Genomic DNA, 516,611 nt, shown 5'->3' on the forward strand with positions numbered 1-516,611 from the left:
CTAAACCAGCTTAATGCTTGTCCATGAACACCAGTGTAGTTTTGTAGTCGATCTAAGAGTATTTTGTGATCTATAGTGTCGAACGCAGCGCTAAGATCAAGTGAAACTAGTATTGAGATATAGCCTTGGTCAGAAGCTAGAAGTAAATCATTTGTGATTTTAACGAGCGCAGTTTCAGTGCTATGGTGCGGTCTGAATCCTGACTGAAATTTTTCATGGATATCATTTTCTTGCAAGAAAGAGCACAATTGAGCGGACACAACTTTTTCTAGTATTTTAGACATAAATGGAAGATTTGAAATGGGTCTATAATTTGCTAGGTTATTATGATCTAATTGTGGTTTCTTAATGAGAGGTTTTATAACTGCCAGTTTAAATGTTCTTGGAACATGACCTAAAGTTAAAGACGAGTTAATAATATTGAGAAGAGGCTCTTCCACTACAGGTAACACTTCTTTCAGTAGTTTAGTGGGTATAGGATCTAATAAACATGTTGTTGGTTTAGATGCAATGATAAGTTTATTTAGCTCTTCCTGTCCTATTGTTGTAAAGCGCTGTAGTTGTTCTTGAGGGGCGTTAATTGAGGCTGAATCATAAGACACCATTAATGATTGTACATTTACAATTGTGTTTCTGATGCTTTCTATTTTCTCAGTGAAGAAATTCATAAAATCATTACTACTACACTGTAACGGAATATTTTGCTCAGGTGATGTCTGTTTATTTGTTAGTCTAGCCACGGTGTTAAATAAAAACCTTGGATTATTTTGGTTATTTTCTATTAGGTTGCGGAGATGCTCAGCCCTGGCTGCTTTTAGGGCCTTTTTATAATGTGACATACTGTCTTTCCACGCGATTCTAAAGACCTCTAAATTAGTTTGTTTCCAAAATTAGTTTGTTTCCAATCATTGTCATTGTTTTGATTGTTCATCAGCTGGAAAACAAAAACATTCTGAAAGTGATTGTGCTGTGAACTCTGCTATTCTTTTATATTTAGAATGATTTCTAGAATGAACTTTATAGTTATCATTATAGTTCTCGTCCTTGGTGTGAAAAGGCCTTTAGGCTTTTGAAAAAATAAATAAAGCAAAGAATAGGAAATATTTAAGATACTGCATTCTGTATTTATTTTATTTATTTGGCTTTTGGTATTCTCAAATCATGACCATTAGGATTCATATAAACTTGTGGAGATCATGCAGCTTAATGCTGCCGTCACTAAAGCAAAAGCAGAAAAACCAAATACATTCTGAAATTCATGTATATTTTTTTATTTAGTTTTTTACTCAACTGGTTATGCTGTTTATGTAATTTGTAAAGAACATTTTAAATTAAATAAGCATTTTTAGTTGTTGTCTTAGATTATTAGACCTGACTGTATATACTTAGAAACATGCAGATGCTTAGAAGAACATATTTTAAACTTATTGTTAGATTGTTTGAATAAACACACGTCCCTTGTTTAAAGTGACAATTTTGTTAAAAGTGTTGCATATTTATCAATGTGTACCATTTACATGATATCCTCTTCCAATTTGAGCTCAAAGAACAGGTCCGTTGGTCTTTATGAATAAACCATTGCATTTATAAAACACTTGACTTGACCTGTACTTTAGACCTCTGAGTACCACTATTTCATAGCACCTGCATGAATTCTACAGCAGAAATGTATTTTTCCCTGAAGACATATTGCCAGATGGTTGTACTTTTAATACATGCATTGTTTATAGCAGCAATTTGTTGTTTTGTTATTTAAAACAATTAAACTTGGCAATTCACTAGCACAGTGTCACAACTATAAGAGTATAGTGACACTGAGAATCTCAGATCGGTCAGCATCATGTCTAGTAACGCTTCCGTGTGGATGTTTAGAGTGAGAGTGAGAAAAAAACAAGAGTATCTGAGGGCGGCGGAGACACAGTCGGATGAAATAATCATAGCCGTACGACACTGTGAGTGTGAAGTGGGAGGAAAGAGCCTGTCACCTCCTGCTGCTAGGCCTTTAATATTCACACAACCCCACCCGTCACATCCTCCCTTTAGGTGGGGAAGAGAGAGAACCACAGCAGTGCAGCAGAGAAAGAGCGTTGCTTCTTTAGAAAAGAACTCCCCCAAAACGGATGAAATATTTTATATGTTTAAAATTTAAATAGCCTTAAAAAACTGGAATTGAATGGTTACATGATTCTTTACATTCTCTCTCTCTCTCTCTCTCTCTCTCTCTCTCGCTCTCTCTCTCTCGCTCTATATAGCCTATATTACACATATCTGTGGAATAACTGATTCTGATTGGTCAATCACGCCATCCAGCGGTATGTCATTCCCTGATAACAATCAGTTAAAACTGATAACACAGACTCATCCGGGTAACTGAAGTCAGCGCTACTCGCTTGCTAGGAACGTTTTTTCTTCTTGGAAGTTTTGCGTATGGTGACCTAATAAAATATTAAAACCCAAATCAATATTTTGTGAAGAGGTAATTTAATAATGTCATCCGGTGTCGCAGACTCGCTCTCTCTTGTTTCATACAAACGCAGTTGCTTTTACTTTTACAATAAACTTTTACAATAAACGATTGTTTTGTAATGGATTATAAGATTACAAACAGGTAAGAATTTAAAACAGTTTAATCTCAAATCAATATATCTCTTATCCCCATCATTATTTATGTGGTGAAATACCGTGTAGGCAATGTAGTATGACTGTACCTTATCCCTTAAATGTCCATCTTGTTTGAACTTGCCGCTTGCTAGCAACTGCTTTCTTCACGGAAGCTTTGCATTTAAAGAGTTAATAAAATATTTCTCTGTTTTTTCTTCATATAATACTCAGATCAATATTTCGTGTCTAATTATTTACTTATGTGGCAAGTAGCCGTGTAATAAGTGGGATAATGTACATCCAGCCGGTTGTTATCGCAGAATAAACACCTTTAGAGTCCCCTTAGAAAATGGTCCAATTCTCACAATTAGCCTAACTATAACTATTAAATACAACTTTTGCCTCAATAAACTCCTAATTATTATTAATAGTTAGCAAGGTAGTTGTTACGTTTTTGTATTGGATTATGAGATGTAGAATATGGTCATGCAAAATAAGGCATTAATATGTGCTTTATAAGTACTAATAAACAGCCAATGTCCTAGTAATATGCTAATAATCAAATAGTTAATTGTGAGAATTGTACCCTAAACTAAAGTGTTTCCAGTTATTATTATTACCAATTATTAACTGTTGTTATTATTAACTATTATTACTCTCAACACATTTCATATAATACCCCCCTTATAGTTATTAAAGTCTGAAATAAAAAAAATAAAATGTAATTGGCCATTTGTTAAAGTTTTGATATCCGACTGTTCCCATAAGCACACAATAATGATCTTTTCTCTAATTATAACTGCATAAAATGTGTGTGGGTTGGGAGGGGGGGGGTCTCCTTTGTTGCTTCTCCTTTGTTCTGTGCTACTATTACTAAAATCCCAAGATAAAATAAAGCACATTAACTGGAATATAAATGAGCTTTAAACTCAAAAGCTGCTACATTAGTATAACACCACCCACAATTCAATGTTTTATTCTCTGCATAACTTACTCTAGAAATATGAGCTTTGTATTCTGTGGCAATGTATGGAGACACCACTAGACACTGAAATAACATGAGTAATTTAGGAAGTATTCAGTTTGCCCTTGATAAATGATGATATGCTCTTCCTGATGGGGTCCGCCCTCCCACAATTTAGTAAATAAATTCCATTGTAATGTTTAAGCATTCCAGCCCTTTCTTTTAAGTCAAATCTAAACTTCTCCATTAGGAGCAAAGTCTGTGAACCTTTGAAGATAATTAGCAAAAACGGTGGAATGTCTGCGATGCTCGGCAGGTGCGTTTGATCAGTTCCATCAGGCGAAATGAGTGCTGACAGGGGTGGAGTGATTGGGGGGGGGGGGGTGGAGAGGTTACAGGAAGAAGGGGAGAGGTACACACTTTTCATTTAACACCAGCAAGAAAAAAAAAGAGCTTTTGACGATGTTTGGATTAAATGACATGACTTTGTTTTCTATCCTGTTTGGGTGTTTGTATATAAAAGTTTAGATAAATAAAAGTCATGTCATTTATATAGGCTACATAATAATAATAATAATAGTACAGCTTTTTATATACAAACACAAGTTTGTTATATTTTCAAAACTTTGGAGACGGTAAGATTTTTTCAAGTTTATTCCTGATTGCAAAGTTATCAAAATGTTCAGCAGCCATTACTCCAGTCTTTAGTGTCACATGATCCTTCAGAAAACATCTGTGCTCAAGAAACATTTCTTATTATTATCAATGTTGAAAACATTTTTGCTGCTTATAAATGTATTTTACTGTCCCTTTTTGAACAATTTAATGTATTAATTTCTTTTAAAAATACAGAAGTGTATATAAATGGCATGACATGACAGTAAAAATGTGGCTTCGGACAAATATTGAAGTTTTAGATTTACCCCCAAAAAAGTCTTCTTTTGAACATTTCCTCATATAAACATTGTAAAGTGATTTTTGTTATACTCAGAATACTGAATGAGGCAAGTCCATATGAAAGTCATTAAAATATTCTCTTTAATTGTGATGGTCATTACCACTGCGCTGTTTACCCTCTGTAAGTATGCACTTGATCTATATGTTGTCCTGATTTAAAACACAACAAAAGTTTGATATTTTACAACCATTAGAGGATCAGTGAGGCGTGATTTCGCCCAATAGCTTGGCAATTGATGGAATAGTTGCGCTTTATTTTTCAGCAGTGACACAGATACACAATGGAGCCCAATTAAATGAGTCACAATATAGAGCTCATCTGAAGATGCCAAGAGCATAGTTAATATATAAATGCTAATATTTGAAAGTCAAATTAATGTTGAAAGGGCCCGTAATAACTGTTAATTAACTCTTGTTTTCTTTCTCACACACCCCTCGACAAAGTTTAACCGACTGAAAGATTCACAAGGCTTCTCTTTAACATTTCGGACCACAAAGCTAAATTTCAAAGCATCAGGCTCTGCCTTTGAAGTGGGGTATTCTCTGTAGATTAGATATTATTTTAAGATCCCTTTGTTTAAAAATTCATTTTTATTATCCCTGCATGAAATGCAGGGGCAATTCCCTACATAGCCGACCATCAGTGCAATTAACATCTTCGATCGAGACTGCATTCCTGATAATTAATACAGACTTTGGGGCTCCCTTGTGATCGCTCGCAGGGGTTTGATTCTTCTGCAGAATGAGATTCATCCTAATGAAAATGGAATGTGAAACTTTAATGAACATGACTGCCATGTCATAATAATAAAGACTTTGAAACAACACCGGTCTTTCCACGCTGGCTGTCTGAACCCGTGTAGCTACATCGTGCCAATTAAGAGTGATGATAAAAATTAGCACTTGTGGGTGTTCGGCAAACACGCGGCCCGAGCGAGGCTGTAAACAACTGTTTTGCAGGAGATTGTCATTACCGCCGTCTGCGTGCTGAGCAGAGTGATGACGGTGGGTGTCTGTTTTTTTTCTCGTCAGATATGTTTGATCCATCAAGCTCTTCTTGTTTTAATTAATGTTGTATTAATATGTATACTAAATGCATCTTCGCACTTGAGGATTGGAATGATTAGAGAAACACGTTTGCTCTTTTGAGATCAGAATGGCAGAATTAACATTTTGTGTGCACTTGATGGATGTGAAGTCTTCACAACTTTGATATTTTGTTTGCACTTCAACGTACCGTGTTCCTGAAGTCCTTGGCAGAATGCATGTCGGAACGCGTGGACACGATAGTGCTTGTTTTATTGATCTTGCTGCAATGTCTTCTTTTTAGCACAACACAACAGTCCCACACTTTTGGACCTTGTCAGCTTTTGTGCTTTTGGCTTGGATCTAAAAACAAGGGAAGTGTTTTAGAGGCAGCCATTTAAAGCTCTGTCTCTGTGTGTAAATGCAGGGTAAGCCCACCCATGGGAGTCCTCTAAGTGTTTTAAGAACATCCTTGAACATGGAGCTGCGTTTGATGAAGAAACAGAAGATCCGGAGCATGAACAAATCAACCGTTCCCAGGGGAGAACATCTCAGCTGTCTACAAAACACTGGTCCTGAGACAGTTGGAGCTTAACAGCGCTGGAGTCTTTTACAGCTGCCAGAAAACTCCTCAAACTGTTTCATGATCAGTCAGATGTGCATGGTGATTCCACTGTCCCAGGCTAGGGGTAAAGTCAGATCTTTCAACAAGGGAGAGCCACGGACACAACTAATATTCATCTGCACATCACTCAGATAAAAAGGTCCACTAGGCCCCAGAGGTTTTTTCTGAATTTTAGTTTAAAGCATCGCTCTGCAGAGAAGATGATTCTGTCTACATAAGGACTTAATGATCCAACAAGGATGATCGATTGCAGCTAAAAAAAAAATATAAAAAAAAACATACAACCATATAGATGTCTCATCAGCTATAATATTGGTTTACATTCGCCATAGATAATATCCTGTTCTGTTCCACATGAGCAAAACAATGTGACGTCAAGTCCAACGACTAAGTGTGATTTTATACAGCAGTTAAATATGAAGTTCCGCCAATGAAAATGATTTCAAATGAATTCAAATCAGAATCAACCCAAATTGGTTTCACTGTGGAGAGACATATTGTTGTTTCGTTCCTGGATGAATCAGGCTGCGTCCGAAATCACATACTTCCCTGCTATATAGTAGGGGAAAAACAGTTTGTGACGAAAGAAATATGTTCAAATTTACAGTACTAATAAAAGAGTAGGCACTACTACTACTTGCAGCGAGATTCTGAAGTGTGCATACGATGGACATACACAACGTGGCGAATGTGTACATCCAGATTACATTCATATACACACTCATACTATAAAGAACATACTTTTTAGCTCTCACATAGGAAGTACTTATTCAAAATAAGTACCTAATCAAGAGAGTATGCGTGTTTTAGAACAAATAACAGGAGCCAATTTCTGCCCCCTATTAGCATTAATCATGTAACCTGCAGAAAGAATGACTGAAAAAATCCCAAAGATATTAGAATCATAATGTCTTTTTTGATTTTATACTGTAAGATGTGACTAATGACAAGTTACAACAGTTTTATAGTAGTAACAATAATGCATTTTGGTTTAGTTATTCTGGTATTTTATGCACGTCATAATTCTACACATGATCAGATGCCATCATAAAATTTGCATAACGAAATAATATTAAACAATTCGTTCATTCATTATTTATTTTCTTAATAGCTTACATGAAAGTCAATTTATGGTAAAGAGCATGGAGACCTGTATGTAGACTATACTATAGTCTTAGTATAGTTTGTGCATGGAAAATATGCCACAAGTCAGAATGAGAAAAAACACACGAAAAAGAAGAAACGTACGGGTCAATTTTAGGGGTTTTGAATGGTCTTAATTGCAATAAGATGGCAAAACAGTTCACATATATGGGAATATATATAATAAATATAAATAAATAAATATATACAGTACAGTTTACGTAATTTAAGTGTCATTTTATTCAAGTAATAGTTATCCATAAAAAAAAAACATTTGTTGCCTGTAAACGAGTTACCAGAAGTCTTTTGATAAAAGCTGCTTTTAGAAATAATTAGATCATGCTGAGATGTGTTCTATGCACTAGACCAGATGTTGCTGTTTTATCGGAACAGAATTATAATGTGAACATGTCATTTTCCTGTGGTTCCACATAAATGCTGATCTGGAAATATAACCTGGGAAGAAAAATATATTTCTTTCACTCCATGGAAACTACCTCTTTAATACAAAAATCCTGCAGTAGCTATAGCTCATTCAATCAGAATGCTGAATTAATAAAAGATGGCAAAAAGTTCTATCAGAGTTAATTCCACTCCGCTCAATTATACAAAGGCCCACGTATTGGAAAGTTTGAGCTGAGGACGATTCTAATAAATCTGCGCTTTAACACAAGGCATTTAATATCAGCGCTTCTTAATGGGGTCTTGGTGTTGAATTATCTATGGGGCCTCTGTGATTCTAGAAGGACCATCAAACCCCTGAACTTGAGAGCTCTGTCTTGTAATTGAATAATACATTACATGTGGCAATTATTTTCGTTAAAGCTAGACGGAGAAATCAATAACCAGGGGATCAGATCAGTGGCTGCTGAGCTCTTGTCTTTCCCCCCTTGTGGCCAATTACATCATCACAGCCCTAAACACCTGCGCTGTGTCCGTGTGACGGCCGGATCCAGAGGAATGTCAAATGTACTACTCAAACACTGTAGGATAGAGAAGCGAACAGGTGCATAAGACTGGTACTTTTTGAATGTAGATGCATTTTCTGTTTTGTTTTGTTGTTAGCACAGATTGCACGTCAGGTAACATAACCGATAGAGACGTCAGACAAATGCAGGGTGAACTGGGGAGTTGTGTATATTTTTGGAGATAATAGATGCTAGTTGCAAGGACCAACCTGGAGTGATAAATTATGCAAGTGTGTTTAGCTCCAGGTAGTATTCCCCACTACATCCAGCTATTTGATTAAGTGGGATTAAGAAGGTCTTGTATAATGAACTACCGCCTTTATGTACACTGGTCTGGCATATATAAACAACACATCAGTCAAGTATCACTCAGTACAATGGAACGATTCTGTCCAGCCAGACAAACAAATGCAATTTATGGTTGTCTAGAATATTCACAGCCTTTAAAAAGGTGGATGTCAGGTCTCATTAAATAGGCGCAGCTTGTGGCTGAAGAGAACACTGGCTACATCAAAGGCTCTGTTACATGAATACTAATAACGGTTCTGGTTGTACTCAGACTCAGCACCGCTTTCTGCCTGTTCATATTTTGCTGTGATGTTTAGTAATGTGTCGCATTAGCATTAAGTTGACCACTAGGTGTTTGATTTTACTGCACTAATTTGACCATGTTTGTTGGTTTTACTCCTAACAGAAATCATTTCCATAAAGGATGAAACAAGTCCAGATTGATGGCAATAACATCAACTGGAAAAAAGTTCAGATTTTTTACTTTAGAATTAGACTATAGAATACAGAGCCCCGCACATGACATGTGAAAGAAAAACTAGATGTTGTTGCCACGAATTAAGAATTAATTCCCACAGCGTGTTAATTTGTGGCCACGTTATATTGTTCTCTGAGTTAGTTACATTGTGGCCTTGTTTCATAATTTGTTCCCTGGTTTTAGTTAAATCATGGCCACTTTGTACTATTTCATTCCCTCATTTAAATTGAGTTCAATCGTGGTCACGCATGAAATCAGAAAGTGTAGAAACATTCATATAATTGCCATTGGTTGTAAACGTACAAAGTTTCTAGCAAATCACATAGTTCGCCCGAAAATGTATTTATTCACACTTATATTGTTTCAGACCTATGTGCAGTGAACACAAAAAGTTTCTCATGCTCTTTTCCATAAAATTACTATGAAAGGAGTGAACCGACTGAAGTTTTTGAACTTCAAAGGCACCATAAACGTGATCCATATACAACTTGTGCTCTATATTTCAAGTCTTCTGAAGCCATATGATAGATTTGTGTGAGGAACACACTTAAATTCACATTATTATTCACTGATAAGCTTCCCCTTCACTTAGCTGTTCACCACTGTGACCAGATCAGAGAGTCATTGAGCTTGAGAAACAGATAAACTAATTCTCTGAAAAGATCCAACTTGATTCGTTCACAAATCAGATATTGAGAATTGCCTCATGAACTTACGAAGAAAAGCTAGGGTGGATATCGAGACAAAGCGATTGGTTTAACTTTAAAAGACAGTAGGCCTATTTGAATGGATGACTTTTATAAAACCTCAAAGCTTCAGCCCACTTTTCTTGTAATTGTATGAAAAAGAGCATGGAAATATGCTCAATTGTCTCACTTTGTGTTCCATGAGAGAAAAAGGTCATTACTGCAGACCTGCCAACCTGTACGCATTTTGCGTAGCGGATACGCATTTTGACTTCAAAGTACGCTGATACGATTTGTCACTCTGAACTACGCAAAAACCTGATGACGCCTCTGTGCACGCGCTGTCCTCAAATCAAGCTACAGCAAAAGAAGAAGAGTTTCGACCAATCATAGCGCTGGGTTCATTCCCCAAATAGCAAGCGAGGATGATTGACAGATGCGTAAGGCCTATCATTAAAAAGAGACTGAAAATCGACACCAATAAAGATTCCCGCTCGATCCCCCTTCCACTCCCGCGGCTGCCGTATGACTGATTTCATAAGCGAGGACAGTACAGTACAGTACTTCTCCTGAAGGTAAACGGCCTGGGGTCGATGTGGGAAGTTGATTGTTGATATAACTTAATCTTATGGATTCGATGATCACACATATCGCATGGATTATCTTAAAATACGCCGTTAAGTTATTCATGGTCACTTAGAAAAGAGGAAGACATCATTCAGTCATGCAAATAATAAAATGCTCAAGTAATGTTGAACTATAAATCTTGAAATCGCTATGGCTTAACTTTGTGATTATGAAAGTGCTGTGATTTATGGATTAGCTGCTAGCCTAATGATAAGCGCGAGTCTGGAGAAACAGGCGTTTATTTATTCATTCATTTTCATTGTTGAGAAACGTAGCCTATGTGTTACGTTATTGTGTTAATTATAACTAAAGTACCTAATTATGTTACATTTTTAATTTGTATGAAAACTAGCGCGTTAGTTACTTATGGATTAAAAAGTAGGCTACCGTTGTATCAGTGCTGCGCGAGCTCTCTCACAAACACGGACGCGCGCACACAGAGAGAGAAGATCATTGTAAAATGAAAATTGACTGGCTAAGTTTAAATTTTGTTCTTGCTTGTTTTTTTTTTGTCAAAAAGCATTTTGTATTATCCATCCCTGCTTTTAAAATTCGTTAAATGACGGACGTTTTACTGTTAACACAGCCCTCATTATATGTCGGATTCGGAACTTATAGCCTACTTTATATTATTTTTAGAATAAGTGATTCGTTATGCTATTATTGGACGGTTATGCTATTATTGGACTCCTGTCTATTCATTGTCAACTGTTTTCTAAAAATATGTTTGTATTGGCTAACATTTATTCAGCTAATGCGTGTCCTGTTTAAAATGTGCAATGTTCAAATGCAAAGACAGACAGCACGACACAAATAGAAGCCCTTTTCCCTGTGGAATTTAGTATCATATTTGGATATTGTAAAATAAATTAATTAGCCTATCTTAATTGTACACAATGTTTCTATATTTTTATCTGTTCTAGGGGTTTCTTAATTTTAGACTAGTTGACCAGCATACATTATATGCAATGCAATGCAATTGTATAATGCCTGTGTGTCGTCGTCCAAACCGCCCATACAATACCCCCCCCCCAGGCCTACTGGGTTTTCCATGATTTTTCAGCTAGTATTTAGAGCGCAGGTCTCAGTGGCCGGCCTGGTACAAAGAGCTACAGAGGAACACAAGAACAGAGACTCCATCCACGCTGCAGGACAGAGAAATCTGCCCTGGACCAGAGTGTCAAACAGATGAGAGAAAAGGGCCTCATGAAATAAAGATCATTTTCTCAATCTCACCGTAGCATTGCGCTGAAGTACAGAGAAGACAGAAAGAGAGAAAGTAAGTGGCACTGGGGTGAGTTTTACAGAAGGTTAAAACATCCACAGGCTACTCCAATGAAGACAAGCACTAAAGGAGCTCACATCAAAAGAAACCTGTTTTTTCTCCTATTCTGTGTGGTGCCTTTCCATATTTTATGAACAAAGGCTTTACAGGCATGCTGTTCTCTCAGATGATGTATGAGCACAAGTCTCTGTACAACTCTTCCTGAAATAAAAAAGGTATTTAAAAAAAAAATTAACCCTGTGTTTCTAGAATCCCAATTGTTTAAGCTGCGATGAGGAACTGTACTAACAAGTGGACATCTCTAGCCAGCCTGAAGGGCAAAAGACGAAAGAGTGGAGTCTGATCTGGTATCTCTACATAAAAGACCCCAAATGACCTATAGTTGCGGGGCCTTTAAAGACACAGATGACAATCAAAAGGACAAATGTGACTGGCTGTGGCACGGGAGCGATACAGGCCCTGCAGTTCTGTGAAGTCTTTGACCTGAAAGTTCAAAGCCCGCAATGGACCTTTGGACCTCCCTCTGAGACCCCCAGACAAAGGCTTTGTTCATACGAAAGCAAAAAACAGCAGCATTGTTCCCTTTGAGCCAAGCAGCACCTGTAGAAAGTGGAGAAACCATGCTGACAGCCAGAAGAACAGGAGCACAAAGCGGCATTTCATCTGGTGGGATGTGAAATTACATTTCAGAGCTTCCTGACAGATGCATATTTTCTTCTTTTCTGTAAATGGCTCTGAGAGAGCCCAGCGGTTGAGCGGTTGTTGCTCTCAAAGAGTGAGTGATGTGTTGTTTTTGTAAATGATGAGATGTATTTTCTGCAGTCTCTCTCTGCTCTTCATATACATTCAGGATAATATATTCCCTTGAGTGTTAGTTTGACGGCATGAGATTAGAAAACATAAAAACATCAATTATCTTGAAAATCAAGATATTTGTCCACAGAAAAGTTAGTCATTGGTCTAGTTTGACATCTCTGGGATCTGTCAAAGGAATGTCGATTCATCAAAATACATGTCAGAATAAAACCCATTAATAGTAGATCATCAAGTCCTAAGGAATGTTCTTGTTCCTATTCATGAACAAATTATATAATGTTAAAATTAAAACTATTTCAACTATTAAAATGATTAACTAAAATTTTTTTTTTATTAAAAATACAATAAAAAATTTACAACGTCATATTTTAAACAGGTGTACCTAATAAAGTGGCCGGTAAATATGTGTGTGTGTGTGTGTATATATATATATATATATATATACTCACCTAAAGGATTATTAGGAACACCTGTTCAATTTCTCATTAATGCAATTTTCTAATCAACCAATCACATGGCAGTTGCTTCAATGCATTTAGGGGTGTGGTCCTGGTCAAGACAATCTCCTGAACTCCAAACTGAATGTCAGAATGGGAAAGAAAGGTGATTTAAGCAATTTTGAGCGTGGCATGGTTGTTGGTGCCAGACGGGCCGGTCTGAGTATTTCATAATCTGCTCAGTTACTGGGATTTTCACGCACAACCATTTCTAGGGTTTACAAAGAATGGTGTGAAAAGGGAAAAACATCCAGTATGCGGCAGTCCTGTGGGCGAAAATGCCTTGTTGATGCTAGAGGTCAGAGGAGAATGGGCCGACTGATTCAAGCTGATAGAAGAGCAACTTTGACTGAAATAACCACTCGTTACAACCGAGGTATGCAGCAAAGCATTTGTGAAGCCACAACACGCACAACCTTGAGGCGGATGGGCTACAACAGCAGAAGACCCCACCGGGTACCACTCATTTCCACTACAAATAGGAAAAAGAGGCTACAATTTGCACAAGCTCACCAAAATTGGACAGTTGAAGACTGAATTTGGCGTAAACAGAATGAGAACATGGATCCATCATGCCTTGTTACCACTGTGCAGGCTGGTGGTGGTGGTGTAATGGTGTGGGGGATGTTTTCTTGGCACACTTTAGGCCCCTTAGTGCCAATTGGGCATCGTTTAAATGCCATGGCCTACCTGAGCATTGTTTCTGACCATGTCCATCCCTTTATGACCACCATGTACCCATCCTCTGATGGCTACTTCCAGCAGGATAATGCACCATGTCACAAAGCTTGAATCATTTCAAATTGGTTTCTTGAACATGACAATGAGTTTACTGTACTAAAATGGCCCCCACAGTAACCAGATCTCAACCCAATAGAGCATCTTTGGGATGTGGTGGAACGGGAGCTTCGTGCCCTGGATGTGCATCCCACAAATCTCCATCAACTGCAAGATGCTATCCTATCAATATGGGCCAACATTTCTAAAGAATGCTTTCAGCACCTTGTTGAATTAATGCCATGTAGAATTAAGGCAGTTCTGAAGGCGAAAGGCGGTCAAACACAGTATTAGTATGGTGTTCAATAATCCTTTAGGTGAGTGTGTATATATATAAACACACATGTATTTTGCCTACAGAACAACCACTGGCTCTGCACCCCTATACCTAAACTCACTAATTCAGATATGTGCCCTCCAGAAGCTTGTGTTCTTCAAGTGAACGGCACCTTGTGGTGCCATCCCAAAGAGGCACAAAATCACTTTCACAGGCCTTTACCTTGACTGTTCCAAGCTGGTGAAATGATCTGCCTATCTCAACCCAAGCCATTTTCAAGAAACAGCTGAAGACGCATCTTTTTCGTCAACACTTGACCCGTTAATACGAACACTTACTTACTATTATATGTTTCTATTTATTAAAAAAATAAATTGCTACGTGTACTGTGCTGGACTAACTGGGCCTAGTCACAGCACTTATATTGTTGCCCCATTGTAGGTTTGATTGCTTCGATTTGTTCTCCTTGTTTAAGTCGCTTAAGATAAAAGCGTCTGCAAAATGATTCAATGCAAATATAAATAAATAAAAGTAGTTAAAATGATACATATAAATTAAAATGATACATACGCATGTCAATAGGTGATAAAAAATTGTGAAAAAGTTTATAAAATGCTATAAATATTTATAAACTAAAGTATAACATTTATATAATTGTATATTATAATATATATAATTAATTATATATAATTATAAAGAATTATTAAATAGCCTAATTTATTATAATTGTATAATATTAAAGCTACACTGTGTAACTTTTTAAGTTGATTTTTAGCAAAAAAACACTTTGTTCTATCAAAAGTATATGTGCTCATTCATGTGTAATTACTTCCACCAACTAATAAAATATTCTCGTAAGCGTAAAATCTGCCATTTAGAATACATATGAGCGAGTCGCTCGAATGGCGGCAGCCATGTTGGGCCTCCATCTTGAAAATACATTCGCCAAAGAGGGACATACCTGGAAACTCAAGCTTCTTTTCGCGTTTTACACTAAGTGACACCGTGACGAATGCGAGGGGGAGATTACTCGCGACTGCCGGCAGATTTGAAAGATTGGTGAAGATGGAGGATCACGCCTATTTTCGAGGACATGTAGCAGAGTCGCCAAGGAATCGAAAGAGTGAATTAAAACGTCAACGCGACAGGGCAAATCAGCAAGACCAAAGTCAATATTGGAGTAACTTTTCCCAGATGGAAAGAACTCATGAGGAGCAAAGATTTTAAAACGAACGCCGAAGTTGCCTGCTTTCTTCTCGACAGGTAATTCAGCCTATTTGTGTATATTCAAAGTTTTATAGTTGCTTGTCTAACCATAGCATGGTTGTGCATAACGCCAGAACGACCTCTAGTATAACTTGCGTTACTTTTCCTCGTGTCAATGGTGAAAAAAGTATTGTTTACCTTGTAACATAAATCTGTGCTGCGACGGATCACAGGTGATGAACAGTTTTAAAGGTGCAATTTTTGCGACGTCGAACTGAAAGCCATGTTAATCTTGGAATAATACGGCCAACGTAGGAGTTAAAACGCCCTCGGAATTAAAAGCAACAGAAACTAATATTCACTGGGTCATATACAATTTCACCGCTAGATGGGGGAAAATATCAGTAGCTTTAATAATTATATATTAAACTATGCTTTGTGTAATATTTAGGAAGATCTGTTGACGGAAATGCAATATCATATACATAATTATGTTTTCAGTGGTGTATAAAAACCTTACATAATGAACCGTTATGTTTTTATTACCTTAAAAAGAGCCATTTCTATGTACACAGTGGGTCCCCTTACATTCTCAGACGACATCTTTTCGGCCTCCGTAACTTCTGTTGGTTTCAATTCGCAACCTCACCACTAGATGTCGCTAAAAATCACACACTGCACCTTTAAACTTAATGTATTAAAAATATTAAACTAATATTATATGTAAAACCGAGTAATAGTTGAACTTCATGTGCTTATGACAGTTCTCTGTTGTTTGTATTCATGCACTAGTGTCCTGGCAAAACCAGTCTGTTTAAACTCCACACCTGCTGATCACATAGGCCAATATTGTTCAAACCGGTGCCCACGGCCACCTTTTCCTTAAACGTTGATTGGAGCTACAGTTCTTAGAACAAATAAAGCTTTGTGAGAGTGTATACAAGCGTACCTGTGTCTTTAGTGACTGGAGAGGAGTTGAGGTGGCTCTGGACGGCAGCCCCTGGTGCTAGTTATGCGTGTCAGAGAGCGGCTCTCAGTGCTCTTCACGCAGTCCTGCCCCTGTCTCTCCAGAGACAGTGGGGGTTTGATGTTAAAAGTGTGGCTGGAAGACAATACTGAGTACATGTGATCTTTTCGACTCTTTGGTCTATCGTAGGCTGAGGGAAGGTGAGTCAGGCACGCCTCGCCACTAATGATCTTCCACAAAAGCTGCTGTAAAATGTTGGTAGGCTACTGAAACTTTTCCTTGAGCCCAAGAAGCATGATTTTCTCTGATCCATTTCAGCCTTATCTTTGAGAGCTTGTCCACTTGTATGATTAGTGAGCTATGTCAACATTAGCCTTTGTGCCTTCAAATCTCAACTCGGCCTTAATATATAATGATTATATCTGATTACAAGACGCTTTCTCCCACAGGCCACTGGTCAAAGCAGCACAATCAACTCATTATCAATGCAGACATCAATAATGCATGGATCTAATGAGACTGAGACAGGATTATTACAAATTTAAGAACATAAGAAGACTTTCTTATGCTGCAGGTCCTCACTGTTCGCTGCAATTACGTCAGTCACAGAGTGATGGAAACATATTGAACATGTGCGCACATAAGCCATGATACTCTACTGAGTATGTAGCACTTTTATCATGTAATAAGAACTTTTTTTTTTCTGCATGAAGAAATTATCAACACAAAATATATGGAAATAAAATCAGTTCACACAATTTACAGAATTATAAAAAATAAAGAAAATAAGTCTTGAAGGACAAATGGATAAATCAACTGATAAATGAACAGTGGATGTTTGTAGAAATACCATCATTATATTCTATTTCTAATGCATGTTATATAGTTTCAATGACTTATTGCACTGTAAAACCCTTACTCCTTTTTCCCCCTCCATAATTATATCCAACATATATTTAAAATATGACTTTATCAAACTAGAAAAAGCACCTGTTTAATAGAAAGACCAAATAGCAGTTCTAATCAAATGGCTGGCTAAACAAGAACAGTTACTGTAGATCCATTTGTCTTCATGATGTTTCATAATTGTTTTTGATTGTACATACTATATTATCCTAACAATTGACAATTGAATCCTATATTTAGTAAGTGTAATATGTAAAAAATAAAATACATTGGAAAAAAAAAAAGTATCTTTATTTGAGAGATCAAATGATCAAGGAAAAGCTTCCAGCAGAGTGGAGAACAAATGTAGTATTACTAAAAGACTATTTTCTAGCATAAAAATGGATCTTCACTGCCATCTAGAGGACATATTTTGCATCACCGTTAGGATAGTAGATAGTAGATATTAGCAACTGTTGGTATGGTTCTTTTATCACATAAAGATAGTATTCTTTAGGCAAAATCAAATAAAACTTCATAGCAATTAACCATGTACATCACAGCATTCAATTTCTTACCACATGGGTTTGCTGGGACTGAAATTTAAATATGAAGCCAATTATGAACAACTCAGTCAGAAATATTATGATATAATTCAGTTTCTTTTAAAAAGCGGTAAAAATCGACTAAAACAGCTCTTTTAATCCCTTGAAATTCACCCCCTTAAGAGCCCAAACCAGGAAAATGACATGCTTGAACTCAAATGGTCTTTCCTAAACCCTTTGTAGTATGTGCATAGTTGAGGTATCTTTTGAAAGAGTACATTGGAGCTTTATTCTTCAGTTTCAGAATAAAAATAAGTAAAAAAAATAAAAATAAAGTTAGACAAGCTGAACTATATTGGAATGGAAACGTTTTTGAAAATCTTTTTATCATTAAAAAATTATTATAATAATAAAGATGCCTGCGACTATCGAGGACCAAAATGAAATAATTAAATGAATAATGAATTCAATAAAACAACAATTAAATGTTCCAGTTTATTCTGAAAAAAATAATAATTAAGTGTATCCGTTTATTTTGTAAAATTCCATGAAAACACAACATTTATTGTTTCAAATATTTCACAATATCCATTTTCATACACTCCTGTTTAAATAAATCTCCTTTTTTCTTAATAAAATGTTCTTTTTCAAAAAGCTGTTTTTCATAATAATATCCTGAATTTAATAATGATGCCCATTTGATGAATCATGTATTTCCAAAGCATGATTTTCCCAAAGATGTTCCATAATAATAGAGGACATTTCACAAATGCCAATCAACAGACTGTGGGCGGTGCTTGGCGCTAACTCGCTAATCCATTCAGATGATTTACTAGGTCTGGTGAAACGAATATCAAGTGTAGCATCAGTTCTGGCAGGTCACATTATAGTCAAGCTCGCATCATCTGACTCTCAGCTGATACATGTCTACCTATAGGAATACAACGCCTATCACTGTATACATAGCTATAAGCTCCTTCAGTATTATCAGCAGCTATCGCGTTTCTCAGGAGCTAATTACCCTCCTTCATCCCCAGCTCCTTCTCTCGTCTGTTAGGATTTGGCATTCTGATTACCCATGAATCAGACTAAAATTCTCTAATTATGTTGTACATTAAAATTAATTAATGATATCTGCAATACATTCATGTTGGTTCTGTTCTGTTTACCTTAAGAGGGGTTATTGCTGATCTCCCTGCTTTTATCCATGCTAGGCTGCATGAATGCGCAGAACAGAACCATACCGCCAGTCCTAACATATTTAATAAGGTTAGAAAAAATTAATAGGTAAAAATATCCCCAAAAAAAGTTTTCTATTGCGCGGAACTGAGGAACGACATAGTTTGATGCATTTTATTCCCGCCCATGTAGAGATCGAATATTAGCCTAAAGCTATTATTAGCCTATCCATTTTTGTTTTGAAGACAAAAACGAGAAAACAAATTATTTATAAAATTATTTATAGGCCTTATATTATTTATAATATTATTATGCTAATTACTCCCAATTGGCCAGTTGAAATTATAGGCTAATTAAATAAATGTTTAAAAATGCTGAATTAAGAAAAATATAAAAACAAAATGCCTCCATAATGAAACACCTGCAGCAACTTGCTCCGATAGTAATATCTGACCTAACATGAAAATCCTTTCGATTGAAATCTATTTACAGCAAATCCTGCCTTAATGTGCGTGGTTTATTGTTCACTTGTTCATGCAACAGCTATAGTAAATTGATCTTTAGAAAGTTTCGAATATGAATAGGTCTAGATATGTTTAGAGTAGAAACCATCTGCTTCTATTAGCTAACTTTTGTTGGTTGCAAAATGGTAGATCCTGATTTAGCCGCACGGTGGCAATGTTTCGCAAAACTTGTACAAAGAAATGTGATGAAAAATGTAGCGAAATTAAATCATCTGCAGAATGATTCGACTTTATCACGACGTGTTTTCGGTCTCTCTGCTCTTTCAGGGAAATGCTAAACAAAACAGAAATCTCGTTGATTTAAAACATACCAGTGTAACATAATTATTACAGCGTACAAAACATTTTCTAGTTAGCAGTTTAATTGTGTTACATCCGACTGCACTACATGGCAGGTCAAAGATTACAAAATTACATTTGTTTATTGATTTTCTTTCAGTGTGAGTTTTCGGGCACTATAGATATATCGCAGGTGTGATGTGAAATAGAACCACCGTATGCAGACTTTTGGCATATCTGAAATATTTTAAGGTAACAGTAAAGTTAGGCTAGGCTACTTAATTTTACTAAATGGTGTAACATTCTGTTTAAATAATAGCATTCGCCATTTTGTAACCTCTCAGTCTTATTTTATTGGGACTTCTGTATTATGTTGCATTTAGTTCATAACAGTGTACATGTTGGAGAGACAATGTCACTACAGGTATTCACATCTGAATCCACATTTACATCCCTCCCATCAATGCATTACACTAAAGGTATTGTGTGTCTTTTCCTCCATTGTCAACCTAACAGCTGTTTAGGTTGCGTTGTTGTACCCTAACGATGACAACCTGACGGAAGTAACAGTGCTTATGTTCAGGAAGAAATGGGTAAAAAAAAACATCTGTCATCTAATGGATCCATTTTTTTGTGAAACTTTTCAAAGTCATTGACATTTGCTCTCCTCTTAAATGCTGTGTGAATCATGTTCAGATAAGCATAATGCTTTAAAAGATTATCATTATTGATCTGACAATGCAGACTTCTCTTTGTGCCTGCTTCCATATGGTCAGTCCACTTGGTCCTACATGTGTCTCTAATGCAAGTGCACACTATTGATCTTGGGATGGATGTATGGCGTAAATGGCGACCCGGGAAGACGCTTATCAAATATATAGTGGAAACACTGGTGAGCTAATGGCTTGTGAGTCTTCAGGCTCATATCAAATAAAGTGCACTGGTGCCCACAGAGTGACTGCAGTTTCTGTACATAAGTGTGAGAAAGCTATGGATTAGTATTATTTACAGTCATTTGAAAAAGTATGTGAACCCTTTGGATTTACTTGGGTGGGGGTAAAAATAGGGGTTCTGCATAATGTCATAGAATTTTATCTGGTCTCCAACCAAGTTAACAAGCAACAGACACAATCTGCTTAAATGCACACATAACAATAAATGTTAATCAATGATTTGTTTCAATGTCTTTATTGGACACACCATTTAAATATTGACAGTGTAGAATGGAAAAAGCATGTTAATCACTAGGATATTGACAAACATTGTGTCACGGATTGTGTTGGTAGAACACACACGAACACGAAAATGAGGATTGTAAGGCAGTCTTCAATAAATCCACAGGTTGAAAGTAGTGTAACACACATACATTTTCACACATACAATTGTGAAAGTTTTACATTGACTATTGATAATTCTGTCATTTCTCCTTCCCTTCAGGTTAAGAGTTTGGGTGTCATCCTCAACAGCACCTTATTTTTTGAGGCACATGTAAATAACATTACACGGTCATGTTGTGTTCATGTAATACATATATACAGTTCTAGTTCTGCTATTCAGGATGCCTGTTTTAGCCTTAGCACAGCGCTGTAATTTCGGCGTCATGAGGGATGAACTTATTCAGCTCATTGAAAAACCGTCTCATCCCAAAGTCCAGGAGGAGTTGTTACTCAAAGATGCAACACTGTCATTTGAGGATGCATTAACACTCGCCTTACAAGTGGAGGCGGCAACTCAATGTGCTGCTAAAATATCAGAAAACAAGTATCATGCTGCCGTTATTGAACAGCCAGTGCAACAGCTATCAAGCTCAGACAACCTGGCTGACCCTGCTGCTATACAGGTCGCGTGCCCCCAGCAAACACACCAGCAGAGACGCTGTGGGAATTGTGGCTCCACCCGTCATGCCACAAGGGCTCAGGACTGCCCTGCTAGGGGCCAAACATGCAGTCGCTGTCAGAAACCTAACCACTTTGCTAAATGGTGCCGGTCTGCTCCGGCTGACTACTCTGAACAGTCACATGACCCGGTGGTGCCAGTGCACACCATAGGCCCCCAACCAGGGACCTTCTCCAGGTGCCCCATATACCTGGATGGCCACTGTGTCCCTCTTCTCCTCGACACTGGGGCCAAGGTGTCACTGCTGAATGTTGACACCTGTAACCTACTCTTCCCAAACAGACAGCTGCAGCCCCCATCCATTGCTCTCTGTGGCTACAGCCGCAGCAAAATCGACGTTGTTGGCTTACTTTACCTCCTAGTTCGCTACACCTCTACAACTGTGGACCGCTTCCCATTCCACATTACACGCCACGGTGAGAACATCATGGGCCTTGACCTCTTTCTCAGCCTTGGTTTTACCCTACTGGACAACAACGTAACACGAATATTACAAGTGGGTTCCCCTTGGCAACAAAGCCGGTCTGAACTGTTCAATGGCCTTGGGTGTCTCACCTCATTCACACACAAACCACTCCTGGACCACAGCGTGCCTCCCGTGGTCCAGCCCCTTCGGCGTGTTCCCCTGGCTCTGCGGGACAGCGTTACACAGGAGCTCCAACGCCTCCAGGCTGATGGCATCATAGAACCCTGATGCCTCTCCGTGGGTGTCCAACCTCGTCATTGCCAGGAAGAAGTCAGGTGGACTGAGAGTCTGCGTCGACCTTCGCCAGGTCAACAAGGCAGTGGTGCCTGACAAGTACCCTCTTCCGATGACAGAAGAACTCACAACCCACTTCTACGGCTCCCGGGTCTTTTCTAAGTTGGACTTACGTCAGGGCTACTTACAAATCCCTCTGCACCCGGAGAGTCGGAACCTGACGGCTTTTATCACCCATACTGGCCTGTACCGCTATACGAGGATGCCTTTTGGGCTCAGTTCAGCGCCAAGCTGTTTCCAGAAGATCATGTCCACAATCCTCGCCAGCTGCCCCGGTACCGTGGCCTATTTGGACGACATTGTGGTACACGGGCCAGATGTTGACACACACAACGCCCGCCTGTGTTGTGTTCATGTAATACATATACACAGTTCTAGTTCTGCTATTCAGGATGCCTGTTTTACGTTGCACATTCTGACACTGTGAGGCCACCATAGGTGTACGCTGTTTTTTGGGTTCCGGAAAATAAACGAGTGGGTTGATGCATTGAAAGTTGAAACTAGTCGTTATTTTTGACCAACATAACAGGTCAGCTTATTATCATCTGAGAAATATTAATCGTCTTCGACCATCTCTTTTCGCAAATAGTACTGCTGTCCTCGTACATGTATTTGTTACATCTCGTATTGACTTGCAATTTTCTTCTCAGTGGTGTTTCACAGAAACTTCTTCACAAACTTTAAATGGTCCAGAATTCAGCAGCCCGGATCATTACACAAACACCGTTCATTGAGCACATTACTCTAGCTTCAAGGCAACTCCATTAGCTTCCAGTTAGATATCGCGTTAAATTTAAAATTGTACTTTTCACTTATAAGGCTCTTCATAGCACCTTCATATTTGTGTGAACTACTTCATGTGTATTCACCTACTCGATCTCTTAGGTCTTCTTCTACTACGACTCTAGTTTTACCATCTGTATGTCTGACCACCATGGGATGTAGAGCTTTTAGTTGTACTGCTCCGAGTCTTTGAAATACCTTACCTCAAGACATACGAAATAGTTCTAGTCTTTCAATTTTTAAATCACGTCTTAAAACTAATTTTTTTAGATTAGCTTATTCTGATTGACATAGCCCATGTGTATTTTATTTACATTTTTGTTCATGTTTATATTAATTGTTAATGTATTTTACTGTTTGTAAGGGGTCTTTGAGTGTCTTGAAAGGTGCCCATAAATAAAATGAATTATTATTATTATTATACATAAACAAGACCCGACAACAATGAACAGAAACAAGGGAATTTAAAATATTGTGCAAACAAGAATGATTAGACACACACGAATGAATGACAAAATCAAATCTGTGACCATGACAACAAACAAGACAAGGAGAAACGGTGAAAATGAAAGTCCAAACTAAAGTGACCGTGACATTAAGCCCCCTCCCGAAAAGGCGCCAGTAGATGAATAGAGGAGGAGGCTCAGGTGTAGGACGTGAATCCGGGAGAGAAATCGAAATAAAAGTCCAGGGTGGTGCAGATGGTGTTATTCAGCCGAAGAGCCGATGTAGTGCAGGCCGAAGACCTTGGCAGCCACGACGGAGCCACATCGACGACCCCCTGAGATGGAAGCGGGGATCCGGAGGGCAGAGGTGGAGGTGGAGGTGGAGGTGGAGCTGGAGCGACCGAGGGCGGAGGCAGAGCCTGAGGGAGGGTGGAGCTAGCCAGAGCTGTAGGGGTGGAGGGCCAGAGAGCAGCGGACGGCCCGCAGGTACGTGGTGAAGGTGGTGTGATGTCCGACCCAGGTGGAGCTGACGGTCCGAGGGAGCCCGGCGAGGCCGAATGCCCAATGGCCCTTGCTGGAGACAAGGGAGGAAGGACCGCAGGAGCCATGGCGACGGGCCGAGGTGGAGTGGAGCAGGCAGTGGCAGTAGGCGGAGCCACGGGCTTCCCACATCCAGGCAGAGATGGCTCCTAGCAGGCCCGAGGTGTTGCCACGCCACTTAGAGGAGGCAGAGTTGTTGCTGAGGGGCTGATGGAAGGCAGCGATGACTGGGTGGCAGGAGTGGCAAATGAAGAAAACAAATTTCTGATCTGAGAAAACAAATTAAGTCACTAGTAGTGGTTTGGAGAGCTCGATGGTGTTTTAAGCCCCCAATGGCTCCTTAGAGGCAGCTAACCCTACCCTCAACCTTAAACCTACCCATCCCCTCGCTGCCTGGAAGGCGCCGTTAGGGGCTTAAAACACCAAACACCGTTTGGAGAGGTGGTGGGAGAGGGAGATGGAGAAGGGTCAGCGGGTCAGATGAAGAGGATTCAAGTTCAATGGTATTAAAGGTGTTACAGTCTCGGACCTGTCAGCTCCTCCTCCTTTGCGGTTTGCCTGTTCATTACGTCTCCCCTAATAGGTGAGCGGAGCACAGGTGTGGCGTGTTGCGGGTGATTGCTCCAGGACCGCGTGTGGTTGTTTCCAGTATCCTGGGTGTTAAAAGCTCTCCAGACCTGGTTGAAGAGGCCGCCGTTTCTCCTTCTCTCCTGCACCGTTTTGCTGATTTTGTTTCCATTTGCATGACATTTCATATACCCTGATTGCATACGTTTTCGTTTCTTGAGTTTAACAATTACACTGACTTTATTTACTTTACGTTGCTCATTCTTTATCTTTAATAAATATATTATTTGAAATCAAATAATCCGCGTGGTCTCCCCTCTCTGTTGCATAGCCAGGCACAGGCTGTATGTAACAAAGGAGACCGGGGATCCAACTCTGCAAACACAAAACAGTGCATTAAGTTCTGCCGGGACTCACTCAGTGGCGGGAGGGTGGGCGGGGCTCGCTTCCATCCCCTCCTACTCCAAGAGGGGTCCCACGGCGATGGATGGTAAGGCCGGCTCACACATCTGATCAGACCTGGCCAGCTCAGGCTCCGGGGTGATGTCTTCGCTCCTCTAGGCGCGGGCTCAAACATTGCGGCGGAGACAGGCTCTTGGTCTGCGGTGGGCTCATGCTGTCGCTTCTCGCAGTGGGATGGTCTCTGGCTGGGCACTGGGTGAGGAGTGGGGCTGGTTTCATCATCCGTAGGTCCGTCGGTTAGCGCACAGGATCCACAGGATACCAGCACCAACTCCACATAATCAGCGAAGCTCCCCCGAGGGCCCTCCCCGGACAACTGCTCTCTTGTGGCGGTGTTCAGGCTGGCTTGTAGGAACAAGAATAAGCAGTTGTCCAGATAGTTGGTGAGATGGGATAGGAACAGGAAATCCTCTACATGTTCTTCGAGGGAACGAGTTCCCTGCTCAAGGCTGATTTAAAAAAAGCAGGATTGTCCCTGGTGGAAAAGAAAAGTAAATCCCAAAAAAAAAAAAAACAGGGGAAAACGCACACACAAAAAAACATGAGAAACACTGTGTAGCGTGGCGTAATCACATCGGGTCTTCTGTCACAAAATGTTGTTGGTAGAACACACATGAACACGGAGATGAAGATGAAGATTATAAGGCAGTCTTTAATAAATCCACAGATTGAAAGTAGCATAACACACATCCATACATAAACAAGACTCGACAACAATGAACAGAAACAAGGGAACTTAAATACACATGCAAAGTGCAAACAAGTATGATTAGACACACACACATGAACTGAGTGGCAAAATCAAATCTGTGACCATGACAACAAACAAGACAAGAAGAAACAGTGCAAATGAAAACAAAGTCCAAACTGAGGTGACTGTGACACCTTGACAAACCAGGCCAATCAATGCGACAAAATTGAAGGTAGTTCGTCAGAACTGCATAAAAATAATCAAGAAATTTCAGAAAATTTCAGAAAAATTAATTTCTGCACATTTAAAGTTCTTTAAACAGGCACTTGAATGTTCCACAGCACAACTTGAAATTTGAGCCCATTAAAACTGCAGCTAGTTCAACAGCACAATGGCTTCTTCAACAGATGAAAACACACTTTGAGTCCTGACCTCAAACATCACGATGCCCAGTGCTGATTTAGAGACGGCATTACACACACACACAGATTTAACAATTACTAATTCTCCTGAGCATTTTCTCTCAGTTTTTGAGAGAATTTATCACTCTGGCCTGAGTAGTTTTACAGCAAGAACAGATCATTAATTTAGGAATTTTGATAAGAGATTCAGATTTTGATTAGACACTTTCCTCCCTCACAAATAAATTATGATCTTGGTCTACATTTTCCTCATTCATCTCCATGTAACCTCAATTTCACGGATTATTGATAATTGAATGCAAACTGTTTTTGAAGAGGAGGAAAGTGGGCGTCAGTTCACCGATTTCATGACAGTGTCAACCATGCAGAACTTTAGGGGAAAGCAATGAAACCAGAAACATTGTGCAGACTGACTCATGTAACCAAGGATTTTATGTCTTATTAATAAATTCAGCTGCCTTCGGTTTGTGCTCAGGATCTGTGTAAAACCTACTCGTTTAATTTCTTTTTCCCACATTTAAATTAGCAAAGAGCAACAAAAAAAGCATTCAACATTTGGTCCAACTCATCTTTATCAATAATAATAATAAAAAACAACAACAATAATAAATTGAGTAATTAATGAAAAAAAGTATTTGTAGTAATTTGTGTGAAGTAAATAGTGTTTTTTCTTCATGCAACAAACATTTATCGTCACAGCACAGGTGTGAAGATGTCAGGTCAGCATAGTCGACACAGAAACAGATTATTAATTTTGAAACAGGCTATTAATTTGTATTGTTCGATCGAGGTAGAATAGTTCCTCCTATGAGAATGCAGAGTGCAATCTTTTACCTGGTTTGGGGCCAAAATGCCCATTTCATCTTCCATAAACAGAGTCCACAAGAGAGTGATGTGGAAAGAATTGATTTTTTTTTTTTCCTCTCTTTGGGCTTTTCTTGTTCCACTCAGGGTGAGAGGCTTGGTAAATATCATGTTTTCTATATTCTGCCATTGATCTCATTAGCGGATGTGCGTCACTTTGCCTTCAATCAAAGCAATTGCTTTTTACAGTAAAGCGCATCCAGTAGTGACAACAAACAGAACCACCACACACAGCTCTCCCTAATGAAAATTATTTAATTGAGATCACAAATCAATGAATTTCAAACCTAATAAAAAAAAAATCCTATTAATTATAATGAAAAGATAGAAACTTCATGCTATTATTTATTATATGTTGATGTTTACCGTGTTATTTGAGGAGGTCAAGTAATATGTCAAATTGTTTTGACATATACTATTAAATAGTAATTGACCAGTTGATAGTGTTGGATTCTTTTCCGTTTCATTCTAGAAATGCAGTCCTTCAATTTTAAACTGCTTAGCATTTTAGCCAGCATGTTTAAGCAGTATTTGTCATAGGTGAAGTGACTGGCTGACTGCCACACAGACGCTAAAGCACTAGCTGCTTTATTTAGCTCCATGTGTTGATGTATTTCATTTAGATCAGTCCATTTTTTTTAAGTTGGATGTACAGCGCCGGAGACTTGTAATCCATTTACTTAATGACGTCTCACTGTGGCGAAATCATCGCACTTCCTTACTCAATTATGCAGCTCAATTAGCAAATAACTGCAGAGCTCTTTTTCTTTTACTTAAACGTACCAAAAATAACTATCCATCTGTTTTTTATTGCTGTTTAAAAAAAGCATTACTTAAAGCAATACATCTAATTTAATGCTAGGAGCTTTTGGTAAACAATTCCTAAGTTTTGCAATTGTTGCGTTTTCTCTTCTGTTTGCATTGGGAAATATGTCAGATGTAATTGCAATGAAATTTGTACGGTGATAGGAGTAATGTAATGTAAAAGTTTGCAGATAAAGATTAATTGACTGGCTGGCTCTCAAAGAGACCCTGCCTCACCGAGGCACGAGAACTTACAATCTCTCCTTATTAGCAGAGAGGAATGGGCTGGGCAGCAGAGGCACTGCAATATGAAATGACTCACTACTACTATGATGGCATAGAGGTTAATTAACAAAGCATCTAACTGGATGGGATCCATTTGAACTGTGTGAGGACACAAGAAAGCACTTGCCGTCACGATTGTTGAGAAGGCTGTGATGGGAAACTTGGAAGAGTGGTTTTGGTGATTAGAATGAGCCCCATTTATGAGATTATATGAATGAAAATGAATCATTCACATTGTGCTCTTTTATTCTCATTTAGAAGCACATAAAATGTTATTGCTTAAATTATGAAATAGATTAAAGGTTTCAATCGCTCAAATAGATGCAGGAAAAGACGCTATATACATTATTTAAACGTCACTCCTGCTTACAAGATGAGAGAGACATGTTTCATAGGACCTCAATGGTGTCAGTAAATATAAGGAGGATCAATTCATTCTGCAAAACGGGTCTCTGCACTCCCTCTAAATGACACCAAAAAAGGCCATTTTACTTCTGTTTTGGTTGCACTTTATTTTACAGTACGTGCACTTACCTAAGAGAGTACTGAGTAATACGGTTAGGTTCAGGGTTAGTGCCTTGTTATTAAGCAGTTATTGCAATTTCTATAATAAGTACATAGGTAACAAGACTGTAAAATAAAGTGCTACCTCTATTTTAGGTAATTGATTTGACTGTAGACAAGTTCCCATGGGTGGTCACTGCTGGGAGACCAGCATGACAATTAAACACACTCACAAAAAAAAAAAAACAGAATCATGACGAACGGTTCCCAGAAGGGTTTATACAGAATGGCTGCTGTCACTGTAATTTGCACAGAGGACCCAATAAAAACAAATCAAGCACGTCTCTGGGGCTACAAAACACAACGCAGTGATGCAAAGTCTTTGTTTTTGCTCGAACAAGCCGTACTACTATTATTCAGATATAGAAATAAGATTTCTATTTTTTGTCTACTGTTAGATATTAGGTTTTCATTCATTAAAATTAATTGACTATGCTAGATTAACGTTGGTTTACAAATTGGATTTCTTAAATAGACACTTTCAGTAAGACCTCAATTGGATTATGACCTTTTAAATTGGCATTCAAAACAACTGGACAAATCAATGCTGAACCTTGATGTGGTTGTCATTTAATTCTGATTATTGTTTCAGAAATGCAAAATCGAACGTGACATGAGGGGGGCATGTGTAACACTATGCAGACCAATTACTAAAACAACCAGTCAGTCAATAAATCAAGTACCCCAAACCTTATGTATCTAAAATACATTTTAATCTTGCTCAAATTCACAATTGTTACAATTTGTAATTCAGTGGTAGTACCTCCCTCCTTTAATTCAAACATACTGTACAACAGCGGCATGTAAAGTGTGTTACATCAAGGCACAAGACACATCCATAATCAGGGAAGCCTTTTTATGAGGCGCTGCTTTAATATGATCCCCAAAATACCGTAATGTGCTGAGACACATTAAAGGAACAAGGGCCAAACCAGACTGTACATACTGAATGTGCTCTCTGCTGAGAGGAAAGAATGAAGCAATGCTCTTCCTCGGATCCAAATGAGTAGAAAAATGATGGTTACTGATCATCACCGCTTTCTCGTTTCTTTTTCTTTTTTTAACCTTATGTTGCTTTGATGAAGAGCCAAAAAAATAAGCCGTTATAATGTCTGGCTGAATGGAAACGATCAGTGCTATCAACTGGAGTCCATTCAGATGAAAGTGAGGAGTTTCCATTCCCAGGGTTCATAATGAGGACATGATGGTTTCTCTTTTATTGACAGCGATCAAAGAAGAACTGTGGACGTGTAGATTGGTGACCTGTTGAAAGATTTATGTAGGATGTTATCATCATTGTATATGACACCTGCAACATAAATTCATACTATAACTATAACATCAGCACAGTAATATGAAAAATTAAGACTATTTTAAGTAGAATAAGGTGCAAAAAGAGGAGTACACTTTACATTTAAAAAATAATTTTACTTCATAAAATTGGTTTGTTTTAAACTTTTCAAACAGCTACAACCTTTTGTTTATTTAGGTTTAAACTTAGATTATGAATCCCAGATTTTCAAGGTGGACTGTATCTATTATTGGTGGTGCTGCTTCAGTATGATCACATAATCATAAAATATTGTCACACGAACATTAAATATAATCATAATCTGTGACATCAACATCATTCTGACATGCCTATAATGGCATGGCGGTACACATAAAATGAAGGAGATGTTCACTATTCACGTACCATTTCACAAAGACCCATTTAGTTGACTACTCCTGACTGAGCCTCCTTCGTCTGCCGAACGCCTGGGAGCCCACATTAGTGGGGACAAATTTGCTGCTTCCGATTCCCCCCGAGCGGCTCAGGAAATCTGCCAGGCGATGGGTTACACATGTGGCAGTGTTACAGGCTCTCTTCTGTGTCGTAATGCTGGAGAGGTAAAAAAAAGAATGGGAATTGAACTATTCATTTAGAAGAAATAAATCAACATATTAAAAGACTTTATAAATTGATTAGAAATGTACATCATTTATGCAGTAAATATATTTAACAAAAAACATAAAAATGTCAGCAGTAATATATCTTACCTAAAATGTGTACTTAAGCCTGATTATATGGAATTAATCACATAAGAATGCTCGTTCATTTCTGAACTTTAAACAAACAACAGGCAAAGAAGATCTCCTTCTAAAAATATCTTTATTAGATCAAGAACAAAGTCAAATCACACAAGACAGGAATTTTGCTGTGGGTTAAAAAAAGCTTGTCGTTACGCCCTGTCTACCAATGAGAGCGCCCCGATTTTATGAATCAGTTATATAACCCAAATAGATCCAGTGACTATATGAAATTAGTGGAACAGAGTCTGTCTGAGATTTGTTACTCTGCCAAAGAAAGTAGAAAAAAATGTTCTTTCAAGTCAATCAGGCAAGCAAACTTCCACATGCACTTGCATATCAGGGCCAAGCACGGGTTTACAGCCGCTGCCGATTAGACACGGTTGAGCGCCTCTCCGTATCCAGCCAACACATCACTCTCTTCCAGGCTGCGCTTCTTGCCCGGTGTACCCGCTCCAACATTGGTGCGTGGATACGTCTGCAGTTTGTGCAGCTCCTGGGACAGTTTCCCCAGCACGCAAGTGCTGAGGCTGGAGCAGCGCTTGGACACGGCTCTACCCAGGCTGTGAGGAAAAAGACCACATGCAGAGAAACTCATAGACACTTAGACATGCAGGATACATTCACATACAGGATAGACATGATGACAGGATGCATGTTGACATGCTTCCTCGCACGGCTGTCATTAAAATAAATCATGCTTCAGTAATTCATTTCTGCCGCACTTTTCATGTCTTCATTGAGCATATCATGCAGGCATTTCCTCACATGTTTTCAGATCATGCTTCCATCCATGCCGTTTGATATCCTCGTTTTCATGCATTAAGAGCAAACAGGCATTTACACATGGTCAATCTCTCGTAAATCTGACAGGTGAATAAAGTTTCATGCAGAGAATAAACTGGCAGAGAACTCTAAAGCCTTCCCCACTTCTTAACAGAAATTCATCACATACCTGTCATTTACAACAAGTACAAGTACACTTGACATTAAGGAGGTATTGCTCTCATGTTGGAGGCATTTCGGGCTTACTTTCTTGAATATGAGAGAAACAAATCAGTGCACACTCGCTAAATTATTCAACAGATTGCGTTTGGAATGATTCGAGAAATAGACACAATGGGATTTGTACCTGTTTTCCTCAGTAGCTTGTTGTTCCATGTCCTCTGCGGTCATCTGCATGAATTCTTTGACAATTGCGTGAAGCAATCTTCTCGCTTCGTAGTCAGTAAGCGTAGTTCGATCTGGTGATGATTCCAGTGCAGGCCTGCAACGCAATGTCTTCGTGATGATCATGTCTTACAGGACTATACAAATGGTTTGTGTGAGGTCTCCTCTTTTTTTTTTTTATGATAAAAGCACTTTTTGCTTGGTACATCAATTCCTAAACATAATCAAAACAATCTGCTAAGAGTATGGCACTTAAAAGCTGTCCAGTTGCCAAGTTAAGATTTATCGCCCGATCAATACTGTCGTAAGCAGAGTGGGTTTGGCCGGGATTCATCTGATGTAATCAAAAGACTGATAGTCCATGATGCCGCAACCTCTAATGAAAACATATGCTCCCTTGCCTTCGTCCGAATGACTTTACCAAAGCACCCATTTCACTTGTAAATATAGTTAGCCAATTTGAGGAATTATCAAAGGAAAAACACTGCCCTTTAAGCGTTTATCAACATGTCAATATGTTTCTAATAGAACCTTACCTGGCAGGAGCCGCATTAGAGCTGTACATCTGACAAATAATCAGTGCATAGGCAACAAGGAAAGCGGAGATCTTCAACATAACCATGGTCCCCTGCAGTGAAACATTTCATCATTAAATAGTTTAAGAACAGACCGAAAATGATGAGGGGAAAAAATGTCATGGTCAAGCCATCACTGGTGAAAAAGATGAAAACAAGCACCCTCTTTAAAGTATCATTGGCAAATTTAACTGAGCTAAAAAAAACTAAAATAATATTATTTGGAAAGTTATCCACACATTCTCCTGTTTGCTGCAGAAGAATCAGAGCTTGTGTGGTTGGTGCAGACGTCTCCTACTGTCAGGCGCTATGCTATAACTGCAGCATTAAAGATATTAGCCTCGTGATTTCCCTTCCAGCAGGACCCTGTGCATTAGTGTAATGAACTGCTGTCTCTGCACCCACAGCCAGGTCTAAGTAGCCGTCCAATTCTCCTTGAAAAAAAAAATCCATCGAGCATGCCTCTCTGTGCAACTACAGAGCCAAAGAGTAATGCATATACCATTAAGCTCTCCCTAACATTTTATTTTATTATTTACACACATCTATGGTACAGTATATTGAGATTTATAAAAAGCATGGCACATTTATTATGTGTCAAGCCATAAATAGTTGTTACTTACCTTGAGATGTTCAGCTTCGTGCAACAGATAGAGTATAGAAAAGAGTCGTCCCAAAATAGAGGGAATATTTCAACTTGATGAAATTTTGAGTCTGTTGCATTAAGCTACAATACACCTGCCTATATACCCACCATGTGGGTCTCACTATTGACAGTGTGGGTGTTTAATGATTCTCCGACAGCCAACCAGAGCTCACTGCTCCCTCATCCAACCAATCAGAGTGTCCTCGGGCTTCTGGAAAATGATAAAGAGTGTGTCACACTAATGACGTCATTCTTCAATCACAAACTGCTCCATTCACAAAAATTCACCAGTGATCAGCAAAATTCAATATCGTTTTTTTTTTTTTAAAGTAAGGGAACTATTTAAAGAAAGTCTATGATCTGTTTTTCTGTTGTGATCATTTTTAGTACCAACCTAATCTATCGTATCTCTTCAACTCTCGTATCTATCTGTCTGTCTGTCTATCTATCTATCTATCTATCTGTCTGTCTGTCTATCACACCATTGTGTGCATATGTGATATGGCTCTATCACACATAAGTTGGTATGAGGCTTCTGTCATAATGCTGCTTTATTTTTCAATTATAATTTTCTAAAATTTTACTTTTGATAATTGTTTAGAAAACCTTGTGTAAAGCACATACACAAAACTATTTTAAGAGAGGAAAAAAACAAAAACAAATGGATTATGTGTGACATTTTCGTAAATCCGTTTCAAATGACGTGCCAGACTAATGTTGATGGCAGAAAACAAACTCGAATACCCTTTAACTGTGTATCCTGTAATAATGCGTGTGATCAATTGCAACATTGCTCTTGTCCTTATTTGGGTTTCCGTGATGATGTGACCCTTTGTCAGAATCAAAGAGGTTACGTCCATAACAAGCCTTCTATCTCAGTCCCAATTACAGAAGTCTTTGTCTTGAGGCATCATCTGACTCCTCTTCTTTATTGGTTAAGGCCTAATAAACCATTTCCACTAAGAGACAGTGTTTGCGTCACATAGGAACCCCATTAGTCTGGATGAGCCTTTTAGTGTTATCGAACCCAAAGCTGCGCCAATGACGGAATCAGTAAATCTGGGCAATGTGACAGGACCACGGACCCATGCTATGGACGCAAACTACACTTGCACGCGTGATGAACTCCAGCCTAATGAAGGGTCATTTCCGCTAGTGGAACACTTTGCTGAGACGTACCACGTCCATAGTTCAGTGAGTAAGCAAACAAAGTCGAGAGTTTTCCTTTCCTGCATGAAACTTTGGAGTCAATACTGTAACCTTTTCAAATTTGGTCATGCTTTCATCACTCACTCCAGCCAGCCTTCTGTAAGTTATTTCAGAAGACAGATAATCATTTAGTTTTGAAGCAGACAATGTCCTTTTAGATTATGTTTGCTCATGGGCTGCATCTGCCTATGCACCTACGTATGTGAGACATCCTTCAGAGTTCATTTGAGGAACGGCATCGGTTTCGTACGGTAGCTGTTATCATGGTGCAGGAGACGTCCGACACAGCATGTTTGATCTGCGTGGCTGTTTAAACACCTGCAGACGGAACGGAGCAGGGATTAAGTGTGATTTGTAATGACTCTGAGAGGAAAACTAAACACAATCCATAACCCTCTCTGAGACAATGAGTAGCACTAAATGGTCAGTGAGGAGCCAGCACAGTTCATCCTTAGACATTAAGGAAATGAGATTTAATCACTGAGTGTTGCTTATCAATCAACCCTCCTTAGCGAGTTCATCATAATCTCATCTGTGTGCTTTATTAATCACACACCATCCTTTTATTTAGGCTACATTAACAACCAATGGCGTCATCTGACTGGGATTGGCACGGTACCAAGTCACCATGGACTAACAAAAATAATGACTGAGACACCTCTGATGGGTATTAGCTGCGCCCATTCAAAACTGCTTACTGTATGTGCAACACTACAAAAAAAAAATGCAGCTATTTGTGAAATCTGAAACTAATTATGTTTTTAGCCTTGTCTTTTGCTAAAATCACAGCAAAGGATTTCTTTTCATAATATGCCGTTGCTCCTCTGAGGCCTCAAATTCCTTTTATTGATTCATTTATGTTGACTGACTTTTCCCTCAGCTATACCAAATCCATAATTAGAAGTGTTTCTTATGGGAGGATATATTGAATGTTCTAGATGTCCTCATTATATATCACAAACACTGCAGTCTTTGAACAGAATCCCCCGAGACCTGCTGGATGTATCTATCAATACCGATGGAAGGGCTCAAACTTCATAGATAATAAGGCCCAAAGACACCATGTAATAGAGCATCAACAATGTGGAAAATCACATTTCTACTGAGAAAACCAGGAGGATTTATGATCAAATTAGTAGCCTATGATTGCTATAGTTAACATGCTGATACTTCATTCACTTATCCTTTAAAATTATAAAACATGCAGAGGTTGGTATGATTCCTGTGTTGTGGAAAGACATATGCTTTGCTTTCTTTTCAGACCTATTATTTTCTCAAGACAGCATTTCCCACTATACACAGTTTATAAATACAAGCTCATGCAATTTTTATAGGCTGCAATTAAGATAAAAGGGTTATGCCATTCTGCAGGCACTATTGGCTTTTTTATGAGGCACTGTTTATTGATAACATATACATAAGACTATTTATTAATTTATTTGTTCATTTTATTTTTTGTTCATTTATTTGGTGATTGTTGTGCACAATTTGAAATGGAAATGTTTTGTACTGTCTTGAATTCAACTGTTGGTTCTAAAAAAAAAGCAATTAATATGAAAGCAATTTCCTAATTATATATGAGTAATAGACATTACAATAGTTATGACAAACTGAGTTTTAAATATTAAAGATTCTGCAGTGCATAGCCCCTGATAATATTATTTAACCCTTTACATGCTTTTTGAATGTGTGCAGTGGTGCAGAAGCATAATGCTTTTGTTTAAATAATAGTAACATCACCATACGGGTAATAAAAACGATCACAATTCATATGTATTCTGATTAATTAAACTGGGTGCTTTTGTATACTCCTATGGTAACTTGATAAACGTGCTGCGAACTTGCAGGTCTTACTTAAAATAGCAGGAAAAAATGCTGACATGAGTGGAGGGTAAGTTAACGTTAGTTTCAAACCATAAGGTCAAAGTTTGTACAAATCCTACAGTGCAAACGTGTCTGACCCGAAAACTGTTTTTACTTGGTTAGCAAAGCACACTTGTCATGAAAAAAAAAGCAAAAAGTATTCTGGGCCAGGCTGACCTTTTGAATTTATTTTAAAACGATCGTAAATGTTTAACTCTATGTCGAATTCTTCGGAACTTCAGCCAAACTCATATGGTAAGTGACTCAAAGAAGGCTTAATGATATTTCGTTCGTGAACGAATTAGTGTTTTTGAATAATAATTCACTTTACCTTCTAACTGACTCATATTTTGCGCTCACTTCAAATCTCTGACTCTGCCTTTTGAAATAAATATTAAGTGACTGGTTTCCTGTCTTCAGAGTTTATAACGAAACAACTTGACCGTTGACTTTGTAAAAGCATTAGCAGACTGACTGACTGTAGCACCGTACGAGCAAATAGCATTCGAGTGCGAGCTGTGAAGGAGCATCTCATTGGTAGGAAGGAACTACTAAACGGACACGCCCCCTCCATTGAATGGAACCCGTTTGCCACGGGTAGTTTTAGTAGTCCGCAAAGTAGGAAAAAGATAGCCATGTGTTGTATCTCTTAATGCTAAACACATTTTCTTCATTTTTAAGTAGACTTGTAGGCGAAAACTTTCCGTCGTCTGCTGTTTAATGAATCGATTCAGGAAATGGTTAACTTATTACATACAAACATACTCTCGCCTGTCAGTCACAACCTACGGGCGCTACGATGTAACCACAAAAAGGGACACTGAATGAATAAATGAACGAGTCTTTTTTTAATGAACAGATTCAAAAGATTCGATGAATTAGTCACTAGTTCAAAGAAGAGAAGAGGTTTCCACTGCAAAGTCCTTTTTTGGCTTACATGGGTGGGCGTGGCCATTTATATGTTGCAAGTTTCTCCAATACAAAGAAAACCCCGCTTGGAAACGTACTTGTGAACATCTGCCCTAATGAAAAGAAATGTGCCTGAATTCTCGCCAATCAATAGTTCTGACCACCGTTTAATCAAACACAATGCAAGTTAATCCAAAGCGCTCTTTCCGCCAGCCAATCTTAGCCTTTAAGAGGCGGGGGATATAAAGCAACATGTGCAAGATGATCTCCTAAAATACACTGTCTGACAGAGAACGGAGCTCCAGAAACTTTTCAGAAAGCACAGATTATCCCAAAGTGTTTAAGTAGGCTATCTAAAATGGTATCGATTAAACGGTTGACATCTCTGCTCTCTGTGTCTTGGGAGCAAACGCTCATTTGTTTGGGCAGTTTGTCCATTACAATCTTCATTTTGCTGGTGATTTGCCAGCTCGTAAAGCAGCGGAGACCCCGAGGGTTTCCCCCTGGACCGACACCTTTACCCCTGATAGGGAATATTCTGTCCCTGGCCACCGAGCCTCACGTCTACATGAAGAGGCAGAGTGAAATCCACGGACAGGTACGGATGACACTTACTCTCAGTCCTCAATTTTTTCTTATTTACTTGCACATGATCAAGTAACATACTGTAGACTTGTCAAATTGGCTGCTTTTAACTTTGAACGTCTTTGCTAATATTTTTTTTTGTTGTCACTTGTATGGATTTTCTTTTTAAAAAGTTATTTTAAGCCACTAAATAATAATAATAATGCATAATATTGTAATGCATCTTACTGTCTTGTAATCAATATAAGTGTCTACAATGGAAGCGTCCCTTGCGGCGCGTCGCCATGCGCCTTGAGTTTCTTTTTTTTTGACGCGCGCTGCAGAGCTACTCCTCTAGCCGCACAAAAAAAAAAAAAAAAAAAAAAAAAAAAAATTATAGCCTATATATTTATGTTATTAATACTAAATTTATTAATTTCTTCTTATTATTATGTATTATTATTTAATAATAAATAATTATGGTCCCACTTTATATTTTATATTTATAATAAATGTTTTGTGCAATGTTGGCTACTTATTGTGGCAAAATACTTTTTCTGTAATTGCAGAGATTAATTACAGATGCAGTTGCATGCAGGCATTTTTATTATTTTCATTATAATTATTATATTATTATTTCGACAGTTATCATTTTACTGTTGCTGATGTCCCTCGTTGAGCTCACAGATGATTGGTCCGTGTTAGTGAATTGGAGCGTTCTAGTCTTGACGCGCCGCGTCGCGAGAAGTGTATTTGAAAGGAACAAAAGAGTGTTGCATTTAGTGTTGCATTTTTGGCAGAGCGCTAAAGCACTCAGTTTTGTATAATGGCCAAGACATGCTGAGTCAGCATCCCTAATTCGTTTTCTTCACCGTATCCACGAGGGTGAAAGTAGTCCTCTAATTATACTCCGTTCATTAGTAGAAATATGTTTGGCATTGGAGTGGATTAATGAATATTGCCCTTTATTATCCAGATTTTCAGTCTAGACCTGGGAGGAATCTCAACTGTTATTCTAAATGGCTATGATGCCATTAAAGAATGCCTGTATCATCAAAGTGAGGTTTTTGCAGACCGCCCATCCCTCCCTTTATTTCAAAAGATGACAAAAATGGGAGGTAAGTGGTTTCTTATAGAATCATTTATTTTAGAATGTTTTCCTAGAATAGATCACTGCTGAAAAATCGAGATAGTTAAAGACTAATAAAAAGTGAAAATTATGACGAAAGATGACATTATGTATTCCCCCTTATGTCCTTCTAAACTTGTAAGCAGTTCTTTTTTTTTTTTTCAATGGAAGAAACAAAAGGAGATTAAAAAAAATCATCATAAACTATAAACTTTTACAGTATGCACTGTACTCCAAGTCTTCTGAAGCCACAGAATTGCTTTGTGTGATAAACAGACCGAAATAAGTCATTAATCACTGACACTTTATATGATAACAAGCTGCAGTAGAGTTCATACATTTGGGACTTCAGAATAAAGCATATTTTATGGACTAGTTTAATTGTTTGTTTTTTTCTTCCTTTGTCCATAACAGTCATGGTCACTATGAAATGTCTGGGAAAGAAAAAAATCTCCAATTGATTTAAACAGAAAATATAAGGGAAGTTAATGAAACGATTTTTCATTTTTAGTGAAGTACTCTTTCAAATATTTGGGTGATTCAGAGAAAAGGCTCTGGCACGGTTATGTATGTCAGAGTTGGGGCAATAACTAGAGAAGAGCGGACAGTCACACATGAGGTTATCACATAATCAGTATTGCAATTCTTGTAAACTGTGTTTAACCCACAAGACTGCTGTTTGACTAATAATCTCTGGTTAAACATACAGAAAGTTTATCAGATGAACTTTCTTTGTTTCCATTTTTAAGCCAACCGCATTGTTTATTCTCCGTCTAGGACTTCTGAACTGCAAATATGGTCGAGGCTGGATTGAACACCACAAACTGGCTGTGAACTGCTTCCGCTACTTTGGCAGCGGTCAGCGAATGTTTGAGAGGATTTCTGAGGAGTGTGTGTATTTTCTAGATGCCATTGACAAGCACCAGGGGAAGCCCTTTAACACCAAGCATCTCGTCACCAATGCCGTCTCCAACATCACCAACCTCATTATCTTCGGCCAGCGTTTCACCTACGACGATGGTGATTTTCAGCACATGATTGAGATCTTCAGTGAGAATGTGGAGCTGGCTGCCAGTGGCTGGGCTTTCTTGTACAACGCCTTCCCCTGGATGGAGTACGTGCCATTCGGGAAGCATCAAAAGCTGTTTCGCAACGCCAACAAGGTGTACAACTTCCTTCTGCAAATCATCAATCGCTTCTCACAGGGCAGGATTCCGCAGTCGCCGCAACATTACATTGATGCCTACTTGGACGAAATGGAACAGAGCACCACCGATAAAGCGACATCTTTTTCTCAAGATAATCTCATTTTCTCTGTTGGAGAGCTCATCATCGCAGGCACAGAGACCACCACAAATTGCCTGCGCTGGGCTATGCTCTACATGGCTCTATATCCCAGGATACAAGGTTGGTGCCCGGTGCCCACGAAGCAGTTCTCGTTTACAACATTTTAATGTCGTTGCACTAATGGCGTTATGTTTTTTTCTGTGCAGAAAAGGTCCAAATGGAGATCGATTGCGTCCTGAACGGCAGACCACCTGCTCTTGAAGACAAGCAGAGGATGCCATATGTGGAGGCAGTGCTGCATGAAGTCTTGCGCCTTTGCAATGTCGTCCCACTGGGCATCTTCCGCGCTACGTCTCAAGATGCAGTGGTGCGTGGCTACACTATCCCCAAGGGCACCATGGTCATCACTAACTTGTACTCGGTGCACTTTGATGAGAAGTACTGGAGCGACCCATCCATCTTCTGCCCAGAGCGCTTCCTCGACTGTAATGGCAAATTTGTCCGGCATGAAGCATTTCTCCCCTTCTCAATAGGTAAACTGCAAATATTTAGGAAATCAGTAAATCGAAAAGCTTGTCACGTTATTCTTCATTCTTACGTATCCATTTTGATGGTCTTTAGGTAAGCGGCACTGTCTGGGAGAGCAGTTGGCCAGGCTGGAGATGTTCTTATTCTTCACCACATTGCTCCAGAGGTTCAACCTTCAGTTCCCCAAAGGCTTTATTCCAAATCTCTCTCCGAAACTGGGCATGACCCTTCAGCCTCGGCCATACGCCATATGTGCCATCAGGAGACAGCAGTAAAACTTCCCCCGTGAGCTCTAGAACACATGCTCTCACCTCGGGGGATGCTTCCAAGAAACGCAAATGTTAGAGAAGTTCCCCATCTTAAATTCCATCAGGTTTTTCAATGGGGAATATTGACCTCTGATATTGACTTGTTAAATTCTCTGAACGTGTCCTTTAAAGTTTCAAAGAACCCAGCCTGAGAGTGATAAGAGTACTGTTACAGAACACATGGCGTGGAGAGCAAAGAATGAGCACATGCGTGTTACCAAATGAGTACGTATATGATGTTATCAAGATATAGTGTAGCTTATATCTTTGATAGCTCCGAAAAAGTGTACTGTGTAACCAACCGAACATTGTGCTTGTTAATATGAGAAGAGCTATTGTGTCAATGATTGACAGGGTTTACCTCTATAATGGTTTAGAGGTCTGTCTTTTTCAGCATTCCTTGAACCATTTCTGGAGTTGGGTAAGTGAGAGGAGAACAGCTGCCTTTCCCAGAAAGTGACTCCTGACTCCTGTTGGTTTAATGCCAAATAACAGTTCTGCAATAATAACGGCCCTGTCCCTAGTTTATCTCAGTGGAAAGAGATTATCAAGAAACTTGAGCTGCAATATAAGAGGAAAAATGGTGCTATTGTGAAAAGCTGACTCCAATATACATTTTATAGTACAAGATCATTTTTGATTTTACCTCACATTTTAACTAGTTTTTGTGATGAAATGAAACAAAACCTTACAAACTTGTATAAATAAACACAAAATTAACCTTTGTTACGTGAGTTGTGTTTTAATGCTGATCCTAAGCTCTTTTTTTTTTTCTGCCTGCGGCCTCTCTTTCAACTGTTCTGGAATTTTCCGAAGCCAAGTTATACACCATATAAACCAAGCTGAAATGACTCATGTAGTTCTGTGAAGTGTTTATAAATCTAGCACACTTCAAAAATGAATGGTTTTCAATGGCAGCACCTAACTATCTTCACTTTGACAGTAGTGTTTGTTAATTGTGAACCTACAGTCTGCAATACATGTAGCTTTTTTTTGTATATATATATATATATTTTTTTTTTTTTCCTTCTCATGCAGTGCCTTTCAAATCCCCATGTTGTCACAGTAAAAACATTTACAGGCCAAATAATCATCCCAGTCTGTGTTATTACTTACACAAACTGCACAGGACCGGAAATTCAATTAAAAACTGAGAGTGACGGGTAGGGGCAGCGCTGCTATGGGTAAGCTGTCACAGTGATTCTGTCATCTGAAGAGATAAGGCTGGCCTTTCATACGACCTACACTTGGGGACTCATCATCTGCTGACTGTCATCTTACAGGCAGTTCCTCCCATGAGAACGCTTGGGCTTTCATCTGAGCACTAAAGAAATAAGCAGCAACCTGCAGCTAGACGATGCTCAGTAGCACACACAGATAATGTCAAAACATGTTGCGTCATTGAGATAATAGCGAAGGGCAAAGACACTTTGCTTGTGTCTGGACTCCTCTTAATAGGTGAAAGGTCATGTTCAATGCTTGGTCATTCACTGTGGTGGTGTGATTAAAACACTTTATTTGTACCTGGATAATGTGGTTTGCAAACGTTTTATGATTGTACTATTAATGAGACCAGGGGTTTTCAAACATTTTGATAACAAGGGCCCCCAAATATTTTGATCATCTTGAAGCCCCCTTCCTGAAATATTAAGGTTGTTTTATATTTTCCATGTATACAAAAAACACAGAGGAAAACATCATGTGACGTCATAAAAACAAGTAAATACTTTCCGGATCTTTTTTATTTATTAACAGCACTACTTTTTTTTTGGTAGTTTTGTGGAAAAACCCCCCCATAAAAATTACATTTACAGAGACATACATATAATATTCAAAAGTTTAGGGTCCGTTTTTTGTGTGTGTGTGTGTGTGAAAGAAATGAATCCTTCAGGAAGGATGCATTAAATTGATCAAAAGTGACAGTAAAGATATTTATAATGCCACAAAATATTTCAATTTCAAATAAATGCTGATCTTTATTGAACTTTCTATTCATCAAAGAATCCTGGAAAAAAAAAATTATATATATATATATATATATATAAATATAAATGGTAAGTGGTGAGAAATATTTCTTGAGCACCAAATCAGCATATTAAAATGATTTTTGAAGGATCATGTGACACTGGAGACTAGAGTAATCGTTGCTGAAAAACATTATATATTGTAATGTTTCACATTATTACGGGTTTTACTGTATATTTGATCAAATTAATGCAGCCTTGGTGAGCACAAGTCTTAAAAATGACACTTAAAAATTAGTGCTGTCAATAAATTTCATTAATATCTTCACTGCACATATTAACTTTGGTAGCCCTAAAATACATTTTGCAGGCCTTTAAGCACTCCCCTCTCGTGGTCCCTGGACCCCAGTTTGAAAACCCCTGACTTAAAGCAATCAAGTACACATCCGCTCCCATGCATAAACAGAACAAAAATAAAACAATATGACACAGACAGACAGAAATCAATTGAGAGTAGAACTATTGTTCAGGGATGGTGCTTTTATGACAGCTATAAATAATAACAAAAAAAGTCAATTCTCCCCCACAACCCTGAAAAGGCTGAATGGTTAAATCGGACATTGCTATCTAAATGCTACATAAAAAAGTAAATGCCATCATAAAGGTACTGATGACAGGAACGTCGGAGGTTACTGTGTTGCGACGAATGCCCCACAGTGAGATACCACAGTCCGCTTTGACGGTCGAGCAAGTGGTCAACACGAGGGGATGGTGGTGCTGTGACGCTCTGATCTGCCGGAGGGGTTGTTGGGTGGTACAAACTGAGCCACTTTTAAGTCCCAGATCGAAGAAATTATGAACACACAGTCGAGAGAGAGAGAGAGAGAGAGAGAGAGAGAGAGAGAGAGAGAGAGAGAGAGAGAGAGAGAGAGAGAGAGAGAGAGAGAGAGAGAGAGAGAGAGAGAGAGAGAGAGAGAGAGAGAGAGAGAGAGAGAGAGAGAGAGAGAGAGAGAGAGAGAGAGAGAACCACAAGCTGCTTTGGGTGCGCACAAGCCCCCAACACAGAACACACCCTGAGCACAGGCCAAAAAAAGTGACTAATGAACAACCCCACAAATGGAGACAGAGACATTTAGGCATCCGGCATCGCTGATACAAGCTCGGCGAGCTTTAGAAATAAGGGGCGTTCGGCAAAAAGTGGTTATGGGCAGGAACAAAAGACAGTGCACCCAAAATAAACAACTAACAAACTGAAAAACACAACACCCAAACACATCCACATCTGTAAATAGCATTAGATTTTTTAAAAACTCCTGAAACAAGATGATAATTACATGGTCTCAATGTACAATATATGTCAGCTGTATGTAGAAAACAGACGCATTGTTGATTAATTAAAAAATATATAATATAATATAATATATATATTTATATATGCAAGTATTCTTTCTGTGCAGAGGTTAAACACTTGTTTGGTAGTAAAATGTGCACATTTATATCTTTTTTTTTTACTCTTAAATATACTAGCTTGATTTACACTGCCTACTTGAGAACTTTCCTCTACAGAGACAAAATGAGTTTTGTCGAGATGAGGCAGACCGAGAGAGAAAGAGACCCGGAGCCGGTTAGTCTCCACCTCCCCGTCCTCCCCTCATTATTCTAGTGGAATGCCTAGAGTTCTTGCTTCAGACAAAAAAATATAGAACTTTTAGTATTAAACCTGCCTAATGGTGAAGAATAAGAAAATACGAAAGAAAGAAAAAAGTACAGCTTTCAAGGTGAAACCCTGGATTACTTGAAAATGGACAAACTGGCCAGATTATGCATTTGGCAATAATTAGAGTAAGTACAAGCATGTGTCCGTATGTTCAAATAATGCCAAATGTGAAGTAACCCCAAAGCATTGTTTAGTCTACGACTTGCGTGCTTAGTCAAACATTTTGTTTTCAGAAACAATCCTTATTCTTATCATTGGGTCTTTGGAAATAATAAACATGGATAAATCGGTCTGGAGCAGGTGATAAGGACGGGGGTTAATATCCAGGACACTACACTTTGAGGGAGCATCTCTTTTTGTTAATGACTTTCAAGTTATTCATACAAAAAATAGAAATCTTTTCTGTCCCGCCTCTGAAAAGAATGCTCGACATGCAAGTTGAAATTGCAGAATTAAATTTTCGCAAAAAACAAGGATCGATCCTTCACATGAATCCTGAGTAACCGTGAAAAAATATATATATTTAAACGTAAAAAAGGAGAAACGTCCCTTCATTTGAACAGCATTCCTGTCCCATTTGCTATGCTTTTAAACACAGACGGACTTTACAGATAAGATTCAACGATTGGCAACTCAGCGTTCCTGAAGAGGACAAGGTGGGGAATAACACACAACAAATGAAATGAAAGAATGAAAACTACCTTACAAACAACAAAGGCAAACCAAAAAAAAATGCAGGAAAGTGATCAACATGAATAAAAAGCATCCAAAACGATGCAGAAGTCAGGTCATTTTTCAGTCAAAAATGTCAGCATTTCCACTTGTCCTAGTGACTCTGTTCAGTAATACAGTGTTTTATGTCGCCAGCATGAATTGGGGACTGCACATACAGTGCAGGATACATAGCCCATTTTCTGGACCACAAGAAAAATAAAAACAAACTATATATATATATATATATATATATATATATATATATATATATATATATATATATATATATATATATATATATATATATATATTTAAAGTTCAGACAGGCACATTTTGAGTTATGCTTCCTGACACTGAGCCTGAAAAGGCATCAGTTGTAGTCTTTATGTTTTTGAACTGTTCGCTTTGGTAACGGGTGTCAATTATGTCATTGTCTCTTGTTTTTTTCCAGAGTCTTTTTTCGTGTCCTATTTGACTTAAGTACCTACGGGAGAGATAAGAGCTCTACGTTGAAGGCAGCATCACAGCCAGGTAACCATGGATGGCACGATTCTCCCCTGCCTGTTTTCTTCTGTCTTGTTTTAATCTCATAACACGATTCTGCGTCTTCAAAGCTCTGTTCGTTCTCCGCTGATTCTCCATGGGGTGAAAGTGCATAGGAGTGGGGTTCCCACCAAAGGGTCCTCTCACAGTAGTAAGGCCTTTTTTTCAACACAATGTGAACTGCATTAGCTTCAGAGTGTCGGCACAGTGACGAATTTCAGCATGGGGAGATCCGCTAGGGTCTTCCTCTGGGTGTCAATGTGTGTGTTTGTGTAGGTGAAGGAGAGGGAGGGGTCACCCCCTCCGTTTAAGCCCCTCAATGAGCTTCATTTCTTGACCTTCTCCTCTTGCTACTGCCTTTCCTCCTCCTCTGTCTCCTCTTGGATGACCTGAATGTCATCGGAGGAAGAGGTGGATGGAGGAAGGCTGGGGCTCTCGGATTGCTGCTGCTGTGTCTCCAGCTCTTTGGCCTTCTCCTCTTCTTCGATGGTCTTCTTCCACACCTTGTGGTTCTCTGTTAAGTGCTGCATGATGTTGCAGAACAACCGACGTCGACCCTTCCTCCTCTCTGTAAGGAAAACACAATTAGTGTGTGCAACATCTAAGCTGAAGTTTTTTGGGGGAAAAGCATTCTCTCTTTATTACAGATTCTACAAGAGCTATGTAAACTTATGAGCAGTGTTGGTGAAAAAGTTACTTTTAAAAGTAATGCCTTACAATATTGCGTTAGTTGCTAAAAGTAACTAATTGCTTTACTTAGTTACTTTTTATGGAAATTATTGCATTATGTTACATTTGCATTACTTGTTCTCATCTGGGCTGGAAAGAAAAAGTAACAAAAGTTCTATTTTTTGTGAAAAGGCACTTTCACACCAAAAGTGAAATGAATAAGCCTCGGGCTGAAGCAAACGCATGTTCTCTCCTGTCCAGTAGAGGACGTGGCTCAAAAAAACCTTTCAGTTGTGCTGCCATTCTGGATTGCAGAAGAATATGATGCACAATAAAGTTCAATGCTCTTACTTCAGCAAAATAAATAAATTAAATGCAAATGTGATGTTTAAAGTAAAGTCATTTTTGCTTATTGGGGTTGAATTGGATCATCAAATGTCAGCAGCAAAGACTAATAAATTAAGATTAAATACAGTATGTTAAGTATTTTGTATTATGTAGTATGTAAAATATTTCATTACTGCAGGTTTGCATAATATTCTGAGTTTGTATTTCACAATTCTTATTCATTTTAAGGAATACTCAATCTGTTTTTGTGCAAGTGAGATGAGTAAATGCATGCTCACATTTAGTCTAGAACTACAATAACCGTCATGTTTACACAGCACACACAACACCTCTGCACTTACTCCTGAATCCCTATTTAAATTTGACTTAAATTTAAGAAATTGCTGCATGCAAAACATAAGTGCTCCCGAATTTTGAATTGTACCATAGGGCCTTTCGAATAAAATGCATTAAGGTTTGGCTCAACCCACTTTCCAGGGTTCCTTGGAGAGAGATAGAGGATAGCTTAGCAGGAAAACCAGACATTCTGTTCTCTGGGTTGAACAGCAAAAAATGTATGCAAGCCTTTGGTCCAAAAGGCCAACACAATAGTTAACATTAAACCGAAGGAACAATGCATTCATAACTCTTATATTTGGCACACCCATACACCTATCTGGTATAATAATAATATTATTCATTCGGGAAGTGCACCATTTTTCTCCAGAGGCTGGATGCAGTTGGACATTTATATGCTGAAATATATTTCTGGTCCTGAATGCATGTTAACCATTCAAGAACTGTGTGAGCGGAATGGAACACAACCCTCTTCCCTCTTTTTGTATCTGCACCTCAGGTCGGCTATGAAGGCCTACGGGATGCCTTGGGGAAAACTGCTCACCACACATCCGATCATTGCTTGGTTTGAAATGTCCCCTTCCAGACACTTGATCTCTTGGTTGTACGGGAAAGTCTAAGAAAAACGCTTGTCCATATTGCGTACATGGGAAAGAGACCTTGAAATAGAGGAGGTAATCATGGATTGGGGAAGAGTATGTGGCAATATTTTCACCTCATCTAGGATTCCTATTTACCAACTGATTCATTGCAACTTCTGTCACAAAAAATATTGGACGCCACTTAAAATACATCGTTTTGACTTCTACTTTATTTTACTTTATAAATTTTGGACTGAGCCTTATCAAAAACGATCGACTTTTCTATACTGCTGAACCCCGACTGAAAGACAATTCTATTTTGGCCAATACTGGCTCCCACCACACACCCTGGATATTAACAAGTGGTTGACACAACTCCAGGACATTATAATGTTAGAAATATCCACGGCTCCGGTGAATTTTGCACAAAATTCCTCAACATCCTCTACATTAAAGATCTGGACTATAGCTGCTGAGAAGATTTCCAAGTATATTGCAAATAACAATGACCAGGACTCAAGAGTAAATACCCTACCACCTTATCCGTTTTTTTTGTATTCCTGTAATTTATTTTTCATAATTCCTGTGACTTTGTTTTTTTCTGTGATATTATCTACCTAGTATGTATCCCATTGTAAAGAGACCACATGGTTAAGCAGGATGGGAGAGGGAGGTTGAGTTGGGATATTGAATTTGTCACATTCATGTTCACATTCTGGCTTGTTTATTGTTAATAATAAAGTAACTCGCATATTATGTTGTAAATCTGTAAGTAATGCATTACTTTACTAGTTACTTGAAAAGTAATCTGATTACGTAACTTGTGTAACTGGTAATGCATTACCCCCAACACTGCTTATGAGCACAAGTGTATAGCCATACTTGGTTCAAGATCCTCATCCAGCTCTTCATCTTCCGTTTCAATGTCTTCTGTGTCCTCTTCATCGTCGGAGCCTTCCTCATCAATCCAGTATCCTGGCAGCAGGCCTGCAGCATCATAGGAGTTACAAAGAGGCCCAACGATGTGCGTGATAAAAGACTCCTGCAGCTTTGCTAACTGTGGTGCCGAGCGGTCCATGAAAGGACTGATGGGTAATCCTAGATTGGCTTCCTCGTCACCCTATAAAGACAGAAAGATAGAAATGCAAAAACGCACAAATGTTGAACTTGTGTTGCTGCAGTTGAAGTTGTGTAATAAAGTGAATAGGACATACCTGCTCATAAAACTCATTGACGATACCCTCTGTCCATTTGAGGTGAAGGCTGCGGTCTTTGGCTGGCCCATTGATATCTGCCAGCTTAATGCACACTTGGCACACTAACAACCTGTCATTTTCATTAGTCCAGTCGACGCCTGGACTATTCACATCATTAACCTGAAAAAAGAAAAATATCAATCAGAGGATTAACCATAAGAAAGCACCATTTTCTGCAGTAGACAGGTAATGACGATTTTTGAAAAAAGTCTAAAGCTCACCAAAGCTGTATTTATTTAATCAAAAATACAGTAAAAAAAGTAATATTGTTAAATATTATTACAATTTAAAATTATTATTTAAAATGATTTGAATATATTTTATTTTACTTTATTCCTGTGATGACAGAGCTGAATTGTCAGCAGCCATTGTTCCAGTTTTCATTGTCACATGATCCTTCTGAAATCTCTTTTATGTTGATTTAGTGCCAAAGAAACATTTTTTCTTATAATCAATTTTGAAAAGTTTTTGCTTAATATTTTTGTGTAAACCATGCTACACTACCGTTCAAAAGCTTGGATTGAAAAAAAGAACCTTTTATTCACCAAGGATGCATTAAATTGATCAAAAGTGACAGTAAAGACATTTAAAATGTTACAAAATGTTTTTTTTTAAAAATGCTGTTCTTTGGAACTTTCTATTCAAAGTATCCAGAAAGAAAAGCATCATGGTTTCCACAAAATATTAAGAAGCAAAAACTGTTTTCCACATTGATAATAATAACAACTGCTATTAATTAATTGAGCTCCCATAATAATTGATAATAAAAAATGTTTATGTTGATTTTTTTCTGTTTTTGACCAGAGTTTAATTTACACTACTGACTAGAGGATGCAAGATGTATGGCAGCCAATGTATTATTCGCAAAAATAAAATTATCATTAATACCAAAAGTGGAATAACAGAAATTGTTTCACTCTGTTACTCTATCCATCTGTTTTTTGAACACAAGGATGTTTTCTGTTCTAATACATATGTGCCGTTTTACATTAAAATACTTACCGTAGTTTGCAAGTGAAACAAGTATGCTTGTTTCATTCGACTAGCTGAGGCCTTTCCAATGACAGATGACTATCTGATCTGTATGATGATTTTACCAAAACGTAAATTGTATTTATTGGTATTGGGCCACAACAAGCTGTTGTGCTCGTTACTGATTATTGATATTGGTTATTGATACCATATCAGTGCACTCCTTCTACCTACCTTAGAATTAAACTCTGCTAGGAAGTCAAAGTGCTTCTTCAGGTCTGTAGCGAGGATGGCCTCGATCACTAGGAACCGAAAGCGCTTAAACTCAACATGGTCCAAGCTGCACAGGAAGTTGAACTCAGGCTGGGAAAGAAACAGGCTCCAGGCAGAGGCTGCATGGTGGTTCTCCAAAACCGAACGGTCATTATACAACACCGCCTGTGTGAGAGAGTGTGTGTGTGTTTGTGTGTGTGTGTGGTGAGATGGAAACAGGGAAAGAAAGAGAGAAGAAGAGAGTAACAGTGTGCATGAGTCGAGAAGTTCCATGCGCATAAAATCATATGCTTCTGATAAAAGATGGGCTGGCTTCACTTCTTGACACAACAGTGTGAAAACTCGATAAACAAAAATGTGTTCATAAGCTATTCAGAACGAATTTAACTATACAAAATCCATAGTTCTTCTAAACTGCAAAAAAAAAAAAAAAAAAAAAGATTGTTCTTTTACTAACCTGAGGAGCGTTAGTGGCTACGAGAAAGGCATTTGTGCGACCAGGGTGATCATAGTCATGCATAGCAGCTGCTACATATAGTGCCATGAGTTCCAGCGCAGGGACATTCCAGGCCAGACAGCCGTAACTGTCATCCGAAAACGAGGAGCTTTTGGACGTGGCATATGCCACCCTACCTGGGGAAATTCCACTGTCCGAATCTAATAAAAACAAAAAAATGACCATGTAAAACCAGTGATGAAACACTATTACACATCCATTCCAGGTGACAGTCCATTCCTAAATCAATACAGTATCTTACACCACCTAGTTGACATGCAGCTTGCTTTGTTTTAAAAATGTGAATTAGCCGATAAGTGGTGAAAATTATCACGTGATTAGCCAATAATAATACTGAAAACTCAATTTCTTTAATGCTGTAAGTGAATTTAGACATCACAACATTATAATAAGCAGATTTCAAAATGAAATCAAAATTTCCTTTGCTGCATAAGATCACATTTAACAGTTTAAATTATTAGTGTTTTTAAAGATTATCTTTAAGTGAGTTTTAGATGACAGAAAAAGTAATCTATGGAAAAACCAGGGGAAATGGGCATGTGCAATATTGGCCAAACATATCCAATATAGACCGATACTGGAAGAAGAAAAAAAACTATATAACTAAATAACTATATTAATATAATACTATATATAAACTATATGAAATATGTTCAGCAAATGAAAAAACTTGCAAAAAAAGAAACAGGTCAGTTTATTATTTGTTTATATTCAAGCATGTGTGCTGTGTTGCTAATTCAAAATTGGAGTGCATAGGCCTTAAACATCACTAATGAAATAAGAGAATCAAACACGCCAAAAGGCTGCAATTAAGCTGACTGTTTTTACAGCAAACCAAATACTCTGAAATCATACTCCACCATCTCTTTCCCAAAGATTTTGGAATATTTTGTAACTGTACTTGAGCCAGCTAGTGAAGTCACTGGTCTCAGTGTGATTCAACACCTCTGCTTGCCAGAGATGGCTCCTGCGTGGAACAGCAGCAGAGTGAGTCAGAGTGAACTCCATTTGAGAAATTACAAGGGCCATCAGCAGACTTAAAATAAGCCCCGGACATGCTGAGCCAGCAGCCACCTCAGATCTCAATCGCAACAGACGATTTCTAATCGGACAGCATTTGCGCCGCTGGCTGGAATAACGAAGACCGAGCAACGGCCTCTAATTTATTTCTAATGGATCAGGAGCTATGCTAAATATAATTAGAGACCTAACTGAGGAAACAGATGCTCTAACCTGAATCTATCCATCATGTACCCTATATTAAAGTTTCATCCAGTACCTTATCCAAGGGCACAATGATGGTAGATCATGAATCGGTCATTGTAGGATTTGAACCTACAACCTTTCAGATACCAGTCCACTATACCACCCCGCCTCAGTAACGCTCACATACCTCAAAGTTTCTTGATGGCAAAACTGTAATGGAGTATGAGAGCACAGTTGTACCTGTATCACTTCCTGTGACATGCTCATTATGGATCTGCTGAAATCCTGGGATTGGCTGGGTGGTAAGATACCACACTGCATGAAGGACGTCGGTGGCATGGACCCGGTTGTGATCTGAGTGGAGAGCAGATAAAATAACACATTAACGCTTCGCTGGAATAATTTCCAACCGTTCTGATTTTCACATGACACAAATCTGCACTGTGGTCCAATTTGAGAAATACTGGAACAATTCTAACCCAGTTTTCAAGTTTAACTTTAACAAGATTTTTTTTTTCTCACAGGGGATATCACGATAGCCGTTCTCCAGAGCGCAAAAGTACGTCATGAATTCCCGCACAGGGATTTTGAAGATTTCGAACAGACCCGTGTCCTGGAACAAAGTGTACGCCACCTGAGAGAATGTAACAAACAGAACTTCATTAAGACAAGACAAGCAGTGAGCCATTGAGTCCCTGCAGATTCATGTTTATTGGCACGCAGTGCTGAGAGAGACCACTAGCATTACATCCAGCTAAATCTATGAAATGCCATTCACATCAGATCAGACAATAAAAGTGTGTAATTGGTTGGATTTAACGAAACGGGAATGGTTTTAATTATCTAAAAGAGAACCATGTTTTCCACCAAAGTGATGAAAAAACTCTCAATTTGACTAACGCTGATTTCCAGAACTCAGGCATTTCATTAGCTTCATCATGTCAATAGGATTTTTTAATGCTGGGCTTAATATTTGGAATTACAAAGCACTAACATAGCTGAGAATCCTGCCAGTCTTCCCTCCCGTAATGTCCATCAGCTCAAAGATCTGGAAGTTCCAGGTGTTGATCTTTTCCATGAGTGCTTCATGCTCCACCAACATAGAGTCCAACCTGAACTCCTCATTTCCCTGCCAGAGATCAATCACAGTCAGCAGACAGAAGGTAGAAGGTTTTGCAGTAATCTCAGCTTAGTCTTACAGAAAAAGTCATGCCTGGCCACTTTTCCAGAGATAACAACGAAAATATTTGACTAAGTCAGCTAAATTGATGTTGTCCTCACACGCTCTTACTGTAGACCCCTTTGAGCAGAACAATAAACCGAGGGTTTGAGGAGAGATCCACTCAAGAGCCACAGCTATAAATCCATCAACCACATAACAACGTTAAAGTATGGGAATGCAAATAAGCACTCTTCTTCTAAACTCAGCTCGGCTTGTTCAACAGCTGGCCACTTTAACAACTGCCAGATTGGCCAATAAAAGGAGCGGGAGAGCGGTGGAATCGAGACGAGGGCATTTGAGGTTACGTGAAAGAAAAGCTCTTCTCTTGTGGGGCTTTCTAAGGCGAAACAGCACTTAATAAATTAAAATGACTTGTCCACAAGCAACACTGGATCTTGATTTCAGTTCCTGAGGCAATGTTTTAGACATTAATATAATGAAACCATGTGGGGCTAAAGTGCAGTTCACCGTGTGTGCGCTTTACCTCAGAGTCCAATGAGGTCTGCTCTGTACTGGAGGTCTGTTCCTCTTCCTCGGTCTGGCTATTTAGCTTTTCCTCCACTGTGTCTGGAGTCCTTTCCTCCTGAGACTCAGCCTCCACGCTCTCCTCTCGGATCAGGTTTTCCCCACCATACTCTGCTACTTCAGCTAAACAAGCAAGCAAAAGCATCATTTTGAGCGTTAAACCAAAGGATGGACTCAGGAATGACTATATTCCTATATATTCCTGAAATAGCTTAATAACTTTACCTGAGCGTGTTCTTTGCATCTCATTGGCTGTTGGATGATGGCCCTCACCCATTTCCACATTGGCCACACCTTTCAGCATCTGTCGGCCACAACTAAAAAAATACAATTAATTATTTATCTTATAAGGTGCAGCTTCATTGGTCTACTCGTCAGAGAGAATAGGGAAAGGGTTCTAGAAGTTACAGTACCTGGTGCACAAGGGGGCCGAGACATGACCTCGATACGGTTGCTGGAAATCAGGTGAGCTCAGCGTGTAGCCCAGCGGTTTGTGCAGGTTGACACTAGGCTTGGTGAGGAAATCAGCAGTGTCTGGGAACTCCACCGGAGAGCGTGTGACAAGAGACGAGCCGGAAGCAGCAGAGAGACTGTGACTCGGGGAACTGACAGGGCTCAGGCTGGGAGAAGCACCTAAATATGTATATATGAGGGGAAAAAAATCTACTAAGTTATCCAAAAAAAAATAATAATAATAATAATAAAAAGTAATATATACAGAAATAATCAGATGCACTGCTATGATAAACATATTTGTCCATTTCAGAATTTTTGTGGGCTTTAAGTCAAGGTGGTGTAATTGTACAGAGACTGCTAAAGGTCTGTAAAGGTCTCATTAACATACTGAAACATACTGAAATTCTTGAAAAAGAAATGTTGGCAATAATCTATTATCATTGCTTGTCTGTCCAATTAAATAAATGATGTGTAATCAACATACTGTACAGGTAGCCATTTTGTCGACCTGCAACAAAACAAGTAGAAAGGACCCTCATGCATGTGTGTTTGGGTCATTATGTGTCATTATACATTTATAAACCTTAAAAAATAGGATTGTTACATACTATTAAAACTCTTTAGATTGACTTATATGTAGAATACATAAATGTAGACTATACATTATAATATAGACTTAAAAAAAAGGAAAAAAACAAGATTAGATTTCGGAGACCTTGGCTCAGGTGTTGCATAGTAAACATCTACTAAGACATCCTTGTTTGTCATTTGCCAACAAGAGGATATAGCTGTTGCAATAAAGCCATCTAAATCAGCCTGACTAATCTCATATATTTTTTTGTACAAAAAACTATATGAAGGGAAGGTTATTTCACTCTTGGTTGGTGCTGACCTGGTCTTCTGGGTACAGTGTGGCCGTAAGAGAGGGTGACGGAGGATGATCTCTGTTTAGGTATAGTCAGCAAGTTGCTGTTGGGCCCATTAGAAACACAACTCTGGCTGTAAGGGAAAAAAAAAAGTATAGAAGTCAAGTCACCTATGTTTAGGCCCAGTGCTAAGTATGGGAGAAAATCTGTCCAATTAATTTTAACATTGCAAAATGTGTTAACTAAAACAAAGCTGAGATTACTACACTTTGAAAGCACAATTAAGTGATTTAATAAATTGAAATATTTAATAATTATGCAAGGGACAAGTGATGTCAATTTACTTTAGATGAAGTTTCTTTTAGGGATTCTAAAACCAGCTGCTGACAAATTTCTTTTTAACACTGCCACCTTGAGGACAAGCAGTAAAATTACAGAAAGCACATTGTCCAAATAAAATCTTAAAACTATTGCCTTACCTAAAACATTTCATGATATTCTAATCACATTTGGTGACGACTACTTGTGTTCCTGTCCTTGTCCACCCTAGAGGAGTACAGAGAGTACACTAAGGTCTGTAAAGAGTGTAGTCGTGAGGCCTGACCTGCTGAGCTCAGAGAGAGATCTCTTTCCATTGGTTCGTTCCCAGCGTGAGGAGGCAGACTCCATTGGGGGCAGAGAAGAAGAGGCTGAACTGCGCCTCAGCTGAGGGGTAGGGAGACTGTTCCTGCTGCTCAAAACCTGAAAGTACACAGTCATTTAGTAAGTACTCAATAAGCAGACGTGACTTACAGTACACCTGTTACAGAGAAAATCCCTTTGGAGCTACCTAGGAAACAACTGTGCTCAAGGGCAAAACAGTGATGGCTCATGGATTACTACTTGCAGGGATCGAACCAGCAACCATCCTAATGTCCCATGGTATTGCGCACTTAGCCCTAAGTTGAGGCAATATTTCAAAACACTCTCCTAAATTATTACTGTGAAACATTACTACAATTCAAAATAAGAGTTTTCTATTTTAATTTATTTTGAAATGTAACTCATTCCTGTGATGGAAAAGCTTATTTTTCAGACATTACACCAGTCTTCACTCAGTCACATTATCCTTCAGAAAAATGTTTGTAGAACCAGTGAATTTTTTTATCTTCAGGATTCTTTGAAGAAAAGACCAATAAAAGAGCAGCATTTATTTGAAATTGAAATCATTTGAAATAGAATGTTTTTTTTTTTCGTGACCTTTCTGAATAAAAAGTATTAATTTTATTTTTTTTTAAATTCATACTGACCCAAAACAGAATGGTAGTGTATATTTGTACCATATGAGTTTTCAGCTGACATAACATTTTTTAATTTAATGGTATCAGTCCATACTGGATATATAATGGCTGATATTCTAAATTTAATTGTGCATTCTAATTTCACATATTTTCTCAGACTAAAAGGACTATTTTAAATGCATTACACTAATAAGTGCAAATCTCATAATGAACATCCATTTATCATATAGTACATTTTATAATGTGATGCCTAAAAGCCTTTAAAACAACTGATTTTACTTTTTAGTATTTCAAATGTAATTTATTTGGACAAAATAGTAAAAAAATTATAATATTTGTATAGTCTTTTTGTCAGTTATCGGCCATAACATGTATATAATTATCAGCTTACTAGTATTGGCCATAATACCAGTGCATAGAAAAATACATTCAATTATAAAATCATTATAATTAGGGGCCAAGTACCAAAGATGCACAGGCACCTATTATTATAGTTAGTGTTCTTATTTATTAATTATAATCATTACATACGTTTATATCTATATATGTAACTACTGGCCCTTGAGTAGCTTCAATATAGAAGCTGCATTCTGCTAATGTCTACTTTTCCAAAAGTTTAGCTTGACCTGAACTACTTCAAATTATGAGTAACTTGTAGTTTCAGAGTCTCTTCCCCAACACTGCTGCTCACCTACCTTCAGTGTCTTTCTCTCTAATCTCTCTGAGGGGTCTTCTATCTCAGCACAGGGGTAGAAGCCGGGGAAGGGTGTGAAGGGGTTGACCCGTGGTCGGCAGGACCCAGAGAAAGTTCCCATGAGGCTGCTGACGTTGCGCAGTGAGGAGAGGACGTGGGGTGAGAGAGAATGGTCCATCAGCAGGTCTGAGACCAGGTTCCTGGCCTCGTTTATCACAGATAGATCCACGCCATTCCCACTCACTGCACCCTAAGCACACACAGAGCACATATTACAACATCCATAGAATGCAAAAATTAAGCAGCAATTTACCTCACACTTATCTGTTTATGGGACTTATACTGCCTCCTTGTGGTAATTTAGAAGTAGTGAGATTTCAAACATTGACATTTGGCAACGTTTTTTCGGTCACACTTTAGATTACAATTCTCACTATTTACTATTAACTATGACTTTTCCCTCAATAAACTCCAATTAATGCTTATTAATAGTTAGTAAGGTATTTGTTAAGTTTAGGTATTGGGTAGGATTAAGAGGAGAATAATGTGTGCTTTAGAAGTACTAATACACAGCCAATATCCTACAAATATGCATGCAAATAAGAAACTAGTTAATAGTGAGAAATGGACCCTAAACCAAAGTGTTAACGTTTTTTTCCATACATTGCATTCAGGCTGCACATTTGATCAATTCATGCATTCCCTGGGAATCAAATCCATTGCTAGCACCATGCTTTACTGTTTAAACAACAGGAAGGCCATCCCACTGCTCCAGACTTGTGCGAGTAGTAACTGTAGCAAAGAATGACTCATTCCCGGAGCCATCCATTTGATAAATCTAGCCAAGTAGCAGAGACAGTTTTTGATGATATCCACTCAGCGGAAAAAAGGAACCGTTCATAATGATATTGCAGGAAGAACTCTGGGTGTATCTATAAACTCAGCTAGTTTTAATCCATCTTCGGCCTTGTGCGTACATGCTGAGCTCATTTTATTGATTGTATTTAATTCAAACCTACATCATTTTTTTGAAGGGGGTGGTTCTGATGAAAGTAATAAAGTAGAGTGGAAGCACTGCTGCGACCTGCGCGTGTGTGCGTGCTCACACATGTGTGTGGTAAAAGTGCACAGCGAGCACTTCCTCCAGGCTTTGACGTCATTTGGCAAGCTTTATGTGAGCCAGGATGAGGGTTATCCACTCGCAGGTCAGCCGCAGTAATGAGCAGCGGGCAGATGGAGGGGCTACAGGCCTCAGCATGCTAACAGGCTAAAAACGGTCCTCAGATGGACGATATAAGGGTCTTTCAGACAGAAAGTCTGTATGTGACTGACTACACAGATTACACTCTTATTCCTGACTTTACATCAGTGCTATTGTAGTATCATTGATGAGATACTATATTAGTTTGAATTCATATTTTGAATTAGATTTTCTGTTTTCACTGTAATTTCAATTAGTTTTAGTAATTTTGTTGTGTGTTTGTCATTTTTACATTTTAAGTTTTAGGTTTTTTAAGTGTGTCTATATAGTTTTTATTTTAGTATTCTTTTTTTCGGTTCATCAAGTTAATCTGAATGAAAATCAACTAGCTGAAATAAAGTATTGTTTTTTATATTTTATAAGTAATTTTATGGTTTTAGTTTCAGTTATAATAATTATCCTGCTGTATAAAAAAGCATAAAATAAATCTTGCCCACAAATAATAATATATTTAATAATGTAATATACAAATAAAATAATTAGGGCTGTCAAACGATTAATCACGATTAATCGCATCCAAAATAAAAGTTTGTGTTTACATAATATATGTGTGTATGGAGTATAATTATTTTCTATATATAAATACACACACATGCATATATATTTAAGAAAATGTGTTATTTATATATAAAATATTTATATATAATATAAATTATATATAATATAAATATATATACACAGTATATACATGCAAATATTTCTTAAATATATACATGCATGTGTGTGTATTTATATATAGTATTTATATATAGAAAATTATACACCGTGCACACACATGTATTATGTAAAAACAAACTTTTATTTTGGATGTGATTAATCGCGATTAATCGTTTGACAGCCCTAAAAATAATATAATACTATGTGTGTGTGTGTGTGTGTGTGTGTGTGTGTGTGTGTGTGTGTGTGTGTGTGTGTGTGTGTGTGTGTGTGTGTGTGTGTGTGTGTGTGTGCTGAAATACACAGTTTAGTTAAAAGCTAAACATGAGCAGTACTGACCTGATATTGCGGCTTGTACCATTGTTTCAGGTCCCAGTCCCACAGGATCATCTAAAAGGACAAAAAACAAAGGCTCTTTAAAGCACATTTCTTTCACAACTGCCACCCTGCACAAAACCTATGGAAAGTTAAGACAAAGAAGCAGTTAAATGAGTTATTTTTATGTTGCTGACGTTCTTATAAGCATTTAAAAAATAAACACTTTTCTAAGTATTGGTTTGTACAACAGTTTGATGTGGGAGTGAAAATTGTCAACACCTGAGCAACGTTTTTTTGTGAGCAGAAAGCTGCTAAACGAAAACCTTTCTGGCGCTTGCAAAGAAAAAAAAGAAAAGAAAACCACTTTAACCACAATGAGACGTCAACAATAGCGCTCACAGATCTTATCTAGCCAAACTACGTCATTTGACTGCATTTCCACGTTATCTGTCTCACAGGCTCAGAGGAAAGTCACCCAACAGAAGCCAAGTCCCACAACACTATCACTGAGATAGGTCACAGACTCTGCCTGTTTTCTGCTATCATGAAGTAGCAAAGCCACTTTTACAGTTACACTGTTTAAAAAAAAAAAACCTCAAACTCATTCTTTGAAAATTGAACTAATCCATTACACACCAAATATAGAGGCCCAAACTTCAAAGCAAACTTGCACAACAAGTCACAATCTTTTTAGAAGCAACAATACAAGGCAAAACAAAACACACACTTCACACACTAAATAGACATTTGATAAAATGTGATTTCATGCATTGCATTCAGCTAAATATGACTTTTTTCATTTAGCAAATGTATGAAATATGAGACATTTTAGGCTAGGTTACAAAAAAATAGAGTTAATTTATTTTTCCAATATCAATATTTTGGTTACAATTGACATTCTATGAATGTATAAGAATATTATACATATTTTAGGTAGGGCCTACTATCACTAATATGTTTTAAATACGTTTTTGAAAATCACCGTATAGCATTTTTTGCAGTGCTGCAGAGTGACAAATTAAATTTTCAAAAGGACATATTCCATGCAGTTGTATGGCCTCGTTTTAATTGAAAGACTTCATGTATAATACTTTTACAAGAATTAGAAAAATGTTGTTTAAGATTAAGGGATTTATAACCCATTTATTTTTTACATTTTCTGCACCAAGGAGTCTGGTTTACTTCCGTTTACAACAATAAAGAGAGATAAAGCCCTTTCTTTCGGGGATATGGAAAACTTTTCAGGGTACGTCGGCAAAAAAATATTTTAACAACCAAGCAAGCACAAATGAACAAGAGTTCAGTCTCATTATCAAAACAGCGGCATGTCACACAGTCTTAAAATAATCAGTCAAGCAGAGTTCGAGAGAGTTCTCGGCCAACAACGGCTCATGTGTGAGCGGTCGCCATGTTAAACTCGGAAAGTCACTGTAACTGAATGGCAGAGCAGCGTTTGACCACATGGGGGAGTACTGGTGACATGTGAGAGAAGAGGCTCAGAGAAGCAGAAGTGCTTGCACCTGCGCTGGCCGTGTCATGTGTCACTTCCAGCAGCTCTGATCTTTAAAACCAGCACTCAAAGCTGTCCAAAAGACATGACCACAGACTTTTACTTATCCGACACGCACGAGGCTCAGAGGGCAACAGATGGAATTGATGGAAACACTCACCTGTGAGACTGCAAACTGAGTCAATACATTAAAAAATAAAAACACAACAACAAATGAATACACATCAAGACACAGATGAAGACTCATTTGAGTTTAAATGACTCAATTCCATCCCTGGATCTGGATTTGCTTATGATGTCAACACAGTGCATGGCCTTTTGCTCTCAACTCAGATGTTTCACTGATCATACAGAGATGATCACTGTTAGCTGTCAGCATCGGCTTAACACCATCAGACATTTAGTATGGCAAATAAGCACTGCCATGGCAACCTGACAGAGGCCAGCAAACAATAGCACAAACGTCATGGCAACCATGATGGCGGGAGATAGATGGAGGAGAGATGTGTCAGAAAAAGCTAAGGAGTCAACACTCTCACATACAGAGTTTTGAGGGTCAAAAATGGCCACTGGTCAGATATGTTTCCATCAAATCAACCATGTGGCATAGAGCTTGTTATCTACACAAACATAGGCTCAAACCCTCTGAACGCCCCACAATGTCACAGAGTTACTTACTTATCAAATCTCTCTACTTTTGTTCTTTACGGTCTGTTGAGCTAGTAAACTTCACAGACGTAACAGAGATTACCAGAACAATAAAGGTGGGGTTGGTTTCATAACCCTGTTTCCTTGAATTTCTTACAGAATTTGGATCCCGGTGCGCCTGGTATTAACTATTAAGATCTGTTTTCGTGAAGTGAACAGCACTAAACTCAGATGTAAATGAGGTTCAAAACATTTTGTGAGGCAATCACTCAAACCACATTCGTACATTTGTGATTACAAATACATGCATTTTCAACTAATTCATCCTGATATATTACTGTTCAAGAGTTTGAGGTCATTAAGATATCTTGAAAAAGGAATGAATTACTTTTATTCTGCAAGGATGCATTAAATTGATCAAAAGTGATAGTAAAGACTTTTACATTGTTACAAAAAAAAAATAAAAAAATGCTTTTTATAACCTACTTTTCTACTTTCTTTTTAAAGACATCAGTATTATGTTTTCCACAAAAATATTAAGCAGCATAACCATTTTCAATATTCATTCTAAATAATAATAATAATAATAAATGTTTCTTGAGCACCAAATCAGCATATCAGGATGATTTCTGAATGATCATGTGACACTGAAGACTGGAGTAATGATGCTAAAATTCAGCTTTGCCATCACAGGAATAAATTACATAAAATATATTCAAATTAATAAAGAAAACAGTTGCTTTAAATTGTAATAATATTTTCACAATTTTCTTTCAACGGTATTTGTGATCAAATAAATGCAGCCGTGGTGAACATAAGAGACTTCTTCAAAAACATTCCAAAATCTTACAGAACCAAAACCTTTGAATAGTGTTATGTGACTGCCTACATACCTGTCAATCAAAGACAGCAAAACAAGTTTTTTTGGGTTTTTCACCAGGTGCATGCAGCTTTAAAAGAAAAGAACATTTTGAAAAGTGCACACGCACACACACACACACACACACACACACACACAACTTCACGAGGCTAAAGACGGATGTTGACGTGACGCATATCAAATGAAGCACAGCTAAGATTCACTTAATACAGATACTCCTGTATTACACTTAAAACATGGTTTTTTTTTTTAGCTTAAAATGCATGTACATTTGAGAAGAACACCATGCAAATTTTTCTTCTACACTCTGACGTAGTCATTGATGTATGTAGTCATGAAATCCCCTTGAAATCTGATCACAAGTGGTTACATGAGGCACACTTGAAATGCAACTGGTGTAAACACGTGTAAAAAGTAAAAGAATATTGTCTTACCTTCACTACATGTTAGTGTACAATCTCAACCACCATTTAAAAGAAAAACGTTTTCCAAAATATTTTGAAAGGTAAAAAGTATTTTTTTTTTTTACACAAATATAATTTATGAATATTGTTGAGTCATATTAGGGTTACACCATTTAACAACTTGACCTAGCCTTAAAAAAGATCTAAAGTCAAATTATATTAAGCGTTTTTCAAAGAAGTCTCTTAGGCTCACAAAGTTTTCATTTATTAGATAAAATACAGTAAAACTAGTAATATTGTTAAATATTATTACAATATAAATTAACATTTTATTTTAATATATTTTACAATGCAAATGTGATGGTAAAGCTGAATTTTCAACATTATTACACCATTCTTCAGTGTCACATGATCCTTTAGATCTAGAACAGCCCATTTAAAATAGAATTGATTTGTAAAAATGTAAATGGTCTTTGCTGTCACGTTTGATCAATTTAATGCAGCCTTGCAGAATAAAACTATTTCATTTCTTTAAAAAAAAAAAAAATGCTGCCCCCAAACCTTTGAACGGTAGTGTATTTTCTTTTCTTTTAATGAAAGTTTTGTTATTCTTTAGAATCTTACAATGGTTACACCCAATATAGTTTAACAAGCAAAATTGAATTTTTAATGAAAGCATGTTCATCTTATCAGAGGTCTATTTAAGTCACTGTCAGCATGAATTGCATTTAACACATTTATAACTGAACCGATTTAGACACAAAAAAAAACAAAAAAAATCATCACCACATCACTGACAGCATGGACGTGTACAAATAGACTCAATTAATCAGACCCTTCAGGCGTGCTGCTTTTTTTTTTAACAGATAACCTGCAGGTGCATTGTGGGAAATATGTGTCATATAGTATTTGCATTACAACACTGAAGTAGTTCACTCGAAATAGACTCTAGTCTGCAGACATTCACCTACATAAGGTCAAAGTGATCATACTTTTTGCGTAAACCCAAAGCTAACACAAATGATGTGGGATCTGTGCCGACAATGAGAATAAATAAAAAAAGACAAAAATGAAGAAAAAAGAAAAAGGATTTGCACTACTACATTGTCATTGTGAGAGTATCAAAGTGATGAGGTGCGAGACAGAGAGTATCAGAGCATTGTATGTTTGTGTTTGAGAGAATCTCAGTTGAGTGGTTAAATAACGGCACACACCATCAGAAAGCAAGAGGCCAACCAGGGCTGCCCAAACACAAACAGCATCATAAAAGCAACAGAGCCAGTCAAGAGCTTCATCAACACACAACAGACCAGCCAGTGAAGCAGAACAACAAACCGACCACTGATGAACACGTATCACCTTACATGCAGAGACACGGGTATAGAGACAGAGCGGGAAAACACCAGTCAGTACGTCATGATTTTAGGAAAATGAGAAACCTGTTTTAATTGATTAAAATACAGCAAACAGTTGGGTGAAGTTTTTTCATAGGCAAATATGATCTGCGATCAAGGACAATGAAGCAATGGCCTGATATACAACACAAGAAATGACAAGCATGTAGTTACTGTAAGCTGGTTTTGAAAGCTCTTTTCGGTAACACATTACAATAAGCTTCTAATAATGCAATAGAACAATTATAGACTATATTTCTACAGTATTTATTCATCTTAAAAGGTAATGTTTACACACAAATAAATACATTATTAATAAATTAAGTTGTATCGAGGTGTATTAGTTGATGTATTATGACCAAACATGAATTAACAAGAAACAATAGTATATAATAATAATAATAATAATGTTAATACTTTGATTCAGCAAGGATGCATTAAATTGATCAAAAGTGACAGTAAAGTCAGTAAAGACAGTACACATATTTCAAATAAATGTTGTGCTTTTGAACATTCTATTAATCAAAAAACCCTAAAAATAAATGTAGCGTCATTTTCACAAAACCATTAAGCATTAAGGATCATGTGACACTGGAGACTGGAGCAATGATGCTGAAAATTCAGCTTTGCCACCACAGGAATAAATTCCATTTGAAATATATTAAAATAGAAATTAGTTATTTTAAAATGTAATAATATTTCGCAATATAACTGTTTTTACTGTATTTTTTTATTAATTAAATACAGCCTATCATAATACATGATCTTGATCTTAAAATCCCAGGGGCTACTAAGTAAACAATTAAGGGTTCACAAAACCCTTCGAAAAGGAGCAATAAAAATACCAAGACTAATATTTAAAACTTATGCCAGCAAAAACACCATGTACACAATGATGAGATCCTTATGTATTCAATGATGAGATAAATGTGGTGCTTTAGGAGAGCCCGATCATGGATGGTAGCAAGAGTGTGTGTAGCAGAGATGAATGTGTCCCAGTGGGTGTCAGGGAGCTGACGTCAGTGCAGGCTAACGCCCCTCACGGCTCAGCTCATCAGCAGCAGCTGTGAGTGTGGGAAAGTCTTGGCTACTCTGCAGTCAACTCCAGCCAGTCTCACAAAGACAAGGTCAATGGCCCTTTCTCAAGTCTCATCTGACCCCTAGAGACGATCACATTTCACACTGAACATTACGACTTTTCGGCTGCATTGATCTGAATTGCACATTCATGTTCTCTGGCAAAACGGTGCAATGTTTCTGCATGAAATTTTCTGCACATATTGTAGAATCGATTTTAATCATTTTTTCATTTAGGAAACACCACAAAAGCAAGAGCACTTCTCCATAAAAAAATGTAGTAAAAAAGTATTTCAAAATATGTTAATCAATGAAATGTATGGCAACCTGAAACATTTTTTGTGCCAAATAATTATCTGACAGATATTTATCCCAGTATCTCCCAAATCAATGCTTTGGTCCTTGAACTTGGGTACAACCCATCCTTAATGGCTCACAGTCCTGGTCATTACAGAGTTATGCGTCTTCTGGAAAGCAGTCAGTGACTTCATGCTGAGCAGTGATTATGTCTGGCTCTCAGTCGCTGGTGTCAGGACTCTGACGGACAGGAGAGAGACTGGGAAGAGGGTTATGTTGTCAGGAGGAGCTGGCAGGCCTGTGGAACATTCCCTTTGCGGAGGGGAATGAAGAGATACCCGCCGTCCTGTGCTTTTCACATAGGAGCATCACTTCTCTCCAAACTGCTGAGAGTAGTTACAGATACAGACCAAACCGGTTACAAGCTTCCAACGTTCCACTTGGCCGAAAAGATATGATGGTGATTGCTTGATTACAGTCTTCCAGGAAATGATGCAAGTTATTATAAGACGCTCTAATACAAAGATGCTGTAAATGGGTTGATGCATCAGTTGCAGTTTTATAAATTATTAAAAGTGGTTATGGTGTGATAATGGAGTGTCGTTCCAAATGGAGGGTTTGAAAGCATTTCCCAACAATGTCGTCATGGGATGATTATTTTGATGGCTTTTCTCTCCACAGTAAAGACAATGGTCTTCACATTGGTTCATTGTCATATTTTGCAAAAATCTAAACCTCACAAGAACTAATCTGATTAAGGTCTGGAACGCAGTTAAGCTCTAAGACAAGTTCCAGTTCATTGTGTGTGTTGTCTTAGTCTCAGTCTAAGATCGCTAGCATCTGGTTTAGCCATCGCCATTTGTTTTGGAATTACCGTGGGGGGGGCCTTGGAGGTGGGGTTATTCGGTGGTCAGCCAGGGTATCTGATTCGCTAGACTAGGAGGAAGGGAATCCTGTCCTGTCTAGGGATGTGCAAAACTACATATTTTCAAAAAGGAATATCTTGCCTTTTGACATAGCATCTTAAAAACACAATACTAAAAGGCGAGATGCTCAAAATATTCCCCGAAAATTGAAAAATAAAATTGTTGAATTATTATTTTTTTGTATTTGAAAGCCTTTTATGCTTACCAAAGCTGAATGTATTTGATCAAAAATGCAGTAAAAACAGTAATACTACAATTTAAAATATCTGTTTTCAATATATTTTAAAATGTAATTTATTCCTGTGATGGTAAAGCTGAATTTTCAGCATCATTACTCCACAGTCTTCAGTGTCACATGATCCTTCAGAAATCATTCTAATATGCTGATTTGGTGCTCAAGAAACATTTATTATTATCAATGTTGAAAACAGTTGTGCTGCTTAATATTATGTATCACTTACTTTCATTTGTCAGTTTTCTTCAGGCTAATTTGACCAGTTTAGTCAGTTTTATTTGCTGTAACATATCTAATTAGAAGCATTAGGTCAAGTTTGCTAGGAGTCCCAATACTGATGACACCACGACACTCTGTGACAGTTTAATAGAAAATAACAGCATTTATTTGAAACATAAATAGGTTGCAACAATGTAAAAGTCTTTACTGTCACTTTTGATCAAATTAATGTGTCCTTGCTGAGTATTACATACATACACACACACGCATTTTTGTATGATATCAGCAGAGCTGGGACGAGATCATACAAGCAAAGCTCCTACGTAACAGCCAAATGCTAATCGCAGGGCAGCAGCCACAGAAGTTGCTGTCATTCCCCCCTAGCCAACCAACCAGATTCTAGTCACACCAGAGCGGGTGCTGTGAACAGGTGGGGTTGCTTTGCGGGGTCATCAGGGCAGCCCTAGGGCTTGGCTGCCCTCTCTTTCGCCCTGCCTCTGCACACAGCTGGCTGGCACAGCGAAGAGCAAAGAGCTCCAGAGTGACTGCTCTTTTTGTCAGGGCTGAAATGAAAATCCTGCTGTCTGAAGCTTGATTCAAAAAGCAGCGAATACAGTATCTGGGTGTGTGACGAGGGAAAGAAAGCAATAATTCGTGACTGTTTATGCGTCGAGCTGATCAAATATTCAAACAAATGAAGCATGCAGGGCCATGCAAACGGGCCGTCCCGGCTGCTGTGCTTCTCTGAATTAGCCTACACCTCATCTCTCTGGGGTCACCTGCCTCCAACACAAACAGATGCTGATGACGCAAGTCTGCTCAGCCCCAGCCGGTTTGGTTCACCGTGCTCTTCGGTGTCACAGCAACTCCATCCCAAGAAAACTACCATAAAAACAAAGGAGGGGACTCCAGGGCTGAACCTTGGAGGAGGGAATAAGTGTTTCCCAAAGGTTGGCCTTGACTTGTGTAATCAAGCTCATGTAAGTGTGGCACCAGGACAATGAAACCCAAGCTGGTTGGTCAGAAAATCTGTGTCGAAAGTTGCATGTCATCGGGAAGACCGGGCTCTGAACCTGCTGATGGTGTGATCTTGCAGTTTCCTCTCTTTCAAGTCACACTCCCTCCATCAAATCTGGCTCCTAGATTGGATATTTCAGAGCTCTTCCAAAGTCCAGCACACAGAGTCATCAATATTGGGACTTCTTGTTTTCAATTTGACCTGTGCTTCTAATAAGACATGTTACAGCAAATAAAACTGACTAAACTGATCAAATTGTAATAATTAGCCTGAAGAAAACTGACAAATTAAAGTAAATTGTGAAATAAAGTTTACACCAAAGCATAAATTCTTTTTGAACGACTGTCAGAAGTGTATAAATGAACATTATTACATTTAAAAGAGTGAAAGCAGTGTTTCTAGCTTCAATTGCACCATGAAGACTAAAAACAAAGAAAAAAGTCAAATATGGCAGCTAAAATCTTGAGATCTGAAAAACTACGAACACACGTGAGATTAATCTCTGCTAAAGTCTCTGTCTCTTCACTCATTCTTCAGGTTTTGGCTCTTGGCCGTATGCCAGACCGAGAGGAGCTTGCATAATAACAAACACGTTTTTGCAGGAACAACAAAAATGCCACAAGCTGAAGAAGGTCAACAATGTTACGTCAATTATGAACTTTTTCCCACAATGGTATGCTTCAGGACTTAATGGCCCATTGCTATGGCTTTGTTCAACTTTATACTCATCAAAAAAAAGAAAAAAGAAAAAAAGAAGTAGACATTATACAAGTAAAAAAGAAACCAGAACCACATATCGACGTGTTTAGAAAGAATGAGGACATGAGCTCAAAACAAACCGCACAGACAAGTTATGATCTATGTTTATAATTAGCAGAAGAAACTGACACAAATGCAGAATTATCTCTGTATGTTTTACATCATTATCATGATATGTACACTGTTCAGTTCAAATGTTTGGGGTTGGTTATACATTTTAATGTTTTTGAAAGAAGTCTCTTTCACTAAGCTCACTAAGGCTGCATTTATTTGATCCAAAAAACAGTAAATCTGTAGTAATGTCCAAATGTAATTTATTCCTGAGATGGCAAAGCTGAATTCTCAGCATCCTTACTCCAGTCTTCAGTGTCACTTGATCCTTCAGAAAACATTCTAAAATGCTGATTTGGTGCTCAAGAAACATTTCTTTAAACATTTATGTGGAAAATGTGATATATATATTTTCAGGATTATTTGATGAAGAGAAAATTAAAAATAACAGCATTGATTAGCTAACACAAACACTGTAAAAAAAAAAAAAACATCCCCAAGTCAAAAATTTCTAGTGACTGGTCACATCTAAATTTTTCAGTTAGTCTGACGTATTATTTCTCATTGAGCCAATGTTAACAGACTACTGCAACAAGAATTGCACTTGGGCCAATTTAAAAATTTAGATGTGACCAGTCACTAGAAAATGTTGACTTGGAGAGGTTAGAATTTTTTTTACAGTGAACTATAACACAAATGAATATTTATATTTACTGTCACTTTGATCAAATTAATGCATCCTTGCTGAAGTATTAATTTCTTTATTGAAAAAAAGAGAGAACTTACTGACCCCATACTTTTGAAGGGTAGTGTACACAGTTTGTGCTTAAAATGTATTGAAAGATACATACATAAAGGATACAAATGCATTCAGAATCCATATAAAACACACTTTGGCTAGACATATTGATTAGTTTATCATTTTCAGCCAGTTATAACAGGCTCAAATACAATCACAAGTGAAAAAATTAGATTGGTGATGTTTAAATCAACAGGATTCGACAACCTCATTCCAAACGTTATAAAAACCACAAAAATGTTTGAACGGCAAAAACGTAGGCCTACATGACAACCCAATTCCATCAACTGGTCAATAAGTCACTGGGCCATCAGGCCATCCTTACTGATCCCTGAATAAACAAATAACCATCACAAAAAGTTGAAGCAGTTTGTTAAAGTCAGTTTTGAAAGCTTATCCAATCTAGTCTTGTTCCAGAGCGAGCACATAGAGTTCTAGCAGGAGTGTGTGACATATTGACTGACTCTCTCAAACTCCAGCTAATAGGACAGTGTGAAAACTCTAAAGCATGAAAGGTGATCGCAGCCTCTTTCGACCAATTCAAACTCCTCCCCTGGATTTCTATTTATTATTGTCTTCTGAAGCCTTTCATTTCAAAGCAGAGGTTTAAATATAAGCTGCCAGGATCAAGAGGTATACAATATTTCCAAGCCAAATGAAAAAAACATTAGCATTTTGGGGTTTATCATAAAATCTCTTATTTTCAGTTTATTGCACCCAATATATTTAGCAGCTTAGGGCTAGCATATTGCGTCCGTATGGCAACATTAATGCAAGCCATCAGTGTACTTTTGAGATTAGATTCTGAGAGGGTAGTTTGATCCAAAGTTAAAGCGCAGCACTCAATAAATCACACACCCATTAATAGTTTCAGGCAGGTGGCATTTCATGTGGGTTCAGCTTCATCTGTGCCCAGCATCCTCGAATGCCCTCAGCTGTTCAACCCAGCACAAATAGGTCTAAATGACTGTCGACTGGCTATGTGCCCTCCCATCATGAACACCCTCAACACTCCCTCTCAATGATAAGCCTCTTGAGCTCAGCCTTCATTTGTCAGTCAACCAGTTTACCGTTTATCTACTTCTAGCAGACGGTATCAAAAAATAAACTGAAGTTTTGAAATATTCGGTAAGAATTACATGTTCAGTGCCCTTGTTACATGTACTTACTATTGTAATAACAGTAAATTATGAATTATTTAAATGCAACTAACCCTAAACCCAACCCTAATCCCAGAAAGTAAAGTACATGTTGTTAATTAATATAACTCAGTACTTAAATATATAATTACACTAAAAAGGACACATTAAAATAAAAGTGTAACCAAATATTCTTTCACAAATTATTTCTGCCATTTTTGACTAAACTTTGTTAGTCTGATGTTGTCTGGACGTTAATCGACACTACTGCTGAATTATCTCTGTATTTTGGACTTAAATAAATCAATGAATAAAGATACACAAAGTATTGAAATGTTTATGAGGTCTCGACTAAACTTTGTTATTCTGATGTCACCTAGATGTCAATGAACGCTTCGGCAAATTTTCATGTGAACCTGAAATAAACAAATAAATAAATGAAATGAAATAAATAAATAATTTAAAAAAAAGAAATCAAACAAATAAGTAAGTAAATAACCATAATGGGCAAAATAAACACTTTTTTTTTTTTAGGCCAAACAATAAGGATTAAAAATGGTATCAAAAAACAAATTGTTTTGTGGTAATGCACCAAGTTTTGAAACATTCTTCAAAAAAACTTTCTTGACTTTGCCTGGATGTTGATCTACACTACAGCTGAATTGTCTTGACTTCAATACTATGATGAAAGCTATTTATTACTTTATTAGTCTGATGTCTCCTAGTTGTTGAAAGGTTTCAGCGTATTTTCATGTGAAGCCAATGTGCAATACTGGGAACAATAAAACGGTGTTCAGAAATGTTACAAAGCATAATCTAAGATTGACTCTAAAGTAGCCTTTGACTTCCCTGTTGTCACCAACAAGAGCTAGTCATATATTTTATGCAAGTGACTTTGAAAGGAGAGGGCAATAAATAGTGTTTCCTGACAGACAGACGTTTATGCAGCAATTGCCTTGTAAATGAAGGTTGAACGAACACAGGCCACTGTTCCTTATAGCTTGATGGAACAGAAGACACACACACAACGGTGTGTCTACGACAGCCTCGCGCAGAATTGATCCCTCAGAGTTTCTCCAGAACTCCAGTGTTAACATTACACCCCATAACGTCTCCAAAACATCAACATACTGGATACAACACGTCAGGCCCTGGAATTTTTCGCTACGTGGAGCACGGCTCATGCCAGACTGATTTGTGTCAAGTAAAGCCAAACACACAAACAACGCTGGCAGAGAGGCGTCCTCTCATGCGGAGGGGAAAGAGAGTCGGAGCACAACAGGAAGACTCTACCTGATATGGCCATGGCTGCCAGATAGGCCCAGGCTGGAGGCCTTGTAAGGGAACATCTGGCTTTATCTTGGAATCAGTGCGGACAGACCTCTCACATAAACACAGGCGCTCTGGAGCGCTGCAGATCTCTAGTCACTAACAAGCCTGTGAACGGCGCCGAGCTGCCATCTATTAGAGAACCCAGAGAAATCACCTGTTGACAAGTGAATCATTTACAAAAAAGTGGACGCTCAGGGCCACAGGCTTCTTAACTGCGTATCACAGCGATCGTATAACCACGAGTTCTTCCTGCTTAACTCTTTCTTACATATCCATCATATCTAACGAATGAACTGGAAATCAGGGGTCTCAAACTCATGACCTGGTGGTTCACTAACCAGGTGGTGCATTCCACTAACAGCCAGTTGAACAGTTACAACAAATTCAGTGTTAACAAAATGACAACCAAGGTTTTTACTTGTTTTTGTTTTATGTGAAAATACAAACAAACAAACAAACCAGTAAATAATGACGCATTATAAATTATAATATATATATATATAATTATAAATATTATATAATTGTTGTAATAATTGGAATTAATAAATTATAAATATATTTTATAAATAAATACATAAAGTATATTACAGTAGGCAGAACAAACAAATAAATAAATAAATAAATAAATAAATAAATAAATAAAACTTTCTAGATCAAACTAGCAGTTTAATTAGGAGATCAGAAACATTGATCTGGCTTTGATGTAACTGTGAGAAGAAATATCTAAAAATTAGGGCTGTCAAACGATTAATCGCATCCAAAATAAAAGTTTGTTTTTACATAATTTGTGTGTACGGTGTATAATTATTTTCTATATATAAATACACACACATGCATGTATATATTTAAGAAATATTTGCATGTATATACTGTGTATATATATTTATATTATATATCATTTATATTATATATAAATATTTTATATATAAATAACACATTTTCTTAAATATATATATGCATGTGTGTGTATTTATATATAGAAAATAATTATACTCCGTACACAGACATAAATTATGTAAACACATACTTTTATTTTGGATGCGATTAATCGCGATTAATCGTTTGACAGCCCTACTAAAAAATACATGGCAGTCAATTAATACAAGTATAAGTACAAGTATTATTTCATTTGGGAAGCAAAATAAAGTAGTTGGACGAGCTGCGCAGTGCATCAAATATAGAAACAGGCCTTCCAGTGTAGATGGCACTGTTGATTATGTTGGGAGAGATCTAGTTGTCATGTCATGACAGACGGGTGTTGTCAAACTTTTTTGATGTATGGGAGCAAGCAGGTAAGTTTGTTGTCCTAGGGTACAGTTTATATTTGTGTTTAAGGCATGTACTAAGCCATGTAGAAATATATTGCCAACTGTAATTCAGGCTACTGTTTAACCAACCTTTAGGAGAACTGAGGTAATCTGAGGTTTCTTTGAAAACAGCATGTATCCCAGTTAGACTTGCATATGTGAATTAATATAATTTTTTACCAAAATATAAATTGAAATTATTTTCTATAGGAAACAACAGCATCCATAAAAATTACTTTAAGATATTAAACCCAAGTCACTGTTACAGCTATGTAAAGGCAAGATACTACAGGTAAAAACATTGCTTTTTCCACCACTGGTTAATTTTGAGATTTTAAACTATTTGGCTTTTCATAACATGTTGTTTCAGACTAGTGGAAAGGAAACATCTACAATACACTTTTAACTCTTTCCCAGCCAGAAGGAAATTTCAGTCATTTATGAGACAACGCATCCCTACCATTGAAGGAAATTTTCAGCTCGGATGAAATGTCGACCCAGGACGATCTACAGGACTGTGCAAGCATTAGGGCTGTTGATGGACTCGATCTACTCCATCTAGTTTTGATCATCATTCTGAATCCCATCTGGATGTAGTCTTTGACAAAAACAAGATTTTCGCAGCTTTTTGTTCAAAATCTAGGTTTTTTATACCAAAATTCACAATGTTGATAATAAAAAAATAATGCATTAAGCTAGAATAAAACGGGGTTTTGTTTAAAAGCAGAGACTCTGTTCTTTCTGAATCTTTTGATATATTGCATGTTCAAATATTCATACAATAAAATAGTTTGGGGGCCATAAAAATTTTGTGAAAATGATCAAAAATGCTGGTGGTGGCTGGCAATTTATTTATTTTTTATTTTTTTTATTTTTTTAAACGCTGGTGGGGAAAGAGTTAAGTGTTTATTTTATTGCATTCATTCTATTTGTGTCTGTAGATTTAAATTACAATATATTTCAATAATGGCCATTTTTTCCAAATAAGTATTGTTCTCATGCACTGAGCCAGAAAACTTCAGTAGCACTTACATAAACGAAACTTTACAGTTAGGTATCATTTTGTACAACATTTTATTCTTAAAAACATACTAAAAGTTTTTTTTTTTGTTTTTTTTTTCTGGCTATTGACAGTATTTTCTTATTTAATGACAAGAATATGAACCAGGCTTTATCCAAATGTTCAGATTTCTGTTCTGAAAATGTATGCAAATTAGTGCATATTTAAGGGATAAAGCTAGCGATGTCAGATTAATGTGATAGGCAATACTAGATCATATCAGATATATGGTGATGATTAAGTTATATTTAGCAATATAAACAACAAGAAATGATAGTAAATAGAGATTGGAAACAAAGCTATACAGATCTAAAACCGCAAGCCACACAGCAGTGAGGCAGACAGGCAAGACAGGTGGTGTTAAGCATTGAACACACGGGGGCTTGTTATAAAAAAAAAGCAGCGGGCAGCAAGGAAAAGAGCAGAGAGGGGATCAGGGCAGGAAAGGTCAGCCATCTAGTGTGCCGCCGTAGTATGTGATGCCTGCCGTTGTTTCACTGTGGGATCTCACATGTGCAAACAGGACTTCACGCTCATATGTTCTTACACACAATCTGACCAAGAAAGTACAACGAGACAAGTATATAAGCCAAACTAACATGCTACCCTTCCTCAAACTCACTGGCACAGCAGTGTTATGAGCTCACACCTGACAAGCTGTTTACTCTGTCTGCTGTCAATCGACACAAACCAAAGTATTCTGGCCAAAGGATAATAAAATATCTGACACTGATTTTTTTTCAGGGCATGCTTTGCGAAATGCCTAAAAAATGCCTTCTTGTCGCCAATGTGAGTGTAATGATTTGTTTTATGAGAAACATAAAATGGTCCTTTGTGATAGGAGTGTATTCTGGATCAAGAGTCCAAATCATGACAGGAGAGTGTACGTATGTGTAGGAACACTGTATGTCAGTGCGTATGTGAGAAACAAGGCCTGGAAAAATCTGAATTACTGCCATCATACTAAAGAAGACCTCTTCCACCCTCTGATGTCCAGTTTGATCAGCTTTACTCAAAGGCCAAAAGACACAGAGCTCTTTGAAAGATGGCAAAAGGTTTGTCTTATAATGGTATTATTTGTTACAAAAAAAGTAGTAAAAAGTAAATCAAAGTCAGAATGGTATAACGACATGCAAAAGCCATTTCTGTTATCATGACAAAATTTCACTAAAGTTTGGGTGCAGAAATGAATACATTTAGTCAGCTAGGGTGTAATAAATTGATCACAAATGACCACTGATAAAGATATTTTAAATAAATGCTGTTCTATTGAACTTTCTTTTCATCAAAGAATCTTGAAAAAATGATCATGGTTTCCACAACAACAACAAAAAAAAGACTGAGCTCTGTTTTGAAAACTGTTTTCAAGACTAATGATGATGATGATGATGATGATGATGATGAAGAAGAAGAAATGTATCTTGAGCACCGAATCAAAATATTAGCATGATTTCTGAAGGATCACGTGACACTAAAGACTGGAGTAATAATGATGCTGAAAATTCAGCCTTGCCATCACAGAAATAAATTATCTTTATATTATTATATTATATACTGTTTTTACTATATTTTTTGATCAAACAAATACAGCCTATGTGAGCATAAGACACTTTTCAAATCATTAAAATAAATAAACAGTAGTGTATATAAGACAATGTATTTGAATATTTTCACCACTTATTATTAAAACCTGTAAAAATAGTATAAAATATTGGATTACTAACTTGATTTTTCCTATCATTATCTCAGACATTCTTATTTGTCATTGACCCACAATGCACAGCCAGATCATCACAGTTGTAAGGCCACAATGTTGTCACCAAGAAACTATTTTACAAAATACAAATACAGACTAGTGTTATTTCCCCGCCTTCTAGAGCTGCACGATTCTGGATAAATTTAGAATCACATTATAGAGATCACGATTCTCCCACGAATCTGAACAAACAACTAGGTTCTGAGTAAAATGTTAATTGCTGCAGTCAATTTAAAAAATATTTAATTTTAATTAATTGTTTTTAGAAATCTTTTGAATGAATGATTCAATGACAAATGCATTTTATAACATTCATTTGTTGAAGTTATTTCAAATGGTGATTTACTCTATTTTGATCGCTACCATATATTAGTGTTTATATCCGAAGTAAAAACTTTTATTCCAGTACTTCTGTGATCATTTTAATTATTGGAACACAGAAATAGTGATACTGTGGTTGAAATTACTGTTTGTGAAGCTATACCTATACATGAAAATTGATCTCTCTGGGTCAGCGGCAGCGTGACCAGCGTCAACACAGATTTGAATGTTCACTGTGATTGTACTTCTCAAAGGTTTACTAGAAATCCGCTGTCATTTAGGAATAAGATCACGTGGGTGTTTGAATCGAGATTGTGATCTTTTAACGATTAATCTTGCAGCTCTATTGCCTTCAGCTTGGGTTGCTCCCTCAATCCTCAGTGATTCAGAACCTCAAACAATTTAACACTCACTTAAAAAAAAAAGCACTGCCAGGTTCCTCCTGGATCTTAATTGGCTCATGTATAGAAAAAACAACAACATACAATTATATAATAAATATCAATACATTTCTATTTATGCATGTTTTGAGCAGTTATGATTACCAAACAGCAAAGTTAACATAAAGATCCAAATTTCTTAAGAAAGTAGTAGACAAAATCCCAAACAAAATCTAGAGATGTGTGTCTCATGTCATCTAGTGTGAGCATTATTTTTCACGTCACTGTGGTGACTCAGTGTTCAAATACCAGATATAAACCCCATGAACCCAAACGAGAGCACTCTCACGTCACGCGCAAACCACCATCATCAGAGCTCGGTAGAACACAGTGTCTGAGAAATTTCAGAGAAATCACAAAGCCGAAAGGCCTGATGCTAGTTTGTTCAGTAATTTAAAAAAAAAAAATTTTAAAAGCAACGAAAACAATTAAAGGAGGAACAACAAAAGGGAGAAAACCTTCAAAATGTTAAATGTTTTAAAAGAAAAATGCAACAACAAAAAAGATTGAGGGAAACAATTGCATCAGGTATCTTCATGGATTAGTTTCCCAAAGCTGTAATGGCCGTTAAACAAGTTGAATGAGTTGATAAAGGGAAAAATACTTTGGTTGGCCAAAGTCACATCTTTGGAATGTGGTTGCCAGAGGACATTTCTTAAGAGAAATCTCCTCAGGATTACTAATTGACTAGGTTGACTCTCCAGGCAAGAATAGCAGTGTTTCAGCTTCTAAATGTTTCCAGAAACGAATCAAAAGCAAATATTTGACAGAGAAAAAAAAAAAACATGGATTAGTGATTACTTTATAAAAAATCAGGATACAATTTATACATTTGACCTATTAACTGTTATAACTAGGTATAATAAACTAGGTATATCAAGGTATAATAACTAATTTCAATTGAGGAAACCGATTGCCTTAATTCGTTTAAGTTGTGAAACGAATAGTTAAGAGTACTGTAAACTTATTTCAGGGGAGTTCACTAAAAGAATATTTCCTAAAATACAATTAAACTCCGCTCAATTATTTTATGTTGCTGAAACTTAACTGTATTGATTAAAACTAATTTAAAAACATTAACTCTACTCTCATATAGATAGTTAGCTAGCTAACTAGCTACTTAGCAGGCTATAGCACTCATAGGCCTGGTTTCACAAACTGGGCTTAGATTAAGCCAGGATTAGGCCTTAGTTCAATTAGGACATTTAAGTAGCTTTTATAAACATGCCTTATAAAAAAACATTACTGGTGCATCTTGAGACAAAACAATGGCACTGACATATTTGCAAGTTCCCTCATTAGTGGCCGTTTCTATGGGCCGCGATACGGAAGCAGTCCGCCATATTGGATTGGTCAAAGCACCGGTCCGTGAACACTCGAGACGAGAGCAAGTTGACTGTACGTCTGCAACCATTAAATTTAAAAACATTAACTCTAGTCTACTCTCTTATTGATTCCTGCTAGTTAGCCAGCTAGTATGACAAAAAAAATGTGCTAATACGACACTAGACTATCACTGTGTGTCTATCAGTAAGTGCAGTTACAACTTTGACTTAAATTTGACAGTTCGATTTTACAGTGTATTTCTAATTGTTATGATTTAAAAGAAAAAAATTTTTTTTTACTGCTATATACTGTATTGCAAGGGCTGTTTTTGCTCACATAAAACACGGAATGTTTTTATATGCCAAAAACCCAATGGAATTGAGTTTTCCCTAAGCAAACATTTGTTGATCCCGTCACATTATTAAAAGACAGTAAATAATATTTTTTATTTACCCATAGAAAAACAAATTAACCATTATCATGCCTCAGTGTAGCTACTTCGACATGTGGTGTCAATTTGCACTAACCAAACAGCATCTCGAAAAGAGCAAGGCATGTGAGGAATGCAAAAAGAATACTTTCCACTTGATCCCAGTGGGCTTTAAAACTGTTATCATGATACAGACACTCCAATCACTTTTTAGGAAAAGAAAAGCTGCGCACAAGCAACTAATGAGGCAGTGAGAACATCCCCAAAAATAATAAATGGGACTGGAGCAGCTCCCGCTGAAACAGTGACTAAATCGTGTTAAACCTCAGTCCTTGTCCTAAAGTCTGAGCGAGCATCAATCAAAAATCTGCCACATTCAGGTCTCTAATATTCCGAAACAACCACTGAAAGATCTTTTGATCCTTCAATCCTACTCTAGATCAGGTTACATTTACATTTACATTTACATTTATTCATTTAGCTGACGCTTTTATCCAAAGCGACTTACAATTGCTATATATGTCAGAGGTCGCACGCCTCTGGAGCAACTAGGGGTTAAGTGTCTTGCTCAGGGACACATTGGTGTCTCACAGTGGATTCGAACCCGGGTCTCTCACACCAAAGGCATGTGTCTTATCCATTGCGCCACACCACCCCAGGTTAGCATGCAATCTCATCACAATCACCACTTTAAGCATAAACATGTGAGATCTTCAAAGGGGTTCAATGTAAAACCTTACACCTTCTTGACTTAAAGGAGAAATCTCTTAAATTACGCATACTACATTATATTATTATTATTTTCTACTGATAAAGTATGTTTTTGAGCTGTTTAATTAAAAAAATTAAAATGTTATAAGATTAAAAATAAATTAAAACAAAATTAATTCGTTATAACTAAATCCATAAGATGATCCCATGATGAGGTTCAGAACAGTCTATCCAGTTGTGGATTTTCATTCCCTTGAAGTCATTTTTAAAATGCCTTTATGAAATTCAAACATCATATGAAACGGGCATATGTTCACATAAGAGTGTCTTAATTACACTGTCTTAATGATTCATAAAGGTTCCTCAGCCTACGTGCGGCAAGGGTGTAACTGAGTAACATCAAGCTAGCACCCGTGGCGCCCCTGAGCAGGTTTTACCTCAGCGGCCTGTCATCGAGGATACAGGTGCCCATCAGAGCACTGAGCTCCTTTTGTCCTGTGTGCCATGATGCTGAGAGCGAACATGATACGGGCTGCAGCAGGGATCGTGATAGGGCTTCTGGTCATACATCCCTTCCTATGTATACGCAGGGCCGTGTATGCTGTCATCGGGTTTCTGGGGGGTTAGGGATCAGATCTTTCTGTCAGGCACCGGGCCGTGCCAGAGAGCTTTAGCTCTGCCTCCGCGGCCGATGAAGCGAGCGTCTGTCGGTGTGCAGCTGAAAGGCTTTGCCGTGCTCCTGTATCATCCCTGTTGCACGCCACTGTGGGAGCCCTGCAGCTGCTGCAGTCATTCTCCGGGCACGAGCGAAGATGAGCATCACGCTCCATTTCCCAAGAGGCCATTCCCTTTTAAAAGCACTTCAAAGAATGGGATAAAAAGTTTAAAAAGACGCCTCAAGAAAATGGCCTGCAAAAAAAACTATATCATCCTAGTGAATGTACTCGGACCCTTTTCTGTGTTTATTTTTTGAAATATAATAAAACAAGTCTCTTAAGCTCACCAAGGCAGCATTTATCTGATCATTAATACAGAAATACTGTTAAATATTATTACATTTTAAAATAACAGTTTTCTATTTGAATGTATTTTAAAAGCCATTACCCCAGTCTTCAGTGTCACATGATCTTTCAGTAATCATTCTAATATGCTGATATGGTGCAATTCTATCTGCAATTTTTGCATTAGAAATAATCTGTTGCATAATGCAACTTGCATTATAAATGTCTTTACTTTAGTCAATGTAATGCATCCTTGCTGAATAAACTGATTAATTTCTTTAAAAATAAATCTCACTGACACCTTTTGAACAGTAGTGCATTTCTAATAATGTAAATATATTGGTATGCAATTTGAATATGCATTTTTTGCTCTCTCTTCAAGCACTGTTATATTTCTCTCTGACGTCTTTTGAGGAAAAAGTACAATCAACAATCAAAGCTCACTTGCCTGTTTCTTAGAGGCCTCTATTCATTAACCTGGTGGGGAACTGTATGTGCGTCATACGTGGCAGTTTGGGTGGGCCACGATTCTGATTTAATCTAGCGTAGTGCCACCACCACCACCAGAGTGTGTGTCTGCGCGAGAGCTCACTAAAGTAACGAGTCTTCTGTGCTAATGGCCACGTGATTCCCACAGACGCCTATCACACTCTTCATTAAGCCACATGCTTGAGTGGCCTTCTTATCTCTCATGACAGCTCACGTCATTCATAACACACACATGAGCAAGTACACAAAGCCCAAAAGATACACACACACCTCAGGGTTTAACAGACAGTACTTTTATGCCTCATTACTTACATTTGCGATGATGTTTTTCTACAGCCGACTATAACTTAGAGGACATTTTTTGTCAATGTGTAACTCTGTAGATTGACCTAAAAGAAACGTATTAAATGTCAAGTAGTTAAAGTCATTTTAATCAGTGACATTAAAATGATGTATTAAATATTTTATTTAGATATTTAATTGAATAAACTTTTGATAAAATTACATTTTAAGAGTAAACTTGCATCAATAATTTTAAATATAATCGCAGTCCTAGTTTAATACGTTTCATTTTTATAGAAAAAACTTTTTTACTCTAAGATTTTAACCATACAAAGTCGGACAGGATCAAAGCACAACTGCAAAAATGATAATAAAAAAGCTAGCAAAAAGTCTTGGTAAAACACTGGAAACATCTGCCTTTAACCATTTCATCTGTTTAAAAGTAGGACTTCCTGACCAGCATAAACAAAGTCAAGAGAATTCAGGACGAGGCTCATGCGAGAGGGGGCGAGACGCCACCGCCGAAGTCAGGGCTTTTCTTTTGACACTAATGATTGACTTTTCCCCTCCTGTGAAATGCGACTGACGTCATCATCATAGCTAAAGCTCAAAACAGGGGAATGGGGGGAGGGGGCTCGCTGGAAGGGCTACATTTTATTAGCATTACATTTGCACAGTGAAAAACTTTTAATAGAAAAGGAAACATTTGGAATATTTAGGTCAGTTCTTCCAGGAGTTCAGCTTTCTGCAGGGTAGTGAGTAACAGCGTTTCATAGTTTTGCCCTCTTTCAGTGGGGTTCGCTCTCAGCAGCTAAACACACAGACCTTCCTCTGTAGCCACCACTGACGTCAGCAGTCACCTAGCAACAGTCTTTTGATGTAAAAGCAGCAGTGCTGACACTGTTTTCAAATAAGACAGAAACAGAAAGAGAGAGAGAGAGAGAGAGAGAGAGAGAGAGAGAGAGAGAGAGAGAGAGAGAGAAAGAGAGACAGATGGCCAAAGAAAGAAGGAAAAAGGAGAGCAGCAACGCTTTTAAGATACTTGTGTTTCAATGGCATAATGCATTACCACAGTAATTTAATGCTTCCATGAACGCACACATATATGCAACTTTATTTTTTAATAATAAAGCTTTCCAAAAACTCTCAAATCAGGCCAATTTGATTTAGCTAATACATTTTCCTCGTCTACACAGAATAATGTACACGCTGGGGAAATTTAAATAAAACACATAAAATTTTTTTTTTAAGTATTCTTGAAAATAATAGTACTTTTTTTTTTTAAATAAAACTTTAAAATAAATCTTGCTAAAAAAAAAATCATCACAGAATTCATTGCAGTATTTTTAAATAAATTTGTGAAATTTAAATTGTGAAGTGTAACTCCAATAATAAATAAATCAAATCTTGCATGCCTCTCATTCTCGTGTCATGGAAATCCAACACCAAATGCAATCGCGATCTTTAAGCAAATTTGACACAGGCTTCCCGAGCTCAGTAATTCACCCATGAACTCTACATACGACCCACAATTCCCTCCTCTCCGTCAGACCTGACCATATGTTCGACCCCCGCAACCGGTCAAATGAACAAACAGCTTTTTCAAATGCAGGACACGCATACAAGGATCAACAACCTCCTTGTGGACTTAAGAGCTACTAGACCACCTTAAATGTTTGAGTGTCTGGGAACCTTATGGTGCAATAAACCTTTCCCGATAAGCCATGCAGAAAATCCCTGGGCCTACTTAAAACCAATGAGATGTGCCGATTGTGTGGCTAATATAAAGAGGGGAGGTGTGCCAGACGTCCCCTGTTTTGACCCATGGGTCTCCTGGTCCACTTTCAACCCCGTCCACTAAGGGAAGGTGTGAACCTGTCACTTCAACACATCCAGGAAAAGCCACTTATCTCTCAACTGTTTCCATTAATGTCCCCAAAACATGTAGACAAAAAGCAATGCATGGATACGGCGAGAGAGCGTGCACGCACACGCACACACACACACACATTTGTGGAGAGAGAGAGAGAGAGAGAGAGAGAGAGAGAGAGAGAGAGAGAGAGAGAGAGAGAGAGAGAGAGAGAGAGAGAGAGGCCAGATAAGAAGCTGGGGAAATGAGGAACAGCCAGAGTACAATTTGACAAGAGTTTGGCTTGGACAGCATGTCCTCAAATATTCCCCCTGTGCTAAATTAATAATATTTATCAATATTAATCATGTCAATCACATGTAATGTATTAAAGAAACCACTGCTGCACTTGTGAGAGAAAAAACAGCAACTGAAGCTGAATGAGACATCAAGACAAATAAAAAACCAAGGAAGTAAGAAGAGAAAAAAAAAGGTAGTATTAAATAAAAGTTATAGATATATTTTTTAAAAAGTACCGGTGTGTTAGTAACCTAACAGCGGCACTTCAGCGCTTTAAGCAACCGCTGCTCAGCTCGGCTCAGCCAGCATGAAAAACTAAAGAGCTGCAAGCTAATTGCTGGCGATCATGACGCAAACGGTTTCCAAGGTAACAGAGTTTTGGAGTAGCCGCTCCAGCATTTCCTCATCTGTTTGCACTCACACCAGCAGGCTGACAATGCACTCGCTGCATCCTGTTTCAGTCTGCAGACAGAAGCGGTGCTGATCTCTGTTAACCCCTTCCTCCTCAACACGCTACACATTATTACTCGCGCTACAGGTGCTGTCAGGATCTTGTGAGGTGGAAATCTGGGAGAAAAAAAAGAGGGGTTTTCAGGCAGTAACAGAGAGGAAAAGCTGGTTTTATGTTACGCTGCTTCTACGCGTCTACCTTAAAATGCAACAGACAACTTACGAACTGAGAGACATGCAAAGAATGCAACGGAAAGCATCAACCTTTGAAATATTCCAGCTTGGCACGGTTCCTGGCACAACAGAACACATTTATCTACTGCTCCCCTCAATAAAGAGCACATTTCACATTAAAACCAGCCAAACACATTATTAGATAATCAAACACGATTACATCGTGAATGCACTGTAAATCTAGCTGAGACTAACCAAATTTGTAAGTTTAACATTAATAGGCGAATCATTATTATAACAAAAAAAAAACATCATGGGGGGTTTCTTATAAAAACTGTAATTATTGTTAATTTAATAAAATTATTATTATTATTATATTTTTGTTGATGTGCAGTGTAAAGATCTTTCCTCACTGTCGGCTAGCCACTGCTCCTCATTTTAAATTTGCAATTTGGGTTGGGGAGAGGATTTGTTAACCAGTGTTAACAGATACAACACACATAACCACCAATAATGCAAAAGGATGCCAGTTACTCCTCTGAAAAAAAGCAGCCTGAATATATAACTTAATCCCAAAATGTGAGAATAGTTTTAAATTTCCACAAGATTCTCCCTCTTTTTCCAACACACACACACACACACACACACACACACACACACACACACACACACACACACACACACACACACACACACACACACACACACACACACACACACACACACACACACACACACACACACACACTCCACCTCATTCAGAGAATGAGAGTAAAAACACACTTGCCTTCCAATAGTAGAAATAGATCAGAGCGCTTAATCTCACTCATAATAGGGCCAAGCCTCCCCATTCTCTTTTCACTTGTTTTAAAAGGCATTCTCAGAGATTCACACCCTATGCTGTTTCACGTCATCCTTTTCATTTATGAATATGAATTGCATTTTTGAAACGTACTGCTCTTTGTTTTTCAAGCTGTAATTTTCATCTAAAGAAAAAATATTAATATTGAAACTATCACACCTCTACGAGAAAACACACACACACACACAGAGGTTTATCATGAGCTCTCGTATGGACGGAGTGTTCTCTACTCCGATCATGCCGTTGAGGAGGCAGTCAGTAAATTGTACATGGCAATAAGTAAAACTTGGCCTTTTTTCTGTAGACATACTCTCATCAGTCACCACTTAGTGACGTCAATGTTATATCATTCCACATGGCATTAGTGCAGGAGAACGTGACAGCTGAGAGGAGCTCCACTCCACTGTTCCACCGTCTCACACACACACACACACACAGGCACATGCACCTTTTCTCTCTCTCTCTCTCTCTCTCGGTCTTATATTTAAAGGTTGCTTAAAGGCATTACTTGCTACTATATGACTACAAATACAACTGTGTATATGGCTGGTAATGCATTTTAACTAATACGGGATTGTACAAATTAAATCATTTGTAAATTGCACTTAGATGTTAAAAGTGTATTTACAAAAAAGAGAAACAAACTTAAAAGAAAAAAGAAATAAATGAGAATGAAACTAATAAAACTAATTTTACAATAATTCGCAAAAAAAATACTGCTGACTGTACTTACAATAACTCCACGCTTACTGTGTGACAGCCTTTGTCTTGTACTATTTTTAGTCCTCTGTATTATTACAGTAAATCACAGCAACAGCTGATGTTTCAAAAGTCTCAATGAGACAAAGACTGTGGCACAACATCATTGTTGCACACATCATGGCAGAAGGCCATGTAATACCACACAGGGTTTATTCCTTAAATATATACACACACACTTCATGTTGATGAGTGACTGCAAATGCTTCTGCTTAATCCAAAATAAAATGTAGAGACTGAATCACAGCCCGAAGTACCCCAGCTCTGTATTTATTCAAAGATAAACACACTAGCATCACGTTCGGCAGAGGAGAACATTTCAATATATTAAACTTAACAACTAATGGGGGAAGCGTCAAATTTACCAAAGAAAGGTAGAATAAGATTTGTGCATAAAAAAGCCCTTATACCGAATGAAAATATTCACTTATGCGATTGCTCTTATTTTTGAGTAGCTTACATAAACCAATGTTCGGGTGATGATGTTTTACTGTGAATCTCTGCACGCACTTTCACCTCACTAACACCTCAGTTGCAGCAAAATGCGAATCCCTCTCATCAAATCCAATGAATTATGAATTGTCAGTCTAGCTGTTCTTTCATAAATACATAATATGGAGCGCTTTCCAAATGTGCCGAATGCATTGCAGGGGATTCCCGGCCCAGGACATCACCCGCATTCAGGCATCTCATTCGCAAAAGTGATCTATTCATTTTCAACTGAGGGAAATTATTGTGAGCACACATGGCCTCTCTCTGGCATTTGCATTCACACACACACACACACACACAATCACTGGCCATTCACATGTTGTCAATTCATACAGCAAGTAACAGAATCAGAATCAGAAAGAGCTTTATTGCCAAGTGTGCTTGCACACACAATGATTTTTTCTTGGTACTGAAGCTTCCAGTGCACAAATAAAAATACAACATATATATGAAAAGTGGTTTGATTGTCACAAGGATCATTGCAAATTGAGCACTGTTATTTCTTTGCTGTATGAACTGACAACATGTGAATGGCCAGTGAGAGTGTGTGTGTGTGTGTGTGTGTGTGTGTGTGTGTGTGTGTGTGTGTGTGTGTGAGAATGCAAATCAAACCACTTTTAATATATGACCTTTGTTTTATTATGGAATATCTTACTTTATTGCAAAAAAATAAAATAAAAAAATAGTTGCTGAAGAAAGATTTATTATCAGTGTTGAAAACTGTTGTGATATTTTGTGGAATCCATGCATGCAAAACGAGTCTAAAACGAGTATTTTTATCAAGCTCGCATATTTAAGTTCAGTAATTTCACTTCAATGACAATTAATAGGTAATTTGGCACTTAGAGGCTTTTGCGTCTGAACTCTTCATATATATATATATATATTATACACTGTTAGACTTTTCTGTAATTTCTACAGGTATTTACTTTAAATCACCCAGTATTATACTGCTATTTCTCTTTACAGTAAATAACTGTGATTCCCATTGCATCATGGGAATTTTCTGTGACGTCAAACACCACATACAGCGATATTTTTTTGTATTTGCTTATACTACTGTATTTGACGTAACGGCCTCTCTGACTGGCACCATTCCATCGTGCTTTTTATTTGCCTTACACCGCGTGTCTACAACGCTATACCAGCCAGACCAGCGACCGGACCATTAATGCAAAATGCAAACCTGTTTGTCCCTTGTCAGAAATAGCGCGAGCGCTTGGACTCGGAGTACGTCAGTAAAAATGATGTTATTTAAGCCAGCGCAAATACCTTTGTTTACATCCTGTTTTTCGGTTGAAGTCCAAAGTAGTCGATTGCAGAGTTCACACGCATTGGTTTAATACCTATGATCACGCGCGTGAACTCAGCAATCGACTACTTTGGACTTCAACCGAAAAACAGGATGTAAACAAAGGTATTTGCGCTGGCTTAAATAACATCATTTTTATACATATCTTTCACATCTACTGCAGTCAGACTCACTCGTGTTCACTCAGAAGGAATCACTCACATTTTCTGTGCACTTGTAATGACACATCAAGGATGTTAAGAGGCTAAAAGCAGGTTTAGTACTTGCCCCATTGAAGTCAACAGGGTGCAAATTTTAAAAATAGAATAACTCGGTGTAGGCAACAGCGATTTTTGTCGTTGTTCTCTGTATTGACAGCACTCCAAATGTACAAAAAAATGAGATCAATGTTAAAATTGACCGGAGTTCTCCTTTAAGCCTTAGCTGTAGGCTACTTGAAATCATATTTTTGATATATTTTGACATAAGTTTGCTGAAATGTTTAGCAATATAATAAGTGCTTTGGAGCCACTGGTGCAGGTAGCATACACTATCTTATAAAATCTCAATAAAATTGGCTAACTTCATATCAAATAAGTGTCCTTTGCATCATGTATAACATTATATTTATTACACAGCAAATGAACCAATCAGCAAAAAAAATAAATAAATAAATTAACCAATCAGAAGATTGACCATGTTCAGTCTCACTCTCACCAGATTAAATGTATCCAGGTAAGCATTGCAGTAAAACTCTCACTAAATCATTCACACCAAATATAGCATTATAAACATATTATTTTATAGGCAGATATTTTATTAGGCAGAAGACTCTCTACCATTGCAGTTGCACCTGACCAGGAAGGCCCTAATTCAGCGCACAGGTGGGTTAACTACTGTAGGAAGAAGAACGATCATCACAGTGATTTCCTGCATGTGTCTTACTCAGCATTTTTGGACAGAATTTAGGATATGTAAGTATTAAAATTTAATCTGGCATAATTTAATTTAGTTCAGATGAAATGTTTGAATATGCTATTGACAAAAAGCTGTTTAAAAATATATATTTTAAGTTATAGTAAAAATAATAATGAAAATGTAAAAAAAGGAGGTTAAAAATAATTTGACACTAATATGGAATTTTCTCTCTCTCTTATATAGTGTTGGAACCGGGATCTCCTCTGAAGGACTGAGTACATTTGTGTTTGTGGACACGCATACAGACCAGGGAACATTCTGATGTTGTCAATCAAGTTCTGAACAGGAACCAATCTTTGAAAAAGTTCATTTAGCATTCAGAAGTTCGCAAAGGTGGACAAAAACATTGTGTTGGCTTTTTAAAGATTATTTTGATGATGACTTTTACTACTATGCTGTGGAAAAGATGGACAGTCAGACATTGATAATAATAAGAAATGTTTCTTGAGCATCAAAGAGACTTCTTTCAAAAACATTAACACTTAAATACTTCTTTTGGCCACCAGTGTACATGAATCCAATACATTTTTGGAAATAAGTGAAATTATTTTGAAGGTGGGGTTGTGTGTCATGTATTGTGTAAAGAACTGTGTTTTGTCCTGTGTTGGACATTTCCTTTTTGACTGCTTAAAATTGTATTTATATTCTGCAGTTTTATTAATGTAATGGTTGATATTTCATTATAATAATAGTATAAGCCAAACAACCAATGACTCTACATTAATTTAGTCAAATGCTAACGTTTTGTTTAGGATTTTATGTATGTTTTTTAACAATGTGTGCAGTGAAGGACATCACATAATGTGTTCATTTAACACGTTTACACATCTTTGTACTAACCTTTCTGACATATTTACTCTGTTAAAATCATTAACACAATGAATGAGTTAAAATTAACACAAAAAACATTGTCCCTAAACTCACCCATTAATGTGTAAAAATTTCACACATCATTTCCAGCATTGGCAGACTGTTTATTTTGTGATGTATATGAAATGTTTTAAATAAAAAAAATGGTATTTTGTAATACTTTTGTCTAATTGATTTGTATACTTATGTAGGATAAAAATAAAATTAATTCTATATCAAAATTATGAAATCTAATTTATATTTAAGTACAAATAAAAATGGATTACAGTAGTGTACTGATTAGCTTGGTTTTTACAGTAATGCACTGTATTACACAATTGGTAATGGTACTGTAAATCTTAATTACAGTAACTTAAAAAACCCTTGAAATGTCTAACAGTGTACATTTTTAATAGCCTGACTACGTCAGACTTCGTACTTCCGCTCAATTTCAGTTCGCTTCTGTACTCAGTCTGAGATAGCGACCTATCTCCCCGTTTTCCTCCGGCCTCAAAACAGCCGGCCAATCAACGAACAGAGGGCGGGCTGAGAGCCGTGACGTAGACGCTGATTGTACCGTGGATGCGTAGATTTACTTCACATAATCTGCAAAAGTCGTTCACAGCCATGTTCACTCCGGTATTTCGCTCTATGGTTTTGTTTTCGCATCATACATGTGTTTACAGTGGAAGTTAGATGCGGCTGAGCCTGCGCATAACACGCGTCATAACCAAACGTTATGTAATTGGCTTACGGGTAACCAATGATTTTAAACTTCAGACAAGCGGGCTACCTGGCGGACTACCAGGCTTCATTTTTAAGGATTCTTTGATGAATAGAGAGTTAACAGCATTTATTTGAAATAGAAATATTTTGTAACATTATAAATGTCTTTCCTGTCACTTTAATCAATTTAATGCATCCTTGTTTGATAAAAGTATGATTTTTTTATGAACTTTTAAATGGAAGTGTATCATGGATTCCCTAAAAATATTAAGCAGCACAACAGTTTTCAACACTGATAATATTTTTGCAATAAAGTAAGATATTCCATAATAAAACAATGGTTAGTATTCATACTTTCTGATACAATTTGAATATAAAACATTCACAGTGAAATTCCCTTTAATTTCCAATTCCAATAGAAACAACAGCATGACCAAGAACAGCAGTTTCTCACCAGAGTGCACAATAATGGAAACACTGTCACAATCAGCAGTAAGCTGTTAAACAAACTGTATTTCACATTGGTCAGATTTTTGTGGAGTATGAAAGATACAGGCCCTTTTGACAGCATTTTAACCTTTTGTGAATTCAGCATTACTTATGTGTGTCTAAACCTTCTGGGGCCTCATTTATTGTTGTGTTGAAAAAGATTAGCCGAAACCCTGCCTAAACACAATATATTAAAACTCACAGATGCTGGCAAAACTGAAAATAGCTATGAGCCAAGTAGTGATTGTGCTCATTCTCTCCCCTTTCTTGAGGTCACGAACATCACGAAATACACCAAACTCTCTATAAACCCATATGGCAAAACCCCCCAGGGACAAAAAACAACTGCCAACTTCACAGCTTCCATATCAACACGAGCCACTAATAGCAAATGACCAAACTGCATTCCAGTCTCAAGCTTTCTGAATCATTCTGATAGTAACAAAAACAAAATTACAGAAACGTGACTTCTACAAAATAAACACACAAAAAAAATATCCTCATCCTTAGTTGTTTATTTAAGATGAAATACTAATATGAATATGAAATGAACTTATTACCAATGTTTTATAAAGATACAGACAATAATATGCCAACAACTGCCATAAATTTTGACTTTGCATATAACAATGGTGATCTGATGTATTCTGATTTAATACCCTCTATCTGTAGTATCCGTTTTCAACGACTTTAAAAAGATAAGCACTATTCATCAATTTACATACAACTTTGCAAAGGCGTTCATATAACAATTAGCCTACATTTCATATCTGAATAATTTTACACAGTCTGAGCCATGGTCTAGCAGTTTAGATAGGTACTGTCAACTACTAAATGAGATATACAATAATAATAATAAATAAATAAAAATTGCACTTACACAATGGTTCAAACAAATTCAACTAAAAGCACCCTTGCTCAGCTGGTTAAGACAGGAACTATAGCAAGAACATTCACATTAGGCAGCCCATTTACTACACTTTGTCGTTGACGGTTTCTTCCACATAAGGAACAATGTACAGCACTACAAATTTTCAAGGACTAAAGGCCCATTCACACAAAGAACAATAACTAAAAAGATAACTATAACAATATTATCATTCCTCTGTACTGTTATCATTTTAGTTGTGGTGTGGACTCTGTTAATCTTTATATTTAAACAGATTTTTAGAACTATATCTTTATCAATTAAGTTATCGTTCTTGGTGTAAACGGGAAGTAAGAAAAGACCGACTGACCACACCAGTTATGCCTCTCATGATGGTGTTTAGGGTGATGCTGATCTACGTACGCATACCAATCAAGTCCCGTTTCAATGGTTGTTATGCTCCATTTTCATGAACTGTATTTCAACATGCACATAACTGACGACTACATGCACATAACATGCCTTTCATCATATAACTAAAGCCAGGTTCACACAGTATGATTTTGGCCATAATTTGGCCATCTGAGACTACATTTGTGATTCCTAAAAGATTCTTCAGATCTTAGGGGCTGTTTACACGATACCGTTTTCAACTAAAAACGTAACGTAAAACTTTTTATGCGTTTTGGCTGTTCCTTTACATGACAATGGCGTTTTGGGTGCCTTAAAACGCAAACTTTTAAAAACGGGTTTCAAAGTGCAGGTTTTTGAAAACGATCTCCGTGTAAACAGCAAAAACGCGAATCTCTGAAGACGATGCACATGCGTATTATGTGTTCAGTCTATAGTGTTTCATTGCCATCTACTGGCCTGGCCACAGAATACATGGCTTTTTGTCGTTTTCGCGGATCCGTGTGAATGGGGATCGTTTTGACAATGGTGACAATGCAAAGTCTAAGACGGTTGGATTGTTTTCCCCCCGGTGAGGGCGTGGCCTAAATGTGCTCTCTCTCTATTGGAGTGCCAACCCTGATGACGCAATTAGTTAGATGACAACAGAGCCCGTCTACGGAGAGCCTGGCCACTCCCTATTAAGTCCTATTGTACCGAATTTTGGTTGTAGTTCCATTCCATCAGAGTTCCACTGGGGGCGATCGCTCATGAGTGCAAAATGAATGGGAGTCTATGGAGCTAGATGGCTAAATTTGTCTCTTTCACCCGATTGCCGTTGAGAAATCTCAAGATTTGATTGTGGGTTTTGCAAGTTCAACATGGGTTATAGGTCGAAAGTTGAATGAACGAGTACTTATGTTAGGGCTGGGCGATATATCGCATGACATTGTTTTGCGCATCTCATCAGTAAAGCCGGTTCCTTGATTAGTAGTAAATCGCCATCACCTGCTTACAAATGGAGCGGCATTTACTACACAGAGCCGTAGTTCACTGACAAGCTGAGCCATATCGCATTAATTATCGCGGATGTATCGCCTGCGATAATTAATGCAATATGGCTCAGCTTGTCAGCCCTAACTTATGTCCTTTCAATTTCTTACAGGTTGAGTTGTTGTTGCCCATAACACGCTAGCATTCTGCTAATGAACGCTGATTGGTCAGTGAAGGACTGATTACGACCAGAGATACCGCTTGATGGCATCGTGGCATCCGAAGCGGGACCAGAAACAAACAAAACAAAAACTCTTCTAGCACGTGTATTTACCTGTGTCAGCTGTGTTGTCAATGCCTCGAGAGAAAAGAAAGTGCAGAGCGTGAAAGCACCAAAGTGACTGAAGGATTGCCGTAAAGCAGTATCTCTGGTCGTACGATGTGTATGAAGTCATTGGCATTTTAAAAGACTTTTTAAAGCAAATAAGTGACTCTAAAAAAAATCTAACAGCCAGCAATGTGTAATTTCTTTGCATCTCCTTTCGAATACAACACTCAAATTACTAGACAAAAAATTATATCCTGAGAAAAGTGGATTTTGAGGGGTATAGTGCCATAGACCTCCATTCATTCTGCACTCGTCCTATGAGCGCCCTCATATGGAACCAGAGTGGAACTGCAACCAGTTCAGAAGCCGGAAGTTTACTGAGAGTGGAAGTTCTCCCCTTATTAGACATTCTCTGATGACAACAACAAACCACCACTTGCTCCACACACAATTGTCTTTGTTTTCTTTTCAAGAGAAGCTATAATCAAAATTAACACTAGAGATTGTTTTTGTTTTCTAGCTCCATTTCTATCCCACATGTAAATGCAGCTCACATTACTTAACATGTCACAGTTTGATGATATAAAACTCCTGACGAGACTTCTTGCGTGCGTCCGTTTATAACGCGTCTTGACCTGGTACATACCGTCTTGACATACAGTCTGACATTAACTGACAACTGACATCCCACAATGTGAGAAAAAGGCAGTTTATTTTATCGATATCTTCAATGCATCCACTGTTTACTCTTGATAAACAAATTTGAATAATCACATTAAATCAATAATACAGCTTAAAACTCATTTTGAGATGTTACAATGAAGAAAAACATGCGTATTGCACTTTTTGCAACTTATTGGTTTTCATATTTAAGTATTGACTTGCATTTATAGATAGATTCTTAGGTGATAACTGATAAAATACAAGAAGTTTCTTGACTAAAAGTCTAAAAATGCACCAACAGAATAAAAGCACATTTAAAAAAAAAAAATGAATAATTTTTTTTTTTTTAAAGCCTAGGTTAGAAAAGTGCCTATCATAAGTTAATACATTGTCGATGATGGGCGGAAACCTCATATCTCCATAATTTGTTCTCTATTTTTATTTTTTTCATTAATCATTACTACTGGTCACCCTTTATGTCTTTCTGTGGGTTTTGCAAATATTTAACAAATGAAAGGTATTAAAAAGAGCTTGTGACTAAACCTCGTAACTACATCCATTCCGCCTCTATATGAAGTGCCACCATATATTTTGGTCTCTCCTTGTTTGCAATGCAAGAGTAAATAAAGAACCGGTTGTTTGAAAAAGTACAGCATTTTCTTATATATATATATATATATATATATATATGAACATAAATAATGGCACTGACATTTTTTAAGATATGTCAGTGCAAGTTGCTTTCAGTTAAAACAGCTCAAACATGCATTTTAGTCTGGGACTAGGCTTAAGCCTTGTCTGTGAAACCAGGGGATAGTGTTTTTTCCATTTCCTGAAAAGTAGCGTTTTTGGATATAAAAGGTTTCCATCCGACAGCAACGACAAGCTTCTCAAAGATTCATTACATTCTAATTAACCAGCACTTCTAGAGTTCTTTTGGCCTTAAAAAAAAAAAACAAAAAAAAAAAAGACCCTGACAAAAACAAATCCTTTCTAATCAGTGACTCCTATAAAACAAACACATCTTCACCTGATCTGCAAACAACTGATATGCTTCCTAGTTTAGTTTAGAAACCGTCACATTTTTCACAGATGACGATTTCAGCTTGTCAAAATGCACACACACACAAACACACACAAAAAAAATGTAACCTAACTGTATTACTTTCAGCTAAACTTCAATTATAAAGTTACCTTTGTCAGAAAGTGCAACACAAAAAGTAATGAGGTATAGTTCACTCCTCGGCCCCCAACATCTCCACAATATAATCATTGCTCCATGTGCTATGTTAAAAGTGACTGGGCTTTGTTATGATTATCAACTGATTTAAAGATCCAAGCCACATAAACATTTCAAACAGCCTGGCTACCGCATATAGTGGTCTATCTTAAAAGAGCCATAATCCTGCCATGGGTTCTAAACACAGCTCAGGCTGTGACGAACATTGGGCTGAAAATGCAATGAGTCACAGGTGGCTTGAAGAGAGAACTGGAGCCGTTTCTCACTCTGTGCAAGTGAAAAAGTCATGAGGCCATACGTGAGACACAGCACTGACCAGAACAACCGAGAAAAAAATATTCACACATCACGACATTGTCGTGGGAGAAAAAATACAAAGAAAGGTCCATTAGTTTACACTTTTTTCGCATAGCAATGGATTTAACAGAACATGAAGTAGGATAACCCTGTTTACTTCAAATTGCCCGTGACGTTTTTTCACAACTGATAATGACCTTACACTCTCACACTTTTGAGGTATGTACAATATAATTTTTTTAAACATATAAATAAAAATATCTATATCATTTACTAGACCTACTAAAAGTTGTGACATATAAATTGAACATTTATTACTATTAATAACAATGTTAAATTATATAATGATAATTAATAAAATAAACTAGTATAGCAATACTAATAAAATGCATTTCTTAAAATCAAGCTGAAGCAGTATTTTGAAAAAAAAAGAATAAAAAGCTGTTCACGAGGTCCATCTAAATGGGATCGTGTGCAAGTGAACAGAGGGAAAAGAGCAGAACTATCAAAAACAGTCAGAGATTCAGACTGAGACACCGGCGTCTCAATGTCACATCATGACTCAAACTGAAAAAAAGACAGAAAAGTTGCACAAAAACACCTATTTAAAATTCACTGTAAAACAACTACACTTCAATCAAAAAAAATAGCACACACATAGATGTCTGTGTTCAATGTGCAGCTTCGAAATGCACTTCTCCAGCTCCCTTTTGATTGGCTTAAGGCTTGAAATTAAGCACAGAATGATGCCATTTTTTAGTGTAAAAAAAAAAAAAGCATTAATAGTGTAAATATAATGGCCTGATGACTCAATATTATTTGTTGTTCTGTGCATTCTGAAAAGGTCCCATCAATTTTCAATACATTTGTCATTAGTAATGATGGCACATTGAACATGAATATTGAATAAGCACAAACAACACAAGTTAGAATTAAATACTTTTGCAATTCAAACTAGGACAAAATGGAGTGGAAACACAGGTAAACTTAGCAAAATCCATTCGTTTTCATTCTACTTTGATATTTTATTTCCAGGTGTCCTTACAGATCCCCACGAGAGAGAACTGATGCTGCTCAGTAAGAACAGGTGCTTACAGGTCAAAATAAAGTCTGAAACTGGTCATACTGAAACCTCAATTCGTGAGCCTGACTGGAACAGTGCACTCATTCAAAGCACACTCACAATCACTTGAAGCACAAAGTGAATGGCTTTATGTGCAAGCAAGTAGAGAAAGGACTTAACTCTTTATAATTAGTGTGGAAAACATGCAAAGCTCATTCCAAATTTACTTGCATTATGTTTTTATAATTCACTGAAATACTGCCTGCAGAAACAAGTCAGGATGACTACATGAAAACCCAGCACAATGTTAGAGTATATTTACTTAGCCACACAGGTCTGATGACCTTGAATTTAGTGTTTAAACATGACCCTTTACCCTTGGCCAGGGCTGACTTTTTGGGCAATGTGAGCTTGATGTTTCAAAACTCAAACAGCTGCAAGCACCATATCCTACTTAATGAACTAACAAAGTTTCCATATTTGTAGAACTTGCAGATAACAAATTGCATGCGTCTAAAAAAAAAAAAAACTGTCTGCTCATTTTCCATTATGTCACACACACACATAACATAAGCCAAATACTTTTGTTAAAACTTTTAACTTTGCACTAGAATGCAAAAGAAGAGTCAATCAATGGCAAACTTTTAAAACTCTATACTCTATTTACAGCACAGACACTGGGACAAGCGATACCCCACTTTTCACGTGTTTGAATCAATAATTAATAGTGCATGTTTTTTTTTTCACTTCAGTAGGAACACAACATTCTGACCAGCATTATAAGAGTGCTGTAATAATGTAAATGTAAACGCTTTACTGCAGCACTGAGAAGAGACCATAAGGAAATATGACTCAAACAGACATTTTCACTAAATGCGTTTTTGTAACTTGTTAAAAAGGGATTCAAATATTTTAACAGAGTTAATATTTTAAATAAAACAGCCTGTTTTGGACTACTGGATCAACAAGACTTCACTTAACTAGGCCTAAAAACAATTTTGATCCATTTGAAACATCCCAAAATGTACATCATGGTCACTCTAAAATACCAAACAATTTTAAATGTTAAAGCAAAGAGAGAAAAACAAATCTCAATCCATCACAGTGAAACAATCAAGCCTAAATAAATTTGGGAGCTATAGGCAACAGGTGACTGACACAACATTAAGACCTGGCCAAACAACAGTGTATAGCCTCCAAAATACTAATACCATCACATCCATGATTTAAACTGTATGGACGTGTATATATCAGGGTTGAGATTGTGTAGGACAAGAGTTTGATTAGCCTGTTCTGGGGAAGTGTGATGGGGTTTCAGGAGTGAGTTTTTGTATGACTATAATTGTATGGGACCATTTGAAATGTCAGAAGTTTGATGAAGTGTATCAGGAGCATGATGATGAGTTTTAAAGGTGTGATGTGTGTTATAGTAAGGTACACATCAACTGATCAGTGTGTGCTGCTGCTGATGAACAGCCCCTACCTGTTCTCTCGATATACATGGCAGGGAAGGTCTGCGGGGCATCTTACAACTGCCATAATAACTGCTGGACGTCTCTCCCAAAGAAACACAGCTGGACCTTCTCCTGGGTCTGATGACGGGAACTTTCTCCTCCGTGTTAGGAATCCTGCCGGCCGTCTCCCTCGGTGGGTAATAGTGATCAAAACAAAGCGCCAGCAGAGAGCCGGAGACCCCCGCTATACACGCCAGCACCGGCCTGAGGGACGGAGACAGGCAGCCGAGGCTGGTGAAGGACAGCAGCCACACCAGGCTGGCGAAGACCAGGATCAGGACGCTGTGCTTAAGTTTGAGAGTGGGGATGAGAGTGAGCAGACCCACGCAGCCCAGCACAAACAGCAACCTGCCCATCATCTGCATCTGCTGGTGCTCCTCTCCCCACTGCAACAAGCGCAAGACCATCAAATCCCCCAAGTAGCATGATGCTGGTAAGGACAAAAGCCAACATCTGCTGCTCTCCCTCTTCGTCCGCCTCAGGTAGAGGGTCAGAAAGAAATACGCGCAGCCGATGCTGAATAAAGGACTGATGGACTGTGAGAAATCAAAGAGATAAGTCCGCAGATCCGAGACGCCGTGTTCACTCTGAAAGCTCTTCGAAATGAAACAGGAGAGCGCCAGAACCGCCAGCGCTCCCACGTAGAGAGCCGAGCCGCGGAATAGTTTGGACTTGAGGATATCCTCGTTGCAAAACCTGCAGACGTTGAATAAAAAGCCCCTCGGATGGTCTTGTTTTAACGGAGTGACGCAGCTCTTCACATAGCCGTTCCTGAAGCTCTCCGCGCTGTTTGCATTGCCAACAACACCATCGTGCTGTCTGATTTTACTGTGCAAAACCTCTCCGTCCTCCCGCACAGCCATGTTGTCCTCCTTCCGTGCTCTTTAAACTTTCATTCCTTCGAAATAAATCCTCCGTGTGTCAACGTTTCACTACATGACGGCAAACGCGCTCCATGGTCACTCAAACGTGCTCAGGCATTTTGGCCAGGAGGAAAAGAGGCTGAAATGTTGTTGTTTTTTAGCAGACTCGAGCTCTATGTCGCCGTCTAGGTGCGACAATTTGTAACAATGACTAGAGCGCGAGACACAGACGCGCGCGCTCTCTGCAGCGCAGCCAAACCGCGCGCACCTTCAATTTATGTCTGTATTTTTTCATTTTTTTACTCAGATTTACTACCGTTATTGCAATATTTAAACAATACTATAGACGGCTAATTTATAAACATATAGCCTATTATATAGAAAGTTGCCTATCTGAAGACCTAAAACACGGGAGCTTGTGTTGTGAGTGTGTCCTATATTAGCCTACTTTTGAGTCGTGTCACGGTATATATAGGCTAGGCTACACATTCATTTTCTTTATTGTTTGTTTATACTTATACGATTCTAGCATATAATTAAGCTAAGCCAGTATTTAGTAATGTAAATAGTATTGAGTATTCTGCCATTCGCGTTTTCCGCCGTTCATGAACCAACAGGCCCTTATGGTTTCAATGCATAAGCACCACAAGAGGTCACTAACATAGACATTATGTTACAGCTGAGTTGTCTTGTTTCTTACCAATGGGGGTTCCAGAACCTCAGCCAACCCAGGAACCCCATATTAAAATGCTGTTTTACACAGCAAACCACATCATTATTATTTTATGATCATTTTGGTTGAGTCTCTCTAATTAGCTACCTTTGCATTCTTTGCAATGTGCTCTATAAGAGCAACAAAATCAACCAAAGATGATATCACCAAATATCAACCAAAGATATTAACCACATAACAAATAATGGCGAGACCTTATAATAAGGTTTCATTTTTAAACATTAGTTTACTGCACGAGAATGAACAATATTAGGCCAACTTCTACATTATTTGATAATCTTAATGTTAATTTCAACATTTACTAATACATTTTTAAAATAAAAAGTTGTATTTGTTAACATTATAGTTAATACATGAACTAACATGATTGATTGATTGTATGATGTATTGAAGGATTGTATTTTTATTAAATTACATTAACAAATATTAATAAATGCTAAAATGTATTATATTGTAACGTTTTGGCCAAAACCTTTTTATATTTTTAGAGAAATTCCTTCTTGCTAATGGATCAGTCCACAGAGCCCCGTATACATTCATGAATGTGTTAGAACATATACATTACCTTATCCCTTTCGGGGTGTTATTTTTAGTTCGGTCAAACAACTGTAGCAACATTCATTGTTAATACTGAAGCTTTTTACTTTTGCAAGACAGAACTGACCTTAAGATTATACGATTAAAATCTAGAAATGGGGGGAGGGCGACATAAATGGCCTCATGATCCTTTTGTATTTGTTCAGTCAACCTCTTTTTCTATTTCCTAAAGAAAAAAAAAAAAAAAGTTCCTACAATACCAATGCTTCAGGTAAAAAGGAGTTGTATTGTGAAGAGTCTTTCCCTTAAAGCGTGAACACAAGGAATGGTTTGTTTAATGTTCTTAAAATGACTCACGTTTGTAAAAAGATCCAGATATGAGTTTATGAAAAAGTAATATATTTATTCCATATTGACGAGCAAGAACAATTCATGCATTTTGGCTGGAAAATTGGTTTGAAATTGTGGTTCTCGCATTATGGTTCAATTATGATCTCAAAAGATGGAGACTAATGCTGGTTCCATAATGCATTACAATTGACCTCATTTACTTCACTTCTGCGCTGCAATCCCCACAGCTATCTTAAGAGCTTTTCCATGATTCCAACTGCGTAAGTGGTCAATAAAACCACCAGTGATTCTCATGTGAAGATCTAATGTATCTTCCCAGTTTTTATGGTAAAAAGCAGTTCAGCATGAGGCTATGACATGATATTCATAACAAATGTATGCACTCTTAAAAAAAAAGTCTGTAAAGACTCAAATGTTGATATGAAGGAATTTTCCATATTGATTATTCAAGTAGGCCTATTTTGAATTGCGCATTGTATTGTGTTTTAGGGTTAAACAAAATGTCTGTAAACTGGCAGAAAGTAAAGTAATAAAAAATATAATAATGTTACATTGTAAATGTAAATATATATGGCCTAACATTTAATATTCCAATATTATTCTAATTGTTAAAACAATGAGAGAATATTTAAATATTTGTCAGGCCTGTCTTTTGGCCAAGAGACTGAATAAATAGAGACAGAAGAGACAGAATATTTTATAAATGTAGCCTATGTTTATTAGCCATTACCGTTTCATACCAGTATTGTTTTAGTATCATTGAGACGCTTTTACAGTTTTTATGACTATTTTGAATTACTTTTTGTTTTTATATATTCCATTTTAATTTTAAATAAAGTTTGTATAAAAAAATGTGTGTGTTTTTGTCTACAGTTTTTTTTAGGGTATTTTTTTCTGTTTTAGTTTTAGCTATTTTAGTACATCAAGATAAATCAAATTGAAATGTTGCCTTGGCATAAGTAAAATAAAACAAGTTTATTTTTTGATAGATTATTTTATTTCAGTTTACTTTTATTTTTATTTTTTTCTAATTTAAAAAAAATATAATAACCCTCAGATCATCGAATACAAAAAGCTTATACTATCGAACATTTTCGCAACAAATATTAGGTTTTGTTTTTTCCTTACACATCTTGACAAACACAACGTAGGCAAATTAAGAATACCATTCCAGTATAAACCAGTAGATCATAACCTCAAACAGACACACACCACAGCCACGAACGTAATCGCTGACTTTCGCGTTTGCGTAACCGTGTAGTGTGATCCTTCTAGCTCGCTGTAGTATTGATGTGGCCAAGTCAGTCAGGTTCCACGTCACTCGGAAGGATCGGAATCTCTCCAGACACGGATGCGCATACAGAAGAGACAGACCTGAGACCTATTTGAAAGGTAATAAATGAACAGCTCAACAAGAAAGCACATTAATAAAAATCTAATTTGTTGTTATTTTAAGCCACAGACAATAATCACCGGTTGTCTGTGTTCGTTTTTATCACAGACTGTTAGCGTGCTAGCTGCTACTGCAGCACTGATGTCGATTGATCACGCAATCAGTAATATAACTGTACAACATTAACTGTGTTATTAGACAGAAGTGCTAATATTAATACGTTTCGTGTTTATAATACATGCACAACATGGTACAAATCGGCCTTTTGCCACGTCTGGCTCAGGGTTTTCAAACTAACGTTAGCTGCTAATTCAGTGAATCCCAGTGCTGTCGTAGACCGTGAGACTTCTGACAGGATCCTGTTTAAAAATTCTTGTTAACAGGATAGATAGACTCCAAAATCACGGTCGACATTAGTTGAAGGTATAGTTGGACTCTGCTTTATGAAACTTAGTTGCACGTATACCGTCCTAGTATCATGGTGTTCTTTGAAGTGCAAGATACGTGAGAAGAGGTAGACGTTTTACATATAAAACGTAGAGAAATATGATTAAAACTATGTACACTTACATAAGGTGACTCCAGTTATAACAGTCTTACAGAAAATGGGTTTTATTCTACATGATGCTGGTAGTCCTTCATGGGAACCACATTACATGTCCTGCTGTGACATGCAATTGAGTTACTTCTATTAAAAATGCTTATCTGTATAGCTCTTTTGTTTGAGCCATTGCTCAGGCCACTTAATGTACATGAATAAGTATAAAAGTACCAAACAATATACATTATTTCAACAGTTGTTACATTACACACATCATTATAGACTACATTTCAAAGGCGTTTTTTTGTTTATGGTATTAAATGACTATTCACTTGAACTTTTACTAATGTATTTTATAACCTTTGTTTTAGGAAACCTCATAGGCATTCTGTCTGAGTGGAGTCTCGTGAAGGGAAGAAGAGCTGACATCATGACAGCCGCGGAGAATGTGTGTTACACCCTCATCAATGTCACCAATGACTCTGAACCACCATCGGAAGTCAGCTTAAAAGCTGATTTAGGTAATATATGTGTGTAGTAATTTGATATTAACCCCTTTTTTCATTAACATTCATGCACACTATCGCTTTAAAAGTTTGGGGTTGATTGAGATTTTTATACAGTAAGAACAATAATATTACAAAATATTATTACAAGTTAAAAACAATAATATTCCATTTTATATATTTTAAAATGTAATTTACTCCTTTGATGGCAAAGCTAATTTTTTCAGCAGCCATTTCTTTAGTTTTTAGTGTCATTCTTTAGTTTTTGTTAGTTCAATCCTTCCGAAATTGTTCTAATATGCTTTGAATGATTAATAGAAAGTTCAAAAGAACAGCATTTATTTTAAACCTAAATCATTTAGAACAATGTGAAAGTATTGAATGTCATTCTTGATCAATGTAATGAAAATGCATCCTTGCTGAATAAAAGTTTTGACCCCAACATTTTGAAAGGTGGTAAATGGGGGATAAAACGCACCATAACAGTTTTCCTCTTTTATTTTTGTCAAAACAGAAAAGGGAGAAATCAAAGCCAAGACAGAGGCTTTGAAGAAGGTCATCATCATGATCCTGAATGGAGAGAAACTGCCAGGCCTGTTAATGACCATCATCCGGTTTGTGCTGCCTCTGCAGGACCACACAATTAAGAAACTACTCCTAGTTTTTTGGGAGATTGTTCCCAAAACTACTCCTGATGGCAAACTTCTTCAGGAGATGATCTTGGTCTGTGATGCCTACAGGAAGGTAGGCATGAAATATGGAGTTATAATGTGTATTGCTTATTGTGAGGGTATATTGTGTCTATTTCTTTGTTGAAATATGCCATCTGTGTTATGCATCTGTAGGATCTCCAGCATCCCAATGAGTTCATCCGTGGCTCTACACTGCGCTTCCTGTGCAAGCTGAAGGAATCTGAGCTGCTGGAGCCCCTTATGCCAGCGATTCGCGCCTGTCTGGAACACCGTCACAGCTACGTACGACGCAATGCAGTCCTGGCCATCTACACTATCTACAGGTGTGTTGATGGATCTTTGTGTGCACAAGTGAGAGACAAACATCAGAGACCATTTTCATGATTTATTTTTATTTTTTAATTTTTTTTAGGAATTTTGAGCATTTGATCCCAGATGCTCCTGAGCTGATTCATGATTTTCTTGTAAATGAGAAAGATGCAAGCTGCAAGAGAAATGCTTTTATGATGCTGATTCATGCAGATCAGGTACACAGTCTGATTAATAACAATAATTATTATTTTATATTATTTTTGTTACAAGAATGAATCTCATGAAGCTTCATGAGCTGTTCTTTTAATACATTTTTGCAGGATAGAGCTCTGGACTACCTAAGCACATGTATTGATCAGGTGCATACTTTCGGAGACATTCTACAGCTCGTCATTGTGGAACTAATTTATAAGGTGAGGTGTCTATTCATATCTTAAAGGGGGGGTGAAATGCTCATTTTCACTCAATCTCCTGTTAATCTTGAGTACCTATAGAGTAATATTGCATCCTTCATATCTCCAAAAAGTCTTTTGTTTTATTATATTTTTAATTGAAAGATAGGGTGTACCGAGTCTTTCCGGAAAAAAACGAGCGGCTGGGGGCGGGCCGTGTGGGCGAAGCTTAGCTGTGCTTACCCGCCGAGCTAACAACACACAGAGACATTTGTTCAACAGTTTTACTCACCGTTCCAACGCACGACCGCGTTATCATTGTGACTGCTCGATCCTTAAGCATTAGACGATCTGCAAATCCGTTGATATGGGCTTTGTTTATAAAACAATCATCGTCGAAATGCAGGGAACAACAGTCTTACACAACTCCGTTTATGCTCAGGAAAACAAACTCCATCCACGGGTTCCTTAACGCTGGGTTCTTTGGGAATCTGTGCAGGGTTGTCTTGCCCTGGCAACCAAAAACACACTTCTTTGGTGACATTGACTTCCCAAAAGCCGGGCAGGGCGCTTTGATGGTGAACTGCTTTCGCTCTCTTTCTCTGGTCTGCGAGTGCGCGCGCGCCCGCGATCTTACCGGAGAAGTGCCCTTAGGACCCATATAAGGAAATTCCGCTCTATCTTACGTAAGACAGAGCCATACTCGAAAAAAACTTTCCGAAACTTGTGACAAACCGGAAGGAGTATTTTTGGAACAAAAATACTCCTTCAAACGTACAACTTAGTTTTTGAAACTTTGTCCATGTTTAGCATGGGAATCCAACTCTTTACCAGTGTAAAAAACTCAGTATGCATGAAATAGCATTTCACCCCCCCTTTAAAGTAATTCTTGTTTAACCCACAGAGACCCAGCGTAGCAGAATTGCTTTGTACATATAAAGCAATTAAATATTGAACTTTCTTTAAATATGGGTAAAAACATCAAAAAACAGTTGCTGACACTCTAATATTGATCACTACAACAGTTACACAAAATGTTCATTTTAACAGTATTAAAACACATTGATCTATTTACAAAATAAGTATTTGATATGTAATATTTTCTAATATTTGTAAATGTCTAGTGATGGGTAAAGGCTTACATGCCTTGACATTTTGAACGTAAATAATTTTGAGACCATTTTTGTAGGCGTAGCAAAAATGAAATGCTGGGCATTAGGGGTCAAATGTTTTTCTATTGTTCTCACACAATTAAGCCTCTTCGGTGAATTAATTATTCCAATTTTATCAGGTGTTTTTTGAGTTGTTTCGTCATTATTGTCTCAGTGATATAACTATAAATATGTTTCAATTAAGTGCTATTAAAATTACTGTATTAAATTTAATATAAGCTTTGCTTGGAATTTAAAATGGTGAACTTTTCATGACTGAATTGTGTTGAGAATTCAAAACTTTCAATTACCATATAGTGGTAAAATTTTGCAGCCTTAAATTCTCAGCACTGCTTTTTTTATGTAACTATTGGCTTCTTAAACGCATGAATAAGGGTGAAAGAATACATCATGAATATCAATGCGTTTTTTACTAACCCTCATGTCGTCCTAAAGCTGTATTTTTTAAAAAGAATATGAATGGTTTTTATGTGTAACAACAGTTCATGGTGACAATGGGCTGTTAAGCTCTAAAGCAGGGGTGGGCAAACTTTTTGGCTCAAGGGCCACACTGGGTTTTAAAATTTGACAGAGGGCCGGCCCAGTAGCAGATTATGAAGCACTATCTCTGAAAGTGCGTATCTATACCACTAATTTTATTTCTCTGCCATTTATATGCCAAAAATGTTTTTTTGCGTGCATATGATATGCACTGTAAACCCCTTGGTTAGGATTAGGGGTGCGGAGTGCGTGCCTATTACACGCCATAAAGTGCGTATCATATGCACGCGAAAACTGCGTATCATAAGCACTACAAATACAATTCGTGGTATTCGCACTTTCATGAGATCGGGCTGAGCAAACAGACATTTATGTTGTGGCAACGTCTGCGCGAAATTCAACAACTGAGAGACGATATTCTGACAATACATTTTTTTATGCTAGATATCCCCCATTTAGCATGTTATGTCTTGATGTTAATTTTTAATTAGTCAGATGTTAGATAATTATAGCCTATACTTTTTAAATATTGTTTATCCTTATTATTATTTAATGGGCCTAAAAGTAAATTTGTTATGTTAATTCAACTTTATTAAAACTGCATGGCAATTTGCACTTCCAAAAGTCATACATTTGTGGAAAAAAACGAAATAAACGAATATACAAATTTGTTTTAAGAATAATAAAATAAAACATAAAAAGCAAAGGCAGATCAGAACATTTAATGAAAAAAAGGAAAGGAAAAGGAAAAACTAAGGTGTGCACGCGGTTAACAAACATTTTTTTCTCTGTGAGTTTCCAAAAAAGGAAAAAACATTAACGTGCAACAAGTCTATGCGCTTAAGTCGCTGTCTGTTTGGTTTCCATGGTGACGCGTGCTTGTTACGTGACGCACGCACCGCAGCCACAACAGCGCTGAATGAATGATCTGCTTTTATGTAACGTTAATTTTTCCTTTTTTACATTTGTTAGCTATGGCATGCAATATCTGATATTCCGATTGTCAAATATATGCAGCGCAATATATATATATATAACGCAAAGTATTGCAAGAAAAAGGCTAAATTAATGCGATCTTAAGACAATTTTTAAATACTCAGCGGGCCGGATTAAACAGCCTAACGGGCCGTATGTGGCCCGCGGGCCGTAGTTTGCCCACCCCTGCTCTAAAGGGACAAAATCACAATGAAGGTGGTCCATACAATTTTTGTGCTATAATCCACATTTACTGATAAACTACTCTTTTACAGAACTGCTGTCATCAACAGCACAGTTATTCCTCATGCTTAATTAATTAAATGCTGAGCTCTTCAGCATTATGCTGTTTATGCACACTGCATATTATCAGGTGGTCTAGATCAGTGTTTCCCAACCTCTTTTTTTTTTTGGCCACGGCACAGTTTTGATAAGTAAAAAATCCCACGGCTCTCCACTAAGCACTAAAAATAACAAAATTGCACAACATGCATTGCTTCAAGTTGCATTTTAAAACTCGATATTATATTAATAGTAGTAATTACATTAAATGTGATTACTACTTTTAATATAACCACTAGTATGCCAGGATACATGGGTTGGGAATCACTGGTCTAGATTATAGAAAAGGGTCTTCTCACTGTGTCTATTTTATATCTCTACATTTGTTTAGGTCTGCCATGCCAACCCCTCAGAGAGAGCTCGTTTCATCCGTTGTATATACAACCTGCTGCAGTCATCCAGTCCTGCTGTAAAATATGAAGCAGCTGGAACTCTGGTTACTCTGTCCAGCGCTCCCACCGCCATCAAGGTACCAGTGTAACACCAGGGTTGTTCCCATATATACGTTTTCTGCATGGTGGAAAATAGTGGAATGACATTGGTTGAATGTTCTTTGTTTCAGGCTGCTGCTCAGTGCTACATTGATCTGATCATTAAAGAGAGTGACAACAACGTGAAACTCATTGTTCTGGACCGGCTGATTGAGCTGAAGGAACACCCCACACATGAGCGTGTGCTGCAGGTACACATGAGTTCATCACCTCTTTTGGAGCCATTCGTTCCACAAATGAGACCAGTAACAGGACGTTTGCTGCTTTGTTCTGCTCGTAGGACCTTGTGATGGATATTCTGAGGGTTTTGACAACTCCCGATCTTGAGGTCCGCAAGAAGACCCTACAGCTGGCCTTGGACTTGGTGTCATCCCGCAATGTAGAGGAGGTGTGTGACAACATGCCATTTAAAGGGATAGATCATCAGGATTGTCATTTATTCATGTCGTTTCAATCCTGTATGACTTATTTTCTTAAGTGGAACACAAAATGAGAAATGTTGAAGAATGTATTGGCCACTCTTTTCCATGTAATGAAAGTGAACAGGGACTGTAAATGTCCAAAAAGAACCGTAAAAGCACTATAAAAGTAGTCTGTATGACTTAACCCTTTAGAACCTGAAGCTAAAATAGGTGTTTTTCACATAACTTGATTTTTTGACTGTAAAATTCTAAAACAATGTGCTATCTTCATGTGCAAGGTGTCATCTTTTTCAGAAAAAGATAAGCTTTCAACAAATTACAGTTATTGACCATTATTGTGTGTGGTGAGTTTGTAAATAGAATTTAAATAGACAAAAATAAAAAAACGAGAATGAATTTACTGATTTTTATTTAGAAAAAAACAGAAAAAAATCATGAACGAAAGAAACTAACACTTTAAAGTTGAAAAATGAACTATAATACATATATACAAGTCTTTTTTGTGACATTGGGTTGCACAGTTTTCATTTAGGACGCTTTTTGTCATACACGCACACATATACAAATGCACGCATTCATAGGCACGCGCACATACACATGCACGCACTACATGCTTAGATACGTGAAAGAGTAATGGCCATCCGCCTCCCAAATTTCATTAAAAATCATCCCAATCCCCCTTTCTGCTGTCTAACACTTCTTTCGCCATGTATTTGTTCGTTTCTTTTATTATTTTATGCAATCCAAAACACTCTAACCTGCCGCGCGTCGTATCTCTCTGTTCAAATCCTTCCACCCCGCGCTGCTGTCATTTGCAGACAGAAAGCATGGCATTACCGTAATAAGCCGTATATTGGCGAAAAGCGCTTGATGTCTACTTTCAGGAACTATTTGAATTATTTTGATAGTGCAAACAGTTGAAGAGTTACAGTGACATGAATACAGCTTGGTTGGCTGTGTCGTCGACGACACATCCGGTTTTAAAGGGTTAAGGGGTGGTCACACCACTTTTCATTCCATTGACACTAGCAGGAGACCGGAAACACAAGCTCATGCAAAGAAGTTTCGCATTTTGTTGCGTTCTCAAGTTCAAGTTTAGTGGACAAGTTTGGTTTGCATCACATGTAGATTTGACCAATAGAACGATACGCCATGACGTGACCTCTTAGCTAAATTAAAAATACACAAACTGTAAAGCTGCAGGTTTGTGACATCATATCTCGTTTATTGCATTGTCCAAAGCAATTTCGCATACTCAAAATCTAGTGTAAAAGCTCCATAATTTGCCATTCTATTACTTTATTAGTGCTTTTTTTCTGAGTTTGTCACTTGACATCCTGGATCCCATTCCCCATTTACTCTCTTTATATGGAGAAATAAGATCAAGAAGATACAATGAACAAAATTAAAGTATTTTATACGATGACAAATAATTACTATTAACTAATTGCACTGTCCTATTCAAGCAAAATGCCTGAATTGTTCTTTTTCTGCAGCTGGTTATAGTGCTAAAGAAAGAAGTCATCAAAACCAACAATGTGACAGAGCATGAAGACACAGACAAGTACAGGCAGCTGCTTGTTCGCACTCTCCACTCGTGTAGCGTGCGCTTCCCTGACATGGCAGCCAATGTCATCCCTGTGGTACGTCTACTGACTGAACACTCAGAATGCTTTTTTTTACAGTTAAACTATTTCAAAATATTCTTTACTTGCAAAGAAATTGAAGTTACACACTTCACTAGATCGGTGGACTATTTAGCTTTTACTGTTAAAACATCTATCCCTTTTCTCATCTTTACTCTTAAATTCACTTCTTGTGTTTTGTGTGGCCACAGCTGATGGAATTCCTGAGTGACACTAATGAGGCGGCCGCAGCCGATGTGCTGGAGTTTGTGCGTGAGGCGATTCAGAGGTTTGACAACCTTAGACCTCTCATCATTGAGAAGATGCTGGAGGTTTTCCACGCCATCAAGACGGTCAAGTAAGAGATGCTTTTTAACTGCTTTCTTAGAAGTTCGATAAATCCAATTGCATAAATCATCTGTATATGAAAACTTAATTGGTGTATTATTCTAGACCGCTTGATAGTACTTTGTCCTGTTTAGTGTTGTAAAATGGATTCTGATACATTACAGTGATTTTTAAAAAGGACTTTTGTGTTGCAGGATTTACAGAGGAGCTCTGTGGATTTTGGGTGAATATTGCAGTACTAAAGAGGACATCCAGAGTGTCATGACAGAAGTCCGTAGATCTTTGGGAGAGGTCTGTAGTACATCGATTTGAATCGCTTTGTCACATCCAGAGCTTGTCATTAAAAGCCGCTTTCCAACCAAGTAGTTACAGGAACTTAGTTATAGGAACTGTCCACTTCTAAACAGTTCTATGAACTACTCTTCCCCCAAACTCGGTTTTGCTGTTTGCGTTCGCACTGGCCAAGTGGCCATAGGAACTGGCAGGAGGGGTAAGGGAGTGAGGCAAGCACGGCGACTTTTATTTTGACGGAGCGACGCACCTTTATTTTGACGCCGCTGAGAACGCCAGAGCAAACAATGCTCGCATTCTCTGTTCATTAGTTAGCGATCTGTCTAACAGTACTGTTTAACATGTTATTAGATAGAATTGTTATAGAAAGTACACAATATATGAAAAAAAAAGTTATTTGCCTATGCCGTGTGGTTGATGTCCAGTGTTGCTAGCTGAGCAGAAATAACGTTACATAATCATGTTTGACTTGGTCCCCTCAAAGTTGCGTTGGATTTTCTCTTCAGCATAAAGGTTTAGAGGCCCATCTATCACTGTTTTCCATGTTTGTATCTAGTTTCTTGAGTAAATATATAGGCTATAATCTGTGTGTTTACATATAGCTGTTTTAAAAATGGCAGGTGCTGGTGTTTTGCGTGCATTCGGTCATCAGCGTACACTAACGTCACGGGTAGTTCCTATAGTGCTGGTTTAGACCCTACTCTGAAGTAGGAGCTAAATTAGTTCCTCCAAATGGAGTTCCTAGAACTAAAGTCGTTCCTAGTCGGCGTGTTCGCACCGCAGGAACATACGGGTACTTTAGCCAATAGTTCTAGGAACTGTGAAAAGGTTCCTCCGGTCGGAAAGCGGCTAAAGTGTCATGAAACCCCCCTGTTTTAGCCTGGTCGTTCACACCTAAGTGTTTGAAAAAGTCTCAAGAAATGGGTGTGGAAAGCTGTGGAAAAATGGGAGAGCTGAGAGTGGGAAAAAGGGGAAACAGCAACTTATATAACAGACTTACAACACACTCATTATACAGACACATCAATATTAAAATATGATCACGGACAAACCCCCCCACAAAAACAGAGTTGGGGGCACCTTGATGCATTTTAAAAATATAACCCTATATGACAACTCAAACTCATCAGAAGAACACGGAATAACATTTAAAAGGTCTAATCATATTTTCATTATATTTACGAGCACTACAGTCTCTGAACAAACTACACGTGTCAGTTCAACACAGAAAGAATAAAGGCATACTGGCATAGTTACTTTATTGTCCATTGTTCTGTGAATTTTCGGTCTGCGTCATTGTCTTCTGTGTATCAGAATAATTAATCGTGTCATCACGTTTATCATCAAACGTATGGCTGTATCAGTGTCCATATTTGCACATATATTTAAATTGAAGAAGACGTGATTAAATATGTGCGCATACACAGTGCTGGTTCATGTTTAGAGCACTGGAGTAAATATGTCCATAATTTGAAACGCGCTTACTCTAGTCCGGATATGATCTATGATCCGCGTTGTGAGCGCTATTAAACTCTGGATAGAAACTATTATCTTGAGTGTGATTGCTCTAAAAGTATCTTTTAAAATCCTTATTCAGTCATTACAAGTGACTGGAATAGTTAAAGTTAAACAAAAAAAATGAATTGGTCAGAAACTGTGAGACCCTGAATATAACAATTCTTCTACTACTATATTAATATAGTTATAATAGTTATTTATTAAAATATGCAGTTTTACAGAAAACAATAGTGTGAATGATACAGTGCACAATATACATCTAAAACTGAGATACGGCTGACTATTTAAAGATTAGCAAAATTGCAATTAACATCCTCTATAAATGTCTCTACACCTTATAGTGCTTTCAAACATTAAATTGTTTTATATTATGTCTTCTTTCTTATTCAGATACCAATCGTGGAGAATGAATTGAAGAAGGAGTCTGGAGAGGTGAAACCTGAGGAGGAGATGACTGCAACTCCAGCTCCTAAGCTGGTGACAGAAATGGGCACCTACGTCACTCAGAGCGCCCTGAGTAGCAGCAGGCCATCCAAGAAGGAAGAGGACAGGTGATTCTCTCCCCTTACTGATACGTTATGGAGATAGTCCTCCGTATTACATCTCTAAAATGTCCCTTTATTCTGTAGGCCTCCTCTAAGGGGTTTCCTGATGGATGGAGACTTTTACGTTGCTGCCTCATTGGCCACCACCCTCACCAAAGTGGCCCTGCGCTATGTTGCCCTTGCCGAGGACAAAAAAAGACAAAATGTAAATTAATTTTAAAACTCCTCATTCCATGAACAGTGACTAAACTGTCAATTTAATTATTCATGTGTCTAATTGTGGTAGAATAAATGTTATTTTGCTGTTTTTAGTCCTTTGTGGCAGAGGCCATGCTGTTCATGGCCACTGTGCTCCATCTGGGCAAGTCGTCGCTACCCAAGAAGCCCATCACCGATGATGACGTGGAACGGATCTCGCTGTGCCTTAAAGTCCTGTCCGAATGCTCGCCCCTCATGAACGACATCTTTAACAAAGAGTGCCGCAGATCCCTGTCCCATATGCTCACTGTCAGACTGGAGGAAGAGAAACTGTCTCAGAAGGTATATGGTATAATTTTGGATAATGTCTTATAGATTAAAAGATCATCATTTGTGACCATGATGTTGAATTATGTTGTTGTTCTTGTTTTATCAGAAAGAGTCTGAGAAGCGTAACGTGACTGTTCAGGCGGATGATCCGATCTCCTTCATGCAGCTGACCGCTAAGAGCGAGATGGCGTCCAAAGAAGATCAATTCCAACTCAGTCTGCTGGCCGCGATGGGCAATACTCAGAGGAAAGAAGCCGCAGACCCTCTGGCTTCTAAACTTAATAAGGTATTTGGAGGATTTTATTTGTATCTTTTTGAATCTGTACAAGTCGTATTTTTATTATAGTGACAAAATTGAAAAGGTTGTTTATGTTTGTAGTTTGTCATCTTTTACCACCAGAGGGCATGTTGGTTCATCTGATGGGAATTTTAACACTAAAATGTCACATCAGGCAGGAGCCTTAAGAATGTTCCGTCCATTTACAGCATCTCACAATATAGTAGTTCCATACTTCAGCAAAGCACTTGAATTGCCGGTTTTGATCTTTTTCATTACAATGTATAAATAGCTTTTATATTTTTTGTGCATTTGTTTATCAGTTAGATTACCATGACTAGTGGTTCTCAACCTTTTTGACTCCAAGACCTCAGCAATATTTGAAGTCCCCCTCCCCGTATAGGCTAATAGCTTTGCTCTAGTACATCAGCTGTAAGTTTTGTTTTTGATGCTTATTTTAAATGTACAGAAACTAGGAGTGTCCATAGATTTTTTTTTAAGAAGTAACTAAAATAATTCTAATTAAAATAAATACCTTTTCTAATTCCAGAAGTTTTAAAAGCTGAATGTTCTTCAATGATCCAACTCTATGTAACATGAATTTACATGACTTTTCCAGGTCCAGACATGGCAATTTTAAACTTAGGCTACCATATATCCAGGGCGGTAGGGAAAAAATGCTGTTGAGCTAGTGAGTTAAAATATGAACTTGTTGTTTTGTCTCGTTTTAAATCATTTTAGGTTATCTTGAGGCCCCCTATTGGACCCTGGCCCTGTGGTTGAAAACCATGTCCTTGACTGAACCATCTTGTGTTTTCTTCCAGGTCACCCAATTGACTGGTTTCTCAGATCCAGTGTACGCAGAAGCTTATGTTCATGTCAATCAGTATGACATCGTCCTGGATGTCCTGGTTGTTAACCAGACTAGCGACACCCTACAGAACTGTACCTTGGAGCTGGCAACACTTGGTACAAGTTGTTCCTTTCATCCATAAAAATAATTGGTTAGTGTGTTTTTGGTGTATGTTTTACTGAATATATTCCTCAAACTCCAGGTGATCTTAAATTGGTTGAGAAACCATCTCCTCTCACATTGGCTCCTCACGACTTTGCCAACATCAAAGCTAATGTGAAAGTGGCCTCCACAGAGAATGGCATCATATTTGGAAACATAGGTTTGTGGACTATATGTAGATATCCTTATTTATACTTGTATTATTTTGTTGTTGAGTTAGGACCTGGAATCACTTCAATAATCCAAAACACATATTTTGCAGTATATGATGTATCAGGAGCAGCCAGTGACAGAAATTGCGTAGTTCTCAGCGACATTCACATTGACATCATGGACTACATTCAGCCGGCCTCCTGCACAGATGCTGAGTTCAGACAGATGTGGGCTGAATTTGAGTGGGAAAATAAGGCAAGTCCGGGGGACTGATGAATTCTTTGTGGATAACTGCTACGTTAATCTCCTTTCTGCTTGCTGGAATTTGTTCTGTTTTGTTTCCACACAGGTTACCGTCAACACCAACATCACAGATCTGACCGAGTATCTCCAACACATTCTTGGGTCCACCAACATGAAGTGCTTGACCCCAGAGAAGGTACAATACTCACTTGATGAGAACAGTAAACGCACTGCTGGGCAGATTACTTACAATTTGTAGTCGGTTACTGATTCCAAATTACATGACAGTTTTAGTTAGTAACACAATCCATTACATTACACATTTAAGGTCATATAATCTGACTACTTTTTGATTACTTTGAGATTACTTTTCACCTAACTTGTTTATCACATTAATTTGAATAGAATCATATTTTACCATGTAAGTTACTAAAAGAATTTCCATGCTTTATCTACAACATGAAGTGCATTAAAAAATTACATTACGTCAGGGTTTCCCAGACTGGGGTTTGTGATGGAGCTGAATTAAACTGAGTTTAATGAAAAGTATGAAATGAAGTGAATCTGTAAATTTTAATTTGTTTGAAATACTAAAGTCTTCCAAAGACCACGGTGAAATGACTCACTGAGTGATAATTCAAATAATAAATGTGTTCGTCAAGAGCTGATTAGATATGCAATGTTGAGAAACCTCTTCTTAAAAGTCAAATGATTTCTGTAAATCCAGTGATCTGCTGCGCGAGTCTCAGTTTTCAGTGATCGGCTCATGACTCGTGGCTGGTCTGTGTGTGCAATTCCACAAACCTGGAAGACCTTCTGAACGTATATATACAGCAGTAGGCTTTTTTAGAAAGGAAAATGTAAAACAAAAAGTAATTGAGACAATCAATGAATTATGAATAATTTACTGCCATTGTGAGAATAACATGTAATCAATAAATAAAGTAATGTAGTCCTATTACGAGTATTTTAAAATGTAATATAATCTAATTACAAGTGCATTTGGAATCTTATTACAAAATTCCGATTACATGTAATCAGTTGCTACCCAGCACTGAGTAAACCACTCTATGATTTAATAACACATTTACATTCATATCTCATGTTTTCCTTTTGTAACTCAGGCCCTGTCTGGTATCTGTGGCTTCATGGCAGCAAATCTGTATGCTCGCTCTATATTTGGAGAGGATGCCCTTGCAAACGTAAGCATCGAAAAGCCAATCCACATGGGACCTGATGCCCCAGTCAATGGACATATTCGCATCCGAGCCAAAAGCCAGGTGATGTTTTTTACTCTTTTCACCGTTTTAATTAAAAGGCACTGGGATCTTTATAGTAAATACTAAATGCTGGATTAGCATTTTTGTGCCTACAGGCGTGGATAATGTTTTATAATTTCAGTAATGGATTTAGTAACTTCTTTTAGTATCCTGATGTGCCTTTGTATGTTTTTTGAATCTCCCAATGTGATGTTTTACTGCATGATTGATAACTCCTCTTTGTTTGTTTTTTCAATAGGGTATGGCTTTGAGTCTGGGTGACAAGATCAACCTCTCTCAGAAGAAGTCTCACTCGTAAATTTCAACGACTGAGGCCATCGAGTCAAAGGGCGAGATTCGACTAAAAAGCGTTACGGTTATCCTACGTCTTGTCTTTTTTTCCCGCTATCGCTTGTTTGTGTCCCTCCAGACTGCCGTACACATGCAGTGCTTTGTGGCCAAGCTCTAAGCTCTTCAATCCCATAAAATATGTCTGAAGGGGATTATTTTGACATTTTCTACCAACACGATTCTTAACTGCTCTAAAAGGGATTGACCCTGTTCATCTGTAATCATGTTTCAATAAACATTGCACACCATATACCACAAAAGCGTATTTATTCTCTTGTTAAACGAATAGTGTTACAATGACCCTTTTATGTAAGTATAAGAACAGTACTGCCCTCAAACTACAGTTGACAAAACAAAGGATGTGTTCTCTTGAAGAATCTTCTGGAATCTTGAGAATTTGTTATGGTCTCCTGCCTCTTAGATGACTTGGACTCATAAGACTTGTGGTCAGTCATAACTTTCTTGTCTACGTAATGCATTATAATATTAAGGACGAAGGCGTCAAGGTCATCATGGCTTTGCCCTGAGTAGATAAGGAGCCACATTAATTTTTTTAAATGTTTTTTGAAAGAAGGGTCTAATACTCATCATTTGCATTTATTTGATTAAAAATTCAGTAAAAACAACAATATTGTGAAATATTATTACATTTTAAAATTTTCTATTTGTATGTATTTTAAAATGTGATTTATTTCTGTGATGGCAAAGCTGAATTTTCAGCATCATCACTCCAGTCTTCAGTTACATGATCCTTCAGAAATCAATGTAAGTTCTGATTTGGTGCTCAAGAAATATTTCTTATTATCAACGTAGTACAGAGCCTCTAATGGAACATGGTTATGGAAAAAATGTGAGATGGGAGGAAAAAATATTACAATGCTTTTGCATTTGGTCTCAAAGGTTTTGCATTCCCTTGAGAAACTTTTCGAGGGAACGCAAAAGCATTGACAAATAATTTTTATTCCCATCTCATTTTTTTTCATGAGAAAGCATTTGTATGAAACAGAAATCTATTGTAACAACATAAGTGCCTTTTTTGATCAATTTAATGCATCCTTGCAGAATGAAAGTATTATCTGAGCCCAGACTTTTGAACTGAAGTGTATGTAGTCACAGCATTCACCTGGTCACCAGTCATTGTCTCATAAAGTGCAGTGGAAGCAGTTTTTGATGTAAATGATACATTAGATCTAAGTAGCTTCCAGGTTCATGCAGAGTGGGAGAGATGGGTGTGAAAAGGGCTGATGTGAGTATATGCAAGTCATGCATTTAATTCCATTATTCTTTATAAGAAGGAACAATGCACATAAAACTCCATTAATATAATTTTTATGAGTTTCCCAGATTTATATATTGTTATACATGTAATAAAATCATATAGCCAATGAAAATGAGGTAATAAAGTTCTGAGCAAGCGCTATAAATGAAGAGGTTCGGCTTGTACTGCACATCCGCACAATTTTTTTCACAACATGTAAAGCAGACGGCTTCAGATTTTGTGCAACTGTTATTCCATTTCTTCTGAGCACAAGTCATAATTAAAGCACTCAAGACTCTCCATATAGCAGTGACACAAAGCTGGAGCTTGTTAGGTTTCTTTGACATCTTTACATGTCAGCTCTTTTCCTGAAAATGCCATTTCAGAATGAGACTTTGATCAATATTGTAACTTGTCAGCTCCTCTTGCTCACGTGAGACAAACATTTGAACATGTTCAATACATCAATACAAAGATGTCTAATCATTTGATTGTAAAACAAGAGAAAACCTCTACACTGTATAAAACCTTGCTTATAAGAGTTTCATTCAGGCTATATAATCCAAGTTTTCCATTATATTTGATATTCAGTTAAAACACTGTTTGAATAAATAGTCATATTTGCTTGTGGTATCATGAGGCCAAGAGGAGAGTTTTACAATCTGGGCACAGTTCAACTGGTTTTTATATCTCCTTGTAAACACTGCATTGAAATAGATCAGTATTCTGGCAAATCCTAAATATAAGTATAATTGTAGTAATGTTTTAGTATCATCGCCTTCTCATCAAGCACCCTTTGATGCAAATGCTGCACTGATTGGCCAGCCACATTTGTCATTATAATGACTAAGTGGTGAAAAACAAAATGACAACGCTATAGGCTACGGTTTCTGTTTTGAAATGACAAACACAGTAGGTGACATTTAATCATACATGCACAGTAAGAATGAAAATGTTCCATGATGTGAGTCATAATGTGAGACTTTTGACTTTTGCATTAATTGTTCCTTTGATTCAGTTGTATTATGTATTAGTTTTCCTCTTGCATTCTGGATTAATTGTTGTATGACAGCAATATTACTGTAACTACTGTATTTTGATCAAATAAATGCAGCCTTAAGAGACTTACTGTACTGACTCCAAACATTTGAATGGTAGTGATATGGATTAAGTCATTTTAAATGAGAAGGGTGAGGCGGCAAAAGCTCTTGAGGTGACATCACCCAGAGATTTTATACTCCCAATAAAAGCAGAATAAATGATGATCTCTGGTACACTTTTTAAAGGGTGTTCAGAACTAGATAAGATTAACATTTCTTGCTGGAAAAATAATAATTATTCTCAGATGTTTTATGTAATGTGTACACTGGTTATCTTTTTTTCCCTGGACTGTGGGAGGTGGAAAGAACTCCTGTAGTTTCTTTGCTCTCGGCGACTGCAGTGGGGCCATGTGAATCTTGGAGTTATGGATTACGAGTTAATTGAAATTCCTGAAATTCCTCTGGGGCGAGAGGAGTCAAAGGGAATTGATTAATTCTGCTACTCAAATAATAACTTTCCGACAGTTTGTGTCTGAGGTACTGCTAAAGAGAGTGTGCAAACCAATGCGTGTGAAAAAAAAAAAAAAAAAAAGTATGCAAACCACGGTATCATTACATGGATTTTTGTTTATTATTGTTATTTTAATATGTTCCTTGAGCTTCTTATTATTTAGAAGTTGAAGAGGTAGTTTTAAGATATGAAACTTGCAGGATGTTTAAATAGTGCAAAGACCTCTTAATGTGCCAAAAGATCAAGGATAATTAGACTTCTGATGTCATGACCCCTTTAACAATGGCATTCATGGAGTTCAGTAGTGTAGTGTTCACAGGATTTACATTTCGCAGCTGATGCTTCCTCATGTTGTAAAAATTCTTCCTCTGTTGATGCACATTGGGTTTTTTAAGATAGACTGATCCTGAGTAAGTAGTGTCTACTGCAGCTGTGGAAATAAACAGCTCCATTATAGACCCTGCACATACAAGTGGGTGGAGAAGGGACTTAATTGTTATATTTATCACACACACAGGTGCTGTGTTACTGGTTGTCCTCTTCAGATTTCCATAGAGGGATAAAATCATTTGAATAATTTTCGCACGAGTTTCCCACAATGTAAATTTGAACTTGACAGCTCATTTAGGAGAGCAAAGTGATGAGGAAACACATATCACATACAGTAAAAGAGAGTAAACATTTAGTGTGATAATTCATTTTCAACATTACAAGGATAATAGACATATAGCATGTGAAGTGACACAAGCAGCGGTTTTTAGCCTTTTTGATTCCAAGTCCAAAAAAATATTTGAATATCTCCCACGACCCACGGAGCCTTGGATATTTTTAAGCCTACAGCTTTGTAATTAAACTATGAGTGTTAATATATTAAAATGATCAAATAAAATTATTTTCATAATAATAATAATCTAATAATTAATTTAGTTTAATTCCATAATTCTAGTATTTTCAAGAACTGAATTTTCTGTGATAACCGGATTTTTAAGTGTTTCAAATTATTATTATTTTTACTCACAAATAGCAATTTATATTTGTAAAATCATATTTTGATAAAAATGTAAATATTTTATAAATATTTTATTTTATAAATATTCATTATAGAACTTTCCATTATTTTTTATACATTTCCATGACTTTTCCATGTCTAAAAATTAGGGCTGTCAAACGATTAATCGTGATTAATCGCATCCAAAATAAAAGTTTGTGTTTACATAATATATGTGTGTGTATGGAGTATAATTATTTTCTATATATAAATACACACACATGCATATATATTTAAGAAAAATGTGTTATTTATATATAAAATATTTATATATAATATAAATTATATATAATATAAATATATATATATATATACAGTATATACATGCAAATATTTCTTAAATATATACATGCATGTGTGTGTATTTATATATAGAAAATAATTATACACCATACACACACATATATTATGTAAAAACAAACTTTTATTTTGGATGCGATTAATCGCGATTAATCGTTTGACAGCCCTGTATATATATATATATATATATATATATATATATATATATATATATATATATATATATATATATATATATATATATATATACAGTATATACATGCAAATATTTCTTAAATATATACATGCATGTGTGTGTATTTATATATAGAAAATAATTATACACCATACACACACATATATTATGTAAAAACAAACTTTTATTTTGGATGCGATTAATCGCGATTAATCGTTTGACAGCCCTACTAAAAATATAAATATATATTAGATAAAATAAAAAATATTTGAGCCCTGGCTGAGAACCACTGATTTAGAGGATTCAAATGTACATTTATTCTTTAACAGATGTTTGCAAAGCAATGCAAAACTTAAACCAGCCTAAGATGGTTTGTTGGACTTGAAGGCATAGTTCACCCAAAAATTATGTCATCATTTACACACCATAAAGACAAGTTGTTCCAAACCAGCTTGAATTTCTTTTTTTTTCTGCTGAACACACAAAAAAATATGTTTTGAAAAACATGGATGACCAAGCAGTTAATGGGCCCCATTGACTTCCGTAGAAAGGGAAAAAATAAAATGGAAGTCAATGGGGTCCATCAACTGTTTGACTACCAACATTCTTCAAAATATCTTCTTTTGTATTCAACTGAAGAAAGAAACTCATACAGGTTTGGAACAACATGAGGGTGCGTAAATTATGACATAATCTTCATTCTTAGGTGAACTATCCCTTTAACTGGTCTCCCAGCCTTGGCAGTGAATTACCATAAGATAGCCCATGATAGACAATATTCATAATATGGGTTTTTCAATGGCAATTTAAACTTTTACAACACAATTTTAGATATTTAGTAATTGAGATAGATCAATAATACATTCACATGACGAGTTACAAACCAACACACACAGGCGGGAATAGCAGTGTGCGCCCCCTAGCGTCTCTGCGTGTACTGGCTGAACTGATTAGCCCTATCTTCCCCTCATCTTGCAGCACAGGCAGTCAGTGCCTGGTAGCGATTTAGACGAGGGCGTATGGACTTGAGGCTGCAGTGAATGCATTTCCCACAGACAGTGCTCGTACTTTTCTCATCTCGTACGGATTACCACTGAGTTCACACAGCGCCTGAACGCCGTATCGCATTTTCCCGTTGCAATTCTCCATCTGAAGGCCTGTCACAGAGTAAAGTGGCTCGGTGTGCGTGTGTTTAGACAGCGGAGCGAGAGCAGCAGCGTGTCCCCGATGGCTGGCTGGAAGGACGGCTCAGTGCAGGAGAAATATCGCCTGGTGGTCGTCGGAGGTGGTGGCGTCGGAAAATCAGCTTTAACTATCCAGTTTATCCAGGTAAGCGGAGAGATGGCGGAATGTTATGAGGGTTTCGGCCCTTTAAATAATGTGAGTGTGTGTGTAGCACATATGGGTGGATCTTGCTCACAGAAATGGGGACCCCATAAGCGGAAAGGGGGGTTTAGGAATCCAAGCGAGGCCTGCGTCAATTTAACTCTTCGCTTATATTCAAGAAAATTACTGCCTAAACGTAAACATAAACATAGCAGGGGGAATGCAAGAGTTAATGCTTGTAGTTGGGGTTAAAACTCTGTAGCGATGCTGTATGTAGTTCATAGACATGAGAAACACTTTCGTAAACTGTTGCATTTTATGCTGTTTTACTAAATTATTGAATATAGGACGTTTGTTTGACCTTTCAAAGGCAATATAGGGACTGTAATTATATTTAAAAACTGCATAACAAAGTTATGCAACAGTATGTTGAAAGAAACAATATTGAAAGAAGTTTTTCCCCCTTCTTTTTGATAAGTCCCTTAGAAATGTACCATGTTTCTGCCAGAATACCTTGGTTACTGTAGTTTCTTCTGTCAAATCTGTAGTAATGAAAATTGTATTTCTAGTGTAAGCAGATTTCAGAATCATGTCATTTTAATTGTTGGTAACAGGGTATTTTACAATACCAAATTATTGTAGTAAAAAAATGCAGGAACAGGTTTGGTAGTCATTGTTCAGACATGGGACAAAACATGTACGCAAAACATTTACACATTAAAATTAATCAGATGGTAACTAGAATGTTTGTAACACAAATGTACTATTTGTTTTGATTATATCTTTTCAGACCATTAATCAGTACTCAATGTACTCATATAAATAATTAAACTTAAGAAAACAGGCGTGTGTGTGTGTGTGTGTCTTCTATCAAGACATGCAGTTTTTGGATAGAAGTATTTATTTAATTTACTTAATTATGTGTATGTTTATTTGACAAATTATGGCATATTAAAGGATTAGGTTACCCAAAAATGAAAATGATCCCATAATTTACTCACCCCCATGCCATCATAGGTGTATATGACTTTCTTCTTTCAGCCAATCACAATCGGAGTTACATTATAAAATATCCTGCCTCTTCCAAGCTTTATAATGGGAGTAAGTAGCATCTGAGATTTTGAAGCCCCCAAAAAAGCACATCCATCCATCATAAAAGTCCTTCTGAAGCGAAGCTATGCGTTTATAAAAAAAAAAATCCATATTTATAACTTTATAAACTATAATCACTGGCTTCCAGTGTGGTTATCACTGGCAGACCTCTGACCCAACGCATGACGTATTGACGAAAGCGAAATAAGCGCAGAGGATAGAGAAAAAAAAGAAGAAGAAGAAAAAAAAAAACACCTGTCACAAATTAGAAGTCTAAAATAAGAATTTTTAAAGAGAAATGTCAGAGGATTTCGATATAAGAGAAGAGGAGCTTGTGACCGGCCGGTCAGTCTCACGTCTTTCCGATTCAGAGCCGGTCCATTTTGTTGGACACTCCGGTCCTTAGTGCCACATTTGAGCTTAATAATCAACATTTGTTGGCATCATGATCTCTGGCTATCAAATGTGCTGAATAAAACACCTGTGGCTGGATAGTAATGAAAAGCAGACTACAATTATACATTAACCCAACAAACACACAGACTTCAGAATGCAGAAAGGAAATCAGCTGTTTTTAAGTGTGGGATATAAGAAAATTGTGTTGAATTTCAGAGGTGCTAAATGTGTGAAAACTAGAGTAGTCCCAAGAAAACCAAGGAAGACCCTTCCTGTTGGAGTATTTCTAGAAGACTTTTCTAGTGAGAAAGCACAGCCCAGCTGTTTTCTGACTCCAGGCTTTCCCATTCAGATGTGTGTTACTCAGGGAGTCATGTTGGGTTAATGATCATGGCATGGAGAAGCCGGAAGAGGAAGTCCCTCCACTCCTGCTCGGTCTCCTGTATGTGTATGGGAATGGGAAACTATGCGCTGCCTCCTGTCTCACACCGCTTTGCGGCAGTATGTTAGGTGCATGCATGACATTCTTCGTTAGTTATGCTGTCGGGAAACAATTGATTGCAGTCAAAATTTGGTTGCAGAACTGCAGTGATGCATTAACATTGCTTGACTGCTATACATTTGTAAGTCGTATAGGCTACAGGGTGCCACAATGATGACTTCACTACAAAAACAGACTGGTTGATCTCAAGCTAGCGTTATGGGCCATGATCAGTGGCAGTCAGGCATGTGACTCAGACCAAAATGGATTAGTTTACGTCATTGTGATGCAATCCAAGCTGTGTAGTATATGGCCTTTCATACAGATATTATTTAGTAGCAGATTAAATTTTTCTTGTTGTATTGTAATTTTATAATTGTTAATAATATAATCTACAGGTCAAGATGATTTTAGTAATTTTTCATTTTTAAACTTTTTTTTTTTTTACCTTGTGTTGTAGATATTAATTCATAAATTGTTTAATTAATTATATTTGGTTATATAAGGTCTCGTTTGTTAACATTAGTTAATGTATTAGCTAGCTAACATGAACTAACAATGAGCAATATGTGTTTTACAGCATTTATTCATCTTTTTTAATGTTAGTTAATAAAAATACTATTGTACTAGTCAAGCTGAATTTTGTCATTATTTTTTTATTTTCTTAACTTTAACAAATGTTGGGTAAATGTAGTTTGTAATCTTTGTGATTTACAGCTACAAGAACATCATTGTCATCAACCTCCTAGATGGTTTTAGTGCTCAGCTGAGCTTCTTGTGAGTAACGGCTGTTTCTCATTAGCAAAAGTGTGAAAGTGAAATTGTTGCAGGCCTCACTGACCTTTTTATCGCTTCAGATGGTCTCAGAGTACACTAAGCATAGCATGTCGCTGTTGAAGGCACGATCACATGTTAGCTAATATTAGCTCTTATCACTGGCTCTCTCATTCCTTACAACAAGGCCTATACTACAGAGAAAGCGGGAACAACAACGTCCAGCTCAGAGGCTCATGGTAATATTGTGAAGTACTATTACAATTTAAAATAATGGTTTTCTATTTGAATATACTTTTTAAAAAATCATTTATTTTTGTAACGCAAAGCTGAATTTTCATCAGCCATTTCTCCAGTCTTCAGTGTCATATGATCCTTCAGAAATCATTCTAAGACATATTTAAATTCAAAAGTGACAGTAAAGACTTTTTCACAAAAATATTAAGCAGAACAATTGTTTTCATCATTGATAATAATAAGAAATTGGAATGTAATGTTACACAAAAATGACATACCTCGGTTTTGAAGATATGGGTCGGTATGTTTTCAGTATACAGCAAGCAACCTTTTTTTTATTATTAAACAGTGGTTTACTGAACAAACTATGTCTGTTTAAAAAAAAAAAGTCTGGTGCTGTTGTAAACTTGTAAATGGGGGAAAAGATTTGAAGTGCTTATATTGAAGTGCTTAGAAGGTTGGTTAGAATGTAGTGCTTAGAAGGTGGTGGGTTAGAATTATTGCGCTTTCATTCTAATCCGCTCCATCTATTTGACGTGCATGCACGCGCCGCCACTCGTTCATTGAAGTCTGCAAAGTTGGCTCGCTTATTGTCAGGATAAAACTTTATGTGAAATGGAAATACTTGTGTGAAGTTGTAACAGTTACAGTTAAGTATAGAACCGCAAGTTGTGCACTGAGGAAAATGCATCTCAAACGCATTGAACAACACGCGTATCTGAGAGTAGGGGCAAGCTATGTAGGTTTATGATTTAGTTTGAAGAGCTTACTATAAAGCACTTCTCATGTTTAAGACAACATGGATCATGCACTTATTTAGCAGCAGCTCACTATGTGTCCTTTGTTATTTCTCAGATGTGTTCTCAACATCAAAGTAAATCGATATAAACAATATAGTCCCATTCTGGGGGGGAACTCTTGAGTTTTAAATTATGTTCCGCACACAGAGAAGTTCTACAAATTCAGTGGTTAAATCAACGCTGAATTTGTTAGGCACTGACCTTTACAGAACATTTTCGGTATAAATATGTATACTGTTACACCCCTAAAAAGAAATGTTTCTTGAGCAAAAAAATATTTCTAAAGGATTGTGTGACACTGAGTAATGGCTGCTAAAAATTAAGCTTGGCCATCACAGACATAAATTACATTAAATTAAAAAAACTAAAATAACTGTAATTGTAATATTTTACAATATTACTGGTGATTTTGATCAAATAAATGCAGCCTTGATGACTTATTTCCTTAAATGTCCCCCTGTCGTGAAAATAAAGTTTTTAATGTTGTTTCTATGTCTATGGGATGTTTTTAATATGCTTTAAGCCAAACCATGTGCAAATTCATAAGTCAACACCATTGCTGTCACAGGAGGAAGACGAAGGAATACAGGATCCAATACGAAGAGATTTAATAATACAATAAACTGAGGAACTGACAGAAAGTGTTACAGAGCATGTGTGAAACAAAGGTTAAAACACAAAACACGCAAACATTGACCGACAACTGAATACTGAACACAGAGGAACTAAATGCACAGAGGTAACGAACTAAATGATGTGCAGCTGTGGTGGAAGATTAGTGTCCATGGGAACAGATTAGTGGCGGGAAACAAAGACAGAAAACATGACTGATGAAAACAAACTGAAAGTACATGAAAGTGAAACGAAAGATGAATGAGCCCAGATAACCGTGACAGAACGCCACCTCCCAGTAGGAGTGACCCCGCTCCGTAGTAGCAGAGGTGATGGAGGGGGCTTTGGAGGTGGCCGAGGTGATGATACAGGGAAGAATGGAGATGATGGAGTGATGGTGAAATACGGACGACGAGACCCCGGCGGTGATGATGAAGGGCGTCCGACGGCACAGACCCAGAGCCGAGAGACGACAGCCCACAGTGGAGACAAGGGAGGGAGTAGCCAAGGTGGCGTGGAGGCTGACATCAACTGGGAGATGACCGACGGAGGCAGACCCGAGGGATCCCAAGGCGCAGACAGAGAGCCAATGGAGACAAGCGACATCGCTGGCAAAGAAGGCCCAGGCAATCCCGTGGCAACGATCGTCTGAGGAGGAGCTAGACTGCCCAAGGACCAAGGCGATGCCGGTGTAATGGAGGACCGAGGCATACCCGAAGGGAAAGAGGAGCCTGCTGCAGTCGTAGGGGTGGAGGAACGGAGTGCAGCGGAATATCCGCAAGTCCGTGGCAGAGGAGTGATGACTGACCAAGGGGGAGCCGGTGGGACGAGGGAACCCGGCAGAGGGTGTCTGGTGGAGCCGAAAGTGGGAGGAGCCAAGGTTGAGCTGAGAGGTCGATGGGCCGAGACAGAGCGTGACTATCTGAGGCCAGAGGCAGAGCCACTGGTTCTATCTGCTCAGGTGGTTGAAGGACCTTCGGCTCAACGTGACTGCTTGGCATTACAGGAGATTGCGAAGGGCTGCAAACCTCCAACAGAGGCGGGGTTGGAGGACTGGCTGAGCAGGGCGGTGACGGAGGCAGAGGAAGATTTGACAGGGTGGAAGGTAACAATACTTTGTTCATGTAGGTGTCTGTGCTGTTTAGAAACAGCCATGAAGTTTCTAAAGAAAAAGATAAAGAGTCCATTGTGCTGTCTAAAAACAGCGATGAAAAAACAGAAATGGGGTAGGATAGGGTGGGAGATGATACCTCCGCGCTGAAGTCCGTCAGCCAGTCCTCAGTCTCAATTTCCACCAATATACCCTTGCCCACTTATGTAGTGGGCTCACACCCCTGGTCAGACTCACTGGGGTCTCCTCTTCCAGGGCGAGGGTTCCGCGCTGACCTCTTGTCTTCGGGCACTGGCTGATGCGTCGTGGCGGGTGGTAGCTCTCCGTCTGCGGGGGGCACACATGATTCCTCCGTGGTCAATGGTGGTGGAATGGGCTCTGGATCCGGCTGTGTTCTGGACCGGGGGTAGACACTTTCCAGACACCGGATGATAGCGTCCCTCCAGTTCAATCCAGACATGTCTGGGAGGTCTATGGGGTGACGGTAATTAGCCTTTATCCAGAACAATGACTTCAGTCTCGTCGTCAAAGGTCTGGTGATGGCAAGAAGGCAGAATTGTCCAGTGAAGGTAAAATAGTTCAGGCTCTCATGAGCAATAACAGAAAATTGCGCTGCATAATCCATATGGTCGGTCGATCTGTCACAGGATGAAGACAGAGAAACATGTGACTGATGAAGAAAAACTGAAAGTCCATGAAAGTGAAACTAAAGATGAATGAGTCCAGATAACCGTGACAATTGCTGAGTATTTTCTCTTTAAAACTGCATTGATCTAAATAAATTTTCAAAAACTCGGTTTGAAATCGCTAGTGTTTCTGACGTCACAAACTACCTTGTATCTAATCACGTCAACGTGCTGGCGAACTTTATAGCATACCATCGCTATGCCCTGAAGCAAGGGAGTCTCATGAGAAACCAGGTTATCCCGGTATTTTTTTCTGTTGATATGAACAATCTGGTAGATTTAGCAATATAGCGGGTGTATGATGTATATTACGATGTTATGATGAACTATATGAACTAATCATAGAAATTACCGTTACGTGTCCGACATTGTAAAGAGCAATACCATTGTGCAGCATTTACCTCAGTAAGTTGGCCGAGTGGATCTCTAAGCTGGAGCTGGTGTGAGTGAGTGGAGGCAGGGCTAATTTGCATATTCAGGATCCGCATATACTAAATGAAGCAAGTGTGTAGTTACATTCAAGCCATTTTAAGGCGTAAGGAAAAAAAAATTCACAGGAAAAAAACATTAAAATATGTCATTTTAATGATCAAAGATGAGTTTGAAGGGATACAATTATTGACTACAGGGGGACTTTAAAAATATTTAAAAAATCTTATGCTGTGGCTTAAAAGAATAGCCTCATAAAGATATTTTATTTACTCACCCTCATGTTGTTGCACGCCAGTATAGACTTTCTTTCTTACAAAAGCCCGCAAAAGATGATAGAACAGCACCATGAAAGCGTCAAAGAAGTGGTTTGACTCATACACAATATTTTATATCTTCTGAAGCAACTTAAGAAATTTAAGTTATCTATCTATAAATTACAGAAACGTCTGTCTGTCTGTCTGTCTGTCTGTGTGTGTGTGTGTGTGTGTGTGTGTCTGTTCCTCGCATATCTCTCGAACCGTTAGTCCGATTGATTTCAAACTCGACAGGTGTCTCGCCACGGGCACGAGTAAGTGCAGTGCCAAGTTTGACATTGTTTGGATGAGAAATGCAAAATATATCGTTAAATATGTCATTTTTAAAAGGTTGTGGTTTAAAAATAAACATCTATCTATAAATTACAGAAACGTCTGTCTGTCTGTCTGTCTGTCTGTCTGTGTGTGTGTGTGTGTGTGTGTGTGTGTGTCTGTTCCTCGCATATCTCTCGAACCGTTAGTCCGATTGATTTCAAACTCGACAGGTGTCTCACCACGGGCACGAGTAAGTGCAGTGCCAAGTTTGACATTGTTTGGATGAGAAATGCAAAATATATTGTTAAATATGTCATTTTTAAAAGGTTGTGGTTTAAAAATAAACATTCTGACATTAGAGAGTTGTATCGGTCAAAGAAGCCCCAAGAAGGTTGTGGTTTAAAAATAAACATTCTGACATAAACACTCAGTCAGCTACACTGTTTACTTCTGAATATTATAGTTTGGTTCCCGAACGTGATAAATCCATCTATCTATAAATTACAGAAACGTCCGTCTGTCTGTCTGTGTGTTATTCGCATATCTCTCGAATGTGAGATAACCACTAAATGTGTGAAAACCACTATTTTCTGTTTCAAACTTTCACATAGCATCTTTAGGTTATAACAACATTGAAAATCAAAATCTGGATTTGAATTTTTTAAGATTTATTATAAAAACTGATTATTTTTTCCCAAAAATGCAATAAATTCATGACTTTTTTTTTTTTTTTTCAAAATGCAATTAATCCATTGAATCAATATAAAGTTATTTTTGATCATATTGCCATCGCAAGAAATATCTCCTGAACTTTTTTGACGGCGATCAGCTCACAAAAACTGATTTTGCACGGGCACTTTGCACTGCTCCCTGAATCGAGGTGCTTATTCATTTGTAGATGTAAACTGAATCTGTAAGTCAGCTGTTTACTTCTGAATATTATATTTCATTCTGCTGCGCTTAACGCTATCGCTACTGTGTAATAGTAGCCTATGCTATTCACCAACTAAACATATCCTATTCAATGCGTTCACAGTCTCTTTCACGGGCATCATTTGTAGTTGCCTATTCACAAACTGTTTGCTCAAGCATAGCGTTTTCTCGGAGTTCACTGTGTGCTTTTTACCATGCACAAATAAAAATGTCACTGAACTTTTGCTGTGTAATTGTAACAATGAGCACACACCAAACCAACAATTACTAAAAACACACACAAAAACTGATTTTGCACGGGCATTTTTTTGCACTAGTTCATTAAATTTCATTAAAGTTAGTCATTCTCTGAAAATCTTAAAACCGTCATAGCCCTCCTTTTTGTGTTCACGAGAGAAGCAGTGATCTAGGAATGTGGTTATTTATTTCCAACAATGTGAATGTCTCAGTAGAGCATTTATATCACAGTATTTTGCAAAATTATACCGGTTTCATGGTATATGACGTTATTATTATTTTTTTCAAGCATGACTGGGTGTTAACCACATTTTCTACTGATTGAGAGAGGAAATACTGCAGTAGATTGACTTAAAATACCCTATTTTACAGTCATGAGTGAATATTGTAGAAAAATTCCACACTAGTATTAATACAGGTTTGCAAGGCTGTTTACAAATAGGTGCCAGCAGGAGGCGCTTTAGGAGCGGCAGAAATAACGGCAACAGTAACGGCTGTACACAAAGCAGCGCAGCGCTCAGAAATACTGTTTATCAGGAAAGATAAAGAAAGATTAAATGAAAATAACATAGAAACTTTTCTAAAGATAGTTAGTTCCCTTCAAAGATGCATTCATTCATTCGCGGTTTGACTTTGAAACGTGCAGTGCTCATGTTTATTCAACGATGTCAAAGTCTTTTGGAAAATCTATTTGTGGCGGGCAGTGTTGATATTGTGAACCAATGTACGGGAAACACTGTAATATAATTTGACCGCTATCAATTATAGATTAACCTATCCATCTTCACCGTCATATTTAGTAACACATAGGCTACATCTGTGCTCATATCATATCATATTCATATCATAACAAAATTAAACACTGGTATTCGGTATGAACCGGTATACAGCCCAGCACTACATTTCACTGTGGATTCTTTGGTAAATCAGTCGCAATTTCGGCACAGGCTTTGCAAACAGACTTTTATGATATGGACTTGACGGTAATATGACAACATGTAAGTAACTGTGTTAATTCTAATGCCTGATCTTCACATACATCTGTTTTTGATTGACGAATGCGCATGCGTCGCGTCTGAACGCGTTGTTGTCTTTGGAGTTCCATCGATTTGATTTATAATTCTTGATTTTTCTCTTTAAACTCACTTACAATGAACATTTTCTACTTTTCCTCACCTCATAGTTACAACGCGGACTGTTGAGCAGACGCGTCTCAAGCCTATTAGTGATCCAACATCGGATACTCTTATAGGTTACTCCTGTGGATCACGGCTGAACGCGTCTTCTCCACACTCACTTACAAACAAACATTTTTTCGCCTATCGTGCGTCTACTCTACACCCGTACCACTAAAAAGACGGATTATATCCAAGACTTCAGTCATAAATTAGTATTAATATTGATAGCATCACTGGTAGCGTCGCTGCTAACTTACTGTCCATCTGTTAAAATGGTGAATATATCAGATGTAAGTATTCTACCTTTTGGTGCAGGTGAGGACACATTCGAGCTGCACGCACTGCAGTCTGAGCTGGAAGCTGTTGAGAAACAGATCCACGACCTTTTAGTGAGACAAGCCGAGCTGAGAGACCGGCGTTTAGCTCTTGAAACATCACGCGCCGATGCACACAAATCAGTGATTAACGTTACTAACCCGCTGACTCCGACCTCCGACTCGGTCCCGAGCGCCGAGGTCGCGATCAGCCATGGTCTCGTTCACTCCGGCTCCAACACGCCACCACGAAGTCTTTATGATTCCGCAGCGGAAGACGCGAGTCAGGTCTAGACCAAGACTCTCTCCGACCCTCCCGGTTTTCGAGATATCCACCCAAAATCGTTTCTCCCCTCTTCGCGAAACAGAACACGATGCTGTCATCATCGACGATTCCATCGTTCGGCACGTACACGCTACGTCAGGTAAAAGTAAGGTGCACAGTCACTGCTTTCCTGGTGCTCGTGTTTCTGAAATCGCTGCTCGCGTTCCCGAGATTCTGAACGGTGACGAGCGCGTCGGAACTGTGGTCCCGCACGCGGGAGTGAACGACATCAGGCTGCGCCAGACGGAGGTTCTGAAGAAAGACTTCAGGACTCTGATCGATACGGTACGCAGCACATCGCCTGAAACAACGATCATTGTGTCAGGACCGCTTCCCACGTACCGACTAGGACATGAAAAGTTTAGTAGATTATTCGCGCTAAATGAATGGTTAATGTCATGGTGCAATGAGCAGAAACTGCTCTTTGTAAATAATTGGAATCTGTTTTGGGAGCGTCCTAGGCTTTTCCGTGCTGATGGCTTACACCCAAGCAGATTCGGAGCGGATCTTCTGTCGGATAACATCTCCAAAATGTTAAATACCTTTTGACTAGTAACCAAAAGTCCAAATCACAGTCTCTGCTGCACCAATTTAACTGATATAAATACTAGTGTAGAACATTGCATAGAAACTGTGTCTATTCCTCATTTAGTGAGATCAAATAATAAATCTACTGCAGGATCTAGGAAAAATCTAATTGTTATTAAAACAGAAAATGTTGCTATTAGTAAACAAAAACTATTTCTAAAGCTAGGTCTTCTAAACATTAGATCACTCACACCTAAGGCAGTTATTGTAAATGAAATAGTCAGATAATAGCTTCGATGTACTTTGCCTTACTGAAACCTGGCTTAAACCAAATGATTATTTCGGTCTAAATGAGTCTACTCCATCAGGATACTCCTATAAGCGTGAGCCCCGTCTGATTGGTCGTGGCGGCGGTGCTGCAACAATCTATAGAGATATTCTCAATGTTACTCAGAAAACGGGTTATAAGTTTATTTCGTTTGAAGTACTTGTACTAAATGTTACGCTCTTAGATGTTAGAAAAACATCCCTATTATTTCTAGCCTTGGCTACCGTATATAGACCGCCTGGGCCTTACGCTGATTTCCTAAAAGAGTTTGCAGATTTTCTCTCAGACCTATTAGTCAATGTCGATAAAGCATTAATTGTTGGAGATTTTAACATACACGTAGATAATCCAAATGATGCGTTAGGGGCTGCGTTTACAGATTTATTAAACTCCTTTGGGGTCAAGCAAAACGTTACCGGACCAACTCATCGTTTTAATCATACACTCGATTTAATTATATCACATGGAACCGATCCAACCGATATAGACATCATTCCACAAAGTGATGATGTCACTGACCATTACATGGTAACTTGCATATTACGTACTCCTGTAATATGTCATGCTGCGCCACGTTATCGATCAGGCAGAATAATCCTTCCATCCACCATAGATAATTTTTCAAATAGCTTATTTGATCTGTCTCAGCTGCTCAGTGAACCCAAACAAATAGATGAACTAGAGGAATTAACTAGCACTATGAGCACCATTCTCTCTGGAAAATTGGATATTGTTGCACCCATTAGATTAAAAAAGGTCAGAGAGAAAAGTAAAGCACCCTGGTACAACAATACTACGCATGTTCTAAAGAGAGAAACCCGTAATTTAGAGCGTAAATGGAAACAAACTAATTTAGAGGTCTTTAGAATCGCATGGAAAGACAGTATGTCACATTATAAAAAGGCCCTAAAATCGGCCAGGGCTGAGCACCTCCGCAAATTAATAGAAAACAACCAAAACAATCCTAGGTTTTTATTTAACACCGTGGCTAGACTAACAAATAAACAGATGTCACCTGAACAAAATATTCCGTTACAGTTTAGTAGCAATGATTTCATGAAATTCTTCACTGAGAAAATAGAAAACATCAGAACCACAATTGTAAACGTTCAGTCCTCAATCGCGCCTTATAATCCAGCCTCAACTATCACCCCGCAAGAACAATTACAGTGCTTTACAACTATAGAACAAAAAGAGTTAAATAAACTTATCACTTCATCTAAAACAACAACATGTTTATTAGATCCTGTACCCACTAAACTACTGAAAGAAGTGTTACCTGTAGTGGAAGAGCCTCTCCTCAATATTATTAACTCATCTTTATCTTTAGGTCATGTTCCAAGAACATTTAAATTGGCAGTTATAAAACCACTCATTAAGAAACCACAATTAGATCATAATAACCTAGCAAATTATAGACCCATTTCAAATCTTCCTTTTATGTCTAAAATAGTAGAAAAAGTTGTATCCGCCCAACTGGGCTCTTTCGTGCAAGAAAATGACATATATGAAAAGTTTCAGTCTGGATTCAGACCGCATCATAGCACTGAAACTGCGCTCGTTAAAATCACAAATGATTTACTATTAGCTTCTGACCAAGGCTGTATCTCAATACTAGTTTTACTTGATCTTAGTGCTGCGTTTGATATTATAGATCACACAATACTCTTAGATCGACTACAAAATTATACTGGTGTTCAAGGACAAGCATTAAACTGGTTCAGATCATACTTATCTGACCGCTACCATTTTGTCTATTTAAATGGAGAAAAATCGATCATAACTCCAGTAAACTATGGAGTGCCGCAGGGATCTGTGTTAGGCCCTCTGTTATTCTCAATATATATGCTGCCACTTGGAAATATTAAAAGGAAACATGGAATTAGTTTCCATTGTTATGCTGATGACACTCAAATCTATATTTCATCACGGCCAGATGAAAACGCTAAATTATCCAAATTGACAGAGTGTGTTAAAGATATAAAAGATTGGATGACGCGCAATTTTCTTTTATTAAATCCAGACAAGACAGAGGTACTAATCATCGGTTCAAAAAACCGCCCACAAAACCTCTCACACTACAACTTTAACATAGTAGGATGTCCTGTTACTTTATCCTCTACAGTAAAAGACCTGGGTGTTATACTAGACTGCAACCTGTCTTTTGAAAATCATATTTCATATGTTACAAGAACCGCCGTTTTCCACCTTAGAAACATTGCTAAGCTACGTAACATGCTATCAGTTTCTGATGCAGAAAAGTTAGTTCATGCATTCATGACATCGAGACTAGATTACTGTAATGCTTTATTAGCCGGTTGTCCTGCATCCTTAATAAACAAGCTACAGTTAGTCCAAAATGCCGCCGCTAGAGTTCTTACTAGATCAAGAAAATATGATTATATAACACCAATTTTATCATCACTACATTGGTTACCTATAAAGTTCCGTATTAATTACAAGGTATTGCTACTGACTTATAAAGCCCTAAACGGCTTAGCTCCAATCTATTTAACAGACCTTCTATTGCCCTATAATCCATCACGCTCTTTAAGATCACTAAATTCGAGGCTTTTGGTCATACCTAGGATATCTAGGTCCACCAAAGGAGGGAGAGCATTTTCACATTTAGCTCCAAAACTCTGGAATAGTCTTCCAGATACTGTTCGTTGCTCAGACTCGCTCTCCCAGTTTAAAACTAGATTAAAGACGCATCTCTTCAGCCAGGCATTCATATAATACTTTTAATCTTACAGTTAAATCCGACCTCTAGTTCATAGACGCCAGAGGAGAACTGGCCCCCGACTGAGCCTGGGTTCTCCCAAGGTTTTTTTTTTTCTCCATCAGGTCACCTGATGGAGTTTTTTCGGTTCCTTGCCACTGTTGCCTTTGGTTTGCTCAGTTGGGGGATATTTAATTTAATTAATCAATCAACAATACTATTGATCAGCATTACCAAATGTGGACGTTTTCCACTAGAAACAAACATTGATGTATTATTTTAATTTAATACTGTGAAGCTGCTTTGATACAATCGGTATTGTGAAAAGCGCTATATAAATAAACTTGACTTGACTGATCTGTGACCAATGATTTCTGATATGTAATGATTCATGTACAGTCAGATGTTCTTTGTCTATGTGCCAGTAAATCAAACCAGTGACTAAACGGTCAACTTCACATTGTTTCTCTTAGTAGGATGAAAATAATCTGTCATTAAAATGTGATTAAATTATAAATAGAACGTTCAAAGAACGCTCCCTTTACATTCGCTGGAGCTGTCAATTACACAGCGCGAGTTTGAGTTCTGAACTCTCGCCAAAACTCTTGTTATAATCAATGAATCTCTTATTTACATCGTGTTTGCACCATGGACTGTTGCGCATTGCACTGTTAGTTATGATGAAAGCATTCGTTAGAGTTTAGAAATAGAGTTTCAATGATGAGATCACTGCATTCATGCGCTCAACATGTCTGATTGGCTACAATGCTCATCACTGCAACCTTTCATGCCACAATCTAAATATAATGCTATAATCTACACTTTTCACGATTAGTTAATCTTGAGAGCTGTAACTGTAAAAACGTGCCAAAAGTTTCCGAAAGAGTTCTACATGTAATACTTATTTCATATGCAAAGATGTTAGCTACTCACAGCAGTGGGCGTTTACTCTGAAGTCTCTCAGCAGACATGCCCCTTTAAACAGCATTCAAATCAGAGGGCTAAAATCAGGGTAGGAAAAGCCTTTTATTTCTAAATTATGAAAAAATTTTATGTAAAAATCATGCTTACATTATAAGTGCACCCCAGGAAACATTATAAAACAATGCAGTTCATGACCCCTTAAAGTCAGATCTTTTTTCTTATTAAATCAGATGGTATAATTTACAAAACAGGTTTGAGTTATTTGTTCACAATCGGTTTGACAGCAGTAAATGTGAAGGACTGTGTGTGGGAGGCTGTGTTTTTGAATGAAGCAGCTAAAAAAGTGAGAGTATAGATGTTGTTTTCTTCCTGCAGACTCACCTGGTGATTTCTCACACTGCTGCACTGATAAAAACATACACACGCTGACTGCACTGATAAACATGCTACTATTTTCTCTAAGCTTATGTGGCTTAAAAGCAGCTCTGATTGTTCCTGTGGATCATCCTTACCTATCCAAATAGGAAGACATCTCGGCTTTCCCACAACTGTTATTCAAGGATGGATTAAATTGATCAAAAGTGACAAAGACATTTATAACTGTATAATGTTGCAAAAGATTTCTAGGCCTATCTCAAATAAATGCTGTTCTTTTCAACTTTCTATTCATCAAAGAATCCTCAAAAAATGATGCAGCACTGTTTTCAACAATGATAATAATAAGAAATCTTAAACACCAAATCAGCATATTAGAATGATTTCTGAAGGATCATGTGACATTAAAGACTGGTTTAATGATGCTGAAAATTCAGCTTTGCCATCACAGGAATACATTTTATTTTAAACGGATACTTCACCGTTTTTTCATATTAAACTGTTATTCCCTTAACTAAGACGAGTTGATACATATCTCTCTCGTCTCAGTGCGTGCACTCAATTGCTCTGGCGCGCGGCGACACTTTGATAGCACTTAGCTTAGCCCAGTTCATTCATTAGGGTCCAAACAGAGATGAAGTTAGAAGCGACCAAACACCTCCACGTTTTCCCTATTTAAATACAGTTAAAATACAACTATAATATATGTCGGAATAGCACTTGGGAGCACTTCGACTCAGCGCAGTAAAAAGTCACTCCTGAAAAATCCTCTCCCCCTCTCCCTCTCACTTCTGTCATTAGAACCAACATGACTTTTTACTGCGCCGAGTTGAAGTGCTCCCAAGTGCTATTCCGCCATACATTATAGTTATCCTTTTTACCCGCTTAGAAAAGTGCCACGTTTTATTTTGGGTCACCATACTTGGTCGTGTAACTTTAAATAGGGAAAACGTGGAGGTGTTTGGTCGCTTCTAACTTCATCTCTGTTTGGCCCCTAATGAATGAACTGGGCTAAGCTAAGTGCTATCAAAGTGTTGCCGCGCGCCAGAGCGATTGAGTGCACGTACTGAGGCGAGAGAGGTATGTATCAACTCGTCTTAGTTAAGGGAATAACATAGTTTAATATGAAAAAACGGTGAAGTATCCCTTTAAATTACTTCTATGCACCTGTTGACCGGTTTTTAGTTTTATTTTGGCTGATCTTTATTCTGGACTTGCACACGAACTGCATCGCAATCATTTCCCAAAATGTAATTTGTGTAGAAATACTACGAAGTCTGTAAACAGAAGTCAGAACATTAACACAGGCTAGCGACGGGACACGCTGAAGACAGACGCAAAAAGGAGAGAAAATACTGTACCAGGCACAGCAAGCTCACTGTTCGCGATTCTTGATATATAGGAAGAAAAATATAAATATTTAATTAGGGGTGGGGGGTTATATAAATGTATCTCTGAAGGGAACTGACTGTCTTCTGAAAAGTTTTGATGGCATTTCCTTTTCCTTACCTCAGTATAATGTAGTGTTTATAAGTGCAGCGCTGCTTTGTACAGCAGTACCCAAATAAACGCTGCTATTCAATAAGCGCCCCCTTCTGTCAGAGAGTGAATTTGCATTCTAATTTATTATTTTTTAATCCTTCTGCTGTTTTTGTTTTGTGCAGGTGTTTTATGTAGTATAATTTAACAAATCTGAAGTCAGACCATTCTGTTTTTGCTTTAAATCTTGATATTATACAATATAAAATTATACAATCTTGTTCAAATAAAAAGCAACTGCTCATGCTACGTTTGTGCAGCATCTTTGTTTGCATCATGATTAAAATGCCGTGGTTGCCTCTGATATCAAATGGTTACAGATATCTTTGGTCTAAGGCCAGTTTGGCCTGTTATAAAGCAAATAAACAACAAATAAAAAAAATAAAAAAATCATCAACGATTTATAGTGATGCACTGATCATGTTTTTTCATGCTGATTTCAATACCAATAAATCATGCATTTTATTTAATTTATTCCCACAGTGATAAACAGAATTGACTCTGACCAAACACGTATGAGCGGAGTCATAGTTAATGTCCTCATCTCTGATGTGATACTCTCTAGAGTAGCTGTTAGCTCAAGCCAACCAGTGCACTAGCTAAATATTGTTAGTTGTATGCGTACTTTCTCATTTAGCACATAACAGTTTGGAAAATGTGATTGTTAGTTTGTAATGGGCCTGTTTTTGTTTGTCATGTGAACACGTTAACACATTATGGAAATTGGAATTCTTTCTCTTTTCCCCAAATAATTTCTTATTTAGTGTAACACTAATGGTGTGACACTAATTTTGTGGGTTGTTGTTGGCCTGACAATTGTTCACATTTGGGTGATTACAGAAACATTGTAGAAAGATACCCCCTAATGGCCTTGATTTGGATATTCTAGATTAAAGGGATAGTTCACCTAAAAATTTTAATTCACTTATAATTTTCTCACCCTCATGTCGTTCCAAACCTCTATGACTTACTTTCTTCTGTGGAACTTAAAAAATATATATAGGTAACCAAACAGTTTCGGTTCCCATTGACTTCCATTGAATGGATAAAAAAAAGTCAATGGTAAACTGTTTAGTTACCAACATTTTTCAAAATATGTTCATTTATTTTCCACAGAAGAAAGAATGTCATTGGAATGACATGAGGGTGAGCAAATGATAAGAGAATTTTCTGAATCTCTTTAAGCACACAAAGCATGCTGCACTTTCTTTATTATTTATTCCTGGTTTTTGTTTATTGCTAACAGTCTATGATAATTTTGTTCTGTTCCATGTTGTAAGCTAAAACAAGGCTATAAGTGGTGCTCTAGCGAAGTCACTTCTTTTTAAAACGCATATAATCATTGTTTTATCCGTATTGTTGTTAACTTCCTCCTGCTTATATCATGTGTTTTTTTAATGCACAATTTTACTATTCCCTATAGTTATTTGAAAAATAACATTTAAAATATCTTTTTTCTATTTTAATATATTTTAAAATGTAATTTATTCCTGTAATGCAAAGATGAATCTTTAGTGTCTTCAGTGTCCTATGATCCTTCAGAAATCATTCTAATATGCTGATTTGGTGCCCAAGAAACAATTCTCATTATTATCCAAATTAGAAAGTTTTGAAAATAGTGCTGAAAACTAGGGATGCGCACGAGTACTGGAGTTCTCGGAAGTGACAGAGACGATCGATCATGAAAACAATGATCGCAGTGACTTTTTTCTGATTGGTTATTGCAGCATTTTGGCCTGTACCTGAGGTCTGATTGGTTAGCGTTAGGACAGCATTTTGTCCAGCGAAATAAAGTGTAACAATGGATTCGAAAGTGCGCAGTGAAGCCTGGAATCACTTTGATCATGAAAATACAGTTAAGTGCAAGATGTGCAGCACCAATCTGCCACTTTATAATGAGAACACTATATGTTCTTTGTGCTTTAGGCTAGTTGCCCATTTTTCAGCGTGTTGTTACGGGAAGAGCGCATCCACAACGGGAGTTACACAATCTGACTGTAACTTAGTTCCTTTTGTGCAGATGCAAGTTTTAATGTTACGTTTATGTTGTGTATCAAGGATATCTGATAGCCTATGTGTTCTATAGACTGGGCTTCAGTTTACTGATGTTCATTCACTCTTGAGCTTCACCTCATGCAACTATTCCTTTTAGATGTCTCTTTTTCGAGAACATTAATGCATTATTGTTAATCTAGTTATTTTTCTAGTCATATTTTCATATTTTAATAGATTTCATATTTTTATTTTCAACATTAATTTCATTATGGCCATGATGGACACGCCCCATCCCCCGCACACACACCGCCCTCCGAGTACTCGTTTTTTGACAGATTCGGTACTCTAAATGAAAAATTGACAAAAATGGCCATCCCTAGTGAAAACCATGATACACTTGACATTCCAGACTTCTTTGATGAATATAAAGTTTAAAATAACAGCATTTATTTGCAATATAGTTTTTTGGAACAATGTCTTAACTGTCACTTTTGATCAATTAAATGCCTAATCTGTCTATTTGTCTGTCTGTCTTTAATTATATTTTTAATTATATTTGACAAAATAACAAACCCACAAATCGGTGTTTGAGAACTGGAGCACAGCACTCGCATGTAAAGCATTATTTAATTCAATAATTGAATTGAATTAAATGGATTTCAGTGGAACAATTAAGTCCTAAAAATATATGACTTCTTTAAGGAATAGTACCTTGATCAGACCAGAGACAGGATCGTCTACATGAGGCCTTTGCTTTATTTAAAATCGAGAAAGAGGCCCAGACGCCTCACCATGATCCTCCCATCGGTTTCCTTACAGAAATCCATTGATTCAAACTACCACATTAGGCAGATGCTGTAAGCATAAACTTCTTAAAGGGGTTACGCTTCGTCCCAGCTGTAGCTTATCCACTGCTGTGCTGACTTATCCGGTTCTTTAATAAAGCACAGCGACAGGCCAATTCATCGCAGTGTCTCAGGAGGCTACACCTCATCATAAGAAATGGAGCACATAGCGTACCTCATTTACTTGCCCGTCTATTGTAGGTTATACACGCCCGGCTCATCTAATAATACACCTCTTGGATGTTTTTCAGCCCTCATTTAAATGAAGTGTCTCTTTTCTGATTTGCCTTGCTTCTGGAAACACAGCTCTGCACTGGTTAGGGTAGCTGTTTGCAGTAGTGGTAAGTTTTGGTTACATGTGCTTTGAGTATGTGTGTGTTTGAAGGAGAGGAGTGTGACTCTTCATGAGAGGGGGAGGGTATGTAGGCTATGTTTGTCTGATGTTTGTTGAGTGGCGCCCACACACATCTCTCACTCGCATACTGCCTCTTTCGTTAACTTCTGTGGCTTTTATGTGGCTCGCGTTCTTCTGAGGTATCCTGTTTACTTGTGCTAACTGCTGGATGAACATCTACTGACTGAATCATAACTCACACCTTGTCTGCTTTACGCTGTGCTCTGAAAATTATACCACACCTACTCTAGAAGAAAAAACAACAGTTCCATTGCGTAACAAACATATAATCTGTGGTATGTTTGAATGAGTAGATTTTGAAGTTAAACAATGCTTTTCTTGGAATCGTGCAAATTAGTATGTATGTTTGTTTTTTCCCAAAGAGACTGTCAAATGTTCGTATTTTTATTACGCTAGGCTAGTCGTTTATTAGGTTTAAATGAGGGCAATATAAGGAGATCTGTCATGTCAATCTGTCTGCCACAAAATCGGCTGAGCATATTCATAAGTTTGACATCTGATTTAGTTTCTGCTTATTGATATATCTGACATTTCAATTAAAACCAAAACACTTCCAGAATTATTTTTTTGTGAATTTGTTTCTGTTCCACAACAAACTGTTGCGTCACGAAACACAAGATCCAGTTGCGAATGAAAAGTGATGTTTATTTATGTAAACAGCAAAAGATCAAGACAAGACAGGCTGATGTAGATAATACAGGTCGTGATAGGTAAGGAGCGTGGGGACTGCAGTGGGCTGAAATCCAAATCCTCACGGATAAAACATCAAACGAGGACGAGCCGAAAATAAACCCGGGCTAAAAGTCCGAAGCTCAGGAACTGGAGGCAGAATATCCGGAGAAACTGGAACTGGATAGAGAGGCACTGAACAACGATTTGACAATGAACATGACAAACACAAGACTACATATAGGACACATAAACGAGCCGCACCTGCGGCTGATCTGATTGCTTGTCAGCACAGCTGATGCTTATAGGCAATCAGACCAGGACAGTGTACACAGACATGAACAGGAAAACCTGCGAACCTTGACACAAACATGATATTTTTACTAGTCAGTTGATTCGAAAATTTATTACATTTAATAATAATCAATAAATTATTGTATATCAATATCAGATATTTGCTGAAAATACTCTATTGATATTATTATTGATAAATAACTGACATTACAAAAAGTAACTTAAGGAATCAATATTGCGTTTGTTTTATTAATGTATCATTGAACATAAGTCGACAGCAATTCATTTTGCAGTGAAGTTTGTCAATATGTCCGTGGTAGACATACGTGTTGACAGGACGTGTTCTTGCTTCCAGTCTACACTATTTTTTTTTAAATGTTTTTCTATGTACAGGTGATTCAGACTGACATCTTTGGTCAACCATCATGTATCACAGTTTTTTTTCAGCATCAGGATCTATAGACACTGCATCAAATTTGAAGTTTGAAACATGTTTTGAGACACCTGTTTTCTGTTGCATTATGTTACCGGATGTCCAGTGTTTTCTAATGCTAGAACACGTCCTAGATAAATGTATATACTTTGCATTTAAGTTGTATTTGAAGCTTTAATTGCTCTGATGGTTTTATTTATTATTGGGGGATATATGAAGAGTTCAAGAGTTCATGAAGTGTCATCTGAAATTTTCTTCTAGATTGCTTCTAAAATGATAATTTTTATCAAGCTTGTATATTTAAGTTTAGTAATTTCACTTAAATGACAATTCATAGGTAATTTTCTTTGCCATTTAAGTGAAATTACTGAACTTAAATATACAAGCTTGATAAAAATGATCCTTTTAGAAGAAAATTTCAGATGGCACTTAGAGGCTTTTGCATCTGAACTCTTCATGTATACACTTCCGTTCAAATTTTTTGGTTCAGTAAGATTTGTAAAAAAAACAAAAAAACAATGACCAATACTTCTACAGCATTTATTAATCTTAGTTAATGTTAATTTAAACTTTTACTAATACATTATTTAAATCAAATGTAATTGTTAACATTAGTAATGCACTGTGAATTACATGAACAAACAATGAACGACTGTATTTTTATTAACTAATATTAACAAAGATTAAAAAATACTGTAACAAATGTATTGTTCAGTGTTAGTACATGTTAGTTAAAACATTAACTAATGTTAACAAATGATACCTTATTGTAAAGTGTTACCTAAACGGTAATAAAAAATGATATATTGCAAATCAGCATATTGGAATGATTTCAGAAGGATTATGTTACACTGAAAACCGGAGTAAGTTACTTTTTTTTTAAATATATTAAAATAGAAAACGGTTATCTTAAATTGAAATAATATGGCATCATTTGTTTCACCTGTATATTTAATCTAATAAATACTAGGGGTGGGAATCACCAGAGGCACCACGATACGATATTATCCCGATACTTAGGTCACGATACGATATTATTGCGATTTTAAACATATTGCGATATTCTGCAATATATTGCGATTTATTACCTTTTTCCAACTTCGAATTATGTCCGCAAAGGAAAACTGTCAACATCTTTGTTCATGTCACATCAATTTTAATAATCTCCGTTAATAATCTGCGTTAATAATCTGTTACACAGAACTTTATTATATTAGGCTAAATATTAATCAAAAATGATTCACACCTTCACAAAATCCAAACATTCAGTGTAAGAGTAAAACAATGACATAACATTGTTTATAGTAAGTTAAGTTTATTTGATTCATATCTTATTTAGAGTTTTGAACTCGACAACCCAACTGCATTTACCGCAAACAGTCTAAACTAAAAGATTGTTTTGGTTGAATCGGTTCAAAGGAGTAGTTCGCGAAACGGACGTGTCATTAGCGGACTTGTACAACGCGTGTGATTATCCCGGCAGTCAGGACATCGCACAAGATTTGTCAACACAGAAAACATTTCATCATTGGATTTTGTTTTGTTTATTGAAAGTGTTTTTCATGTCAGCTGAATGTGCGGAACGCTTTTCAGAGAAGATAAGGCAACGTAAAAGTTTTTCTTCTTTTTTTTTGCACAACACCCAGCAGTAATTCAGGGGAAAAATACCCGAATGCTGCACGTGAAACTTCGGTCTTCCGATCTTTTACCATCGAGTCAATTCTCAATTGATTTTGATTAATATGCGCGAGGGAGCGAGAGAGAGCAAGACAGTTTGAAGACGGCGAGGGTGCGCGCGCGCGCGACCGGGGCTCTCTCTGCTCGTTCTTTCAGTAATATGCGCATTATCGCAAGCGCAGCAGTCATGTACAACACTCACCGATCAAATAAGACTTTGGCGAGACAAAAAATTGCTTGTGAGAGAGACGCGTGAGTGACAGAGAGACGGAGGGAGAGCAGGGAAAGGAAATGCAGCTGAATGAATATGCTGCGTGTTTTCTCATGTGTAATTTAAATAATAAAAGATCGATACTTGGCGCCCGTGTATCGATATAGTATTGCCACAGAAAATATCGCGATACTATGCAGTATCGATTTTTTCCCCCACCCCTAATAAATACAGCCTTGGTGAGCACAAGAGACTTCTTTCAAAAACATTTTGAAAATCTTACCAACCCCAAAATATTGAAACAGAACTGTTCTCTATTTTATTTTTGCAAGCTGGTTGAAAAGTTATTTGCTTTCTGAAGCTGGGTGGGTAACATGCAAGTCTTTATTGTGGCAGTAAGTTTGGAACAGTCGCACACAGGGGCGATGTTGTGAAAGTGCTGACTTGATATCACACCCCCAGACAATTGCAGTTGCTCAACCCCCCCCACTCTCTTTCAGTCTTTCTTTCATTGTGCTGTGGAGCAACGTTTAAGCCTTTTGGCATTGCCTGCCCTGATGATTTTCCACACAGGCACGTGCCACGGGGTCAGTGGCTTTATAGTGGGCTTTGATGAAGTTACAGTTCAGCTGCTCTTTAAGTCACTGAGCTCATGGCGCCTTCCCCCGGAAGTCTGGCCAGTGAATCAGCCCCCCTTCCCTGCATTCCTCATGAGCCCTCAGTGTTCATACATACCTCACCTCACCCTGTCCCCTGGTCTAGCCCAGCATGCACCACCATCATTTAAAGTTGGCATGAAATTAAAATTCACCTTTTTTAAATGCATGTTATTGGTCAGACAAAAAAATGCATCCATCATTTTCCATATATAAATAGGTAACACTTTATTATAGGGTACGTAGTTACACGTTACTACATGTATTTACTATAATAATAACATTAAATTATGTATAATTATGCATGTAGTTAATTAATAATACTTAGTACTTATCTGAGTAAGTACAATGTAACTACGTCACCTTAAAAAAAGTGTAACCAAATATATATTAGTAATTTTAAATATCAGAAAGAACTCTATATTCTGCTGAAATGAGACATCTCTCTTGTGACATATGGCAGACTCCAGTCATTTTGTCCGCAAACCCTACCCCTTTTTATAATTGACTGCAAGCTCGCATGTTAGCTGTAAGCGGTTTACTTTTAGTTCAGACACACTGATAGTAATCCAGTGCCATGGATTCCTGAAATTCATTCACATTGTCAGAGTTGACAGGAACTGAGGATTTCAGAAATCCAGGCTCAGTGATTCTAATAATCCCATTTCCTGTGACCAGCCAAAGGCCTTTGTAGTGCAATAAATGAGGACCTTTCATAATATATTTTGTATAATCATTTAATATAATAGGTATTTGTGTAAAATAATCTTAATTAAAGCACACATCATCAATGTCAATGTCATCCGTATACAAATGATCACTGTACAGCAGGAGATCTTCCCAGTCTGCTCAATCAGTTTAGACAGCGCAGCTGTTGCAGGGCTGTCGCATAGAAAGCAGGGGGCCAGAGAGCTCCTCAACAGGTGACGGACGTGTGTCTCACAGCCTGCTTCACGACCCAGAGAGCATGTGGCCCACTAGAACCAGTTGGCCTCGGAGGACACGTCAAGTGGGTCTGATAAACGTTTGGCATAACCAACCAAAGCATTTGATATTTTTGTTTTGCAGGACTTGACCCCAGATTGCACTCGTATATCTCTGGTTGTGGTAACCTCTAATCTTCAGCAACAAAAACATTCCTTCGGGAATTAGGATCTAATTCCTCTGTCAGAATAGAGTGATGTTTTTAGCAAAGAGGAGCGTTTTGATTTAGGCTGATCCGTATCAGCTTCCCTGGGTTTAAAATGGTTATGAATTGTACTGCTCTCTACTCTCTTTCTCAAACTTGAGGGCCCATGAGGACAGTTGGTGCGTAGTACCATTAGCTCTTATTTATTAGCAGCAGTTTGGTGCTTTAATGGCATTTCTGTTCTCTGTGCACTGGGAGACCGCTGGCCTAAAACGGTAATGGCGCTGTATTTCTGTCAGGCTGCCAAGCAAAGATCTCATTCTGTTAGTCTTTCTGGAACAACACACAAGCCTCTCTTTAACTTCTAAAATATTGTAATATTACGTAGCCAGAAAGCTGTGTGAAGGTTTTTTGATTAGAAAAGTCCTCTTTTGTCCTTAGAATGTCGCGGTAGCAGAGGAATTCTGACCGTGTGGGTGGTTGGTGTCGAGCAACCATAAAAGAAGGCTGTTTGATTAGACAGGGGTCGAGAGGGTTACTGCTCTCAGCCCTCTTGTGCTGCTGATAGTCGTTTTTGACACGGCCGGCTCGTTCCACATTCCAAGCATTTAATGACTGCAGTATGCTAACACATGACTTCATCCAACTCTGTGTCATGTTCTTCCTGGAATCTGAAGCGGTTCGGTAATTAGTGCTGCTGGCCAAGGCGAGTGTCACTATTAGTGTTGCTCATACTTAAGAGGTGAGAATTTGAACAAACTCTTGACCCAAAGGATTAGATTTTGCCATGTAAGTTATCTCACACTGTTTGTGCTACAAGCGTAAATGAACGTGAATTGTGATTTCAGTTGTGTCCAAAAATAGTTTACCCCAATCTTCTTGCACATTTATGTATGGTTGAGTGAATTCAATAAAATGCATTCACCAAGTTATTGGTTTTGGTTAAAACAATGCAATGTTTAAGAAGTTTTACAGTGCAGTAGGGCTACCAATCATTGCTGTCCTGTGCACATTCACAAGCCCACGTTCATGTGAGATACAGAAATGTGGCACCATTCATAACAGAAAAGAAAGTATATACTACTTTTCTATGACCGATACTGCAGTCTTGAATATCTGCCGAAACCGATGCCGATGCTTTATCAGTTTAAATATCTATAAAATATCAGACACTATCTTTTGCCAAGACGTGGGAATTAATTCGGCATGACTCTAGCAGTGCATTGATACTCGCCAGCATTAAGTGGTGCATTAAGAGATTGAATGAGGGCACTCGATAATGTCCACTATGGTTTTGGACACCACTACAAATGGCTGTTCGCTCAAATAGTGCACTATATAAGGGTATAGGAGGCAATTTCAGACATAGCAAACAATGAGACACCTTAGCAAACACATAGCAACACATTAAAGGCCCTGTTTACACCTGGTATTAAGATATGTTTTGGTGGATCAAATCACAAGTGGACGACGCTAAATACAGGTGTAAACCGGGTCTAAAATGTTTTGAGCTTGTCCACTTTCGACCACTTTCAGAGGTAGATGAAAACTCATTCAGCCACAAAAGACCGCCTACTGACTTAATGCATAAACCTTATGGAAAGCGTGCTAGCCAGACGGGATTTAAACTTTGTTGGCTGGAGGCCCATGTTTGGTTTGAAGACGAAAAACATACCAAGCACAATGTTCTCACAATGTTATTTCCTGATTTCTAACAAGCACTCACAGCATTCTGCATGGTCTTGCAGCTATCAGAGCAGAAAAGAAAGCTGAAGCTATCCGCATGTTTTTCCCTTGTGTCCAGGCGCATACCCATACAATTACCTGCCCATAGACCCTCCCCTCGAAGAAATCATGACAGAAGTGGTTCTCTTTAAATATATACTCATAAATGCGCTAATAAGGCTTCTGGAGTCGGTTTTGTGAGAGAATTTTACTTCCGCATCTCGAAAACCGCCAAACTGGAAGTGATGTAACGGGAGGGTGGGCAGCCAATTTTAACAATAGGAAAGTAATGGATCGCAATGACAGTTCGGAAGCTGAGGAAATTGTAAATGTTTACGTGTATGATGGACCTCAGCCATATAATTATGAGCTAAGAGAGCAGGGACAGGCTAGGATTTGACAAAATAACGGTCAGAGGAGACATATTGAGTTGTGGTGTGAGGAGAACCAGTGGAGAACAGGGCAGGTGTCTTGGTGACCAGTGTTAGCTTATAGATATACACGTTAACATTGAGTGTGTTTACATGCACGCTCATAATGCAGTTATAATGGGATTTCGGCAATATTGCGATTTAAACCTCATGTAAGCGCAATACTTCGATCAAATTAATGTGATTAAGCTCATAATCGTAGTAACCATATTCTCATTAAACTATGTGGTGTACACTGATTTTAATCACGATAAACAGGCATGTAAACTCCTTAATCGCATTACCGCTCTGACCAAAGTGCACATGTGCTCGGTTCTACACGGTGCCATGTGTTGTTCACACAATTTATTTTTTATTTTTTTTATATTGTGATTTTTGCCTTTTTGTTGTGACAGGACAGTATAGAGTGGACAGGAAGCGAGGTGGGAGAAAGATGGGGGACGGGATTGGGAAAGGCCCGCGAGCCGGGACTCGAACTCGGGCCGCCCAAGCGCAACGGCGCTACATGTCGGAACATGAATGAACTCCATGACATTATTCTGAAGTTTTCTCTTCTCCAAATCGCGTAACTTTGTCAACAGCACTCGCTGTGCAGTCTCTGCTCCATATCTTCATCCAGACGGCACGAAGAACACGACAGCAGCAGGCAAACCCAGCATTGCGATACCAAATAATATCCAGTACGTCCATAAAAATTTATTTTGAATTTGATGTGAGTAGATTAAAACAATGGCCTGTAACATGCATACTGTACTGCCTATCTGATAACCATAGTATAAGTATAACCATACTTATTAGCAAATAATCAGAATAATGAAAATTGCACGTAAACTGGAGTTCTGCTCGTGTCATGTAAACATCTTACTGCGACTAAGCCCTTACTCTGATTATTAGAAATAATCGCATTATTGGTGCACATGTAAATGTAGTCATTTTGTTGGCGAGTCAAGCACCGCTCACATTAAAAAAATCGACTTTCTCAGTATGGTTTACTTGAAACTGAAGACCAACATATGGGATCCTCTGTGGCTTTTCTGCTATTCTAAAGACATCACATGGAAATGAATAGATGTATTACATCATGCATAGGATATTTTTACTGCATTAGTGGAGTCACCATGTTACTTGTGATGAATGAGGTCAAATAGTTAATTTTAACCATGGTCCATGACTGATTGTTTTCCCTGACCAGCCAAGCAACAGCAATTGAAGTGTACTCCCCTTTAGCTTGTTGTGCCACTAAAAAGAGAATACCATAGTCCCAGCATTCAGTGACTGACGCCAACCGAAACAAAAAGTCTGTTTTTCTCTTTGCAACAACAAAATCACAGGCCACAGTGACAGCCTAGCAACATGCTCACAGGGAGGCTGAGAGTGTTTGTGCTTGATGAGTGATGCTGTGCTTCTGCTCATTTTGGTGTGATTTAAAACAAAGCCATCTACCCAGGTGACAAGGAAGTGTGTTACACAACTGGAAACCAGTTCCTCAAATTGCGGTAATATATAGGCCATGACGTAGAGCGGTCAGCCTTTGATTAAAAGCGTGTTGCGTGAAAAGAGCTCTTTGAGTATGTTGAGAGGGGCGGTTGTTGGTCGTGTGTCTTTTAGGACCCCCCGGAGAGTTCAAACTGAGCGTTTAGACCACGCTGTTCTTTCGCAGCATGATTGAAGCCCTGAAACTATTGGTCAGCTCTCTTAGTCTCGCTGTTCTTTTAAACTCTGCAGGGATGCTCCTCATGTTGGCAAGGCCATCAACAGACTCCATTGAACTACTTCAGGTTTATGAAGCTCATCTTCAAAAACACAGGTTCACAGGTGTCCACACTACACATGGTATGCTATGATGGTTTGGACTTGCCAAATGTCTGTTAATGTGGTTTTGTGTGACTTTAATGTGAGTTGTTACTTTATAACAAGGCATCTGTAGATTCCCTCACCCACAGTTCGAGGTTTTTATGCCTGACTTGCTCTGAGGAGTTTCCAGGGGTTTCAGATGATTTGCTCAGACCACTGCTGGGAATGATCAATGACCCTGCTAGAATCCTTGATTACATACAGAAATAAAGAGTCATGTGTCTTCTTATTCATTCTGTTGGTTCAGCTTTCAGCCTTAAGCTGCAGTTCGTGTGATTAAAAAAATGCATGGAAATGCATTTGCTCATCTGAAACACATGATGTCAACAGGAAGTTTACTGTGTCCCTCAGTTTTCGGATGAGTGTCAGTACAATTGATTTGTTACAGAAGATGCGAGCAGTGAGAATTAAATTCCTGAATTAAAATTAAATTGCAAGGTAGCTGACAGGATGCAGATTTGCAATTCAAAATGTTGTAAGTAGTAGGTCATCTGTGTGCTTTCATCTCCCTATACTAGGAAAATAGGCATGTTCGAATGCAGGGCACGTGTTGATTGAATTATTTTTTTTATTTCAATTTTGTGAATTCCTCTTTGCGTTATCTCAATTTAAATTTAAATTAAACTAACTGTGGGGTGTGGCCAATTCAAGTTACAACTCTGAATTTAAAGGGAGCCCGATAAGATTCTCTGCGCAACTCTGATCGTTTAACCTACACTTTATGATACACTACATCATTATTGAGAACATTTGCCAGAAACATTACGATCCCCTGTGTTCTTTCAACAATTACTCCCTATACACTCCTTGTTCTTGTTCATATTGTTGTCATTGAATGAACTTCTTGGCTGATGCATGAGCTCATGGGAAAAGTAGGCGTTTCCCCAGGAAATGGAGGCTCTTTTGTGTGCTAGTCAGTCTGTACTGAACAAGAGGGGAATGCAGGCCCTGAACTCATGGTGTGGACACCAGCACCACGCAGTCCATCTGCTTCATCTTAACCTTACCATCACAGTTATTTGCCCGTGATTACTGACAGCTGCCAAAGGCCAAGCTCGTCCGCTAGCTTGTGAGGAGGTCAGCCATGTGAAGACCTATGAATGTCGAGAGGTCGTCATGGTAAAGGTTGAATAAGGAGATTGTTGGTTACAGGTTGCTCTGCATGATTGATATTGATACATGCTTAACTGGTTTACAGGAGAGCGCTACAAACATGGCCTAAGGGTCAATGGCTTCAGGTAATCATTCAAAAACTTAGCGTAACTGCAATTTGTCACTTGTCCCTGAGCTCCCGGTCTTTACCATCCTATTTTTCATCATACTTCTTTACAAGAAAAGGGTACACTTGTAGCAGATGGTCTCAGACTATAAGCTGGCACTGTCTGTAGCGGTCCGCTACTGTGATGAATTCATTCCTGGATGAATCTGTCTTTTCTTCTCTCATTGTGTCCTGGAGCCTATAAAAATGAAAACCAGTTGGCATTGGCATTTTTTATTCAATTTTAACCTTCCCAGAAGTAGCTTCTTCTCATGGGAGCATGTATCCCAAATGTAATGAGCTGTATTGAATGGTAAACTAGATGGAAATCCTGCATTGATGTATAATTCAGCAGAAAAGTCGATACAGTGGAGGAATACAACCATGTTCTCTCCTTTTACTATGCTTTTGCTTTCACATTTATTAGTTTTTATATATTTGTTATATCTATTTGTTATATTTGTTGGTGATTCACCATTATATGAACATTATTATCGTCTTATCATTATCCAGAATTTCAATGCTGGTGTCTTTCTATAAGTTTGTCTTGAGTGATTGTAAACAGCTGAGACAAAAAAAATGCTAAAATGTATGTCAACATTTGAGTCAATTTAACTTGTGCACCATATTCCAAGTCTTCAGATGCCATACATTATATTTATGTAATATTTTCTACTTCAAGTATATATAGGGGCACTTTGGATGGATGAATTTAAAGGCAGGGTAGGTGATTTGTTCCAGAAACATTTTTTGATATGCTGGTTGAAAGTCTCTTCACATCTTGATAGCAATCAATAAGTTAAGTGGTCTAAATATATATAATAACAACAATAATAATAATAATAATAATTCATAAAATTATATAAAGTGCTTTTCTCGGCAGTCAAAGCGCTTTACATAGAAGGGGGAATCTCCTCAACCACCACCAATGTGCAGCATACACCTGGATGATGCGACGGCAGCCATATTGCGCCAGAATTCCCACCACACACCAGCTTATTGGTGGAGAGGAGACATAGTGATAAAGCCAATTAGTGTATATATATATTAGGGCTGCACGAATAATCGTATTTTAATCGCAATAACGATATCTGCGTCTCGATTAATTTAAAATAATCGTCATGATATTTGCCTACTCATTATTTATCCTGAAAACGCCTTTTTTTTTGGTTTGACATTTGCGTCAAGTCAACACTAGCGTTGATGTTTGTAGTTGCCAGATGTAAATAGCTTAAATCCCCCAAAAAGAGCTTTTCTTTTACATGTTCTGCCGTGTTTTACTTAATCTGTGCAATCTGGCAACCCTGCAAATGCTCACTCTACACTGAGGGAAAAGCACTGATGATCTGAAAACAAACATGCACTGGAGTTTAGCGATCTCCATAGCGTTGTTCTGCTTACATGAAATTGTCATACAGCCAGTCTGTTTCTTCACAAGCCACTTGTACTATTTGTGTGACTAAATCTGCCAATCAAACCTTCAGTGATTTGTTTGAAAAAAAAATCAAAACATGGATCTCCACCTTATTGTTTGGTATTATGTTTGCAGAATTAAATAAACAATAATTTGGAATTATTGGAAATAATGAGGAGTTTCACTGTTCTATCTTTTGAAGTTTAAGGTTTTACCAGTTTTCATGATGTGAATCAGTCATCACAATCTAAACCATGCATCATCTAAACCATTCATTTTGTATTGACTTGCCACCTACAGGCCAAGTGTAGGTTGGTAAAGAACGCGCAAAATGGGCATTAGGCCTATTACATTACCACTTTTGATACTTATGAAATTTATATATAAGTCTCGTCTCTTTCTCTGTAATTCCTCAAATGAGAATAATCGTGATTAGTTGTAGTGATTATAATTTTGAGCAAAATAATCGTGATTATCAGTTTAATCATTACCCATTTATATATATATATATATATATATATATATATATATATATATATATATATATATATATATATATATATATATATATATATATATATATATATATATGGGGATGATTAGGAGGCCATGATGGACAGAGTCCACTGGGCAAATTTGGCCAGCATGCCGGGGTTACAGCCCTACTCGTTCGAAAGACAGCCTGGGATTTATTTGTGACCACAGAGAGTCAGGACCCCGGTTTAACGTCTCAACCGAAGGATGGTGCTCTTTGACAGTGTAGTGTCCCCATCACTATACTGGGGCGTTAGGATGCACACAGACCACAGAGTGAGCACCCCCTGCTGGTCTCACTAACACCTCTTCCAGCAGCAACCAGTCTTGGGCTACAGGGTGATATGGCTGCTGATATATCGTCTGTGGAAGACGTAGGACCAAAAAAATGTTCATCCAATCATTGAATTCGGTCCAAATGCAATGGCACGATGTTCTAGCTGCCTGTCAGCGAATGTATTTCCATACCTCCGCGCACCCTGCTCACGCAGGAATCACACGTCATCGGCGCATTTCATTCTATGAGTTATACAGATGTCAGTCACTGAGCACCACAACCGAAACAGCAGCCACCTTTAACAATTCCTCCTGAACCAAAACAATGAGCTTATGCTGCATTCGTGCCATAACTACTGTAATTTGGAAGAAATGGAAACCTTTGACGTTATATTCAGAGCGGTTCTTGACTCGAATTTATTCGTTTCTATAGTAATACTATCAACGCCAAAATGAATCTGCAGCAGTCAGGTGGTACAGGTCAGTGCTCTTTCAGTTGTAGTTTGTTCATTATTATTGTAATGTTATGTGCTCTGAGACATGTAGTAGTTTAATGCCGTCTCTCGTGACGCTTTTGTTTGCTCTCTGCTGTACGCGTTCATGTGTTTTGTAGGAGGTGTGGCTTTAGAGACCCTCTGAAGGGAGGGTGGGATCTTATGCTTGTTCAAAGCTAGCTTGCTATTGCTAGCCTCTCCGAAAATCGCCTACTCTACCTTTAAAAAGAAAGTGGGTGCTTCTGTTTAAGGCCTGGCATGATGCCCTCGAGGTGGACGTGATTTGGCTGCACAACGAAAGTCTGGCTTTAATTAAAGCAGCAGTACTCGGAGCAGGGTCTCTTTGAATCTAACTCTGAGCCATACACTTCTCATCTAAATGCACATTCCCTTACTCTTACTCATATATACATACACACGCACAGTAAGAAACAGAGGTAAGAGTCTGATGGATTTGCTTCATTCATGCACAGAGAACCTCTTTAGTCATGTCAGTGTGTGCATATATATATGGTGAGATGATCATGGTCACATGATTCTTCAGAAATCATTTTAATATGCTGATTTGGTTATCAAGAAAACCAATGTTGAAAACATTTTTTTTTTATGAAATCTGTTTTACATTGTTTTCGTGATTCTTTGATAAGTAGAAAGTTTAAAAGAACAGCATTTATTTGAGATTGAAATGTTTTGGAATAAACAACGCAAGTCTTTACTATCACTTTTGATGAATTTAATGCTTGCTGTATAAAAGTATTAATTTCCTAAAAATAATCCTACTGACCCCAAACAGTAGTGTGTATATGCTTACATGATCACCTAAAGTGTCATCCAAGGTGAGGTGAATGCTTAGGTGAATTTGTATGGATTCCTGCCAGTTTACACTGAATGTATGGTATCTGATTCATATCTCAAATATGTGTTAGCTTAATCAATGTATTGAGGCATCTTTGGTTAGGAAGTGAATAATAAAGAAGTGTAGTTTGTTGCACTTTTTTATGTTTGTATTTTTATTGTCTCAGACAGTTGCAGATACTTATCTCTTTGTATCACTCTAAGACTACAAACACCCCAGTCTCACTGCTGTTCGTCGCATTGACTGTGGTTCACCTCGTTTGACTTGGACCAATCTTTTTTTCCCAAGGCAAACAAGCACTTACTGTTTTAAAGGCATGAATTCACTGGGTGGATAGAGGATGCATGAATGGATGGAGGGATAGGTGGGTGTTGAAAATCAGAAAGAAAGAGAAGTGACTGAAGTGGAAAGGAGTGTCCTTGTGTGCATGGGGAGGGTGGGCGGAACGGGAATATCTCTTTTGTGAAATCATCACCACCCAGAGGACTGTACTTTGCTGGCTGCTAGCCCTGTAGGTGGAGTTTCCTTCCTTTAGGCCAAATGTTGGAGGTGCCCTGTTGGTTTCGACTCGCTGGGGTGGGCCTTTTCCTCTCCTCTCCCAGAATGCTTTACGTCAGGTGGCTCGGATCACCCTTTATGGCAGCCGAGAGTTATATGACACAGTTGGAAACTTTGGATAGCACTTTTTAATTGGTATACCTTGGCACAGAGAGCATTTATAGAGCATTCAGGGAGTTTGGGGGCCCCCTAAAAAAGGCTGAACTACATGACTGAAGTGTTTATAGCAGGGATCGTCTGCACTGGTACAGTCACAGAGCGGCACTCTTTCACACATGACAGCAACAGCTCGGCTGAATCATGTGGGCTAGATAGTAGCTTTGTTGAAAAGAAGAGCTGTGATTTGCATTTAGGATGGTTGTTTCTAAGAACAAACACTCTCTGTGGCAGAGTTTGTGTGAGGGCCAAAGCAGATGGACCCCCCACTGTTTGAGTTAGCTATTAGTTCTGGTCATTCATACATCTGATGAAGGTCAACTGGGACGTGCTGTCGCACAGAGCAAAGGTACGACAGGTGGGCATCGGGTCGGCGATGTGTACTGGTGGGCATTACTGAACAGCTACCCGCAGCTACTGTGTGACTTTGAACAAAGCTTGCATTTCAACCACAGACCCTCTACGCCTGATCAAAGCAGACTATATGTGGGTTCACTTAGCTCTTCTTTGACTTGTCCCTAGAAGTTGACTAAATCTGACAAAGTCAGATTTTCTAGGATTTTTTTAAGTTTATGGTATGTCATTTAAATAGCTTTACTACTACTATTCAAAAGTTTTAAAGAAATTAATCATTTTATTCGGCAAAGGTCCATTAAATTGATCTAAAGTATAGAAAAGAATCCTGGGGAAATATGTATCTCAGCACATCATTGATAATTCTTAAGCTCCAAATTAGCATATTAGAATGTTTTCTGAAGAATCATGCAACACTGATGACTGGCTGCTGAAAATTCAGCTTTTCCATCACTGGAATAAAGTACATTAAAACATTTATTAAAATAGAAACGCTATTTAAATTGAAATCATATTTAACAATATTATTGTAATTTATTACAAAATTTATTACAAAATGCTTCAGTGAGCATTTAGTGAGGCATCAACAAATTGAACAGAAATCAAACTTTAAAACTGTGGTCTAGGTAAGTGTGTGTGTGTGTGTGTGCTTGTTTTTCTATCCCGGTGGGACTTCAACCTGAATGCACACTGACTCATGAGGACTCGTGTCACCATGGGGACCTAAATTGAGGAAACAAGCTTATAAATCATACAGAATGAGTTTTTTGAAAATGTAAAAATGCAGAAAGTTTTCTGTGGTGGGTAGATTTAGGGGTATAGGGTTAGTGTAAGGGGATAGAATAAACGGTTTGTACTGTATAAAAAACATTACTTCTATGGAGAGTCCCCACAAAGATAGCGAACCAGACGCGAGTGTGAGTGTGAGTGTGAGTGTGAGTGTGAGTGTGAGTGTGAGTGTGAGTGTGAGTGTGAGTGTGAGTGTGAGTGTGAGTGTGAGTGTGAGTGTGTGTGTGTGTGTGTGTGAGTGTACGATATTTGCGCGGCAGAAGGGCAGTGCCATGCTGTAAGTTGAAGTTCTGAAAGATGTTGCTCTACAGAAAACTGGAATGTGTGAGCTCCCATGTTGCATCATGACTAAAGGTTTCATCTGATCACGTGCAGACTTATGTTTTTCAGCTCACTTTCTATCTTACTCTTCAATCGAAGGTGTCACTTTCACTCTCAATTGTTTGCAGCATTGTCACGAAATCAGGTGCCTTGTTCTTGTATTCACATGTGCATATTTTAATGTGCGCGACTGAAATGTTAGGTGCAGTGCTTAAAATGTTGTGAGTTTGTTGGAATTAGCAGCAGGTATTCTCTCTGTCTGTCCATCTGTCTTGCTCTCTCTCACCTCATTCTGCCTGTATCCCCACTGCGACGAGTGAGCGATGAAGTCGACTGCATATGCAGCACTGCTGATGAATTATTGAACAGTGGAAAGTGGACGTGATGGAGTCTTGCACGCAGTGCATACAGAGGAGCCACTGTGTGAAAGGATGACTGATGTCAAGAAAAGAGAGCGAGTGGTTACAGGCTTCTTTATGTCAATGCTCATGCTGCATCTGCTCACTGTCAATAACATTTGCAAATGTACTTTGGATGCACTTTTGTTGTAGAAGTACATTTGCAAATAATCCTATTCTTTTTACAGCTTTTTTGGAATAGATCACTGGAAAATGTCTGTATACCTGACAGTTATCACTGAAATAGATGTTTTGTGATATCACATGTCTCTGTGACAGCCAAAGAATCTGACCACAGCCTGGATAAGCCAATCAGAAAACTTGGCAGTTTAGGGCGGGAATCCCTGTTTTCAGAGTAGTTGCAGATAAGTGAGTATTTAGGAAAAGTTTATGGAAAAGGCATTATTTTTTACAATTCTACAATATTTCCGAATTGTACTGCAGCTTCAAAGCAAATACATTTACCTAAAAAGCTAAATCACATGAGACAAGACTTGTTTTCAAAGAATGTATCTTGAAAATTGAGTGTAAATTGTAATGTGTAAATTGGCAGCTTTTTCCCCTGCAAATTCCTAAATTTGTTGAAAAATTCAGCCAGCTGAACACAAGACTTAGGCTAAGCCCTATTTGGACACAACTAGTTTTCTAAAAAAAAGTTTGAGTTACAATTCTTTTCATTCGACTTCTGTGATTTCATGTACCAATTTGGATGGAACTAACATCTCTGTGTTTTCTAGACGTGGGTGTTACAGAAGGTCATCTGCTGTGCGTGCTTCACGTATATGTTTAAGAGTGGTTGATGTCATTTTCATTTTATTATAAATAAAAAACATTTAAGTAAACTTCACGGGTTTATAGCAGTGGCTGTTATAATAAACTTACATAAGTTAGCAGAGAAATCTAGACAACACTGATATTAAAATTGGCAGTCTTCGCAGTTTCCGCAATTTCTTTTTTGGTCGGATACCATCTATATTGAAACTAAATGAAATGTCAAAGATTGGTGCGCAAACGGTAGCTCAGGTACAGGTAAAAAAAATAAAAAAAAAACACTTGAGGAGAAGCGTTAAGGATAATACAACATCAGCAATCACAGACATTCACATTCGGACGGGATTAGATTTCTCAGAGGACCGTTGAGTTTGCTGAAAAACAGAAGGTAATTTGCCTTGGAATTTTTACTGAGGTTGTGTGAGAAAAAACAGACATGACAGATTCGGACGTTTGGGGTTTTGGGGTCAGTAAATTTTTTTTTTTTTTTTTTTAAATGAATTATTTTATTCAGCTAGGATGTATACCACCAGTCAAAGTAAACTGATTAAAAGTGAAAGTAAAGAAATTTATATTGTTACATTAGGCTTTTATGTAAAATAAATGCTGTTCTTTTAAACTTTCTATTCATCAAAGTATCTTTAAAAAAAGAGGAAAAAGTTCAGTAGAACAACTGTTTTCAACATTGCTAATAATAATAATAAAAAATCTTGGCTTCTGAAAATTCAGCTTTGCCATCACAGAAATAAATGACATTTTAAAATATATTAAAATAGAAAACTAAATTGAAATTGCAATAATAATATTCCACAATAGTACTGTTTTTACTGTATTTTTGATCAAATAAATGCAGCCTTGGTGAGTATGAGACTTTCTTACTGACCCCACACTTTTGTTTTGGGGTGAATATACCATCAATAAGGAGGAACCTACTCATTCTTTACTACTATTTTCTAAATAATATTAATTATTTAGAATAATAGTAAAGTAGCATACAGGACGTTTTTTGAAAAAGTCTTAATTTCTTGTGCAATTTATATCTTTTGCAGTATAGATTTATATTTTCTTTTAGAAGTTAAAACCATCCTCTGTGAATGGTTGACGCGGAAAGGAGAACAAAGCTCTACTCTCATTTTTGGAGTGCTTCTCGTTTCGCTGCTAAAAACAGATTACTCGACTAGCGGTTACAGGAACATCAGTAGTCAAACTTAAAATAGGAAACTACTGCTTTGGCATTGTTGTGTGTGAGCATGAGCATGTGTTCAGTTGACACAAAGACAAGCCTGAACATAACGTTCAGCTGTCGTCACTTAAACAGCCTCCTGGGAGGGGAGGCACAGAAAATATGGGGAAAATGTGAAAAATGCCTCCTTACAACTCCCCCTTTCATTACAAACTGATACCGCGTTCAGATTAGCATGGAAACAGCCCGTGGAAACAAAAAAAGTTTGTGGTTAATTAACCGTAATTATCAACCCCAAACGGAGGGCCACACAAATAATGTTGACATGAAGTCTGTGTTTGCACTGTACACACAAGGGCGGATGTCTTTTTTTTTTTTTTTCAGAAGAGACAGAACAGTTTGTCTGTTGGGTTGTGTTATGAGTATAAGCCCTCATTTACATAGCTTTCAAAACAAGTACTCTTTTATGCATGTAGATCCCTGAATCAAAGCTGAAGTCAATGATGTTTGTGTATGAAAGTTCCTCAAAAGGGAAACTGGTTTCAGACAAACTTCCAAGGCACAATAACATCAGGTCTAATGATCTAAAATGAATTCAAGTGAGCTTTAGATATATACAAGCACTTTTTTGATGTCTACAAAGCTTATTTCTTTGTAGAAATTGAGCTGTTAAAAAAGACATTTCTAAATAAAATTCTTTCAACTGCTTTTTATTAATTTCATTATCCGCCAAACCGCATGCATAGGATTGTGGGATATTATATGCTGTGAAGGGACATCTATACTTTCAAAATCCCACTAGATTAAAGTATCTTGGGAGACAGGATGCGACACAAACATTGAATTTGCTCCTCATACTGAATCTGATGTGATATTGACCTTTCTTGTGTTTATATTCTCTCTCCTTTTGTGTTTAGTCATACTTTGTCACTGACTATGACCCCACGATTGAAGACTCCTACACAAAGCAGTGCGTGATTGACGATAGGCCTGCAAGGCTGGACAGTAAGTATGCCACAGATGAATGAGAGAGACTGATTGTCAAACAAATCACACAGGATGTAGGGAAACAACATATTGCTAACCGGCAGCAAAGATAAAGCACCTTCTGATGTGATTATACATAATAGATGATATAGATGATAACAGATATATTACAGATAAACTGGTGCATTTTGTTATTGTTCTGTGCATTATGCATACTTGTACACTTAAAATTAAGTTATATTTGTCTGGTCTTGTTTGAACCAGGACTGGACGATATTAAAAATATTTTCATAAAAAATATCACAATATCCGATTGCATCGTCAAATAAAACATAGGGTGAGGAGTGGGGACTTGGTTTTATCCATTGGTTGTTGATTGTATTTTTAGATGTGAGTGTTACACTTAAAAAAGGAGGCAGATGAATGTGAGCATTTAGGGATGGGGTTTAAAGGGTTAGTTAACCCAAAAATAAAAATTCTGTCATTAATTTCTCACCCTCATGTTGTTCCAAACCTTTAAGACTTTCGTTCATCTTCGGAACACAAATGATGATCTTTTTGGTGAAATCTGAAAGCTTTCTGTTCTCTCCATAGACAGCTACACAACTACCACTTTGATGCTATAAAAAGTTCATAAAGAGATTGTAAAAATAATCCATGTGAATTGAGTGGTTTAGTCCAAAATTTTTTGAAGAGACACAATTGCTTTATATGATGATCAGATATAATTTAGGCCTTTATTCCATATAAACATTTATCAACTCACTCATCAGTTGTGGTAAACTGAAGCTCAAGCATGTTCTTTTGGCATTTGAGAACCAATGAGGTTCATTCTTGTGTGTTATGCAGACCGTTTGAGCTTCCACAAGAATCAATGAGGTTCATTCTCATGTTGCGCAGCACGTTTGAGCTTCTGCAAGAGCCAATCTGAGGTTCATTCTGGTGTGTTACGCAGCACGTTTGAGCTTCCGCAAAAACCAATGAGGTTCATTCTCGTGTTTGAGCTTCTGCAAGAACCAATGAGGTTCATTCTCGTGTTACGCAGCACGTTTGAGCTTCCTCAAGAACCAGTGAGGTTCATTCTCATGTTACGCAGCACGTTTGAGCTTACGCAAGAACCAGAGGTTCATTCTTGTGTGTTACGCAGCATGTTGGAGCTTTCTCAAGAACCAGTGACGTTCATTATTGTGTTACGCAGCACATTTGAGCTTCTGCAAGAACCAATGAGGTTCATTCTCGTGTGTTAAGAGGCATGTTTAAGCTTCTGCATGAACCAGTTAGGTTAATTCCAGTGTGTTACGCAGCACGTTTGAGATTCCACAAGAACCAATGAGGATCATTCTCGTGTCACACAGCACATTTGAGCTTCCGCAAGAGATTTGTTCTCGTGCGTCAAGCAGGTTCAGTTGAGCTTCTGTTTATGTTCGCTGATCAATGTTTATATGTAAATAAATTCAATCTGTTCATCATATAAAGCGATCAAGTCTCTTAATGTGATCCGATCATGAAAACAAATGAGGCCTTTTATTACTGTCATCACTCAAGGCTGTTGTAAGTTAAAAGAAGGGGGCTGACTTTTGTTACATTCATACATAAATTATTCAATCTGCTGTTTGAGAATCACACCTGTTAGTAAATACACTTGTCAATCCTAAACACTGCGTGAACACAAATGAAGATCTTTTTGGTGAAATCTGAGAGCTTTCTGTTCTATCCATAGACAGCTACACAACTACCACTTTGACGCTATAAAAAGTTCATTGAGAGATCGTAAAACTAATCCATATGAATTGAGTGGTTTAGTCCAAAACATTTTGAAGAGAGACAATTGCTTTATATGATGATCAGATATAATTTAGGCCTTTATTCCATATAAACATTTATCAACTCACTCATCAGTTGTGGTAAACTGAAGCTCAAGCATGTTCATTTGACATTTGAGAACCAATGAGGTTCATTCTCGTGTTACGCAGCACGTTTAAGCTTCTGCAAGAACCAGCGTGGTTCATTCTTGTGTTATGCAGGACGTTTGAGATTCCACAAGAACCAATGAGGTTTATTTTTGTGTGTTTTACGAGGCACATTTGAGCGTCTGCAAGAACCAGTGAGGTTCATTCTCGTGTTACGCAGCATGTTTGAGCTTCTGCAAGAGCCAATGAGGTTCATTCTTGTTACGCAGCACGTTTGAGCTTCTGCAAGAGCCAATGAGGTTCATTCTTGTTACGCAGCACTTTTGAGCTTCTTCAAGAACCAATGAGGTTCATTCTTGTTACGCAGCACGTTTGAGCTTCCGCAAGAACCAATGAGGTTCATTCTTGTTACGCAGCACTTTTGAGCTTCTTCAAGAACCAATGAGGTTTATTCTCGTGTTACGCAGCACTTTTGAGCTTCTTCAAGAACCAATGAGGTTCATTCTTGTGTTATGCAGCACATTTGAGCTTCCGCAAAAACCAATGAGGTTCATTCTCGTGTGTTACGCAGCACGTTTGAGCTTCTGCAAGAACCAATGAGGTTCGTTCTTGTGTTACGCAGCACATTTGAGCTTCCGCAAGAGATTTGTTCTCGTGCGTCAAGCAGGTTCAGTTGAGCTTCTGTTTATGTTCGCTGATCAATGTTTATATGTGAATAAATTCAATCTGTTCATCATATAAAGCGATCAAGTCTCTTAATGTGATCCGATTATGAAAACAAACAAAGCCTTTTATTACTGGCATCACTCAAGGCTGTTGTAAGACTTTTGTTACATTCATACATACATTATTCAGTCTGCTGTTTGAGAGTCACACCTGTTAGTAAATACACTTGTCAATCCTAAACACTGGGTGAACATTGCCATATATACATGACACAGAACCATGTTAAGCCATAGATAAAGAAATATTAATATAATAGATCATTTACATTATGAAAACACTTGTAATCAAACATATATTGGTGATGTGGCTAAAGTGAGTCTGTGGGTGACTAACATGGATGTTCTGTTTGTTAGTCCTGGATACAGCAGGACAGGAAGAGTTTGGAGCCATGAGAGAACAATACATGAGGACAGGGGAGGGCTTCCTTCTCGTCTTCTCTGTCACTGACCGGGGAAGGTGAGCAATGTTCCACTCATGTTTTCTCTCAACTTTCTCTCTTTCTTCCCCTTTCCCCTACATTGTCTGTCTCAGTTTCACTTTCATTCTGTTTTTGTCTTTCCATTTTTATTAATGCCCCCCCCCCCCCGCCCCCCACTCATTAACATTTTCTGTTACTGTAAAATTAGAGGCTTGCTAATTTATGCCCCAGGTTTTGTTGAGTGAAACCCAGCACATGCAAATAAACAGATCTCACACACATTGCAGTGTGTATGCTCGAGGAATTTGGTGTGTGATCAGCCATTTTGGGAGTGTTTGTGCCCTCTTAGGGTCCTTCCCACTTTGTGTTTATGCTGTAAACAGTCTTTCCTTCCTTCGTTTACATTACCCTGCTCAGAGCCGATGGCACCGGCTTCTCTGAACACACAATCTCGCAGTCTCTCCAGAGCCCATGACAAGCACTTCCTCCTCCTGCATGACATTTAAACTGCTCGAACTGTTAGAATCAACAGAGACCTCATATCAATGTCCTTCCTCCCCAGCACACACACACTGTTCTCCATATGATGGCTTCTAGCCGTCTTACAGCGTTACTGGAAAGTTTATTGGAAAGGCATGAGAACCAAGTGACCTTGTGTCATCCTGTGTACTGTAATGCAGTTCTGTGGCCCAAAACAGAGAGAGATAGCTGCTTTTCAGCTGGAAGGGTGGGATTGCATTACTTTTAGGTTTTGTAAGGAGGAAGAGCTCCGCTTTGTGGGTGTATGTGTCTGTACTTTCATTTCATTATTTCTGAAAATGCCCTTACTAGGGATGCATGATATGGTACCATTGGGGTTATCGGTCAATATGAAGGCTGATTTTTTTTTTTTATTAGTTCCCCTCAGGTTGACACCAGGTGTCTCAGCAAAATAACCACTGTTCCACCAATTTAAGAATGAGAAAGAGTCCCAAGACTTTTTGTCTCTACTTTGAACAATATATTTATTGATATATATATATATGATCGATCATCGTTTAAATTAACGATCAATTAATTTAGCCTTAATACTACAATATGCGTCTACTGTACTGACATATAGCCAACAGCATGACAGGATGTGAAAATACTGTTCCTCAAGCCATGTTCCTCAACAAATGAATGAGAAGGGTTTTAGTCTAAATAAATGGCTAGTAGGGTTGTAAAATGTGTCAATGTGATTGATCATTTAATTAAATTACTTATTTAATAATCAAATATAACGACTAATAAAACGTGTCCCCAACGCCGCCTCAGATGTGTGCTATTCAGAATGTGAAACTCCCATGTGGAGGGAAGCGCTTTGTACCAACATATTTGGGGACGGACACGTTTACTTAGTGGAGTAGGATTTTTCTTCATCTCTGGTAAGATAGCAATCATGATGATAAGTGTCTTCATTAATTATTAGGGGTGCAATGGATCGCAGTTGTAAGGACCAGGCCCCACGGTTCGGCACGCATGTGATTAGCAGATTAACTGCTAAGTAGAGTGAAAGTTTATCATTTGGATATGTTTTGTCTTGCCAATTTACACATTCAAATGATTTTAAACATGGAAGAAGAGGCGAAAATCTGGACTTGCGCGCTGTTATCTGTGCGCACACACTCACACACACACACCCGAAGCGTGCAGAGGGAGAGAGAAGCGTTTCAGACAGCGATCGAACACCGAATTGATTCCTCTTACGCTTTTACTTGCGCTTGCGGAGACATACAAAATGATGTCTCGGCAAGTATTCTCTCGGTTGTCGTAAGTGAACAGTTGAGAAAGAAACCGGATGTGTGTCAGTATTCGGTCTGCGCATTTAGTCTTAAAGTGACAGCAGCCTAATATTCCTGCTGTTGTCTGTGTCATTAATGTTAATAAAATAAAATAAAAACATCATCATCATCATCTACCTCCATAGAGAGAAAAGAAGATAGTGAGGAGAGCAGTCAGGAGGAAAGTGATGACGACAGCTTGTAGGATAAGTGTGCCGTGTAAAGTGTGAGAACCAAACAGCATCTCCAGGTGCTTCCTTGAGAACCAAACCAAAAACTTTGTGCACCCCGATTATATATACATATTTGCATATTTCTTTGTGTGTGTGTGAAAATGCACTGCAAGTTTCAAGCTGTTTGTTTGGGCCTTTTTTAATGGCCATGCATCACCTTGTTTCCCTCAGCTTTGAAGAGATCTACAAGTTTCAACGACAGATCTTGAGAGTGAAGGACAGGGATGAATTTCCCATGATTCTAGTGGGTAACAAAGCTGATCTGGAGCAACAGAGACAAGTGAGTGGCATGAATAACCTCAAGTACTGTCATTTCAGAAAGCATCACTGAATCACTATTGATATGAATGTTTTTAAACTCTTTGTCTGCACTGAAATCATAGCATGACTACTGTATCAATTGTAGAGCTTCTGTCTATATTGTTTGTTTTAAAATGACACATTTACATACTGTACACATACATGGAATACCCAGAGCACAATGTCACTGTTAAGAGATAATTAAATGTGGATGAAATTCAGTCTTGAAAATCAATGAAGAGCACTGAAAGGCTGAAAAATATCACAGAGAGCATGTCTCTTAAGGAGAGAGATATGGGGTTACTGAGTGCATTCTGCCATTGAAAGACACTCAGATGGTGTTACACTGCCACCTCGTGTCAGAACGGAGAACGTTCTAATTAACTGCATCAATTGCCTTTATTTTATGAATGGCAACTTATATAAGAGGTACTGTTTTATTCAGTATCTTATGAGAGGTACTGTTTAAATCAGTATAAGAGATACTGTTTTAATCAAAATCAAGCCAAAAGCAAAAATTGTGTTTAAAATGTTTTTATTTTAATTGAAGAGTGTTCATTTTTCAGGTTACTCAGGAGGAGGGCCAGCAGCTTGCCCGACAACTCAAAGTCACATACATGGAGGCCTCAGCTAAGATCCGTATGAATGTAGACCAGGCTTTCCACGAATTGGTCCGAGTCATAAGGTGAGTCTCTCATGCAATAACTGTGGAACCACCAGATGGTAGCAGCACTCAAACAGCAGACTGTTGTCGGAATGGAATACTAGCATACTGCATAATGTTTTTGGGAAAAAGTATGTAAATCGGTACATGTTTCAAACAGTATTATGCTACAGTGTTGTCACATCACCTCATTATGTTCTATATTTAATACAGCAAGCGCTGTTTTGTTATCACCTCAGAAATACATGTAGTTGTTTTATTCATTTTTGACCCAATTTTATATGTAAAAAATGTCTTTCATTTTGACAGTCCGTTCAGATAGTTAATAAAGAGATCACTGCTGGTTCTTTAATTTATGTGTCATAGTAGAAATGGAAGACCAAATCAAGCATATTGCATTGAGGGATAAAATGTCATGCGCATACTGAGCATTATACTTGCTTACATTTGATTTTATTTCAGCTTTAAAGGGTTAGTTCACCCAAAAATGAAAATTCTGTCAGTAATTACTCACCCTCATGTTGTTCCAACCATGTAAGTCTTTCGTTCATCTTCGGAACACAAATTAAGATATTTTTGATGAAATCTGACAGAATTTTGACTCCTCCATAGGCTTCCAGTGTGACCGAAACTCACCGGCCCAGAATAGTTATTAAAACATCGTTAAAATAGTCCAAGTAACTACAGTGGCACTACATTAAGTTTATCATGCGACGAGAATACTTTTTGTGCGCAAAAACAAACAAAAATAACGACTTTATTCCACTTTTCATTTCCTTCTCTCTGGGCCTCGTAGTGTTTTTGCGCTGCGCGTCTGTGTTGCACGTCATCACGCAACACACACATGACCGGCGTCGGCCAATAGTGAGCCTACGTGGTGACGTGTAACACAGACGCGCTGCGCAAAAACACTACGCGAACCAACTAGACATCCAGAGAGAAGGAAATGAATAGTGGAATAAAGTCGTTATTTTTGTTTGTTTTTGCGCACAAAAAGTATTCTCGTCGCTTGATATACTTAAGATTGAGCCACTGGAGTCACTTGGACTATATTAACGATCTCTTTAATAACTTTTCTGGGCCAGCAAGTTTCGGTCACACTGGAAGCCTATGGAGGAGTGAAACATGGCTCAGATTTCATCAAAAATATCTTAATTTGTGTTCCGAAGATGAACGAAGGTCTTACGCGGTTGGAACAACATGAGGGTGAGTAATTACTGACAGAATTTTAATTTTTGGGTGAACTAACCCTTTAATTAAATGACCAAAAATGAGTTTTAGTTTAACAATAACTAAATAAATTGAAATAAATTCCATTAGGAGCCAAGTGTTTCGGATGACGTCTAAAGGCATATCTTGAGTTAAGCTTAAAGGGGTCATATAATGCCATTTTTGTACAAGCTAATATGATTCTTTAGGGTCTAAATTAAAAGTTTGTAATATACTTTAATTAAAAATTCTCATTAGTATTGTAAGAAAACACTAATTTTACCTGGTCAAAAACAGCTCTGTTTTCAGCATGCCGTTTAAGTGCATGTGTCTTTAAATGATAATGAGCTTTGCTCACCCCGCCCCTCTGTTCTGTGCGTACACCGTTTTTAATAATAACACAATAACCATAACGCGTTGTTCATTATAAACGTGGGATTATGAATTATATTGAGAACGTCGTACATAGAAAACATGCCGTAATGTACCTGAGTGTAAACCTTAGCCGCATTCATCGTGAAGCGTGCAGCAAGCGATTTTCAAAGATTAATATAAAGGTTAATAAAACGTTACACTCACTTCTTCTTCTGGAGGTTCAGCAGGAACACGAATAGTTGGTACCGATCCTTTTTTCAGGAGCAGCTTCTTAGCAAAACCAGCTTTGCGGGTCTGTGTTGAAACGCTGCTGTCAATCAACAATCGTGGGAGGGGCGTCCGACCGTGTGACGTCACAAAATCGAACGGCTTGATTTGAGAGAGGGGAAAACATATAAGAAGATTAAAAAAAAAAAACACTGGATGGATTTTTATCATTACATGATGGTTGTGTACAGGCACTGCCAACACACATTTCAGTACAATCAACTTGTAAAAGTGCATGTACCATTATATGACCCCTTTAAAGATTTGTACACTGAGTAAGACATGATTGTTACATCCTCTCACAGGAAGTTCCAGGAGCAAGAGTGCCCACCCTCGCCGGAGCCCACGCGCAAAGAGAAGGATAAGAGCGGCTGCCATTGTGTGATTGTCTAATTGGCCTCTCACTGCCGCCACTCACCCAGCTGCTGTCACCGGTCCCTGCCCCACACCCTGCCTTCTGACATCACGTCCTGTGCGGATGAACTCGCTGCCTTTCTACATGTGCATGTCTTCAAAACAGCAGTGTCTCTCATAGCCTTATCAGGGGCATTTGTGCCTCTAGGACTTCACTACTAGAAGAACCAAACTGACAAAATCTTGATCGAACTCACCATTCTACCTTCAACTAGAGTACTGACATCAGTGTGACCTAGAATATGGTAATCGTGCCCCCAACACTAAACATCGCTTCGTACAAATTTGCTATAAAACACACACAATTCCTTTTTTTGTATTTTGAAGGATTTTTTTTCTCTTGCCTTGTGACATTTGTACTTTTGCTGAGATGAAAAGACTAAACGAAACACCATTGGGATTGCAGAGGACATTTAGTCACCGATCTAGAGTGAGATGATGTTCTGAAGCTTGTGTGTGTGTGTGTGTGTGTGTGTGTGTGTGTGTGTGTGTGTGTGTGTGTGTGTGTGTGTGTGTGTCGTGCCATATCTGTTTTTACTTCCATATGCTAAGCAGCGATTGTACATAATTGAAGATTCGTGTGAGTTGAGGCCACCTTTATAACGACAAAAATCAGTTGCAGAGTACCGTGTGTGAGGTTGAACAGCTTGTTTTGACATGAATTAACACATTAATGTACTCGCAGATATGTACATAGCCTTTAACATGCCAATTTTGTCAGCAGTGAAGTCAGATTCCCAACTTCTTGTTTGATCAAGATGCCTTTTTTCCCGTCTTTTTTGTTTGCATTGTAAGACTTCTTGGCATGTATGGATTTGATTCTTTTAAAGGGATAGCTCACCTAAAAATGAAAATTCATTTACTCACCCCCATGTGTTCCAAAGCTAATATGGTAGGCCTATGGTTTAATGTTAGAAAGCAAGGAAATTAAGACAGCCATAAATATTAGAAGTGTAATTTTACTGTTGTTCTTTAAAATGCAATTATTATTATATTATAAAATATTAATAATGTTAAATACAATAGTAATATATTTCTTTATTAATTACATTTTTATAATGAAAAAATAATACATTTAAATGTCATGTTGAATGGGGGATGACACTATTTCTCTTCTTTTTTGTCCTTAGCTGAGTGATTACACAATGTTGTTTTAGGCCAGAAACAGATTTGGAACGACATGGGAATTTTCATCTTTGGTTGAACTATCTATATTGTAGCCAGATTGTTGAAGCCTTCTTGACTCTCAGCTCTGATTTCTACAGACTATCTTCAGACTCAGGTTGCTCCATTTACAGTGTTTTCACAATGTGCTGACGATGTCTGCTCGCTCAGAGCACAATAGGTTGTCTGTTCTCTACTAGGTACCCCACCAAGATCGATGACACTGAGAAGTAGTCTCTGAAATAGTGTCTTTCTCTGGCCTTGCATTTCAATTCACTTTTACACTGTTTTTTTTTTTTTTTTCAGTTTGGAAACGTATTTAAGTGACTGAAACAGTGTGAAGACTCTGTTTCAAGGGGACAGTTGAACTGCTGACATCACAGGCACCTTTTAAGCATCTTTTCATGAATATGATCAGAGAAAATCCTCTTTTTTTAAAAAATATCATACATCAGACATCCACATTCCCTCAAGACTGTTTTTTATTTAATATGGTTTGACATCTCTGTGACGTTCACACTCAAATCTAGTATTTCTCATCTGACAGGTGATAATTTTTTTTCCTGCCTTCATACTCCAAAGGTTCATATCACTATTGCATCATGTCACGTTTTATTTTCGTCTTCCTTTTTTTCCAGAGTGCATTTCTGTATGAGGGATACAAACTGTTTTAGTTTTTGTGTTTTATCATCATGTAATATAAGAAAAAAAGATGGAAGTGATCTTCTGAATGGACATGATTAAATGTTTTTACTATATACTTTTATACATTATTTTCTTATCAGACTAGTTAATGAGTATTTTTATATGTTTGTAAGTGAAAACGCTCTCGCGGCACAAATGTGTATATGTAAAGAGGAGTATTTAATTATATCTCGTTTTTGTTTTTAACTGAAAAAAGGCCAATGTATGTTGAACTGTGGTCCTTTCCTGCTTTCGGTGGAGTGAAGCCGATAACTCGCGCAAATAGTCGTCCACCTCATAGCCTAAAACGCTTCACCAGTGATCACTGGGTCAACCCTTTTGTGATGACTCGGGTTCATATCCTTCCCAAAACCTTGTCCATTACCAGATACCAGTTATCATCAAAACAGATCAAAACGAAAGCTAGTAGGAACCGAAGTGCATGACTCTTCCTCTTCCCAGAGTCTGTGTACATCTAATCCATACTGTGTTTTATTTGTCACATCTTTTCCTCCCCCTGTATAGCCTCTGGTGCTATAATAAAATATATGATTTATCTGTGAGATATTATTTTTGCTTTTCCTTACCGAGGAACGACGGTACGTGTTGCACAAAATTATAGCTTTCGTTCTTTAAATCGACATTGAATAACAAGCGCCACCATGTGACAAGTAGATTGTTATTTTGCTGTCCTTAAGCATGTCCCCTGTGATTTACAAAACTTCTGTGCTTTTCTTGGGCGGTGTTCCGGTAATGAGCTGTATGATAACTTATGTCACAAGCTTGTTCCGATTGTTATTGAATCTGCTGTCTATTCTTCTGTGAGATCTAAGTGTTAGGTAACATTGTGATGGACGAGGGTATCTTATCATCTTTATGAATTAAGAGGATCGGCTTAAGAAAAGCTGTTGTTCTGCTCATGTCATGACAGTTATACAACTAAAGTAATGGAATTGAATCAATGCAGTGACAGCTTTATATGAGTTGTTTACTATCGATTGTAAATGAGAACGTACAGTCACTATAAACGTTCACTTAGACAGGCCTTGAATGGCAAGGGCTGAGGTTCCCAAAAGCGTAGATTGTAGAGGCGATTGGTGCCAATAGTTCTATGTTCTATGATCTACTTAGGCTGCAATGATTTTAGGAAACACAGCCCAGGATGGTTTTGATACCAGTGAAGCTTATGATGATGCCACCCTACACTCTTTTCTATATATTCCAAGGGTTCTTGACTCAGTTTTATGGTAACCCTTTATGCCCAAAAGGTTCTATATAAGGATTTATTTCTTTGTAATAAAGTCTGTTTACAAGCTGTTTAATTCATAAAATGTAATCAAAATAATAACTGAATTAAAACTACATCCATAAACTGATCCATGATGAGAACCTCTAAAATGGTTTATATATGAAGCGCCTGTTCTTTAAGGTTCTATATAGAACCTTTTCTTCTAAGAGTGTATTACTGAACAGCGTTACATTAACATTACAGTAAGTACAGGATTTACAGAACTGAAGTCATGCAGTTCTGAACTATGATGTCGTCCATTGGTTTGGTCGGTTTCAGTCGAATTAATTTTCTCATACTCCTTTTAACAAGTGACAAAGAGGCTTGGAGAACAAACACATTCTGAGCATTAACACCCTGACAAAATGGAAAACACAGACTGTCTGATTTACTCAATCATATTTGTGATCTACACAACAAAATTCTTGATTTCTATGCTTTTGATTAATGTAATTCTCTAAAGTGAGCAATCTACTGGATTCTATTATGTAGGATGAATGCGAAGAAGTCAAGTACGCAAAAATATTTTTTGCTTTTGACATTTCTGAAACTGCTGTTTCCAGCATGTATTGATGGGGACAGTAAAAATGTTAAAATTACAAATTATTTCATGTGAAATGGGGGAGACTTGATGTTTAATGTTTAATCATTCATTTACACTGGTTACCACTGAAGCTTTTTCCAAGGAATATTTGTGTAAGGAATAATGACGACGGGCCGTTTAATTATTAGAAAATAATGCACACCAAGGTGGTAAGAGAGCAGGAGAAAGAAGAGTATGCTTTCCGTACATAATAAAACGTAATTTTGTGTCAAAAAAACATGGAAATAATTTGTCGTTTTTATCCTATTGTTTACTATATTTATTTGCTTGGTCAGTGTCATTGTGGGTTTTGGTTCTTTTGCTGTTGTATGCTGTATGGACCTTTGAAATAACTGAAATCATTTGGCGAAGTGATATGGAACTGTAATGCGGTCAAGATCTGCCTGGAACTATACTTTAGCTGTGCGTTTCCCTGAAAATAATTACAAACCTTAGAATGTTTGTCCAATCAGATTCAATCATTCAACAGCCCTGCAGTATAATGTCTTATAATTCAGTGATGAGACAAAATCCTATCAAATTGATTGAATAAATTAATCCTGTCAGGGAACTATATAAAATCATTTTTGAGACTGTTTATTGGGTCTATTAAACTATTTAATTCTAAGATTTGAAGTTATTTGAACAAATTATGTTTGTGTTCTTGATTGATTCACATGTAACAAATGTACATGATGAAATCATGACTTTTTTTTCCAGACTTTAAATGCTCTTAATGCATAAAAATGTTTAACCTCATATGACAAACGTGAAAGTCTTCAAAAAGGGATTTGCATAAATGTATTCTCTGGGTTGTATTTTTGTTGTGGCATTTGCAGTGCGTGGGTGAGTGCGGTGTATACTTGTTAGCATCACCATGGGTGACAACACACATTGACATGGACAAGTGGGCTTTAATAATCACAAACACCTCTTGGCAATGAAGGCTTATTATAGGGAATATGAAAATGAGCATCGGTGTGCCAATCAGGTATAAGCAATTTGTCTGGTCTGGAATGGAATGGCAGCTTAAAACACTTTCCTGTCACCCTGATTAAGTATTCGACAAAAGTGTTGATGTTCTTACGGGCTCAGAATGTGCCTTAGACTGTCTAGACCCTATTAGAACTGTTGTTTGGGAGACCGCTTTGTGTTCTTTGAGCACAACTGAGTCATGAACGGGTGGATTGACAGCTTATTGTCACTGGACTTGCAAATATATGTTTGAAGCTCGGCTTACCTTAGTGCATGTATGGCAAACCAGAGATTTGAGTTTCACCCTGGTGATAGCGACCTTATTTAGACATCAAATCTGTGATATCTGGCTGAGTATAAAGAGTCACTGGAAAATTGTGACCTATGAACCATCAGGTCTAACTTACCCTTTCCTATAAATCTTCCAGTTTTTTTATTCTGTGACTATCCTTTCACACCATCTATAGAATCGATTTCTCAGCTGCGCAGCATACAGTATATCTGACACAACTCCCAAGTTGCTCTTTGTAGAAATTAAGTTTTATTCACGGCCGGGACATCACTGGCCACAACAACCAAGTGAGTCTCTCTGAATAGAAAGATACATGTACATTTAAATCATACAGTTGATTAAAAATCAATGTCACTCAAGTCTTCTTCACTGCGATTCGTTCTGGTGATTGGTTTGTAATGATCTTAGCTAATCGTATGACTGTTAGTTCTACTGTGTTAAGCACTTTTTGGTTAAGTATATATGGCCTTTGACCTGAGCATCCTTAGTCTGCATTTCTCTGTACATTTAATGTTGAAAATACCCATTACATAAAATATTTCTATCACAGATGACTTAATTTTTATTCAAACTTTTTAAGGATAATTTCAGTTGCTACCAATTTTTGGTCTTTATTTTTAAATAAATGTAAGATTAAAGTTTGAAAATCCTGCATTAACTTACATTGACAGAATGTTAAGGGCTTTTGTAAATAAAAATTCTAAATTCAATCTGTTCATCATATAAAGGGATCTTGTCTCTTCAGAATATTTTGGACTAAACTGCTCAATTCATATGGATTAGTTTTGCAATCTCTTTTTGAAATTTTTTTTAAGTGTCAAAGTAGAAGTTGCGTAGCTGTCTATGGAGAGTACAGAAAGCTCTCAGATTTCATCAAAAAGATCTTCATTTGTGTTCTGAAGATGAACTGAAGTCTTGCGGGTTTGGAACGACACGAGGGTGAGTAATTAATGACAGAATTTTCATTTTGGGGTAAATCACTTTAAGTGAATTTTGGACTCAATATTCTTTGTGTGTTTCTGTTAAAAAATTGTATTTACAGACATTAATTCATTTTGATTTGTGATGTAAAAAAAATATTGTTTACATTCTGAAGTGATGAGGTAAAGATCACCCCCCCTCATATTTGCTGCAGAAGAGTTTACTTTTTACTATTTTATTTGTCATTCATTTTTCAGTTATTGTCAAAATGCACAATTTTACATCAAACATTTAACTTTCGTATTTTAGGTAACACACAATAAGGTTTCATTTGTTAACATTGGCTAGTTAGAATGAGCTACGAATGAACAATACAGTTTAATAATCTAATATTTTCTTCTCATATTTTATAATCTTATGTTAATTTCAACATTTCTACTATATTTGTAAATCAAAAGTTGTATCTGTTAACATTAATACACTGTGAACTAACACAAACATTAACATTTTTGTTAACATTAACAAAGATTAATTAATGCTGTAAAATCACATTGCTCATTATGTTATTTAATGCATACCCTTTAATGCATAGTAAGAAAAGAATACTATGGAAGTCAATGGGTACCATCCACTGTCTGGTTACCAACATTCTTTAAAATATATTTTGTGTTCAACAGAAGAAAGAACCTCATACAGGTTTGGAACAACACGAGGTAAATGATGACAAATTTTTCATTTTGGTAGAACTATCCCTTTAACTAATGTTAACAAATGATACCTTTGAAAGTGTTACCATAACTATTTTACATATAGCTTACCTTTTAAAAATAGGCCTAAATTATTAAAATGATAAATTGTTTTGTAGTATTATACATTTTATAAAAAATATTAGATGACAGCTGGGATTTCTGAGGCCTTTGTGCCAGAAGCTGTGCTTCATTTTATGTTATGTTTCTGCTTGAACAATTAAATGTATTTTCCCAAATATTATAGGCCTATTGTCTGATGCATCATCATAATGCATGCCACATGTTACACATGTAAGTATTGCCTAGAAGCAATACTTTACCTTCTACAATAGAGAGACAAGTCAATTGGCTGCTTCTAATTAATTTATTTATTTATTTTTATTGAAAAGACGCGAGGTTCCTAATAGCCTACTCTGCCAACAACAACAAAAAAATCGGATATCTGCGATATTTCGTTCAAGAAAGAAAATCTAAACGTGTGCGCTCATTTTAACAACTGACATTTCCCCTCTCACAGCCAGTGGTTCAGTCCACCTATTTTAAACCCCTCAACCAAACAGCTCCCCACTAGAAGCATCTAAAGACGTTCACTGTAGCGAAGACGAGGATTTAACACAAGACACCAACAATATTATACGGCTCGGTGTCGCTGCGTAATCGAGCAGTTGTTGACCGCAGATGGCCATGGACGGACTGAGCAACAATAAGAGCATGTCATACAGTCGATGGAGTTATGACAGGTAAGCACGCCTTCAGCATGTAAACAGACTGTAAAAATCTGTGTTTATGTGCGTGTTAAATAATTCGTATGATCAAAGTAAACGCGACGAGAAACGCGAGCAGCCAAACCAACGTACCCGGTCGTTCTTAACGGTGAGAGAAGACGCTGATTTTAACGACATAAGTTGTGTACAAAGTTCGTGATTTGTCTGAGGAAAAACAACAAATGGCTTCTTTTAGTGAAAAAGAGTTATCGTTTGCTAACCTGATGCTGTATTTTGGTTTTCCTGTTCACAAAGGCGCTTGTAACAGCGAGTAGAATTTTTCTGATTTGACAGCTGAATGGAGAATTGACCACATGTCTTCAGTCAATCACCACATGACTGAAACCTAACGGTCGTTTTTGTTTTAAAAACGGTTACCACGTATCAACATTGCTTTGGTGAGCCAAATGTCTCGGTTCTATTTCAACACGTGCTTTTTCCAGCGCATCTCTCGTGTATTTATTAGTCTAGCTTCAGCATCCTCTCAGCTCCACTGTCAGCATCCCAATTCTCTACAGGCGTCATGAAATCTGCCTCAGTGCCTCTCCTTATGAACCAGAGGAAGATACTTGAGATCATCATGTCTGCAGTAGGTGACACATTTGAAAACCCAGGATGTGATTGGTATGCTATGACTGCTCTCTCACTGCTCCCCAGAGGAACTACAGAAAGATCCTCTATGCACACAATAGTAAATCATAAATAAATAAAAACTATAGGATAATAAAATTCTGGCCATTACAATAAGCCATTCATAATTTTGATCATTACCATATAGATGACAAAAAGTCTCATCTGATTTTTAATTTGTTTTTTTACCAATTTAATCAACAATGGTGACATTGTAATATTTGCCAACTGAATTGTAATTGGTCTTGTATTTCTTTGCAGACATAAATTGTTATAATTAAGTTGTTATTATGAGTACGTCTTTGGTTAAAGGACAATGCCACTATGGCAGATGTAGTAAGTCTGGGATTGTATTTATGTATACACACCCGCATACCAAAAACCCACTCTTCATCAGTATCGAGGGGTACACATGTTCTGAAAGTACACGATTTCGGACGCAGTATCTGACCCTCCATCTCTCTCCTCCAAGACCCTTTTGGCATAGTTCAGAGTCTGCGGATGCATGTGGGTGATAGGGCACAGAGGTAGGCTAAATGGAGGAAGTGTTCCTATGGCAAAGACAGCGCTTCAGAGAACAGCTGGTGCTTCTCCTCCAAACAAAGGGAATACTATCCATCACTGAGCACCGTCTCTGATGAATGGATAAAAGAGACAATACCTGCCAGAACATCAGGCTGGACACATCCCAGATCATAGTTCTGTATGATGCGCAGCGACAAAGCAGCACAATGTTTTGTTCAGCTGACAGTAATCCTTTCAACTGTGCAGTAAAACATTCCTCTCACCCCTTTTAATTTAGCCTACCTGCCATTAAATCAGCTCCAGAATGATGCCTTGAGCTGGTTTGGGATTTAATGGAAGTATGGCGCTGATTACAGTGCACAGATCATGCAGGCATTACAGTTGTCAGCCCTCCTCGTCAGGTCTGGAACTGCTCTCAGGCAGTCTAATCAACAACCCTGTGTCCCCATTAACACAGCTGTAACACCCAGGTGTTTGGTGCAGATTGTTTTCAGCACACAGGCAAACTTCAATAGATGTAGTTAAGCACTTTTATATTTCTGTTAAAGAGAGGGGAGTCTGCTCCAATTATCCAAATAAATGTCAAGTGATCTCATTAGGAAGCTGATAATATGTCTCACAATGGCTGTTAGGCAGACCTGGTGATCATTTATTCATGCTTTTTTCCCTTTCCACAGTAGTCATAGGGAGTATGCAATCAATGCGTGTAATTGACCCTTTGCTAAGCTCAGCCTGCTTTGTTACTGCTGCTAACTCCAACCAGCTTTACAGAACATCCTATAGGAAAGAACTTGAGAACACTGGCTGCATCCGAACACTTCCCAACTATAGACCTTATGTAGCCCTACCCCTTTTCAGTGCTGCACTTGTTGTGTTGTCTTCCAGTTTGTATTTCCACAGCACAAAGGTACGATCTTACGGATTTATGAATGAACCGCTCGTTTTAAAACCTTTCGTTAACTCTACAATAATTCAATCCACATCACCTCATCTAATTACTCTTCAACAGCAATGCCATAGAAATACACAGAGCTACTGCAAAGACAAAATTCTAAAGATGGCTGTGCGCTTGTTTCTCTGGCGCTTAAGGTCTATATATCAGGCGAAAAAACGAAACACTTTACTATCCCATGATGCAACGGTTGTGAACCACATTTAAACTGTAAGTCACATGACAATGACGACATGACCAATATGTCCGGATTACATACACTACATAAATTTATATTTTATAAAACATTTTTTTTTTAATGGTCGCAAAGTAAACATTTATTCAAAAGAAGTACCTGCTCAAAGAGTATGCCATTTCAAATGCTGCCTCTGTGATTTTCAAGGCCTGACTGTGGACAAGAGGAGCTGGGGATGGAGGAGGGTAATTAGTTCCTGAGCAACACGATAAAGCTGATGATAATACTGAATGGACCTTATGCTGTGACAGGTGTTGTATTCCTATAGGTAGATGTGGATCAGCTGAGAGTCTAATTGCTAACATTTCAAGTTTTGAATCTAATATTTATATTTTATTTTATTTCAGTTAAAGGGTTAGTTCACCCAAAAACAAACAAAAATAACGACTTTATTCCACTATTCATTTCCTTCTCTCTGGGCCTCGTAGTGTTTTTGCGGTGCGCGTCTGTGTTGCACGTCAACACGCATCACACACATGACCAGCTTCGACCAATTGTGAGCCTACGTGGTGACGTGTAACACAGACGCGCTACGCAAAAACACTACGTGAACCAACTAGAGGCCCAGAGAGAAGGAAATGAAAAGTCGTTATTTTTGTTTGTTTTTGCGCACAAAAAGTATTCTCGTCGCTTGATATACTTAAGATTAAGCCACTGTAGTCACTTGGACTATATTAACGATCTCTTTAATAACTTTTCTGGGCCAGCAAGTTTCGGTCACCTAGCAGCCTATGGAGAAGTGATCCAGCTCTCAGATTTAATCAAAAATTTCTTAATTTATGTTCCGAAGATGAACGAAGGTCTTACGGGGTTGGAACAACATGAGGGTGAGTAATTACTGACAGAATTTTCATTTTTGGGTGAACTAACCCTTTAACAAAAATTTTCAAAATAATTTTTGTTTTAGTCAACTATAACAATGTGGAGTAAGGAAAATAAAATACTGCTTATATCCTCTCAGGGTGCCTTGTGTCACTATTATAAGTGACCTAATAGTTTAAAACTATACAAACATGCAGTTCTTCCATGGACTGAGAAAATGTCGGATGGTAACAGTTAAGGCAGCGCTTAGCGAAGGTGCAGTTGTCTGATTCTTTTTTCACACTTTACTATAGTAAAAAATATTAGGACTGTGATGGTGCAGAATCGGTGGGAGGCACACACATTTCATATCATTCACTGCAGCACACTGACTGAATTCCAATAGGGGTTGAATCGCTCAGTGAATTACACAGAACATCTACTGTGTTATTCTGACAGATAAGTGGAACCATTGCATGACTTATGTAAAGCCACGCTCTCTATAAGGCAGATGCTTGATTTGTGGGATTAATTTCGTATCTCTGCTCAGAGCCAGTAGGATGGTTGAGATTGCTTGGGGGAAGAATTTCTCAATTTTTTCACCAGATTTTCTCAATTTTTTCACCTCAGAAAAGGTCTGTGTTACAGAGAGAGAGAGAGAGAGAGAGAGAGAGAGAGCTATCGTTAGCATTTTCATTCATCTCAGTGGCAGCTTGTGCTTGAACCCCCAGAAGTACTATCCTTTTTCTGACCCCCTGGTGGTTTAGTCTTTAGTGAGAGGTTTAGTAGCCCAAGGCCCACTTAAAAAATGAGTTGCACTGATAGCACTACAATCATATTGATTCTGATTTGTTATTGGTACCTGCTGAGGAAATCTTTGCAATCAAAAAATTTTTAAATAAATGCTGTTTGACACGTCTGCTAACAACATGATAGAAAATGTTCCTTGTGGTTGGACATTGTGTCAGAATCCCAGAACAAATACCTTTTTTTTAATGACTAGGCTAAGTTTTTGATCTTCGTCATTCGACAAATTTTACGAGGTGGCTAATCCGTACGAATTCATACGATTTCACTCGTACGGATTTGTACGATTTTTGCTAAATCGTACATATTTTACGAGTTGCCCAATTCGTATGAATTCGTACGAATGACCTACCTCTGACCCCGCCCCTAAACGTAACCGTCACTGGGGTTCAGACAAATCGAATCCGTCACATTTTACTCACTCGTACGAATTCGTATGAATTGGTCGTGAGATAGCGTAGGGTTAATTACAGGATATCCATGCCGGTCAACCTAAAGGCTAGGTAAATAATGTGTTCTCACTTCCTATCGACTTTTTGGAGCTTAGAGACCTTAGTCTGGCACAGGGGAGCAGATTTATAAGGCTTTATAAGGCTTTTTGTTGATTCTGCTCACAATGCAACTCTGATCTATACTGTGAGGAGAGCACATTGCCGTGTGTGTATGTGTGAGTGCAAATCTGTTGTTTTGTTTTAAACAGTAATAAGTGTTGTCTGTCAGGTCTGGCCCTTGGAGATGTGACCCCTGACATATCCTCAGTCTATATATGAAACATTTGAGACCGGTTTCTGTGGTAACATTGACCAGTGACTGAATCTAAACCTCCCATTTACTGCAACTCAACAATACATGCTCTAGTTCTGTTTCTTGGCTAATGGTCTTATGATGATAACAACAGTCATGCCTGTTTTTTTATTTTTTTATTAGGTCACCATTCAAATTATTGAAATTTCAACAATTGCTTGTTTTTATTAATAGACTGGCAGCTTTATGCCTTTATGATTTAGTGCACATTTTATTGAAATGCAAATTTATATGTACATTGTGTTTTTGAAATATTATATAAAAACTAGAAAGAAAGTGTTATTTTGCACCAGGTTCAATCATTTAACATCTGTAGCTTTTTTTTTTTTTTAAATTAATTATTTTATTATACAATTTTTCAAAATGTGACATTTAAGGTTTTTACATTATTATTAGCAAGAGATTATATATATATCAATATTATTTACACAATCAAATAACTATATTAATAAATATATTATTTAACTTAAAAGTGTTATAAGTGTTTCTTGTGGAAAACACACAAAGGAAACATACGCTGTTCTTTTGATTTCCTCTGTAAACTGTGAGCATAAGCCCTTTCTCCCTAATGGGCTGAAAAGGGGCACAGAACAGAGACTACTGCACTGCTCTAATTACTGTCTCAATAGTCAGAGATGTGGAGTTCGCAAGGGAAGTGCATTCGCAGGCTGGAATATTTTAAAACAGAATTGTTTAAAGCAGCAGAGAGAGAGAGATAGAAGATCTCACCCTAACGTCCCTGTAACACATCAAATATGAGTAACGTTACTCCAGCACCTAGTCTAATTCTGTCTGCTTCAAAATCGGTTCTAATTGTCTGATTGTGTCTGAAATGCAACTTTATTATAAATACTCTGGTTTTGATTTAATTACAACCAGTTACTCATCCACACATTAACTGTAAGACAGGGGAAAAAATAGAGAATTATTATGATAGATGATAATTAAGCCAAACCAGGCTGAAGGCATGTTGAGTAGTGTTAATTGTTTATTTATTTTTTATTCTTTCAGTTCACCTCAGAACCTTTCTGCCCATTAAATCTGAGGGCCCTGATTAATGTTCTCTGCTGGAAGGTAGTCAGTTGTGTGGGAGTAAACAGCTTTTTAAAATAAAAAGGCATTAGGTTGAATATGGAAGTAAAATAATGCCAAATGTTTTTGAAATAAATAAGCCTGTTGAATTGCACTACTTGGAAAAAAATATGCATTGCATTAACCATGCTTGCATTTTAATGCATTGTATTTTTAGGGCTTGCATTTTTATGGGCTGAAATTCAGCATGGTTGAATATTTAAGCTGTGACTATTTCAATTCAAAACATTTCAAACACATTTTCATTATTATAAATTCAATAATCCATATTCACCTTTCATATTTCACTTCCAAAATATTCAAACTGTTTAAAAATACAACCTATAATATTCAACAGGCAATTTTCGGTCCATTTTATTTCGCTTTGCAAATTCGCTTCCACAAATTCAGTGGTTCAAATTTGACAGTAAATTCAACGTTGACAATCCAGGAACTGCAGGAAAAGCAGTAGATTACCGAGCATAATTTCCATCTGCTGTTAGTCGAGCTCACCAGCAGGTGGTGCAAAAGTGCGTGTTGTTGACGAAGACCAGCAACAGTTATAGCAAGCCATTCATTCATAAAAACTCATTTACAGCAATGTAAGTGTATTTATGACTATTATGACGGCTGTTTTATGTTAAATTCAGTGTCTTCACGGTTACTTTTCCTGTGTAGCTTACATGCATCTTTCTCTACTGTGAACGAGATTATAATGTTATTCCCCCGATGCGGATGTACAGATCAATGTTACATTTGAGGTTGACATATATTTCTCTTGGTTGTTTAGTAGGGCTGGGACGATACACCTATCTCCCGATTCGATACTGTCACGACTCACGACGATACTTGGGTGCCGATACGATATGTATTGCGATTCGATATTGCAATTTTTATTTATTTAATTTTTAACACTAGACCATGGGGAAAAGTTAAATCATTCACTTATACAGACTGTACATGATGTATAGGATTAATCATATTTACAAAAACAATTCATCACATCTTTCTGACTTACTTCAGAATCATCATACAGTACTACATTCTCTTGAATAAATGATTCAATAACAAATACATTTTTTAACAGTCACTTGTTTTAACATCCAAGTGTGACGTCAGAAGCCACACTCGTGTCCAAATACATCACATTAGCTTGATTTTTTTTTTTCCGGAAACTCCTCCCTGCAGCCGAATCGTAAGTTTTTATTGGTCATGTCAATCACAGTCCTGATTGTCTACACCATTTCTTTTTCATTTACTTCTTTTATTTCTCTTTTTATAACAGACTGGACTGAAACCCACTCAAAACCTACCCTTACGCCTAAAAAAAATCCCTGTTTAATTTGGAATCTACATATTTAAACCCCACCTAAAACCTACCCTTATGTCTGAATCCTACTCAAAACCTACTCTTACGCCTAAAAACCCTTTCAGTCTGAAACCTACATACAACAAATCGGGTTTGCGGCTTCTGACATCACTCTTGGATGTGAGCGGGGTTGGATGTCCACTGCAGGATGCTGTGAGCCCTACTTGGGATCAGTTGGTCACTTCTAAAAAATTGTTTTCATTGTTTTAGTTTATTTTTGGCATTCACTAGCTGTAGATATGAATGCAGTGTTGCTAAAAGATTGTGTTGAGTAATTTAAATCAAATGTAACATGCATGCCAATGTTATTCAGAACAAGGTGAAAGTGCTTTCTTGTATTTTTTTCTAGCACATCATTTAATTTGAGGATTTATTTTCCTCTAGACTCCATTAGACATTCATTCAGGTAAACCTTGAGTAAAACAAGAAGTACATTTCAAAAGCTTTTATTGGCTGAAAAAAGGTAGAGATTTTTCTAGCAATTTAAGTTAGCTTAAATGCTGAGTCATTTTGCTGCAGGAAAAAAAGCCAGGTAAACAAATGAGCAAATGGAAGACATTGGAAGCATTATTGCATCTTTTAGTCTTGTTATAGGAGAGTGAGAGCCATATATTTAGTTTAGTGAAATTGCTAACATAAGCCTTGTGGGTGTTTACTTTTAAAGATCCCTTCTCATTCATCAATCTTCCTATACAAGGAAGGCGGTTATTGACATTATTATTTAAGAGCTCAGTCTCTTTAATCTGTCACTTCTAGGTTGCCAGTAGCCATTTCACAATTCATTTAAATGCATCCAGGGCTGTCCCAAGCCCTGGAGGTAGTGGAGGCGGCATCTTATTATTTTTCCACAGCCTTTCATGAAAAGTTAAATTACATAAACTTTTATTTCAACCAAGAAACTTTTCAACCATTTTCAAGAAAACCAATATATAAAGCAGACATATTAAGACTTGTAAAGAGGTCTACTTTAGTGGTTATCTCGGGTGCTAGAACATGTGTAGCCGGTTCAATTAAGACATTTAATGAGCACTCTGTTTCACTCTGTCAGATTCAGCAGTTTGCTCAAAAGTTAGTCACCTCACCCAACTGTGCTTCTCATCGACTGTTCTTGCAATAGAATAATTATAAAAAAGTGTCTGCTGAAAGGAAGTAACTTAATGGGTATTTAAGGTAACAAAAATTAACAAAAGTTTAGTGGTGTGTACTGTGAGGTTATGTTTGTTTCACCCTAATACAAGTATATAAGACTATATTTAACTCAATAAGATAACTAAAACTATATTTCTATGTTAAAGAAATCTGCTACATCTTTAATGTTTCTGTGAACTTGTATTTCATTTGCAAAGTTCATTTTTATTGAGTCACAATGCTCAAGGCCATTAATCACACAATTAAAAGTTTCTCCTTTTTCTTTTGAACGACATTTAAATACTAAAATGATATGCCGTTCAATGAGATTCTCAGTTGATTCTCACAGAAATGCTGGTAAATCCTTCATGTTTTGGAGCTTAGTTTTCTTAGATTTACAGTAGTAATTCTAGTAATGAAGACATATTGCATGTCATACATACATATAGGCAAGGCAAGGCAAGTTTATTTATATAGCACATTTCATACACAATGGCAATTCAAAGTGCTTTACATAAAAGAAATTAAAATAATAAAAAGAAATAAGACTAATTAAAACAGTTAAGAAAAAAAAAAAAAAAAAAAAAATACAGTACAGTACAAACAGTCGGACGAACATTGGCACAGTGCTCATTCAGTAAATGCATAGCTAAACAGATGTGTTTTGAGTCTAGATTTGAATGTGACTACTGTAGGAGCACGTCTGATCTCCTCTGGAAGCTGGTTCCAGCTGCGGCTGGCATAATAGCTAAAAGCAGATTCACCATGCTTTGAGTGAAACATTCAAACATATATAGAAGTTTAAGGGTGCATTTGCATTGATTTTGTGTCTTGTATTGTACTGCATGATGTTAGAAGACTCATCGGCAGTGAAATTCTTAAATCTTATTCACATTTAATATAAATTTTGTTTAACAGAGTATACACACACACACACACACACACACACACACACACACACACACACACACACACACACACACACACATATATATTAAATACAAACAGCAGATGAATGCCAATAATCTGGTCAACAAGAAAACTGTGCGCTTCACAAAGCTAGAATCTGTTATTCAGAAAGAGTGCTTGCATTATAGAGATTCATGACCTGGTGTGAGGAGAACAAACCCTGGACCCCTGGGCAATGGAAAAATGTTATGTAGTCTGATGAGTCATCATCTGTCACACGTCATTTTGTACGTTCGGACAGTTGTAGCAGAATATTTGTAGAAAGACAAAGGATGCCTTCAACACACAATTTTAGCAGCTGTTAAACATGGCGGGGGACTGGCAGAGATGTTATAGTGGTAAATATTAAATGTTTGAAAATTATGTGCAGAGGGATAATAAAAAATAAATTTCTTGTAGCTGTATTTGTTGAAAAATGGTGCAATATAGCCCCACATATATATCAAGACATATGGGACATAGGTAGGACAGCATGTGAAGACGGATACATGAGCAATATGTTTTTTTTCTGAAGACACAGTACTTGGTTATGTTTGATTATGAAGCATATGGAGTCTTTCTGCTCATGCAGATGGACCAATTAGGGGGTTTTGTTCTATATGAAATATTGAGGGAAAACAATGGCATTTTAAATATGTTTGATCTAGTCTGATGAATAAGCAATACAATTCGATAGGGTTTTGAGTGAAAATGTTTTCTCAGTAGCTCTGTTCCAAATTCTATGGGGGACACATTTTATAGCATCATAAACGTGCTTCCATAGGCTGATCCAAAAGCCATTTTAATTATATAATAATAATAGTAACAATAATACAGTCGTGGTGAGAATTATTAGCACCCTTGGTAAATGTGAAAAAAGAAGCCTGTGGAAATAAATCTGAATTGCTAATGCTTCTGACCTTTTATTCAAAAAATGCAAAAAAATCTAACCTTTCATTGAAGTAAAAGAATTGAAAACGGGGGGAAAATCTCATAATGAAAAAAATGTTTTTCTCTAATACACATTGGCCACAATTATTGGCACCCTTTAATTCAATACTTTTTGCAACCTCCATTTGCCAAGATAACAGCTCAGAGTTTTCTTCTGTAATTTCTGATGAGTTTGGAGAACACCTGACAAGAGATCAGTGCCACATACTAACACACGATAAAGATCCAAGACAGTCTTTATTAGTATCCACAGCAAACACAACCATAAAATTGACAAGATCCGACCACACTGAACTGAAACAACGGAACTTAAATACACAGGTAAATGAGGATAATTAGAGACACACACCTGAACTGAATAACAAATCACACTGGTGTCCATGACGACAGAATAGACAGTGCAAAAAGAACACAAAGTCCAAAAAAAGACAATCAGATTCCATTACGCCATACAGAATCTCTTCAGATCCTTCAAATTCCCAGGTCCATGTTGATACACTCTCCTACTCAGTTTTCTTTAGGGTTCAGGGAACTGGAATGGCCATGGCAGAACCTTAATTGTGTGCTCAGTGACTCATTTTTGTGTTGATTTTGATGTTTGTTTTGGATAATTGTCCTGATGGAAGATCCAACCACAGCCCATTATAAGATTTCTAGCAGAGACCGTCAGGTTTTGATTTTATCTGTTGGTATTTGATAGAATCCATGATGACATGTATCTGAACAAGAGGTTCAGCAGAAAAATAGGCCCACAACATTAAAGATCCAGCAGTATATTTAATCATACACATGGGGTACTTTTTTATCCCTGTGTGCACCAAACCGTTCTCATGGGTTTTCTGCCAAAAAGCTCTTTTTTAGTTTATTCTGACCACAGAACCCGGTCCTGTTTGAAGTTCCAGTAGTGTCTGACAACTGAATATGCTGGAGTGTGTTTTTAGACAAGAGCAGAGGATTTTTCTTGAAACCCTTCAGACAACATGTAGTGATGTAGGTGCTGTTTGATATATATATATATATATATATATATATATATATATATATATATATATATATATATATATATATATATATATATATATATAATTTTTTTTTTTTTTTTTTTTTTTTTTTTTTTTTTTTTGGATTTCTGTATTTGGCTACTCAAACTATCCTCATTGCCATGCATTGACAATATAGACACACGTCCTCTTCCAGGCAGATTCATTTCCTGTTCATTGGAATTTCTTAATTATTGCAATGATGGTGCAAATGTGATTTTTCAATGCTTTAGCTATTTTCTTACAGCCACTTTCTATTTTGTGAAGCTCAACAATATTTTGTTGCACATCAGAACTATCTTCTTTGGTTTTAGCCTACCTATTGTCATGGATGAGTAAAGGAATTTGCTACCTGATCTCCCTGCACTGTGTTATTTCACAAGCTCATGCTTTCATTTGGTGTGCTCTTTATAAGCAAACATCCACTTTTGCATGCATACGCAATACCCAGTTAAATTTAAATGCTTTTTTAAAATCAATACATAAAAAGGTTTAAGTTTAAGAAAATTAGTTATTTAATAACTGACCACACTCTACACCCGAACTTAATTGTGTGTGTCTTGAAAGCTTTGTGATATTATTTCTTCTCTAACGGAAGTCAGGTAATATTTACCTGATTTCTGTTCCCCTTTGCCACTCTCACTGTAAACGAATACTGATCCGAGCAGCTTTGTAACGGATTTGAGGAGCTCACCTAGCTGCACAGTGTGAGTCAGACTAACACTCTCAGAAAAAAAGGTACAAAAGCTGTCACTGGGACAGTTCCCTTCAAAAGGGTTCTAATATGTACCATTTAGGTACTAATATGTACATGTTTGGTACCAATATGTACCTTTGAGGGACTTAAATGCACTCTTTAGGTACAAAGGTGTACCTTTTGAAAAGGTACCACCACAGTGACAGCTTTTGTACCTTTTTTTCTGAGAGCGTACCGTTACTGAAGCCTATGTACAGTAGTAGATGACTTTTGCGTATAAAGAGTGCGCCAAATGAAAGCATAAACTCATGCTATAGATACGCAGAACCAGGAGATTGGGTTGGAATTTGGCCTTTGTGTTTCCTCATTTTTATATTCCCGTGAAACAGGAAGTCATAGCTAGACAATTTCATGTTCCTAGTCACCCTAGTTTGTGTGCTACAAATTGTAAATATGAAGAGGAATATACTTCAGATATATTTTACTCATAAGAATTTTGTACCAAGTAGTACCAATAATTGTGGCCAATGTGTATTAGAGAAACATTTATTTCATAATGTGATGATAATGACCTAGACTGTAATAATAATTTCATGATTTTTTTATTATTATTATTTAATGGAGAAGGCAAGTCCATGATGTAATGTGGCAAGCCAAAGTGTAAAAAAAATAAAATAAAAATTTCCAAAATCACAGACAAGAAAAATGGTGCTAATATATTTCAGTAAATACTGAGAAGTAGCAGATTTAGCTTTTTTTTTTGTATTTAAAACTGATAATTTTAAATACATTACATTTTGTTGGCTTAGCAATCTGCTAACAGCAAACTCCATTATTATGCTCAAATATAAAACATTTGTTTTACTTATTTTAATGAGTATTTCAAAATGTAATGCTTTTACACAGATACTTTTCCTCTGCTCTTTTGCAGCAACCACATAAAATAACACAAGCTGCTCTGTTTACTTGGTGACATTGATGTCTGATTTTTGTCTTAAACAGTATGAATGAAATAAGATTTTTTTTCAGATATATAGACGAAAAGAGGCAGTTAAAAAAAAAACCTGTAACTAATAAGTGCAGCACTGCACTGTATCTCATTTAACATGTCAAGAGATTTTTTGGTTTATAATACTAAGAGAAAGATGTTGGTTAGCATTCATATTAATCTAAACGGTGTGTGTTCTGCTGGCACATGAGTCACTTATTGTCACCCTTGTGAGACTTCATGGCTATACCTTTACAAAATCACACCACAATGTAATTTTTTCACATTTAAACCAAATTATACAAAAGCCTGTTGAGAATAATGTAGAAGCTGTTTTCATTGGTTATGACTGCTATAAATCAATGTGACAAGTCACACTGTAGACTGCATTAGAGTACAGCATGATAGTTGACCTTAGGACAGCTCTGATTCAGTAACCTAGCACCGACTGCTGCTTATTACTTTCAAGGTAACACATGCTGCTGTGACAGTGATGCACAGCTGCGGATAGCAAATGTTCTTGAAAGAAAAGAAAAAGATTATCGGAAAATTGGATTATACATCACAGCATCCATTTATCCCATGGTGACAGCATTTATATTACATTTGTGAAGTGATTTGTGTTTAATATATATTTTTTAATTTGCAGTAGGGAGAGCAGGGATAATTGTAACACTTAATAACAATGTTCATGTAAAAAAAAAAAAAAAAAAAAAAAAATATATATATATATATATATATATATATATATATATATATATATATATATATATATATGTTTTAATAAAATGCCTGCAGTTGGCATGAGAGATGACTGCTAATTTGGCAAATTCTTTTAAAACAACTTTTTAAAGTTTTTTTTGCTAAACATTTTTTAAATGTAACATTGATGATACTAATACAGTATAAATGGCTTTTGTCTTATAGTTGCATTAAAGCTATTTTTCTTTGTGAAAACTGTTTACTGTAATATGTACAAATACATGGTGTCCCTTTGACAGACAGTCTTAAAGGGGTGGTTCAGAATTTTGGACTAGTTAAAAATTTTTGAAAACTGTCTCCACTGATAAATAACACACAGGCTAACTTGTAAATGAGGTCCGATGTCCAAAATTCTGAACCACCCCTTTAACAGTGAAGAATGGGTATTTGATAGATCTTCATGAAGTTAGCTTCTCACTAACACTGGCTGTGTTTGAAATGGCATAATATCATACTACTCTTACTTTTTCTGCAGTATCCAGTATGTATATTGTGCGTAGTATGCTAATTTTCTGTATGCATGGAATACCCAGATGACCTACTATATTTGCCAGCATCTGCTAAATACAACTCAAGAACACAGAAATCAGTATGGAAGCTGTGTTCGGAATGGCATACTACCATACAACTCCTAATATATATTGGAGTATGCAATGTGTATACTGTGAATAGTATGTGCACTTTCTATATGCATGGAATTTCTGGATTACCTACTACATTTTTCTGAAATCTGATGTATGAATCTGAGGACACTGCATGGGATACTGTTTCCCACAAAGAAACACGCTCCACGTTTCATCTTCGTGAAGCTTGTGGTGTGAGTAAACTGGAGGCGGGGAATAATCTGTAACATCTTATATAGTGATTTATACAGTACAGATTTCAAAGCAGCTTTAAAGTTTACAGTGATAAACAATAAAATAATGATTCAGTGATGCAAACAGTTCAACGCTTCAACAGAGCTCTAAAAAGATAATGGTCTCATTGTTCAGCTGAAGTCTGTTTAGTGTCTATTCAAATCCGTTCAATAAAGTTCATCAATTCTGAAATGAGCTCAATTCAGAAATAAACCATCGTTGTTTAGTAGTATGATCAATTGAACCATTTGTAAATTAACCAGAGCCTTAGAGACCACTTAGACAATTACATTCGACATACAGTACACAAATCTTTCTCATTTTTGCATTCTCATTCCAAGTTAACCAGAGGCAAAAGTGTCCCAAAATAAACTACAAATAGTAATGGTTTATGATCTATGTATCCATAGTAGTTCATGGCCATGTTTTAAGGAGCCCAGATATTGGTTTGAAACAGAACGTTTTAATGGTTTACAGGTCTTGTAATGTATTTTTAATTACAGTATATGTATTCTACACAGTAAAAAGTGGTATGTGTTATACTGTAAGGAGCTACTTTGTTACCTGTCCTGAACCCTTAAAATGAACTAACGATAATGTAGTCAATTTGATTCAAACATGATAACTTGAGTCAAACTAGTTAATTTACATTACCACATTAAGCCCATTTTATGTCAACATTTTTCATTGTACATTTTTTTTTGTTAAGCAAAAAAAAATCTAATCAACTGATTTTAATTGAAAAACATTATTTAATTTCACCAGATCAACTTGACTTTACACCAACAAACATCATTTTTATGGATTAGATTAAGACTGCTGGTGAGGACAGGTATACAGCAGGTATAATGAATCACTTGCAAAGTGCTAAACTTTTTGCCAGACACTGTGACAATTTTGGGACTCTTTGACAGCAGATTACAATCAATTGTTTAGTACATTCCTAAGCAAAAAAAAATCTGCTTGATCAGATTGAGTCTATGAATTCCTAAAAAATAAATAAAAAAAACCCTCAGCGGTCCACCCATGGAAACAGCTTGCATCATAAATTAAGGTCCCATTTCTGGCACAAGAGCCATTGCCCTAAACATCGTAACTTTTTTTTTGTTTTTGCATCCGGAAATGATTTGTTGCTTGACGAATCGATGCCCGGTTTCACAGACAGGGCTTAGATTAAACCAGGATTAGGCCTTAGTTCATTCAGGGCATTTAAGTAGCTTTTTTAAACGTGCCTTAGGAAAGAAAAAAAACATTACTAGTGTGCATCTTGAGACAAAACAATAACAGTGGTATTTTAAGATATGTCAGTGCAAGTTACTTTCAGTTAAAACTGCTCAAACATACTTTTTAGTCTGGGACTAGGGTTAAGCCATGTCTGTGAAACCGGGGGCAAGCGTATTATTCACTACTTCAAAAGGTTGATTTTAGCCTCTCAATCAGGTGCCAGCTGGCAGTCAGAAGCAATCGACTGCCAGAAGTCTCAAGGGTTGTAAAGGACGGAAAGTCGATGATTGCGTTCTGGCTCATTTTATTTTATTTTATTTGATTTTATTATTTCACCCACTTTAGCATCATTTAATTCCTATTTTAATTCCTATTTCTTTTCTTCTGAATGCAAATAAGTAGAGATGAATGTACTTTCAACTATTCTTTATTTATATTTCCTTTAATATTTTCTGTATTTTACTCTATTTAATTTGTTATAATATTAAATGCAAGCTCGCCTCAATAATATCCAAAATGAAGTCAAACATTTTAGCACTGTGTAAAGTCATCTGTGCTGATAGGTCTCTCTGATGATATTTCCACAGGCCTTGAACATGCAGTCATCTAATAAGTGCAATAACACAATGACAAATGTGTGATTCATCTTAACCATATATTTTAGCCGTAGCAGCAGTCAGTGAAGGGTGGGTGGTGAGCCTGCTGTTACAGTGTTACTCTGCTTTCTCTGATGTGAAAATCTTATGAGACTGGAAAATATACATTGGTTACTCTAGAGAAGGTCTGTTTGGAAATCTTGTAGTAGCTTTAAATGCTCGTAATGTTGAAATTATTATTTTATTTTTTTTTCATATTTCACCAACTATTTTCACTTGACTTTGTTCTAGATCATGTTATTCAGAGGTGCTTTTAAACAAAAACATGACTTCTGTGTCAAACATGGCCTTATAAATAACAGATTAAGATTTTTCCAGACATTACATGCTCTTAATTTGTTTAAAAATGTCCTGTGATTAACTTTTTCCTAATTTTCTCATTTATGCACCGCATGCAACATCATAATTTTGTACACTGCGACATGCTCTTTGAAGTGAGGGCGTTGCTTAAAGCGCTCTGTCACGATAATCTCCAATGGAGCTATTCATGTTCTGCGTCATCTGACATTCACCACAATGTAGTCTAAATGGCACTTAAACAAATATAGCAGCTCAGGTAATTTATGACCATAGACCATCAGCGTCTTTAAGATTCTGCCTATCAAGTGTACTTCCTGAAGTGACATTATGTATTTTATTATTATTTCGGGTTGTTTGTTGTTGTTTTTTAAAAGATTTTTTTTTTTTTCGATTTTTGTTGTTTTGTTTTAGGTTTTTTTCTGGTTTTTGTTTTTGTTTTGTTCAGACTGAAATAAGAGCTTCCCGTACTGACATCTCACATTTTATTTTAAATGTGAAAACATTTTGTAAGATGCTTCTCTTTACCGCCGACTGTCTCTGCAAAAGCATGAAAATGCATTTATATAGAATAGATGAATTTCACAGACCAATTTACCTGGGGCCGGTTGCACCAGCTGTGCGTAAATTACAACTTAGCCTATTTTGACGTAAATGGACACTAAGGTTCGACTTACGCACTTCTAAATATTTTTGCGTTGCACCATTAAACTTAGTTGAAGCGCAACTACGTATAAACTAAATATTTGCGTCAGCCTCCAACCAGGAGTAACGGTTGGACTAAAATAGCAGACAGACTGAACTGCATCAATAAGCTCTTCTTTTACCTGACAGACTTCAATTCTTTAGACATATGATGATGCTGACATTTACACTCGCTTACATTTTAAGAGAAAGAACATTATATGAAAAGATCACTTTGTTAGCGGCTCTTTAACTCAAACCCGTCCTAAACAGCGTGCCGCTGTGTGCAACGGTCCATGTTGTGCATGTCAAATATCAGTCATAATCAATAAACTTAAATTAATTTATTAATTTCATTTCAAATACAGTTTCTGAATGTTATTTACATATAAAAACACTTTTGTTATTCATGATCAAGTAGGCTATCGTATTTAATGGAAACTTATTTTTACCATTAGTAACGCGAGGCAAAAGAAGTTAGAATGAAGGATAAACCGAAATTCACGGCATTTCGTATTTGAAGGCTGCTATTGGATCATCGAGGCTAAACGTCATATTATGTGATTATGCATTGCTTTACGAAGAGCTTACGACCTACTAGCAACGTTCTGCCTTACGAACAAATGGTGCAACGGAACAAAGTACAGAGTTAGTTACAAACTAGCTAGTAGTTACTAAGCCTCTAGTGTGGACTTTACGTTCCAATTTAAGAAAGAACTTACGAACGGCTGGTGCAACCCTACCTGAACTCTAAAAATACTCAAAGAAAACATGCTCCCCTCCATTTGTTTGCCAAGGTACAAAGCGGTTCTGACATTTGGGATTTTACTAAGCACATTGCACCAGCACGTAGCTTGACATTACATGAAGGGTCGGTCTAATTAAACGCTAAAGCTCTCGTTTCAAAGGTCAATTTTCGTGGCCGATCTGCCTCCCTTGGCACTGATTAGATGTCTTTGTATGCAAAACCTCCGCAGTAACACCCCCTTCACTGCTCTTCATGTCTTGACAGGATTCCTGAAATGAGTGGTGTAGGTGGCAGTGCCATTTCATCACTGCTCTGATGATGAATCAGAGATGTTTGAGAACTGAGGAGCGGTTGCTAATTGTAATAGTTAAAAGGAGAACTGCATTCTTGAGTCTCACCAGCTCTGGCCCACATGAGGAACCCATGTGGCTTGTTGCTATGGTGAACAATCATGGTGGAGATAGGAGTTGACAGGAGGAAGCACGGCTGTGGGCAGTAAGACTGCCTTAGTAATTAGAATCCACTCTCAGCACAGGTGTATAAAGGGATGGATAGTGACAGCTTTATATGTGAGCTTGACGTTGCAATACTTTGTAGATATATCATTTTTGATAGGATGCATACATGTAAAGAGCAGACAATGTAAAGGAAATATGCAAAGTCAAGAACGCTGTTGTAAAGAGCTTTAATTATGTCAAGAACCAAGAAAGTCTTCATAACTGCATCATTAAAATTTCACTTATTGAGTTCAGCTGTGTCAGTTATGGAAATATATATACAGTATATTCACCATCGAGAATGAACAAGGCAGTTATTTTTCTGAGGGAAACATCTATGGTTTTGATTAGGTTGATCCGGTTTTGCCACTGTCTAACCCCTTGAAAAAAGTTATCCTTTCCCTTTATCCTTTTATGGCAAACTAATTGGACTGATCAAAATGCTTCTGCTTGGTTTAAAACCCCCAGAGTTAAAGCATATCATGTCATTCAGACGTCACACGTTCGTGATTTTAAATGCTGAATTTCAAAACCTGGAAGTTGCTGTAAAACTGATATTGAATTGGAAACATACGATCTTTATCACTGTTGATTCAATGAAATGCTTCACTTGCGGAAAACAGGGTCATGTGAGACAATCGTGTCCTTTGAATATGAAGGCTGAAAAAGGAGAAGGAGTATAATTCCGTAACAGAACAGGTGAATACTTCTCTGGATAATAATAATGCAGAAAATGTTGATAAAGTACAGTAAGATGAAACCATTGCTTTACCCAACAGTGGAGAGGGTTTTTAGAACTTTTTTTTAGAATTCTTGGAGAGAGGAGAGATTCAATTTCCCATCTTTAAGTCAGCAGTTTACTGCACATACTGTAGCAGGGGTGCCCTAGTAGAAAAAAATGAAAGCTCTTGAACGTGAAATCTTTGGACAAAACAGTCATAGTACTACAAGTTTAATTTATTTCCACTGACCCTTCTTAAATATATTTCTTCTATCCAGCTTAGTGGAAGACCAAGGCAAAACAAAGTTTGATATGGATTCTCCTACTGCTTTTTTCTTTGGACTTCGTCAACTGAAACTTCCAGATAGAAGAGAATCAACAACACAAACGGAAATTAATGCTTTTGCTATTTCTTTTAATGAAGATTTATACATTTCTGAGCCATTTAATGGAGTAGAAGCTGATGTACTTCTGAGTGACTTAGCACAATTATCTAAGGACAAGATGGATCTTGAGAGTCCTTTGACAATGGCTGAACTTTCGAGAGCTGTCCAGGAGTTGAATTCTGGAAAGTCATCTGTTTTGGATGGTCTTCCAGCTGAGTTTAATAAGGCTTTTTGGAAGTGAATTGCTTTGTTGGAAAGTATTTAAAGAGAAACCCCTCCTCTAAGCTGTCGGAAAGCGGGGTTTTAATCCCCCAAAAAGGAGACCTTGGCTGTTTGAAGAACTGGCGTCCCTTCTCCTTGCTTGCTGTGTGTTGATCTCAACATCTTCTCAAAAGCCTTAACCAACAGATTGAAGGGCTGTATAGAAACTGTAATTTATAACAATCAGTCTTTACTATATCCCCTTCCCGAACTATATTTAACAACCTTTTTTGGTTAGAGATATTATTACAGTGTCAAAAAAAAAAAAAAAAGGTCTTCTCTCTTTGGACCAAGAAAAGCCTTTGATAGAGTGGACTATCATTATTGATTTAAGACTCTTGAGGCTTTTGGATTTGGTCATAAGTTTGTGTCCTTTATTAAGCTCATGTATAGTGATATTTATAACATATTAAGAGTAAATGGCACATTTACAAGGCCCTTTTCAGTGACAAGAGGAATAAGACAAGGGTGTCCTCTCTCAGATTCACTCTATGCTATTTCTGTTAAGACTTTTTTAAGTCTGCTGAGAAAAGACTTTTATAGCAAGAAAATTATAGCATATCAGACGATCTAAATCTGGGGCCGTATTCACAAAGAATTTTAAGGCTAAAAGTAGCTCCTAATTGGTGAATTTAGGAGCAACTCCTAAAAATAATGGGCGTGTCACTCCTAACTTTAGGACTCCTAATTTTTTTCACTAAGAGTAATTCACGAAGCATTTTAGCCCTAAAAGTAGCACCTAAGTCTGGGACAGCTTAAAAGAAGTCGAGAGGACTCCTAACTCACTAAGACCTATTCACAAACCGCTTTTGGTGGCATTTCACGTTGCGATGTTTTGAAATGCGTATGCGGCGGCTACAGGAGCTTCCAATCGCGAGGGAACAATTTTGCATTGTAGGCATAACTAGGGATGCAATAACGCCACCAACAACAACCAAAACTAGGCTACTCATTGCATGTAAACTAATTGTAACGTATCATTGTTAATTAGATTAAAATGTTCTTCTCTTTGCAAACGTAGGCAGAGGCATATAGTGACAGATTAATTCAATAATGTTGCAAAGATATTGCATCAATCCATATGTTTCATTAGGCTACTAGGTTATTTGTTTTGCCTTACTCTTTATTCATTTAGGCTATTTATTCAGTTATTCATCATCTTCCGTCCTTCGCACTACTTGTGTAGCGCACGCATTTTCAGACCTGTCACCTGTCACTCATCATCGTAGGGGAGGTGTTTGGAATCATTCCCGCGTTACAATCATCAGCCAATCAAAGTGGTCACTTCAGTCAAGCTCGTGCATGAGTAATGACGTCATCCATAGCAACGAAGACTCACTCTTAGTTTAGGAGTTGTCATTTTTCTTTACTAAGAGTAGGTCTGAAAGGCGTTGTGAATAACTTTTAAGAGAAAACTCCTAGCTAAAATCTTTTAGTGGGATTTAGGAGTACTCCTAGTGCTAAGATAAAATGCTTTGTGAATACGGCCCCTGATAATTAAGAATTCAAATGATACTGATAGTATAATTTTATGTTTGAATATTTTTCAGAAAGCACCTCTGCATTTATAAATTGGGAAAAAATTACTTTATGGGAGACTGGCATAGCACAGGACCTCATCAGTTGCCAAAGCAGTGTAAATGGTTGCCAAAGCAGTGTAAATGGTCCGAGGATGTTTTAAAAGTTCTTGCCATTTATTTTGGAACTGACCAGTATATGGAAAAGAACTGGGAAGGAATGGTTGACCAGGTTATTGGTAAAATTCAAAAGTGGAAGTGGATTCTCTCACAGCTCTCATATAGAGGACGATGCCTGGTAATTATTAATCTGGCAGCTTCAATGATGTGGCATAAGGTTACAGTGCTTTTAAAGGTTCAAAGAGCATTTGTTGTTGTTGTTGTTGTTGTTGTTTTGGAATGGCCAACATTGGCTTCCTCCTGGGGTGCTCTATCTTCCCCTTTGCAGAGCGAAGTCAAGGCCTTATACATGTTGAAAAAAAAAATATTGCAGCAATGAGACTATAAATATTGCAAAAACTATGTACTGCTTTGATTGTATGCCATGGATTGATTATTGTTTGTACATTTTTAAAGATCTTGGAGGAACAAGAACTTTACAAAGAGTTATTTTTAATTGAGAAGCCTTATGTTGAAAATGTGTATTGTTCTCTTTTAAAATTTTATGCATGAATTTTTTCAATCATAGAGTTTGTTCAAATTTTCAAAAGTGGGTGATGAAAATGATGGATGTTCAGAACCTTTGTTTCCCCCTGAATTCACTTCATTTATATATTCTTCTTTAATTAATGGCTTGATATCTAAGACATTTCCTGCATTAAAAGTTGTCCCATTTTTCTGAGATTTTTTGTTAAAGGGGTTTGACTTTTTGGATTTCCAAAGTATGGTGAAGAAAATGGTTTATCGTATTTGTGTTAAATCAGTCGAAGTAAAAAAATGATTCGTTGAATTTAATAAAAAAAAAATTATGGTAAGTGGTTGCACACAATTGATTTTAGCTACATTTAAACAAATGCATTAAGTTGAACCTAATCAATTTGTTTAACGTAATGCATTTGTTTAAATGTAGCTAAAATCAGTTGTGTGCAACCACTTACCATAAAAAAAATTATTAAATTCAACGAATCATTTTTTTCAGTGTGGATACTAAATGGAGGACTTGCCTGTCTGTGCTAATTTTACTCATTTGAATGTACATGTAAATCCCTAATGGAGGCTGTTGTATAAGCCTCCTATTCCTATGTAGAGATCTACAGTGGAGAATACTTCAGTGTGTTGGCTACAAACATCTTTGTTTCTAAATTTAATAGAATTGTTTTACCCGAATATTCTTTCTGTAAGGCTTTTGACACTGTTTCATTTATTTTGTGAGAGTTCAAGGCTGGTTCCACTTGTACTTTTGAAAAAACGAATTATTTTCTTTTACAAATACCCTTTTTATTTTTGGTTGTAAAACAGTCGTGGAGTGAACAGTGTGTGCTTGGCAATTTATTTATTTTTTTATGGGTCAAACCAAGTTAGAATTTAGGTAGCTATTTAAGTGGCATATTACAAATTGATAATGTACTTTTTTTTAATGAATGGGTGTCCCTTATTTTGCCACACTGAAGGTGGCAACCCTATAGTGACAACCGGAAACAACTTATAAGTAAAAAAAGGAGCTCTTAGTTGTCAACATCAGTTATTCACTAAAAGAACTGAAGGTGACTGCAAATACAACAACTGTGTAAATGAAAGCAATAACATAGAAATTATGAACATAGAAATAATGTATTCATGTTGCAGTGCATTGTTGGGAACTCAGTATTGTTATCCACAATTCAACAACTTCCTCTGTTCTCAAGTTCGTCAGAAACGCAGAAAACAAGTCACAGCAAAGACGCTTACTCTGTTTAACTGTTCTCTGTTCATGGATGGCAGCGCTTCCTAATGTTTAATCTTATCACGTTTTCACAAATTAATCTGCGCAATGAATTTAATCACCATCAGAGTAAAGAATCAAACTGCAAAAAATCACATGGTGTGAAAATATAAGCAATGAACCTGCACACACCAGTTAAACCAGTGTATCTACAACTTCCTCTGCTGTCTCGTAGGTATGTGCCATCCCTTATTATATTAATATTTGTTTATTTTAAATATATTTTGAGATGTGTTTTTTATTTGTAAAATGATTTAATTTCATTTATAATATTTTGCTGTACTGGATTTTCATTGATGTTTAAGCTTTTATTCACTTTGCACAGTTCTGTCCCATGTTTTGTTTACACTGATAACGTGATTCATACTATAGTGTATTATAGTATACTATAGTATATATTCATATATGAATGATGTTTTATTAACAAAGTTCGGGAGGATCACTTTCAAATGATCTACCCACTCAGCATGAGACGGGGCATATATATATCACCTATGTTCTCGACAATTTTACCCCGACTCCTCACTCTCGGCTGGTTACTGTCCCACTCAGGGGTATGGGCGAGTACTCTGGGTTCGGGCCAAATTCCGACCTCTAGCCCTTCCCTCAGAGAGCACACCCAATATGCATACTCTTTTATTCTATCTGATTATTTGTGTGAAGTCGTGAAACATTTAAAGTTCTGTGTAGTTTTTTTTTTTTTGTTTGTTTTTTGTTTGTTTGTTTTTACGTTTTAAATTTCAAGCTAAAACCATTTTAAACATGATTTTGTTTATTCTGTAATTATCATACAGTTTTTATTACACTATGTGAATTAATTTGTCACACTACTATTTCAGTATACTCTCAGATGCTGAAAATGGGGAAAAATAGTTATTGTTACTTGTCAACTACAAACATAAGCAGTGCGTTTTAAAGTTATGTCCATTAAAAGTCCATTAAAATACTAATGGGGCCCATTTTCATGACCCACAAACCCACAGACTGGGGATTTGGGGGTACACAAGGCAAAAAAAGATCGGGAAACACTGCATTAGCTTAAACCTGGTAAACCGATCTTTATGATGTTGTTTTGTTATATTATCTTTTTATTCCATGTTCCGCATGTGCACCAATAAGAAACGAAATGTAAAAAAAAAAAAAAAAATCATAGAGATTTTTTTTAGATTCTTATGCACTCAGCTATATGTTAGTTGAATATGTAATACTGCCATTGAAAGCTGAGGTAATTTGCTTGGTTTTTGAACAGACCCTGTGGTGCTATTTGAAGCACTGGCCCTCATATAGACTACTCTCTTATTTAGAGATCCATACTGAGTTAAGAGAATATGCTTTGATTATGACACTACATGCACCTTTAGAGGATTTAAGAGTGGATTTGCAACAAAGAAACCCATCATATATGTTCACAGAAAATGGAGACGACAGAGTTTCACATAGATTACTTGTACATTCTGTACTAAGTGCAGAGCAGCTTATAGACCGGCACACATCCCCATGAATATAAATGAAGGAACACCACAGGTGCTGTATGGTGTGAAGCTTGGTGTAGGCTATGCATATGTGTGAAGGCATGAAAGAGTGATTAATGAATGTTGTTTTAGTAAAGCTGTAGGCTGTAAGTGGGTTAGTAGGCTTGCTGATTAAATAAACACACACAATTTATATGAACTATAAAACTAACCTTTTCTATCTGTCAAGTTGTTCTGACATTATGTATAGAAATTGTGTTTTGTTCAGATTGTGGGTGATTCAATTCTTTTTATTCTTTGAGTTCTAAGATCGTACTAAAATAAATATTATATATGCTGTTGTTGTTGCCTATACATCTGTACATCAGAATGAAAAGATGGATACATCAGATGTTTTTATACGAGTGTGTTGCTGAGACTTTTATTCAAGACTAGTGCTCCATCTTGTGGCTTTATACAGTAGCTTAAACCAGTAGGCCAGTGTTTGGCTGGTTAGCATGTTTGCTTTTTTTTTTTTTAAAAAGCAACATTTAAATGTCCAATATTTCTTTATATTGTCGTAAACCTTTTTTCAGTGAGTGACTGTTTTTTGACGGCTCTTAAAAGCATGAAAATGACTTAGCCAGTCTGCTGCCTGCCACTTCACAGCATAGCATTGTCACTTGGGATTGTGTGCAGTCTTGTCGTGCGATCAGTGAATCAGCATTGTCAGCATGTCAGGAAATCATTTTCCTGCATCCAATGAGCAAAAATGGCAGAATTAAAATGACATACTGTAGCCTACTCATGTCCAGTATAATGGACAACAGCCTTTGAGGGGAATGGGAATGCTAACTGCTATTGCTAGGCATTGGCGTAAACAAATGGGTTACTGGTTAAATGTAAGTTGAATTGGTATAGCCTATTAAGAAGACTCTCATTCTGTTGTTTTACTGTTCATGACCATAGAACTTAAACGTCTGATATCTATCTATCTATCTATCTATCTATCTATCTATCTATCTATCTATCTATCTATCTATCTATCTATCTATCTATCTATCTATCTATCTATCTATCTATCTATCTATAGCCCCTTTCACACAGCGCTTTGAACCCAGGAAATTGCCGGCAAATTGCCAGAGTGCCTTCTGTGTGAACGCAAACACGACCCGGGATTTATACCGGGATCGATGCCGGGTTGGGGACCTAGTAACATTGCCGTGTTCAGTCCCGGAACGCGCGCTGTGTGATCAAAAGCCGTAATAATGCCGTGTCGTAGTGATGACGCTGAAGCGCGGGATCGTTCGCCAGCTGTGAAACGGTACGTAATGCGCAAGTTTATGATCGAATCAGAGAAAAAAATGCACAAGCGTGGTTTCTCTCGAGAGAAATCGCAGCTCATAAGCAAACTTAAAGGGGTCATATAATGGTACATGCACTTTTACAAGTTGATTGTACTGAAATGTGTGTTGGCAGTGCCTGTACACAACCATCATAAAATGATAAAAATCCATCCAGTGTTTTTTTTATATTCTTATGTTCTTATATGTTTCCCCCTGTCTCTAATCAAGCCGTTCGACCGTGTGACGTAACACGGTCGGACGCCCCTCCCACAATAGTGATTGACAGACCCGTTTCAACACAGACCCGCCCTCGCTCATGAGTGAGCTGTCAATCATCATAGTCCGCGGTCCGCGCGTCATTGTTGATACCCTCACTGGAGTGCTGTCTATGGGCAGAATGGCGTCTGCGATTGTGTTCTTCGGTGTAATAAGGAGCAGTCATTTTGATGTTCCTAAATCCGAACCGTTGAAGATGCAGTGGCTGAGTTTTGTTTTTGAAGCGATATGCCCAAAGGATTGACGCGGGGATTCCCTCACGGGGATTCCCCACGATCGTCCATGCTTTCATGTTTGCGCGAATCATTTCACACCAGACAGCTTTACAAACGAGAAAAAACGGATCGGTACCAACGTGTTACTGCTGAACCTCCAGATGAAGTGAGTGTAATGTTTTATTAACCTTTATATTAATATTTATATTAATCTTTGCAAATTTGCAAACCTTGCTGCACACTTCAGATGAATGTGTCTAAGGTTTTCACTCAGGGTACATTACAGCATGTTTTCTATGTACGACGTTCTCAATATAATTCATAATCCCACGTTTATAATGAATAATAATAATAATAATAAATGTATTTTATAATGCGCCTTTCTCAAACTCAAAGCGCTACAGGATACAAAGCAAAATAATCAAACAATCAACATTGCATCAGAACAAGTGTATATAAAAATAAAAAATAAAAATAAATAATAATAATAATAATAATTTATAAATTAAAATTGTAATAATGAACAACGCGTTATGGTTATTTCAAACGGTGTCCGCACAGAACAGAGGGGCGGGGTGAGCAAAGCTCATTATCATTTAAAGACACATGCACTGAAACGGCGTGCTGAAAACAGAGCTGTTTTTGACCAGGTAAAATGAGTGTTTTCTTACAATACTAATGAGAATTTTTAATTAAAGTATATTACAAACTTTTCATTTAGACCCTAAAGAATCATATTAGCTTGTACAAAAATGGCATTATATGACCCCTTTAAGACGCTGCTGAGACATTAAAGTCACATCGATGTCACGTGTCTTTACGGGATTTTTACGGGTTGTGTGTGAACCTTAGACTGTAAAAAATAGGTGTGAACGCACTCTGTGATTCCGGAAAATCACTGACATTAATAAGAAATGTTTCATGAGCAGCAAATCAGCATATTGAATGACTTCTGAAGGATCATGTGACACAGAAGACTCATTCTAATTCAATAATTCAGTAAATTCAGCTTTGCAATCACAGGAATAAATTACATTTTAAAATATAAAATATTTTATAAAATATATAAAAATAGAAAACTGTTATTTTAAATTGTAGTAATATTTCACAATATTGTTTTGTTTTGTTTTTACTGTACTTTTAATCCAATAAATGTAGCCTTGGTGAGCATAAGAAACTTACTTTGCAAACATAAAAAAATATTACCAACCCCAAACTTTTTAACGGTAATGTATATAGCTATTTTTCATATACATAAAAATTTCAGTGTCTTCTTGGAATTTATATGTCTGAAATTTTATTTCATGGGATGATGTTAATTTAGAAGAATACAGGACAAAAACTGATAATGCAGGAGGTCATATCATATTATTTTCCACTAGATGTCAGTGTAAATTCGTTCATTGAACTCCATAGCATGTGGCTTGTTGAAATAATGAAAACCAACTGGATGCTTTCCAAAATTGATCTGTTTTTATATCTATGATTGGTTGTATTTTTTTCTATATGGAAGTATAATGTATATATTGTAAATGCAGACAGATTTATATCAGCATGGCTCTTCTCTCTGTTGTCGTGTTGCCTCTCTGCAGTGTAGTGATAAGGCATCTCCTTTCATAGCTCATCGGCATATGCGAGTACGACTACAAAAGCAGAGCTGAGGGCTGCACTGCACATGATGTACTTCATAGGCTGACACTGTGTACCATTTTGTTCTGGCTTTTTTTGGCAGTAATTAGTCTCTTGTTGCTATGGTTGTGGGCTACAGTGTTGCAGTGCTTGTGTTAGATGGAGCAGCCAGACGTTGAAAAGACGTCATTTCATTAGTAGCAGTCGCGACAGTGTGAAACGCAGACACACTCGTGCGTGCGTAATCACAGAAATGTCATAAAGTAACCTGTAATACTTGGGATTCTTTGGTTCTCATTCAGTGCTATTTAAGAAGGATTATATGTGGTATTTTGGTCCTGTAATTAAAAGTGTCACCAGAAGTTTATGGGGGAAAACATTTATTTAGACATATGTATTAATTATCTCGCAAAACGGTACGGGCGAACAGACTTTAACAAAGACTTCAATCAAAGGGTGGACATGTCCTGCTCATTTATAATGGCATTTATAATGGTTCATTTATGAAAATTTTTTGGTAACTGAAATAAAAATGCAATCAAATAGAAATATTAGATGATATTCTTAAACTTAAACTAAATGATAAATGCTGCCTCTGTAATTAACTTTAAGTTTGAGATGAAATGCTAACATTACTAAAACTGAAAACAAAAATAAAATGAAAACTGAAAATTTGAATATACAAGAATTTATTTCTTGTACATGAGTGTATATGCAAAATATAATAAATCATACTATAATATTATATAAGATAATACTAAAATAACTGTGGCATGTCAGTATTGTTTCAGTGAAGTTGGGCTGTAACAGACTTTACTGTCCACCATGGGGTGCTAGAAATATTTTCACATAAGAAACTAGAGAGTGTTTGTGAAGATGACAAACTTAATTTTAAAATGCTGTCTTTAACTTTATCTAATAATAGTGATAATGTAATCATAGTAAAAACGAAAATAATATTATTACTAATCTTTAACATGACCTTCATACTTAGTCAAATAATCTGCTTCACTGAATCGTCATTCTTTTTTGAATTTTCACAATATGTGACCCTGGATCACGAAACCAGTCACAAGTAGCTCGGGTATATTTGTGGCAATAACCAACAATAGCTGTCACCAGCTGGAGTGCCCTTGAGAGCCACCAGAGGACACTCCACATCAGACTATTGCCATTCCCTCACAAACTACATTTCCCATAACTCACTGCCTGGACTCTTCATCCATGATCACATTCACCTGTGTCTCATTATCTTGTTTTTAGCTCACCCCATATAAGCCTGGTTTTCTCATTCATTATCTGTGAAGTCTTGTTTAGTGTCACACTGCAATTCCGAGCATTCGCCCTGGTTTTATGTCTCTTGGTTTTTGGATTTCTTGCCTGCTCCGTGGATTACTCTTTTGCCCGTGTTCCCTGCCTTGTTGTGTTTGTTAGTGATGGGCAGATCGAGGCTTCCTGAAACACTGAAACAGTTGAAGCAAATGTGCCATATTGTGTCGAGGCTTCGAAACAATCCGACACCTGTCTCAACGGTGACACATAGTGGTCACTTGCAGGTTTTGATCTGAAACAACCTTGACAAGGAGCCATTCAAAAATGTGTTGTTTTTTTATTATTGTATTTTTTTTATATGTGAAGCTTGTAACCTGTAGGCTTCTCACTGTGCATAATGTTATTTTGGTCATGAAAAATGAATATTAATAAAAAGAAATCAAGCCACAATGTCTCACTTTTTTATAGATTTTTATTCAAAAATATTCATTTCTCTGCTGTGGAAGGACTTAGCCTACTTCTTTTTTACAGATAATTTCTCCAGCCTTTGAAAAAATCCTCTCACAAGGGACACTTGTTGCAGGCATGCAAAGATATTTTTTAGCAAGGACATACAAATGAGGAAAGATTACTGCTCTCTCTTTCCTGTAAGTTAGGGGATCATGAGTTCTGGGCAAAAACGCATCGTTGAGGTATTTTTTCACTTCCACTGTGGCATCAGCTGTAGCATTGTGTATCATCTGGTTTTCACAATTACGATTACGATTATCAAAAAGTTCCCATAAATTGTCCTGTGTTGATGTTGATGATGATGATGATGATGATGGGCCTGATGTTGACATTTGTGGCTCTGAATGAAAATGAAAACAGCATTTAGTAACAAATCCTAAACTGACGGCATATATGAAGTATAAATGACATGAATCAGATTACATAACATAACATAACATGCATGCATACCTTGCTTAGATGGCCCAGCAGTGTCAGTAGCAGGCCTAGGAACGGGGGAATGCTACCATCCTCTGCACCCTGCAAAATGGCAGGATGAGTGCTCCTCAAATGGCGCATCATGGATGATGTATTGTTGCAGTAGGCTAGCTGCCAATCACAATACATACATCTCACTTTATTTGGGGTTTCTAAATGGAAATGCTCCCACACCACAGATGTACGGCATCTCTTCTGTGGAGCCTCCATTTTTATCTATCTATCTATCTATCTATCTATCTATCTATCTATCTATCTATCTATCTATCTATCTATTAATCTATCTGTATATATATACAGGTGCTGGTCATAAAATTAGAATATCATCAAAAAGTTGATTTATTTCAAGAATTCGACTTAACAGGTGAAACTAATATATTATATAGACTCATTACATGAAAAGTGAGATATTTCAAGCCTTTATTTGTTATAATTTTGATGATTATGGCTTACAGCTTATGAAATCCACGAAATCAAAATCCCAGAAAATTAGAATATTACATGAAATCACACAGTAATTACACAGTGATACCATGGTCATTGAACCATGTTTTGGTTCTTTTGGCAGTGTGGGCCGGTGCAAATCCTGCTGGAAAATGAAGGAAGCATGAAGTGCTCTGAACATGTCCTGGTAGACGGCTGCGTTGACTCTGGATTTAATAAAGCACAGTGGACCAAAGTCCTCTTTTCTGATGAGAGTAAATTTTGCATCTCATTTGGACACCAAGGTCCCAGAGTCTGGAGGAAGAATGGAGAGGCACACAATCCAAGATGCTTGAAGTCCAGTGTGAAGTTTCCACAGTCTGTGTTGGTTTGGGGAGCCATGTCATCGGCTGGTGTTGGTCCACTGTGCTGTCCACTCAACGCAGGCGTCGACCAGGACATTTTTAGAGCACTTCATGCTTCCTTCATTTTCCAGCAGGATTTGCACCTGCCCACACTGCCAAAATAATCAAAACCTGGTTCAATGACCATGGTATTACTGTGTAATTACTGTGTGATTTCATGTAATATTCTAATTTTCTGGGATTTTGATTTCGTGGGTTTCATAAGCTGTAAGCCATAATCATCAAAATTATAACAAATAAAGGCTTGAAATATCTCACTATGCATGTAATGAGTCTATATAATATATTAGTTTCACCTGTGAAGTTGAATTCTTGAAATAAATCAACTTTTTGATGATATTCTAATTTTATGACCAGCACCTGTATTTCTATCTATGCATCTATTAATGTGTCACTATATGTATACTCTGTCTCTAGCCTATCAGTCAATGTGTAAATTTAAATGTAAGCTTAAATATAACTAAACAAATCGCACTATAAATGTCACTATATCACCAAAAATCCGCTATCTCAAAATCAAACTCCTCTCACAAAAACCCACGAGGTCAAGATGAGTTGACTTCACTTTTATACAGATGTGCGATTGTCAATCAAACGCTGATTCGGCGGACCATGCCACCTGTCGAAACACTTGAGAAACGCTCCGAAGCTTCATTTAGCCGTAGTCACGTGACATGGGTGTTTTGAATCACGCTTTGGATCAGTGATTCGAAACATCTGCGCTTCAGGATCTCGCAAAGCTTCGGAACGTTAGTTTCGCGTCAGCCATCCCTAGTGTTTGTATGGACTGCCTGCCTGTGTTTGACCTTGCCTGTAGCCTACTTTGGATTACATCTTTGGATTACTACCATTTGGATCCTCAACCTTCGTGTCTCAGAGCAGTTTGTAACAAATACATTGTATGGGTCAAAATTATCTTTTTCTTTTATGCCAAAAATCATTAGGCTATTAAGTAAAGATCATGTTCCATGAAGATATTTTGTAAATTTCCTACCGTAAATATATAAAACATTTATTTTTGTAAATTAATGCAGCATAATTGTGAACATAAATGGACAACTTTTTTTTTTTTTTCAACTCAACTCAACTTTTTTTTTTTTTTTTTGCACCCTCAGATTCCAGATTTCCAAATAGTTGTATCTCGGCTAATATTGTCCTATCCTAACAAACCATACATCAATGGAAATCTTATTTATTCAGCTTTCAGATTATGTATAAATCTCAGTTAAAAAAAATGGACCCTTGTGACTGGTTTTGTGGTCCAGGGTCACATTGAATCTTGAATCAATGTGAAAATTTAACATCTTGAACATTGAAAATAGAATCTTCTTAGAGTGCTTTTTGTTCTTCATCACCTGCTTGACGTAATGACATTACCTTGACAACCATGCACACATAGATGTTACCATGGTAACTAAAATTAGCTGCACCTTGGAGTAGCTCTTTGTACTTGTCAAAGTCAAAAAATAAAAAGTCAGGTTCACAAGGTAGACAAGCAAGGGCAACTTTGTATGTTTCCATATATATTTTCAGAATTAATCACATTATCTATGATAATTGGATACTGTCCTAGTGGATTATTGATAAGAAGAACATTTCATGCATCACATATTGATATTTTGATAGTTTGGTATTCGTCCATTGCTTTGAGCAAAGATGTTTGATTGATTGAGCACTACCAGAGACAAATAACTGTAGTCCCTTTTCCTCCTTTGGATTTTGACTTGGACATTTTGAGTATAGGTTATTAAGGTCACTGGTCGTTACCTCACTACTAGTCACTGTATCCTTCACTTATAAGACTCTTTATTGTTTGCACTGACAGTGAAAAATGAAGGTGATTTTAGCTGTGGCATTTCAGAGAGCTGTGTGGTTGTCAGATGATATCACTGAGGTAGATTCAGATTCAAAGCATTTTGTGATGTTTTCCTACACTAAAGAGGAATGATGCATGACAGTGCTCATCACTCACCCCTGCAAACACATTTACTAGCTGTGTATCTAGAACCCGGAATTATTGTAATTCTGAACATGTTTTAGTTTTCTGTTTATTATTATTTATTTTTTTTCCATTTAGCCACTGCAGATCCTTCATGAAAATCTTGTATATAAGGCACATTGGGATCCACATTGTTTAGTCATCTTTTGCTACAGTTATCAGAATGACAGATGGGATCTCTCCAGGTCTACTGCACCAGTGGCTTGACCATGCTGACGTTTTCAACCTCAGATCACTTTCGATGTATGCGCATGTTTCAGCATGGTGCTGGAGTGGAGCTGGGGAATTGTGGACCGCAGTGAGGCTGAATTGCTTAAAAGTGTGGAGAGTAGTGTTGCATCACCTTGTGCCTTCTGGTTCATGCACCTGCGCTTTACACGACTGCCACAGCTGCTGTGTGTTACGCTGCTCCTTTGATGAAATGGAAATGAACTTTCATTTAAAATTCTGAGCATTCTGGACACTGGAATGAGACAAGAAAGCCAAGTACTGTTACAGCTTCAGTTGACTTGTTAATTTTTTCAGTTACTAGAAATAGTATGTTAGGCGTGACAAACATAAATTGAATCGGAAAACTATTATTGCATTCATACCTCTGGAGACTTTATTGAGTCTCTGTTTCTTTTACTGTAAGTATCAGCTTTGTCTCAGATGTTTCTCATGAAATTTCTTTGGAGAAATGAAAATAGACACATGAGACAATTGTTGACATCATACAGAAAGAGTGTAGCACAGAACTAATCATTTTTATTGGACTATTCTGGTGAGAAATAATTATATTGAATGAGTATGAGAATGTATTCTATAATTAAATCTCATACTTTTGATTGCAAACTTTGATATATTTGATAAATCTGAACATGGTTTGTGGCATTCTTACGAAAATCTACAGCAGGTTTTTTCAAAGGGGCTGCAAGAGAAGAGGGTGCTAGATAATCTGCAGAAAAATGTGTGTGTATATATATATATATATATATATATATACACACTCACCTAAAGGATTATTAGGAACACCTGTTCAATTTCTCATTAATGCAATTATCTAATCAACCAATCACATGGCAGTTGCTTCAATGAATTTAGGGGTGTGGTCCTGGTCAAGACAATCTCCTGAACTCCAAACTGAATGTCAGAATGGGAAAGAATGCCACGGCCTACCTGAGCATTGTTTCTGACCATGTCCATCCCTTTATGACCACCATGTACCCATCCTCTGATGGCTACTTCCAGCAGGATAATGCACCATGTCACAAAGCTCGAATCATTTCAAATTGGTTTCTTGAACATGACAATGAGTTCACTGTACTAAAATGGCCCCCACAGTCACCAGATCTCAACCCAATAGAGCATCTTTGGGATGTGGTGGAACGGGAGCTTAGTGCCCTGGATGTGCATCCCACAAATCTCCATCAACTGCAAGATGCTATCCTATCAATATGGGCCAACATTTCTAAAGAATGCTTTCAGCACCTTGTTGAATCAATGCCACGTAGAATTAAGGCAGTTCTGAAGGCGAAAGGGGGTCAAACACAGTATTAGTATGGTGTTCCTAATAATCCTTTAGGTGAGTGTGTGTATATATATATATATATATAATTTTCACACTATTACTATTTAATTCTAAGGACTGGTTGGTTACTGTCATAAAGATAGCACAAAAGTATGGATTACCTGGTCCTGGATAGCAAAACATGGTATTTCCTGGTTTTAAAACCTGGCAAGATAAATCTGATCCATATTAAACTTTTTTTTTTTTTTGAACAACTAGGCCCTGGAAATGAAATATTTTCCAGATAACATTTTAAACACACACACACACACACACACACACACACACACACATATACAGTATATATATAAAATGGGTCTTTGTTCATGAAAATACACTACCCCTCAAAAATTTGAGGTCATATACCTTAAAATAAATTATACTTTTAATCGACAAGGATGCATTAAATTGATCATGTAATTAAGCAAACAAAAGATGTATTAAGCAGCACACCACAATTTCAGTAATATTAATATTTTATAATATTAATAATATTAAGAAATGTTTCTCGAGCACTAAATCAGTATACTAGAAGGATTATTTCTGCTTCACCCCTAAGTTAGCATAAGTTCATGGCATCATACTTGCCTTCAAGCGTAAATACTCATTCATACACATTACATAAGTTCTGTTGCAGAACTAGGGCGAGTGCTTGTGCGCAGTCATTAACCCTGAGGTTCCAGACATCCTTGTGTGTCTCTTCCTCTTGTCTGAACTACTGCACTGAAGTATTTGTATTTGTGAATGTTCATTTTACTTACCTGGGAGTGTCAAGCACTGCTTTAGTTTGGCATCCATTTCATTGCGTCTTCAGCCCCTCACCTGAAAACTCCATGACCTTCTTTGAAAATCAGTTCAAACAGAACAAGATGGCACTAATGATGATCCTATTCAAAGCATCCCATTCAAAGCGTCCCATTTCGATCTCTTATGCTATCAAAAACATTAATCTTAATTATCCCAAATTGATGTCAAATGGCTTTTGCTTTTGCATGTCAATCATGATCAATCACAATGTACGGAGTACTTTGCAGAAAAGCAAATTATATATGAGAGCTACTGTGGAAGGGAGGTTTATTGGTCATACGAATTTGGAACCACGTGACGGTCAGTGAATGATGACAGAACATACATGATTTTTTTTTTAAATGCAATAGTGAATAGTCTGTTCATACTCGCTTCCCTAAGGAACATCTCTGGCTTATTAGCCATGTCATAGTGCTCTCCAGAGCTGAAACATGTTTCTAATTCGGGCATATTAACCTGAAGCTCTGCTCCACTAAATGAAATGAATGAGGGAGCATGCAATTTGGGATAAAGACTTGGCCTCATTAAGAGAGCTAATGGAGACCCTTTGTTGAATTGTCACCATCCAGACAGAAAATCTTAAAGTGTTGACAAAATAACCATATTATGCTCACATTAAATGCAGTGGCAGTTACTTAAAATTAAAAAATCATAAGTCACACAGAGCATTTGCGAACTTGAACTGGTAGCATGAAGGCTGACTTTAATATTAAATAGATTTTTTTTAAGTATCTTATAAATATCTGATTGTGTGTTGTAAAGAAAGTAATGACAGAGCTGTGAAGCCTTATAAAAGAGAAGATTAATCTTTTCTGTCTGTAAGGGAAATATTTCAGTCTTAGATTTTAGTATATCATCAAGTATTTGTTGCCATTCTCATTCATTTTTAAGGGTAGCTGCATTGCTGTTATTAATTTTAATAGTAAATGGCATTACAGATAAAATTCTTTTGATTCAAGCAAAACCTCATGCATTTTCTGTTGGATAAGTATAATTTAATGATCAAATTCCTCTTATAATACATTTTTTTAATGAAATTAAGTGCCTTTCAGAAGGTTTTGTAAAAGGTTTTGAAATTTACACACGTAACTTGACCTGGAACTCCTATACGTGAACATGTTTTCTTGTGACTTTTTGATCCTGAGACAGGGACGGGGAAAAATACACACAGTCCACACAGTTTAAAAGCCCTGTTAAAACAAATCAGGTACTGGCAAAAATATCTTCTATATAACAAACTATTTCCTTGTAAAATGTTTGATTTCAGCAGAAGACATGGATACTTTTGAATATTTGTCAATGCAGAAAGATGCTTTTTGCTGCCAGACTATGTAGTTATCAGCAGAAGCTAATGCAGCCATGCTAAACAAACCGTTACCTTGTGGACAGAATTGGAAATACTGATGTACTTTCTGGTTTTGTATTTTTCAATGCTTACACCTCCAGCGTCTGTCTCTTTTATCATGAGTAATCTGTGAATGAGATCTAAATGTCACCCTATAGACGAGACTGCAGACCATCAGCCAACATTTCTCGTACTTCCTCTTTGCCCTTCCCCATCTCTCGCCGCTCTTCACCACATAAAGATTTACTCCTCCGTTTGGAATAAAGACTCCTCTGTTTGCATAGACCCTCCTCTACAAACTGCCCAGCTGCCCATTTGGGATTTCCAGCCACTGCTAATGCAATCTCAATTAGATGTCAGTAAATATTTATCCTCACAATTGTAGCAGTAATGACAAAAGGTCATTGAGAACCGCTGCTGTCTGACTGTTTTTTAATGAAGAGGTCATTAGATTGTTTTAGATTAGAACTGATGGGCTTGAAATCGCTTGTGGTTCAGTGATCCAGTTTCTGCTTAAATCTAGGAGCCATTGACATAAAACGAGGAGAGAGAAAGCCTTGAAGAGTATCATGGAGGTTTAGTTTAACTTTGTATTGATTCCTTGTAATTTTAATGCAATTTTGTGAATCTTCGTCCCTAAACTGATTAAAAAAACAACCTAGGAGCGAATGGAACATCAATTGATCCCCCAATTAAAATGTAAATCCTTGGGATTGGTTTAAAGTAGTGTGCAGAAGCAGGAATATATAATGTAATCAAAGGGGACGTCAGGATGTGTCGTCAGATGTGCTGCCTGCAAAATCACTTCACTAGCACTCAAGATGAGAGTGAGAAAGACTCTTCACCTCCCTATATATCTTCTGTCCTTCTGCACAGTAACCATCTTATTTCAAATCATTGGTCTACAGATCCAAGAAAACTGCAGAACACCATGACTTATTATTCAATTCTACTGATAATAATAATAATAATACAAAATAATAATAATTTGCAAATGTTTATTATTATTGTTATTATATTATACTTTCTTTTCAGTTTTGAATAAAAAAAGGAACAGAATCTTAATATAAATCCTAAATTTAACTGGTAGCCAATGCTGAGAGGCCAGAATATGCGAAAGTGATTTTTTGTGTGCAATTTGACAGTAAAAAAAACAACAACAAAAAAACATTTTGCTACACACATACTCACTTGTCAATGACAGTGTCATTTGATCAGAATAATAAAGAAAGATCTTACATTCACATACTCGCCCACACACAAAGCGGTGTAGATTTATGTTCATTCATCGGCGACCGTTGGCACCTCGTGACCTGCATGGCTAATGGAGTCTCTGCATTATTAACAAAGCTCTTCATACTGTGGCTCTGCAGCTGCCCGCACGCCGGCCTTGGCAATGCTAGCTAGCCCCATGCTACACAGAGACCCCCTGTCATAGCTCTTCTCAGCACTGAAGCGCTACAGTGCATCAAAAAAGCCAATAACTACTTAGCATTTGTGCCAGTGTCACACTTTATTGACTATCTTTGGGACTTGGCCAATCGAGTTAGCGGCGGGTGCGTGCTGTTAGCTCAGCTTGATGGGGGGCTACATAATTTTGGGCACGGTGGCCGTAGGTTTCACTAATGGATCTGCCCAAGCGATGAGCTCGGTATAGTGTGACTTCAAACGGCTTGCAGTAGCATCAAATATTTACCAGCCATGCTGCTTTTCCACCTGCTCTCCCTCTGCTGGAGCGTAGCGGAGTGCATGTGATCCAGCAACATCCCATCGTGTTCGCTGTTTTTGACCGCTGCTAGGAAGAGTGTTGACCTCGGTTCCTGTGCAGGGGCGGTTTGCTGGTCTCTTATGAACAACTTTGGCCACAGAATACTTGGCGTGATAGTATCAGTTTCTTTTTTGAGCACCTGTTGAGAACAGGGCAGACATTCTGCTGGTCTTTGGCTTCAGTTCTTTTGTCTGAAAGCAAAATAGCAGTGACTTCCTTTCAGAGAGATATAATAAAATGGTGTACTGTAATGTGGTCCAAATCAAAATAATTGCATTGATTTGAGTACCTTTTTTCAGGTAAATGTTTGAAATCTTATATATTTGTATAAGTGTTGATGGTCTCATACTCCGATAACAAGAAATACAAAGCTGCCTTTGGGAAATGTATGTTTCTTAGAGCGGTCAGAGCTCCTTCTGAGAAGTAGGCTAAACCTAATGGAAATAAATTACTGTCAATGATACTCAATTCAGGAACTAAGTAAACGGCTCTCTTTGTGAATGGGCTTCATTGAATTGAATCATTGGTTCACCCGATCGATTCGCTCAAAACGGGGATTCATTCAGAAATTATACGCAACAGTTCTGCTCTCGCTTTATAGGTAATATTTTCATTGGCAAAACTGAGCAAAAGCAGACAATATTGTGTCTAAAATATAACACAATATTAACTTCTTATTTATTGAACTATTGTAATAAATCAATATTACATTTGTACTGCTATTCAGGACAAAAACATCACTTGAGTGATATTGCACTTGTTACTCGTGTGATTTACTTACTGTAACTATTTCATGATATAAATATGAGACAGAAACTCATAAAGGGGCATTTTTGCCCTGATATCTTGAATTTTAAGGGCATTCTAACTGCATTTGGGAAGCTACATCATGCAGTGGGTTGTTGCTCTGCTTCATGTTCATCACCAATCATTTTATCAGAGAGAAGTCTGTCTTTTTCACCTGAAGATCCAGTCATGACATTTTGATTAAACATTACAACATCACAAAAATGTATATTCAAAGAACGAAACGTATATTCACAATAAAATCATTAGCATGCATTTAAAAAAATAAATGTCTCTACTTAATTTGGCTGTTTTCTGACATGCTATTTTATTTTTTAAATATTTTTTTTGTCTACATCAGTCTATCTTTATCAGCCGACGCTTTGCATTGCATAAATATACCCTAAACAAATTGTGATTGCTTTACATGTCATACATTATACTCTTCCTGTCTGAGCAGGCCAGAATAAGTTACGATATGAACCAGACCTTTTGCCTGTTAGTCAAATGTGCTTGTGTATAGCGTGGTTCGTTCCTGAAATATGTGCTCAAGTTTGACTTGTTTCCTTGTTGATTTTACTTATATTCTGTTTCATATTAACAGCAAAAACAACATGCACACAAAGCACCAGGAGCATTTTATGAGCAAGGAAGAGTGCGCGCCTGAGCCATGAGCTAAATCAACATGACTAAGTGTGACACTGAGGAAGATGAGGGAGTCCAGAGGAAAGATAAGAAAGCTGATATACAGTAAAACAGAAATACGCTTCAGGCTGCTTGAGGATATTACAGAGAAACACGAAGGCTCGCAGGAGTGCGCTTGAGACAAATACAGAAGGACAAATAACCATAGGAAGCTGAAGAAAATAGTTTTTCATTTAGGAACCACCGCATTATGTTAGCTTAAATCCAGCATAAATATTGCAGCAGAAGTCATGTAGCGTTCTTGAATTCTGAATATCATTTTGACATTTTAGCATTAAAATACAACATCCACAATAGTGATGAGTTCATTTACCTTTGTTCTTGGCGGCAGCTAATGAAGGCCAATGCGTGATGATGCTGATATTAAAATATGTATATGAAGTCATACCCTCATTTAGTTGAGTGAAGTACCAAGGGGACTAAAACAAAGCGCAAAGCCAATAAACAAAGACAAAATGGTGTGCTGAGTTTGGATGCAGCATGTTAAATCAAAGACAATTACAACTGCGCTGCTCTGTCCCATGTTAATGAGCCCAGCTCTGAATGAAGGGATGAATAAATCATGGTTCAGAAAACACATTTGAGACTCTCGCTTTTCAGAGCCAGAGTCTGTGTGTGTGTGTGTGTGTGTGTGTGTTGATAGACCAGCGGAGCATCGCGACAAACATCAAAGCAGCTAGACAAAAGGGATTCACTCTTATATGTTCTCCCCTTCTTAGGGCCGTGTGTAAGGTTATAATGACAGTGGTCTGAAAGAGAGATAGAGAGAGCACAAATGAGAGCGAGAGAAAGAGTGTGAGAGAGAGAGAGAGAGAGAGAGAGAAAGAAAAGGGAGGGAATAAAGCAGTCGGTACAAGGCACAGTTGAGGAGAGCGAGAGCCACAGTATACAGAGCAGCATAAAAGATGATGACGAGAGACACGCAGTGAAGGTGAACGGAAGAATAAAACACGAGGGATTGTGAACAAGCATAAAGAAAACTGCGCATGACGAGGGAACTGGATTCACAGCAAGGCAGCTGAGTCCGGCTCATGATGAAAAGGATCCGTTGCAGGCTGCAGGCAGGGGTTGTGTGAATGGAAGAGACACTAGATCTGTAGATAGTGGAGACAGAAGTGCAGGGGATGGTTGGGCTGCATGGGCTCTGTTGTTGGCATCACTGCTGCTGTCCTACACCGCTACACTCGAAACCCTTTCAACACGCTCAGATATGAGCTCCAAACACTCATCGGACTGGATCCCTTACAGGTACATCTGTTTATCGGTGAGCTTGCATGTGTTTGGTTGGAGAAGATAAATGTGATAGGGGATCGAGGATGATGAATGGATAATGCTGGCAGGGCTGCAAAGGTGACAAAGGTGATTCTCTCGTCCTTGTACTCTCGGGTTTGTGTAGTTGCTTCTGAGGTTGGTCTGATATAATATCTATTACAGGACTCAACGATAAAGATGGGCCGATGGCTACCGGAGCCAGTTGACGTAACTGTCACTGGTGCATTATCACTATACATTATCTTATGACTATTTATGTTGATCTTGTATATGTTTTGAGAACTTTTTGAAACAATTTTGAGACTAAAATGCTATTTAGCTGGCTAGCATAGATGAAATTCTGTTGAGATTGTGAGAATTTGAAGTATAAGTTAGAATGGGTAACGTTTTAGTTATGTTTTGTACTATATTGTGGTATATTTTCCAAAAAGGTGTGCTTATGAATTATAGGATAAATATAGCTGCTGCATTTATTTGATCAAAAATACATTAAAACAGTAATATTGTAACAATCTATATAACTGTTTTCTATTTTAATATATTTTAAAATGAAATGTATCCATCACTTCAGTCTTCGGTGTTACATGATCCTTCAGAAATCAGTCTAATATGCGGATTTGGTGCTCAAGAAATATTTATTTTCATTAACGTTGAAAACAGTTGTGCTGCTTAATATTTTTGTGAAAACTGGATTATTTGGTGAATAGAAAGTTCAAAAGAACAGCATTTATTTAACAGCACTGTAAACTTCTTTACTTTTTATCCGTTTAATGCACGCTTGCTGAATATTATTAATATATTTAAAGAAAAATCTTAATATGTTAATATGTTTTATTTGAATTCCATATTTTCCCTAATATGGCTAATATCTCATCATTAAAAATTCTTTGCATATATTTTGCTTTATATTTTTACTGACTGTCTTTATTTCCATCCGGTATGGTGGTCAGTGATTATTACTGTATATAGGAACATAGCCATGCTTTTGGTTTATGTTTGCTGTTGGAGGCAGTCTTGCTGCTACCTCATTGTCATGGCTGCACTGCCTCCTCTGCTCTCTCATTGGCTCTTGGTTGCTATAAGTTACAAGCCTACTTTCCTCCACTCTTTCTTTGAAAGATTACATCAGGGAGCACTTGCCGCTTGTTGCAGGGAGCTAAAGGTACCGCTCAACCTACCCTGGAGGGTCTTAGGCTGTCTCTATGGGAGTGTGTTTTGTTTGTGAAGATCTGCCCTCTCCCACACCCCAGTTTCCTGTGTGTGAGGTCTGTGATTGTGACCTGAATGGATTTGAGAAATCTAACGAGCTTTGGCACTGGATGAGCTCAAGGAAACAGTAACGGAAATTCTTGTTTTGAGAGATGCATACATGAGTCGTTTGTTTTATCTGAACCCGAAAAAAAAAAAAAACCTCAAATGATACAGTTGCTCTTACTTATTTGTCATAGGCATTAGTGGGATTAAAAGGAGGGTGATTTGAACCTTTTGAAAATACTGTCCTTTACTCACTCTCATGTCTCTCTACACTTGGAACACAGAACAAGATGTTTGGACCCCATTGACAACATATACTTTTTGGTCTCATTTGTATCTATTTTAAATATAGAAACATAACTGACAACTCCATTAAAGCAGGGTAGGTGATTTGTTCCAGATATTTTATTTTTTTTCTTGTTTTTTTTGTTATGCTGGTTGAGAGTCTCTTTACATCTTGATAACAATCACTAAGTTAAGTAGCCGTATGTGGAAGGCGTAGGACCATAAAATGTTCATCAAATTATTGCATTACAGTCTGAATGCAATGATACAATGTCCCAGCTGCCTGTCAGCGAATGTATTTCCATACCTCCACGCACCCTGCTCACGCAGACATCACCCGTCATCGGCGCGTTTCATGCTATGAGTTAGACAGATGTCAGTCACCGAGCACCACAACCGAAACAGCAGCCAACTTTAACAATTCCTCCTGAACCAAAACAACGAGCTTATGCTGCATTCGCGTCATAACTACTGTAATTTGGAAGAAATGGAATCCTGTGAAAGTTATACTCGGAGTGGTTCGTGACTCAAATTTATGATAAACAGTTAGGAATCAGGAACAGATTAGCTTTGCAAGTCAGGTCACCTTCATTTATTGTAGCACTTTATTTCAAATGTATTATAGTGCTTTATTTTTTTTGTTTCAAAGCAGCTTTATAAACAGAAAAATTACTGAATCAGTGATGCAAACTATCAAATATGTGACACATTCAAATTATGCTGAAAAGCAGCTCTAAAATGACAATACTGTCATTTATTCAGATCAATTCAGTTCAAGTTTTGTTCTCATCTGATAGTATCAGTGTAGTCAAATCAATAATATTATTGAATATTATTTTAAATATTCTTTTAAACACAGACTCAAGCAAGCCAAAGGTGACAGTGGCAAGGAACCCAAGTTCCATCAGGTGACAGAAATGGAGAAAAAAACTTTGGAGCTCAGTCGGTGGTCCAGTCCTCCTCTTGCCAAATGAATAACGAGGTGATCTCATAGATTAAATACTGTGTGTCTTCCATATTGTACATTAGAGTTGTGGTTAGCTGCAAAGTAACATTTGAATTGATCATATGTGAATTTCAGGCAATGATTCCCATCCAAAAAAGAAAGTAGGTCAATAGAGGAGCAGCAGTAGGGCGATCTGCTATTAAGTGGCTTGCTTACAGGCAGATTGGTAATGCAGCAAGATCTGGATCTTTGTCTTTGTGGTAGCAGAGAGAGCAGGCAGCAAATGTGTCCTTCTCTTATCTCTCCCTCAGTCAGAAGGGCCGTTGGGCCCTTCATGGTATTTTTTTTTTCTGGTGTGATGAACATCTCCTCCCCTGCAGATGGGGCTTGCGATGAAAAATGTATGGAGCTTAAAGATCGTGCTGGCAGAGCTGAGGTTGCCTCAGCTGGACCTTCTGCATCACACACACTAATTTCACAGCCTTGTCCAGTTTATTTGAGGGCCAGTAGCAGACTGTTAGGTCACAGGCCCTACACATGGACACACACACATACTGTATAATATATGGGTCATTGACGAATAAGGTTCCCTTTTGTAAAGGGAACTCCCGCTGCATCGATACTCGATACTTTGGGGAATGCCTTCGGCATGAAGCGTCTGAAGTCTACTATACAACTATTCCAATCTGGATTGGTGCAACGTCATTACGTCAGCCGTGACGTCGCATGTGACGGTGATCCGGAAGCTATAAAACGGTCACAGGAACCAGGAAATGTTAGCTTCTGGTCTTCAGCAAGCGTTCTGTGTACAACTGTTTGTCTTATTTGGTGTTGTCTGTCCGTGAAAACATATATATATATTAAAATACAATGGCCGAGAAACAGTTTAGGCAGTGTGCGTCCCCTTGCCCGCGCTTTCTCGCCGAGGGTGACACACACTCGCTGTGTGTGATTTGTTTGGGAGCGGAGCATGCACAGGCAGCGCTCGAGGGTGCTGTCTGTGCTAACTGTGAAATCATGCCCCTGAGAACGCTCCGCTCCCGGCAAGCACTATTTAATGAGAGTGGCCAGCCCCGCGATCCCCGTGGATCAGGTCCCGCGTTTGCCGAGGCAGCGCGGCGTCTGCATTCATGGGGATCGCAGAGAGATCTAGTGGATGATGCCGAGACGGCTTCGGCCCTTTCTCGGCATTCTGAAGCTAGTTCTCATAGTTCCGCTCAGGGTGCGGAAGCCCGCCCTGCGGCTTCTTCCGCCCCAGCAGAGGAACCGATGCTCGAATTATCTGGTTCCGAGGAGCTAGATATTTTGGGCATCGAGGCAGGGGAAAGTGAAAGTCTACCTCATTCCCCTGCCTTTGAGGAGCTGCTAGAGGTTGTGACCAGAGCAGTTAATAAATTAAAGATCGACTGGCCATCTGAGACGCAGGAAGCGACGGTAAAAAGTAAACTCGATGAGCGCTTCCTGCAGTCTCGATCACAACCTCTACGCCGGAGTCTGCCATTTTTTCCCGATCTCCACACCGAGGTGTCGAGATCGTGGAATAAGCCCTTCTCCTCGAGAATATCTAGCCCCAATGTACATTTATATTCAAACATAATGGGTGCTAGGGAGGAGGGCTATGGGATGATGCCCAGGGTTGAAGAGTCGTTTGCTTCGCACCTCTCCCCTGACGTTGCGTCATCCCTGCGGGCTCCGGCGCTTCCCACTAAACCCTGCCGTACAACATCGGCTTTGGTCGGGAAGGCATATATGGCGGCAGGTCGGGCTGGTAGTTGTCTGCATACGATGGGGCTGTTGCAGGCATACCAGGCCGACCTCCTCAAAGAGGTGGATGACGGTGGGGAGGTCGCCTACGACGACATTAGGGAAATGCGTCGTGTGGTCGACTTGTCTCTCCGTGCTACCAAGGAGACGGCCCGCGCCATCGGCCGCTCCATGGCAGCACTGGTAGCCACGGAGAGACACTTGTGGCTGAATCTGTTGGGCATCGGGGACAAGGACAGGGCTTGTCTCCTCGATGCCCCGGTTTCGCCTTCTGGCCTGTTCGGCGACGGTGTCAACAATGTTGTCGACAGGTTTCAGGAGGCGAAACGACAGTCAGCCGCATTTAAAGAGCTTATCCCCCGCCGTCGTTCCAGGTCTCGTGGGTCTGCTGCCAGGGGGCAGTCCCACGGGGCCGCCGCCAGCTCCTCACACCTGCTGAGGCAGAAGGAGAGTGTGGCCTCTCGTGCTCCCCCCCAAGGGGCTTGGAGGCAGGGGCAACACTCTCAGCCGAAGCCTTCTAAACCGAAAACAGATCTGAGGACTGTTATTCAGGCGAGGAAGGCTTCGGCTAAGAGGCCTTGACGGGGCGTCCAGGCCTCTGAGGGCATCCCCCTCCGCGAGGGCTTTTTAAAACTTCGCTCCGCGGAGCCCTCAGGAAATCGATGTTGCTTCCCGCCGTCAAGTGCGCTTCGGGACGCATCGAATTCTAGCGAATGTTTTTCACAGAATGTTCCTATGAGATCTATTATTCTGAAGCGTTCGCTACCTCTCACGAGGCCTGTAGAAAAAATGATTCGGTTAGTTCCTGCCAGAAGAGTGCTTCAGGTCACCGAAAATATAAATGAGAATAAAGATGAAACTAGAGATGTGGATGGAACACCTGAGGTTAGTCCTGAAAGACTAATTCCCTTAGTAGATTATTTAGACACCTGGAAGGGTCTTCAAAATATATCGCAGTGGGTCCTGAGTACGGTTGAGAAGGGATATAGAATCCAGTTCCAGTTTAGACCACCCAAGTTTAGTGGTGTTGTTCAGACGCTGGTATCTCCTGATCAGGCTCAGGTAATGGAAGATGAAGTGCAGACTCTCCTAGCTAAGGAGGCCATAGAATATGTGCCCTTAGAGCAGAGGGATTCCGGGTTCTACAGCCGGTACTTCATAGTTCCAAAGAAGGATGGTGGGCTGCGTCCCATTATAGATCTTAGGGTATTGAATAAATCTTTGAGGAGATTTAAGTTCAAAATGTTGACGATACCTATGATCGTTCATCAAATCAGATCCGAGGACTGGTTTGTGACGATAGATCTTAAGGATGCATATTTTCATATTTCCATCATTCCACATCATAGGAAGTTTCTGAGATTTGCTTTTGGGGGAAAAGCTTATCAATATAGAGTTCTTCCTTTCGGCCTAGCTTTATCACCTCGCACCTTTACTAAATGTATGGACGCTTCCCTTGCTCCACTGAGACTTCAGGGGATTCGTATCTTGAATTATATAGATGACTGGCTTATTTTAGCCCAATCAAGAGAGTTGGCGATTCAACATCGAGATGTTGTTTTGAGCCATTTGAGGTGCTTGGGGTTGAGACTCAATGTGAAGAAAAGTTCCTTAACTCCTCTTCAGAGGACTACGTTCCTGGGAGTAGAGTGGGACTCAATTACGATGCGGGCACAATTGTCTCCTGCTCGTATTAATACTATTTTGAACACAATGAAGAGTATTAGGCTAGGCCAGGCTATCACTGTCAAACAGTTTCAAAGAGTTTTGGGACTTATGGCTGCAGCTTCCACGGTAATTCCCTTTGGTCTGCTCCATATGAGGGCCTTGCAGTGGTGGCTCAGGAACAAGGGGTTTTCTCCTCTGGGAAACCCTTTTCGCACAATCAGAGTTACGAGCAGATGCCTTCGTTCTCTGGTTATGTGGAAGAAACCATGGTTCCTGTCTCAGGGCCCGGTGTTGGGGGCACCATGTCAGAGAAAAACTCTGACTACGGATGCGTCCCTCACGGGCTGGGGTGCGGTTATGGAGGGCCGTTACACCCGAGGTACTTGGAAGGACCATCATCTCTCATGGCATATTAATCGCTTGGAGATGTTGGCTGTGTTTTTTGCCCTGAGGCACTTCCTTGTGGACCTCAGAGGCCATCATGTTCTTGTTAGGACAGACAATATGTCGGTGGTCTCTTATATCAACCGCCAAGGAGGTTTGAGATCTCGCCCTCTTTGTAGACTGGCGCATCAAATTCTTCTTTGGTCCCAGGACAAATTTCTCTCTGTCAGATCCATTTATATTCCTGGGGTTGAGAATAGGGGAGCAGACATTCTGTCGAGGCAGGGGCTGAGGCCCGGGGAATGGCGGCTCCACCCTGAAGTGGTTGAGCTTATATGGAGGGAGTTTGGCCGGGCGGAGGTTGACCTGTTCGCCTCTCACGAGAACTCTCATTGCCCGCTCTGGTATTCTCTCTCACATCCAGCTCCTTTAGGCTTGGATGCCATGGTACAGATGTGGCCGAGGTCACGTCTGTACGCTTTTCCCCCGATCGCTCTGCTCCCTGGGGTTCTAGAAAGGGTCAGGAGGTACGGAGTGAGACTACTCCTTGTAGCTCCGTACTGGCCGGCCCGAATTTGTTTTTCGGACCTTATTAGTCTCCTGGAGAGTCCTCCATGGAAAATTCCTATTAGGAGAGATCTTCTGTCTCAGGCTGATGGTACACTATTTCATCCCCGACCAGAGTTATGGAGACTATGGGTCTGGCCCCTGAGGGGGTCCCACCCATAATTAGGTTGCCCTTTCCACCGAGGTGGTCAGGACATCCATACTAGAACCCCACTCTACTAGGAACTAAACAATTAAGTTAGGGAGGGCATCGAACCCAGTGTATTACTGCCCACTGGCTTCAGTTCTGGTGTTCCATCCCGCTCTCTAACGGGATCTCCTGTTCATGCTTAGGGCCTCTGTGGCGGCCTTCAGTGCCCTCCGCAAGCCTTTAAGGGTGTTCTTGAAGGGACGTTCCCACTGAAACTCCATGTTCCTGTAGATTGGAGAATGGATCCTTTTCATCCAGCCTATTGGCTTCAGGCTGATGGGGTATCCCTGGCACCCATCATGTCCTGTGGATGAAGTATACGATTATATATTTGAGAATATATAAGTATATATAGGAGAATCTATTGAGTCTGCTTCCTGCTCGTCTTACTCCCTGGAAGAGTGGTGGTGCTGCCCCCTCTTACTTGCGAGTGTGGGAGCCACTCTACATTATTGTTACCCCGGTACCGAGGTGCCGGTAGGCGATATCATGATTCTTCAGGTATTCCATCCTCCATCGCATGTGTCGGGTGGTCAAGGCTAGCCTTGGAGGTTCCTATGCTAGGCCTCGGGCTGGGAGGAGTTAATCCATCTAGTAATGTATCAAGGGTTAGGAGATATTCCCCTCTATCAAGTAGACAGTGGGTTATCTGCAGAAACCACTTATAATTGAAATATAAGGTGCGCTTTTGCCTTCACCTTTTATCTTATACTTTCTACTGTCCGGGGTTTTTCCCTTTCCACGAGGTCAGTTGAGTCTCCGGCTCCTCACCTCCCCTTCTTACACCAAATCTTACGACAAACTAGTTTGGATCTACCCTCTACTCATTTTATTGTCCTTGAGTGTACCAGATCTTTGTACCAGGGCATTTTTCTCTCAGTGTGGCGGCGTGGGTATTTGTTCCCCAAAGTATCGAGTATCGATGCAGCGGGAGTTCCCTTTACGAAAGGGAACGTCTCGGGTTACGTATGTAACCCTCGTTCCCTGAGTAGGGAACGAGACGCTGCATCCCTCGGCCACACTTTTCGCGCCCCTGGGAACGACTTGCTTTGACCAATTAGAAGCTAACATTTCCTGGTTCCTGTGACCGTTTTATAGCTTCCGGATCACCGTCACATGCGACGTCACGGCTGACGTAATGACGTTGCACCAATCCAGATTGGAATAGTTGTATAGTAGACTTCAGACGCTTCATGCCGAAGGCATTCCCCAAAGTATCGAGTATCGATGCAGCGTCTCGTTCCCTACTCAGGGAACGAGGGTTACATACGTAACCCGAGACGTTTTTAAAAGTGTAAAAAAATAGAATGGAGATATAACTATATTTGAAACCATTTTTTAGTTTACCTAGGTGTTAACAATACGATTTTGTGGTTTGTACAATCAATTAACACTGTTTTTTGTTATTTTTTACAAGATGGACAAAATTTGTCACCAAAAAAGTCATTCGGTTTAACCATGAATATATCTAAAATTATTAATTTGCAGATAATTATTCATGAAAAAAACTGATTTGACATTGATGTTGAGATAGTATATAGTGTGTACCACAGAAGAAATATTAAATACAATTATCACTGATCTCATAAATGTAATCATTTATTGGACTACTCTAAACACTCCAACATATTCAAGTAAAACATTGCACAGGGAAAGGAGAAAAGGGGAAATGTAAAAAAAAAAAAAAAAAGCCTTATCTGCTTTATATTTGTATTATTGTAGTTCCTTTATTAAAAACAATATTATTCAATTTAAATATTTACTATATCGGTTTTACCGAATGACCAAGGCCGGTTATACCGAATGACCATGTCTGCTGCCCTTGACATTATGAATATTTAAGACAATAAACAGCCACAAATAGCTTCAAAAGCACATTTTATTGTTAATATATATTAACAATATTGTTAATATAATAGGCTATTAATGTAAAAAGTACTTCAAACATTAAAACATTTTGATATCCAACATTTTGATATTGGAATGAACATATAACTCGTATCGCAAATTATATTAATTAAAACATTAGGGGCCCTATTTTAACGATCTGAAACGCAAGTATCAAGTGCGAAACGCAGAAATCAGAGCGTCATCTCATATTCCCTTTAAGAGCAGGTGCGTTTGTTCCATGGCGGATTGCTATTATAAAGGCGGATTTGCCAGACGCACGCCAGGAGCGGTTCACAGCCGAGGAGACCGACATTCTCGTCAGGGCCGTAAAACACAGAGAAGTGACATTGGGGATGGGAGAAACACACCCAAATTAGCTTCGGTTAAACAGGCGTATAATAATTTGGGTAAATGTGTAAGCTAGATTTATGCCTATTTTTTCACATCTTCATGGACACAACAATGATTTCCCTCATGTGTTAATATTTTTCCTTGTTATAATGTATGATTTGCAAAAATGAAAACTGCTTCATCTGTGTAGATGAGACAATAAAAGTGTATGCGCGTTGTACACACGCTACATTGATTATGGCCAAGCATGCGCCCTTAAAGTAGCATATGAATAACATGCGCAATGCGCCACTGACTTTAGACTAGGTTTTTCCTGGTCTGTGGCGGAATTGTTTTCTGAAACTGCAAAATAGCACCAGGGAACATTTGCGCCGGAACTCACCGCCTCTTTTCCCTGAACCGCCCCCGGGAGCGCAAGTTCATTTCCAAATTTACCGGTGTGCCTCTGTGGAGGGAAAAGTCCGCTGTGCGCGGGTGCAAAAGGAATGATACATGCATCGGTGTACAAAGTCGTTTGTGCTGGGTGCAAGATAGGGCCCTAAAACATTAAAGCATTTAATTGGTCTTGGAACAAGTGTTTAAATTGTTAAACAATGAGCTGCTAGGCTATAAATTCATGATACATTTTTGGATTTGAAGATATCCCTCTCTGTTTGGGTTGCCATGGTGCTCTTAATGGTTGCTAGGGCGTGGCTTGATAGCTTCACAATGATCCTGAGAGACTGATTGGTTGCCTGAGTAAAATGAGCCCACCTCCTTGTCTCTATGACAATGTGCTGCAAAGATATCCTTCTGGGCCTTTTATAATGGCAGTGTATGTAAACAGTTGCTAGGGTGCCCTTAATGGTCGCTAGGGTGTGGCTTAATGGCTTCATGATGATCTTGAAAGACTGATTGATTGCCTGAGTAAAATGAGCCCACCCCCTTGTCTCTATGACACTGTGCTGCAAAATCATGTTCAATACAAAATCCCTATGCAATTTACCATAGTAGGATAAACATGCACAATCCAGGTTTTTTGGGCATTCCCTTCACCATAGTATGTCTACGGGGTACTTTCAGGCACCTATATTATTGAATATAATAATATAAATAATAAAAACAAATGATACCTTTCCCTTCTTTTGGCGAGCATCTGTTCTTTTTTAACAGGATCAGCATTGATCCTTGCCCAGAAGTGATATAATTATAAATTTATAAAAAGGTCAAAATTCAGTCAAAATTATATTTTAAATTTTAGAATAATATACTCTGATTCTAATTTTAGAAAATGCACATTTTCTATTAATAAAATGTTGTATTTATTTATTCCAGATATGTACAAATATGACCAACATACATTGCTGTCATTCGATACAACCAGTAAGTCATTCGGATATAACCAAAATTTCGGTTTAACCGAATGACTCTTTTGGTTATAACGAATGACAAAATCTTCATTCAATGCTAACAGGCTGATATCTAGCTGCCTAGCTTGTTAGTTAGCTAGCTAGCTACCAAAAGGACAATCAAACATTTTATATTTAGTAAAAGTTTTTAAAATATTACAACATTATCCATGTTTTATAGCGGTTGTACCGAATGACCTGATATTTGGGGACATGTGTATGAGCAAGTGAAAACATGAATTTTTCTAATAGTTAAGAGAGAGTTAATTACTTTGCTTCACAACCATGTGGTCCTTTGCAGGTGTCTGAATGATGTCACATCCTGTCACATAATATTGACCACATGACTTGATCCAAAATGGAGCCCTTTATATTGGTTACTCTGAATGACATCAATGAAAATCATTTTTCCGGACATTCTTTCTCATAACAAAGCAATGACTTCTACACATAATTTTAATACCATTTTGCACTATGTTGATATATAATGTTATAAAATCATGCCAGAATAAAAAATATATATATTTATTAAATTTTAAGATATTTTAATCACAAATGAAATTGCTGTATTGGCCTTCGGACGGTTAAACCGAATGACCTTTTGACACTTCAAAATCTTTAAAATACCTTTATATGTTGTAAAATATAATTAAAACCTTTTGGATTCAGTAAAAGAGATTAAGTTGTACTACCTTACATACTTTGGATGTTATATATTTGTTTTTTTATTATTATTAAGGCCTTTGGACAAAAAAATGTCCCGTCACGTCATTGACCCATATACACAGAGCTCGCTAGAGGTTAAGGACCTTGTTATCCACAAGCATGGAAAGATAAGTTCCATTGCCTGTTTTCCATTTGAGGGCTGTCATGCTAGCGTGCTCGTACATAAAGAACACATGCATTTTTAAAGAGTCCTTACAATGTCCACATACTGCTACAGTCTAAGAATTTTGTCCAGATCAGAAAAATGTTCTCTAAACAACAGCAGCATTTTTTTTATTATATTAGATAAATGGATAGATGGTGTTTAAAGTTTTTCCTCAGTCAAAATGTCCATGTATAGACTGAAAAAATTAACAGTCAGAGGCAATTGTCCAGAGCCTTAAATTGATCAATGTAGAGTTTAAAAAAAATGTATGTTCTGTGATGCACTTAGTAAATTGCAGCAAATAGTAGTGAAAAGAGAAGATCAAAATAAGAGTCTAATTGCAGGTGGAAAGCACTGAGAAAAAAAGATGCAGGAAGAGAAAAAATAATTAGTAAAGAAAAGTCTTTAAAACTACCTTGAAAGTTTCATTGACCTTCTTCATATTTGAACTCTGCAGTAGTGCTGTGTAAATGCATCCATACTCCTTAAATTTATATCCCCCCACCCTTGTCTTCACTTACCCACAAAACCTGTATGAGGTTATTTTTCATGAAACATAAAAGATATTTAGCGGAAGAAAAGTGAAGATATATCTCTGAAAACAAGCCTTGTCTGATTCTGTCTTATGTAATTTTGATTCTCAAGTAAATCTTATTTTAAGGAATTTTAGATGTTTTTTTTTTTTACTGCAATTAGCCTAAAGACAAGAATGATTGCTTAAAGTGCCCCCTTTATGCTATTTTAAAGTTTCCTAATTTTGTTTTGGAGGTCTCCTACAAAAGGTTTACATGTGTCAAAGGTCAAAAAACACTTTAATTTTCTCATAATATACATTGCACATCTCCACATTTTTCAATGATTCTCAAACGATTTGTCGGATGAATCAGTCTATCTAAATCCCTCCTGCGAGCTAACTCTGCTCTGATTGGCCAGATGGCCCAGTCTGTTGTGATTGGTCTACCGCATACAGTGCGTGTTTCGGAAGCTAAACACACATTACCATAACTGAACTTCAGCTCTGTCAGGAGGCTTCCTAAAGCTCAGCGATTGTACACACAGACAGTAACAATGACGTAGATTTTACCATATCAATCCGAGTCTGATGATGAAACATTGGAAGAACTAGTTATTCAACCCGAACCTCCATCGCAAGGACGACTTGAGCAGGACGTTTCTCAGTGATACACTACTCAGTTTGAGGTACATTATGATGTTGAAACTGTAATTCCTCACCATCAGCATTATCAAGTGTATGTCCATCAACAAACAAATTATTTCTAATTTATTGCGGTGCACATGCGGTAACTGTATCAATAACGGTGCATACGTTAGCCCAGCACTAACGTGAATGACTGATGTAACATAAACGTTTGTAATACAAATCTTGCTCCATCTTTTATCTTTACTTAAAGTTGTAAAAACAACAGACAATCTGCATTACTCGACAATTTTAGGTAATAGTGGCCCACAGCTGCTTAGCAGAAGTATTTCAGTAAGACAGTAATAACGTGAGCTATCCGGTTAACCGGAGCATTACACAATATAAAACACAAAACTACGTATTTTGAACGCCCGGTAGAAAATATATACATCAATATAATTATTCATACTTACAAGTTGTGATTCTGAGGAGCAAGCTGGTCCAAATAAACTGGGTACAGCCCATCTTTTACGAGCAAGTGTTTTGCGAATCCCAAGTTGTTCGCGGGCGGACAACGTACAACATAGGCGGGCATTATGCAAATGTATCTTCTTGTGACGTAGAACCGTCATGCAGTATTCAAAACAAAAACGACTCGTAGGCGGTTCAGAGTCGATTCTTTCTTTTGGGAGACAATAACTTTATTTATTGTGCACTTTCGACTTTACCACTTTGCAGAACGTTTACATTCACAAACAGCTATATTACACACTGCATGGAAGGGAATATTCGAAAAACCATTAGGGGCACTTTAATGCCTGAACATTCCTTCAGGTCATCGCTGTTTTGTAAGTGCTGCTTTTCACTCTGAAACAGGCAGCACAACAGACTATACTTAATACTTAATTATATCGCAGCCTTTGGTATGATAATCACACGAAGCTATATCACTAATTCAGCCACTTTTTTTTATTTGAATTTAATTAGCTTTTTATCAACTATAATGAACCACTTTTGGGAAACCCTGCTGTAGTGCATTTGTACTTTGTTTTGTTTGAGAATTAACAGGTAAAAGTAAAGAATACAAATCGCCAAACATTACTTTCTGATTCCAATACACACATACAGTGAAACGCCCACATGCATATACACACAAAGTGAATTGTCACTGTCATCAGTGAAGCTTGATGGTGAGGGAGAGAAATTCTCCCGCACATTGTAGGCAGCTGTCATTACATATCAATTTATCTCTCATCCCTTGTTGACCCTCATTAGAAGCGCTCTGTTTATGTCATTATCTGCCAATCTGATGGGAACTGACACCCTTGACTGCTGACATTAGGCACTATGCTTTGTGCATGTGTGCATGTATTTTAGCTTTGGGAGGGGGATCATGAATGTGTACAAGTACTCATTACTATTTCTGTATCCTGCGGTTTGTGTCAGCTTGTGAGTGCACTGAATAATAGGTGTCTGTATTTCTGAATGAGTGTCTGCTCTCGTGGGCATGTATTTTCGTGCCTATGTGCATGTGTGATAGAAATGGTGTCAGTGTTGGCAGTCTATAAAGAGTGAAATTTCTCAGGTTTAAATAGGAAAGTAGAGACTTTTAGTTGGGCGCTGGAAGATCCTTCTGAGCGAGAGAGGGAGAAAGAGATAATCCTCTTGAAAAGACAAGCTTAGAGCAACATGAATTTCCATGCTGGGTGTTATGCTACTGGTTTGAAAGTAGCCAACGTAGCCAGACAAAATGTCTGTCTGTCTGTCTGTCTGTCTGTCTATCTATCTATCTATCTATCTATCTATCTATCTATCTATCTATCTATCTATCTATCTATCTATCTATCTATCTATCTATCTATCTGTCTATCTGTCTGTCTGTCTGTCTGTCTGTCAATCTCCTTCTGTCATTCTGTTGTTCTATGTTTCTGTCTATTGTTGTACCTATCATTCTGCCATTCTATCTATCGTTCTGTCGTTTTATCTATAGTTCATCTAACTATTTTTGTATCTTTCTGTAAGTCTGCCTGTCTGTCACTCACTCTGTCTGTCTAGTTTGTCTGTATGTCATTCTAGCTATCTATTGTTCTAAATGTCATTCTATTGTCTGTCCCGATACCACTTTTTCACTTCCGATACCGATACCGATGCCGCAGCTTTGGCTATTTGCCGATACCGATATCAATCCGATATTTTTATTTTATTCTTGAACTAATACTAATAATAATAAAATATAATATAATGGAAGCACTTTGCTCAATTAGCCACATAAAAACATCTCACTCAAATGGAGAACAAATACTTCTCCAGTATATAGTCCACAACAACAGTTGATAATGAAAGACTGCCAGCCTTTATTCAAAAGACCTTGAGATATGTTTGGTAACCTGAATGAATTTAAAATTAATTTGCTATATTTCAGATCAATATATTTGTTTCCTTAAAATTTTAATTAACTTTAACTTTATTCTCATCTGAATTATAAATAATTTATTTCTGTATAAAATAATACTACTTTTAAAAACACATTTGATTTTCTTTTTTATTCAATGTAGAATGTGTAACTTAAAAATAAACAGATTAGTGCTCTGTTTTAGGACAAGAAATGAAAACCAATGCAATGATGAATGTCCAAAAGATGAGATCATTTTTGCTTTTAAACAGCGTGTGTGTGTGTGTGTGTGAGAGAGATTTTGGTTGGGTGACAGTTACAGTTTGACAAGAGTTTACAGTTTGACAAAAGCACAATGTTGTGTTTTACACAAATATAAGTAGGCTAAACACTTTTTGCAGTTTTAATGATGTCCTGAATGAAAATGACGGAGTATGTTTTTATGTTTCCACTGTTCGATCGCGCCCGTGCCTCTCTCTCTCTGACACGCACACACACACACACACTCCAGCATTGCAATCTTGACATCGCAGCCTGTTCATTTTGCTGCGTTCACAACAAACGCGAATAGAGCGTCAAATTTGCGTCTATCGCATCTAGTTCGACGCTTGAACAGTTTGAATCCATTCGCGCGTCCAAAGCGAATAGGACGCGCCGCACGCGTATAATGATAAAGTGAGCGTTTGAAGCGATATAGACGTGCGTTCAGAGCTAAGGCGGGCTACAGATTAGGTGTCCCTAAAGAACCCGCATATGCGCGTATCTAACAGTAACGTTAGTTCCGTATTACATTCATTAATGTGCACGCGAGATTTATTTATTTTTATACCGTGTATTCTCTGTGTAAATCCATGCACCGAACGTACGTTCAGTACGAATACGTACCGTTCCACCCCTAATGGGTATCGGATCATAGGTATCGGATAAATTTTTTTCTCCCCTCCGATATCCGATCTAGCGTTTTGGGCCAGTATCGGCACGATACCGATGCCGTGGATCGGATCGGGACATCCCTATCAAAAACACAACATAATATGTTTTTTGTACTATATATTTCCTACTATTATTATCTACTGTTATTATATACCTTTTATGTTACTTGGGGTGAAAATAACAACTGCCCCAATATACAATAATAAAAAAAAATGAAAAATAAAAATCTGTATTAAATAAACTAGCTGTCAAAGACCTTTTAGTTCTTCATATTCTTCACATTTTTGTTTGAACATATTTTTTTTATAGTTAAAGTTAAAATAAGAGCATCTAATTAGCATGTTTGTGTGTGTTTTATAATGTCAACAAGAAAATGAGTAAAATGCCTGTGGTGTTCTGAACTCAAACTGCTGTAAATCTTTTATAAATATTTTGTATTGTCTGATGACATCCAGAGGGAAGCCAAATCAAAACAGATAAAAAAGATAGCAGAATTCTTGATTTCCAAACAGTATTCTTACATCTCTCTATTCTGATTATAACATATGTTCCTACCGCATGTTGAAAGCTACACCCTGGTTGTGCATTACAGATTACAGAACACAAATCCTTTTCCACACCACCCTTGATCTGTCACACTTCTTCTCTCCACATGACCCACCACAGCCACAGAGGAAGCCCTCCATTGCCATTTAATTAACACAGCTTTTGGCTGAGCAATAACAGGCGGCAGAAATGCATAAGGGGATCTGGAGTGAATGTGTCATAGCTGATTAAAGGGAACGAGAGGAGGGACAGGCAGAGCCTCCCTCCTCACAGGACCTGAAAGAGGACAAAGAGGCATGATCAACACAGCAGCGTGTTGTCCTTTGAAAAAATAATGTTCATCATTCGTACCATTTACATACTGTTCTTCTGTCCATATTAGGTTTAATGGCCAGTAAATAGAGACCAAATCGCTGATTTATTTATCTGATTATATTGGAGTCGCTAGACATCAGCTCTTTTAATGATGCTGTATGAGATAAGTTAAATACTGAATACTGGTGCCATGTTTTGTGCAGCAGACTTTAGTGAAGGACATGAACAGTAGGGAATTGTATATAGTGGACTGGATTTTTGTGTACACAAAAGCTTGTTTGAATCGTATCTCTGCGCTACTCTTGCTTTGGCACATCTTTTTTGTGAGCTTTCCCCATTGAATCTTGTTTTTGTCCTTCTGCAGCACCTTGGATGATGAGGGGACGACCCTGCGACAACAGAAGCTGGACAGACAGGTGAGTCTTCCTTTGGTTTATTTTCAGCACTGTGGACAGAAGGCTCTGCTCAAAGGAAATGAGATCAATTGAAAAGAATGAAAAGAAAAAACCGGCAGAAGTAGAACAATGAAAGAGAAACCATTCATTGAGGAATCACATCACAGAAACATATTCTCAAGACGGTTTAAAGAAAATGCCTTTTATAAGATTCCAAATGCCATCCCTCCCTTTATATTACATTATGTGCTGTTACTTCAGTAGACTTGCCCCAGATAACTTTGAAAACTTATGCCAAGATTGTTATTCTTACAGTTAGTAAGAGTTCATTAGCCTTGTGGTTTGTATTCTGATAATCTGATAATCCTTTGTTATTAAACACTCTGGATTCTAAGGAGAACAGGTGGGTTCCCTGGAAAGCTTCACAAAGTTTTTGGACAGTACATGTTAGTTAATCATAACTGTTAGTTATTCTTTGCCACAAGCATATTTGCCACACATTTGTTCAAAAAGGATTTTCAGACAAAATGTGGCATAAGGCATACTTTTTATTCAAGTTGAAAGTATTTTAAAGTCTTAACTTCAGTGTCACATGATCCTTCTGGTATTAATACTAATATGCTGATTTGATGCTCAAAAATAAAATAAAAACATTTCTTATTACCGGTATTATCAATGTTGTAAATGGTTGTTGTTCAAAATTCAAAAGAACAGCATTTCATTTTTTGTCACAATATAAAAGTCTCACTCTCACTTTTGGTCAATTTAATGTGTCCTTCTTAAATAATGCTACTGGCCCCAAATTTTTAAATGGTAGCATATACATTAAAATGAATATGAACATCCTTCAAGGCCATTTTTACTACAGTCTGTTGCGACCCATTTTATAGGGATTGAATTTCATAATTTAACATAATTATCATGAGATTTAGTTCATAATTCAACATAATTTAAAAACTTGTGACTGTTACCATTATGTTCTGTTAGTGTCATTATCATGGACTTTTAGTTTGTTTTCATTCTCATAATGTCTTCTTTTGTTCAGTTTTCCTGCTCCTCATTTGTGTTCTTGGTTTCAGCTGTGTTCTATTAATTATCCTCGTTTGTGTTTGCTACAGTATATAAGTTGATCCCTCACATTGATTCTCTGTTTGGTCTACGTTACATTTAGTGTGTGTTGCCCTGCCTGTCTGAGTATTATTTGTATTACCCTCATTAATCTCTCATAAATCTTCATCTTCATCTGCCTTCCTGCAACCACCCGCAACAGTGACCTACTGTGAAATGCTTGCAACTAGCAGTATTGAAATCAGGGTTATTCATACAGATTTTGTGGGTTTACTCTAAAATCCAGACAGATATAGAAAGATTCAGTGAAGCATTCCCAGAGTATCAGAACTACAGAGCTGGGACAGATTTAGGGTGTTAGAGGAGACAGAAAGAGCATCCGCCTCAACCTTAATGGCTTTTTTTCCTGAGAAAACTGACAGCTCAGAATTCTTAGTCTGTCTAAGTCCTTACTCTCTTTAGCTGTCCAAAATATCTGGAGGTGGACTGTAGATGGGAGATAGGATTTTAATGAGGTGCGAATATTAGGAAAGCAAGCCTCCATGTTCCGTGCAGTGAGGGAGTTTGGAGGTTATTTCCTCGAGGGTACTTTACTTTGTCTGCTATTGTGCTGTAAACATCAGTGGTTCCTGAAGCTGGATAGGGAGTCAAGCATAATTTGGTCCAAATTTCGAATCAAGCCAATAGGTTTAGCCCACAGCACTCGGCTGCTCTTTAATAAACCTCCTACTCTCATCACAAGACCATGAGATCAAATTACCATGTTTATTGCCTGACTGCTTTACATAATAACCTTGAAGGAGCCAAGCCTAAAATTGTTGAGCATCACCTTAGCCAGCCTCTTTGTGCTCTCTATAGCTTCAGGAGTCTTTGACCACTGCATTTCAATGAATTTTAAGGTGCTGTGTGAGCACATATTCCGAGCGATCTGTTTCAATGATACTGAAAATGCTTATTTGGCTCCGCATCAGTCCTTAGAACAGAGGAGAGCACAGACAGTGAACGTGTTTAGGCAATGTGTATGCAGATAAACAACTTTTTATTAGAACATCAATATGGAGATCTGTGCGCGCTGTGCAAAGGCATGTTTCCCCAAGCATCAAGGTACCGCCAATAGAACGAGCTTTGTATAGAAACCTCTGAGGGAGACGCAATCTTAGAGGAACACAAAGCATTATTAAAAATGCATGAATTCATTGCGTCTCTGTGAAGATGACACATTTTAGAGTTTAACAAAAGCACAGAGTGTGTCAAATCAAATGATTCTAAATCTCTTGTTTTAATGCTATCTCTATGATACAATGAAAAGGTATTGACATATAGGGTGTAAGACTGAAAATACTGGTTGAGGCCTGCATGAGGCAAAAGGCCCTGATGGCTAATTAACATTCAACCTCCCCCACACGACCTGACTTCCTCTCACAAACTACTAAGAACAACTCATACAAGAACATGGTTTAATGTGAATGTTTATCATTGACTGTTATGTTTTTGGTGTCATTTGAAATGTCTCAAAATGAGTGGTACAGATATCTCATATCCAGATAGATAAAATAAAAGGAAATAAGGTTTATAGAAGTTTAGAGAAAACTGGTCCAGATAATGCCACCCCCCTTTTGTTGAATAAGAAGCCATTTTGAGGGTGGCCTTCCCCATCCCCCATGTTACCTGGTCAAGGGGATAAAGGAAGGTGTGCTCTGGGTCTCTGGTCTCTTCTTTGCTGGACACGAATGGAATAGGGTCTCTGTCTCTCTCTCCCTCTCTCTCTCTCTCTCCCTCTCTCTCTCTTTCTATCCCTTTCTCTCTCTCTATCTCAGGTTCAAACTGGGTAAGATTCTTTGGTGTAACCAATGTATAATCATGTTCTAGATATTTGAATTGATTGTGGAATTGATCTCTGATATCTGAAATATTAAATTATTACATGTGATTATTCTAACTGATTTTGACATTGTTCATTTAATGGTTAAAAGGAATAGTCAAACATTCGCTCACTTTTAGTGAGGCACAGATATTATTAAAACCTTTCATTTATGGAGTCAGATGAATTAACGAGAGAATACATGATTAATGTATTGCATTTAACCAACCAATACTTTGCATGAGAAAAGGACAGTAACACGTGATACCTTCCCCGTGTATTGGCGAACCGGCAATTGGACCAATATAACGGGCCTTACAAAATGGTGACCTCGACGTCATCTCAAAACAGATCAAAACAGATTCACGAGAAACGTCCTTTCCGGCAAGTATTGGGACTTTAATATCAACAGGGCTTGGTATTAACATTGTTTCGATTCACAAGCTCTTGATTCGATTTGATTTTAATTCTATTCAATATCGATTTGTTTGGATATATATCAGGTACAGTGCATGTCAAGTGCATGTAAATTTGTTTTGGGAAAACAATCTCTCATTTAATGCTGTGCATTACTATAATATTAAAGGAGTGGTATAATGCCCTTTTCACAAGATGTAAAATAAATATCTGATGTCCCCAGAGTGTGTATGTGAAGTTTTAGCTCAAAATACCCCACAGATATTTTTATATAGCTTGTTAAAATTGTCACTTTTTGAGGGTGTCAAAAATGCAAATGAGCTGCTGCTCCCAGCACAGGGGGCGGGGCTTCAAGAGCTCATGTCCTTTTACCTCACACAGACACAAAAAACTTTTAGCCTTTTATGTTCAAACTGAAGTCAGATAAAGATGGAGAGACTCAAGAAGAAGTGACAACATAGAAGCTAATCAACATAATTGATTAGCATATTCTGTCATGATAATCTATAAATCATGTTCAGGGGGCGGGGTTTATGTAAATGTTAGGGTTTGTGATGTCACTAACCCGCGAGGAATGTTATGTAGTCCCTACCAGCCCTTTGTTATAGTCCTTAAAAAGCAATTACTTTAAAATAAAATATCTCCCTTTGCTTTGAACTTTGAGCTTCGTAACTTTGCAGATGTTGTTTATGCTCAAACAGCAACATTACACACTAACTAAAGTTAAAAAAGTGAAATCATAATCAACCACCCCTTTAAAGGTGCATTGTGTAATATTTAGGAGGATCTGTAGACAGAAATGCAATATAGTATACATAACTATGTTTTCAGTGGTGTATAAAGACCTTACTTAATGAACCGTTATGTTTTTATTACCTTAGATTGAGCCATTTCTATCTACATACACTGCAGGTCCCCTTACATTGAAATAGCCATTTTGCGCTGACATGTTTCTACAGTGGCCCTAAACGGACAAACGCGTTTCGTCACTTATGTTGTTCTTCATGCAAAGAAGCTAGCTAAAGTCAGTGAATAAAACATTGACACAATGATAAACAAGTAACAATAATATTTGCAATAACATATCGTTTTACTGAATAATAAAGTAAACATCATTTCTTAATTTATCTTTGTAAAGAAACATTGCTTAACTGGCTACTCTCTGCGGTCTCAGACGACAACATCTTCTCCTGTCGGCCACCGTAACTTTTGAGGGTTGCAATTCGTAACCTCACCACTAGATGCCGCTAAAAATCACACACTGCACCTTTTAAAGGTTAAAATTAAAGGGGTGGTATAATGCCTTTTTCACAAGATGTAAAATAAGTCTTTGATGTCCCCAGAGTGTGTATATGAAGTTTTAGCTCAAAATACCCCACAGATATTTTTATATATCATGTTAAAATTGTCACTTTTTGAGGGTGAGCAAAAACGCACCGTTTTGTGTCTGTTCATTTAAATGCAAATGAGCTTCTGCTCCCGGCACAGGGGGCGGAGCTTCAACAGTTTGCACTCACACAGACATGCACTGCAAATTTCAAAAACGTTTAGCCTTTTATGTTCAAACCGGACTCAGACAATGATGGAGAGACTCAGGAAGAAGTGACAACATATAGAAGCAACAGGACATTTCTGAATGGTTAGTTGATGAATTTATGTAGCTTATGTGTAGTTATCTAGTTTCTAGTCATTGATTAGCATATTCTGTCTTGATAATCTATAAATCATGTTCAGGGGGCGGGGTTTATGTAAATTTGAGGGTTAGTGATGTCACTAACCCTGGAGGAATGTCGTGTAGTCTCTACCAGCCGTTTGTTGTAGTCCTTAAAAAGCAATTTCTTTAAAAGCAAATGACAGATCCCTTTGCTTTGAACTTTGAGCGTCGTAACTTTGCAGATGTTGTTTATGTTCAAACAGCAACATTACACACTAACTGAAGTTAAAAAAGTGAAATCATAATCAACCACCCCTTTAAGAAAATGAATTCAAATTCGAGAAAGCTCTCAGATTCTTCAAGAATATCTTCATTTGTGTTCTGAAGATGAACAAAGGTCTTATGGGTTTGGAACTACATGAGGGGGAGTAATTAATGACAGAGTTCACATTTTTGGGTGAACTAACCCTTTAACTTCTTAATGATATAATTACATTTCTACATTCCAGAATGTACAACATTTAAAAGGTGTCAACTTATTTTCATGACAGATTTATTCAAACATAGATACAATAAATAAGACACCTGTCACGTACTGGCTGTAGCAAGGAAGCGCACGACAGGAATAATCCAAGTAAACAGTCTTTCATCCAAAAATACACAGGAACACTCAGGGAAACAGACTTCACAACCACTTTAACACTGATGACACCGAACAAAGAACTGAATAAACACAGGACTTAAATACACAAAGGTACGGATAAGAAAATTAATTGGACAACAGGTGAACTGAGTCATTAATCAAAGGAACCACTGGCAAACACCAGGAAACTGGGTCACACAGGCAAGCAGGCACAGGGAAAACAGAACCAAAATACAATGAAAACGAAATCAAAGCAAAGCATACACGTTACAACATCATTAACAATAAAAATATAATGAATATACTGATTGAGCGATTACATGAGACATGATACATTGTTAGTTGTACTGTTTCTTTCAAAATACCTTCTGATGCTCATTCATGTTTATTTCATGAAATAACTAGTAAATAGCTAGAGATGATCGTTCACTCGCGCTCCACGCTGCTGCTTGAACTGAGGCGCAACAGTGATCTGTCACACCACATTAAAGAGTGCCAAAACCACATTTATTGTTCACATTTTGAGCTAAAATTGAAAGAATGAGAAAGCTGAACAAAACTACAAAGCACAAAGCTTATTGTGAATAGTGGACAGTAGGCACTCTACAACTAATGCTAGTGAAGTATAATGCTTTTTTTCCACACATCAACAGAAAACAGCACAGACTAAAAAATCAATTTTGGTTCATCAAAATGAAGATTTATTCATTAGCTCTGATAAAATGTAAGAAAATGCTTTTTTATTTATGGATATAGCAGCTAATGGCATTTTTCTGCTTGCATAATCTGTGATAATAGGTTCCTTTCTCATTTGCACACCACCCACTAGCACAGGGGAGGGTGTCTTTTCTGCCTGAGTGGACAGACCTGGTCTCAAGCCCACTATTCGCTAACGGATTCCTTTAATGTTTAATAGACTCCAGCGCTGGGATCTCCCCAGAACTCTTGACTATAGCTTTACATAATGTCAGGTTGCTGTGAAAGTGAAGAATGTTGTGTGGCGAAACCCATGCTGAGTTGAACATGCGGTCATGTGTGAAGAGAAGGCGTGTTGTAGTGGCTGGTTTTAGCTCTAGGACTGAAGAGACACATTCCCTGCGCTCCAAGTTGTTCTTTGTGTGGCTCTGTTCCATTGTTGTCAAAACTCAAAAGTTTCCAGATTTGAAGATGTGTTATGTTGCACTTCTTTTCTTTTAAATTAAGTAAAACATTTCATGAACAGAGAATGAATGTGAGTGATCAACTTATACACAAACGAGGATAATTTATAGAACACAGCTGAAACCAGTGAACTAATAATGATGATAACTATGGAGACAGACGAGTGGCGGGAGTCAGAACAAGGAAACACGCGACAAATAAAAACAAACTGAAAGTCCATGAACAAAACTAAACAGAATGGTGATGTCAGTGCTGTGAGTCATGGAGCTTCAGTTGAGCGACTGAGAAAGCTCACCTCTTTAGTTGCCTTGGCCCTTTTTAGATATATAGTTATAATTAAATGTATATAATATTTTTTTCATTTTAGTTTAAGTTTTAATAATTTTGTTTTACTATTTCTGGTCAGGTTTACTATAAATTTATTTTCCTTCATACGTTTTGTATATTATGTAGATTCAGATTAATGCTATAATGCAGAATATTAAAGGGATCATGAATTTAGAAATCAAATTTTCCTTGATCTTTTGACATGTAAAAGGTCATTGTACTATAAAAAGTTTCAGAACTCAGAAGTTCCTCGTTAGTCCAAAAACAGCTTTTACTGAAACCAAGCTCTGAAAACGATTAGTTTTTTTCAGTTTGGTCACATTATGACGCAATAGTGTGACGAAAGACCACCTCTACATCTTTGGCCCCGCCCACTGGCGCATTAGTGAGATGAGAAGGATCAAACACATTTTTTTTTTTTTTGACATGTCAACATCTGTCACATCTGTACATAAAAAAGTGAGAAATCAGTCATTGTGAAATCTACTGGAAAAGAGAACTACAGGTTATTTTTATGGTATGCCATAAAGCGTTTATTTTTAAATGTGATTTTTGGTACATTTTACTAGTATTTACCATACTTTCAATAAAAATTTAAATATGAAAAATATCCAATACGAAAATTATTTTCAAATAAAATAATTTTCTTTATGAAAGACAAGATTTGGTCCTCAAAAAGGTACATCTTAAAAAAAAGGGGGTGGGGGGGGGCATATTATCATCAGGGTCATCTTATATTCGGAACAATACGATAATTAATAACACAAACGGTCAATACGAAAATTATTATAACGATTTTTAACTTATCAGTTTTTTAGGTTTTCAGAAAACACAGCAGATGCATTTCACATCCGTGCACAGTGGTATCCTTTTGTGAAAGTGAAATTGAGTTTTTGATATTGAAAGATCTGCATTATTTATGTTGAAATATTACAACAGATAAATGCATCCCTGAGGTTAAAACAAGCAGTGGATCCGGTCCTCATCTCCAGCTCTATTTTTCCACACACGCACAAAAAAAAAAAAAAAAACTTTTCAGAAGATGGAAATAAGCTGAATAAAATTGGCAGAAGTACAGAAGCAGTGCTATGTACTATGAAACCCCTTTAATAATACAAATACTTGCTGTAATACTGCAGTAATTTTAAGCAACTTTGCGGATGTTTGTTTTTTGGCGGACAAATTAGAATTAAGTGGCAGATCTCTCCGAAATAAATATATTTTGTGCCAGTTATTTGTGCTCACATTTCATTTCAATATTTCTTCATATTTATTCCCCAATACCCCCAATCGCTCCCTGGGCGCCACAGCAAAAATGGCTGCCCACTGCTCCGGGTGTTCACGGTTTGCAGTGTGTGTGTGTATGTGTGTGTTCACTACTCACTACTCCTAGTGTGTGCACTAACTTGGATGGGTTAAATGCAGGGGACAAATTCCGAGTATGGGTTACCATACTTGGCCTTCACATGTCACTTTCACTATTAGAGGGCAGCCCTAGACGTTACATGTAGTCATTGATTGGTTTTCTCTTCAGACTGTGCATCTTTTGAATGTTCATACAGTTTTTGAACATCATTATGTTCTTTGGTTATATATTGCATCGAGTTTCATAGAGCACAAGTACTGTAACTAAAATCTCAAAACTGTTTTGACCTATTGTACTGTATTGTGTGTCTGTTAATGTGTGTTTGTAGCGAGCTTTACTGGAACAGAAGCAGAAAAAGAAACGTCAGGAGCCCCTGATGGTGCAGTCTAATCTGGACGGGCGGTCTCGGGTGCGCAGGACCCGACAGTCGGAGGAACAGGCTCCCCTCGTGGAGAGCTACCTCAGCGGCAACAGCAGCACCATCTACCACGGTACACATAGCCACATAGCAAAAAAAACACTTTCATAAAATATCAAATAACCATAGTGCCACAGAGACTCAAGGGTCAGGTTCAATCTCGAGGGCATGAGACGTTATTCCAAGCTGTCTTTACACTGACATGCCAATATCGACCCAAGCTGCTCAAACAAAGCGGCCCACAAAGGCCGGTGATTGAAAATGGAAATGCTTGTTTGCTGATTGTTCGGCAAATAATGCTGCCATTCTTCGCACTGCCAGCGGTACTGGCTTGAGTTACTCTATTGATCTCTGTCCCAGACTGCTCAGTGTTAGATAAACCCTTCCTACAATGTCACTGCAGGCCTCAATCATCTATATTAAAACATCTGTTTGGCATTATGGCTAAGCTCTACAGAATGAAATAGCCTATTCTGGAGAAAATGGCAGAGTAACACGAGTAATAAAGAACTGTGATGTGTGTTATGGATCTACATTATAGAGTTCAACAATATATTTAACAACATCTTATATATTTTGTTTGTTTAAAGCCTTGTGCACCAGTGCTATTTTAGAATTATTTATATATTTCACAATATTTTGAAATAAAATTGGTTGGTAACACTTTAGCTTAGGGTCCAATTCTCACTATTAACTAGTTGTTTATTAGCATGCATATCACTAGGATATTGGCTTTTTATTAGTACTTATAAATTACATATTAATGCCTTATTCTGCATGATCATATTCTACATCCCTTAATCCTACCCAATACCTAATCTTACAACCACCTTACTACCTATTAATAAGCAGTAATCAGGAGTTTATTGAGGCAAAAGTTGTAGTTAACAGTTAACAGTAGTAATTGAACCATAAACTAAAGTGTGACCAATTTGTTTTTATATTTTCAGCTATTTATTTGGTTTAAATCATTTGATTATGTGATTTTGCTATTTTATTAGTATTTCTATTTAGTTATATCTTTAAAACTATATTTTTATTTTTAGTACTTCAACTTAACTTTTTTTATTTCAGTTAGTTGCCAAGGCATCATTTCTATTCTAATTTTCATGTACGTTTTTAAGTTTTGTTTTTTCATCTAAGGTTTATATTTGATTTTATTTCAGCTTTTTTTTTTTTTTCAATTACTACAAACTTTTAATAGTTTTAATTTTAGTTCACAGTAACATCACTTCTGTGCACACTGTAAGCAGTCTTTAAATGTTTGTTTTGATATGCCAATGCCTCTGATAAAGTTCTGACCGTGTCAGAAGTTTGTGGACACATTCCTGCATGTGACTGCTCCTATGACATTTGTCTAATGAAGAACCAGAAGGAGTTTTTCCTTTATTTATTTTTTACAAGCTGAGGGACTAGATTGTTTTCAGTTGACATGATGCCACAGATACTGTCGATAGAGTTGAACTTGAACTGAGTCCAAGACATTCCAGTAAATCAGTTGATACTGATCACCTGTACTCTGGGACTATACTAATCCTCACAGGCTTGTGTTGTGTTATGAAAGAGAGGAATGTCTGTTGATAGCGGTTTACAGTATTATGAATAATTTACTGTGTTTCCCTCGGTGTTGTGCTGTCTCATCAAAGAGAGAGCACCTTTGGCTCTCATCCAGCCTGAGCTTCAGTGAATTGTAAAACTGTAATCGATTATGCTGTTCATATTATTTCCTTCTATGTACATTTGTGTTTGTCAGCCCTATTTGGATGTTTTCAATTTATCATGCCATCTTTACACTGTAAAGGCAACACAGATGCTGCATCTGAAGTGGCATACCTCAACAAGATACAATTTTGCTGCACAAAGGGACATCAATGCAGAAGTAATGTTATTGCATAAAATGATGACTAAAAATATGAAATTTGTAGGCAAATTGATTCAAATGTTTTAATCGCATTTGAAGGCATAGTTTTGTTGTATTCAGTTCCAAGAAAGCTAAGTAACAGGCCTTTGTGTAATTATTAGGTTTGGTAATTTGTGTGGATGACTCTCATTTCATGGAAAATGCAAACACAATATGATCATTTCTAATGTAATGATAAAACATTATTTTAGTATTAATTTATCAAATTTCTAATACTTTATAATCTTACATGTGTAAAATCCTGCTCTCGACCAGTGTTTGCTTTAATATTTATTTGCATGATTTTATTTCACCTGTTAAGCTTTGATAATGATTCAGTTACATGTATATTTTGAAATGACAGCAAAAACATTTGAGGGTTTCGTTGTCACAGAAGCAAAGCAGCATCAGAGCCATTTAGGGACTAGGGTGGGTCAAAGCTGCATATTTTTGCAGCATTGCGTCTTTACAGAATTTCATGCAGACAAGTGAAGCTTGAGCAGTGAAGAGTTTTACTCACCTGTGAATTGATGCCTTCTGTCTCTCAAAGCATGAGTAAGAAAAAACATGTCAGTGTTTCCTTCTGAGTCACTACCTCTTTTAAAAATAGCAACATCTCTGTTGTGTCTTTCCAATAACTGAACCATTGATCACTTTTATCTCACTCTGTCTGACAGGCTTGTCTTTTTAAGCCTTTCAGTGTTAGTGATGTACTCCATCTATCGACAAGCTTCAAACTGACAGTGATATGCACTTTCGTGAGTATTGTCAGGGGGCACAGACTCAGAGGAACCCTCCCTGATCTGTTGCTTAAAAGGATGGTTTGGAGTAAAATCAACCTAGGGTCCTTTGCACCATGACCTCGAGCCAAACAACCCCCCAGAAACCTTTTTTCCCTTGGCCGAACATTATTAAAGTTAGAGCTTATTTAGAGATATCAGCCTTACGGCTTAGTGCAGGCGCTAATGGATCCAAGGATGTATCTCATAAATTACCCCACTAATAATGCCCAGAGTGGTACCAAACTTCTACAGTAGTACAAATAGGTTCTGTACTCATAAAACGAGGCATTGGAAAGTTTGATTGAATTTTTTTGCTACTGACATTTGGGCATTAGCATGTTGCCAACGACCTGTTTCCAAACTTCCTACAGTGATTTCGTCTCGATCGGTCTAACGGTTTTGAAGATATTTGCAAATATTTTTTAAGCGCTAATTTTCAACCATAAGGCAAAACCTAGAATGTTTGGTATCGCTAGACTCGGCAAGGAATCAGGAATGTAAGGAGATGACTCCCATGAAAATAAGTAAAACAAATCCAAAGTTATAAGCATGTAAATAATTTTTTTACATGCGCTGGTCCGAAACTTCTCAGACTCTTTCAGAGCATCATGCCGATGACCCATACCAATTTTTGTAACAATACGTTCATGCGTCCATAAAAATACAGCTTTTTGGTACAAAATTCTAAATGGCCGATGCCCAAAATGGCCGATATGGAAAAATTGTATATTTTCGACTCGGCACTGTGCCCTGAATCTAACGAGACCACTTTTATGATTTTTGGACAAACCGTTCAGAAGTTATAATCAAAAATAGCTATTTTTCGTATCTCCGGACCAGTTGGTGGCGCTGCGCCGAAACGGAGCATGTAGTCTCAAGTCATGCTTGTGATGACATGTACCAAGTTTGGTCTGAATATGATAAAGCGTTGCGGAGATTAAGCCTTACGTCTGTTTTTGCAAGCGCTACGTAAAATTAGTTTGCGCAGTATTCAAGAACGGTTTGACGAATCAACTTGAATTCCATAACTTTTTGTCGGCCTGGTCTGAAGATTATCTGTTTAAATTTTCGGGAAAATCGGATTAACAGTTAAATCGATTATTAGAATTAATATGAGTGAAACTTTGGACAGTTGGTGGCACTAGATGGACTGAGTTAGAGACTCCAAATTTGCTATGGTGACTGTTCAGACTGTCCTCTATCAGTGTGCCAAATTTCATAACTTTCCCGCAAGCGGTTCTATGGGCTGCCATAGACTTCCTTACGGAAGAAGAAACAGAAGAAGAAGAATAATAAGAATGCCAACGATTTCAATAGGTGCCTACGCACTTTCAGTGCTTGGCCCCTAACTAAGACGACAAACGAGTGGCGGGAACAGAACAAAGGAAAACAGAAACCAAACGTCAACGTGTGATCCTCAATAAGTGGATCTCTGAGCTGGTGTGAGTGTGTGGAGACGGGGCTGATTTGTATATTCATAGAACCATGTATAATAAATGATGCAAGGGTGTAGAGTTCCTACATTCAAGCAATTTTAAGGCATGATGAATTTTTTTCAAGGAAAAACTTTTAAATATGTCATTTTGGCTGATAAATATGAGTTTTAAGGGATAAAATTATTGACTACAGGGGGACTTTAAGTTAAATTTAGAGATCAGTTAAAACAATAGTAACTTTAGTCCACATGTGAACATCAAGATTTATTTTAAGTATTGATGGATTCTTATTTTTACTTAATAAATATTTTTTATTCAAGTGCATACCATACAACGTTAGGATTTTAGATTAATAAACTCCATAGAAAGCATAACAATGTTTTGACTGAAGAGAACATGAGAAATGTTCTGTATAAATAGACGATTAAGAAAATATAATGTTTTTGGATATTTTTCACGCTGTCTCTTGATGTTTTATTTAATGAAGATAGGAAAGAGCGGTCACAGCAGTGTGTTTGTACCTGCATGTCACGTCCTGTCCACCGCACATTCAACGGATGATGATAATGTATGTAATGATGTGCATACATTGGAGACCATTTACGTTTCATTTATGTTTTGTTTTAAGCTACATATATATGCAGATTTATTGTTTCAGATTTCTGAGACAGATGATGTTATAAAGTTGGAGACAACCAGTACCATGACCTTACCATTCCTACTGTAATTTAATAGTCATGTTGCAAGCCATCCATTTTGACAGTTGTTTTAACAAGAGGTTGAAAGTCATGCATTGTTACTGTATTCACACTGTACTGTACTGTACTGTACTGTACACGCTCAAGGAATAAAGCCCTGCATTATTAAATAAAATATGCATTATTATGCATTATTCTCTTAAATTATGAAATGTTCCTTTGTAAAAATACATCTGTTACATAAGTTTTAATTTGAACATTTCTGAATCCTTTGTGAATAAAATCTATGTAAAATCACTTGACCAAGATGAATTGTATTGTTCCTGTTACATACGAAGATCATGAACTGACACTCTCAAATATGAAGGAGCACAACATTTAGTACAGAGAAATATATGTGTTTTTCATAGTTGTGAGATCAGCTGACTAACAGTTTGAAGCTGGGCTACAAGTTCTTCAGTCAAAGGCCATTCTTCTGGGGAACCACAATTCCGTTCTATTCCATCTTCTTTTCTTTCAAAGTAGAAACATGTTTATGGCCAAATGATAAATGTAAGTGCAATACATCAGGTGGAAAGATGAAATGTGTTAAATCCAGTCATCAATGGACCTCTCTCTTTATCTGTCAGGACATATCAGATTTGGTATTATATTTAAAGCAGTAAACACCTAGTATAAGAGGTGCAGACAGAGGAAGAGCAGGAAACAGGAGATTAAGTGATGGTAGAATTTTTGAATGGAGTTTACAGAGTAATTTTAGTTGCATGATCTTATTTGCATCTCGATGATGTGCTTTTGTCTGATCAGCATAAAAACTGCTTTTTTCACCAGGCAAAGTAAAATGAATGCTTCACAACATTGTCCTGTGACATAAAAAATTCTGAGATGACAATACAGCACAGAACATTGGTAAATTAATTTGAACTATATTAAGACATTAATATAAAGATAAAGTATAAAAGAGAATAAAGAAACAACATGAATTAAGATGTTTGTGACTGCTATCCAGATGTCACACCAAAGGTGTTTAATCCTGAAAAAAATGCAAGGAAACAATAATAATGTAGCACTGCATACTGTTGCACAAATGGCTTGTACAAATATTGTCATCACTAAACATTGAGTGCTCATAAATATAGGTCTATTCACTATTTAGGCCAGGGTCAGCACTAAGAGGGAGCTAGGGTGGGCATTGGCCACCAAGATGATTGTTTTGCTCACCCTATAGCATTTGAGTGATTTTAAGTGAGGGAGCTTTACCACTAAAATACAACAAAAATACATAATTTCCTCTTCATTTTGGACAAAGTATGGGACATCTTGGACATCTGATTCCCACAGCAGTTGCTTACATCTGTTAAACGCTTTAACTGATCTCTAACTTTCTAACACAGAAATTGACTTACAACTGCACATACCTCTGCTTAGCCATGACTTGAACTGTGGCCAAAAGCTGATGACTTAACATCCAGGTTGGCATGCCCTCACATGATTATGATTGGTCGATTGTTAAGCTTAAATCTGATTGGCTAAAGAGTACGACTGACCCAGGTGGGAGGAGAGCGCTGCCAGGAAAGTCTCAAAAATACACACACACAAATCCACGGCGATTCACATGCGAATGATTTGCACATTCAGATTCAAGGATAAACTCATACATTTTAATCATTTAAAACTTTTTGTGCACAGTTGTATCTATGAACTGTGTTTTGCATTTGTGAAATGTATTTTATGAATATATAATTTTATTTTGTGCACATGAATTGCTTTTTGTGAAAAAAATGAGGTTTCCTGCGTGTGAAACTGGCTACGCATGTGTGCTTCATGTTTTTTGCGTGAAATAATAATGAGACTGACCTATCTCCATATACGAGAGCAGTGGGATGTAGTATTTGTTTGAGCTTGCAGCCATCTCCTGTGTGTGCGCTGAATACACAAGCTTAGTTTTCGCTTTGTGTCTTTGCTAACTTTCTTTCCTCTCATTCATTTTAACCCTTTTCTTTATTTCCTTTCCCTTTTTTGTGTTCTCTCACACTATCTTCTCTGCTCCTGCTGGCTCCTCCTGCACCTCCTCGTTTAGTACAAGAAGCGGAACAGGAAGAAGTTAAAGCCATAGCAGAGGTTCAGGCCCCTCGCTCGGCTAAAAAAACCAAGCCGCCTACCTCCACTCCTCAGACTGGCAGCGCCAAGAAGGAGAAAAAGGGCAAGCACAAAGGTCAGCTGAGCAGCCTACTAACCGTCAGGCCCAGCATGTGCACGAAAATCTGTGTGTGCGCTTATGTCTGAGTGTGTGAAGGACATTTGTGTCATCCAGTGATTCATTTTGTGTCATGATCAGCATTACCTGGACTGTACAGAAATAAAAAAAATGATTGAGGACGATCACATGCGTCATGACAGTATTGTTTGCTCCTTATGAATGTACACTACCATTCAAAAGTTTTAGGCCAGTAAGATTTTTTTTTATTTTTTTTATAGAAATACTTTTATTCAGCAAAGATGCATTAAATTGATGACAGTAAAGGCTTTTATAATGTTACAAAAAAAAAATCTGTTTAAAATAAATGCTGTTCTTTTGAACTTTTTATCAATTCACTAGTTCGCCTGCCCATACAGCCTTAAAGGTTAATAGTAAACTAACTTGGCTTGCTGTCTTTGGAGGAGGCTCGAAACCCGAGGTAAAACCACCCCATGATGAAATTGCACAGGATAAAGATAAAGAAGAATTTGTCAATGAAATGACGTTGTGTCTTCTGCTTATATAGTATGCTTTTAATGATGATTGACAGGACTGAATGTTTAGGCTCCTCCTGAACCTACGTTTTGAACTTCATTTAATCCTGAAAAAATGTATTATGGTTTCAAAATTCAGCTTTGCCGTCACAGGAATAAATTACATTTAAAATATATTAAAAAATATTTAATTTTTTTTAATTGTAATAATATTACTGTTTTTACTGTATTTGTGATCAAATAAATGATTTGTTGAGCATAAGAGACTTCTTTCAAAAATATAGATAAATTCTTACTGACCCCAAACTTTAATTTATACATTTATTTTTATTTTTTATGGTTTTCACATCAATTTCAACACTCAGTTTCACATCGATTTCAACACTGTCCTTTTGCCATGCACGTAAAGGTTGTGTGTTTCTTACCTTTTGTCTGTTGACATGTAAAACAGCAATGCCAGTTAGCATTTCTATTGTTTTGAGCTCTCCTGCTGAATTGTTACACTATGACTTTGACCTTAATGACCTTAACAGTACTGCTTTTTCTGTCATCGTTTTCTCACTCTTCTTGTATGACTCTTCCTTCTGTGAAACACAAAAGAAGATTTTATTGAAAAATTTCTTAGTGTGTTTTTGTCTGTATTTTCTATTGCTGACAGTGTACCCCATTGACTTTCAAAATATGTTCTTCTTCTGTTCCACAGAAGAAAGCAAGCCAAGAAATGATGGAACAGTGTTAATTTGCTTCCTAATTGGAAAAATAGTAAACATTTAAAAAGCACATCATTCCAGTCAAACAGCAGATACTGTAATTTGCAATCTCTCATGTGGTGTGTTTGCTTAAACTATACCACAGCTATATACAATCTTCTCATGTCTTTATGTTCTCCATACTGTTATTTTTTCTATTCCTCCTCATCTAAGTCCATCTCCTTGTGAGGGTGTTGATTTTTTTTTTTTTACTGCTTTCTCAAATGACAATGACAGCATGGCACACAACGTTAATGAACGTACCCCTGGAGATAGACCAAACCGCTGCTCTACTGCCAATCCTTCCTCAAGGAATAACAAAATCCCCTCTAATACTGTTTATACTGTAGGAGCAGCTGCTGTCCGCCTGCCATGACCTACTGCAGCCTTCATCACTACAAGACACAAACATTCATGAAACAGACAAATGCTGTCTCTCTATAATGCCCTGGATATTAGACACATGGGCTCGATCCATCAAGCAGCAGCAGTAGTGATGCTTTTAGCTCAACGTCAGCACCATTATGACTCACACAAGGCATTTGGATTTCTTTCTGGGGGCGAATGTATTTTTTGCTTTTTATTCACTGAAGGTGTGACTTTTATTTGAGCAGCTGTCATTGCTATAAACAAGCCTACAATTCGATAAATGAGTAAAGTCGAGTTTAATAGAGTGCTGCAGGAATAATATTTTTGTAGGTCAATCCAGAAGGTAGCACTTCTCTTGACAAAAAAAGCCAATAGGATTTGTCAATTGGCTTTTGGATTACTTCAGAAAATAAGCTCTGTGACAAAGTTTAGTATTCTTACACATTTTGTCCATCAAGATAACCCTCACAACTGAACACAACTTTAATGAATTTTGACACCAAATACAATCTCCAAAAGCTAACGTTAGGCTATAAACAAAAGTTCACCTTTCATCTTCATCTAAAGTTCATCTTCACCTTTTTCTCTTTTATAACAATTCTGCTAGTCGTCTTCTGAGACTGCGACAGCTAAAACATCATTATGTCCCCGCACTCATGTAACAAACCTCGACACAGGTCATGGTGGTTTATACGTGACATAACCAACACAAACAGATCTGTGACTCGCAAATGATGATTTCAAATCAAACATGCTATTTCTGGACCCCAAGCTTTGAAAGAACAAGCTGATACACATGTCTTGTTCATGCTATGAAGACTATTCTTGATTGATTAAGATACTCACTCTCTGGCTCTTTCTTTGATGATTACTCACCTTGTTAAAGAGCCCCATCACAGGGCACTTTAACCTCAATGACAATCACAGTCTAAATGCAATAGTTATTATTGTGCAACCACGAGCACTCATGCCTCTTGGCCATCTAGTCAGAGCTAATTCCCTGACATTGTTCAGCAGACGAATCCCTGAAGGGGGGTGAAGGGTCTCTTTTGCTATAATGACTTGATTTGGCCTGGTTGGATGCAAGGATGGATGGATGGATGAATGGGAGCTGTGTGCAGTTGCATGTTGCTGTGCTTGACATAGGACAACATGTTCTTCCCCTGATAGTGACTAATTGGATGAAATATAAAACCCAGACTGACATATAGCATCTATAAATAGATGATAGCAAATTCTTGAAACCCCAAGGGCACTTAAAAGCGTCAGCACGTTCACTGAGAAAGTTTTATATTGCTTACACTATTGTTCAAAAGTTTGGAATAATGAAGTTTTGTTTAATGTTTTTGAAAGAAGTCTCTTATGCTCACCAAAGCTGCATGTATTTGATAAAAAAAATACAGAAAAACAGTAATATTTTTTAATATTTTTACAGTTTAAAATGTATTCCTTTATTACAGTGTAGTTTATTCTTGTGGTGACAAAGCAGAATTTTCAGCAGTCATTACTCAGTCTTCAGTGTCACATGATCCGTTTTCATTTTTGTGATTATAACATTTAAACAAAACGTTCTGGTGCACTCTGACAAGAAAATAGAGGGAAAATACAACATTTCCTTAAAGCAAAAAAACAAACAAAAACAAAACAAAACATTGACAGTAGGGCTGGGTATTAACACATATTTTACAATTCGATTTGAGATTTGATTTCGATTCACAAGCTTGCAATTTGATTCAAGTTTTTTTCTTTTTTTTTTTTCAATTTGATACAGGTTCAGTACTTGGTAAAATCTCTCTCAATTAATGCTGTAAACTATTCAGGGAACCCCAGATATCATAATATTAAAGGTTAAAATTAACGATACCACTTTACAATAAAGTTTCAACTTGTCATGAACTGAGAATGAACAATACTTCTACAGCATTTATAATCTTAGTTAATGTTAATTTCTACATTTACTAATACATTATTAAAATCAAAAGTTCTATCATGACAGGTTAAAGAGCATAAAAATATCTCGACAGCTCGAGATATTTATTGCGCCTCAAATATTTCACAATATTAGTGTATTTTTGACCAAATAAATGCAGCCTTGGCGAGCATTAGAGACTTCTTTTAAAAGCAGTTCAAAAAATCGTAATTAGATTTGACTTTCGAATGGTAGTGTATGTCACAAAGCAATTCTATATGCAGAGGGATTGATTCATTTATTCATATTTGAATGTCTGTCTCCATATTTCCATAAACACCATTATTTTGTGAGCGCAAACTGGAAACGGGATGGTTGATATAGTCGAGTTAACGGTGTTACTGTGTTGTGGTGGTCCCAAAGGAATTGATGGGCCCGCTGCCTTCCAGGATGAGGGTCAGGAGCTGGGCAACCAGATTCAGATCCTGACAGTGGGCCACTCACCTGCCCAGGAGAGCGAGGCAGAGGGCCAGGGTGAGGCAGTGGGCAACACACAGTCACAGGGCAAACAGGACCTACGGGTCACCATGCTGAAGAAAGGTACACCAGCGATAGTCCTCGGAGTAACACAAACAAGAGTGGAGAGAGAGACGGATGGAGAGGCCACTATGATCATGACGACTAAGTCATGCACATTCGCTGGTTGTTCATCAGTATTACTGATCTCCTAACATGCAAAAAAAACATGTTGTTGTAATATCATCACATGGCGACTAACACTTTAAGATCTACTTACATGCTATAGCATTTATATTCAGTGTCTGCCTCTCTCTCCTCCTTCTGTGACATTTTTAGATTAGATCATGTCTTTACTGTCTGCATGACTTTTTAGAGCTGGTTTGAGCCGAACTGGACTGTGGACAATCATTTGCATCTCTTTTTCTGCTAATTTGTTGAACAGACTAAAAGTGAATAGTTTTTTTTACCCAAATGTTCTCTGTTTGTTGCGTCTACTGAATTTCATGCCATATGCTCTTTTGGCATTAGAGTGCAGTTATTTACAGTGTTGTTTGCAGTGCATAATGCCTCCATGTTTGCTTCATGCCTGCTGCTGTTCTCTCCTCATGTTCTGTTATCAACGCATTATTTGATTAGCACCTCAAAAATATTTTCTTGTTCGAAGGAATCTCCAGTAGCATGAACTTCGATGAAGAGGAGGATGAAGACGATTTGGTCAGCTCAAGTTCATCTCAGCTCAACAGCAACACAAGACCTGGCTCTGCCACCAGCAAAAAGTCCAGCAAGGTAGCATTTCTCTGCTTATTTAGAAGTGTTCATTAATGACTTCAATAAATTAAGTTGATTTTTCAGTTTTACACAATGTGAACTATAGATGCAGACAGCAAGGAGGCATGGAGAGAAACAAATCATGGTTACCATAGTTACCAATTCATTGCTCTGAGGCGAATAAAGAGAAATATTTATGTCCACTGAAAGCAAATTTGAATAACCGGCGGATTTATGCATAGGCATTCTAGGCACGTGCCTGCTCGCACGTCCAGGATGGCCCAATTACAATGAGGACAAATAACATTTTTGTATTTTATCATTATTATTGTTTCATTCTAATGCTAAAACTCTGTAAGACAATTACTTTGTAAAATAAAACATTTAAAATCACTGTCAGGCAGAAACTTCGTATCTCCATATTTACTTACACGAGACATGGGCAAAACCACTGGAAGGCAAGCCTGCAACCTTTAGCCAAAAAAGCTTAATGGCTAATGTTAACACTGCAGCTTTGGTGGCACGCAGCGAAGGAGGCTGTTTTTTTAAGAGAAGGCAGAGTAGGGAATGTCGCGACAGGTAGGACTCATATATGGCATTACCACCAGCAAATGTGTAGTAGTATTTAATAATAGGCGTTGTGTAATATTCACTGTAAAATTTTCAATTTAAAAACTTTTCAACTTAAAAAGTTTCCGTGCTGCCTTAATTTTACGTTTAGTCAACTTGAAATGTGAAGTTGTTCTAAGTGACTGACAACTTGGATATTTGAGTTGACTAAACTTAAAATTTGAAGGTGGCACGAACACTTACATTTTTAAGTTGAAACATGTTTTTACAGTGTTTAGTGATATTGTATATTTTCTAAAGACAATATTAAAACAATAACAAAAACAATATCAATGTTTTCTTTCTTTAGCTTTCAGATTTTTTTCAATTATAAGACTTGAATGACTGTTAGTGCCATGCACAATTTTTTTTTGTTCACATTTTAATGAATAAAGAGAAAATTAACAATTTAATTATAAATATTGTATTATATTGTTGTTTAATTAAAAAATAAATAAAATAATGTGTTCTCTTTATGGCTTAAAGGTTTCAACAAATGAATTAGACTTGAATTTTAATGATTTATGACTGCTGTGTATGCCTAATAATGACATAACACTTTATAATGAATGAAGGCAACAAAATGCAAAGAGTTTAATTTTAAAAAAAGTATTCTTTCTACGGCTTTCAGATTTCCACAATTAAATTACAATTACATTTTTAGTGATTAGTATCACTGCTATGTATGCCCAATAAAGATGTTTTTTAATGAACAGATACAAATTTAATCTTAAATGTGGTTTAATGCACACTGTAGTGACCAGTAATCTGCAGCTAGTAGAGCAATTTGTGCTCTTTTTTTTCCACAGTAAAGCACATTTCACAAACATTGCAATCCTACTGTACGTTTACTAGAGATATAACACCAAATATAGAACATTATTCACAAGACAAACGCGCTAATACACAAAGAAACTGTGTGTAATGTAAACTGTACGGCACTGACATCAATGCCATTATATGATAGGATGAGGTGCCTATAACGTGATCCAAGTTAGCCGTTACGCTAATGGTAAGAGCCACAGACCCTCATATCTCCCTATAATAAGACAATCTCTGGACTAGGAAAGCACAAGACATGGGCAGTGTCCAAAAACTTAGGCAGCCGACTTGTTGCCTTATGAGGCAATGAAGGCAGCGTTTGCGCATGAAGGTACCTTGCGAAACTGATTTCGAACAGACTTCTGAGGCATCGTAATGGTTTAATGATCTACAGCAAAATAGAGAGAGTTTTGGTGAAAATTAAGCAAATATTTAATTACTACAATAGTAATTTCTCACATGAAATGACATCAAAAGTGAAAAACGTTTACACACAAACTGACCACCAACCTTAACTTTCAGACGCCATCTTTATTTTTCTTGCTCAACGGTCACAGAATGTGACCAGTTTAATACTCCACAGTACTCCATACTGTTAACTCCACAGTAAGTAAATCCACTTCAACAGCTAATTACTCTTTGACAGCGATGCCATCGAAAATATACAGAGCTACTGCGAAAACGGAAGGTCAAAGACAAAACTCTAAAAATGGCTGCGCGTTTGTTTCTCTGGCGCATAAGGTCTATAAGCAAGTCATGATAGGCCATGCTCAATATGCAACTCTCAATTTTTTTTTTACAAGGTGAAGGTCAATGCTTGTTCATTCCTGTCTTTTCTGAGATATTTAAATTGAAGGTTGGCTCTTATTTTAAGCAGTCTCTGTGTGTTAGCTCCAAATGTGAACTCCTCAGTTGTGTTACATGTACAGTGCTGACACAAGCAGTCTGGGTTTTGTCATACTAGGATGTATTCTCTTGTGTCTATCTTGGCACAAAGCCTGCAATGCTGGAAATGGAGGGTCATAGTCCTGTTGTTTCCTATGGCAACAGTGAAATGATTACTTTCTTAAAATAACCTGATGGAAACCGTGCCTGTTTGAAGCCTCTTTTCTTGCCAATGTCTCATTGGTGATTTCTCTGTAGTCTGTATGGTGTTTTATAGAAATGTATAATAATTATTGCTATGGTTGTATACAGTTTATTAATAAAACAAATCCCCCCCTGGTTTCACAGACGAGGCTTAAGTTAATCCCAGACGAAAAGGCATGTTTGAGCCATTTTAACTGAAAGCAACTTGCACTGACATATCTTAAAAGATGTCAGTGCCATTGTTTTGTCTCAAGATGCACACCAGTAATGTTTATTTTTTCTAAGGCACATTTATAAAAGCTACTTAGATGCCCTAATTGAACTGTGGATAAGGCCTAATCCTGGCTTAATCTAAGCCATGGCTGTGAAACCAGGCCATTATGTATTTTATCTCGCTTTTCGAAATAACATTTAGGAACAATAATGAGAAACACCAGCACGAAACGTTAACACAAGACAATGAACAGAGGATGACCTAAAATGATGACAAGGGGCTAAATGAAGGACAGGTGATTAGTTAACATGGTAACAAACCAGGCACGTTTTTGCGACCTTCGTCTGTTATAGGACAACTTAGTTTGAATAAACGAGCAGACACTGATTAGCTACTTGATCGCCTAAATTAAAAAAATAAATGTAATATTTGTGTAGTGTTCAATATTGTTATCGATAGAGATACGCGGATGGGGTATTATTTCATTCGCAACCGCATCACAAAACTCATCATCAATGTTTTGGACCAAATTTCAAAGCCGCACCCGCCCGCCATCCGCTGATTGTTTTGCGGTCTATGGACGATGCAATGCTCTGCTGATGCGAGCCGCAAGAAAGCCCTTTTCTGTTCTAGAAAGGATGCAGCAAAGATATTTAATGCTAATGTATGAGGCATAGGCCTACGCTGAGTTTCATTCATTTACGATGAGATGCGCTCTAGTTCACAATGCAATGCAAGTGAACGCGGCGCACCGGCGCCTCCATGTCACGTTATTATATTGTCTGCTATATTTGCTTTTTATTTATTAAATAGGACATGCAATTGGTTGATGAAACATTTATTCAAATTAAGATACAATTTGTACAAAACGAAATTCGCTTTAAAGAAAGGCTTTCTACAAAGCAAAACTTCATGAAGTGGTAAAAATCATGTCTGACGATTTACAAATCAAAACTTCATTAAGTGGTAAAAACCATGTCTCCCGATATATTGCGCATCTTATGATCCTATCTTTTATTACAATTGTTTTTGAGCTAAAATGTAATACACATCATATAGGCTATATACACACTGTATGTTTCTTTTATCAAACATGTTTGGGGCCAGTCAAGGGGTAATAAAACTGCACTATCAGTTATCGGTAATGATACGTTGTTTATTATTGCAAAAGTTTATTGCTAATGTTTATTATTGCAAATGTTTTTCATTTGTTTAATAAATCTCATAATGATGGCACATCACTATATCATAGTCATAGCTTTTATTTCTATCTCAAATGATTGGCGGTCGGTCAGGGGGTACTTGGCAAAGAATCAAATACAGTTGGAAACGACGTAGACCATTAATAACACAGACTGTTAACAATTGTTTTTAATTATTTAAACATTCTCTATGATAAAAAATGTTTGTAAAAAAAATTAATAACACAGTTTTGGCGGTTATAGAGTTCTAATGACGGTGTTCAACTGTCGGTCTCACGGTTATATACTAACCGTCACACCCCTATTAACACAGTAAACTTGAAAGACATAGTGATCACTAATATATATATTTTTTACTTTTGCATATACAGTGAGAAAAATAAGTATTTGTACACCCTGCTATTTTGCAAGTTCTCCCACTTAGAAATCATGGAGGGGTCTGAAATTGTCATCGTAGGTGCATGTCCACTGTGAGAGACATAATCTAAAAAAAAAATCCAGAAATCACAATATATGATTTTTTAACTATTTATTTGTATGATACAGCTGCAAATAAGTATTTGAACACCTGAGAAAATCAATGTTAATATTTGGTACAGTAGCCTTTGTTTGCAATTACAGAGGTCAAACGTTTCCTGTAGTTTTTCACCAGGTTTGCACACACTGCAGGAGGGATTTTGTCCCACTCCTCCACACAGATCTTCTCTAGATCAGTCAGGTTTCTGGGCTGTCGCTGAGAAACACGGAGTTTGAGCTCCCTCCAAAGATTCTCTATTGGGTTTAGGTCTGGAGACTAGCTAGGCCACGCCAGAACCTTGATATACTTCTTACAGAGCCACTCCTTGGTTATCCTGGCTGTGTGCTTCGGGTCATTGTCATGTTGGAAGACCCAGCCTCGACCCATCTTCAATGCTCTAACTGAGGGAAGGAGGTTGTTCCCCAAAATCTCGCAATACATGGCCCCGGTCATCCTCTCCTTAATACAGTGCAGTCGCCCTGTCCCATGTGCAGAAAAACACCCCCAAAGCATGATGCTACCACCCCCATGCTTCACAGTAGGGATGGTGTTCTTGGGATGGTACTCATCATTCTTCTTCCTCCAAACACGTTTAGTGGAATTATGACCAAAAAGTTATATTTTGGTCTCATCTGACCACATGACTTTCTCCCATGACTCCTCTGGATCATCCAAATGGTCATTGGCAAACTTAAGACGGGCCTTGACATGTGCTGGTTTAAGCAGGGGAACCTTCCGTGCCATGCATGATTTCAAACCATGACGTCTTAGTGTATTACCAACAGTAACCTTGGAAACGGTGGTCCCAGCTCTTTTCAGGTCATTGACCAGCTCCTCCCGTGTAGTTCTGGGCTGATTTCTCACCTTTCTTAGGATCATTGAGACCCCACGAGGTGAGATCTTGCATGGAGCCCCAGTCCGAGGGAGATTGACTGTCATGTTTAGCTTCTTCCATTTTCTAATGATTGCTCCAACAGTGGACCTTTTTTCACCAAGCTGCTTGGCAATTTCCCCGTAGCCCTTTCCAGCCTTGTGGAGGTGTACAATTTTGTCTCTAGTGTCTTTGGACAGCTCTTTGGTCTTGGCCATGTTAGTAGTTGGATTCTTACTGATTGTATTGGGTGGACAGGTGTCTTTATGCAGCTAACGACCTCAAACAGGTGCATCTAATTTAGGATAATAAATGGAGTGGAGGTGGACATTTTAAAGGCAGACTAACAGGTCTTTGAGGGTCAGAATTCTAGCTGATAGACAGGTGTTCAAATACTTATTTGCAGCTGTATCATACAAATAAATAGTTAAAAAATCATACATTGTGATTTCTGGATTTTTTTTTTTAGATTATGTCTCTCACAGTGGACATGAATCTACGATGACAATTTCAGACCCCTCCATGATTTCCAAGTGGGAGAGCTTGCAAAATAGCAGGGTGTTCAAATACTTATTTTCCTCACTGTACATACATTTTAACTTGAAGTATTAATGTTGAGGATGTTATTTGTCAGCTCTCCAAGATATTCCAGTAAACTTTAGTCATCAAGTCTAAATGTGTCTGTTATTTATTTGAGTGTAGTGGCTCATCCATGTCTCCTGGGCCTGACCTTGCTAACGTCATTGGGCTGCTTTGTTGCTCTTTAACATTTCAGTTTTAATCCCAGCTGCACTGCTTACATTTCAGACCACAGGGACATTTGATTCATTTTCAGTGGGGTCCAAACGTCTGAGTGCACTAATGAAAATACGTCTGTTATGCATTTTTATAATTTATTAAAAGCAAGCATATCTGGAGTTCATGTACTTACTGTGAAACATTTGATTAGAAATAAAGTAAAATATTTTTCTTGAGGCTTACATTCTGTCCTTATTTTACATCAACTTTTCTTTATTTTACATTTTTCAAAATTCATTACTTTCTTCCAGGGTTAAATATAACAAATGTCTTCATTTTCAATGACGTTTCAGACTATTGTATGTATCCATCCATCCACTTTTGTCCTTGTTTTAATTTTCTTTGTTTTATTTAAGTTCTTTTAAGGGGGGATGGGGGGGATGTTAATAAATTCCAGTGAAATCTCAGACTTTTATATATTTTTAATTTTTATATATATATATATATATATATATATATATATATATATATATATATATATATATATATATATATATATATACGATTATCTATAAAAAGGTAGCGTAACCTAAATCTATGCTGTTCTTGTAGAGATAAGAGAAACGTGTCTCTTTCTAAACACTCGAGAGGGAGCTTTAATGAGGAACGATTTCTTTCTGCTTTATCAATGCAAAAGGAGGCAACCTCAGCTTCCACCCCATTGGCCAATGAGCCATCCATCGACGTGGATGACCTGGAGGAGTTCATTCTCAGACCCGCCCCCCAAGGGGTGACTGTGAAATGCAGGATCACACGAGATAAGAAGGGCATGGACAGGGGCATGTACCCCACCTACTACCTCCATCTGGAGAGGGAGGACGGCAAGAAGGTCAGACACACCGAATCACTGATTATTCCACATTTTTCCAAAGAGTTTTGGCTTATTTGTAATTCATCATTGTTGTGCACCAGCAATCAAGACCTATCAGTGATACTCCATTCCTCCAATTTACTGAAGTGCTTGAAATGATTGATTCTGATGGAAGGAACCAAATTTAGCCCACAGGGATATTTAGCTATATATGACAGTTAATCATAATATTGCTTCCCTGGGCAAATGTTTATCTTAAAAATATCATGGCTAATTGTAAATCACATAAAAACAATGTGTTCTATGCATCTTATTTACCAAATAGAATATATATATATATATATATATATATATATATATATATATATATATATATATATATATATATATTCTATTTGGTATATATATATATGTGTGTGTGTGTGTGTGTGTGTGTGTGTGTGTGTGTGTGTGTGTGTGTGTGTGTGTGTGTGTGTGTGTGTGTGTATGTGTGTGTGTATTAGTTGTTTATGCCATTCCTCATAATATGGAAACGCTTTCTCAGAATGTTTATATAAGGTCTCTTTCTCTGATGGATCTTTTTGATGTCAGTTTTGTGCTGTGGTTCGGTGCCCAATTAAATTCTGTCACACTTTAGGTTTTCCTTTTAGCTGGGAGGAAGAGAAAGAAGAGCAAAACATCCAATTACCTCATCTCCATCGACCCAACTGACCTATCACGAGGTGGCGAGAGCTTTATTGGCAAACTGAGGTATAGTTAAAGATGATTCATCGTGTCGTGTGATTCATAAGGTAGCGTAACCTAAATCTATGCTGTTCTTGTAGAGATAAGAGAAACGTGTCTCTTTCTAAACATTCGAGAGGGAGTTTTAATGAGTTCATGTGCATGTGTGCACTGCTGAACCTATTTAAAACTGTAATTGGGTTCATTGCTGGTGTGCTGGAGTGTCCTCATTCATATGAGGAGAGAGCAACTGCATGCATGTTGATGTCTGAGTCTCAATACGGCACTTTTAAAAACAAACTCAATATGAAATATGTTAAAATGCCATAATTCTTATTAGTACAAAAATTGCTTAATTTTTTTTTTTCTTTTGATTTGAGGGTGAAATATGGATAGAAATAGTCTTGGCAGTCTTTAGTAGACTCACCCTTTTTCTGTGACAGGATGCAGTCTTAATTGTAAGAGTTTCTTAATAAGCACAATGTCATCCCCACAGATCAAACCTTATGGGTACCAAGTTTACAGTATATGACAGCGGTTTGAACCCAGTCAAGACCACCTCCAGCCTAGAAGCAGGGAATCTACGACAGGAGCTTGCAGCGATCTGCTATGTGAGTTTGTGAGCATGGTGTTGGTCAGTGGCCAGCAGAGAGCCAGCACCCAGCCCTAAGGGCACAGTGGCCACTAGGTCTTAGAGCCACGAGCAATGATGAGCCAAGTCTGACCTCTGCTGGTTGGTTTTGTACATAGCAATACCCCTGATAAAGGGAAAACATGGTGGCTACTTTAGGTGTGAATGATTGTTTGTCTTCTGTTCTACAGGAAACTAATGTTTTAGGGTTCAAGGGGCCTCGAAAGATGAGTGTCATTATTCCTGGAATGAACATGGATCATGAAAGAGTCTCCATCAGGCCTCGAAATGTGAGTGCAGAGCTGTTTAGAATGCCTTTGTGTGTATAAATATGAAAAATAAACTTGAAACAGAAGTTGTGATAGTCTTTTAGTCCCTGCCGTGACGGATGTCTGAGTGAAACGGCTTCTCGGACAAGAACAATCTAGGGCAGGACTTGATTTTGTCCATCGGGAATTGATTATAAGGGCACATGAATAATAATAAAAAAAGATGTTTACAGATAAATCATTTATAATAAATACTGCAATATTTCATTAAAAAAATAGGAACTGTCAATTTTGATTTTGACTTTAATGAGCCAGAATCTCAAAAGGGTAAAGGTAGTTCTCAAAATATGGTGACAATCACTTAATTCTAGAAATGAAAAAAAAATTCAATATATTTTGTTCAATTTGCCAGGTGCTTAAAATACTGCAAAATACTTGTATGACATGCGTTTGTTTGTTTGTTTGTTTGTTTGTTTGTTTTTGTTTATTCATTCACTCAGCATTAGTACTGCATCTAACGAGTGCAAAAAAGTAATTTTGTATAATATGAATAACATAAAAAGAATGTTTTACTGGTGTCATCAATGTGAAATGACTAGCACTATGAAAATACAAAAACCTTTGGAGGAAGAAGGAGAGGCAGTTCAAATGTGCACATGCTAATATCATTGAAGACATTATTAATTTGCATTTTACTTAAATCATTTACAGTATTTATGTATCATTTATGTTACATGAGCAGTAAAATATTATGTAATGTCTGTTTTGGGCCAGTGCAGAACAATAGTCAGATGAAACCAATAAACGTTGAGTCGTTGACCTATATATTACATACAGATGTTAGTATTAGCAGCAAAGTTACATGCTCTAATGGAAAGCTAATCCTCCCCCACATCTGTCTATCGCAGGACCATGAGTCTCTACTGGCTCGATGGCAGAACAAAAGCACTGAGAGTGTGATAGAGCTCCACAACAAGACGCCTGTGTGGAACGATGATACTCAATCATATGTGCTCAACTTCCATGGCAGAGTCACACAAGCATCTGTCAAAAACTTTCAGATCATTCATGACAATGACCGTGAGTGAAACAAAAACTTTTTTTTTTTAAAGATAAATTCTACTATATATCTGGAGATATAAATATATACACATACTCTTTTATTTGTTAATTATTCTGTATTCTCGCTCTTTTCTGTATACAGCGGATTACATTGTGATGCAGTTTGGTCGCGTAGCAGAGGATGTCTTCACAATGGATTACAACTACCCCATGTGTGCCCTGCAGGCGTTTGCTATTGCTCTGTCCAGCTTTGACAGCAAGCTAGCCTGTGAGTAGCCGTGTCTCTCTGCCAGCCACAACCACGAAAGAACCCAGCCAGACTGCTTTACAAGCTGAATCACTGAGTCAAGGGCTGCAGTGAACTCCAAGGCAGCAGAGTCCCTCTCTCAAGATCCTCCTTTTGGAGGCATGAATGCGTATAGAGTTTGTGTGAATGTGTGTGAGCAAGGTTTATGTGCGTGTATGTGTGTGTGTGCGTGTGTGTGAGTGTATGAGCGAGGTTTCTGCTTTTTTCTTTTTTTTTAAAAAGGGCATCACAGTTTGGGGAAAGCACAAAGACTTCACAATTCAAGAGCGTGGAGATTATCGGAAGATGGTGCATTCATTTAAATCGACAGTCAAAAAATCTCCTAGTCGCTTTCTTTACTTAACCGACAAGGTAACACTAACATTTTGCTAATGTTAAAATAAGGATCTTTTACAGTAGTACTTTTGTCCCTAAGATTAAAATCAAAAACATAATTTTGCCATGGTCGTAATTCTAAAAAAAAATTAATGTTCACTAACATGTTTCTGGATATTTTATTTAATGAACTTTTGTCAAATGATTTTCAAATGTGACATTTCTTCAGTTATACATGTCACTTGTGTCATACGTGTCATTTAATATATCGATTCATGCTTCACAAGGACTTCAAAGCCAGTATGAAATATGACAGACTAACATATTTATCCACTATTTATGTATTTATAGATTTCCATACCATCTTCTGCTTATGTCTTACCCCATGCCCATAATTCACTGTGCTTCAAGCACAAAACTTGACCAGGGCGCCTTCACATCTGAGCTTTTGGTGCGGATTCATTACAATTCAACTGATGAATGTGTGACGCTTCCACGAAATAGGTCATTATCATTATCAGTTCATGTCCTTCTGCACTTAAACTGCCTCAATTATGCTATTTTAAAGATTCCTAATTTTGTTTTGGAGGTCTCCTGCAATAGGTTTACATAAATCCAGGGTAAAAAAAACCCTTTAATTTTCTCATAATATGCATTGCAGCATCGCCTCATTTCTCACAGTGTCTGAAATGGTTCAATTCGCCCAACAAAACACTCATTACCATATTTGAATTTCAGCTCCAGAGGCTTCTTCAGCACTTGTATACATGGTGATATGAATAGTAGGCTAATGATGGCGTCAGTGTTCGCAGGCAGCCAATGAAGACCCTAGACTTGGATAGATGTTGATTATGCAAATTTGGTTCAAACCTACGAAGGTTCGTGCAGAAAGTAAGATTGGAATTACTGACGACTCATTTCAAGGCAGTTCAGAATCGGTTCTTTCTTTTGGGAGACAACAACTCCATTTATCGTGCATTTTAATCTTTGGAACTTTGTAGACCTATTACATTCACAAACAGCTACATTACACACTACATGAAAGGAAATATACGAAAAAGCATAATGGGGCACTTTAAAACAGTTTATCTGAGTGGACATGAGATCCTAAAACAGTTGTAATGTCATTAGAAGCAACCAAAATGAATGGTTCACCAGTAGCTCGAGTGTGAAAGACCCAAATGTGGCAGAAGTGTGTAGTAAATGTGTATTTTATGTGAGGGTCAATATCAGGGTAAGTACATTATCATCTCATACTGACCCACTACATCTGTAGGGGAATGTACTGAATGGAGCACTTTATTCAGAGATTAATGGTGGAAAGCTGTAAATATTGTGCCTTTGGATGAGACACTTGTGATGCTTGAAGTTGGTGAGATGATACACTGTTTTCTTCAGACAATGTTGTTTATCATGCAGCTACTTATAAGCTTCTGTCGTTGTTCTTGAGAACAACCTGTATATTTGCAGCATAGATAGATCAGGTTTAGTTGCCTATTTTCCAGAACAGAGAAACTACTTATTTGACACAATGAGACGAGTATGTTTACATGCACTTTAAAAGTTCGATTTCTGTCGGCCTAAAATGATGATTTGCCATTTGCCGACACTTTAGTCCAGTTGAAATGACACTAGTTGGATTTTTGCAAAGTCAGACTAACAGTCCTTGATAACGTGATTGTAGCTGGATTATAAGTGTGCATGTAAACATGCTTAGAGACATTTTGTTCAAGTCGTCTATAAAATGTCCTGAAGATACAGTAGTTGTGAAATATGCGGCTGAACAAAGTGTCTGTGGAATTAACACAACTCAAATCATCATCCTTAATTGTACTATAGCTTGTACACTTCTGTGTCTTTGCTAAACAATGGTGATGAATGAAGAAGGGAAATAAGTGAAGTTGTATTATCAGTGTGGCAATTTAACTGACAAAATCCAAAATCCAGTTGTACCAACTGCCCTTAAAGCCAATTTATAAAGCATTGTAGAAGTCTTCAGATGGCCACACTGATTTACTAGCTCTGCTCCATTACGCGTTAGCATGCCTTGTAGTTGATTTTTATCATGCCATTTTTCATTCCAGTTGAATGTCACAACAAAGTCTTGGAAATTAGATAAATCCAAAAATGTTGGTCATTGAGTAAAACATAATAACATTAATGTTGGATGAATGTTTTCAAGAAATGAAATGATCCTATAATTTTATTCTCTGTTGAGTGCCCTTTCCATCAAACCTTCTTAATTTCACAGTGCAGTGCATTTTAAGTTAAAAATCATCTACTAATATTTCGAATGTTTGTGTGTCTTATCAATCCAAAATAAAGGCAAGAAATGTGCTGCAAATGGCATAACTTTTTTGTTACTATTCTCTTTGGTCATTAATAATGTTGTGGCTTCAGACATCACATTTTGAAATATATATCTTTCCCTCCAGAAAAGTATTTTTACTGTTACTTTTTTAGATAAGAATATAAAGTGTATATTAAATTCTTTGGCCAAATATGTGTAAGTTATTAAAGTTTGTTTTTTAACTGCCTCGTGATACCATTCCAGCACTTTCTATACTTTATGTAAATGCTCTAACAGTTTTGGGTTTGCTCTAAATGGTTAAAAACACAGAAAATGTATGTGGTTTTCTGCTATTTTTTATATGTTTGAAAAAAATCTCACCACTCTTGTGTTAAAGTGATAACGTATAACTGTTATGTCACACTGTTTTGTAAAATGTGTAAATTGGTCAATATACAGTGTTTGTACTCAAGATATGAAAAAAATAAATAAATCTGAACGTGAATTTTCGCATCTCAAATATTTAAGATTAAATCATTTTATTTGCTGTACTTCAATGCTCATCAAATAATGTCCATACAAGCATTTTGTTCAAACTTTTTATTGGCAAAGATTTTCTTTATTATAACATAACATACTCTGAAAAATGTTCTCTAGGTGTTCTTTGAAACATTTTATTGAAACTTTAAATTTGATTTTACTAGACATGCCTAAATGATTACAGAGAAACTCAAAGTAATAGTTCACTTAAAAATAAAATAATTCTGTCATCATTTACTCACCCTCAAGTTGTCCCAAACCTTTATGAATTTCGAATGAAATTGGAAGAATTTCGAAGAATGTCGGTAACCAAACAGTTGATGGACCCCATTGACTTTCATTTTTCTTACTATGGAAGTCAATGGGATCCATCAACTGTCTGGTTACAAGCATTCTTCAAAATATATTCCTGTGTTTAGCAGAAGAAAGAAAACAACTTGTTTGTCAAGTTGTTTGAAACAACTTGAGGGTGAGTAAATGACAGAATTTTCATTTTTAAATGAACTATTAAGCAAAGTGAGAAAGATTCACAGTAAGGTATGATTATATAGAGGTCTACTCTGGAGGGTAACTAAACGGAACACCATTGTTTTATTTTGACTGGCGGGTCACTTCTTCACCTTTTGTTTCTTGTGACGCATTCTAAGAGTCCCAGAGGCTTGATCTTTGGGAGACTCTGACCTATTGGAGATGACGGTTACTTCAGGTTGGTATGATTGTAGGAAGTCAAGGAGGTCTACCTCCTGTTCCTCGGGATCACATTCCACATCATCATTAAATCCCAGGCTCTCAGCTTCCATCAGTGGGTCCTCCTCCTTCTCTTCTGTCTCACCCTCCCTTTCTTCATTACGTTGATCTCCCTCCTCTTCATCACCATTTTCTTCCTCGTCACAGTCTTCCTCACTAGTTTCTTCCTCTTCATTCCCCTCCTCTTCTTCTCTTTCATGTTCTTCTTCCTCCTCTTTCTCATATTTGCAGCCAACAGCGCCACCTTTTGGATAATGGAAAACGTGTCTGTGATCACTGAAAGTGATTTGTCGCCTTCTGCTTGGTTTCTGTTTCTCTTCTCCTTCACTTGGGCACTCTAGTCTGTCAACATCCTCATCGCTTCCTTTAGGAAGGCAGGGCTGGTCCTCTCCAACATCTTCCTCATCTTCCTCCTCCTCCACGTCATCTTCATCTTCATCATCTTCCTCTTCATCTTCGTCATCATCTTTGTCGTCCTCTTCTTTTTCTCCTTCATTACTCTCCATGTTCACCTCCTCGTTACTACGTGAATCATCAGCAAGCTCATCCTCCTCTTCTTTCTCCATTCTTTCAGCAAGCTCCTCAGCTGTGGGTATGGCTTGGTCTGGCTCTTCTAGTATAACACTAGGAATTCTGCGCCTGCGGGAGGTCATGCCAAACTCTGGGTAGGTCTCATCTGGATATCCTTGGGAAGCAGTGAATAAAATTAGATGCAAAATTCAAGGAACGATCAATTGAAATAGCAGCGGACCCAACATAAAACCTTGAGGTATACCTTCCCAGTCTGCAGTATAGGGCGCCTCCTCAGCCTCCTCCTCTGGCGTGGCTCCCTCTCGCAACTGTCTCTCCTTCATCATTTGAGTGATCTCCTTCAACTGTTTGAGCTTTCTCTCTTCACGCCTCCGTGTGCCCCGGCGTGACCTGAAATCAAAACAAGTCAGAGACTACATTAAAACAACTAATAAAAATCACAAATCACAACCACCGCTAAAACATACCCACATTTCAAATAATAATCATGAAGAAAAATTGTACTTTATTGGATCTAAAATGTGCAAGAAGTATGTTCTGTGAATATACAAATACAATTTGGTAGATGATTTTAATAGGGCTGGGTATTGACACACATTTCACAATTCGATTCGATTTCGATTCAGAAGCTTGCAATTCGTTTCGATTTCAATGTTGATTATTTTGGATATCAGGTATAATACATGGCAAATTTTCTCAAGGAAAATAAATCTCTTAACTAATGCTGTAAACTATGGGAGTCAGTTGTAGTTCTACTATAATATTGAAGGTAAAAATTAACTGATTTGTATACAAACACTTAAATTACACTTTTATTTATTTTCATAATAATAAAGTTATATGAAATATAAACATTTAAATGGTGGCTGTCATAAAAACTTGCCAGATTTATTCAAACATGCACTAAATATTGAAGAACATTAAAAATGATAATGAATATGTAATATAGTGCATATATTTATAATTTTCATAATAAAATTCATATTTTTTCTAGCTGACTAATGAGTTTATGGTCACTGGATATGGTTTTTTGAAGTAAATGTGAAGTTACATGACATTGTTTACAAGGTGTTTTAGTGACGTCTTTCCACGGTTGAAACACTGATTGAGCGATTCCATGTGACGATACGGATTTCGATAAGTTGTATCTTTTAACACACTTTCAGATGCTCATTCATGTTTATTTCGCGCAGTAACTGGTATTATTAAAGTTAAATTAGAGTTATTAAACTGGTATAATGTGTATTCCCTACTAGTGTTGCTAACACCAAGCTCTACTGACTGAGCAACAATTTTTTTTGTAGAAAAAAATGATATCATATTTTCATTTCATTTAAAAGATGGTATCAGCTACGACTAAAACAGTAGCTGAAGGATAATCACAGACGAATAAGGCTGAGAATTTGCTCTTTTCCTTTTCAAAGGATTCCATTTCAGAGTGTCATGCAAATCACGTCAGTGCACTGTCAGCTCTTTGATCAAAAAGATGATGGATGGTGGAAGGAGAGAAATATGATCTGTATACCTGGCAGTCGGGTGGACAACTTTAGATATTCTCTTTTCTCTGACTTTTTCACTCATTCTGGCCTGCAGCTGCACCAGCTGACAAGTAGCTGTCAGGGAGACAATTGAATGAGGTTTAGAATCATGTTTGATACAGAGATTCACTCAAATGTGTCTGCCACACCTCTGCAGTCTCATTGTGGCATGTGCCAAAAACTGGGATGCATGAGAATGAGAAATATTTTACACAAACTTTAAAAGCAAAATCTTTTTTTTCTACACTCCACAGAATTAGTAAGAATAGTTTGATCATTTTATACACATGCTGGTACAGGGAGTGAGTGCTGTGCTGATGCTCTATCGGTTACTCCCTCCACCCTTTGGCATCCATTTTATGAATAGAGCTAAACCTCTTACTACTGATCCAAAAGACATGCAGTTAATTGGTGTTAGGAGCTGCTAGGCTTATAAAACATTACTTCTGATTGCTAATCCGGGTCGAATAGAAGGGAGAGAACAAAGCTTAGACAGGATCTTAATCTACCTTATCTGGAGTTGCATGTCGTTAAGCTACTGATATGCTGAGAATGCATGTAATGAATAAACAGACATGTGGTTTAAAAAGGGTGCATCTTTGTTAGGTATATAAAGTTGTCCAACTAGAGTTGATGTATATGCAAACTCACGCATCTCTTCAAACGTGCATTCCGACTGCAGCATAGGGAATCTGCACTCTTGTTGATGAGGTTTGTCCTTAGAGGTCAGCTGTTGAAATATCAAGTTAAATGACACTGATTTTGCTACTCACAACCACATTAAAAAATAATGGCAAAAAATATATCATGGTTTCCACAAAAATATTAAGCAGAACAACAATTTTCAGCACTGATGATAAGAATGATTTCTGAAGGATCATGTTACACTGAAGACTGGGGTAATGGCTGCTGAAAATTCAGCGTGGCCATCACAGAAATAAATGGCATGTTCAAATATATTAAAGTTGCAGTATTGGAGAGAGTTGTTTCCCCCGCCTCTTCAGACTCGATGCTCACGCTGGTTGCCAGATTGAGGACAAGCAACAATGCGACAATGGTAGGCAACAAGCCTTATACTGTAAGATGATGAGTTGATTTATCCATGTTTTTTTATATGCCTCTGGTCACAGAGCTTTTTAGATGGATGCCGAGGCTTTTTAGGTCGCATACAATCTGCGATCTCTGACGCAGTTAATTTGCCTGATTCCATGGCTGCAAAATGCTGTGTTTTCCACCAACTGGCAACCCGTGGTGTCAAAATAGAAATACTATTGGATAAATTGGCAGTGGGTGAGATCACACAGACCAAAACAAAAACAGACATTCTGACACACATTTAAAATGTCTAATTTCTCTACCATTCAAAAGAGCAGAGCGGCACATATGATAGTGTGTACTGTGTATATTAAAGCACCTGTTAGATCTTTATTCCAGGGGAACTATTATTACAGGATAGCTGTTGAACACAGCAGATGTCCAAATAGCTTCTGATAACACTCACCTTGACGAACAGATAGATGATATAAAGGAAAATTCCAAAGCCATAGACAGGGATGACCTGGCCCAGCAGATTCGGCTTGCGAACACCCTTGACTCTGGCAATTGCCTCAGGATTGTAATGCTCGATGTAATGAGAGTCAGTGTCCCAGTGATCATGATCTTCAGGGAATGAATGTCTGTGTCGTGAGGGAGGAAAATGCCCTGGCCCAACTTCAAAGCAAAAATAAAATAAAATAAAAAATAAATATATATAATCATTTGCAGAGACTGCACTCAAAAAGAGCAATTTCTAGTCAGTGAAACATAATTGTTTTAACATGCAGTATAATAATTTATATATTTTTTCAGACATGGAAAGTCACAATTTTAAAAAAAAAAAACATGATTGTAGGAACCATGATTAATCAATGTCCTTCCAGTACAAACATTTACCATTGTAACTTAAGTAAAAATAAACCGAAATTAAACAAATTGACAAAGATTCTGAAAGCTCCTTATTGGCTAACGCTTTGATGAATGATCTCATAAAGACATTAAATATTAGAATATTTAATGGTTGTCACTATGGTTACCGTGCTAACGTGTCAAAGATGTCATAAGGAATTCATAAATTAGGATAGATTTGTTGTGGAAATGACATTGGGAAAGTGATCCTCACATTATGAATCCACACACGGGGAGGAGGAGGTTGAGGTTAACGGGACCTGAGCACAGAGATCACAGGGATGGTCAAATCAGCGCTGAAATTACTGAAACAGTCAATGAGGGGTGAAGGATTATATGTCTCATGATCATCATCTTACCATTCGACTGCACTGTTTCTTTCTTCACTCTGGGCAAAAATAATTTGGGTAGGAATAAAGACATGCAGAGGACGATGCAAGAGACGAAGGTGATCTTCTGACATGTTGAAACAGCCATATCGATACGTGAGAGGAAAAATATGATGTAGTAGATCAAATGGTGACAAGCGTCAACATCACGACATCACTTTTACGAAATTTCCTGTTGATTCGCTGAAGCGGAAATGACTGAAAACATTAATCCGACATCCGGGTGAGATTAGACTGACGACTCATTAAATCAGCTCACTCAGAATCATCAATCGCATTCGTGACCTGTTATTAACCTGTTTTATGAGATGATTTAGTCTTTCGCTCTTTATTGTATTTTTTTATTTTATTTTTTCGCTGTCTTTACATGAATACTGGGGATCTGTCCGTAAAAATATTTCAAAATTGAATTTCACAAATGTAATGTTGTTGGTGTTCATCTTGTCATTCACCTGTTTGTCCGGTAGATGGCAGTACTGTAATGATTTTAGCGCTCATGAGGACTCATCAAAAGCCTCCTACACATGAGGGAATTCATAGAACCTTTTGGTTGTAGACTATCTCCCTATGACATACATACATTCTAGTTTGTAATTCAATTAATAATAAAACAATTCATTTTATTTTGTATAAAATTAAAATGTATTTCCTAAAGTGTAACAGAAAACATTAAATGTCACCACATATTATTGAGCTAACAATGATCTACTGATGCATTTCTGCCACATCATAAGAACAATCTGATAATCAGACCATGGCAGCATACATACACACACACACATATATATATATATATATATAGATAGATAGATAGATAGATAGATAGATAGATAGATAGATAGATAGATAGATAGATAGATAGATTTATCTAATTTAATTAGATGTATTAATAAGATATGTAAAATATTATCAGTATCTAATTCTATCCTAGTTCTTTTTCCCTGCTATTTATGTAGAACCAGTCATGAAAAGGCTACACAGTCATTTCCATTTTTATGTTAATCTGTTCTGTGTTTTTAAAATAATCCGTTCGTGGCGTTCTCTAAGACCTTTGAGCGCATAACATGCTCCACCTTAATGTGAAAATACCTTGTTGCTAAGCTAAATAAATATTCATAATTCATTTACATTTTCAATAATTCCTAATTAAAGTTTTGAGTTTTACCACATGCAGCTTTAATGAGCTCGTGGAAAAAGCATTTCCAGTTTTCAAAGGAATAGAGGAAATTGGAAAAGTGAATTGGTCCTTAAGTTTGGCATGGGGATGTAATGTGAGTCTGTGTGTGTGTGCGCTGATATTTCCTGCAGAGCTCAAACTCTTCCTCGAGGCCAGCTCATCTTTTATCTGTTTACTGAGCTGCTCTGTTATCAACGTTTTAACAACCTAATTATTCTTCATTAGGCTCAATTTAAGTACCACAGATGCACTGCCACATAAGTCGCACTGTGTCTGACACCTCACACGAGGCCTGTGCATAGTTATTTTTTCAAAATAAATAAAATGATTTTGTCTGCTTTTCTATGAAAGTCTTAGTCCTCCTCGTATTGTTTATGCTAACAGGAAAATATGCCATTGACTCTTATGAAATGCTTGTGCCCCTTCCTGTCGTGTGAGCAATAGATTCACATACATGGCAATCAACACACCTTCACCAAACAAAATTGCTTTCAGAAATAGCAATCGTTTTCTTTCTCTATATTCATGCAAGTGATTTGTTGTGCAATGTCACCTTACTCAGTGGTGGTGGACCAGGTTCGCATCGAACCCCTTTTCGATCTCTCTCTCTCTTTCTGGCTTTGTCTAAATCAGTCAATTTATTTCCAAATTGCAAGTTGAGTGCGGGAGCAAGGGCTTCTTTCACTGCTGGGGTGAAATATTAAATCAATGCACACTCCCATATGTCGAGTGGGCTTTAATTTTTTTATTTAATATTGATGGGAATGAAGCTGGCTTTGAGTGTCATGAAGGACATACTGTTGCAAATCCAGGGGCCTTTATATTCATGAAGGAGAGACAGTGATGGTGAGTGAATGTGCTGGATTAATGCGGACCTGAGGAAGCTTGGCGGTGTGGGCCAGGCCTTGAGACGCTGGCCAGTTGTCATCCTTCATTTATTATCATGAGGAGAGCAGGGCCGCAAATATGAGGCTTTGAATAATCTGGAGCGGTTCTGGAACTGATATATTGTCAGATGAATGCTCAAAAGAAGATTAAGAATCGGAGTTAAAATGCTTGCCAGACCTTCGACCGGTCTTCTTATTGTGGAATGGGGAAGCGCGTGAGTGTTTAAGAGTAAAACATAACTGGACAGTACTGCGAACGTGCTGATCGTGTACAGTATTATGCAGCGAAGAGAGGAAGCAGATGGGGATCCTGATTAAGGCTGAAACGCAGTGTAAATAGTAATCTGATCTGTGGTGTCGTGCCTGTGGGAAAGCAGCTTGGGTTTTGGCCAGAGAGCGCCGATGTCCTGTCCCAGCACAAGACGTCACATTACTCGCTGCTGCACCCCTGACTCAGACAGAGGGTGAAGGGTCAAAGGTCAAAATGCATGAATGACTGTTAGCAAGCGTTTTGTACTGTATTTGAATATTGTTTTGTGAATTGTATCCTCCAATGATCATAACATTTTTAAAGCACTCGAGTAAAGAAGGGATCAGTCCAGGTTCATTTATATTATTAGGAATGGTGTTAATGGAAGGTGGAAATGTGTTCTCATATTGATTTTATTTTAAATGTTGTCATTTTATACATTAATCACAATATTTGTATTGTTTTGTGCTTAAATGTTTTTTGTTTTTTTAATACTATTTGGGGTTGGTAAGTAAAAACAGTAAAAATATATAGTAAAAACAGAAATATTGTGAAATATTATTACAATTTAAAATAACTGTTAAAATACTGTATATATATATATATAAGAATGATTTCTGAAGGGTCATGTGACACCAAAGGCTGAGGTAATGATTTTAACATGAAATTTATTCTTGTGATGGCCTCAGTCTTTAGTGTCACATGACCCTTCAAAAATCATTCTTATGCAAGATTTGGTGCCCATTTTTTATGATTATCACAGTTGAAAACAGTTGTTCTGCTTAAGATTTGTGTGGAAATGTGATTCCCACAAGTAGAAATTTCAAAAGAACAACATTCCTTTGAAATATAAACATTTGTAAGATTATAAATGTATTTACAGTCACTTTTGATTAATTTAATGCTGAACAAAATTAATTTCTTAAAAAAAAAAAAGGTAGTGTATATAAGACTTCAAAAATTCACTGGAATAAAAATGACATTGATCTAGCCACGGTCTCCCTTATATCGCCCCAGTGGAATTATTCAGATATTTGCGAGTGCCTGCATACACTACAAACATTATTCAAGGAGGAAAAGAAATATACTAATTACCACAGCTAGTGCTGAATTTGCATTGAAATTGCTGTTTATGAAGTCAGTGTCAGTTTTCATTAAACTGCTTAGTGACAAACTACATACAGTCTATGGCACAAATGTCAGTGTATTAAAACAGTGGTGCAAATTCCTCCCAGCAAGGTAATTATGTGCCCGGCCTATCGTTTTAAAGGTAAGCCATAACCGATTGTGTTTTCACACAGGAAACAAGCAATTGATTGGCTTTGTTTGACATCTAGAGTTGTTTACCAGTGCGCTGCATCTTTGTTGTGGACGCTGTATGTGGTGGAGACAGTGTGGGCAGGCGGAGAGGGCCACTGTGAGGGTGGAGAAGGTGCAGAGGTTCAGCTGATAGAAGCTTTGATCTCAAACAGCAGGGGGGAAATGACATTATTTAAGGTGCCTCACTAGCACGACACTGCAGCACAGCGAGAGATGCTCTGTGAAATTGCAGGTTCAGTTGCACATGGTTGAAATGCCGGACACACACACGCTTGTGCATAAACACACAGACAAGCATATTAGCAGAAAAGCCAGCCACAGGCGAGTCGGCATCACAAGCGCACACATGCCTCACTGGAATGTAAATGCTTCAAATACATGTGGGCCCTTCAAGTGTGACAGAGAGCAGTTTGTTTTTACACGGGCTCACTCAGAGTGGATGCCTGGCCATGAATTCAGAAGATTAGGACAGACGAAAGAGAATTCAGACTTGGAAAAAGTTTAGATTGGATATTTATTTAGTTTGCCACTGTAATGACAATCATAACATCAGCATAATATATTCATCTAGATCTATAGGCTACAGGTAACAATGACCAACCCCAGATGTATGAATCCAGGAACTTAAACAAACCAAATGATCTAGCATGGAATGGTATTTTTCATATCCCATGATTCCCATTATAGGTCTAATGGATAAAATATCCATTTTAGGCAAGCAATTGATCGTTTTCCCTGTGTCCTCAGGTCCCTGATCACATCATTTCTGATAGAAATATAACAACTCAAGCATCAGTAGCCTAACTATTACTGATTGTTTTTTCAAATATATTGGCTGGATCGTCCTGCTCTTAAATGGAGCAATGTTAAATAAAATGACAGAAATTAAATTGCTATAAAAACGCCAAAAGATGATAAAAAAAAAACAATAATAAAAAAAAACAACAACACACACATCGTGGAGCAAAAAGGACACATGCAGTGACAATGCAGGCAGACAAGACAGAGCAGGTTACTCCTAAACAAAGTGTCCGTGTTCAAATTTTGTCAGTTTTATTTTGTAATGCAAACAATACCGTTTGGTGAATTGGGCTTCTTTTACACTGTTGTCAATGTCGCGAGTTTTTGTACCCTCGGAACGCGATGTGTAGCCTCCGGAAAGAGACTTTTACTGTGGGACACACGACACGACCCTCCCAGAAGTTGAACCTGTGTGGGCTAGTTTTGTATGTGCTAGTTTTGATTAGCTGCAGTTGGACGGCTTTTGTATTTTTGTTGTGCAGCAGACCTGAGTGCCTCCAGTTCAAGCCACGCGAGATGAATCGATCATCTCTTCATCTTCATCTTCTAGTTACAGCACGAAATAAACACGAATGAACATCTGAAGGTATGTTATAAGAAACGGTACAAGTCGTCAATAAAACAGCTTATGTCACAAGGTTACATTTACCTCAGTCAGGACCATAGCATTTTAGAAAAATTAACTGTAGTGGGGAGCATTTAGCAAAAAAATATATTATATTAATTATTTTACTTTATCATTAAAAAGTCATTATTATAACATTATTATAAAAATGGCCGTATATGCAATTGTATACAAACGAGTTGTTAATTTTAACCTTAATGTAATGTACCAGACAGTGTTCCCATAGCTACAGCAGACAGATTTGCTTTTTTAGTCTGCTCTTCTGACAAAGCTATCATATGGCTTCAGTCTTCGATGGTCAGTATGAATTGTTATTGTATGTTGACAATGTAACATTTTCATTTTTGGCTGAATGTTTGTGAGAGATCATTTCTGCTGTAAACACAACATACCAAACAAATGATAGGAAAGTGAACAGTGTTTGTCGCACAAGCTCCGTACTGAGGATGTCCTTCTTTTCTGACTGAGCAACTCAAGGCAGTTTTAATGTGCAATATAAATCAAATACAGAACGTGAGTCACTCTGTCTTGAACATGGCTTTACATAAGATACTCACTTTATGGCTTTCTGATGTAAAAGCTCTATTCCTGCATGTATACTGTTTGATGTTTAATTAATAAATAGAACAGGACATGATTGCTTTGGCATTAAAAGTTTACAACGTACATAGAAAGTTAATTTCTGCATGAATCAGATGAGTGTGTGATACACATACTATACTGAACAAGCATCAAAACCATAAAAGTAAAAGAATCACATTTTGTTTTTGTTTAAAATAGAGGTCACGATTCTCCCATGAATCTGAATAGACATCTGAACAAAAAAATAAATACAATAGAAATATAAAAACAATGAATAATAATAATAATAAAAAAATAGGCTATTTTATTCAATTTAATTAAATTGTCGCCAACTTCTGGTGGAATGATGTAGTGATACAACCTTTATTTTCAGTGTCAAGTACTTTGAAAAGGCGATTCTCTCTATTTTGTTCGCTACCCTATATCAGTGTTCATATCCAAACTATAAACTTTTATCCCAGTACTTCTGTGATCATTTGAATTGTTGTAATAGAGAAATAATGATACTGTGTGGTTGAAAAGACTGTTTGTGAAGCTGTTTCATACATTAAAACTGCTCAGCGGCAGCACCAATGCAGATTTGAATGTTTGCTGTGATCGTACTTGTCAAAAGTTTAATAGACATAGCCGAATCATTGTCATTTAGGAATAAGATCACGTGGGTGGTTGAATCGAGATCAAGATCTTTTTAACAATTAATCGTGCAGCATTAGTATATGGTGTGGTTCAGTTGTCACACAGCTCAGGAGAGCTGATTTGCTTCAGTACCTGATGGATCTGTCATCCGAGCCCTTATTTTGAAAGTGACAGAACAGAAAATCATCGGTGTGTACCTTGTGTACGGCAGGCACCTTGAATGGCCTTAACCAGCTTTAATAGGTGATAATGATTAGTGCTTCACAAAAAAGAGGGAACTTTAATAAAAGAGGGAACGAAATAACGGATAAAAAAGAGAGAGAGAAAGAAGGAGAGAGTGCTTCTTCATGCAATTATTAACAAGTTAACTTTGTAGTGGAGACACTTTATCCCCGAGGACAAACAACCCAAATGTTTGCAAAATATAATTAAGCCGAGGCATCTTTAAATGTCATTGCAGCTTGTGCCATGTTTCAAATTGTTCTGCATCAACAGAATTTAACGAGATGGCGAAGGAATCCATTCCCTGCAAGCATGTGATAAGCCACACATACAGTGGAGCACTTTCATTGATTGCCAAAATAAAGCATTTTGTATGCAAATGGGGGAATGGAGTGGGTAAGCTGATTCAGCCTCATGGACACCAAATAATGGCCTTTACAATTAATACTCTCGCATGCTATCCATTGAAACTTTCATCTCCCGTTTAATGGCTCTGAAACGTTTACACATGCCCCATCCCCCCCCCACCCCCAAAAAAAGAAGAAAAGAAAAAATGGTGTGTTGTTCCAATGGATTAATATGAAAGCCAACAAATAAATAAAGTCCAAACACCCTGTGCCTCCATATGAGCCCCCCTCCGATTCTTGGCCCGTTCCTGCTTTTTTTTTTTTTTTTTTTGCTGTGTTTCAGGCACATTTTGGATTAACTGATAATCTTTGAACATGAAGGAAGGTCTGGGATCCCCCAGGGGCATGTGCTGGGGAGAGTGAGCTTGACAGGGGGATTGGAGCTGATGTGGCATTGTTTGAATGTAATGTGCTTGTTTTTGTACTTGTAAACACGCTTCTCTTTGTTTTAGTAATGCCACCCCCTTCCTGTGTAGATTTTTCTGCTGGAGCAGCACAGGTTTGTACACACGGAGGCGTGATGGGCTAACAGTGATATTTTATATCAAGACCTGATCAGATTGCCTGAGAGGAAAGCCTAAGGCTAGCAGACAAGGGAAGTCGAAGTAGAGCATCTGGCAATCTTCTGTCCTCCATTAAATGAGAGGCTACTGATGATATCATTAATAACATATGGTGTCATGCTACTAACATGTTCTGTTTAATGTGATACCATGGTACTTTCATTTTTAGAAGCATCGTACTACCTGATAAAAATACCATGATACTTGAATATGATGATTATTCAATATAAAATGTGGGGCCTTTTGTAAAATTCAGCAGTGGCCCTCTCAATGGCTTTTCATTCATAATTAAAAATCACCAGTTTGTTGATTGGTTATATTAAAGTGCTATATGATGTACAGAGTGTAAATCTTTCAGATGAGTTGAGTGTATATGAAGAGATGACAGATAAGTGATTGTGAGAGCCCGGTTTATATAATGTAACAAAGTTCAAGGAAGAAGGAGGTGGAACCGGTGAACAGTAAACGTAAACTTTAATAATAAAATAAACAACAAAACAAAAGTAAAGCGGCAGCATAAACTAAAACAAAACAACAACATAAAGTCCAGGCCTGGTCCCCTCTACTCCTTCACTGTCGTCACTCCTCCTTTTATCCTTCTGGAGCTCCTCCGTGGGACTCGAGACACTCATTAACACTCGCGCCACCGTCCTCGCTCTGTTCTCATGGCTCTCGGCCTTGCCTTGCTTGCCACATATATTATAGAAAACATTAAGGACTTGTCATTTTTGTTGTTTTTGTCTCTTGTGTGTTACTATTTGTACTTTTGTTTGCCCACACAGATGGAGATTTGTGTGATATCCAAAGCTTTTAGATCCAGTAGGTTTGAGCTCTGTGCATGTGCAATTTTAAAAAGCATTAAAGGTGTTGTCGGGTTAATTAAGATTTGATGCATGAACTTTGTGCTTTGATTGGATATAATACGTGTCAATTATGATGAGATTTGCCAGTGTAATGGAAGTTGCCATATTTGATATTTATTTTATTATTGCTGAAGTTATTATTCACAGCTATCGCTAGAAAAGAAAATAGAAATGGGGCTTGACTATGTTGAATTGTCCTAAGACTGTCCTACCCAAATGTCCAGTCACACCTTTTAGTAAACATGGATGTCAAATTGTCAATCTCTGACTGTGAACACACTTCCGTTCAAAAGTTTATGCTTACCAAGGCTGCATTTATTTGATCAAAATACAGTAAAAACAGTAATATTGTGAAATATTATTACAATTTTAAATAACTGTTTTCTATTTTAATATATATTTAAAATGTAATTTAATCCTGTGATGAAAAAGCTTACTTTTCTGCAGTATTACTCCAGTCTTCACTGTACACATGTACACATTCACATGTAATTTTGTGTAAATTGAGAAATAAATTAAGATTGTTTGAAGAATAGAAAGTCCAAAAGGACAGCATTGATTTGAAATAGAAATCATTGTAACTTTCTGTTACTTACTGACCACAGAAGTTTTAACTGTAATCTAGGATTGATATATTTTTTTACTTAAATTAACTTCAAAAATATTGATTTAGCTGTTCCCACATGAAGCACATTTTTAGGTTAACATTTTTAGAGTGAATGTAGCCACTGAAAACTTGCTAGCATCTGCCTGACCTTTAGAAACAGAGATTTTAATCCATCCTTTTGATCCTATACATTTACCTTATTTCACAAACTGTGATTCTCCAGACTACCAGTCTCTCTATACCTTGTTTTAAAATGAAGAGGTGGTTGACATGCACAATTGATGTAACATAGGCTAGACCTTATTCTGATGTGTTCTGCCATAAAATTCACCTGTACCCTCTAATTATAGTCATTCCCAAAGTAATAACACTAGATGTAGGCCTATCCCTTTTCTGCCATTCGTTCTGTCTGATATCACCTTTTCACTTTTGACGTCTCTGTCCTTCAACTCCTTCAGCATCTGCAAGTCGTGTGAAAGTCAAGGGCGGCTGTAAAAGTGTTGACAGCAGTGTTTGAGGGCTCAGGACCACTACACCTTAGTGTGTGTTTGAGAGGAGTGCTGGTGATGGAGATGACCTCTGATAGGCTGAAGTGTGCTGTGAGGAGAATGGGATCTCCACACTGCTGCCCAGGCTGGAATTTGTGCTTGGGAAGTGTTTAACTTTCTCAAATCCCAATTGCACTCAGCAGGAGGGGGTCTCCTTTTTTGCCTACAGCTCTGCTCTCTAGGTTGCTCCTGTGTCTGGATCCTAAATGTGTGTGTATGTTAGGGGTTGGAGCACTAGAGGATTGATTGGATAATGGCTCTGCTGTCAGAGAGGTGAAGGCGAGCTAGGACATGAAGAGAAACCGAAAACACAGCTTTAATGATCCTTAAGCTCAAGAAAACTCATAGGTGCTCGGGTAATGACGGAAGGATTGGCTCTGTTTTATTCAACAGTTATATATATATTTTCTGCCTTAATCTGTAGTGGGAAATATTGTTTTTGTGAGTTCCGAGCACATTAATTACCAAGCGAAGTTGTATAGGCAACTTGTAAAATAGAACATTTTTAGATTATACCCGACTGGTGACATTGTGTGTTGATGTGAAACATGGTGGCAAACATGTCTGTTTAATGGTAGGCTAATGAATGGTTTGCAAAGTTACTTACTTTCATTTCCTATGCGATATTTCAATTATATTAGGTAGCTATATACAAATGATAAGTGATCACCTTTGACAGTTTGCTTTATGCAAATATGCAAAAAAATAAGTGATCTATGAAATCTATGTCATAATTTTCAGACATAGATCCTAGATTAAATGTTACAGGATATCATTTTGTTTAAGATGTTTCCATCTGAATCGGGGAAATGTCATGATAACAAGTGCCTAATTTAGAGGTGCACTTCAAGGCAGTATTTAAAGGAGAACTCCGGTCAATTTTGACATTGAGCTAATTTTTTTGTAAATTTGGAGTGCTGTCAGTACAGAGAACAACGACAAAAATCGGTGTTGCCTACACCGTGTTATCCTCTTTTTAAAATGTGCACCCTGTTGAATAAATGGGGCAAGTTTTAAACCTGCTTTTAGCCTCTTAACATCCTTGATGTGTCATTACAAGTGCCCAGCCATGTGAGTGATTCCTTCAGAGTGAACACGGGTGAATCTAACTGCAGTAGATGTGAAAGATATTAATAAAAGTTATGTTAATTAAGCCAGCGCACATACCTGTGTTTACTTCCAGTTAGTAGTCGATTGTCGAGTTCACGCGCATAGGTTTAGTTATCTATGATCACGCGCGTGAACTCGACAATTGACTACTATGGACTTCGACCGAAAACTGGAAGTAAATACAGGTATGTGCGCTGGCTGAATTAACATCACTTTTATTAAAGGAGCTGTATGTAAGATTGTGGCCAAAACTGGTACTGCAATCACTTTCAAATTACTGTAGAGCAGTGTATCCGCTCCCCCTCCCCCCTGACTCGAGGTTGCCAGATATGCTGCAGGATCCAGCAGGAACGTAGGCTGCTACAAGGAGCTGCAGCTGTGGTAAGAGCAGCAGAGCTGGCAACCCGGATGCCGAAACACTTCTGACTTCGTGATTGGTAGATAGGTGGAGGGTGGGGCTTCAGGCCAAAACACAAGATGACAACATCAACATCAGTTGAGGGCTGCAAGTTCACTTTTTAAATGACAATATCCTGGCCGTACTACTGTTGTCAGCGATATAAGTATTTGAAATGAACATGATTTCTTAATGTCTAGTGACATATCAGGGCCATTTTATGATTAATTGAAATACATTTCTTACATACAGCTCCTTTAATATCTTTCACATCTACTGCAGTTAGATTCACCCGTGTTCACTCTGAAGGAATCACTCACATGGCTGGGCACTTGTAATGACACATCAAGGATGTTAAGAGGCTAAAAGCAGGTTTAAAACTTGCCCAATTGAAGTCAACAGGGTGCAAATTTTAAAAAGAGGATAACACGATGTAGGCAACAACGATTTTTGTCGTTGTTCTCTGTATTGACAGCACTCCAAATTTACAAAAAAATTAGCTCAATGTTAAAATTGACCGGAGTTCTCCTTTAAGTTACATTGTATGATACAGATGAAGTTTTGGGAAACAAAGTCACAACTGCAAGTGAGATATTGGAATGTGAGAAGTCGAAATTGCATATTATTTGTGGAATTACTGAATTTCATACTTAACTAATTTGAACAATTAAAGGAGAACTTGGTAACTTTTTTAACTTAATAAAACTGTCTAGAATTCATTTGGATGGTTAAACAACCTGTTCTGGTGATATTGGTGACTTTCCCCGCTCCCCCCAGCGTTCTCAGGCGGAAAACCAACCTTGCTTGGGGACTACCGTCCCGGCAAGATAGAAATTGGAAGTCTCGTGAGAAGCGAGAACGAGCGCGAAACACGAATTGCTTTACGGCAATTCGACATAAACACACACGCATGTATGATGTATTACCAGATTACCCACCTCGGTAGACATAGCTCCACACGATACAGTTGGCTTGCTCCGATCAAAACAAACGCACATGAGCAGCGGTAGAGAGGGGGAGGAGGCCGCCGCAAGTGAGTTTTTTTACGACCGTGTTGTGAAATATACGCCCCCCCCCCCCCACAGCTGTAGGGGGAGCTTGTGGGGAAAACATGCAACAAAAAGAAGGAAAAATCAGCGAAGAAGTGACTAGAGTTCGCTAGAGTTGCCGAGTTCTCCTTTAAATAATCCATAGACATGCAATATTTTTATGTATACAGTTGCAATCGAAATTATTCAACCCCCATTGCAAATCAGGTTTATTGGCAAAATTTACAGACTTTCAGCTGTTTGCAGTGAACAAATCAAAGAAAAGTAATTGAAATAGTTTAACACAACAAATATTTCAAGTGATTTCCCCAAATCTAACTGAAAATGCAAAAAAGGTGTTGTCTCAAGCACACCTGATGCAACTAATCAAGGGCTTCATTAGTTGCACCAGGTGTGCTTGAGCTAGAACACATGAAATAGGCTATCTGAACTGGCTAGGTTTGTTGAGTGTCGCGTTTGACTGCATGTTAGAAGTCAAAAGAAGGTCCAAAAAGTTAAGAGAAGATTTCATCGCCCTTCACAAACAAGGAACAGGATACAAAAATATAGCGAAGGCACTAAATGTTCCTAGAGACACAGTTGGAAGCATAATCAAGTTCAAAGTTAAAGGAACAGTGGTTACACTACTTGGACGGGGCAGAAAAAGGCAGCTATCAATTGCTGCAACCAGATTTCTGAGAAGGCAGGTTCAGAAAAACCCTACAGTGACTGCAAAAGACCTGCAGCAAGACTACAGGCACTGAGGTTTCAGCTGCACAGAATTACAAAAGTACAAGAAAATTTGGCTCCAATTTGCTCAAAATCATATAAATAAGCCATAGAAGTGTTGGGATTCTGTTCTGTGGAGCGATGGAAAAAAAATGGAACTTTTTGGCCTTATGGATCAGCGGTATGTCTGGAGGAAGAAGAATTAAGCATATTCTGAAAAGAACACTGTCTACAGTTCCGCATTGTGGTGCTCGGTGATGCTCTGCAGCTGCTTTGCATCCTCTGGCACTGGGAACCTGCAGTGTATGGAAGGCAAGATGGATTTATTGAAGTATCAGAAAATTCTAGCAGAAAACGTTATGCTGTCAGTGAGGAAGCTGAAGCTTCGGGTGTCATTGGACCTTCCAACAGGACAATGATCCCAAGCATTCCTCAAATTCCACCTTCGTTTCAGAAGTCCTGGAATATTCCACAGTGGCCATTACAGTCACTTGGCTTGAACCCCGTAGAAAATCTTTGGTGGGATTTGAAGAAGGCGGTTGCAGCACGCAAACCCAAGAATATTACTGAACTGGAGGCCATTGCTCTTGAGGAATGGGCTAAGATTCCTCAGAATCGCTGCCAGAAGCTGGTGTCTGGTTATACATCTCGTTTGCAGCAGGTCATAACAGCAAAAGGGTGTTCTACCAAGTACTGAAGATGCTCACCATGAAGGGGTTGAATAATTTTTAAACTGCGGAAGTCATTAGAAGTTACATTTTCAGTTTAATTTGGGGAAACCACTTGAAACTTTAGTTGTATTGAGCTATTTCAATTACTTTTGTTTGATTTGTTCACTGCAAACAGCTGAAAGTCTGTAAATTTTGCCAATAAACCTGATTTGCAATGGGGGTTGAATAATTTCGATTGCAACTGTATATATTTTTCAGAATATTACTTTGGCTTGTGAAAGACTTTTCCTATTTTAAATCCACTGGGCCGAATAAATGTTTTTTTTTCCAATGCTAACACTAGATCGAACACATTGTGTGTGAGCGATATCTCTCCATCATATCTGAGTTATAAAGCAATGGCAGGCCACTTCAATCTTCCTCAGAGAAGCTTCAGCATTACTGGTCACTGCCATGCCCACTGACTCCCTGTTGTTGTTTTTGTATTTCATTTCACTAAGCTGCCTGAGCAAAAGGGTGAGCGAAAATCTCCACTAAGTCCTTCACCTTCTGCGCAACCCTCATAGATATTCTCCACAGAGATAAAGCAAAGTAAAATTGAAATTTTACAAGCGACTAAAAAGATAATACAGTTTGAAATAATCTTACTGTGCATGCTGAACGGTGTCAATAAACAAGTATGCTTAGAACAAAATGCTCCCGCTTTTATCTTGGTGAAAAATCCATAAAGTCTTTACTTCAAGCTGAGACAGAGGTAAAGTGGTTGTTGCTTTTATGTTTCACCTTGTTTTTCTCAAAAGTGAGACCCCATTTGGGATTTGAGAGGCATGCCTTCTTATGGTTGACATTTATCTTGCACATGTGAGGGATGGAGGAAAAAGAAAGTTAATAGAGAGTAAGCGCCATGCTAATCTTACAGAGCAGACAGTTTATTCACTCGGCAGGACAACTATAATCTCGTGGCAGGAATGGATGCGCATTTATGTATTTAGCTTATAATTAAGAGCGTTAAATGCTTTAAGAAAAAATGGTTCAACTTAAAGGAGAAGCAAAAAAAACTTTTTTTATAGTTCTTATATTATATTTCGAGTTTAATTTGATTCAAGTCAGTTTTACTTTTAATAATGTTCCTAATGACTTGTAAGGGGAAACATAGTTGCTTTCATTTTTTGCATGAATTTATTGTGTTATTCATCTGTTGAAAATCATTGTTATTCCATTCTGATCACCATTCCCGACCCTCATTTCATTTCAAACATTTTAATTAAAAGGTAAACAAATAGGAATCTTTTCCATTTAAAACAGCCAAATTAAATTGGAAACGAGTATAGAAATACATCCAGCAGACAATGTGTTTATTTGTGTGTGCACGTTAGTCACTCACAATTGTGTCAAATGTCACATTTTATGCAATCTTAGTGGGACCAGTAGAAGTATGTTGGAAAAGTCTAAAAACCATCCTAGTCTGGTCAGCCAATTTTAGTACCTTTTGTAATGTGCTTTTTGTCTCTTTTCTTTTAAATTTATCTTTCATTTATTTTTATTTCAGTTTTAGTTAGTTGCAAAGACTTTGGAAAGTGATCATGTGATCCGGTTGATGATGTTTATTAATGTCAGCTGTGTGAATTGTGTTGTGAGACTGTATGGCTGAATTTGAAATAGTATATACTGCCATTATACTACTCTTACTATTTCTGTCTTATATCTTATCTATAAAAGGCATAAATAATTTCAGCTTCCCTAAATAACGCTTTTTTCCCAAAAGGCTTTTGTGTATGGTAGTCTTTTTTTATCCCTTGTGACCTCCCCTTTAGAGCACCATGAACTTATAGCCTAACTGTTTCCACCGTTGTAGCACTCTCTACCGATTGATGTTTTTGACCCAGTACATCGGAAAGCATTACAACCCTCTCCAAATAGTCAGCCATGATATTTCATTTTGTGGACGATGTTACACATCAAATTAGAGAACTCGCCTTGTGTTACAACACTCTTTCAGTGCATTTAGTTAACGGCAGTACAGTTAGTGGTGTAAGGTGGTTACATGTCTAATCAAACATGACAGAATACCAAACATTAGATGCTTACTCTCCCAGCTCAATATGAAATGGGATCACAAAGGTTTCTGCAAATACACTTCAAGTGCTGTGAGTCTGTCAGCTCTTAATAAGTGAAAGTGAAGTGAAGGTCCTCATGAGTTCAGAGCACCTGACACAGAAAGTGACCTCATCAAAGACTAGTTATCTGGTGGCAAGATAGAAGATTTGATGATTGTGCCTTCTCTCTTTAGTGTCAAGTTGAAGAGCCAATGATAAAAATGTCTCTGTGTTCTGAGTGAGAAACGGAGCCGACTGAAAGAAGCCGCTGTGTTTATAAGAAAATTCATGGTCTTCTCATATTCTCACATCAGAAATAATGAACACGATGCTCTGTTACTACATTTGCTGTTTATTGAGCTGTGCAAAAGTTTGACTTTTTTATGTCCTACACCAAATAACCAGTTGCTATTAATACGTGTCAGCTAACCCGGTTGTGTTCTCGGCCCTTATTGATTCATTTAGCTTGCGTTTTCTCAAAGATTTGTCTCCATGCTGGAGACATCAGGAGAGCTTTCATAAGCAGAGAGTATGAAAAATATTACTTTTCGAAGCATTCGAACGTTTCACGTCACTTTGGCACCGTTATTACTTTTTCTTTGACCTTTTGCCGTTGGTGCGCAATGCGATTGACTAAGAGGAAGGCAGACAATACGCTCATAATAGCCTTTAAAACAGTTCAACAGCGCTGAGGAGCTCAATCTGCGCCTAGACAGCTTTCCTCATCACACTTGTTGAATAAAACATCAGGCTTGAGCGCATGCTAATGGCTGACAATGGCTTCTCTGTTTTGCACAAACAAAACCTTACTCTGTCTCTCTCGTTTTCACTCTTTTCTGCGCCCAGGAGTTTTAGCTTTGATGCATTTTACACAAGCCTCGATGTTGACAAGTTATCTGTGACCTGTAGAGAGAACCCCCTGAAACTGCAGCGCTGAGAATCCATCTTTGCCTTCCCTTTTCGCCTCGAATAGCGGCGGAGCAAACAAACAGGGCCTAAACAATACGATATATACCACATATCAATTACACTAAATGCCTCAGTATCTATACTTCACTGTCTCAACCACACACCGGTTACAAGGCACACACGCTGCGGTGGGACGATAATGAGTCGGCATTGTTCTCCACCATCTGGAGCGCTGATAAGACTCGCCTGTGCATAGTTGATAATAGGAGCCAGCGGAGGAAGAACTGAGTGTTAAACATTTCCTTGGCCCATGAAAAAGGTTCCATTAAGTCCACTGACCCCAATTGAATATTAATGAGCTAATTAACAGATTTATTGTTCTACGCAATTTCTGGAGGGGCCTGTTTTTTTAAGTGCTATTATTTTTTTCTAATTATTTTTTGCACTTTGTATAATTGAATCTTTGTAGCTGCCAGCATCCCGAGCGTGCCTTGGCAACACAGAAAAGAATTTGGACTTGTGTTTCTCTCTCTCTCTCTCTCTCTCTCTCTCTCCCTCCCTCTCTCTCTCTTCTCCTCCACTACTCTGTTCTTTCCCCAACAACAACAAAAACAATGTTTTCTTCGATGGCAATGTGTTTGTAATTAGGCTTTACCCCCTGCACCCCCCATCTTCTACAGCAGAGCTTAGGCCTATGAATTTTATATTTAAAGGGGCTACGATGTTTGTTCCAGGAAGGAACAGGGTGAGGTGTTGGATTACAAAACAGCAATCAGCAGGGTTACACTCGACTGCATCACTCGGAGGGTCTGGCAGGGCTCTTAAATGAGCATTGACAGCTGTGGCTGATAGATAGCATAATCAGCTGATGAAGAGGATACACTGCAGCGCTGCTCTCGACTGGCTTTTTGAATAGTGCTGCTGCAGCCACACACCGGGTTGATGTAAAGGTTACCTTGAAAGAAATAAATGCAATTAGGAATGCGAATGATCAACACGGGTGATAAAGGGGGACCGCAAGCCTTCCGTGGAATCCACCAAATCTTGCTCATGTCGGCATGTCGGTGATGGATGGCATACTCATGCGAATGTTTTGTGTTTCAAAGGAGATGTTTGAAATGGTGTTCGATGCAAGGACACAGTCTAACAATTGCTTTTTTGTGTTGAAATTGACATGCAACAGAATTTCAATAACTGTACGGGCATAGCGACCGGAATAATCGCAAATGTTCTGACAAGCACACCTCCGTTTGAAATATGCAGGGAGAGATTGGAGGGACATGCGGGGAGCGGGGCCGCCGGTGATGACCTTTTGATAACTACAGTATAATTATTATTGCATTTTTTTTCTATCTGCAACTTTACTTAATTCTATTTATGCCCAGAATCCAATTTCGCCCAAATAAAAGCATCAATTTCTTTCGAATACTCCACCAATATAACTTAGAATAATGAACTCATTTCACTGTTATATGGAAATAGGGTCTCATTACAATAATTTTGCCTGATACACAAGCCAGCTGATATTAGGAGCCGGGCCCTACAGTCAGAGAGGTTATTATGCTATACATCACAAACTGCATTAGGCTCATAAAACCTGTCACCAAAAAGGTTGAGAAGTTGCAGAAGCCAGCCCTGTGGCTTCACATGTCTCCTCTAAAAAAGGAGTCTCTGATGAATCAACCATATAGAAGAAGCTGATTAAAAAAATCATTTCTGATTGTTCATGATTTCCATAGACATTAGGGTTTCTAGCTTGCTTCTGTTAAACCTGAATTTCAGTGGTAGCCCTTTTCTTTTCCATCAACTATAACGGAAGTCTTTCTCTCGTCTAATTCTCTAGATCTATTTTTTATTTTATTTTTAAAAGACCCCATCAATTCAATACATATGTATACACAATCGCTCAAAAAGTTTGGGGTGGGTAAGATTTTTTTTTAATGTTTTTGAAAGAAGTCACTTATGCTCACCAAGGCTGCATTTATTTGATCAAAAACACAGAAAAAGCTATAATATTGTAAAATAGTATTACAATTTTAAAGAGCTGTTTTCTATTTTAATATAATTTAAAATGTAATTCATTCCTGTGATGGCAAAGCTGAAATTTCAGCATCATTATTCCAGTCTTCAGTCACATGATCCTTCAGAAATCATTGTAAAATGCTGTTTGTACGCACATTAGTGTTGTCAAAAGTACCGACTTCGGTTCGCCGTTCCCACCTCCTCCTTCCCTTACCAACGAACTGTTAAATTTTTTCAATGTTGAAAACAGTTGTGCTGCTTTTAATAGTTTTTGTGGAAACCGCAATACATTTTTTCCAGAATTCTTTGATGAATAGTAAGTTGTTGAATAAAAAGCTTTTATTTGAAATACAAATCTTTTGTAACATTATACATTTATTTACTCTCAGTTTTCATCAGTTTAAATTAAAATTCAATTTAAAAATCTGTTTAAATTTTTATTTAAAAAAATCTGAACAAAAAATCAGTTTCTGTGTTGACTGTTTGTATATGGACATAGATTACAAGTAAGTTCCTGAATTAATTTCTTTTGTAAAAGCTTTGTGCTTCACCCGTGTGCTAATATTCACGTAAAACAGCATTCACAATCAAAATAAGTGTATCACCACCAGTGCTACTCAACCACCGCTGTGGTGCGGTTGTCAATTTTACTGGCACAGCCCTAATTCTGACATTAATTTGTATGTATTTGCTCAAGATTCAAGAAGATTTACTTTATTTGGTACTCACGTGCTGTCTGAGAGGCGACTTTCTGTGTGCACGCTTCCGATGTGTGCGCGCACAGAAAGGATCTACCACAGAGCATGAATTGGCTTTAAAATAACAAGACTTTAAAAACGATAAAATTAAAATTGTAAAATATCTGGAGCAAGCATCACTGACCTGATCATTCAGATAGGTGATTATAGTTTTAGGCGGGCTGAGATGACAGACAAAGGGTTTAGAACCACCCCTGCTCATGTAAGCTAATGTCTATTAAAACGCCAGATGCTGGTCTTCAGTGAAAACTGTAATGTGGCATTATTTTAATTGCTTCATTTCCATGTAGCAGGCTGCTTGGTTCTTGACAGTTTGTCATAGTTCTTTGTGTTGGGTGGTGAGGAGCGGATAGTGAGAGCGATGACATGCATCTGTTGTTGATGTGAAATCACTTGAAGAAGGTGTCGAAAAATTTGGCTGTAATTGCCAGAGTTAGGAGAGAGTTTAAGCATGTGTCTGGAAAGAAGAGCTACTAAAGCTGTACCTTGGCAAGTCAAGAGTTGGAGACAAAACAACAAAGTGCAATAATTGTTTTTCGAGCTGAATGCCAGCGGGAATGTGTGATGCTAAAAGCAATGCTTTCTTCCACACAGCACTCCCAGCAGCCAGATGCAGTTCTGCAATCATTGTGTGTTGTCTCACAGAAAGTAATCTTTGGTAACAATCAATTACAATACATTTCCCCTTTTTGTTAGTTTTTCACATTCTGTACAGTCTGCTAAACAACCCTCTTTCAAATATCGTACAATATATTCATAGGGAACATTGAAACATGGAGTAGTTGAGCTTCAAAGTTGTGATTATAATGCAGGCTTCCTCACAGTAGAGGAAATGAGGATAAAACAGGGCTTTTTGGTCCCATTATGCAGAATGAATTACTATGTTGTTCTTTTTTTAAGATGTCTGTTGTGGCTCTGGTGCTCTCTCAAAGAAATGTCCATACCCTGGCTAAGGTCATGATTGTAGTCTGAAGGCAAATAGAGCTATATAAGGCAGTTTCATGCTCTCTGTGCTGGTTGGCTGACATTGGAACGTTCCACCACTAATTTGCAATGCGAACTCAAGAATGTCTTGCCAAATGTATTGCTGGGACCAGTAAATTCCTGACTTCACCATGCCACAGTGTTCTGGCACAACTTTTGGGTTAATATTAGACCCTGGAAATTATGCCTTTGGATGCACCAATAATGAATTATGAGTCCACACTCTATATTAAATTCAATTTTAGGATTAATTCACACAGCTGTTATGTTAAATGTAATCAGTGGACGTTGGTGCAGAGATTCAGTTCTAATCCTTGTTAAAGGAATATTCCAAATTCAATACAATTTAGCTCAATCGATAGCATTTGTGGCATAATTTTGACTACCGCAAAAGTTTGACTGAGGCACTTACTTACAATATAAGTAAATGGGCTTATAATTCTATGAAAGCACATTCATTCTTTTGTTAAAACTTATATTTAACATAAAACAATTTTTTTATGTTAAATTATTTTGGTCACACTTTATATTAGGATCCAATTCCCACTATTAACTAACTATTAACTGTGACTTTTGCCTCAATAAATTCCTAAACTCCTTAAAGGGATACTTCAGGATTTAGCATTAAGCTTTGTATTAGTAGAAAACCTGTAGTATTTTCGAATGACCATGCTTTCCACCCTCATATCCCCCTGAAATGAGAGATTTATGTATTTTTTTGTCTGGAAAAAATCCTCCGATGACGCAAAAATCGTCATTTTGCGTCATCGGAGGATTTTTTGGCCGGAGGTTAAAGACTACAGCCAGTAGGAGGAGCTAGTTCCGCATGTTTTCAACCCGCCCATAGGAGGTGGGATCTCGCTCACAGAATGTACACAGTGTCAGCCGTCTTTCTTTGGAAGCTTAGCTAACAGGCTCTTGTTCTGTGGAGAAAGCTGAGTAGTATGAGAAAGCTGAGTAGTAGGGGTTACCATCCTCTTTTTCCCGGACATGTCCGGCCGTCGAGATCGTCCAAAATGTCCTGGATTCAGCTTTTGCTTTCTCTGCAGTCGCCATTCATTGTTTATATGCACACCTTTTGTTTCAATCTAACTGAATTCATTCTGATTTGTGAATCTGAATGTAGTGTTTACATGAACACTAAACAAGTGATAGGTTGATGTGCGTTTTAACATTGCTAAGAAAATTCCCGCTCCTCCGTGAGAGATACGAGACCGCTGCGTCTCAGTAATCACGCCACCGGCCTCGCGCCGTTCTCCCGCGGCCCTCTGCCTCGTCCTGCTCGCCACAGTAAACATAATGAATGGCGACTGTAGAACGCAAAAGCCGAATCCCGGACATTTTGGGCGATCTCGAAAATCCCGGGCAAACTCGTCACGGATTGTTTTCAACTGCGCTCTCTTACCGGTAGGCGTGGCTTGGGAGTGGCCTCCTAGGGCAGCGAAGCAAATGCATTCTGGGAGTTGTTGTCTTTTATCCACATAAGCCAAAAATACATTTTCTGGCTTTTCTCAGTCTAGAAGGCTCCAAATTCAAAAATAATTTCACATTTCTTCTACATAAATGACCTATTTTAAATACACATTCATCTTTCCAGAGGTGAAGTATCCCTTTAATAGTTAGTAAGGTAGTGAAGTTTAGATATATATTAGTTGCATGTAATTATGCATAATTTACTCTTATTACTATGGTAAGTACATGTAACATATGTAACAAGGACACTGTAAAATAAAGTGTGACCTAAAGTATTACCAGAATTTGGTAGTTACGTGTAACTGTCACCTTTAAATGGTGTTACCAGGATTTTTTTCTTTTTTCACTAAAATCATGTTAACACACATTTGCAATGTCATGTGACTACAGTACTACTCTTTGAGTATTTTTAAGTCGCGGAAGTAGCGACTGATCTTTGTGTATTGTAATGTGCTTGGTACAGTATTTGCTCTGCTGGCGAATCTGTGCAATGCAGTTTGTGTGCAATTCCAGAATAGAGATCGGCCAAAATAAAAATAAACTATTCTGTTTTTGCTTGCTTGAAATTATACAATCTAATTCAAATCATAAACAACTGCTCATGCTACATGTGTGTAGCATCTTTATTTGGATCGTGATTAAAATGCAGTGGTTGCCTCTAATGTCAACAAATATTTTTTTAAGGCCAGTAATAGAGCAAGTAAACAACAAATAAATTAGCTTAAATAAAGAAAAAACTGAAAAAACGGCAACCGGAATGAGAATTGCCAATCAGCCATTGGGCCAATTTGCTTTAAAAAAAATTCGGAATTGGCCATGAAAAATCATGATTGGTGCATTACTAAATGTGATCCAAAATGTTATTTGGAATTGCAACACAATCGCTGCTCTGTCATTGCCTTGTAAGTATCAGGGAGGGGGAAGAAAGCAATACACTTGGATTTAGGGCTAACATTTCAATTACGGACTTCATCAAGAATGGTAGCTTATCCCTCATAATTAACATAAAATGGAATATATCATCACACAGTGATTCTATTTTAGAGCAATCAGAGCGCAATTTCCATTCGATTATGAACATGGTTTACGACTATACTGGGCGCCTATTGAAAGCTAATTAATTTGCAGTGAGGACAATTATCGGGGAGCTCATCATTTAGCACTGTACTGGAAGCTTTTTCTCCCCCCTTTATCCTAATTTCGTTCACTCAGTCGGAGTGCGGGGACTGAATGAGGCTCATGTAAAGCCATTGAATTTATAGAGGGAAGTGTTGGGCCAGAGCTCTGCTTCCTCTTGGGGTTACCATTCCCCAAGCACAAGCCAACTTGTATGCTTGCCTGCCTTACAGCTCGAGCACTCCTGTACTGATTGGTCCACAGATTGCTCCATTATTTCAGGACAGCAGCAATGCAAGATGGACTAAAGAGCCATTATCTGAGTGAGTGAGACCATCGGAACTTATTACACGTGTGACCTTTAAAAGCCTTTCCCCATTACAGATCTCAGGTGAGATTTTACTGGAATCAATTTTTTATACTCAGACAGATTGAGGCCCCCGCACAAAAAAGGAAATGAACGAACAAATGAGCGAGTGAGCAAGTGAATGAATGCATGAGCGAGTGAAAGAATAGCCTGGATCTTTGTGAAAAATGCTCTCATAAAAGGATTCCACCAGAGCCGATGGAGATGGGCAGGATTTTAAAGCACATCTAATGCCTCTGTGCCCTTTCTTCGCAAATTAAAGAGACTTTGAACTGGCTGAGGAAGATGCTGGAGTATTGTGCTTAATCAAGGTAGAAACACAAAGCCGGCACAGGTTCCCCAAAGGATCACATCAAAAGGTGCATCCCACTTTGTGCACTATTTAATCAGTTAAAACACAGATGGCAGCCTGCCTCGATTAATTAATCATATATGAAGCATCCAGTACCTGTGAGCGGAAAGTATGTCAATGCTACCGAGATCTAATTTGGATCTCGATGTACCTCAGTATTTGTCTACAGAAAAAAGACCTGCAGTTAAAAAACTTCTTTCATTTGTGCGAAAAGTGCCAAGCGTAGTTAGTGCTTGGTAAACTGTATTGTAAAAGTTGTGGCAGCGTGCAGCCTTTGAACCTCCTTATCCCCCTCTGACTGACAGATTCTCATTTGACTTGGCTCTTATTGAATAACATTGCTGGTGCTTACCCTAGATGTATGGCTTGAATTTCATTTTAGGCCCGTTAGTCGTGTACCTGAGGGATATAAAAACAGAAGATATGCACATTATGTGTGCGTCTCTCTGTAAGAAAAAAAATGAAAGGCATATCTGCTTCAAAGCAAACATTATTTTATAATTAGCCTGTAAAATTCACTGACGGCGAGAATATCAATGCAAAAGCGCCTGTCAACAGACTTTTCCATCTCTGGTTTGTTGAGCTTTTTGATGAACTGCATTTTTGAGGGAAAATAGGAAAATGTCAGCTCTTTTTAAAGATCTCACAAACCCTCCATATTAACCATATCCATATATATTTTTTTAAATCTGGAGACTTCTGGATAATGAGATGAGAAGTGCATCTATTTTCTATCTATCTAATCTATCTTGAGTTTTAAGGAGTGCATGTGTCTTATTGCTTTACAGGCTTTATTTGCAGTTGACTGACCTGGTTGGAAGCTGATCTGGAGGTATTGTTGTGGGCCCTCATATGGCGACAATGTTTCTACCATATTTTTGCCATCTTGCAGCTCCTGTATATCCCGTCTATCCAGGTAATCAAACTACTTTGGAAAGTCTTGTCACCTTGTAAAATTAATTAAATTTCCACGAAAACACCATGAAGTATGTTTAAAGGATTATAAAAGTGAGGGTAATGAATGTGGACATGAGGCCTGGAGCAGGGATAGAGATGGATATGTTGTAAAACAGCAGCTGTGTGGACCCTTGAGTCTGGACCCGTTGCCCCATGCTAACGTCAGGGTGGTTATATATCGTATATATTATATATCGTAACTATAACGATAAAGATAACGTTTTAAAAAATCGTTCAGAACTGAAAAGGATAGCCATTACTATACACAAAAACAACTACAGTATAATAAAAATGGCTCAGAGTAACAATATCATTGGATTCACTTTCAGAATGATTTTTTTTCCAGCTGATGAACAGTAAAAACATTAAAGGTGCCGTGATCATTATAGTTGTGGTGTGCTATATAGTTCACCCAAAAATTAAAATTCTGTCATAATTTACTCACCCTCAGTTTGTTCCAAACTTATATGAATTTCTTTCTTCTGCGAAACACAAAAGAAGATATTTTAAAGAATCTAATTTTAAAGAACCTAACTTTAAAACTTCAGCATTTAAAGCAGCAGACGTCGACATAACTGCAGCGTGCGCTTATAATAAACAGAACATTATTGTCCGTTGGTATGGACGCTAATATAGTTATAAAAGGATTTTGTGCTTTGGTGTGAATGGCTCTTTAGACTGGTTTGAGTGGGTTTTTTCAGCAGGGTCATGCAAATATTAATTGTCAAAAAGTGTGCCCCTGTTGTAGGGTTGGGTACCGAACTCGGTTCCTGAAAACGCATCTGGTAAGATATAGACTAGTGTCTGTGAATATTAAACCGCAAAAAGACTATTTAAAGGGGTGGTTGATTTATGATTTCACTTTTCAAACTTAAAGGTGCATTGCGCAAGTCTCTGAGTTTTTGCAGAACTATACCCCCTTCTGGCGACACGTGAAACTGCAACCAGAGTTGTGCACGCGGTTACGTGGAGTTTGCGTTGGGGTTTGGGATGAACTAGAAGCCGGTCTCTTTGAATCCATCTTCTACTTTTGCCAAAGTCGCTTGAGTTGTCTTCGCTGATGCGGATAATGGCGGCGAATACACAAACCAGCCAGACATAGCCAGGTGAGCGTGAACGCGCATGACGTCACGCCCAGTCGATTCCGTCCCGAATCCCTCTTATTTATTTTACTGTACAGGATTATAGAGGCAATCGCAGAGATCATAGAAGGGCTCATTCAGCCCATCAGGCAATTGTTTAAGCATGTATGGGTTAGAAAAACGGGTATTTTTAACATGAAAAGTTGCTTAATGCACCTTTAAGTTAGTGTGTAATGTTGCTGTTTGAGCATAAACAACATCTGCAAAGTTACGACTCTCAAAGTTCAAAGCAAAGGAAGATATTTGGTTTTAAAGAAATTGCTTTTTAAGGACTACAACAAACGGCTGGTAGGAACTACACAACATTCCTTCCGGGTTAGTGACATCAACCCCAATATTTGCATAAACCCCGCCCCCGGGAACACGCAGTTGTTGAGAAGAGGAAGAGTTGTAGTCGAGCACATTTGTGAGTCTGCTCAAGCTGTCGCATTCGTCTTTTCACATTTATTGCAATACAGTACATAACACAAATGCAATAGCAGCATGTCACTCTGTAGGCATCTTACAACAGTTCCCACACGAGCGATTTTATAGATTATCATGACAGAATATGATAATTGAAGATAGTTAACTCCACATCAGCAACATAACATCCTGTTGAATTCTACGTTGTCACTTCTTCTTGAGTCTCTCCATCATTGTCCAACTCCAGTTTAAACATAAAAGGCAGAACAGTTTCTGACATTTTAGTGCTTGTCTGTGTGAGGTAATCGGAGCTGCTAACACACACAAGCTCTTGAAGCTCCGCCCTCTGTGCCGGGAGCAGCAGCTCATTTGCATTTGCATTTGCATTTAAAGGGGACACACACAAAACAACGCATTTTTACTGACCCTCAAAAAGGGACAACTTTAACATGCTATATAAAAATATCTGTGGGGTATTTTGAGCTACAACTTCACATACACACTCTGGGGACAACAGAGACTTATTTTACATATTGTAAAAAGGGGCATTATACCACCCCTTTAAATACGAATCCTGCATGTCTCTGTGTTAATGAATGGCGCAGACGCGCAGTTTAATTTACCTCACACTGAATTGCGTGTGACGGTCGTGTGTTTTCATCTCTGCCATGTCATACGAGGACATGAATGAATGGACGTCATCTCCAGGCCCGCTCTGAGAGTCACTTCATGAGCATTAGCATTTTACCGTTTCATTTGAGAGAAACTACCGTCATATCATAAACACACAGAAACTCAAAGGTCTTCACGGCAACCCGTCAAAATAAAAGTTAGATTTAACTTGACCAATATATTACTGTTGTACAGTAGAATTTACATACATCTCAATGTAATAGTAATACTAACACTAATGTAATAATAATACATTATCAAAACTTTATTGTTTAAGTATAATAATAATTTTTTTCTTCCATGTTTTAATTTGAACAGTATAAAGCTCAGTTGTGCAGCACTTTGTTTGACAAAAAAGTTGAATTAAATTAAAAGATAAATTAAATTAATGTTTTACGTCTTCATTTGATTACCAGAAAATACGCAACACAGATATACATATATATATACACACCGTGTACCGGCACCGAATTTCAGGTACCGGTTCCGATACCGGTTAAAATGTGAATGGTACCCAACCCTGCCCTGTTGATAGCGTGGCATACTGATATGTACATAAATGCAAAAAAACAAATTTTTCCTGCATATTTTCCTCACTCACGCATACATATGTAGTTTAACCTCCATTTCTCTTTATTCAGCCTGGCGATAAACTGTAGTTTCTTTGTCTCATACCCACAATTCCAGCAAAACTCAATAAAGTAGATTAATATTTCAGGGCTGCCTGAGCTCAACTGTATGGAAATGGCACCTATACAACAGTAATGTTTCTGATCCCTTTAGTCATCTCCTGTGATCTATTCTACCCGTCTCCCCTTCTGGAGGCAGCATGTACCCTGCAGATGGTGCTGTTTTAAAAAAGATGGTGGTGTGAAATGCAGTTCCTGTGCTCAATTCTGCACTCTGTCTTACTCTTAGCACATCTAAATAAGCCCTGTCTATGTCTAGCTGATATGGTTAGTCAAATGGCTACTCCATTAGTTTGTGCCATACCAACAGGAGAAGTTTGCAGTTGTTTTCTACCTTATATCTTGAATGTGTTTTCTTAAAGGCGCAGCAGTAGCACTTGTTCACAAAGTCTGAACATCAAAGGGATCTTTTAGAACGTGTCAGTGGCTATTCTTTTTCATAGAAACAGATATTGATGAAAACATCAAAAACTAAAGACCCTAGAGGGTGGGAGAGAGCAGAAGTGCTTGTGTTAAGGAGCTGCAGGACTGCAGTGATTGAGTACACTGTTTGTACATTAGCAAAGTACAGCTGTGGTTAAATGAATGTTGCATCAAAGCTCACTCAATCAGCAGCAACACATGCAATTATAGCCGGCGCAGGAGCGAGGCACGCCATGACCCCAGTTCTGAAAAATAATTTACAAACAATTTACAGTAGAAAACACTTGGCTAAAAATACCACACCTGGAATCAGTTTCATGAATGAGCATTTATTGACTATCTGTAGATCTATTTGTCTGTCTGTCTGTCATCTGTTATTTCTTTGTCATCTGTTATTTCTTTTCTATTTATTGTTGTTCTATCTATTGTTCTCTATTGTTATGTCTATCATTCTATCTGTCATTCTGTCATTCAGTGTTAATAACATTTATTATATTGTTACGATGGCACCTGTTGAGGGGTGGGATAGGCAGCAAGTTGAACAGTCAATACTTGAATTTCATGTGTTGGAAGCAGGGAAAATGGGCAAGCGAAAAGATCTGAGTGACTTTGACAAGGGTCAAATAGTGATGACTGGACAACTTGGTCAGAGAATCTCCATAACTCTCTGCAAAATCTCTGCAAAAATAGTTCAGTAATGGTTTGAGGAGCAAGACAAATACCTGAAGGTGCTCCAGATTCCCCAGATCTCAATCTTACCGAGCAACTATTGGATGTGCTGGACCAACAAATCCAATCCATGGAGGCCCCACCTTGCAAAATGCAGGACTTGAAGGATCTTCTGCTAATATCTTGGTGCCAGATTCTACAGGACACATTCAGAGATCTTGTGGAGTCCATGCCTTGACGCATCAGAGCTGTTTTGGCAGCAAGATGTGGACCTACAGGATATTAGGGCAGCTGGTTTTAATGTTGTGACTGATCAGTTTGTATATACTGTTATATAGTATAGTTATTTTGCTATTGTTCTACCATTCTATATCTATATCTCTCAGTCTATCTGTCGTTCTATCTATTGTTCTATAGTTTAGATCCATATCTTTCGTTCTGTCATTTTATCGTTTCAACATTCAGAGTTTGTCTTGAAAATTTTCTTGTCTTTTCCTATTAAACTTATATGCACAGATATACAGTTGCAATCAGAATTATTCAACCCCCCTTGCCCTACATTTTGCTGGCAAGAACATTTTAGGGAAAAAATTAAACAAAGGCATCAGTGAACTATTATAGAAAGTTTATTAAACATTTGAGTAAATATGAGAACGTAAAGTTGATGAAAAATTAAAATCAAATTGGCTCTAAACATTTGTGTTCAAAATTATTCAACCCCCAAACGTCAAATTTTGTGCAGAATCATTTATCCTTTATGACCTCCAATAAATGCTGCCTGTAAGTGCTTAGAAGCTTCTGTCACATCTGTACTGCAATCTTGGCCAATTCCTCACTTGAAAAAGCTTCCAGATCACTGATAATCTTTGGTTTTCACGTTACTACTGCTTTCTTCAATTCCCCCAAATATTTTCAATGAGATTTAAATCTAAAGAATGTACAGGCCACTCAAGAACATTCTACGACAAAATTGCTTGATACTTCAAAGAATTCATGCTGTCATTCATACAGTCAAGATTTCCACTTACTGCAACAGCAATGCATCCCCATAAGAAGCCTGGACCACCCCCATGTTTTATGCCCCATAGAGATGCCGTTCTTCTGCTCATAAGCGTTGCCTTTTTTGCACCAGACATACCGCTGATCTATGGGTCCAAAAAGTTCCAGTTTGGTTACATCACTCCATTAAACATTATTCCAGAACAGGTCTATCTACAGGTGCTGGTCATAAAATTAGAATATCATCAAAAAGTTGATTTATTTCAAGAATTCAACTTAAAAGGTGAAACTAATATATTATATAGACTCATTACATGCAAAGTGAGATATTTCAAGCCTTTATTTGTTATAATTTTGATGATTATGGCTTACAGCTTATGAAACCCACGAAATCAAAATCCCAGAAAATTAGAATATTACATGAAATCACACAGTAATTACACAGTAATACCATGGTCATTGAACCAGGTTTTGGTTCTTTTGGCAGTGTGGGCAGGTGCAAATCCTGCTGGAAAATGAAATCAGCATCTCCATAAAGCTTGTCTGCTGAAGGAAGCATGAATTGCTCTGAAAATGTCCTGGTAGACGGCTGCGTTGAGTGGACAGCACAGTGGACCAACACCAGCCGATGACATGGCTCCCCAAACCAACACAGACTGGAAACTTCACACTGGACTTCAAGCATCTTGGATTGTGTGCCTCTCCATTCTTCCTCCAGACTCTGGGACCTTGGTGTCCAAATGAGATGCAACATTTACTCTCATCAGAAAAGAGGACTTTGGTCCACTGTGCTTTATTAAATCCAGAGTCAACGCAGCCGTCTACCAGGACATTTTCAGAGCACTTCATGCTTCCTTCATTTTCCAGCAGGATTTGCACCTGCCCACACTGCCAAAAGAGCCAAAACCTGGTTCAATGACCATGGTATCACTGTGTAATTACTGTGTGATTTCATATAATATTCTAATTTTCTGGGATTTTGATTTCGTGGGCTTCATAAGCTGTAAGCCATAATCATCAAAATTATAACAAATAAAGGCTTGAAATATCTCACTTTGCATGTAATGAGTCTATATAATATATTAGTTTCACCTGTTAAGTTGAATTCTTGAAATAAATCAACTTTTTGATGATATTCTAATTTTATGACCAGCTCCTGCATATCAAATTTAGCATATTTAATTCAGCCTTTTATGTTCTTCTTGGTCAAGAGTGGCATTCGGCAAAATGTCCCAACATGAAGGTCATGCTTGTCTAGTGTTCTTATACTCTACATTGAAATGTTTTTTCCTCCTTTTATCAGGTCATCAAGTCATGAGGGTTTTTCTCAGTTGCTCTGACCAACATTTTAATGATATTGTGCTTTTTCTTCAACACCCTCAAATGTTTTCTGGTACAATACATTTTAAGCCTACGAATAAGGCTGCCAGCTGTGTCTCTAGGAACTTTTTGTGTTTTGGAAGTTGTCTTGTAGCCATAGACTTTCTATTGTAATTAAACAATTTGTTCTCTATAGCTTTTGTGAGAGCTCTTTTGACTTGGCCATATTTGCTACTCAACTTTAGCACATGCATGGGTTAAATGTATTTGTGTAGCAGCAAAAGCTAATTCAGTCTTGTTAGAGTTTCCGAAGGCTTAATTGTGTTTTAGCACAATTTTGCACCATACGATATAAGTAACTTAAAAACAGCACCGTTGAATAATTATGACATAGCTGTATTACTCAAAAGCATTACATTTATATATTGATTAGGGTTGGGTACCGAACTCTGTACTTTTAATGGCACTGACCGAATTACGTCGGTACTACCGAGTACCGATTCACATTAAATCAATCAGTGCCAAATTTCAGTACCTGAGAATGCATCTGCGCGCAAGAGTAAGACTATTTAAATATGAATCCTACATGTTCTGCATGTCTCTGTGTGAATGAGTGGCGCAGACGCGCGGTACAAATTTCAGGTACCGGTACCGGTTCATATAGGTGAATGGTACCCAACCCTAATATTGACATTATCACTTTTAATTTGCCAATAAACTGTTATAGATTTAAAAAAAAAAAAAAAAAAAAAATTAACACTGTATCTTTAGAAAAGCCTACATTTGCTAATTATTACAGTCTCCGGGGGGTTGAATAATTTTGATTGCAACTGTATGAATTTCAATTAATTGCAATTCTTTATTTAGTTTGCTACATCAGTTAGGCTAAAATTCACATATTGAATTGGAATCTAAATGCCATTCTCGGTTTGGTTCTGGTGTACTGACGGTAAGCGAGTCTATCGCTGGATTAGCGGATGAAATATCTGACTGTAACTGCCCGAGCTCACATTGCACTCTGGCTCGTATCAGTACTTAGAGCAATAGAGGACCACGTCAGCCCGGAGAGAAACTTAATCAACAGTAATATATACAGTGCACCCCGAATCCATTCTCTATATCCAACAAGGTGATTTTCTCTCTCTCTTCCTTTCTTTACGAGAAAGAGAAAATTGCACATCTAATGAAATCCAATTTTATATTTCATTCTGAGGAGCACAATAAACAGAGAACAAGCAGTAAATAAGCTTTTCAAAAAGCTGATTACCAAAGCAATTTATTGCCAAGTCCAAAACCATAGCAGAGCAGAGATGTGTTGGGGGGTGAACAGGGGGGGTTTCTTTTCTCTCTTTTACCTTTTTGCCTGCTGCGTTGTTATTGGCCAGGTGCGAGCGTGTATGCGTAGGTCTCTATGTGCGAGTATATTTATTTATCCGTATGCGCTCAACTTTTCTGGGATTTCTTTGTCTTCTGATGAAAATAAAAAGGGGTTTGTGATTGGGGTCAGCCCTGCATCCATTAGAGCAGCAAATGAAGTGGATTTCAAGGCTCCTCCATTACAGAGGCCTTCTCTCATTGTTCTCGACTGCTTTCCATACAGCAGAGTCCCTCTCTAACCCAAGGCTGATTGCAATAATGATATTTTCCCACCACAACAGTCCCGACGTTTCCCTGATTGGAATACATAGGCGGCGTGCTCCAATAAATAGGCCTCACCTCTCCCCTGCCCCTTCTGAACAAAAGGTCCTAGCCTGTGCTTTGAGACAAATTGTCTCCCAGTTACAGCTGTATCATATTATTCTGTTGAGCTCATTTACTGGAATAGAAAAATGATAATTTCATTGTATTGTTTGTGTAGTGGGTCCACTGATATGGCCCTGCTATTCATGAGCTTTTCATTATTGGATTTGGATTCTAGACGTCTGGTTGAGCAGATCTTTGTCCTACAGGATTGAAAACGTATTGTCTCTGTACAGCCTCATCAAAGCGACTATGCGCCGTCTATGACTTGACTTTAGATATGTGTTCGTTTTTTTTTTTTTTGTCATGCATTTTGCACAAATGTGTCATCAGCATTCAAAATAGTGCCCCTCTAGCTCAAATAGGATACGGACTGAGGATGTCTGAAAGGGGGAGGGTGGCTAATGTTTGAAGAAATAAATTGAGCCGGCATACAACGCAGGAAAAGTGCACCGTGCAGATTATTCACAGTTATATAATGTACTGGGCGAGAAACAGGCGCTTCTCATTTTGGTCACTTATCCCTCATTGTAGAGAGGCTGTATATTGCATTGCTGCTGCAGCAGCTTAGAGGATACATTTCAAAGCAGCAAATAAAAATTGGCTAAACTTCCAAAATTAGCACTTCAAAGTCAAACATGATTTGCAGCGAGGGAGAGGGGGGAGAGAGAGGAGGGAATGTGACTGAAATTTCTTCTGTGTGTATGTGTGTGTGCAGGGGCTAGAGTACAAAACACTCTGTGTAGACCCTAAAACCAATTTCTAGGCAAATTGGTTTAATTTAAGAATGAGATCATAGAATAAGCAAAATGCTGCGGGGGCAAGTGTATGTATTTCTGCATTTATTTTGGATCTCTTGCAGTCTGTCCATTTGGAAGTGTGTAACAGGAATAATTTCACCCAGGGGTGCACAAGCAGGTCAGCTTGCTATACGGCATATGTTATCAAGCTAACATATTATACAATGAAGTATGTAGTCTCAGTCTGACCACTTTTAATAACTTATGTCTTTGATGTAGAACGACTTCCTCTTTTTGATCACTTTGCTTAAAACTTTACTTAACTGAGCATATCAGGAACTAATGTGTAGTTTGAGGGGGGGGGGGGGATCTTTATTTTAAAAATATTATATGTTGATGAAGAGAAACAGTATGAATATCATATCCTCTGCAACGCCCTATTCAAAACAGAATCCGTTCTCTTTCTGGGGATTGTTTTTCATAATGGTAAATACAGTTAAAACCTGTTACTTGGTGAAGTTTCATACAGTACAGGTCAAAAGTTTGGAAACATTACGTTTATTTATATTTTTGAAAGAAGTTTCTAATGCTTATCAAGGCTGCGTTTATTTGATCAAAAATACAGAAAAAAAAACAGTAATATTGTGAAATATTATTACAACTTAAAATAATAGTTCTCTTTCATAGGTTCACTCAACGCTGCGGATAGCGCAGTGGGATATTCTCTGAATGTGCCGATTGTCTGAAGCCCTATAGAATCACGCCAATTCATTGGCTGATGGCGCTTGCGCAGTCTGGCTCCGCCCCGACGCTCTTACGTCGCATCATTACATATTCGCGCGCGCGCCATCTGTCCTCAGATTTATCTGCCTTCAGAACGAAGCGGTCACGTTGCCCTTCGCTCTTGATTTTTGTAAGCTCATACGACTTCTGGATTATTCTCGGCGCTTCTGCGACTTTTCAAGCGGAACTCTGTTTCTCCTTACGGTGAAGTTGCCATGGAATACCGACGCTGTTCTCCGCCATGTGCTCGTTACACCGCTAACAACGACCCGCACAGTAAGTGTGTTAAATGTTTGGGTTTTTCACATGCGCGCGAGGCAGTCATAGGATCGTCTAAATGCAAATTCTGTGAAAATTTGTTGCTCAAAACCATAGACTGTAAAAAAAGATGGACGACGCCCCTTCACTCTCTTCCATTGATGAGAACTGAAGCCGCCAGAGTCCCGATATGGCGCTGACATATTGGAACTTGAGTCTGCGCAGTAGCGATTTCGGGACCAGACCTGCGCAGTCGTGAGCAGGAAGTAAAGCCGCGAAATCAACGCTCCGCCCTCACTCTCGCAGGGAAAGTGCATTCTGCACACTTTTTAAAAAATTGATTGCAGTACGACAAGAGGCTTATTAAAATAAAGTAAATACAAGTCTCCTCAGTCCTCCGAAAATCCGAAAAAAATGTCCGTTGGTGCTTCAGTGACTACTTCGCTCTGAGAACCTGTCAATCACAGCTGTCAATCATGACGTTACACCACCGCATCACGTAACTAACTAAAAACCAACTTTTTTTTGAAACAGACACTTGAACTTACATCAGCGTGATAAAAACGACAGCAAATGAAAGAAACCACCTTTGGAAAAAGATATTTGAAGTGTAATTTAATTGTTTAGTTGGTCTCGCGTCCCGTTGAATAACACGGGGAGGCGGGGCTTATGACCTATACTAGGACCAGTCACCGGGGGGCGATCGAGACGTTTTGGCTTCACTTTTCAGGGCTTGTGCGGCACGCTTGCTCAAAACCCTCAAATCGCGGCTCGCGGTTTTTGAGAGGGAATCATTCGTCCCCCCCTGTCGCGCTCCCGAGGCCTCTCGAGGATCCGCGACTTGGGGTTCGGATGTAGAGCTTGAGGATGTGGAGTTCGAGCAGACGAGCCCCGCTCTTTCTCTCCCTCCCTCCCCTCGGCACGCGCGAGGCATGCCAGTCGAATTTTCATATGATTATTTGCGCCCCAGCCCGGGAGCACGTGACGCGGTTTCTTTCGGGCTGGAGGATGTACTTTTTACCGAGGCTTCCGACTCCGAGGATTTCGGGCCTACTCTCGCCGACGAGGTTATCCCGCCTAGCGGCCAGGAAGCGCGGCCTACGCGGAGCTCGTTGATGTACTTTCGCGCGCTACGGAGAAGCTCGCTATTGATTGGCCCGACGAGCCCCGCGAATCTCAGTCGTCGAAACTCGACGAGAGACTTCTCAGTGGCCCTAATTCTAGGCCTCAACGGAGAAAGCTGCCATTTTTCAGTGATCTGCATCACGAGATTTCCAGATCCTGGAAGCAGCCTTTCTCTGCGCGCCTCACTAATGCAGCAGCTGCTGATTTCACCAACCTAGTAGGTTCTGTGGAACAGGGCTATTCCGCCATTCCGGCGATTGAGGAGACTTTAGCCGACCATCTTGCTCCGTCCTCTGCGCCGTCCTGGAAATCGCGCCCCCTCCTCCCCTCTAAAGCATGTAGGACTACCTCCTCCCTAATTGGGAAATCCTACATGGCGGCTGGGCAGGCAGGCATGTCCCTGCACACTATGGCCATTCTTCAGGCCTACCAAGCAGACGTCCTGAAGGAAATGGACGAGGGCGATGGCATGACCCCTGAAGCAGTCAAGGAGCTTCGTAAGGCTACGGATTTAGCCTTAAGAGCCACCAAACATACAGCACGTGCTATAGGTCGCTCTATGGCTGGTTCCGTTGCGGTGGAGCGCCACTTGTGGCTTAATCTCACGGAGATCCGTGACAAGGAGAAGGTTTTCCTCCTGGACGCCCCCATTTCTCAAACAGGTTTGTTTGGTGAGGCGGTCAACACAGTGGTTGAGAAATTCCGCTCCTCCAAATCCCAATCGGCAGCGTTCAGACAGTTCATGCCCAGGAGGGCTAGGGAACCTTCTGCTCCCTCCCCTGTTCGACCCAGAGAACGTCCCTCTTTTAGACCGGAGTTCTCTTCCAGGAGGAGCGAACCGGTGCATCCCCCACCTACCACGGTTTGGGGAGCCCGCGGTCGCCCGTTTCCCCGTCAACGGCCTCACAAGCGCCTCCAGATGAAGCGGTCCGACAAACCGACCGCTCCGGCGGCCCAGAGCCGTTCCTGACCCTCCGGTCGGAAAAAGGAGAGCTCCTCTGCTTCCTCAAGGTTGGGACAGACCGCGCAAGCGTTTCTGCCCACCTCCCAGCTCTCCTTTCCTTGCCCTGTCACCTTCGCCACTCAGAGTGTCTCGAAGTGCAGGCCATTTTTCACCATCTCGACTCAGCCCGGCGCGGGAGGAAGGAGACGCTTTTTGCTTTCTCCCCTCACCCCCGACACTCTCTATAACTGCCGGTCGCATCCTCGGAGGCACTTTTCGCTTTCCTCCGGAACAGGCGGACCTGGTCACCATGACCCCAGCATCGATGCCTCCCATCACGTGCCAGGACGCCAAGGGCTCTCCTGCACGGTCAGCTTCTCTACCCCACGAACGTCAACACGGCACCCTCACTCAGGTATGTCGTCTGCATTACAACATCCCTCTTCCTCTCTCACATTTCTTTCAAGAGTGGGAGCGCTTACCAGGGGTATCGTCTTGGGTTCTTCGCACAGTTCGGTTCGGCTACACTCTTCAGTTTTGCCGCAATCCCCCTTGTTTCAACGGGGTCTTTCCTACCGTAGTAGACAGCGCCACTCAGGCTTCTGTACTTCAGCAGGAAATTTCATCCCTCCTTCTCAAAGGAGCGATAGAAGAGGTTCCTTCAGGGGAAACCGAACGGGGCTTTTACAGCCGCTATTTCCTGGTCCCGAAGAAGGGCGGGGGTTTGCGTCCCATACTGGACCTCCGCCGACTGAACTTCGCCCTTTACAAAGGGAAATTCAAGATGTTGACGCTGAAAGCTATCATATCTCAGATTCGGCCAGGGGATTGGTTCGTGACAGTAGACCTAAAGGATGCTTACTTTCACATCCAGGTTGTACGGCGACACAGGCAGTTCCTCAGGTTTGCCTTTGGAGAAAGAGCGTTCCAGTACAGGGTCCTTCCATTCGGCCTCGCTCTGGCCCCGAGGACATTCACGAAGTGTATGGATGCAGCTCTGGCCCCATTGCGGCTCCAGGGCATCCGTATTCTAAATTACCTGGACGATTGGCTCATTTTAGCCCAATCCAGGGAGTTAGTGACCCACCACAGAGACATCGTCCTGAGTCATATCCAGTCTCTCGGTTTGAGGTTGAACTCGGAGAAGAGTGTTCTTGCTCCGGCTCAGAGCACTGTTTTCTTGGGAGTGAACATGGATTCCGTTCTCATGCAGGCCCGATTGGCTCCTGCACGGATTTCCAGTCTGACGACATGCGTGGCCCGTTTTTCGCTAGGCCACCATGTGTCTGTGGGCACTTGCCGCAGGATGCTGGGCCTTATGGCCGCGGCCTCCTCCGTGCTACCGCTGGGCCTGCTCCACATGAGACCTTTCATGTGGTAGATGAAGCTCTCAGGGGTTCGGCCCTCCGGGCCAACCCTTCGCCTACTGAAGGTATCGCGCAGTTGCTTTCGAGCCCTGTCAGTTTGGCGGGACCCTCTTTTTCTTCAAAAAGGGGTCAGCATGGGTGCGGTATTTCGTCGCCAGATGATTACGACGGATGCCTCTCTCACCGGCTGGGGAGCAGTTTTCGAGGGCAGACCAGCATGTGGCGTCTGGACTGGCGAGACTCTCTCTTGGCACATCAACTGCCTGGAGTTAAGAGCCGTTTTTCTGGCTCTGCATCATTTTCTCCCTCTTCTGGAGGGACACCATGTAATTGTCAGGACAGACAACATGGCAGTGGTGTCTCATGTAAACCGACAGGGGGGTTCTCGGTCACGCACCCTGAACAGGCATGCGCGTCACCTTCTCCTGTGGTCTCAGAGCAGATTCCTTTCTCTGAGAGCAGTTCATGTCCCAGGGATTCTGAACCTCGCAGCAGACTTTCTGTCGAGGCAGAAACTCAGATCGGGAGAATGGATGTTGAACCGCCAGGCAGTGGCCCTGATCTGGGAGGTTTTCGGAGAAGCGGAAGTGGACCTCTTTGCATCTCAAGAGTCGTCCCAATGCCCGCTTTGGTTCTCCCTGAGTCCCCCGGCTCCATTAGGGATAGATGCGTTCGCTCACCCTTGGCCAACGCGGAAACTCTATGCCTTTCCGCCCATCAAACTGATCCAGGCGGTCTTGGCCAGAGTGAGAGAGAGCGGAGTCCGCCTCCTCCTGGTAGCTCCGTTCTGGCCGTCCCAGCCATGGTTTTCGGAGCTAATTCCTCTGCTGGAATCTTCCCCCTGGAAGATCCCGGTCAGGGAGGACCTGCTGTCCCAACTGCAGGGCAGGATATGGCATCCTCGCCCGGACATGTGGAAGCTGCATGTTTGGCCGATCAGAGGCTGTTAGCATTAAGTTCTGATCTCCCATCTGACGTTCAGGAGACCATTGCGAGTGCTAGAGCCCCTTCTACAAGGAGGCTATATTCTTCCAAATGGAAGGTGTTTGAGACATGGTGCTTAGCACATGATAGGAGTCCAGTTAACTGCCCTGTTGGTTCAGTATTGGAATTCCTGCAGGAGAAGTTTGCTTCTGGAGCAGCTGCTACCACTCTCAGAGTTTATGTCGCAGCTATTGCAGCGCATAGGGAATCGGACGAGATTCCCCTGGGGAAACTAAGGTTAGTTTCGGCCTTCATGCGTGGGGTTAAGCGCCTGAAACCGGCTCGCTCCCCTAGAGTTCCCTCATGGGACCTTTCTGTTGTCCTAGAGGGTTTGACGATGGCTCCCTTTGAGCCCTTAGAGTCAGCTCCGGAGCGGATTCTGACTCTCAAGGTTTCTCTTTTGTTGGCTTTGTCATCATTAAAGCGTGTAGGAGACTTACAAGCTCTTTCTGTTAGCGAGTCTTGCTTGGACTTTGCTCCTGGCTTGGTCAAGGTTTCCTTGAGGCCGAGACCAGGGTATGTTCCCAAAGTTCTTTCCACAACTTTCCGCTCGCAGGTGGTTAACCTTAACGCTTTCCACCCTCCTCCATTTTCTTCTGAGGAAGATAGGAAGCTTAACTTGCTCTGCCCAGTTCGTTCTCTTAAGATATATGTAGACCGCTCAGGCGGTTGGAGGAAATCTAACCAGCTTCTGGTTTGCTTCGGTGCTGGCCGCCGTGGGCTTGCTGCATCAAAGCAGAGGATTTCTCACTGGGTTACAGAAGCTATCTCGTTGGCTTACGAGGTGCGTGGCTTTCCTTCACCTCTTAGCATTAGAGCACATTCCACCAGAAGTGTGGCATCTTCTCAAGCTCTTTTTAGAGGAGCACTTTTGGAGGACATTTGTGTTGCGGCAGGCTGGTCCTCTCCGCACACTTTTGTAAGGTTCTATAATTTGGATCTTGACATGACCCCGGGTTCCCAGGTTCTTTCTGTTTGAACTCCTCTTGGTCGTTGTCTATTTTTGTACCAGTCATGGAAAGCGCTCTAGCTTGGCGAGTTTGGTAGTCCGTTCCCACTGCGCTATCCGCAGCGTTGAGTGAACCTATGAAAGAGAACGTCTCTGGTTACTTGCGTAACCTATGTTCTCTGAATAGGGAACGAGATGCTGCGTTAGCTGCCAAGCTCCTCGCGCTGCTGACAGTTTTCTTTTCGGCAGAGAAATCTGAGGACAGATGGCGCGCGCGCGAATATGTAATGATGCGACGTAAGAGCGTCGGGGCGGAGCCAGACTGCGCGAGCGCCATCAGCCAATGAATTGGCGTGATTCTATAGGGCTTCAGACAATCGGCACATTCAGAGAATATCCCACTGCGCTATCCGCAGCGTCTCGTTCCCTATTCAGAGAACATAGGTTACGCAAGTAACCAGAGACGTTTTCTATTTGAATATACTTTAAAACATTATTTATTCCTGTGACACAAAGCTGAATTTTCAGCATCATTACTCCAGTCTTCAGAGTCACACGTGACATCCAGTCTATCACATGATCCTTTAGAAATCATTCTAATATTCTGATTTATTATGAGTGTTGGAAACAGTTCTGCTGCCTAATATATTTGATGAATAAAAGGTTAAAAAGAACTGCATTTATTCAAAATAAAAAAAAATATTTTCTAATAATAAAAATCTTCTTTACTGTCACTTTTTATCAATTTAACACATCCTTGCTGAATAAAAGTATTGATTTATTTCAAAAAAAGAAAGAAAAAAAAATACTGACCTCAAATTACTGACCAGTAGTGTATATTGTTGTTACAAAAGATTTCTATTTTTAAAACATTTGCTGCTTTTTTTTATTTTTTTTTTGACTTTTTATTCATCAAAGTATCCTAAAAAAGTATCACAGGTTATGAAAAAATATTAAGCAGCAGAACTGTTTCCAACTTTGAAAATGAATCGTCATATTAGAATGATTTCTAAAGGATCATGTGATAGACTGGACTAATGATCCTGAAAATTCAGCTTTGCATCACAGAAATAAATGATAATTTAAAGTATAATAAATTGAAAACCAAGTATTTTAAATTGTAATAATGTATCACAATATTGCATTTTTTTCTGTATTTTTGATCAAATAAATGCAGGTTTGATGAGCAGAAGAAACTTCTTTCAAAAACATTAAAAACAGTAATGTTTCCATAACTTTTGACCTGTACTGTAATTTATGGTGAAAATCTATATTTTATTTTGCAAGACAATATGTGCACTTTTAAAAATTTAATTTTTATTTATAATTTAGGGCGAAAAACTGTGAAAAGACATTCCCTTATATTTTATTTAAATAACATTTTTTTTTTTTTTTTTTTGTTATTGATTTTGTTATCAGTTATGTACTTTTTTCTTACATTTTGTAGTTTAATTATAGTTCTCTTTTTGTGTTATCCGGAAAGGCCACTTTCTGCTCTGTTTTACAAGTTTAATTATTATGGTGATTTGTATATTTATAGGTACAAAGCAGATTTTAGTAGTTGTATATAGTTATAGTGTATAGTAAGTTTATATAATAACATCAGTTAACAATACTGTAAAAAATAGAACCACCATATTTTTGTACAGTGAATTTCTAGAATCCACAGCTGCCCCTTTTTTTACCATATATTTTATAAGATTTTTTTTTTTTAACAGTATATGGTTATTATGTGCACCATGACAGCTTCATGGCCGAATTCAATAAACACTGCATAGAATTATATTTGCTTAAATGACCTGCTTATGCCGAGTTCACACGGCACGATTTTAGCCCTGATTTTCACTCGCCGACAGGCTTTGCGAAATCGCAGACAAATGCCCAAAATATGAGACAAATCTGTGCTCGTTCACGAGAGTGACAATCACGCAGTGATCAAAGACGCGATCTGAGAGAATCGCCGACGTGTTGCCGACGCCCGTGAGATATTTGGTATGTCAAATATATCTGGACCTGTTTGCGAAAATCCTGCTGTGTGAAATGTGTTCTGACTGAAAATTACATCGGCGATGACCTACAGCCAATGAGAGAGCTAGATACAGGGCAGCGGAAAGTTATAGACCAGAATATCATTATTACACATAAGCTTTACAATTATATCAAACAGAAACAAAGCACAAACATTTGCTTGACCAGCCGCAACAGCAGCACATTGCAAAATTATTTATTTACCTCCAACTCTCTTTGAAGAACACACAATCCTTGCTACCCGCCTCTCCCCAACCATTTCCTCCTCTATAATCTTTTTTTTTTTCTCCTTTTTGCGGCAAATCAGTGCACAGACATTTTGGATCACAAGCTTCTTGCGGGGTATCATTTTTAATAACAATTCTGGTCTCTTTAAGTTATTTCCTTATCACTTATCTTGCGTGTGCTTGGTTGTGAAACGTAGTTTGCGGACCAGGCAGACAGAGAGTTGTAAAGTTGTGCAATGTGTAACCCTCTGTCAACAGTAACTGAATATTACCCCAGATAATCGTGCAGTGTGAAAAGAACAGTGATCTGGCGACTATGAAAATTGTGCAATGTGAACTCGCCATTAGACCATGCTGGGTTATACTAGTTAATGCTGGTTTGGACCACCATTCAAAATGCAACGTATTGCTGCAACATATTTTTTTCCTGCCCAGGGAAATGCACTGTAGCACTGACAAGGCACCTGTAGTTTTAATTACACACACCTCACCTTTAAATCACCAGTAAGTACATGTGCAGTCGTGTGTGTGTCTGTGTGTGTGAGGTAATGCTGCAGCTGGGGATGATACTTGCGTCTGTGTGTGTCTCTGTGGTTGTGTATGTGGCCTTTTCCCTCATTATTTTTCTAGAAAATGAGCAATCAGGCATCTTGCACAGAGCCTGATTGTCTCCCCCTGTAAATCAATCCAGGAGCTGCAATTAAAAGGTACTCTTATGTGGCGTAATTGCTGTCTCGCTAATCCTTTATTTGCACACCTGCCGGTGAGTCTGAATTTTTAATGAATTTCTAATTAATGCACATTGTACACTTGATTTATTTGTTAGCAAATGATGTGGCTGGTCTGCTTTCCCTACTGGAGCAGTGCTTCCATGAAAGCCTGCTGTCATCCACAGTATAGGTACTTTCTCCACATTTTGGGTGAAAATATGCACATGTATGTCTGGCCTGAAGGTCAAAACCCATATGTTGTCCATGTGTGGTTATAAACGTCTTGCCGATGCAGGTGGGGAGAAACATTAAAAGTTTATGGTGATTTTGCAATTGTTTGGCCGCCTTTATTCCTTGATTTGATGGCCTGTTATATTCACATGTGCTCAGTGTGTGTGAAGTTTGTGTGCAGTTTTATCACTGTTGCACTGATTACAGAAATGAGTCTCTTTTCATTTTGTTTGGTGTCTGTGTGTGTTTGTATAATTTTGTGCTTTGTGCTAGCGTTGTGCGAAATGTTTTCTTATGGGCTTTGTTTGGCCACACGATACACATATTATAAAAAAAAGGTGTGTCGTTTGTAGGGGTGCAACGTTCAAATTACTCGCCGTTTGGTTTTTTCATTATGGGCACTGTTTAAGTACGGTTTGGCATGTGCTTTGTTCAGGGAAAAAAGGACTACTGTCAAATAAAAATAAGGAACATAAATAAATGACAAGGAACGGCACAAATGAATGCAATAGAGCAAAAATAACAAATAAAATAAACTTCAACAGTAACAGTAGCAGGTACAGAAATTTTATGTAGTAATCAAAATGTAAAATAACATTGCATATAATCTGCACTGTATAAATTAAATAAGGATTAATCAGTGTTAAAGTTACAAAAGCTATTCGGTCAAGAGCAGGGAGTGATTTCCTTGTATTTTGTTGTTTGATTAACATTCATTAACATTAATCAAACAGCAGGAATACTAGGCTACTGTCACTTTAAGACAACGCACGGATCCAATACACTGATACGGAACTGCGTGCCGAACCACGGGTGGAGAACGGTTCGGTTTGTTGTTGTTTTTTTTTTAAGAAATTGTATAATAAAGTCTTATTATAAGTATTGTATTTATTTACTTATTGTAAGGTATTGTACTTGTGCCTTAAAACAGTTTTTATTTAAAAATGTTCCCCCTACGTTGGACAGCATTTATAATAAAAACATTTTAGTTTTAAGTTCATGTTTGTACTTTTTTAAGTACTTTGTGCTCTTTTAAGTCTGAAGTTTTCAAAGCACTCTGGGAAACGGGGAGAAGTTTTCCGTATGAATAGCATGAAAAGCTCTATTTAGCAAAATTATACCGGAGAGTCTGCTTTAAGTATTGGACATCTGTAAATGAAATTTCAATATGCTGTAAGACCCCAACTGATACCCTTCCCATTTCTTACCCACAATGAATGAAACTAATTGCTTTAAATGGCAGATCCTCTGTGAAGCAGCTCTCCTGTGGTTCAGAGCTCATAGAAACAAGAATTACCACCAACAGATGAAAATCAAAAGTAATGGGACAGAAGATTGTGTCACCTCAGTCGCAAACCTTTAATTGCACTTCTTTTGTTCATGAAAGCCATTCGGAAATGCAGCGCTTTTGAGAGAGCAGTTTAACTCTCACAATGCTTTAAAAAGACTGAAAAACCCAAGGTGGCAAGAAAAATTTTGCTGTATGTTTTGCGTACAAATACCATGCTGTTATTTTTCTCCAGAAAACAGTTCATTATGAGTTGTTCCATGTCAGACATGCACTCAAAAGGTATTTTATCAAGACTTGAATCACCAATACTAAGGATAAGTATTTATACAAGTAAATACAAGCTCAGAATCAGACACTCAGCATGACCAGACTTGACAGATGTGTTGTGGTACTCGATGTTATTTTATTACGACAACAACAACAACTTGGAGTTTTTTAATTAGTTTCCTTTATTCGAAATAAGACCGTATTTAATTCTTCTGAAAACAACTTGTCTTAGTCCATCAGCAATTAAAATATGCTGTTTTATTATGCCATTCTGTATATAAAATTGTCATCATTTATTATTTCTTTGTAGTTGTCTGATAAATGTTTTTGAAGCTTCAGCCATTTTAAGAGTGTTCAATAATTACATTTGTTGATACATGGGCCAGCCTCTTCAAACTTTGGCTTTAGGATCAGAAAACAAACTCAACTATGAACATTTAAGAATCTTTTTAATTCACACTGGTAATAAAATTGCATTACAGTTTCATAAAATAAATGTTCCAGTTTATATATACAGAAAACCGACTGTACATACCCTCAGAGAAGCATTAGAAGAACAAGTGATAGAGAGAGAGAGAAATAGTTAAGAGACCAAAACAGAAAAACATCACAAAAACCATACAGGCATTACAGTGCTCAACTAAGCAGGCACAACTGTACATCAAAACGTGTAACTGCTCAGTGTTGGGGACAGGAAGGGCCAAAAAGTAGTACATTTACAATAGAGTCCTCAGGGACCAATAGGGCTTTTACTGTAAAAAGTATTGCAGGCAAGCAGACAGATGCTCTTCTCTCTGAGTGCAGCAGAACATCCATCGCACAGAAGCTTGTGTTTGTGTGTGTGTTTGTGGACCGAGAGCTGCCGCTGCCATCGTTTGATTGGCTATTGAACTTGCGTCTCAAAGCTCCCGTTGAGCTGCCCCTCCTCATAGTCCATCTGACACAGAATCATGTTGTTTTTTAGGAAAAACTTGTCGCCCACACAAAACCTGCAGAAAAAACAAACAAACAGGTTAACATACAAATCTATTGGGCTTATTCACATCAAGTCCACAACAGAGGCAGCAACAGATTTTAAAATCAGCTTTAAGTCTGAAATATTGTACTATGTTGAAATTTTTGTTTTGTTTTTGTGCAGTTAGGTTGTTCTTGTTGTTTCATTTATAATAGGGATAACAAATGATCATTCAGGTATCTCAGGAAATAAGGCAGATTCAGCATCAGACTCAATAGTTATGTGATTTTTTTGGTCAAATTTGAACAGACTTTGACACTGAAACACTACGGTTTAGTTGGACAACATTCAGAATCAAAGAATTGTTTGAAATGGCAGGAATTTACTGTAATTCAATTATTGTATTGGAATTATTGTAGTTAATGGGTAATGGATTCTGGGAAATGAAGCTTTTATTTAAGTGGTAATCTAAGTGAACTTTATTCATTTTGTTCTACATTTAAAATTTGAACTGCAATTTTATATACACTATCCATCAAAAGTTTGGGGTCGGTAAGATTCCTTAAAGGGATACTTCACCTCTGGAAAGATGAATGTGTATTTAAATTGGGTCATTTATGTAGTAGAAATGTGAAATTATTTTTGAATTTGGAGCCTTCTAGACTGAGAAAAGCCAGAAAATGTATTTTTGGCTCATGTGGATGAAAGACAACAACTCCCAGAATGCACTTGCTTCGCTGCTCTACTAGGCCACTCCCAAGCCACGCCTACCGGTTAGAAAGCAGTTGTAAACAACAAAGCTAAGCTACTAACGTTAGTCTCCGTGAGTCTGCCCGGGTTTTTGAGATCGCACAAAATATCCGGGATTCGGCTTTTGCGTTCTACAGTCGAGCACAGGACGAGACTAGGGCCGCGGGAGAACGAGGCGAGGCCCTTGGCGTGATTACTGATGACCGACACCTGTGAGACGCACTGGTCTTGTATCTCTCACGGAGGAGCGGGTATTTTCTTAGCAAGGGTAAAACGCACATCAACCGATCACTTGTTTAGCGTTCATGTAAACACTACATTCAAATTCACCAATCGGAATGAATTCAGTTAGATTGAAACAAAAGGTGTGCATGTAAACAATGAATGGTGAAATCAAACGCACTGGCACTGATCTGTGATAGGTCTGTTAGCGCATTAGGTCCAACCCCCTATGGGCGGGTTTGAAAGGGTGGGAACTAATGCTTGTAGTCTCAACAGAAATCCCCCCCTCTTACACTTCCTCCGACAATGACGCAAAATGACGATTTTTGCGTCATTGTGGGAGGAAGTGTAAAGAGGTAAATATGGATTTCTCCCGTCTCAGGGGAAAATGAGAGAGTGTTGCACGACCATTCAATAGTATGACTGGGTTTCTAACAATGCAAAGCTTAATGCAAATGGGTGGAGTGTTCCTTTAATGTTTTGAAAGAAGTCTCATGCTTACCAAGGATGCATTTATTTGATCAAACAATTTAAATGAACTGTTTTCTATTTTAATAAGCTATATGTAATATATGTGCATGGGCTATTCAGCATTGAATATATACAAATCAATTTACTTTTTCTTTATATAGGTAATAGTGCATCAGTGTAAATGAACATGCAGTGGGCCGTCTTCGTCATCACTGGCATTAGGAATGCTACTGTTTCTGTGGCAGCCTCAAAGTCTCCTGTGATGTAGCAATAAGGTGTAGCTTTAACTAAATGTCTTCAAAACCAACAGCATTTTTCAAAGCAGGACAGGACTGGCATCCAATGAAAGCATGCCACCATTTCTTTTCATTGGCAAAAGAAACCCCCAAAAAGCTGCACCAGTTTCCAAGGAAACCCCACCGCTGAGCTCCCCCCCCCCCCCCTATTTTGGGGCTCCTTGCCAAAGTATAAATTGTTAGCCTCTAAAAACTTCCCATGAAATTTCATGCCAATTAAAGAGAAAAACATTCCATGTGTGCACTGCATTTTTACATTAACAAGTTTGCATATGAAAGCCATGAATATTGTATGTACAATAGAGCGGCCATGATGAAAGCCAATGATGTTTTCTCTTATCAATCAGTGCCACACCAATGTTCTGCGTTGCCAAAGGAATGGAGCGGGGGAATAGAACTGAGTTCCTCGTGTGCCATCCTTCAGCGGTGATGCTTCACTCACCAAACTTTACTTCACATATGGTTCTTATCAAATATGCCACTTGACTTTTTATTCCTCTTTCCTACCATATGCTTCATTTTGTTTTATAGATGTATTCAACATCTAGATCCTTAAGAGGAGGAGTAGTCAGTTACAAAATAGCTGAAAAATATTGTATTTGCAGCATCTGTTCTGAAATGAAGTTTGACCTTAATTGTATTTACTGTAGTATTCAATGAGTGTAGCGTGCATGCAGCAGGTTTTGAGAATGACACAAAAGTCTTTTTTTGAAGTAGGTCACACACTAGAGCATTTAAGACACTGTCACACTCCTTTGCTCCCCAGGAATGTTTGGAAGGATGATCCTTAAAAAGTTCATTCGTCCAGCTGCTTAATTCCCTCGGCGAGACACATAGTGGTGACGTGCTCGGCTTGGCTGTGTATTGAGTAAGAGTTTTCTGGCTGACTGTGTTCAATAAGGCATTCACAGTTTGATCAGGCTTGGTATTTGGTCTGCTAACGGTATCTCCACTGAAGCGCTGGTTAATTTCACTCAACTCAAGCTTATAATCCTGCTTCTGGTCACAAATATAAGCCAGGACCAAAAAAAACATAGGTTTGAGACGAAAATGCGGAGTAAAATGGGGTACGGGCCAATCGGAATGTGTAAAGTCACAATTCTAGAAGTCATTAAGTGATTTTTGTGTCAGCTAATAAGTTCTTCTGCATTTCTAGATAGAAAGAAAGAAAGAAAGACAATCTTGCAGGCTTGTTGTAATCTTTTTCTCCTTACCTCTGGTTACAAAGCTGACAGGCAAAACAGTCCAAATGGTAAACATTATCTCTGGCCCTCATAACCATTTCAAAGGCTGGGATCAGTTTACTGCAGGCTGCACAGTTCCCCGTTGTACCAAAGAGCCTGTGAGAGAAAACACAAAAAGCAGATTTACTCACTTATACCTTTCTTAGCCTTTACGAAATCATGCAACAAACCAAAAAAGGCAAGAAAACAACTAAAGAAGTGGGAGAAAAAAAACAAACATTGGACATTTAATGCGATACGTGAATCCAGCTTGGCACACATTAGGTATTTTTTGTTAATGAGGGTACAAACCTAGATGTTAATTCTTAGCTAATGATCTAATTAAAATGATCACATGGTTCTAATCCCCTTCTTCAAAGAGATTTTGCCTAGCACACTGCAAAAGCAATGAAAACAGGTCTGAGACGAGCAATTGAACTGCTCAAAGTTTTTTTTTTTCTCTCTCTTTTAAATCCAGAGTAACTAATGAGACTTTGGTCAGACCAAAGCCAGCTGGATTTTACACAAGAGGCTAAATACTATAATATAGTCAAGTTCAAAAGATTCCCCTCACAAGGATACTGCCTCTATCCTCCTCTCATTCTCCTCATTTCTCTGTGACCAGCTAAAAACAGAGTGAGATGTAGAGAGAGTCAGTATGGTGCGTAACCTTGGAGAGGTAAGTAAGTAGATGCTCGCTGGAGCACAGAAAGTGACACAAAACTCACATTTCTCCGCTGTTTGTTTAAGCTTATTAGATGGGATGCAAACCGCCAAGGTCACAAACAGAACAAGGCATCGAGGCAGATCGCTTTCCTCCACTACATCCGCCGTAGGATTTACATTTTCATTTTCAAAGCCCTTGCTCCAATGTTTAATTTGGAGATTCAGAGTCAGAGATATAGATATACGTTCTACAGAACAGGGATGCTATGCACACAGGAAGAGCAAATGGAGAAGAACAGGGAGAGGAAAAAGGGAAAAATAAGGCAGGATCAGGATGAGGCAGTATGCTAAACACTCCTCTAAAGTTAAGGACTTGGTTGAAAAGATAAGGAAACAGAACAAAGTTGCTGCGAGTCCATATTAGTCTCTCTCGACTGCTTGCCCTGCGTAACCGCTAGCATCTATCCAGCAGACCCTGCTGTTAATTAGAGCAACAGACCCGAGCGGAGAGGAGTCTTATGGTGGGAGAGGGCATGTTGTTATATCAGATAGGTGAGGTGTTAAAAAGAGCCATTGTTAGATCGGGTTACTGCTCCAGTAAAATGTGTTTATGTGGAACTCTGACACTCTGAGGAGGCCGTGCAACCCCAGCGAGGTGTTGCCTCACAAAAGAGTTTAGCTTATTAAAATAATGGTTCAACTGCAGCTCTGTTCCAAGGTCAGCACAGAAACTAACTAATAATTGCATATACACATTTTATACTTTACATTTTACAGTTACACTTTACATTAGTGTCTGTTAAACACTACACATAGAATTATATTTGTAATCACAGTAAGTGTATTTACTGTACAAGTTGCTAAAAAATAATTGCTTAGTTCCATGTTATCTGTATTTCTAATGTATCACTGTAATAAGTCAACTGATTCCAAATTATTATTATAAAGTATTCCAAATTATTATTTTTTATTGGTAAGGCTGGGTATCGATACAAATGTCTCGGTTCGATTTTGATTCACAAACTCTTGATTTAAAGGGTTAGTTCACCCAAAAATTAAAATTCTGTCAGTAATTACTCACCCTCATGTTGTTCCAACCGCGTAATACCTTCGTTCATCTTCGGAACACAAATTAAGATATTTTTGATGAAATCTGAGCCATGTTTCACTCCTCCATAGGCTTCCAGTGTGACCGAAACTTGCTGGCCCAGAAAAGTTATTAAAGAGATCGTTAATATAGTCCAAGTGACTACAGTGGCTTAATCTTAAGTATATCAAGCGACGAGAATACTTTTTGTGCGCAAAAACAAACAAAAATAACGACTTTATTCCACTATTCATTTCCTTCTCTCTGGATGTCTAGTTGGTTTGCGTAGTGTTTTTGCGCAGCGCGTCTGTGTTACACGTCACCACGTAGGCTCACTATTGGCCGACGCCGGTCATGTGTGTGTTGCGTGATGACGTGCAACACAGACGCGCAGCGCAAAAACACTACGAGGCCCAGAGAGAAGGAAATGAAAAGTGGAATAAAGTCGTTATTTTTGTTTGTTTTTGCGCACAAAAAGTATTCTCGTCGCATGATAAACTTAATGTAGTGCCACTGTAGTTACTTGGACTATTTTAACGATGTTTTAATAACTATTCTGGGCCGGTGAGTTTCGGTCACACTGGAAGCCTATGGAGGAGTCAAAATTCTGTCAGATTTCATCAAAAATATCTTAATTTGTGTTCCGAAGATGAACGAAAGACTTACATGGTTGGAACAACATGAGGGTGAGTAATTACTGACAGAATTTTCATTTTTGGGTGAACTAACCCTTTAATTTAGATTCTGATCCGTTTGGGAATATTTCAGTTAAAATATGCATTTTGCTGACATACAACAGAATGCCACTTGGCTAATGTAAATAATTCAAGGCTTTATTCAAATAAAACTAGTCAAATTGCAAACTTGTCTTTTTGAACTGTTCATTTAAAAGAACCAGCTCAGAAGAGTCATTGTACTACTGTATATACACTATAATACAATGATGAGCACACTATAATGGTCGTGCTCAGGGTTTGAAATTAAAGCAGAACTCGGCAACTCTAGTGAACTCTAGTCACTTCTTCGCTGATTTTCCCTTTTGTTGTCGCATGTTTTCCCCACGAGCTCCCCCTACAGCTGTGGGGCGTATATTTCACAACACTCACTGTCGTAAAAAACTCATTTGCGGCGGCCTCCTCCTCCTCCTCCTCTCTACCGCTGCTCATGTGCGTTTGTTTTGATCGGAGCAAGCCAACTGTATCGTGTGGAGCTATGTCTACCGAGGTGGGTAATACATCATACATGCGTGTGTGTGTGTTTATGTCGAATTGCCGTAAAGCAATTCGTGTTTCGCGCTCGCTCTCGCTCTCGTTCTCGCTTCTCACGAGACTTCCAATTTCCATCTTGCCGGGACGGTAGTCCCCAAGTTGCAAGGTTGGTTTTCCGCCTGGGAACACTGGGGGGAGCGGGGAAAGTCACCAATATCACCAGAACAGGTTGTTTAACCATCCAAATGATTTCTAGACAGTTTTATTAAGTTAAAAAAGTTACCAAGTTCTGCTTTAACACCCGCCAACCCGTCAAATGCGGGTAAAAATCAACTGTGGCAGGTAACGCTGTCAATTTACTAGCCAATTTGGCCGGTTACTTTGCCGGGGAAGTTCGTGTAAGCAAAATCTGCGCAGATTTAGCGCAAATACTCAACTCGTGAGTCATCATGTTATATTAAATACAGCGTATTGCGCAGAATCTGCGCATATCTGGCTTACTTGAACAAACGTTAGATGGCAGGGTTTTGTTTGAATAAGAAATTAATGTATGAAATAATAAAAAATAAAATAAAATAATAATAATAATAATAATAATAATAATAATAAACATTATAAGCTGCAACTATTTAATCTGGTTTATTTTTTATTTTTGGCTAGTAGAAGTTCTGAATGTCGGTAAATTAAAGGGATGGTTCAGAGTAATTTTAACCTAGGGTCCTTTGCACCATGACCTCGAGCCAAACACCCCCCAGAAGCTTTTTTTCCCGTGGTCGAACATTATTAAAGTTAGAGCTTATTTAGAGATATCAGCCGAATGGCTTAGTGCAGGCGCTAATGGATCTAAGGATGTATCTCGTAAATGACCCCACTAATAATGCCCAGAATGGTACCAAACTTCTACAGTAGTACAAATACGTTCTGTACTCATAAAACGAGGCATTGGAAAGTTTGTAAGTACATCAGGAGTTTATTTAAATAACACTTGCCTGATGGCTCATGCTACCGCTAACCCGGACGTCGAGGTCACTTCTGTGATTTGGGAAAAGCCTGTACCATTTGGGATTTGGGAAAAGCCCGGTACTCTGAACCATCCCTTTAATTTAGTAGAAAAATTGGCCGGTGAGTGAAAAAGTTAATTTCAAACCCTGGTCGTTCTGTATGTTTTTGACTCATTTAAAGAACTTGCTCATTAGAGTCATTTGTTCGTGAATCAGGCTGTGAATTGGACGACACTGCATGTTTTACGTTTGTTTTTGTGTGCAGCTTATGAGGACATCTCAATAGACAGACTTTTCTTGCCATTATTGTGCTGTATTTATTGCATCACATTCAACTCAGGTGAAATATTTATTTAAAAATAAAGATCGTGATTAATTGGAAAATGTATATTTTTACACATCTCTATGTATTGGTATTTCATGCTTTTGACAAAGATAGATCCGTCCAAGAATTGTCTTTTCATGAGGGCCTTTGGCAGCATATTAAAGAGACTATGCCAAATCATTTGCCACAACATTTGACAGGACAACCCTTAACGGTAAGAATGCCAGTTGTAGTTGGCTGAGATCTACCAGTCATTCTTCGATCTTGGCAAGTTCTCAGATGGCAGGCCACATAATCCTAACGTTTGCAGACACACATACATGTTCAGAGGCAGAAAGGAGGATTAAGGTGTCTGTCTGAAGGGCCGTGTTCTCTAAAAGGGAATAGCACAGATTGTGGTCGAACACATTTCAAATGTCATGCCTTAATGCAGCAAGCAACTGGAGTTGAGAGTTCAATGTTGTGTTATCCTGGTTTGCTACTGAAAAGGTGGTCGGAGTCCCTGGGGAACCTAAACAATTTCTTATGGCTCACGTCCATCATGTTGCACAGTAGAGGGTGTTACAGATCACATCACAAGACCCATTTTCCCTTCTTTTCTAAATCAGGTCACAGAAGGCACAGGGATGGCAGTTTGAGAGGGTTGTTACTGACTTGTGAAAATTCAGGGACCTCTTGATGGTTTAAGAGCACAGCAGTCTTCTTAAAAGAGAAGGGACTCCTCATATACACACACACACACAGTGACAGATAACCAGGGTTCTGCAAAGAAATCTGCGGTGGTTTAATTGTAGGTTTTCGCAGCACTATGATGGCCCGGCTCAAAATGGAGACTTTACTGGTGGTTAATTTAAGTGGATTAGGAGGTTACAGAAACTCATTTGGAAGGTCACCAGCAAACTTTGAAATACAATGGCTTGGATTTTCAGGCAATATAATTCAAGATAAAGTGAAACCATTTTATCAGCAAGGCCATTTAATGTGTTATTCCAAGCAAAATGTACTCAAGAACTTTCAGGCCTAAAACGTCCATTGTGCATAATGTTTGCTTAATGAATTGCCATTTACAACCAAACTTTTAAACTCTTTTCTTGAAAAGAAAGCAGTCTATTCAATAACAGATACTGGTGATAAGATTAATGAGCACTCAACTCAATGTAGTATTCCTTTAATGTAAGCATAGCCTTGGCAAACTAGAAATCTTAGAAAAAACTATAAAGTCCCCAGCATGCCAAATCCACTGAATAAGGGGGGAAATTCTTAAGACAATAAAGGAAAGGAGAACAGAGCTTTTCCCTTCATAATCTTGTTTGTGTTTAACTAAACTTTAGTATTAAAGCTGAAAGCCTTTGCTCATTGTTCTCTATGATTCCCTGCGGCTCTGTGTAGACAGGTGTTTCTCTTCTGGTGTTTCTTCATAACTCCTCTGAAGCCGGCATCAGCTTCCTTCCCTTTAAAGTCTCTCTGTGATTAGACTTCAGCTGTTCTAGTGCTTTACTTGCGTTCAAAGAGACGGTGGTTCAATACTGTATGTGAATTTGCACAAGTTCTGAATACAGTGGGGTTCAAAAGTCAGAGATTTTCCCTTTAAAAATTTTTTCTAAACCAAATGTTTATTATATTCTAATTGTTCTACCTATCCGTTTGTTCTACAGTATATATCTTATTATTATTATTATTATTATTATATAAAAAAATTAAAAATCGTACTAATACGAACAGTAACTGTTCTCTTAAATTGTAATGCTGATAATATCATTAGTGATTGAAACTGATGCATTTCCACTACTGATCTCTTTCTTTTACAGACAGGGGTGACTGTATTGTGTTTTTAGGCGTAGTAGTTAATCTTCAAAGTGAGATACGGCTGACATTGGGATTGTGTTTCCACTCAAACAATATGACTGATGTCTCTTTTTTTACCTCATTGGCAGAGCCGTGCTTGCTCAGTAGACTATTTTAACATCAAAATGCACTGAATGATTGCTGAGACTTATCTCTGCCCTTTAATCATACTCACATGCTGCGCCATCATTAAGAGGGGGTGTAATCTACTTTATATTTCAATTAAAAGCACCCTTCTTTGATTAGTAAATGACTGATGTGTCCCCCGTAATACAATGCGATGTTTCCGACATAAAAAATTATTTCAGGTCTTGGGGTGAGCACAGTCAAACACAGAGGCACTCTTACTCTCTGGTCATGAGGTCAAAAGATTGTTGACCCCAGCAAAACAGATTAATCTATTTCTGTGCACAGTAATGAAAGAGTATGGCCTGAAAGCTTATGAATCCGGCGTTTACTTGCTTCCTGCGTAAGGATGGTCAAAAGCAATTGCTTGAGCTACTTTGTGCAGTGGTGGGGCTGTGTGCGTTTTCATGGGGTGGGGGTTCATTATGGCTCTACAGTACTCCTGAAGGACAAAACGCAGAAGGAGCGCAGCTCATAATTAATGTGCGTATGGCAGGGCTCCAAAAAACCCAGCCGAAAATAAAAGAAATGCGTTTGATCCACCCGCCTGTCTTTAATGAAGTACCTCCCTGTATGGGAGACAAATTCTGGGTGAGATTTCAGCTTCATTACTGAAGGCGAGTAGACTGATTCTCCAGCAGTGCGCTGGAGGTGAAGTTTAGGTGGGACGCCCTGCGTGGAGTCTCAATCACTCGCATTCAAAGCGAACGCACCAATGCTGCCTCACTCGGTCTGCAAGGAGAGGGATACTTCTTAATTTGTTCCTTAATAGAATTCATATCCAGCATCTCCAGGCATTAAGTAGCACACATTTGTCACAGGCTGAAGAGCAGACGAGTGGGCTAGATTTCATTAGGACATCAGAGCCAGTACAGCGGCAACAGGAAGCTTGTTTTTGTGCTGTTTCTCCCTTCTCCACTTTACTTTTATTCCACCAAACAAAAAAGTAATTGCCAAACATTTTTGTATTAATTTAGATTTTATAAACTATTCGTTTAATCATTACCTCACATCTTCCAGTTTACCTATTGGGAACTTTGTCAGGTTACTCTTACAGTATCATAACAGTTGTGACTGTTTAATGGCCAATGTTAATTTTTAAACAGTTTTTTGTTTTATTAATAGTTTTTGGACAAAATACATTGCTTTTGGTTTCACTTTTATTGCATTTCGTTTCCATCTTATTGTAGTCAAAAATAATATTTTAGTTGACGAGAGTGAAATATGAATCCAAATATTCAAAGATTTTATACAGTATATTAATTTAAGGATGTTTCAACATTTAACAAAATCATGTAAAAAATCTTGAGTTTAAAAAAAATATATATATTGTCTGTGTTTTAGGTGTGTTTTTGACATTTTTCTGGTGCATTACAGAAAAGCATATTAACTATACGATTTGCATGCCAGTCAGAATTTGTACGTTATATAGTTATGTTCACTTGAGTATTCATGACATTTTGTGCATTTTGTGTATATCTGATTAATCTCATATATACAGTACTAGTAGTATATACACCCATCACCCACCCCCCCACCCTGGTTTTAAGTCAGTTAAACCCCTTTCACACAGCGCTTTGAACCCGGGAAATTGCCGGCAAATTGCCAGAGTGCCTTCTGTGTGAACGCAAACACGACCCGGGATTGATGCCGGGATCGATGCCGGGTTGGGAACCTAGTAACATTGCCGTGTTTAGTCCCGGAACGCGCGCTGTGTGAACAGAAGCCATAATAATGCCGTGTCCTAGTGATGATGCTGAAGCCGGGATCGTTCGCCAGCTGTGAAACGGTACATAATGTGCAAGTTTATGATCAAATCAGAGAAAAAAATGCACAAGCGTGGTTTCACAAGCAAACTTAAGACACTGCTGAGACATTACAAGTCACATCGATGTCACGTGTCTTTACGGGATTTTTACGGGTTGTGTGTGAACGGAAAATCACTGGCAGTGTGAATGAACTAAAATCAAACGAACCCGGGTCAAATCCCGGGTCAATTTATCCGTGTATTTTCCAGAATCTCTGTGTGAAAGGGGCTTTATTTATATCTTTTGCTGTAGTGTGTCAGTAGGAAATATCAGTTTAATCCAGTGAGATTTGTGTATGCACAAGGAGTCTGACAACAGCCGGTATGATCTGATCTCACCATCATCGAGTCCGTCTGTGGTTACATGAAGAAACAGAAAAAACTGAGACTGACTAAATCCAGAAGAACTGCGGGAACGTCTCCAAGATGCTTGAAGAAACCTTCCTGCAACCAACTCGGTAGCAAAGCGCTTCAGTGTACCAGCGTTTCTTCACTGTTGAGCCTGAGGCTCAATCATTATTCTACATTATTATTTGTACATTTTTTCTGTTTAAGAAAAATATTGTTAGTGATTTATTTATTTATTTTTTCATACTTGACTTTTTTTTTAACCCCGTTGACTTTCTTTGAAAAGCAAAAGACAAAATATCTTATTTTGTGTCCTACAGAAAAAAAGTAAGTTGAACCGGTTTGGAACTACATGAGGGTGTGTAAATGATGACATCATTTTTATATTTGGGTGAACTATCTCTTTAACGCTGGTAATGACGACAATGCTGAACTGCATGTCTTACTAGAAGGGCCTCACCAGTGGGGGCTCTTTGGGGAGAGCAGCTTGGGGATAAATGACTAGATCTGGTTGGGAGACCCCAGGGACTGGGATTTAACGCCCAGGAAATAATCATGTTTAATTTAGCAAGCAGATGGCTCAGAGATAGGAGGCAAAACAGATCCTTAGACCTGCGGTTCTGCCACTCAGATGCCTGGGGTGAGCAGAAAGTCCATACATGCACTGATACACAGCAGTATATCACTTAACTTAGAAAATGGGCGGCACGTCACATTCATGTAATCATGCGAAACCTCACCCAGCTGAACATAAACAGTCACTACAAGATGCCACTCCAAGCTATTTGCTCACTTGCACAACTGGGATTTAATTGGAACACACAGAGTCTGGGTCGGTACACTCCGATGAAGAATGAACAAGCACTTAATCTTCTGTAACAGCTTCAAAGAAAGCATCATTTACAAGCAAAAAATATTGTCTCTAACCCCACAAGTTAGCAGATAAACACAACGGGAGAGAGAGAGAGACAGAGGACAGGGCCAGGAATGAGACGGGCAGGGTGGCAATCATCGTCTGTTAGATGAGGGTGTACTTTTCTGAATGTCATGCAGCCTGAGGTGTAACAAGCCCTTTCTGCTTTGGCAGAACTTTGACTGGAGCGTGTTCTTACCTCAGGTAGTCCCTGCGACAGAGGATGAGATTGGCTTTGGTGTAGAGGGTGGAGCCCACCTCCCCCAGGCGGCAGTCGCAGCAGGCACATTTCAGGCAGTCTTCGTGCCAGTATTTGTCCAGGGCCTTGAGCAGGTAGCGGTCTTTAATCTTGCGGTTGCAGCCGGCGCATCCCTTCTGTTTTCCTTTGGGCTGGACGGAGAGCATCGGCACACCTGTGGCGATAGGGAGACAAACACAGAGTGTTGTGATTTACTGCCTGCTAAACCAGTGACTTTTCATGTTCCGCACTCTTTGATAAGGGTGGCGACACTACCGCAGCTCGGGCCGATGTTTTATATGCATTAGCCAGGGACGCTCTTCCGTGCAGATAGGCGCACGGGTCACTTTGGACTGCATTCATCCATCACTGTCCCAGCTCAAAAGAACAGATGTTATTTTTGGCAAGTGTCATACACCCGTTTAATTGGGGCTTGAATGCATCTCTATGTTGGGATGCCCCAGGACCATCTCTATTTAGATAGCTGACAGAGGTATTTATGTTGTTTGGAAGATTAGCCATGGCCCTATTTCATCAGTATGAGAACTGTTGGCCATGCTAAAAGCCTCCCATGGGCTTTGTTTGGTATAGATCAACATTAACCTTTTAGAGCACTGTTGACCGCAAGAAGGCTGCTCTCAGCTTCCAATGAGATACGGTATGGCCTAAGTGCCTTCCAAAGACGCGCACACACACGCGCCACAGCCCAATCTCCTTTTACACTCACAACCAGTGAAGAGTAACCAAACAGGCTAAATCGCCGTGCTGTCATGTAGCCTCCCCCTTTAAGCATGCCTTTTAGCCTCCTAAAGGACAAATAAAGTCCATTTAATAACTGCACTAAACACTAATAGTCTATCTGCGGTCTGACATTTGTGTGTGGACTAAAAGCCGCCCCCGGGCCAGAGCTGGTAACACTGGCACTCGGCACCCCTCTGCCAGCACTAACAGGTCTGCCACAGCTGAAAGCGCAGGACAACAGCTCTTAAGACACTCTCTCCCACACTGAGCTATTGATCCGTCTAATAGAACACGCAGCTAAACCGGCACTCTCCCTCTCTCTATACCTCTCTTTTGCTCTCTGCTTTCAAAACACATTTCTCTCAGAAATCCCAGTGTGATGCCCTCTTTGACACCCCCCTCCACCTCCCTCCCTCCACCTCCCTCCACCTTCCTTCGGTGTATTGTGCCCTGGACGGTCAAACCATTAAAAGCCCCCAATCCTATATGGAGACAGACCAATCTGGACAGAGGGCTTTTGATTCAAGTATTAGCCATTTTACAGTTTTACAGTACAGAAAAAGCGTAAAAACATTCTCTGTAAATATTTAAAGAATTTGTGTTATTAAATTGTTATTGAATTTGTGGAATTAAAGGAACAGTCAAGTCGTTTCAAGTCAGTATGACTGTTTCTTCTATGGTGCACAAAAAATGATATTTTGAAAAATATATATTTTTTGGCCATACCATAAAAAGTCAATTGGGCACCAAGTCAATGTTATTTTGGTCCCCTTTAACTTCCATTGCATAGACAACAACTTTTGCATTCTACAAAAGTAAGTTTTGGAAAGGCATGAGCGTAAATTACAGAATTTGTGTTGTTCGTTGGACTACCCGTTAAAATTCATATTTTCCCCATATCGCCATGTTTATATAAAGCTTGTGCTTAGCTGATTGTTAGTGCATTGTAGATGTCTGTTAAGAGTATCCTGATGGCAGAGGTCACAGGCAGCAGCTCTAGTTCAGCTTTAATGTCCAGTAATGGCTCTACTGTACATGATCAACAAATGTACGCCAGTGGGCATGAACTCCATTATCCGTTATCCTGCATGCAACTATCAGCATATTAATGTTTTTTTTTTTTTAAGGGGGTTACATGGCAGGGTTCTCCTCCTCCTCCTCTAACTAAACTAACCTTGCACTGTACTTAAGGGAGGTTTACATGGCAGGGTTGGACACATTTCTGAATCTTTCCAAACTTTCAGACAAGGCTAAATGTTTTGGGATTTTGTCTTGACAAACTTAAAGGTGCTGTATGTAACTTGTTGACTGTACTAAAGCATAAAAATACCACAATATGTAAGCAGAGATTTTGGAAACATACTAAGTACACATACTTGTTTTTCTAAAAAACACTTGTTTACTTTAAAGTTTTACTTAGATAAGAAAAAAGATCCGCACGAATATCAGCCAAAAAGCTCACAAGATTTATTGTCTTACGAAGAGCCTACGCGCTCGAAACGTTACCACCTGTGTGTGAGTCTATTATTAAATTTTCACATTTTTGGAGTCATGGTGTGCCGACTTTTTTTCCTTTTTTCTCCCCCCCCCCAATACAAAAAAGTGCAAGAGTTCAACCCTTCATCAGTGCAATGTGTTACTTATTTTACTTTAAAATGTGTGTTCTGTGTCGGAATGTCTTTTTTTTTTGTTTCAGTCTGTGTGATCTCGTCCACTGCCAATTTACCCAATATTATTTCGACCCCCTGGGTTTCCAGTTGGTGGAAAACACAGCATATTACAGCCATCGAAGCCAGCAAACAAACTAGGTCAGAGATCGCAGATTCTACCCGACCTAAAAAGCCTCGGCAAGTCGGCATCCATATAATTAAATCACGGATAAATCAAATCATCAACTTACAAGTGTGTATATCTTGTAGTGTTGTCACGATACTAGAATTTCTAACTTCGATACGATACCTTGAAAAATATCGATATTCGATACCACGGAGAAAAAAACTGCCACAATATTAAGGGGGTATTTTTTTTTATTTAAAACTAAATATAACAAGTTTAGAACATGACAAATGAGGTATATTTTACATGAACAAAAATGTCCTGAGGTAGTGCACTTGTTCAAAAGCATAAATGCTGGTAATACATTAACGTTATTTGATGAACAGATTTAAACGCAAACGTGTGTGCATCACACGCGAAAACAATGCTCACTGGATCGACATGAAGTCAAGTCACCTTTATTTATATAGTACTTTTAACAATACAGATTGTCAAATCACTTAACAGTATCAAATTGGAGGAGAGTGTCAGTAATGTATAATAAGATTAAACATTCAATTTTCCGTTAAAGGCATTTCATTATTGAATTCAGATATGTCATTGTCTAGCTCAGTTTAGTTTAATTAGTATCTGTGTAATCAAATTGATGATATTTGCTAATGAAGGCAAATTGCAGAATTAAATAATTCTTGAATAAAGTTAAATAAGCACAAGTTAATTTACATTTGACCACAGTTAAAATGTAGATCACACAGCACGAGCAGTGCGCTGCGTTTGTTATGTTGCTCGGCAACCACTGAAACAGCTGTCCTGTCAGTCAAGTAAACATCAAATCAGCCTTTTATTAACTTTATTTACTTTCTGCTAACATTGTGGTAGTTACGGTTCGTGAAGTCGTTAAGCTCCTGGTAACCCGCGAGAGCACCACAAGTTTACCCTCCATCATCGCACTCTCCGGGCGTTCAAGCAACTAGCTTTCATCACTAAAACGGAAGGCCCGCGAGGCGCAGCAGGCGCATAAACAGCGCGCAGAACGCTCGCTGGAAACCTATTGAAAATAGGCGCCTCTCATTGCAAAAAAAACGCGTCAGATGTGATCGGCCCCATTCACTTCACTTTTGCCATTTAACCAGAGCGAATGAGACGAGTGCGTGGCTAGTATCGATACTTCGGGAAATTAATATTGATACCGTTCAGATATTTCAGTATCGATATTTATCGAAATATCGATATTTTTGACAACACTAATATCTTGCCTTCCATTGTCAATTGCACTCGCTCCTGTTGCTTGTCCTCAAACTGGAAATCCGCGTGAGCGTCGAGTCTGAGGAGGAGGGGCAGGGGAAACAACCCTCTCCAATATTTTGTATTTGAACTGCTGTACCCATTTCAAACGCTAGCTGTCAATTTTACACACTGCACCTTTAACTTTTCTAGTTAAAAATTACACAAATTCATTTAATTCTACTTCCTTATATTTAAATTTGAATTACAATTCTGCATCCTGTTTGCTACCTCCTCCACCAGGGACACCAGGGACTAAAGTAGAATTTAAACTGCATTCTCTATTCAATTCTGAATAGCCACAACTCTAGTACCTGCTCATTCTCACACTTTCCCTCTGTGATGCACTTGTTCATTTATTGGATTCAGATTTGTTCAATGATTCTGGACTGTCCACACATCAGTGGTGCTATGAATATAATATAATATAATTAGCATTTCCTCGGTTATAAAATGAGGTAAAATGTGAGAGCACTCAGGAAAGACTGAAAGAGAGCTTGTTAGTTAAATTTATGACTTGGATGTGAATAAGAGCTCTGATGGTATCTTATTTCTTTATCAGAACTGGAAAAAGAGGGAAGCTAATTGGTCAAGCGCCACTGATGAGAGCCATCAAGTAGCGGTGTGATTTCCCCCTCCAGCTTCCTCCCCCATCCCTCCTCCGGCCCCAATACGGGCCCCTTGAAGCCGCCGCATTAGGATCACAAAACTCGCTATAAATACCAATGTTCGGTATAAATGAAGGTAAAAAGCCTTTAAATTGAAGCCACACTAGCTGAGGGCGGTCGTTTTCTACCTGCATTTCATGGCTTGTTAGAGGTGCACTCTGCAGGTATGCCAACAGTGCTCTCCTGTCAGCCTTCTACGGAACTAGAAACAGTCTTAATGAGGAGAGGAAAAAGTGTGTCTGTGTTTGTACGTGAGTGTGCGAACGAGACGGAAACGAGCTTGGGAATCAGGCTCCTTCAGTTCCCCAAGGGATGGCACAAAAATCTTTAATTTGCCTTTTATGACAGCTAATTAGTTATTCTATTCAAAATCTTTGCTTTAAATAAGAGAACTAATTATACACAAAGGTCGTTTCCCCCACCTCAGGAGAACCACACATAATTGGTTTAGGCCACAACCCCCCCACACACACTTTCCAGTTTCCACCCACCTTTTAACAACACGCATGCAAGAAAAAGTTAACCATAAAGAACCATTTCTGTAGTAGACCATATACGAGAAACCTTGGAGCATCCCTGTTCTGTAATTACCTGGATGATTTCAGGTAACTGAATGACATGTCACATAGTGACAAGTTTCCTAACCCAGATTTAAGGAGGCTAACGCTTCCTGTCTCACTAGGCTAGAGCATTCTCCAGGATGAGTTAGTTGATGTGAATAGCACTGTATTTTGTCTGAGCTAATCATCTTGTTTCTGCCATCTCTGTGAAACCTCTTGTTGTTTTCCAAAAAAGAGCCAGCTGAGATATGCTTTTAGAAGCCCTATATAGCCTCAGCACATTTTAAACCTAAAACGCAGAGTAAATGACTGAATAAAAGTACATAATATTGACTCTTACATCAGCAAACTGGTATTTTGGGGTTTATACAGAAGAGTGCACCTGTCATCATTCTTTGAACAGCTTGGAATCTTGGTAGTTGCCCCTTCCCCCATTTCTGTCCTGCAGAACAAAAAAGGGGAACATTATAAATGGAGACGCAAACTGAGGAGGCAGCTCCCACTTAATCCAATCCATTTAACCGATACAAGTGCTGCTGACCTTCCTATGTCATTCCATGTCACAAAAAGCATATCCTGCTATCTGCCACTTGATTCATATCCTAACAGTAGATGTGTTTTTTTCTTCAAGAGGCAGCGTTTGCCTTGTCAAACATTTCTCCCAAACAAATAAAAGGTAGGGAAGAAAATCATTCGCTATTAGTAATTGGTGTGCACCCTGTCATCTGCCTCTCTTCCGCCCATACACCCTTTAAAGACCTTATCTCGTTCGAATATGTACGGATGCTTTTTTGCATTTGAAACTGTCAGACCATGTACTTTCCATTATAAAGATAGGATCCGGTTTCTATGTAGGCCTTCATTTCAAGTTCCATTTTTGTGGATATCAAAAAAAAAAAAAAAAAATTCAAATCAATGTGGTACCCTTTTGATGTATTTAAAGTTTAGAGCAAGAGGGAAAAAAGTCAAGGAATCGTTTTAAAGCATTACATCACAATTATATCTATGGGGGATGGGGATGGGGTGGGGGTGGGGGTGGGGGGAGATTTGTTTGTCTTTGTAGTCTAATTCTTTTTCGTTTATTGTGGCTTCTAATGAGCACACAGTGGAAGCCAGTGATGATGCAAAGTTTACTGTATGCAGGGTCACTGTTAATAGATCTGATCAATTAGCTGGACACCTCAGTGTGAGGCCCCCATGGGGGCAGGTGAAGGGGACCGACCAGGGTATTAGGCTTTAGATCAGTGACATCAGGAAGAGAGTGACTGATTGGGCCGTGCTTTTGCCATCTGTATTGCCACTCTAAAAAGCATGCTATAATATGCTCTTAAAGAGATATTTCACCCAAAAATAATTGTCATTTACTCACTAAACTTATTTGAAGAAATTTCAAACATTGCTTTCCATGCAATTACACTAGATGGGGACTCAAACTTTCAAGCTTGAAAATAGACAAAAAGAGCCACAAGTATCATGAAGGTGGTCCATATGACTTACGGGTTTGGATGATTTGTACAGAATCAGATTTCTGACTTCAGACTTTAGTTTTTAAACTAAAAACGTACTGCAAAGCTATTGTGTGACTTAAATTATAGAGCTCAGACTACCTTTATGAAACATTCTATTTTAAAGTTTGAAAGTTTCCGTACTCATTCATTATAACTGCATGAAATAAGACCAGCCTAGTCTAGTTTTTTCTAGTTTTTCAGCCTAGTTTTTTTTTTCATTCCAATGGATGGGAAATTCATACAGGTTTGGAACGACATTTGTAAATAATTAATTTCTTTAATTTTTTTTCATCAAAAAACATCAAATTCAGACACACCAATAATTATAATATGCATGTATGTATTTTAGACTAAAGCCACTCTTACTAAAGTATGAACATGGCTTTGTGCTGTATGAGGGTCTGCATATGCATATTGATCCCACAATGCCCTTAAACGAACCTCAACGGCATAAACCATGCCCATGACCTCAAAACATTTGAGAAAGGGACCAATTTAGAGGGACAAAGTGCTGAACTACAGATGTATGAGGGATTACAGGCAGTCATCTGTTGCAAAGCTGTTGGCATGATTTTTCATGTATGACATGGAGTAATGCATGCATGGAGCAGAAGGGTTCTCCAAAATATTAAACACTAGCAGTGAATGAAAAGTGTCTGAACTGTTTTCATTGACAGGAGAGTTAGCATACAGTACAAATAGTTTTATTGAAAAGATACAACAAATTCTTTAAATACAGGTCTGATTCCAAAAGCGATGTACGATTAGAAACTCTCTGAAAAGAGGCAGTAGAATGTGTTGGAGAGGAGTGTATGGTGGTTGAGACAGATTGGACCAGAAGGCCACAGTGTGACAAATGAAAGCTGATCAAGCCATGGGAGGTTGTAGTCTTTGATTGAGCTGAACCATTTGCTAGAAGGGAGTCTTGGTGGTGACAGGGAAGGGAGAGGTCTGTGATGATATTAACTGCATGTCTCCAAGGCATGTGATGAAGATGATCTCTGTGGACTTGATAAGCACTTTCAGCTTACCTGAGAGTGGGCAGATGCAGTCCTGAATTAGACATTACCTTATTGAATGGATGGTGTTGATATTTTGGGAATTAAAAGGCCCATCAGTAGGGATGGGCAAAACAATTTTAAAAAAAAATCAACTAGTCGCTGACTCGCTGGGATATTTTGGGTTCACCTGATCAGACATGTTCCTTAACACACATTTACATACGACATGCTCTTGCATTCAAAAAAAGAGACTGTGCTCAACATACAGCATTAGAAAAGAATGCAAGAGGAAGGAAAATAAAAGCAATTCTGCCATCATTTACTCTCCTTCATGTTGTTCCAAACCAGAATGCATTTTTTCTCCTGTGGAACACAGAAGATATTAAGTCTTGTTTTTTGTCAATACTATAAAAGTCAATGGGGTCCAATGTTGTTTTTGACCCCATTTACTTATATTTATATATATTTTTTCTTTTTTTGCACAAGTCATATAGGTTTTAACTGGCATGGGCTAGTAAATAATGCAATTAAAATTGAGTCAACTAGCCTATCCCTTTAATGTTTTAAAAAGTTTATTGGACTATTTAGTTAAAGGTGTATTAAATAATTAACTAATTTCTGACTGGTTTACCGAAAGCTAAAGCACAGCATGCTAATTCTTTTAATAAATACATTGCCAGATCACAATGCCAAATATTCATGAAAGTTGGCTATTTAAAGTTAAGAGACTATATAACAACTACTAGCACCTCAGTTGAACTTTATCGTAAACCAAAGCTTTGTGTTAGCTCCAGTTGTGCATAGGAGCTGGTTCTGTCCGCATGTAAGCTCTATAAACGCTGCAGCCATGGCAATCTGGTCTAGAATTTGCATTTATATGATATTTGTATTTTTGTAATTGAATTTTTGCCATGAAAATAGCCTTAGATGCTGACATGGCATTAAATAAAACAATCTATCTATCTATCTATCTATCTTGAATTTGCCAGACAGCCACCAAGGAGGTTAATGGGGAACTAAGGCAGATGTCCTGCCATTGTCTGCATGAATCAGTTCCTTTCATTCAGTCCATATCATTACTGTAATTGAGCCTGTAGACACTCATTCTCCTTTACTGCCAAGACAAAGCACATCTGGTAATAATGTCAGGTAGAATATGCCAGTTAAAACACAGACAAATAAATAAGAGATTGATGCTAGTTGATAAGCCCAGTGCAGAATGATCTGGAACATTGATTCATGTGTTTGGTGGACATGATGCAGCACATAATTGGAGAAAAGAATATACTCAGCTGTAGCTTGTGGGCAAATGAAGGTAAAGCAGTTGTGGATGCAATTACATCTTTTCAAGAGTGCTCGGAGCATGAAATCAGGCCTATATTTGCTTGCTATGATTATGATAATGAACACACCATAAAAGTGTAGATGGGGAGTAAATTTGACAAAGATGAAGGAAAAAAGAAGACAAAAAGTGAGAGATCAGCACTGGCATGACCAGTATGGTTGGAACGAGGGTACCGTTCATTAATATAATGCACTTTTGCAAACTTTAGCAGCCGGCTGCTGCTAATAAGCCCTAATGAAACGGAGCAGCGCTGCTCCCTCACAGTGACCCTGGTACTGCCCGGGATAAGGCAGGGTTTTGTCTCCGGGAATAATTGCTCTTTTCACATGTTACAAGTGTCCTGACCCCTGCGGTCGGCAGGCACTTTCCCCGAGTATAATTACTTCTGATCCGGCCCAAATGAGGCAGCCGCATTAGGCCTGCAATAACACTGGCCCGGCTTCAAGCACAGCAGCGTGGGGAGTCTCCGGGATACCTCCAAGCCCTGGCGGTCATTTCCATCATGTCAGAGATGTATTTCTTACACTTGCAGTCACCTCTAGGATCCAAAGCCTTCTCTCTATCTCTATCTCTATCTCTATCTCTATCTCTATCTCTATCTCTATCTCTATCTCTATCTCTATCTCTATCTCTATCTCTATCTCTCCTCTAGGATGAGGAGATTGAGAGGCTTACTAAACACATTGTTTGCTCTTGGTGCCCTGCTAAAGCTTTGGCTAACAGATGCGATTCCAATTAACGGATAACTTCATTAACTCTCTGTAAGTGTGTGTTCGTTATTTATTTTTTGCTTTACACTTTTCTTTCTCCTATTAATTTTAATTTATTCACATGGGGTTAATTAAAAGAAATGTATCAGGGAGATATGCAACAGCTATCTAATTAAATTCATTACTGCTTATTTTGGAGACGTGCGAAAACTGGCAGTGTTTTTGCAAGAGGCAAGTTGTTCCAACACTTTGCTGCTCGCTCGCTAGCATGGTGAGAAAACAGCTCTGGAAGGTGAGCTGTCGACAGAATCAGAAAAGCTTGTGCAAAAGGAGTGGGAGAGCACACCCGACTCAGGGGTTAAAAGAGTTTCTGAGGAACATTCAGTAGCTCAATAGAGAAAGAATAGGGAGGTGTGTGACCTCACATTTAGACAATCAAACGTCACCCGTCTGGAAGTTTTTCTCTACAGTAGGCCTGGAGTACGCGTTTGTTTTGGGTCTTCATTTAGACGGATCTCGGAGACTGCAGCCTACCCATTTACTCCACCAGAAGGCATAAACTGTCAATATCCCCAGCTGATGAGTGAATTCATATATATATGAACTCAATTCATTTTTTCCCCTCTTTTCCCACAGATTGCATTTGCATCTGAATAAAGGAATAAATCCATCTATTCTCCCTCTAGATCTTTTCAGTCTTTGAGAAAAAAAGAGGACAATCTTATCTACTACTTCATGACTCCTGGCAAGAATGTAACCATTAGCACTGTCAGAGCCTCTTTCTGCCATCTGTCGCACAATGATGCCCCAACACTTTTTAGCCAACATTAAAAATGCATTTGGTTAGGCATAAATGCAGGCCTTCTAAAGTTTGTGTCACTCCTAAGGTTAGGGGAGTGATGTATGAAATTCCCCTCTCCCAGCAATTACTACACATTTAGCGTTTCAAAAGATATGCCAGGAGACAGGTGTGCCATTCAGAACCATGCTGCAAGGTTGAAAATGGAAGAAACTGCACGCAGCACAACTCCATTTGGGCCCCGTTTAGAGCTGAATAATGCAAATCCACCACAGGGGGTATTTGTTTGGTGTGTGGGGCCTCTGTGTCACTCGAACACTCTCTCAGATGCCCATCTCCTTATGGGGTAAATAATGAAGCAGGGCTTGGATTGCAACAGTTACATTTCATTTGCAGGCCTTTTGGGCATGCAAATTACATTGGGGACCAGCCTTTACTGTCCAAGCTTAATCAGGTGAACATTGTTGTTAACATTACATAAAGTATATTAGCGGTCATTTGACAAGTTGTAGTTGCTACAGTTTCCTAGTCATCGGAGAATGTGAACTTCAGAGCTTCAGGTCTGAATCTCAAAGAACAAAATGTTCAGATACTCGTTTTTTTATTCTTATCAGTACACAATTACAGTATTTCCAGCCTGTGAGTTTGTGGTTTTACTTGGGTAATCTTTGTTAGGTATCATTCATAATGTTTATCGATGCAATAGTGATAGTTACTCGCAATATTTTAAATATTTTAAATTTATAGTATTCGTATTGCACAAAATTGGATATTTATTGTCACATATTGAATTTCTGCATATTTTAAGATGTAGATTACATTTCCATATTCTAGCTCCATGTTCAAAATAGCAACCCTCTACACACACCTTGGCAATAGAATCACCATTGGCTAGTACATTTTTTATTTTTTTGTTTACTCGCCAGACTGATACTAATTAATATATATAATAAATGTTATTATAATATATATAAATATTATATATAATTTTTTTTTTAAAAAGTAATACATTTTTTTTTTAATATATATATATATATATATATATATATATATATATATATATATATATATATATATATATATATATATATATATATATATATATATATATATATAAACAATCAGTTTATCTTTTACGTACACACTTAACATCAGTCAATCAAGCATTATTATATGCTAATCAAGCACTATTTAATGATTGAACTTCAGTAATTAGAACTAAAACTTGGTAACCATGTATGCATATTTATCATTTTCACTGAACTTAGGACTGGTGGAGGTGCTTAAGATATTGTTGGTCATTCAGTTACTGTAAAAAAAATAGATTATAGTAATAGATAATATAAATTATTATTAAAAGATAATACTACTACAGTAGTAGTATTATCGCCAGTAGGAATTAGCGCCAGCCAATGAGATTTGAAAGTTTCCGCCCACTACCGGAGAAACCGACATATCTTCTGCTTGTTCTTAAAAGCTGAATAATTCAAAATGAACTACAACAAATAATATCGTTTACATGTAGCGCGTCGATTCTGTGTGGTACATAAGATTCTCTCTCTCTGTGAGTGTGTGAGTGAGTGTGTGAGTGTGAGAGAGAAGCAGTAGAGTAGAGTTTACAGTACGCCAAATACAGGTACTGTACATCCATTGAGCTGAATAGAAATATTACAGATCGCTTAATTGATGGAAAGCTCTCCAGCTCTGGAGAACTCTCTCAAGCGCTCAGTCAGTGTTCAGCGAGTGAAAATATAAACTTAAACTTATCTTTAACACACACACTGGTGAGTAAAATCTAAGAATTTATTTGCCAATGGCTAATGATAGACATTATTTAGTCGCCAGAGTGAAGATTTAGTTGCAATTTAGAGGGATGAATAGTGATCATTTTATGACATAGATTTAACCCTTTAAAGGGTTATTTCACCCAAAAATGAAAATTATAGTATAATAAAGGCCTTCTGAAGTTAATCGATGTGATGCATTTTTGTAAGAAAAATCCATATTTATAACTTTATAAACTGTAAATCACTAGCTTCCAGTAACGGCCATGCTTAAGTCAAGTTCCGGCCGAAGAATGACCTGACGTATGACGTAGGATGAAGGAGTAGCGTAAGCTTAGGTGAGAGTAGACTCCTCTTGCGGTTCAAACAAATAGGGCTGGGCAACAAACTCAAGCTCCTCCGTAATTCCCCTTTAAAAATTCTCATTTTAGACTTCTAGTTCATGAACAGTGTTTTGTTTTGCTCTATCCTCTGCTTCCGAGTTCATCAATACATCATGCGTTGGGTCAGAGGTCACTCTTATGCGGGAACTAGACTCGCATACGGCCGTTACCGGAAGCCAGTGATTATAGTTTATAAAGTTATAAATATGGATACTTTTCTTACAAAAACACATCGCTTTGCTTCAGAAGGCCTTTATTAACCCGCTGGAGCCGTACGGATTACTTTTATGATGGATGGATGTGTTTTTATAGATTTTAATTTTTTTCACATATTTTTTTTTTTTTAAATATAACACACCAATTATGTTTGGCTGAAAGAAGAAAGTTATATACACCTGAATGGCCTGAGGGTGAGTAAAGTATGGGATAATTTTCACTTTTGTGTGAATTAACCCTTTAAGGGATATATTGAAGTTTCCATTTAAGAGTGCATGTCAGCTGTATGTAAATGGCTTTTTATAAATTTAACATTTAATTTAATATTCAACAATAATAATATTGATATGCCTCCATTGACACTATTATACAATAACTGAATTGAGCTGGACGATGACATCACGGTTTACTCCAGAGCGGCTATATATACACTCACCTAAAGGATTATTAGGAACACCATACTAATACTGTGTTTGACCCCCTTTCGCCTTCAGAACTGCCTTAATTCTACGTGGCATTGATTCAACAAGGTGCTGAAAGCATTCTTTAGAAATGTTGGCCCATATTGATAGGATAGCATCTTGCAGTTGATGGAGATTTGTGGGATGCACATCCAGGGCACGAAGCTCCCGTTCCACCACATCCCAAAGATGCTCTATTGGGTTGAGATCTGGTGACTGTGGGGGCTATTTTAGTACAGTGAACTCATTGTCATGTTCAAGAAACCAATTTGAAATGATTCGAGCTTTGTGACATGGTGCATTATCCTGCTAGAAGTAGCCATCAGAGGATGGGTACATGGTGGTCATAAAGGGATGGACATGGTCAGAAACAATGCTCAGGTAGGCCGTGGCATTTAAACGATGCCCAATTGGCACTAAGGGGCCTAAAGTGTGCCAAGAAAACATCCCCCACACCATTACACCACCACCACCAGCCTGCACAGTGGTAACAAGGCATGATGGATCCATGTTCTCATTCTGTTTATGCCAAATTCTGACTCTACCATCTGAATGTCTCAACAGAAATCGAGACTCATCAGACCAGGCAACATTTTTCCAGTCTTCAACTGTCCAATTTTGGTGAGCTCGTGCAAATTGTAGCCTCTTTTTCCTATTTGTAGTGGAGATGAGTGGTACCCGGTGGGGTCTTCTGCTGTTGTAGCCCATCCGCCTCAAGGTTGTGCGTGTTGTGGCTTCACAAATGCTTTGCTGCATACCTCGGTTGTAACGAGTGGTTATTTCAGTCAAAGTTGCTCTTCTATCAGCTTGAATCAGTCGGCCCATTCTCCTCTGACCCCTAGCATCAACAAGGCATTTCCGCCCACAGGACTGCCGCATACTGGATGTTTTTCCCTTTTCACACCATTCTTTGTAAACCCTAGAAATGGTTGTGCGTGAAAATCCCAGTAACTGAGCAGATTGTGAAATACTCAGACCGGCCCGTCTGGCACCAACAACCACGCCACGCTCAAAATTGCTTAAATCACCTTTCTTTCCCATTCTGACATTCAGTTTGGAGTTCAGGAGATTGTCTTGACCAGGACCACACCCCTAAATGCATTGAAGCAACTGCCATGTGATTGGTTGATTAGATAATTGCATTAATGAGAAATTGAACAGGTGTTCCTAATAATCCTTTAGGTGAGTGTGTATATATATATATATATATATATAAATTAACTAAATTAATAACTTTAAAACAAAAATTAAACATCACTGAACTATTTTCTTCTGGAAACAAACTTTTTTGCATTATTTTCCTGTTATCTCTGTAAATTTGCTTTGAAACTATTTGTATTGTAAAAAGCTCTAGATAAATAAATGTGACTTGACTTGTGCATTGTAATTCTTTTTTTTTTTTTTTTTTGAGCAATTAAATTAAGAAATATTTATCCATCTTTCAATACTGTACAGTAGCCTATAATATTATGATGCATACATTTACTTGTAGCATACAAACTATTTAGTGTTAGCCTATGTGTATTTTAATTGCCTTGTTTTAAATGTATAATATTAGCTATGTATTGATTATTGGCCATAACATGAAAATAATTAGCTTTCGGTTACCGGCCAGAATGTCAATCTCTCTCTAGATAGGAATACGGTTTGGGTCTAATCATAATTAGCCAAATAATGTTATTGTTATTTATGTTTAATACGGTTATGTTCTCATTTAGAAGAAATGTTTAGATGACGAATAAATGGGTGTAATGTATTATAACCTTCTCCATAGCAGCATTGAGAGCACAATGATTGAATGGCCACACCATACAAGGTTATTGACGTTGCTAGAGAATTCAAGAGTTAAATCGAATGGCCACTCCATTATAATCTCCAACCATGCACGAGAGACCGCCACGTTTAAGTGTCAAGAAAGGGTAAAATGAGCGGCCGGCAGAAAGGGGGCTGGACAGCATTATTCAGCCTGTGCTCAGTTTCCAATTTCAATTAAAGCCGAGCAGAGTGGCCAAGCGCTTTGGACCACAGCTGCCACTCTAATGGCTCAGAACCCTCACGCTGAGCATCGATTAAATCAACCTCACCAATACTGTGTCCTTCCCCTTTAAGGAACAATACAAACTAACCGGCAATCACTGCCTTTAATTAGGTATTCAAGATGTGATTTATCGAAGGTCGGCCAATGAGTTGTGGAAGTTAGGATCTCATTAAGTGGACTGTGTTTCCATTTGCCAGCCTCCCTCCAGTGCTTTCTCTAACAGCGTCCTCCCTTATATGTTGTGGCTTTTTTTTATTAAAAAAGGAATAGATTTTAATATCCATGTAATATTTGGATGGAATGTGTTTACACAGCCTATATTGGATTTCTCTCTCCCAACTATTTTCTTAAGTACTTTACATGAGGTTTGTTATTATCGGTTTGTGGCATATATATGGAAAGTTTATTGAGCTGGGGGGAGTTTTCATTATGTTGTCCCAATAGAAAAGAAAACCCCTCTGGCATACATGTTTCCTATATTTATAACAGTGACCCAGGCAGCATTACAAATACTGATGAAGTGAATCCCTAGATTTCAACAACACCAAAAAAGGTACAAAGGTATTATGATAACAAATGGTTTGGTTTCTCCTTTAACAGCAAAAAACTTTGACAGTGCAATAATGATCAAGTGAAAAGCATTAAAATGATCAAAAATGACAATAAAGACTTTCTTATATATATATATATATATATATATATATACTTCAAATGTGTTTTTTTTTTTACTTTCTTAAAATAATCCTGAAAAAAAAAAAAAAAAACTGTTTCCACAAAAATATTAAGGAGCACAACTATTTAAAACATTGATAATAAACAAAATATATTGGCCACCAAATTAGCATACTAAAACGACTTCTTAAAGATCATTTGATACTGAGGACTGGAGTAATAGTTCATAAAAAAAAAAAAAATCATCTCTGTCATCGAAAGAATTGGGATTAAATTTTACAATAAAAAAAGAAAAAGTTATTTGAAATTGTAATATTTCACAATATGACTTTTTTAATCATAAATGCAGCTTTAAAGAGCATAAGACTTCTTTCAAAAACAAATATACATAATATATGTTTTATACAGTACATACACAGAGAGAGTGAGAAAGACTGAAAGAGACTGATACATACAGTACAATAGTTTGCTTCAGATTCCAGTCCCAGAGAACCTATATCATCTGCATGATAATGTGTGGTTGTGAGGTGAGTCAAGAGGCTACAATCTCCAAAAACATTAAAGCAATAGTTTGACTATATTCCTCACTCCAGGAATGACAAATTGAATCATATATTGAACAGTGTATTTCAGAATTCTTCTCGCCGCACTCCGCTATTCGGTGATCTTCAATAGTGCCATTGCAAAACACAGATGCACATCAGCTATGAGGACTAGAACTTCAATGGCACACTGAGACATGCTTTGTGCGTGCATTCAAACATGTTGTAAACATACACGGTAAATACGTTCTGCACATGCAAACCAATTGCACACACACATATACATGCACGCTAATGCACACAGTAAACATGTACCCATACATACCTACATACCCTGTACTTACAAAACACACCACCCTAAAAACACAACGGTTATCAGTGTGTGCATGCAGTTCTCCGGTAAACACACTCTTGTGAATATGTATCTAGGGAACATTTCAGGAGGGATTAAAAAAGGCCTTCCAACTAATAGGCATAATGGAAGATCAATGTATAACAAGATGGAAACTCTCATGCATAAACAGACCCCGTTACAATTATGCCACAAGATTCTATTTCTACATTAATCATTCATAACTGCGTAGCACACCCTCATAAACATTCACAATGCTTTCCCTTTCTGTGACTAAATACCTTTCACAATTCATGTCTGGCATCTTCCCTTGTTTTATCATATGTGAGTTGGTTGATATTTACAGAATAAGCAAGGCGAGGTGTGCAGGTAATCATGGTGTGAATTTTTTTACACTCATACACTCATACACGCATACATACATACACACACACACACACACACACACACACACAAATACACACACACATATACATATATGGCAACACTAATGAACGGCTATGATACCTCAAGCTGCACTTTCTAACTTCATTAGAACCAAATGTGGATATCAGTGTAGGTATCATTAGGAAAGCTTTTATCAAGTTACAGAATGTGATAAGGTTAATGAGGAGTTTATAAAAGTGTCTCTGGCGGATGGAAAGAGCTGGCAGGGAGGGTGAGACCTTAAGCAAAGTATGCTAGTCATTTATTTCATTAGCATGGCCACCTGTACTTTTTTTTTTTTTTTGAAAGGCTGAACCTTTTAAAACAAGAAGGTCATGCCAAAAAGTAACACTCAAAAGTGCAGCAGCAGAACTTGGTCGTGAAAATTGCATGCATGTGTTGATCTGTAGGTCACTGCGTCGCTCTTTACCTAGTGCTATAGGTCGCAGTCAGTGGTAAAGTAACATTCCTAGAGCTTCACAGGACAACCGGCGCAAAAGATGAGCGATGAAGGGAGGAGGGGGGAAAATAAACAAATAAATAAATATAGGAATGGAAGAGGGACTGATGAAATGGAGCCAAGTGTGACGACCTGCTGCAAAAGAAGCGGAGTGTGTGTGTGGGGGGAAAGAGAAAGTGATCGCACACAAATGCAATAGACGAAGCAACTCACCCTTGCAGCGAGACGTGCTAGCGAGAGGTGCTGCGACAAGGTGACACGAGGGAATAACATGTGGTCTAAAGACCAAAGGAAAGTAAATTAAAAACCACCTACTGTAAAATCATCAATATGTAGCTGTATATCCCTTTTTCAGCAGAGCATATGTACTATTACTTGGAGCATGTCCACTGGGAGAAGCTACTATTGTTGAGAATTCCAGAGCAGAAACAAATTTGAAATGAAAAAAGGCAAACATTTGTACAGACATTGTAGCAAAAGTGTAACATTATATAGTGTTTTTCTATTTTTAAGATGACGTTAAATTTGGACGGGCCTGATTTGAGTAAACATCATACTACACACACAACACTTAGATATTGTTTTCTGCACATCTCTTGCTCATGTTCCGGTATTTTTTTTTTTTAACACTGCACCTGTCTGCATTCGTCTCAGGACTCAAGGTGAAAGATAAGGTTGCTCTGAGACATTTTAAAAGGTAGCCTAAAAATGACGATTCATCTCGCTGGCAGCATGTCTGAGGATGTTATAAAAGGTTTTTGGTGTTCCCAATCCTTCAGTGATGGACTGTACGTCCTTGGAGCTTTTCAGAAATCCCATGTTTATTGAAATTATTTAAAAACTTGCCAATAACTACATCTTTACACAGGAAAATACTGTAGAAGCAAGACTGGGAAGGATTCATAGAAACACGCTGCCGTGACAGACTGTATGGATGCAATGTGAGTCTTAGCCAGCTCCCTTGATGTTTGACAGAGTGTTTAGAAATGTAAACGTGCTGGGGTGTAAATTTTAATAAAAGTGTTTGCACGTAGCACAGGAAGGGAAAGTGATTGAGCTTGTAATCGGTTCCGATGAACGCAACCATTTGCATCATAGACAGATGCATCGTAACTTTAACTCTCACTCTCTCTAGAACCTTCGTCTTTATTTAGGTCCCCTTTGAGTTGTGTTGAAATGATGGGAAATGATATACATCTGTAGTCACTGATGTGAGAAAGCACAAGTTTGATTGTGATCAAGTGCCTTGGGACAGAGACAGAAATGAGTTTGGTGAACTGCTCATTTAGTCGATCACATAAGATCTGGATTCGGTCTCTTTTGCTCAGTTTAATTCTCGTCAAAAGGATTGGAATGTTGTCCCAGGTGTTGCAACGAGGGGGGCCCGCCCATAAAATTTGGTCATGTGTCCCCAGGATTTAAGCGACGACCCTGCATGCAGTTATGGTAAAATTGTACAACCAGCTATCCAGTTTTGTACCATTGAAAAGGATGCATCATCTTGTAATGTTTAACATTTCAACATCAAAATGTATCAGACCATCATGCATTCAAAACCATCATCAAAAAAACAAAAAGAGCATGCCAATTCGAGACCACACAGCGATGAGGAATCTCTATATTGAGGACACATCAGTTGCAGATATATTGAACTGTAATTGCATCAGGAGGAAATGTTTATAAAGTAGGAATTTCTTCAGGCTTAAGCAATATGAGTGGTAGGAACACAAGCATTAGGCCCCGAATCCAGGCGCAATATTGCGAGAGACCCAGGGCGAGAGAAACATTGATGTAATTTCAATATTTGAAATTGGCAAGTTTAATTTAGAGTAAGAACAAGCCAATAAGCTGAGAAAATAGCAAATACAAGAGAGAAAATTACCTTGCAGGATGAAAAAAGTGAAAAGACTTAAGGAATGTATAAAAGTAATCTCCAAGTGGAAATTAGAAATCAACCCACAGAAAGGGGAATAACAGAAAAGAAATATTACTGTCCACTCTCTAAATCAATATAAAATTGCTACGAGACAGAATTACCATGGTAACTCAAGTAAAGAATGAAGCAATTCTTTTCTTTTTTTTTCTTTTTTTTAAATAAAAACTGGTGCCTGAAGCTCCAAGTTTTATTACAGCGGCAGACAGATCAGGGGTCTAGTATTCATTTGAAACATTGCATTTCAAATACATGCATTAGGAACGAACAGATTTCATTGGTCAGTCGGCACGCATGGCTCGTAAATTAAACGGTGAACGGTAACCAAGAATTTATCATCAGGATGAAGAATAGAACGGTGTTCTTTTCTCTTCACCAGGTTCTAGGGAGCCCAGCGATGCGAATGATCAATCCTGAACAAGTCCACAATGAGGACCCAATTATTCCTCCCAATCCAGATAGTTTTAAATACCTTGAAGGGAAAGAAAATGGCTGAATAGCGTATTTCTCCAGAGAGAATTAAAAGTCAACCGAGAGCTTCTTTTATTTAAAGGTAGTCATGAAAAGGAGTTGTGCTTGTTCTGTACCTTAACACATTTCCCCACTCCCTCCTCAAAGTCATGGTAAGAAAGTACAAGAGCAAGTACTGTATGGTATTGTGTTGTGGCCTGAAAGCAGTGCAGCTTTTTTGCAAGGATCAAATACAGTGCGAGGACCACTGATGACAAAGCCTGCAATGCTGAAATGTGAAAGGGTTGATGATTTGGGAAGGCAGTGTAATAGTAGTACAATAGCGAGAGTGTGCAAAACCCCGCCACAAGCCCCACATCGCTCTACTTTCAATCTCCTGCGCTTAGTACATCATTGCATAGAAGTGAATGACCCAATATTTCACATAGAAAAACGTACACATTTTGAAACTTCCTAATAAAGCTTCCTAAGAGTGCAGGGTGAATTTTAGGTCAGAAAACTAAAGCAAGCTTAAAGTATTTTGTATCCTACTTTAATGAGGATGTCGGGGAGAAGGTAACCGGATAATTCTTCTATTGCTGAACTTAGTTATTTCACAGAGTCATATTGAGACCCTTTGGAAGTTCAGCTATGGAAACCAAATACAGAGCTGACACTGACATCTGTAATTTTCAGAATTGTTACAAAACCGCAATCATAAAACATTTTGTTTGAAGAACATTTCTAAATCTGAAATATCATAATGCACCAGCAAGTTCATAAGTACTGAGGATCTGTTGACTTATGTATGGGTGATGTTAACTAACATGAGGGTTGTGCATATGGTTGTATTTTTTTCACAAGGCTCAGTTCAATTCATCTTATTCACTAGCTTCCCTCACTTTGAATCTGAATCCAGTACAAGATGTAGCGAACTATTTGGGTACTATACCTCAACTGATATATTTAAGAGAGAGAGAGAGAGAGAGAGAGAGAGAGAGAGAGAGAGAGAGAGAGAGAGAGAGAGAGAGAGAGAGAGAGAGAGAGAGAGAGAGAGAGAGAGAGAGAGAGAGAGAGAGAGAGAGAGAGAGAGAGAGAGAGAGAGAGAGAGAGAGAGAGAGAGAGAGAGAGACCAAGCTGCCTCCCCATCCCTGCCAAAATGCCAGCGCAGTTGTTCGGCTCCAGCAAGCAAAGGGTGAAGCTTTTAGGCAATGAGCAGCAGGTGATCTAAGCTTTTCTGTAAGTCCTAATGCTCCTAAAAGCCACTCTCCCTGCTTCTGTAATTGGGCATCAGTAGTTAATGTAGTATTGACTGCATTACATGCTCCTGTGCATCCTCTCCTACTAATGCCATTTGCATCACCTTGTACATTTACCATATTGCTTAGCCAATAGCTGTTAAAAGCAATCTCAATCATGAATCATATGGGGAACTTTTAGCAAGACAGACATCCAAAGGAGACAATTTACAGTTGAGTTAATCTGGGTACATTAGCGCAACATGGATTGAGCGAGACAGACCAATTTATGTTTCTACGGCAATCCCTTTATTGGTTTTTAGATGGGTTAGTGAAAGGATGGTTGGCTCAAAGAGATATGAAATATCCATTTTCAAACATAAATATGGGCCTGAAATGCAAGCCATTACTTTAGAGGGGAAAGGGCCCCTGGCTAAAACTAAATGTGTGCGTGATGACAATATTCCATGAAAGATGACAGGAAAGGCATTTTTAGGTCAGAGACGCTTTGTAGAGATTTTTTTCCTCTCTCAACACTGTTACAGAAACATATCAAAATACAAAAAAACGGTATTCAGCTTCACCAAAAACTGACAAAAACTTGTCAGCACCACAAGCTCTAAAAGAAAAGTTTATAAACGGTTTCCATAGGAACCAGAGTGCAGCATATACAGAGACGTGCATTGTTCATGTGCCTGTAAAAACACAAAAATGCCTACAAACTAAATACACTGATATAAATTTGGTGATAAAATAGTTCTCGATTATACTTATCATTAGTAAGGGTTAAGGTTCAAATGCTCTCACCTGTGAGCGAGGGCAGCCGCTGCGAATGAAACATCTCCGTAACTTCACAGATTTGCACGAGCGCTAACTGATACTGCGGTGAATAGCGACGTTGGTTCAGCTCTATCTACGTCTTTTAAACAGATAACATCATATTTCATACACGGGGACAGTAGAGAAGTGCACCGCATTCTGCATTCTCTCCCGACTCGAAGTCTTTTAGAGTAGCCTCTACCGTACGCGCTTCCTCCCTCATGTAAACCTGACGAACGAATGAATGTGTCCGTTTGATGACAAACTAACTGGAGCATGAAAGTGCCGTTCGGAGAGAAAATGGACGCTAAATGCTGCATTTCCTTACTGTCCCGTATTCTTCATAGTCGTAGAGAGCAAATGACTGCACTAATAATCATCCGTGCACTTACCCTCTTCCTTGTCTAACACCATCGTCCTGAGGAGCGAGGAGTCCGGCTCCAGGCGATCCGTTCTCGGCTCCAGCACACTTCTGCGCGCGCCGCTCGCGTCTCTGAGAAGAAATTGCTTTGCAACAACAAAATAATAATCGTCCGTGTTGCTGCCACAAGCTTTAATTATACAGGCTCGTCTGTGTGGTTTTCCGCTGTTCAGAGACGGAAAGCCATGTAGAGTAGCATATGTGTGTCTGTTGTTCTATTCTTTAATGTATTTCGGAGATTATATGCAGCGATGTCCCCCCAGTTGTGTTCGCGTACGCAGCGCGTCAGTAATATCCACGCTTGCAATTAACGATGTCTAAAACTAAAGTGAGACGCCACGGTGCATTCCATGCGAAAATGAAACGACTACACTAACTCAAATCTAATTTAAACACCCGTTTAAATTGAGCTGCCGCGAAGAAGCTCTCGGAGTAGAAACGTGTTCCTCCCAGTTCTCATTTGCTCCGAAACTGTAACTATATTCAAGAAATCCAATTCTGAGGCTGACAACTCCTAACAGCATGCTCGCGCTGCCTTTCTCACCCAATTTATGCGCTCCGCGCGCTCCTGCTACTGAATAAATGCGCGCGCTTCCCAGAGAGCCACGGATTCCCCTGTTAATTAAATCAATTCATTATGCTCAGATCTGATTAGCAGCCCTTCCCCCCTCTTTGAATCAATTATTCAATACACAAACATAATTGCTTGTGCCAGAGGTGTCTAAGTATTAGCTTATTTAACTCCAAGGACACTAATTACCCCTAGGGCAAGGGAACTTTTCTCATTAATTCTGACAAAACACAAAAGCACAGCTAAGGGAAAGTGTGTGTGTGTGTGTGTGTGTGTGTTTTCTTGTGTGATTGTGATGTGTGTGTATATAAATAGAGAAAAGAATGTTTGAGCTTTTAAAAACATTTTGCTTAAACTATGCTTATGATCTAATTTGTTCATATTCTTCATTATTGTCATTATAATATTTCCACTGCATGTGTATGATCGGCTAGACGACTCACTTTCCATATACAGATAAACAGTCATTTTGAGAGCAACAACACAACAGATGGGCTGTGTTTTGATTAGCGGTGAGATAGGAGACCGCGTTTGGCTCTGGTAATATAATTGTTAGCTGTTACTTTGCTGATAAAAGTGTTACTGTTTCATGGTGGGCAATTTGTGGGGTTTTCACCTGCCCTGCGGAGACTCTTAACCAATCAAGGCAGAGATCCACCCGAGATTAACCATTAGGGGAGATGCAGAGGTTACAAGTGCTCTGTTTGCTAGCAAGTAATCTGGCGTACTAGTTTTCCTTTACTTTTATTTTACATCCCTGTCAAAGTAGAGATGAAAAAATGGTGCCTCTTTTAATGTCTTTGAGATCTGGATCTCCCTGAAGGTGATGAATAGACATAAATTATGAAATCGTAATTCAAATCTACTATGCCCCCAGACATTCATTCGTAGTTTAATTCAAACTATAGGCTGTCGCAACCTTAGCAGATTGGGACATTACCCTGCCCCTAAAATCCATTGTTTGAGCCTTTGCTCTCTGCCTCTCTTGCTTGACATGTCTGACTTTTCATTTCTGCAGTGTGATAGATGGATGACTTTTGACCACAAATGTATGTCGGCTGACCTCTTGCAGAAGTAAATGACACCCAATTATTCCAATCACAAGAAACTGAGGGAACAAGGAAAGCGTGGCCCCTTGTTGTTGAATGCATGGGCTACAAAAGGCCTGCTGACAGTTAAATTGGAAAACAATAACATGGCCGGTCTCTAAGTGCTGCTATAGTGTTTTGAAAAGCCATATGCTGTTAAGACACTTCTTACAAAAAGAGAAAGATTCATCTGATTAAATATGAACACAAATTATGTTCTACATGTAAAGGGTCATTTTCGGACTGACAGTGAGATGTAAGCCTATAGAGTGGTTCATTATTAGAAAACATGAGGTTGTGATATTCTGGCTTCTTATGAAGCCCTCTAGGAATTACTTTGAGTGCAGTGACACGTATCATGCTTCCCTTCTGAGCTGATGGTCAGTGATGGAGCGATCCATTGTTTCTTTATTATTAGGAGGCCTAGAGTGTGTCCGTGTTCTACGGCACACTGCATACGGGGTCAGCTGTGACTGGAAACCATCCTGGAGTGTGGGCCTTGTGTTGCTAAGTTAATTAAAATTCATTTTTGATTGGGAATTAAGCAGGCCCATCTATTTACTGCTGGGGCTCACATACAGCCAGTTCAAAAACACAGCACAGTAATTAACCCTACCTAATCAGATAGCATAGAGCCGAGTTGGGTTCCCATTTATCCTGGGGCAAACAATCAGTGGATGGTGGAGTCAGGGAGAGGTTGAACACGAGCCTCTCCTATATTTCATAATGGTTAAGCTGATAATAAACCAATATCAGACATGGTACTTTTCTCTAACTGCGTTCAATGGAAAGTCCTGCTTGGAGGAAAGACTCGGAGAGGCTTGTGGTGATGATATCTGGATAAATGATGCACATAATAGATGGTGCTTGCTTACATTTTCTTAAATGAATTCAAATACCAGTTGAAAGTTGTCCTCATTTTCTTTCATTTGATGGACATCACTCAAGATTTTTATTTCATGTGTGAGAATGATGCTTTATTGCAGATAATTATCTTATAATTGCAATTGGTTTCCCAGGATGTTTTTTCCTCCTGTCTTTCTGGCCACATCCTCTGCGTTCTGGCAGTGAGTTCAGTTTAATTTTGTGTTGTATAATGGATGCAGTAACTTTTTACTTTTACAGTGCAATATTTTTAATGTTCCACAGGACCACATCAGGTTGAAGCAGTGGACAATAGTTGTTTGTTTACTCTTCTGACAGTTTATGTAGCCCCTCCTAGTGGTTGCATAATGCATGTTCACTTTTAAGTGAACAAGCAAGAGCCTTTTTTCAGCTCTCCTTCCTTGTTACAACAATGTATTACATATAAACCAAGAAACTGCCTGTGACCTTAGAGAGCCTTACCACTTGAATATGCTCCTCAATGTTTGATTGCACGAAACGGCAATTTGCAGTCCACCTACTCATTCCAAATGGGACTAGTCAAAAATAGCTTAGGTGTCATTTGGGGGCAAAGAATCCTCTTCCCAAACATTTAATCCAACTTTAATCCCAGTCATTAAGAATTAGACATGCAGAGCTGTCCGGCCGTGCCTCTAAATTACAATCAAACGGTTACCAATTACACAAATTATTGATGGTAGATTCTCTTTTCAACTGCAAATTAAGGCTATTAAGAAAGGCTCCTTTTTAATGCAAAAGTGACTAATTAACCAACGGATGGGAAATCTGCAGCCCAGATATCAAAAAAAGTGCTCGGCGCACATTGCAGAAACACAAGGGAACCAATTAGTTTAATTATCAAAACAGCTAATTAAAATTGCACAGTTCCTAATTAGTTCTTTGCTTTTGCCTCTAATTGACAGTATGGAGATAAATGGGCTGCCGATGAAAAAAGAGAGAGAGAGAGGGAGAGAGAGAGAGAGAGAAAAGGGGAGAGGAGAAAAACAGGAGAAACTTGTGCAGAATATTTATGCTGACTTTATCTCCGTCTGTGTGGCAGCCCTTGAAAGTGGAAAATTAATGACCTTAATTCCCAAACTGTTTTCCCTCTAACGGTGCTCCCCTCCATGCTCCCGGTACACTCGCCTTTGTATGGGGTTTGCCACCCTGCCAACTACTGGAATAGGGAAAAGGAGGACTTGGGGGTGGGAAAGAGCCACCAATTCTCCTCCTAATGTGACAGCTCCCACCTAACAATAGAGCGAGATGAAAGAGTGGAGCAGATGTAACCACTGGGAGCGTGGCATCATGGGACTGCAACTTTGTCGCACTTTTTTTAAAGGGCTTCTGCCATCTTTTCCGAGCGCTAATTTGTCCCATAAAAAGAGAAGTCTGCTGGGCTGCAGATAAAAGACATTTGATGGAGGAAAATGTGCTTTTATTGAATGTTCAAATGCCAGATGAATAATTGCTCTCCAAAATGTATTTATTCTCAGATTGAGTGACCAATGAGAGTGCTGTACCTACATTACTGTGTCTTACTGTGTTTTATAGGAAAGGCTTCCTGCTGTTGGTACCTTCTCTTCAAAGGTAGTTGAAGCTAAAAAGCAACGATGGATCCCGCTACACGAAATTGCTTCCCGGGCAATCTTGAATGACAGCCATTTGATTTTGAGGACAGTGTTTAGAGTGTGCCAGACACACCGGTCCTGTGCTCTGGTAAGGCCCAGACCTGGCTGGCTGTAATCCTGCCTATATATCCCCTCACATGTCACTGTCGCAACAACCCCCTTCACATTAAGAGATAAGCATCTACTAATCAGTTTACTCAGGGGCCTGTGTTAAAATGTAAATTACATTAATGCTCAAATTATGCATTATCGTAGTCAGTGATGCCTGGCCCATAGCCTGCATAATGTTCCCATCATTTGGATACAATCTTTTTAGGTTTGTTGTTAATGCACACTGATTTGCCCCGGTCTGGTCAGCATCAAGTGTGATACATCAGTTGGCTAGCATGTGGGACATCATAAGAGAGTCACCATTTCTGAATTAGAAAGAGAGGAGCTTTTTAGCAGAGCGGCTCTAAAAGGTTACAATAATAACATGTTGGTTTCTTTTGCCTAGCACTCGTCCATGGAGAAAGACATTTCTGCTCTTTGCATTAATATTTCGGTGCTGGCGGTTGGAAAATTGCATAGGTATTAATTTACTTGTAATCCCAGTGAGTCAAAGTGGATTGCCTGAAGAGCTTTTAGGAACAACATTCGAAATGTGATTTATCTGTCCTCTTCCTGGCCATTTTGAAATTGCACCCTGAAGAGACCCTCGTGTTGCAGAAGCTCTTTTTGCCCAGAGGAACCTGCTGCCCATGACTAACAAAGACACACGTTCTTGGCTAATTGATTGTCTTCTGTTTTATTTATGGAAAGGCAGTAATTAGTGGCCAGCATAATGTACGCCCTTCATTAGCACACGGGTACCACTATGGATTTCACTGCTTTGTTTTAGATGTGCACACCATTAGGAGCAAACAAAAGATGAGAATTTATTAGCTCGGGCTCTTGTAAATATCCCTGAAACGTCTGTGTGCCTTTAAGGGAGAGCGCAAGGCCTGTAAAACTTCTCTCAGCGCTTGCTCAGTGATTCCATTCGCGAGACAGAATATGTTAAGGAAAAAGCGGTATAAATTTAATTTTAATTGTTTTGTACACACGCCAGTGAAAAGGAACTGATTGGACACAGTTCACAGACAGTATATTAATATGTTATTTTCATATGTTAATTGGTTTGCATAATCTTTCCCCGTGCCTGGTTTCAGAGTACCTGGCACCGAGAAGGGGCCTAGAGAGAGAAAAAGGATGACTCCAATTTACATAAAATCAGACTCTCCGAACATTAAATAATAATGCGTCTGCAAACCGAAGGTGTGTTCAGTTAGCAGAAAGCACATTTCTATAATTTATACGCCAGCTGTTTCGATGCTTTCGAGTCCATTTGCCTCCCTGCCTGCATTTAATGAAATCTTGTTACTGGAGAATTGACTGGGTCTGAATTGAGATTTTAATCCCATTGACGTTGTGACATGGAAATGCACACTGGTGGGAACTTTTAATGGAGGATCTTGTAATCAGAAGACACTTGTATTCAGCTCCCTTACAATAATGAATCTCATCAAATGCTCCAGGCCGGGCCGTGTGCGAGGGGCTCAAATTTCAAGGTTTTTGACCATCCCCATTCGAGGCATTCCTTGGGGAGAGTGTGATTACTCAAGTTTAGCAGTTTATTGCCTCATCTTTCAATAGCCACTGAAGCACAAAATTCTCATCTAAGTTACTCGTTTTCTTCTTCCTTTACTTGAAGAGCAGGCCAAAATAGACTGCAGAACAGCTGGTGACATCTACCATGTGGATTGCTATTGTGATGAACACTTTTGATGTTCAACATATAGTGCATTATCATCATCAGGCGGTGTAGATGTATTTTACATATTTATTATGCAGCTCTCCGAAATACTTGATTCTAATTAGTCACTTGTGGAATTTAGAGGTCAGATATTTATAATTACTGGCAATGCTGTATATCTCTTTTTTCTGTCTGATATACAGCGCATTCATTGACGACAATGAATATTATATTTTAATATTATAAAGTATATCTGGCTGCTGAAGGCCACAATTCACCTTGTAAATAAACCTTGTAACTACATTGGATCCTTAAACTGTTGGTAAAACCTCATAACTCCACCCTGCCTATATAATGAATATATAATATAATGAATATATTCATTTTAATATTTATTTTATTCATAAAATAAACACCAGCAACAAAAAATATAACGTTAACACGCGGTCACAGGTGTATGTTTGTTGAGTAATTCGGTTAAATCGGCTCAACCAATCAGAATCAAGGACTGGAACTATCCGTTTTATAATTATAATTAAATGCACTGGGTGGCGCTGTGGAGCGTGTTAACAAGTTGATTGTATTTGATCACATAATGTCGTCGTCTGCCTCGCGAAGTTTAGAATTACTTGAAAATTATGAAAATTATTTTACTAAATGATCTTACAAAATGGAATTACTTTTGATCAAATAAATGAATGAATCTGAGTTATAATATCATCACCACAATGAGAAATCACATGAAATCCAAACAGCAGTTGACTGAGGAAAGACAGCTGTCCATCACTGCAGGTAAACACAGCTGTACCCCGAGTCATCCGAGAGGATAATTTATCTGATAACAAAATTATTTTGAGACATATACTTCCTTTAAGTTTCGTTGAGGGAGGCAGGTTTAAAAACAGAAAACGCAAAGTACTGTTAGAAACTTAGCTTAGAACACCATTATCTTTGTGTCTCTGAAACATCTGTCAGCGCAGCGCGTTTTCTCACTCGAGCATGTGGATGTTATTGTTTTTCTCAACATAAACGTGAATAATATAAACACGATTTCATATGCTGCTGATTCGAGTGTATGTGCACATTCTATACGATATCTGGCGCAGTCTGCTTTGTTAGCCGTTTTTGGTACTCGCCGATACCGATACCATAACCGATACCCGATTTTTAATTTTCAATTAATTTTTAATTCACTGCATTTGTAATTTTTAAATGTATTAGAAAGAGAAACCAAAAGTATATCAATCATATTAGTTGTTTATTAAATTTAAACTTAATTTGTTCATCAAATATATATTTCATAGCACAGCACATATTTAGAGCTGCTCCAGAAGGGCTGAGTGCTGAGGATTGGGTCAGTGGTACAAATGTTGAGACACCAGTGAAATATCAATTCTTTATTCCAATTTTGATACAACTACCAGCCTAATTAATGTGAATTTAAAACATTATTAAAGACAAGTAAGCAGTCAGTAATAAAATAAGAACAAATAATCGAATTACAAATAGCACAAATAAATACAACAAAGAAAGGCTACTAATGAAATAAACAGTGTTTTTAGAGTTTTTTTGGGTAGATCTAAGAGGTACAGACATTTGAATAAAATAATCAAATGTGAAAAAACACTGCAAAAAGATCCATCTATATTTAATTTATACAGTAATGAATATGCAAAGTTGAAAAAGGTAGCCTATTTAGTCAAGAGCAGTGAGTAATTTATTTGTCCTTTGTTTGATTTACATTAAAACACAGCAGCAGATTTATTAAACTGGTGCCCCTTTAAGACCGAACGCATGGACCCCATTTTAATATACTGTCTACGTTCACTTGAGATATAACAGACTTTGTTTGATACTCGCCAAGACAGGTGTTTTTACATAGTTTTGTGTGAATTCGTCCGTACAAGCGTAAGATGTGAAAGACTTCAATTCAGTATTCGCGCGCTGTCTGACACGTTGGTTTTCGGGGCGCGCACTTTGGATGTTTGAAGTTCATGGAACTTCTTGACATGCAAATGTCCTGTAATAATGTAGTAGGGAACCACTCGTTAAACATAAATCAGGTAACAGTTCATGTTTTACTTACATATACGATTTAGTTTTAATCCAAATAACACGTGCTGCTGAGTGAATGATCAGCAATCAACAGCATTCAACAGAAGCTCTCTCTCTCTCTCTCTCTCTCTCTCTCTCTCTCTCTCTCTCTCTCTCTCTCTCTCTCTCTCTCTCTCTCTCTCTCTCTCTCTCTCTCTCGTCAGTAAATGTTAATAATAAGCTACATGCCTCGTTTTAGTTTCTTTGCCATTGACATCTGATGTCTCAAACTTTCCACTGACATCTGTTCACAGGGATGCACTCGAGAAGCTTGCGTGTCTGTGCCACTGCGCGCTCAATCCACTGTGCATTTTTCTCTTATCAGCTCGCGCACCACAGCTATATTGGTGTTTTTTGTGTCCATGGTTAAGTGCTAATCTAATTTGCATTCCTGCTGAAAAACAAGCATTCTAGCGCAAAAAATGTTTCCTATAAATAGTTTGCGTGCCTTCTTATCAAATTCACATGATCAACCTCTCCTCTATTTTGCTTGGGAACTAATGTGGTCGGAACGAAAGTTTACAGGACTGCGTTCTCTGGAATCCTCTCAAGCAGAGGACTTCTGCATTCCGATTGGTTGCCGCCGAACCGCATCTTAGCTCATTACTATAAAGCTGACCTGACTTCAACTCTCCTCGACGCTCTCGCCGTCCAAGACTCACATTGAAAATGAATGACTTCCGGCCACTTTGACACTCTCGCCGGCGGCGGTGTGAACGCACAGTAACAGTAACTAAGGGGTGTGGGTCTTTGGAAGGGTCAATTGAGCAATCAGATTTCGTAGAACGACACTTGTGCCATCATGCATCTCATTTATCTATTTCTGACATGACCTCAGAAGACTTCAGTATTAATATTGTTGCAGTGTTTGTCTTGTTGCTAGGCCGATTGATGTAATATGCTGGTTAATGAAAAATCAACTGATTTATTTTGCAATAATGACCAGAGGTTTGTCTCAAGTGATCACCCAATATTGTATTGCATAGCTGTTCGTTCCACCATGATTCCATTGTTGTCAAAGAAAGTTCTCGCAAGACTTTTTGAAGGCGGTCCATCAGCCTTGCGTTGCTGTGTGGAGATCATGCAGGGACACCGGGGTTGTAGTAGAGGACGGATTTGTTCATGTTCCTCCTGGAGGTCTACTGCAGATCAATCACTGCAGAGCTGCTCCCACTGGGACTCTCAGTAACATCCACTGATTGCTTTCTGTGGTGGAGGCTGTTAAGTGGGAGCCGCATGATGGGCTCATGGACAACACTTAACGATCAATCAGCAAGGTCCAGACCTATTTCCAACTGCATACAGAGGCCGTCCTACACACCACACACATTCAGTTGGAGAACCATTCAGGTGGTCAGAAGTGTTTAAGAATCACCAGAAAGAGAGCCCCTATCAGCGATGGAGTGGGGAGTGAGGGAGGGTTGTAGTGGACAAGGACGCGCTATTCGTATTCAGTTTGGTGAATGTTTGGTCATTATTTATAATAGGGGAGATTTGAAAGTTGATATTTTGTTTTGAATGGTGTTTGAGAGCATGACCTTCAAAGAGTCAGTGTACGTTTCAGCTGGCACTTGATGAGAAGAGCTTGTCTTTGGGATTGGCAGGCATTCTGTTGATTCCCTACCAATTTAAATACACCAGACAAACAAAGCTCTGCAAAAAAGCTAAATGCATTTACCCGAGTAGAAATACTTGATGCGTTGCTTGTGCGATAGACTTTACCACAAAACGTAATGAACCGTAACAACCAGTACCATGTCTTCAAGAACGTTGTTGCATAGTGCAGTATTTCTGCAATTGTTGAAAACAGTCAAATGTGATACGGTCAAATCTGTACTATAGGCCTTACTTTAAATGTATCGTAAGTGCCTCCATAGAGGAGATGAAGCTCTAATGGCAAGAGAGCTACTTGAAGTTTTCCCATTGATTAAGGATTCCATTGACTTAATGAACCTTGTGCCTTCTATCAGACAAGCAGCCAATAAGTTCTAATCTCCCAAACAGATGTCAGGCACAGACTAGCTATAAATGAATTGATCTGCTCATCTTCCACAAATGGGAAAATGGCAAAGTATTGATATGACTACCAGCATGGTGATGGATCAGGGGTGGTGTTAAAACATGATCCATTGACCAGGAAGTGATTGCACAAATCAAGCAGCAGTGCTAATTTTCTAGAAGCCTTTAAAGGGATGTGAGATGAAGCGATGGGAAGATTTTATTTTCTCTCACTGCAAATATAGGTTTATTGAGTAGGGATTGTTATTCTGGATGGGAAAGCGATGCAGAATATGACATTATTTTTTTCCGGAAAGAATGTCTGTTAGATGATGAAACCTAATAAGCAGTATCAGCAAAAAGATGTGTGAATCTTTTTAACATGACTGTTTCTATGTTGCTGAGAGAAAATATATGAGCCTATCCTTTCTGTGCATTTCTGTGCCCTGAAACCAGACGCGTTTTTGAGTTATTAAGATTATAGTTATTAGACTAGGCTTGCTTGGATTCCTATGAAATCTTGGGAAGATTTATACAACCTCCTGCTGTATTTTCTCTCAGTCACGGCAAGAAGATCAAGTTTTGAATTAGAACAACTGCTTATTTAATAGAAACTGAAACAATCTCTTCCCCCGCTAATCTTTCTCGATTTGGTTGTCAGAAATGTTAATCTTTCCTGTGGCCTGCAATAATGAGCCTGCTTTATTGGTCAAAGGCCATAATCATTTGAGCTCTTTCTTTATAAACTCATTTCTGGAGACTGACATTGTGATAGAGGCACGAATAATAAATCATAAACGGGTCCTCCTAGAAGATTGTATTGTAAATGTCAAACCACACAGGAAATTGTAATTAAAGAAAGGAAATTGCCTCAAAGAACCACCTGATTTTGAAACGAGCTAAGCATGGAATTTTGTAAGCATTTAATTATGGTTCAATTTGCCAAGACTGTTATTTTTTTCTCTCTTTGTTCATCTTTCTCTTTTGGACTTATTATTCTTTCCTCTTCTTCACAGTCACTCAGCGTGAGTTGCTGAAAAGAGGATCAGGAAGAGAGCTTAATTCTCTATGCTTTCATTCACAACCAGAGTGATTATTTCATAAAATATTTTGTTCTGTCATTATCCAGTGCTTGAGAACCAAAGGGAGCACATTTAGCTGCACACTTTCAATATTAAGATGACTTTTTTTTTTTTTTTTTTTTTTTTTTGCTCTTATCACATAAATTTATGAAATTTTTATACACAAATTATCAATATTTTTGATAAGCACAGAATGAGAAACAGCAATACAACTTTTTTATAAAGAACCAGTCTTTATTCATCTGTTATGTGTTGATAAACTATTTATTTGTTTTTGTATGTGGGTTCAGCATTAGCATTGATACATGGCGCTCTAGAATACTTGATTCTGATTGGTCAGTCACACCATCTAGTAATCAGTTATTTTAATCAGTCTCCATGGCAACGCTGTATATCAGATCACTCTTCTGTGAAACTGAAAGTGCCGCTACATTTATATCTCTAGTATCACACCGCAAACTCGCTCTTGTTTCATACAAACACAACTGTCACCATTGTGCGTCTCAATTAACAACTGTAGTAAAAAATGGACTCCTGGGATTTCAGTATTAATATTACTGTAATATTGTTATTTGTCTTATTGCTATGCTCAATGTTTTATACATTGTGACGGACTGGAAAAACTATAAAATGATAGGCTAGCTATATATCATATAAAATTTAATTTGTAATACCTCTTCTATATTTAATGTCCACATATTAATTTATATGGTGATCAGCCATGTAATACGTAGGATACAGTAATGTACTGTCAGTCCAGTTGGCACTATGAAAACGTTGCTTGATTTGTGCAGCATTAATGTCATGACTTTTGGGGCAGGACTATCTGTTGGTCAAAAGTTATTTGCCATTACTTTTGCAATTCCATTTAGTGCCTCTAGTGGCGCAGACATTGCACACTTCACCAACTATAGACTTCAGTCATCTGACATATCAGAAGACCTCATTCGCACATGTTGTGGTGGAGGGAGTGGTGTGACAGATAGCAGTGAGTGTGTCTGAGAGAGAAAGATCTGGTCTTGAAGTGGCTATCTACCCACACTCCTTAGCCCTGTGCAGCGATGTCAACCAGCCCCTCTGCTAGTCAGCCTGAGTGAGAGGAACAACAGAAATTTCAACTGAGAAGATCAATTATAGATAGAAGGAAATGAATGGGAAAAGTAATTTAATAAATTATTGAGTTGATGTCTTATATCATCCACAAAAGCAAATGAAAAATTAGATTGTGTATTTGGATGAAACTGGATTTTTAAAAGGGCTCAGAAAACATATTTAATTAGAAAAAAGAAAAAAAAAAGATGGTGATTGGTATGGTTACACAAGGAGGAAAATGAATAGGTGGAAGAGAGATAGTGAGACATGTGCCCAAGAGAGAAAGGGAGAGAGAGAGAGAGAAAGACATGTCATGGACAGGAACACCAGAAAGTGAGACTGCAGTTTAGACAAGTGTGGAGTGAATTTATTTCTTTTTCAACTCCTGAGGCAGGACATTGCAAATGAGTTAGCATTTGCCAGAAATTCTTAGATCACCATGTATTCTGTTTCAAATCTCATAGATACAGAAATACAGTGGCTATAAACTTATAAACACCAGCCGTAGCAGAAAAATAGCCTCAGTTAAAGTCAACGTGGCTTCATGTTTTGTTTTCTACGTACTGTCCCCAGCCCAAACACATGTATCTAAACATAAAAGAGGACACTCTGATTTACCCATCAGCCCCAGGAAAAAGTAAACAGCAAAAGTAATTAAAAGGGAGTAACTTGAAAGTTGAAAGTGGATTTCTCCTCTGTTTGAACCAGCGCATGAGTTATAGTGCAGATGAGGGAGGAGAGGGGAAGTAAGGAAGACTAATTATGCGTTCTTCTGAGTGGCTTCTTTGGGACAAGGCGGTGTAGTACGAGGAATGCAAATTGCGACTGTTTCTAGGTGAGGTGCGCCACAGTCACAATTCGTGTTGGGACCCACAGTGTTCTCAACAAGGCCTTTGTGTTCCCATTCCCAAGAGACCAGCTCAACGAACGGTATTATCAGCATTGCCATGTTGTTTAAGCAGAAAAAAATGTCACTATTTATAAGATGAAAGGCTATCTTCAGGGAATGAAAGAAAAAAAAAATCCCAGTTAATTGGTGTTCTGAGATACTTTTCTTGTTGCCAGCTCCCTTGCGGTTTTGATGTTAGTGTATTTATTGGATTGCAGTTAGTTTCTGGAGCATTATGTCTCAAGGTGATGTATTTGTCAGTGTTTTGACCTCACAGTTGATTCAATGAATGCAAAGTTCAAGTGTCCTATTCAGGCAGAGTTTCAACAATGGAGCATATACTGATTTCGCATTGACGTCAACTATAAGTTCCTGTTGTTACCGTACTTGCTTTAGTGAAAATGACTAATGCTGCAGAAAATTTTTTCTTAAGTTATTTCAACCATTTGATCCAGGCAATCAGGATATTTTCTCTAGAATTAAACTGCATTAGTTCCTAGAATACAGTAATCAGAGGCTCAGTACAAATGCAAGACCAGACCGCTTCTTGGACATGAGAACAATCTTGTAATTGTGAAATGCTACTCAAGTATCAATCAATGATTAAAGAAGAAAAAAACACATGATGAATAAAAGCAACTCAGAGACCTTAATCAAACAAAGAAGTCGAGTTGAATTCCAAACAGCCCTTCAAAGTGAAGCAGCATTTAGATATAGATTTGCACAAGAACAATCTATAGCGCCGCTGTGTTGTTTTTCTATCACGAGACTCAAAAGGGGAAGAAAATCTATTAACTTCTAATTAAAATGTACTCCGTCGCGTCAGAAATACTTGTGATTCAAGTGTGAATAGATTGTCGCTGCCATTTATATGAGTTTATGCAGGTGTTGGCCACAGTCAGTGCTTGTGTGGGTGTCTTCAGGCGGGCCTGGAGTTGAAATGGTGATAATATAAAAATGCGTGAATCCGCTAATGAGACCCTCTTAATATTCTGCAAATCTAAGCATCATATTATCATAAACGTGCTCACAATTTAGTCAACTCCATTGAGCGACTGTGCTAAGAAATAAATTGTCCCATTCTTTATGGCTAAATATTTGAAAGCACATGGATCCCTGCCACTGCCGTCAACCTTTTAAAAGCTTGGTGATTGGCACATGAATAGAAAGTGCCTCTTTTGAGCAAACGTACGAGTTCCTGCCAGTGTTGTGAATGGAGCTCTATATTTTACCGTATACCAACAAGATCTCTAATTGCATTCCCGATCAGGCTAATTGAGTTGGATTCCAGTGCAAAGTCACAGTCATAAGAACACAGGCTTTCTAAAAAAAAAGATGCCTATACGGATGTACTTCAGATGGGCGAGTGAGGGGATTGATGCCAACGTCCTTTGTTCTGACATCTGTTAGTGACATCTGATGATTGGTTGGAATGCGGCGTTACTGGATATATTTTTAGCCAGAGCTAAAATTGAGCTGTGTTTCAGGGTCAGCACCACCATTGTGTCCGTCCATTAGAGGTCACATCTTTTGTCATCTGATTGTGTGTGTGAGTGAATAAGGATCATTACATTAGATCATAAGTTGCTGAAATACAGCCGCCTTAACCTTAGAGTAGCTCTCACTCCTTCACCGCTGTAATTGAATAACTTACCCACACACAAAAAACTTTGCTCATCCTTTTCGCCTTCCATGCAGCAACACAGAAAGGAAAAAAAGTCTGCTCTGTAACTACCTGGGAAAGCAACCCATCAACAGCTGTTAGAGCTGACTTGAAGGTTAAATATTAGGAAGGAATCCAATTTCTCTTGTCTATTCAGCTCAGCGGTGTGTTAGATTGCAGCTGGAGTGTGCTTAGCGAGTATGGGGATATGAAGTGGGCTAATCAATCCCCTCTGCCTCATTCTCAAATTCCTCTCATATCAGGTCCCTGCCCCCCAGGCAGGCCTTCTGCTTTCCGAAAGCCAATTCCACACGAAATAAGAACTGTGACCTGCAGCTAGAGGGTGAAGTTGAGTTTTCCCTTCATGATTAATCTCTTCTTGGGTGGCTTTCAGAAAAAAGAAAAAAAAACAGGGGGAGCGAGAGGGTGGACGTTGGGGGGATATAGTGTAAGAATAAGACAACATGCAAGTTGCTTTGCAACAAGCCCAATGCTGTTTCTTTTTTTTCTTCTTAAGAACTTTGTATGGCTGAGCAGGCTTATGTAGTCTGGAGCTGCTTGTTTTGATAGGGCCTCATATTGACATTGAGAAAATAAAGTAACAGATGCCACGATTAGACCTGCCCCTACTATTATTGTCGCCTGAACAGGGTAACACTAATGTGCTTTTTAACAGCTCCTATTTTTTTCCCAAGGACTTCACATGGCTTGATGTGATGAAGTGATATATGTGTTATCAACTAACAGGTCTGTGGCAATCATGTACAGATGTACAAGGCAAGCCGTGTTACTTAGCAACTCGTTATTTTATTCTCATGGATTTGAACGTAGCCTATATGTCAATGAATTCATTTTCAAAGTATGTTTTTCACATTGATTTTTATTTAAAAAATCTCTTTAGATTCTTTAGAATTAGTGTATGGATTGTGATAGCTCACAATTAGATAAAACAGTTATAAAATCACAAAAAGACATCAAGATAAGCAGAGTGCAGAGTCTTCAGCGTAAGGCAGTATAACCTTAAAGTGCCAATGTAGCATTTTATAGCATATAATGACATCTTTCACTGAAATTGGACCTGTCAAGCACTCATCCATCCAGTTGGATTCTACCTAATGGCCGTTGGTTAGAGTTCAGAAAAAATGGTTAAAGTACCACAGACCAGCCTCGAGTGTCTAGAAAGTCTTCAGAAATTATGGCTTTTGTTTAGAGATGGAACTCTGAAGGATGTGTGGTGCTAAGTAGTTGAATGTTTAAATGGCACTAGCCAAAAAAGGGTTACAATTTTGAACCAGGTTCAGGAATTATATTCTGGAAACATATTGTTGTGCATAATTTTTTTTTAAGCATCTCTAAACCTTCAGCTTTGCACTTCTCTGAAAGTTCCAGCCCGTGATCTCATCCTCTCATTCTGACTGATCTCACATCCCCCAGGGCGTCAGATAGACCCCAAAAATGTGCTCACCGGGACGCTAAATGGCCTCTGGAACCATGTGCATTTTTAATGTCTTAATGATGATCCCATGCTCAGTGTACAAGTGTTACACATACATCTAGTAAATTTTTTAGCATCTAAAATGCTCACTTTGAAAAACAGCCCATTTGCTCGCTACCCCCCACCAAACAAATTGGTGGAGAACAACAAAGTTCAATCTATGTTTGAATATTTCTGTGTTCCTCATCTGCGGCGGGCACTTACAGGAGTGCGTTTTTACATCCTGGATATGGTAGAGGTCCACGAGGGACGAGAGGAAAGTGGATTTCAACCAGATGGGGGAATCGGCTGCATCCAGCTTTGAGCACCTCTGAGTCAGGCTAAACAGTGGGCACAGTCATCCACACACCGGGCCAAATGGAAGAGTGAAGTAGCAAACACCATGGAGCTACTTAGAGGAGGAGGACTGCAGTGCTGTAAACATGTTCCTCTCATTGGTGTGTGGTCTTAGACACTCATTAAAAATGGAGTGGGTGGACTTGTTGGGGAGCCATTTGTACATTTGCTCTCATGTAAAATATTTGTTTATAATATGCAGCATTATGGAATTATCATGTTAGGTGGCCTGGGCCGACTTGATGTCATTTGTGGTCTCTGGAATTTATAGAGTTATTTCCGTAATAAGTGCAAAATGTACAAAGCCTTGAAGGGCAAAGTGCCTTCCTAAGTCTAAGTCTAAGGACCATAAAAATAAAGTGTTAGCAGATATTAAGCAAACAGTCTACTAATACTCTAATAAGAGTTAGTTGACATGTACAGTAGTTGCTCATAGTTGGTATAATGTGTGAAGTGGACCATCAAAATAAAGTGTTACCATTTTTTATGTGTTATTCTCAACTGTTCTGCATATTCTTTTTTTTTTCAGTTTCAATCAAATTACTGTCATATATAGTAGAGGTGCCCTGGAAAGCCAACAGTTTAGCATTCCAAACATGCATGCTAAATATACTGTAGTAACAATTAGCATGCAGTTTCAAATAGCCTAATTATTATTTCCTAATGTCCTAATATATATTAGGGGTGTAACGGTACACAAAGTCACGGTTCGGTACGGGTTCGGTACAGCAGGGGGAGAAAACTAAACACAATTTTTCTTTTTTTATTACATTTATTATTATTATTATTATTATTATTATTTACAAATGTGTATATGTGTTTAAATAATTTTTTTATAATACATTTTTTCGAAAGGATTAAAAATCTATCTTAGCTAATGCTGTAAACTAAATGGGGAAGCCTTAATTACACATTACTATAATATTAAAGGTTACAGTAAACAACAGAGCCCAAATTATTAAAATCAGTTGCTATATGTTTAGATATAATAATCACCACAAAAAAAAAAAAAAAACATGTACTGTAAATTGCACAAAAGGCAGGTTTTGCATTAACTTCTAAATCTAATTAAAAAAGTTAATTTTCTACTCCTATTCATTTTTGAAATATAATCATTTACACAGTGGTTGCCATAAGTTGTTTTCATGACAAATTTATTTAAACATACATTAAATAATCAAGACACAACTAACAGGTAAAGTAAATATATTGAATAGGCTGATATAGTGCATATACGAAATGCTTCTCTAAAGTTCATTTCTCTAGCGAACTAACCTGCTCTCGACACTTAATGCCTGAGGTAAATGTAATGCTACGTGAGATATTATTCTCAAGCTGTTTTATTGATATCTTTCCGCAGTTGAATCACTGGTTGAGAGATGTAAACATATCAATTGATCGTCTCTTCTTATTCTTCTGCAGTTTTTACTGGTAGCAAACAGAGTTGCATTACCACGCGCCTCCTTCTAGATTGGAGTGTGGATCGCCTGTGAATGAATGTATTCATCATGCGACTGTATGCACCCAAGGGGGTAATCCAGCACCTGGAAAGCGTACCTTCTATGGGGGCATCCATTGGTTAGCAAGCCATCACCTGCTGTTAGCATTCCATTGACTCCCATTCATTTTGGCGTCACTTTGACAGCGAATAACTTTACATCTGAGGCGTTTAAAGACTCTATTTATCCATTGTTTATTTCTAAAGAAACACGACAATGTATAAAATGTTCAATTACTCTGTATCTTATGTTATGGCCCCGTAGAAGCAGTTTTTGTAAAAATAGGCTAACGGTTGCGTCATAACCACGCGACTCTCTGTCGCACAGTAGAGAAATTACCGTAGAGACAGGAGGAGAAGCTCGCGGGCAATCGTGGGGACGTGGAGGCATAAAGTCAAGGGAGAAGCCCATAGAGAGTCATAAAGTTGCTCCTGCCTCTAGGTCATGGACAGCTCCTACTCACGCTCTCCGTCTCTGCAAGATTCGGAAGGGAATGATTCAGATTTCTCTTGGCACAGCTACTAGAAGACTTACAACGTTCAGACAGGTTGCTCACGTCACATCTACATAGTCAAGCTCAGTTTGAGGCTGCGCAGTACGCTCAGCCATCAGGAAGTGAGTGCTTCTAATTGACTTCACTTTTCTTCTTTGAAGTCTATGGGGTCGCTGTGTCCATTTCTTATACTGTCTATGTGTGCACCGAACCGTGACGTCCGTACCGTACATAGATATGTACCATTACACCCCTAATATATTGACAGTACCGGTATATATAAATATAAACACAGTATATATAAATATATACAGTATATGTAATATAATATGTATAATTCCTAAAAAAAATGCTTGATGACCATGGGAAAATGTGGGTCCCATGACCAAACCAGTTGAGAACCACTGCAGTAGAACATGTTGTAACATTGTTTTGTTTTTTGTTTTTTTGGAGCAGTGGCATAGTGATGACTCATTGAGTTATACACAAGTTTGAGATTTTCTGATCACGTTCCCTCCTCTCCTCCCCATCATTCATGGTTCTCTTTCTGTGTCCTATCAATGAAAGTATAGCAAAAGGCCCATAAAAAAATACTGTCAAAGTGCAGCCTAATCTGGACAGCTTTATTTAGATTTGAAGCGTGATGTCGTAAGACTGACAGGGTCATCGGACCTCTAGAGACCTCCACAGACGTCCATGTATGTGCAAACATACAGGATGTGCCTAGTCTAGTCTACGACACACTGCAGCACTCACACAGACCTTATCTCTGACAGCTAGGCCCCTGGAGCTCCACCATATTGATGAATAAAATAGTACCTTTTCCCAATTAGATTTCCCAGTGTTGGCACGAAAATGTACTGGCTGGAGAGGGGGAGTTAAAAGTGGCCTGGATGTTTGACGGTCTGCAAAGACAGCATAAAAGTTCTTCTGGCTCTTAATGACGGGGCTGGGGATGATGATGATGTTGAAGACTGACACTTTGTCAGAGGCTTTTATGGGCGCAGGGTGAAAGTGCACAGAGACGGTTCCACCATCACTTCTCACCTCATTGTCCTCCGTGAGTAATGTACGGAGGAAGAGGAGGAGTGCGATGAAGATGAAGGCGGAGAGTGGGGAGAGCAGATGCTTCTGTACACAGTGGCGGACGTCTCAGTGCGAGAGCTGAACTGCACTTAGGCCCCATTTGCTTTTAAGGATGTCTGACAGGACGGCAGCCACGTTTCGCTGGGTGAAGGCCTTAATGCACTGTCACCGGCGTTCTCCACTCAGCTGTCTTGATTTACCTCCCCCATCTGTCCTAGTCAGGCAAGACAGGACAGAGAGCAGGACTAATGCTCTGGACCGGTTCAGTATGGGTCATTCTTTAGTTTAGTACACAGCCAGCACATTAGCATTCCAAATTCACATTAATCAGACTTTTTTACATTGCTGCCATTTTAATTACAGTGATTATTATTTACTCACCCTCATGTTGTTTCCAAAACTCTTTTTAGATTTTTGAGTGACTTTACCGTTCAAAAATTTGGGGCCAGTACGATTTGTTTTTAAAGAAATTAATTAAATTAAACTATTAAATTGATCAAAAGTGACAGTAAATACATTACATTTATAATATTACAAAAGATTTCTATTTCAAATAAATGCTGTTCCTTGAATTCATCAAAGAAAAAGTATCCTAGTTTCCACAAAAATATTAAAGCTGCAGTCCGCAGTTTTTCCTCTTTGTCGCCATCTCTGTTCGAAATCTGCAATTGCAGTTATTTGCGGAATTATCAACTTTACGTGCGTTGTGCCTCGGCATGGCACAGCGCAGATGAATCCAATGTTTTGAGGAGAATGTGCGGCTGTCAATCACCGCGCCGGTTTGGATACTGTCATTTGGAATCACAGATTCTACGTTTTGGAAGTATGACCAACATAAGAATTTCACCGGAAAATGTCGTCTGAACAAGTAAGTAACATCCACTTTTGTTCTGACCATCTAAGGGAAAAAAAGCATTGCAGTAAATCGCGCCGATTTAAATCTAACGATTGCTTATCATATCACGTCACCGTGCAAATTATACTTTCTTCTCAAATTGTTAATGATAACAACATCAGCATTGATTGACTACATTTAATGCCCTTCTGATATTTATCCTTGTTTTCGCTTGGGCCGGTTGCAATCTCTTTTTTTCTCCAAAGTCTTTCGCATTTTACAACGGGTGAATCTACAGTTGTCACTGGTGATTGTCGTTTGAACCTTTCTGGATCCGCGATCAAATTAGTAAGTTTAATTATATCATGTGCTATGAGAAAAGGCTGTAAATCTCCACCTCCAGCATCCTCACACGCAACACAGCCTACTAGCCGAGACACCTTCTTTATGTGTACAGATGTGACGTAATGACGCAAAGACATGCTTGAATTTCCCGCGGAAATCCACCAGTACCACTGGAATTAAAAACATTATTACAAGCTTGCCGTTTAGAATAGAGCTAAGGCAAGCAGATAGTTTTGAACACTGGCTGGTTATGTACTTGCTCAAAAATTAATTTTGGATAATTTTTAACCCAAAAAGCTACGGACTGCAGCTTTAAAAAGCACAATGGTTTACAACATAATAAGAAACGTTTCTTGAGCACCAAATCAGCATATTGTTACACTGAAGACTGGAGAAATAGCTGCTGAAAATTCAGCTTTACTATCACAGGAATAAATTACATTTTAAAATATTAAATTAATATTATAATTATAATGATATTAAAACTGAAAACCATTATTTTAAAATGTAATAATATTTCACAATATTACAGTTTTATTTATTTATTCATTTATTTAGTCACATTAATGAAGATTTGGTGAGCATAAGAGGCTTTTCAAATACAATAAAAAATCAGTAGTGATTTCACAGTAGTGTATCCCTTCAAATGTGAAACTGAAAGGGTTAAAGCTCCAATACGTAAAAAATTTTAACCACAAGAGGGCGCAGTTTCCAACAATAACAAAGGCGAAGCTTGATGACGCTATGAAGGAGGTGACGATGGGAGATGTCGTTTTTAATGCGTTTTCACCATCTAGCGATGTATCTAAATGGAATTAATGAATCATGATCACGGATGAGGTCATTTATTCGTTTTTGTATTACCTGTATGTCTGATCGTATTATTTTATGTCATCATAATTAATGAACTGCAAGGAACGTGAAATGTTATGCTATATTATCCTGTTACAACTTACAGCCATTTGTTATTAATTCATATCTATTAAAATCATCTTTACTGTAACTATTACGTTACTTGTACAATAAAAAAAAATTTGATTTGCTTACCTGTCTATCAATACACTCGCGAGAGCAGAGTCTCTGTCAAGTCCAAGATTGTCGCGCAGCTCTCTCAATCTCGAAAACGCCTGGCCGATATTTATCCGGGTTTTATTCCTCCGTTTGTCACACAGTCTGCGTGTATCCGAATATGGACGCTTTCGTTTTGTTGGCACTTCAATACTCGCCAAAGAGTAATCGTGATCCATAACAGCTATAACCATACAGTCTATGGCTATAACGCCATAACCACCACTTCCGCATTTGACCATGTGATATTATGTGAAAAAAAGGATAGTGCGGACATTTCTTTTCCGGGACGGACAATTATTTAAAATCGGAATTTCTCTTAAATAAAAAATCTTTGGAGACTTTTGAGATATTGTAAGTACACAACTGGAGGAAATATATCACACTGTGCAAGTTATTTTCGGAAATTTTATTACAAAATTGTTACATATTGGAGCTTTAACAAGGCATTTTATAGGTTTATTCGTTATTGAGGTTTAAAGCTGTTTCACTGTCAAAGAAAATGTTTTAGTTTCTTAAATAATCATGACATGTGGCCAAATAATGTACATGCTTTTACAATTTGACTCACATTGAAAGCCTCCTTGTGCTTATCACCGTTTAAAATGCATCCTTTCAAAGCAGCAGGCTCGTGACACAACCTTGGTATTTAATAATGATTTTATGAATCAGAAGCTACTCTCACATGAGATAGACAGGAAATGGAGGGATGGGGGAGGGGTAGTTGAGAGGTTTGGTAGAAGTGGAATCATGGGTAATCTGGAGGCTTGAAGGCTGTCTCTCAGCCATTATCTTAGGAAAGTGCGCATGTCCGCTTTGCCACGTTATTCCAAGGTCTCAATTACGCTGTGTTCTCTATGATTTAAGCAGCACTGTTTTCATACCGGCTACACGGTGCACAACAAGCCTCTTAAAGTCCCTAATAAATGTGAAATTGCATGTGATGTGTTTTCCCCCTCTCTCTTCACTCTGTGTGCTTTGATCATGCGGTCCCATGACAGATCCATCAGTCCTCTCTTCATCTCCTGTAGGAATAGGCTGAGCTTAATTGGTGCTACCAGGAATATATCAAAGCAGGAAACCGGATGCTCTCCGAACAGCATCCACCAAGCAACCTCTAAATCTGTATCGCCCCAATGGCCACTTAGCAGCATTCTGCTTTTCATCGCACACAAACATTTTCAAAATGTTATAATGACAGGTGCACAAGAAGACTATGACTTTACTACATCATGACAGAAATCCCCCTCTCTCTAGTATTGGGGGTTGCTCCGACAGCCTGTTGTTCTAATCTTATTTAACAGTCTATGCTTAGCACTCAATGCTGGGCCTCTCAGATTGGAGAGTTTCCAGACAATGCTGGGCTCACCCAAGCTTGGAATTGGTTTTCCGTGGAACGTCTCCCTCCTCCCTTTGGGCACTTTACCAATTTGACCAAATTTGTTCCATCACTGGCTCTAAGTAGCAGGAGTGTTTTTCGGCTTCGTACTGCAGACTGGCACTTGCAATTTGCACATTCTTTGCAGAACATGAACAGCTTTGTTAAGGGCTGAAACCGACCTGGTACAGAGTGGCTTGCTCAGAACTAGGACTAGGTTTATTTCTCTGGCAGTTCCTCATGCTAAACTTAAATTAAGCTTAAAAGTTCCTCAAGATAAGCTCAAAATCCCTCTTGACTTAATCTGCGGATTCGGTTTTGAAGGAGCTGAATCATTCAAGGTTATGCATATGATTTTTCCCCCCCTGTATATATTTATATATTCATATACTCTCAACCTAATCATGTTTAAACTGAAGAAACCTTCAACATTATTTAAAATAATGGAATGACTTTGTCTTGCCTGCCTGTGACTTACTGTATTACAACAGACATGCTCTATTGCCCCTTATGCCACTCTATTAAAATCGCAATGTGCCTTCCTCATTATCACCCACGGGTAGGACATTACATCTTTGTGAAATTTTGTTGTTGTTTTTTTTTTTTTTTTTTTTACTGTCTAATGCAAGACAAATACTCCATAGCCAAGGCACCTGTCTACTTGATGTATTACAGGCGTACAATAGGCTACTAAAAGTTGATATACTGTAATTGTGCATGATAATTAGAGTTATAAACCCACCTGTAAATGCCCCATTGGGATCTGGGATATTAGCTTGTTCACTGAAACGCACGCCCACTGCTTTTTTAATTTTAGGGATGAGTGTTAGTGGAAATATCATTTAAGGGCCATGATTGCATTGGAGGTGTACATATAGATAAAGACCAGAATGCTTCATAAACCATTACTTTACAATTGGAAGATAAGTGCATGAATTAGGCTAACGCTAATGGAAGAGTGTGTAAACTCAGCAGTAAGTTTAACAGCAGCGAGACTCGAGCTGCAGCCGAGAACAGCTTCAGGCAGCAAAAGCAATTAAGAAAACTTAAAATAATTTGAACTAATTCTTTTCTCGTTATCTGTGGAAAATAATGCATTATGTGTTGATTATGAGCGGGGAGGAAGTCCTTTATCAGGAGTGGGAATACCTTATGCTGAGACTGCTTCTTTCAGGAGGCTGCTTAAGGGGATTGCAGCGCTGGATTTCTATTTGGTCTGACTCTCTTTCTTTCACTCTCTTGCTTTCATTTGCAGGCTTTGCTCTTTTTCTTCTCTAGTTTGTTCGCTCTCATTTCCCCCCACCACCTCACATTCAGAGTTCAAATTCATTAAACACGGTGTCATCACGCGTTAGTCTTCACCTATCCGTGGCAGCCATTTCCTCCCTCACGTTGCTTTTAGAAACAATTTGCTTGTGAATAGCAAGGGCATAACAAAGTGGAATGAATCGGAGTGAAAGCATAGTTTCCTGGAGATGCGTGTTGGCAAATGGAGTTCCGTGCCTCCATGTGACATCTAAACTCGCTGTATCCCTCAAGCGGATGGTGCGCTTGTGTGTGGGGTGTCTGGTTGCAGGGATTGCCAGTAATCTTCAGTGGCTTGCTTATACACACACCACCCCATCTGCTTGTGAAGTTGTGAATGCTGGTGTCGATCCAGAAAATCCAGTTGCCTTTGGATGCTTGAACCACATCAAGACCTTTTGATGAGGGGCAGAAATCCTTTTCAAATGTCATACTTTGGTGATGTTTACCTTTAATAACCCAGATCTAAATATTTCTTTTTAATTTTGAGCGAATCATTTGTTCGTGCTTCGAGCCGTTTTGTTGATATTTCATTCAGGCGGGCGTACACAATGAAACGGGCCTCTTTGGTAGCAGTTTATTTATTTGATTCTCTGTGGAAGCTGCTGCCATCAGCTAGGCCTCGTCTGAACCCGGCGCGGTAATCTCGCCTCAGTCACGTCACTGCGAGGGCTCTGCTCAATTTCAGAGACACTAGTGAGCAGTCATGAGAGGATCCAAACCCCATTTAATGTCCTCTGATGGCTTTTGCCTGTTCGCTATCTCTCGGTGTATCAGAGTGAACTTAATAGGATAATGGAGTAATCCGGTTAGTTTACCTTCACTCTTAGACCATTTATTCAGCCTCTTTGATGCATTTGTTTCAGAGAACACCAGTGGAGATGTTTAACCCGCAGATGCTAGACCGTGGAATGGTTGCGTAACGCATTCAATTTCGGCAGAGCAGCAGGCATGAGCGCGGTGTGTCATGAGTACCAGAGTTCATGTAACCTAATGGAGTGCAAATAGAGTCATTATGCACTGTAATAGGAAGCACTCTCTGCAATATAAGCCGAGCATGTTTTCACCACTTTTCTCAGTTTTTGCTTGCCCTTCCCTTCACTTCCCCCATTATGCAAAATGGAGTTGTAAAAAGCAGCCCAACTAATCTTTTCATGCCTGTATCTTTTATTCTCTTCAAGCATATTCCAAGCTTTTTTGTGTTGTGTTGTTTGTCCGAGAAGGTGAATCCTGAATTTACAGCGGCTGCGTGCCACCTTGCTTCACGTGTTTGGGTTTAATTACATAGAAATAATCAATGGACTAATGATGGCGTAATTTAGAGCTCACATTAATCTACTGTCTAGAGGTGTTAATCAGAGCAGAGCCCAGTCTGGATGTGGGGAATGTAACCAGGGAGAAAGTTATTCATGGAAGACTGTGTCACAGGTCATGATGGAAGAGCAAGGCCAGTGATTGATTCTGAATGTTATGGTTCAGCCCATTGACAGATTTTTCACACAGGTTTTATTGTGATAAGGGAGTCATTAAATTAAAGTTACATTTGTTGCATATCCACAGTTCATATTTTTGTTCATATTTCAAATTTATTTTTAGTGTATGCGGTTCACTAAATGAACTTTGAGATATGAGGGGTGTGGTATTTTCAAAATATTTCATATTCACAATAGCCTGGCTAACGTCAGACCTCTTTCTCATTGAGACGTGGTCTGCGAACCACATTTTCATTTTCTCGTATTTGAGGCGTGGTTTACGAATGCCCAGAGCCGTTTATTGGGCGCTACGAATGTCTATCAAATGCGCCTGTACGTAGCTCATAGCCAATCGTTTCAATTATACCAGATGTCGTATGCAGAGCGACAGAAATTCGACGAGGAAGAAGACGAAATAAACTTGCGTTCTAAACTACTTAGAACACTATTTAAGGCTGCATCGAAAGGTAACTTCGCATCTGATGCCATGTTGGATCCATAGATATAAACAAACTGCTTCGGTGTGTCGCATAGACGTCGTCATCGTCTTGCTGCTCCCTCCCCGTTGTGTGATTGGTTCCCTTTTTGAGGGGAAAATCTGGTCCATGGTGTCCAGGCTGCCTAGCAGCATGAATAAAATCGCGCTGCACGCAAGGCAGCATGGGGAAACCCAGCCTATATTCACAATAGCCACTGTCAAAATGGGGAAGCTAATCATAATTTGACGTAGTTAAAGTTCAGTCAAGCTATTGTTTTGAAAATGGAGTTAGCTACAAACAAAATGTAGCTTACTATAATTTCTAGATATAATAAATGTATGATTTAATCTGAGCTGTATTTTTGTTGTTAGCATGAGGTGTATTGAAGAATGAACCAAGGTGAGGTGTATCACTAGAATGAATTGGACTTTCCAGCAGTAACATTCAAAAATTTGGGGTTGGTAAGATTTTGAAAGAAGTCTCTAGCCTCACCAAGGCTGCATTTATTTGATTAAAAATACAGTTAAAGCAGTATTGTTATTATATTATTACATTTAAATAACTGTTTTCTATTTTAAAATATTTTAAATATTTACTCCTGCAATAGCAAAGCTGATTTTTTTAGCATCATTACTCCAGTCTTCAGTGTCTCATGATCCTTCAGAAATGATTCTAATATGTTGATTTGGTGAAACATTTCTTATTATTATCACAGTTTAAAACAGTTGTGCTGTTTATTATTTTTATAGATACCGTGATAAAACAAAATTCAGGATTATTTGATGAATAGAAAGTTAAAAATAGCAGCATTTATTTGAAATATAAATCTTTTGTAATTTCATAAATGTCTTTAAAATCTAATGCATCCTTGCTGCATAAAAGCTTTTTTTTTTTCCCTTTTTTTAAATCTAACTGACTTCAAACTATTAAACGCTATGGTACTCAGAGAACGGTTTAGGATGAACGGATTTAGTTAAATGACTTTCCAACACTACAACAGAGAGCAAGAGAAAGAGTCAGATTGATTATTCCCTCAGCTCAGATTTATAGTGATCTTTGATTTATGTAATTCAATGCATTTTAATTGAGTTATTATGCAAAGACCAAATATAGTATTTCAAAACTTTGTCTCTGTTTTACTGTATTTGTATGAAGTTGAGTGAGGTAAACAAACCAAAGCCTTTGTTCCTTTAAATTATGGACATGATCCCTGTAGGTTGAAATTTAATATCTGAAGGCCATGTCCATGCAGGATTATTGTTTAAGCCAAGCCTATGAGTTTTGCACTTTCAGTGGGACAAATGGGGAAATTGAGGTACACAGATTTTCAATAACCTGTGCAACGTCCCGCAGTGGCTCATGGGAAGGCACACATTCCTCTTCCTTCCTTTTCAGCAGGAAGCCCATGGGGTACCCAGCACATGTTTACAGGTACAAGTACCACGCACGGAAACAAGTACCCTCGATCCCCCTAAACCCCTAACATACACACACATATGCACCAAATGAATTCTGCCCCAGCAGTCCTTTACTGGAAATATCTAGAGGAAAGAGACGCTTAACACAGCCAAACATTACTTAAAAAAATGTCACATATTCAGGACAGTGGAAGATAACTGCATTGCACAAGAGACCTGCACTAATGTCAGCTGAAGGGCATTGGAATAAACAGCCGCTTGTCTTTTCTTGGTTAGGGAACTAGGGATTGGATAGGGTAACTGGGGATAGAGATAGCCAGCCTCTTCCAGCTGTCTCAAAGCTTCAGAGGACTCTCTCAGACCTTCTCTCTCTCTCTCTCTCTCTCTCTCTCTCTCTCTCTCTCTCTCTCTCTCTCTCTCTCTCTCTCTCTCTCTCTCTCTCTCTCTCTTCAGAGGACTCTCTCAGACCTTCTCTCTCTCTCTCTCTCTCTCTCTCTCTCTCTCTCTCTCTCTCTCTCTCTCTCTCTCTCTCTCTCTCTCTCTCTCCCTCACTTTTTGCGTTTAGATTTATTCTTTTTTAGACTCCTTTTATTGTGTACCAGAGTTTGACCCTACACATCCTTCTTAGTTTATATAAAGGCCAACATATTTTTTCTTATTAATTTTCCGTTTTAGCTCTGTTACGAGACTCAGTGGTAAGTTTGCCATGGCTTTCATTAAGGCTGAGGTAGGATGAAATATGGATGTGTAGGGAGTGGATTAGAGTGATGGAATGGCTTGAATATTGCTTTCCTGGCGCCTGGGCAATATTGTCTTGGGGGTGTAAGACACTTAGGCCCATAGAAACCTGAGCCATTTTCAAAATACCATCACACTCATTGGCAGGGCAGAAAAGAAGTTTGACTCATCCGCAACTGATGAAAATCATCTTGAGACGCAGCAGACTTCAAAGTGTGTTAGAGAGGTTCCATCATCATCATGCATACAGTCTTGGGTTGAGAGAGGGGCTGACTAGAATAAAATGTTTGGGAGAACTTTCAAATGACTCATACAAATCCATTCTAACCATGACGCTCAACCGGCAGACGGTGATGTGCTTTTAATGACATTTTGCTAATGAACAATGCGGCTAAGACAGCAGTGTCATCAAATCGTTTGACATTTCTGTTATGTATCATTACCAACACCAATATTGGAAACTAAGCAAAGTCCTTGTCATATATCAAGGGCTTGATACATAACCGACTGGAAAATGCCATGCTAGACTTTCCTTGCTGCATTTGTCAGTAGACAATGCACAGTGTGCTTGATAAAAACAAAAAATAAAGTAATAATATAATGTGTCCTTAAGTATTGAGCTGAATGCAGTACGCCTTGTTCCTAAACAAATCAATTCATTCTCTCAACTGATTCGTTCAAAAACAATGACTCACTCATTGTTTTTGAACAAATCGGTTGAATGAATGATTAAGTGACCCACTAAGACAGTCGCTTGCTTCGATCCTGATGGTAGTGTTTTTGAATGAATCTGTTACGTAAATGATTCAAAGACTCATTCATAAAGACAGTCACATGTTTTGTTCCTGAATGATTCAGTGTGTTTTAACAAATCCATTGAATGGATGCTTAATGAATCACTTACTTGTTGCCTTCTACTTACAAAACAATGTAACTTGCAGAAAGAGTCATTCTGGGAAGAGTCATGTTTGGGAGTTTACGTTTCAAGATTTTTGATGGCCTTTTGTTGAAATTGTATTTTTGTACAGTTAATATTCTATGTTATATATATTATATGCTCTGTCTTTGTGTTCCAAAGAGAGGACATCAGCAAAGAAAGCGATTAAAAACACAACTAAATCACATTAAAAATGAATTGCCGGCAAAGACATTCTTAGAATTTATGGAATCCTCCAAAATGAGGGTGAAATGGCCGTTTTAGTGATGCACAGGAAGTTCCTCTGGAGGGAGGCTTTCTTGTGAGACTGTGGAAAGTGTAACTGAGCAGGGTAATACATTTCAGTGTTTATTGGTGCTACATTCATTTTTTAAATAATAATAATAAAAATAAAATAAACAAATGGATGCCTCAGTCTGAGGGAAAAGGTTGGCAGGATGCAGAATGTGGGAGTAACTTCTAACTTTTTCAGTAGTGTAACAGTAGGTCCGTTTTCTCTCCTGTGAGTAGCAGAATATGATGTTACTTCCCTGTTTTTGTGTCGCATTATATTTTGTGTAATGCACTATAGTCAAGTGAACTTAAGTGTTCTCCTAAAATCTTCAATCTCTCTTATTCAGCATTCAAGATTCACCAATTCTCAGGGGATTTACTTGGGCATAAATTCCTAAAAGGCATTGATGTCTTCTTTTCTGTTAGAAATATTTAGTTGGTGAAATGGTGTTGTTGTGTTTTAACATCTATTTTATAGTTTTAATGGCTATATATTAGCTATATACGGTGTGTACAGCCTACCTGGAGTCGCTCTCTTGTCTGCTCAATTCAGTTCCTAATCGTTTTTTCCCCCCAAGTAATACTGATCTAATTGTAAAAATAAATGTAGAATAATTAATATTATTATATATTATATAATAATGATAATAATAGTCACTGTTGTAATAACTATCAGCGTTCCACTCACCAGCTCAATGAACCAAGAGTGGCCGACAGGTTGGTCCGCATGTAGGCCTATCCTATGACCAGTCGGGCTCACCTTCGCATGATTCTTACCTGTTTTTAATCCTGTCAGTAACGTGCTTGTCTCAGTGATTAAGACACACAGGTGTAAGTGAGAAAATTAGTGTAAATTCTTACGATACTGACGTTGTACCGAGAGTATCGATCCTCACATAAAAAAGATTGATAACAGTAATAAACTTTAAACTAGTAATTTCTTACTATAAAAATAAACTGACAGCTCTCATTCAAAAAGGAGAGCTGATATTGACAAAGACAGAAACATCACTATATTACTACACTACACTATATACTTTGTTTAAATTAGTTATGTGTTTGTGATTTAGTTAAATAAAGCTTTTGTGCACATTCCTGTGAGTTTGATTCTGGTCCCTGCTTGTAGATCAGTGCCCCTTTTATGATGCAATTTACAGCATTTCTGTAGCCATGAAAAAATATCCTTTCTGAGAGTTGATAGATGATCAATACTGAGTGTTCTGTGGACAAACAGATAAATTGATTGTGATATTAATTTGGCTACATCAAGTTAATTCTACTAACTGATCCAAATATTTATAATGAATTAAAACAAGTTTTTTTTAATTATTCATATTTACCTTTTGAGCTAAAATGTTACACTGGTTTAACTTTTATATTTTAAAAGATATTGTTTCCTGAAATATTTTTAATGTAGTTTACCACATTTTGTTAGCAGCTTGTAGCTTGACAGGCTACAGTTTTAAAATAGTTTTCCCAGTACTGGTAGGATGACAGCATTGGCATGAATTAGTGTACCCAGTGGCCCTGTCAGGCTTCTTCCTCCAAAATCCCCAAACTCAGCTCTGACTTTAACCATACAACAGCCAGCACCCAAGCCAAAATATCAGCAGACCGTGTGAAAAGGGCGGGCGACATGGAATGCGGAAACTTTCAGGTAAAATCTGAGTTAGAGCGAGACATGTTAATGCATGTCTGTTCCTGGTTTATGTGGAGGACAAATGCATTTGTGACAGAAAGCCGTAATGATAGAAATGCTGCTCAAACATCCAATAATCACACAATAACATTTGTATCCCCACCCAGCAGTATTAGAACCCTAATCTACTCTCATCCAATGAGCAGAGAGAAGACAAACAGCCTACCTGGAGTCTCTCTCTTCATGCCATATGTCACCAGCTCTCTCCAGCAGCCCATCCTCAGTGATGCATGGGCAAATACCTGTCACTAACTGCCAGTTGTAGTAATAGGCTGTTCAACAATCCAGTCGTAATTCATTAAAACACGTAAAGTAGACATCTGGATGAGAGAACCAGCTTGCCCATCACAGCTCATAGTGCGGGAAGATGTATTGCGCGGACTGTCACGATAAGGGCCTATCTGGCAGTGGGACAGTGTGGGAGAGTCAGAGGTTGGCTCTATCTCGGTCCTGGAGAGGCAGAGGCCTCGTCGGCTTCGTCTGCCATCTGCCCGATGGTCCCGCGATCTATAAATGAAGTCATCACTCAAGTTCGTCGCCCATAACTGTGCCGAGCCAGTGCAAGTTGACGCGAGTCTGAGCACCCTTTCCCTGACATTAATTACACAGAAAATTAAACAAAATCTATTGCGGTGATTGAGGTGTTTACCGAGAGCAAGCAGCCACAAGGATGACTCTCTATCTATCATTCCACCGATAAGAGGACATAAAACACGAGGTGCTGTGTTGACATATTGAATTACCTCTGAAAATGTGTAGTTTCAGTGCAACATGTGAACTAGCTTTGTGCATCTTATACTGTGTGTATGTAATGCAGTAAGGAAGCAGAATCCACATGTGGCATAAAGCCAGCAGTTACTTGAAAGGATTTTCAATGCTGAATACAAAGCCCGGTGTTTTGCATCTGTGAATACGGAGGAATCCAATAATTGCACTTGTAATAATGATGGTTTTGACATCTGTCACTTTAAAACGTCTCGAGAAAAATTAAGAGAAATGAATAGTGAATGCTCCCTCTCGTATGAAGTAGTGTAATCCTCTTTAAAGGAAGACTTTGCCTTGCAAACCCTTTCTTCTTTAATTGTAACAATGATAATTGCAGTTTTGTGTTGGACGACTTTCAAGGACTTATCTCCTCTATTTTGTATTATTAACTTTGCCGCTTCCACTAAATCCGAAAGTTTTATGCTTTGTTACTTCTATTGTCATTGTTCATTTTCAATTGCCTATATTCGGTTTTTGAAATATAAAGTCATTATGTTCTTCCTTTTCTTGTGTTTCCCTTGAAGCCCTGTCTTTTCTATTATGGCTGAGCTGAAAAGTTGTTTCCACAGATTCTCAACTCTGAAATCACCATGAAACACCGTGGCTCTATTTACAGACAACCCATTTGGGTCTGCGAGTGTGAAACGGGCCTTTTTTTTACCCAGCACTCACCTCATTCTATTAAAATGCCTGGCCGGCAAAACGTCAGTGGCAAGCTCCCGTGTCTCAAACCCAAAAGGTTATGTGAATTTTGCCCCTTGGCCTTGTTATCAAAGTTAAACGGCTAGTTTAACAAATTCCTATGGGCCTGTTTTGAGAGAGCGCTCGTTCACATCCAGGCTCCCTTGTTCATCTACACAGACAATGAGTGATTAGCACACAGTGGTAAGTGCTTTTCCCTGGCTTCAAAGGCCTAGCCGTGTGGCCGGCTTCAGAGGCAGAGGTGGCTTTTAATCTGGGCGCACCACCTGTGAGAAGCGTCAGAAGTTGCGGTTGGCGTGGCAGCAGTAGGACTTCATTATGTCTGAGCCAGGCTTGGCCTGAGTTATCCTGCCTGGCTGTACTGCTCAGGCAACACACACACACACACACACACACACACTTCGCTCGGGCCTTTCCCTTTCACGCGGCGCCCGCAATTTGTCACTTTTCACATGAGATGAAGCCTTTTATGAAGTGAAATGAGTTTCCCGAGAAAGAAGTGCCACAAAAGCCCCATGATTAATTTGCTTGTTAGGCTATTGCAGCTGTCACCTGTGTAAGACATCTGGACAGCAGATTGACTAATGCCATAAGTGGGACCGAAACATGGCTCACTCTCTCTCGCAGTTAGCTTTCCCTGCAGTCAGTCTTTTAGTGGGCTTTTAAAGGGGGACTACTTGCTGTCTAAAATTGGCCTTTTTCTAAGGGGTAATTAATAAGCATTACTTGTGATTGACATGGTAATTAGTTGTATTAGTGTGCTGCTAAGAGGGTCTGTACAGGAAGGAGGCCTATGGGTGTGAGGTAGGATGGTCTGACTCAAAGTGACCTCACTTATGTTTAATAGCCTTTTCTAATAATAATCTGGCTTTTACGGGCACGACAAGCATGGTCTAAACAAAAAAGGAAGAGCATACAGTCTGACTGTGGTTAAGATGATGTGAAATCACTTTGAGGGTCTCTTGTCAGATCTCTGATATTGTACAAATCTTTAATCTTCTGCATTGGAGCGCTGCTAGCAGGTGTTTAAAATTTCAAAAAAGACTTTCACCAGATTTCTTATACACCTTTATCCTGTTGTAATTCTTTTGTCCATTTTAAGGAGCAAGGAACTGAATAGCGGGGCCTGTATTGTATAGCATACTATTTTGCATAGTTGGGTCCAAATCATTTCCTGAATTTGAATTGAATTTGATTCAATGTAGATGTCACAATGTCAGTTTGTTTTGATTTCTGTTCTTGTCTGTAGTTGGTTAATCTGTCAATTAGTTTATTAATTCTGTCTTCCTTCTCCCCCTGCCTGTTTGTTTCTATAGTTTCTGATTGATTGTTAGTTCAGTTCAGGTGTGTCTTGTTAATTTGCTCTTCAGTTCTGTCTATTTAAACACTGTGTTCTGTCTTGCTCTTTGTCAGTTCTCAACGTTGCATGTAGTTGATTGTTTTGTGCTTGTGCTTGTGCTTGGTAAAGATTTGAGTTTGCTTTTGTTTAATAAAGAGTGCTGTGCTTAGATCCTGTTTCGTCTCTGTTGCAAGCACCTTTGTAACAGAAGAACTGACCACTACTGATGGATCTAGCAGCAGCTATGCCGCCTGAAGTTCGCCTCCTCCTTCTCCGTCAGAGCATCCGCTCCTTAGAGGATCACACCCAAGACTTCCTGAACCTTTCCCATCAAACTGACTTTTCGGATAAGTCCTTCATAGTATTTTATCGGACCAGCCTCAACGAACCACTCAAGACACAAGTCTTCTATGAGGATCCTCGAGGGTCGTTTGCAGACTTTGCCGAACAGGCTTTATTACTCAGCAGATCACTCCTCACAGTGAGGGAGGTAGTGGAGTCGTCCTTGGTTAAGATGGCTGCCGCCACGCCTGAGCCCTCGGTCAAGATGGCCGCTGCAGAATTTCAATCCAAGTTTAAATGTAGGGAAGTGGAATTAAAAGAAATTCATATATCTAATTTTTTAACAATAAATGTCAAGAGAAACATCAAATGACTTGACAAAGCCTTGTTTGAAAATTCTATAAGTTTTGAAGTAAGGATGGATGGATTAATTAGAGAAATTAAATAAATTCCTATTACTGTATAATTCAAGTTCCAGTTTAACCTGCTGTTGGGTGTGCCAATTCCAATTCCAATTAATTAATTAAAAGGAAACCAGCTCTTCAATTTTGAATGTTGCACAACCTTGCAACAGTTTTAAAGCATTCACCCCATAAATATCAGCAGCAGTTGTATTGTTATTGTATGGAGCCTTTAATGTGATTTGTTCAGTAACAAATATAGTGCATAAAGTGCATAGAAAAGTACAGCTGTGGCTTTCCTGCAGTGCTGACTCTGTTCACTATACGTTTGCAGAAGGAGCAATTTCCACACATCCCAACAAGAGAGTTACAGCAATGAGATTTTGAATGAATCCCCTCTCTTGATTTTTAATTATTGTGGAATTAGCTGGTGGTAGCATCCGTTTATTTATGTTTTCTGTGTAATCAGGAAATTCATCTGAGAAAACAGAGGCCCAAGGGCCAGTGACATCAAAAAAATGCAACACAATACTCTCCCATTCAGATACCTCCCGTTTGATTAAAACCATTTTGAAATATAGATAAACAAATCTGGCAGGTCCCATCATGTGCTTAGGGCCTACCGTGACCAATTCCTGTTTTTACTAAATATAAACAAACAAAAAACAGCTAATTCTAGCAAGAAAGAAAAAAGGGGGGGGATTTACAAAATGGAGATTATCAATCCAACCTGTAAACAATTCATTCAGCAGAAGCTACTATAACGATATCAGTGGATGGGGATTTAGTAAATGTTTAAAAACATACACTGTCACGCCTGTATTTCTTTCCCGGAATCAATTTACTGTTGAAAGACACATTTCACTCTGATAGAGCAATTTGAGGAATGGAAATAACACCTGAGAACTTGTGAATCATCCTGTGCATTGATCAGAAGGACCAGGGCTTTTTGTGGATATGCTGTTGAGTGTAAGCAGGTCACTAAATCACCTTCATCAACCGCTGGTAGATGGAGAGTGTTGGCATCAGGCTTGTGGAAAATAACCCTGTAAAAATGATCATGTACCACCAACTTCCTCGGCTTGCACCCAATGTCATTACTATGAAAGATCTATGAATCACACATTTGGAAATGATACAATATAATATACTTTATTAATCCCTGGGGGTTGAATTATCTTTTCCTTTGATCTGTGTGGTGCATTTTGTTTTCTGTCATTTCCTCTTGTAGATCCATTGCTCACTTTCAAGTTGGATTACTTTTATTACATGTGCAGTGTGTTTGGGCTTCATGTGATCAATTCCCCATAGCAGCATCAGTCATATCAGAGATACATTATAAAACTAATCAGATACGTCGGTTTTGTTTTGTTTAGTATCTGCTGACTAACCAGTATTAACAGAACTTCAAAAAACCTCTACGTACTGCCTTTTCCATTTTGCTCTCTCTGTGGTGCCTTTTTGGGCCTATTTCAATAATCCTCAACATGTATGTTTAATGGCAAGGGTCCCGACAGGAAATGATCAGCAAATGAAACGAAGCGGCAGGTTATTACGCAGCGCTGCGGTGTCAGCCCGGGCTTCGCTGCCATTAATTTTATTGTAACTCATTTCAGCGGCCGAAGTACGCCGGGATTTAATGTTTCCATTCCCCCAGTCCTGTTCTGCATGACAAATTGTTTTAATAAACATATACTGGGTCATAATACAGTAATAATAAGCCTACCAGTCACCTTATATCACTGCAGTTAAATTCTCCCTCCCCATAAGCCAACATTGGTTACAATGACAATTACATGGGGAGCCAATCCTTAGCAGCGGAAAGCACAATGGACAGATTTAATATAGTTTGTAAATATGATTAGTGTGCTGTCGAGTTATTGGAGTTGGGTATTTACATTTCTCTCAGGGTTATTCACTATAGGGATCTACGTTGAACAGAGGGGCCTTTTTTCCCTCTTTCTTTTCCCTTTTTTTTTTCTTCAAAGGGCTTCCTCCGCTCCCCTTCACAACTTAATGAAAAACACGATTGACCGTTAATATTCCACGGATCAATCACCATTTTTAATTTTGAGGATAAATGTGCAATTGTGCAACCCTCTAAACCTTTCTCCCACCTACACTGTGTGTGAGCGCGTGCAGTCATGTGCATATTTGTTTGCAGCCGGATGCAGGCTGGTGTTAATGGAAAAGAGAAAGAATGTGTTCTTGTAATGGCTGCTGGTTATTTACAGGGGTAATTTCATGCTACATTTCAATTATTGCCTAGGTTTGTTTTTAGCTCCTCAAGCTGTTGCTCCTACCTGCAATTGAGCAGAGAAAGGAAATTTACAATCAGTGCACAGTTGGTTCTGTGCGTAGTGAAGACTGCAGATTGTTTGTTAGTTACATCCGTCTCCAACATTTGGATAATGAAATACTCAAGTGGGGATTGCTGAGGTCAATAAATGCTGAAGCAATGCATTTAACCCATTCTCTTATTTCTGAGTCAGCAAAGGGACCAATTTGGCTGCACACAGGAAAGCACATTTGTAGACCTGCACAACTCGGTGCACCGCATATGCTCCGAGTTCAAAATGTTGAAGAGGAGCTGACTCTTTGTCTAATTATTCACAGCTTTTCAAACAGAGAATTTCAATGTTTCCCAGAATCATTCGAGATATGAATCTGTTTGCAGAAAATATTAACCCATCCCCACTCTTACAAATATGTGAAGCAATAAACTAGGCCATATTATGAAGTCTAGTCCACAATGCAGCCAAATAACTAACACAAATATTGATATGATAACCGTAAGATGTCAATAGAGGACAAAATACACTAATCTAGTCCAGAGTATGAGTCTGTCTGTTGATCTATTTGTTCTTCGTCTGGAAGATTAGATATTTAGATCTCGTTCTGTTTTCATGTTGACCTGTTTGTGCCATGTGGGATGTAGAGGCTGTTTTGGGAATGAACACAGGTAATTAGAACATGGGCACCAGAATCTCATCAGATTTCTATTGTTCTCACAGTATGATGAACAACCCATGGGAACTCAATAGTGTGTCAATGTTGTAGCGGATTAATGGGATTATAATTGCAAGTGATGTTTTCTTTGTGAAAGTCAACAGTCTTTTTTTGTGTTAATTTTGATGTACATGTACCATTTAGAAAGAGGCTAAAGTGCTAAACTCCTTGCAAATAATATTTACCATGGTAAGCAGTGTTTCTGTCAAATTAATTAAGTACTGCAGTTTTTGTATTGTTGATCTTCTGTCGTCATTTACTCACCCTCATGTTGGAAGTTGTGATAGTCTTTTGTTCCCTATTGTGATATCCAAGTGAAACTGCTTCTCGAACGGGAAAAAAAGTAGGGTGGGGCTTGATTTTGTCCATTGGGAATTGATTGGATTGTTGGATTCGTTGTTTGCTATTGCTGGAATCTCATGTGAGTGACAGGTTGCTGGAAGGGAGAGGTTATTGCCCTGCTCTCTTATAGAAAATAAGAATTGTCCATTTTGATTTCATGGTGACTTTAAGAGCACCTTAAAAATACAATAAAAGTAGTCCATACAACAGTAACATAATAGCGTTGTGTGATTGTTTTGTCTGGTCTCACAAACAAATCAGTCAGACCTGTTTTGTTTGCTGGACAAACTCATTCTTGAGTCTGATTTGTTAAAAATATCAGACTCAAAAGAAAGATTGATTTATGAATCATATATCACTACTTTCATAAACTCTCTCAGGACAGCTAGGGTGGATATTAAGATATTTTCTGAAAAATGACTTGTCTGTTAATCACACAAATCTATTGTAAAGCACCAGAAAGCTTAGAATATAGTCATGTAAATCACTTCTATGATACTTTTATAATGTTTTCTTCTCAGTCCTCATTCACTTTCATTATTTTGAAATCGGTGACTAGTCCATTCTTCAAAAAATTACCTTTTTTTTTTAAACAACATGAGGGTGAGTAATTGATGACAGAACTTTATTTTAAATTATGTATTTTGCCAGAATCAACTGTTACCATAGTGAATTTTTAGCAGTTACTTAGTCTCTATTCATGTATTAAATATTCTCTTATGGTGTCTTGCTATGTCCAGTTTTTTCCAGACACTATGAGGTCATGTAGTCATTAATGGCATGATGAGTTCAGAATGTGTGCAGATCAGACACCATACTCGTTCTGACACGGGTTTGTCCAAATTCTCCTCTGTGAACTGCCTATCACTACTGAACCTTACTGTGCTAATTGTTGTCAAGCAAGGCCTGATCCCGCCTGGCCCACTGTGCCCGGCCTCTCTGATGAAAGGAGCCCTTGCTTCACTCTTGCTTTGGAAAGAGAAGGATGCCTTCAGTTCACTAGCAGTGGCCCTCGACATGTCGACAGGGCCTCCTCAAACTGCCATCACATGAAAGATGCCGGCGCACGCCCCACAGAACTGACAGTTAAATGAAATATTTATTTTCAATATCTAAAAACATACATTCTGTCCTCAGCAGTAGTTGGAGAACATAGATTTCTGAAATACCTAATTGCCACTGGAGTCTTGGCCCTCCAGTGAGTCAATTAGGGAGGCTTAGAAATGTTGGCAGGTTTCCTTTCCTTTTAGCTACAGTCTAGGTCTAATTTTTCATCTTTCAATTATTTTCATCTAGTGTGCACTTATATGATTCATTTCTTGTGCCTAATCAATTGTAGGTGAAATTCATGTTGAACAGGCCGGTTCAAAGCTCGCTATGGCAGACAGATAACTGGGGCGGAAAGGTCGAGACTGACATTTGGTGATTTTCAGCCTTCATATCTCTCCAGCGCTCGCTTGTTTTTTTAATATCACGTGTCATGCGTGCCAAAGCTGCCGAAAAACTTTGGAGACCTCAACACAACAAGAACTTATAAATAACTTGCTCTCTCATAAACCTGCTTCCTCACTCTGTTCTGCAAGTTAGGTCCAATTCTTCTCTGACTGAAATAATATTTGAGTTGGCATTACCATTAATACAAGTCCAGCGGAGTTGGCTCACATCAGAAGGGCTATCTAAAGGATGCGTGACCTTTTAAATGAATTCATATTTCTGTAATTGTGTTTCATGCTTGTTGCCCAGAATTGAGTTGGTTGGTATTTTATTGCATTTTCACCCTGAATTCTGAGCAGTTGAGAGATACCATTTATGAAACAAATGGTCAAAGTGATCTCTTCATTGATTTTTTTCTTGTAAACAGTAAGTTTTGGGCAAATAAAAAATATAACAGTTGGTTGCTTGTTTCAGATAAAACAACATGAAACATGCAAGAACCAACATAATATTATTTTGCAGAAAGGTATGTTTTTCCAACGAGCCTGGGTTGTAAAATTGTGGCAGATACTGAAAGACAATAATTATTTCATGGCTGATATTAAAGCTCTATACTATTTTGAATAATAAAAAAGTGAGTGTTATCTGCAAAGGTCGTAAATATTATTGACAGATACAATACATTTAAAAATATCTCTAATAACTAATAACCCATCTGGTACCAATATATTGTGCATTTATATTCAGAGCTGTTGAATTTTATTTAAAAGAAATCATACTTCCATCCTCCGTCCTTGTATTTATGCCATGTTCATAAACAAAGACGATGCGGCTACTTGATGCCAGGTATGCTACTCATCTTGCTTGATTTTTAGATTATATGTCTTACTATCTGTGATGTTGGTGTAGCTATTCAGATGAGCACAACTGTTATGAATAACTTCCCCTACAAGTAACCTGCAAATGTTCCCATAAATATGTATACCTTTAAAACTCCAGCTAGACCTACTTATGTGTATATTTGCTACATATTTGCTATATTTTATGTATGTGTATATATATATATATAATATTCAAGACAGTAGGCAAAGCAAATGGCAGGTGTGGTTGTGATATAATTATTCCACTGATGAAGTATGTGGTTTTAATGTAGAATCAGTGGGCTACACAGAGTGGTAATTGACTGGATTAAGTTGGCTCTGCTCTTGTCTCAATTAATCTGTAAAGAATTCCACTCAGCATCTTGACATTCATGTAAAGAGCAGGCGGATGAAAGTATGGAAGCTCAGAGGCACTGGCTGTGCAGACAGAAAAGAAATATTATGCATCTAGAGGGAAAAGTCTTACAAACCACCTTTTGTGTTTCTCATTCTTCTCAGACCCCCCACCCTCCATTTCTATATTTCTCTTTTCTCTCTCCGAACCTCCCACAATCTATCCCGCTCCTCCTTATCTTCCCAGCCCCTGTCCTCAATTCTCCATGTTTCCTTCTAACTCTTGTCTGCTCTCCCAACCTGCTTTATCTTTTCACCTCTCTTTCGCCTCCCAGTGTCTTAGTATCACTAATAGAAACTCACTCCATCCCTCTTTGCTCTCTTCTAACATCTTAGATGTTGAAGAGTCGTTCCCCCACCTCCTCATCCCACCCTCATGCTCTTCAGCCTTGGCAGAGAATTTTCCTGTTAGTTTAATTCTCATTTCAACTAATTAATATTTTGCATATAGCATCTGCAGCTCCCCTGGGACATTCCTTAATTAATCATTTATAAATCTACACAGCCTGCTAGTTTATTGGGTTCTGCCTTTAGCACAGACCTGCTGCATTGGAAAACCATGAATGATTAGTTAAACGAATGAAAGGTTTTTGTAAATAGTTAATCAGATATCTTTTTGTGAGGTGGCGTTAGTTAATCACATCTTCAGAGTGCATGCCAGTGTTTTTCTATGCAGCAGCGAACTTCGCAACTCTTGATTCGGCTCTTTTTAAAAAGTCAGTCAAAAAGATTCACAACACAGTCAGTTTGAATCAACTGTGATTGTCAGTGAACCATTCAGAGTCGTTACCCCACAATTAACTCTTTTGGTTATGTCTGATTTGAAATTAACCGGAAATGTATACTGTGATGTGTACTCTCTCTATATATATATATTAGGGGTGTAACGGTTGACAAAATTCACGGTTCGGTTCGATACGATACACTTGTGTCACGGTTCGGTTCGGTACGGTTCGGTACGTTTTTGATACAGCAAAAAGAAAGAAATGCCAGAGAAATTTCCTTGATTTAATTATTATTATTTATTTTTTATTATTAAATCTAACATCATAAAGTATGATATTTTTTTTACTTTGAGCAATTCTAGAGCTATAATTGACTCTTCTTAGGAGCATATAAAACACAAAAGCTCCTTGGAAAAAATGAAATATAATATTGTAGCCTAGGTTTATTTGAGTTCAGATTAACATTTGAGGGCAGCAATTGTATTAATGTCAAAATAAAACCGACGTAATGTTATTTGAAGGCATTATGCCTACTATTCCTGCCAAACTTCCATGGTTGCAGTTAGTGTTAGCCTACTACAGTAAATCCATGGTGAATGTTGCAGATCTGTGGACACTGGATAGTTCATTCATGGCACAATGTTTCTTCCTGGTTTCCACGCGCTGTTTGATCCGTTAATAACGGAGAAATGTGAATGTTTCTCACTAGATCTCGCAGCGATGTTATTACTTCTGTGGCGAAATGTTGTGGTCGCGCCGGCGTCTCTTACATTATGAGCGCGCTTGCCACGCGCAACGCGCCTACATATGAAATAACGAAATTTTGGTCGGCAGGAAAAATGGTCCAACGAACCGTTCGGTTTGAAAATGCGTGCCGAAAACCGAACCGAAAGCCTCGTACCGAACGGTTCAATACAAATACGCGTATCGTTACACCCCTAATATATATATGTGTGTGTGTGCAGTGCATCTATTTGTTGTGTTTGTATTTTCTGTAATAAATAATGGAGAGCTGTGATTTTCTTGCTGCTCGACCCAGCCACATGTGTGCACAGGGCCGGAGATGGGGGGGTGAAAATTATCCACTATTAATTCTGCTAAACTCTGACAGGGCAAGTGGTGACAGGGTGTTGAAACTGTCTGGGCTTTTATTGGAAAAGAGGCAGTATTTCCATCACTTAGAAGCGAAATAAATTAATTGAATCAACTGGAGGCGTTGTGGGAGCATTTCATAATGTCTCTCCACTCTGACAGGAAAGTGTGCCTTCTTCAACAGGGTTCCACCAAGCAATTAAACCTCCACTGGCTCCAGCAGGCTGGACTCACACAGGCCGCTGTTGCCTGTTATCAGTGCTTTCTCTCCCCCTCTTATCATCAAAGAGGCTGCACTTTAGTACAGAGAGGAGGTATATCTAGTAATAAGGTAACAGCGTAAAAGCCATCCACACTATATAATGCACTTACCGAGCTCTTGACCACACTAAACCGACCTGAATCCGACTCCATAAAACTGCGCACTATAAATCATGCCCACTGGTCTCTTTTCCACTAACAGCCCGATACTACATTAACCAGAATTCCTCTCATTTTAAGCTGTGCTGTGGCCCAGATTTCTATGCACTCACTGTAGGCATATGGGCCTCTGTTTGGCTCATTAGCGCCTCAGTTGTCAGCCAGACCTTGTGCTGCAGCACACGCAAGCCTCCCAGATAACACTGACAGAAAAGAATAATCATAACAGAGGAGGGGGAGAAACAGAGTGGGTCTCGCAGCCACAGTAATTACACTGCATTCATCTGAGGGGCTGAAAAAGAGTGTGCGTGTGTGTTTGTGTGAGCTAGACACCATATGCAGGCCTGCACAACTACACAACAAGAACCAATCACTTTTATTGAAATGCATCTCAATTTCCCTTTTTTAATACTGAGGGGTCCATTAAGGATTCATAGGAAGACACAATAAATGGGAGGGAGGGATGGTGGCACACAGCTGTCTCCGCTCTGTCTTCATTACCCAGCATCCCTCTGTGCTGCTCACCATTTCCAGCCAACCAAATATCCCCATAATGTCTCTGTTATAATGGAGTCTGCATAGATTCTGTGCATTGCACCCTTTGTTTTGCACTCACGCAACGAACGCACTCATCAAGCCGAGACCAGAAAATATTGAGGAAACCCATGAGCGCTTAGATCCGATTCCACTACTTAAGCTTTATGTTTTTACTTGAAGTGTTAACAGCACTCTGTGACATTTTTGAGGGTGCAGAAAGCTCTGAGACCACATAATTCTTCTGCTTTGCTTATATGCTTCAGATTCAAGAGCGACTTCATGCTGGCTGGTGAGATGAACAGGCAGTAACCTGATCCTTGCTGGAAACTTTTCAAACACCAGGATTTTTCTTGCTGTTTTCTCTGGCAACCCACTCACAATATAATACCCACATCTACATCATAAATCTCCCCCAACCTCTCAGGCTTTAAACACTGCTGAGTGGTAGGATTAGATATGAATTTGGCAATTGCCAGGCTTGGAGATTTCTTGACAAAGTGACTTATAACAATTCTTTAAAGTGAAATACCATGCTGACGGGATGGTAGAGTTGTAAGTTATTGTTTTAATTTCGATTTTCATTTCTCATAATTGCATCACATTCTGTGTCCACACTGGGCCATGGTGGTGATGGAGGTGTTGATCCTCAGCTGGAGAACTTTGAGAGATCTGGTGGTATGAGAAGGGAATACATCTTTTTCTTAAAAAGAAAGAATGGCTTTCAGCATGTAACCACAGTTCCAGCAGCAGGGAAATATAGGAGATTCAATGAAATCTATTACTAGAATTGTTTGATTATTTAATATATAATGTTAGCAAAACAAAAAGGTAACGCTTTACAAAGAGTCGCCATTTGTTAAAATTCGTTCTACCAGAAAGACTCAGGAGGCAAAATACCGAAACAAGTATACATTTATTAACAGCCCAGCAAGCAAATATTATGATGTAAAGTTCTTTGGCGTAGGCCCCGTCCGTAGCTCGTAATCCGAGGGTACGGAATCTGCATTTCCTGCCTGAAAACAAAGGCAGGGGCATTCATAACATGTCAATGAACAATACTTTTACAGAATTAATGCATGTAAAAATACATATATTTACTTGTAGGGCCCTATCCTGCACCCAGCGCAATTGACTTTGTACACTTACGCATGTATCATTCCTATTTTGCACCCGACGCACACCGGACTTTTCCCTCCACAGGCGCACGCCGGTAAATTAGGGAATGAACTTGAGCTCCCGGGGGCGGTTCAGCGAAAAGAGGAGGCGTGTTCCGGCGCAAACATTCCCTGGTGCTATTGTGCAGTTCCAGAAAACAATTCCGCCACAGACCAGGAAAAACCTAGTCTAAAGTCAGTGGCGCATTATTCAGACGCTATTTTAAGGGCGCATGCTTGGCCATAATGTTGCGTGTGCACAACGGGCATACACTTTGCTTCTCTACTCTACACAGATGCAGTTGCCATTTTTGCAAACCATACATAATTACAAGGAAAAATATTCCACACGAGGGAAATCATTGTGGTGTCCATGAAAATGTGAAAAAATAGGCATAAATCTATCTTACACATTTACCCAAATTATTATACGCCTGTTTAACCGAAGCTAATTTGGGTGTGTTTCTCCCATCCCCATACAATGTCACTTCTCTGTCTTTTATGGCCCTGACGAGAACTTCGGTCTCCTCGGCTGTGAACCGCTCCTGGCGTGTGTCTGGCAAATCCGCCGTTATAATAGCAATCCGCCATGGAACAAACGTGCCTGCTCTTAAAGGGAATGTGAGATGACGCTCTGATTGGTTTATTTCACGTTACGCCCAAACCACACCTATGAGTAATGTAGCTACTTCAGACCAACCCATTTTAGATTTGCGTCGGGCGCAATAGTCATTTATCCCGCCGGCATAATAGCAACAGCGCCCGAGATCCGCCCACAAAGTTACTTGCGTTTCGCGTTTGATACTTGCATTTCAGATCGTTAAAATAGGACCCATAAAGTGTATTTTTCCAATATTTTTATGTTCTATTAATGTTAATAATGTTAATGAACTGAAATTTATTGTGAAGCATTGCCAACCAAAATAACAAAACTCTCTCTCTCTCTCTCTCTCTCTCTCTCTCTCTATCTCTCTCTCTCTCTCTTTCTCTCTCTCTCTCTCTTTTTTTGGACATTTTTTGGTCCCCATGAGGAAAACAGCTTATAAATCATACGGAATGATGTTATTTGAAAATGTAAAAATGCAGAAAGTTTTCTCTTAGGGGTAGGGGATAGAATATACAGTGTGTTCAGTAAAAAAAAAAAAAATCATTATTTCTATGTAAAGTCCCCGTAAAAAATTAAAACCCAACATGTGTGTATGTGTGTATATGTATGTATGTATGTATGTATATGTGTGTGTATGTATGTATAATTAGGTGGATGTGGAGAGAGAGAAGGAGAGATTTCCCTTTACAGCTGTTTAACATCTTGCAGATGCTGGGCAGTTTTTTCCTCTTAAAATCTCAACCGTTACTAGTTGCTTATTATAGCAGTTCAGCAGTTCAGTCCCATATTCCCTATGCCTGCATAGAGATTCTGTCATCTCTCTCAATGAATGTGTAGGAAACAAAAGATTGTGTTTATGAAGGTGGAACTGATGGATTTATCATCTTGGAGTGAACTGATTTCAGTCATGGTGCCTTTTCAGAATCCATTATAGTCATTGTGTGATGACTGTGGCTTGTGGAAAGAAGAGTCTGAAAGACAGGTGATTATTCAATGACTAGAGTAAACAAACAGCAGCAGACTCAGAACATGCTTGATGGCTGTCAGATACAGTATTCTTACCTGTATAAAGATATACATCAATGTCTTTTGAGTTTATATGGTGTTGTGATTTGCCTCTGGGGATGTTGTACTGAAATCTTGTGGTTTGTGTTGCATTGATGTTGTCTTATTGACACTTTACTTCGAGTTTTAGTACTCGGCTTAGTATTCTGCCATTGTACCAGTTGATGTAGCTGATCTACCAGTCAGCGTCTTTGCACAAGCAAGTTAAAGCTGCTCTGAGCAGACTATGTGTTAGCTCCAAATTATGTGTAAGGACCAATACAGCATTAAAGTCATAAAGAAAAATGCCATCTCAGCCCCTTGCCTCAAAGGCAGCTTGATGCTATTTTGCTTCTTTAAGTGAAATACAACATTCATGAGATTAAATCAGAGTATGTATCATTTATAATTTCAGGTTTTTAATTTAATGTATCTATTTTTAAAAGTTCATATTTAAAACATACAATTCATAACTTATTTCAGCAGTTGGATTCCTGTGAAAATTAATTCATGTGTAAATTCCTTTTTATCACCTTTTTACACATGACTTTGTAGATGGCATGTGGCCAAAATATTAGGTTAAGATATGGTAACATATGGGTGTGAATTACGAGGGGGGTTTGGGGTCACTGAATAAATTCTCTCTTATCATCATAAACAACAAAATGCAGAAAAGATGCAAGTAAGAGATTCGTTTTGCATTATAAGTTTTGTGAAAATGCATAACTCACATTAGACTGAAGTCATGGACCGCTTAGGTGTTCTTTGATCGCTTTCTTAATGTAGGCTAATAGAGTGGTGCAGGTATGACATCACTTTGTAGTCCAAAACCCGGAAGCGAGTTAGCATTTTAGTACTTCCGGTTCCATCGTCCCGGAGTCAATGGGTTTTTTGAATGGGGTTTTGGTTAAATGGCTGAAATAAGCTCTGTGGTGAACACAAATTCAAGATTCTATGACATAAAATACATCAGTATTACCCCACTGATGATTTTTTGTGAAGCTGTTACGTGTCTTGTAAAATGCGGTTGCTAACAAGTGGCTAAATGGGATTTCAGAGGCTGTCGAGGAGATTAAACATCACACCGAACAGGTAAATGCAGTCCTCTTTTATTGATGTTTCATAAACAAAGTTCGGGAGGAGCACGTTCAAATAAATCAATCCAATCAACTTGTCATTAAACAATTACCATATCTACCCTATCAGCATGAGAGGAAGCATATATATATATTCACTCTGTCAACTCACCTAACATTCCTTGACAGTTTTCAGCATTTGGTCCCGCCCATTTGTTTGCAATGTCAGAGATTGAACTCTTCCCCTCTGATGACGACTCCCTCGTTGCCCAGGATCCATCGCAGCATCCCAACACTGCAACGAGCTCTCATGCTCAACAGGACACCGCAACTAAACCTCCAGCAACACAGCGTGGCCACCGGCCTAGCTGAGCTGCATCCCGTACCCCGAAGCACCGTGGCTTGCCCTTACCTCCACCATCAAGACTTCCACCACCATCTCCAGCATCTTCCTACAACTCAGCACAACCCACCATTCCTGGAATAGAAAAATGGTCAGTGTTGGGGTTGAGACAAGCACTAATCAGCGCCAAAGTTCATTTTTCTTCAGTATCATCTGTACAATATGTGCGTTTCACTCCAAACAGCTTTCCCTTCTCCAAGATCCACTCCACCTCAAAAATCCACAAAAAAGGCAAGTAATCACAAGGCCCCAAACTCACGTCCCCAGAAGACACCTTCTCCCTCTCTTGCAGGTCCCAGTCTTCTGCAAGCGTCAGGCTGCATTAGACCTTCAGCTAACCTGGGCCGTGCCCCAGATTCCGCCGCCACCAGGCCCCACTAGGCATGTGCCGGTATCAAATTTTCATGCTGCGATTAATTGATTGAGCTTTTATCACGGTATACGGTATTATCACGATATTTTAATTGCTCAGAATTTTACACAATTTTCACGATTTCAATTAAATTCTTGGGATTTGATTTCAATCTTGATTCAATATTGACTCAGTAGATACAGTAGATAGCCTACATGTTCATTTTTCTCAAGAAAAAATATATCTCACATAATGCTGTAAACATACAGAGAGCCCTGTCAGCTGGTATTATTAAAGGTTAAAAATTAAATTAAATATAATTTGGTTTTCATTATAATAGCAATTATGACACAAGTAAAAATATAATACAAATGTAATTTAGTGCACATATTTAGCAAAATACTCCTCTCTATAGCTATTTTTTCTAGTCAACTAACGTGTTGGTCATTAAATGGCTTTCCTGAGGTAAATGTAACGTTCTTTGACATAATTGTTATCCTGCAGTTATATTGACCTCTTTCCGTGGTTGAAAAACACTGATTGATCAATATTATGTATGAGGCATAAATACCTTTCGGTAAGTTGTACTGTATCTTTAAATAAAAAGTAACAGATGATCGGTTTGCTTGAACTGAGGCGCTACAGCGATCTGTCACGTCGCATTTACAAGCGCCAAAACGGTATTTATTGTCTGAATTTCGTAATAAAATGGACAGAACCTGAGAGCTGATAATTTTTTTCATATCAAAAGTAACCTGCTCTGTCTAGTCTGTCGGTGTCAGTGTCCTCTTTGCTCCGTGATTTTTCTCTGCGTGAGAAAATGGATGTGTGTCGCGAGAGCGTGTGAAAAGTGTAAATTGCCTGAGTCTCACGCTGAATGCGTAGAGTTGACGGCCCTTCTTTTAGAAGGGGGATAAATCGTCGGCAGCGTTCCTCCTTCCGCCATGCTTCTTCTCCATGTGAGGATTGTTTACATTAGACTAGAGTGCGCTGCGCCGCATGCACACAGTGCTAATACATGTGGGGATTGTTTACATCAGAGTGCGCACGTGTTTCGCGCAGTATACGCCGTGTTTGTTTAAGCGGTTGATGGAAAATAAGCTAATGCGCGTTCTAGAAATATAAATTCTGATCCATTATTTTTCACGGTATTTTGAAGTGCCCACGGTAACAATATCGTGCATATTCATTACCGCGATTTATCGCATTACCGAATACCGGCACATGTCTAGGCCCCACTCTTCTCCGCTCCGCCGAGCTACAGACCGCAGCTTTCTCCAGCACTGCGCCTCACATCACAATGCCAGTTTCCATTGAAACAGGCTGCCCTCTCAGAGTGAGTATGCCCCCGCCAACGGTACAGGATCAGCTACCACAGACTTTTCCTGTCACTTTTTCCAATTCTTTCCCTTCATGGCATCATCCCGCAAGGCCGCCCTTTCATCTCACATCTCCTCTTCTTCGCGTCATCAGTTCACGTGCTAGAAGACCTAATCTCTGTAACTAGTTCATAATGCAACAAGCTCAGTTTATGGATAACCTTTCTTAAACAATGGAACGGCCTGTCCTTTTTCTATAATAATCTGATTTCTCTCCCCGTGGATATCCAACTGTTCACCGACGCAGCTCCCTCCATCGGTTTCAGGGGATTCTACCAAGGCTGTTGGTTCGCGTCTACATGGCCCGCCCAGCTGTTAGACTCACCGCAGTCACTAACATCCTCAGTGCTGTTCGAGTTGTAACCTTTAGTGGTAGCAGCTTTCCTGTGGGGTAAAGAATGGTCCACTAACAGCATCATAGTGCACTGCGACAACGAAGCAACCGTGCATTGCATCAATTAAGGCCGCTCAAATTCCCCCGCACTAACGCATCCCCTAAGACGCCTCATTTGGATCGCAGCCTGCGATCAGTTCATCATAACTGAAAAACATGTTCCCGGGTCCAAAAATCAAATAGCTGACTCTCTCTCTCGGTTTGTTTTCCAGAAATTCAGGCTGCTGGCACCAGACGCGGACCCATTCCCAACCCCAGTACCTCACTATTCAGAGCTGATATTCCCATAAACCACCCATTGAAACCACTTCTCGACGCCTCTCTTAATTCCATTCTTCAAGCCGTTTCACCCAGCACCCTCCAATCCTACTTAACCACATGGAAGTGTCTTTAAGTCTTTTCACTTCACATACAACCTGCTTTTTCCCAATTTTTCTCTGCTCACCATCACTTCATTCATATCCTATCTCAACAGCATCAAGAACCTCAAAGCCTACTCCATCAAGGGTTATCTAAGCGGAATCCAGTTTAAAAAAAACCAACCTACCCGCCCAGATGCCAGACAACCAATAACGTTAGACATACTCACTAAATGCATCTCCACCCTCCGCCGAGGCTACCACTCCACTAACACTGCCCACACACTGGACGCAATGTTCATATTGGCTTTTTTCGGTTTCCTCAGATGCTCATAATCTGTCATCACCAATCCAACTGTACCACTCTCTCAGCCTACATGCTCTTCAGAAACTCACAGACTAAATTCCCCTCCGACCCACTTTTCGCAGACGACTCCAACCGCCCCGTCACACATTTCTGGTTTCAAAAACACCTGAGGTCCATTTTGCTCCATTCAGGCATCCCAACAGACCACTTTTCCAGCCATTCTTTTCGCATAGACGCAGCAATCACAGCTGCCCAAAAAGGCCTCTCTCAGCAGCAGATCCAAGCACTTGGCCGCTGGTCATCGAAGGCCTTCAAGAGTTACATCCGCTCAAATCGCTTCCATATCAAAGAAGCCCAACGAACCCTCATCAGCTAAATTCTTATTGCTAACTTCTCATACACCCAACCCTACAGGCCACCACTCCTGCATGAGCCACGTTCCCCATCCTAACTCGCTTTACTGCCACAGCAGTGCTATTTTCCGCTCCAGCAGGAGCTCAGATCTCCGTCCCAATCACCTTTCGGATCACAGTTTGAAAGCAAGTTGTTTCCAACACCACACAGCATCATCTCTTCCTCCAACAGGAGCCCATTCTCCACCCAACCGGCTCATCGGACAGTTGAAGCAAGTCAAAACCAAGTCTTTCTACTACTTCTATTCTACTCTTCTCCCGCAGGACCTCCATTACTCCGTCCAAACTCGCTCCACTGCCGCAGCAGTGACATCTACTCCGCCAGTGGCGGTTCTACATTGAATTACACCCTGGGCGAGACCCCCTTTGAGCTTTTTTTGAATTTATTTATTTCCCCAGAAAACAAGACTTAATATCTTATGTCATTTTACCACTTTGTTAACGTTATGCATCTTTATTTAAGAAAAGTTTGATATTTGGACTGGAAACAAGACAAAAATACTAAGTAAGAAAAGCATTTTTTTGCAGTGTAATAACTGAACTTGTAACAGTTTTGTTGCAAAGCACGATATTATGGTGAAATTAGATCTTGTGTTTGAGTTAAAACCGAATTATTGTTAAGCATAGCAAGAATCATAGCAAAAAGGCTAACAAATAAGAGTTATACCCACCAATTAATATTGCCCCTTCATTCATGACATGGATACCGTAATCATACAGAGAAAACATAGTTGCATACCTTTATCTTTCGCTCGTTTCTAAATTGGACACCTGATGGCTTTGACCTTTCTTGTCCATCTCTTATTTGGCACTCGACATCGACAATCAACAGATTTCCCCTGATCCCCCCCATACCAACTGTCACTCACGAGTCACGACCAGAAGTCAAGACTAAACCAATTCACCTTGGTGGTGGTGACCAAGTAATCGTTTTGTATTACCTATTTTTATTAGCCATTCAGACCATTCAGAAAAACAAAAATGTGCAGGAAATATAGAGGCCTGTATTTATAATATTATGAATGAAATGTGCGTTATTTGGAAGAAAGTCGAGGTGTGACTGACTTATAACTATATGGATCCCCCCCCCTTGTCCGTTCCATTTGGAAGAGACCCAGAGGTGAACTGTCATCCGCGCCCGCGCCTCTGCGCCCCCTCCCCTTTCCCCTTCTCAAACAAACAGCTTCTGTGCACTGCATCTTCTCAGCAAGCAGGGGTGCCAATTCCCCACACAGTGAAATGATAGATAATAGAAAACCGCTTCGCGGCGCAGATTTTTTTTTTTTTGCTCGTGCCGGCGGCGCCGCCCCCCCAAAAATGCCGCCCCGGGCGATTGCCCGGTTCGCCCGTGCCAAAAACCGCTACTGTACTCCGCTCCCGCAGAAGCTCAGTTCTATGTTCAAAATTGTTTTGGATATTTAAAAGCAAGTTTGGTCCACTGCCGCAGCAGTGTCATCTACTCCGATCCCGCAGGAGCTCAGTTCTATGTCCAAAATTGTTTTCGATATTTAAAAGCAAGTTGAAAAAGCAAGTTTGGTCCACTGCCGCAGCAGTGTCATCTACTCCGCTCCTTCAGGAGCTCAGTTCTATGTCCTAAATTGTTTTGGATATTTAAAAGCAAGTTGAAAAGCAAGTTTGGTCCACTGCCGCAGAAGTGTCATCTACTCTGCTCTCGCAGGAGTTCTGTTACTCCGCCCAAACTTGCTCCACTGCCACAGCAGTGTCATCTCCTCCACTCCCGCAGGAGCTCCGTTTCTCCATCCAACTCGCTTTCACTGCCGCAGCAGTGTTTCCTCTTCCATCCCCACAAGTGCGACTTCTCCATCCAATTTACCATTGGATAGTTGGAAAGCAAGTTGAAAAGCAAGCTTGGTCCACTGCCGCAGCAGTGTCATCTCCTGCGCTCCCGCAGGAGCTAGTTTCTCCAACTTGCTTCCACTGCAGCAGTTATGCTATTTTCATCTGCTTCCGCAGAAGCTCACCCCCTACGACCATCCCCAGACAACCACCTGTGAGGCCCACCCATCTGATGCCATGACAACCAACTCCCGTCTGATGATGCAAGAAGCCTTCCTTATCCAGCGACGAACCCCCTCCGTACGATTGCAGCTTTTGGGGAAGTACTCTGGGTTCGGGCCGAATACCGAGTCCGGAGCCCTCTCCTCGGACAGCACGCCAAATACGCATTTATTCTATCTGACTTATTTGTAAGTGTTAACTTGTGAACAGCCTCAGTTTATAATTGTGCTCTTTCGTTCTGTGAAAATGTTTTTAGATTAAAACTGAAAGAGTTGTTGGAAGCTTAGTGATGGTGACGTGGAATTCGTGGGACCATGGTGTAGTTGGTTTATAACCTACCTTTAGCTTTTTACTTCAGGCGACTGCATTTAGGCTTCAAAATTCATAAAAGTTGTGTTCATCTGTGATAATTATCTTGATAGACAAAGGGCCCTATCTTACACCCGGCGCAATGAAGTACCAAGCACGACGCATGTGTTTTTTGCTAGTTTCAGTCCGACGCAGTTATCATTTTCACGTCCTGCGCCACGTTGTTTAAATAGAAAATGCATTTGCGCCCATTTGTGCGCCCATGGGCGTGCTGGTCTGAAAACGAGGTGTGTTCTGGCGCATTGTTGGCGCGTTGCTATTTTGAGAAATAGACTGCACCATTGACCAACTGAAACCTGGTCTAAAGTCAATGGCGCAATATTTTTTTTGTTATTTAATGAGTGCGTTAGTAATGTACACCTATAGGCTGGTCCACAACGCGTGTACACTCTAGCTGCTAGCTGTATGTCTTACTCTGAGCCGCTTGAAAAGGCCGCTACAGGGCAGGGACGTGCTGGTCCGTACGGACAACACTGCGACCGTTGTGTACATCAACAGACAAGGTGGTCTACGCTCCCGTCGCATGTCGCAACTCACCCGCCATCTCCTCCTCTGGAGTCATAAGCATCTGAGGTCGCTTCACACCATGTACGGTGTGGTCAACCATGTGGCCAATGAGCTATCACAAGCTGTGCTCCCAGGAGAATTGCGACTCCACCCCCAGGCGGTTCAGCTGATCTGTAGAGAGTTCGGGGAGGCTCAGGTAGACCTGTTTGCCTCCTTTGAGACCTCCCACTGCCAGCTGTTTTACTCCCTGACCGAGGGTATACTCAGCACAGACGCACTGGCACACAGCTGGCCCCATGGCCTCCACAAACATGCGTTTCCCCCAGTGAGCCTACTTGCACAGACCCTGTGCAAAGTCAAGGAGGACGAGGAGCAGGTCCTTCTGGTGGCTCCCTATTGGCCCACCCAGACCTGGTTCCCAGAACTCATGCTCCCCGTGACAGTCCCTCCCTGGCCCATTACTCTGAGGAAGGACCTTCTGACTCAGAGATGGGGCACCCTATGGCACGGAGGTTCTAGGTGTGACGGAGGTATGACGGAGGTTCTAGGTGACTTACCCCCAGAGGTACTTAACACCATCACTTCTGCACGGGTGCCATCCACGAGACATGCGTACGCCTTGAAGTGGAACCTGTTTGTTGAGTGGTGTTCTTCTCGCCGAGTAGACCCCTGAAGATGTTCGATAGGGTCCGTGCTTTCCTTCTTGCAGCAAGGGTTGGAGCGAAGGCTGTCTCCCTCCACCCTCAAAGTACATGCTGCCGCTATTTAAGCATATCACGACCACATAGATGGGAAATCAGTAGGAAAGCACGATCTGGTCGTCAGGTTCCTTAGGGGGGTGAGATGACCCCCATCCATACCCTCTTGGGACCTTTCCCTGGTGCTCCGAGCACTGCAGGATGCTCCCTTTGAGCCTTTGCAATCAGCAGACTTAAAGCTTCTCTCCATGAAGACTTTGCTGCTGGTTGCACTGGGGCCTCTATCAAGAGGGTAGGGGACCTGCAGGCATTTCCGGTCGACGAATCGTGCCTAGAGTTCGGGCCGGGCGACAACCATGTTGTACTGAGGAGGCAGACCCAGCCCTGGCTTTGCTCCGTCCCATTCGCGCTCTGCGTCGGTGGACAGAACTCAAAGTCTCAGGACCTCAGACCAGCTCTTTGTCTGTTACAGAGGCCAGCAGAAGGGAAAGGCTGTCTCCAAGCAGAGGATGGCCCACTGGATAGTGGATGCCATCGTCTTGGCTTACCAAGCACAAGGCGTGCCCTGCCCACTCAGGTTGCATGCTCACTCCACGAGAGGCGTTGCATCCTCCTGGGCGCTGGCACGTGTCTCCTCGCTAACAGATGTCTGTAGAGCTGAGGGCTGAGCGACACCTAACATGTTCGCTAGATATTAGAGCCTACATGTATAGCCGGTCTCCTCCCGTGTTCTCACCCTAAACGGGTAGAAGCACTGAGAGGCCCAGCTCTGTCGGCTTGCTGCACCCTACTGTGCACCTTATTGCTCCAGAGTGAAAAACCTTTTGAGTCCTCCAACACCCTCTGCCCGGACATGGCGGAGCATTTGGTGTCAGGCCTTTATCCATTGAATCCTTGAGAACCGGGTCTAGGCTGGGTCCCATATGTGTGACCCTACGGGGATCCCATATGTGTATTCTTCCACGGCTGCTCCTAATCGAAGCCCATGTCTTTCTCTTGGGCTAAATCACCCAGTATTCATATGCAGTACAACCTTCGGGCTAGTCCATATGTATTCCCCACATTACTCCTTCGGGGAAGAATGTGGCTTTCGCAGCGTCCCCCTTTCCCATAGAAAGGGCACAAAAATAAAAAGTGTGTATGTGCAAAGGCCTACATATATAAGTGTGTGTGCACACCATGCAAAATCATTGACCCTACTACCGTTTGGGGTCGGTAAGGTTTTTTTAATACTTTTATGTTCACCAAGGTTGCATTTATTTGATCAAAATTACAGTATAAACAGTAATATTGTGAAATATTATTACAATTAAAAAATATATTGTAATTTGATTTATTCCTGTGATTTCACAGCTGAATTTTAGCATCATTACTCCAGTCTCCAGTCTTCAATAAACATTTCTTATTATTATCAATGTTGAAAACCATTGTGCTGCTTAATATTTTTGTAAAAAACGTTTTTTTTTTTTTTTTTTTTTTTCAGGATTCTTTGATAAATAAAAAAGAAATATTTTGTCAAATTATAAATGTCTTTACTGCCATCTTTTATTTAAGAATGCATTTTATGCATGGAATGCAATTTAAAGACAAGTACTTGTCTTGCAAAGACAAGTACTGAGCCCACATTTTTTAAGGGTATTGCATTTTTACCTGATCTAACCATTATAGTTTTTTTGTTTGTTTGTTTGTTTGTTTAATTCTAATAAATTAACACTGGGATTAAATTAAGAGCACACTTGTGCAGGAATTTTTTATTAGGTCAAGATAAACATTAATGAACTATCTACTGTATGGAAAGATCTTGCTTTATGTCTCCACTAACTTAATGGAAGATTTTGTCTATTCAAATATATTCACTATAAAGCTCTCAAGATGCAATCAAGATCAAGGCAGACATTCCATCCTTTTCTAGACTTGCATTACACCAAAAGGTGGCGCTTTAAAGTCTAGTACTATGAATTATGAGAGATATATGGTCAATGAATAGCACAGTCTACTTTGATGTTGACATGTTTAGTGATTTGCAATTAATATGAGGAAAGAAACAGATACAGTGTTGATATACAGACTGATCATTTGTAATTGTAACATGCTGGCCTTTGTATTCATTTTCCAAATGTACCCCATCAAAACCAAAGCCCCTTGTGAAACTAGTGAAGCCATTAAAGGAAATTGAAAAACCAGGTCAGTTCCAAATGGATGTTGTCAACCACCATTAGCAACATTCACAGTAGATAGAATAATCCACTCTCTACAACACAAACAAAAGCCACTGCATGGACATCACCTACATCAGAGAGCAAGCAACAAATAACCTTTAGATGCCGTTGAGAAAGCATGTTAGCCCTGCGAAAGACAATTGTCTCTTACTTCCTCTTTACAAATGAAATGAAATGGCTAATAAAATTACTTGGCAGATCGCACACCTCAAGAGCATGCAGTCCCAACTTTAAGACTGTTTACCCACCTGACTCCGTGCAAGGCTGCGATTTGGCCTCTTTGTCCAGATTGCACGGGAAAATGACTTACTAATCTGTTTACTTATTTGGAGTAATTGGGTTGGGTGCCAGTGGAGGGGATTTCCTTGACTGGTAAAAGTCTCGGTGAGTAGTCCATTCCCAGCTCCTTGGGATAATTACTCTGACTGAGCCATGGCCACAGGGCCCACGCGCAGGGCTGCTTTTTAAACTGTAAATTATGAAGGATTAGCATTTATGAATTTTAAATCAGGACTGTGGTAGGAGACACTAAAGCTGCTTAGTGATTGCAAACGGCAGCATTTGAGCAGGCAGGCAGACGGGTAACCCATTCCGTGCCAGTCTGCACACACACACATTGAGCGCAGTCACACTTCTGACTGCAGTTATCAGCTTTAAGTGAATGAGGGGTTGACATCTTAACATCCCGTACATCACAGAGGAGTCTGCTAAGGGAGATGTTTGAGCCAGCCGCTGGGTATCTCTCTCTCTCTCTCTCTCTCTCTCTCTCTCTCTCTCTATCTCTCTCTCTCTCTCTCTCTCTCTCTCTCTCTCTCTCTCTCTCTCTCTCTCTCTCTCTCTCTCTCTCTCTCTCTCTCTCTCTCTCTCTCTCTCTCTCTCTCTCTCTCTCTCTCTCTCTCTCTCTCTCTCTCTCTCTCTCTCTCTCTCTCTCTCTCTCTCTCTCTCTCTCAAATGCTCTCGCTCTTCACCCCTACCAGAGTCACGGCTTTGCCACTTGCTGAAGTGTCACAGTGAGCGGCATATCCAGTGGGTGATTATGATAATGTGGGACTTGATCCAAAATAAATTATGCATAATGGATTGATGTGGCACCAAGTCATCAATTAGACGGATATCAACATTAAGAAATGTGACGCAGCACAATGTTTTCTTTTCTTTGGTCAAATTAATTTGTGAATTAGCTGTGATTCACTTCATTTTACAGAGCACTTAAGAGGACACGATGATGGAAAAAAATATGAGATGGGAGGGAAAAATTATATTTCAATGTTTTTGCGCTCGCTTGCAAAACTTTTGTGTTCTCGCTGAAAAGTATTCCTTTCCCCTTAGAAACTTTGCATCATCTCGCAAAAGTATTGTGTTCCTCGAGAAACTTTGTTCGCTCGCAGAACATTTGCATTCGCTAACACAACATTTGCGTTCTCACAAAAATATTGGTTCCCACTTTATATTAGGTGTCTTTAACCTCTATGTACAAACATTTGAAAATTTATAATTTAATACAATGCACTTATTGTGTACATACATGTTTTTACATGGTACTTATATTTAAAAAAAAAAAAAAAAAAATACATGCATGCAATTACAGCTGTAATTAGATCTATAATTACCTTTACCTTACCTTTTAACCCACGCTTAAACCTACCCATACCACCAAACCTTTTTTAATGTAAGTACATAGTAGTTAAAGACACCTAATTTAAGGTGTGACCAAATATTGCATTCCCTTGAGAAAATTTGCATTCGCAAAAACATGTAAAAAAAATTCCTCCACCATGTCCTCTTAGGATCTCCGTACCATTTCTCCGGGCCTGATTTTGTCTTTACCTGACGCGCTCAAGGACGAACATCGCTCACCCCGTCACCCAGCGACTTTCAATGGAAGGTGCAAGTCCAAAAAGTGCCACAGCACATTATTAGCTAGTGTGTGGGCTGCATCTTACCACCTGCATCCTCTGCTCATATCACACATCTGGGGCTGTGTGTCCCTCACTGGCGGGCCATGACCTGAATGTGTGGTGTTAACTGGCTGGGCCAAGCAGCTGGGGGATTCACTAAGGTCTTGTTGGTCTCTCTGCGCCACACGTCGTCTCTATGCTACATGACACATGAGCTGATTAACCTCCATCTCAACACCTCAGCCACCTTCAGTACAGGGCTCAATGACACATTATACCAGCCAATGTGCTGACACTCGACACACAGGCGGCGATAGCATGTCAAGCAGGTAACTTTACACCGGGAAAGTATCATTGTCAATGCAGAGAAAAAGTGCATGTTAACAACTTGGGTGGGTGGTGTACAAAATATCTTTTGTAAGTTGTTTGCAGCAACACATATCTCCCTGCAAGCACATGGTGATATAGTACACAAAAGGCCTTTGTCCAAAAACAACTTTCGTGCTTATCGCTGGGGTGCACAAGGTAGATTAAAAAAAAAAAATCTAAATCAAAACTAGGATCTAAACCAGGATCTGCTAAATGAATAATTGTAAAAGCACAAAAATTAAGGAATCTTAGTAACACTATATTATAAAGTTTGTTAACCTTAGTTGATGCATTAGGTGTCATGAACTAGCATTTTTTTTTAATCCTGGATTTTACATACTAATACCTTTGTAACATTTTGAGATGCAAAAATTAATAGGTTAGGGTTAGTATAACTAACTTTAGCAAATAAATATTCAACATAAAATACTATGAATGAACATGAACTAACAATGAATCATTGTATATTTGTAAATTAACATTAACCTAGAATAATAAATGCTGTGAAAAATAATGAAAAACCAAACAATGTTTATTGTTAGTTCATGATTCTTAAATCATTGAATTTTATTGTGAACTTTTTTTGTGTTGTCCACTTTTACATTTATTTATTTATTTATTTATTTATTTATTTATTTAACAGATCCTATTTTAGATCCTAGTTTTGACTCTTACCGGAATTTAAAAACTATGACATTTCACTTTAATTGCTTATAACTTTCCACTGTAAATATCACAATAAACACATTTATAAATTGTTCTGCTGGTATGTTAACAGAAACATGGTGTGAAACAAGCTGAAATAATAAACAATCTAGTGTGAGGGAAAAGAAGGATTGTTTGGATGGAAAACTACAGCAAATCTTTCAATTTGTTGCAAAGACAACAAGGTAGGAAGGAGAATTTTGTCTTATTAAATCTTGTGTTTGTTCAGCATGCTAGGCCTCCACTGGCCTTGTTCCTTTACTTGGAAGCATAAATGGACATATCTTATTGATTTTCTTTCAAACTGGATTGCATGATTCCTGTGAATATGGTAGACTAATTCAGCTGGTGATGTCCATCGGGAGAGCATGAGTTGGGAGGGGGGACGTTGAGAAGCCAGGCGTTATGGGGTCCACGAGCACTCCTGCAGCACAGCTGTGGGCCTCATTACACCAAACAGGGGCCTAATTGCTTTTCCCTCCTGTCCCATCTCGCACTCCTTTTCTTCATGGCCAAATTAAATGGAAAGTTTTTTAATTATTTATCAATACCACGTCTGCTAGTGGATCAATCAGTGTGAATGGTTATCAAATATAATGGGATCAAGCGGGCTGATGGAACGTTGTGAAACATTGATCGCAGTCTTAAGCATTTTTATGTGTTCCTTAAGAAACCCAATTATTTTTTCTTTAGCAGGGGGAGAGTGACAGTGGCTTTGTTAATTTGGGCATGGAAGACACAGGATGGGGATAGTGCCCCAAGGGGGGACAGTTGACCTACTGAAGTGTGGCGGACTTCAAGGTCTTGTCATTCATTGCCATGAATCAACCCCCTATAGCCAGCACATTGTACATTTAATGAAGAAAGCTCTATTCGAGATTTATAGCTCTTCACATCTGAACATAGAAGGATGTTTCTTCAACTATGGGCACTTTAAGACCTGTGAAAAAAATAAACCTCTAGTATATTTATTTATTTAACTTTTTTCCTAAATGTCACAGTGTCATTTCTACCTCAAATATATCATATATATGACGGAAATCACACATTTTTGGAATAAAATGGACACTTTTGTCTTGTCTACCATTTTGTATATCCTAAATACATTCTTGTTATATATATATATATATATATATATATATATATATATATATATATATATATATATATATATATATATATAGAAAATGCAGAGATGCCTATATATATAATTTTAACAACACTTGTTAACAAAATTTTATCACACATTTTTAATCACAATTATCACAAATTTTGACAAAATCAGAGCTTGATCGGAAATTACACACAAAATATTAAGTTCACAAATGATTAACCATTTTTTCATCATACATCACGTCTCATCACATGTCAACACTGGTGTTTCCTTGATAACCAAGTATATTCACTTTTGAACCCTTCATATCACAAAAAGAAAAAGTTCAAATCAGTTAATATAAAAATCTATGCCTGGGACTTAAAAGTTGAAGAAACACCCAGAAATGTATCTTTGATTTCTCCATCTTTTCTTTTCTTCTTTTTATGTTAAGATTTAGCTAATTGTGTCGTTACATAAAAGAGCTCTTCACATGAGAAGACAATCTGGCCTTTCTGTGTACCACACACTCAAGGACAAAGTCAGACTTTTAATAAAACTTCTTATTCTGATTGTCAAGATTAGCAAATGTTATAAATACAGCAACAGGGCCTTATTGGTGGAAACTTTCCCTGCTCATGCTGCTTTCTGTCAGGCTGTGCAAGGTCAGGGTTCGAATTACGTGGGGTATTGGGGGGGACCAACACAGTCCTCTAGATGAGACTTGGACCCTCCCATAAGGGATGAAAATAATAGTTTGGGTATTATTTGGGTACTGAAAAAAAATTAATAAAATATAATGTTAGCCTATCCAAAATTGTATGTATTTAAATGCAGTATTACCATCACATACCAACAATTCAGGAAATAATCTAATGAAATACGATTTTCAAACCCTCACTCCCCATTGGGCTGTACCATTTCTCTGGTACGTTCAGACTGTGTTCTTTGATATGTTTCTTTGATATTACTTCACTAGCTGTCAAAACATACGTACCAGGTACGGGCGCAGGCACTGGTGTGTCAGCGAAAAATTAAGAGTAAGTGGCTGAATCAACTTTAATCTCTGCCTATGGTTTTGACTGCCATATATATCATCATGTGTTGTGCTTTGTGGTAAATGTTATGAGCAGCTCGTCATCTAAACAGGTTTTCAGAACTGTCTTAATTTGGTTGTTCATCGTGTTTCTCTCATCTACAATGAAGTCATAGTCTAGCTAGCTAGCTAGCTAAAAGTTCACACAGCTCCTGAAGCTCTCTGTATCAAGCAAATATTGTCTGTATCTTGGTGAAACTAAGCCAAGAATGCTAAGCATTAACTAAGCATCAATGCAAGCAGTTTTTTATTATCTCATGGTCAAGGTTGTTGGATGGAAACGTGCTCAAATGTGTGTGTTTGAACTGCTGCAGAAGCTAGCTAGGCACGAGATAGGTCTTCACTCCCGTCCCGAACAACAAACAGTGGCGTGATTTCTTCACTCCCGAACATACACCACTACAGCAAGTGAAACAATTATTAAAAGATCGCTATGAATTTTAATGTTTGACGTTAACACATGAATCAACGCGATTCATTTCAAAACATTGACGCAAGGAAAGTCACTTACATACAACCTACTTAAACTTGAAATTAATTTCATTTACAGAGCAACTATGAGTAAGAGAAAAGGGGCAGACATCAGGCATTTTTTTTGGTGGTATAAGAACAGTAAGTAGGACATACAACAATTAAGAGACAGGTAATTAAGGTATGAGTGCTGATATATTTAACAAAATGTTAAAGGCGATTTATCATTTTGTGCAATTTCATTATTTCTTAATGTCTTAACAAGAGGGAATCGGCACTAATATTCAGGGAATTTTGCATATAAATTAGTGGTTCTCATGTGTGTAAGCCTATATAAAATGGAGAGTGACGTCACCAGTCAAAAGCTGTACCCCCCCCCCCCCAAAGCTCACGGTATAATTCGATCACTGTCGAGGTTGTGTGCTGTCGGGAATTATTAGCCGGCAACACACAATGCAATTTTATTTAATGCAACAGGTATTCAATCACATAAGAATTCAATGTTTCAGGTGTTGCAAACAAGACAAGAGATGGTTCGGTATTTCAAATAAATTAAGTCCACGAGATGAATTTCTTTTCCCTTATATTTAGATATTAATGACATTCACATAGGTGCTACCTTAACATATTCATTCACCCAGGACCAGTAAGTAAACAATCTAATAATGAATTCAGAAGACAAGCTAACATAAAAGGAAAGATATGAGATTTCACGTCAACTGTTTTTGTTTTTTTACTTGGGTTCTGCTGGAATTGGATTATAGAGCTAGAAAGGAGGGGCACTGATTTGTAAGGGGAATTGAGCACCACAAAATAAATTCTCACCTATTCATATTTAAATCACACCTAGGTGTTGCAGATAATCCATTTTAAGACAGTATGAACTCAAAATGGAGGTCCAGGACCCATACATCTGAAATAAACACATTATCGTATCCTCCGCGAAGAGAGAGAGAGAGAAAATGCATGCCCCATTCCGGCGCCATTCCAGGTTGTATTTATGTATAAAAAAAATAAAAGAAATGTTGAACTGCTGAACATAGTTGATTATTTTCCAAAAGGCATAAACACTCCCATCCATATTCATTAGGAATTTAAAGCTGTTTCTCCAATCAACATGTCATATGGATTCTCAGCCAAAGCGCCTTCCAGCAGCAGCGCTGTTTAGCAGGATCAAGCAAACCTGATTTTGTTTCGACTTCTCTCCATTCAAATGTCATTTCCTATCAGTCCCTCCTCTCGTGATGGTTGCGCTTACATGACAGTTACTGATTCATTAATCCTTTGGAATGGCTTTTTTGGGTGAACATGAAGACTTAAGCTTTGAAGAGGTACAAGGTTTACTGTGAAGATGAGCTGTGGGCGGTAGCAGGGCCAGTGATGGTGGCACGCCAGCCTCTAATGTGAGAAGAGAAATATAAGCAAGTGTGTGCAGGGGTTTGTGGGTATGTATTCAACCCTCTCGTGAACTCAATGAGTGTAAAATCAAGTCAAGTACTTGTGGGATTACATCAGTGTCCAGGTTTTTGGTGTTTGCGTGTGGGGGTATAAGTGTTTGTCCCGGTATAAGTGTTTAGACATATTCAAGCATCTCTTTTAGATGCACACCTCCACCATAAACATAATAATAAAATTATACAATACTTACTGTTGTTTGGACTCTTGAATCTCTCATAATGCCTTTAGCTTATGGAAGTACTTTATGTTCTTTTTAATCAGGTACTGTAACTACTGTTATCTGATGGTACGTCCAGAAAAAGATGCTCTGTAAAAGGATTAGGAGCACACATTCCTCATTCATAGTAGGCCTTTAATTCAATATATGCTCTCTCTATACAATGCACGTGCCACTACCTGATACAATATAAAACATAGTTGTCACGTTCATGTTTAGTTCATAGTTTCATTAGCCACGTTTCCATTACCCTTCAAATTGCGCAAATTTGATTGCGAATTGAAAATACGGCCAATGGAAACACGTCAATTTCGCAAAAACTCCCATTTATCGCAAAAAAGTTTTACGCTTATATGAGGTGGTTTTTCAGGCAATTCGAAAAAGAAATATTTCGCAAAACTGCAATGGAAACAGTTTTTGCGCATTTACAGGTCACCTGAAGTAAATGACGCGGCATGTTTGGACAGAATACGAGACAGAGTTCTTTATTAAATTCATAAAAGACAAAAGAATTACAGGAATACTGGATTCTAAACCTCAAAGAAATTTCCCTGCCACCATTTGCCTGAGTTCAAATTCATAGTTAGTTGTCATGGTTTCTGATTAGTTCACACCTTTTCCCTGTTCGTTTGATTACAATTCCTTGTGTATTTAAGCCCTCTGGTTCCTGTATTTAAGCCCTCAGTTTTCATCAAAAAATCTTCATATGTGCTCTGAAGATGAACGAAAGTCTTACAGGGTTGGAATGACATGTGGGTGAGTAATTAATGAAATCATTTTCATTTTTGGGTGAGCTATCCCTTTAACTTTTGTTTTTTACACTTTGGTGGTATAGTCATATGAATTTGTACAAATTTAATCATACGAAAATGTATGATAATTAGAAAGTAAAGTAAATATGAAGGTTCACTTCTAACCCCTAAACCTAACCCTTAGTTGGGCATTTGCAGATTGTACCAAATTTGCCAACAATTTGCCAAAATGTACAATAGTTACGGATTGCCACGCAAGTGTATGTAGGATCAGGCTGATCCTGGCACATCGTGGGACCTCTCCACCCCACCAGGAGCAGAGCACAGGGTACGGTAATATTGCCAGAGAAATATTTTATAGCTTAGAGTTTGCTCTATTATCGCTCAGGGCCTGGTTCCCCAATAACGCTCACTCTTAGCGCGCTAAGAAGACTCGAAAGATATATCTTACCAAAGTTGTTTATGTTCCTAAGTGTGTTCCCCGAACTATACCTTAGAAAGCTGCTTAAGATATACCTTCTTACGTGCGACGTTACCGGTGCTGTCCGTGGCGATGGTGCTGAATTGGTTGATATCGATGGCTCGAGAATCAATTATTCTCTCGTGCAGGGGCTGTTTATGTGAGAAAGTGGTGTTCTTTATTAAAGAAGCACTTCAGAAATAGTTGAAATTACATTTATTAGGACTATTGGATATTATAAAAAATAATCCAAACTATAATAGCCTATAATAGCCTAGCCTACATATTTTAAAATTGTAACATATATTGCTGCCACAATAACCTTTTCAAAAATTTTACGTGCTTTCTTCTCTTTCCCAGTTTTGTTCGCTGAGGTGGAGCTGCGATGAAATATTGTTCTTGTAAATACTTTCCAGCATTTCAGTAATAAAAGCTTACATCTTACGTACGGTGCTTGGCAGTGATCAAAAAGGATTTAAACCGTGAATTTTGAATCTCTTCTTGTAAACTCAGAGATGTGGATTCAGACAGCAATTAAATTACCACACGACCTGTTTGTCAAAAAACAGTAGGTACTAATTTGGACAGGGATTTTTACGCGGATTGGGTGAAAAACCACTGATATTATGGATTCGGACGGCACTAAAATCACCGACTCACCCCTATAAATGTTTAAAATACCATACAAGCCCATGAGAAACAATATTAGCGTCCGAATAGGACTTAAACCTATGCTATGCTTTCACTGGCCTTTAAAAGCGCTTTTTAATTAAATTAATAATATTGTATAGTAATATAATTAAAAATCTAACAACAATCAGTGTAATGACAATTTTATTCTTTGCATGAAAACACTTGAATTAGCCTAATTGAATACTGTCTGGGTGTATTAAAACTTCAGAATTATATTCGTATAGACCTGCAACAGTGATAAGGTAAAGCTAAGAGTGGTCCAGACCAACCTTACGAAAGTGTGACTTACAGAAGATATACTTAGCGTACGAACGTGTCGGGAATCGTGCCATAACGTTAAGAGAAAGGTTAAGGAATAGGTTAAGAACTACTTAGCGATAAGAACGTTTTGGGGAACCGGGCCCAGGTCTTTTTATGTAAATCTCTCTCTTTCTTTTGAAAAAATCCCATTGGTAAGAATATATAGCTATAAAATAATGTGAATAACATCTTACATAATTAGTTTTTGTAATAATTTGATAACAAATTATTGAGTTCATATTGAAATAATATTTTATTGCAGACTTCAAATTGCAAATCTGAGCACAGTTTGAGATATTGTTGAGAGGGAATAGGGATTTGTAAAGAGCACAACATAAAAAAATAAAAAAAAAGGCCACGTGCATCAAGAGTATAAAAAAGGATAGGGTGAAAACAGTTACTTTCGTTGTAATGGCTGACCTTTCTCTAAAGCAGCATCCATGCATTTTTATGCACGGGCATAAATAGCTGAGCTACATAACAATTAAGGTAACCTTTCTGTTTGAATAAGAGGCAATTTCTCTGCACGCTGAAATTACATGAATGATGAATTATTTTTGTGTTGGAGAGCAGAGATGTGGAGAAAGGGATGCGATAAGGAAGAGAGTGCAGAGTAAAAAAGGAAAAGGAGGGAAAGAACTGCTTTGTCTATAAATCCCAGTTTTTAAGGCCTTAAAAAATTTGAGAAGCACAACTGAGGTAGACATACATGATACTTTTTTTTTTTTTGATGTCTCAGTGGGATTCATTAATGTGTGTCCCGGCAGCAGTCTCACTTGCACCGTACATTCGGCTGGGTTAGCGTTCATCCCCAAATTACATTTAATTGGACAATTACTCAAACTCAGAATACCTCCCCACAAGAAGCCAACAAGGCTGCTAATAAACACCTTGTCTTCTCAATAAAAACAAGGAAGTCATTTACCTGACCCAAGAGGCACAATTTTTATCTGTGCTAAATTTATTTTCAAAATAATTGCGGTGCACGGCGTGAGGAAGAATATTAAAAAGGCGGCTATGCGAAGAAAGAGTAATGCAGGCCAACCCCAGGCCTGCTGTGCAGCCCTCTCCCCTGGGAGAGAGGCTCATTTGTTCCCAAGATAAGAGCATTTCACACACTCGCACAACTATAATATTATTGCTGTCATGGCATAATGAAATAATTACTGGTTTGGCCATGTTCTCAAAGACGCAAACACACACACGCGCACACTCACCCATCCCCAATCCCCTCTGCCCCTACCCCCAACAAAACTACTTTTTGTTTTTGAATGAGATTGTTAATTAAAGATTGCTGGTGGAGGATGTCCATATTGGCCACGTTATTCCTTTAGAATGAGCAATGATTGTTGAACAGTGTACTGCACCTCAGGACTCACATTAAGTTGTGAGGGTTTACACAGAGCTAGGAAGCATGCAAAGTTTAAAAGTAGGTATTTGGAGAGAAAAAAAGTGACCACTGAAAGTTTCTGGACTTAGTTGGCACTCAGTCGTATCTTTGCACTGGAGATACTTGGGAATTGCTCACCTCTGTCACTGCTAAACCTCCTAGATACAGACACAGAAAATGGATATGGTGCTAGCTTTTTTACTTTATCTAGCAGTTAATGCATTGCCTTCAGAAAGTAATGATTTGTGCTTCGGCATCCAGGGCCGTCATTTAAATTCACAGGGTCCGGGACAAGATTTGTTTGGTTGGGCCCCACTCGCCAAGCCCAAATAAGCAGGCTGTGCAAAATACAAAATTGGGTAAAAGGTTTCCTTTTAATTCATGAGTGTGAATTTGAATTGAATTGGCCACACTCCAAAAGAAGTTGAGTTGAAATTGGAATGACAGAAAGAGAAATGAACTGAATTGCAATAAAACAATTTTTAAAACAAATGTGAAATTAAGTGTTCTTGTGCCTGGTTATATTTTTGTTTAATATTTTTTATATGAAATTATAAATTAAACTAAGTGGAATTTTATATATGAAAGATTTATTGCATTTATTTCTGCAAAACAAAAGGCTGATTTGATAGGAAGATGGAGCTGATGTAGGCAGTAGTTCTAAGTAGCCTGTGCAAATAGTTTGGACAATATGTAGTTCATGCAGTGATATTTGTTTATATTTTATATGACAGACCTATAGGTTCCGATGTTTTGTTAATGGCATTTATTCCTGCAAAATAAAAGGCTGATAACATGCGCTTTGTGATTAAGAAGATTGCGTGAATGTAGATAATAGTTCTGGTGGATGAAGGGCCCCTCAAGAGGTATGAGCCCAAGGGCCTCTAATAGTATTAATGCAGCCCTCTCATTATCATTCTTCAGAATCACCATCCTTCTTAATTATTATCAATGTTAAAAACAGTTGTGCTGCTTAATATTTTTGTGAATAACATGAAAAAAAAATGTCAGGATGTTTGAACTGAAGAACTGAATTTATATGAAATAGAAATCTAGAAATATTATAAATGTCTTCAGTCTATTTTGATCACTTTAATGGATCCTTGCTGAACAAAAGTAAAAAATAAAAAATAAAATCTTACTGACCCCAAACTTTTGAACGGTTGTGTATTCAGACAACAGTTGACCTTAATGATGACCCTGATAGTAACACAAACCTGAATAAAAGTCGACGACTATTTAACTATGAGAGACATGACTAGAGCTCTACCTACTGACTCAAGGCTGCACACAGCCCTGTTTCTCTCTCACTGTTTCTCCTTTTTTCTGTTTGCCCTCCACTCTTCCTAAAGCTCATAGGCCACAGGCTGGGCCTTTTCACATCTCTGAGTAGTAGTGAGAGAACAGCAGGATGAATAAATAATCTTATGACCTCACACATTCAGGGACAGCGGTCTAACACCTTAACTGACAAGAGTTCATCCAAATGCCACTCCCTGGTGAAACAGAAACAGAGAGAGAGAAAAACTGCGGGAACAGTGAGCGAGAGAGTCCAGCCCAGGAGAGTTAGATTGTGACAAATGGTGTGGAAAAAACAACAGCAGCAGCAGTCTGAGGGGAAGACAAGAGTAAAACTCACAAATAATTAACTGGGTAAATATTGGAGAGCGGACTGACTAATTACCTCACACGTCTGGCTGCGCTCTCATTACTGTTCTTGTCAGAGTTAACCCCTGTACTGCCGGCTCACACACACAAACACACACATTGCATAGATTAATCAGGTCACGATGATGGGAGTTCGGTGACCGCAAGTGGTGCTGGAAATATCCTCAGGAGGTGAAATCTATAAAATGAGGAGACACAGGTGAACTGGGTTTTGTCACTTGAAATTATATATCCGTTTACATTCATTGTTATGTCCTAGTTAGTATTTTAGTTAGTAGGAATGCACTGATATTATAATATTGGCTGATACCAGTAAGCCAATCATTTTATTTTTTTGAAGGCCAATAAAAGACAGATACGGTTTTGTCCAAAAATAAATTAATTAATTAATCACACAAAAAATATTACTGCTTTGTTCTTGTAACAAACATCCACTGTAGGCAAGTTTGAAGAACCCATGTGCAGTTTATTGAAAATCCCACTGTGAATGGATACAAAAGACTTGACTTGACTTGACTTGACTTGAAACTCATATTTTATTTACACGAACAATACTAGACAAAAAAAAAAAAAAAAAACCTGAACACAATGAACCAGTAAGTGACACATTAGACAAGGAACCAAGAAGAAGAACACATGACCAAAACCACCAGTCAGAACATGACACAAACAGGGGAAGCAAAAGACATGAAAACCAAATGTGACACTTCTATGATGTGTCCCAATTCGCCTACTTATACTACACCCTATAAGTATGTACTCTTTTTGTGAAGAAAAAGTACATACTTTTGAGTGTGTAGCAAAAGAGTAGACAAGCTTTGATACATACTATCACGTCATACAATTGCGCCTTTAAAGGTTGCTCTCTGTCGCATCCTGTCACCATAAACTGGCCTGTCAGTCATCTTGTCACAGTTAAAATCCTCCACATTTCATTTAATTTCCTACCATATCGGAGACAAATAACACCTGCGGAGAACTCTTCACATATTAATGCATAATGATGATGCATTTAAAAGTTAATGGCCAAACAGATCTTTATAAAAATCCACATTGTTATTGCAGATGAAATATTATTTATGAAATAAAAAATATTTTTTATCAGGTTAAACTTTGATTATTAGTCACTTAAACCTTTATCTAAACCTCTCACTGTCTGTTCCGCACATCCGCCATGTTTTGTAGTTTTTAAACACCTTTTACTCGTGTTTGTAGTTCTGAACCGGATCCTCCTCCAAAGTGAGGATCCTCCTCACACTTTATTTTTTACATATGCTTTGGGACACACTTATTCTAATCTCACATACTATTTAGGATGGATAGTATGGACATTGGGATGCAGGGTTAAGGAATTTAGCCATCACAAAATTATAAAATAAAACAGTGTAAAATATCCATATTTATTTTCAGATTGGCTACATGTTTAGTTTTTAAATTGTTAGCATATCAGGATATTGATAATATTTTAAATGCATCCACGATATTGTCAGATACAGATACATGTGTGTGTGTGTGTGTGTATATATATATATATATATATATATAAACAATTATGGTAGGGATTTGTAATGCTATAACATCAATAACATATTGTGTATTTTAATGGAAAATCATGAAGTTTCAACATCATGAACCATTTTCCACAGATCTCTTATGTCATACTTGTACATCTTACATTGTATCAAGTTTGGCTGTACTGTCATACACAATAATCCTGACTTTAATGGATGTGATATAATACATCAAACTAGATTCATGTGAAGCAGAATGATGTTCCTGTGCTCTCTCTCACACACACAGCCAGGCATTTCTCCAATAATCTCCAGGCCACTGGCTAATGACAGCAGCTGTGAGCCAAGCATGCACCACTTCCAAAGCTGATTCAAGTTTAACGAGCCACTCTAGAATAGTATTGATTCAAATCTGTGTTTGACAGGATACTCTCAGAATGTGTATTTAATGGCTAAGGACTTCAGATACTCTGTAAAGCATCTTAGAAGAGAAGGCAGTTAACAGAAGCTGTGTCTCATTTGTGTTGGAGGTGGTCTGCCATCTCCAAAGAGTGTGAGGGGAGTTTAAACTTACTTGACTTTATTTTCTCTTACATTATCTCTCTTCGCATCCCTTTATTTTATGTCATGCATTTATCTTCTGAACAAGCAAGCATATGATAACATGATAGAAATTCTGAAATTTCTATATATATAAATGCATCTAATTGAATACATGTCAACAAGTATACTTGCATGTAAATAAGTATAGCATTTATTTATAAAACAGAATTGTGGAGACCAGAATTTCTATCATGTTATTTTAACATGGACAATGCAAATCCATTGTATGGATGGCTCTTGGCAATTATAATGTTCATCTTTCATTTGGCAACATGATGACCTCTTTTCAGTACGGTGTTAATTGAAATGGACGTGGGTGGATCGTAACATGCAGCTCTCTACACAACAGGGTCAGGTGAGGTAACTTAGTGTTATTTATTTCGGTATGAAGGACTTTGGGATGTTGCAGTTGTAATCTCTTTCAAAAGCATCCTCAACCTTGCTTGTAAGTCAATTATGAGAACATGTTACTCTTGGTTCCTTTTGAATATTTATTGAAACCGCAAAATTGGAACCATTAAACAAGACCTCAGCATAATGAACACAGCTAATTGCATGCATGCATAAACAAATGTATGCGTGCTTTGCGCGCAAACATACACAGATGTGCTCGCACACTGTGATATTGTGAAATGTGAATAGTTCATTAAAGAAATAGAAAAAAAACAGCTCTCATGGCGGAATGTGCAACCAGGTCTAAATAGCCAAAATATTAAGTCATATAGTTATAATGTAGATCTAGACACAGCACATTTTCCCTGAGGGTGTCTCTGTCATAGCTCTGCTGATGATATGCACAGGGACAGGACACTCCACACTCCCACATAGCGTGATTTAGGTCATCCCTACCTGAGTTGACAGCCATGAAGAGAGAAACATACTGTACATCTCGCTGTCATCATCTAAATTCTTTTCTCCATCAGCTATCACAAAAAAACAAAAGTCTTGATTAGCGTGCTCAAGTTTGATTTGTACGTGACTATAACAAATGCTTTTGCGGTCAGCTATGAATTCAAGCCGGTTTTCCTCCACTCCAGACTAGCTGACAGCTTCTTAATGCTGCCACATTAAAGTGCTTTTGCAGCATGTGTGATGCAGCTTTAACTAGGTCCTGGGGGCATTGTTAGTTATCATTGCCTGCTGCAGGAGCGGACGGCCCGGGCCCCGGTGAAAGCAATTTCAACTTTTCCTCCCAATCAGCCCACACTACATAAGAGAGGGAGTGGAGAACAAACGGGTCGTGCTTGCTCGCCACTCTCCGTAGCCCGATCTTATCCGGACCCCGCTGCTGAAGTCCGCATGGTATGCGTACTTCCATTCTCCCATAAGGCACGGGACAGGTCGCCTCAGGCCTCCGAGCTCACGCAGATATCCATAAATTAGACTCTCAACGACTGATAAAATGGCTTGTGCATCAGGGCATGAGCACAGCATGCCAGTTAGAGAAAGCGTTGAGGTTTGTGTAGTCTGAAGGAATTGTGTGTGGCTGTGGATTCCAGAAACAAAAATTCCCCTTAAGTGGCAAAGCATTGGTGCTACCTTCAGTATCAGATACATAATGAGTTCAACTGCGCTTCAAATGCTCACACTCCAGAGAATAGTCAGGGGAAAGGATTTGAACTCAGTATGGAATGAAAGAGACTTAATAAATGACACGGGCAGTGTATCGTATTGTGCAATAATGAGAACTTTTTCAGTTTGATACATATCAGGTACTTTATGAAACCGGCGATTCCACTCTTATATCGCAGTGACAGGGCATGGGGGGTGATTGGAGTGGTTGTAGATTATGGCTTCTGAGAGTTTAGGACAGGGCTCTCTCTCTCCCATGTTGTTCCAGGAGGCCTATCATTAATCTTATGTCAGATGTCAGATAGTGTAGGTACAAACACACATAGCTGCTGTCAGATGCTAGAGTTATGAGGCGGTGGAGGTATTACTCTAAGGGTGAAGCTTTTGGCCTGTTACACATTAAGGAGGAAATTTGGCGTGGTTTATTCAAAAATGCATCACAGCTGTACACTCTGGCGAGTGTTCATTTTTCAGATGGGGTCAGAGTCAGACCTTTTTAACAACTTGAGATCAGTTTTGTGATCCTTTGACATAGCAAGTGTGAAAGTGTAACATATGTATAGGGCTTTAACTAGTGATCATTTTGATCATTGATTTAACCTGAGGAGTATTTCTTTGACTTAGTATTTAAAAAAAAATAACAAACTGTTCTATTTTTATTATATATTTTTTTAATTAATATAATTTTATCAAATCTAAATAAAGAAATTATATTATATATATTATGTATATATTATTTAAAAAATACAGTAATTAATATAATATAAAATAAAATAATATAATATAATAAAAAACAAATGAATCCAAGATAGAATGCAATGGAAATACATGTATAATAATTATATAAATTCATGTATATAAAAACATATATAAATTGTATATAAATCAACATGTCCTTTCATTGCTGACTGTTTATTTTTAAAAAATTTTAAGTTGTTAATTTATCATCATATTAATATAATTTTTTAAAAACGCAGAGTTGCTGTCTTTGTAGAGTTGCATATTCGTTACTTTTAAGGTTACATGACGGGCAGCTGCCTATATGTAGACAGTGATTTAGTTCACTACAGTAGGTTCTGGAACAGAGCTACAGTGTCTGACTTACTCCAGAAATCTTTCTTTAGGAGTGTGTGACTCAAACAATACTTGTGAAGGGTGTTGGCATTTTCCTGCTAAGTGGCATTTTCAAATGTCTTTTCCCATTTCACACACCACAATAATCTTTTCCCCGATTTCCTTTCACGTTTAACAGCCTTGTCTATGTCAGAGAAGCAATTGGTAAGAATCATCTTCTTGTCGGCTTGTGCACAAATTTTACACAATCACCCCGCCGTAAAGTGTTATCTTGGGGAACCAATTAAACGCACTGTAACAACCATGCTGTTTGTGTTGGTGATTTTGATGTGAAATAATCTTTCTGGGTTCATACGGGCCACGGTTAAAGGTAGCGGAGGGTGATGATTAAGATAAACCATATTGTGGTGCATTGAGGTAAGTGACCTGCCACTTGGAACAGATAAGGCTCCAATTAATTTGCGGTGAAATGCGGCAGGGTAAAATAAAGATAATTACTAAATCACCAGGCTACATAGCCTCGATAGATTTTTTTTCCCCCTGTATTATTGCTGTGAGGGAGGAGAAATTAAATGGATTATATCACAGCCCCTTTCAGATGGATTACAACTGCTTTTAAATAACAACAAGACAGCAAGTGCTATTTCATCAATGCCTGGCAGTCCAAGAAGCCACTGACAGCCTCTGCGTGATTCAAATTGAACTCATTCTCTCTCGATTTAAATAAACCCTCGGATGTGGATGTGCACGCAGACACAAAGTATACGGGAGAAAAGGCTTTTAATTCATTTCAGGAAATGGCCAAACAATTAGATACTTGATTATCAAATGTGGGATTTTCGCTTATTTTTATTATTCATAAAAAGGATTCAGGGATTGCACTGAGGGAATGATTAGAGAGCATTGTTGGAACCATTTTATTTCGGCAGACATGGGCTGGATAGCAGCGGAGAGATGGAGGTGGGGGAGTTGAAAGGGAGGTGAAAGATTATGAAAAACTAAATCATGTTTATTTACTGCATCTGAGGTTGGGGGGTTAAAAACAGTGAATTGTGGATGAGTAATCAAAGGCATGTGATGGCAGATTTCATGGCTAGTTATCTGCAGGTTCTCACCATTCCTCCGCTCTGTGTACCGGGAGATTGCAGAAAGAGCCGGCGTGCCAAGTGCCCAAGGCTTTGGGCCCTTCCTTTAAAGCCCTGCTGGCAAACAGCCCCCTATCGGAGCCAGAGCACTGCGCTGTATGCTCTCATTATGGCCTCCATTAGAGTAAACATTTCAACAGACACCCTCATACAAACATATCACCCCCACCCCCCTGACACTGGCTTTTATACTCTTACTGCCAGTCTGCATCTAAGCCGCCATGGAAAGATGAGAAATGGGCCAACTCTTCATTTTATTTATTTATTCATTTATGTATTTAGAAGAGTATTTTTCAGCCAGAGCATTTCTGATGTTTTACGTAAAGAGCTTTTACATGTCACAGCTCTGTCTTGAGTGCTGTTATCTAGGCTGCCATGGCAGAGTGCTAACAAAGAGGATAGAAGAGATGCCTGCATGTTCATTAGCTGCTCCTGCTAATTCCTGCCCGGTAAGAGGTCATATGAAACACTTTAACAGTCAAGGTTTCACAGTAACTGAGAATATATATTCTTTGATTACCCCAATAGAAACAGGGTTCTGGTTTTTCTCTTTCTTTTTTAATTTAGGAAGATGGGTGTGGCACAATGTCTGATTACTATTAAAGAGTTGAAGGAATTTGAAGGAATTGTTCACCTGAAAATGAACTCTGTCATTATTTACTCATGCCATTTCAAACTGTGGAAGTAAAAATCTGCAAGCCACAAAATAAGAGTTCATTCTTATGACATTCATTTGTGGACTTTATTAATGAATTCCCTCATTTTAGTCAAATTGTGGCCATGTTGTTCTTAATTTGTTCCCTCATGAAATTGTTTCACATTTTCATTCCCTTGTTTTAATTTAGCTAAGTCCTTACCACAGTTTAACTAAAATGAGGGGATGAGTTAATGAGTCATAAGAACAAATTCTTAAGTTGTGGCCATAATATCCTTTCCCCCCACATTTCATTTAAGAGTGTGAAATATGCCTTCATCCGCTAGGCTTGATATGTTCTGTTTTTATATATGTATGTCTTTTTACTGTAACTGTGAAGCACTTTGGGCAACAACGTTGCGGGTAAATGTGCTATATAAATAAATAAAAGTTGAAGTTGAAGTTGAAGTAAGGGGCTCCTTAGAAAGTCTGTGTGAGGAATAGGCCGAAACTTTGTTATTCACACACACAAAAAAAAGTTACCTTTTGCCCTACCTCCTCTTGGCATAAATTAATGAGAGATATGGCCGTGACACACCAAGCCGACATCAAAGAACTAGCGGCAACAAAAGCCGATTGTGTTTCCACTTTGTGTCAGCTGCTTCTGGGCCAAAATGCTGCACTTGAACACAATGCAAAGACTGCCAGCTAGCACATGTGTTCTGCGCCTGCGTGTAAGAAAATAACTGTCTATATCAGCAGGTATCAATATATTCATCAATCAAAAAAGGAAACCGAAATTAGGACTGCAGATACAAAGAGTATACAAAGCAGCGCTTCCTTCCCAATTTGTATATCAGTTATATTGATAACTTTCCTCATTCCATGCCGCTCATGTTGTTATGAAAGTATTTGCGTATTGTAATGCTCAGGTAAGAACAGCCTTCTGTCTGTGCTGTCTTTGATTTATTGTTTATTTTTTTTACTTTTTGATTTTACTTTTATTCTTGTTCGCTAAACTGAACAGCTAATCAGTAAACTTTCTCACCGACAGCGATTCAACATGCGGAATCGGGCAAACTCCCACCGACGTGAGCCCGACTATAGCCAAACATGTGAAACACATCGCAAAAACTAGCCCAACAGATGTTCACTGAAAATCGTCAATATGAATGAATCATTCTTCTGAGTCAGATCTTTTCAATGACCCAGATGATCCAGTTCACCAAACCTGTCTGAATGATTCGTTCATAAATCATACGGATCCAGTTCTTGAGTTCAGCTCACTGACCGTTCGCAATGGTTAACACACCACTGGAAGGGAAGATTGCTGGTGAAAACTGAACTAAATTCTGCAAGTAGTATTATGATTATTTTATTTTTGAAGAGACACAGTTTTGACCCAGTTCTTATTTACAGTCATTATAAGAGTGGACAGGATATTGTTCAAAGATTCACCTTTTATGTTCCATGGGAAGAGAGAAAGTCAGATTTGGTATGGCAAGAGGGTGAGTAAATGATTTTGGCCGTATCCTAGTCAGGGTTCAAACATGAGTGAAAATATCTTAACAAAAATGCTTGGCAGAAGATTTATTGGAGCTCTAGGCAGAGATCTTAAACGATATAACCCCGAGATGTAGAGAACAGTCTGTTCTCTAATTATGACAAGGAAAACATTTCCTTCGTATATTCCCAATTTATGAAAATGAAAACCTTTTACTGAAAAAGGCGAGGGAGAAGGCGTTCCTTTGATCTCACTGATGCGTCACTCTGTTCTGTTGTTTCTTCAAATACTAAAATACACTCATTTATGTGACAGTAAGGTATTAACATCCATGCAGACAGGTGCCCCAGGCTTTCCCCTTGGCGATGGTTAGCCCAGCGACTTCTGTCAATGTAAACATCTCACTGACCAAATGTACAACTTTGGAAATGGCTAGAGGTGTACGGCGCAGTCTGTAATGATCATCTGTCATCTGTTTGGCACACACACCCTCACATACTTTCTCTCTCACACACACAAACTTGCAAAGATAGAGAGAGACGGACTTTTTTTCCCCTTTGTCACGATGAGCTCTCGATGTTAGATGATGTTACAAGACCCCCTTGCCTTTCCCTCTCGTCAGTCAGACACTCGCTGTCAGCGAAACACATGTAGAGCTAACGAGCATCTGTGTAACTCGGGTCGGCCACTCATCCAGCCCAAGGCATGCCACAAGACAAGCCAGTGAGCAAGGAGGATGCAAAAGCCACATGACACTTGCTTTTGTGTTTCATATCATTTTTCAATCATCTGCATTTCATTTATCTCTCAGACACAGAGCTGTGAGCCAGCATGGCAGGCCTGCTCGCTTAGTTATGAAGGGAGGAGAGAGAGAGAGACACAGGCTGATGAAACACTGTGATTTGTGCTTTTCTGACAGAGATGGCTTACAACATGCAATGCTGTGCGTTGGCCTTATTGTGTGAGGACAGAAAGGGAGATGAATACAAGTTGAGTTGGGGGTGGATGTCCATTGTTGTTGTTTTCACTGTGTTTCGTATTGGGTTAAGTTTCATCTACACCACTGAAGACACTTACATCAGATTGGTTTGAGCCTTTTTTGTCATTCCTGTTATGCAGTACGTTTTGAGCTCTGCAACTCTGTTTAATGAATGTGCATATGCATGTACTGTATGTCATTTAAGGAATTATTTTAATAAAATAAACAGGCACTGGAACTTTATTTATTATTTTTGGATTATTTACACAATGGCAAAATATAGAGTAAAGAAAACAAGTTTGAAAAAATGAATAAATGCCTGGAATATGTATTTTTTTTAATAAATTGCCATACAGCAGTATTGAAGTGATTCAAAATCCATACCATGTTCAATCAATTCTCTTATTGCGAACAAACTAATATGATTTTCAGCTTTAAGTATTGCACGTTCAATATTTGATCAGATATATTAAGACATACAGTATATAATTGGATATGAAAATGTACTGAATGACCCTTTTAGTGTGATACAAGAAATATTCCTATTCCAGAGAAAGAAGTAAACAAGCTTGGATTCAACCAGTTCTTGTGTAGGACATTGTTTCCATCCCCATAAATATTTCAGGGGCATTCTTTATGTTTTGACTTGGCTAATGTTTTTTTTTTTGTTTTGTGGTTAATGCAGCATAAACTCCAACTGTTTATGGTCTGAAGTTGCCTCATATTTAAAGCGAACCTAATAATGGACATTGGTTGTAATATATCCCGTGATCCTGCATTATTGATATCCTCTTTCAGTTAGACTGCCCTATTGAGAGGCTAAATGCAATACTTCTGTTGTCATAGAATATTTACCATCAGCTCTGTCTATATTGATTCCTTTTATTTTTTAAATAAATAACTAGAAATGCTCTAAATTTTTAATGCACCAATCAGCTTATGAGAGAGAGAAAGAAGGGGAAATTAAAAGGCCGTTTGTAGTGAGGGTGTGAACGGATCGGGAGGGTGCTGTGGGGGCGTTTGAAACTAACATTTGTCGGAGATGAGGTGAAATTGGATAATTTACTGCTTGGATGCAGAAGAGCGATGTTCCCCTTCTGCAAATTTACAAGTAAAGTACCTAATAATGCCAGGCAATTAGAAGCTGACTTCTGCTCGAAAACAGGGGCTGGAGTTGCCAGGACGGATTAGGGGGCATTATCCAACCAATGCAGAAAGAGAGAGAGATGGAGCAAAAAGGGAATGAGAGAACCGTTGTTGAAAGGTGGCATTACACAAGCTACAAGGACAATGCCTTTAAATGCCACACTTCAACAGCAAGAAGGGATTTGCCTCTAATTAATTTCCAAAGATTTCTCCCTCTGCGGAAGATCGTTGGCGGGAGAAGCGCATACAGGAACTCTTCTGTCGTGAGCAAATGCTTAACGTCGTTAAAAAAAATCAACTGCCATCTTTTTTTGAGCCAAACTTACTTGGATCACTACTTCCATCTGCACAAGAAATTACTACATTATTGGAAATCCTTCTCTAGGCGCTCTAAACATACCACCTGCTCATGACCTACATCACCAGATAGGAGGATTATAAGAAATGTTTCTCAAGGACACATTCTGAGGAGTGCATTTCATTTATCATATTTAAACCCACTGGTGAATTTCAACATTTTTAGCTGTTTACTCATGCATGTATTCACACCCAGTTTTAAGATGATAAAAAATTGAAGGGTTTGTCAGACTTATTCAAACATATGGTTTCACACTGAAAAACAATATTGTTATACTTGATTTTAATAATTCTGTCTTTCTATTTGTTTGTCACTTTCTTCATGGTTAACTAGGGTTGGGAACCCTAGTTAGCTCCAAAATACCAGAAACAAATGAATTGTATGACATTAGTTCTTGTAATGTTTCTCACAAGTGCGTTTTTCTGCCGATGCAGAGGGAACTGAAAATGTTCGCTGGATTACTATTCAGTGCAAAACACAATGCAACCAGTGAAGTCTGATTCTCAAGGGCTGAAGCTGAAATCGCCCACTAAACCCTCAATCACTACTACCTACCTTGAAGGAGTGAATTAAAACGAGTGAGCGAATTTGCAAAGCCATTGAGCGTACATCAGCTGTAGACTCGTTATTGCGGTGCAATATGGGATTGAATGAGTGCACCCAGTTACGTCCACTATGGTTTTGGACACCACTATAAATGGCTGTCCCCTCAATTAATGCCCTATGTGAGGGTATATATAGGGGGTGATTTCGGATTCAGCTAAAGAATTGCTTTTTTGAGTCCTTTTTTTTTTTTTTTTCTCATCGCATACAGCGTGAGCGGTGAAGTCTGATTCCCGAATGAAAGGCTAGTTCCCAAACTAGTTCCCAAACTAATAACTGTAGCAAATTAGCTCCAAGAAATATTAATAATCAGTAATAACTTGTTATAATTGATTATGAATATTTGGATCAGTTAATAGAATTAACTTAATGTAGTAAAATGTAGTAGTAGTAAAAATGTAGTAGTTGTTTATTAATTCTAAGAAATGTACATTTCCAGGGCATGGGAAATGTCTTTCTTACTGTACAATTCAGAGCCTGTAGTCAAAATCTGTGATTAGAGACTCCAGTATATGAATAGTACATTCATAGAATTACACCAGAGCTTGCAGGAGACCACGAAGTCTATGCTTACCTGCGAGACATTGACTTTCACCTGCTGTCTTTGATGAGTGTGAACCCTCAAGATAGACTCTATCTGATCTGGATCACATCCAGCCCAGAGTTGTGACGCTTTCTGGCTCGGCAGTCAGAAAACATCCAGTCTAACTACCAGCAGCTGAAACAAGCCATCATAAAGGAATTCTCAGAGTCTAAAAACGGACTGATCGCTGCCCTAGACACCAAACCGGGTCAGCATGAAACTCCCTTTACTACCACAGACTCAGACAAGCTTTCTTAGGAGCTCGCAATGAGAGGATGGAGGAGGATCTGTAAAATAATACCAGCTTCATGAGCATTTTCCTCCGAAACCTCCATCCTATTGTAAGTCACCTTTTGGGCATTATGGCGTGCCCCCACACAATGCCTATCCAACAACTGTGTGATCTGACACAGAAGGCCTTTAACAAACACAAGGCCTCCTCAAAAAGGGATTGTAAGACCCCAGCGATTCTGAACTGCAAAATCCAGAATCCAAAGCTGGCACCAGAAGGCACCCAGCATTTCCACAATGCAAGAGCCTTCAACAAAAAGCTCCTAGCCAGCAGAGGGCAGAACCGTCACCATGGCCATAGACCTAGACACAAGACCAGCCGCTGGGAGGATCCATGGAAAAGAACATCCTCACCCAGCAAACACCACAGGACGTCCCACTGCAGTCTACAACAACATCCTCCTCCACACCTTTCACACAGGTGCCAAACAGAGGCTGCACAAAGACAGCTGGAAACGCCTGCTTCTGAGTTACAAGAGCTGCTAGCATTAGCAAAAGAGCTCCTTGAACAGAACTAATCTGAGGAGTACTGGAAGAACAAACCTCTGACTCTTGCCCAACACAACTCAGGCAAGCTCAAGTCAGCACTGCCGCCAGAGCAGAGTAACACCTATATATCCTATATAATCCTATATATTCTATATATAACTACTTGAGAAATGTATAAACATGTATCTAATTTTCCCATCTCATGATTTTCCTTTTATGTGGTTTGGTCCGGTTCAGTGTATTCATTCAACTCTTTTGGATTAATGTTTCAGACTTGCATACTATGGTTAACCAAAATCATGTGTAGCATGTTTAGTCTCTATAAACTCCAATCTTCATCCCCCATTTGTTAATTTACAGTACATTTTGCTAACTTTGTGACGCATTAGTATCATAAGAATCTTGAAGATTATTTTGTTAAACACTTAGGCTCTTACTCTCTTAGTCCCTTTCTGATATCCTGATGTGAAGTTTTCTAAGGACCCCCAAGATCCTCTGAGTCCCACTGGTTCTCTCTCATCAAGACAACATCAGCAAAGATCAACTGGAGCCTCAACAAATTGCATCTGGACAGTTTAATTCAAATGGGCGAGACATGTAAGTATCAAACTTAGGGCCCTATCTTATACCCGGCGCAATGCAGCACCAAGCACGACACAAGTTTTTTTTGCTACTTTCAGTTATCATTTTCACGTCTTATGCCACGTTGTTTAAATAGCAAATGCATTTGCGCCCATTTGTGCACCCATGGGCGTGCTGGTCTGAAAACGAGGTGTGTTCTGGCGCATTGTTGGCGCGTTGCTATTTTGAGGCAACAGAAGTAGACTGTGCCATTGACCAACTGAAACCTGGTCGAAGTCAATGGCGCAATATTTTTTTTTGTTATTTAATGAGCGCGTCAGTAATGTGCGCCTATAGGCGGGTCCACAACGCGCATACACTCTGCTTATTAAACTCACAGGGACGCACAGCAGCACACAAACATGCCAAATATTTAAAATAAAAGGATTACAATGTAAAAGAAGATTATTGTGTACGTAAAGATATAGTGGAATCTGGCTTGTCCTGTAGATGGTCTGCTTGCGCACTTTTACCTCACGCACGAGCAGTTTCGTTTGTGCTCTGGAGACGCGTTCAGTCTTTCCACTATCAAGTTCCGTCATGTAAATAGCGAATCTCCCATGGCGTGAGCGCAACTGGCATTTAAAGGGAATGGGAGATGAGACTCTGATTGGTTTAACGCACGTAAATCCCCACATTACACACCCATTGCTCATTATGAGAATAGGGACAACCCTTTTAGACCATTTTTCCCATCGTTAAACTAGTGGATTCGGACACGCCCTAAGTGAACTTGCGCCGTGCGCTTTAGACCATGCGCTTAGATTGTTAAAATAGGGCCCTTAGTCTCATTATTTCATACATTAAGTATCCTTACCCCTTTTTTAGAAGGGTGTGTTAGAACTAAACTGATGGTTTGCTCAAGGCTGTTGATCTGCAGAATTTCAAACAATGCTATAACTTCTTGCTTTCCTGTATTCTGCTTCAGCTCTCTTTCCCTTGGTAAACTGTATGCATGTGTTTATGTACAGTATGTGTATATTAGGCTGTTTTTTGTTTTTTTTTGCTGATCTCCTGTGCCCCCCATGCAGTATCCATTCACTCCCATTATAAAGCTTGGAAGAGCCAGGGTATTTTTTATTATAACTCCGATTGTATTCGGCTGAAAGAAGAATGTCATATACACCTAGGAAGACTTGAGGGTGAGTAAATCATGGGCTACTTTTAATTTTTGGGTGAACTATCCCTTTAAGTTTGCATTTCCTTTAACTTTAAAACACAAAATGCAATGCATAATTCAAAATAAAGGTAAAACAGCTGTGAAAAATCAATGTGAAATATTGCTTCATGTTAACACAATACATTATGCCCTATTTTTATGAATTTACGAAAGTGTACTTAAAGCCTGTGAGACTTCAGTGTAGTTGCTGACTGGTTGTTCATATCGCAAGTTTTGTCTGGTATTTTGTAAAAATAATAGAATTAACTAAATGTTACCTAATTTTTTGTTCTTTGTTGTTTTGAATTTACATTTCTGAAAAAGAGAATTGCATTTCTGTTTCCCAAATATTCCTCAAATTCGAAAGAATTACTTGGATTTTGCACAATGTTAAGGAATCGTTAAGAGGAATCAGAAATTCCATGTGAAATTCCATGTGATTCTCTTCTCTGCTTTTAAGCACACGCCCATATCCTCTGTCTACACACACACACATCGCACACATTACCCTCCTGGCAGTTTATCTGAGTGCCATCTGATGGGTTGTTTTAATGGAGAGGAGGACTGTGGTTCTGGATGACAGCTTTTAATTACACACACACACGCACACGCAAACACACGCGCATGGTCTAGTCGCACAAGAATGTCCGGGTTCAGTTCTCCCATCAGCCAATAGAGAGGCAGATAAAGCCACAAAGATAAAAGGAGCACAACATGATTATGTTCTTGACAATTGTGAACGGGCAGCACTGATGTGGCACAGACCAAACTACCAAAAACACGCACAAATACAAAGACCTGCTCTCTGTGGAGCCACTATAAATGTTCTCCACATTACAGACTTTCTTGCTCCGTCTAGTTTACTTTAAATACTCATCTCATGAAAAAAGAGGTTGGAAAGTAAACAGAAATTAATTAGTCCAAGTACGTTACTGTAGACATTTAACCGTGTTAAATGTGAGAAAATGAGACACGAGAGGCCTTAACTTAGGAGAAACCAACACCACAAGTGAGAAAGAGTTGAAGATCACAGAAGGTGTTAAAAAAAAAAGAAATTTCAATGATAATATGGCAGCTAATGTGAAGAGAGGTTGGACCAGCAAATTCTGAGCCTCGACTGGTTTTAATTAACATTAATTTGGCCTCTAATAATGAGCAAAGAGTGATTATCAGCCTGATGGCTTATATTATAAATTGACCCCTTGATTTTTCCCAAAGCAAATGTTGTCTCCACTGCCGAGTCTGGTTTATCATTGAATAATGTTGGCCATGAAAGGATACTCTTTTTGCCAACAGAATAAATTATTTGATTAATCATAGTGGCTTTGCACAAGCTCGGTCTGGTCCGATTTCCAGCATGACGCATTACCTAAACGTTTTGTGTGCCAGTAGGGTTTTAAATTGGCCAACTTTGAAATTAATAAGCTAGTTCTTTTTGCAATGCTACATTTTTTTTTTTTTTACCTCAGAAGCGATTAGAGAAAATAACAAATACGTTTCAGACTTACCACACACGTGCAACACTTTTAACAAACTTCAAGTACTTGTACTTAGAGCTTCTTTACAGCACTCTGGCTTTGTACAGGTTTTCCAGTATCAACATACTGTCACCATCTCTTGTCATAAAGGGTTCCATGTGCACTCTCTGATCGTTAAACCATTGAATTAACTTTCCTACTACGACGCATACCACTGAATCTGTGGGAATGTACAGCCCTACGCATCAGAAATAAACAGAGATGCAGCCAAAGTCATTGGCAGAGCCTCTCCCGCCGTCTGCGGAGCATGGAGTGTATCTCCAGCGACGGCTCTTTTCTCGTTATTCCGCAGTCGCAGCCTGGTGCTCTGCAGATACATTGAGGTCTGCGTGGCTGAATCGCTAGAGCTAGAGCAGTGTGAACAGTAACACCCAGGACAAATTACACAGTGCGGGGAACAGGCCCTCTCTGCCGCTGAGCCATGGTGGCATCACAGGGGCGGAAAATGACAATTCCCTGAAAAGGTCATACAAGACACTCGTGCCCACCGATTCAAGCTTACAGCCAATCTGACAATCTTAATTCAAATCATGACATCCCTTCGCCCACAAAAAAATAAAAAAAAATAATAAAAAAATGCATCCCCTGTGTCAAAATGGCAGGTTGACCTTCAGTATTTCAGCACTTTCACTGACTTGTAACCTAATGCTAATCAAAAAGAGTCATTAGCACTTGCACATTCTCACAATGTGCCTATATTTATATAGTGATTGATTTGATGAGATCACTGACAGGTTTTATGCTAATTCTGGTGGACAGAAATTGACATCTCTCATTGTTGATACAATGACATATGCTAATGGCTAAGAGCATGAGGAGTGCTAATGCATTGCAGAGACCTTTTTTTATTTTTGCATGCACAATATTTAAGCACAAAAGATCTAATTGTATGAAATGGAGAGAATAATATGCCCTGGTGCACATAGAATTGCCATAAAACCTGCAAATTTCACATTATATTGCATCTAAAATTTCTGGCCATTGTAGCATGAAGAGACGATCACCAAATAATGGTGTAATAAAGTGAGGCTCCTGCAGGAGATAATAGGCTTTCCACTGAATAACGTCTGTGCAGCCACTGTGTGGTGCTACTCTGTGCTACAGCCTGCGATACCAAGGCATGCTGATATCTGAGCCGGGAGCGTGTGTGTGTGTGTGTATGTGTATTCTGACAGAAGGACAGAGAAACGCTTGCTTATACAGGCAATTGCTCCTCCAGCCTGTATCTGGTATGATCCACGTCTCTGCAATGAGTCACAGATCCCAATGAAATTCAAATATGGGCCGGTGATACTGGCCTTGTTTGTGCCCCAGACTGTCGCCCGGGGGAGGTTTTGGTGGGAGAGATATAGTACTCACTCTCTTTTCACAACACAGCTCTGTGCCCAGATTAATTGGGAAGATAGGCATATGCGCTCGCTCATCAGTCTGATTGTGTGAACAGGCTGCAGTTGGTATGGTAGATGCTTTGAGAGAGGTGATCACGGCTTTGGTAAATGAAGACGTGCTGAACGAGTTCTTGTTGTATCATAATGACTTCTGTTCCCTCTATAAACTCACATCATGTATCTCCTTTCGTCACCTCACCTTCTCATTACTCCCCCTAAGAGTAATCACACCCAGAGGCACATGTGTCATTCCATCACTTCTTTATCTCAGGTGTTGTCAAACTTTTGAATGCCAAGGACCCCAAAATATGATGTACAAAGATGTCATAAAATAAAGACAACACGTTATTTTTAAAATTAAATCATTGGCAATTTATTTTGTAAAGATATTATTTTTGTAGAATTGCATATAAATGAATCAAATATAAATGAATATAAATATAAAAAGAGAAAGCCTGTGGGGGACTATACAACGCACGCTGTTTCGGGTTGGTACAGTCAACAGAGGGAACGAACCAAAGGGATTATTCGCTGTGTTTTTGGAACCTTCAGACACCAGCTGCAGAGCTGTTCCTAAAGCCTTACCTCAGGTACTCCAAAATCATTTCTCCTCAAGCTCCCCAAAAGTCTTCCTCTGAGGCCTTCTTGCATTCAACTCAGTGACACACATGTAGGATTGAAAATAATCCAAGATATTTGAAATGAACCAAGACATTTGCTTTACTGGTTTCCACCCCCTTTTCTACCACAAGGACCATTTGGAGTTCCTAAAGGCACAGATGGGCTGATAGTGATCTTGGCCTGTAGGTGTGTACTGATGTGTGTACTTTGGGGGTCGATGAATTGTCACACCTTTAGTATGGTAGGGGAAGTTGTAATTATCTGATTGGTCAGTTAGAATTTCTCACATCTGGGTTTTAGTCACATGGTCATAAAAGGATAGAAGAAGATTGAAACTTTTGCTCTGTCTCTTTGGGACTCTGGCTCTCTGATTCTCGGGGTCCCTTTCTTCTCTCTCTCTCTCTCTCTCTCTCTCTCTCTCTCAGGAAACATTTTACATGCTGGGTAAGAGTAATGGTATAAGTTATCATAATCTCATACATCTTGTAACTATTTTAAGTGTAACCATAACCATATTTTGCCATTAAACCTTTTCACTTAAAAATAATGTGCTAACTAGTTTTGATTTGATATTGCCTTTGAAGTGCTACATATTGCAATACAATATTGTCACTCTCTATAGCAACACTCTCCCACATATTAAGCTATTGTAACTGTGCTTATTTCTGTCGTTGGTATAAGTAGCAGTGGGTGGAATAGACAAGAAATGTACTTTTTTCTACCATCTTGCGAATAACGTTTCTTAAGTCATTCGGCAGTCTTGCAGACTGAACCCCTGCAGGAAATCCACCCTTACAACATCATGCTCTCCACACCTTCAGCCAGAGGTTTAAACTCGTCAGCTCCCGAAGGTCACCTGTGCTCTCAAGGCTGTTTAGGAAGGTCAGCCAGTAATGAGCTGCAACTACTTTATTTGCCACGCGGAAGCTTGGAGGGATTAATTGTCCCCGCTCTGTCTCATCCGCCATCGGAGGCCCCTTTGTCAAAATGATCCATGGCTCTCGTCCCTCAGGCCCCCACTTCCATTATTAAGGTGCTCTCCGATCGATCTGACCATTTTTAACATTGTGCCCTGTAACTTTTATCAATCCTTATTATCTAATGACCAATACAGCTCCTATCTGCAACAGTCAAGAAGCTTATGCATTTTTAATTGGACCTGATTGTTGCACTAACAGCTGAATATGCAGATGGCCTCCTCCTCCCGGGCGTGGACCAATAGTAAGTGAAAGTTCTAAATTAAAAGACCCAAGAAATCAATAGAGGGGGTGTTTGTGTGAGCGAGAAGACATTCTGTTCCAAACAGGATACTGCTTCTTTCTGTAGCAGAAATGTCTGCATATGCACCAGGAATGACCCCTGAGGAAACCGTTGCTTGAAAAATCAAAATCAAACACTTAAGGGGTTTAAAAGTTACGTTTTTTAAGACTGCATCAGACAGTTGTCCGACTGCAGCTTTTTCAAGAGCGAGAACGATGCAGAGCCACGCTGTCAGAAAATATTTTATGGGCAAACAGCACGCAAAGCGCTAATTTAAAGCTTGAATCCCTCTCATCGTGACACAACAAAGAGGGAGGTTGACAAACAGCTGGCAAGTGGGCAATTACTAGTGACAGAATACATTTTGAAGCTGCATTAGGCAAATTCATTTGACAGTTGCTCAATACGATTCTATAACATGACTGGATTATATGCTGAAAGCTCCAGCAGATGCTGCAAAGTGCATGAAAGTATTTTTAATAATGCATCTTTGAATCGCACCGAATGGAATTGGCGGAAGAGCCGCTGCAGTGTGATCAGAGCGCCTCAGGATTTGAGCTATCATCAGGACAATTGCAGAAATGACTCAGTTCCTTTGTAACAATAGGTCATTTTCTTAAATCAGAAACTTCTTGTAACTATTAAATGGGAAAAAGCATTAGAAAAGAATTAGAGAAATTTTCTACTCTGCATTACAGATTTCAGCTTAATTCTCCTCTGTATTAATCCTCTTCTTAAATTTATGGTCATCTTGTATTTTTGAGGGTACACCAGTAGCAGTTTTATTTTTAACTACTTATTCGTTTCTGTAAATGAGTTACAGTGTTGGTTCAGTGGTATCATTTTCGTTAAATGTACAAGGAGGTATGGGATCAGTTCCGGAAAAACTGTGTCTGAACTTGACAGCCAGTGATCATCATGCTAAATAAATAAATAAATAGAATTGCCAATAAAAATTCAGCTGACTAAAAGAATTGGAGGAGATACATGATGGGGCACAGTTTAAATGAGCATGACACTTCTGTCTATGTTCTCTTATTCTGTAAGACTTGCATGAATGCATGAGATACAGATTTAAAGGAGGCAATGAAATCACACAGTGCTGACAGTTCACATACAGTCTAGAAATCAGTGAGAGTTACTCAACTAAATTACCTGAGCGCTTTCTCTCTCTCCCTCTTTCTCACTTTCACATACACAGAAGCTGAAAATGAGGCTAATTTGTGAAGGGATCCAAGGCAGTATTGGCCGGCAACACATTTCTAATTATCACTGCAGCTCTAGAGTGATTACTCACTCAGTCTCTTTCGGGGGCCTGCTGAAGTGTGTGTGGCTGAAAAATAGATGAGATCTTTGTCACTCAAATCACTATATGTTTTTAAGTGCTTTGGATGGGTCCATCATGCATTATGGAGCACAGTGTAGGGACTAAGGGAGCATTAACTATACTTTCTCGGCTTCCCCGTTGCTTTTATGACTCTTTAAGTGTCTCTGGCATTGTGGACAGAATGATAGATGCATGGCATTGGCTGTTGTAATATAGATTTATGTTTAATGTAAAGTTTAGACCTAATTAATCTGAGCAAGATCACACGCTTAAAGATTCATTCTACGCTAGCTGAGGCAGCTAATACCACCCATCTGTGGTGCTGAGGAGCTTTCGCTGGAGTTTAACAGATTAGGCTTGTCATCTTCAGTTTGATATTAGCTGCTGTTTTCCTTAGAATGCAGATGTACAGTCCTTGTGTAAAGGCAAAGAGATCAGATTAAAAGAGTAGTATTGTGCCACAGCACACTGGCCTAAGCTAAAGCGCTAATAATAGAAGCCGTTTTCACAAAAAGGGCATGTAATTCCGGGAGCAAGACTTGACTTTGCAGCGAATGACCAAACTTTAATCCTTAAATATTGTGATAGTTATTTTACCATTTTACTATTGGAAATATGTACTAAGACATGATCTGGTGCTTGAGATTTGCACAGCCATAGTAATTGTCTCCAAATATGAGAACACATCATACGTATAGTGACCGTAAATGAATGTGGTAAGAGGATTGTAATCATGTGCCAACAGTTTCTAGTTTCCATCACGAGCAAAAGCCTTATCGCAAAGTATAGCCTGTATTCCAAGCCAAAAATTGTAATTCCTTCAGTGTTAATTTAAAAGCATTGTTAACGTCCTGACTTTATGTGTTGTCCGGGATTAGTGTCCAAACACCCAGTAGACCCTCATTATGTGGTTTTTGTGAGCATGTGTGTGTAGTGCATTTGATTTCCCTTATGGGCACTAACAGAGGCTCCGGTACAGTTAGAGAAACTTGGCAGTTTCCTATCTGCTCAGGGTCATCCATTATTGAAGGCTTGATGGGGAATAAGTCAGACTTCATGGGCAATGAGAGCACAGACCTGTGCCTGAAGCTTGTGGAGTTGTTCTAACAGTCAGACAGGTTAGCAGTTAGCAGAGAAGGTGCAGCATTGCAATTGGATGCATACTTTTTGTAGCAAAAAGGCTTTTCACACATAAAGTGATAGTGCACCCAAAAATTAACATTCTATCATCATTTGTCATTTCAAACCTGCATGATTAGCCTATTACTTCTGCAATACACAAAAGAAGATGTTTTGAAAAAAAATATCAGTGTTCTTTTTTTGCATGTTTGTTTTCTTTAGTTTTTTGGTCCATACAAGGAAAGACAGTGGGGTTGGACCACTCTTTCGGCTTATATATTCCTAATTGTACCATACAGTTTGTCCTTGACTTTTCAGGGCATGAATGTAAAAAAAAAAAAAAACTCTCACCTTAACTCAATTTACGTGTTCTGAAAATGTTTCTGAAATCTTAAAATTTAGATTATTAGATTACAATAGATTACAATATTTAATGCAAGCAATGTTCAGTTCATGATTGCTTGGATGTTGCTAATCAATTGGCATTACGTTTTAATGGGCCATTCACACAATACTTTTTTTTTTTAGTTTAAAAACGCAAGTCGCAGGACAGTAGAATAAAACAAAATGCAAAGCCTACAGATGTTTTTAACTACAAACTTTGCAAGTTTGTAGAATGAACGCAATGAACGTGTGAATGCAACAGTCAACCCTATCAGTCTAGTGCATGCTAACATGGAAACTCAGTGCAGTGGAATGCAAAAATGTGTTATGTGTGAACGGCCTCAATCACTACTATCATTTCCCGAAAAAAGTGTTTCAAAATTCCTAGTGAGAAATGTTTCTTTATTAAAGGGTTAGTTAACCCCAAAATCTTCTTTTGCGTTCCACAGAGGAAATAGTCACGCAGGTTTGGAAGGACATGAGGGCGAGTAAAAGATGACAGAATTTTTATTTACTGGTGAATTATGCCTTTAAAATCTGGGTTCAAAAAATGAAAACCCAAGTATGACTGCAGTGTGAAAAGCCCAAGAGGGACTGGATCTGGAAAGAGAAATTGTAGGCTCTAACATGGTAGGAAACCATGGCTTTGAGTGATGGGTAATTAAAACAGGTCATGTCTACCTCATTAACAGCGCTTTTCAACCTATGAGTCATACTGGAGGTTTTCAGCTGATAAGGATATCCAAAGTGGCCACAAACCTGTAGTTTTACCTCAACCATCCACTTTCCTAATGACTATTTAACATTATAACATCAAATAGGACTGTGTACATGAGGGACTTTGGATTTTTTCGATGAATTCTTCCCTGTGTCATTTAGCCAAGTCCTGTCAGTGTCAGCCTGTCACTCACAGCCAGATCTGACTCATCGGTGAGACTGTTGTGACAGCAGCTGTCTTACGTGGTCTTCCATCTCTTTGCCTTCTAAGCCCACATTGGGTCTTAACGTCAAGATTCTGTTAAGGGTGCCTTCATCAGACATCAGAATCATTGGCGCTCTCCTTCTAGTTCCCTTTCTCCTCCCCCGCAGACGCACCTCGGGTTGGCGGAAGCCTCCATCGTTTCCTTTGTAGTGCACATCTGTTCAGCATTAAGTGACACAGCTGATTAGCCTCAGTCAGGTCTTAATAAGACAAGCTCAGCTCCTCGCCAAACCGAAATCAGTGCTCTCGGGCTTGTCCCCAAGCCACATCCCATCACGAAAGTCCTGACTCAGATTAATACATCATCCAGGTTCCATATTCTGGAAGTCTCATTACTAGGAATGAATGTTACGTCGCCTTGTCACCTGAGCGGCAGAGTGAATTTGTTTTATTGTTGTTATTGTTTGTTTTTTCTCTGTGTGTCGGCTTCGGCAGTTTTGTAGGTAATGATAATGTGTTTATGACATCTTCCCCTCTAGGTGTGTCAGAGGCGATTCGCCGACTCTCGTTTGCTCTCGAGTCGCTGCATGACTTCTGTATAGTCTGATTGGACTGACACAGAGGCTTCACACCAGAAATGGTTCACAGTCTATTTGAAATATACGCCAAGACACCACAAGCATTTGTTATCCACAATCTCTCCAGCTCAATTGCGTATATGGGTTGTCTGTTCAAGTACATCGTGCATTATGAATATAGTCAGACATAAATAGCATGCTTTTGGTACAATGCTGTTATTATTCCCCTCCACTACAGTTATGGCCGCATTTGCCTAATTGCACCAGGTGTTCATGTGTATGTGTGCAGGGAGAACAAAGCCGAACAGGCAGCGCTACGCGCCTGTGTTTCTAAGTTTGACCGTGAATGCTGAAGCGTGTGGGTGTGCGCTCACTCCCGACTCGCTTTCTCATTGTAGCGGCAAGGGGTCGAACTTATTTCCACTATCTGCCATTGTCTCCGTGCTGCCCCCCTCCACGTCGATGCCCCAACTTTATGATCTGTGTGTCCCAGCCCACCTGTTCAGTGCTCATTACTGTCAGCAGCATGGTTAATAAATATCCAGGTGGAGAGATCTTCCCATCGGCCCTGCTTCATCTCCATAAGTCTCCCTCTACACACACACACACACACACACCATGGACGAGCCTGACAGCGTTCATGATTACACAGTAAGTACGGCCGTTTTTCACCCCATGCCTAAACACTGACACGGCATTCCATCTTGCACACACACATACAGCAAAGTACTGAACTTATAAAGGCTAGGAATTTGTAAAGTGAGTTTGAGTTTGAAAGCTAAAGTTTAAATGCCAGCTTTTTTGGCCTGATGTTTTAGTGTGCAGGTAGGAGGGAAGTTGCATTGAGCAGGTAAACAATTTTCATTCTTGGTTGAAGAATTTTTCATTCACCATCCCAACTGTTTTAAAACTTTATGAACTCCACAAAACTTCTTTTCACTTAAGAATATCTTTTTAATGTTTCCAAATATAATAGATTACTATCAGAATGTGAGGTTTTCACTCAAATTATTGTGTATTAAAGTTGTCAATGGCTTTCAACTGTTTTGGCAACCTAATACAGCACCAAAAGTGTTTATTGTACAAAAGTATACAAAAATGTCCTTAAAGGCCCACTGAAGTGCCTTGGAACGCGCAGCTTTGTGTGATGCGTTGACGTAATTTCCACTGAAACAGGAAGCTAAGGCGGGACATATTGACTGCCTCCTCTGCCTCCTCTCCCTTTTCAAATAGCCAATAGCGTTTAGTTTACCTCACAGACTGCAAGTCCTACTTGACAGCACCATGGATTCAGTAGTAGAAGTGTGAATAAATTCTAGCCATTTCATTCTTAACCAACGTACAGTTGGAAAACAGAATAAAATTTGAGTGTTTGAGCAACCGAACACACATCTTCAACCCATATTGTTCCGTGATGTGTCAACGGTCGCTTTGGCCAGGTGGTATTTATAGCATAGGGGGCGGGATGCTTTAGATTCTAGAGAGCATTTGATTGAACAGAAGATGTGATGAGAAGCTGAAGTCCGCAGTGATGTCATAAAAATCTATGATCCATTTTAGCGGAAGTGAGAGACTAAGTTTTGAATGCTTATATCTCCTAAATGTCAATTTTCTCATTGTTTTGGAACACACCAGCTTATTCATAGCAAAATATTCATACTAAAAACTAAAAAACAAAAATTTTCATTTCAGGGGGCCTTTAAATTCAAACATAAAAATGTAGGATTTAATCTTTGCTGCATGCGATCTTTTATTTGATGTATATATGTATAAAGAGGATAGAGAGGATCAGGATCAGGTCAGGAAAGGACTACAAGCCAGGACTTGCCTGTGGCTCCGACACTATCAAGATACTTTGACTACAATAACACAAACATTTATATTATGAAGAAAAAAAACTTAAGTCTCCATCAAGAATGAGAATGCCCCATCTTTGACAAGTATTGTGAAGGTTTCCTGTTTGAAGGATTTACATAAATGTAAATTGGGCTTTGATCATGCACATAGGCTAGATGGGGGAGTTAGAGTGGCCAGCTTTCCTTAGTACTCCAAAACTCTACTAGGCCATGACTGCTGCCTGTAAAGTCTGTGGAAATGACAGCGAGTACACAGACACTTGATTCTGAAGAAGCAATCAAACTCTAAGGCATTTAATGCACCGCCTTGAGTCTGAGCCACAGCAATTGGGTTTGATAGCCGTGTCATTATGAGAGGAGGGCGTCTGGAGGTCTTCAGGAGTCAGGGATTACAGAGGGGAGTGGGTAAGAGTGTGCGTGTCACTCCAAGCCCTCTCAGCAAAACTCCCACCTTTCCACTGATTCCCCCTCTGTCAAGAGTCTGGGCTGGAGAGCAGCACTTGACCACATGATAGCGTGTCTGCACAGACAGCACCAAGGACACTCAGGGATTCATGCAAAAAGTTAGGATTGGGATTCATTGACATTGAGAAAACATTTGTTGAGAGGATAACTGTAAAGAACAGTGTCTTGATTAAATGGAAGATGTTTGGTCAAAACTGTATGCATGTTTCCATATTTATAGAGGTGGACAGTAACCTATAACCTCCATAAAGTCCCAGACAACTTTGTAGCATAAGTGAAGGTAAATATTGGCTGCTGTAAATGTGTACAGATGTGTGTATAAGAGCTTGGGCCTCCCTCTCTCCCTCTCTCCCTCTCTCTCTCTCTTTGATTGGGCTATCTGTGTGGCACCCGTCGTTTGCCACTACTTCACTTTGATTAGCGGCTCCATGAAAATGTATGCTCCGCTCTCAAAGAAAACTGGAGGAGTCGCTACCTGTCAGGAAATTCACAAACAAGCCTATGTAAAGCTGGGCACGCCGCATACATTAAACTCTAATCCACCTAGCCATTTCATTGTGGGGCTGATTTGCTAAATCCCCCCTGACTCCCCCCCTTCCCAGTGCTCTTCACACATCTGATGCGCGCATCCCAGGACGACAGGAAAGGAGGTGCAGAACCAGCCCCCTAAACCACAAATGGGGGAAAGAGATCGCTCTGCAAAGTGTACTACAAAGGCATCCCAACAGATGCTGTGAATACCAAAAAAGCCCCTCTCAAACAGTATATGAATTAATCAGAGCACAGGTAGATGAATAAATAATGTATATAAGGAGCTAATTAAACGTGTTTATTCCTGTTATCATATGCTGCCCCCATTTTCCCCTTTCTCAAAGCCATGAATCTTTAAGTGCTTGTTAAATTGGTCTCAGGGGCCAGCGTGGTGGCAGAGGGGCGGTCAGCACCTGTCTCTGCTGAAGGCAGGTGCGTGACCAACAGCCCATGATCCTCCACTGAGCTGAGCTCCGTGAGGGGAGACGGGAGGAGGCAGGCATCACGCTGGGAGGTTAGCGTCCAGACGAGGAGCGGCTGACAGGGCCGGCCGTCACAGCCCCGGCTCGGCTTTGATTAATGAGGGCATTTGAAAGACAATTAGCGGGAGCAGATTTACCTTCAACCGCCTTATCAATCAGAGGCCTTTAATTCAAAGTAGAGCACCCCCTGTCACAAAACGGGTGTATCAGCACAGAGCCTCCGATTCGCAGACAGCTAAACAGTGCCAGCGGGGGGCGAGGAGAAAGAGGGCGTTGGGAGCTTCGTAAACAAAGCAAACTTTCAGGCCTTACAGTCGAAGAACTCTTGTATAACTTTGACTGTAAGTTTCTCAAACTTCCTCCTTTGCTTTTTACGGAGCCCCGGCCTAAAGGGACATGGTGAAGGAAAAAATATGAGATATGAGGAAAAAAATGTTGTCAATGCTTTTGCGTTCTCTCGCAAATGTTTTGCGTTCCACCGAGATACTTTGCATTCCCTGGCAAAAACGTTTGCGTTCCACCGAGAAAGTTTGCGTTCCCTCGCAAAAATATTTGTGTTCTGCCGAGAAACTTTGAGGAAAATAAAACTTATTAAAGCAGACCATATTTCACTGCATTCATAAAGACTGAATTCTGATGTGAATGTGTAAATTGTACCATCTGTGGGTAGATGCCATGCTGACATTTAACAAGGTTTTAAGCCTCCTAATTATTAAGTAATGATCCCAAATTGCAGACATAAATCATGTTGGTGGGTGTTACACCGATGACTTTGTACAGTGTTCGCATTCACGCACATGTAGCCCACTGCAGCACAGAATTCTTGCATTTGCATGTTCTATAAAAAAATATCTCTCTCTCCCTCTCTTTATATATATATATATATATATATATATACATACATACAACAGGTTTGTGAATTTAATTGAAAATGCCTTAAATTCCAGTTTAGTTTCAAAATTTTAATTTAAGCAGCAAACAGTATGCAAAACTAGTATTTAGGGAAGTAGAATTATAGTCTTTATTATATAATAAGTTTTAATTTTAACTAGAAAAAAGCAAAACTATCAAACTTTAACTAGCAAAAGCAAACTGTAGATGGATGGATGGATGGATGGATGGATGGATGGATGGATGGATGGATGGATGGATGGATGGATGGATGGATGGATAGATAGATTATTATTTTGCTTAACTTCTGCTATGATAAAAGAGACACTCTTGCATTGCGTGTTCGTGCATTTTGGGGGCGGAACAATGAAAGGAGGGGTGTGTTTGTTTTCAACAAAAGTGTTCAACAACGATTTTGAGAAATCGCATACTGAATTCAGAATTTTGCCCAGCCATGGTAAAATCATATAAAGACTGATATTCTCAAGATGTTTCCTCTAGATTTTGACAGCCCTCAACAAATATACAGTATCAGGACTTACTCTCTTTAGGAACTGTGCGCAATTACACGCGTCAGTCATTCAAATTCAAATTAATTGAACCATTGGAGGAATGACGAACACTCGATTCACCAGAGCGCTCAAGGGGGTTTAAAACAGAAATGTGTTTTTATAAAGCTAGAACAAGTGAGTAAAGAAGCATCTCTATCGATCTGACTCCTTGTAGATTAAGCAAGTGCAAGGGGTGAAAAGAAACAAACACATGAGGTAGACAGTACCTCTGGGAGGAAAATCAATATGGCTGCCCCACTCGGTCTTCTCTGGTCAAACTATTCTCACTGGGCTCTGGAAGCTGCAAGGGGAGTGAGTGGACGACATTTTTTACACAGACATATAGAAAGATTTAGTTCTGACAGACAACAAAAATGGTTAGATGATTATTTCAAATAGAGTTGAATATATTTGAAACAAATGCAATAATGACACCAAAGTTCTCATTTGTCTGCACTGCCGAGAGCTATTAGAAAAGTACAGCAGATCCGTAGAAATGAGACCAAATCTTGACACCGCTCGTCTGACCCCGAGAAAGAACTTGAAAATGACTGTAGTTTGCCAGCTGGCATTAACAGTCAGACCTGCCTTCATAGGGACATGACATCATTAGAGAAGAGGTCAGCTAGGGAAGAGAACTACTCCAACATAGAAAGCGAGGAAATTACTCCACAAAAGACTTCGCTCTGGAAAATGAAGAGAAACCTGACAATGAGAGAAGAGATCTGTTAGTCGTACACCCTCGTTTGTGCTATGACTGAGATTAAACCCACAGGCACGGCCAGCCCACTAGCTCTCCTTCAGCTACAGCCCAGTTCGCTGTGCTGGCGCCCCTCTATTTTCCATTAGCCTTTTATTTCATGGAGAATTTACTTGCTGTATGGCATAATTGCTATGTAGGGCTTTCCTAATGCACTGGGTGCATTGGACATTTGGAAGGTGATCTTTTACACAGGTGAAGCTGGACATTATTGGATTTTAAGTGTCCATTATTTGCTGCAAATACTGAAACACTTGATTTTAAGATTGGATTATAGAAAATAACTAATAATTGGTTCACTATTATGCATTTACTGTAGGTCCAAAGCAACTTAAATCACAGCAAGGTGTACATTTTATCAGTTCATTATTTCAAGGGAATTATACCCATGACCTCAGCATTTCTAGCACCATGCTCTGTTTGGTGAAGTACTTATGTCATTGTTGTGTTATATGCATGTTTATGCAATGATTTAAATGGTTGTAATCACTTCATTAATATTATGGAGATTGTTCGTTCAAATTGCCGCTCCCTGTATTTAAATACACTACTATTCAAAAGTCTCTTTTATACTCCCCAAGGATGCATTTATTTGATCAAAAACACAGTAAAAACAGTAATATTGTGAAATATTTATATTTTAATATAATTTAAAATGTAATTTAAACATGTAATGGCAAAGCAGAAATTTCCATAGCCATTACTCGTATTCAGTGTCACAGAAATCATTGTAATATGATGATTTCTTATTATAACCAATGCTGTGAAAGTTGTGTATCTTTTTTTTTTTTTTTTTTTTTTTTTGTGGAAACTGTTATACATTTTTTCAGGATTCTTATAATAAATAGAAAGTTGGAAGGGAAAAAAAAACAGCTTTTATTGGAAATAGAAATCTTTTGTAAAATTATAAATGTCTTTACTGTCAGTGATCTTTATCACTTCTGATCAATTTAATGCCTCCTTGCTGAATAAAAAAAATAAAAAAAACTTACTGACCAAGATACATGGTAAAATGGTAGTACCATTGTACATGTAATAATAATACAACATGGTATTACCATGGCTCTCTTTGGAAGTTTTTGTAAATTAACAATATTAAAGCTTTGCTGTGTGTCAAACTCTACTATTTCCCATATCCTTACCAGGCACGTATATGGAAAAAGTTCGGTATTAGTTTAATGGTTCATGTAGCAGTCCTAATTTGTGGTTTGCCCTCACCGTATGACACCACGTGTTTAATGTATTTACAGGACGAAAGAGAGTGCACACGTGTCATTAACCCACATTTCCCAGTAGTAATAGTCATAGTGTGTGTAGCTTTGAGGTTTCATTAGTGACGTTTTATAAGGAGCCGTTTGCATAGAAACCGGTGATTTGTTTTCCAATGTTTGCTGTATCCAGGAGACAGAGCAATGTAAATTTATTTAGTTTCATAATAGATATTTGCTCTCAGAGAGAAAAAAAAAAAAAAAGATAATTTTATTTTTCAATAACGAGGGCACCTTAATTATCTCTCTCGCTTTCATAACTTTCTGGGGCCCAGTTACTGCAAATTAGTCATCCATTGTGTGTTTGGAATTCCACATGCATACAGCAAGTATTGAATGACAAATTGCAATAAGTCTTTGTCTCTAGTGGAGACCAAACTAGGGACTGTAATGATATTCATTTTCAAACAGGAGAACATTCTAATGGGCAATTAAGACGATCAAGCCTGCCAAGCTACATGTGAAGAATGGAGACCCAGTGCCAGCCATTACGTGTCCACCCCCTTTCCACTTTTCCCCAGCTGGATCTTTGTCTAACATGTGTGCGCGTACGACACGAGGAGCAGGAGGGTGCGCGGGGGTGTCGGGGGGAGCTCCAAAAGCACAATATAATTGAACTTTCCACATTACTTCTCACTAATATGTGCTGCCACTTGGTCTCATTAGTGGAATGATGTGCTCTCCAGTTCAGGAATGAACTCTTTGCCCGAGTAATTAAAGCTCCTAAAGTTTCCAGTCCTTTGTTTAAAGAATTCGTCCTTGTGCTCTCCATGCCCCATCAGCTGCCTAATTAGCAGGGCCTTTGTGTGATTAAAAATTCTCACAGAGATTCCATTGGATATTTTCCTCTGTTAATGAGTGTTTGTGGACAGCTGGGAACAGGCGCCGGCTCCCTCCTCGCCGGACCTCCTGTGCACCGGGCCAGACCTCTGTCAGGGCCCAGGAGTGAAAGCTGTCATTTCTGTAATGGGGATGGAAATTGGTCAGAACCAGTGCTGGCCTCCCGTAGGACTGGAAATGCCTTGAAATATAAATGAGGATGAATATTCATATTTCTCCTTCTCTCTTTTTCACCCCCTGATTCAATAAAAGTGCTGAGTATTAATATACATGTCAGTCAGATTAGGAAGCCCCTTGGAACTCGGCGCCAGCGTCTGCCCATTAATGCGTCCCTGGCTTCATTTGCTATTATTCTCAGGTTCTTTCTGTCCCCAAAGTTGGGGTCACCTTCTCCACTGAGAATTGCTCACTGGAATCTTTCCCTTTTGTAATGTTTCTCCCCATTAAGTGAGAGAGAGAGAGAGAGAGTGTGAGTATATGTGTGGAGAAACGAGCAGAGAAGCATTTAATGAAGCCCACTCGGAAGTACGAAAAGTAGGGGTCAAACTCAAATGAAAGAGGAAAGAAAAGCAGTGCATGCACTTGCAAGAACTGGAACCTGGAGTGGGGAAAAGGGGGCCGGTATCACTGGACTGTTCCAAAAAAGCTACTTGTAACGGAGGCCAGCTAGTTAAGAGCTAAGAGCTGTGCAAGTAAACCTCACTCCCCTGGCCTCAAGAGGCGCACTGGCAACTGATGCTCAAGGCTACAGTCTTTAGCGTCCTTGTTAACGTGCCAGCCTCCCATGCCCATGATCGTGTTTCGAATCCCGCTTGGAGCAGTGCAAGTAGGACCATACTATTGTATAGTGCAGTGGTTCTTAACTGGTTTTGCTTCAAGACTTGATTTGACATCAACTAGTGACCAAAACTGTTTATCACACAAGTATACAAAATGTCTGTAAAAAAAAAAAAAAAAAAAAAAAAATAATAATAATTAATATAAATATTAATATATATTAATATTTTTATAGTTTTTTTTTTTTGTGTGTGTGACTCTTTCTGCAGCTTACATACCCAGACAGCATCATAGTGTCGGCCCAGATCCGGCCCACATCTGGTACATGTAGATTCCACGCGTACCAGATCTGGGCCGACACTATTGGGGCTTTCGATCTGAGGAACCTTTTCATAGTTCCTAGAATCCGGATTTCACGGTGTTCATAGGGTCTAAACCAGCACTATAGGAACTACCAGTGACGTTAGTGCACGCTGATTGGCCGAACGCATGCGGAACACCAGCACCCGCCATTTAAAAAAAAAAAAAGCTGTGTACACACACAGATTATGGCCTATATATTTACTCCACAAACCAAGGCTACGTCTACATTAATCCGGATACATTTAAAAATTGCGTTTTCTTTTAAAAACGCTCTCTGTCCACACTAGCGTTTTCAGGCATTTTCTGACGTTTCAGTGTGGATGAGAAGCGTAAGAAAAACGTTTGAAAACCCTAAATTTACCTTACTGCACATGCGTAAAACCTTACAAAAGCTCACTGAGATGATACAGACGGTTAAGTTATCGCACAATTCTTCTGACAGGATCATTTTATTTAGAAAAATATCTCACCATTCACTGATGCATCCAGGTCCCACTCAGTCACCATATGTTTGGTCTAAAACACAACTGCTCTCATGTATTGCCGCAGGACAGCAAATGTGAGTAAATTCATGTCATCTTTGCAGCACTGTATTATGAAGAGTGTGCAAAGAATATTTTAGCAACAGTGTGAAGGTGAATAGCACGTAACAGGCACAATACTGGTATAAACATAAATATCTATTGGTACAATATGCGTCACATGACTAAACTTACGTCATCGTTTTTAAATACCTCTGTTTTGGCAGTCCACACTACAACGTGAAAGCAGAGTTTTCAAATTTATCCACTTTGGAGTGCGTTTTCAAACGAAAACGTATTAGTGTGGACATGGCCTCACCATAGACTGTAAAAAAAAATATGGACGTAGTCTTTGACGTCACCCGTAGGATTCTGAAGAGCATTTTTGAAGCCAAAAGTGGGCGGAGCCGGCCGTTGCCATCTTGGTAGCGCATCACCGCACGTCACTCCCGGATAACAGAAAATGGGCAAAGAGGCGGGACGTGGGTGGAGCTGAGGTGCCTGGTTGCTGAAACTACGCCCTCCTAGCTCAACGTGATCAAGTTAGCTCAGGGTCTCAGGCTTAGGAGCTAATGCTATATGCTACTGGCAGTACCGTGTCTGTGCCAAGTGTTCGACCACACAGGACCTCGCACTAAAGTGACAGCTGACTTGATGTAAATCCAATAGTTAAAGTTCATGTTTTTACCCTTCGAAATACTATAATAGTTAAAAGAAATAGCTAAAAGTGAGACTATGTATCTTGTTATGCTGGATTTTTCTGCTAGTTAAAAATGTATCATGCAGTAACTTACAATATTGCTCTGAGCATGTGACAGTGATTCATGCACATACATGGCAGTCAGCGCAGCATCGCATGTCAAGTTCGTAGAGAGCTTTAGTCAGTCCATTTTAAATTCTGGGCCTCTCAAATGGGTCAAACCAAAGATATTACCTTAGAAGTTTAAGTAAAAGTGCTAGAAATCCACACTCCTGCAGGATTTCACTACGCGCACAGTTTTTTATTTTTATTTTTTTATATACTAAAAAGTTAAATAAGCATAGTCTATATATGTTCCGTGAGAGCAACGGTATTGCAGAATAAGTGTAGCCTCTATATCTATAGAAGTTTTGAAATCTGAAAACTCCAAAAAGTAACGAAATTGTCAGACATCCATTAGTACATGTTCACAGAGGAAAACAACTGAAAAACAGCGCTGGTTGTTCTCTCGATACTCCACAACGACAGAATCCAAAGGCGTGGGCGAAGGTTAAATGAGTGTATTAAATTGTATGAAATAATCCCGAAAAAAAAACACAAACACGGCAGAGATGCCAAGTTCAGCAGCTGGAATTAGCTGAGGTGACGTGACGCTAACAGACAGCAGACGGCTAGTAGTGACAGCAGCGGCAATCCAAGTGGCAACGCCCTTAATTATGCAGAACTTTAAGGCTTTATAGAATTTAAACGGATGAGTTATAAAAAAAATCACAACCCTCCTTTTCATGAAGGGCAAAATTTGCTATATAGACCAAAACCTATTTTTGTACCAGGCTGTAAACATATTTTTTTCTGCTGTAAAGTTGGGCATTTTAACATGGGGGAGATATGGAATTGACTCCCTTTTGGAGCTTGTCTCTAGCGGCCAGTTGATGAATTGTAGTTTAAGTCACATCCGTGTTGGCTTCAAGAGAGACTGTTTGGGCCTAACTCTACGAACATGGAAAACAGTGATAGATGGATCCCTCAACTTTTACGCTAAGGAGAAAATCCAACGCAACTTTGAGGGGACCAAGCCAAAAACGATTATGTATTTCTGCTCAGTTAGCGACATTGGACATCAACCACACAGCATACGCTAATACCTTTTCCTATACTGTCTGTCTTTGCATAACAGTTCTATATAATAACATATTAGACAGGACTATTAAACAGATCATAAACTAATGGAGAATAGGAGCGCTGTATTGCTCAGGTTCTGGAGTTCTCAGCGCCATCCAAATAAAGGTCCACCGCAACGTCAAAATAAAAGTCACAACAACAAGCGCGGCTTACTTCACTTCAGAGTTCCTACTGGCGGTGCGAATCCAACCAGGAAAACATCCTATGGGAACCTTTAGTTCTCGGGGAACCAACCTGGTGGCTAGTTCCTAGAACTAAGTTCCTATTACTACCCAGTGCGAAAGCCCCTTATGTTGCTGTCTGGGTAGTCACAGAGTAAGTGTAAGTCATTGAGTAAGTGAGTCTCTGAATAATTCATTCAACTAAATCTTTCAAAAACACTGATTCATTCAGGAATGAAACTAGTGACTGTCCTTTTGAGTTAGACAGTGAATCATTCACTGACACCAATTTGAACACTGCTATAAACATTAACAACAGAATTATTTAGTTTATCACTGTTAAACTAAACACAGTTTATCACTGTGTATAATATTTCTATGTTTTCAGAGCTCTATACTAAAATGAAATGACTCATTGCGAGCAAGTGCAGGATGGACTTAAGGATATGTGAGCTCACCGGTCACGAGGCTTGAGGCAACACAAGACAAATCAATGATGTGATAAGTACTTGACATGGGTTTGGAGAAACTGTTGAAGCAGGCAATTCTGTGAAAGTTTAATTACAGTTCAGGAGCAATAGATAGATTTCTGGAAACATCATTATAAACGGAGAGCTTGTGCATCGGGGCGCCCACCTGATTATCCTTCTATTTAAGGCGTCACATTTCCAGAGAACAGGTGATCTGAAGACAGAACATCTCACTGAACAATCTACACCTGAAATGACATGTTTTGCACTGAAATTTAATTGGACAAAATGACAGGAAATGATTACTTTCCTTGACTAAATATGATTTTCAAAAGTAGTGTGATGTGTCTTGTGATAAAGGCCCTTTAGTGAAGGTTAAACTGATTAGATTTGATTATCAAATAATGAATGAGACACTGATGTAGTCTTAATTGCATGCTCCGATGACTGCGTTGTTTGACACGGATCATGTGTTCACTTTGTAAATATAATCCAGCTCTTTATTCTTCAGCCTTTGGTTTTTACTCTCTGGTGCTACACTGCTCTGCTTGGAGTTGTCGGATCTTAAAGTCGGCATGAAATGTAAATTCACCTTTCTACTTTCTAAATACGTTATATATCTTATTATGAACTATTCTTCCATTTATAGCCTACATTTCATTTTGTAAAAAAAATAAAATAAATAAGACCGGTAAATTTAAATGAAATGTTTAACTCAATCTTCCAGTGAAACCGACAGATTTTTCTCTGGTAAAGTATGTAGGACTTCTCCATAATTCAAGTACACATTCAGATCTGCCTCCAACCGTGGAAGGATAGAATCAAGTCTCGCCCCTTTTCTCTTTTAATAATCTGTTTCACTCGGATGAATGTCACAATATGAAAGAAAAGGTACAAAAATTACTTAAACTTAACCAGGTTTGTAATTTGTGAAAAAAAAAAAAAAAGTATGTTCTTGAGTAATAATAATTCTTATTCTTATTACTAGTAATAATTCTTTTGGTTTCTAATTATTTGGTTTTGCTTAAAATTAAGTGTTTTTCAGCCACAGCTGCTAGATTGTCCTGTTTGGGGACTTGGGTGTATGTACTCAACAGCGGTGCTAAATGTTGTTTCATTAGGTGTGAAAAAGCCCAATAACTCAACCGCCACCAGGCAAACCTCCTCCTGGCGCTGACTGGTTATTAATCTGTTTTTCATTTCGTTTGCACCAATGCAGGAACTCTGTAAAGGGAAAAGAACATGCATCGCTGGTTGCCCCTCTGTGAAGTTGAGAGTCATATAGTAGAAGCATGGTTGAGAAGCTCCTAAACACTCCAACCGTGAGTGATGTGCTATTGTTACCAAGTGACTAATTTGAACGATTTTGTTGTAACCACACAATACAGTACTGAACATTTACTGAAACTTGAAAGACTGTTGTCTTAACTCATGTAAATTAATGTTCGTTCAAAAGGCACTGTAATGTAATGGCAGCTAGTATTGTATATTATTATTTGAAAATGCTGAATGAGGTTCCCTCAAATATTAGTGCAAAAGCTACAGTCCGTATATTCTCCTCTCCCTATAGCGCAGGAAGTGTTGTTTGTTGTACAAATAAATCATACTGTGGATGTGGCAGGACAGAGCAGAGATAGAAGGCCCTTGAGGTAAAAAACAAGTGAGGAGACATGACCTCTTTTTTCCCTCAGAAAGGCTTGACAGTGTGAGTGTCTTCTACTTGTCTTTTTTCATCCTGAATAGATTATCGCAGGGCCTAATTTGCTTGGTGAGAGCCATGGAAGAGTGAACCAAGCCCTCCCCTCTCATTTCTTCAGGGATGACTTCTGAAGCTCTTAATAAGGCGACAAGTACGCCTTCCCGTATTGAAATACATCAAAACCACTAATCCTTGTAGATTGGAGCCACCCACTGATTCAGATTGTCATTATGTATTTCATAAACGTTCCAGTCTGAGGTTTTTATGCTCCTAGATAAAAGAAAGTAGAGAAACCTCAAGAAGTGGTGGGTGGAGGAGGAAGGTGTAAATGTTCTTTTCATTAGCATTCCTTGCTTTCTCCCGAGTTAAACCCGAAAAGGCTGACTACCGAAACACTCTCTATGGCTGTTTTCCACCTAAGATGAAAGCCCCATTTGTGGTGGCGATAATGGTTGCGGAGCCATGTCATTTGACGTGGCTTGTGTTTCTCTGTTCTCCATCATTTAATTGGGTTTAAGGAGCGTGAGAACACTGCAGACTTTGTGACCATCGCAACTAATTGACCAGACGAACATTACTTACAGTGGTGCACCACTGTGAAAACAAGGGAGGTGGAGAGAGCCTTCACTTTCCCTTATTTGTAGGAATTGAGCAGTTTTTTGTTACAATTTCACATTCGAAGCTAGCAAATAGAAGGAACCGATCCTCTTTTTACAAACATGCAGCACTGCAGTCTGGAGTCATTTTCTCTTTACTCAAGCTGATAAGTTGATTACTGATAAAGTATGATTAATTTCAATAAGCTAACTAATTAAAGTAGAATTTTATCTAAATAAGTCAGCTTTGATAGCTATAGACATGAATTTTAAGTTGAAACTAAAGTTGGCGGTTGACATTAGTTATTTAATTTTCTTCTGTAGAGCCACTCTAACAGGATTTTCTCATTGTCTTCCATTATACTGAATGTGCTTTTCCTATTCAATTAGCCTTTAAGCAACTAAGAGAAGTCCATGAAGCAATATGGCTCTGGCATTTCTTTACCGAAATTAAATGTATAATTAAACGTAATTGAAGACATAATTGTTCCTGGCAGCAAATAATAGAACTAAATTGTGCCTGTAAGGAGAATCAATATAAATGCTGACATTCCTCTTGCGTCTGAAAAGAAGTTTGTCAATTCGGGACCCGACGAGAGGAACTCGAGGGGGGAAAACACAATTGGACCTCTTTGGGTGAAAAAAGCTGGTGGCTGTTAAAATGGACTCTTCTATTTTTCATGAACAAGGTCACTTATCAGTGACCGGAAAGGCACCAAGTTCTCTTCATCAATTTAATAAGGATTCAAAGTAGAAAAATAGTACGGTCATTTCTTTGTAATACACCCCTGGGCTTTTTATTATGACTTCATTTCCCAGTGTAATATTGGAATGTCTCTATAATTGTAAAAGTGTAATAGACTCTAATAGAATTTCATTTTGAACCCTGAATGGTCTATGCCATCGCTGCTCAATTTGAGTAGAATAATGATTTTTAATGTCCACACATGGCTTCCTGTGACCTTATTCAATCTCAGGCCTGATCAGGAAATATATCGATTCAATTACAGCCTGATGACAAGCCAACTGAGGAGAGGAGGGAAAAAAGGTCAGCACATATTTGAAAATGTAAATCTTAACAATGTCTTTTGGGTTTGCTGAAAAAAGCCATTATCAAATGCCATTTGGGTCCAACAGCACCAGGCCTCTTTTTCTCCCTCTCCCTCTCTTTTCTCTGAGCGATGGGAATCGTTACAACATGTTCAACACTGAGGACGGACTTTCCTATTGTCTGGAGTTGTTATATGCGAAGTCATTTCACAGGAAGGGCCTGTCTTTTTATTGGGTTATGTCTGTGCTCTGTACCGCTACTTGTCATGCAACAAAAAGATGTTTTGCTGTTTGACGGCCTTGCTGCTGTATTTCCTCTTCATAAGTCGAAGGATGCAGCTCTGTGTTTGTAGTTATTGGCGGAATTTTAAAATGCGCCGAAGTGCTCCAATTCCACTCAGAGCAAATTACATGCACATCACAACGGCTGCTAATTCTTAGTTTGGTCATTAAAAACTCATTAAAATTAAAGTGTTCATTTGCATAGCTCTGTGTGTTGCATCATAAATTATTAATTGAAAATAAATAAATGAATGCAATTTGGAGGAATAAGTGGTGGAACACATGCACCTGCAGAGCTGTTTTGACTGTTTTTTTGTCAACACTGAAAAAAAAAAGGGGGGGGAGAGTTGGTGAATCTGATGTTGTTCAAGGTTGTTTTGTGGACTTTTTTTGCATGATGGCTCTTATTAACTGATTTTAATATACAGACTATTTTTTAAAAGTACCTTGTACAAGAAGCCTGTCTAGAGCTGAACATAAAACGTCTCCGGTTATGACTGTAACCTATGTTCCCTGAGAACAGGAAACGAGACACTGCGTCAGAACGCTATGGGGAACGCCTCTGCGTGAACCGGTGTCTGAAACGCGACAACCCTATTGGCCAGCGACAGCCTATGACATCATCACTAGTGCGACCCGGAAGTATATAAGAGGAGCCTGGAGAACATGTCAACAACTTATCGTCTGAAGGGACTGTTCAGCAGGCATCCCCAAGGCATGGCGAAAAGACGCAGTGTCTCGTTCCCTGTTCTCAGGGAACCTAGGTTACAGTCATAACCTGAGACGTTCCCTATCGAAAGGGAACTCGCACTGCATCAGAACGCTATGGGGAACGATCTACCCACGCTGCCATGCTGAGGGGAGTGCATGCCAAATTATGGCTGTGACAAAAAACGTCAAAAAAACAGCAGTTTCACTGAAATGCCAAAAACACTCTCCCTTCGGGTCACATACAGGCTGTCAGTGACAGTATTCCCTATGGCTACTGCCCAAGCTATAAGCCTCAAAGAGGCCTCCGTTACAATGAAGGCCTACCAAGGCTGCTTAAAGGCTTTGGAACCAACAACTTCCGTGGAAGGGGTTCCTTTTAAGGGAATATGGCCAGGGGGTCCTAAGGAGTCCCATCCAGTCACTTTCTGAGGGGGACATGAAGTCAACCCCACATGCCACCAGGGAGGCTGACCTGGTCTAATTTAATGACCCAGTCTTACCAACAACCTGTCTGTTTCCTAAACAGTGTCTCTAACATATTTTGCGTCACTTGTGGAGGCATCCGGTAGGGAGGACTGCAGATAGTGGCAGTGATCGCTCACAGACCGGATCATAGAGACGGGCATCCTGGAGAGTAGAACTCAGCATAGCGCTTTCTAACCCTTACGAACGAGGGGAGTAACTCTACCCAATCTTGTATCTACACAGTGCTTCAAAGCCATGTGGAGGCTGGGCACTCTGAAAGGAACCCTAATAGGGGAGCGCCTCCAGCTCTAGGGCTGATCTAACAGGGAGGCTCCATGAGAGTCCTTCGACCTTCCGACTAGACTTAGGGAGCTAAGTATTCATACAGAACGATCCTCAGATAGATTCTGGAACACTATACTCAAAACCTGATAAGTATTAAACAGGCTCTGGGCTAGGTTTTGCCTTTGCAATGCTAAGCATCCAACTCGTTGGGGATCCGCCTTCAAGGGGCCCTGTCAAGGCCTAACTACTTGATAGCGGGACTGTTTGCAGAGCTAGTCACAGAAGTCAGGTGCTCTCACAGACATCTCTGTGGCCCTGGTTATACTTATTTCACATTACCAACAGGCAGTGTACTAAGCAAAAGCTATTGACCCTTCAAAGCAAGGGGAGTACAATCTTACACTACCGGATTATCGAGGAGGCCTACTGTAAGGCCTACAGCTTCGACTTTCACGGACGTCAGCCCGAGCAGTGCTTTTTAAACAGAGTCTCTAGTATTACTTGCCTCACTAGAGGAGGCATCCAATAGGGAGGACTGCAGATAGTGGCAGTAAGCACTCACAGACCGGATCACAGAGACAGGCATCCTGGAGAGTAGAACTCAGCATAGCGCTTTCTAACCCTTGCAAACAAGGGGACTCTACTCGATCCTGGATCTACACAGTGTTTCAGAGCCCTGTGGAGGCTGGGCACTCTGAAAGGGACCCAAATAAGGGGAGCGCCTCCAGCTCTAAGGTTTACATTGCCAACAGGCAGTGTACTCAGCAGAAGTGCTACGGGACTTACGACTCTTTAAAGCAAGGGGAGTACAATCTTACGCTGCCGGACTATCGAGGATATCACAGTAGCGATACGTTTTGTGTTCTGTTCTGACAGGCTTCTTGTACAAAGTACTTTCAGCTTTGAATGTCACGGGCGTCAGCCCAGGCAGTGCTTCGGCTCTAAGGGAGCATAGTCAACCAACCCAAGTGGGAGGGAGTAACTAATCTGTCTCTACCTGAGCCTGGTTGGTGAAGGGTGATATCATCCGAGCTATGGGTAGCAAAGGGGACCCTAACAAGGGGAGTACTATCAGCATGACCCTGAGGAATGTATCAGGGTCGAGGCCTATTATCTTGTATTTTTTACAAGACAGATTTTACATTCTCTACTAAACCCAAGGAAATGGAGGCCACAATAAGGAGCCAATGACATTCAACCTTATGACTTGAATTATTTTATTCAAGGGGCTCAGCGAAAAAAAAAATCCCTTTTCAATTTTAAGGCCTAGCTGGATAAACTAGCTACAATACTCAGTTCTAAAGGGCGGAGGCCTGAGCAGACTGCTTCTTACTTTCTAGAGAGAAAAACGCCCATGAGATATCAGCATGAGAGGCTTTTTGAAGATACCCTATGCTGCTATCTACCCTGTAACACCACTAGCATGTTTACGCCTAGTGCATAAGACAGGCCTTGGCTAGACGACTCTTGTAGTAAGAGGAGGCCAGTACTAGGAACAACTAGATTTACAGGAATAAATTATCCTGATGGGCTCTAGCTCTAAGGTGAGAATGCTTAGCAAACTGCCACCAGTTTCCTAGTTACTAAGCCTAAGCCGGAAATTGAGGCAGCCCCGTGAGGGCCGACACACGAATATAAAGTGACTGAAGTTCAGAGCTATAATCTCAACGAATCTCTAAAGTGAGAGGAGAACTGCTGCTCTAGTATAAGGTGGCTATCAAGGTCAATCAATGCTTGACTTTGTAGTTCTATCTGGAGCTTGACAGAGTGTTGGCCTTAGTAGAATAACTCCCGATAGGAAGAAAGCCATCTCACACAAAAAATGTCTATTAGGTGCTCGGATGAACGTAGCCTCACTAGAGAATTTTCCATACAGCCAACCTGTTCACTACTACAGATTAGCACTACCCGTTATATAAGCCTGATGACTCTAACATAAGAGGAGGCCTATGGGAAGGGTATGCATAGCCTACCTATATATGGGAACTTGAGGGCCCTAATTTCACCATCCTATAAAAACCATATTTAACACCCCCTTAATACTTCCTAACAGGGAACCGTAGCCTATTATTCAACCTTACTAAAAACTCACGTAAAGGGAGAAGACCTACAGAGCTCAACCCGCTGCCCATAGAGCGATGGCCTAAACGGCATTCACAAAATGGAGGCCTATCACCGTAAGAGCAAAAAAGAGCACACTTACTACCAAATCTACTACCAGATCTACAGAAGGGTTCCAAACTGAAGGAATAACTCATAATAGGTCCAGCCTCAGGCTGACGCAAGACGTGCTTGGGGTGAGAGATTTAAATGCTTCAAATCTGTCAACGGGTCTGGCTGGTGATGCCTTGCACACAATGACAGTGTTGCAAGCATACCAGGCTGATCTGTTGACAGATTTGGCCACAAACATATGCCACCGCGTATGACCTGCCATTTAAGCGTGCTGTCATATTTTAGTGGCTTAAGAGGCATGGCCGGAGCACTTAGTGTCGATGCCTCTCCAGCCATGAGATAGTATGAGATAGTGCACATCCCCTCAGCTTGTTCGCTGATGGTGATGAATGCGCGCTGAATATGGGCTCTTCCATGCCTTTCCGATCTCATTGTGCAGATCCAGCAGGAATGGAAGGCTCACGGAGCTGGAGCTTAATGGCTGGAAAGAAACTATTCGTCAAGTCTGTCACAAGCGGACTCTTCCCTCACGCGCTCCAACGACAGCAGAAGCCTCATGAAGCACGTTCCATAACACTCAACAGCTTAACTTACGCAGTGCAGGGTGGCTGTGAGGGTTTGGGTTGTATATCCTCTTCACCCTCATCAGCCATCTCCTCTCTTGGGCTTGTTGTTTTTATACACAGCAGAGCACTCGCTGCTGGATCAGAAGATGTTAGTGACAACACATCCTCATCCTGCTGCTCACTCTCGCGAGTCTCTGAAGGGCATGAGAGATTAACAACTCTCTCAATCTCCTCAGCGAGCTCCCTCTGAAAAAACCCACAATTCCAGTCTCTGCTCTGCCTCAGCGCGAGCGGGACCTGAATACGCCTGGTACAGATGTCTGTCCTTCTTCCCTCGAGAAGAGAGCAGACGAGAGTGGAGTTTTCTCAAGGGAAAAAACTCACAGTGGCACAAGCAGATCCTTCAGGAACTGATTGTGTATGCTCTGAGCCCAAACAATAAACACTCAAGTTGTGTGTCATCAAGTATCAATATCTTAGACACGGATGCACACACTTCCTGAAGCATTTTTCACAAGCCCGGTGAAATGAAATGCACACCGGTTCACATGGAGGCGTTCCCCATATCGTTCGGACGCAGTGCGAGTTCTCTTTCGAAAGCGAACTATCTTTTACCTGCTCATACAATGAATTTTCTTCCTAAATGTTGAAATCCATTAATGGTTGTTCACTAGCACTTATATTGCACTTACGACTGCTTCAGAAACTAGGATTTGACATTCAGCGTTGCATTCAATACTTGATTAAAGTATGTACTGTTATGTGTCAGGCACTGCCATGCATTTATGCCTCGTTTGATATTTTCTGCTGTTATATTGTCTCTTTTTTTCATTTGCAAGCATTGGTAATTGCAGCCCTTTTTCAAATCACTTCATTAATTAAATGAGATTGGAAAAGGTTTTGTGCTAATGGATTACGCAGGGGCCTGGTGGCTCAGCCCTGTTTACCCGAGGTCACATTTCATTTGCTGCCTATGTCAAGCGACTAGCGGCAGGACACTCTGAGGCAGGCCAATCAATGTCTCCGTGCCCAAGTCCTCAAATGAATCCATTAAAGTTATGCGGATGCATCCTGCCTGGGTGGAGAGGGAGAAAAAAAAGGTCTCCTGATACCTCTGATAGAAATTAGCCATGAATTAGGAGCAAGGCTGCCTCAGTCTGGAAACAGGCCAAAGCAGAATTAATAGGCCATCAGTGCCTCTTGTGTGTTAAATCCCATTTGTTCGCAGTGTTTCATGAAAGGGTTTTTTTTTTGTTTTTTTTCTGCCATGTTTGGCCTTGCCTATAAGGACCCCCATGCTCCAACCACCACAACCTCAGCCTGTTAAAGAGTTCGCCCCCAAATCAAAATTTCTCTCATTATTAACTCACCATCATGTTATTCCAAACTTGGAAGCTGTTATTTTTTTCTGTCAAACACAAACTGAGAATACGAACAGTTTGAACTATCCAGGTCCAAAAAAACACCATTGGTTCAGTAATGATGTCACAACTGGTACGCCATTTTTGTAGTCCGTTTGGAGATTATCAAGTGAATAACAAATTTGTGTAAATATGTAAACAAAAACAAAAAAATCTAATTATATATTGTGCATAACACCAAAACATTATTGGACACTATGAACTGTTACTATGAAAATCCTTTAAAATAACAGATAAACATAAAGGCATTCAAGTATGAAACAACATGAGAGTAAGCAAATAATGACACAATTTAAATTTCAGGGTAAGATACAAAGAGGCCATGTTGGACAGAGGCTTTGGAGACGTGTAGAACATCCACTTGCTTCTGGTCCACAGGCTGTATTTTCATGATCTGAATCTCCTGAACTAATCTTAACTGTAGATCTCTCTCCTCCGACTGCAGATGCGACCCCTCAGTGCGGCATCATTATTTTTCGCTGTGTGGAGAGGAATGAGATATAGACATGAGATAATTATTAGACATATACTTTATACATAAAGTAATGGCTCTTGGCATCTGTGATTCAGAGGAGCTGTCTGGCTCCTTTTCTCATGCCCACTCATATTGAAGCTCTGCATAATTCATTGGAATGTTGCCCTTAATAAAGCGCCGAGTCGTACTGTGAGGCTTTACCGTGTACAGTTCTGTCTCTCTGTTCACTTTGGCTGTTGCTGAGTGTAGTTTTGTCCCTTAAAGACCAATTAGCAGCCTTTGTTTAGTGCAGCGTAATCGTTTAAACTGATGGATCAAGCTGTTTTCTTCACACTCAGTTTCAGAGCCTACGAAAGTTTGCAGAAGGAGCGGATAAAACAGAAAAAGCTCTATCATTTATTTTGTTCCCCAGCTGAGCTTGGCTGATTGTGTATGCTTACATGTCACTGACCAGCAGCAAAGGTAACCTCTAAATGAACTTTTGCCCAACAAAATCAAGCGACCAAGCAAACTAATGTAGGAACTGGCATCTCATTTCAGATGGCTGAAAACCACCTAACATCCGGGATTTGGTGAAATCCAATTACCTAAGGATTCAAGTGTACAAATTGTCCTTTGTTTATATCATAACCTTACTTTTTCTCAATCTTTAGAACCAATCTGCCACAATGTTGTTTTGTTTTTATTTCACTGAGATTTTTATTTCAGTGACTGGCAGCTAATTTTATCTAATAAAACTAAAATGAGCCAACTGTTCACTAGCTAAAATGTTGGACCGAACACTCGTGTTTATTAATGCATGTCAGTTATTGAAATAAGACAACAGAAACTTTATCACTTAAAAAATTAATGTAAACATCTTACTTGATAAATTATTATTAACCATTATTTATTTATTTATTGGTAACACTTTACAACAAGATCCCATTAATTAACAATAGTTAATGCATTAGTTAAACAAAAAAATGACAACATTTGTTAATCTTTGTTAATGTTAGTGATACAGTTTTTCATTGGTCATGTTAATTCAAAGTACATTAATGTTAACAGATACAACTTTTGTATTAGTAAATGTTGAAATTAACATTATGCTGTAGAAGTATTGTTCAATGTTCGTTCATGTAACTAATGTTTACAAATGAAATGCAATTTCTTTCTTTTTTTATCACCCAATTAACTTGCTGAACAGAGTTAGAGAACCACTGGCATAAGCAACGACAGCTAGCTTTCTCTGCTCCTTTCTGGCCTGAATGTGGGCCGGTCCATCTGAGAAAGCCCACATAAAATGATCCACTGTAATAGATTGAACTGCACATTCACATTTTCTTCCATAGCTGCCATCCCACACATGCAAGTACGAACACATCCGCATACACAAGCTCACGGAGACACGTAAATGAGATCTTAAACGGCTCTATGCTTTGCCCTCTCTCTCCAGCGCCAGAGTCACACATCATAGTCCGCAGTAGCAAAACAAGATGAAATAAAATTCTAAGCCGTCCTGGCAGTCAAGGACACCATTCCCTCACCGTAATAGCCTGTATCGTCTGGACACTCCATGTGTAGCTTTTCTTCATTGCTCTGGGCTTTTCTTCCAACAATAAGCTCTTTATCACTCCTCAACACAATTCATTTAAAGCCACCGTCAAGAAGCAATCAAACCTTAAGTAAGAGGATTCAAAGTCAATGTGTTATTGTTGAGCAAAGTACCATTGCTTCATTTCCATAATGCACACAAAGAAGATGCCAGGCAAGTCACATTTTAGTGATAGGACACATAAAAAAAAAAAAACATTTACTTGATTCTATTTATTGTCATATTATTCACATTCTTTTGTGTGCACATTATGATTTAATTGTTCCTATTGTTTCCGCTCTGTAATGTCCTTGTTTTCACCCGTGCTTCTCTAATTTTCTTCCTCTTTCTCCGGGATGACATTATGTTTGGCTTTCTTGTCTCTCTGCCCTGAACACCAATGATTTAGCAACTCTTGACATATCCATTACACGGTACAGATTGGCTATTCTCTCCTACTCATGTCTCAGCACCTATAGAAATGACATGTAGCTTTCTGTTTTTTCTCTAATGCCCTCAATTCGTGGACCGATGCTTTTAGCTGGAAATGGATTCAAATTTCAGGAGTCCTCCTGTACTATTAACTAGAGACTTCAATCTTGACAAAGTCTTTTTGGAAAATGCTTTCCATTTCATATTGCCTCTATATTTTATGGCTCTATTATTTCCTTTCATCCTTGTTTGTGCGTGTCCTTCATGTGCACATGTATCTCATGCACATGTAGTCATTGTGTATGTATGCAGGCCAGGCCAGGCCGTGATTAGTGTTCTTGATTTCATGCACTTGTTTTGTTAATATATGCAACTTACTGTAAATATGCCTATACGTTCACCTCAAGCTTCACTGCCACATGTCTTTACTTGCATAAAGACTGTCACAACAGCACTATGCTAATTCCTAAGAATGCTGAATTTCACCTTGTCTCATGCTATAGGCTGATGTGCGTGACCTTAAGAGCCATCTGGCCCTGTCTGGAGACCAGAGTGTCTCCTGTAACTGTCTGCTGTTTAAATCACCCTCATCACCAATATAGCATGAGGCATATTGCGGTTAATGGTCTGACAAACATGTCTCAGGCAGGTCCTGTCCACTCTCTCCATCTCCACGAGACTGTCCTTCCTCACCCAGCCACTCCTCCATCACAAGGGGATTAGAGCTAATGCTTTAAATGAGCACGGCCCAGAACCAAAGGGAATTAAAGGCAATTAGCATGCTAACAAACGGCTAATAACATGTCGTTTTCACTGTTTGTAAGGCTTTACCTTGACAAGAGCTTATATTCTCCCCAGTAATGAATGTACTCGGATGGTCTATCAATTATTGAACACAACTATTTTAATATTAATAATTCTGCTTTGTTAAAAGCCTAGCTAACATAGAAGGATCGCAGGATTAATATTTGCAAATTTTATCACTACTCTGCCATAATGTCACAGGGGGCTTGAGTTTTGTTCACAGTAAACAGTGAAACAACTTACCGGGCTCGTGAAAGAGGCTGTATGACGGCCGTATAGTGAACGCTAATTAATCCCATGTAATTAGCACTAGTGTTCTATCACGGTGTGTTTTACACTATGATAGATTTCCCGGAAGCCACACAACATTATTTATGTTTAATATTATTTATGCAAGTTTTCAAGACAGCAGATCTCTATGTGAGAAAACAGACATGATTCATCTCCGCCATCATCTTTGCATTCACCCAATAATCAAGCACTACTAATTACAATAATAATGATGATAATAGTAATAGCATCGTTTCAATCTCACTTTCAGTAACTGCATTGTTCCACCCGTTTCCGTTTCTGCTTTAATTGTATTGAACTTCATATATCCCCGGCCCTGCAAACAGGATTACTGGTACTTATCTGAAATGAAAGTGCATCTTTGACGCACTGTAATAACAGGGAGTGGAAATCCAGTCCATCGCAATAAAGCTGAAACTAATTCATTAGAATGGCTGTCTGCGAGGAGTGTTTTTCGATTCCGCCATGTGGCGCGTGGCTCGGGCCTGCCACACCAGCGCTCTCCTGTCTCCACCCCCCGCAACCCTTCCCTGGAGCAAATAATAAAGGCGATGATGAGGGCCATTTGTGTGATGTGCCATGACCTGAGATGGGGAAAGGGACTGTGGAAAAGATCACAGCAGCTGCATCAACAGCCATGTGCGTCAGGCCTCTTCAAAGGCCACTGCTAAAAGGCCATGCTGAACGCAAACAAGACTATCAAACTCTGCAACTTCTCCGAAGATGCTCGGGAAAAAAAGGCTGACGAGAGGGAGCGAAGAGCCGTGTCGTCCGTGCCTCCTATTCCATAATGGAATAGAAAACACATGAGCCCTGTTTGGTCGCCAAACACAATTAACAGGGTTTCTTCGGCCACATCAATACTGCTATTTGCATAGAGTATTGATCTGGGGTCCTTATAATCACAAAATGTTAAGTGCACCAATTAATTCTCAATCTGTTTGTGCCCTTGTCTGTTCGCCAGGAGCTCTGAAGGTCAGCGCGAAAATGAACCGCTCTTTGATTTGCCTCCCTTTTTTTAGTTAGACAATGCCATTCTGTTTGAGACAGCTGGAAAGGCCCATCCCAGCTTTTTCATTATCATTCCTGGTGAGTACAGACTAAAGTGTTTGAAATCTTGCGATCTGACTTGTCCTTTTAAACAAGGTGTTTCTTTCCTCGTTCACTAATAGGCCTCGGTTCCTGCTCTCTCAGCCAGGCCTTGGGTTTTTACAGTCTGAAAGCCTCAATATCTACCTCATATTGTCTAATAAGTCTATCACAGAGTGTTTCACTGTTGATTCATACCCTTAATGGCGTGAGTCCAATGTCACAAAATGCTCTGTCTGGCCTTGTTACAGCACTATGGAACATGACCTTGCGCTTGCTCATCTATTTAAATTGATCATAGCAATAAGTTAGCAGCTGCTCCCATTCTCTTGTTTGTGACATCTCAATCCATTGGGAGAATGAAGGCTGCATCTGCATGTGAGGATTATATATGTGAACGTACCTTTCACTTCTCATAATAGGTATCTTTATCTTTTAATGAAATCCTATCTAATGAAAGCTTGAGGTTAGAGGTGAGCTGTGACATAAGACATCCTCTCTCTCCCTATGATTGAGAATTTGCTCTTTTTGAACTTTAAATGCTAGTTTATATAGAAATATATGCAGAAAGGAGGAAATATAGCGCCCTTTCGCCCTTCCACATCTACTAAGTCTTCTGGTTTGCGAGATCTGTTTGTGTTGCAGATGTGGAGAGAGGTGCCAATTGAATTCGCAGCTCTATGGCTCTCACTTGAATCGCACCTTTGTGTATGAGATTGGCAGTGCATAGCCAACTGATACAGCTATAAAGCATAAGCAAAAGATTGTAGAGCGTCCTCCATGTTGTGGCGCTGTCACGTGTCCTCACATGTCTTGTACGGCTGTGATGCTCCGCTCTGTCCTTTCTCTCGTTTTCCATCAAACAGTCAGCGGTTACGGCCAAGTGACAAATGAGCTCGCCTTCAGCGAAAGATGAATTTCAATCCACTACACCTGTGCCACCTCACCAAATGAAAGGCCTGACTGCCCGCTATTGCGTATTTGAATTGCTTAATTCCTCCATTAAAAAACCTATTTACATGAATTAGGGACAATTAGCGTTTTCAGACCCATTTCGGCTTTGTTCGCCCTGTCCATTAACATTTAAAAGTGTCGGCTGCCAGACGCAAGAAAAGCCCCATGATCTGATTTCAGCTGACCCCCCACGTTGGGTGCCTGGATGGACCCTTTTCATCTCGTCTGCGCTGAAGAGAAGGAGCTGGCCTTGCTTCTCAGATTTGCCTCAATTACACATAATCAACAAAAGTAATTCAGACAGGGGAAAAAAAGAAAAGAAAAAAAAATCGCCTGAAAGAAGAGGTCTGTTAGAGATGGACAGGGCAGAGCTGCTCTCAGATTTTAATCAAAGGCAGACTGTAAATGTGCACAACCTTACTGAGGAATATGGCTTCATTCTCTGTTTTCCAAATGGGTTTAGGTCCAGAATGTGAGGAAAGGTTAAAGAATGGGCAACTATAAGGAAAAGGTGAAGGTAGAGGTGACTGAAGATGCACAGATTTAATGAGCACCTAGTTAATGAGCTCACATGAGATGCATTAATTGCTTTACTGTAAGTTTTGTCATTTCCTGCATGCTTAAAAGTGAAATCAACTCCAGTGAGACCATTTATACCCAGCCGTCGGTCTTCATCTGCTGCCCTTCTGCCCATCCACAAATTACACTGGCTGACCCCAGTTGCTGATACATATAAAAGGCCATCTTTCTGCAAGAATCAGTTAGGCTGAATGATTCAAAATGTCATGTGTTTTACGAGAGGGTTACTGAGCTGAAAATTATTATTTTTATTCTCACTTCAAGTTCATGAAATCAAAAAATGGTGAGCAATAGTGTACTTTTCATGCTCTTTCTATCACTAGCTTGCCTTATTCAACAAGCTTTCCAAGGGTTCAGCCTTTAAACACAGGTGCCATGTATGTGTTGAATGAAAATATTTCCACTTGTTAGTGGTGGGTAGTTAGTTCAAAAGAGGTTGAGGCTACAGGATCAAAGCAGAATGGTGGATGCTCATAGAACAGCACAGAAGAAAGCAGAAAGAGTTGGCTTCGTCAAATCTAAAAGGCCTTGAAAAGAGATGAAACTGACACTGTTGTTTACCTTGTGCTTGAGATAATCATAAAGGTAAGAATATAGTTTTTTATATACACTACCATTCAAAAGTTGGAGGTTGACTGATCAAAAGTTGGTTCATAATGTTACAAAATATTTCTATTTCAAATAAGTGCTGATCTTTTGAACTTTCTATTCATTACAGAATCCTGGAAATAAAAACTACCTTGCAGCACAACTCAATGTTTCTTGAACACAAAAACAGCATATTACAATGAGTTCTGAAGGATAATGTGACACTGAAGACTGGAGTAATCATGCTGAAAATTCAGCTTTGTCTATAAAGATATCAATTAAAAAATTTAAATATATTAAATAATAACAATTCTCAATAGTATGTTACTGTGTTTTTCATCAGATGAATGTTGAGAACATTAAAATCTTACAGACCTCAAACTTGGCAATACACTACCACTACATTCCTAAATGAATATGTAATCAGGGGCGTAGCCATCATTTCAAAAGTGAGGGGGACAGAATGTCAAGTGTAATACCAGTTTTTTTTTTTCAGACTTTTGTTGACAGGTTTTTGCTTAATTGGCTTAATATGCTATTTATTTTTAAAGCAATAAAACAGAAAGAAAGAACAAAAGAAAGAAAGATGTTCAGTATTGCACATGCAGGGTTTTTCCTGGCTCAAAACTAGGCTGAGGTGGTAAAATCCAGATCATGTATTTTAATAATAAGATAATTAAATTTGTATTTTTCCTAGACCATCATATAGCCTACTGTGTTTGTGGGTGGAGCTCGGTACCTCTAGGGGGGTCCGCGGGCATGCCCCCCCGGAAGAAATTTTTTACATTTGAAAGATAAATTCATTAATCTGGTGCACTTTGAGTCACCCAAATCTGCTGTTAAAAATAAATAATCCACCCGCCAACCTCCCGAACCTATGATATTTGATCATCACAATTACAATTATTCAAATTCTCAGTGTTAAGCATGATAATATGGTAAAATGTCACACTGAAGTAGGCTGCTTTAAAAATAACATTTACTTAAAATAAAAGTTCTTCTTTTGGCAAAATTACATTTCCTATAGACTAAACAGAGGCTCCCTTCAAACTTAAATTGTCAATGTTTCATTACATCACTGTTGGAAAACACTCTTATCAGAATACATTTTTTACCTTTATAAAGGGCATTTTTTCCTTAATTTTATTAAATGTAGCCTATGCTCCATCTTTCATTTCAAACTGAAACAGCGAAACTTTGTTACCGTCAGTGTATTATCAACTACAGGCAATCAATCACCACTTAACATTAAATGAAATGAAATCAGAATCATCCTTGCATTATCTGTGATTCCCTATTTATTATTAATATTATTAATATAATACTATTTATTATTATCTATCTATCTGTCTGTCTGTCTGTCTGTCTTACTAAACTAAAACTTTCCAATTGAAAACCTTCAAACTTCAAGCTTTTAAAACTACTTCAAACTTTCTGGTTAGGCTTTTTCAAGAGAACTTAAAGTTTGTCATCATGTACACATGTTACAACGTTGCCTGATTCAAGCAGGCTGTTAATAATGCATGAAAATACAAATTCAGCATTAACAATCACCATGTTTTTTCTAATTTGAAGAGCTTTGATAACATCTGTGAAAATAAAAGACATTACGAATAAAAAAAGATTGAAAATAAGTGCACGTTTGTGCGGGTAGTGAATATTTTCAATTTACAACAAAACTTGTTAATTATTCAACAAGAGAAGTAGACAGTTATTCATCATTGTGCAACACAATTCGGATACCACATGACAACTTACAGTGCTTGACTTTTTCGTGAAAAAGGAGTGAAGAGTTTTTTTTGCCGTTTTGAACTCATTGCGACGACCTCTATGAAAAAAATGGATTGGGCGCGGGTGCGAGCATGGGCGTGTCGTGGTGCGCGAGTGACTGATTACCATGGAAACGAGAAAGTCACGTATGTAGATAGACTATCCTTGACTCTTTGGATTTTAAATCTCGATGTAGGCTATACACACCCGCGAAAACCTCAGCTTGTCGTGGACATACTTGCCCTATGAAAAAGTGCGGGGGACGAATTTACATTTTATAAAAAGTGGGGGGGGCATGTCCCCCGCGTAATCTACGCCCATGTATGTAATGTAATATGTTTACAATTTAAATTCTCTTTTGTCCTCTTGTGTCTTCAGGATCTTCCATACCTACAGTGTTCTCATAGATGCTAACAACAACTGAACACCAGCTACTAATCTGACTTCCCAGCTCTTTAAGATGACTACATGACCTGTCCAAAAACATTATGGTCATTATGAGGAAGATGATTTGAAAGCATATAGAAACTAGAGGCACTGATTTACACAGTGGAGCCGTTTTGACTTGGGGAGTCTTAAAATATTTATCTGTAACAAGTAAATAGTCTCTATTTTAATGCCTATCAGCTCTATTTTAAGATTTTCATATTTGTTGAATGAACAATAAAACTGATATATAAATCCAAGAGTCGTCATAAATACATTTGGTCATTAAGCTATGGAGTGATGCAATCAAAAGCTGAAAAGTATCCTAGAGTTTCCAATTGTCAACTAAACCCTCCAGCAATCCTGCCAATATCACGGGTTTCCACAAAGGACACAGTCAAATGCCATTGTCTCTCCAGCTATGGTACAAATATTGTATTCTCTACCAGACAATCCTTTTCCAATATGGTTCGACTCAAAGAATGGAGGCAGAGGTTTCAATATCCCCACCACCCCAAAATCACACACATATACACATACTGTTTCTTTTCAATTTGGTATATATGCAGCATTATAACCAGCTGTTTTTGATACTAAACACACTTTTGCATTGGCAGTATTTGGTTTGGTTTCCTTCATATTAGGAGTAATTATAAGTAATATTTCTGAATTGGAAAAAAAAAAGAATTTATTTATATAGGTTTTCTATAGACCTTATATAGAGCAGCGCCATGACATGAATGAAAGCGAGGCTGTGAGGGATAGACCTACCGTGTTTTCAACGGTAAAAAGCTGTATAAAGCTCCTAGATCACTTATCATTTTCCACAGCTCATATTGTCTGTAGTTTTATGTCTACTGAAGTTTCTTGGAAAGATATTTCTGAAGTGTTTCTTCAGCAGAATAATCCAAAAACACATTAAATAACAGTATAACCCACTGAAGAGATGTATTTCCCTCACCGCCTTGCTTTCATTCCCGTTAAAAATCAAAGATGGCGATGCTGTGAATAAGGTCTATAGGGCCTAGCGTGGACCATCTGTACTTTTCAGTGACTTCTCACTTTATAAAGTGGATTGAGTAATAGAAAAAGGAAAAAGGTCGCTCAAGCTGTATTTCACAAATGGTCATTTAGCCCCAGCCTTTGCAGTTGAGTCTATTAGCATAATTGTGCTATTGATTAGGAATAACTCACTTTTCCTCATTATGATTACATTCAATTGTTGACTTCACCTATACAATGAATTCATTTTTATGTCAGTCTTGTTGACTGGTATGATCTATGGCTTATCTATATCATTGATTCCTGCAAAGTTCATCCATCCATAGGTGAGTGGCATAAAAATGTTTTACATAAAAAGATTGAAGAGGGACACTGTGCATGTAAGGGAAATGTCACTGTTGTGGAGACAGGCCTCAAAGGCATCATCCCTTGAGGAATTGCTTTGGCCATATTGTGATATAACACTAATTATGAAAGGTTTCATAATGGATTGCTGTATATGGAATGCGGACAAGAGCATGTCTGAGTTTAGGGAGCGCTTAATGTACATGGCAGGACACAAAACATCCCTATTTTTAATTCCACAGGTCTGAGTCACAGACTAAAAGCCAAATAAAGCATTCTCTAAATAAACACTTTGCCTGTTGTGTGGTGGTCGTTACTCCAGTGGTGGAAAAGCACCTGTTGTGACAATGGACTGCCCTCAGAGAACCTGTGGATATCCAGTCTAAATCCAGCCCAGGTAGCTGTGAAAAAGCTAATAATGCGTTATTGCTGCTCAGGTCTTCTCTGTCATCTCTCTATCAGTCACCCTATCCAGGGCTGGCCGAGTGATAATGGGTAATAATGCAACGGGGAGAGAGACCAATCTCAGCAGGTCCAGAGTGGTGTGAGAAGGGCCTGGGTGTTAGGCTCCATATCCCACGTGTGATCCTGGGAGGAAATGAAGAATCTTTCTGGCAACAGGTCACAGGGCACACATTAGTGAATAAATGTGGATTTATTTGACTATAAAACTTGTGTACAAAAGGGTTTACAACCTATGAGATGTAGCCGAGCATGAGAGATGTATTCGATTTATCAAAAGTCAACACTGGAATTTTTTAAAGTCAGATATATGGTATCCTTAAAAAACCTGACATCTCAGACTATTTTTGTTTGTGTTTTTTTTTTAGCCTTTATCCCTCATTTTAGGGATTTAATGTTTCTTCCAACAGTTGCATTTTGCACTTATTCAGTGTTTTCTGTTTTATTCCAATTAATTAACAGCATGAGCATGTTGCTGTTGCTTTCAGCTTGTGTATTCACTGGGGTAAGCTGAACAAGGCACCATCCTTAATTCTAACCCAATTACATCTTTCTTGACATTATATCCATATTTAATAGAGCTATATTCCCCCCACCCCAAAACGAAGAGGAAAAAAGCGAGAGATCAGAGATTAGTTTGGTGCTAATGCAAACTGGTGGATTTGTTGTGAGGGTGTTTAAATCTTTCAAAGAGAATGGGAAATGAGGAGGAGTATAGTATTGCTATAACTTCAGGCTTACTCAAAGAATATTGCAGCCTTTTTAAGTGTCAACTCCTTTTGTTCCTTTTTGTTTTACTGCAAAGTTTTAAAACAGCCCTAAGATCTAACTCGAATATTATCTGCACTTTCAAACCTAAACATATTAAATATTCTCTTCTTTGATCGCAACAAATATGTTTTTACTTTTCTCACTATGGTGTACTATAATATATTTCGCTCTAGAGTATTTGACAAATTGAAAACAACAGAGAACTTAAAACAACACTGCAACTGCACGCAAACAGCATCAGCTGATTTGGGGAAATTGTTTACCTCTATGTAAAACAGAAAGACCCCCTGGTGCAACTAGTACACATGCTGATAATCTACACAGACATGGCTGACAATCATCATGTTGGTATGATTGGTACACAGTTACACTAGATATTCACACAGCTTATTGTTCTTATTTTAAAACACATTGCTGTATGTCAATTACAGCATGTCACACTTTCCTCTCATAATCAACCCAGCGAGAAAACAAACAAACAATACTTTCCCCATATGGGAAATGGACCTGTTAGCATGAATATTCCTATTTATGTAATCCTATTGCACTGCATTGAAGTAGTTTAACCATATCACACTCAAAAACAGTATTTTGCACATTAAAATCTCCTCACACATGACTTTGATATAAATGACTTTGTATTGCTGCTGGCATGTGGAAAAGTGGGTCTGTGTTTTTAGTCAGTGCTGGTGGCTTGCTTAGCTTAGACTAAGCTTAACTCTGCTGGCTTAGACTGGGTAAACCCAGCCCGATCTGCCGGCGATTTGATTTCGCCCTGCAGCTCAGGCTGGAAACCTGTACATTCTTCTATCCTGCTTCCGTTACAAATCTGCGGGGACCAATCACAAACTGGCTTATCCACCTGGCGCGCTATTAGCGGGTTTAATCCAATCCAATTCCTTTTAACCTCTCGACGATGCTCAATGGCTTCTTTAGTTTAGCAAACAAATCGCTCGAGTGGGTGTAAATACCACTCACTTTCATGGTTTTTTTTTGCACAACCTTCAAAAATCGCTTGATGCCATTGCTGCTTCTGCAAACCGCTGATCAATGCTCCAAACCGACACGTTTCCTGCCTGGAGTTTTCGCTGCAAAGGACGTCACCTGGATCGTTGGTCTGATTGGTTGAAGGACTATCCAATTGCGTACATAGTCATTTCAACTATGCCCGTTGATTCACGCTTCTTGTGCAGTAGAAAATACAGAGCAGACTTATTCAATCTTAAAAGATTGAGCTTTGTCTGGTGATAGCCAGACTAGGTGGATGTGGGATTTTTCTGAATATCTGCTCTCTGGGTAATGGGCAGTGAATCTTCTTACACAATAGTCCCAAAGTGGTCACAATGAATTCTACTGTCATTGTCCAACCTGATACACACAATTCACAGCACAGCAGAGTCATTTGTCTCTAAATTGGACAACACAGGTCACGGTGTATGTATACGTTTTCAAATTCAATTAATAGGCTTGTTGTTGGGCATAACTTGCATATTTCTGCTTCCTGCTCTACTTTTCACTGGCAGCGCTCCTCATGGGATGCATGTATAAAGTAATAATTCAATTCGCAAACAAATGAGGTGGTTCTTTTAAACTCAGTTACTGTACCAGTTTGAATCAGTCTAAAAAATTCTTCACTGAATGAACCCTGAAAAAAAACTAAACAAAAATGTTTCTTGAGCACCAAATCAACATATTAGAATGATTTCTGAAGGATCATGTAACACTGAAGACTGGAGTGATGATGCTGAAAAATCAGCTTTGCTATCACAGGAATAAAGCACATTTTAAAATATATTAAATGAAATAAAATTGATAAAAATATCAAATAAATGCAGCCTTGGTGAACATAAGAAAATACTTTCAAAAGCATAAAAGAAATTGTACATCCCTCAACTTTTGAATGGTAGTCTTTTCTCAGCGTTTCACACTTAAATACAACTTACTTGATCACCCACACAAGGATTGGTCATGGCCTCTCAGGACACTTTTCGACTGGGCTTTTCTCTGAAGTAGCTCTTGTAATCGAGCTGGATTTATCACAGGCCTCTAATAAATGCCCCAATTACTGTAAGGATGACAAGCAGTGATTTGATAGAAGATCTGATGCTTGATTTCTTTAGAGCATCCCTTTCCATCCTCTTCAGTAACCCTGCGGGTGCTCTCAGCTATTATGCCCAAAGTGCCCCCTAACTCTGGTCAGTGCACCCTCTCCACACAATGCCTGCAAAACAAGAATTAAGTACTCGAAAAGAAATTGATTCATAGCAACAGAAACGTGTCAAATGACCTTTACAGCGCTCATTACACATGGCGCACATCACGGCACAAGAATGTTCCCGTTCTTCGGACCTTTTGTCTCGCTCGCTCCTCTTCTCTGCCTTCTCCAGGGAAATGGTAATTAATTGAAATCATTTCCATGTGTAAGGTTGCCCAAGTCCCTCCTTACACTGTGTCAATGGGTCGATAGGTATTTGGAGCATACAGTGCACACAGGTGATAAGAACTCAAGTCACACTGTGTTAAATGATTGCCAAAGCAGCAAGTGATAGAGGGGGAAAAAAACGAATCAGATTCAAGGGCAGAGGAGTTTGCGGAGAGGGAACGAGGGATGAGGAAGAGGAGGGGGAGGCGAGCAGTCCTCTGTGGATGACATTCTGGCAGCAGGGGCTGATGGTCAGCACCCGCAAAATTGAAATATTTCAGGTGATTCAAGGCTGGCCACATTTCTCACTCCTTTTTGCTCTCACTCTCTCGCTTTCAATTATCAAAAGGTTGTCTGTGGGAATCAAACAGTCTCCTTGGGGGAGTTCATGCGTGTGTCCTCAGCGTTCAGAGCTCCTTCTCGAAGCCGAGGGCCACTCGCGTTCCGCCGCCTGCCAAGGAGCGCTGTATCTTTAAGAGGCCTGTTACATGCTGTTGATTAGTTTTGCTGAGTGGGTATGCAGAGACCAATAAATTAAATATGAATAAATTAAGAATGTACTGTAGCAGAAAATTGCTTGGAAAACAACCACCTCCCCATTAAAATATGTATAGTAATGCCTTTTATGTCTGGCGACGTGGGATTAGATATCACTGTAAATTAACACGCCATCCGACCGTAGTTGAGAACTTTTCACTTTTAACAAGGACTTAAAAAAAAGCATTTACTCTAGTGTGTTCACTAATTAATTTGATATTCAAATGAGCTTATGAATTATAATTGCAAATATCCTAAATAAGAGCAGTTAAAAAAAAAAAAAAAAAAAGAGGGATAGTGTCAACAAAGATTGATGAAGCTTGCTTTGAAAATGCCATCTGTTTGGAATGTTTACTCCTCTTAAGAAACGCGTCTGTGGTTGTGTCAGCACCTAACGCTTTGCATTGAAGGGGATCAGGGACATCAGCATGTGAGATGAGCTCCCACAGATAACGTCCCTACAACGTTGGTGTGACATTGTAGCCGCATTAGCTCATTACTACAATGTCATGGGCGACATGGTGCGGATGCTGTGCATTAGGAGGAACTCGACTGCAGGTATCAGGTCTCTGCAGATGAGCTGCTTAATTAAGAGAAGCGCCATTAAGGTTATTGAGATGCGACTCCCTATACGAGGAGATGCTGGGTCCGGTGTGGGTGGGAGACTGGAGGGGGGCACTTACAATCCCTTCTTCCTCTATTCCTCAACCTCAAGTGACATTAGCATCTCCTGCACACCTGCAAACTCCTGGAGTCACACAGTGGGCCGCATCTCCGCATCCTTCTGTGCCTCTGACTCCAGGATCTAAAAGAGGCGACCAATTTTTAATTCTCCCTCTCCTCCTCCTCCTCCTCCTCCTCCTCCCCGGTGCCCATCTGTCAGGCTACACTACTGCAGAGTAGGAGGAAGGCAAGCACCTTGTTCCAACTGGCCGCCTTTCTAATTTTCTGTGCCTCTACAGCTTGTCCCAAACAAACGCCCCTTTCTCAGCTGCCATGCTACCCTGCCTGCTGTGTGCACACTAGCTTTTCAGAAGAAAAGTTTGCGGGATAAAGATTTCCCCCCCAAAAAAAGAAAAAATCAATTTTAGAACAAACTGAAGTGTGGATGTACTGGCAAAGAGGAATGTGAAGATATCAGGGCCATTTCTCCAGCTGAACTCCAAGCAAGTTTTTCTCTCGTTTTTTTTTATTCTACTAAATTTCTGCTCTCTTTCACTTTCTCCCTGAGGCCTACAGATGCACTCCTGTAATTTACTGCAGGTCACATTCCACCAGCACAATTCAATTTGAAGATTTCTCTCTCTATCTCTCTCTCTCCCTCACTGATATAATGAATTAAAAGTCTGGCACAAGAAAATGAGGGCCATATGTTGAAATCCCATCCCTGCTACTGACAAGGCATTAGCCGTACAGGAGGTTCTCTAAACAGACCTTATGCAAATTCACTCCCCAGCCTTGAGGGGGTTGAGATTTTCTTAAAACATATAAATCATTGTTATCTTCCCCCTTTTTGCCATCAATGGATCAGTTTAGCCGAAGTCCATCTTGTTGTTGTACTTTTGCTCGGATCAGGTTGTGGATATGATTCATTGTGTACGGGTAATAAACACTGTCATACACTATAATTATTTAATGGCTCAATCTATCAAAAGTGACCATGGCCAGACACACAGGAAACTCAATACGGGGCTATTGTGATCCAACACTCGTCTCTGTTCCTAGCGTGACAGTGCTTCGTGTTTTCTACAGCTCCATCCAGCGGCATCTCTCCGCTCACAACATTCAGAGTTATATAAGTCTTCCGTATTATACGATAGCTCTGGTCCACTTCGATTGGACGAGCCAAAAGTGGTGATATTTGGAACTGGACTGTTTCACTGTTTGCATCACGCAGTTTGTGATTGCTACTATTTGATCCTGCTTTGGCTTCTTTCTGAACTTTTTTTTTGTCCTTTTTTTTTTTTTTTTAGAAAAAGCTGGTAAAATTGTGTCTGAAATATCAGTTACTTGATATTAATTTAAAACAACATCACAAACAAAATTATTCTAATGTACTGAATACCAAGGAAGTTCAGCCAAAGGTACACAAAGTTGTGTTAGATTGCAAGTGTGATACTGGTTTAATACAGTTCTATAAACAATAAGTTAATGCTGTTGAAAAGTTGGAGGTTTTTTCACAAACATTTTAAGCAGCACACCTGAGCTTGAGCAACAATTCAGCATATCAGAATGATTTCTGAAGGATCATGTGACGACTGGAGTAATGATGCTGAAAAGTTAGCTTTGCCATCACAGGAATAAATTACATATTACAATATATTCAAATTGAATTGTAATAATATTTTTTTTTAAAATGCAGCCTCAGCATAAGAAAAAAAAAAAGACATTAAAATCTTACCAACTCCAAACTTATGAACAGTATTAAATAACTAATATTTCAAACACAATATGGCCATTTTGTCCCAAATGATTAGAATTGCAATTCCATGTATGCAAACATGAGGAGTGATACAAACACTGAAACATTCCAGTGCTTGTCCAAATGAGTTATATTGTTTAATATTATTTTTCAAGACCTAAAAGATAATTATCTTCATATCAACTACTGAATTCGTTATCCGGGTAATATTTCACACCTGATCGTCTGTTGTTATTTACATTGCTGTCATAGCAGATCATTATTTTTGTTTCATAGCAACATTCTGTTAAATCTTCTAGTACAAGGATGGCACTTCATGAATGTGCTTAATATAAAAATATTTTAATGAAAATAAACATAATGATGCATAAATTATGTACTGACCTTACAAAAGCAACAATGCAGTCAAGGCCTCATTCTTAACAAGGCCCTTTATTCATAATAAGGCAAGCCTTTCATACCTTTTTGCACCCTGATTAATGCAGTCCATCACATCTTCTTTTACAAATTGAAAACATAACAAATGAGTGCAAAGTAATAATGCATTTAAAAGGGTTATATGAATGGAACCTTCAATCTTGTCCCTGGAATTCCCATGAACACAAACACACACTCGCACACATCCACATGCAAATAGGAGGATTGTAATACAGTCTGAGTGAGTTCTGCTTGACTATTTTAATATTGCATCTATCTTGGGGATTATTCTCTCTTCGGCAGAGAGACCAGTGCTGGAGTGCTGCAGTACTCACAGTATACCCTGCTGCTCTCAACAAGATTAGAGACCCTGCACTTTGACTCCCAATCCTGCTCTCTTCATGGTGTCTAACCACTTGGCGCCCCACCGCTCACAGTCATAGCACATGGCTATAACATTAAAGTGACTTATTTATTTGTGATGCAAGCGTTCTGCACATCTAATACCAGTAGGAAAAATTCATATTGTGTGCGCGAGTCACTGAAAATTAGGATAAAAATGCAACAATAGTTACTGTTGGATGGTTTCATTTTAATGGATAACAATATACAACAGCTACCTGATGTGATTTGGCAAATGATGACCAGTGTGATCAACACAACTGCGGAGGAAACAGCAGATCTTCGTAAAATGAATCGACAGAAAACCTGAAGTCCATCAGGATAGCTGTTACTATTGTGGCATTTGCTTTAAAAGTGGTGAATACTATGTTCTGCTTGAATATTGCATCAAATTACTCTGTTATTGCCTATTTACCATTGCAAAGCACAGAGCTAAAGCTATTAAACCCTGTTTTATTCTTCACAGTCCTAAACTTCCTTTATTCTCTATAGATAATTTATTCCCTAATAGCATTTCAATGTGCTTCAAGATGACTTATGCACCTTATGTTAGATGCCATGAACAGGCAAATCGATCTCGTGCCATGCAGGGCTCTTGTAGCGATGACTTCATCTGTTCCAGGTCCATAAAAATAAAGCAGCAAAAAAAACCTAGCAGCTCATCTTCAAGCAAAATATCTAATAACATACATCCTACTAAGGAGATTAAAAATACATTCACATTGGAGGAAGTACAGTTTTACTTTTGATTCATTGTTTTGGCTTAAAGAGTCATTCGTTTATCCAGCGGGCCTACCACGCCGCAGTGACCCCCAGGAATTCCTCATTTTTGGCACTTGATGAAACCGTGTTGTCTAGCTGCGTTTTTTAGTCCGGAAACCAACAGCTGGATTGGTGGAACGGTGGATAGAAGAGGTGGAGGGACGTGGGGACAAGCTTTCGTGCTTGCTTGAGTTGGATGCTGCAGCTTCTACCAATGATGTTTTGAGACAGGATCCCGAGATGGAGGAGGCCTTGCTGAAGCTTTTTGTGCTTGGCTGAGCAGGGGGTTTGTTACCTGTGTGGGACTGTGGAGATAAGACACTCTCATTCATCTCACAAAAGCGCAACAAACCACACTACCGGACAGTGCTGCATGCTGTCTGACAGCTGCTGGAGAAGGGTTATCTTGGCACCATCTAGTGTCCGTTTAGAGAACAGGCAAATTGTTTTGTTTTCTAAATGCAACCATGGAGGTTAGCCATGAAATAGCCAGGATTTCTGTCACATACCTTTTAAGAGACAAAATATCCCTCTTTGACTAAGCACAAATATTTAGAAAATCAACTGCGAAGCTCAGTGAAGTGAATGACTGACCTGTGCAGTGGATGTATTTGGAGTGTTGCAGGCCTTTGCACCAGACACACTCTTCTTAACACCATTAGAGGATGAGGCTGATAGTTTTTTCTTCAGAGGCTATTGGAATGAAATATATAACACATGAAAAACCACTGGACAGAAGAGAGAACTTTAAAGTATTTCAAGCAAGTCGGTCCACATGGCAGCTACATTAGTATTTCTGATCATGCAAGTGCAACTTCTACAGTACTTAAATTGGGATAGACCAAACTCTATGAAACTGTTTGCCAAGTTTGCAATAAAATAACATGTAACCATGAAAAAATGACACCATAAATTTTCTTTAGCTCAAATCTATTTAAGCAATACAGGAAACTGTGTTCTCTTGTGAATACTGCCAAAGCTAAAGGCAGTTGTTCTCTGCATTTTACCTCTGCTCTAGCTTCTTTCCTAATCTAGCTTTATAATAAATGTGACATTGCCTACTATGAATATAGTTGACTATGTGATGAATTGCTGTGATGTTGTAAGTTCATTAAGTGGCATCCTTTAACTAGATACTGTATTGTCCTTAACAAGTAAACAATAACAGATCATATTCCAAATGGCCGCAGTAAAACACACAGTATTATTTGCGTCACAGCCTTTACTATTTTTAGAAACTGCATCCCTATGACTGCTGTGATGAGGTATTGAGATTCTTCCAGATTGCTCTCGGAAATTTGTCCTGACTTGTCTTTCATGATTAGGGTACACAAAAAACAAAAGAATTACATTTTATTTTATTTTATTTTATTTTTGAATGCATGAACATGCAGAAATGCTTCACTTTAGAATATGTGTGCACTACCTATAAAGTACAATACCCTGTTTAACAAATAATCTTTACACTGGTTTTTTACCTTCTTGTTTGGGATGGAGGGTTTGCTGCTACTGTTGCTGTCTTTGATGTCGTCAGGATGTTCTTCAGAAGTTCTCGGCCCTGACCCTTTGTCCTCAGAAGAAGTGAGAGAGAAGTTGTCCAGTGCCTCATTTATTGCCACACTCTCTTCGTCCACTGGAGCATTCTGTAACTTACGCATCATCTCCTGACGCATCATCACTAAGACGTTTGTCTGTGTAACCGTGGTTGAGGTGTCCCCCTTTGAATACAGATTTTCCTTCTTTCAGGTCTTTCTTTCTGACAGGTTCCACATTTAGTCATCCATCAAATTGAAGAGTGCTAATTAGCTGACTTCTGAATCTATAATATGCATGACCTCATTTGAACAGGAGAAAAGAGTAATTGAGTTCTCTTACCGAAATCCAAGGGTTATCTAGCAGCTCATTGGCTGTGATGCGGTGAGCTGGGTCAACTTTCAACAAACACCGTATTACATTTTTGGCTGTAAGATAGAATATAAAATAGTTACCACACTGGCTGAACTGCAATCATAATGGTACGGCAGAGGCGGTTCTAACCGGCATCGCTTATGGTGTTCCACACAGGGCCAGAGAAAGTGAGCTCTTTCATAATCATCTCAGAAAGTCTTTCCTTAGGGCTGTATATGAATGGAGGCTCTCCACACAACCTGAGAACACAAAAACACACACAAAGTGCAAGTCAGAGCGTCTGATTGCATGTGAGTCTGTGTGTGTGCAAGAGAAGGAAGACAACAGAGGAGATCTTCTTACAGCATGTACATGATGACGCCGATGCTCCACAAGTCACACTGTTGGCTGTATTGGTGACCATTAACCACCTCAGGCGCTGAAAGGGCAAGTCAGTGTGTCAATAATGAAAGATGTTTGAGGCCGGATTAATGTGTGATATCTGATGCGTCTACTCCTTCTCGAATGTTATCAGCTTCACATCACTTAAATTAGGTCATCTTCTCTTTACTGCTCATTTTAATCAGCCCTTCATTCAATTTATTAATCCCCCCACCCCAACCCCCATAGTAATTTAGCAAATCACAGGTTAAAGCCTGATTCCTCATCATTAAAAATAAAATGTGAACGTATGCATTTGAGTGTGTGAATTACCCATGTACATAGGTGTCCCACAAGTGGCTTCTAGCATGTTTTCACTGCCCACACCACCCATCTTCACAGAAAGACCAAAATCTGTGACCTGAGACCAGAGAATACAAGACTTTATGTTACTCACAATCGTAGCCATCAAAAATGAAACATTATTTAACATAAGCACGAACACACTCAAACGTTTCTTTCCTTCCTTGATACCTTTCATCACTAGATTCTGATCTAGTGGAATAGTGAAAGTAATGAACTGAAGACATGCTGCAACTGATCACCGTATCTCACTCGCATTCACTTCTAGATCTCAATTAAAATATTTACGGCCCAAATGGACTTCCATAGAGCAGCCAGTACTCACACAGACTATGAGCACCTGAGCCATATGAATAATATATATGAGGAGTGTATATCGTTTCATTGGTGCGTCAGGGGCGGGCAGGATTAATATCCAGGAGAGATGACCACCTTCTGCCAGATAAAAGCTTTTAATACAGTGCCAGGACAGCGCTGTCTTTAGGCCCCTGTTCTACTCTGATTTATAACACAGCGCTGCCCTGATTCAACCCTCCGCTCCAGGTAGCGGCTTCAGTCGGCTCCCATCAACGCTCTATTCTGCTCCACGCTGTGCCCTGGCTGGCAATTTGTCTCAGAAAAGCCACTTGTGATTCATTTTCTTTGAGAATGTGATATGAAAGGAGTTAGGCAGGAGGTCTTGTGTAATGAGACAGTATTTAAAAAGCAGTTAAAAGGTTTGGGCAAGGAGGACGGTGGGAGAACTAAACAACAGACGAGAATGTCCAGAGGTCCCGCCGTGTTTGAATGTCATACCACATACCTGCACAGAAGTTTTTACCATCTCTCTCACCTTGATATTGACCATATCGTTATCGTTGCCTTGGTGACAACTCTTCACAAGAATGTTTTCCAGTTTGAGGTCACGATGAACAATGTCTGACAGAGAGAAAGAGGAAACAGAGCAAGGGAGAAATGGGTTTGTATTATTCATAAAGATGAGAGTGTGGCAAAAATGCATCACACTGGAATAGTAACAGTTTTAAAAATGCTTTAATGACCAATTCAAATGAAATGTTTTGCACCATTCCCTTTTAAATTGCAATTCATTCTGTCACACAATGTAGTTCTCATGTGAACCCAGCATATAGGGCCCACCTCTTCTTCCCACTTTCATCCGCATCATGATTCTTCATTACTGCTTCACACGTTAACTGTACGTACTTCAATAGAAATGTGAAAATAATCAAATTATAATCAGCATGTGAGGCTAATATACTGCAATCTCATAAAACACTCCAGTCCTGTATACACATTGCAAGTGGCATCATTAGCTCCTCTAGACGTGAGACACACCAGCACTCGGGGACTGTTGAAAAACACACCTATTAATCAGTATTCCTCCCCTGCTCGTTGTTAATGACTCATTAGCCCCATGTAATGGTGTCTCATTGCCAAGCAACGTCCTAAATTACCTCTAACTGCAGATTTCACAAGAAGGAGAGAGAAAGAGAAAAAACACCAAGCATCTTCTAATAAACCCCTCAGACTCAATTAAAATGGGCTGATATTTTGTCTGACAGTTGTTCATTATCTCATTATTAAAACAAGCCTGATTCTCCGTAATGACAGAGGAACTTAATGTGGATGCAATCTTCAGAGTGATTATCGAATATTGGGGAACAAAGGAATCCAGGCCGTTGCATATGACTTAACACAGATGTGAGCAATTTTTCAAACGTTTCAAACGCGTTTCTTTAAAGGTAATGCCACTGAAATAAATAAATAACATTTTAATGATATATTTCCAGGGTAAGGAAGCATCAATACATTTTATAATTTCCTTAGAAAACTCATGAGAAGTATCTGCTGACGAATGTCAGGAGGAATGTGCTGGGTTTTGTGAGTGTCACCTTTTTTGTGCAGATATACAATAGCTTCAAGCAAGCTTTTGATGATGTGTCTGGTCTCCTCCTCAGTGAAGTGCTTTTTTTTCTGCAGGAAATCCTTTAGATCGCCTCCTTCACAAAGTTCAGTCACAAGGTACATCCTCTGAAGAACAGCACACAAACATACATATGTACATTTCTGACTAGAAAGCGTTGTCAAAAACAATCCAGTTGCTTACACAGTAGTATGATGTGGTTCACAACAGCATAGCTGAGCGAAGCTTTAAAGGAAAGAGAACAAAATAGATGTTTCATGTTTTCGCTCTTACATTTAGTGTCTCAAAGACTTCCTCCAGATGTATAATATGTTCATGTTTCACTTGTTTCATGATGCTGACTTCTCTTTCCAGATGTTTCACACCAGAAGTGCCTGCCTGCATGGATAAAAAGCATTTGTGACACTTAACCCATCCTTGACAACCATGTAAGCAGCTCTCCATCCATTACTTCTGTCAACAGGTGAAACATAATGACCAAACACTTACCTTCTCTTTGTTCACCCTCTTAATTGCCCACTTCCTCTGTGTCTCAATATGAGTGGCTTCGCAAACAACGCCAAAGTTGCCTTGACCTAATTTCCTCCCAAAGGAATAGATTTTCTAGGCATCCAAATAAAGAGGGCTACATTAGGTGAAGTATTACATACACACTTCTTCTCCTATAGTGACAGTAAACAACGCTCCAGCTCTGACTAATGGGGACAGAATGAGGGTTGGTTTGTTTTTCAGCTTCTCTATACTCCATTAAGTTGAGACCTGAATCCTTAAAGTGGAACTTAATTTTCAAGTTTGCCAGTCTCTGGAGTTTGGGAGAATATAGTATTTCTAATCAAGTTACAAATGATTAAGTTGCTGCCGCAGTTCATTCAATCTCAGGTCTAATTAACTTGATCATTATCTCTGCGCATGCAAGGCTGAGCACTGCCTGCTGTGGATTTGGCAAAGACAGCAGTCGGAAACCTCCTGAGAGGGCGAGGGCAATCAACAGCATAAAGAGGTGTAATTTCCCTCCAGGCCTGATGAGGGCGCTACCAGATTGGAGGGCGATCAGACCATGGCGAGCAAGGCCATGGCTCTGATGTAAGACAGAAGTGGCCTTTTTCCACTGATATAAAGTCACAGACTTCTGATGGCTGAAAAACAGACTTAAGCACAGCAAGAACAAAAATTTGTTTGGGATTGTGTGAAATAATCATGCACTGCATCTAGATCACGTGTGTCAAACTCCGTTCCTGGAGGGCCACTGTCTTGCAGAGTGTAGCTCCAACCAGCTCCAAAACACCTGCCTGGACCTTGATTAGTTGGTTCAGGTGTGTTTAATTGGGGTGCGAGCTATAAGAACAGTGAGTCCCTCCAGGAGCTGAGTTTAACACCCCTGATCTAGATCAAAAAGGGCTCTACCTGTATGCTGGATTCATCCTCAATGCGAGTGTGGGGCACCTCCTTCTCTGCACTGTTTGCACGAGCCCACTGAGAAGCCATTTTCTTTTCAGCTCCAGACACATTTGTATGTGTCATCTAAAAGATGAATCAATTTGTAATAATTTGCATATACAGAGCAACAACATAATCACAAACATGGAAACTCTCACAAAAAGAGATCACAGAATTAGAGACACTAGGGTCTCATTCACTAACCATGCATGCACCCATATTTGTGAATATTTTCACGCAGGAATCATGATTAATCAATGAATTTATTCTAAATGTACATTAGAAAAAAACGAAACCATACACACAAAAATCACTACATGTGTCCTTAGAAACATGGAATGTGTCAAGCCTGTGTCTGTACAGTAGAGCTTGTCTGTACAGCTCTGTGTGTAGAATATGTCTGTACAGTAGAGCTTGTACTAAATGCCCTTAGCCTATATGGAGACAACTGTGTATTATGCTAATTAAGGCAAGAGCTTCCTCAAGTAGAATAGTCCAGATCCATCAACATTAGAATTAGAACGGGTTATTCATGCGTGTGCACACCTGAGAAACTTTTCTGTGCATGTATGTACTTGTATGTAATTATTAGTGACAAGTTCAAAAGCTTGTATGTTAAACAATGAATTGTAAAGTTTCAAATAAGGTATCTCTTTAAATATTCATTCAGAAGTAAGTGTCTGTCATCACAAACAGTACATGCAATCCAGAGTTTCAGTGTCTCAACTGTAACCCCTTATTAGCTAGACTTCACCTGTCGCTCTCCAATTCACTTGTCACTTTAAAAGAAAGTGTCTAAAGTCTCCACACTAACATTAAGCACAATTTACTCAGCTTAAAAATGTTCTCCAGAGCCAAATTAAATGTAAAGCAATTATGGTGTGATGAGTGGGAGCGGCGAAGTGGATCCGCCACACAGACAAGAGATTAAATATTAATGAGGAAACAGTGTCTTTAACCTCTCCTCTCTCAGCGGCATTATCAAGACCCGCTGACAGGTTCTCTTATAACAGAACTGTCTCTCCTATTACTGACCATCTATCTGCTAAACAAAATGGTTGTGACACATTCTGGACACTCCTATCAGCTCAATTAGAGTTGTGTGATAAGAGTACTAAAGGTCAAAGTATAGCATGAGGTTCCCTCTGAACAGGCCTGGGAAATGAGGAAAAACGATCCAGACATAGAGGACTCACTTCTTGCAGCGCTGGCTTCTGCAAATACAAGAGGATGTGTAAAAGACTTGTTTCTGAGGTGGACGGCAAAATATTGCTGAACCTGTGCTTTGTTAGTAGAGAGGAATTGTGAACCCCTCTTCAAAAAAGCTCTTAAACTTCAAAAACTGAGTGGCATTGATGAAAAGGTGCATCAGCATTTCACTCGGGTAAAACAACAGCATGGTTAACAGTAAGCCAAAGCCAAAATTGAGCCATAAATGACATAAAAGCCCAATTTCAAAAGCGCTAAGATCAGGCTGAACAGTATATTGAAAGCACTCTCTTTATACTTAGCGCTGAATATTGATTAACATTACAGTTTTTCTAGTCTGTCGAAACGGATTTGTCTTATTGAGGTTTGAGGTCTTGCTGAGAACAAATTAGAATAAATTTAACACACCTTCTGCAATTTAAGATTTTTTTTATAGGAATTTTCCTTGTATCTGATAACAGATAACATACACACACCGTTTCAGACTCAGAGTACATGCGTTTCTCGCCAGGCCAGTTTTCTCATCTTTCTACAGAATTCTGTTTTTGCAGCTACAGAAGCAAAACATCTACACAAACACAAGTTTTCAATGAGCACAAAACGAAAAACACATACCCAAGCAAACAAAAATAGGCAAGAGGGTAATAAGCCTCACAGATTCAGAATCATTCTAAGAGAGCCATATTTTTGATGCCTCACAGAATATAGGCCTACATCAGCTAAGAACCATTCCACAGACCTCCCAGATTTCTGGAAGCACTCAAAGGAAAGTAATTATGGCAGATAGAATGTCCACAATTGATCCTCTTGAATTTTTCATTTCTTGGCCATAACAGTAAAAACCCCATTAGGCCCTCGTGCTTGTTTACTGATTGTTTATGGACTCAAATGTGCATTGTTTCTCTTGACTATGGAAGTTGCTGTCTCTGGCTTGAGCCCAAATTAAATGTGACGCTAGTATGATGTCTGAACACACAAAGATAATACAGGGCCTGGATAGAGTTCTCTCCTACTCTTTTCTCTCTGCCACATACAGTAGAATTTTCTTCCTACTTCCTTCCCCTCATGCTGTCTCTCTCTCCTCTTCTTACTTCATTTCTTCTTACTTCTAATATCTGAATTCTTTCCGTTTTTTTTTTTTTTTTTTTAAATAGTAAAAAAGGGCAAATAGTAAAAAAAAAAAGTATTACCAATTAAAGTAATATTCCCAGTAGTATGTGTTTTGTTTGAAACATTTTGAATTTTTTAATAAACAAAAGATGAAACACCTTAAATATCTCTTAATAAATTGCCATGAATACTTGACCAAGAAGATTATTTGCAGAGGCCAAGCATTTGTAGTATGCTATTAAAGCATTTATGAAATATTATTGATATATTTAAGATATGCTAAAAAGATGTCATAGTTTCAATCGCAATTGTGTTATTTGAAGGTCATTGACTGTTGGTTTACAATTAATCTGAGATACACAAAGCAAACTGAAATCAAATATTGCATGATGCTGTGGTCTCCTGATCTACTCTTACTAAAGATTTTACTCTTCTTATCTGCAGCTTATTTATTCATTGACAGGTGCCTTTGATGAAAAATGATAAACGTCACAGTCTTAATGAAGCTTGGAATTACATTACCAAGTGATATAGTGCCTTGCTTGTCTAGACTGATAACACTATTGGAGTCATTTAACCTCATAATCATAATTTACCTGAGTGCTTCACCTCACCATACTACATGATGTTTTCTTGTTTAAGATGAAGTGTAGGTTTGTAATGGACTGCCAATTGATATAGTCCAACCACTCACAACAAAAGTAATTATATTTAGTTGTTGAGCTCGCGATTTGAATGATGTGATGAGGTTACATGTTAAAAGACTGTGCGGTACAAATAATGGCAAGAACGCATGTATTTCTATTTAGTTGTCTCTGTGAAATGAATGCAAATACATAGCATACAGTACTACCAGTGTAATTCGATTAACAAACAAATGATTCTTATGAGCCAGGTCTTTTAAAGAATCATTCAGAGAGACTCTCACAAGTTACCAGTGTGAATCATTCTGATGAATCATTTACATAATGAACTGACTGAATCCATCAGATCCATTACTGAATCAATATCTGACTCACTTACTGAACATCAAGTTATTGTTACTTTCATTTATTTCATCATTAAATAAAATAACGTATTATGGTTTTAACAATTATGAAACTTAAAAACAATATACTTACTGATTATTAACCTTTTGTGAAAGATAAACATTTTTGCAATAAATTATGTTTTAATAAATAAAAAAACATGATAAAGCAGGAGCCATGAGGGAAAAGTCCCCTGATTCCCATTATCACTATGGCAAACATACAGTCAACATACACACAAGTGATTCTCTCAGGATAAAACTCTTGGATATGTGTAAATCTATCAGGGCACTGGACTTTTAACAGGCAGAACCCAGGTGGTCAAGATGGGAAACATAACCTCATCCATAAAAATAATTAAGATCAGCACTCCTCAGGGCTTTTGCCTCAGTCCTAATTATACTCGTTATTCAACCATTCACTGCTTCTCTACGCTTCGAGCAGCAGCATCAAATTTCCTGACAACAACACCATTTTTGGGTTAATCGGTGATAATGACGAGTATATACAGGGACCCACTGCAGGAGAGGATTGCATTATAACAACAGTCTAGCTTTGAATTCCAATGAAACAAAAGTGAACTTGAGAAAAAAAGGACAACGCACAGCCCAATCTGCATTAATGACTCACCTGTTGCAATCATTAACAATTCTTCAAACTGCAAATATCTGAGGAGCTCAGCTAGACACCAACATTCCACATTAGATATTGCTCATCAATCAATGCCTTTGTTGCAGTGCTTAAGGAAGTAAGCAAGCACACCCCTGTGAGCTTTTACCATGACATTCAATGGTTAGCATGCATAACTGTCTTGTATGCAAAAACAATTGTTTAGGTTCTACCTCAGGTTGGTCACAAAGGGACTCTTGACATATCGCTTATAACATGCGGGAAAGCAATATGCACCAACCATCTTCCCAAACTTGTAATGAGGCACACTTATAAACCAGCTGTTGTCCACAAAAGAGAAGCTTTAATGGTTCCCGTCGATTTACGGCAAAATAAAAGCTAAATGGTTCAACATTTGAAAATGTCATTAAGACATTTTATAAGAATAGAATTGTACAATTGTATTGTACAAATATTTTTCTTTAAATACACAATTTCTTATTTTACAGTGAAATATTACTTGTGATTACTCATGATAATAGTAATATTTCTTAGTCTGCTTAATATGTTTATACTAATAATAATAATTATTATTATTATTTTATAGTCACATTGATATATAATATAATCACAACTTTTTGTGATTATATATCATAAAAAAAATAATCTGGAGCTTTTATTATATTGCATTTTAAATTCATCACAAAACATGATTTTTCCCCCAAATCGTGCAGCACTAATCATAGCTGATAACATGGTTCAAAGAGCTGTTTACAGCTGACACTCTCCTATTGTTTAGCTGATGACTGAAGGGAGCTGGGATGACGATGTCTGAATTAGGGGCTACAAGCATATATGTGGATACTGTAACCGACAACCTGCCAACAAGTTGTCACATTTCTGTTTGTATTTAGACTTCCTCTATGTTCATTGTGTTCAGTTTCTAGCCACTCCTCCTTCATTAGTTCATCCCAAGCCTGTTTGTTATGGTTTCTCTCATTGAGTTAATTTGTCCCAGCTGTGTCTCGTTTCCCTCATCTGCTCTGTGTATTTAATCCCTGTGTTTTGTCCTGTTCAGGGTCTGATGTTGTTAATGTTAAGATGGTTGTTCTGTCCTGGTTCTAAGTCTGCTGAGAGTTTAAGTTTAAGTTTAAGTTTGTCTGCTGCACAGAAATCCTGTTTCCTCGTTGCTGCAACCAGAAACCTAACAGAACGACAGACCACAAGTGAATATGGATCTAGCAGCAGCCTTCATTGATCTCCACCACCAATGTCTACCTCTTAGGGATTACTCTGCCAGATTCTGATCTGATTTTCAAATCTGGATGATACCAGCTTCAAGACCATGTATTGGGTTGGAACACAGGGTGACCTATTATTGGACCTTCCAGAAATGGGTAACTACTCGTGGAGAGAATACGTTCGCCAATGTATAGCTTCAATCCAAGTTCCTGCTTCAACCCATGAGCCCTCAACCATCATGGCCACCGACATTCTAGGGCTTCATCCCGAGATGGCTGCCATTCCAGAGTCTCGTCCCGTCGGGGCCGCCACGCCCAAGCCAGTGACTTCAGCCAAGAGGGCCGCCGCCACGCACGAATGTACCTGTCCACGGATGCTGTCTCTGAGATGCTCAGCCCCGAACGACCGGTTCGGTCCTGGTCCCCTGAACAACCGGTTCCACCCTGGACTCCTAAACCAGTGATGCCATGGACTCCTAAACCAGCGACGCCCTGTGGCCCCCTGAACTACCAGGACCTCCCTTGCTCCCTGTATCACCTGCCTGTATCCTGTCCTGCCTATGCCTTTCCTAGTTAGCCTCCAGGGTGCCCACCCTCCCACCCCTCTTGATTGTTTGACACAAGGACATGCCTTCCGGAAGGTGGAGGTAAAAAACAAAAACAAAAAGTTTAAACTAAGCATTGTTTGCTTATAAACTAACAGGAATCAGTTTCATTGTTTCAGTTTCCTCACCAGACAGGTGCCAGAGTATAATATGTAGATTGCTGATGCCAAGGCACAGTAAGTACAGTGTCTGCCTCAGACAGAAAATCCTTCTTGATCTTACTATCAATATGTGACAGTGCACAGTCAGGAGAAACCTCATTCTCACAGGCCAAGTGTCATTGCCTACTGGGAGGAAAATCAGTGAGAGCCTCAGCAACTAAAACCACCTGAGAAAGACTGTCTCCTTACAGAGCAGACTCAAGCAGTGCCTACCACTGGGCACTCAAGTTACGCCTGGCACCGTCAAACCAACATCAGCCAGAGAAGCACATAAGCAGAGAGACTTGAGGGAAATGCTTTATGCATTGTGAGACTTCAGTGTAAAACCAAAAGTGCTCAGTTTGAAATAGGCTATTGTTTAACCTTCTGTACTTTACAATTGCAATATTCTATATGTATTTTTATTACATAAGGGGCAGAGCAGTAAGAGGAAAAATACATCAAAGTAAAGGCCCCGATATACTTTCTTCGAAATAGAAGAACGAACTGATGTGATGTCGTTTCAAATAAAATCAAGCCGAAACAAAGTTCGTTTTGGGATTCCGAAACAACTTGACACAGCAAACACCCTTCATTCTACCATTGGTTTGTGGTGATTAAGTAATGGGTATGTGTGCAAGGAGGCTCTGCCTTTCACATGAAAATCTTTTCTGGTTCAACTTCATGCAATTTGGCCTGTTCAGTCGGTCTAAGTCAGACGTCTGTGAGTGAAAACATGAACACCCTGGAGAGCTGCTTTATAGTAGAAAATTAAGTTGTACTTCTGATGAAATGAGACACTCACACTGTTTTTCATGTTTATTACGGTAAAGCTGCTGTGTTTTAAGCTATTATAATAAACATGATGTGACTTTACTAGAGTGCTGTAGAGCTCATGCAAACATTCACATTGCTTTGATAAGATGCTTTCCTAATGCTTTATTAAAATGCTTGATGTTTTCTCAATTTTGTTTATTTTAATATTGAGAGAGAAAAGCATGCAGCACATATGTACATATTCATCTAAACGCTGCTCTCAGCAGTGTGGGCAGCGTCAGATGTTTGATAACAGTAACTCACGTATTTCGAACTTCGTTTTATCCAAAAACTAAGAACGAAAAAGAACTTAGCCGTGAGTAGCCTATATCGGGGCCTTAACCCTAGAAATATGATTGACCAGTTCTGAAATATTGTGGTTTTGTCCAAAACCGAAGGAAGCTACCTTGCTTCTCAGCCATGATACACAGTATTTTGTGTATGTGCTTGAAAGGAAATTTGTTACATCTTAGTATACAGGATGTGATGCAAACAATGGATTCAGCGTGCCTTATGCCTTCCTAGGTCTCCATATAGCCTACTGGCAGCAATTTTCTGCTTTCGGCCCCAGCCATTAACCTATGTCATAACAATAATTTAATCTTTTCCACACAAAAAAAACAACACTCTTTGTCTCAAGAATTTGACCATATTTCTCATAGAATGATAAAATTATACTACACTGCATGTTGGTTTATAACCCACTCCGAAACAGACTTGTTATAGCACAAAGCCTATTTTGAAGGCCAAAACGAGACCTGGCACAACCAAGGCAACCAATATTCAGTAGCTTAAAGCCAATAATTATTTAAATCTCGTGCAAGTAGCAATTAACTCCCTGTGACCTGTTCCAGCTAAATCTAATTATCTGGCATAGAACCTGCATAATAATAGATGTTTTATTGCTCCCTTATGTTTCAAAACACCAACTATGCTTGGCTATTGAGTGGTTATAGGTGACTATATCCTGAGCATACGAAAATCAGGTTCTTCAGTTTATAAATACAACTGCTTAGTTCTCTTTGTGTCTTTTTATCAGAACAAAATAATGCCTTATTTCTGTTTTATGGGATCTTCTTTTTTCTCAACTGTGATGGACGGTTGTTAGTCAAGCAAAATTCTAAAGTTGTTTTAGTCGTATTGAGGTGCAAAATAGTATTAATAACATATAAGGCTTTTAACATCATGGTTCTACTTACATTACGACTACAGGAACATCTTCATTGTATTTTCTGCGAGAAATGGTCGAGTTAGAGTTATTTAAGAGCACATTAGTGAGATGAATATTACACTGTCTGCTGCTCCGGACCACGTTGCCATAGCAACATAGAGCGCTTGGCCAGCTCGCGCTTCCTCTTTCAATGAAAGTTTACGAGACATTAACACAAAACGCTTTTTGTAAATACACACTTACCTTTCAAATAGATTGTTGTGTTTGCGATGGCCTTTTCATTTGTTATGCCTCTTGCAGGTCATCGAAAACCTTGATGCAAGAGAAGTTAACACTTGCGGTTGTCAAAACTTTCCTCCCACGAGAGGGAGGGAGAACTACGGTGTGGTGCGAGGGACATCACGAGAACGAGACACCTGCACACTGCAGTTCCTGTATGTAAGAACCAATTCAAAAACTGAAAACATGAACCCTAAGTAGGTTACTATTGTCAGTCACGAGTCACGACCCAGGTTGATTCTAGTTTTTCACCAGTAGCTACTGGTGCACAATATATGGTATGATACTTTGATTTTATATCGGCCTATGTCACGAGAGTGCTCGAGCCCCTGCCCTATTTCAAAATTAATCAAAAGTGCCCTTCTCAAACAAATATCAATGATAATATTGTGGTCACTAAAACAAAATGCATTTGATTATAATTAACACGACACTGTGTACAAAACTAAAGTAGCCTAGCTAAATTCACGTTTATTTTTACGTATCTGTCAGTCTGGTGTCGTTGCTATAACGCGTTGCTATGGGTTGCGTCACTTGCGTCAAGTTGCGTGTGTCTTGCTTATTTTTTTGACTGACGGGGTGAGTCTCCGTTTTCGAGGGTCTAAAACTCCGGAGTAGTGTGTGGACAGCAGGCATAGCCGTAGCAAAAGTTATGCGTTTTAAAATTTTTAATGCCTTTTTTTTTTTACTTCTTTTTTTTTTTTCAATAATAAAAGTGTCGATTCAATTAGAAATCCACATATCACATATTTTTTAAATATTACATAATTCAATGAATTTTGTTTGTCATGTCACTGACCAATCGTCATCTGGCACAACAAGTTCAAATTTCATTGGACAGTGACACTGATCTATATATAGATCAGTGGACAGTGAAGTGGAGCGGTAATTTTCCGGTTATTTATAAATAAATCGTTTGAAAATTTCATGGACAGACAAATGTACATTTATGAAGTGATCTGAATCTGCGTCGTTGAACTGATGGATGTTAACTGACTACAAAGCACTGCACAAAACCAGCACCAAAAGTAGCATTAATGGTAAGTATACCATTTTATGAAACTTTCATAGTTTGTTAAATGAAGCCCAGGCCTACAGGTCTATTATTGGAAGTGTAGGCTGACTACAACACGCGAAATGGTGACTTTATTATTTTAACATTTTTGATAATTTTGCAGCAATAGTATAATAGTACAGTTCTACTGGTAAAATTAGTTTGTTTTTTTTTGTTTTTGTTTTTTAAAAGAAGTCCTTTATGCGCATCAAGCCTGCATTTATTTGATCAAAAATACAGAAAACAATTATTACAATTTAAAATAATGGTTTTCTATTTGAATATAGTTTTAATATAATTTATTTCTGTGATGCAAAGCATAGAGAGAGAGAGAGCTTTTTTCTCTCTCTCTCTCATATATATATGACCCTTTTTTACATTTGAGCCCCTGCCCCTGAGGAACTCTCATGTCCCTGGTTCTACAATAGTGAGAAAACACTCCGAACTATTCAGTGCTTCAGTGAACTATCAGAATGATTCCCAACTGAATCCCGAACCGATTCCAACTGTTTCGCTAGACCATTCTTTGAAATGAACTGCAGGACATTCTTTAATTAGCTTTTAATGAAATGTGATATTTCAAAATTGTGTGCGAATATATAAAGTAGCCTACTATTTCTGAATGCAAATTAAACAAAAACTTCCATCAGTCAAAATAAGCTGATTTTAATTAGTCACAAAATGTGTTTCTGTTTTAGTTTTCACTTTTGGTTTAATTGTCCATTTTTAACTTGGTTAGGAAGTAATAGGTGTTTGTCTCCATCTAGTGGATTATTAGATCCTGTAAGGGTCATGAAATTTTGTTTCATTTGACAGTGGCACACATGGTGTGTCTCTCTCCCCATCTTCCTTTTTATTATGACATGAACAAGTTTTATAAGGCACTACATACAGTAGGTTACTGCTGGGTCATTCCGGTTATTTTTTCTGAAAGTGTGGCAGTGGCCTACTCTTCTGAAAGAATGCTTTTTAAAGTTACAACACATATATTCATTTTTGAAAAGTTTCATAGCTCTTGAGTTACCGCCACATAATTCCTATTTACATAGTGTGTAAATTTTAGTAGGTCAGTATGGTTAGAAAACAACTGGTAATATTAAACAGGAAAACCTGAGTGCTGTAGAAACAACGGGTAGGCCAATGGTATTTTAACCAAGAGACAGAGTAAGAAAAAAATGCTACATTGCCAATTAACTAACAGCAATCAAAACAAAAGTTCCACTAAAAAAAAAAATAATAATAATTTGAATAAAAAAATAATCAATTTAGACGTGATAACACTTTGGGATAAAAATATATTTATTGCATACATATCAGGTTATGACAGTGTACAAGCAAACAAAATATTAATTATAAAAGAATTATAGTAATAGTAAAAAACCCTAATTTAAAAAGAAACCATTTTATTAGTAGGTTACTGAACATATTACTATGTTTTAAAAAAATCAAGGTACACATTCCACTTTTGCCATAGCTAAAGTCTTGTACTGAAGTGGAGTTCTACATTATAAAGCTGTTCTTCAAACAAATGACAAAAATAGACAAACACAGCCTGCTTAAACTAATCACACAAATGATTGAACTTCACATAAAACTACTGGTACCTAAACAATAAACTGAAAAGTATAATCAGAATAGTATTTTGTAACTTTAGCAGCAGTAACCTCAGTTTAATACTTCCTTCATCTGATAAGCAGCCTTGAACAAGAGAGTTCTTGATTGATCGATATTTCTGAGATGTCTTTTTTTCTTTTCTTTTTTTAGAGAAGTCTTGCATGGCTTCTATTGCTGTGTCTCTTCATAGTCCCTACTTCCCTACTTCTGTGTTGTGAAGTCAGTATATCGTGAACACAAATTCAGGCATTAGCAAGAGCCTTGAGCCCTAAACATTGGGGCACTGATCGAAAACTGTGTCGCACATAAATGTCACTGGTATTTATCAACAACATCACTGTATTACATTCCAGGACCAATGCACTTCTAGTATGATTTGTGCTGTTTATCATCATTGTTACTGTTAAAAGTACAGTGCATGCCATGATGACTTGAGATTCACGAAACATCGGGGCATATGCAGGGTATAAGCTTTTTAGGGTGCATTCTGAGAATTTTTACTGAGCAAACATTTCAGTGCAATGGAACAATTTTGAATGGGACAGCCCTAGAAATTGAAGACTGATTTTGGCCTTTTTTAAGGCAACACACCTCAGGCCAAATACTTTAGAGGAGTTGTTAGTTTAGAGGTTCCCATATTTCTCCCACTCTAGACTGTTAACTTTTAAACAAAGTGATTAGTACTACTGACAAAAAGAAGTGCAGTTGTTTTTTGTTATTAACCCTATAAGAGGATTGTGTTTTTACGCAGGTCATTCCCAAGGGACCACAAGCCTTTTCTTGCAATTGTATTGTACAAAGGCTGCAGTCTTGTATTTTTTTGTTTTTGTTTTTGTTTTTTTATTACTCAAAGGGCCTTGAGGATTCTATGGAAGGAATGCAGGAGAGTTTTATTTTCATTCCTCTGCCTAGGTTTTATTTAGAAAGGTAGGCCTAATTTACCTGCAATTTTACAACTCATCACAGCATCTATACATGAAATTTACTCTGACTTTGTTGTGCATTCCTCGATCTCATGCCATCAAAACATTTTCAAAGAGCGAGGGAAAGAATGTGTGCTATCTTTGAATAGAAAACCAAAAGCTTTACGAAGTTGCAAACATTTCCCATCCTTCTCAACGATATTGAAAATATTATCAAGAGGTGTACATGTCACAAAAAATCCGAATTTTAAAGTTGCTTTGAGTGTTCCGACTCTTCCGAGACTGATACGAGTAAAATAAAACAATATGGAAACATAGGGCTAAGATTTTTCTTTCTACTAAAGAAATAAAAAAACAGTTAGTTCTCAACAAAGGGACCCCAAGATTAGCGATTAAGCAACAACAACACAAAATCGAGATATTTCTTATTTTAGTTCAGCCCTCAACAACTTTGAACAACCAGGATGCCAATGGTCTTGACAACCCTGGATATTTGATGTTTTCAGTTATTAAAATCTTAAAACTCCATTGGCAATTTCTGCCAAGTTCTAAAAAAATTATTGGGTTGAAATAGCAGTAAAAAATATTTTTTTAAATGTTTTCTGTCATGACAACTCTCTGAGTGTTTGGCATTGTAATGGGTATATGGCAATGTTGGTATGTTTGGTCTTGGCTGATCTGCTACCCTGCTGCTTTTATTGCTGCTGCAGAGCAAGTACGGGACTTGCTACTGCCAATACAGACATGACACGGTGCTGTGAGTAAGACATGCTGCTGCTGTACAATATGGTGTACATGAATACCGAAGCAGATACAGGTGGAGCTGGGGAAGTTGGAGGGTTTCTGAAAGCATGCTGCACTGCTAAGGCAAATGCTACCCAAGTATTTGAAGGTTGAGGACGCAAGCTTATTGGCTACTGATACAGCAGGAACCAATCAATCAGCCAATCAGTGTCATATAGATAACGATGTGATTGCAAGCAGGTTGAGTTAAGGAGCTTTTAGCCTGTGCCATTTGAGTTTCATGACAGAACTTTGTATTTATTTAGTAAATCATGAACAACTGGAAAAGTCTTGGGGCCTTCAAATATTTTTGTGACAATGGGTCAAAAAGGTTGAGAACCACTGTTCTATATGATGTTCTTGGCTACATGGGATCTCTCATAGTGGTATATGAATTACACTACTTATCAGAGCATACTTCTAGAAAGATTTTCAAGAAAATTTTGCTTAACAAGGACACGTCTCTTTTGCTTCTTCAAGGCAATGCTCTTTTCTGGGTTATTTTATGTTCTGCACTCAAACAGACTTTCTCCTCTTTCCAAAGACATTGTTGATGAGCTTGGCCATGGACTTGGAGCCACTGTACCGTCTGCGGTCACCTCTATGCTTAAGATGTTCCATCACATGCCGGATGAGTTTGGTGAAGAGGTTGGAGATATCCAGGTAGTTCTCAGCTGCAGACACCTCCTGGAAGTGGCATTTGTTCTCCTGGGCCAGGGAGCGGCCCTCCTCCTCACTCACTTGACGGCTGTGGCATAGGTCCTGCTTGTTACCCACCAGGCAGATGGGAACCTCTCTATTGAAATTAAATCAGATGATTTTCTTTCAAGAGAAATTCGCTTTATGAAGAAAACATGGCCATATGATGTATTACTGTAAGTAAATTGAATATTGGTTGGGAGTACATTATAATTGCTACAGTCTAATAATGCTACAATACATGTGGCATTAAATGATACTATCCATACTGAGTTTCATTTCTCACAGTGTGTGTCCTATTTGGAAAAATGGCATTGGCATAGCCTAGACATTTTTCCTCATGTGGTAGCATAGCAAGTGGAACAATTATAAATAAAATATCAAATGGTCACAATGTGTGAGCTCAAACAACGAAGAAATGGGTTGGAAACTTCCTGCAAAGCTAAAACCTCAGTACAAGTACAACCACTTGTTGCCATGTTTTGAAGTGTAAAAACTTTTAAACAAATTGAGGAACTAAACCCACCCATGAGTGATCTCATTGCCCATTTCAGAGTTCTAATGGGCTCCAGATGCCTAGTCTCAGGCTCACTTTCTATTGTTTCAAAGGACTTTCAAATGAAAAATAGCCAGTGAAACCTAAACCAACCAGACTTTTAAATTTCTCTATAAATGTGATGGACTAAAATGGAACACTTTGGCCTGCTGGTCATACTGCAGTTATCAAAACCATTGGAAATATCATCAACATGGACAGCTTTTTATGAGTTAAAAAATAATGTGACCCAGTCTGTCCTTTACAGATGTGCACAGATCTAGCAGGAAGCCTCTACTCGCTATTCGGCAAATGGTCCTCGTTAATTCATTAAAGCTCCATCCTCCTATTCCAGTCAGCATCAGACAAAGGTCAAAAAGTCACTGGAGAGACACTGACTCACCCTTTACAGGTTTCTCGACGACTTTCTTTGATCTGCGCCAGGATGTTTTTGGCATTTAGGAAGGACGTACGGTCGCTGATGGTGTACACCACCACAAAGCCATCAGCCCAATCCACCGGTTCCTCCAGGATACATCTGCTTTCTCCACTCTGCCAGGGGATGGGGGGCACACAGAGGTCCAGTCAAAAAAACATAATTTCATTTGTTTACAGTTGACTAGTTCTCTATCTCTACCAGAAGTTTTTGTTTTAGATGCAGTGACTGACTGCTAATGTTGGCTGTTTATAGCACAAGCATTTAGTTACAGGGTAGAAAGGTGCCCATCTCAGGACTTCGGTTTTGGAAATCAAAGTAAAACAATAACTGCCGAAGTAAAAGTTCCCAGATGCAGCAGCTGTGAGGCTCAGTTTTCAAAGGCTTCGCACTGTATACTCTGCTTCAGGGAAATATCATAAATCCCGGCAGAACACAACATGCATTTCCCATAAGAAGCAGGTATATCTGAGCATGTTGCCCTATGGCAGTGTTTGTATGAATGCTAGCCATGAGCTCAGGGTAGACGTTATGAATGTATAAACACAAACCTGCGAGCACGGATCAAAGACTTCCAAGTTCAACTGTCTTCCATCAATGGAGAACCTTTTATGGTATAAGGAGTCTGCAACAAACAATTTTGGATAAAATCCTTGGTATTACTACAAACGTGTGCATTATAAAATCTGAACCCTGAAATAAAGGTGGACCGTTAGATGCTCATATAAAATTCAAGGGAATAAAAGTAGAGACTGAGTGCATGTGATGTGATACACATGTAGTTGGATCAGAGGTGAGTGATTATTGGGAGCTTTGGGAATCCTTGGCATGATTGGATGGATTAGACTTTTGGGAACTGGACAATAGGAAAACACACACCAGCATTGCGTGTACACAGGGCCTTTTACAATTAATGTAAATAATGGGAAACATTAATTGAAAATTATGTTATTATTTACTTGGCTTCATGTCGCTGAACGTGAATGCTACTCCTGAGTTTGTTATTAAAGTTATTGTCATTCGTTGTGTACTTTCTACAGCCACCATTCCATGACACACAGGTTTGGAACAACATGAGTAAATAATTACAGAATTTTTTTTAACTAACCCTGTAGAACTTTCTTAGAATAAAAAAAATATATAACCTGTTAAATTTATAGTAAAAAAAACAGCAGCTGTGGTTGCCAAACCTTCAATGTAAAAAAAAATACACTGACAATATTGCAGGTATTATGGATTGGCATAATGGTGCCTGTATATTTTACAACTTATAGCTGTATATTTCCTTAAGTTATATGATGTTAATTTTCCAATCTACTTGAAGTGCAAAAATCTGAATTGTACTGATAACCACCATAATAATACTGGTGGTATAATAGAAAGCCACATGATGAATCAGTTCATTTTAAGTTGCCTGTCCATAAACATGTTTGTAGACAAAGACATAAGCAACACCATCAGGGTGTGACTCTTAAAAATTCAATAAACATTAACTAAATGACACCAAATGTAACATAAACACCATAATGTACACAGTACTCATAACAAAAATAAGAATAAACAAAAATATTTAAATAAAATATCATTTTTGATGTGTCTTATAGGGGCTTCTGTGAATCTACCGTTTTTCAGAATATGGTAATTCATAGTTTTTACTTGCAAAAACCATAAATAATACATACATATAATGTGATGCTAAACCATTTACAGTTTTTCTCCATATACGATAAGGTAACAAAATCAAGCAGTTAAAAGCTTTTTACTGTATCTTTTTTTTTTTTTTACAGTATAATTCTGTACAATTATTTCACAATGTAGTCTTAGAGCTTTCTCTCTTTTGAAGAGAACATTTTTAGTATGCAATAAGCTTTCAATCATTTTTTAAAATTATTATTATTATTTTTATTTATTTATTGGTAAATGTAATAATGTAAACATTTGATCAACCTCTGTTCTTCTTCCAGCTGTTTATAATGGAAGTCCTCTTGCAAGCTCACAGTTATATTGTTCATGTATTAAATGAACAAAAAGCTTTACGTATGTGAATTATATCATTTAATAATATGCCAGACATAATGCTGAGGCAGATAAACCCCATGAAAACATGAGTAAAGTTCTGGCTGCATTATTAAATATGCATGTGAGACTGTACTTACTGGCATTTGACGCATATTCTCCTATGAACCGCTTGGTCAAAAATCTCACTAAAACCGCTGAGGACAAGAGAGAGGGGAAGATTGATTAGCTAGTCATTGAGATTGATCATCCAGAGCTGTGATGTAAATTACTCGTATGACAGCTTGAAATAGGAAGAGAGGGTACAAGGTCAAAGTCCAGCCCCTCATCAAAGACTTGGCCAACTCCACAGTGAACGCTGGAGCATATTTGGCACAGGAAAAACCGTTACATTTTCTCCATGAGCACACTACCTGGTCTATATTAAATATTTGAGCCATGAAGCTATGCTGGCTCATTGAGTCATTGAAGTCAGGGCTTGAGTTTCCATGCATAAATACACACTCTGCAGCAGCTTCGTGAAAGCTGCTTTCAATCCTTCAGTCAGATTTGAACACTTAGCCTATTCCTCACCAAACCTCAAATCTGCAACAGACCTTCCTTGTTGTTCTGTTCTGCCTTCACCCTGGTCATTTGGTTCCGAACCCTGATTGAGGTTCCCTCATGACCCCCAATAAACTAGTTTTGGTCTCAGGGGACGTAGCATCATCGTTTCCCAACTACTTAATAGTCATTAGTACAGGTATGCAGCCTGAAGGGCTAAATGTTCCTATGCCTCAGAGTGGAACAAAAAATAATCTTTCGCCAATTTCAGCAATTACTTGCATCTTACAACCTTTTATTTTAATTTCCCTCTCAGATGACTTTTATAAGTTAACGATGATCTCACTATGATCTGTTCCAATATACAAAGTCCTTCCAGTGTTTGCAGAGGGCAGAAATAATTGCGTTGTGAGACACACTCTAACACACCGCTCACACATGGATGATTTCCAACTCAAAATGTGAGGACCATGCAACAGGCACATGGGTAAAAAGAGATGCTGTAAAGTTTTAGTTAATCTAAAAGACACATATGCATATAAAATGTATGGACTATATACAATATAAGATGAGCACTTACCAGATTTACCTGCTCCCTCACTGCCCAGCAGGGCCAGTTTGATGTCATTCATATTTGTAGACGGTACCCTGTGTTGGCTGTGCCTCTTTGTGTCCAAGTGGTTGGATAGTCCCAGCCACAACTCCTTACTATTTACTCTGCTCAGTAAAGTGGTGCTACGTTCCCTCACTCTCTCTATCTCTCTTGCTCTTTTTCTGTTACACTCGCAGACGTTCCTCTATTCTGTCTCCCCTCCCACTACACAGAGTGCCGAGCTGCCACAAGGTCAATTCACCATCCCTTTGATATTTAAACGTCGTTCAGCTAAGTGGAGAGTGAATTTAAACCAAAGTGGTCTGTGATCTGATTTTGATTAGAAACTGATTTAGATTTAAGCAATATTTAAAAAATATTGCTCACAGTCCAGAGAGGCTGGTGGGAATTATTTCATGACTCTTTCACTGACTCTCTAGCACCGGTAGGTGGCGACAAGTGATTGTCTTTATGAGAGGGTTTTTGAATCTTTGACTTGTTAAATCATTTTGTTCGAGATGCAAAGGTAACTGGCACTATTTTCAATGAAATATCTCTGTCAATGAAAATAGCCACAAACAAAGCCACAGTAGAACTGTTGCTCTTCTCAGAGCAACATAATGTTGTTTCGTTTCTCAATAATTTTCTGAATCTGTGTTTTGAGTGAATCAGTTCAAATTTAACTGATTTTATTTAAGGCTAATAAAGACGTAAAATAAATGTAAATTATAAATAAAGTATTGTCGCCACTTAATGGCGTATCAATGTAACCTGCAGAAAGAGTCCATGCAAAATACCCACCACAGAGGGTATTATAGAATAAAATAGAATAGAATAGAATAGAATTTATATTAAAGATTATAGATCACCACAGGCTTTTGAATGCTTGAATATGATTGGCTGACAACCGTTGACAAAGGTGTGCAATTATTTTTCAAGAAACACACAGTTCCAGGCAGGTCTTCACTGCATTACAGTTCCATATCACTTCACCAAAATATATCAGTTATTTCGAAGGTCCTTACAGCATACATTACAACAGCAATTGAATTGAACCAAAACCCACAAAGTAACGTCAGTTAAACTTACAGCTTCGGTATTAGTAGAGAAGCTGCTGCCAACCACTGTTGCGAAAGTCATGCAGCCTAATGTCTCTCTCTCTCTCTCTCTCTCTCTCTCTCTCTCTCTCTCTCTCTCTCTCTCTCTCTCTCTCTACTGCATATCAATGGCTCAAGCCTCTGTAGCTCTAAAATTACGTTTTGAAATTAGCAATGCTTGGGATGTGAAAATTAAATAGAAAGTAGTAAAAGTAGAATAGAAAGTAGTAAAAGTAGAATATAATAGAAATAATTTCTCCATACAAGAGGGTTTTATGGACGAAAACCTGACTAATGTCTTGAAATAAAACATCTGAACAATGTTTTGAGGTGCGGTAACCGTGGTATAAGTGGAATAATAATGCTCGCCCGAGGAGTAACCTTCCACATTACCACTTCGGGTGTGCATTATTTCTCAATAATTCAACGGCCCGTCATCAATTATTTCTTTCTTAGAATAATATGTTTTTGTTTGATACAATAGTGGAATATCATCAGGAATCATATCATGCCGAGACTCCAGAACATTCCTCTTATACTCTTCTGGTTGCTTGTATGAGCTCTCTCAAGCAAGTCCCCATGTGAAGTATATACAGTAAATAGCCTATACAGTCTTATACTGAAATTGAAGTTTTGGGTCAGGTATTTAAAGTGGTTGGTAAAGCTGTCTTGCACCAAGTACGCTATCTCTCAATTTTCTGGGTGAACATGTTAGCCTTTACAACATAGTACTAATGCCAACATATACGTCGGCCAAGAATGTCAGCCATATTTTGATTGCAGGGATCAATTATTTTTAAAGTGGAGAGCAGCAATCAATTTTCCCTCTTTTCTTCTTTTTTCCAGTTCCAAAAATTGAATGACGTTCAGCCATCCAAACTTCAATTTCATGGGCTGCTACACTGGTCAGGGAGTCTTTTTTCCCGCAGACCTTTTTTTTCTGTCTCAGTCTTTTCATTCTTCAGCTGAGTTCACCGCGGTGTCCCATTATTATTCTGTTATGTTTCATTTGATTTTTTGTCATCTGAGGACTCACAGACACTTTAGAAATACAAAAGCTCAACATGTGCCTGGCACCACAAATATGTGGCACATGTCAGGTTTAGTCCATTTCAACACTGAGTATTTCACTTTAGACAGAGTGGAATTTCATGAAAATACATCAGCTAACAAATTTTGTGCGGAATCAGTGAAGCTTAAAAATGGAATATTTAAAAAAGCATGCAAATAGCTTATCAACAAGCAATCACTGACAAAAAAAAAAAAAAAAAAAAAAAACATGTTTATGAAAGAATGCCTATTATGATTATGAAACAGCAGAACGCTATACATCACTTACATATAAAAGACATGCTTTAAACTGGCCAAGCAGCATGTAGATGTGAATCAAACATAATAAAGACTTGACATTATAAAGCTCCATCAAACCACACAATATTGCTCTAAAAGGACGCATATGTAATATGGCTATATTTATATGGCTTTTCTCTTTTGTGAAACCCTAAATATCGGTTCTATTTAGACAGCAACATGTTACGAAACATGCCTTTTATTTACTTGCTCGTACTGTATGGATTAAATTTATCTACATGTTTCAAATGCAGTTGCATGTCTAATCACAATCAAAGTATTTCCAAAGGCACTCACAAAAGAGTGGGCAAAAAATGCCCATTAAACTACAAGAAATCATGACCTCCTTTAAGAGTCATTATAAATGAGTACTCTATGCTGAAGGGGGGGAAATGAGGCCAGCTGTATCTCATGAGAAGAAGAGGAAAGGGGGATTTAAAAGCTGCCAGTAGAGTTATTGCATCATGTCTGTGTTTAGTGCGGCCTTGTGGGGGCTCTGCTCTTATCCCCCATCTTTAAGAAGGCAATCAGGGGTGTAATCCTGCAGGTATTGGGGGAATTCTCCGAGACCCAGACCAGGCACTGATCTGATTTAAGTGTCATCAGGAAGCTGTCAGTTAAGATGAGCCAGGAAGTGTCTGCTGGGGTTAAGAATTACAGTACCTTTTCAGGGAAACTCAATTTGTTAAGGGGGGGAAAAAGTCTGATCTGAATGAAAAAATCTTCTAAGAAAGATGATCACTCTTAGATGGCTCAAAGCTCACTTAATATCTCTTTAAGGAAGTGTTGGAGGAAGATTGTCCAATATGAGGGCCTTTGAGATTACAGCAAGAAACACATTTTTCACCTGTATTTAGAATTTATGGCAAACATGCCACATTGTAAACTCTTACATGCAATTCTCTGAATTATTGATGCTTAATTAGCATAAAAAAAACTCATTTAACCCTCATCCTCTCCTCCTGAACCTATTTATTTACTATATTTGTATAATAAATAAGTATAATAAAAGTATAATAAAAAATATACTTATAATTGTACTTTTTTTCAGAAAGCTTATATCATTTCATTTTTCAATTTTTTTTCTATTTTTAATGCATTTTTAAAGATATTTTGTTCTTTTTTATTATTTATTATACCTCTAAATTACTAGATTTTATCAATAATTAATTTAATAATATAATTTAAGCACATTCTTCACATCCTTTCACTTAAATATGCACCAATGCTATTTCTAAATGTCATAATCATTTGTTAACAAACAAGAATTCATTACTTCAATGAGCTCATTGTTTCTGCATCAAATTATTACATTGTTTAAATTAAAAAATGTTTTATCTAACTGTGACTTTGTGTATGTACATTTCTGAAATGCTTAACTTAGACAGTTGCCTCTGATAACAGAACACTCTAAATTGTAATATGGACTCGTGCACTTTCTGTATTGATGTGTATTGTGAAAAGCGCTATACAAATAAACGTGAATTGAATTGAATTGAAATACAAAATAACTCTCCATTACATGCAAAAACTTGTTAAAACAGCTCAAAAAGTCTCACATTGGGTGTCTCTGCTGCCTCTTGTGTAAAAAAGAAAATAATATAACATGATATTTCATGACTCTTGACACTAGATGGACTAATAGCTCTATATGAAACAAATGAACTGTTCCCCTGCATGGGTCCCAACGTTTTTTTCTTCAGTATGCGTTCAGGTATATATTTTAGACATTCTAAAAAAATGGGGTAAATTTTTTGGGGGTAAAGCTTAAGCATTTTTTATAGGTTTGTATTTATAATGAAGTGTCAGATATTATAATAATTCAAGTTAATGAGGTGGACAGCAGGAGGATAAAAGTAAAACCTTGAAGAATATTTATTTGAACATTTTAATTCAGAATTTAACAAAATATAATATAGAAAATAGGTTCTGCATTGTAAATGTGTTAAAATCTAACCACTTCAAATCTGTGTGCAGTCTGCATTGTAACTGATTGATTTTTATGTAAAAAACAAACAAACAAAAAACATTGGCCCCGTTATATGATCCCCCTATTCATGTTAAATTATTTTGACGATATCGCTACAGAAAATGACTAGAAATTGGATTACGGCTGTCTTAAGAAAGCAATAAGTTATGTACAGAATCTTTCTCTTACAAATATTGAACAAAAACAGTGTCCTCTTACCTTGGTGCAGAAGGCATATGCATTTTGTTTTCACATATCAAACACAAAGTGGAAAAACCTCATATTGATTCAGCGTGGCCGGCGGAGATGTCATCTGAATGTTTTTCACTTGTAATGAAATTATCCAGGGCCCTCTTGTTGGCTCATGGCCTCTGTGCTGGATGGCCAGACTTTATTAATCTGTCAGAACTCCACATGCAACAATACAGCCTCAAGAATCTCAGGGAGTTCTAGTGAGTCTCTGCTCTACGGGTAAAAGCCCTCACATACTTATTACAGTGTTCACATGCTCACACAAAGAACATCAATGAGTCACACACTCCGCTCAAGCCAACACCAACTGTGACTCAAATGCATTTAGAGCTATATTTTCACAAGTAATGTTTTAAAATTTAACATGATGTTTTAATCAGTTCCCTGCGAGTAAAATTGAATTAAAATATTGTTGTTAGAACAGACCATTTTGCAAATAAGGCCTAGGGTTTGTGTACCACTTGCCAGGATGAGTCATAAGTGTGCCAGGGCTGTTTGAGTGCC

The 516,611-nt window shown here is 38.5% G+C and overlaps 10 protein-coding genes and 1 long non-coding RNA gene across 28 annotated transcripts; 4 read left to right on the forward strand and 7 right to left on the reverse strand.

Moving 5' to 3' along the window:
• Positions 1–29,377: 29,377 nt before the first annotated feature.
• On the reverse strand, positions 29,378–36,699 carry calca (calcitonin/calcitonin-related polypeptide, alpha). 9 transcript variants are annotated; one of them, XM_079866462.1, is made up of 7 exons: positions 36,549–36,689; positions 34,553–34,672; positions 34,406–34,451; positions 33,254–33,356; positions 32,461–32,552; positions 31,887–32,021; positions 30,819–31,317 (listed from the first exon to the last, which is right to left on the reverse strand). In XM_079866462.1, exons 4-7 carry the CDS (start codon positions 33,254–33,256, stop codon positions 31,128–31,130), a joined length of 420 nt encoding a protein of 139 aa, XP_079722588.1. In that variant the 5' UTR covers positions 33,257–33,356; positions 34,406–34,451; positions 34,553–34,672; positions 36,549–36,689; the 3' UTR covers positions 30,819–31,127. The 9 variants fall into 9 exon arrangements, with proteins under 9 accessions (XP_079722593.1, XP_079722588.1, XP_079722586.1 ...); XM_079866460.1 differs by having other exon boundaries at positions 33,890–34,451; XM_079866459.1 differs by lacking the exon at positions 34,406–34,451.
• A 502-nt stretch (positions 36,700–37,201) lies between these two features.
• cyp2r1 (cytochrome P450, family 2, subfamily R, polypeptide 1) lies at positions 37,202–41,667 on the forward strand. Its single transcript, XM_079866470.1, has 5 exons — positions 37,202–37,724; positions 38,667–38,808; positions 39,597–40,226; positions 40,313–40,639; positions 40,728–41,667. Exons 1-5 carry the CDS (start codon positions 37,485–37,487, stop codon positions 40,907–40,909), a joined length of 1,521 nt encoding a protein of 506 aa, XP_079722596.1. The 5' UTR covers positions 37,202–37,484; the 3' UTR covers positions 40,910–41,667.
• A 4,121-nt stretch (positions 41,668–45,788) lies between these two features.
• pde3b (phosphodiesterase 3B) lies at positions 45,789–100,058 on the reverse strand. The gene is made up of 16 exons (XM_079867484.1): positions 97,673–100,058; positions 59,339–59,389; positions 57,083–57,331; positions 55,712–55,848; positions 55,134–55,240; positions 54,199–54,418; positions 54,011–54,102; positions 53,745–53,908; positions 53,033–53,167; positions 52,561–52,672; positions 52,279–52,392; positions 50,773–50,972; positions 50,277–50,480; positions 49,029–49,190; positions 48,697–48,934; positions 45,789–46,448 (listed from the first exon to the last, which is right to left on the reverse strand). Exons 1-16 carry the CDS (start codon positions 98,564–98,566, stop codon positions 46,231–46,233), a joined length of 3,297 nt encoding a protein of 1,098 aa, XP_079723610.1. The 5' UTR covers positions 98,567–100,058; the 3' UTR covers positions 45,789–46,230.
• A 1,413-nt stretch (positions 100,059–101,471) lies between these two features.
• copb1 (COPI coat complex subunit beta 1) lies at positions 101,472–116,138 on the forward strand. Its single transcript, XM_079865302.1, has 22 exons — positions 101,472–101,579; positions 102,493–102,642; positions 103,142–103,371; positions 103,473–103,642; positions 103,732–103,846; positions 103,952–104,044; positions 107,324–107,461; positions 107,555–107,674; positions 107,764–107,871; positions 109,402–109,548; positions 109,743–109,888; positions 110,073–110,169; positions 112,078–112,238; positions 112,317–112,437; positions 112,545–112,772; positions 112,867–113,046; positions 113,862–114,006; positions 114,093–114,212; positions 114,315–114,460; positions 114,555–114,644; positions 115,573–115,728; positions 115,967–116,138. The coding sequence occupies exons 2-22, from the start codon at positions 102,552–102,554 to the stop codon at positions 116,024–116,026; spliced, it is 2,862 nt and encodes a 953-aa protein (XP_079721428.1). The 5' UTR covers positions 101,472–101,579; positions 102,493–102,551; the 3' UTR covers positions 116,027–116,138.
• A 5,182-nt stretch (positions 116,139–121,320) lies between these two features.
• Positions 121,321–174,836, forward strand: rras2 (RAS related 2). Of its 2 annotated transcripts, none has more exons than XM_079867496.1 (6): positions 121,321–121,719; positions 160,923–161,010; positions 163,982–164,084; positions 166,253–166,361; positions 166,948–167,066; positions 169,202–174,836. In XM_079867496.1, the coding sequence occupies exons 1-6, from the start codon at positions 121,618–121,620 to the stop codon at positions 169,287–169,289; spliced, it is 609 nt and encodes a 202-aa protein (XP_079723622.1). In that variant the 5' UTR covers positions 121,321–121,617; the 3' UTR covers positions 169,290–174,836. The 2 variants fall into 2 exon arrangements, with proteins under 2 accessions (XP_079723622.1, XP_079723623.1); XM_079867497.1 differs by lacking the exon at positions 121,321–121,719 and adding an exon at positions 141,419–141,490.
• Positions 125,284–130,614, reverse strand: LOC307156222. Its single transcript, XR_013820677.1, has 2 exons — positions 130,154–130,614; positions 125,284–128,760 (listed from the first exon to the last, which is right to left on the reverse strand). It is a non-coding gene; the product is annotated as an uncharacterized lncRNA (long non-coding RNA).
• Positions 174,837–176,541: 1,705 nt separating the features above from the next.
• On the forward strand, positions 176,542–269,553 carry tub (TUB bipartite transcription factor). 4 transcript variants are annotated; one of them, XM_079865208.1, is made up of 12 exons: positions 176,542–176,706; positions 235,712–235,763; positions 244,568–244,730; positions 251,554–251,688; positions 255,657–255,833; positions 256,417–256,538; positions 263,280–263,471; positions 264,091–264,203; positions 264,673–264,787; positions 264,999–265,097; positions 265,985–266,156; positions 266,281–269,553. In XM_079865208.1, exons 1-12 carry the CDS (start codon positions 176,645–176,647, stop codon positions 266,412–266,414), a joined length of 1,536 nt encoding a protein of 511 aa, XP_079721334.1. In that variant the 5' UTR covers positions 176,542–176,644; the 3' UTR covers positions 266,415–269,553. The 4 variants fall into 4 exon arrangements, with proteins under 4 accessions (XP_079721334.1, XP_079721336.1, XP_079721335.1 ...); XM_079865209.1 differs by lacking the exon at positions 176,542–176,706 and adding an exon at positions 218,010–218,438; XM_079865210.1 differs by lacking the exon at positions 251,554–251,688 and having other exon boundaries at positions 176,564–176,706.
• Positions 269,554–269,642: 89 nt separating this feature from the next.
• On the reverse strand, positions 269,643–275,009 carry ric3a (RIC3 acetylcholine receptor chaperone a). The gene is made up of 6 exons (XM_079867941.1): positions 274,710–275,009; positions 273,908–274,116; positions 273,058–273,136; positions 272,394–272,481; positions 271,113–271,258; positions 269,643–271,022 (listed from the first exon to the last, which is right to left on the reverse strand). The coding sequence occupies exons 1-6, from the start codon at positions 274,825–274,827 to the stop codon at positions 270,199–270,201; spliced, it is 1,464 nt and encodes a 487-aa protein (XP_079724067.1). The 5' UTR covers positions 274,828–275,009; the 3' UTR covers positions 269,643–270,198.
• A 44,272-nt stretch (positions 275,010–319,281) lies between these two features.
• On the reverse strand, positions 319,282–355,817 carry lmo1 (LIM domain only 1). Of its 3 annotated transcripts, none has more exons than XM_079865780.1 (4): positions 355,198–355,817; positions 332,601–332,814; positions 323,067–323,192; positions 319,282–320,147 (listed from the first exon to the last, which is right to left on the reverse strand). In XM_079865780.1, exons 1-4 carry the CDS (start codon positions 355,217–355,219, stop codon positions 320,042–320,044), a joined length of 468 nt encoding a protein of 155 aa, XP_079721906.1. In that variant the 5' UTR covers positions 355,220–355,817; the 3' UTR covers positions 319,282–320,041. The 3 variants fall into 3 exon arrangements, with proteins under 3 accessions (XP_079721906.1, XP_079721905.1, XP_079721907.1); XM_079865779.1 differs by lacking the exon at positions 355,198–355,817 and adding an exon at positions 354,794–354,969 and having other exon boundaries at positions 319,324–320,147; XM_079865781.1 differs by lacking the exon at positions 355,198–355,817 and adding an exon at positions 338,051–338,072 and having other exon boundaries at positions 319,324–320,147.
• A 131,169-nt stretch (positions 355,818–486,986) lies between these two features.
• On the reverse strand, positions 486,987–502,401 carry stk33 (serine/threonine kinase 33). Of its 3 annotated transcripts, none has more exons than XM_079867939.1 (14): positions 502,209–502,401; positions 494,004–494,120; positions 493,089–493,202; positions 492,873–492,977; positions 492,568–492,706; positions 491,508–491,593; positions 490,646–490,733; positions 490,295–490,370; positions 490,082–490,191; positions 489,920–490,005; positions 489,699–489,762; positions 489,523–489,608; positions 488,639–488,737; positions 486,987–488,349 (listed from the first exon to the last, which is right to left on the reverse strand). In XM_079867939.1, exons 2-14 carry the CDS (start codon positions 494,118–494,120, stop codon positions 488,137–488,139), a joined length of 1,383 nt encoding a protein of 460 aa, XP_079724065.1. In that variant the 5' UTR covers positions 502,209–502,401; the 3' UTR covers positions 486,987–488,136. The 3 variants fall into 3 exon arrangements, with proteins under 3 accessions (XP_079724065.1, XP_079724064.1, XP_079724063.1); XM_079867938.1 differs by adding an exon at positions 501,994–502,026 and having other exon boundaries at positions 489,523–489,762; XM_079867937.1 differs by having other exon boundaries at positions 489,523–489,762.
• A 2,746-nt stretch (positions 502,402–505,147) lies between these two features.
• rerglb (RERG/RAS-like b) lies at positions 505,148–511,656 on the reverse strand. 2 transcript variants are annotated; one of them, XM_079867348.1, is made up of 5 exons: positions 511,428–511,562; positions 510,445–510,501; positions 508,840–508,913; positions 508,256–508,404; positions 505,148–507,414 (listed from the first exon to the last, which is right to left on the reverse strand). In XM_079867348.1, exons 1-5 carry the CDS (start codon positions 511,477–511,479, stop codon positions 507,135–507,137), a joined length of 612 nt encoding a protein of 203 aa, XP_079723474.1. In that variant the 5' UTR covers positions 511,480–511,562; the 3' UTR covers positions 505,148–507,134. The 2 variants fall into 2 exon arrangements, with proteins under 2 accessions (XP_079723474.1, XP_079723475.1); XM_079867349.1 differs by lacking the exon at positions 510,445–510,501 and having other exon boundaries at positions 511,428–511,656.
• Positions 511,657–516,611: the final 4,955 nt, after the last annotated feature.

Source organism: Squalius cephalus, assembly GCF_949319135.1.
Source record: "Squalius cephalus genome assembly, chromosome: 3".
In the NCBI taxonomy this organism is placed as follows: domain Eukaryota; kingdom Metazoa; phylum Chordata; class Actinopteri; order Cypriniformes; family Leuciscidae; genus Squalius; species Squalius cephalus.

Excerpts from the sequence above, each read along its gene's own strand:
- rerglb (XM_079867348.1), bottom strand. The coding sequence starts at position 511,479 with ATGAATGACATCAAACTGGCCCTGCTGGGCAGTGAGGGAGCAGGTAAA. Across the intron at positions 510,502-511,427 it reads TGAGGGAGCAGGTAAATCTG|CGGTTTTAGTGAGATTTTTG; the intron begins GTAAGTGCTCAT and ends TCTTGTCCTCAG. Across the intron at positions 508,405-508,839 it reads TCTTTGATCCGTGCTCGCAG|AGTGGAGAAAGCAGATGTAT; the intron begins GTTTGTGTTTAT and ends ATCCCCTGGCAG.
- cyp2r1 (XM_079866470.1), top strand. The coding sequence starts at position 37,485 with ATGGTATCGATTAAACGGTTGACATCTCTGCTCTCTGTGTCTTGGGAG. Across the intron at positions 37,725-38,666 it reads AGAGTGAAATCCACGGACAG|ATTTTCAGTCTAGACCTGGG; the intron begins GTACGGATGACA and ends TTTATTATCCAG. Across the intron at positions 40,227-40,312 it reads TCTATATCCCAGGATACAAG|AAAAGGTCCAAATGGAGATC; the intron begins GTTGGTGCCCGG and ends TTTTCTGTGCAG.
- copb1 (XM_079865302.1), top strand. The coding sequence starts at position 102,552 with ATGACAGCCGCGGAGAATGTGTGTTACACCCTCATCAATGTCACCAAT. Across the intron at positions 103,643-103,731 it reads GCCATCTACACTATCTACAG|GAATTTTGAGCATTTGATCC; the intron begins GTGTGTTGATGG and ends AATTTTTTTTAG. Across the intron at positions 103,847-103,951 it reads TGCTGATTCATGCAGATCAG|GATAGAGCTCTGGACTACCT; the intron begins GTACACAGTCTG and ends ACATTTTTGCAG.
- pde3b (XM_079867484.1), bottom strand. The coding sequence starts at position 98,566 with ATGGCTGTGCGGGAGGACGGAGAGGTTTTGCACAGTAAAATCAGACAG. Across the intron at positions 54,419-55,133 it reads CACTGTACCCAGAAGACCAG|GTGCTTCTCCCAGCCTGAGC; the intron begins GTCAGCACCAAC and ends ATACATATTTAG. Across the intron at positions 53,909-54,010 it reads GATGCAAAGAACACGCTCAG|CTGAAGTAGCAGAGTATGGT; the intron begins GTAAAGTTATTA and ends TTGCTTGTTTAG.
- lmo1 (XM_079865779.1), bottom strand. The coding sequence starts at position 354,827 with ATGTTTCATTCGCAGCGGCTGCCCTCGCTCACAG. Across the intron at positions 332,815-354,793 it reads GCGGCTGCCCTCGCTCACAG|GTGTGCCGATGCTCTCCGTC; the intron begins GTGAGAGCATTT and ends CTATCGCCACAG. Across the intron at positions 323,193-332,600 it reads TGTCGCAGGGACTACCTGAG|GCTCTTTGGTACAACGGGGA; the intron begins GTAAGAACACGC and ends TTTCTCTCACAG.
- tub (XM_079865208.1), top strand. The coding sequence starts at position 176,645 with ATGGCCATGGACGGACTGAGCAACAATAAGAGCATGTCATACAGTCGA. Across the intron at positions 235,764-244,567 it reads AACAGAAGCTGGACAGACAG|CGAGCTTTACTGGAACAGAA; the intron begins GTGAGTCTTCCT and ends GTGTGTTTGTAG. Across the intron at positions 264,788-264,998 it reads AGCTTGCAGCGATCTGCTAT|GAAACTAATGTTTTAGGGTT; the intron begins GTGAGTTTGTGA and ends TCTGTTCTACAG.
- stk33 (XM_079867937.1), bottom strand. The coding sequence starts at position 494,120 with ATGACACATACAAATGTGTCTGGAGCTGAAAAGAAAATGGCTTCTCAG. Across the intron at positions 489,763-489,919 it reads TAGATAACCCTTGGATTTCG|GGGGACACCTCAACCACGGT; the intron begins GTAAGAGAACTC and ends CTGTATTCAAAG. Across the intron at positions 488,738-489,522 it reads CCTCCATCCCAAACAAGAAG|CCTCTGAAGAAAAAACTATC; the intron begins GTAAAAAACCAG and ends TCATTCCAATAG.
- rras2 (XM_079867496.1), top strand. The coding sequence starts at position 121,618 with ATGGCTGGCTGGAAGGACGGCTCAGTGCAGGAGAAATATCGCCTGGTG. Across the intron at positions 121,720-160,922 it reads TAACTATCCAGTTTATCCAG|TCATACTTTGTCACTGACTA; the intron begins GTAAGCGGAGAG and ends TTTTGTGTTTAG. Across the intron at positions 167,067-169,201 it reads GAATTGGTCCGAGTCATAAG|GAAGTTCCAGGAGCAAGAGT; the intron begins GTGAGTCTCTCA and ends ATCCTCTCACAG.
- ric3a (XM_079867941.1), bottom strand. The coding sequence starts at position 274,827 with ATGGCTGTTTCAACATGTCAGAAGATCACCTTCGTCTCTTGCATCGTC. Across the intron at positions 273,137-273,907 it reads TCATCTATCTGTTCGTCAAG|CTGACCTCTAAGGACAAACC; the intron begins GTGAGTGTTATC and ends ATATTTCAACAG. Across the intron at positions 272,482-273,057 it reads ATGCACGTTTGAAGAGATGC|CTACTTGTCAGCTGGTGCAG; the intron begins GTGAGTTTGCAT and ends TCTCCCTGACAG.
- calca (XM_079866459.1), bottom strand. Across the intron at positions 32,022-32,460 it reads TCTAATGCGGCTCCTGCCAG|GCCTGCACTGGAATCATCAC; the intron begins GTAAGGTTCTAT and ends ATTGCGTTGCAG. Across the intron at positions 31,318-31,886 it reads CAAGCTACTGAGGAAAACAG|CCTGGGTAGAGCCGTGTCCA; the intron begins GTACAAATCCCA and ends TTTTCCTCACAG.